Here is a 576,716-nt window from a genome sequence, read left to right as displayed (position 1 = left end):
GAGGGAGAACAAGCCCATCATGTACCCATCAACCCGCTTAGCCACTAGAACGGTACCAATAGCCCCGAAGCCTGGGCCCACGCAGAACATGGGATAATCTGAGCAGCCAGCAGTCACAAATCAAGACACCGCACACAAACACGCCCTGCCTCTCTTAGGAAACCTGGCACTGAGCGTCGGCCTAGGGATCAGGAGGTCACGGTTTGGTTCTGATCAGGGCACAGGCCTGGGTTGTGGGCTCCATCCCCAGTGGGGGGCGTGCAGGAGGCAGCCGATCCAGGATTCTCTCTCATCATGGATGTTTCTCTCTCTCTCTCTCTCTCTCTCTCTCTCTCTCTCTCTCTCTCCCCCTTTCTTTCTGAAATCAATAAAAATACATTAAAAAAAAGACCAGAGGAGGAAGTTGTTGGGGAGATGGGGAGGCGTCTTGTTCAGACTTGCTGAGTTTGAGGGGTACAATGGGCCCTGTGAGTGGTGGCTTCACTTGGCCTGCGTTTGGCTCCTCGCTCTGCCACTCACTAGCCAGGTAGCTAGCAGCATGTCCTTGGGCCTCCTATCTGTGCCCTGGGGGCCGGGGCCGCCCTCCTGGGACTGCTGAGGGCTAGTCTCTAACAGCTCTTCCCTGTCCTGAGGATGGCCCACATGAAGGGAGAATTAGCAGAAGGTCCAGGGTTCTACCTAAGGACACAGTTCTGTATGCATTTTTTTTTTTTTTTAGTGGAAGGAAGGGGGAGAGACAGAGAGAGAGGAACATTGATGTGAGAGAGACACATTGATCGGGGAGTGGGGGTGGGTGGGTAGAGGGGGGATTGAGCCTGCAACCCAGGTATGTGCCCTTGATCAGAATTGAACCTAGGACCTTTCAGTCCTCGGGCTGATGCCCTAACCATTGAGCAAAACCAGCTAGGGCCAATTCTGTATATCTTTTTTTTTGGTGTTTTTTTGTTGTTGTTGTTGTTGTTAATCCTCACCCGAGGATATTTGCCCATTGATTTTTATTTTTATTTTTTTATTTTTAAATATATTTTATTGATTTTTCACAGAGAGAAAGAGAGAGGGACAGAGAGCCAGAAACATCCATCAGCTGCCTCCCGCATGCCCACTACTGGGGATGTGCCCGAAACCAAGGTACATGCCCCCGAGCGGAATCGAACCCGGGACCCCCCAGTCCACAGGCCGACGCTCTATCCACTGAGCCAAACTGGTCAGGGCTGATTTTTATTTTTTAAAATATTTTATTGATTTTTACAGAGAGGAAGGGAGAGGGATCGAGAGTTAGAAACATCGATGAGAGGGGATGTGCCTGCAACCAAGGTACATGCCCTTGACCGGAATCGAACCTGGGACCCTTCAGTCTGCAGGCGGGAGCTGTATCCACTGAGCCAAACCGGTTAGGGCTGTCCATTGATTTTTAGAGAGAGTGGAAGAGAGAGGGAGAGACAGAGAGAGAAACACATCCATTGGTTGCCTCTGCACAAGTCCTGACCAGGACCCGGCTGGAGAGGAGCCTGTAATCAAGGTACGGGCCCTCGACCAGAATCGAACCCGGGACCCTTTGGTCCGCAGGCCCACGCTCTATCCACTGAGCCACACCGGCCAGGGCCAATTCCGTCTCTCTTAATTGAGAACCCTGGGTGGCACAGGATTGATTCCAATTATAATGTGTACTTTTCCCCATGTCCCCAAGCAGTTCTGGCAGCAGCTCCATGTCCTACAATTTAACTCAGTTCTCACTCGCTCCCTGGACAGTGTTGATCCCGTAGGTTAAGGGCTCAGTACCCCCCCCCCCCCCCCCCCCCCCGGGCCTCAGATGCCGGCAGCAAATGCAGGCGGCCCCCTGAGCTATAGACCGGCGGTCCCAGCGTCCTCCCTCCCCCCCATTGGGTCAGATGCGTTTGCTAGAGCGGCTCACGGCTCCTTAGAAAAGGACGTGCCCTGACCGGTGTGGCTCAGTGGCTAGAGCGTCGGCCTGCGGACTGAAGGGTCCCGGGTTGATTCCGGTCAAGGGCATGTACCTGGGTTGCGGGCACAGCCCCAGTGGGGGGTGTGTGGGAGGCAGCTGATCAATGTTTCTCTCTCATCGATGTTTCTAACTCTCTATCCCTCTCCCTTCCTCTCTGTAAAAAATCAATAAAATATATTTAAAAAAAGAAAGAAAAGGACGGGACTCGGGACGGGTCAGATGGAGGCGGGGCCCCGGCGAGGTGTGGGCAGGGGAGGGGTCCGCGCCCTCTCCAGGGGCAGCGCTTGTGGGTTTTATAGCGGGTTCGCTGCATAAGCCTCATTGTCCTTGGACGACTGAAGTCACTCTCCATTCAGCCTCTCTCCCGGTCCCCAGAGGTGGGGGTGGGGTGGGAATGAAAATTCCAGCCCTGTCGTCACGTGATCGTCTCCAGTGGCAACCAGCCCCCACCCGGGGGTGCTTTTCCAAAGTCACCGTATTAACATAACAAAAGGCCCCCGCCCTCCGCGCAGGAAATTCCCAGGCGCCAGGAGCCGTCAGGAGCGGGTGGCAGACCGATTGAGTATTTCTCATTGTATATCATCACATCACATCAAGATGCCTGTGTTTTATTATTTTTAATTCATTGATTTGAGGGGGGGGGGAGGAAGGGGGAGGGAGGGAGAGAGGGAGGGAAGGAGAGAGAGATCCTTTTGTTGTGTTGTTCCACTGATTTGTGCATGCACTGGTTGTTTCTCCTTTGTGCCCAGCAAGGATCGAACCCGCAACCTTGGTGTATCCAGAGGAGGCGCTAACCAACTGAGCCTTTAAAGAAATAAAAATTAAAAATTGAAGAGGGTTGGCAGCACGCGCCCGGCAGACAAAGGAGTGTGGGTTGGCACACACAAAAGGAAAAGAAACATTTAAAAGTTTTAGAAACAGTGAAACCTAGGAGCCATCGAAGTCTGTAGGACAGTGACACCGAGAGAGACTCTGTTAAAAGCGCCCCGTTACCTGAGATGCGGCATGGGGGTCCCACAGGGCACGTGCGCCCCCTCCCCCTCCCCCTCGGCTCCCCTATCCTTCCCTGTGCGGCGCAGTCACTTTGTATGAATGAAGGCAGACATGCACTGAATTTTTCTGTTTGAAAAGATGCCATTTTTTTTGTGGGGAACAAGTGGATTCGGAGCCAGATCTGCTATTTAGGAGTCTGATTGCGTAAGACATTCTGGGTTTTGTAAGTCGCAGCTCTGGCCCTTTAGAACTTTTATCAGCCACAGCCGCCTGACGAGGGGATCTGCGGATCTGAAACCCCCAACAAACAAACAAAAAGCCCCCAAAGGCTGTTACATTTTCAGACATGAAAGGAGACACAGGAGGCAACTGCTCTTACCTGTAATTAACCTCTGATTACAGGGAGCTCTGCCCTGGTGAACTTTACCCCCAGCCACCCCAAAGGCAAGCAGGCTTGGCGCTCGGGAAGCTCACCAAAGGCTGCGGCTCGGACTGCTGACACACAGTCACTTCTCTGGGAATGGAACTGCGAGATAAGCGAGGGGACATCGCACTGTTCTGTTTCAAACATTACCGAGAATTCAGCCCTTGGGCACCTGAAGTCACCACGAAAGGCTCGAGGTTTCCAGGCTTGGAATCCCTCCGCATCTCTCAGCCGCCTTATTTATTTGCGTCACAATAATGCGGTTTCTAGCTGAGCCTCCGACAGTGCTGGCTTCGGCAGCACAGACAATACACACCAGCCTCAGACCCAGGCGGGCGAAATCCGCCCGCGAGAGGCACACAGCCGCGATCTCACTCCCAGGCGAAATCCAAAGAACGAAATAAACGGACGAGAAAACAGGCTCAGAGGTTTGGGTGCCGGGAGCAGGACAGGAGGCCTCGGCGCGGTGGGGGGAGGGGACAGGAAGAGAGCAACCGAAGAACTGGTGTGCATCGGGGCATCACCCAGGGACACGGACAATAGGGTGGTGAAGGCCCGGGGAGGGGTTAGGAGTGGGGTAGAGGGGGACAAAAAGGGAGAACGTGGGAGACAGGTAATGCCGTCAACAACAAAGTAAGATGAAGTCAGTGTCAGAGTGGGGATGAAATTGGTTTGAAGTCACCCGCGGAAACAAACGGATGGGCAGAAGGTGGGCATTTGCCCTTGCACGGCCCTGGGGTGAGACAAGTCCCTTGTCCTCCGTGGGCTCAGACACAGCTGCAGTACAACAGGGCGTTAGATGCAGCCTTGGCCGGGGTGGGGGTGGGGGTGGGGGGTGGGGGGCGGGGGAGCCAGGGCAGCCTGCTGTGCTGGGCGGCTGAGACGGTGGGGAGGAGGGAAGTGTATATGTACGTGTACGCACCGTGCACTAAGCTCTTACGCTTTGCAAAGCATTTCATGCGCCAGCCCTTAAATCGCAACTACCTTTTGAGGCGAAAAACCTATTCTATTTATTAAAAAAATTTTTTTTAATTGATTTCAGAAAGGAAGGCAGAGGGAGAGATGGAAACGTCCATGATGAGAGAGAATCATGGATCGGCTGCCTCCTGCACGTCCCCACACTGGGGATGGAGCCCGCAACCCAGGCATGTGCCCTGATTGGGAATCGAACCCTGACCTCCTGGTCCATGCTCAACCACTGAGCCACACAGGCCAGCTAAAACTGTTTTCTTTTTAACTTATCTTTATTGTTGAAAGTATTACATATGTCCCCTTTTTCTCCCCCTTTGACCTACCTCCACCCCCCCACCCAGCCTTCACCACACTACTGTCTGTGTGCATGGATTCTGCATATATGCACCTAAGTTCTTTGGTTCATTCTAACTTTATAGATGGAAACTGAGGCATTGAGATGTTAAGTAAGTTGCTTCCAGTCTCACGGGGGATCTGAAGGGCTGCACTTTCCAAGCTTTTCCTCATCTGATTGGCTGCCTCCAGGGAGGGGGAGGGGGTGGCACAAAAGGTAGTTATTGGCTTCCATGTGGGGGCTCCATTGAACAATGCCTGGGGATGGAAGAAAGGGAGGCCGGAGAAAGTTTCCCACGCTCAGCTTTTCCTAACCCTTTGGAGGTCACTTTAAATAAAATTTGCAAATGACTGCCCGGGAAGATATGCAAATGACCTAGTGGAAAAGTCGCTGGGAGTGCGGTGCGAGTTGGCTGGTCAGCCGCCCCACGTGCGCGTTCTTCTTCAGAGTGAATGTGTTTGAAGACAAAGCCTTGAGTGTTTCCCGCTCCCTTTCCAACTTGATGTTCCAATTATAATATATTAACGAAACACCGTTGATTTGACTGAGTCTGCCTATGAGCGGGGGTTCATTGAAAATAGGAAACTGCTGTATAATTTATTATTTTTTAAAAATGTATTTTTCTTGATTTCAAAGAAGAAGGGAAAGGGAAACAGAAACATCCATGATGAGAGAGAACCATGGAACGGTTGCCTCCTGCACGCCCCACTCTGGGGATGGAGCCCGAAACCCGGGTCTGTGCCCTGACCGGGAATCGAACCCTGACCTCCTGGTTCATAGGCCGATGCTCAACCACTGAGCCACGCCAGCCAGGCTGTCTAATTTATTCTTCTAGGTATTCCCAGGTAGTACCTTTGTACATCGGCTCTACTCAAAAGTAAAATAAAGCCCAGAACCAGAATAGTCAGGACATTCCGTTGTTATGTGCAGTTTGAACGGTCAGAACTCACAGCTTTTACTCTCTTTACCCTGAAAAGGAAACTGAAGCAAAACCACGCAAAAATACCTCCACAACGGTCTCTGAGAATCCACGAATCTCAGCGGGGGACCCGGATGGTCATCGGGGAGGCCCTGTGGGAATCTGTGGGTTTTGGTTGTCACAGTGACTGGCAGGGGCTACTGGCACTTGGTGGGCAGGCGCCAGGCGTGCAGGACGCTCACCTAAAAACGAGTCCCTCCGAATTAACTCTGTTTGACATCTAAGCACAAAATAGCTCTGCCCAGGTTTTTTTTGTTTTGTTTTGAATCCTCACCCGATGATATTTTTTCCATTTTTTTTTTAGAGCGAGTGGAAGGGAGAGGGAGAGACAGAGAGAAATCCCAATTGGTTGCCTTCCGCATGCCCTGCCCAGGGCCGGCAGCCTGCAACCAGGTAATGCCCTTGACCTGGATAGAACCCGGAACCCTTCAGTCCGCAGGCCGACGGTCTATCCACTGAGCCAACCGGCTAGAGCTCTTTGCCCATTTTTAAAAAATTGATTTTAGAGAAACGTCGATTTGTTGGTCCACTTATTTACACATTCATTGGTTGCTTCTCGTGTGTGCCCTGACCAGGGATGGAACCCGTACCCTTGGCTTCTGGCGATGGATGCTCTAAGCCAGTGGTCGGGAAACTCATCAGTCAACAGAGCCAAATACCAACAGTACAATGATTGAAATTTCTTTTTTTAAAAAAAATATATTTTATTGATTTTCTACAGAGAGGAAGGAAGAGGGATAGAGAGTTAGAAACATCAGATGAGAGAGAAACATCGATCAGCTGCCTCCTGCACACTCCCCACTGGGGATGTGCCCGCAACCAAGGTACCTGCCCTTGACCGGAACCGGGGACCCTTGAGTCCGAAGGCTGATGCTCTATCCACTGAGCCACACCCGTTAGGGTTGAAATTTCTTTTGAGAGCCACATTTTTTAAACTTAAACTATATAGGTAGGGACATTGTTATTAACAATTAGGGTACTCCTAAAGCTTAGGAAGAGCCACACTCAAGGGGCCAAAGAGCTGCGTGTGGCTCGCGAGCTGCAGTTTGCCGACCACGGTTCTAACCAGCTATCAGGGCAGGGCTTTTAGCTTCATATGGTGAACTGGCCAGGGCTGTTAGCGTTGCTACACAGAGACTTCTCCAGGAATGTAACTACTATAGCAAGTAAGGGAACACTGTACTATTTTATTTCAAACATTATCAAGAATTAGCCATTTTGTAAAATAAAGTCACCAGTGGCAAAATTGCTCAGCATACTTGAGTTGTGAAAACATACATTTCCAGTCGCATTTAAAAAAATTGATTTGAGAGAAAGAGAGAGAGAGAAACGCATTATTTTATTTGGTCCATCCATGTGTCCGTTGGCCGACTCCTGCTTCATGAGCCCGACTGACCCGGGATCAAAGCGCAACCTCGGCGCTTGGTGCACAGACAGTGCTCCCGCCAACGGAGCTACCGGCCGGGGCTTCCGTTTGCATTTTTAACTGTACTGGGCAGGTATCTATCATCAGCTAGTGTTGCCTGGGAGCTTTCACATATTAAAATAATTTCATTATAACCATCCGCACTTTTATTCTACAGTTAGATCATGTTTTTTGAAATTGTGCGTTGTTTTTATTATCTATGATGTTATTTCAGTATGGTTATTGGGGGCGTTACAAAATACTGTTATAAAAAGGAGTTGGATCTTTTACAGGGTTACGGAGTCCGGAGTCCAGCAGACTCCTTTTATAAATGAGGAGGTTGAGACCCAAAGCGGTTAAGCAACTTGCCCCAGGGCACCAGTGTTATCTCCCTAATCTCTTTAGAATTATTTCAGTTTTAAAAATTGGAAAGGGAGAGTGGTACCTGGGAAATGATGTGAGGAGAAGGAGCTATCTGAATTCGGGCAGCAGAAGCCCTTGGGGGGCGGGGGGATGGAGAAAAACGCTGCGCAGTTTTTGTCAGGCTGCGGGTCAGAAAAGAGGGGCAAAGCGTTTGTAAGAACCCCGTCTGTGCGGCCGCTCCCGGAAACCCAGGGACCCCACTGGTCAACGCATTTTCTTCGACATGGAGGCCTATGGCATGGAAGCTGGAACTAGGGGTGGCGGGCTAGGAGGGGGGTCACATTTTCTCCCCTTCCCCCTTCCACCGCAGTGGCCCGAGGGTTCCCCCGACCCCAGGCCAATAATGCCACAGCACGTGGGCAGCCCAGATTCGCCCAGCGCAAACCCCCTATTCCCTAGGGGAGCCGTTCTCGGTACCCAGGGTCCCCTGGCTTTGGGGGAGGTAATAAGAGTGTTATGTAGCACTTGTACCCGCGGAGGCCGGGGTCCCTTCTGGGTGCGCACCCACCCGCTCAAATTCGGCGCGTGATTGTTTTATTGTTTCCTCATCGCGGGGTTCGGGGGCGCGCGCAGGAGCGTGATGGAGTCTGGGGGGTGACACTGAGGGATTGCTGCGTTTCTAGGCGGCGTCCCCGCTGCCTAGGCAACCGCGCTGCAGAGCGACGGCCCCCGGCGCGCGCCGCCAGCTCCCCCAGCCCCTAACCCGGTCACCTTCCCGCTCTTCTTCCTCCCGTTTCTCCCTCCTCCTCTTCCCACTCCTCTTCCCATGTCGCCCTCGAGACCCCCGCATTCCGAGCGCTCTATTTAAGCCCCGGTTTCCTGCTCCACAAAATGGCCACCGCGGCCGGCACCTGCGGTCACGTGACCCCGGACTGCGGACAGGGTGCCCGCAGGCGAGCGAGGGCGGATTAGTTTGGGAAAATCTCCCGGCATCTGCTAGTCCGGACACTGAGGGAAAGAAGAAAGCGAGGGCGAGTGCCAGGAAGGGAGGAACAGCAAACACCGGGAGTGGAGGGGGGGGGGGAAGGTGATAGAGGCCTAAGGGAAAAGTTAAGGCCCCTAGCGGCGAAAAGCGGGAAGACGAGTTCTCGCGAGATCTCGAGAACCAGCCTTCCGTGGGCTGTCGAGGGGGAATAGCGAAGTAGGACAGCGTTTGCGTTTTGAGTTCCCAGGTAGGACGACGAGCCAGGGACGGGGAAAGCAGGAAATCCCGCGAGATTACGGCTGACCAGGCGCTCAGTCGCTAGGCAGAAGTGGTGGGGCAGCGGGAGCGGGGGTGTGAAAGGGAGGGCACGCGCACGACGTGCTGACGTCACAGCCTGCGAGTGTGTATATTAGGTCCGTGGCAGCGCCGGGCGCTCCAGAGCCGCAGTTCTCCCGTGAGAGGACCTTCGCGGTGAATCTAACGCACTCGCTCAGCAGCGGAAGACTCCGAGTTCCCGGTACTCTTCAGGGATGAGTCATGTGGCGGTGGAAAATGCGCTCGGGCTGGACCAGCAGGTGAGCTGCCCGGCGCCCCGGACGGCGCAGATCCCTCCCGTCAGCCAACTTGGCTTATGGCGCAGCGCCCGCGGACGCCCTTCGTTCCCATTTCCCGGCCACCTCGGGCTGGCGCGTGGCCACGGGGCTGTGGAGGAGCGGGGAGGTGGCGGGAATGCGGCTGGCGACTGGCGCCCGGGCCGGGTCCCCGGCTCGACCCGCGGTATTGTCCCCGGGACGAGCACAATGGCGGCTTTTGTGTGTGCCGGCGCGGGCGGCTGAGGGCGAGAGTGCGCGCGCTCGCGGGGAGGCGCACGCGCGGGCCCGGGTGGCGGCGGGGGTGCGCCCGGGGGACTCTTTGTGGCCCCGCGGCTCGGGTTCCTGTCAGGCGGCGGCGGGGAGCGCGCGCGCGCCCCCGACGTGGCCCGCGGCTCCTGGAATGTGCGAGGGGGCGGCGCGGGGGGCGGCCCGCGCGCCGGGTAATGGCGGCGGCCTCCTTTGTGTGGCGGCGGGGCGGCGCTGCGGCCCGCGAGCGGGGGAGGGAGGATCCGCGGGCCCCTGGGCGGCGGGGGCCCGGAAAGGCAGACGGCAGGGGCGCCCGGTGCCTGGCCGGCGTCCTTCCTTCCGCGGGCGGCCTGGCCGCGGCCCGGTTTCCGCAGGCCCGGCGCTGCGGCCCGGGAGGCCGCGTTTCCGGAGTGGAAAGTTTTGTGACGCAGAAGGTTCGGGGAGGAGGAGGGGGAGGGCGCCGGGCTCGGGGGACCGAGGCGGAGGCCCCGGAGCGGCCCCTTCCCCGGTGTTGCCGCCCGGTAGTCACTGTGCGGCGAGGTACCGATGGCCACGCGTTGTTGTGTGCGCGCGCTTCTTTTGTTTTTTGGTTTTCTCCCGGTTTTGTTTTTCTCGGAAGGGACCACGGGTTGTGTGGGTGTCTCTGTTAGTGGCGTTTGATCCAAGAATCAGCCAAAGCAAAAAGAAATAAAAAAAAAAATAGCCCAGCTTCTCGGATCGAGGGTGGGGGGAAATACCCCGAATGTGGCTCAAGGGAAAATAAAAAAAGTTTTGTTGACTTGTTGCTGCCCGTGGAGTAACATTTTGAAATAGGTCGCCTAAGGTGTGCTGTCGGACTGCAGTCCCCCTGCTGAGCGGGCGGGGGTGAGCCGAGGGACGGCTCGTGGGCTTGGTGGCAGGAAGTCTGCATTCCTCTGCGACAGTGGCCCAGCGCTCCGGATCCGCTCCGCAGTAGGCTGCTCCTAGCCTCCAGCCAACTTCTGCCTTCCGTGAACTCGGGAGTAATCCTGAAACGGAACTTAGCGGCAGATTAGTTTCATAGATCTTCAAGTAGTCATGTAGAATACATTTTTAGGCATTTAATTGTTTCTTTTGGAAACATGTTTTCCATTAATGAATCAGTTATATTAAATCCTCTAAATTGCTCAGACGTCATATGTTGAATGGAAGAGAGAAAAAAGGCTGGTGTTCGGGCAGCTTTAACATTTTCCATTAAGTGGTGCTTTTTAAAAGAAATTCCTCACCCGAGGATATATGTTTTCATTTTAGAGAGACTGAAAGGGAGAAAGAGAGAAGCATCCATGGCAGAGAGATCGAAAGATCCATCGGTTGCCTCCCCTATTTGCCCTGATTGGGAATCCAACCTGCAGCCTTTTGGTGTACAGGGTGACACCCCAACCAACTGAACTACTGGGCCAGGACAGTGGCGCCGTTTTTTTTTTTTTAAGATTCTAGGCAGGAATATACTTGAAATTTGCAATTGATGTAATTCGAAAGAATATGCAATCCTTAGAATTCAGCAGCAAGCAAATTCCCAACTGAGAAAATTGCGACAGTGTAATCTTAGCGATCTTTAAACACTTAACTAGCGTTGAAAGTGCCAAGTGTAAAATTAATAACTGGTAACAAGTGCAAAGTTTTTTTGTGCTTTCAAGTATCAGTCTGTTGAGATAACTACTACACAGAGAAAGCCTGACAGCGTTTTTGCTAATAGAAATTACAGAAATAAGGCACTTCAGTCTTACTCAGCTCATTTTCTTTAAGATATAGCATCTGTTTCCAATTTTCAATGACTGCATTAATGGTTGCAGAGACACAATCGTTTTGACCTTTTAACGGAAGTTATGGTATAGCACATCACCTTTGCCGACAGTTGGCGACAGTAGTCTGGTCTTTTGTGGCTTTTAAAATACTTATTTTGGCCTGTATGGCCCCCTCCCCCCCTTTGCTTGTAAGTAGTTCCTGGTTAGTCATAACAGGATGTGATGAACATAGCAGGTCTGTGTGTGTGTGTGTGTGCAAAGCAGGTCTTTTTGTAGAATGTTGAGGTTTTGAACTAGTATAAGGTAAGAAGGGGGATTAAAGGCAGCCCTAGTCTCTTAGGGCATTGAATGCCACTTGTGCTTATGTCAGTGGTGAAAATGGGAGAATCTGTAGGCACCCACTTCACAGGGTTGTTTTTAATATAGTGCTTAGTAAGTGGTGGATATATTAAGAGTGCTCCCCTAATTAAAAATACTTGTGCAGTATTTAGGGCATAAAGGAATTAAAAATTTTGTTCTGACATTTTCAGGTGTGCTTTTGTACATTTAAAATAATCCCGAGTAGAAAGTTGGCATTGGAAACATTTGTCAAATATAATTGGAGCTAAAATTCATCCTTTGTGTATTTGACATTTTTTTTTTTTTTTTTTTTTTTGGTGGAGATGCTGGGGAACGAACCTGGGGCCTCATACAGGCAAAGTGTATTTGACATTTTAAAATAATTTTAGTTTCTGGAGCTTTTATTCTGAATGAATGACTCATGGACCCAGTTTCTACAGCACCAGCATCTTATCTTGGTGTGCTGCCTTCTGCAGTATGTACAGTAATACGGTTTTGTATTCAGAACTTCAGTCTTCGAAGCACATTCTCAGTCACCTTTGCATTAGTAGTTTCAAACCAGCCCCATGATTCGGGGCTGACTAGTTTTAGTAATATTTCACCATTCTGGCTACTAACCGTTTAACTCTCTTCCAGTTTGCTGGCCTAGACCTGAACTCTGCAGATAATCAGAGTGGAGGAAGTACAGCCAGCAGTAAGTAAAATGTTTTATGGATTTACTGAATACTAGAGTTTTAATGCTGTTCATTTTTGGAGTTTATTTAAAATTTAATAATTTCCCTTCTGATTTTTACTGTGTAATGAATTATGTAGGCAGTGTTATGTAGGATTATGAATTAGTGATCAGTCTTTAGATTGTAACCTTTTGGTAGTTAAAAAAAAAGAAAGGTACTGGTTTTCTTGAGTTAAAAACAATCATTTAAAGAAATACAACACACAAATTACCTCTAGAAGAGTTTGACTGGTATGGGTCCTGAGCCCAGCTTAGAGGTGGTGGGGTTGTGTTAGAGCAAGTCTTACCAGAATTAAACTCAATAAAGGAAACATTCAATTGTTACAGCTAGCTACCCCTTTTCCATGAAGAACATGAAAGTAATAGAACAAAGCTATATTGAATCTTGTGCTTAAGATCTTAAACGCTGCGTCACTGTAGTATTCTTTTGAAAAGTAGATATATAAGTGGGATCTAAACAAAATAAATTGACAAACAAAATAGGTCCAGAGGTATGGATGCATGAACTCAACAGATACCAGTGGGGGAGTTGGGTGGGGGGAGGGGACAGGAAGAGATTAACCAAAGAACATATGTGCATATATGCATAACCCCTGGGGGAAGCCTGGGGTGGGGCAGGGGTTGGGTGGAAGGGTCAAAAAGGGAGAAAATTGGGGGATACCTGTAATACTGTCAACAATAAAATAAAAGTTTTTTTTGTGTTTGTTTTTTTTTAAACTTGTTACATTAATATTAAGTAGGGGATCTTAATGGTTCATCATTTGGCAGTGGACTTGCTCTGGCTTAGGTCTCTCCCATTCTATTAAATAAAAGAGACAGGTATGGGCTGTAGAGTGTGAAATTAGTATTTCTTCAAGCACTGTGTTACACTGGGCACATAGTTACTTAGTACTTTATTTGAGGGAGAGAAACAGAAACATCGATTTGTTGTCCCACTTAGGCATTCAGTTTGTGTCTTGTATGCGCCCTGATTAGGGATTGAACCCACAACCTTGGTGTATCAGGACGTTGCTCTAACCAACTGAGCTACCCAACCAGGGCCATTTAGTATTTGTTTTAAATTTCACTGTACTTGCCATTCGTGCTAAAAATGTTAGGAATGGTCCTCCTAATAGAGATCTTTAATATTTAATTCGACCCAGAAGGGAAAAAGGGATGTTGAGTTGCAGATTTATTAGTGATAAAGTGAGTTGACTTTTCTTTATTTGTTTTTGCCTTCTTATCCATTTTCTAGGCCATATTGTCGCCTGCATACAGAGCAACAGTTAACTTTCCATAAACTCAGCAAGTCCCAAATTAAAACTCCCAATTCCTTAAAATCATTTCCCCATTTCAGTTTTTCTACATATATATTTATCCTGTTTTGGACATTATCAGGATGGGTACAAAAAGGTCTCTTAGTGGCTAAGTATGATTTATTACAGAGTAGTCTTATAGGTTATAGTAATACTTCAGCTGCAACTGTTTTAATTTTTAACAATTCTCAAATCATAGCAGAGCTAGTGGCAAGTTAAATTATATTAATTTGTGCAGTTTAACTGTTAGTTACCAAGTCAAATTTTTGTTTGCCAAACTTGTCCTCCCCACTCTTTTAAAGTTATCCTTATAAAGCAATAACCCATTTAAAATAAGAGGTCCCCCCCGCCTTCCCAAGTTAGACTATAGAAGGCTAGAGATTTAAATTATTTGTGTGTTGTTTTTTTTCAGAAGGGCGCTATATTCCTCCTCACTTAAGGAACAGAGAAGCTACTAAAGGTAAGTCCCTTGAGCAGTTTGGGGACCTACCAGTAATTCTTGCTGCGTATAGAAGTTTGAGCCTAGGGAAAATGAGGCACCTTGGGAAGTCTGTAAATGCTGCTCTTCTGTCAGCCGGTTCAAATATTAGGGCATCATCACTTTGGAAAAATCTCATCTAATATCTCACAATAAACACTGTACAATTTCACTAGTCTGGTGCTTCTAGTCTGTGAGTATTCGCAGCATGATTTTAATTAGAAAAAGGTGAGTGGACAGCCTACTGTGTAAACCAAACTGCAGGGTCATAACAACTCAGTTATTTCTGTCTTGCAGAGATGCCAAAACAAAGATGGGGTTATTGTGGAATAGTTAATAGGGCACATAGCACTGGGCATGCTCCTAATAAGTTGGGAGTGATTCTGACTTCATTCACTTGCCTGAACTGCTTCATTTGAAAGATTTTGTCCAAAAGGTGTCACAACATTTAGTCTTTTCCCATGTAGTGTGTAATGTAGTGATAGAAAACTAGTAGATGTCTCAAATTATGGCATAACTACTTGGGTGCTGTATGTTTCGTTAAATGGTTGACCTGAGATTTGGAAGAAAAAGGTCAGGAGAATGATTTAAAGGTCAGGAGGGAATATGCTGGATATGTGAAAGGTGGAGAAAGAGTCCAGATACTACAGAGTTTGTCTTTATCATCCTGGGTGTTGTCATTATTCCTTGGAATGTACCCGCTGGGATTGCCCCATGTACATTTAGTGCTTTCTTTCCCCCTTTGTTGGAGTGACAGAAAACAAAGGGAGAGGCTGTATAGGAGGTTTTAGAGCTGAAAGAGATCTTAGAACCCTAACTTAATTCTTTACTGATAGCGAAAACTGTTGGTCACCAGGTTGGCTAATGGTAGAGGCAGAGGCCAAATGAAAGTAACTTAATTAACTTGTAAACTGTGTTTGGCTAATAGTGTAACTGAAACCAGTTAAACTTTCTACTTGTCTTTAAATCCTCTACCTGTTTGTACCTTTGTCATCCCCTCTAACTGAATGTTTATAGCTGTATCCCAGGGCCTGTCCATACTGAGGAGGAGGATTTTCCTTTCTAGGTCTTCTTGGTTCTTGTCTGACAGGATGTATTTCACGTGAACAGAGTACTGTTCTTAAGCTTTTTACTGTTGAAATGGAAAAAGTACTAATGTGACACTTAAAAATGCTGTAAATGAGTATTACCCCTAAGAAACATTGAAACCAGTGGTCACTGGTTCCTAGTAAACTCACTTATAACATGAATGGGAATTTTTTTTTTCCAAATTATAAGAGAAAGCTTATTTAGAAAGTTACAGAAGTAGTGTAAGTGAGCCAGCTGGGCTGCATGGGCTCAGGAAACCAGTTACAGAAGCAAAGAAGGGCCACTGGAGCTTAGGAGAGAGAAAGGCTAAGGCACCTGGGAGAAGGGAGGGGATTGAGAAAGGCAGGGCACCCCCCTGAGAGGGAAAGCATGCTGAAAATCAAGTTTAGATAGGCAGAGTGCGTGGTTTAGTGTACAATATTTCCTAATGGAGAGAATTAAGGTCAAACATTCTGCGTACCAATGTAAACCAGCTCTAAACCTTGGGTTTCTTCTCGTGCTATAATAAGAATCATTCCTATTGTCCTCCAGTCTACAGTGAAAAAGATAAAGTGAATGGAGGGCTTCCAGTTCAGAAACATAAGAATCATGTTGCCTAGCCGGTTTGGCTCAGTGGATGGAGCATCGGCCTGCGGACTGAAAGGTCCCAGGTTCGATTCCAGTCAGGGGCATGTACCTTGGTTGTGGCACATCCCCAGTGGGGGGTGTGCTGGAGGCAGCTGATCGATGGTTCTCTCTCATCGATGTTTCTAACTCTATTCCTCTCCCTTCCTCTCTAAAAAATCAATAAAATATATTTTTTAAAAAAAATCATGTTAAGGTATTAGCAATTTCTAATAATACATTAAAATGGATTTGTGTTTTATTTGAATTGAAGGATTCTACGATAAAGACAGTTCAGGTTGGAGTTCCAGCAAGGATAAGGATGCGTACAGCAATTTTGGAGCTCGTGGTGATTCGAGAGGAAAGTCTAGTTTCTTCAGTGACCGTGGAAGTGGGTCAAGAGGAAGGTAAGTGGTGTGTTGCTTTACATGTGTGTGCAATATAGCCATTTAGGAATTGATCTTGAATTTGGTAAGTCTTCATCCTTTGTACTCCGGCCATTGAGCAACCTTTTTCTCCTTAATAGACCACCTATTTGGATGTTAAGTATTATGTCTGTTGCAATCATATTTTCTTAGTTGTGAGAGGTCTTTACTAAATTGAACTTTTTACATAAAAATTAGATAAGAATAAGAATGCCCCCTTTGACATAATGAACTCAGCTATTTTTATACTTCTCTACTTCTGTATAGTCTATTTAAAAGAGTAAGTTTATCTAGTGAATGGCCTAATTTGGTTGAGATTTTTGTGGATATTCTATATGGCAATTTTTAAACACCTTATATTTTTGATTACACAAGTGTGGTGAACTGACCTCATGTGCCTAATAGCTGTGGTTAGTCCTGTGTGTCCTGATTTTTCGCAAACAGGCCTAAAACTCTAAAAACATCCTAATTCAGGTAAGGATTATTTTCTACTTTTTATCCAAAATCTGTCACACAGGTGAATTGTCCTTTAAATGTTATTCTCTCATACCTGGGACAATTGATACTTGGTGTGGTATTTTCTTTCTTTCTTTTTTTTACTTGGTGTGCTATTTTCTTCTTCCCTACACTAAGTATATGTGGATATAAAGGTATAAGTTATGTGCTGATTACAAATATACAAGATTTGATTCTTAATTTCAGCATGTATGAGGCCTGTGTAGGCTATATAATTTATAGAAATAAAGGATACTGATTTTAGAAAGTAAGGTTATATAAATTATACATATCAATCTGGTAATTAGAGGGCCTTATTTGTCAAATAAGAGTAAGCCAGAATTGGACTGTTGACATCCTTGAAGTTAGCCATAATGAATAATTCCAACTTCTCTCCAGGTACTGTTCTAGAGTAGTGGTAGGAATACGGTAACTGGTTAAATGATAAGATTCTGATTAATTGCTTGTGCTGTTCAGGTTTGATGATCGTGGACGGGGTGACTATGATGGCATTGGTGGCCGTGGTGACAGAAGCGGCTTTGGCAAATTTGAACGCGGTGGAAATAGCCGCTGGTGTGACAAATCAGATGAGGATGATTGGTCCAAGCCACTCCCACCAAGTGAACGCCTGGAACAGTAAGTTTCTGAGATGTGTGTTAATTGTGATGCAATGTAGCCTTAATAGCTAGTGTAACAAACTTACCAATTTCCATTTCAGGGAACTCTTTTCTGGAGGAAACACTGGGATTAACTTTGAGAAGTATGATGATATTCCAGTTGAGGCAACAGGCAACAACTGTCCTCCACATATTGAAAGTGTAAGTATTTATGCTTAGTCTTTTAAAACAGGGCAATGTAAATTTTTTCACAGCATGCCAAAATGATGTAGGCATATAGACCATGCTTATCTTCTTTTAGCAGTTCTTTAAGGTTACTTAAAAACCAGCCTCATTGGTGGAAAGGGATTGAGCTTAGTAGGTGTTACCCTCCCCGCCAATGTAACATAATTTTTACTTAAAGCAGCTGTAAACTCAAGTACAAATCAGCTATTAGGTGTTTTCATTATTATATTAGTATGAAACAAAAATGGCTATTTCTAGCAATTTAACCGTGTTGAATTTCTTGACAGTTCAGTGATGTTGAGATGGGAGAGATTATTATGGGAAACATTGAGCTTACTCGTTACACTCGTCCGACTCCAGTGCAAAAGCATGCTATTCCTATTATCAAAGAGAAGAGAGACCTGATGGCTTGTGCCCAGACAGGTAAGCTCACGTATTAAAGTAAAAGAATAGAGAAGAGCCTGTGATCCACAGGAATGTGGCCAGGGGAGAGGTGCCTCCAGGGTAAAGTAGCACCTCTCCCCTTTTGAAGTGGGGGTGTTTCTAGCCTCTGAATTCTGTACAAGCTTTGCTATATGTGTGAGTTAGACCATTTTGAAAGAGGATGTGAGAATGCCATCCTTCATACACGAGGAAGTGTTAGAAATTGAAATGGATACCACTTTTGAGGCAAAGTTTCTGTTTCTTTATAAACAACAATGCAAAGAAGGGAATCCATGGTTACTGATTAGTGTTTGGTATCCTTATCTATAAAGGAGCAAAATAAACTTCCTTTATGGGCTACATGGTCTCTATTGCATCCACTCAGCTCTGCCGTTGTAATGTGAGCGCAACCATATGTAAATTATTGAGTGCGGTGGCTGTATCTGCAAAGCTTGTCTAGGCCTTAGTGTGGGGACTCCTGTTACAAGTGGATCAAAGAGGTCACTTGGTATCTTTAACTTAGCTCTTACATAAAGGCCATCTACTGGTGCTTATTCAAAAGTGATCAGCTTTTCCTGTGGTCGAATGAACATGCGTTCTCTCCACCAGGGTCTGGGAAAACGGCAGCATTTCTTCTGCCCATCTTGAGCCAGATTTATACCGATGGCCCAGGCGAGGCCTTGAGGGCCATGAAGGTAACTTTCCTTACAAAATGGACAATTACGGTATTTAGGCAGCTGTAAGTGACACTAAAACGCACTCCAGTCTACTTAATGTAAGACAGTCTTCAAGTGTAGCCCATAAATTACAGAAGGGAATTTGGGAATGAGTTATAAAAAGTATGTTGAGTATTAATATATAAATTAATTTCTTAGGAAAATGGAAGGTACGGGCGCCGCAAACAATACCCAATCTCCTTGGTATTAGCACCAACTAGAGAATTGGCAGTACAGATCTATGAGGAAGCCAGGAAAGTAAGTATGCATTTTAGCAATTAATGACTTTCCCGTTGACTCCGAAATGTTTTATGACCTTGGAAAAATCTTGGCCTTGAAGTTGATAAAATTTCTTTGCTTATAGTTTTCATACAGATCTAGAGTTCGTCCTTGTGTTGTTTACGGTGGTGCCGATATTGGTCAGCAGATTCGAGACTTAGAACGTGGATGCCACTTGCTAGTAGCAACTCCAGGACGTCTAGTGGATATGATGGAAAGAGGCAAGATCGGATTAGACTTCTGCAAGTATGTTACCTTTTAAGTCCATGGAATGCAATGTTAATTTTTAAAATTTCTGGCCATTAGTTTTTTGGAACTTAATAGTGTTATCTAAATTTTAAAAATTGGAGAAGTGGTTTATTTTGTCTTCTAACTTTTGCTAAAATTAGTTTATTGTAATTTTAATGTTGAAAAGTCAGCGACATTTTAGTAGAGGCTGAGAATGACCACACTAGGACAAGTAATCAAATAGTAAGAACTATTTTTTAAAAAATTATATTTTATTGATTTTTTTACAGAGAGGAAGGGAGAGGGATAGAGTTAGAAACATCGATGAGAGAGAAACATCGACCACCTGCCTCCTGCACACTCCCTACTGGGGATGTGCCCACCACCAAGTTACATGCCCTTGACCGGAATTGAACCTGGGACCTTTTAGTCCGCAGGCCGATGCTCTATCCACTGAGCCACACCGGTTAGGGCAATAAGAACTAATTTAACTGATCTTGGATGATTTATTCAGTGGCAGAATCCTGTGCTGTCGTGTATAGTATCAAATTGTGTGATGTGAGGAATTTTAGCTCCTTGAATAAATAATATAATTGTAATTATTGATACAGCTATACTAAAACTCTTCTGAAATTCTAAACTGAATTTTTTTCCTCACAGATACTTGGTGTTGGATGAAGCTGATCGGATGTTGGATATGGGGTTTGAACCTCAGATTCGTAGAATAGTTGAACAAGATACGATGCCACCAAAGGGCGTGCGCCACACTATGATGTTTAGTGCTACTTTCCCCAAGGAAATACAGGTATTGTTTGATGCTACAAACTTTATTGAATGAGGAATTTGTTTGTCTCAGTAGGTAATGAAAGTTTTTTTCTTTCAGATGCTTGCTCGTGATTTCTTGGATGAATATATCTTCTTGGCTGTAGGAAGAGTTGGCTCTACCTCTGAGAACATCACACAGAAAGTAGTGTGGGTGGAAGACGCAGACAAGCGGTCATTTCTGCTTGACCTTCTAAATGCAACAGGTAAGATGAGAATTGTAGCTTTTCTCTGGTGCCTTCGGTAATGGGAATCCATTTGGATCACCGGTACTGCTTTTCCTCATTCCAAGCATTCTGTTAAAATGGTTTTAAATCTTGCCTTTATGTGTGCTTACTAAGTGCAAAAAGAACACAGCCACTATTAGTGACAAAAAACTTGTAATTTTTTAAATTTAGGCAAGGATTCGCTCACCTTAGTGTTTGTGGAGACCAAAAAGGGTGCAGATTCTCTGGAGGATTTCTTATACCATGAAGGATATGCATGCACCAGTATCCATGGAGACCGATCTCAGAGAGATAGAGAGGAGGCTCTGCACCAGTTCCGCTCAGGAAAAAGCCCGATCCTAGTGGCTACAGCAGTGTGTATCATGTCCTATTGTTCTCCTGTTCGGCTATTGGCTGGCTTTCAAGTGGGCCATGATAACAAAAGGTCTTTTCCAGGTAGCAGCAAGAGGCCTGGACATTTCAAATGTGAAACACGTCATCAATTTTGACTTGCCAAGTGATATTGAAGAATATGTCCATCGCATTGGCCGTACAGGACGTGTAGGAAACCTTGGTAAGTGGCTGCTTAATGTTCTGGTTATTTTTTCTTACTGTGATTCGTGTAGCAAAGAACTTTTCAGGATCTTAATTTTAAGAACTTCTATTTCCAAAGAATGCAGGTAAAATACATTTCAGCAGAAGTGAGAGCAAAGTCAGGTTTTGTTCAAAGACCTTCGCGTTGGTTAAATAGCAAATTGTAATCTTTTTTTTTTTTTTTTTAGTATTACACCTACTATTCTAAGGAAAGTGAGAATACTGTGCTGCTTTATGGAAGACCTTAATGTATGTACTCTTTGGAACTGTTTCAGGCCTTGCCACCTCATTCTTTAATGAGAGGAACATAAACATCACAAAGGATTTGTTGGATCTGCTCGTTGAAGCTAAGCAAGAAGTGCCGTCTTGGTTGGAAAGCATGGCTTACGAACACCACTACAAGGGCAGCAGTCGCGGACGGTCTAAGAGGTGAGGCACAGGTGGCACATCGTGAGGGGAGGGGTGCTGCCCAAGGCTAACTGTTCAGATACGAGTTTAACAAGCTTGATTTTCTTTTGAGTTTGTGTCCAATGCAAATCAGTTCCCTAACATGAGAAGTTACTGTGAACCAAAGCATAAAGACACAGACACAGTATGAAGTTAAAGAGATTGTTGCAGGGCAGCTTGGTCTGTTGGGTATGGTGTTCCTGGGTAGATGTCTAAAGATGGAAGAAAATGAGTTTGGTTATCGAGACTACTGTGCCCACGTTAGATACTGAACCATAAGCACCAGTGTGTGAGCACTGGGAAGCTTTAGCAAGACTTTTGGAATATTTAGTGGGACTTGTCATGGGAACCAATAAATGTTTTTGTCCTCGTAGTAGTCGATTCAGCGGAGGATTTGGTGCCAGAGACTATCGGCAGAGTAGCGGTGCCAGCAGTTCCAGCTTCAGCAGCAGCCGTGCGAGCAGCAGCCGCAGTGGGGGAGGTGGCCATGGCGGCAGCAGAGGGTTTGGTGGAGGTAACACTACTTTTTTCTAAATACGTATTTTTATTGATTTCAGGGAGAGGGAGAGACAGAAACATCAATGATGAGAGAGAGAGTCATTGATCGGCTGCCCCCTGCACGCCCCACACTGGGGAATGAGCCTGCAACCCGGGCATGCGCCCTGACCTCCTGTTTTATAGGTTGACGCTCGACCACTGAGCCACACTGGCTGGGTGGGAAAGATTATATTTAATAGCGGATGACTTGACTAATCTCTCTCCTTTTCAAATCTCTCATTAGGTGGCTATGGAGGCTTTTACAACAGCGATGGCTACGGAGGAAATTACAACTCCCAAGGGGTTGACTGGTGGGGTAACTGAACCTACTTTGCAGTAGGTCACCCTGCCAAACAAGCTAATATGGAAACCACATGTAACTTAGCCAGACTATACCTTGTGTAGCTTCAAGAACTTGCAGTACATTACCAGCTGTGATTCTCCACTGAAATTTTTTTTTTAAAGGGAGCTCAAGGTCACACGAAGAGATGAACAATCAGCAGCCCTGTTCGGAAGGTGGTTTGAAGACTTCATTGCTGTAGTTTGGATTAACTCCCCTCCCACCAACCCCCATCCCAAACTGCATTTATAATTTGTGACTGAGGATCATTTGTTTGTTAATGTACTGTGCCTTTAACTTTAGACAACTTTTTATTTTGATGTCCTGTTGGCTCAGTAATGCTCAAGATATCAATTGTTTTGACAAAATAAATTTACTGAACTTGGGCTAAAATCAAACCTTGGCACACAGGTGTGATACAACTTAACAGGAATCATCGATTCATCCATAAATATTATAAGGAAAAAAACTTATGCGGTAACCTGCATTAGGGCTCTTTGATACTTGCAGATTGGGGGAAACAACAAACGTCTTGAAGCATATTAACGGAATTAGTTTCTAATGTGGCAAACTGTATTAAGTTAAAGTTCTGATTTGCTCACTCTATCCTGGATAGGTATTTAGAACCTGATAGTCTTTAAACAAGCCATTCCAGTCATGAGGAGGTGATGTATGAACACATGCATACATTCGAAGCACTGTTTCAAAGTTAATGCAAGTAAACACAGCAATTCCTCGTTCAATGTTTAGGCAGATCATGAAGGATGAGCTGGCCAAATGTGGGCATACTATTACAGGGAAAGTTTAAAGGTCTGATAACATGAAATAAATAGGTTTTTAGGAGAATTCATCTACTTGACATTTTAAATGCCTGCCATAAATGAAATTGAAATGGTAGAATGGCTGACCACAGCAATGACCAGCCCGCATTAGGGCCCGGATGATTTTTGGTCTAATAACGCATGCTAGTGTTGATGTTTTTTGGTCAAGAGGGTATGAACAGGAAGAACTAATGCAGCGGGCTTTCTTTTAAACGCCGATTCACATTACTCTGTTCAAGCTGCGTTGAGATGTTAAACTGGCTTACTATAGACTTTGTAAAAATGGCTCCAGAAGAGGAACTGAAATCTGAGATCACACAGGTTGGAAATATGTACATAACTGCACAAGGTGTCAATTCTGCTCTCCAGTGCAGTTTTAGTCAGTTTTAGTTGCATAGGTTTCCATTGTATTTATAGTCTGTTTATGCTAAATCTGGCCAAAGATGAGCATTGTCCACCACTAAAATGCCTCCGCCACTTTGAATTCTGCGCTAATTTTGTGGCCAGAATGCGGTGATCAAAACGCTCAATCTTTCTACAGTGGCATAGGGAGACGGCAAAAATTTCCTAAAGTGCAATAGATTTTCAAGTGTATTGTGCCTTGTTCTAAAACTTTTATTAAGTAGGTGCACTTGACAGTATTGAGGTCATTTGTTATGGTGCTATTTCAATTAGTCTAGGTTTAGGCCCTTGTACATTTTGCCCATAACTTTTTACAAAATACTTCTTTTATTGCACATTCAGAGAATTTTATATATATGTCTTGTGTGCGTGTCCTTAAACTTCCAATCTTATTTTGTCTCTTGGAGATGGTTGAACGCAGCTTGTCTAGGAAGGGGATGGGACTAGATTCTAAAATTTATTTGGGACCATGGGAGTGATGGTTGGGAAGAAGAACTATTTGCACACGACAGATTTCTAATACTTTTTGCTGCTAGTTTTATGTAATATTTATTGAACATTTTGACAAATATTTATTTTTGTAAGCCTAAAAGTGATTCTTTGAAAGTTTAAAGAAACTTGACCAAAAGACAGTACAAAAACACTGGCACTTGAATGTTGAATGTCACCGTATGCGTGAAATTATATATTTCGGGGTAGTGTGAGCTTTTAATGTTAAGTCATATTAAACTCTTAAGTCAAATTAAGCAGACCCGGCATTGGCAGTGTAGCCATAACTTTCTGATGTTAGTGGAAACAAAATTGGCGACTTGAAATTAAAACATGCCAAGGTTTTGATACACTTGTCTTAAGATATTAATGAAACACTTCAGAACACTGATACGAAGTGTCCAGATTCTCAGATGTTTGTTGCGTGAGTTTTGTTTAGTTGTGTGTATTTTTTTTCCCAGTGAATGTCTGGCACATTGCAATCCTCAAACATGTGGTTATCTTTGTTGTATTGGCATAATCAGTGACTTGTGCATTCAGCAATAGCAAGTTCTACCAGTAAGCAATATTTTCAGTTATAAGGTTTCAAAAATGTAAGAATGGATTTAAACTTGCTGAATGTAATGATTGAACCTCAAGTCACTGTAGCTTTAGTAATTGCTTATTGTATTAGTTTAGATGCTAGCACTGCATGTGCTGTGCATATTCTGATTTTATTAAAATAAAAAGCTGAACTGCACAGTCTCTTTCGTTGTTGTCAATTGTGGTTTATTATTAGCAGTGACAATAAAGTTGTGCTCTTGCCTGAATTGTAAGGTGTTATATTTTTTTTGGTTGCTGTCCCACTAGTTTTGAGATTCCTCTTGCAGACAGGAATAATCCCTTTGGTTAAGTATTTGTAATACAGTGGAAAAGGTTTCTGTAATAGGTGGAAATATAAAGGTGTTCAGCATGTATTTTAGATTGGTTTATATTTTAATCAGCTTCAATATGGTTTGAACCTGTTATTTGAAGGGTGGTTGAAGTGGAAGAATGAATTCAAAATCAAACAGTAATCAAACATGGTTAAGGACTGGGGGGTCCAAGAATATATTTGGGCTCCGACCCTTACACCAAGAGGTCACTGGTTCGATTCCCCATCAGGGCACCTGCCCAGGTTGCAGGTTTGATCCCCATTGGGGCACTTCCCAGAGGCAACCAATGTTTCTCCATGTCCCTCTCTCAAATCAGAAACATTTAAAATATGTATTCAGGGTGAGGGTGATCGGCATGGCATGGGCACCTCCATTCCACCTGTAGTTTTTGCTGACGTTTATTATCACACATTGAGGTAGGCAGCTTGCTACCAATTAACCAATGATGGTGGAACCATAACTGAACAGATAATTCCTCTAAGTTGAACTATGTGAGACAAGGCCATGTCTTTGGGTGGCAAAAGTTGACAATATGGTTCAACCTAATGAATGCACATTGGCCTTCATTCTGCATTGAGTTCTAGGTTTGCAGTGTGATTAAGATCATTTTTTAAAACACTTGCTTCTGGATAGTTGCCTTTTATGGAAGAATTAGAAGCGTGGCCATTGGTATTGGAGATAGGAAAGGGAGGTAGTTGTTTGGTCAAAATAAGTGGAGAGAAAATGGCCACATTGAAAAGATTGGCAGTGGTTGAAGGTGATTCAAATTGAGTGAAACAATTCTAAGGACGGTTCAAGGTCCCTTTTATCTGTTCTGGGGGAACTGCCTAAACTATTCTATAGTTTAAATAGTAAATAACGTATCTAAGTACTATTTACTGGGTTTTATTTCCTAACCTCTCACCAGATAATTTTTTTCAAAAATGTCTTGGAGCATGTTTGAAATTGCCCAATGTCTTTGTGCTTAATACATTTTTTTTTGTTCTTAAGTGACCTGGTTGGTCATGGGCCTTCCCTTTGTAGCTCAGTGACATATCTGTAGCTCAGTGACATATCTGTGGACAGTGGTCTGTCCCTCCTCCACACCTGAATGCAGAGATTTCATTCACTGCAGTTACAGGACTTTGAAAAGTTAGCTTTCTCTTCTGTTCTTATTGAACACGTATCCTGTACTCTGCCTTAGTTTTTGTTTACCCTGTTTCCTCTAATTAGGACTGGAGCTAAATTAACATTCTGAGTGATTTTATATGTTGTACTCAGAATTTATATTTACAATAACTAGCATTGTGGAGAAAATAATTGCTCTAATAGGTGGAGGAAAGAGTAGTTTACAATTGGAGTACACAGAATGGTCTCAACTACTTTGAAAATACATAGAAGAATAGGAGGAATTTGCCCGGCAGGTTGATAAGTGGTTGAGCATTGACCTATGAACCAGGAGGTCAGGGTTTGATTCCCGGTCAAGGGCATATGCCCGGGTTGCTGGCTTGATCCCCAGTGTGGGGTGTGCAGGAGGCAGCTGATCCATGATTCTCATCATTGATGTTTCTCTCCCTCTCTCTCTCCCTTCCTCTCTGAAACCAATAAAAACTTATTTAAAAACAAAAGATGGCCAAGCAAACCCAGAAGAAGAAAAAAAAGTAGGAGGAACTCTGTTAAAATAGTGACAGTTCCTGTTTCTGGTTGAAATTTTAAAAAGACTTTAGTACTGAACAGATTTTACACGATTAGAATATATTTTCTAATAGAAAATGTTTTTCTCTTTTTTAGTTGTGGAAATAGTACAGAGGGGTCCTGTACCCTTGGCCCAGTTTCCCCCAATGGGAACATTGGCACAACTAATGCAACATCAAAGCAGGAAGTGGATTTTGGTACAACCACGGATCTTATTCAGGTTTCTCTAGTTTTCCGTGTGTGTGTGTGTGTGTGTGTGTGTGTGTGGTGTGGGGTGTGTGGGGTGTGTGTGTGTGGTGTGGTGTGTGTGGGGTGTGTGTGTGTAGTTCTGCGTAGTTTTATCACATGTTGATCTGTGTAACCACCTCCACCAAACTGTTCCAGCAGCAGCAGCAAGATCTCCCGAGGGCTGCCTCTGTGGTCACATCCGCCCCTTCCTGCCTCCTCACCCTGTCACTCACCCCTGGCAACCACTCACTGGGTTTCCATCTCTAAAATGGCATTTCAGAATTGCTAACAAAATGGAGTTGTGCGGTATGCGACCGTTTGAGATTGGCTGTCATTCAGCACAATGACCTTGAGAGCCATTCAAGTGGTTGCAGTTCCGTCTTATTGCTGAGTAGTATGCATGGGCCATAGTTTGTCCATTCACCACCGAAGGACGTTTGGCTTGTTTCCAGTTGTTTTTTTTTAATCCTCACCCGAGGACATTTTCCCATTGATTTTTAGGGAGAGTGGAAGAGAGAGAGAAAGACAGAGAGAAATAACGATGTGAGAGAAACACATCGATGGGTTGCCTCCTGCACATGCCCCAACCAGGGACCAGACCGGGGGAGGAGCCCGCAACCAAGGTATGTGCCCTTGACCAGAATCGAACCTGGGACTCGAGTCCACAGGCCAATGCTCTGTCCACTGAGCCACACCGGCCAGGGCTGTTTCCAGTTTTTGACTATTACACATTAAAGCTGCTCTGAACATTTGTGTGCAGGTTTTGTGTAGACATAAGTGTCCATCTTTCTGGCATAAATGCCAGGAGTGCAACTGCTGCGTCCTATGGGAAGTGCATGTTTAGTGTGAGAACCTGCCAGTACTGTGAGAGGCACCATTAGTCTGATGTGTCTGAAGACAGAATCTGCCAAATCCTTTTCCAGAGGGACTAGAATTTTTAAAAAAATATTTTTATTGATTTCAGAGAGGAAGGGAAAGGGAGAAAGAGAAACATCAGTGATGAGAGAATTATTCATTGGCTGCCTCCTTGCATGCCCCACACTGGAAATTGAGCCCGGAACCTGGGCATGTGCCCTGACCGGGAATTGAATTGTGACTTCCTGGTTCATAGGTTGGTGCTCAACCACGGAGCCACACCAGCCAGGCTGTGTTGCTGGAATTTATTTTGGCCTAATTGATGGGAAGTGATAGCTCATTGTGGTCTTAATTTGCATTTCACTAATGACTAGTGATGTTAATCATCTTTTCTTGTGCTTATTTGCTATCCTTATATATTTGGCAGAATATATGTTCCTGTATTGCCCATTTTAAAATTAATTGATTGCTTTTTACTGCTGAGTTCTTTATATATTCTAGGTACCAGTCTTGTCAGATACATGGTTTGCAAATATTTTGTCCCAGTCTATAGCTTGTCTTTTCATCTTAACAGTCTTTTGCAGAGCAAACAATTTTTTTGAAAAACATTTCTAATTTTGATGCAGCCCAATTTATCAACATTTCCTTTTATGGGATGTGCTTGTGGTGTCATGCTTAAGGACCCTTCACCCTGCCCTACATCCTAAAGATGTTTTTCCTATTTTTTCTAATAATTTTGCATTTAAATCTACAGTCCATTTGAGTCCATTTTTAAGGTGTGAGGTTTAGGTGGAAGTTCACTTTTTAATCTGTGGCCAATTGTTCGTCTTTTGTTGAAAAGACTATTCTTTCTCCATTGACTTGTTTTTGCAACTGTGTGTCAAAAATGAGTTTACAACCTGGCCGGGTAGTTCAGTTGGTTAGAGTATTGTCCTGACATGCCAAGGTTACCAGTGCCATCCCAGGCACATACAAGACAAACCAATCCCTGGTCAGGGCACATACAAGAATCAACCAGTGAATGCATAAATAAGTGGAAAAACAAAATGTTTCCCTCTCTCTTTTTGCCTTTCCTTCTCTCTAAAATCAATCAGTAAATTAAAAAAAAAATCAGTTGCCTATCCTTGTATGGGTATTTTTGGGTTCTTTTCTGTTTTATTGATCTACTAGAGGCCTAGTGCACAATTAAATCGTGTGCGTGTAGGGTCCCCTAGGCCCAGCCTGCCATCAGGGCCATGTCTGCCGCCCCGCGACGCCTTTTATGATATAGATGTGCCAATAGCACACTGCCTGCTTCAGTTATTCCCAGCCATATAGTAAGTTTTAAAATTGGATAGAGTGATTCCTCCCAACTTATTATTTTTCAAAAATGGTTTTAGCTATTCTAGTTTCCTTCCCTTTTCATATAAATTTTAGAGTAAGCCACAAAAAAATCTTGCAGGATTTTGATGGTAATTGTGCTGAACCTGTAGGTCAGTTTGGGGGAGAACGGACCTCTTCATTATGTTGAGTCTAAAGCATATTTTTAAGTTGTAAACTCAGACTATCCAGCAGCAGGGATACCTGGCACTTCCCACAGGGAGCACTCCTGTTTATCTGTCCTGGGATCATGGTCCTCCTCTGGGAAAGGCCGCATTTTGTGAAGGAAGTTCACTCAGGAGCATATTAAGGAGTCCAGCCCTAGCTGGTGTTGCTCAGTGGATAGAGCGCCTGCCTACAGACCAAAGGGTCCCGGGTTCAATTCCGGTCAAGGGCACATACCTTGGTTGCAGGCTCCTCCTCGGTCCTGGTCAGGGCGCATGCAGGAGGCAACCAATGGATGTGTTTCTCTCACATCGATGTTTCTCTCTCTCTCCCTCTCCCTTCCACTCTCTCTAAAAATCAATGGAAAATATCCCGGGGTGAGGATTAACAAACAAAACAAAAGGAGTTCAGCTGCTGGCAATGGCAGCCGAGGTATTTCAGGCCAACCCTCCTGCTGAAGACAACTATCAAAACGCACAAGTAGCATGAATCTGCGGGCGCTCCGGTTCTGAGCCTGCGAACAGCTGGACGGGCTCCCGTGAGCAACAGAGGCAGAGGTTCCCCCATGAGTCAGATGCATCAGTAGCCGCCTGAGCAGGAAATGCACTGCTCGGCTCACCCAAACTTAGGGGCACCTTACACTCTTCCAGTTTGTTCTTCCTGAAACTCATTCTGAGAGTGCTTGGCAGTCTGACTTGAATATGAATTCTCAGCATGCACTGGACTCAATTACCATACTGTCCCAGAATTTTAATAACACAATTTTAATGTCAATTTTCATCCAGGAGCTGTGTCCTTGGATTGCACTGCGGGGACTTCCTGTAGAAGGTCTTTAATTGCCAAACACAGAGGCAGAGCCTTCTCCTTCACAAGATGGCACGGGGCTGCCAGGGGTAATTTGCATTCCCATTGGTTTTGTGTTTTTTAAAAAAATATATTTTTATCGATTTCAGAGAGGAAGGAAGGGATTGGGGAGAGAGATAGAAACATCCATGATGAGAGAGAATCATGCATCGGCTGCCTCCTATATGCCCCACACTGGGGATCGAGCCCACAACCCGGGCATATGCCCTGACCAGGAATCGAACCCTGGCCTCCTGGTTCATAGGTCGACACTCAACCACTGAGCTACACCAGCCTATTTTGTGGGTTTTGAAGAGATCTACAGAATTAACAGTATTCCTTTTTTAAAAGTCAGTCCATACTGAGCTTTCTTTATATACATATATTTTTAAATTTACTGATTTTTATCCATTTTGAGTTTATCTTGGTATGTGATAATGGTTTATGGATGCAGTATTTTTTTTTTCAATTTGACCCAACTGCCATCTATGGAAATACCTGTCTTTTCTGTACTGTTAGTTAGGGTAAGGTTAAAGTGTAGCAAAGAGGCTCTGAGATACAATGACTCAACTAAGAAAGAAATAATTTCTCTTACCTGCCATTTCAGAATTCGTGTTCCCAGGCCAGTGGGTGACTGTGGCCCTGCCATTCGGGATTGAGGCTCCTTCCAGTTCATTTCTCTACGTTGAAGGCAGCAGTTCTCAAAATGGTTCCTACCCCAGGAGGGTCAGCGTTGCCGGAGAACTTGCTAGAAATACAAATTCCTGGGTTCCACCCAGACCCGCTGACTCAGAAGCAGCAGAGAAGGGTGCAGTGATCTGTATTTTAACAAGCTCCCCAGGGATTCGCATGCGGTTGAGAACCGCTGATCAAATCAGCCTGCGTTGCAAGGGGGGAGGGTGCTCAGAGGAGGTGCATGTCTTCCTGTGTCAGTGCGGAAGTGGCACACATCACTTCACTCATACGCCATCTTGGTAAAATCTTGATCACATGGCCATGTCTAGCTGCAAGGGAGGCTGGGAAGTGTAACCTAGCTGGGCACATTCCGTTATTATAAGAGAAGGGGAGAATGTATTTGAGAGGATTACTAACAGTCTTCACAGCCAACAAGGATCAGATACAAAACTCCCATTGCGCAAAGGGGCTTCCTTCTGGAATTTCTCCTGTGTTCACTGGCCTTCTGGTTCATGGGCTAGAACCACGTAGTTTTCATTATTGAGGCTTTGAACTATGTTTTAATATCTTTAATATCTAGTTCTCCCTTCAGTGCTCTTTTATTTAAAGTTTTATTTTTGCTCTTCTTGTTTATTTTTTAAAAACAACATTTACAATCATTTGTCTAGTTATAAACATTTTGGAGGGTTTTAAAAATATATTTTATTGATTTCAGAGGGGAAGGGAGAGGGAGAGAGAGAAACATCAATGATGAGAGAGAATCATGGACCGGCTGCCTCCTGCACACCCCCCACTGGGGATGGAGCCCACAACCCGGGCATGTACCCTGATGGGGAATTGAACCGTGACCTCCTGGTTCATAGGTCAAGGCTCAACTGCTGAGTCATGCCAGCTGGGCATGTTTTTGTTTGTTTTTTTAAAGATCTTGTGTACTTCATGTCAAGTTTATTCCAAGTTATTTCTGTTATTTGTTGCTATTACAAATGGAATATCTTCTTCCTTATATTGTCTAGGATGGGGCAAAATTAGATTTACAGTTGTGAGTACTCGAAACAGTTTATTTTTGTATTATTATTATACTAGAGGCCTGGTGCACGAAATTCATGCGGGGGGGGGGGGGGGTTCCCTCAGCCCAACCTGCACCCTCTCTAATCTGGGACCCCTTGGGGGATGTCTGACTGCCGGTTTAGGCCCAATCCCACAGTCGGACATCCCTCTCACAATCTGGGACCGCTGGCTCCTAACTGCTCACCTGCCTGCCGGTCTGATTGCCCCTAACCCAGCCGTGGGCAAACTACGGCCCGCGGGCCGGATCCAGCCCTTTTGATATGAATAAAACTAAAAAAAAAAAAAGACCGCACCCTTTTATGTAATGATGTTTACTTTGAATTTATATTAGTTCGCACAAACACTACATCCATGCTTTTGTTCTGGCCCTCCGGTCCAGTTTAAGAACCCATTGTGGCCCTCGAGTCAAAAAGTTTGCCCACCCCTGCCCTAACCACTCTGCCTGCCGCCTGATCTCACCCCTATCTTCCCTCCCCTGCTGGCCTGATCGCCTCTAACCGCCTCTCCCTCGGCCCCTGCCAATGTAGCTTTGTCCAGAAGGATGACCGGACGACTGGAAGATGTCCAGTCTATCTGGTCTAATTAGCATATTACCCTTTTATTAGTATAGATATTATTTTATTTCCATAAAAACAACTGTAACCTGGCTTTTGTCCCACCCTGTATGTTAACTATTGATTTCTTTATGTTTTATTTTCTGCTACTTTACTGAATTCTCATATTATTTTTGGTAGTTTCTCAGTTGAGTCTCTTGGCTTTTCCAAGCATACTGGTTACATTTTCTGCAAATAATAATAGTTTTACTTCCTCTTTTCCAATTGGTAGACCTCTAGTTTATTTTTCTTGTGTAATCGCTTCAGTTAGGATCTCCAGTACAATGTTAAGTAATTGCTAATTCTTCTGGCGTTTTCCATTAAATTTGATACTAAAATAATGTCAAACATGTTAAACATGCTAAGGGTATCAATTCTATTCATATTTTGAGTTTTTAATCAAGAATGGGTGTTAAATCTGTCACATACCTTTTCAGACTTTGAGGAAATATGATTTTTCTCCTTAGATTTATTAATATACTTAAGTATTTTAATAGTTTTTCTTCTTTTTAATTTTTATTTATTATTGACTTTAGAGCGAGTGGAAGAGGGAGAGAGAGAAACATCGATTTGTTGTTCCACTTATTTATGAATTCACTGCTTGATTTTTTAAAAAAAATATTTTTATTGATTTTAGAGAGGAAGGGAGAGGGATAGAAACATCAATGATGAGAGAGAATCATTGATAGGCTGCCTCCTGCATGCCCCCTACGGGGGATCAAGCCCACAACCCAGGCATGTGCCCTTGGCCAGAATCGAACCTGGGACCCTTCAGTCTGCAGGCCGATGCTCTATCCACTGAGCCAAACTGGCTAGGGCACTGCTTGATTTTTTTATACGCCCTGACCAGGAATCAAACCCACAACCTTGGCATATCAGGTTGATGCTCTAGCCACCTGAGCTACTGGCCAGGGCCTTAATAGATTTTCTAATATGCAAATAATGTGGTATCCTTCACCTTCTAATCCAAAGAGCTGAATAGATCATGGATGCAATAGGTAGCTGCATTTTCTCCCTCCCTTTCCCTAGCCGTTCCAGAGTCCTCGCCATCCCGTTAAATGGCACTACCACTAGATAAGATTGTCTACCAACTTCACTCAAATGACAAAAGAAGAAAAAAGTCCAAGAAAAAAGACAAGCTGAGAAGTCATTCCTTTTTTCTTATTCTCTTACAACACTTCTCAGCCAATGCCGTAAGTTCTCCTTGCAAACCCAACCTCTTATCGCCACCACTGCTAACAGCCTGGGCCAAGCTGGCTTCCTTTCTCAGCTGCCCACGGTGACAGCGCCGGAATGGTCTCCCTGCCAGCCTCCCATTCCCTGGGCTGTCCACCGTGCTCCTACCAGCCATCCTGCTTTCCATCCAGCCACCTCCTTTCCTAGCATGGCTGCTCCTCCTCATTCAGCCCTGAACTCAAATGTCGCCCCTCAGAGAGGCCCTACCTGACATTCCCAGCTAACTTCTCTAATGTCAATGTCAAGGGAGCCCTACAGGGAAGCTGTGCAGCCTCGGACAGGTGGGTCACTAGCTGTGGCAGATACAAGCTTCCTCATTCTCTTGATGCTCATATATATATATTTAAAATATTTTTAAATTGACTTCAGAGAGGAAGGGAGAGAAAGAAACATAATGATGAGAGAGAAGCATGGATCGGCTGCCTCCTGCAGGCCCCACACTGGGGCATGGAGCCCATAACCCGGGCCTGTGCCCTGACCAGGAATTGAACCGTCACCTCCTGGTTCCTAGGTCAGTGCTCAACCACTGAGCCACACCGGCCGGGCTTGATGCTCCTATATCGAGGCCCAGCCTCCCTATTGTCTTCCTACCAGGAAAGGACCTGCAGCATGAAGCCACTTTCACATCCTGACCAAGAGAATGCCACCCCCCGACTGTCCTTCAGCAAATGCCTTCATTGTGAGTCACAGCTTTCCTCACTGAAGCAGAAACAGCAGTCCCCGCCCTATGTACTTTCTGTGACAATTAAGGGAAGATGTATTTAAAGTGCTAGTCTAGCATTCTGTGGTTTCGATGGACATAGGATAGTGGACATACAACTGTCACACACACACACACACACAAAACTTCCCCCCCCATCCTTCCATTACTATCCCACGGTAGGAAGCTCAGAGCCATGGGAACTACTCCTTTGTCACCTCCCCCCACTAGCCTAAGGCCGGCTCGTGGTTTTAGAACATCGCTCACGTCTGCAGTTCTCCCTTCCTGCTGTTCAGCCTGGACCACAGAAACAGCCGCCTCCCTTCCTCCCTCACTAACAGGACCCCTTTGATTCTGGATGGGGTGCTAAGGAAGACTTTTCTCCCAATTCCCGTCCAGGGCATGTAGGTGGGACCCCCTGGGGTGGGTGTCTCTTCCCACATGAAACCTCACGAGACTTTTGGCTCTACTGCTTTTTCCTTTCTCCCCCTCCCCCTCCCCCCTCCCCCCCTCCTTCGTCTGTTTTCTTTTTTTAATTTTTTATTTTTTAAAATATATTTATATATTTTATTGATTTTTTACAGAGAGGAAGGGAGAGGGATAGAGAGTTATAAACATTGATGAGAGAGAAACATCGATCAGCTGCTTCCTGCACACTTCCCACTGGGGATGTGCCCACAACCAAGGTACATGCCCTTGACCGGAATCGAACCCGGGACCCTTCAGTCCACAGGCTGACGCTCTATCCACTGAGCCAAACCAGCTAGGGCTCTTCTTCTTTTGTTTAATCCTTACCGGAGGATGATTTCCCATTGATTTTTAGGGAGAGTGGAACGGAGAGGGAGAGATGGAGAGAAATATCGATGTGAGAGAAACACATGAATTGGTTGCCTCCTGCATGAGCCCCGACCAGGCCGGGGAGGACCCTGCAACCAAGGTACATGCCCTTGACCAGAATGGAACCCGGGACCCTTTGGTCCGCAGGGTGATGCTCTATCCACTGAGCCACACTGGCTAAGGCTCTACTGTTTTTCTCTCTTCTAGAACTTGGAGCACAAAGCCCAGAGGTGCAGAAACTGATCTGTAACCATGAGGACAGAAAGCATATGTTGACGGTGGTGGGGTAGAAAGATGAGCGAGTCTGCATCCTAGATGACCCGGTGACGCCGGCGCCCCATCCTGAGCTGGGACCTTTGGACCTCTCAGCACATCTCTGTCTCCATCCGTTGGGCTGTTTATTCTTGCAGCTCTGTGGCAGGTTTACATTTTTTCACGCTTTAATCAAAATGTTGAAGTGTTCAGCTATTATTTCTTCAAATATTTTCTCTGCCCTGTTCTCTCTTTCTTCTCCTTCTGGGACTCCACAGAACACGTTGGTCTGCTCTGATGGTGTTCCACAGGTCCCTTATGCTCTGTTCACCTTTCCTCAATCTCTTTCTTTCTGTGTCTCAGACTAGATAAGGGTCACTGTTCTGTCTTCAAGTTTGCCAATTCTTTCCCCTGCCTGCTCATAGCTACCTTTGAATCCCTCTAGTAAGTTTTTCAGCTCCGAGTTTTCTATCTCTTGATGGATATTTCCATTTTGCTTATACATCGTTTTTTATTTTCTTCATATCATCTTCCTTTGAGCATCTTTAAGAGAATTGTTTAGCTTTGTCTAGCAAGCGTGCCACCTGATCTTTCTCAGGGATGCTTCTGTTGTGGGTGTGTTTCCCCCCTTGAATGGACCATATGTTCCATTTCTTTGTTTGCCTTATGATTTTGTTGTTGAAAACTGGGTATTTCAATCTAATAATGTCGTGACTGGAAATAAGATTCTCCCCCTTCCCTGGGTTTGCTGATTTTTGCTTTTTGTTTTTTGATTGCTGTAAGCTGTGCCTGTGCCAGTGACTTTATACATACCCCTGTGTCTGTGGTTGCTTTTGAATGTCCTACATGTCTGGCTCTTAAAAGGGGAAAATAAAGAGTGATGGGAGGGGGAGGGGGAAGTGGGGAGGGGGGGAGAGGAAGAAAAAGGGTGCTGGCCCTTTAAGTCCCCTGGCCTTCGATTTCGTTGGACAGGGAGGGTCTTGCAGTAGTTAGGAGTGCCATAGTGCAAAGATCAAAACCAGGAGTTTAACCTTGGTATGAGGATAGCCACTAAACTATGAACCTAATTCCAACGTCACCGTTTTTTTCACAAATGTCTTTCTGCTTCAGGATCCAACCCAGGATTCGCCATTGCATTTAGTTCTGTTTCCTACTGTCCCCAGTCTCTCTCCGTCTTCTCTTTTCTTGATGTCCTTGTGCAGTGTCTCTTGATTCGGCACATTTTTGGCAAGAAGACCGCGGAAGTGATGCTGTGCCCCTTGCATCATACTGGGGTTACAGGTTGTCAGCGCGTCTGATTACTGGGCGTGCTAACCCCGGTCATTGGCTCAGGTGGCTTCTCCACTGCAAACTATGCTCGCCCCTTTGTCATTAACAAATATCTTGGAGGCCATACTGTGAGACAGTGTGTTTATCCTGTTTCTCTTGTCTTTTGCTCACTGACTTTAGCATCCATTGTAGATGTTGCCCTCGCTGGTTATTACTGGGCTGTTTGTATTTCTCTCATTCCTTCTACATTTATCTATTTATGTTTTAAATATATTTTCATTGGTTTCAGAGAGGAAGGGAGAGGGAGAGAGAGATAGAAACATCAATGATGAGAGAGAATCATGGATCGACTGCCTCCTGCACACCCGCTACAGGTGTGGAATTCGCAACTCAGGCATGTGCCTGGACTTGAACCCAGAGCCCTTCAGTCCGAAGGTTGACGCTCTATTCACTGAGCCACACTGGCCAGGGCTCCTCCTACATTTTTAAAAACATTTAATCACCTTTATTTATTTATTTTTTGTTTGTTTGTTTTTGTTAATTCTCACCCGAGGATATTTTTCCATTGATTTTTAGAGAGAACAGAAGAGAGGAAGAGACAGAGAGAAACACATCGATCGGCTGCCTCCTGCAGGAGCCCTTGACGGGAATCAAACCCGGGACCCTTTGGTCCACAGGCTGATGCTCTACCCAATGAGCCACACCAGCCAGGGCCTTACATGTATTAAATGAGATTCTTCTGCGAGGAAGAGCTTCCCTGCTCCTCATTATTTATTATTCAGCTCCTTGTTACTATCAGTGTGGACTCCTGGACGGGTTCTAATCCAAGGCTGTCATTGATGTTGTTGCTCCACTCGCTCTAATTCTGATCGCTGGAAGCGCCTTCAAGTGAGCGCCTGTGCCCCTCCAGCGCTCTCCTCCGGTTCTGCAGGAGCGTCCTTATCTTCCTCATGCAGATGATTCGGGGGAGACTGTTTAGTGAAGAGACCGATGACAAAGGTCCTGGCAGGATTGTGGAACTTAGCGGGGGACACTGAGGCATGAGGGACTAGCAACAGGGGAACCTACGAATCCCATCGGCCCACAGGTGCAGGCAATGGGCCTGGAGTCTGGGGAGAGCCGAGCCGTGAAAAGGGGCCCCTGCCCCCTGGGGTCAGGATGTTGCTACCTCCTGGCAGAGGCCTGGCTGAGGGCCCTCTGTCGCCTCCACGCTGGGCTGCTTTCCGTAGCCGATGTGCTGGTTTCCTGGGCAGGGAGTCCCTGTGCCCTGTCCACATGGCTGGGCAGGGAGCTGGGGTGGCAAGTGGAAGGCGCCGTGCTTGTGGGTGTTTTTCTGTTGTTTTTTTTTTTTTTTTTAGGTTCTGGTTGGTTTCCAGAGCCATTTCCCAAGCGCCCACATTCTGGGCAATGCCCTGGAGTCGGAGGACTGCGGTGCCAGGTGCAGTGACGCCAGTTCCAGGCTGGAAACTGCCCCGGGAGAGGGAGGGCCGACCCGTCAAACTGGGTGGGCAGGAGCCTGGAGGAGCAGGCGGCCCCACTCCTTGGTGCTGCAGGCGGAGCCTGGCCCCGCTCCAGCTGCGAGCACCCGCCTGGGCTGGGGGAGGGGGGACCAAGGGTGACCCCCATTGACCCTGAGCAAGCAGGTGCACCTGAGCTGCCCTGTGGATTTCTCCCGCCCGCTCTGGTGCTTTTTCTTTTAAAAAAAATTACATTTTTATTGACATCAGAGAGGAAGGGAGAGGGAGGGAGACAGAAACATCCATGATGAGAGAGCCATGGACCGGCTGCCTCCTGCACGCCCCACACTGGGGATGGAGCCTGCAACCCGGGCCTGTGCCCTGACCGGGCATGGAACCCTGACCTCCTGGTTCCTAGGTCAGCGCTCAACCACTGAGCCACACCGGCCAGGTGAAAGCTCTTCTCCACAGAGACTCTCTCCCCAGGACAGGGCTCTGGGCACATAGCCTGGCACCTCCGTGACCAGCAGGTCAGCTGGGGTGAGGACAGCCTCGCTCCCTGGTCCTCAGAGCTCTGGGGGATTTCTTCATGGAGTTCTCTCGAGTCTTCCAGGCAGAACCAGAGGTCCCCCCGCCCCCGGCCTGGGCCCTGCTCTGAGGCCGGCAGCTTGGGGCAGAGTCCCGCAGCCACGCGCACTGGCTCCAGGGGTGGGAGTCTGCGGAGCGGGTGACTCACTCTCTTTCTGGGAAGGAAAGGAGCAGAGGTTCCAATGGGCGGATTTCTTCATGACGGAGACGGGATGAGAAGGGAGCACGAGAACACACAGGCTGGACAGCACTCAGCCAAGTCTTGGGCAGCGGCCCATGAGGAACCCATTAGTTTTTCTATTAAAAAAACCCCTTTGTTCCAAAGCCATAAATCCCATGTCCCAGCCAGGGGTGCAGCTCCAGGAAGCAGGAGACGGGGCTGCGTGGCTGAGCTGCGGGGACGGTCGGTCACTGACACTTTACTCTCAGGGGCTGTTTCCATGTCAACCCATTTTGAGGATTTGCTGTTCTTTATGGGGCAGAAGGGAAACAAAGCCAGTTCCTGTGTACAGCTGTCGCCCTCTCTCTTTTGCTTTAAAAAATATATATATTTTTATTGATGTCAGACAGGAAGGGAGAGAGGGAGAGGGAGAGGGAGAGGGAGAGGGAGAGGAGAGAGAGAGAGAGAGAGAGAGAGAGAGAGAGAGAGAGAGAGAGAGAGAGAGAGAGAAACATCAGTGATGAGAGAGAATCATGGATGGGCTGCCTCCTGCACGCCCCACACTGGGGATGGAGCCCGCAACCCGGGCCTGTGCCCTGACCAGGAATCGAACCCTGACCTCCTGGTTCCTAGGTCGATGCTCAATCACTGAGCCACCCCAGCTGGCTCTTTTGCTCTGTAACTGACACGTGGTGACCCTAGGTCAGTCCTCCCTGTGACTCGAGGACAAGCCAGGGGACAAAAAAAAAAGCCAGGTCTTCACACGGCGCCACCAGCTCCCCGTGATGGGCGAGGCAAGAAGAGAAATGCCTGCAGGTGCTCAGTTGGGAAAACCTTCCCCCCGCCCCCCCAGCACCGAGCTCTGAGCAGCTGGCTGCCTCTGCCGCCCCCTCCCCCAGCCCCTGCCAGCAGCTCCGCCTGGATTTGCAACCAAGTCCCAGAGGTGGGGCTGTGACAGGAGTTCAAAGCCCCCCGCCCCCCACATCCGCACACGTCCTCACCGCTGGTACAAGCCTGTGCCCGGGGTCATGATCGCTTCTGGACGGGCAGTTATTTCAGGGGGAAAAGGACACGAGTTTGCTGTGTGAGTGCAAACATCGCCACACCTGGGCCTCAAAGGTCCTTCCAGAGAGAAAGGATGGAACAGAACCAGCCGCAGGCGCCCGAGCCTCCGGAGGTTTGGGTCAAATGGAAACTTGTTCCTTTCAGCCCCTTAAAGCCACTGGGTTGGGGTGGAAACCACGGCTGTCCTACTGGGAACCAGAACTGCCGGGTCAGGCGGGAACCTGGTGGCCTCGCCTGGCCCATCGGCCACACCCTTCCGCTCCCACCTCCGCTCCCACCTGAGGACAACAGCTACCCATCGGCCCAGAGGCCTGCGATGATCTAATGTGAACTCCACGGCATCCTCCTAGGGTGGGGAATAGATACAGTCTTATTTTTTTTAACTGATCGGCACTGTCCCTGGAAGCTAGACCTCAATAGCAACTGCAAGTGTGAGTCAGGACCTGGGTCAGTCTTGGCCCTGTCCCCATACCAGCTCCCTCTTCCTGAATATCTCCTAGCACCCAGCTTCTGGGGCCTTTAGTTTTTTTTTGTGTGTGTGTTTTAAGTTATTATTATTATTTAAAATATTTATTGTTGAAAGTATTACATATGTTCCCCCTTTTCCCCCATTGACCTCTCCCAGCCTGCCTACCCTTCCCCACCCCCGCCCCAGGCCTTCACCACCCTATTGTCTGCCTCCAGGGTTATGCATATATGCACACAAGGTCTTTGGTTGATTACCTCCCCTGCCCCCCCCAACCCCCCAACTCCCTGTCCCCCATCCCCCCACTCCCTCCTTTCCTCCAAGATTCCACACTCTGTTCCATGCTTTCATGTCTCTGGATCCACTCCGTTCATCAGTTTATTTTGTTCATTAGATTCCACATATGAGGGAGATCATGTGATCCTTGTCTTTCTCTGCCTGACTTATTTCACTTAGCATGATACTCTCCAGGTCCCTCTGTGCTGTCTCAAAGGGGAAGAGATCTTTCCTTTTTTACAGCTGCATAGTATTCCATGGTGTAAATGTACCACAGCTTTTTATCCACTCATCTACTGATGGGCACTTGGGCTGTTTCCAGATCTTAGCTATTCTAAATGGTGCTGCTATGAACATAGGGGTGCATACATTCTTTCTGATTGGTGTTTCAGGTTTCTTAGGATATATTCCTAGAAGTGGGATCACTGGGTCAAATGGTAGTTCCATTTGTAGTTTTTTGAGGAACCTCCATACAGTTTTCCACAGTGGCTGCCCCAGTCTGCATTCCCACCAGCAGTGTACTAGGGCTCCCTTTTCTCCACACCCTCGACAAATGACATTTGTCATTTGTTGATTTATTGATGATAGCCATTCTGACAGGTGTGAAGTAATACCTCATTGTCGTTTTAACAGCTCAAATGTCCATCGACTGATGAATGGATAAAATGTGATTTATCTGTACAATGTACAATGCAATATTATTCATTAATTAAAATGAATGAAGTTCTGACACAGGCTACAACATAGACAAGCCTTGAAAACATTCTTCTGAGTGAAGAAACCAGACACACAGGAATACATATTACATGATTTCATGTATATGAAATGTCCAGAACAGGCAAATCATAGAGACAGAAAGTGGATTAATGGTTGCCATGGGCTGGAGGAGGGGAATGGAGAGTGACTGCTAATAGCTAAAGAAGCTCCTTTTGGGAAGATGAAAATATTCTAAAATTAGCTAGTGGTGATGGTTGCAAAGCTCAGTGAATAGACTAAAAATCATTGACTTGTACACTTTAAAGGGTGAGTTTTATGGCATGTGAGTTATATCTCAGTCAAACTGTTACCAAAAAATACATATGCCTGGGTCCACTCTCAGAGATTCTGGTTTAGTGACTCTGAGATGGACCCTGGGCACCTGCCTTTTTAGTCAAATACCCTAAAGGTTGGGGAGGGAGTGGTTTACAAGGAAGCTTATTGTAAGGACAGAAAAAGGCCTTTCCTTTTCTTTGCAGTGGCCTTCCACAATTTATGAGGAACCCCTGGTAATTAAACCCCAAGATTGTTGGCTCCTTTGATTCCAACAGCCCCTCTGTTCAAACTGCAGGATCAGATGAGCTACTCTCAAGGCTACATTCTTGCATCCTCCTCCTCCCTGCTGTTTTCACAACTCAGGGGTAATTCCCACCAAGGAGTCTCTAATTAGTAGAGTTTCCCTCTCCCTCCTTTCAAACAAGCCTCTTTTGAACTCTTCATAACTTTTTTTCTAAGCATGTTTTACATTCTTGGGGAAGATACTGATAAGTTACCTCCCTAGAACATCTGCCAGACTGCCTCCTGGAAAGCAAACTGTAACTTTTCAAGACAATCCCCGGCATTTGCTCAACTCCAACACTTATGATACCACTTTTGTCTCAGGAGCTCAGCCATCAACAGAGAACCACAGGCACCGTTGCACACCCCACCTACCACGGCTCTTTATTCAGTCCCACTCAGACTCACACCTCCAACTTCAGGACTCTGATGATTTATTTTACAAATCGTTGACGGCCCAGACCAGAGCTGTGGGGGGCCCAGAGGTTGGGTTGTAGAAACTTCTGGCTCCACACCGAGAGGGACCCTACCCCTGCTCTGAGTCATGCTCTGTGTCCTCATGGGCTGAGTAGCGCCTCCACAGTGCAGGTGGTGGTGGGATGCATGGGGCCTGTGGGGAAGGAGCCTGTGGGTGAACCCAACAGGGGCCCGGGGAAAGGCATGAGGTGGCTGACAGGCCCTGACAGCGCCACGGAGCCCGGGCCTTGGTAGAGATGGGCAGTATCAGGTGGGCCCAATCTCAAGCCTGAGGCCACTTCCCCACAATTCCCACCATCGCTGCCCCCAGCCACCACCATGAAGCCACCAGCCGGTGCATCCGCTGGTCCTGTGCCTCCCAGGCTCGACACTGGCTTCTTTTCTTTCTGTGATGGCCTGGGGTTTCTAGACTTTATACCACCCTTCTGCACGGTCCGTGGTCGGTTCACCTGATGAAAGAGAGGCCATGAGTGTTCCCCAACCTCAGACTTTTGCCTCTGTGTCTCCACCAGGGACACCCTCTCCACCCCACTCCTTAAGAGTCAGGAACTGGGTCAAGGACTAGGGGAGCAGGCCCCAGCTGTGGCCCAGATAATGCCCTAAGGAGTCATGAGCTTGTGAGGCCCTAAGCAATGGAAAGGCTGAGGGAGCCTCTAGCCATAGGACTAGCTGATGGCTGGAGGGGAGGGGGAAGGAAATGAGAAATGGAGGAGAGAGAAGGGAGCAGGAGGGAAAAGACAGGCAGGGAGGAGATGAAGGTGCAGAGAAGAGAAGGGTGATAGGGAAGGAGGAGGGAGTAGAATAACAGGGAGAAGAGAGAAAGGGAGATAGGAAGAATACAGGAAAGGAAAAGGAGAAGGAAGGCCAGGTTAGTGGGATGGGGGTGCAGGGGGCAGGCTCCAAGAGGCAGGGCACACCTGGCATCGCTTGTAATAAAGGCCGCAGGCGTTGCACACGGGGTCTCTATTGGCATTCAGCCGCCACACTGCCGTGATGGTTGTCTGGCAGTTGGTGCACTGGGCACCTGCCCACTTGCTGACCTTCTGGGGGCAGCAAGAATGTGAGGGTCAGTGCATTGGGGGGTGGAGGACCCAGGAGGTGAGGGTCAGGGTGCAGGCAGGGCTTCCTGGACAAGGCATAGACTGAGGGTGCTCTGAGGGGCGAGGACATGGCCTCCTGTCCCGGGGCTTTCCAAATGGCGTGGGGTGCTTCATCAGTGGTTCTCAGCGTTGGCGGACATTGGACTCACTTGGGGAGTCGAAAACAATCCTGATGCCCAGGCAGCGCCCCAGACCAAGTCAATCAACCCATCTCGGGAGGGCCCCACGGTGATCCCAGTGTGTAGCCAAGGATGAAAACTGCTGTGCAGGGAGTGGACGGCGTGCCTGCTTGCAGCCCGAGGGTGGGCTGAGGGTAGACACTGCTGTACAGAGCTGGGTCCCTGAATGGATGGGGCAGGGAGGGGGCATGTGGGTTCTCATAGAGTGTGAGGGCAGAGAGAGATCCCTGCCCGGAGTGAGAACAGAGTACCTGGGTGAGGGGAGGCCGGCCTGGGCTCTTACCCGGCGCCTTTGGGGCTTGTTCTGCCTCGTCATCGTCTGACCACCGGCATTGCACAGGGACTGCTGCGGAGTGGGTTTCGCTCTGCAGTACTTATACTCCCAGGACTCTGGTGAGGTGGACAGGGGGCAAGAGGGACCAGGCTCAGCCCAACTTTGCCTTGGACCCCATCCCCCTCCTCAACCTCCCTGTCCCTTTGGGGGAGCCTCACCACAGGTGGACGGGGGCAGGGTTCCTTGGAGGTTGGCGGAGGAATAGACGGCTGGATTGGGGGGGCTTCTGGTTGGTGGAAAGAAGCTCCTAGGAAAGTCGGGGGGCCCGTAGGCACTGCTGGGGACAGGGATGGAGGAAGGCACCGCAGGCCCCAGCGCCAACAGGTCCGGACGCAGTGGCGGTGTCCTGATGTTCTCTAGGAAGGTGCCTCTTGCATAGGAATCTTCTGAGACCTGGGGAGGGGTGTACTCCCAGGTGGGGCTCACAGTTGCGGGAGGGTACAGCCCCGTGCTGCCATAGGCCCAGCTGGTGTATGGTGAGCCTCCTGGGGTCCCCTCCAGACAGCAGAGGCATGGATTCACCTCGGGAACTGTTTGGGAGGGGATGGGGGTATGGGAAGGAAGAAAGAAGGGGACAGAAGGTCTGAAGCCATCCTGCTTTCAAGATGCAGTGATTCCCAACAGCCCCACATGGTGGCCAGCCTTCCCACCTTCCTTCCCATAGGTTGCCAGAGCAGCTGCTGGCCATTGGGGGACTCCTGGGTCTGAGCCCCAGTGGTCACTCTGGCAGCTGCAGTCACCAGCGGCCTTTTCCCAATGGGCTTTTAGCATAACTGTGTGGAGCCCCATGGGCCACTCGACTAGGGTCACCCCCACCTCCTTACCGTATTCATTCCCAATGAGGCAGTCTGGGTTTGTACATTCCCAGGTGTGCACATACACAGGGAACATGGTCCACATAGCCTCGTGAAGGCTTCTGGCCATTTCTAAGATGGCCTCTTTGTGGGGTTCTACCCTAGCTATGGGTCTCCATGGATACCCCAGCAACATGGAACCCTGCCAGAAAAGCCTGTGCAGCGGCTGCCTGCATATGCTGCAACTGGGGCGGGGATCGAACGTAAACCCAGGTGCATGCCGTTGTCTGGGAATCAAACCCGAGACCCTTCAGTGCACAAGCCCATGCTCTAACCACTGAGAACACCAGCCAGGGCTCATAAGAGGGCCCATGAGAGGTTCCTATGGGCCAGGCCTGGAAGTTGCGTATGTCACTCTGCTCACTCCATTGATCAGAACTGTCACATGTCCACCTGTCATTGCAAGGGAGGCTGGGAAAGTGAGTGAGTCAGGAAGAAAGGGGAGCAGGGTTGAAAAGCCTATAGCAGTGCCTGCTACAGGATTCTGTAGACTCCCCAGAGCTACGCTGTTTCATGTGGTGGCCACTAGCCACAGTCAAGACAGTGGCTCCTGTACAAGGTGAGGGCAAGGCTTCCAGACCAAGGCTGTCAGAGAGAGTCACATCAGGGCTTCCGATACAGGGTCAGGAGGGTGTTTCCAGAGGGCAAGTTTAGGGGTTCCTATGAACGATCAGGTCAGAGATTCCCGATACAGGTCCAGTTGCGGATTTCTGTTGGAAGTCAGGGAAAGGTTTCTGCAGAATCCAGCACTGTTATAGGCAAGGCTTCCTGTAGAGGGTCAGAGCCATGGAGCCAGCACAGGGTTAGGTCAGCAAGCCCTGCACAGTGTCTGGGCAGGGGGTCCTGTGCCAGGTGAGGCTGTCGGTGCCTATATAGGATGAGGTCTGGACTTAAAGCTAGGGGGTCAGGACAGGTGCCTCCCACAGATTCAGGAAAGGTTTTCCATGTAAGTTCAAGATTGAAGTTCACATTGGGAGTTGGATCGCAGGTTCCTGTGGACTCTGTGGGGTAGCGTGTGAGGTAAGGATTGTTGTGCAGAGTGACGTCAGGGGTCATTGTCAACGATGTAAGCAAGGCTCCTGAACTCAATCGGGGTTCCCAAAGAGTTTACAGATGGGGGTGTCTTTTTTTTATGATACATTTTTTATTGATTTTAGAGAGGAAGGGAGAGGGACAGAAACATCAGTGATGAGAGAGAATCATGGATCAGCTGCCTCTTGCATGCCCTACACTGGGGATAGAACCCACAACCTGGGCATATGCCCTAATCGGGAATTGAACCATGACCTCCTGGTTCATAGATTGATGCTCAACCACTGAGCCACACCAGAGGGGCCAGAGCTCATACAATTTAATAGCAAAAAAACAAAACAAAGAATTTGATTAAAAAATAGGCAGAAGATCTGAGTAGAGATTTTTCCAAAGATATACAGATGGCCAACAGGTTTATGAAAAAATGCTTAACATCACCAACCTTTAGGGAAATGTAAATGAAAGCCACCATGAGGTCACTGTCACTCATGCCTGCTAGAGTGCGTATTACCAACCAGACAAGAAATAACAGTGTTGGTAAGGATGGAGAACAAAGGCCACTCTTATGCACTGTAGCTGAGAATGTAAATTGGTGTAGCCACTAGGGAAAACAGTATGAAGATTCCTAAAACATTTACAAAGTAGAATTAGGGTTTTTTTTGAAGTATATTTTATTGATTTTTTACAGAGAGGAAGGTAGAGGGATAGAGCGTTAGAAACATCGATGAGAGAGAAACATCGATCAGTTGCCTCCTGCACACTCCCCACTGGGGATGTGCCCGCAACCAAGGCACATGCCCCTGACCGGCATCGAACCTGGGACCCCTCAGTCCGCAGGCCGATGCTCTATCCACTGAGCCAAACTGGTTACGCCAAGTAGAATTAGTTTTTATTCAGCAACTCCATATCTGAAAAAAATGAAAACAGTACCTTGAAAAGATACACGCACCCGCATGTTCATTGCAGTACTGTTTACAACAGCCAAGCTATGGAAGCAACCCAGGTGTCCACCGATGGATAAATGGGTAAAGATGTTGTGATATATATATATATACATGCACACACACACTGGAATATTACTCAGCCATAAAAAGAATGAAATTTTGCCATTTTCACAACATGGATGGACCTGGAGGGTAGTGTGCTAAGTGAAATAAGTCAGACACAGAAAGACAAATACCATATGATCTCACTTATATGTGGAATCTCAAAAAAAGGGAGGGAAAAAAACCCATAAAATCCCCCACCAAACCAAGTTCATAGATACAGAGAACAGATTGGTCATTGCCAGAGGCAGTGGTGGGGAGTGAGAAATGGGTGAAGGGTGTCAGAAGGTACAAACTTTCACTTATAAAATAAGTAAATCTTGCCGAAACCGGTTTGGCTCAGTGGATAGAGCGTCAGCCTGCGGACTGAAGGGTCCCAGGTTCGATTCCGGTCAAGGGCATGTACCTGGGTTGCGGGCACATCCCCAGTAGGAGGTGTGCAGAAGGCGGCTGATCGATGTTTCTCTCTCATCGATGTTTCTAACTCTCTGTCTCTCTCCCTTCCTCTCTGTGAAAAATCAATAAAATATATTTAAAAAAAAAAAAAAAAAATAAGTAAATCTTCCCAGCCAGCGTTGCTCAGTGGCTGAGCATCGATCTATGAACCAGGAAGTTACAGTTCAATTCCTGATCAGGGCACAGGCCCGGGTTGCAGGCTTGATCCCCAGTATGGGATGTGCAGGGGGCAGCCGATCCATGATTCTCTCTCATCACTGATGTTTCTCTCTCTCTCTCCCTCTCTGAAATCAATAAAAAAAATATATTTTTTTTAATAAAAAATATTTTTTAAAAAGGAAAAAATAAAATAAGTAAATCCTTCTATGTGCTGTACAGCATGGTAACTATCCTATATAATAAAGAGGTAATATGCAAATGGTCATTACGCCATGATGCATAACAATTGATCAGCAGGAGGGCGGGGCAGCGAGCTACATGTTGGAGAGCTACGAGCAGCAGTGGGCGGGGCAGCCAGCTGAGGCAAGCAGCAGCGAGCTACTCACACATGGATTTGCGCACAGGGCCACTAGTCTTATATAATAAAACCCTAATATGCAAATTGACCCTAACAGCAGAACGACTGGTTGCTATGATGTGCACTGACTACTAGATGGCAGTCGCTCAATTCAGGAGCTGCCCCCTGGTGGTCAGTGCACTCCCACAGGGGAGCGCCTCTCAGCCAGAAGCCAGGCTCAGGGCTGGGGAGTGCAGCAGTGGTGGCGGGAGCCTCTCCCACCTCCGCAGCAGTGCTAAGGAGCAGTGAACTGAGTGGTAAGGAGCAGTGAGCAGGTGGGCGTAAGGAGTGAGGGGTCCTGGACTGCGAGAGAACACAGGCCAGGCTGAGCCCCCCCCCCAGCCGAGTGCATGAATTTCGTGCACCAGGCCTCTAGGAGTTAATAATACTCTATCATATATTTGAAAGTTGTTAAGAGAGAAGCTCTTAAAAGTTCTTATCAGGAGAAAAATAATTGTAACTACGTATGGTTATGGATGTTAACTATAATTCTTGTGGTGATCATTTCACAATATCTACAAATACTGAATCATTGTGTTGTACAACTGAAGCTAATATAATGTTACTAGAGGCCTGGTGCATGGATTCGTGCACTGGTGGGGTCCCTTGCACCAGTGTATGATCGGGGCTGGGGAGGGACCGCAGGAAGCCTCCAGGGCGTGTCAGGCCCTTCTTGCCCAGTCCCAATCAGCCAGACCCCAGCAGCAAGCTAACCTATCAGTCGGAGTGTCTGCCCCCTGGTGGTCCGTGTGCCTCATAGTGACTGGTCAAATGGTTGGATGCGTAGCATGTTAGTCTTTTATTATATAGAATATGCCAATTATACTTCAATAATAATAACTATTGATCCTGGGGCATTCTGATCACAGTAGTTCTGTGATGCAGACACAATACCTTTCCCATCAGCATTGGGCAGGCTTCAGACCTCAAACTTCAGGTAGATCTGACCTAGAGGAAGTGAAAACCCAGCATTTACCCTTCTGCTCCCCAAGAGCTGTGGGCAGAAACATGGAGGCGGAACCAGAAGAGGCATGGCAGTGGGTCCCAAGGTTACTTTTCTGGGCTCATGGCCAGAGAAAGGGTGGAGAGTGGGAAAAGTTGAAAGGGAAGCCATAGGCAGGAGGCCTTTGGTTACATTCACATTGTTGGGAACTCGGACAGGAGGGCGCCCCCAGTCTTCCCCCTCCTCCCACACACTTAGGGCCACATGGGAATCTCTTGGGGGCACAGCATGCTGAGAGAGAGGGCACAGGAGCATAGCCGGCCACGATGCATGGCCCTGACGAAAGCTCTGTTTGGGCTGGATTTAGGCCAAACAGAGTGAGTCAGGCTACAGGTAGAAATGTAAGAGTAAACATCTATTGATCCCCTAGAAGGTTCTTCCCTGGGAAATATACTGAGACTGGTACAAAGGTCAACTACAGTTTGAGGTCTCAGAAAATGATCCTTGAGCCCTGGCTGGTGTTTCTTGGTGGTTAGAGACCAGCCTGTGCACCCAAGGGACGTGGGTTCAATTCCCAGTCAAGGGCACTTACATGGGTTGCTGGTTTGCTCCACACCCCCTAGTCCGGGCGGGGGCAGGAGGCAACCAGTCCATGTGTGTCTCTCACGTCGATGTTTCTCTCTCTCTCTCTCTCTCTCTCTCTCTCTCTCTCTCTCTCTCTCTCTGTCCCTCCCTCCCTCCCTCCTTTCCACTCTCTCTGAAAACCAATGGAAAATTATCCTCTGCTGAGGATTAACAGCAACAACAAAAAAGATCCTTTAAGCCAAGCTTGCTGTGCTCACCGATGAGTAGGGTGGGGGGATCCATCAGTTAGGGAGGACAGGGCAGAAGCCTGGGCGCACCGGGCCAAGGGGCAGAGGTAGGACAGAGTCACAGAAGAGATGAGAAGTGTGGCCGGAAAACTGGAAAACTGCTGTGTCAGAGCAGTGGGGCGAGGCCAGAACCTCAGTGAGGAGGTTCGGTTCCGGCCCCTGAGCAGAGCTGTGCTTTGTGTGCCTCCGAGCACCGGGCACCTGTCAGGGTGGGGAGGCTCCATCCCCCAGGCCTTGTATGTGCTCTTGTCTTTTTTCTTTACTCCTTAATAATGTCTTTCTTTTGTAAGTACTTTTCTTCATTCATTCATTCATTCATTCATTCTAATCCTCACCCTAGGATATTTCTCCATTGATTTTTAGGGAGAGTGGAAGGAAGGGGGAGAGACAGAGAGAAACATCGACATGTGAGAGACACATCGATGGGTTGCCTCCTTCACAGACCCTGACCAGGGCCCGGGCCAGGGAGGAGCCTGCAACCGACGTATGTGCCCTTGACCGGAATCAAACCCGGGACCCTAGGGTCCGCAGGCTGACGCTCTATCCACTGAGCCACACCGGCCTCAGGGCTTGAATGTGCTCTTTTCTGAGGGACCTGGAGGACTTCTGTTGGGTCCCAGGCTGACAGGAAAGCAGGTCCCAGTGCTGGAGGCCACCCCGGCCCTTACCGGTGGATTCCCTGCTGCGGCCACGTGTGTGGTGGGTGGGGCCGATGACTCAGGGCCTGCGACAGCCCAGGGCTCCTCGCCAGGGGCCTGGGAGCAGCTGACTTCCCTCCACTTCCCTGGCAACCGGGGCAGGTGGCCCAATCCAGGTGCCACCGTGGCAGAGGCCGTGGGAGTGCCCGGGGCGGTGGGCAGGTCACCGGCAGGGCCAGGCCTGCCCGGTCCAGATCCCTAAACTGGGCCAGGAGGGCGTGCCAGCCAAGGCGCTGGGGACGCGGGAGGCAGTGCTGTGCGCACAGCCCGGTTGCCACAGGGCCTGCTGCTGCTTGTTCTTCCTGTCCCGGGGAATTTTAGGGTTTTGCTTGGCTCTTACTTTCAGTAACACTTGGACTGACAAAGGACACGAAACAGAAACAACCCCTCGATTTGGACTCGTTGGGGTGGATTCTTAAGCCCTTGGGTGGGAAGGGAAGAGCGGGGACCTCAATCTTGAGGTTCTTGGATGCAACAAGAATCACAGAAGTGACAGAAATGGTTGTCATGTGACACATTGTGAGATTTTTTTATGATTTAAAACTCTTGTGTTCCCTGCTGATTTTTAAAAAATGTATTTTTATTGATTTCAGAGTCGGGGGGAGAGAGAGAGATAGAAACATCAATGATGAGAATCATGCATCGGCTGCCTTCTGCATGCCCTCCCCCACTGGGGATTGAGCCTGCAACCCAGGCATGTGCCCTGACGAGGAATTGAACCATGACCTCTTGGTTCATGGGTTGACGCTCAACCGCTGAGCCACGCCAGCCAGGTTCCTCCCTTCGTTTAAAGAACTGTTGTTTTAGTCTCAGGTACCCACAAGGGCAGACCTAATCTTGCTGTTTTGTTTGATTCATTTTTCTGAACAATGCACACACCTTCTTTGTTCTCAAAAGACAATAGTCTTCCACCTTCCTCTGTCCTCTAGTCAGCCGGCCCCTCCCGAAAGGCCAGCTTTGGGACATTGTGTATCTTCCAGAAATATTCTGTGCGTTTACTAACATGTCTGTTCATATATATTTGTTGGCCCCATATAAATAGTAGAATTTTACACACAACCTACACCTTCCACCTATATAATAAAATCCCAGTGGTCGTAACGCCGTAACGACCAAAGACCGATCACCAGGAGGTGCATTGATGGGTCCCACAGCGCCAGGGGGACTTGACTCTGCATCCTGTGGTACCAGCGGGACTTGATGCTGGGTCCCGCAGTGCACCAGGTCTGGGTCTCGTGCGATTTCACGTGCTGGGCCTGTAGCTTTTATATAAAAAAAAATTCTTGGAGCGCTTCCTACCAGTGTATCTGGAGTGGCCTCATTCTGGGGGCCGCACCTTCACATATTTCGCTAGCCTACTACCTTTTTTAATTGCTTTCAGAGAGGAAGGGAGAGGGGGAGAGGGAGAAACATCAATGATGAGAGAATCATTCACGAGGGGCCTGCCTCCTGCACATCCCACACTGGGGATCAAGGCCACACCCCAGACCTGTGCCCTGACTGGGAATCGAACCATGACCTCTTGGTTCATAGGTCGATGCTCAATCTCTGGGCCACACCGGTCGGGCTGGCTAGGCTATTATTGATAGGCATTTAGGTTGCACACCATCCTTTGCTGTTATAAACAATGCTGCAATGTATATCGCTTAGAGATCATCTTGCATAAGGTGAGTCTATCTGTAAGATGAATCCTTAAAGGTGGAGTTGCTGGGTCAAATGGCTGAGCAACTTTAATTTCCATAGGTATTGCCAACTTGCGCTCAATAGAGGTTATGTCTATTTACACACCGACTGGCAATGAATGAATGCGGCAGTTTCTCCACACCCTTTTAAGCACAGCATATTAGCTTTCTATGGCTGCGTCACATTACCACGAACTCAGTGGCTTCGAACAATACCCCTTTATTAGCTCGCAGTTCTGGAGGTCAAGGCTGGCATGGCGCGGCTGCAGTCTCTGCTCAGGGTGTCCCAAGGTTAAAAGCAAGGTGTTGTCTGGAGGCTCTGGTGAAAAATCTGCTTCCTAGCTGGTTATGCTGTTGGTGGAATTCAGCTCCTTGTGACTGTAGGCCCGAGGCTGTCCGCTGGGGCCGCTCTCAGCTCCTAGAGCAGCAATGGCGAACCTTTTGAGCTTGGCGTGCCAGCATTTTGAAAAACCCTAACTTAACTCTGGTGCCGTGTCACATATAGAAATTTTTTCATATTTACAACCATAGTAAAACAAAGACATATTTTTGATATTTATTTTATATATTTAAATGCCATTTAACAAAGAAAAATCAACCAAAAAATGAGTTCGCGTGTCACCTCTGACACCCATGTCATAGGCTCACCATCACTGTTAGAGGCTGCCCACATTCCTTGCCACGTGGCCCCTTCCATCTTCAAGCAAACAGCACCGAATCAAATCCTTCTTGTGCTTGGATTTCTGACTTCTCTGGCTGTGATCCCTCTCTCTCTCTCTCTCTCTCTCTCTCTCTCTCTCTCTCTCTCTATATATATATATATATATATATATATATATATATATATATATAATTGATTTCAGAGAGGAAGGGAGAGGAAGAGAGAGAGAAAAACCTCAATGATGAGAATCACTGATCGGCTGACTACTGCACTGGTGATCGAGCCCACAACCCGGGCCTGTGCCCTGACCAGGAATCAAATTGTGACCTCCTGGCTCATAGGTCGATGCTCAATTACTGGGCCATGCTGGCTGGGCTCTAGGCCTCTATTTAAAGGGCTTGTTAGATTAGGTCAGGCCCACCCAGACCATTGTAAGATCACCTGATTTGGGAGCAACACCTAGATGAGTTTATGAGAATAATTGCGAGAAGGTGACTGATTTCAGAGAGAGGAAGGGAGAGAGAGAGATAGAGAGAAACATCAATGAGGAAAAACTGATCAGCTGCCTCTTACACACCCCACCCTGGGGATTGAGCCCTGACCCGGAATTGAACCATGACCTCCTGGTTCATAGGTCAATGCTCAACCACTGAGCTACATGGGCCGGGCTCTTCCTGTATTTTTTTAAATGCAAAGGGATGATGGTAAGCTATAAGCAGCTTGACACTATTTCTTTAGCAGACGAAGGAACAGAGTTTAGACTGTGCAAGCTAAGCATTTACCCAGTCCACCACCTTGACCCAGTCTTTCCTCCTTAATGACTTTGTTTGTCTTATTTATTTTACCTGGAACCTCACCCTCCTTGCTGCCTCCTGAAACACCATTCATTCTTTACAGCCCGGGGCAAACCCACATTGCCCAGAGGGCTGTGCCCGACCATGCCAACGCCCACTCAGCTCCTCTTGATCCTTTCCTTGTGCTGTTCTATGCTTTGCGATTGTTGCTTACTCTTGGCTTCCCAGCTGCGATGGTGAGCTTTTCTATGGCAGAGATCTAGTAACAGCAAACTGATAGACTGACGCCTTGAACTTTGTCTCCACATTTCCCGTGTTCGTTACAAATACACGTCACTGTCTACCTCAAACAGCCTTGCCTTGATAACCTCCACCTACTTTTAGAGTTATTAAATGACTAGAGGCCCGGTGCACAAAATTCGTGCATGGGTAGGGTTTGTAGGCCTGGCCAGTGATCAGGGCCAATCAGGGCCTTCCAGCTGCCAGCCGGGGCCTCCCTTAGTTTCACGCCGACCCCTGGTGGTCAGCGCACATCATAGTGAGCAATTGAACTCCCGGTCTCCTGGTTGAACTCCCGAGGGCACACCTTGCATATTAGCCTTTTATATAGACAGATATTAGAGCATGTTAATGAGCAATCTCTCACATAATCACTCTTTTTTTTTTTTTTGGTTTGTTTCTCTTTAGCATGGTTTAATTAGTGAGAATTGTCTCCAAATCTGTAACATTTTAACATTTTTGTTGTTTTGAATGTAAGATTTTTATCAGAGAATATGTGTTCTTTTTTAAAAAAGAGGCAAGTGGGCCCTGGCCAAAAGGATGCCTGTTCGATTCCCAGTCAGGACACGTATCTAAGTTTCAGGCTCAATTCCCAGTAGGGGGTGGTGGTGCATGAGGCAGCTGATCGATGTTTTGCTCTCACATAGATGTTTCTCTCCCTCTCCCTCTCCCTCTCTCTCTCTCTCCCTTCCTCTCTTTCTAAAAATCAATAAAAATATAAATAAATAAGTGGAGCTGAAAGGCTCGTAATGCATCAGGGCAGATGGACTGCCCCCACCTGCCCTCCCTCCTCACTTTTTCCGCCATCGCAGACCCTTGCAGGCCTTTTCGCTTTCTCCTGATCTCTGTCTCCCTATTTCTTTTTTAAAAAAGAAAATAGATGATATTTTAATTCAGTAATCAAATCCCAATGTAAATTCCTGAAAATTCTGGAAAGTTGACTTTAGCTAAGGTGACACATGAACCAGGAGCCTATCTCCTTATTTCTAATGAACACACTTAAGCCGCTAGATTTTATTTCCTACGTTTAAACATTATTTGTGACTTCCTGTCATGCCGATGAAGACTGGGCCTTCTTACATACCCTGATCCCATTTTCCCAACCTCTACTCTCCTAACAGGGCTATTTCTAAATTTTTGCTTAAAACAAGTCCCAGTGTTATTATGACCACGCACATGCTCACTGCTGAGCTGGATCATGCTGCACAGCCACCCTGCCTTTGGCGCCCAGCACTGGCTCTGCACATGTGGAGACGTCAGGGAGGATGCTCAAGGCTGCAAAACCGCCTGGTAACAAAACACCCCTCTCGCCAACCGTGGCTTAACCCAGAAAGCTTTTTCTTTTTTCTGTTTTTTAAATCCTCACCTGAGGATATTTTTCCCATTGATTTTTAGGGAGAGTGGAAGGGAGAGGGAGAGACAGAGAGAGACATTGATATGAGAGAGACACATCGATTGGTTGCCTCCCGCATGCCCCCGACCAAGGCCAGGAGCCTGCAACCAAGGTACATGCCCTTGACCGGAATCGAACCCGGGACCCTCCAGTCTGCAGGCCGACGCTCTATCCACTGAGCCAAACCGGCTAGAGCCATAAAGCTCTTTCTTTTTTTTTTCTTTTACTTCTAAAGATCTTTCTTAATGACTGTGAAGTAGGCGGTCCAAGGGTAGATTCACAGGCTTAGCAATGTCATCAATAGGTTTACAGTTGTGAGTACATGAAACACAGAGTTTATTCTCATATTATTATTTATTAACTAGAGGCCCAGCGCACAAAATCGCGTGGCCCTGCCCACCTGTGTGCACCTTGCCATGCCCACCTCCCCGCGCCCCGCCCGCCAGCCTTGCTGCAATCGGAGCCTGTGGGCGGTGGGGGAGGGACCGAGAGGTGCTCCCTGCACTTCATGGTGACCGGTTGTTTGGTCGTTTCGGTTGTGATGCCTCTGGCCTTTTATTATGATGGTTATTGTGTAATTTTCCATACAAACAACTGTAAACCTACTTTCGCCCCAGCCTGGATTTTGAGGAGACCTGCCAGCAGTTTTAGCAGGATGTCCTTGCTGGCTCATAAGAAATAAAAATGTTTCTTTAATCAGTCAGCTCTCTCCCAGTGTTTTCATAAAACGTTTTAATAATGATAGGAACAACTTTTCATGTTTGAATTTAGATAAGAGGCAAAGTTTCACCCAAGCCCAGTGGTTGATTAGGAGGCTTTGGAACAAACCTTCTCCACAATGCTTGCACTTTCTCTTGGCGCTGATGAAAAATGTAGTTTTCAACGATGTGTAAATTCCTGCTGAGTACAACCTGAGATCATAGCCATGTTAGGCAATGAGGTGATCCATTCTGTCCCAAAGACAACTGTTTGTCTGACTCTAATAATGTCAGGAGATTTTCTTCCCAGACACAACAGAAGCGCAGGACTGGTAGGAACGGGCGGTTGTCTGGTCGTGTTCGTGAAGCCAGACTTGCCCCTGCAAAGGCATTTATGGCCTTTTCCACGGAGTACACGCGGTGCAAGGTCAACTCTGTAAAACGACATGTTCTCCTCATGCCTTTTGTACTCGTATTGACACTAAAAGTAAAAGTTGTGTTTAAATGATTCCTCAAACTCTTCCAACAGTCTGGAACTGTTGACAAAGTTAGCCCAACTGATTCCTGCACACTCCCCCATGGACGCCGTGGAATGTTCCATGGACGCCCAGGCCTTTGGTTGGTGAGGAGTCGCCCAACGCTTCCCAGCCTCCCACTGGACTTCACCCCTCTGTACTCCAGCTCTTTGTAAAAAATATATTTGCATTGATTTCAGAGAAGAAGGGAGAGAGAAACATCAATGATGAGAGAGAATCATGGATGGGCTGCCTCCTTCAGGCCCCCCACTGGGGATGGAGCCCACAACCCGGGCCTGTGCCCTGACCGGGAATCAAATCCTGACCTCCTGGTTCCTAGGTCCACACTGAACCACTGAGCCACACCGGCCAGGCTGCACTCTAGCTCTTCATGCTGGGTCTTCTCTCTCAGGTCCAGTCCTGCTCTTGCCCTTTGGGATCTTCCAATGATCTCAGCTACCTCGGGCCTGGCACTCACCGTGCTTGGCCTTGACCCCAGCTCTCTCTGTTCCACCGTGTCCTGCCCTGGCCTGGCCGGGATGGGACCCCGGCACTGGACTGCCTGGTACTTTTCTCCAGGCCAGAGGCATGCCCCATGTTACAGGGACAGGGCTGGGTGGCTGTCGGGCCCCTAGGTCTGCCCTTGGGGGTGTGCACGTGCCCTTGACAAGGGCAGACGTGGACAGCTACTCTTGACTCCTGAGCATCACACGGAGCCATCTGCTGGGCTTCCTGACGGACCCGCCGATCCTGTGTCAGCAGGACCTGCCACACCTCCCTCCCTGCCCCTGACATGTTTATCAAAGCGCCTTCCCACCCCACGGGCCGCCCCCTCTGTGATTTCCCTACGAGGCTGCAGTTTTACATAATGACAGCCTTCGCCCAGGGCCTTCTGTGTGCCAGGCGCTGAGTGTGTCCCATGGGTTCTCTCCTCAAGTCTAGTTACAAGTCTGGGAGACAGGTGCTGTGTTCAACCCATTTCACAGACAGGCAAGCGAAGCTTCCAGAGTTTCTGTCACCGGGCAAAAGTCCCAATAGCTTTCCAATTCATGCCCCGCAGCCAGACCACAGTGACCTGGGTCCCACACTGACTCAGCATCCGGGTCACAGGTAGCCTGTAATTAGCCTTCCTTTAGTGAGAACACAACATTCCTTGGTCACTAGAGATTTCATCCTACTGCCTCTGGGCCCCCTCAGAATGTCAATTGCCTCTTAATATCTAGCAGGATTTCTTCTTGTCCCAGTAGCAGTCAGCCCTTGTCATATGTAGGGGAAGCCAATAGGGTGCTCCAAGGGAGACAATCTCAGAAAACAGCCCGAGACTCCCTCCCCGACACCCCTGTGCGTCAGCTCTCTGTTGAAAAGGTCAAGTCTACTTTCTTGGCGCATGCAAGCTCACAGGCTTCCTCAGCCCCATGGCATCCCCAGTTAGTGATCCCTGTCCAGACGCCCAGCAGCATCTTCTACCACTCCCTGTCTCGCCGGGCTCAGGAGCCTGCCCCATTCCTACCAGTATGTATTAGTTTCCTATCGCTGCTGTAACAAGTTACCACAAACTCAGTGACTTCAAACAACACCCTATCATCTTACAGTTGGGAAGGTTAGAGGTCCAGACATCAAGGTGTTGGCTGAACTCCTCCAGGAGCTCTGGGGTAGAATGCTTTTCCTTGCCTTTTCCAGCCACAGGCTGCCTGCATCCTTTGACTCATGGTCCCTCCCTCCATCTCCAAAGCCTACAATGTAGCACCCTCCAATCTCTCTCTCTTTCTCTCTCTCTCTCTCTCTCTCTCTCTCTCTCTCTCTCTCCCCCCCTCTCTGTCTCTCTCTCCCTGGCCTCTGCTTCCATCACATCACCTTAGCTGGCTTTCACCCTCCTGGCTTCCTCTTAGAAAGACTCTTGTGAGCACATCCGGCCCAGATGGATAACCCAGGCTGCTCTCCCCATAGTGAGATCCTTGGCTTGATCACATCTGCCGTCTCTTCTGCCACATGAGGTGGCATATGCACAGGTTCGGGGGTAACCATCCCTCCCACCACTAGAGCTGGGAAGCAGGGGGAGGAGGCCTGGGCTGCAGCAGTGACCCTGGCCAGCTCTGGTTAACGTGCACTGTGGGGAGAGGACTGGACCAGAGCAAACCTGCCTTCCTTCTCAGGAAGAGGACAAGGTCTCTCCCCGCCGAGCTGCCCAGGATAAGAGAGGACAAAGGGACGAGGGCTGCCCTTAAATGAGGTCATCTTACCACTGCCCCCCAAGAGTGGCTGGCCAGCAAGGAAAGCACCCCTTCCACGCATGCCCATTCCTGTCCTCTCCATCTCCTGGCCCTGGTGTTGCCTGTTTCTATCTCTGCTGCTAGCCTGGACACTTGCCTGCTGATAGTATTTCCAACCCTTGGCCCCAGTGGCTGTGGAAGCAGGCCTGCCCTCCGGAAGCAGGCCCACCCTCCGGCTCTTCCTCCCTCAGTAGGAATCTGTGTGCCATCTTTGGTCCCCTGGATGTCCACCACTGCACTTCAAAGAGGTGGACATTGCTTGGGAAAAAGGGTCTAGGAATATTCTCTGTGCCGGGCCAGCACAGCCAAGGGTTCGGTGAGCCTGAGGGTGGGTGGGGGGGTGCGGGGGTGGCGAAGGATTAATGAAAAGACAGACAAAGAGAATATAGCTGGGGCGTGGTGGATCTCCTGTGCCTGGATGAGGCCACAGAGAAGGATCCAGATGGCAAGCGGAGGCTTTATTTTATAGTCAGAGAAAAACAAGGTGGTGGTCAACATAGTTACAATGTTCTTGTGAGTTTCACTTGTTTTGGCAGCACTTGCTGCACCTCCCACAACCCATTAGCTACCCAGGAAGGATCTAGAGGGTGCTATAAGGTTAAACTTAATTAAGCTAAGAGGGTTCTGCCCTCCAAGCTGGGACTTGTTTGTGGCTCTGCCACAGGTCAATCCCAGGCTTAACTCTAGAGCCGCTCCCTACAATTTACCTCTCCTGGCCAGAACATGCTGCACACACAGTTTTCCCGCAGCAGAATATGGGTCACTGTGATCTCAACTTTATGAGGGAGTGTTTCTTTTTTCAGCCCTAAGATCTCAAAAATGCTTAATGTTTTAGTTCATTTAGATGTTATTCGTCAAGACCCTGGGATTTAAGGGAAAATGATGATTTGCAATGACAAGCAAATAGACTCTGTAAAATCACAGCTGCCCCAGAATAGCCAGAACATCTGACCGACATCTGGAAAACATCTGCATGAGCGCTGTGGCCACCACAGATACCAGAGACTTGAGGGTTTCTGGGTCCAAAGAACAGCAAAACAAAGTCCTTGTAATTAGGCAGCAAGTTGATGTGCCAGGGGATATTTTTAAAAAACCCTTTTTACTGTAAAATAAAACACAGACACAGCAAAACAAATGAACTAATCTGAGCTGAACATCCTGGGAACCACCACCCAGGTCAAGAAACAGCTTTGCCAGGCGCCCTGGACACGCCTTCACATTTTCCACCAAATCACAGCTCCTCCCTCCCCCAGAAGGAACCATGATCCGAACTTTTATGCTGATCACAAATGTCTCCTAAATCACTTTGAACCTCTTCTCCTCCTCCCACCCCTTTCTTTTTCTTACAGTTTGTCTGGTGAAGAGCCGGAGCCATTTTGTCCTGTAGGGCTTCCATAGTCTGGATGTTGCCCATGCACACGCATGGCTCTGTAGGAGGAATGGAGACTGTGACTCCTGGCCAGCACCTCCATGGTCTTCTCCCAGGAATCCTGGGAATGGGGCGGGTGCCTATGGAGCTCTCCATGTCCACCCTGTGTCCCCCACCCCGTCCCAGGGCCAGGGGACCGCACACACAGCCAACCGTCTCCTGGCTTCCTTCCCGGCTCCGGCTGCCTTCAGTGAGGTGGTTGGGCAAGCAGCCAGCTCCTCGCCACAACAATGCTGGAAAGCCCGCGTGGAATGGGGCCTGTCTTCCCACAAGACAGCATTGCAGAGGCCAGGCCATCTCTGCCCCCCAGCCATGCCCGTAGCAGGTGGCTTCCGAAGAGCCTGTGGCCCGGGAAGAAAGGTGATTGATTGCCTGACCTGGTTCTTTGTAGGAGCTTCTCATTGCCCTGTCCTGGGTGGGCCTACAAGATGCGCTGGGCTGCCCCAGGTGGCAAAGGAAGCTGCTCATCCTTGTGCCACCTACCACAAGAGCACCGGAATCCGCGTGGTGGATACCGCACAGGTGCCTCTGTCCGGAGACCCAGTGGTCAGGACCCGCATAGCCCTGAGCCTTGAGCCAGGCCCTGGTAGAGACAGCCGTTTGCATGCCTGACGCTGCTCAAGCCCCAGGAAATGACTGCTGTCCATGCTCACCCCTTGTTCTGGAAGCCTGTGGCTGCGCCTCCTCAGCCTGGGAGGCGGCCACTGCTGGGGGGCAGGCGGGAGCTGAGCAGCAGCGGCTCCAGGTGAAAGAAGAGACAAATGAACTTGTCAAACCCTTCCTTCCAGACAGCATGACTGTAAGAGATTTCCACGGACCCGAGTGTCATGTCCGTTGAGGATGGCTGTCCTTATTGCTGCTTCTCTGTGTGCCAAATTGTGGTTCCAGAGGCACCACACGGTGGCTAGGGAACACTAGGAGACAGCAAGCAATTCCTATTACTCCTGAATCTATATGTGTGTATGATATCTACACACACACACTTATAATATACAGGAATCAGGATATTGATTCTCTACAATGGAACCCAGATGGACATTGATCACTAAGAATGCAAAAAGTTATCTATATATATAAAAAGTCAGTGACCGTAACGCTGTAACAACCGGAATGACCACTGGACCAGTCACTATGAGGTGCATTGACCACCTCTCGGTCCCTCCACCCAGCCTGCAGGCTCCCATCACTGGATGGCAAACGAGGAACCAGGGTGGGTGCAGGCGGTGGGGCGGGACTGGGCACTGGTGAGGGGAACCGGGTGGGTGCAGGCGGTGGGGCGGGACTGGGCACTGGTGAGGGGAACCGGGTGGGTGCAGGCGGCGGGGCGGGACTGGGGACTGGCAAGCAGGTGGAAGATGGCCCTGATCGCAGGCTGGGCCTAGGGACCCTACCCGCATAAGATTTTGTGCGCTGGGCCTCTAGTTTATTTACAAAAACATTTCCCAAGATTTAATTAACATTTCAGATTAATACAATTTCAGCATGATTTAAATCACATAGACTTTTAATTCTGATGTATATATTTTTTCCGATTTTAAAAAATTCACCTTTACCATTGAGAGTATTACAGATGTCGCCCTTTCGTCCATTGGCTCCTGGTGTATACCTTTTAAACAGTGAGGAAGGGAGAGGGATAGAGAGTTAGAAACATCGATGAGAGAGAAACATCGATCAGCTGCCTCCTGCACACCCCCCACTGGGGATGTGCCCGCAACCCAGGTACATGCCCTTGACCGAAATCGAACCTGGGACCCTTCAGTCCGCAGGCCAACGCTCCATCCACTGAGCCACACCGGCTAGGGCGAGACTTATGTTGGGAAAGCCTCGGTGAGCATGCTCAGCAGTTGCCACAGGCCCATTCATGGAGCCACGGGTGGAAGCCTGAGGCCGACTCCCGCAGTGAGAAGCCCTCCGCAGCTTTCGCAATGGCTGGGGCTCTCGGCTCATGGCTCAGAGGAACAGCAGAGAAGGTTCCCTGATGCCCTCGGTGGGGGCGGGAGGTGCTCTGGGCACACCCTGAGGAAGCCGGATCTCGGCAGCTGCTGAAGGGGCAGGCAGGGCGGAGACGCAGCCGGAACAAAGTCCAGGCCAGGCCTCGCACCCCTTCCTGGTCAGCTGCCAGGCCCCTAGCCCGGGGTGTGAAGCTTCAATATTTTGTAAATTAGCCCCGAATTGAAGAGAGAAGGTCACTTCTGTTAGAGGGTAGGAAGTGGTGGTCCCCAGTCAAGGGGGGGTAGGAACTGTAGAAGGAGCACCCCCTTCTCTCCTTACCTGGTGGTGGGGAGGAGCCAGGGAAGGCCTCAGTGAGGGGCTCCATGGGGTGGGGGTGGGGGGCCAAGCCAGCATGACTCTTTTCCTGGTTATTATTATTATTTTTGTTAATCCTCCTCTGAGGATATTTTCCATTGATTTTTAGGGAGGGTGGAAGGGAGAGGGAGAGACAGAGAGAAACATCAATGTGAGAGAGACACATCGATGGGTTGCCTCCTGCATGAGCCCCGACCGGCGCCCGGGCCCTGGAAGAGCCTGCAACCCAGGTATGTGCCCTTGACTGGAATCGAACCCTGGACCCTTTGGTCCGCTGGCTGATGCTCTATCCACTGAGCCACACTGACTAGAGCCCTGGTTGACACTGAACTTTAGCTCTGATGGAAATGCCTCATGTTTGTAGAACTGGCGGAAAGCTTGTCAAACCCACCCTTGTCAAAGTCCTGGGTGAGGACCTGCTTCTGGAATTGGCTTTGATCCTCTCAGGTTCTCACAGCGAGTCCCAGCCTTAGATCTGGGCAAGGGGGGCCCCTGCCCTGTGCCCCACATTCCAGAGAGCCCACAGGCTTCAAAACACACTTCTGCACACAAGGGCACCGCTCGGCTGAGGACCAGCTCGTCAGCATTGGCACAGCCTGGCCGTGACCTTGAACATCCCCTCCCATTACTGACAGGATGTTTAGACATCCTGTGTCCGTCAAACAGAAGGTAACCATGGCCACAGGCTGTGGACGCTTGTGGGCTGTGCTGCCTGAGGCATCAGAGATGAGCGTTTCAGAGTGTGAGCAGGAGGGACTGCAGGGCTTGGTAAGAGAAAAGGCATCATGGAACTCGCCAGAGCTCTTCTCTCAGAACACAGGAGGATAAGCAGTCCCCCCCCCTCCGCCCCCGGGTGCCGAGTGTCCATGCTTCTGCTTCTCTTAGACCCCCAATTCATGGATCTGAAAGGACTCATGAATTAAAGGGATTTTTTTCACAACATGGCAGCCGAGGGACATCGGTGAAAGATTGAACAATACTTGAAAACGTAAACACTATAAACAATATTTTACAACATATAACAATATTAAAAACAATTTCTATTACTCTTAATTTGGTAGATACGTAGCTCTCGACCAAATGTGTGCAATGTGACTCCAGTTTTTAAAAAAATGTTTTTATTGATTTCAGAGAGAGGAAGGGAGAGGGAAGGAGAGACAGAAGCATCCATGGTGAGAGAGAACCATTGATGGGCTGCCTCCTGCACGCCCCACACTGGGGATCGAGCCTGCAACCTGGGCACGTGCCCTGACCGGGAATCAATCCATGACCTCCTGGTTCATAGGTTGATGCCTAACCACTGAACACACCAGCCAGGCCCGCCTACTTCAATTTAGAAATGTGATGTAAATATATTTAAAATGTATATAATTTTAATGCAAGTACATCTTGTGAGACCATAGAAAATAGATATATTGGTCTCTGTCCCCGGTTCCTGGCACAGAGCTCCTGAAACTCTTGTAACTTCCTAAGTGATGAGGTACTAGCAGTGTTTTTTTTTTTTTTAACATATTTTATTGATTTTAGAGAGGAAGGGAGAAGGAGAGAGAGACAGAAACATGAATGATGAGAGAGAATCATGGATCGGCTGCCTCCTGCACGCCCCCTACTGGAGATTGAGCCTGCAACCCGGGCATGTGCCCTTGGCAGGAATCGAACCTGGGACCCTTCAGTCCGCAGGCCTACGCTCTACCCATTGAACCAAACCAGCCAGGGCTCGTGTCTTGTTCTGATACTTGACTCCTAGTAGGCAGTTCGGGTGGCCAGATTTAGCAAATAAAGATACAAAAGCCAAGTTACATCTGAATTTCCAATAAACAATGAAGAATTTTTTTAGGGTGAGCATGTTCCATGAGAACTTGAAATATACTGACAACACTGTGCAGTGTTTGTCTGCAGTTTAAATTTCCCGAATTCCCCCACGTGAGAAGGGGACCCCACAACTCCTGTGATCTGCTCTGAACTGCTACTGTCATGCAGCTCTGTGTAACCTGCTGGTTTTTTTTTTTTTTTTAAAAAAAAACCCTTTCTTACTGTGAAGTAAAATAACCCAGGAAGGTGTCTAAAACTTACACTTGTGATTTAAGAAATGTTTATAAAGCAAACACCGTGTCCACAGCACCCAGATCAGGAGCTAGGACATGGGCCCCACCCTCAAAGTTTCCCCGTGCCCCTCCCAGTCACAGCCTGCGTCTGTCCTCAAGAAATAATTCCTCAAAAAGAAAGAGAAGAAAGACAAGGAAAAGAAATAATTCCTTTCTCCTAACTCCCGTGTTCACTCTTCCTGCTGTGTAGTGTCCCACGGTGTGAGTACCACATGGTTTAGTTCATCTTTCTGATATTAGTGGACAGTTGAGGTGTTTGCAGTTTGGAGCACTTATATGCTTGTTAAAGTTTAAGCCAGAAAGCAGTGCCATTTCTATATACATCTGAGAATATATAGTTTCACCCCCCGCCCCGCTTCTTTTACCTAAATGTAGGTATCACAGGCTTTTACTGTATTTTTCCGTGTACAGGACACCCCCCACTTTTCCAACCCTAAATTAAGAAATCAGTATTTTAAACATGTTGCTGGCTTTCCTCTAAGGCCTGCTTCTTCTTTGGCCTCCTCAGGAGCTGTTCTTCCTGTTTTCTCCGCTGGCTGACCAGACACTCAGTGGGAGGGGGGCCAAGCGGTCTCTCTGCAGCTCTGTGTCCGTGCTCTCTGCACAGCTGACTGCGTTCAGTGTGAATTTAACAGAGTAAGACACTCGCTTACCAGTATTTATCTTTTTGTTTTTTGACGTATTTATGGGCTCAGAACGCTCCGTCCCTGTGGCAACGGCGCACTCTCCACCTCCACCTCCCATGACGGCATCAGCTGCCGTCAGTAACAATAAGGCTCGTGATTGGAGGAAGCCTGTTGGGCAAGGTCTGGGCAGCTAGGCGTCCACCCGGCTGCCTCCTCAGCTGACTTCCGTGTATAAGACGCCCCTCGATTTTCAGTCTAACGATTTTAGAAAGAAATTGCGTCTTATACACGGAAAAATACGGTAGTTTGTGATTTCTGAAGTTTCCATCCCTAGGAAAAGGGAATACCAAGTGTAATGAGGTCAGTCATGATATTTTCCTGGAGAAAAAATGGAGTGACTTTAGGAAAAGAGTGTTAAAGCCAGATAATATAAGAGTGTGTTTCTGTGTTTACCCACTTTCCTTAAGAAATGAGTTTTCGCCGAAACCGGTGTGGCTCAGTGGATAGAGCATCGGCCTGCGGACTGAGGGGTCCCAGGTTTGATTCCGGTCAAGGGCATGTACCTGGGTTGCAGGCACATCCCCAGTGGGAGATGTGCAGGAGGCAGCTGATCGATGTTTCTCTCCCATCGATGTTTCTAACTCTCTATCTCTCTCCCTTCCTCTCTGTAAAAAATCAATAGAATATATTTAAAAAAAGAAAAAGAAATGAGTTTTCGTAACACCAGACTGTCCTCCAGAAGCAAAGGAAGATAAAAGTCTTAGAAAGAAACATGGCAAAAAGAAACAAAGAAAGAAACATAGTGATTAAAAAATATATTTTGGCTGGGAAAACTCTTTTAAGACAACTGTTTCCAAACCCAGGATCCACAAAGCAAAAATGGGTCGTTTAATTATATGACATTTAAAATGTCTGTGAAAACAAAAGTACCATAACTAAAGACAAAAGAGAAATACAGACCAAAAGAACATCTTTGAAATGCACATGGCAGACTCCAAGCTGCTTTTCTTAAAATACAGAGAGATCTAATTAATGAGAACTAAGACCAGTAATCAACAGGACGTAGGCAAAGGTCAGGAACTGGTCACTTAATGAAAAAGAAATATAGCCCCAGGCACATGCCTGGGTTGTGGGCTCCATCCCCAGTAGGGGGCATGCAGGAGGCAGCTGATCCATGATTGTCTTTTATCATTGACTAGAGAGGCCTGGTGCACGAATTTGTGCATGGGTGGGGTCCCTAGGGGCAGATCGGGGCCATGGGAGTTTGGCTGTGGAAGCGCACTAACCACCAGGGGCAGCTCCTGTGTTGAATGTCTGCCCCCTGGTGGTCAGTGCATGTCATAGCGACCGGTCGCTCAGTTGTTTGGTTGCTTAGGCTTTTATATATATATACATGTTTCTATCTCTCCCTCTCCTTCCCTCTCTGAAATCAATAAAAATATATTTAAAAAACAAAGAAAAGAGAAAGATAGATCTCTGTGGTAGTCATTAAAGATGCTCCCAAGTCCCGTCTCTCTCATTTCTCCCCACACAGGATAGAATTGCACTTTGAAGGTAGGTGTGGGCACGTGGCTTGCGGCTGATGAGATCTGAGCAGAGGTGACATGTCCCTTCTGCGTGAACACCTGGAATGCCAGCACATGCCACCCCCTCCCCCTGCCCCAGTGACTGCGGACACAAGAGTTGAGATGGGGTCTGGGCCTCCGGGGAACAGTGATGAGTGCGGCCTTTGTACCGACCTGGTCAGACGTGCAGTTGGAGCAGGAGGGACATTTCACCCGCTGAGACTGGGAACGCTTTGCATGACCTCAGCCTCCGCCAGCCCATCATGACTAATGCAGTCTCCCGGAGAGAAAACCCAAGTGCAGAAAGAGTGAGCTCATTTGTATGCGTGTGTGTTTATGTGCTTAAGACATTTCTGGAAGAAAGCCCCAGGAACTTAATAGGGCTGACGACAAAGGTGTTGAAAGGAGGCAGAGATGGGGGAGGCGATTTCTGCTTTTCACATCACAGTCTGTAACGTTGGATTTGAAAACAAAACAAAACCATGACCACGGTTAGTGTGAGTTTCAGACTAGCTAATGTTTCCACAAAAAGCTTCCCACCAGATTCCTGTTCGTGGCAGCCTTCATCTTAGTGGCCTCCGCCGGAAAGAGCCCAGGTATCCATGGAGGAGGGAGAAACAAGTTCAGTCCTTACTGTCTAGGAATGAGAATCAATGAGCTACCGTAAATGTAACCACATGGATACTCACGGAGATATGACATTGAGCGAAAGAAGCACACAAAAGAATATGTACAGTTTATTCCGTTTATGCAAAGCATAGAAACTGGCCAAACTAATTGATGGTGTTAGAAGTCAGGATAGTGGTCGTCTAGCCGGCTGGGTTTTTTAAAAGTATATTTGTATTGACTTCAGAGAGGAAGGGAGAGGGAGAGAGAGAGAGAAGCAGCAATGAGGAGAGAGAATCATGGACCGGCTGCCTCCTGCACGCCCCTCACTGGGGATGGAGCCTGTAACCCGGGCCTGTGCCCTGACCGGGAATCGAATTGTGACTTCCTGGTTCACAGGTTGACGCCCAACCCCTGAGCCACGCCTACTGGGCGTGGGTTTTAACTGGGAATGGCTCCTGGGGGTTTCTGGGGCAAGGGCCACACAGATATGCTCAGTGTCTAGAAACGCGTAGATCTCTGTCTTATCGTGTGTGCACATGTGTACGGCACAGTTGGAGAAAAAGCTCCCAGCCCAATCTAGTTGCTATAAAGAATTAACAGATAGAAAGAGGGTGGCGCTTGGCTGGGTGGTGCTGGTGGCACAGGGCAGAGCTGGGGCAGTCTGTCCTGGCTGGCGGTGCCCTGTTGGCAGTGACTCTTCAAGTGCAGGCCTGGGCACATACATGTACTGAAGCCGGGAGTCCAGTGCCCTCATGTGAGCCCTGGGATTGATGGGGCAGAAACAGAACCCTGGGGAGCAGCTAGAGTTGTAAGGAGTACGAGTCATGCTCTGTTGACCGTGACCGGGCTGTTCTGGTGAAAGAGGGCGCATGCTCACCTGGCTGGGAGGGGCACCTGGGCCCTGGGAGCGCCTGGAAATGCGGCCCATCCTCCCACCGGGAGCTGCCTGTGGTCATGGAAACATTAGCAAGCTGGCTGCAGAAGCCAGAGGCGCCAGCCCCTTGCACACCCCCAGTCCATTTGCACATCACTGAGCCCTTTGCACACCCCCAGCCTTGCATGCCCGCAGGCCTTTGCACACCCCCAGCCCGCATTACCTGTGAGCTGCCCATTTGGCCCCCCCTTTGGCTACTCCCCCTGTAATCTTCGTCCTCCTACCCCACATAAGCAGCTGGCCTATGGGGGCTGCAGAGCAGGTTTTTGTGGGCGACCTGCTCCCCCTGCTGCCGGCAGGATTCGGATAAACGCTCACATAGGATCCAACCCCGTGTCTGCTGAGTTGGCTCAGGTAGTGGCAGGCGGCCGGGCACACTGACTGTCCAGTTACAGAATGAAACCCCAGCAGCGACACCCCCCAGGCGGGACCTGTGGGTCCACCTCTTGGCATTGCGTGTGAAGTCTGCGCATGGACGTCCACTGGGACCCTGAGTGGTGACCAGGGCCTTCCACCCGGAACAGGGCATCCTTGGCCACCAGGCAGGGGTCTGGCTGCGGCAGGAGGGATGCAGGGACAGCAGCTAGAACCGGAGCTGCCGGCCGCCTGGCGTGATGCTTAATGAGCTTCGTGCAAGGGACCTGGCTTTGCTTTTCACATCCAGAATGAACACGACCTGATTGCAGCCATTTCACTGCACACAGAACCAAATGAAAAGAATAAATGCCTGCGGAGCGCAGAGCCAGCGTCCCCCGAGGTGGCAAGTCCTTTCATAATCACATTGAGACATCGCTCGCCTCCTCCCCGTCCTGCTCGCACGCGCAGTGGCATTTGCCCAGGGCTCTGTGTGTTTGCTGACACAAGATGGAGGGGCCCTGCGAGGGCGCAGCTGGCTTCTATTAAGTCACACACGAGAGATTTGTGAGAACGCAACACAATGCCGCTTCTCTGGTTAATTTTTTTTTGTTTTGGAAAAGATATTTTTCATAAATGTGTATGATGTATGCTACTGTGTAATGGGCTTCTTAGCTTGTTTTAAATGAATTAACAGATACATACTTTAACATTTGCTCAGGTGTTGCTTTTTTAATATATTTTTATTGATTTTAGAGAGGAAGAGAGAGGGAGAGAGAGATAGAAACATCAATGATGAGAATCATGGATCGGCCGCCTCCTGCAACCACCCCCTACTCGGGGGGGTTGAGCCCGCAACCCGGGCATGTGCCCTGAATGGGGATCGAACCTTGACCTCCTGGTTCATAGATCAACGCCCAGCCACTGAGCCATGCACTCTTTGGGGGACCTCAATAAATTTGAAGACTGTAAAGGGGTTTTGAGACCACAAATTTGTGAACTGCTGCTAGCTCTATAGTTTTTTTTTTTTTTAAAAACTTTTAATTTTATAATAACTTTAGATTTACAGGAAAGTTGCGAAGCCAGGACAGAGTTCTTGCACCCCGACCCCGCTTTCCCTAATGTTAGCGTCTTGCGTCATGTACATTAGCACAAATGAAGGAGCTAATGTCTGTATATTGCTATTCACTGAGCTACAGGCTTCCCTCAGATGTCCCCCCCCCACATCTCTCTACTAATGTCATTGTTTGTTCCAGAACCCCAACCAGCACGTGACCCAGAAGCCCCCCGGGCCCCATGGCACAGACAGCTGGTACAGGATAAGAAGGAGCTGGGAAAGCCCAGGGCAGGAGGAACAGGGAATGCAGACAGGAAAGTTAAAACAAGGCCGCACAGTGTGAGCAATTGGCAGCTGGTCCTCAAATAACAAGCCATTATCTTCCTAGCCAAGGACGAAGGACGCCTGAGAGCAAATGGTTAAAAGCCTCCCTAGGAGAGAAGGCAGGAAATGGGGAGAAGGGGGGGGTGGGAGGACAGGGGATCTTTTTCAGCCACTGAACAAAGAAACCAGCCCTTTAGGGAAGGAGAAAGGGAAAAAAGATAATTTCTGTGTGTGTGTGTGTGTGTGTGTGTGTGTGTGTGTGTGTGTTCACTCCCTAAAGCAGAGAAGCCAGCAGTCTCGAGGCTTGACAAGATAAAGGTGCCAGGCGGGTCTCACGGATTCTGGGAAGGTCACAACAAAGTGAAAGGGACCTTGAGAATTCATCTGCGCCAAGATATTCAGCAGAGGAATTCTGAAACCTGCAGACAGGAGGCCATATAACGCCTCGAACCCCCACCCCACCTGCTCTTCAGATTCGCTGAGACCCCGTGCACGCTTCATGAGCCAGATGGAAAGGTTTGCTTCCTTGCTTCTCTAACAAAGGTGCATGCTTTAGTTGCCTTAATAAATTGGCTTATCACAACGCAATCAGAGTCTCTCATTTAAATGCATTGAATCCAGGTGGGGGACAGCTCTCTCCCTCTGACGCAGGAACCACTATTCTGCCTTCTGACAGCAGAGAAGAGTCGTGCCTGCTTTTGTACTTTATGGAAATGAAATCATACCACGTGTGCTCATGTGTGTCTGGCTTTTCTGCCCAACAATCTGTGTGTGAGATTTGATAGACTAACTGGAACTGGAAGGGAACATGACCAGTCAGGAGGGTCTATGAGAAGAGCTGGAGCTTATGGGAGTTCTCGCAAGATCACTGCAGGAAGAACTCTATGTTTTCACTAAAGCTCTATGGTTCTAACGTCCCCTTCCCTTAACTTCCGGTTTCCCTTATGTAAATGCCCTCCATCTGGGGCGCAGGCCCTGACTGCACGCCTTGGGTTGCAGCCCTTTCCCGTGGCCACACCTAGTTGATACTGTTTTTCAGGGGATAGAATCATTCATTTGCTGCGCGCACTTGTAGTTCTGTCCCTCTCCTTGCTAGATAGCAGGGCTCAGCAGACTTTCTGTACAGGCCGGATAGTAAATGATTTAGGCTTGTAGCTATATGGTTTGTCATAACAATTAGACTTTGCTATGGCAACATGAAAGCTGCCACAGACTATACAGAAACAGATGAGCATTTATTTTCATGTTTTTATATGATCCATGTTATGTCATTAAAGTTTTGGCTTAGTTGTCACCCATATTGCTGTATATCTATCATCTTCTATAATAGTAAAAGCATAATATGCTAATTAGACCGGACATCCTTCCAGACGACCTTCTGGATGAAATCAGGGTTGCGAGGGAGGCCAAGGTCGCAGGTGGCAGAGGGAAGCCGGTGCTGGCAGCCAGGGGAAGAAAGGCCTACTCTTGCATGAATTTTGTGCACCAAGCCTCTAGTGTTTTCATAATTCACCATTATCAATAGCTTGAATGCTTTTGTTTAATGTAAGTTTAATGAGTGAGGTGGTTATTTGGGTTATATTCCCCAGAATAAAATGTGCCAAACAGTATGAATATTTTTATAGTTCTTGCTATATATGACGATTGTATATTTTGTATCATGTTTTCATTGTTTCAAAAGTAAACTATGTTGACTCCTTTGATTACACGGTACACAAATGGAACTTAGAACAGTTCAAACCTCAAAGAACACTTCTTGGGGAAAGGCGGAAAGGGAAGTTATTATTTAACGAGTACAGAATTTCAGTTTTGGATGGTGGAAAAGTTCTAGAAAAGAAAGTGAGGCCTGGCCAGTGTGGCTCAGTGGTTGAGTGTTGACCCAGGAACCGAGAAGTCACCAGATCAATTCCCAGTCAGGGGAATTCTCTCTCATCACGGATGTTTCCATCCTCTCTCCCTCTCCCTTCCTCTCTGAAGTCAATAAAAATCCTATCTAATAAAAGAGAAACATGGTAATTAGCCGTACGTCCACTACCCTTCCCATTGGCTAATCAGGGCAATATGCAAATTAACTGCCAGCCAAGATGGCGGCCGGCAGCCAGGCAGCTTGAAGCGAACATGAGGCTTACTTGCTTCAGTGACAGAGGACTCCAACGTTCCCCACCTGCCGCTGCCAGCCTCTGAGCTTGCAGTTTGAAACATTGTTATAAATATAGAAGCTAAACAAAACCCCAGAAACCTGCTTTCAGCCAGCCGTGATCTCAGAGCTGGAGTTGAAACAGTGTTTTGATTATAGAACCCAAACAAACCAGATACCTGCTTTCAGCAGCCGAGGCCTAAGAGCTGGAGCCAAGCCTCAGAGCTAAAGCTGGCCCAGAATAAAAAAGAAAAGAAAAAAAGGAGCAGTTGGGAGCTTCAGTCACCTGCCAGCCTGAAAACAGCCATCATCCCCTCATCCAGGCTGGCCAGGCACCCCAGTGGGGACCCCCACCCTGATCCAAGACACCCTTCAGGGCAAACCAGCCGGCCCCCACCCATGCACCAGGCCTCTATCCTATATAGTAAAAGGGTAATATGCCTCCCAGCACCAGGATCAGCGTGACAGGGGGCAGCGCACAAACCCCCTGATCGCCCTGCGGCTGTGTGTGTGACAGGGGGTGGGGCCACAACCTCCCTATCGGCCCTGCTCTGTTCGTGACAGGGGAAGGCACCCCAACCCCCTTATCAGCCCTGCTCTGTGCCTGATGGGGGGAGCTCCCCAACCCCCTGATCGCCCTGCGGCTCTGTGTGTGACAGGGTGCGGCGTCCCAACCCCCTGATCGGCCCTGCTCTGTGGGTGATAGAGGGTGGCGCCTCAACCGCCCCCCACGGGCCCTGCTCTGTGTGTGACGGGGTAGAGCCATAACCTCCCCATCGGCCCTGCCCTGAGTGTGACAGGGTGTGACGCCCCAACCCCCTGATCCGCTCTGCTTTGTGCGTGACAGGGGGCGGTGCCCCAACTCCCCTGATGGGCCCTGCTCTGTGCGTGACGGGGGGAGCTCCCAACCTCCTGATCGGCCCTGCTCTGTGTGTGACAGGGGGTGGCGCTGCAACCTCCCCATCGACCCTGCCTTGAGTGTGACAGGGGGCGGTGCCCCAACCCCCCAATCGGCCCTACCCTGAATGTGACTGAGGGTGGCATTGCAACCTCCCAATCTGCCCTGCTCTGTGCATGACAGGGGGCGGCACCCCAACTCCCCAGTTGGCCCTGCTCTGAGCCCGACCAGGGGCTGCACCTAGGGATTGGGCCTGCCCTCTGCCACCCGGGAGCAGGCCTAAGCCAGCAGGTCGTTATCTCCTGAGGGGTCCCAGACTGCGAGAGGGCACAGGCCAGGCTGAGGGACCCGCCCCCCCCGAGTGCACACATTTTTGTGCACCGGGCCTCTAGTTAAAAATAAAAGAATAGTGGGGATGGTTGCATAACAATGTGAGTGTGAAATGCCACTGAATTGTACTCTTAAAAGGGCTAAAGTGGTAAATTTCATGTTCTATATATTTTACCGCAATTTTTAAGACAGGAGGAGAATCTCTTGGCTCTAGCGACTGAATCGCTCCCTCAGTCATGGCTGGATTTGGGGGCCCTCTCGCTCCCGTGTCTTAGTTCTTTGTGTGGGGTTCAGGCTCAGGCAGCTCTCTCCATATGGCAGTTGACATAGTCCCCAGTGTCACTAGGGTTATGTCTTCCTTAACCCTCAGAACCCCGGAGACCTGGCCACAAGTCTCTCCCCAGGGTCCATGCCAGTGTCTTCAAAAGGCTCTGAGCCCTGACCAGTTTGGCTCAGTGGCTAGAGTGTCGGCCTGTGGACTGCAGAGTTCCAAGTTTGATTCCAGTCAGGGGCATGTACCTGGGTTGCGGGCACATCCCCAGTAGGGAGTGTGCAGGAGGCGGCTGATGGATGTTTCTCTCTCATCGATGTTTCTGACTCTCTATCCCTCTCCCTTCCTCTCTCTAAAAAATCAATAAAATATATATTTTTAAAAAGGCTCCAATTGGCTGGTTAGGGTCACAGGCCCGTTCTAGCACCATCAGCGTCTTCAGGAGGATGAGTTACTCGGGCCGCGTGAGTCATCTTACTCCAGACCCAGGGCCTGGGCGTCTCACCAGAATCGGGGAGGGACAGTTCCCCAAAGAAAGAGACGACTTCTGTTGCCTGCCTGCTGACAGAAGCAGCAGGGCCAGGCCACCGCAGCAGCTGTCCGCTGCATATGTTCTGGCCTTCCTGTGTAACCCGAGCACGACCAGAGAGCGCTGAAATGTTTCAGAACATTCTTCTGTTATTGCTCTTTTGTTTTTGTTTGCCATTGTCATGCCTGTGGTTTGACCATTTGGTGGCTAGCATTGCTGCCTCTGTGAATACCAAAGCTCATTGGAACAAACGAGTTAATGTGTGCTAAATCAAGGAGAGAATGAGTCTTTGTGATCCAATATGGGATCAGTGGTTTTTAAAAATTAAAAAAAACACATTTATTTATTGATTTCAGAGAGGAAGGGACAGGGAGAGAGAGAGCGATAGAAACATTGATGATCAGAGAGAAACATCAATTGGCTGCCTCCTGCAAGGCCCCCTCCTGGGAATCGAGCCTGCAACCCGGGCACTGGAATCGAACCCTGACCTCCTGGTTCATAGGTCGACGCTCAACCCCTGAGTCACGCCGGCCGGGCCAGGATCAGTGTTTTGTATGCTATTTGCAGATGGCATGACCTACATGTACTTGGAAAGAGTCTATCTTAAGTTGCCCCATTGTTAGCTATTCCACATGTCTGTTAAACTCATCACTGCTTATGGAATTGTCTTCCAGCGTGGAACCCCGTGAGCGTCACCTGACCCTCAATTTTGATTGAATGAGTTATTCAATCATAGAGTATTTCCCGATTCATTTTTCTCTTTTCTTTCCCCAAATGGAATGCTGTGTGCTCCAATTTAAAATATTAAAATAGAAATTTGTTTCTATTTCTTCTTGCTTTTCTGTCCATTTTCTTTGTTTGTTACAATGAGGTTGCATTTTATTTTTTTCCTAATCTTTCTTTTTAAAAATTTTTTTATTGTTGAAAGTATTACATAGGACCTCCTTTTCTCCCATTAACCACTCCCAGCCCATTCTCTCCCCGCCCCGGGCTCTCACCACCCCATTGTCTGTGTCCATGGGTGAGGCATATATGCACACACGCTCACTGGTCGATTCCATGTTCTTTTCTGGCCTTGGTTGCAATGGCGTTTATAACACAAACATTCACTGCTTGTATGTTCACGATGGAATGCACATTTGGCCATTATGTAACGGCCTTGTGTATTGCTTGTACTGCCTTTTGCTGTGGCATCTGCTTCATCTGTTTCCACATACTAATCCCGGCTTTTCCTCTTCCCAAGGAACGCCCTCTGACCCCGCCACGCTGCCTCTGCGGGTTTTCTCTGGTTTGCATGTCTCTGTAGCAACAAAGCGCTAGATTGTGTCCTTTTAACAGCCTGTGAGCTGCCAGCTTTTGATAGGAGAGGTCAGCCTGTTTGCATTTAATGCTGTAGTTGATGAAACGTTCCCATTTTCCATTTCCTTTGAATGCTGCTCAGCTCCCTATGCAGCCCCTGCTTCCCGCCCTTCCATGTGCACACGCAGCGGCTGCCTCCTCGCCAGGAGCCTGGGCGCAGGGAGCCAGCAGGCCGTGGTGGCGGAATGGGATGTGGGACATCACCAGGCTCTTCCCTGACTTACCTGCCGAGCCAGCCCTGCGCCCAACTTATTAAGTAAATGATGCCTGTCTTCATGTTCCTCGAAATATGTTTTTATTGATTTGAGAGAGAGGAAGGGAGAGGGAGTGAGAAACATCTATGATGAGAGAATGACCAATTGGCTGCCTCCTGCATGCCCCACACTGGGGATGGAACACGCAACCCGGGCCTGTGTCCTGACGGGGAATCAAACCTGCAACCACTTGGTGCTCTACCAACTGAGCCACACTGGCCGGCCGACTGTCTTCATGTTTTAAGATTGTGGTTCTCAAAGGAGATCTCTGGAGATCCCATAAGACAGTGGTCAGCAAACGGCGGCTCTCGAGCCACATGCGGCTCTTTGGCCCCTGGAGTGTGGCTCTTCCTAAACCTTAGGTGTATCCTAATGAAGTTACTAACAATGTACCTACCTATATAGTTTCAGTCTAAAAAATGTGGCTCTCCAAAGAAATTTCAATCGTACTGTTGAGATTTGGCTGTGTTGACTGATGAGTTTGCCGACCCCTGCAAGAGGTCCCGCGAGGACAAAAGACATGTTTTGTGATAGATGAGGGCGCTGCTGGCTCTTTCCTCCCCGATTCTCTCAGGAGCACGCAGGGGAGGTGTCCGGGCGCCTGATGTCTGACATCGCAGAGACCCAGGGGGAAGCAGATAGCGCCCCAGCGTCTCCTGGGAACGCAGCCCAGCGCGAGCTGCATCCTCACCGCTTTGTTGGGTTTGGAAAGCAGAGCTATTTTTCCATAAAAATGTACTATTTATGTTAACATGTAATGGGCTTATTTTAAACCAATTGATAAATACAAATGTAAAAAAATGCCCCGGCTTTCATTTTAGTAGCGAATCTTCATAGCTTTCATGTTTCAGGGGAAAGCCATCCTGAAAGCAACAAAAGTTGGGGAGCTGCTGGCAAGGCCTGGCCAGCTGCGTTTTCCTGTCCCCCCTGCACAAGCGGTTGCTGTCGGAGCAGCACCCCTGAGTGTGCACAGAGCTGTTCTGCGGGGGGAACGGCCTTTGTTCAGAAAAGCAAACCGGTGGGCCCTGGGCCTGTGGCCAGAGAGCGGGGCTGGGGCCACCCGCGATGAATGAGACCGAGCAAGCGCCAGGCTCCTGGGCGGAAGGAAAGGGTGAGGATTGGGGTGCTTGGGGTGAGCTTGCAGGGAGAGGAGAGGAACAAAGGAGAGGGAGGAGCCTGCCAAGTGTGGGGGGGGGAGGCGGGGCCCAGATGCCAGGGCAGGGGACCTGGGTGGGGGAGGGGAGGATGGAGGGCTCGCTACTCTTCTGTCACATGCTCTTCTGGGAGGTCCTACCCCATCGCAGCCTCCAGAGCCTCAGAAATGGCTGCTCCACGTTCCCCGCAGCCCGGGGGGTGGGGGGTCGGGGGGGGGGGGAAGGGGGTGTTTCGGGGAAACCAAGGAAAAGCAGCTTTGTTGCATGTGCAGGCTGACATGCAGTGGAGGGAAAAGAAGAGGTGGTATGTGGGGGACCAGCCGGACAGCGGAAACGGAAGTCACTGGGTAAACTGGGGGGGCTTTCTTCTCCAGTCCCCTCCCCTACAGTCACAGAAGCACGAACAGACTGGGGAGCCCCCGAGGGAAGAGACCCGTCAAAGACCTTGTGCGCGTCACCCGTGGACACAGACAAGGGGGGGGAGAGCCTGGGGGGCGGGGAGCGGGCTGGGGGAGGTTAGTGGGAAAAGGAGGACCTCTGTCATCCTTTCAACAATAAAGATTTTAAAAAATAATATCTCTACAAAGAAGTCCTTATATTGCTCTATTTAAAGAAAAGACACAGGAATTTGCAACCATGATATTAGCATTGCAAAGAGCCCCTGTCCAGCGGGCTGGGCGTTTCGTGGCTGCAAGTGGCCGCCACCCTTGCTCGGTGCGGGGGTGGGCGGGGGGTGGGGGAGGGGGGCTGGTATCCGGTGAGGACTTACAAGGCAGGTGCAGGCCGCCAGGAGCGGGGGCGGGAGGGCTGTGCTTTTGGAGGCAGCCCAGTGGCTTTGCATTTCACTGCAGATTCCCTTTTCCTTCCTACGGCTCCCCGAGAAGGCGGCCGCTTTTAACGCTCCTTTACGCGGCTCCCAAAGACAAGTGTGTCTCTGGCTCGGGGCCGGGCAATCGGTAGGCATCTCGCCTGTTTTCAAAGGCGAGCGAGGCGGTAGCGCTTGGGAGCTTGGCCGGTCCAGGATGAAAGCAGCGATCCGTGCATCTGACATCATCCTTGTTAATGACCCCTTTGCAAAGATGGGCCTGAATGGAGAGGAGGTGGGCGTGTCTCTGGGGGCATTTCATGTGAGGATTAAAATATATTAATGATGGTTTTCCCTTCGCAAGCAGGCTGCATCGTAGGATCTTCCCTGAAGGTGCGTTCACAGCCTGTCATTAGCCCTCAGAGCTCTCCCAGGCAGAACTGAAAGAGCCCCGGTTCAAAAGAGGGAAGTGAAACCCCGAAGACGGGGCCTGTTTGGGGGAAGGATTTGGGGCGAACGCAGGTGCCTTCCCACAGCTCAGCCATGAGCTTAACCTTTCTCCTTTGCTTCAACCAAGAATGGACACTCGCAGCTTTAAATGAAGAGCGCACATTTGTTCAGAACTTGACATGCCAGAGACCTGAATCAGAACAGCACGTTTTGGGCCCATAAGAAATTAGTGATTATTATATGCCACCTCCTAAGATTATCTAAACAGAGAGAGAGAGAGAGAGAAGGAACAATAAACCAAATGGGCCGTAAAACTCAGACATTCTGATTCTCAGTTTCGTCTTTAGTTTAACCATTTTGAATTCTGGATTATGTATAGACCTATTCTAGATTTTTAAAAGGAAGGGAGAATTGCTAATTAATTCACTCTTTGTAGGTTATTTTTAAAAAATATATTTTATTATTGATTTTTTAGAAAGGGATAGAGCTGAAACCGGTTTGGCTCAGTGGATAGAGCGTCGGCCTGCGGACTGAAAGGTCCCAGGTTTGATTCCGGTCAAGGGCATGTACCTGGGTTGCGGGCACATCCCCGGTGGGGGATGTGCAGGAGGCGGCTGATCGATGTTTCTCTCTCATCGATGTTTCTGACTCTCTGTCTCTCTCCCTTCCTCTCTGTAAAAAAATCAATAAAATATTTTTTTTTAAAAAAAAGAAAGGGATAGAGAGTTAGAAACATTGATGAGAGAGACACATCGATTGGCTGCCTCCTGCACACTGGGGATGTGCCCACAACCAATGTACATGCCCTTGACTGGAATCAAGCCTGGGACCCTTCAGTCCACAGGCCGACGCTCTATCCACTGAGCCAAACCGGTTAGGGCTGTAGGTTATTTTTTATTATCAAATAAAGGAGATGTAGGAAAGTTGATAGGATTGCATGGCAGTAAATACAGAGAAAAATAGAAAAATTTCTTCTCACTGAATTTACTTAGCTATATGTCTGAAAGGGGCCAAATGAGGGGCATACTTTTAAAAAAGCTGTAATTAATAAATAATTTTCAAACACCACATAAAAGTGGAGGCCCCATGCATTCGTCACCCAGTTTCCTCAGTTATCAACCTTCAGCTATTTTTGTTTCAATTCTGCCCTGCCATTTGCTTTGTGGGAGTACTGTAAGCAAACCATAGACACATCATTTTACCATAAATTTTTTGTATTTTTTCCTGCTGGATAAGGACCTTCAGAATAGAACCATACTACCATTACCACACCCAGCACAGCCCATTCTGTATGTTATCTAATAATCTGTCTGTAACTTCTTTCTACTGATTGTTTCACAATTTTCCAAAGGTTGGATGGATTGATGTTTCTTAAGTCTTTTACTTAACAGATGGCCCTCCCTCCTCCTCCCGCATTCCTTTCCTGTGTTGGAAAAACTGGATCATTTGCCTTGTAGAACTTTCCATAGTCTCTCTATTTAACTGATTGTATCTTTGGTGGTTTTTTTTTTTTAACACCTCTCTCCACCCTTCATCTTTCTTTAAATAGTAGCTAGATCTGGAGGCTTGATCACCTTCATTTTTTTTCTTTTCTTGGGCCCAGAATAGGTCACAACAGGAGGCCCTTAGCGTCTGGTTGTGCCATTTTGAGGGCGTGTTAAGAATGACCAGCAGGATCCATGATTTCATTGCACCATAGTGATTTCCTCGTCCCATCACGTCTGCATGTATTAGCTGTGATTCTTTCAGAAAGATAACCTGTCTCTCACCAACTGGTGCATGTGGTTACCCTGCAGTGCAAGCCATACAGGCGAGGAAGGGAAATGCTTGCTTCTTTCCCTTTAGTTATCACCTTTCAGAGGCGGCCCTAGGGACCTGCAGAATCTACTGATGAGAGTTTTTAAAGCATCATCATAAACTCACTACAGGCCCGATGCACGAAATTCGCGCAAGGGGCTCAGGCCACGCAACCCGGGCTTCGTCCGGAAGGTCATCCAGACGGTCGTTCTGCTGTTCGGTCTAATTAGCATGTTAGCTCTTTATTATATAGGACGGATCGAACACAGACATGAATTTTACTTGGTGTGTTTCAATTGATTACAGTCAGGATTCTTATTGAGGCCCCGCCTCTCTGACGGCTTGCCCTCCGAGCTAGGACGGTGCGCGCAGACCCTGCCCGCTGCCTGCTCCGGCCTCTGCCCCAAGGAGCCTCTGGTTCCTGTTCCCGGGAAAGGAGGCGCGAGCCGCCCAGGAGGTGTTTGTGGGCGAAAAGGCAGGAAGGGACCTGGGCCAGCTCTTCCCTTCCAGATGGCCAGACAGGCTGGCGGCCGCCATCAGAACGACGTGGCCGGTCCGGAGGGCAGGTGCTGGGAGACCCTCCCCAGGGTGTGACCTTGGCCGGGTCAGGCCCTGGCCCTGGCCTCGCTCCCAGCCGGAAACGGTGCGGCTGCAGGTGCGTGACTAACGTTTCCCGCGATGACGCGCCTGGGACTTTCCCGGCTCCGCCCCCGCCCCCGCCCCCGCCCCCGGAGCTGCTGAGAACGCGCGAGGGGCGGGGCCCGGAGGGGGCAGGGCCTGGAGAGGGCGGGGCCCGGAGGGCGGGGCGGGGCTGGGAGCTGGGAACCGGCTCGGGCCTCGGCGCCCCCTGGCGGCCACGCCCGGCGAGGAGCGGCTCCGGAGCGGGGGTGGGGGGTGGGGGGGGCCGTGGATGCCGCAGAAGCTGCTGCAGAGGTTTCGCAAGGACGCGACCTTAAGCGGCAGAAACCACTGAGTCACGCGGAGCTGCCGACCGGGGAAGGATGGGGGGAGGGGCGGGAATGTGCACACTTGTCACTGGCTGCCCACGGCCCCGCCATTAGCGGGGGACCGAGCGGGGCGCGAGCCCGCACCCCCAGTGTCCTGGCCTGCCGTTGTGGCGACGTCACTCCATCCGGGGAAACGGGATGAAAGCTGTGTGGTCCCTGCCCCGCCCCCTCCCCGATTCCAGAAACGAGGCCCCGAACCCGAGCTGATGTAACCGCCCGCGGAGCTGTTGGCACCGGAGGCTGGAAGGGAAAGGACAGGGGGAGTGGATGGTTTAACAGAGAACAAAGGAGGGAGGCGCTTCAGCCACACGGGGAGTCCCCCTCCCCCTTCTCATGCAGGCCGCCGAGTGGCCACGGGGATGGGGCTCCCTCGGGCCCCTGCCTTGCTAGCGCCCCAGAAAACCCAGGGATTGGAGGCAGGAGGACTGGGTCCCAGCTCACCTCCACCTCTCACCTGGGAGCAGCCCACTCGACCTTGGTGGGCCTCAGTTTCCCCACGTGGACAATGAGGGTTTGGACAAGATTATGAATATGTTTTAAGGAGGATAAGGCCCAGGAAGGGAGGGGGGCCTGTCCTGAGCGCCCCTTCACTGCCCCGCCCCTGTCAGAAAACAAGGCGGGGCCCGCGGCCAGAAGTGTCACTCACCCAAGTCTCTTTCTGTTGCTCCCGCCCACTACTCATTAGCAAACATTGGTGTTCCGTGGCCTGTGTGCGGAACATAGGCCGCCCTGAGTGTCTGCGGGTCCACATACCATATGTCCAAATGTTTAAAAGTTCTAAACCAAGCTAACCAACTCTTAAATAAAATACGTTTTGCCCGCGGGCGTGGCTCAACCTAGGAACCAGGAGGTCGTTGGTTCGATTCCCGGTCAGGGCACAGGCCCGGGTTGTGGGCTCCATCCCTAGTGGGGGGCGTGCAGGAGGCAGCCGATCCATGGTTCTCTCTCATCATGGATGTTTCTCTCTCTCTCTCCCTTCCTCTCTCTGAAATCAATTAACAAACACTAAAAAAATATATGTTCTATCCTACCTTGTCAGAGATACCTCCATGACAATCTGGAAAGCCAAGTTCAAGTTTGGAATTTTTGTATTGGCGCTTCTTTACCAGTTCAGAGCTGGAATGTGGTGGCACTGAGAGTGGCACCAGCTCAAGGCCCGCATGTGACTTCCTCTCTCCTCCGCCTGCGCCCATCCCACACCACCAGGACACTCTCCCACGCGTGTCCTCAGGTGCAAACAGCTGCCCCTAAGGCCCCTTCCCCAGGGCACAGTGGTGGGGGGCACAGTCTGCCCTCAGGAGGATGGACTAAGAAACGGGGCTCAGAATCTATTGGGCAGGGAGTTCTGAAGCCCCAGGTACCCAGAATGCAGTTGTGGGCGGGCATGCCCATTGGCCCCGGGACTCCTTGCTCCGCCTCCCTCCGCCTTGCCCAGGGTGAGAGTGTGGGGCAGCGGCAGCCCGGCCCATCCGAGCACTATCGGGAGGAGGGAAGGTGTCAGGAAGGGGCGCATTTCTCAGAGAAGGTGGCAGGTGTGCTGAGCCTGTGGGGACGTGGGAAATGAAAGGACCAAAGGCCTGGGGACCTGCCACTCAGGGCGGGAGTGTCCGTGAATGGTGACCTCAGTGCAGAAAGGCTGGCGAAGGGCAGGCCACCCATCAGAGCAGGATGAGACCCTGCAGCCCACCCCAGGGCAGCTCTGCGCCGTGCCACCGCGGGCACCAGTCTCAGAAGCTTAGTCGGAACCTTCAGGGGGAATTCTGGCCCCTACTTTGCTGAAAGAGATGACCCTGGAAAGAAGCTTTCTTTGTTAAGTTTTTAAGAATACGTTTTTATTGATTTCAGAGAAGGGGAGAGAGAGAGAACCATCCATGATGAGAGAGAATCATGGATCGGCTGCCTCCTGCACGCCCCCCCACCTCACTGGGGATCCAGCCGAAACCCGGGCCTGTGCCCTGACTGGGAACAGCCCTCCACCAAGGGCGGAAGTTGGTGGGTAAATGCCCCGCCTCCCCCCGCAGACTTGGCCACGGATGAGGCTGCGCTTGCCCAGGTGCCAGCGTGCCCGGCCACACATGAGTCTCATTCCGCACGCCCGGCTGGTGCCTCCACATCCCCTCCCCGGGCAAAGCGCTTGCGATCGGGTCCCCGGCTCAAGATCTGCTGCTGGGGGACCCCCCTAAGCAAACGGGCAATCCTGCTGCCCTGGGCTTCCGGTTGCTCGGTTCCTCGTCGGTAAATAAAGGCGTGGAAGGGAACGGCCTCCTATCAGATGAACGGGGCCGCCTGGGTGTCGGGTACACCTGCCCCGCCCCCTGCCCCCTGCCCCCGCGGAAGGGCCTGGTCTCTGTGTGGTGTGTGCATGTCGGTGCAAGCAGGAGGGGTTGGGAGCAGAGAAATAGAAGGAACCTCGTTTAACCCGGCCGGGGTTCTCAGTGGTTAGCGCCGACCTATGAACCAGGAGTTGATGGTTCGATTCCAGCCAGGGCACATGCGCGGGTTGTGGGCTTGATCCCTAGTAGGGGGTGTGCAGGAGGCAGCCGATCCATGATTCTCTCTCATCATTAATGTTTCTCTCTCTCCCTCTCCCTTCCTCTCTGAGACCAATACAAATATATTTAAAAAGAAAAGCAAAGAAGGGACCTGGTTTAATAGCCAAGTCCCCTCTGGGAGTCCCCATAGGAGGCTGCTGACCGGCTGAACTCCTGAACCCACGGAGGAATTCGCTCTTTTCCTTTCACTAGACGCCCCGGGCAGGGTCCCTGCTCACTGCTCACCCCCCTCCCCGCCCCCATGCCGCAGCAATCACAGAGAAAGGCGGGGCTTCCCACCGCCCGGTGGGGAGGGGGGCTTTCTAGAAGGCCACCTGCACAGGCAGAGCGGTGCATCCTGGGCCACCTTTGTTTCTCAGGCTCCCCCGCCCCCCTCCCCCTTCGGCCCCTTCTGATCGGTCGCCAAACGCTTTGTGACGGAGCCGGCGGGGTGCAAACTGCCCGGGGCCCCTGAGCGGCGGGTGGCCCGGCTCCACCTGCGGATGAAAGGGGCGCGTCTGAAGCTCCGCCTGGGGGCGTGCCCGGCGATCGCACTTCCTGTGGCCGCCCCTCCCCCCTGGGAGCACGTTTTGGATTCATAGGCCGCTTGTTCCCCCCACCCCCCACCCCGCGTCCCCCCCCAGCTGGAGTCACAGTGTGGATGGGCCCCTTGCTCTGGCCCGGGACAGTCTCTGATTGTTCCTCGCTTCCCGCTCGGGAAGAATGTCTGAGTTCACGGGCGGGAAGGACCTCCTCAGGGAGATCCCTGGCCCAGAGCAACAGGCCTGCGAGCCTGGAGAAGACAATGCAAAGGATGCTTCCTGCCCTGGCCGGTGTTGCTCAGTGGATAGAGCGTCGGCCTGCGGACTGAAGGGTCCCGGGTTCGATTACAGTGAAGGGCACGTGCCTTGGGTGCGGGCTCCTCCCTAGTCTGGGCCCTGGTCGACGCACATGCAGGAGGCAACCAATCCATGTGTTTCTCTCACATCGATGTTTCTGTCTGTCTTTCCCTCTCTCTTCCTCTCTCCCTAAAAATCAACGGAAAACTATCCTCGGGTGAGATTAAGAAAAACACAAACAAACAAACAGAAAACCCCACAAAACCCCCCACCACAAAAGCAGATGCTGATTCCAGATGTGGGGGTGGGGGTGCTGAGAGTCTCCATCCCTAACCAGCTCCCCATGTTGCTGCCACCAGACTCTAAGGCCCAATGGGTTCGAGAAACCCCAGCCAGATGGGGAAAATGGCCCCTAGACCTGCTGCCCTGGGCGGTGGCCAGCTCAGCCTCCCCCCCTCCCCGCCCCCCGCCCCCCGCCCCAAACCAGGTCTCTAGCCAGATGGGCACGAGGGTGGCATCAATCACTGCAGAGCAAGGCCGATCGGCAGCCCGCATCGGGAAAACGGCCTCGCTTTAGCTGCCGGGGCCTGGCCCCACTCTCCGGGTTACATAACATGGCCTCGTGGAAAATGCTGAGGCCGCTCTTTGGTTGGCGGGAAGCCAATTCCTGGCTGCATGGTGCTTGGGGCCGGGGCTGGGGCCAGGGCGGGAGGTGGGGTCTGCAGAGGGTTCAAGGAGGGAAGGGGGCCGGGCGGATAGCGGCCCAGGCCGGGGATAAAGCCGATTGGTGTGTCAGCAAGTCCTGCCACTGGCTTTTGTGATCCGAGAGGCAGACACATTCTATCATTTCGGCTAATCCTCCTCGGATACAGGATTTTCCTGCCATTAAATCTGGAGGAAGAAAAATAAGCGCTCAAAGCGGCACAAGCAACTCTTCCTCCTGCCCCCCCCCCCCCCCTTCTCTGTGGGAGGATTTTCAGCAGCGTTGGCTGCCTGACCTCGGAGATGGATGAGCCGGGGGAGCCCAAGGGAGCCTCGCAGGAGGAGGGGACCAGGCCGACCCCCCAGGCCGGTAAGCGACACTTGGGGACTGTCCGCTAAGGCTTCCGGCGGAGGGTTCCTCTCTGTCTGTCTTCTCACTGGGTTGTCAGTGAGTCCCTCTGAGCGGCTGCCGGGGATTTAGCCTGATGAAGGGTTTCTGAACAGATCCGGGCAGTGAGCTTCCGATTGGCTGTTGTTACTGCTTCTTTTTTTTTAAAATATATTTTTATTGATTTCAGAGAGGAAGGGAGAGAGAGAAACATCAAAGATGAGAGAGAATCATAGATCGGCTGCCTCCCGCACGCCCCACACTGGGGATCATCCCACAACCCGGGCCTGTGCCCTGACTGGGAATTGAATCGTGTCCTCCTGGTTTAGATTGAGGTTCAACCATGGAGCCATGCTGGCTGGGCTGGTTCTTCTTTTCTTTTTTAAAAAAACATGTTTTTATTGATGAGAGAGAGAGAGAGAGAGAGAGAAACATACATGAATCAATTGGCTGCCTCCTGCACGCCCCCTACTGCGGATTGAGCCCAATGTGCCCTGACCGGGAATTGAACCGTTACCTCTTGGTTCATAGGTTGACGCTCAACCACTGAGCCGCACCAGCTGGGCTGCTAGTGGTTCTTCTTAAGCCAACAGCAAGATTATTGGGCGGAGTGAGTGTGGAGAAGAGGGAGAAGCCGGGCAGACCGGGAGGCGGGGGGAGGTGTGAGGGCCCGGGTGTCGGGTTCTGCAGGCGCCGCTCCTGGGCGCCTGCTGACGTGTGCTCTCTCCCCGCAGGCAGGGGCCCAGCCGGGCGGCTCTAAGCCAAGGTCTGCAGCTCACGGGATGCTGGCCCTGCTGCTGCCTGGTAAGTCTCCAGGCCGCTCCTCGGGCCCCAGCCGGTTGCGTGTAGGTGCAGGGGTTGGCGAGGCCTAGAAGGTGTGTGGGAACCCAAGAAGCCCGGTCTTCAAGTGGCTCCCGCGGAAGCTGTACCTGGACACCAGCTTGGATTCGGTTTCATTGCATGTGTGGTCGTGGGGGAGGGGATGGAGAATGAGAGAAACAGTAGGTGGTGGGGTTTTTGTTTAAAACAGCGGTTCTCAACCTGTGGGTCGCGGCCCCTTTGGGGGTCGAACGACCCTTTCACAGGGGTCACCTAAGACCATCGGAAAACACATATATAATCACATATTGTGTTTGTGATGAATCACTGTGCTTTAATTATGTTCCATGTGTAACAACGAAATTGGGGGTCACCACAACATGAGGAACTGTCTTAAAGGGTCGCGGCATGAGGAAGGTTGAGAACCACTGGTTTAAAAACAAAACTTAGCCCTAGCCGGTTTGGCTCAGTGGATAGAGCATCAGCCTGCAGACTGAAAGGTCCCCTGTTCGATTCTGGTCAGGGCACATGTCCAGGTTGCAGGCTCGATCCCCAGTAGGGGGCATACAGGAGGCAGCTGATCAATGATTCTCTCTCATCATGGATGTTTCTATCTCTCTCCCTCTCCCTTCCTTTCTGAAATCAATAAAAATATATTAAAAATAAAATAAAAACAAAACTCTGAGCCAAATATATGAAATAACCTTTTTGGTGATTTTCTTATTTTAATTTCAGATATGAATTCATTGATGGAGTCACCAAAAACTACAGTAGCTCTCTAGTCACATCATTTTAAGATCATTTTGCTTTAAAAAAATCCCTTAAAGAAACCATCTTCCTAAAGGAAGAAGAAAAAAATGAAAACGATCAGGCTGGAACTGTCTGATTATGGATGTTGAAACCCCCCCCCGCCCCCCCCCCCAAGTTTTTTGCCCTGTTGTTCTATAGGTTTTAATAGAATCAGAAGACTCATCACAAATTTTAAAAAATATGTTTGTATTGATTTTTTTAGGTAGAGAGGAAGGGAGAGGGAGAGAGAGAGCGAGAGAAACATCAATGCTGAGAGATAATCCATCAGCTGCCTCCTGCACGCCCCCTACTGGGGATAGAGCCCAAACCTGGGCAAGTGCCCTGACCAGGAATGGAACCAGTGACCTCCTGGTGCATGGGATGGTGCTCAACCACTGAGGCACACCAGCCAGGCTCATCACAAATTTGTCACCACACATCGACAGGTCTAGGTGCTCAAACCTGAGATAGCCCAAGGAAACATCCCTCGTGAAGTTCTGCAGTAAATAATTCTAAACAGAGACTCTGGTGTTCTGACGCTCGGATGAATATAATTATTTAGGTTTGTAATGACCCATGCAATAGCAGCATTGGCAGAGAAAACTTTACCAGATAATTCTAAAATGGGAATAGAATTTTTTCACCCTTTTTAAAAAATATTTTTATGGATTGCAGAGAGGAAGGGAGAGGGAGGGTGAGAGAGATAGAAACATCAATGATGAGAGAGAATCACTGATTGGCTGCCTTTTGCAGGCCCCTTACTGGGGATCAAGCCTGCCACCCAGGCATGTGCCCTTGACCGGAATTGAACCTGGGACCCTTCAGTCCACAGACCAACACTCTATCCACTGAGCCAAACCAGCTAGGGTGAATCTTTTCTTTCTTTCTTTCTTTTTTTTTTTTAAAAAAATATATATTTTATTGTTTTTTTACAGAGAGGAAGGGAGAGGGGATAGAGAGTTAGAAACATCGATGAGAGAGAAACATTGATCAGCTGCCTCCTGCACATCCCCTACTGAGGATGTGCCCGAAACCAAGGTACATGCCCTTGACCGGAATCGAACCTGGGACCCTTCAGTCTGCAGGCCAACGCTCTATCCACTGAGCCACACCAGCTAGGGCGAATCTTTTCACTGTTCCTTCTACCTTTTCAAAAAGCAGAACTTGCTCTATTCATTGAGTCAACAGATACACACTGTACCTTCCACACACTCCCGGGGTCTTATGAGAGATGATTGCAAAGACTTTGTCTTTGAGAAACTGACATTCTTTTATGGGAGACCCAACAAGTAAATGAGAAAAAAATTGGAACAAGGTGCAGGGAACATTATGATAAATAGGACACGGCTGGCTGCCTCGAGGAGGCTGCGAAGGACAGGGTTGACATTTATATAATTACAGACAGCCTGCTCCTGGCTGCCTCCCACCTAGAAATGATACGAAGTTTGATTGACTCATTGGGACAGAGTGTTTACTTCCAAGGGCCAATATTCTTTTTTTTTTTTTTTTAAGTCAAGGACTGATTTTTTAAAAATATATTTTCATTGATTTCAGAGAGGAAGGGAAAAGGAGCTAGAAACATCAATGATGAGAATCACGGATCGGCTGCCTCCTGCACAACCCCCACCAGGGATTGAGCCTGCAATCTGGGCATGTGCCCTGATCTGGAATTGAACCGTGACCTCCTGGCTCATAGGTCGACGCTCAACCACTGAGCCACACAAGCTGGGCCCAATATATATATTTTAAATATATTTTTATTGATTTCAGAGAGGAAGGGAGAGGGAGATAGGAACATCAATGATGAGAGAGAATCATTGATTGGTTGCCTCCTGCACCACCACTCTGGCGATCGAGCCCGCAACCCAGGCATGTGCCCATGACCGGAATTGAACCCGGGACCCTTCAGTCTGCAGGCCGATGCTCTATCCACTGAGCCAAACCGGCTAGGGCCAATCTTCTTTTATTTTATTTTAAATATATTTTATTGATTTTTTACAGAGAGGAAGGGAGGATAGAGAGTTAGAAACATCGATGAGAGAGAAACATTGATCAGCTGCCTCCTGAACATCTCCTACTGGGGATATGCCCGCAACCCAGGTACATGCCCTTGACCGGAATTGAACCTGGGACCCTTCAGTCCACAGGCCGACGCTCTAGCCACTGAGCCACATGGGCCCGGGCCAATCTTCTTTTAAATGTGCACCCACAGCTCTCCCGACCCGCACAGAGTGCAGGCAATACGCCCAGCTCGTGTGCTGCAAACAGGACTGTTCCTGCTGCAGGAGACCGAGCTACAGCTAGACTTCTTGTGACAAGTCGGAGAGCTCGGCGGTGACATCATGTGCTAACAATAGCTGCACTTAGAATTAATGGCCATCTCCATACCCTGGCATTTCATTTCCAACACTCTGCAGCACAGATAATATTCCTTTGACGGCAAGTCACAAGGATTAGGGACGCCGTGTTCCCGAGAAGCAGGCGGGCAGAGAGCTCTACCTCAAGTAGAGAGGCACGACTCAGTGAGCCTGACAGCAGGAATGAGAGGCAGCCTGAGAGGCAGCCGAGCCCGGTGCGGCTGGGGCCACCGGAAGCAGAAATTCTCTGGCCACGAGGGTCTCCTGGAAGGGCTAGGACTCCCCCCTTCCCCCCCCCCCATGTCAACCTCTTTCCGGTTCATTCTCCTTCTCACAGCATAATACCCCGATTCATTTAAAAAAGATTTTTATTGATTTCAGAGAGAGGAAAGGAGAGGGAGGGAGAGATTGAAACATCAATGGTGAGAGAGAATCACTGATCGGCTGCCTCCTGCACGCCCCCTACTGGGGATCGAACCCACAATCCAGGCATATGCCCTTGACTGGAATTGAACCCGGGACCCTTCAGTCTGCAGGGGGATGCTCTATCCACTGAGCCACACCAGCTAGGACAATATCCCAATTCCTTCAGTTGCTTTACAGGGTCCTTCATCAGCAGCATGCTCTAAACTGAATCTTTAAAAAAAATTATATATTTTTATTGATTTCAGAGAGGAAGGGAGAGGGAGAGAGAGAAACATCAATGATGAGAGAGAATTATGGATCGGCTGCCTGCTGCACGCCCCACACTGGGGATTGAGCCCGTAACCCCAGCATGTGCCCTGACCGGGTATCGAACCCTGACCTCCTGGTTCTTAGGTTGTCACTCAACCACTAAGCCACACTTTTTTTGTGAATCTTTAAAGAGGGCCAGGGTTTGTGTTTTATTCACCTTGTCATTTCTACATTGTAAGACATGGTGGGTACTTAGGGTTTGTTTGTTGAATGGGTGAAGCCACCCAGATTAGAACTGTTGCAATATCTTGATAAAGGTCTTGCAGTAGATATGGTAACAGTACACACACACACACACACACACACACACACACATTTAAAAACTCATAAACTCCACAATAAGGCAACTCAGTTTTTAAAACCAGGGAAACAAATGTGACCAGCCATTGCAACAAAGAAGATATACACGTAGCTAATGAACATATGAAAGATGCCCCACGCCCTTAGGCCCCGGGAAATGCAAGTGAAACCACAACTAGATGCCACTTTACAGCCGCAAGGATGGCTGGAGCCAAGCGGACAGACCATGGACGTGTTGGTGACAATGTGCCGCAATTAGGGTTCTCGCGCGCGGCTGGTGAGAATCAAGGCGGACTGGCCACTTTGGAAAACGATGTTACAGTTTCCTCTGAAGCTCTACATCTACTTACCATCTGTCCAGCGCCCCACTCCTGGGCAAACGAGAAGTGCAAACACCTGTGCACAGAAGACTTGCACACCAGTCCTTACATCAGCTTTTGTCGAAATAGGTGAAAACCGGAAGCCATCCACAGGCCAAACGCCCATCTGCAGGTGCCTGGACACACAACTCGGCACAGTCAGACGTGGGATGCTGTTCAGTAATAAAAAGGAATCGTCACCTGAGATTCAGAGCCACATAGATGAACCTCACAAGCACAGTGTCGACTAAAATAACCACTTGGTTCCACTTATGTGAGGCTCTGGAACCTGCAACATGAATCTCTATTTCAGAAAGCAGGTCCTTGGTGGCCTGGAGTGGGGGCGGGGAGGGGACCCCTGCCTGGCAAAGGGGCCTGAGGACACTTCCCGGTGGCAGAAAGGTGATACATCGTGATTGTGGTGGTGATTACATGGGCGAGTACACTGACTGTCCTTACTGAACTGTACACTTCAAACGGGTGCATCGATCTAGGAACCAGGAGGTCAGGGTTCGATTCCCGGTCAGGGCACAGGCCCGGGTTGCGGGCTCCATCCCCAGTGTGGGGCGTGCAGGAGGCAGCCGGTCCATGATTCTCTCTCATCATGGATGTTTCTCTCTCTCTCCCTCTCCCTTCGATGTTTCTCTCTCTCTCCCTCTCCCTTCCTCTCTGAAATCAATAAAAACATTTTTTTTAGAAGGAAAGCTGTAGGGCGAGAACAGATCCCTCAGTATTGAGCATCAGGCCCTGTGGCCCGTTGGGCAGCATGTGTGTGAGTCATCACTGCACAGGCCAGTGACTCCTTCCTTTTGGATGCTGTGCACTATTCTCTCTGGATGCTTCTGCTGATTTGCTTATTCATTCTCCTGCTGCTCAGCATTTGAGGTTGTTCCCAGTTTGGGGCCATCATGGAGATGGAGGCCCCAGGCCCTTCTGGGTCTCATGTTCTTAGAGTGGACAGCTCTCTAGCTCCCGGTCCCCAGGCCTGGGAGCCACCAGCAGACCATCCTTCTGGAGGCAGGCTCACGTCTCCACAGCCAGAGAAGCGAGTTCTGGGGGGCCCTGAGGCCAGAGGCTGTGGGCTGGCTCCCCACTGCATGTCTGGCCCCCTCCCCCCTGCTGACCCCAGCCCATTCTGTTTTGAAAACCCAGCACTGGGTGTTGGCCTGAGGAGCAGGCGGGGTAGCATTTGCCAGGAGTGAAAGGGGAGTGACTTTGAGAGCCACAGCGGCGGGACAGATTTTGCTGAAACCAGGAAACAGACCCTAATTTCCCTTGCTATTTTGGTTCCATGAGGTGCAAGTTCTTTGAAAACAATGAGAACGAAGAAACACATCAAACTCAGTCTGTGCTTGGGAACCGCCTGAGTAGCTGTGCTAGCAAACCTCCAGGGGGCAGAGCAGGGGGCAGAGAAGCCAAGGGCTTACAAGGAGACACTGCTCAGCGGCTCGCGTCAGGGCATCAGCGTGTGGGGTGGGGGCCCCGCCATCGCCGCCTCCTGGCAGCTGGGGGCATGGCCAGCCACTGACCAGCGTGCAGAAGCAGGGCCCCGTGTCTGCTGATTGCCCACATTCGGACACCCCCGGACATTGTTTTCATTGAAGTAAAATTTACGTAACATGAAATTAGCCATTCATCGCTTAAAAGTGTACAATTCGGCCTGGCCGGGGTGGCTCAGTTGGTTGAGCATCAACCCATGAACCAGGAGGTCAGGGTGGGATTCCCGGTCAAGGCACATGCCCAAGTTGCGGGCACCATCCCCGGTAGGATGGAGAGAATGATGATTCTCTCTCATCATGGATGTTTCTATCTCTCCCTCTCCCTTCCTCTACCTCTCTGAAATCAATAAAAATATATTTTAAAAATAAAAAACACAAAGGTGAACAATTTGGCGGTGTTTATTTATTTTTAAATATATTTTGTAATTGATTTTTTACAGAGAGGAAGGGAGAGGGATAGAGAGTTAGAAACATCGATGAGAGAGAAACATCGATCAGCTGCCTCCTGCACACCCCCCACTGGGGATGTGCCCTCAACCAAGGTACATCCCCCTGGCCAGAATCGAACCTGGGACCCTTGAGTCCGCAGGCTGATGCTCTATCCACTGAGCCAAACCAGTTTCGGCAAATATATTTTTATTAACTTCAGAGAGGAAGGGAGAGGGAGAGAGAGACAGAAACATCCATGATGAGAGAGAATCATGGACCGGCTGCCTCCTGCATGTTGCCCACTGGGGATGAACCAGCAACCTGGGCCTGTGCCCCTGACCAGGAATCGAACCCTGACCTCCTGGTTCATACATAGGTCGGTGCTCACCCACTGAGCCACGCGGCCAGGCCTAACTTGAATACTCTGACACTTGGCATCTTGCTTTTCGCTCTGGGGCAGATTGAAATATCAGTCCCTCGTGAGATTTAATCCGGGGACAGCAGAGGCTCCTGGAGCCTATTCTTAGCTTCGCTCCTGCTGTCCCAGCTGCTTCAGGCCTCCCCCCACCCACCCCTCCTGCTGTCCATCTGTTACAGACGAGGAAACCGAGCCGCAGAAAGGTCACCTGAGGTTAGAAACAAAAAGCAAGCGGTGTGAGGGGGAGGAAAGGTGGCGTCAGGAGAGTTTGGGAGAGAACTGGAGAGGCCACACCCTCGGGACGAGTGATCTAGGCTGACTCCCTGGCAAGCCCCACATGTGAGTCCTGGAGCCATGACAGAGCCCAGGCCAGTCCGGGATTTCTCACCTGCCCCTCCCCCCCACCCCCCTGCCGCAGGCTGGGACCCAGCACAGAAGCCCTTTCCGATGGTCACCGGGATCCTTCCCCCAAATCCCAGCGCGAAGACAAATGGCTGAGAACTGCCAATGGGGTTGACCTTCTGTTCTCACGAACTGTGACCTTTCTTTCAATCCGGCAAATGTGTTCCTGGCCCCAGCGTTCCCGTGGGACTCAGCTCCGGGCAGCCAGGGAGCCTGGCTTCTGGAATGATCGCAGTGGTTCCGGGAGAGGCCCCTTTCGGTCTGCACCTGGGAAAGCCAGGGGTGGCCTGGACAATCCTGAGTTCCACGCTCTCTGCTTCCCGGCACTGTTTTCTCTTTCAAGGCTCTTCAGGGAGGGGGGCGGGGCGGGGGGGCGGGGGGGCAACAGGAGGAGATGGAGATGGATTCCCTTTCATTGTGGGGAAGCTGCCTCACTCAGGATGTTGCTCAGGAATCTAGTTGCCACCCAGTAGAGGGTGTGCAGGAGGCAGCCAATTGATGACTTCCTCTCTCATCGATGTTTCTCTCCACCCCTCTCCCTTCCTCTCTCTCTAAAAATCAAAGACCCTTTGGCCACCACCACTGCAGCTCCCCGAAATCATGCTGGGCGCTGGGTGTCAGCAATTCCATCGTGGGCCCGGCCTTCGTGGTTGAGCATGGACCTATGAACCAGGAGGTCAGGGTTCAATTCCAGTCAAGGGCACATGCCCAGGCTGCAAGCTCAATCCCCAGCAGGGGGCGTGCAGGAGGCAGCTGATCCATGATTCTCTCATCATAGATGTTTCTTTATTTTTTAAAAATATATATTTTTATTGATTTTTAGAGAGAGAGGAAGGGAGAGGGGTAGAGAGAAACATCGATGAGAGAGGAAGTCATCAACTGGCTGCCTCCTGCACACCCTCTACTGGGGATCCAGTGCCTTAACTTGGTTAACTGGGAATGGAACCCGTGACCTCTTGGTTCCTGGGTTGACACTCAACCACTGAGCCATACCAGCCAGGCTCATCATGGATGTTTCTCTCTCTCTCCCTCTCCCTTCCTCTCTGAAATCAATTAAAAAAATTGTTTTTTAAAAAGAAATTCCATCATGGGAGCCCAAAAGCCAGGTGCCTGTGCACATCCCAGCCAGAAAATGGTTACTTCTAAATCCAAGTCTTGCTGAGTGTGTGTGACCCGCAATGCTAGTCATGTGCTTGGGCCCCAGCTGCAGGGGCTGATGGGAAAGTTTCTGGTTTCAACCTCGAGCAGGCGGGATGGACAAGGCAGGAAAGTCCCTAAGTGTAGAAAGAGTGCTTCAAAGGTGCTGCAGAGGGGGAGGGAGGGGACGGGTGCAGGTGGAAGGGGTCCATGGGGAGAAAAGGGGACCTCTGTAATACTTTCACCAATAAAGATAAATTAACAAAATAAATAAAAATGTAGGAAGAAACAAAACATGCTGCTAGGGAGCCAGAAACGGTGTCAAATGTCCACTCTTATCAGACACTAGTGGCCCGGTGCATAAAATTCATGCACATTAAAAGGGAATCAATTAGAGGAAATATTGCTATTTGCCCTTTCTCTATAACAGAAGTGTCAGAGATGAAAGAAAATTAGTAAAATGTATATGAAAATCTCCCTCCTGTCAGAGTGTGGGGCATGCCACGGGACCTAGAGTCAAGTCCCCGCCCACCTGCGCATGCCTCGAAATCGCACGAGACCCAGACCCAGCCGGCCCCACCCCCATTGGGTGAGACCCAGACCCGGCTGGCCACACCCCCATCAAGCCCCGCCAGGCGGGGGGTGCAGCCACAGGTCCCCCAGCCCGGTGCCAGCCAGGGGTGCAGTCTCAGGTCCCCTGTCAACCCCGCCGGGTGGGAGGCGCAGCCTCAGGTCCCCCAGCCCAGTGCCTGGGCGGGGGGCATGGCCTGAGGTCCCCGTCAAGCGCTGCTGGGTGGGGGGCACAGCCTGAGGTCCCCCGGTCCAGTGCTGGGGCGGGGGGGGGGGGGCGTGGCCTGAGGTCCCTCGCCCTGGCCAGGCGCCATGCAGCCTCAGGTCCCTGCTGTTCAGTTGTGACGTTACGGTGTCACGGCTAATTGGCATAGTCCTCTATTATGATGATGATGATGATGATGATGATGATGATGGTTGGTCACAAGGAACAGAAACACGTGGCCATGCAGATGGTTACAATGGGTTTCTGACATGAAAACAGGAAAATGTCACAGCAACAGCCATTAGCAGGGCCCCGTGGGAACCCGAGAGCTGGCCAGGCTGCCTGCTCTGTCGTTCTCCTGTTGGCTCTGGTCTCCACACACCAGCTCCCCATCTTGTCCTTGGCTCCTGCCTCCTCCAGCTTTTGACCTGCCCGTGGCTCTGTTACAGAGCTCAGCCCGGGGCCATGCAGGTGGGTGCTCACAGGATGTCACCGCCTGTCCCATGTTCACAGGGACGGAAGGGATCTGACTGCTTGGGCCAAATGTTCACCCTCGGCCCACACAGCTGTGGCGGGGAGGCGGCAGGAGGGACACACACGGGCGTTGTTTTCTCAGATGGTGGTTGGCACCAGCTGCTGTGCAAACGGGGGGACTGAGAGCCAGGAGGGCCCCAAAGGCCAGGAAGTGTAGGCCGTCGGTTTACAGTCAGAAGAGCGGAAGCTGAGAAAGGCCAGGCCTGGGGGTGAGGAGCGCGCATGCGGTGGGAAGACAAGCCAAGGCTCGTGGTGGTGAGCCACTCTGAACCTCAGCTTCTTCTTTTGTCAGAAGAAGGAGAGAATACTTCCTCGCAGGATTGCCATCTGAAATGAAATAATGTATGTACCAAGCTTAGCCTGGAGCAAACACTAGTTAAAATGTGGTTGTTCTCAATGGAATATCATGCTGTGGTAGAAAAGAATTCTTACCATTTGCCACAGCATGGATGGACCTGGAGAGCATTATGCTAAGCGAAATCAGCGAGACGGAGAAAGATAAATATCACATGATCTCACTCATATGTGGAATATAATGAACAACATAAACTGATGAACAAAAACAGAACCAGAGTCAGAGAAGCATTGGTCAGACCATCAAACCTCAGAGGGAAGGCAGGGGAGGGAGGGGGGAAGAGGGAGAGATCAACCAAAGGACTTGTATGCATGCATATAGGCCTAACCAATGGACACAGACACCAGGGGGGTGAGGGCATGAGTGGGGGGTGGGGAAGGGGCAATAGGGGAGTAAGGACACATATGTAATACCTTAATCAATAAAGAAAAAAGCCGAAACCGGTTTGGCTCAGTGGATAGAGCGTCGGCCTGCGGACTGAAAGGTCCCAGGTTCGATTCCGGTCAAGGGCATGTACCTGGGTTGCGGGCACATCCCCAGTGGGGGATGTGCAGGAGGCAGCTGATGGATGTTTCTCTCTCATCGATGTTTCTAACTCTCTATCTCTCTCCCTTCCTCTCTGTAAAAAATTAATAAAATATATTTTAAAAAAAAGAAAAAAAAGTGTGTTTGTTCTAAAAGCAAAAGAAACCCATACAATTTGATGAATTGGAGTCGCATTAGACATGCTTAGATCACCCAGATAATATTCCTGAGCCACGTCTGGTGGTATTTGCTGTCTTTCGTGATGTGGGCCTTGTTCCCTTGGACTCCCAGAGCCACTGCCAGTAGCTGTGCTCTAGGGCTGCGTAGAAATGTGGTCGTACAGTATGTAGTCATTTAAAAAAAAATCTTTATTGTTGAAAGTGTTACACAGGTCCTCTTTCCCCCCATTAATCTCTTCCAGCCGCTCCCCGCCCCCACCCCCCGCCCCAGGCCCTCACCACCGCATTGTCTGTGTCCATGGGTCATGCACACAAGTTCATTGGTTTACCTCTTCCCCCTCCTCCCCCACTTCCCTCTGCGGTTTCACAGTCTGTTCCCTGCTTCCATGTCTCTGGGTCTATTTTGTTCGTCAGTTTATTTGGTTCATTAGATTCCACATATGAGTGAGATCACGTGATAGTTCTCCTCTCTGACTGGCTTATTTCGTTTAGCATAACAGTACGTGTTCTTCTGTGTCAAGTTTCTTTGCTCAACATAATGCTTTTGTTCCCTTCTGTTGCAGAGTAGCATTCTGCTGTAAAAATAAATGTATTGCAATTCACTTCTCCACTGCACTGTTGGGTAATTTCTAGTTTTGATCTATTATGAATCAGCCACTATGCACTTTCTTGTACAGTCTTTATGCAAACATTTTTTTTTTAATTTCTTTTGGGTAAACACCTAGGAGTGGAATTGCTGAGTCATAGGGTAGGCATATGCTTAGCTTTAATAGACACTGCCAAGGTTTTCCAAAGTTACTGAACTGTTTTCCACTCCCACCCACAATGTAAGAAAAGCCAGTTGTCCTATATCCTCAGCAACATTTGGGGTTGTCAGAGTCTTTTGAATTTTACTCATTCTAGTGGGTATGTAGGGAAATCTCATTGGAGCTTTAATTGCACGTCCCTAATGGCTAATGATGTTGATCACCTCTTCATGTGCTTAATGACTACATAATATATTCTTGCTCTGACCAGTGGTGTTAAGTGGTTAGAGCATCGTTCCATGCACTGAAGAATTGTGGGTTTGATTCCCTATCAAGGGCATGTGCCTGGGTTGCAGGTTCGATCCCTTGCCCAGGTCGGGGAGTGTGTGGGAGCAACCGATTGATGTGTCTCTCTCACATCAATGTTTCTCTCCCCCTCTCTCTCTCTCTCCTTCTCTCCCCCTTCCTCTCTCTAAAATCAATTAAAAAAAGAAAAAAGTATTTTTTCCACAGTGTACACTAGCTTTCGGCAGGAATATTAGTCTGATACAAATTACTCTGCCATTTATTGCAAGTAGGATTCACCCAAATATGTTATTATTATTATTTAAAATGTTGCTTTGGTGCCCTGGTCTCTGGATTATTAGGCACGTAGTTAGTCTTCATATTGGGTAAGCCAATGCTGGGCTTTGGTTGTCTGTGCTGAGAATTTACTTGATTTAATTTAAATTTCACGAAATAATCCAGTAAATTAGTTATTCCTAATGGCTATCAAAGTTTCAAAGGCTGAAAATAGGTCTCAAATAGTGACAACATCTTGAATGTTTAAAGATTAAAATAACCTTTAATCTACTTTCTGATTCAAACTTCACTGTTGTTGTGTGTTTTTTATCCTCACCCGAGGATATATTTCCCAATGATTTTTAGAGAAGGTGGAAGGGAGAGGGAGCGACAGAAACACCAAGTGAGACACATCAATTGGTTGCCTCCCACATGCCCCTGACCAGGGCTGGGACCCTGCAACCAAGGTATGTGGTACCCTTGACCGGAATCGAACCCGGGACCCTTCAGTCTGCAGGCGGACACTCTATCCACTGAGCCAAACTGCCTAGGGTGATAGTTCAAACGTTAAAAGGTAAAAAGGATATACAATAAAAAAGTTCACTCCTCTTGCATGTTTTTAAAAAATTGCCAGCTACATTTTTGACCTCTGATATTATACTAGAGGCCGGGTGCACAAAATTCATGCAAGAGTAGGCCTTCCTTCCCCCGGCTGCTGGCACTGGCTTCCCTCCGGCATCCGGACCCGGGCTTCCCTCGCAGGGGAGGCCTTGCCCATCCCCTGCAGCCTGCTGGTTGGTGTCCTGGCCTCCCTCTTTGGGGCAATCATGGAGCCCCCCGATTGATTGCCCTGTCAGCCAGCGGCCTGGGCCTCCCTCTGCGGGGCGATCATGGGGCAATGGCTGGGCCCCCAACCAACTGCATCACACCTGCCTTGGCTGGCCTGGTGCCAGTGGGTGTCATAGCGTGGTCCCGGATGGTCGCCTGGATGGTCATTCCGCTGTTCGGCTGTTTGGTCGACAAGTGAATTGCTTGTATCTTCTATGTCTTAATCCCATAAATTCCTTGACAAAGAGTATTTTTTTTTTAAAAAAAATAAACAACATCCTGCAGCCGGAATCGGTACAGAGGAGGGCATTGATTCCATTGAATTCTGCAAACATTCACTGAGCCATACCATGCACCCGGAACAATGCCGGCTACTGTGGTGCAGAAACATGAGTCATATGGGTGAGTGTGCACTTCTGTTAATTAGAGAGGAGCAGAGAATGGAATTAAGGACTCTGTCAAGAAATCTGATGCCTTCTGCTTGACCCAGTTGGAAGAGTTGATAGAAAAAATTCCGCCTGTGTCCAGCTGACACCTGGACTTAAGGTTACATTCTTGGCCTCGTCTTCACTAACAGGGTACCTCTCCAGATCAGCAGCTCCCCTGCTACAGCTGAGCTCAGCTCAGGGTCCAAGAACCTGACCGTAAACTTGGTGACTAGTTCACAGTTCTTAGGGGCAGAGAAAAACCAAGCCAAGCTTCTGCAACAAGAATATTGAACTGCCCGGCTGGTGTGGCTCAGTGGTTAAGCATCAGCCCATGAACCAGGAGGTCACGGTTCAAGTCCAGGTCAGGGCACATGCCCGGGTTGTGGGCTCAATTCCCAGTGTGGGGCGTGCAGGAGGCAGCTGATCCATGATTCTCTCTGTCTCCCTTCCTCTCTGAAATCAATACAAGTGTCTGAAAAAAAATAATTGGGCTGCAAAGGGGTGGGAAACCCTAAGGCCATTTGGATGATGCAGGAGGTGGCGGGCTGCATCCTGCCACACAGACAGGTGGGACTTCATCCGCAGTGACCCTCTGGATGACGACCGCTCCTTGTTCTGTCTTTTCTCCCCTCCCCCAACCCCCCCCCCCCCCCCAGCACTGGTCCTCGGCAGGGTGGGCGCCGGGGCCCCAGAGTCCTGCACGCGGCCCTGCCCGGCCGCCTGCTCCTGCGGCCTGGGCGAGCGGGGCTGCTGGGTACGCTGCGACCGCGCCGGCCTCCTGCGGGTGCCGCCCGAGTTCCCGGGCCAGGCAGCCTCCATCGACCTGGACCGCAACGGCCTGCGCTTCCTGGGCGAGCGGGCCTTCGGGACGCTGCCGTCGCTGCGCCGCCTGTCGCTGCGCCACAACAACCTGTCGTTCATCACGCCCGGCGCCTTCCGGGGCCTGGCGCGCCTGGCCGAGCTGCGCCTGGCGCACAACGGCGACCTGCGCTACCTGCACGCGCGCACCTTCGCGGCCCTGGGCCGCCTGCGCCGCCTCGACCTGGCCGCCTGCCGCCTCTTCTCGCTGCCTGAGCGCCTCCTGGCCGGGCTGCCCGCCCTGCGCGAGCTCGCCGCCCCCGGCAACCTGTTTGGCCGAGTGCCCGGCGCCCTGCGCGGCCTGGCCAACCTGACGCACGCGCGCCTGGAGCGCGGCCGCATTGAGGCGGTGGCCGCGGGCTCGCTGCTGGGCCTGGGCCGCCTGCGCGCGCTCAGCCTGCAGGCCAACCGGGTGCGCACGGTGCACGCCGGCGCCTTCCGCCCCTGCGGGGCCCTGGAGCACCTGCTGCTCAACGACAACCGGCTGGCCGAGCTGCCCGCCGGCGCCTTCCGGGGCCTGGGCCGCCTGCGCGCGCTCCACCTGGGCGGCAACGCGCTGGGCCGTGTGGCGCGCGCCTGGTTCACCGACCTGGCTGAGCTCGAGCTGCTCTACCTGGACCGCAACCGCATCGCCTTCGTGGAGGAGGGCGCCTTCCAGAACCTGTCGGGCCTGCTGGCACTGCACCTCAACGGCAACCGCCTGACCGCGCTGGCCTGGGCCGCCTTCCAGCCCGGCTTCTTCCTGGGCCGCCTCTTTCTCTTCCGCAACCCCTGGCGCTGCGACTGCCGCCTGGAGTGGCTGCGGGCTTGGATGGAGGGCTCCGGGCGTGTGGCCGAGGTGCCCTGTGCGTCCCCGGGCTCCGTGGCCGGCCTGGACCTCAGCCGCGTGGCCTTTGGCCGCGCCTCCGATGGGCTCTGCGTGGACCCCGAGGAACTGAACCTCAGCGCATCCAGCACAGGCCCGTCCCCGGAGCCCGCGGCCACCACTGTGAGCAGGTTCAGCAGCCTCCTCTCCAAGCTGCTGGCCCCGAGGGCCCCAGTGGAGGAGGCGGCCAACACCACCGTGGGGCCAGTCAATGGCTCGCTGGCCCTTCCCTCGAGGGCGGTGGAAGGCTCATGCTGCAGCACCCAGTTTCTCCTGGGCTCCAGTCTCCTGCTCATCATGGCCCAGCACATGCTGTTTGTCCTACAGACATCCGGAGCCTGCCACCCTGGGGTGGCCCAGACTGCCTTGGCCAGTGGCGGATAATTTCCCTAATTGGGCCTGAAGGTGTTTGTGGTGGGGGAGAGGGGAACAGGATGGAGAAGTTTGCCTCTAGAAATGGCCCCAGGAAGAGGACAGCCCTGGGAAATGGCACCTGGGATTAGGGGAGGGGTATGGATTTCTGCTCATGTCACATGGGCATCAGTTGGAAAAGAGAAGCAAGAATGAATATGGCCCTGGCCAGTTTGGCTCAGTGGATAGAGCGTCGGCCTGCGGACTGAAGGGTCCCGGGTTGGATTCCGGTCAAGGGCATGTACCTGGGTTGCGGACACATCCCCAACAGGGGGTGTGCGGGAGGCAGCTGATCGATGTTTCTCTCCCATCAGTGTTTCTAGCTCTCTATCCCTCTCCTTCCTCTTTGTAAAAAATCAATGAAATATATTAAAAAAATAAAAGAATGAACATGGACCCTTCCACCAAAAGGCTAGGAATTGGAAGCTTGTAGGGTCCCGGGGCACCACTTCCTCCCCTCATTCCTCATCTTCCCAGAAAGGACCGCAATGCCTGAATGAGAGCCAGTCCATTGGCTAAGTATTAAGAACGGTGCCGATCCTGGTGGGGCAACCCATTAGGCCCAGTCCCTTTGTTTCCTGCCACAACCCTCTCCCCTCTGGGCCTGGGGACACGAGGGTCCAGGAAGATGGACAGGACAGGAGAGAAGGGGGTGGGAGAAGGACTTAGACCGAAGGGGGTGGTAGTGATCCCTGGAGTCTGAGATGTGTTAGGAGGCGGCTAAAGCAAAGAGCCAGCCCTGGCCTGCCTGGCTCGGTTGGTTGGGTGTCCTCCCTGCAATGAAGCATTTTGGGATTGATCCCCCATTGGGGGCGTGCAGGAGGCAGCTTGTTGGGGTCCAGCCCCAGCAGGTCCAGGGGTTCCCAAAGGTGTGGACGGAGTCAGCAAAGAAGGAATGACAGGGAGACAGCGTTCAGTTGATAAGCATAGCCAGGTTCTCTAGCCAGGCTCTAGCCAGGCTCTAGCCAGGCTCTAGCCAGGTTCTGTCTTTATTCTCCTGTTACATCTGTATTTATACCATTTGATTTTAATCCTATCAATTCTATTCCAAAGGTTAGGGCGTTTGTTATCTCCATTCCAAGGTCACTACTGTATTGTTCTGTTAAGCTATAAGGAAGTAACTGAAGGAGATTATCCTAAGTAAAGATTATGTAGCTTAAGCGTGATTGTTCGTAGTTAAAGTGATTAACTACCCGCCTGGCACTTAGTTAAGGGGTTTTACTGATTTATTCCCTTCCTTAGTCCTGTTAATCCCTAACTCCAGGGAAAAATCCCCACCTGGGGAAACAACCTTTCTCGGAGAGGTGACCTTGGTTAAAACACATAGCGCTAAGACGGGGAGCAAACATATTAAGAACAGTATGCCATATACGCCAGGTCCCTTGAAACATATGCTGTGCAGATGTTTCTTCCCTGCAGCGACTGTGTCAAGCAGCAAGGATGGACCGGCTTCCGGCAGCAGCTGATAGATGTCTTGCTCTCACATCAATAGATCTCTCTCTCTCTCTCGCTCTCCCCCAAAATCAATGAAAAAATCTTAAAACAAAACAAAACGAAGATCCATTTTATTTGCCCCACAATTATTCCCAGGAGTGGCCTTAGGCAGAAAGGAACTTTAGGGCAGAGTAGAGAAAAAAAGAGGGGGAGGTATCTGTGGACAAATCAATTTGTAAAATTCTAAGATTTTTAAAAAAGTTAACAGGTTTTTCTCCTGCAGGACTTTTTTTTTTTGTTTTGAAATTTCATTTTATTATTTTTTAAATTTTTTTTCAAGGAAAATGATCTTAAAAATAATGCTACATACAATCAACATTAATCTCTCTCCTGCGGGACTTTTCTTTCATGTAGAAACGAGCATTGTGCATCTCCAGGGACGCCACACAACCTTTTTAAAAATATATTTTATTGATTTTTTACAGAGAGGAAGGGAGAAGGAGAGGGATAGAGAGTTAGAAACATCGATGAGAGAGAAACATTGATTCAGCTGCCTCTTGCACACCCCCTACTGGGGATGTGCCCGCAACCCAGGTACATGCCCTTGACCGGAATCGAACCTGGGACCCTTCAGTCCGCAGGCCGACGCTCTATCCACTGAGCCAAACCGGTCAGGGCCACATAACCTTCTTAGTGTTTGGTGGGAGGCGTGTCCAGGAGACACAGAAACGCCGTGTCTGTGGGACAGGGAGTCCCCATAGTGGGTGGTTATCATGGGCTGTGGGAATTATTATGGGCTGCACACTTTGGGGCTGCCCAATGGCCAGGAGGAGAGGAGGCAGCCAGTAGCTGGGTAGGGGGCTGAGGTATTTCCCAGGAAGGGAGTTGGCCAACTGGGAGTCCCAGGCCCGAGTGTCGGAGCAAAGGCTGATGTCTGCTGAGCACTGGCCCAAGCTGTTCTCCATCCACAGGCAATGATGACTGCCTTTGTCAACATTCCGGAAATCCCTAATCTTAATGTCCTGAGTTCCTCTCTCTGTGTTTGAAGAGGTTTTCTTTTATATTTTTCTCTTTTTTTTTTAGTCTTTAAAGAAGTTTTTACTAAGATATCATCCAGATAAATGAGAAGATAGCATACATATGTTATTATTATTTTTAATCCTCAGGACTGGGGCCAGGGACTGAACCTGCAACAGAGTACCTGCCCTTGACTGGGCATTGAAACAATGACCCTTTGGTCTGTGGACCAACGCTCTAACCACTGAGCAGAACCAGCCAGGGCATATCATAGATATTCTAGAAAGGGAAGCACCCATTACAAATGTCTACGTTTGTACAACTAATGGATGCTCAAGACTGCACAGACAGTTGTGCATAGGCCCTTCTGAAGTGTGTATGTGTTTATACACATTTACATACGTGTTTGCGTTCTGTAAATACGCAAGCCTAAGGAGCAGGAAGTGTTACAAGTATTGCATAAAGCAGCTCAAGGTGCATTGCTTTCATCCAACTTTTCCTTAAAAAAACTTTTAAAAATGACTGTAGGTGTGATTCCTGTGTGCCCCCTAAGTTCCCTTTAGGCCAACGGGAAATACATTTCCTACTGTTGTTAGGAAAGGAGATCAAGTGTCTGTTCTTTAAAAAACATATTTTTATTGACTTCAGACAGGGAGGGAGAGGGAGAGAGAGAAATATCAATAATGAGAGGCCTGGCTGGCGTGGCTTAGGGGTTGAGCATTGACTTATGAACCAGGAGGTCACAGTTCAATTCCCAGTCAGGGCACATGCCTGGGTTGCGGGCTCGATCCCCAGTGTGGGGCGTGTGGGAGGCAGCTGATCCATGATTCTCTCTCATCATTGATGTCTCTCTCTCGCTCTCTCGCTCTCTCTCTCATTATTGATGTCTCTCTTTCTCTCTCTTCATCTCTGAAAAAAAAAAAGAAATAATCATTGACTGGCTGCGTCCTGCACGCCCCGCACGGGATTGAGCCTGCAACCTGGGCATGTGACCCGACTGGGAATTGAACGGTGACCTCCTGGTTCATGGGTTGACGCTCACCCACTGAGCATGCGGGCAGGCCGGAGCGTCCATTCTGCACGGTGGCAGTACTTTTGTGTCTGCAGGTCATGTTAAATATTAGCAATGCCGCCGAAAGCACCTAGGGGAGGGCGGGAGTGTACAAACAGCTTGTGCCCCTTGTGCTCATCAACCCAATCGAATGGCTCATCACCAGCATTTCAAAAACAAGACAGAACGCCAACGTCACAGAGCCTCACATGACATGTCTATTATAGGAGTAAGTTTCGGTTTGTGAACCTTTTGATTGAATTTGTACGCGTTTGTTCAGATTATATATGTATGTGTCTGGAGTGCTTAATACAATCTATATTTATTGTGCGTTAGCATTAAAGAAGTTTGAAAGTCAGTAATCTGGAGCATGCATGATTTAAAAAAACCTTTTCATTTGGAGTAATTGCAAACCTACAGAAAAGCTGCAAGAATAGTGGAATGAACACTTTGGCTGTTCACCTAGGTTTTCCAGTTGATAGCATTTTACTATATTTGCTTTCCCTTCCTGTCCATGTTATTATTATTTCTTTTAAAAAAATATTTTTATTGATTTCAGAGAGGAAGGGAGAGGGAGAGAGAGATAGAAACATTAATGATGAGAGAGAATCATGGATCGGCTGCCTCCTGCACGCCCCCTACTGGGGATGGAGCCCGCAACCCAGGCATGTGCCCTGGACCTGAATCGAACCCAGGACCCTTCAGTCCACAGGCCGATGCTCTATCCACTGAGCAACACCAGCCAGGGCCATTATTATTTGTTACTAACAGTTAGAGTTAGTTGCAAACATCACGGCCCTTCACCCTTAAATACCTCAGGATGTATTGCCAGAGTCAGGGACATTTTCTCACCCCCAATCCCATTTTATCAAAATCAGGAACTGTCATCAATACAATACTATTATTTAAACTATTCTCTATATTGAAACCTGAACAGTGGTCTAAAAGATTAAAAAAATTAAAAAAAAATATATTTGTATTGATTTCAGAGAGAGGAAGGGAGAGGGAGAGGGAGAGAGAAACATCCATGATGAGAGAGCATCATGGATCGGCTGCCTCCTGCACGCCCCTCACTGGGGATGGAGCCCGCAACCCGGGCCTGTGCCCTGACCGGGAATCGAACCCTGACCTCCTGGTTCATAGGTCGATGCTCAACCACTGAGCCCGGCCGGCCTGGCTGAATGGTTTTTTAAGCAGCCGTTCTTTTTCCCGTGGGTGGAAAAATGAGGTTCCTAGGGCGTGTCTGGTGTTCATTTGATTGCAATACTTCAAAATTGCCAATCCTCGATTGATTTTCGTGTTCCCAAATGCAATCATTTCCCAAATGCCTTACTTTTCATATGTGAGACCCAGATGAGGTCAGAATTGTTTGTTCAGTCCGTGTGTGGTGGCCATGGTAACGGAGCGAGGATCCCGAGAATCCTGGAGACCAACTCTCTCCGTAACCATGGCAGCCACAGCAGAGGCGCAGCCTGAGCTGCCGAGGAGCCAGCCGCCTTGGGAGGGTGCCCTGTCTTGCACTTGGCCGGGCTGCTGAGGGCCCCGCCTCCACAGGCGGCTCCAGTTCTGCCTCGGGGGTTAGGTGGCCAGTTTTGAGGGAACATTTATTTGGCTGAAAGTTTTTGAACAAGTAGCAACACTGAAATAGCCTCTGGGAGGCAGATTTTTCTAGAGCTACGCAGCCCAGAAGGATTCTGGGAAGGTGGGGGTTGCTTCCTGTCAGACAGATCCCGGGGAGTCGTGCCCAGTGTGAGCTCTCCCGAGGGAAGGGAGAGTGGGAGTCCCCAGTTTTGAGTTCATCGAGGTCCTTGAAGGGACAGAACGGAACTTGAAAGAACTAAGCAGAACTAAGAAATGCACCCTCCTCCCTCTTCAAGGACGAAGCAGGGACATACTCTTCTCCCTCTCCTCTATCTTGTCTTGCAAGGCTGGGCCCTCAGCCAGCCCAAGCCGCCCCCCGCCCCGAGAGTGACCACAAGAATGCTGGTATTGTCCTAACTCTCCAAACACCCACCTGAGTGGACCAATGAAGCTCCAGAAATGTAGCTAAGGTCCTAATAAGGCTATAGTGGAGGACGGCTCCAACCTTCAGAATGTGATGGTCACTTCCTGACCCTTATGCTGTAAAACCCTGACGAATCTCTGTAACTCACGTCACCCCTAAAGCCCACCCCAAATAGCTAGCCCTATATAACCTTTGTTCTCCTGGGACACGCTCTCTCGCCTCACCGCTGTGCCGGATAGAGGCTGGGAGCCAATTCTAGAATTGATCAATAAAGACTCGTTGCTTTTGCATCGGAGGAGGCTCCCTGGTGGTGGATTATTGGGGACTCCGAGCTCTGGGCATAACATTTTGGGGGCACGTCCGGGATCCCCAAGAAAAACCCACGAGGGACCCCACTCCGAGAGTCTGCTGTCCGCGGTAAGTGTCTATGTGTTATCTGTTCTGTCTTATGCGAGCTCGCTTCTGTAATCTGGCCTGATAAAGATCTAAGTGGACGCACAGGCGGGTCTCGGGCAGGAGGAGGCAAGGGATGCCTTGCACCTCCATCTGGCGGGGTGTAAAAGCCCCCATCTGGCTTTTTTTTCAGTTTTTCTTCCGCGGGGTCGGAAGGCTGTTCTTAGGTGTCTTTGTTTGTTTGGTGTCTGTGTTCTTTTGTTTGATTTTGTGGACTCACTGGACGGATGCTATGGGACAGACTCAAACTACTCCTTTAAGCATTATGGTTGATCATTTTAAAGAGGTTAAGGGAAGGGCTAACAACCTCAGTGCAGAAGTGAAGAAGGGTCAATGGCAGACTTTCTGTTCCAGCGAGTGGCCGGCTCTCAATGCTGGGTGGCCGCCGGAGGGGACGTTCGACCTCCCCACCATTAGCCAGGTCAGGGAAGTCGTATCTCGGCCGAAGGGGGGTCATCCCAATCAACTCCCTTACATTATTACTTGGCAGGACCTCGTGGAGGACCCTCCCTCCTGGCTCAGGCCCTTCCTGGCTCCACGCCCTCCAGAGCCGGCACCCATACTTGCCTTGCAGGATGCAGAAAAGAAGGAGGAGAAAAAAAAAAAACCACGCTGCCATCGGCTCCAGCTCCCCTCTACCCAGTTTTGCAGGGGGGTAATGAAGAAGAGTTAATCTTTCCTCCCCCGTATCAGCTTCCCAGGACTCCGGAGAGATGAGATCCTGCCCCGTCGCGGGAAGCTGATGCAGTTCCGGTTCCGGGTGCAGGTGTGGGAGTTCCGGGAATGGCCGTGGTTCCGGTGGGAGGCCCGCCCCTCACCCGCCTGAGAGCACAGCGGGAGCTGTCAGTCACTGCACCCGATTCCACTATCAAGACTATGCCCTTACGGGCTGCCGGACCCCCAGATGCAGACGGCAATCAACCTTATTTTTATTGGCCTTTCTCAACTAGCGATCTTTACAACTGGAAGGCGCAGAACCCTAAGTTCTCCGAGAAACCGGGGGGGGGGGTGCTTATTGACTTGCTAGATTCTGTTCTCTTCACCCACCAGCCCACATGGGACGATTGCCAGCAGCTTTTGCAGGTCCTGTTCACAACGGAGGAGAGAGAGAGAATCCTGAATGAAGCCCGGAAGGTGGTTCCCAGCGTAGATGGGAATCCAACTACCAACCGGGCCCAGATAGATGTCTCTTTCCCCTTAACCAGGCCTGAATGGGACTTCAACACGGCAGAAGGTAAGGAGAGGCTCAAAATCTACCGTCAGACTCTGATGGGTGGTCTTCGTATGGCTGCTAGGAAGCCTACCAATTTGGTCAAGGTAGGGAACGTACAACAGGAAAGGGATGAATCTCCAGCTGCCTTTCTAGAACGGATCATGGAGGCGTATCGCACCTATACCCCCATGGATCCAGAAGCTCCTGAAAATAAGGCGGCTGTGGTCATGAGCTTTATAAACCAGTCAGCCGCAGACATTAGAAAGAAACTGAAGAGGATAGATAGATTAGGGGAAAAGAGTTTTCGGGACTTGTTGGAGGTGGCTGAAAAGGTGTATAAAAACCGAGAATCTCCTGAGGATAGGCAAGCCCGTGCCATGGTGGCTGCCAGTGACAAGCAGACCTGAAACCTGGCCAAGATTCTGCTGGCCACCACCACGGAGAACCCTGAGGAGTGGACCCGCCACCTTCGCTAGCTCGCCGATGACCAAGAGGGAGGTAAGGGGACCGCCCGGGGCGGGAAGAAGAAGCTACAACGGAATCAGTGTGCTTACTGCAAAGAGATAGGACACTGGGCCCGGGAATGCCCAAAGAAGGCCGGTAAAAAAGGAAACAAGACAGATCGGGTGGAGGTCTTGGAGCTGGGAGGACTGAGTGATTAGGGGAGTTGGGGTTCGGACCCCCTCCCAGAGCCCAGGGTAACTCTTAGAGTGGAGGGGACGCCTATTAACTTCCTTGTCGACACTGGGGCACAACATTCGGTCCTATGCACACCTCAAGGGAAGCTAGCCAGCAAGAAGTCCTGGGTGCAAGGGGCAACTGGCATAAGCCAGTATTCATGGACTACCCGAAGAACAGTAGATCTAGGAACGGGCCGGGTATCCCATTCCTTCATGGTAATACCGGAGTGCCCCTACTCCCTATTAGGACGGGACTTGCTGACCAAGATCGGAGCCCAAATAACTTTCAGACAAGGGGGGCCCCAGGTCACTGATGGCAAAGGCCATCCCATCCAGGTTCTGACTCTGAGACTGGAGGATGAATATCGCCTCCACCAGGGGACGCCCCCAGGAGAGAACAATATGGACAGATGGCTACAAGAATTCCCCACCGCCTGGGCAGAGACGGGGGGAGTAGGACTGGCCGCTCACAGGGCCCCAACCCTGGTAGAGTTAAAACCAGGGGAAAGTCCGATAAGAGTCAAACAGTATCCAGTGCCCCAGGAGGCCCGGAAGGGGATTCAGCCTCATATTCGAAGACTGCGAAGCCTAGGGATACTGGTTCCATGCCAATCTGCCTGGAACACCCCCCTCCTGCCAGTCAGAAAGCCCCACACGAATGACTACCGACCAGTCCAGGACCTCCGAGAAGTAAATAAAAGAGTTATGGATATACACCCAACCGTTCCTAACTCTCCTAAGCTCTTTAACACCCACTAGAGTGTGGTACACTGTATTGGATTTGAAGGATGCTTTTTTCAGCCTGCCGCTCGCGCCTCAAAGCCAACCCCTGTTCGCCTTCGAATGGCACGATCCAGAGGGCGGCTACAGTGGACAATTAACCTGGACGCGGTTACCCCAAGGGTTCAAGAATTCGCCCACCATCTTTGACGAGGCACTGCACGAGGATCTCGGTGAGTACAGGAGAGAACACCCCAGTCTCATCCTCCTTCAGTATGTAGATGACATCCTGGTTGCTGCAGACACTGCCGAGGACTGTGAGCAGGGGACCAAAGACTTGTTGACCACCCTAGGGACCTTAGGGTACCGGGCCTCTGCGAAGAAAGCTCAGATATGTCAAGAAAGGGTGAGTTACCTGGGGTACATACTGGAGGGTGGACAGCGGCGGTTGTCGGACGCTAGGAAGGAGACAGTCCTGAAAATCCCTATTCCCACCACCCGGAGGGAAGTAAGGGAATTCCTAGGATCAGCTGGCTATTGCCGCCTCTGGATCCCAAGTTTTGCTGAGATTGCCAGGCCCCTATATGAAGCTACCAAAGAGGGAAAGGCCTTTGAATGGACTGAGACAGAGGAAATTGCCTTTAATCAGATAAAGAGAGCTCTTTTGGCTGCTCCAGCCCTGGGCCTGCCAGACATTACAAAACCCTTCCACCTCTTTGTAGACGAGCTCTGGGCATAACAGTCCTCACCCCATCAGTGGCTCCCTAGGAGCCCCTTGGGACATGTAAGGTGCTATGGGCTCTGCTGAGCAAAACAACATGTACCTGTCAGGATGGGCCCCGTTATGCTGCGGTAACAAGCAACCCCGTCTTTGGTGGCTTCCTGAGGGCTAGTCCGTGCTTAAGCAACTTGCCCAACATGAGCTTCTGAGGGGCTCTGCTCACTGGAGGCACTTAGGTTACCCGGCGGATGGAGGAGCTGCCAGTGCAGGACACGGTTACCCCAACACGGGCTTGAGGGTTTGCGCCCAGAGAAGGGAAGCTCGGCAGAACCAGGTGTCACTCTGCAATGCTCCCACCCCGACGTGACTCACATTTATTGGCCCCAAATGTCACACAGCCACACAGCTTCACCAGGCAGGGGAGGCCGGTCCCCCCACGTGCTCACCGCCAGCAACACCCCAGGCACGAGTGGCTCCAGGCAGCTCGCCTGCTAGAATGAGGCCTGGACTCTCAGAGCTGGCCGAAGAGCCCGGCCGTGTTGCTCAGTGGTTACACTTCAGTTTCCGGTCAGGGCACATGCTTTAGTTATATGTGACTGTGAGTGTGTGTGTGTGTGTGTGTGTGTTAGTATGTGTGTGAGTGTGTGTGTGTGTTAGTATGTGTGTGAGTGTGAGTGTGTGTGTGAGTGTATGTATGAATGTGTGTGTGTATGTGTGTGTGTGTGTGAGTGTGTGTGTGGATGAGTGTGAGTGTGTGTGTGTGAGTGTGGATGAGTGTGAGTGTGAGTGTGTGTGTGGATGAGTGTGAGTGTGTGTGTGTGTACTGGATCACAACATAAAAATATCTCTCACTGCAGGTCATCATCGTGAACATTTGAAAGCCAGCGTCATAGATCAGTTTGATTCCTTTTTTTCAAAGAATGTGAAGTTAAAAGTCAAGTGCAGCCCTAGCCATTTGGCTCAGTGGATAGAGTGTCAGCCCGTGGACCAAAGGGTCCTGGGTTCGATTCTGATCAAGGGCACGCACCTCAGTTGCAGGGATCCCCAGCCCTAGGTTGGGGTGCATTCGGGAAGCAACCAGTCGATGTGTCTCTCTCACATCGATGTCTCTCTGTCTCTCCCCCTCCCTTCCACTCTCCTTAAAAATCAATGGAAGCTTTGCTCAGCGGCAGCACCGTAGCCAATGAGGTTTATCCAAGGTGCGATTATTGCTCATTGAAAAAACCATCAGTGGAAAAACATCCGCGGTGAGGGTTAACAAAACAGACAGACGACAAAAAAGCCAAGTGCGCAACGCATTCCATTTGCTGACGCTTCTCCCAGCCAATTCCTTTTCCTGCTTCGCCACCAAACAGCGGACTTGCCTTATGTGGACCCCGTTTAAAGACCAGTCCGATCAGAAGCGGCTCGTGGGGCATTTGGAAGAGCACCTGGGCACTTAGGAGTCAGAATGGAGGTGCCCTTTGACCCCAAGAGGCAGGGGGAGTGGCCCGCGCAGCCCCTGCGGAGGCCACAGAGGTAACGGCTGTTTCATTTAATAAGTTAATGACTAATCATGAGCACCCTTTGAACGACCTCCTGTGCCTCACAGTGACACCTATTATTAAAGCGCCAGTAACATGAAGGAAAAACCCACTAAGGGTACCCGATTCCAGATTTGAATCCGGGTCTCTCAGCTCCAGACCCAGAGGAAACTTCCCTGAGAGGCAAAGCCTTACCTCTGGGAACTTTCTGGAGCTAAGACTTCAGTTTCAGAGGAAAGGATTGGGGATCGGTACCACGAACTCAGCAAGGTTCTTTGTAGACACAGACAAGCTCACTTTACAATTTACACAGAAGGCGCGGGCCCTGGAGTCGCTCAACTGATCTCGACAAAGAAGAAAGTGGGAAGAGTCACTGTAGGCGACATTTAAGTCTATATAGTTACAGTCATCAAGACACGGTGGTATTGTCGAAGAGACAGAAACACAGAAAGAGACCAAAGAACAGAATGGAGAACACACAAATAGATCCACATGAACAGGCTCAGCCAACTTCTGACAAAATTGCAAAAGCAGCCCGGCCAGTGTGGCTCAGTGGTTGAGCATTCACCCATGAACTAGGAGGTCACAATTCAATTCCAGTCAAGGGCCCATGCCTGGGTTGCAGGCTCGATCCCCAGCAGGGCGTGCAGGAGGCAGCAATCCATGATTCTCCCTCATCACTGATGTTTCTATCCTTCTCTCTCCCACGCCCTCTCTCTGAAATCAATAAAAAAATATATTTTTTTAAAAAATTGCAAAAGCATTTTTTTAAAATATATTTTATTGATTTTTTACAGAGAGGAAGGGAGAGAGATAGAGAGTTAGAAACATCGATGAGAGAGAATCATCGATCAGCTGCCTCCTGCACATCTCCCACTGGGGATATGCCCGCAACCCAGGTACATGCCCTTGACCGGAATCGAACCTGGGACCCTTCAGTCCGCAGGCCGACGCTCTATCCACTGAGCCAAACCGGTTTTGGCAAGCATTTTAATAAAAGATAGCTCTTTCTTTTTCTATGGAATTTATTGGGGTGACATTGGTTAATAAATTATATAGGCTTCAGGTACACAATTCTATAACACATCATCTGTGTATTGTATTGTGTGTTCACCACCCCAAGTCATCTCCTTCCATCACCATTTATCTCCCCTTTATCCTCTCCTACCTCCCCCACCCCCTTTCCCTCTGGTGATCACCATACTGCTGTCTGTGCCTATGAGTTTTGTGGGTTTTTTTTTCTTAATCTCTTCACCTTTATCACCCAGGCCCTCACGCCCCTCCTGTCTGTTTTCTGTATCTATGGCTCTGTTTCTATTTTGTTTGTTAGTGTATAAGTGGAAGCCTTTTCAACAAATGTTGCTGGAGTAAAGGGACATCCATAGGCAAAAAAAAAAAAAAATGAACCTCGCCCTAAACTGCACATCTTATGCAAAAGTTAACGCAAAATGAATCTTGGAATTAAATGTAAAATATGAAGCTATAAAACTCAGGGAAAAAATAGGAAGTCTTTGGGATCTAGGGCTTGACACCCATAGGACTATGCAGAAAAGGGAAAATGGGCAAATTCTGTTATCAGCCCCAAAATTCGTGTGCACGACACTTCAGAAAGGCCAGTATTTAAAATGTCAGAGTTTGCAGTAAGAAAGGGTTTGATGGAGAAGACACCTAATCCAGAAGGGGGGCGGCCTCAGAGGCTCCTCAAATCCATCTTAAAGGAGCACACACAAAAGTTTAGGCTTCTTTTAAATCAAGGGACCGGAACATGGGGGGTGGGGGTAGGGCTGGTTTGGTAAAAGCTGAAGCCATTAGCCTGAAGGCCGCGGGAACAAAACAAGACTGGGTCAGAGAGCATGGCACTCTGCTACGATTTTATTTGATCACAATGAAAAAGATTTCCTTGTGCGAAGATGAAAAGACAAGCCACAGCCAGGGAGAAGGGAGCTGCCAAACACATATTCCCCACAGAAACCTCAGATCTCGACAGCCCAAATGCCAACCATGTTCTTAGAAAATGGGCAGCATCATTGACCTTGAGCGATGCAAATGAAGAGACCGCCAGGATGGCTCACACGCCGTGCTCACGCCCCATGCCGACCAGGCGGCTGCTGGGAATGGACGAGGACAGAGCCGCTCTAGGAAAGGTTAGGCAATTTTTCCCGAAACTAAACATGCAGCGACTCTATGACTCAGCATTTGCACTCCTGGCCATTCACCCTGGTGAATGAAACCTTCTGTTCACATAAAAACCTGGCCACCAATGTTCCTGGCGGCTTTCTGGATGCCAGCTGAGAACCGGAACCAGCTCCGGTGCCCTCCGATGGTCCATGTCTCCCAAGACTGTCCAATGAAAGGGAATGGACCAGTGGCGCGGGCAACCAGCACCGAAGGGTTAGGAAAGGGGTGGGTTGGTCTGACAGAAGGCCTCTCTCACAAGCCCAAGGTCATATAATCAAAGCTGAACAAAGGCCCCGCTGGGTAGCACTGGGTCGCCCATTCATTCATTCATTCATTCGTGGCTTCTCTCTGTGACTCTGAGCCAGGAACGGAGGCTGAGCCAGCCGGGCAGGGACAGAGCCGGGGCTGGACTAAGCTTTGGCAGAGACTGAGCTACGAGAGCCTCAGATGCCCCACCGATGCCAGCTGATGGCACAATATCTCTGGACCCGGCCTTCTGATGGGGCAAAAGCAGAGCCCTGGGGACCAGCTAGAATTGTAAGGAGTACGAGTCATGCTCTGTTGACCATGACCGGGCTGTTCTGGTGAAAGAGGGCGCATGCTCACCTGGCTGGGAGGGGCACCTGGGCCCTGGGAGCGCCTGGAAATGCGGCCCATCCTCCCATCGGGAGCTGCCTGCGGTCATGGAAACATTAGCAAGCTGGCTGCAGAAGCCAGAGGCGCCAGCCCCTTGCACACCCCCAGTCCTTTTGCACATCACTGAGCCCTTTGCACACCCCCAGCCTTGCATGCCCGCAGGCCTTTGCACACCCCCAGCCCGCATTACCTGTGAGCTGCCCATTTGGCCCGCCCTTTGGCTACTCCCCCTGTAATCTTCGTCCTCCTACCCCACATAAGCAGCTGGCCTATGGGGGCTGCGGAGCAGGTTTTTGTGGGCGACCTGCTCCCCCTGCTGCCGGCAGGATTCGGATAAACGCTCATATGATTCAACCCCGTGTCTGCTGAGTTGGCTCAGGTAGTGGCAGGCGGCCCGGACACCTGAACTACGGAACTCGTGGGTTTAAAGGTGAGGGGTGGGGACCAGTACTGAGAGAGGGTGCTGGTGTCACCCCAACCCCCTGCCCCCACCCCCATGTTCACCAAGCCCAGAAGGGCCAGGGTCTGGAGCTATGGTGCCGTCAGCCGGCATCGGCGGGGCATCTGAGGCTTCCGTAGTTCAGTTCTGGTCCCCACCCCTCACCTTTAAACCCACGACGAGGAAGAGAATCGTTACTAAACATGGTTGCATTTTTGCCTTCCTCTGCCCCCAGTAGCGATTTTCTTTGCTGACATTTTGCTTTCTCTAGTCTTCAAGGACATTCACCAGAAAAATGGAACACCGTCCACCACGCAGAACAGATCGAAAGCGCCCCCTGGGGGCTGGCGGCGGTTCTGTCTCCAGCTGAGCCGCGGCACTGCTCAGCGTCTGGCCTGTTCTTGGCCTTGTAACCCAGCATCCCTGGGGTGCCTGGCCCAACCTCCCTCCCCTCCCCCCGCAGCACTTGCCTGCTTTTGGGCTGCGGCCGACCAGGAATGCGCATGTCTTCTGGTCTCCCGGACACGGCTCACAGCACAGAGCTCACCACTGTGATGAGTTCAGGAACAGCCTTCTGGAAAGACAAACCAGCATCGCTGGTCTCCCCTCCCCGCGGGGCTCGAAGCTTCCATTTCTCCCCCAGGAAAAGGCTGTTTTCCGTGAAGAGCTCTCGTGAGGAATGGAGAGTGGAGACAGCTGCGAAGCCTTGAATCACCAGAAACCCACCCATACCAGCGGCTTAAATAAGGTAGAAGTTTAGTTCTCGCGCGTGATAAAGTCCCAGGGGAGGAAGAAGAGCGTCCCCTCAGTCCTTCCTTTCTATTATTAAAAAAAATATTTGTATTGATTTCAGAGAGGGAGGGAGAGGGAGAGAGATAGAAACATCAGTGATGAGAGAGACTCATGGACCGGCTGCCTCCCGTACGCCCCCCACTGGGGATCAAGCCCGCAACCCGGGCCTGTGCCCTGACCGGGTATCGAACCCTGACCTCCTGGTTCATGGGTCAATGTTGAACCACTGAGCAACACCGGCCGGATCATTGTTGTATAGCTGCCTGTTGATAATGCCATAGTTTTGGCAGGGCTTAACTCAATGGAGCAATTTTGGGGAACATTTTATTCTATCTGTTTCACCCCCATGCACAGCCCCACCCCTTCAGATGCCAGTCTCAAGTCCAGGTTGTCACCCGTGCTTCTGGAAGGCCAGGTATCAATCGGACGTTCCCATGACCCCTCCTTTGTTAGAGTGGCTCACGGGACTCAGTAGCAGTGTCCACACCAGATCACAGGTTCATTATGAGCTATGAACAAACAGAAGGAGCAGCCAGAGGAGGGGAAGCATAAGGGGGGGCCTGGAAGTGTCCAGCCCAGCAGCTTCTGTCCCCATGGAGGTGGAGGAAGGGCCCGGAACCCTGTCCTTGGGGGTTTTTGTGGGGGCGGAGGCGTGATTGATGAAAGCATCAGCCGCTGGTGATGAACTCAACTTCCGGTTAGGAGACTGGGGGCCTGGGGCTGACATTTCCAAGCCTCTCATCAGAAGGCTCATTCCCTTGGCAACCAGCCCCACCCTGAGGCTACCCTGTGACATACTTAGGTGTGCTGAAAGGGACTTGTTGTGAGTAACAAAAGACACTTTCATCGTTCTTACCACCTAGGAAATTCCCAGGCTTGTAGGAGCTCAGTGCCAGAAACACAACCAGACCAAGGCACATGCCACAGCTTGGCAAACCAGGGGCCTGTGCGGGAACTTCCACCAGGAGCCGGTGGGAAGGTTGTACTGTCAACAGTGTTTGATCCAAGCAACAAAAATGCACACAGGTGTGCTTTCCCCTCCCCCAGCCTCCCACCCTCTCCCCCGGAAAAAACTCATCCCATTTCCCAAGCGTGTAAGCCAGTGGTCGGCAAACTCATTAGTCAACAGAGCCAGATATCAACAGGACAACGATTGAAATTTCTTTGGAGAGCCACATTTTTTAAACTTAAACTAGATACGTAGGTACATTGTTATTAACTTCATTAGGGGACTCCTAAGCTGGCCTTTGCTAAAAACGTCCTCAGTCTGATTGAGGTACGTTCGCTGTGGTCAACCCCTTCCAACTCTCCCATCCACACTCGCCTTGTGTACTTGTTTTGTCTACCTCCTTCCATTCATCCTCTCTATATGTCCAAACCATCTCCACATGCCTTTCTCAATCCTCGACACTACATCTCCTTTCACTCCACAACATTCCCTAAAATTAAAAAGTTTTGTCAACTTCGCACTGTACATGCACACCTGCACGTGGTATTTTGTGGAAGAGCCACACTCAAGGGGCCAAAGAGCTGCATGTGGCTCGCGGGCCGCAGTTTGCCGACCACTGGTGTAAACGATTTAGAAAGAGGAACTGCCTGGGTCTCCAGCAGCCCCCGTGTCCCTCAGTCCCAATCCCTGCTGGTTTTTACAGCCCGTAGCTGCGGGCACTTCTCTTCCCAGCTCTGGAACCCTGGGCTGGGGGTCTGGTGTGGGGCTGGGACGCCTTGCTCCTCATGGGAGGCCTCTGCAGAGACATCACCCTCTCCAGCCCATTCCGCACCTCTGCCCCTCCTACCAGTTTCAGTGCACTGCTTTCTTTGCTTCTCTAGTTGTAGGACTTCCATTCAGCCAGCTTTCTGATGGTTCTGGACGATGGCTGTTCCATATTTTAGTTGTAATTTTGATGTGGTTGTGGGAGGCGGTTACCTATGCTGCCATCTTGGTTAGCCCACCCCATTATTGCCTTTCCGTGATGCGCTCGAAGTAGGGCAGCTTCAGTGTTGTCATCCTTGCCTCCAGCGATGACGGCTTGATTTGCTTCTGGACCCACTTGTTCATCTTCCTGGGGTTGAGGGTACCCTTAGAGCTCTCCCCCAACACCGCGTTTCAGATGCATCATTGTTGTCATCATCAGCCTTCTTCATAAACCTACAGATGTGCCGAGTGTACAGAACACACACACACACACACACACACACACACTCACACAGATTAGTACACGTGTGAGTGCAAGTAAAACAGGAAATACGGGTAAGTGGTGGATGATATCAATGTCAATATCCTGGCGGTGAGATTATACTACACGCTTGCAAGATGTCACCATGAGGGGAAACCAGGCAAAGTGTACAAGGGATCTCTATGTATTCTTTCTTAAAGCTGCATGTGAGTCCACAATGATCTCAAGAAACTTTCTAATTAAGAGAAAATGAACGCAAAGGCACCGAGGAGGTAGCAACCGCAGGAAGCAGCTACTTGGGCTGAGGGAGCAAAGGGAGGGTGATGGAATGATTAAAACGTAGACACCTGGAGGAGGGGTCCCCTAGTCAAACGCAAAACCCGGTGCCCACCAAGGAGAGAAAGCCCAGACCTGCTTCCCTGAAAAAAGGCTTGAAACAGCCCAGCCGGCATAGGTCAGTGGGTGAGCGCTGACCTATGAACCAGGAGATCACAGTTTGATGCCCGGTCAGGGCACAGGCCCAGGTTGTGGGCTCCATCCCCAGTGTGGGGCGTGTAGGAGGCAGCCGATCCATGATTCTCTCTCATCATGGATGCTTCGCTCTCTCTCCCTCTGCCTTCCTCTCTGAAATCAATATAAATATATAAAAAAAGAAAATAAAGAAGACCATCCTTTTCCCACTGCCCGCTGCTCTGCCAGGGCCCCAATACGCTGGGACTGCTTGGGGCTCTATTTTATTTCATTGGTTTGTATAGCTACCCTTGTGCCAACATTACACTAGTTTCTATAGTGCAGCTTTATAATAAGTCTTAAAAGCTTTTAACATCACACACCTTGTTCTTCTCCAAGATTGCCTTGATTATTCTATGTCCTTGGAATCTCCACATAGATTTTATAATTAGTTTGTCAAGTTCCACAAGCAAAACTTGTTGGAATTTCAAATGAGATTGCGCTGAATCCGTAGACCGGTCCGGGGAGAATTGGACATCTTTACGATGTTGCATCTTCTAGCTGAGACTATTGTATATTTCTTCCTTTATTTAGGCCTTCTTTCGAGCTTTTCCATAATGTTTTACAAACTATGAGCTACAGAGGGGTCTTGTGTGTTTTTTGTTAGGCCTATTCCCAGATGTTGGATGCTGTTCACATCTTGTACATCCCTAGTAATTTTTTGTCTGCTTTATCATTATGAGCGAGGCACGTGAAAATAGCCCACGAGTATATTGATTTAGTCCTTGAAGTTCTATGCGTTATTTTCTTTACTTTGAGGCTAGGTTATTATCAATATAGGATTGTTAATCTTCTCAGTGGATTGACCCTTTTTATCATGATGAAATGGTCTCTGGTAATGCTTTTTGCTTGAAAGTCTGTTTTATCTAAAAGTACTATAGCTGCACTGGTTTCTTTGTTAGTGTTTTCCTAATGTATCTTTTCTGTCCTTTTAGTCTAAAACTTTCTCCTGTGCTTAAGGTGTGTCTCTTAGAAGCCCAGAGGCTAAAATTTTAAAAAGTACAGTCTTACCATCCTTTTCTTTTCTTTTTTAATTTTTAACTTTAAAAAATATTTTTTATTGATTTCTGAGAGGAAGAGAGAGATAGAAACATTAACGATGAAAAAGAATCATGGATCGGCTGCCTCCTCCTGGGGATGGAGCCTGCAACCCGGGCATGTGCCCTGACTGGGAATTGAATCGTGATCTCCTGGTTCATAGGTCGATGCTCAACCACTGAGCTACCCCAGAGGGGCTGTTGTATTTTTTATTTGTATTATTTGTAAATCTACTTCTGTCCACCCTGTGTGTGTGTATATATATATACACCCTGACAGAGTGTTTATAGCAGTTGCGTGGCAGAATTTGGTTGAATATCTACTTTTTGTTTATCCATATTTTCTAATTATTCTATGAAGGTCATGTGTTATTTAAGTAATTAAACAAGATAATGTCTCCGTTTTAAGTGAATTATGTTGGCTGTGGGTTGAAACAGGTATTCTTTGTCTGCAAAAGATATTTTCTGCCTTATTTTTTAGAGTTATGGTTGGTTTTTAAATTAGAACTGGTGTTGAATTTTGTCAAAAAATTTTTTTTGGCCACTGCAAAGATGATCGTATGGTTTTTCATTTTTGTAACTGATATATATTTTATATATAATAAAATGCACAGGTCTTAGGAGTTCAGTGTGATGTGTTTTGACATAATGTATATACCCCTATACCTACCACTCCAAACAAGAGATATAACATTTCCACCTCCCCAGAAAGTTCTAGAAGCAATTTTGTGCTGAGGTGTAATGCTTTGAGCACAGTCTGGATTTACCCGTCTCCAGCCTCAGTTTACCTTCTTGAGGGCCAGGAGCCACATGGGAGGCCCCAACACACTGTCCCCTCTCAAGTTGGTCAGCAGCCCATGCTGGTGGCAGAAGGGAGCTAGATTCTGTGCAGGGCAAGTGGCCATGGGGAGGGGAGGGAAAGCTGCCTTCTGGGATGTGAAGAAGCAATGGCAGGAACGTAAGCTTTTAGTGGCCCAGCCTAAGCATGCGTCTGTGGCAAACCTGTTTGCGGGGACCACATGCTGACAGGCTCAGAGGGGCGAGGAGCGTGGAGAGCAGGTGTGGTGGGTGCAGGATCCCGACACCTCCGCAACCATGGCATCTCAGCTGTAGGCCCCATGTCTGTGCTCATCCTATATAATAAAAGCCTAATATGCTAAGTGTCGGTCATCTGTTCAACCAATCAAAGTGTACCATGCTAATGATATGCTAAGGCTGCTCAACCACTCACTATGACGTGCACTGACCACCAGGGGGCAGACGCTCCAACTGGTAGGTTAGCTTGCTGGCGGGGTCTGGCCAATCAGGACTGAGCGAGATGGGCCGGACATGCCCTGAAGCCCTACCACGGTCCCTCCCCAGCTGGCCAAACTCCTGTGTCCCTCCCCTGCCCTGATTGTGCACCTGTGGGGTCCCTCGGCCTGGCCTGGCCCCTCTTGCAATCTGGGCTGAGGGTCCCTCCCCACCCCAAGTGCACAATTTTTGTGCACTGGGCCTCTAGTTCCTTAATAAAGTCAGATGCCACCTTCTGGGACATTCTCTCCTGGAGCACCCTTCCCTTTGGCTGGGTTGCTAGCTTGTACTCCATTGTCCTCAGGGGGCTTGCTACATCAGGATACTCAAGGTGACTACCCTCAGTGACATTGAACTCAAGGCCACTACCCTGCAGCAATCTGGTTGCATCTATTTTGCAGGTTCCCCACCTCTGCAGCAGCAGGTCATGGACTGCTGCCTGGAGTCATTGATCCAGCTCACCGTGGGACATGCAGGGGACGGGGAGAATGACGGAGACGCGTTGCTCTTCATCTCTGCCAGCTTGGGACTGGCACCCTGGTGTGCTTGTAGGGCCATGAGTGCAGAAGACGGGCTTCATGGGGGATTCTGCTTCCGGTGCTCTCTACATGGAGGCAAGAAGCTGGCAGAAAGAGGACTTGGGATTCCAGGGACTCAACTTCTGTCAGAATACTCTCTAGACCAGTGATGGTGAACCTATGACACACGTGTCAGAGGTGACACACGAACTCATTTTTTGGTTGATTTTTCTTTGTTAAATGGCACTTAAATATATACAATAAATATCAAAAATATAAATCTTTGTTTTACTATGGTTGCAAAGATCAAAACATTTCTATATGTGACACGGCACCAGAGTTAAGTTAGGGTTTTTCAAAATGCTGACACGCCGAGCTCAAAAGGTTCGCCATCACTGATCTAGACTCTTCTATATATGTTTGGTAGCATGAAGTTTACTTGGGGAAAGCAATGAATCGCCCCTAGTTTATGTTTCCTTAATATGGATGGGTCTTCTTGCCTGGCCTGTGGCTCAGTGGCTGAGCGTCACGCCAGGAACCAAGAGGTTGCCAGTTTGATTCCCAGTCAGGGCACAGCCCAGGTTGTGGGTTCGATCCCCAGTGGGGGGCGTGCAGGAGGCAGCCAATCCATGATATTCCTCTCTCATCGATGTTTCTGTCTCTTTATCTCTCTCCCTTCCTTTCTCTCTAAAAATCAGTAAAACAGCCTTGGCCAGTTGGGTTCAGTGGATAGAGCGTCGGCCTGCGGACTGAAGGATCCCAGGTTCGATTCCGGTCAAGGGTACGTACCTTGGTTGCGGGCACGTCCCCAGTAGGGAGTGTACAGGAGGCAGCTGATCGATGTTTCTCTCTCACCGATGTTTCTAACTCTCTAACCCTCTCCCTTCCTCTCTATAAAAAATCAATAAAATATATTAAAAAAATCAATAAAACATTTAAAAGAAGAAGAAAAAAGCCTTAAAAATGTGTTTAAAAGTGGGTCTTCTCAGTGGGAGCTGTGAGCACCTTTGGGCGGGGTTGTTTCTTGGTGGGGGGGGGGTGTTTGGACACATGCAAGTGTAGGTGTCTGCAGCCACCATGGTCCTTTGCTTGGGCAAAGCCTAGGGCCAGTGCAGGGCGGGGAGGGTGTGAAGCAGGTCGTGGAGGCAGGTTGCGTCCCAGGCTCCAGCAAAGCACCCCGCACCAGGGCCGCCGGCTCCCTCCTGACGCCTCCTGTGCAGCTTCCAACAAGGCCCGCTGCGTGCCTGCCCCATGCAGATCAATGGGCACTTCTCGCTCTAGGATCTGTCACTACTTGGATTTTTTTTCATTTTTTTAAAACCTGAAGCTATTTTATTTAAAAAATATTTTAAAAAATATTTTTATTTCAGAGAGGAAGGGAGAAGGAGATAGAAGCATCAATAATGAGAGAGAATCATGGATTGGCTGCTTCCTGCACGCCCCCTACTGGGGATTGAGCATGCAACCTGGGCCTGTGCCCTGACCAGGAATCCACCCATGACCTCCTGGTTCCTAGGTCAATGCTCAACCACTGAGCCACCATGGCTGGGCTGAAGCTATTTTAAATCTGCATCTAAATGCAAGCAACTGCCCTAGCCAGTGTGGCTCAGTGGATAGAGCATCAGCCCGCAGACTGAAGGGTCCCGCGTTTGATTCCCAGTCAGGGCACATGCTGGGGTTGCAGGCTGGATCCCCACTGTGGGGTGTGCAGGAGGCAGCTGATCCATGATTCTCTCTCATCATGGATGTTTCTCTCTCTCCCTCTCCCTTCCTCTCTGACATCAATAAAAATATTAAAAAAATAAATGCAAGCAACTGAACTGGAACAGCTCTTGTGCCATGGTGTGTAGCTACACTGAAGACGGAGGCTGCCGGGCGGATGCCGAAAGCATGGGAGCAGCCCTGTGCCCCAGACCTTTGCAGGGGGGAGGGGAACACCCTCCCTCTCCCCCTCCCTCTTGTGTGGTGCACCCCCCAGCTGTGTGGCCTGCAATCCGAGGACACAACGGCCTTTTGGTGTTTTATACATTTTATTCGTACATTTCTCCAACTTTGAAATGACAAAAGCCCAATTCTATGGTTTCCCATGACACAGCATCCTACAAGTATGTATATTCTACAAAGAATACTATGGAGACTCTCTCCCTCCCCTGTCACACGAGATCACTGATTAGGGTTCCATCCACTTGGACTGTGGGCCAGGGCACCAGTGATTGGTGGCTCTGGCGACAGGCGAAGGGATCAGGGCGGGAGGGCGTGTGCTAAGGCATGTAGATAGATACACACAGAGAAAGAAAAGCAGGGCATTCACAGAGAATCCGGACCTCTCCGACCCCGTCCCGTGGCGGGCGCTGAAGGACACCCCTGCACAGACGCACTTGCACGCTAAGGCTTGGCTGTACCCTGCAAATACTTACAATTGGCTACGGTGAAATATACAACAACCATGAACATCGCTCTCTTTTGATCACTGAGACAATACTTCAGAACCTTTTATAAAAAGGCAATTGTACAGACAGAGAAAAGAACACGTTGGCAAAACTTGATGCAAAACAACAACCCGAGGAAGGAGTCTGACTGGCGGCGCACCTGCATTTTCAAGGAGACGTGCTACTCCGGCCGGAGCGCTTGGGGCTCTGGTGGCCTTTGCATCAGCCACCCTGCCCAGACCGCAGCCTCCGTCTGCCCACCAGGGGGCCGCTCCAGGGCACAGCCGGGACTGAGCATCAAGGCCCCCAATTCCTGGTCTCTTCAAAAGGAAAAACAAAAAAACAGGTGGGGCGACTCGCTGTGGAGGAAGGCCTGATTGTACTCCCGGGAAGAACTAAGATACTGCCGCCACGCTGGCCACACCCCAGGCCTCTCCTGGCGAGGAAACTGACATGTTCTCTAGGTCACGTGCCTGAGAGTCGGGAACTGACACTCAAGTGAGTGGCAGCAGCAGAGCCCTGGGTTCTGAGCCCACGCAGACCTGGAGCAGTGCGTGGGGCCAGAAACGAGGTCTCTTGTGTGGTGACAAATCTCTTTCCGTTTTCTTTTGCTCGGTCCATTTGCACAGGTTGGAGGTGATGGAGGGGCAGGTGAAGGTGGTGGGGCGCTGGCTTTTCAATGCCCCCCAGGAGCAAAGGGTGGGTGGTGCCCGTTAGAGGTGGTGCGGGCTCCCCCCGCTTCTCTCTCTGCGCTGGGCCTGCCCACCTCCTGCAGCTCAGGAGGCAGAGAAAAGCCCAGCTCCCAGGGATGCGCGCGGCTGAGCGTAGTCCTGTCCCACTCCCACTCCCTGCACACACGTCACAGCCAAACTCCACTCACTGAGCTGGAAGACCCGAGCCTCCCAGCAGCTCCAAGTTGAAGGCCAACGGCGAGGTGAGTGTGGCCAAGCCAACCCAGCACGCAGCCTCCTGGGCATGCGCTCCTGCAACCGAAGACCCCGAATGCAGAGGAAAACCTCACTTCGAAAGGGGTGAGAAGAGGCAAAGGTCGACCCAGTAGGATGACTCATGATGGAAGCTTGTAGCCCTTATGTGAGCGGCAGCCAGAAGCACAATGTCAGCGGGAGAGGAGAACTCACTAAGAGGCAAAGAACAAGAGCAAAGTGCTCAGCGGCCTTGAACCTCTGACACGCTGTCATCAGCCTCAGGATAAGCCCTTGTGAAGAGGATGGAATCAGGAGGCTGTGTTCAGTTCTGGAAAAACAAACCCTTACCTGCTCCCCAACACACACACACATACACACACACACACACATGCACACGCACACACGCCAGTTAGACGATAGGAAACAAGTGAAGAGCTGGACCTGAAATGAAGAAAAGGACCTCACATCGGGGAATGCCAGAGGTGGCTCAGGGCCACCTGGCCGTGAGGGGCAGGTCCTCTCTGAGCATCTCCCTGGTCAGTTTCCCCTGAGGGGGCTCAACTGGCCGCACTTTCCCAGCACTGAATGCAAAGCCAGGACGGGCTGCAAGTGGTTGAAGAACTCCACAGAAGCGCCCTCCTCTGCAGTAATGAGATCAAAGGCTTCCAAAGATGCGAGTCCCAGCCGACCAGCTGGCCCAGCAGAGATGGGGTTGGATGGGGAAGAGGGCGCTCGCTGCCTCCTGCCTGCACCTCGGCTTTGCGGCATCTCTGCTTATTCTGCCGCCAATAGAAGGGCTGGGTGGATGCCTCTGCAATGCAAATTGCAAGAAGTAGGTCATCCATTTTCCTCTCTGAGCACACATTTTCAACCATCTCACCTGACAGGAGAGACGTTTAGCTGCATTTTAAACGGCTGCCATATTATCGTGACACTGGGAAATTCCGGATGAACTGAACTTCATTTTCCATTTTGGTGTTAAAATTGAATGTGCTGCAAGGGCAAAGAAATTACTGCCTCATGATTAAAAAATCACGACATCTCTTCTTTATGATGAGTAATTGAAAATATTAAAAAGACCCCCTTTTTTTTTGCTGTGGGGGAGTGGGGTTGAGAAACCTCAGAATACAGCTCATGTGACTAGTGAGAAGATCTAATAATCTAATCATTTGCTCTGGTATTTAAAAGGACAAAAGAGGATTTTGCTGATAGAATGGAAGCAATCAGGAAGCTTTTTAGCAATTTTCCCTGATTGCTCAGTGGACAATTATAATGCAGTGGCAGCAGCAATATCCTGGAATTACTGTGAATTCAGATATTTTGGTGTTTTCTGCTTGGTCATAAAGACGCTGCTGTAGAGAAGATGTGTATCAGTGGAATGGAGCAGGTGACTCCATTGAGAGGCCAGAGAGAATGAGTTCTGGGTGCAGGAATCCCCCATTCACACAATGGCAAGAACAGTGCCTGCCTGTGTGGAGGTTTGTAAAACCATCTGCATAAAGCCACGGGCGAGAGAGGACTAGCACTACAATGCTGGGACCACAGACACTCAACTTGGCATTGCTCTTCTCTCTCTGCTTAATCCACATTTATCAACATGGCATGGTCAGCATCTCTCAAGATTTGGTCTAAAAGTGCAAGTAGGGCACAGGGGTTTCTACCAGAGGAGGAGTTTCTCTTCCCCAGGTGTTAGCTGATTTCTTTTTTGTGCTTCATTGGAAAAGAGGTAGAGCGGGCTCTTGCACACTGAGAAGAGCCTGGATTGTGGTCAGTACCTTCAAGGGAATGATTATGTGGCCTTGGCATCGGTTAGATTTGCATCAATCCTTGCACAGCCCTAAACAACTCTTGGGGTTTCTCTTTCCATCCAGGATGTCTCTGCTCTGGTGGTCTGGTCACCCTGTTACGGAGCCCCAACAGAAGCAGTTTGCTCAACTTGTTGGTAAGTTGCAGACTCATCTGGTCACTGACAAAGGACAACATCAGAGGAAAAAAAAATCAGCATCATTTAATAAGAGTATGTGGGGAGGGATGACACCCCAAAAGGAGTATACAAATGTCTTCTCTGTGTGGCCCTTCAAGAGGAGCTTTTCAGCTCAGAACACACCCTGCACATCCGGCCAAGGCACAAAGCGATGAGGCCATCTAACTGTCAAGAAGCAAACACGATGGTATTTTTTTCAAGGATCTCAGGTTAACAGAACCACTTCACACACCCCAGCGCTATAACGAAAAACCTTCCACTGACCTTTGGCAAGAGTCGGAAACGCCCAGCCTGAACCTGCTGTATTGGAAGGCTGTGACCTCATGTCAGGGTGATGAGATGGTTAATGTCTCTAAAGCAACAAGAAAAGATGATTCTCCTGTGCCAAGGGATATAGCAAGAGGAAGGGAACCACAGGTGGCCTCTGGGACACGGTGGCCCTTGGGTGACCGCGTGTGCTCTGGGAGCCAGGCATGGTCTGAGCTGTGCTCTGACAGAGGATTTTGTTGTCCTTCCAACTGATAGCCGCTCCTGGACCTTTGATGGTTCAATGAGCATCGAATGACTTATAAAATCTGAAAGATTATCGGTTGTATAGCTGAACAAATCTATAATGAAATGAAGGACCCAAAGGCTTTTAATATTGAACACATAAAAGGAAGTATATTTAAAAAAATTGGTCAAACTGTCCTGTTAGTTAGCATTTTAAAGGAATTTACAGGGCTGTTATAGATTATTCTTTTGGAATAATTCAGTTTATAGCAAATGCCTAAACTGGTTTCTTCATTGCACAGTATATTCTCTTAAAATGGGTGCTTTTAAAACAATTACATACATTTTAAAAATCCTCATTTCTTTGCTTAATTAAAACGTTAATACTCTCAGACAACACAGATCTGAAATGGTGAAACCAGCAATTCCCCCTCCCACCTTACAACAAATTAAACTGAGACAAAATTACAAACACATTTCACTATATGATTATTATTAATAAAAATCAGTTTTGTTTTTGTTGTTTTTTTTTTTAATAAAGTTGCCCGAAATGCAAGGGATGTGCATAGGTTTTACAACTTAGTCATAATAGCATCTTATTCTTATTCCCTGGGTGTGCCCCGTGAACGGAATGTACTTGGCTGTAATTACAGATCGTTTTGTCCAACACAGACACACCGACAGCATAAACGCTCGCGACTGTCCACATGCATTAAGAGTCAAGACCCAAGTTCAAATCTCTAAAAGGTTTACAGGGGGGCTTCAAAGAGACAGTATCACATCATCTGGATGTCACATAAAGGACTTAAAAAAAAATGCTACTCTAAAAAACAAGAGAAAAAAGGCCTTTAAAAATTTCTGACTGTTTCGTCATCACTAGACTGATTATTTCAAATAAATAAAGGAGAGAAAGAGATTCCAATCCATAAAATCAGACTCTAAAAAGAATGTAGTATTCCACCCCCGGTCAAGGTAACAGAATCACTGTTTATTATTATTAAAATAGATTATAGAAAGCAGCATCTATTTTGTGCAGTTTTTAGGGGCCTTGGAAATAAAAAGCTATGATTTCAAAAAATATAACATTCCAAAGGATTGAATAATACATACATTTAAAGATACATTTTATTAAAGTTTAGGAGAACTGATTAAAAAAGATACTGTCTCTTTAAATTAGTGTGTAATTGTTTTTCTCCTCCTACCTATTCGGACATGACAATAATTATAAATGTAGGTCACACTACAACTAGGTAGTCTCTAGGGACCACGACCTGCTGACACAAGGCCGATAACAAAGAGGCGTTTCCATGTATGAGGTGGCTCCCAGGTATGTGTCAGGTAGCTGGGGACAGGCCTAATAGACCCAGGACACGGGGACCCACTGAGGGGCTGTGCACACGAGCTCCACGGCTTCCTCCAGGTGTCTGATTGTCTCATCAATTTCATTGTTGATAATTGTGAGATCGAAGTAGTGTGCGTATGTTCTCTGTAAGATATCAGACTCCTTCTGCAGGCGCTGAAGAGATTCATCCTGGACGGAGAGGGGGACGGAGGCAGGGGCGGGCAGGGGGGAGGGAAAAGTAGAGAAGAGAGAGGTCAGAAACAGTCAAGGCCGGACCTCGAGGTGCCGCGTTGGGGCACAAGGCTGAGTCCGCTTCATGACAGAGGAGACGAGGGACAGATCTGGGTCACAGGACTCCTGCTTGCCACCCAGACCGCTCACCATGCAACAAAGAGCTCCACGCCAAACCGGACGGACCAGAGAAAACACACACTCTTCAGCAAACACATTACCAACCCCTCCTCCCCTCCCCCAGGCCTAGCCGTTCTGTCTTCATTCCTCTGACCCAGGCCCCTCATCCCCAACCTCTTTCCTGCTCCCTGCTCGGTGGGAGGGCTTTGGGGTGAGTGCCCGTCCCCCCTCCACCTGCTCTGGGCCCTGCTGCCTGCGCACCTAGACGCCCCTGCCTCCGGACAACAAATTCAGTTGCATTTTCCTCTTTTCTACTTAGAGGCTCAACATGTTCCGGGAATTCAATTACATATAATGGCCCTCACTCAAGAGCAGCGGATGCCAGAGGCGAAAGCTTTCTGGATGTTACAGATAATGGATGAAACAAGGCTATTTCCCAGACACAACAGCGACAGCATCTGGTGCGTCCCCTCAAATTGGTCTGGACTGGAAAGGGCCAAATGTCACCGCTTAGAAGTATGCACATCTCTGAGGGGACACGGAAGCAGAGGCAGCCGCTGGACTCGGGAGTCTGGCTACAGTCAAGAACTTTCCCTCAGCCCTGACCGGTGTGGCTCAGTGGATAGAGCATCGGCCTGCGGACTGAAGGGTCCCAGGTTCGATTCCAGTCAAGGGCACGTACCTTGGTTGCGGGCACATCCCCAGTGGGAGGTGTGCAGGAGGCAGCTGATCGATGTTTCTCTCTCATCGATGTTTCTAACTCTCTATCTCTCTCCCTTCCTTTCTGTAAAAAAGCAATAAAATATATTAAAAAAAAAAAAGAACTTTCCCTCAATCCAGAGCAATAAAATATATTAAAAAAAAAAAAAAGAACTTTCCCTCAATCCAGAGCTTGTTACCGACTCTGAGAACTGTCGCTGGCTGAGCCCACAGCAAGAGGACACTCAGGGCCCCTAGTTTGTCCTTGAGAGGCTACCGTTAGCCTCAGGGTGGCACTTCTTTCAAGATCAGGGTCTCCTAAGAGCCACCAGAAAGTCCGCCCCTGTATCTTTATGGATCACAGAACGTTGCATGTTCAATGGACAAGTTCAGATGTGAAACCAGGCAGCTTGCTCAGCCACACTACCCGCCCCCTTCTCCTCCAGCGCTAGGCAGGCGAGCTACTGGGTCGAGTCTTAAAATACAGCCAGATGCAACGAAACACCTGCTGATTAGAGTAGCATCCGTCTCCCCACCTAGACCGTAAACTTGTCTTCTGTGCCCCGTCATTGCCGTGTCCTCGGCGTTGGGCCTTGCATACAGTAAGTGCTTAATAAATGTTACTGGAAGAACAAGCACTGGGCTGACTCCTGCTGGCCGTTCCCGGATGTGATGAGTGCTAACTCCCTACTCGAGACACAGAGCAGTTCTCCCAGGACGCGGGCGCCAGAAAAACTCAGGGTTGCGTGCTGCCAGGGACCTGGGAGCCGTGGTGCCCGCCTCTGGCTTAGGGCCCCTCCTCTTCCCTGGGGCCCATCTGGGGTTTGGCAGAGACCCTTCCCAATGCACCTGTGGAAAGGGGACCCAAAGCGACACTCCTGACTGCATCGTGGCGCCGCAGTGGGGAGGGACAGACGCCGTGACGTTAGGCGGTGACTACTGCCGTGTTGATAAGACCTCGGTTCATCACCTTCTGAGGCCGCATCAACACCCTCTCCGCTGGCACTTCAAAAGCATAGTCTTTTCACTGTGGCTTCATTTTATAAAAACAGCGCAGGGGTGCTCGCCCCGGGCAGAGAAGGAGCGGCTCCCACATGTCCCCTGAGCCTGGGCTCCTAGGAGACATCGGGTCCCGGGCTCCCCAACCACCAGCAGAGCCTACGATCTGCTCGGAAAGCTCTGGGGTGATGAGAACGTTCCAGGGAGTCCAGGCCGAGAGCATGGCATTTCGGATGCAGTTCTCAGCACAGAAAAACTCAGCTCCCTCCCGGATCTGATGGGACGAAGCTGTATTTGTCAAGCTTCTTCCTCCACAGCAGCTGCGGGGGGTGGGGGTGGGGGGGTCGGGGGGTAGTTTGCCCGGGAGCAGGGTTCCACTCAGTGAAAAGAAAATGCCTTTATGCCAACAGCAAGAGTGAGGGTCCGTGGGAGTGAAACGCTACCGGCTACACCTGCGCAGGGAAACAGGCCGCAATTCCTCACCGCCTAGCTGGTACTTACAGGCAATTTTCGGCACCATTTTGGCAGCTATGGAAAATGAGTGAAAGGGCGGGAAGACAGGCAACACAAACACAAAAACAAAGCAAAGATGGTGATTCAACAAAAATCCACGGCAAAGGAGAAGCGCGAACCACCACGCGCAGCTTCGAACGTGTCTGCGGATGACATCAGAGGGGGAGCAGCAGTTTCCGAAGGGGCACCCCTTTCGCAAATAAAATGCCCCAAAGTCATGGCTGCAAATACAGGCCACACAGACATCTAAACATTTCCTCTTCCTTAAAGGTACAGGGAGCGAACACCTCCAAGGCCTGGTTCTCCTGTCCTGAGCAGAGCCTAGAGCCCCCTGGTGGCTCCCTGCCCTGCAGACGTGATGGACTTCAGGAGGGTTCAGTGTGGGAGTCTCCCCTTAAGAATGACCCCCAGATCCAGAGACCTGGAAGCGTGGGACAGAGTGCGGAACCTCAGAGGCAAGGTGGGGGAGGGCGGGGGTGGGGAGGGGTGGGGGGTAATCAACCAAGGACCTTGTGTGCCTGTATGCAAACCCATGGACACAGACAATGGGGCGGGGGGCAGGGGTGGGCTGGAGGGGGTCATTGGAGGATAAAAGGGGACCTGCGTAATACTTTCAACAATAATCATATAATTATGAAAAGAGAAGAATGACCCATAGCAGATCAGCACCAAGGCGCCCTCCCGGCTGCCTGGCAGGTCTCTGAGGCAGCTGCTCACTTGCATTGGCCTCATGGGGACCCAGCTCATCCCTAGGTTTGCGAGTGTCCAGGGCCAGCGCTACCTTTAGGCGCTTGGCTTCGTCCCTATCAGGAGAGGAGGGCGGAGGGGGTGTAAGCCCTTTAAAAGGACACCTGTTTAAACTCTTTCCAAGTATCCCATGACCTCCCTCATATGTGGAATCCAATGAACAAAATAAACTGATGAACAGAGTGGATCCAGAGACGTGGAAGCATGGAACAGAGTGCGGAATGTTAGAGGGAAGGGGCGGGGGAGGGAGGGTGGGTGGGAAGTGATGACTAAAGAACGTGTGTGCATATATGCATGGCCATGGACACAGACAGTGGGGTGCTGACGGCCTGGGGCGGGGTCAGGCTGGAGGGGGTCGATGGGGGGAAAAGGGGACATGTGTAATACTTTCAACAATACTTTAAAAAAAAGAAGAAATAATTGGAAAAAGAGTAGACTTATTGATTAGGCCAGGGGCCCTCAAACTTTGTAAACAGGGGGCCAGTTCACTGTCCCTCAGGCCGTTGGAGGGCCGGACTATGGTTTAAAAAAAAACTATGAACAAATTCCTATGCACACTGCACGTATCTTATTTTGAAGTAAAACAACAAAACGGGAACAAATACAATGTTTGTATTTGCATGTGGCCCGCGGGCCGGAGTTTGAGGACCCCTGGCTTAGGCCACAGGGTGATCGCGCTGGGAGCAAGGCTTGCATTTGCCTAATGACTGATCTCGGAGGAACACGCCTCTGCCAGCCTCGTTCCTGACACTGAAATAGGACACAACCAGGGACATCGCCACGGGGCTGTGGTCCTGGGCGCACAGCACGGACGGGCCCTGCTATGGGGGGGGGGGGGTGCGTATGCACGTGGGAAACACTGGCGGTTCTTACCTCATTCAAACCCGGGGTGATGGTTGGTGCGGCAATAAAAACAACGAAAGGAGCGAACTCGGCGGTTCTCAGGACCTTCAGCGCCTGCGTGAGAAAGACCCGAGACTTAGAGGATAGAAGGTGCCACTGTCACACGTCTAACACTTGACACAACCGAAAAGGCCCTTCATCCACACTCCCGCAAGGCGTTTTCCACGGCCAACGTGATGGACCACGTGTGACTCCCTTTCTTCCGAGGGCGAGGTAAGAGCCATCAGCAAACAAAAGGCGACAGACTGGACATTTTTCTTATGCATCTCATGAATCAATCTGACGGGTTTTTCTTCAGAAAAGGGAACACTGGTCATGCTGCTTGAAGGCTCGCTTAGAGCTGGTTACTGATTGTAGCCGAAACTTGAATGTCTAGCAAGTGCACTTTGGGGGAGTCTGGGACCAGCCGGCTGGCCTCCCCACCGATCCACAGCCCGCTTCCCACTGCAAACCCCAAGTTGCTAACAAGGATGGGCAGAGCGTGACCCCTGGCACTGTGAGGCTGTGTTCGCAGCATATGAATTGCCCTGATGAAAGGCGCCTGTGGGGCTGGGGGGGTCCTGGGGGGGGGACCCTGTCCGGAGCTGGGGTCTGGAGCCACTGGAGCAGCTGGGGGCTCTAAGCAGTTCACAGGCCCGAGGAGATGCTACATCCCAGGGACAGGGGCCTCCAAGCCCCTGCCAGCTCCCTTCCCTGGCATCCAAACCTCTCGCTGAGTTGGCACAGCTCACACCCCTCTGAGGAGCACAGTTAACACGCAGGCACGCACGCCATAGGCTGGGAGATGCAATTAATTTGTCCGCATCCGGGGTACGTATCTTGCTGTCCTTTGGTGAGACTTTCACATGTCTAGTCTGTGATCCACAGATTTCGCTTTCTCAATGGTTTTTCCCATGGCTGGTTTCGCCCTATTCCTTTCCTGGCTGACCGAGTAGCAATGAGACTCGTGTCTGTGCCTGCAGTTTCGCGACATTCCAGACGCAACGGGGATGAAACATGGTTCTTAGCACAAATGTCAGACCCCCGGCATGAGCTGGCCCAGGCTTACCGGTCAGCCTGTCTCTGCGCCCCCCCCACCCCCGTCCCCAACCTGCGTCAGTCCTACCTGCTCCCACCTCACAACCGCAGCAAACACGCTACTCAGAGGACGCGAGCTCCCTGCATCTCGCCCTTCCCTGTGCACCGCACACACGCCCTTGGCCGTCACCCATGAAGACACGGTCATTCTGCATTTCCTGCATGAAGCTGGCAACGAAGCCTGTGCTCACCACATGGCCAGTTGCCTCTTGTGCCGAAGAACCAGGTTGTATTCCTCTAGCAGTGAATTTGGAGGCGGGGACGGGCCTGCTGCTATTAGCTGGAAACCACGTGGTCCATGGCACTGCCCTCTTTGTCCTGGTTGCCAGAAAGCTGCATTTCCCATTTAGCAAAAGGAATTACTGTAGCTTCTGTGGCCGCATGATTGCTTCCCCCTTCTCATGGCTTTAATTTTCTGTTTGTATCCAATATTACTATATTTCTAAAAATTATCAGATGCCTTGAATCCTGACTGACATTTTCTTGTCTAGTCGCCTTTATATCTTCAGCAGAGTCACCACACTTTCCCTGGGTTCCTGAAGGTCCCTGTTCCCCACCCTCTGCTTAACTTATGGGTCCCAAGTGCTTGTCATTCATTGTGCAGCCTTAGCTTGCCTGAGGTTCAAGGTCACTTCACAAGGATCTCCCTCCCTCAGGCCTTGAATAGGTGGCTCCCCGATGATCTCTTAACCCGTTTCCTTTCTGACGTTAGATGAGACACACATTTGTTAATATTTACAGGCAAATACCGCTTTTCTGAACCCCAGAGAGGGAGTCTAGAAAGATCCCTGGAAACACACTTGATCCAAACAGCCAAAGTAACATGTATGTAGCATTTAAAGCGAATTCTTCAGTTCTCTTCTGGGGAGAGAAACTGATTGTATGGCTCATCTATGGTCAGTAATTAATCTCAGGTTATTGTCTTCAAGGAATAAAAAACCATTTGACCAAGCACCTAAGATGCAGACCTCTTTAACATTTATTCGGTTTGCAAACTTAAAAAGTACAGAAGAGCCTGAGTCATTTGGTACAAAAATCTAAGGAAGAGCTTAGATTTTTGTATAAAGTTTAAGGGAGAGTATAGTGAGCCCAGGAACAATCTTAAGAGAGCCGGCGGGTTCCACCAAAGCCCCCGGGCCAGAGCTGGCCCTTGTTTTGAGTCTAGATTCCTAATGAGACTGCAGCTGCACCTGGAGGACATCCTTTCCCTTTGTGGGCCACAGCAAAGCACAAGCATTCTGCTACTCTTAACTTTTAATGCAGTAAATGGCTAAATCAGAATCAAATTAAAATTTAAAACTGCCACAGCAAGTTCTGATTACACACTGGAGCCATTGCAGTTTCAGTTTTACAGATAGAGATGATTTCCTGAGCCATGGCTTTATTCCCATGAGAAATAAGTTCCATAGTTTTTCTCAGGTTGGACTGTGTTCTAGATTTTTCTAAATGCAAAACACCTAAACCAAAAACGTACCAACAAACCACAACCACCCCTCCTCCCTCCCAAAATACCACTCCGTACAAGGTGGATCAGCTTAAGGAGTCTCAGGGTTCACTCTTCTAGGCTGATACAATGAAAGGAGGCTAGAATTTATTGTAGGAAACCTAAAACCCAAACCAACACTGTTCAAGTTTGAACCTCATTTTCAATGGGCTGTAAAACCTTGGCCAAGTCATAATTACGTTAGCCCTGGTTTCTTCATCTACAAAAGCAGATACTGGTGTCTCTGTAATGCAGAGAAAAAAAGGCCTTTCCTTTTCTTTGCGGTGGCCTTCCACAGTTTCTGAGAAGCCCCTGGTAATTAAACCCCAAGACTGCTGGCTCCTCTGATTCAAACAGCCCCTCTATTCAAACTGAGGGATAAGATAAGTTACTCTCAAGGCCACATTCTTGCATCCTCCTCTTCCCTGCTGTTTTTACAACTCAGGGGTAATTAGTAGAAAGTTCCTTTCCCCCCTTCCCTTCAAATAAGCCTCTTTTGAACTTTTACTCTAAGCATGTTTTACAGGCCTGGGAAAAATACTGATAAGACACCTTCCTAGGACATCTGCCCCGACTATCTTCTGAAGAACTAACAAACTACAACCCCCCTGATGTCTGCTCAGTTTCAGCCCCCAAACCCCCCTCCCTTCCTTGTCAACAGCAGGCAAGGCTTTAAAAAGGGGAGTAGTTTGGTTTTTGTTCTTTGCCTTTACATTGACTATCAATACACCAGCCCTTTCCCCTCAGGAAAAGTAAAATAAACTCTCTCTGTATCTATCTCTTCTCTCAGCTGTGAATACTCTCACAGCCCAGCGTCACCAGCCTAAAAAACCCTAACAATCTCTAGCTCAGGGTTCCAAGGATCAGGTAAGGACTTCTAATGCTTGGCAAGACAGAGAGCGCTATGGGAACACAACTTATTATTATCATTTTAACGAAGCCAGGCTACACCTTTTCTTCTAGTTTAATGTCTTTGCCATGGTTCTGGAGGTTTAAAGTCGGAGCACAAAGTCTTACCATACAGTATTATTAGACATGTGTTCCATTTGGCCTGACTGTCTAAAATAAGTTAAGATGGTCCCAAGTATTCGACCGGGACTAAACGAGCTGAACACCAGCCGTAGGTGGTCTTTCCGTGGCCACACGCAGTGGGGTGGTGTCAGCAGGGACAGAAGCAAGAGGCCTTTAAAAAAGGCCACAGGGTGTTGCTCCCCTTCCGGACACTGTGATGCCCACAGAGGAAGGACTTCCATCCTCACCAGCGTGCCTTCCCATTTGCGTTCTTAGCTCCTGGCACGGTGCTTGGCACACAGAAAGTGCCTAATAGGAGCTGGATGAATCAAACTGTCCATGAGATACAGCGGAGGAGGTGACCTGAAAGGCTGGGGTGGGGAAGGCGTGGAGAAAAATGTCCCAAGGAGAGAGCGTCCCCAGAGCAATGAGGCTCAGCCTGACAGCAAGTCGGTCATGGCCACGGGCATCCTGATGTCAGGATGTGGGCCTTGCCAAGCCTGGGGACACAGTGGCCTGAAGGTGGAGGGCAAAACCCAGTAGGTGAGGCCCTGTGGGCACCTGCAGCCGGACCATGGGGTGTGACATTCAGTGTGAGAGCAGGACCGGGCATAAGTCTAGACTGAGCATGTGTGGCTCCGTGCGGGAGAGCCTGGGACCAGAGTGGTCAACCAGACAAGTGGGGGGGACAGGACGTGGGCGATCCCTGGCCCCAGGGCCGTGAGCCCAGAGAGGCTCAGGAGAAGAGGATGCCTCAGGCCGGCCCTCAGGGGTGGCTGCCCCTGCCAGGTCATGGTCCTCAGAGGTGGGGACACAGGAAACAGGAGAGAAGAATGCAGTGAGTCCATCCAGCAGTGGGGGGGGGGGCGGGAAAGTGCCCAGCCAGGATGAGGGGTGCCCAGGTGCCCAGGGCCACACATAAAGTGATGGCGTGGATGTCCTGAAAAGGCCCGAGAAGTACCCCCGCCCAGCAGTGCAGAGCAATGCATGGCTGTGCAAGGCCAAGGGCAGGGGCACAGGGAGAGCTGGGCGCCGGGGGTGGAGCGTGGCGGCAGCAGCAGCAGGAGCAGCGGTGGCAGCGGCAGGGGAGGCGGAAAGCCCTGGAAAGGGGCCTTAGGAAATGCGGGGGGGTCTGAGCCCTGCAGCCAGCGAACCGCTAGAGGCATTACTACCAGCAGAAAACGACGTTCAGGTGAAGACCAGTGTGGAACCCAAGGAGAGGACGCCGCAGACCAGGCCCAGGATTGAGACTTGGCCTCTGGCCAGCCCTGGCCAGAAGGTTTTTCCAATCCCTGGTGAGGAGGGATTAGTAGTTAACAAGGATCCAGGTGCGGCACACAGCATCTATCAGTTCTATGCAGGTCCAAGGTGATTGCTAAGCACACTGTCTAGCGCTGGCCCGCCTCCCAGCCCCTTAACCAGATTCCAAGTTCAAGAAGCCCATCAGGTGCCGAGAAACGGAAACGGGTGAACCCACAGGCCAGGGTGTTAGCATCTTGGAGCTGAGCAACTGAGCTGTTGGGTCACGCAGACCCTGAGCGCAGGTGCCATTCTCCCCTTGGGGATGGCTAGGGGACCAAGCCTCTCAAAGCAGCCCTTGAACAAGGACCTCCCCTGCCTCGGAGACCCAGGGAGCCTCCTGATGCAACGGGGCCTGCTGGTCTACCATTCCATTCGGATTCCATTTACAAGTGCGAAGGGATTTGGGGCACAAACAGGTCTTTAGAAACGGCAGCTTGGGAGCCCTGGGACCACAGCCTCTCCGACAACCTGCCCTGATGCTTCCCACTCCTGAGTCCTTCCTGCGGGACTTGCTTTGATCTCAGGAAAAACACAGTTTATCTGCATGGTTGCCGTAAGGCCTTGGGCTTTTTCCTTTGTCAGTGTAATGATTTCTATTGCTTCCGGTGTGGGACTTGTCTATATAAATCATCTGATCAGCTCCATGTTCGCCACATCCGTCCTAGTTCTAGTTCTAGTTCAGGGTCAGGCATCTCATCAGTAAAGAGATGGCAGAGGCTGACAGCCACCTCAGGCTCCGTTCCGGCTCCATCGGTCACCCCAGGGCTCACTCCCGCTCGCTTTCATAAGGCTGGTGCTGGGTTTCAGCCCCGGGGCCCAGGGTCAGAGTTCCTCGCTGGGACTAACCTAAGATGCTGGCAGAGGCTCTGATGGTCCAGCATGAGCTGCACCCAGAGAGGTCCAGTTGGCTGTTGGGATAAAGTGCCCGACTCTCACCTTGAGGCCAGATTATTGTAGGATTTCTGGCCAGCAAGACCCCACCAGGTAGTCATTGAGCTCCTGGGTATAAGGAATCTCATGACAGGAGAGACTCTGCTTCTTACATACATGGTGTGTGCACCGAGGCCAGCAATTAGTTTGTAGTCTGGACCGCTAACCCACGATGCCTTCATCACTGATCCTTTCCTGTAGTTCATTCAATTATGCGACCCACGACATTCTGATGGCATTTTGATGGCAAAACCCGAGCTTAGCATGCAGGCGGATGACGGGCGCTGGACAGGGCCGGGCGTTACCTGAGGCTCCACGTCCAGGATGGCGATCAGGCCCTGCTCATGGATCTTCCGGATGGTCTCCAGCTTTGTTCCATACATGGCGTCCTCGTGGCTGCCGTACTCCAAGTACTCGTTGTTAGAGATGTCTTGCATCATTTGGTCGTGAGATACAAAGTAATAGTTCTTCCCGTTTTCTTCATCTTTCTTTGGAGGTCTGGTGGTATCTGCAAAGTCACACGTCAAGAGACGATTAAAAGGCTGAGTGTGTGCTCCCAGTGGACCTACCCAAACCTAATCGCTTCTTTTTAAAAAAATATATTTTATTGGTTTTTTGCAGAGAGGAATAGAGAGTTAGAAACATTGATGAGAGAGAAACATCAGCTGCCTCCTGCACGCCCCCGACTGGGGATGTGCCCACAACCAAGGTACATGCCCTTGACCGGAATCGAACCTGACGCTCTATCCGCTGAGCCAAACCAGTAGGGCCCTAATCGCTTCTTAAGGCTGTGGATTCCACAGTACAGGCCTCATGCCCTGTTCCCATCCTGAGTAGCCTGTAGCACTAAATTCTAGAAGTTGTATTTATCTGCGTGACATCAGACCACGGTAGCTGGCGAGTTGATTGGTTTGGTGAATCTTTCAGTGTTTAGATAAGATCTCCTTCATTCTTTCATGGGTCACCACATGAGAAAGACACAAAACGACCCGAGTAACGTGACTCACTGTATACCTTAATGCAGCTAGGCAGAAGGAAAAAAGAATGTAAAAGATAGAAAACTACCTATGGTTATTTAAATTGAAGATCAATGAAAACGTCAGTTCCTCAGTCTCACTAGGCACATTTCCAGGGTTCAGTAGACACACGTGGCTACTGGCGACTGTGCTGGACAGTGAAGATACTGAGAAAGTCCACTGGGTTCTGCTCATGTGGCAGACTACAGCAGAGGCACACCATACTGAACACAATGACGTCAGCCCGACGTGGCCACCAGAGTTAAGAAAGACCTTAACCAGGAGCTGGCAAACTATGGCCTGTGGGGCAAATATGCCCACTGTCTGTTTCTGTAAAGAAAGTTTCATTGGAACACAGCCACGCCCATTTCTTTCCATACTGTCTATGCCTGATCTTCCTTCCTTCCTTCCTTCCTTCCTTCCTTCCTTCCTTCCTTCCTTCCTTCCTTCCTTCCTTCCTTCCTTCCTTCCTGGCAAGGACACATTTGTGCTACTCTTTGCTGAGTGGATGGGCTCAAACCCATAGGGAATCCCCCCTCTCCTGCCCCAACTAGACTATTAGAACTTCCAAGTACTCATGTGCATCAAAAATGTGGATTTAAAAAAAAAGAATCCTTTCTCCAGGTACATGGAAAGTTCAATAAATGGCATATACTACGTGGATGCTGTACTGTCTTCCATCACTTTGGTAGGTAAACATATGACATACACACATCTGGGGCTAAATATATCAGAGAGGTGACATGCTTGAGGTCAGCAATGGTACGCTTTAAAACCAAGCTAGTGAACTGGCCCTTTAATAACATTAAATTGTTCAACAGCTGTTCAATTATTATGTGATCTGGAAGAAACGAAATGTTGGCTAATTTAAACTTCAGAGTAGTAGTAATATTATACTGGTCGGATGGCTGCTATTTATCAAGTATCTGCTAAGTGCTTCACATGATCGCAAATTCTCTTTATATCTCTAGACCAGGGGTGGGGAACCTCTGGCCCGTGGGCCATATAAGGCCTGAGAAATCATTTGGTCTGGCCCTGCCAACGCATTAGGGGTGAGTCAATTAAATGTATGACCAAATAGAGCAGGCTAATTAAAAATTTTTTGGGGGTTGGTTTTTCTTTGTTAAATAGCATTTAAATATATAAAATAAATATCAAAAATATAAGTCTTTGTTTTACTATGGTTGCAAAGATCAAAAAATTTCTGTATGTGACACGGCACCAGAGTTAAGTTAGGGTTTTTCAAAATGCTGACACTCCGAGCTCAAAAGGTTCGCCATCACTGCACTACACATACCTGCACCAGAGAAGTCTGGGAGGGTATAAAAGAAAATATTTATAGCACTATTATTAGGGGGGTGGGGTTGGGATCATTAACTCATTTTCTTCTTTGTTCTTTTTTGGATCTTCCAGATTCATTTTTTTTAATTGACTTCAGAAACGAAGGGAGAGGGAGAGAGAGAGAGAAACATCAATGATGAGAATCATTGATCAGCTGCCTCCTGCACGCCCCCCACTGGGGATCGAGCCTGCAACCCAGGCCTGTGCCCCGAGGAGGAATCGAGCCATGACTTCCTGGTTTACAGGTCAATGCTCAACCACTGAGCCACGCCGGCCAGGCCCAAATTTCTTATAGTGAATAGTTATTACTAATTTAATCAGAAAAAATAGATAAATTACAATATTACACAAGTACTAGAAAAAATATACTTAAAAGAGAGACATTGCTTACGTGGAATAGGGTATGCAAACCGGTCCGGGTGCTTTGTGATGAGGGTGTTTTTTATGTGTCTTCTCCCAACACCATGCGCACCTGTGCCATTTTTTGGAAAGGAAGGGAAAACGGACAATTGTTAATAGTATTCACAGGGTTCCGAAGACGAGAATAAGAAAACCACGTGTTTCCCCAACCAGACTCACCTAATAAGACTAGTGTTTTCCTTTTGAATGCTGGCAGTTTTACTACTTCTTCATATGTAACAAGATCTAATTGATCAAACACTAAAATGCAAAGATTTAGAAGACAGGTAAATTTGCAGGAAGAATAGTTCACGTATGTCAATGACAATTTTGCTGGCGAAACTAAAGCAGTAGTAAAACCATGTCTTAAAATATCTGAATCCGACTTGGAATACGTTTAAGTCATATAACCTTTCGGAAGAAAATGTCATCTTTAAGCCCATGAAAATGCACTTCGGAAGCAGGGGCAGCCAAAGATACGTTGAGCACATGCATGAAAGTCCAATTCTAAACAATACCGCCTATCTTTCATGCAGTAGCCAACAAATCAGACGAACTCATTCAAAACCACATGCTGCTCATCTCTTTGCGATTCTAAGAAACCAGCAATACTAAAAAGGAGGAAGTCTGCAGACAGCGGCCAACATGAATATAGAATGAATGCAACTACAGAGAAGCAAGAAAGAGGCCAGTGAGGCCAGCTAGGGATGGATGTGGGATGCATGGACAGCTGGTCTTGAACTTCATGGTTTTCTCTCTCAACCGAGCTGCTGAAGGCAGCATGCTAGATGCTCTCAAGGTCAAGTTCTGGGACTATGATGTCACAGGCGTTTGAAATGAGCATCTCACAGGTCTTATTGCGACCCAGCTATCCATTCGATAGAACTCGTGGGGACGTGAGTAGGAGACAGGCTCCGCTGGGCCCCAGGCTTGTGGGCCTGTGAGCAGTAAGTGAGGATGAACACGATGGAAAGAAGCATGAAGCAGAGCCTTAGCTTGAAAACCTTTGCAAAAGGGAGTTCTCTCATCATTACAGACTGAGAAGAAATACTTTAAAGACATTTTTTTGGGAACCTGCCTCTTCACAGAACTATTACAAAAACTTTCCTGAGAGGACAAACCATTCCTGTGGAAGTTCAAGGCAGTGTGGTTCTCAGAAAATTCTCGCAAGGCGGCTACAACCATGCACCGATGTTTCCGGTAAGACTATTTCTACATGGTTATGCAAAAATGTGGTCAGGCACATGGCAATTTCCTCTTTCAGGGATACGGAATGTGCTATGGATTTTAGAGGGCTGGAGGGAAACTCAATAAAATGGATTCCCTGTGTAATAAAGAATCGAGGGTGTTTCAGTCAATCGTTAAGAGAAGCTTCTAGGCCCTGCGACAAAATGGCCAAATGCCTTTGAATATCAGCTCAGTCCTTAACTGTTTGTGATCTTCCCAGTAGCAAAGAACCGTAAAATGCAAAGTAGGCTACTCTGGAATGCAACAGATCAGAAACAAACAAACAAACAAACAAACAAACAAACAAAAGTGTCATTCCCAAAATATGAAAAGAAAGAAATGCAATATGCTAAAACAGGGTTAGTGCATGTTAATGGGTATTTCTGCGTTTGTTTTCTTTTGAGAACTTGGTTCCATAAAGCAGCGGTTCTCAACCTGTGGGTCGCCTAAGACCATCGGAAAACACATCTATAATTCCATATTGTGTTTGTGATGAATCACTAGGCTTTAATTGTGTTCAATGTGTCACAATGAAATTGGGGGTCACCACAACATGAGGACCTGTATTAAAGGGTCGTGGCATTAGGAAGGCTGAGAACCGCTGCATGAAGGCTGACTGAAAATCTTTCAAGCAAATGCTCTAGCAACGGCTAAAACCCAAGAAGTGCTTTCTGCGTCTGAATGACAGCCTTGCAAAATCGAAATGAACGCGAGGCTCTCTGCGGTGGTGACAGGGTGACGAGAGTCACCAAAATATTTAAAACCAGGAGTGCTGATGACACTGCTTTTTCTCCCTACTGCCCTCTGGGTGGCATTTCCATCCAGGAAACGTGCGCTAGTGGAAGAGGCGCATCAACCAGCTGGCAGACTTTAATAGACAAAATATCAAACCTCTCACAGAAGAGCAAGGTGATAATGACACAGCTTTCTGAATGGTGGGTACACCACTTCCCCTCTACAGAGCCTAACTCCAATCCTACTGAAACAAGACCCGTCATTTTCCAAAACACACAAGAACGAGTTAGAGTCACCATGGACACCACAAACAAATGAACTGGGGTGTTACACATCGATATCTTAACCTTAAATGGGTAGCATGAGGAGGTTACTCTGCTCAGAATCAAATCAACACGTGGCCAGAGGATTGCAAAACAATCAAAAACAATATTGGAAAAGAAGACGCACAAAAGATAGAAGGAGAACACATAGAGATTGGACTTTTACAGGCTTTAAGATGCTTGCTGATTAAATAAGAGGGCGTCATGAAAGGAAACCATCAAAAACAAAGAGGCATAGTCACCCAACAGTTACTTACATGCAGAGGCCATTGGGAGTAAGACAGCATGAAAAATGGACAGGGGTCATTGAAATATGGCTTTAATATATTAGTAAAATAAAAGTATATGCACAAAAGAAACTTTATCATGCAATATTCTCAACACGAGGCAAATCAATCACATTAAGAAACAAACCCATTTAATACAAATTCAGCAACACCCTTCTCTCAAAGCCAGCGGCTTTCACACGCGAGCAGACGCGTGGAGATTTTGTCTGGTGGTAGTTACAAGCAGCCTTCCTGGGTTTGCATTTCGGGCCTTTCTGTACTGTTTGCCACTCTAATCACCTGTGCCTATCACTTTTCTTGTTTAAAGAGAAAAACGTCCACAGGCAGGGCAGTGAGATTTTGGGCCACTTTTTGTTGCCTTTAGCGTCCTCTGTAGTCAAGAAAAAAGTTATAGCTTTTTCGGCAGTACGAATCTGTGGCATGAAGCTTAATTTAAGCACGCCGATGAAATCCTCTATGTTCATCCAGATGTAAATAGGGTCTCAGGAGATTTAAATACCTCTGCTCAGGGCTCTAATGTTGAAAAAATGAATGAGGGAATATTTTTTCGAAGTTTACATGAGTAACGGGATCTGCAACTGATTTCGGAAGTCCCAGGACGAGGAGCCTCAAGGCCTCAGGACTGCGGTTCCCCCAGCACAGTGGTCGGCAAACTGCGGCTCGCGAGCCACATGCGGCTCTTTGGCCCCTTGAGTGTGGCTCTTCTACAAAATCCCGACTTCTGCGCATGGGCCATGAAGTTTCAATCGCACTGTATGTACGCGCCCGCACGTGGTATTTTGTGGAAGAGCCACACTCAGGGGGCCAAAGAGCTGCCTGTGGCTCGCGAGCCGGTTTGCCGACCACTGCCCCAGCAGCATGACAATCTTCCCCATCAAGTTCATGTGGCTGCAAACTTGGCCGCATCGCAGAAGACGGGCTTGCTGCGAACACTGTACACCATGGTCACATCTATCCCCAAGGCTTCAGAAATACTGTCTGGCGCAGTTGGCTCACGTGATCTTGACCTCCTGGGAAGCCACTCAATATCCATGCCACTGTCAAGTATTTAGGTAACCCCTTTCCGGTAGAATCTTCTTCATAAATAAGCCTTTAGCACCGATTCCTTGTCTCTGCTTGGAAAAGCTAGAAGGGTCTTCAAATACTGTACAAATCCTTCCGTTAGAGAAGACAGCACACGAGGGACACTGGGCTGAGCGCGCGCTCTCGTGCCTGCGGTGACCCGGCAGCTGGTGTGTTGACATGAGTGGGCCGGGTGCAGGAATGCAGTGGTGGGGACAATGGCCCTAGAGAGAGCGTCTAGAGAATGAGTGCCCCATTCAACAGGGACACCAAGAGCCTAGAGCCGTGAAGGAAGAAAGCAGGCCTTGTATTACTATATTCTCTGTTCTTCTTGGTCTTCTGGGCCTGATTTTCAACTGTGATAACTGTTATTATTATTTTTAAAGTATATTTCTATTGATGTCAGAGAGGAAGGGAGAGGGAGCGAGAGAGAAACATCAATGATGAGAGAGAATCATGGATCAGCTGCCTCCTGCATGCCCCCGACTGGGGATGGAGCCCGAAACCTGGGCATATGCCCTGATTGGGAATCGAACCCTGACCTCCTGGTTCCTAGGTCGATGCTCAAGAACTGAGCCGCACTAGATGGGTGATAGCTATTATTTTAAACGCCGTGAGTGTATGTGGAAAATAAAACTTATTTATAGGTCATATTCAGTGAATAGGCTGCCACTTTATAATGTGAGGTGTAGGCAACACAGTTTGCAGAGAAGTCTGCTTTAATTAGACATGTGAACTCTCCCAGGAACAGAAATGGAAAGAATTAATTCTAGTGTTACCATTCCTATCAGTTCCAGATGTTGACATAGTTCCCATTCCTCATTTTTACTAAAAATATAAACAACTTCAGGATGATGGTAAGGTTTGGATCTTGCCACCAATATATGCTGAGTTCTCCAATATTTGAAGCAGGAAAAACATGTGGCCCTTGTTTTATTTGACTGAGCTTTATGAGAAGATGCCCTACTGTGTTTTACAATCAACTTCGGAAAAAGTCCCCAAAATCCTTCAGAAACATAGTTTGGTTTGTGACCCATGAGCCCAGTTAGCTAGTTCTTGGTACTAAAGAACAGGATATTTCAAGTTCTCAAAATATCCACCTTACTGATGGAGGTCATCTGTATTTGTTGCTCTCTCTCTTTTTTGTTAATCCTCACCTGAGGACATTTTCCATTGATTTTTAGAGAGAGTGGAAGAGAGAGAAAGACAGAAACATTGATGTGAGAGAAACAGATTGAGTGGTTGCCTCCTGCACGTGCCCTGACTAGGGCCCGGGCCGGGGAGGAGCCTGTAACTGAAGTATGTGCCCTTGACTGGAATCGAACCCAGGACCCTCTGGTCCGCAGGCAGGTGCTCTATCCAGTGAGCCACACTGGCCAGGGCTGTTTCTCTCCCTTAGAGCAATCCTGTATACAGGCCATGCTGCAGGTTAGGATGAACTTTCATCAGAGCTAAAAGCAGAACAGCTGACACAATGTCTGGCTTCCTTTTCTGCCTTCACCTCTTGTCAAGAGTCAAGATGATCATGAAGCAAATGGTTCGTCTGCACTTTTGAATGAGCCACATGGAAGTGTTGGTTGGTGAAGAGGAAGGACCCTGAGGAGATGGTGAGAGCAAGGCCAGGAAAGCCGACCAGGAAAGCTTCTGGGCGACTCAGGAGTGATGACTTTGCGGGGGAAGGGCACCCTGACAATGACTGTCTGACTAGACAATGACAAACGAGCCTGAAATACCAGTTCTACAGAGAAACCTGAGAGGCTCTGTCAGGACCTTATAAGAGGCTCAGACCGGCCAGCCAAGGGCTCAAAGCAGCATCTCATTCGCAGTGACAGAGGCCATCGGGGAAGAGGAGGGGACATGAGGAGGAAGGCCCCGGGGCCCAGAAGACCACTGCGTGGGAAGAAGCTGAAGAGAACAAGAAAGCGATGGCGGTGGGTCCCCCACCTTCTTAGTTCCAAGTTTACAAGAACTTAGCCCTCGGTTTTGGCTCGGAGGTAGGAGGTCAAAGAGAAAAAGCCATCTGTCCTATCCCTACGAGGCCCCCGCCTTCTTTATCAAGGGCGAGAGCCTTCACACTTGATGGGCAGGTTCCCAGCGCGAAAGCCTGAGACCTGGGACCGAGAAGGAGGCCTTGGCTTCACGAAATGATACCCATTCGCCAGGCCTGGTGGAGAAGGAGCCCGAGACCCACCGATTTCAGAATTAGAAATGGTGCCCCGACTGGCCAATGTGATGGGAGAGTCCGCTGTTTGGAGGCCACAGGAGCCACGTGGTCTTCGAGCTGCAATGACTCGGGTGTGCGGACTTCTGGGCCCAGCTCCGGCTGCCTGGTCAGCTGACGGGCATGTTTGCAGTGCCGCTGAGCATCGCCTACGATGCATCAGTACAGGCAGATGGGAGGCCAGGGTGGCCCAGGTGACAAAGCAGGGGAACAGGGGAGAAGGCAAAATGCTGAAGTGAACGAGGCAGCGGATTCTTGCTCAGCATGTAGAGGTTCTAGTTTTTCCATCAATTGACTTTGTATTTGTCCTCAGAGCTGAATGAGGGGAGATGGGCCAATGGCGCGCTCCTGTCACGTGCTATTACAGTGGGGCCTTGACTTACGAGTTTAATTTGTTCCGAGACCGAGCTCGTTAACTCAAATTACTCTATCAACTCAATGCAAAAAATCGGCCGAGAGACAGCTGGTATCTCAAAAAACTCGTTAGTCGGGACACTCGTAAGTCAAGGCCCCACTGTAGTAGAATGTACAGCCAGCGATGAACTGAGAGCCTTAAGCAGCCACTTCTTTGCTTTCCTAGGTTTAAATGAATTTTAATGTCATCTATCTATCTGTAGCATTTAAAATTATTATAAAAATCACACAAGGATATATATACACCTCTACATCAGCGGTTCTCAACCTGTGGGTCGCGACCCCTTTGGCAGTGGAACGACCCTGTCACAGGGGTCGCCTAAGACCACCCTGCATATCAGATATTTACATGACGATTCATCACAGTAGCAACATGACAGTGATGAAGTAGCAACGAAAATAATTGTATGGTTGGGTTACAACATGAGGAGCTGTATTTAAAGGGCCAGAAGGTTGAGAGCCACTGCTCTACATATGTACACACACACACATATATAAATAATTTGTGAGCCTGTTAGAAGCTGATGGAAATAAGGAGACTACAGAGGCTTGGCAACAACCACTGACATTTTGTGGGAAATAACATTCTGCTGATACGGCAGTGACTTTCCTCACATTGTACCACCTGAGCATTTACCATGAGGAGCCACAGGGGTCACGCCTAACGAATCTGCTTTAAGTCTCTCTTTATAAAACCAAAAACCCATTAGCAGCCTATTTGTTGGACATAAAATGTGGCCACTCGCATCTATTCCACATGACGTAGGACTTCAACATGCTTCCTTTTACTCTCTGAACCACAAACGAACCCTTGCGAGTTTCTCAAGCACTTTTTCTAATGGATGCTAACACCATCACTCGAACAGTCTGCAGAGAGAAAGGCTTTCCTATTGGTCGGAAACACTGACCTGTCAACGGGCATGCGTGACTGTGTTCACTTGATTTTTTTGGCCACGTTTGATTTGGGAGTTATTTCTGAAACCCTGGGAACTAATCTCATGCCTCTCTTAGATCACCACACACTTTCTTTAACTTCAGTGAGCCCTCGGGAGTCCTACTGCAATGACAGGTCATGCCTTTTGGGGGTTCATTTCAGTTATTGGCAAACAAGTGAGCCTTTTGTCTTAAGAAAGGCAAGCTTCCAGAAAGGCAAGCATACCATGAAGGGAAGGGCAAGGTAATGCTCTTGGTCTTTTAGGAGCCAAGGAAATACCAGTGAGGGGAGAAGAGTAGCCACAGAACCAGACTAAACCAATTTAGTATCCGATGTCACTCGTGCCCTTTCAAACCGATTACCCAACCATCGGCAGCCCAGCTCTCTGTTAAGAGTGCGCCTCTGCCCTTTGAAATGTGCCCCGGGGCCAAGTCCAAGGGCCGGAGAGGAGCCAGGAGCAAGGGCATTTGCTCAAGACCAATCTCAGCAAGGAGGCCAGAGTCCTGGCGGCTCAGCAGTCTCCCAAGCTCGCATTTCTCAGGGGAGGACTTCATGTACTGGGTTCTTGCTGTTCCGGAGCCTGCTATTGCCAAATAACGCTTTCTTCCTACGAAGTTGAGTTCTGCAATATATCTGGCAACCAACCCACATCATATGGGAAGGCAGGGGTTCTTGAACGGTTTTGCCAGCTGATGAAGCGCTCACATGCTGGAGCTTGGGGACAGGGAACTCTGAAGCCTGAAGGACAAGTGACCTGTGTCGGGCCCTGCGGTGTGGAGCCGGCCGCAGCGACAGCCGGGCGTGTCCGTACCTGCGTTGTGCTTGGCCAAGTACTTGTCCTTGTACTGCTTCTTCTTCTTGCCAAACCAAGTGCAGCTGGCCTGCTGCTCCTGTTTGGTCTTCTCCATGGCGATGCAAGCCACTCGCCTAGCGGACCAGGAGAGAGAGAGAGGGAAAGAACGCATGTCTGGTTTGGTGTTGACCAAAGAGGAAAATCACTGATTTGCATATAAGCATAACCAATGGACATAAGACACTGGGGGGTAGGGGAGGCTAGGGGACTGTCTAGGGCGGGGGGATAAAATGGACACATATGTAATACCCTTTGTAATACTTTAAGCAATAAAATGTCATTGTTAAGAAAAAAAAAAAGAAAAAAAGAAAAATCACTGCATGAACGTACTCCTCACTAATTTTTCAGATAAAGCCTGTTCTTTGGCTTTCATGGCAATGTCCTAGAAAGGTCTGAAGAACACCGGCTCATCATAACATGACATCGTGTTCCTTGAGCACATAGTAACGGATAACACATGAAAAGCCTACACCCATGGTCATGACATGCGGTGGAAAGAGCACGGGATGCTGAGTTGATACAGGTCTCGTTTGACTGATTTAGTGTTAGGTGCCTTTCTGGGCAATTTCCATGTACGAACTCATGGAATCTTTCAAAGAACACACCAAACATGTTATCACTCCAGCAGTTCCCTTATGCTCTTCTGAAACCCCAGGAAACCACTGTGGCTACAGATCAGCTTTGCATTGTCTGCAATTTCATCATATAGAATGGAATCCTACAGTTCGTTCTCTCTTTTTTTCTTTTGTCTGGAAATATAATGATTTTGAGTTTCATCCATATTATTTTGTGTATTAATAGTTCATTCCTTTTAAAAATATATATTTTTATTGATTTCAGAGAGGAAGGGAGAGTCGGGGAGAGAGAGAGAGAAACATCCATGATGAAAGAGAATCCTTGATTGGCTGCCTCCTGCACGTGCCCTACTGGGTATTGAGCCCACAACCCCGGCATGTGGCCCGACTGGGAATTGAACCGTGACCTCCTGGTTCATGGGTTGACCCTCAACCACTGAGCCACACCGGCTGGGCGATCCTTTCGTTTCTCACCGATATTTGGAATGATTAGCGGAGGGGAGAGCTCAGATCAAGTGCATGGCTGGTGTTGCCCTCATTGTTCCAGGCTACGTGTCCCTATGTGGGAACCCATTCCAAACGCACCTCCGGCCATGATTTCTGTCCTCCTTCTGCAGTCCTAACTGTGGGAAAGGGCCCCTAACAGCCTCCCCTCGCTGGACGGGCCTTGGTCTTAACCTTGGTCCCCCGGCAGAGACGTTTTCGCTAACAGACTCAGTGCTTTCAAGGTAATTTCCAGAAGCCTATTTTCTACAGCACTTTTCTTTTCACTCAGCAGCTCCGGTTCAAATAACCCAGCCCGGCGAACAGGGAACAGGAAGCTAAATGGCTTTTCCCACTGCCCCTCTCAGCATTGCCCCAGAGCGCCTGGAGCTCTGGGCATCGATGAAGCATGATTTATACAAATGATCTGAATGGGCAGAAGAGGCCTGGAATCTACATAATTATTCTCAGCAAATGCTCATGATATATGGTTAACATTCCAGAAGACATTTCCTATGCATGGTCGGCGTGGCTCAGTGGTTGAGCATCGACCTATGAACCAGGAGGTCACGGTTCGATTCCCGGTCAGGGCACAGGCCCGGGTGGCGGGCTCGATCCCCAGGAGGGGCTGTGCAGGAGGCAGCCGATCCATGGCTCTCTCTCTCATCATGGATGTTTTTATCTCTCTCTCCTCTCCCATCCTCTCTGAAATCAATAAAACATATTTTAAAAGGCAAAAGATTTATGCGATCTGAAGAGAAGCCAGAGTATCAAATATATTTTAAAAAATGACTCCTGCTAACGCTTAAGCTGTTTCTTGAAGGTCAAAGTGAAAGACAATGCCAAGTGGAAGGCTGCCGCGTCCTCTCCCTGGGCCCACAGCCCCTCGTGTGAAAGGATGGCTCGAACATTCTAGATGTAAGAATATTTGGGGGGAGCATGGATAACTAAAAGAGGCAATCAAACGAAAGTGATTAATGGAGAAATTCCTTTAATTAGTGAGACAAAGTGTGGGGAGGAGCTATAAATAGCCATGCGTTCAATGCCCTCCGTCTCCCTCAGCTAGGTCCACGTATTGTGGGAGGAACTGACACAATGCCTACTGCTTCTTTTTTGTCACAAGGAACAAAGCTCAGTCATATCTATCTCTTTGGCACTAGACTTCTGATAGATTGTCAAAGGACTGACAAAAGTAAAACCTCCAACATTCTTAAAATAGTAGTTCAGCTAAGCCAATTTTAACAATAACAGCAGAAACAGACTTTACCAGGATATATAGTAACCTGTGACTCCTTCTCTCAGTTAAAAGTAGGGTCTAAAAACTGTCTGATGCCCTGGCCAGTTTGACTCGGTGGACAGCGTTGGCCTGTGGACTTGGGGGGGGGGAGGGTGCTGGGTTCGATTCTAGTCGAGGGCACATGCCTAGGCTTGATCCCCTGTTGGGGGGAGTACAGGAGGCAGCCAGTCCATGATTGTCTCTCATCATTGATGTTTCTGTCTCTCTCTCCATCTCCCTTCCTCTCTGAAACCAATAAAAATATACCACCCCGCCCCCCGAAAAACTGTCTGACTTTAACCTGCTTTCAAAGCTCCAGCTTCCTAACAGACATACATTTAAAGACCTTGCAAGGTAAAGACCAAAGTGTTTGAGAATCATGGACCGGCTGCCTCCTGCACGCCCCACACTGGGGATCAAGCCCACAACCCGGGCCTGTGCCCTGGCTGGGAATCAAACTGTGACCTCCTGGTTCATAGGTCCATGCTCAACCACTGAGCCACGCTGGCTGCGTGTGAAACACATTTTATCTTCAAACACCCTGAGTGACACTGAATCGGGGCACTTGAGTGTTTCGCTGGTGGTGGAGTGGAATAGGGGTGGTGACAGCATGTGGAGGGACAAGGAGAGGGACATTAGAAAACTGCAATTCTGCCCTAGCCGGTTTGGCTCAGTGGATAGAGCGTTGACCTGTGGACTGAAGGGTCACGGGTTCGATTCCGGTCAAGGGCATATGCCTGGGTTGTGGGCTCAGTCCCCAGTCGGGGGTGTGCAGGAGGCAGCCCATCAAACTCATCACTGATGTTTCTATCTATCTCCCGCTTCCTTCCTCTCTGAAATCAATAAAAATCTATTTTAAAAAAGAGAATATCCTACTCCTAAGTAAACAACAACAACAACAAACTGCAATTCTAACAGGACTGAAGCAGCATACAGGCGTGGAGGGCTCTGCTAACAGACCACGATGTGACAGGGACCCGAGGCTGTCCACTCAACCTCTCTAGAGCAGGGGTGGGGAACCTTTTTTCTGCCCAGGGCCATCTGGATATTTATAACATCATTCTCGGGCCATACAAAATTACCAACTTAAAAATTTGCCTGCTCTATTGGGTCAAGCATTTAATTAACTCACCCCTAATGCCCTGGCAGGGCCAGACCAAAGGATTTCGCGGGCCAGACGTTCCCCACCCCTGCCCTAGCCCCTCCTCGCCTTTCTGTAACACGAAGATCTGACTGGATGCGTAGGAGCGCACTAGATGCCGAGGATGTAGCATTCTGGAATGCCGAACTTGAATTGTGTGTGGCTAGTAGAGCAAGGAATAGATCAGGGTTGCCACTAGAAAGCAATCATATCCAAGTGGAAAAACGGACAGGCAGGGCTTCGTTTTCTGTGACGAAACAAAACAGAAGGAGAAAGAACGTACCATTCCTGAAGCTCAGGGGAAGGAATGAGACCCGCAGTCCCGTTCTTGGAGTTTTCCAGTTTGCCTTGCCACCAATTGTGATCGTCCTTGCTGATGATCTGGATGATGTCACCCACGCGGAACCGGATGCCAGCCTCCTTGCAGGGAATGAGGTCGTCCTTGGCGGGGTCATATTCAAACTGTGCTCTCACATAGATCTACGGGACAGGAGCGCGTGAGCACGAAGGCCGGGGCGGCGCGGAGCCCGCAGCGCGCCCCCAACAAGCACATCCCAACACCCCCCGATACCAACGGGACACTGGATGGCGAGACGAAAAGGATGCGTGGAAATACAACACAAAGACCCGCTACCACGACACACGATGGACCACTTCGGATGGGCACAGCTTTAAATCTTCGCTGTGTTTACTTGGGGGGAGCACTTAAGATAACTGTTTATTACAACTAAAGACCTAATAGGCCTGTGATGATAGAGACGGATGCTTTCCATTTAAAAATCGGCATGAGGTCTCGTGGGTGTGATGGATAAGTTGTCGTGATGACGTGGCAGCCATGAAGCCACCAACACAATCATTCAGGGTAGGTTTTAACCAGGAAGCAGCACGTGGCATGAAACTAGCAAGAACGCTGCCTTGGCACCTTGCCCTGAAATGCCTACAGGGCGACCGGCAGTGTGTGGGCACGCAGCTGATGAACTGAAATGTGATTCAAACCATTTAAAGAAGCATTTAAAAATAGTTTTAGTTTGGAAAAAGGATGTAGGGCCCGGCCATGTGGCTCAGTGGTTGAGCGTCGACCTAGGAACCAGGAGGTCACGGACTGATTCTCGGTCAAGGGCACATGCCCGGGTTGCGGGCTCCATCTTCAGCAGGGGGCGTGCAGGAGGCAGCTGATCAGTGATTCTCTCTCATCATTGATGTTTCTCTCTCTCTCTCCCTCTCCCTTCCTCTCTGAAATCAATAAAAATATATTTAAAAAAGGGTGTTGGCTTCATATTTGTATTTTACTCTTCTTAGAGAAGACAAGTGAGTGTGAATCCTAGCTTTGCCAACGTGATGCTAGAAATGAGCAGAGTTCCAGGCTGTGGGTCGCGACCCCTTAGAGGTCGAACGACCCTTTCACAGGGGTCACCTAAGACCATCGGAAAACACATATAATTACATGTGTCCCCCTAAGGGGGACAGATTGTGTTTGTGATGAATCACTATGCCTTAATTATGTTCCATGTGTCACAATGAAATTGGGGGTCACCACAACATGAGGACCTGTATTAAAGGGGCGCGGCATGAGGAAGGTGGAGAACCGCTGCTTTAAGGTATGGGGCGCACTGTATAGCTTACTGAGTCCTAATGCTAAACTGTGGGCGAATTCCGTCAGATGCTAATTCACGCCAATCTGAACTCTACACCTGATTATGTTTTAAGACCGCATTTCAAGAAAAAGCCCATAAAGATTCTATCTCTTGAAATTAAATTTGAATATTAATGTCTAAGTCACTGTAAAGCCGACCTGAAGGCTTTGGAACGATTGCATAATTGTTTCCTGTAAGTTTCTTTGCAGAAACCCCGCCTATAAAATTAGCAAATCTCTGCATTTGCACCTAAAAGCCATCCTTGGGAGGAACTGAAAGTTACTGCTGTGGCTGGCAGCCCTCAAGGTTTCATGTTGCGCGAGGCCTCAATGCCAGATGTGTATGTCCTTACTCTTCATTGTCAATGCCGCTGAGAAATATTCATGCAAATACAGATACTAAAAGGACTTCAAATTTCATAAAATTATTACTTAAGAATGTTCAGCCCTCGCCAGTGTGGCTCAGTGGATAGAGCGTCAGCCTTTGGACTCAAGGGTCCCAGGTTCGATTCCGGTCAAGGGCATGTACCTTGGTTTCGGGCACATCCCCAGTAGGGAGTGTGCAGGAGGCGGCTGATCGATGTTTCTCTCTATCCCTCTCCCTTCCTCTCTGTAAAAAAATCAATAAAATATATATTTTAAAAAAGAATGTTCTCCAGGATGTACATTTGAGTTATTCTTACAATCTTAGAAATTTTGTGACCTGTAACATTTTTTCCCACCCCAGCCAGAGCCAGGCCCGTAAGACCCCCAAATGGCTGAATTCTTAATCACTGACACAGTGATCAGGTTGAAATGACACTAACCATCGTAGCTACAAGGATGTGAGGGGAAAATCTTTATAGCGAATTAGTCATGTTTAATGTGTTAAAATGAAATGGTACAAGCTCTCAATGCTCAAATGTTATGGTCCAAAATGCAGACATTATGGAATGGAGAGGGTTAATAAAGGATTGGCTATTAGCAGCTCAGTTTAGAGAAGTTTCTAGAGAGGATGTCTATTCACCTGTCGTCCTTTTGGTTGGGTAGTTGATGGCAAGTCCTGTAGAATAGAGCCAACCCAGGAGAAAAATTTTCATTTACTTTTCAAGAGTACAAGGACATTTGTGTGTTCTGTTACAATATGGTTAAAAAAAAATGAGCTAGATTTAAGTTGTAAAGAGATAATACACATTATTCCATTTCTCAGAAATGTTGAATTATTAAAAAAATTAGCCATTTAGCAGCAAGCTGAAGAAAGCAGGTAAGTTGAAGCAGAGAGAAATGTGTTGCTAAGCAACAACTCAGCATCTTCAACACAAAAGCCACAGCGAGTGAAACAGCCCTATTTCAACAACAACCCCAACCAAAAAGAGTTGTTGCTCTTTAAGCTTGGTCACTGCCACCATTTAGATTTTGAAAAATCGGATGGCTCTATGGATTGTCACCATCTGAAAAGTATTAAATGTTCACTGTCAGAATGAATTCCTTTATAGCCTATTTGAAGTTGAAAATAGAAGCCATAGGGAATTTTCGTCCATAATTTTACTTAATGATATCATTCCATTTGAGATGATGTTGAAATTATTTAAAATTTTACCCGATAACAAAGTTGATATATTTTTATTTTATTTGCAAAAAGCTGATAGATTTTTAAAGGGCAAATGAATAGTCAGAAAAGAGCGATACTGCTGCATTATCAGAGCTTCCAATACTTTGAACAGCAATACCAGCAACTCGGAGGAGACTTTGTTACCCCCAAATATTGCATACTTGCACCTGTAAGTGCTTCCGTTTGTTCAAATAAACTAAAACCAGTTCTTTTTATATATCAAAATGGAAAGTTCTGGGGAAAAAAAATAAAATTCCAAGTTCAAGTCAAAACATAAAGTACTTTGTGTTAAAGATGTGATGACAGCGTGGCTTAAGTGCAGATTGAAGCCAGTTCCTTTTGCTTTTCATATCCAGGCAAGGTTTGTAATTCACAAAAATATGTGCACGTACCACAAAAACAGAGGGCACACCAATTCATAAACTTAGATAGCGGAAACTAAAGGCATGTCGCTGACGTCACTCAGAATAGACCACTACAAGCCTAAGACCCAAATGCCTGCGCTGCAAAATCGGTACATTTCTTTCTCTTTCTCAGATTAAAAAACACTTCGAAATTTCAACAAATTTCCAGTTACATCCTTTGCGTAAGTTTAAGCGAAGTCATAAAGACTAGTGGGGTGGCACGGGAATATCTGGGGGGTGACCAAAGGAGTGTTGAACTGCGTGTCTTCAAATTTAACTAATGGGAGGGGTTTTATGGAGAAGAAAATGTTGAGAAAGATCTTCCAGGAGTTCTGAACTGCATTGTGGCTGTAGTAGACATATTGCCACTGGACACATGTAACTAGAACACTCATGGCAGGTGGCACCAACAGAATTGTCACACTTGGCCGTGTGAAGCTCGAGTTCTTACCGAAACAGAATTGTTAGTGCTGCTATGACCATTAGCTGGGGACTGTCTGGAAGTGGAGGGGGAATCTCTCTGAAATAAGACACAAGGTTCATTAACAAACACCAGCACAGAGACAGATATATTCACATCAACAGTTACAACCACAGTCCGACAACCATTTCCTCTGAGGTTTCAGCTGCGAAGATGCCGCACTGACTTACTTGCGTGATTTCACAGAAATCAGAAAAAAACTTTGCAGTTTAGTCACACGCTGTAAGCGATGACCGTGTCATTCATGAACCACTTCTCTCCTGTCTCCAGCACTCTCTACCCTTCGCTTTCTTTAAAGGAGACGCAGAGAGTGGCTTCATGTTAGAACCCTACCTAGTGCTATGAAATGACAAACGTTACTATAACATGATTGGGCTAAAGACCCCAACTGCCTACTTTGTATTACAAAGTAGGTTTACAAAGTATTTAGAAAATTTTTTGGTACCTCAATGTCAAAAATTACTGAATGACTCCATTTGAGGTAAAACTAACGTAAAAAAAAAAAAGACTTCCCATGTTGCAATCGCTTTGGGATCTTTCTAGGACAAACATTTTCAGAGATTATTCTTTGAATCAATCCGCTACAATGACCTAAAGAATAAAGGTCTCCTCTCTAGTGAATATCTGTGCTTTATTCTTATTTATAATATTTGTCCTATTCGACGCACTCATGCTCCTTCCCCGGCCCCACTCCCTTATTGTCCAAATCACTTTTAACGCGAAGACCAAGGAGAGGAAGGGAAGTAAGTGTTTCAACATTTTTGGTTTAGTAGAGTTCTCTGAAACCTTTGAAATGTGCATGTCTGCTTAAAAGACATGTGTCCCCCCCGCCCCCCCGAAGATTTAAAGAAAACTTCTGGCCCGACCAGCGTGGCTCAGTGGTTGAGCACCGACCTATGAACCAGGAGGTCACGGTTCAATTCCTGGTCAGAGTACAGGCCCAGGTGGCGGGCTCGATCCCCAGTGTGGGGTGTGCAGGAGGCAGCCGGTCTATGATTCTCTCTCATCATCGATGTTTCCATCTCTCTCCCTTCCTCTCTGAAATCAATTAAAAGAATAGAATCTTCTAAAATAAAATAAATAATGGGATCCCTTAGATGAACCTTCTCCAACGTTAGTGAGCAGACTGATCTCTAGGTACCACCCCAGAGACTCCAGGCAGTAGGGCCGGGGTGAGGCCAGGGGGATACTGAGGCAGGTGGCCAGAGAGCCTTCCATTGGGAAGTATGGCCCCAGCTGGGGAAGGTCCCACCCGGGACGTGAATTCTGCCAGGAGGTCAGACAGGCTGTGCTGGGGCTGGGAGGGGAGCAGGAAAGCAGGTACGAGGGGGCTCTTCTTCCGTAAGAGTGTAGACTGTACACATGTCACACTCGCCCATCCCAAACCTAGTTCAAGCAGGTAACAAACACAAGGGAAACTTATGGGATCTTAATAACTGCCTTCTGGTTCGTTAGCCAGAAAAGACAGAAATCCATCGTGTTTCCTACATTTCCTCCATGAGAAGAAATGGCCAGGACCACCTGGGATTTCAGAAGATCAAAATGCGTCCCATGAAATGGACGCGTGACATCATCTCTTTCCCTGCGACACACCCCGGAGCGGGACTACTTCTGCATTTTCTGGGAAAACACAGTGTTCAGTGAAGTTCCGTCAAAAGCCATCGAGAGGAGCTCAAGGCCTGAGATGAACAGAAACCCCCATCGCCATGGCTCGCTCAACACGCACTTGACCCAACTACCAATTCGTCTGCGTCTCTTCGACAGGTTCAGAGACACAGGGGCCTCAGATGTGTCCTGGGAAACGGACAGTCTTGCTAGGGAAGGGGAGGAGCGTGATCATTCCTCCTGCAACGCTGCCCGAGTACAAATGCCATTTCCTACACGAGTTCCGCCCTGGTCCCTGCCAGGCCCACAGAGGAGGCGCCGGGAAGTGTACGTCGTGTTGCTGTGCACACCCGTGGGAGATGCCCATGGGAGAACAGGCCTCAAAAATAACCCCGGAGCCGGTGAGCAGTGGCCGAAGGATGCCAGCCCCGATGCCACTCTGCATTTCCAAACAGAAAAAGAAGAGCCCTTGGGATCTCATTCAGTCACCAACACGAAACTGAGCGAGACAGGCAGCAGCGACCATCTCTATCAGCCGAGCCTCGCGCGAGAAAGAAACTTGGGGTTGTATTGTTCTAGAAAACGTGTTTACGAACCACCTAACATCCCAAATTTATACGATTCCATGGCAGGTTGCAAAAGCCTCCATCCCTCTAATAACGCCAGTTAGCCACTCCTCACGCCCCTCGACACCTGGCTCATGATCTGACCGACTATCTGGACACCGAGAGAAGCCGCCTCTCAGATTCTTGGAAAGAAGAACAAGAACTATCTGCGTGATTTCTTAACAAGGGGAGTGACTGTACTTCCTGGAAATGTTACCGCAATTCCTTCTTCCCTCAGAGACCCCACTTTCTCTGTATTAAGGCTACGCCGTTATTTGTAGCTGCTCTATGTTTTGCTTCACTCCGGCCTGCAGGAAGTTCAAGTTGAAGTCCCCATGGAAGCAGGGCTGAGTAGGTGGAGGGGACCTACTCTGTTCCGTTATCTTGGTTGCAAAATTGGTGTGCAGTGATCAACAGCACAGGCAGAAACCATTTCCCAGAAAGCCAGACATTCAGCCAGGAGCAGACAGGGAGGGAGGGACCCAGGGGAGCGGGGCGGGCGGGGAAAGCCATTACCTCACAGGACGACGACTGCGTGCGGTAACTGGGCACGATCTTGAAGGTGATACTCCCGCGCATTTCCCGCTGGAGGAAGAAAGGACAGCTTTCTTAGCAAAGCCATGTTGCACAGAAAACACGAAGGAAGCTGCCTCGCTTCCTTGTCCTCACGTGTTTTGAGCAGCTTCCTCCGTGTTTTCTGTGCAACATGACCCTGACCCTGACTCTTTCATAGACATGAATACAAAACACGCTAAGTGCTCTGTCTTTCCAAAGTGGCACGGGATCTCAGAGGGAAGGTGGGGAGGGTGGGTGGGGGGGATCAACCAAAGACCTTGTATGCATAGATGCATGGCCCATGGAGGCAGATGGTGGGGTGGTGAGGGCCCGGGGAGGCGGGGGTGGGCTGGAGAGGGTCAGTGGGGAAAAGGGGGACATATGTAATGCTTTCAACAATAAAGACTAAAAAAAGCGAATAGAAACTGAACTGGATAATCGAAAAATACCGAAAAATTATGTTTGGTAGGCTCCAGCATGATGCTATATGTCGTAAAATTTGCTTTTGATTTCATAACTAGAGGCCCGGTGCACGAAATTCATGCAGGGGGGGGGGGGCGGGGTGGTGTCCTCTCACAGTCCGGGAGCCCTTGGGGGATGTCCGACTGCCGGGAGGCGGGAGAGGCTCCCGCCACCACTACTGTGCTCGCCAGCCATGAGCCCAGCTTCTGGCGCACTGACCACCAGGGGGCAGCTCCTGCATTGAGCGTCTGCTCCCTGGTGCTCAGTGCATGTCACAGTGACTGATCATCCTGCAGTTCGGTCGATTTGCATATTAGCCTTTATTATATAGGATTTGACTTTGGTTTTTACTAGAGTGAGCCTGTGTGCTTATTTCACACTTAATCAATATGCATAATAGGCATTTCGTACTTAATCAATATTCATAATAGATATTCACTACGCTGTGGTGGGAAGAAGGTCTGCTCGCCAGGGCCCGCCATTCTGCCCACGCCCGCCACCTCCTTTTTAAAACCCGAACCCTGATCCACACACAGACTTTGGGGGGCACGGATAGAAATGGCCTGATCTACTAGAACTTTCCTCCCCTCTGTGCTGTGGAGAAATCCCACACAGCTGGCTGTGACTCAGCCACGCAGGAAAGGGCTTTGACATTGCTGATGTCAGCAGACTGAGGTCACTGAGAACCCGGTTCAGTTACGCACAGCTGGGAAGGTCTGCTTTAAACAGCTGCTCGAGAAAAAAACCAGCAGATAAAGATGAGAGGAGAGAGCTAAAGCCCGCACCGTTCAGGACGGGCCTGTTGCTTGTGACCATTTTCCTAGTTGTCAGTTTTCATGAATGTTGCATAAATTCAAGTGCACATGCATAAGTTCAAGTGCACACGCTGGTGGTCCCAGCGATACTCGGATTGCAAAAGAAGGCCCCTTGTTTCTGTGTGCACAAGAACGCTAGCAAACTGAAAGTCAGCCTTAGACGAAGAGAAAGAAACCTGCATGTACTCACGAGCATTTTCTGCAGCTGCTCCACTGTTTGGTTAGCCACACTGATGCCATTGATTTCTCGGATTTCATCACCCACATGCAGGGTGCCTAAGAAATGCCACAAGATTATAAACATGCGATGACATATACTTTGATAATCCAAAGAGAGCGATGCAAAAAAATTAAGCTAAACACTGAAGGGCAATATTTCAGAAACAGGGACAAGTTTGGCTCCTGAGGACACGCTAACACAGGGACATCTATGATGGGAGACACCGCTTGGAAAGATGGTGGTGGGAATCTGGTAATTTTTCTGAGATAAAAGAACAGTTTCTAGTTTCAGCCTGTCTGGGTTCACATCCCAGCTTCATCGCTCACTAGCTTTGACATCTCGGGTAAGTTACCGAAACTCTCCATGGCTCGCTTTTGCATGTATGAGGCGGAGGTGACAATAGTACCCATCTCATAGGGCTGCTGTGAGGATGCAATGAGCTGAAGACATGTACAGGGCTCAGGTGTACGCACAGAGGTTAGACAATGATACACCTTACACCTGGCATGTCCATGGTTACTACAATATTATTGACTATGTTCCCGATGCTGTACTTTACATCCCGTGAATGTTTTGTGACTCCAAATTCGTATCTTTTAATCCCTTTCCTTTTTCCTCTCAGCCCCACAAACTCCTCTCCCTTCTGGTCACCATCAGTCTGATCTTACCATTGAATCTCTATGCTCTTTATCAAACTCCAATTTCTTAATTTATAAGTAGTATATCTCATTCCTGGATGAATGAGATAATTCTTTTTTAAGTTTTTAAAGTTTTTGAAAAATGTTTTCTTTATTTGAAAAAGAAAGGAATGGAGAGGGAGAGAGAGATGGAAACATCAATGATGAGAGAGAATCATTGATCGGCTGTTTCCTGCACACCCCCCCCCCCCATGGGGATCAAGCCTGCAACTTGGACATGTGCCCTGTCAGGGAATGGAACCATGACTTCCTGGTTCATGGGTGGATGCTCAACCACTGAGCCACGCTGGCTGGGTGAGAGAGCAATTCTTGAACGGTCATTAAATTTAAATATCCACATTTCATATCCTAGAATGGATGTCTTCCATATAACCTGGGGCCCAATAGGATACTTTGTTCTATCTTTCATGGTCTCTACGAAGTCAGGATATAAACAGTGATTCACACACACATGCTCCAGAACAGAGCTGTAATGCACCCGCTCTCCATTGGGCCCTAACAACACTTTCTACACTAGGCTATGGGACAAAAGTGAGAAAGAATCATATACAACACTTACCTTGTCTGTGGATCATGCCCCCATGCATAATTCTTGCAACAATACAATGATTTAGCTCATTCATTTTTAAAGTGATTCCCTGTAAAAAGTTAAGTAAAAATAGAATTACTATAAGATGACACTTGGTTAGCATTTGTGCATTTATCTTCAAGAGGGTTACTGGTCCGTAGTTTTCTTGTAATGTCTTTATCTGGTTGGGTACCAAGGTAATGCTAGCTAATAATAATAAAAACAACAACAAACAATGAGTTGGGAAGAATTCCTCCCCTTTCAATGTTTTGGGAAGAGTTTGTGTAGAATTGGTGTTATTTCTTCCTTATATGTTTGGTAGGATTTGCCAGTGAAACCATCTTGCCTGGAGCTTTCTTGGAGGATGGTTTTTAACTACAAATTCAATTTTTAAATAGTTTAGGGTGACTCAGTTATTCCTTCTTAAGTAAGCTTTCATAGTTTCTTGCCTTCCAAGGAACTTATCCATTTCATCCAAGTTGCTGAATTTATTGGCATGAAGTTGTTTCTCATATTTCCTTATTACCCTTTTTTATAGCTGCAGAATGTGTAGTAATGTCACTTCTCTAATGCATGACATTAGTAAGTTAGTGTCCTTTTTCCCCTGATCAGTCTGATCCTCTCAAAGAAAATGTTTGTTCAGTTGATTTCCCCCTATTGTTTTCTGATTTCTATTTCATTGATTTCTACTTTGCTCTTTATTATTTACTAGAGGCCCAGTGCATGGATTCGTGCACTGGTGGTGGGGGCGTGGCCTGCAGGGATTGGCCCTTGGGGGGGGGGGCGGCACACCCACTGTGGGAGCACACCGACCACCAGGGGGCAGCTAGTTTGGGAAGCAAACCGGCAACCCCTTGGTGCATAGGACAAGGCTCAACCCACTGAGCCACATCAGCAGGGCAGACATTCCTGTTTTTCTACCATAGATGCTTAGTGCTACACTCCCGAAGTACTACTTTAGCAGCACACCACAAATTCTGATATGTTGTGGTTTCATTTTAATCCACTTCAAAATAACTTAATTTCCCTTTTGATTTCTTCTTTGATTGATGGTTTATTTGGAAATGTGTTTAGTTTTCAAGTGCTCTGGGATTTTTCCAGAGATCTTTTTGTTCTTTATTTCTAATTTAATCCCCATGTGGGTTGAGAATATACTTTGATGTTAATATAGCCATTCAAGCCTCCTTTTGATTAACACCATCATGGCTTTTCTTTTCCCATCCCTTTACTTTGAAACAATTTGTCTTTATGTAGAAAGCATTTCTTACAGGCAATATTGGGTCTTGCTCCTCCCTAATCGGACAATCACTGCTTATTAATTTGGGGGAACTTAGACTATTTACATTTAATATGATTACTGATACAGTTAGGTATGAATATATTTTCTTGCCTTCTTTTGGATTAATTTCTTTCATTCTATTTTCTCTCCTGTGTTGTCTTATTAGCTATAATTCTATTTTGTTGCTTTAGTGACTGCTTTAGGGTTTATAGCATATATTTTTAACTTACCACAGTCCACCTTCCAGTGACATTATGCCATATCACAAATAGTTTAAGAACCTTACAGCAGTATACTTCCACTTCCTTCCTTTTGACCTTTGTGTTGTTATACATTTTACTCCTACATGTTATAAACCCCAAACATATTGTCATTATTTTTGTTTAAACTGCCAGTTATCTTTGAAAGAGATTTAAATAAGGTTGTCCTTTAACATTTCTTTTTTTTTTCTTTATCATTTCTTATACTGTAGATCTATTGAATTGTTTTGGTATATCTTAAAATGTTTTTATTTTACCTTTATTTAAAAAAATTTTTTGTTAATCATTACCTGAGGATATTTTTTTCCATTGATTTTTAGAGAGAGTGGAAGGGAGGGGGAGAGATAGAAAAACGTATATGTGAGAGAGACACATCAATTGGTTGCCTCCTGCACGTGCCTGGACCAGGGCCGGGGAATGAACCTGTAACCGAGGTACATGCTCTTGACCAGAATCGAACCCGGGACCCTTCAGTCTGTGGGCTGATGCTCTAACCACTGAGAAAACCACCTAGGTCTTACCTTTATTTTTTGAAAGAAACCTTTGCTGGATTTAGAATTATAAACTGAGTTTTTTAAAAAACTTCCAGTACTTTAAAGATGTTCTCCTTAATTGTGTTGTTTCTGATAAGGAATCTAATATCCTTATCCTTGTTCCCCTGTATGTAATATTTATTTTTTATTTTTTTAACCTCCGTTTTTAAGATCGATTTGTCAGGGGTCTAAGCAATTTGATTAGGATGCGCCTTGGTGCTGCTTTCTTCCTATTTGTGCTCGGAGTTCACTGTGGTTCTTGCAACTGCAGATTTATAGTTTTCATCAGATTTGGAATGTTTGCAGTCATTATGTCTTCCAATATTTTTTCTGTCAGTGAACCTGCCTGAAGCTGTCCCCTACAATATTTCTAGGACCTACCTGGTACCATACATTATTATCACAATATTATCGACTTAAAATTCTCTCTCTCTCTCTCTCTTTTGTTTTGTAGAATTTTTATTGCTATGTCTTCGAAATCCCTAATATCTTCTTTTGAAATGTTTTAACCTGCCATTAATCCCATAGGACATTTTTGGGCTAATTCGAATATCTGTCAGTTCGGTGTCAGTTGTGATTGATTATTCTCCACATTATAGGTCACATTTTCCTGCCTTTTCACATGCCTCGTAATCTTTGATTAGATGCCAGATATTGTACATTTTATCTTGTTGCCTGCTTGGTGTTTTTTTTTTTTTTTTTTTAATTCTTATAAAGATTCTTAAGCTTTTTTTCCCCCTGGGATGTAGTTCAGTTACTTAGAAACAATTTAACCCTTTGGGTCTTTAAAAAAAATTTTTTTTATTGATTTCAGAGAGGAAGAGAGGGAGAGAGAGAAACATCCATGATGAGAGAGGATCATGGATTGGCTGCCTCCTGCACACCCCACACTGGGATCGAGCCTGCAACCCGGGCATGCACCCTGATCAGGAATCGAACCCGGGATCTCCTGGTTCATAGGTTGATGCTCAACCACTGAACCATGCTGGCCAGGTGAACCTTTGGAACTTGCTTCTGTGATTTATTCCTCAGGTTTGGAGGAATTCTCTATCCAGGGCTAATTATCTCTCCTTCTGAGGCAAGACCTTCCCTAGCGCCCTATGCAGCGCCTCACAGACTGGTCCTTCGAGTCTGTGGGTGGGACCAGGCCGCCAGCGTCGGGCACTGGTCTCGCTCATCCTTTAGGAGGGTCTTTGCTGGGCTCCAGGTAGTGTCCTCTCTAGATCTCTCGGGTCCTCTCGGTGCAGCCCTCCCCCTCCAGCCCTCTGCCCCATGAACTTCAGGTGCCTGGTTTCCCCAGCAGCTCAGTTGTGTCTCCTCAATTCAGGGGGCCTGCCTGCTTGGCCTCGGCCACCCCTCCCTGTCTGTGGCCTGGAAACTCTCAAGTCAGGAAGATTGGGCAACCCCAGGGCTCATGCTGTTTACTTCCTGTTTCTTAGGGATCACTGTCCTTTCTTGCCCGATCTCCAATGTCTTCAAAACTGTTCTTTCATGTAATTTTGTCTGTTTTAAACATTTAAAAAAATATATTTAATTGATTTTTACAGAAAGGGAGAGGGACAGTTAGAAACACCGAATAAGAGAGAAACACCCATCAGCTGCCTCCTGGACGCCCTCTGCAGGGGATCGAGGCCACAACCTAGGTCCATGCCCTTGACGGGAATTGAACCCGGGACCCTTCAGTCTGCAGGCTGACACTCTATCCACTGAGCCACACCGGCTGGGGCAGTTTTAAACATTTCTTGGTTGTTTCAGGTCAGAGGGTAAACCTGGTCTCTGCTTGGGCTGGGTGCCTATTCCTGAACCCACCCCAGCTTGGGGTCAATTCCTGGCCTTCCCTTGTTTGCGTAAGCTTCCCCCCTATTGTCTAAGCTACTTCAAGTTTGGTCTTTATCACTTGACATTAAGGGAGTCCCGATCCATAGAGAAGCAATTGCAAGGGCGATATTTCAAAGGGGAAAGGAAGGGTGTGATGGAGTGTGTCATCCTTGGGGGGTGGACGCAGCCCAGTGGGACACAGTGTATGAGTTCCAAAATGCAAAGAGATCCTATGGCAGCGGTTCTCAACCTGTGGGTCGCGGCCCCTTCGGCGGTCCAACGACCCTCTCACAGGGGTCGCCTAAGACCATCCTGCATATCAGATGTTTACATGACGATTCATCACAGTAGCCACATGACAGTTATGAAGTAGCAACGAAAATAATGTTATGGTTGGGTCACAACATGGGGAACTGTATTTAAAGGGCCAGAAGGTTGAGAACCAGTGTCCTATGGGTATATCTCACGTAGTAATATAATGCTTTTAATAAGACAAATGAGAAAGCAAAAGAAGCTGTATGACATGTCATAGAACTGTATCACTGAGGAGACATATTGCCCATAACGTCATTCCCACACACCCTGTGGCTGGGATCACAGGCGACAGGAGAGAGAACGGCTTCTCTTGGGGGCCTGCAAGGGAAGCTGCGAGGCCAGCGCATACTTTCTGAGAACAGGAACTCGGGGACGCAGCTGTCTCCTGCCCCTCAGCCGGCCCTCTGCACTCAGCCTTCAGAGACATGCCCCGGCCGCTGCAGGCCCAGGCCGCCCCGGGCCGCCCCCTCGCGGTTCAGTTCACCTTCCTGCCTCCTTCGCGTGGCTCCTCGCCCCTCCTTCCTGCCGCCCGGCCACAGGCTGCTCCCCGCTGCCGCGCCACAGCTGTGATGTCACCCCTGTGGCAGGTGGCCTCCGGGAAGGGCCCACGGCTCGCCTGCCACGACGTCAGTGGCATCTAAGCCAGTTATCCGCACACAGTAGGCACTTCAGCATTTGCTAAAGGAGCGAATGCCTCTAGATAATGAACGCGGGGAACGTTAGGCTTGCAGAGCGGGGTGGGATCCAGGGCGTCAGTGAGTCAGTCAAGGATGCTTTTGGCAACACTTGCCAAGCAATGTCCGAGCAAGCTAAGGCCCACGGACATGCGATGATTTGCTCGAGGTCCCCCTAAGCCCGTGGACGGCAAACTGTGGCTCGCGAGCCACACGCGGCTCTTTGGCCCCTTGAGTGTGGCTCTTCCTAAGCCTTAGGAGGACCCTAATGAAGTTACTAACAATGTACCTACCTGTATAGTTTAAGTTTAAAAAATGTGGCAGCCAATCCATGATTCTCTCTCATCCTTGATGTTTCTATCTCTCTCTCCCTCTTCCTCTCTGAAATCAACAAAAACCTATATTTAAAAAAAAAAGAGGAAAACCAGTGGGCCTCGGTAATGGATTCCCAGTGGAGACGAGAGAGAAGCGCGTGTCAAGGATGACCCTCAACTTGAGGGTTTCACAGGTTTGGGGGCGGAATCAGATCTGCGGGGGGAAATTCTATGACAATGAGGTAGGGCTCAGCATCAACTCTATTCCCATGCTATTCGGAAACACTGAGAAAATTAATGCTACATGGGTAGATGCCAACAGGATTCCCTCCAGGGGTAGAATTCCTTGGGAGCGAGGAGTTGCACGGCGCGTTTCCTTTTAGCCACTTCACCCAGTTCTTCGAATGCCTTCCAAAAGAGTCTTCTTCTGCAAACCACGAGACTGATAAAGGGATGTTTTTAACAATCCCATTTTTGACATTCACTTTTCCCACATCACTGCCAATATTTTAAATTGTGCCTTTTGCTGCCCAGAGGCACACTCTGGAGTAATGGACTATGTATGTCTTTAAAAAAAATGTTTTCATTGACTTTAGAGAGAGAGAGGAAGGGAGAGGGAGAGAGAGAGAGAAATATCCATGATGAGAGAGAATCATGGATTGGCTGTCTCCTGCACGCCCCACCCTGGGGATCGAGTCCGCAACCCGGGCCTGTGCCCTGATTGGGAATTGAACTGTGACCTCCTGGTTCCTAGGTTGATGCTCAACCACTCAGTCACACTGGCCGGACTGTCTTTTTTTTTTTTTTAAGTAAAGGTGAAGAGCAGTTGTGAAAGAAGAGGCGGGAAGGAGAAGTCAGCCTGCTTTAGGGGCAGTGCCAGCACAGCGGCTTTGAGCAGCAGGGGCCTGGGTGAAGTGAGGGTGTGAAGCGGGTCCCCTCCCCTCTCTCTCCGCCTGGCTATAGAGGCTGGAGTCAGGTGCTCCTGCTCACGCTGGCATTTTGGGAGGCGAGAGAAGTTTCCTTCCTACTCACCATGGGCTCATCCGTGTTCTTCTGGAACTGAACCAGCCGGACGCGGGTCACGTTCTCCATGTCCATGTCTCCGTTGGCGCTCTCCGGGGAATCACCGTTTAAGTAGGGAGACGTGGGAGGCGGTGTGACCCTCAGCGCTTCATCGCTGTAAACTTCATGGGCCACTACGTCGTGAGTTTGAAGTAAGGCCTAGTATTTCAGGAGAGAAGCAAAATCTCAATAATAGTACTCTTCCAGCAGAAATCGATTCTATAAACATGCATACAATCACCCGTTGCCTCTCAAAGGTGTATCTCATCTACAGAGAACTCAAAGCATGTTACATCTACATATAACTATACCCTGATTTCTTTAAACATATATTTTATTGGCTTCAGAGAGGAAGTAAAAAGGAAAGAGAGAAACGTCAACGATGACAGAGGATCATGGATCGGCTGCCTCCTGCACTGGGGATGGAGCCTGCAACCCGGGCATGTGCCCTGACCGGGAATCGAACTGTGACCTCCTGGTTCCTAGGTCGACGCTCACCCACTGAGCCACACCGCCCAGGCACCTTGATTTCTTTATGACAAATAATCATGATGATTTAAAAAAGAATGAACACATGAATGAATGAGTAAATCAATGAATGCATGTGTTTGCTGATTACCTGGGTTAGAGGTATGGTCTGATGTTATAAAAAAGTACCAACTAACCTGTTTGTTTGTTTGTTTATTTATTTATTTTTTTAATCCTCATCTGAGGATATTTTCCCATTGATTTCTGGAGAGAGTGGAAGAGAGAGGGAGAAACAGAGGTTGCCTCCTGCATGTGCCCTGACCAGGACCCGGGCTGGGGAGGAGCCCGCAACCAAGGTACGTGCCCTTGACCGGAATCAAACCCAGGACCCTTCAGTCCTCAGGCCGGTGCTCTAGCCACTGAACCACACCAGCTAGGGCCCAACTAACTTGTTAAAAAGCTGACATAACGCAATTTCAAATAATTTAGCAGAAAGGCTCATGAGGGTGGCAAATTTGTTCTAGGGCTTAAAATGGAAACAGATTTAAAAAGAAACAGTGCAATAGTTGGTGTACTGAGTAAATATCTTTCATTGATAGTGTTAACAGTAACTCTGTTATATAACCAAAAGGATGAAGACAATTTATAACATGACTTCACGAAAGAGATGAGAACACACACAAGTGTAACTGAAAAACATGTAATTTTCCAAAATATCGCATTCGATATGGAGCTAACATCTAAACGCACCTAATGTTTTTATTCACTTCTATATTTTGGAGCACTTGACTGAAAAATAAGTAGACAATTACCATTATGACTTCCTTTTGCCAAGCCCGTTAACAAAGAAAAAGTGTTTTCTTTGTATTGATATCTGCACATGTCATCTTGGTGGAACTGGATAACAAATATCCCTAAAAAAGGATATTCTTTGAGACATACTATGCTCTTGGTGCCATCACAACAAAGTTTTTAATAAGCATGAAGAGCCCTGGCCGGTTTTGCTCAGTGGTTAGAGTGTTGGCCCTCGGACTGAAGGGTTGTGGGTTGGATCCCTGGTCAAGGGCATGTACCTGGGTTAGACTCGGTCCCCACCCTAATTGGGGTGCATACAGTAGGCAACCAATCGATGTGTCTCTCTCACATTCATGTTTTTCTCTCATCCCTCACCCTCCCTCCCCTCCATTCTCTCTTTAAAAAAATCAATGGAAAAAATATCCTCGGGCGAGGCTTGAAAAAAAAAGAGCATGAATATTTGAACATGTCTACTTCAAGGAGAATATTACAGCTGAAGATGCGTGTGCTTGGAGCTTACATAGATTCTATTTTCTTATGTGCTAACTATAAATTCAGTTCTGTTTGAATCTGTGATCTGTGTGGTGATGAAATCTCTAGAGATAATTAAATGCAATTAAAATTGTTTTGAAAGTACAACCCTTAGCATCTCAAATTAAGTTATTTAATTAAAGGCTTATCACAGTTATGACTTGGCTATTTTAATTTCAAAGGCATGCGTATGAGGCAAAAATAAAGTAACAATGCAGTGCAATTACAAAGACGGGATTGACTTGTCATCAGTAGTGCATGTGTTTAGAGCAATATATGCATTTGGGTTTCTTTTTTAAAAATATATTTTATTGATCTTTTACAGAGAGGAAAGGAGAGGGATAGAGCGTTAGAAACATCGATGAGAGAGAAACATCAGCTGCCTCCTGCACTCACCCTACTGGGGATGTGCCCGCAACCAAGGCACATGCCCTTGACCGGAATCGAACCCAGGACCCTTCAGTCCGCAGGCCGACGCTCTATCCACTGAACCACACCGGTTAGGGCGCATCTGGGTTTCTAAGAAAGTGGCAGAGATTTGCAAAGTTTCCGAGGCTGGTCTGAGCTGGCGTCTGGGGGAGGGACACCCAAGGGCACAGCTGGAGAGTGGGGCTCACGGTGGCCCTGAGGCCTTGACCTCCTGACCCCTGCCTGACCCCTGCGCCGGTGCCCAGAGCCCACGTGGGGAGGCGCTGCTATGCAGGTAAATGCCTGTTTTCCTGCTTTCATTGTGGCCACTTGAGAGCAAAGCCTTACTGCACAAAGCAAAAGCCAATAATAGACAAACTGAAAACTTCATCTGCTAAAATTAGCCCAACTGTATCCACTATAGGTGCGCCTTCCATAATTAGTGAATTCTACAAAAGGTGCTTAGTAGGATCGGAGGACACGTCGCCAGGTAAACAAAGAACCAAGCTTTTGTCAGGTTTTAATGGCGGGTACAGGGGTTGGAGAGAAAGTGTTTATGCTGCTTTTGGCAACTGATTTCTATTTCTCCTTTCTCTTCCTATTTCTCCTTTTAAATATATAAGCAAATACTTGTATTTTAATGTATTATTTATAAGGAATCACAAAATAATACTCAAACTGAACTTTAAAAGAAAAACGCTCAAATTATGCTACCAAAGGAGGTCATACTTCATAGGAACCAGTTTGCCACAAGATCAAAGTCAACCTGAGGCTCCAATGTATCTGCAAATAGAATACAAGGGGCCACTTACAGGTTGTTTAAAAAAAGCCATTAAAAAGAATATGCCAGCCTGGCCCGTGTGGGTCAGTGGTTGGGCGTTGACTTATGAACCAGGAGGTCACGATTCAACTCCAGGTCAGGGCACAGGCCTGGGTTGTGGGCTTGATGCCCAGTGTGAGCCATGCAGGAGGCAGCCGATCCATGATTCTCTCTCATCATGGATGTTTCTATCCCTCCCTCCTCTTCCTCTCTGAAATCAATACAAATATATTTTGAAAGCCAATCACCAGGCTTGCTTGAGGTCACCCACCTCGTAAGTGGCCTCCTTGTGGTTCCAAACCCAGATCTTACTGGCTCCAAAGCCCATGCTTTTAAAAGTGGGCTCACTTGTAATGAGGATCAGTTTTCCCATCAACTTAACTTGGGCCCACTGGTCACTCCCGAGGAAGCATGTTTGGAGAATGTCCCATGTGGGAAATACTATGTCAAATAGACCTTTAAACGCAGAAACTTTCTATCTTAGAAACATTTTTCAATTATGGTTTCAAAACCTTAGTATTTTTAAAGAAATATTAATAGCTAAAGGAAAATATTTTAATGCTTATATGTGGCTATGATGCCAAGGTTTGGGAGTTATTCTTAGCATATTTATAATTTCGCTTATTTGTTCAATTATCTGGCTTTTTCTTTGCTTTCTGATCAGTAAAACAGGGGGACTTAACATTGAATTACCTGACACTTAAAAAATGCATATATTTATAAATATTTGCAGTAATTAAAGGAAGTGTAAATAAGTATAGATTTAAATGATTTTTTAAAGTCTGTACTCTAAAAGACATGATAAAAATGTTATCACACTAATACCTTTTTTAATTATTCCATTCGAAAGACTAATTTTTTCAAAAAAGCAGACCCTGGCCCTGGCCCAGTGGTTCAGCTGGTTAGAGTGCGGGCCCCATGCGCCAAGGTTGTGGGCCCCATCCCTGGTCAAGAATCAATGAATGTAGAAATAAGTGGAACAACCAATTGATGTTTCTCTCTCTCTCTCTCTCTCTCTCTCTCTCTCTCTCTCTCTCCCCCCCCCTTCCTCTCTTTCTCTAAAAATCACTAAATAGCAATTTTAAAAAAGAACAGATCCTTTGCTTATTGCAATTATAAAATACAAAGCAGTAAAGACATACAGTGGGGCCTTGACTTACTAGTTTAATTCGTTCCGAGACCGAGCTCGTTAAGGAGCTCGTTAACTCAATGTGATTACTCTATCAACTCAATGCAAAAAATCGGCTGAGAGACAGCTGGTATCTCAAAAAACTTGTTAGTCGGGGCACTCGTAAGTCAAGGCCCCACTGTACTAATGGAAGTTAATGATTTCTTTTTTTCTTTAAGAAATCAGATGTAGAACAGAAGATTTTATAAGCAAATTTGTATCATACTTTCCCCAAAACAAAATGTATATTTTTATTTTTTAAATACTTTATTGATTTTTTACAGAGAGGAAGGGAGAGGAATAGAGAGTTAGAAACATCGATCAGCTGCCTCCTGCACACCTCCTACTGGGGATGTGCCTGCAACCAAGGTACATGCCCTTGACCGGAATCGAACCTGGGACCCTTTGGTCCAAAGGCCAACGCTCTATCCACTGAGCCACACCGGTTAGGGCCCCAAAGCAAAATGTTTAAAACCACCTTGGGTTGTCATGAAAGCTTCATTAAGTGGTACATTTTATGATATGAAATTAAGAAGCCAGAGGAAACACTTTTTGAACCTGAAATTCATAGTTTTTCTATTCAGTTTAAAATAGTTAAATTTTTTTCACTCTTATCTGAAGTTGTTATCTTGTCCATATCTTTATTACAGTACAAAAAGTGTTTTTTCCTATTACATGATTCTTCTTATGTAATTAAAAATAACAGCTATTTCAGATTAGTAACAATTGCCCAATCATCCCTTATAACGTATTTGAAGAAAAATATTCCATCTTTGATTTTCCTCTTTTTATTTGGCATATTCTTTTTAAAAAATATATGTTTTAGGGAGAGAGAGAAACATCAGTGATGAGAGAGAATCATGGATCGGCTGCCTCCTGCAGGCCCCACACTGGGGATGGAGCCATTAACCCGGGCCTGTGCCCTGACCGGGAATCAAACCCTGACCTCCTGGTTCATAGGTTGACGCCCAGCCACTGAGCCACGCCGGCCGGACAAGCCTTGAGGGCACAGTTTCCTCTGTGAACTGTAAAAGGGATTAGTCACACCACCTCACATGCCAACCTTGAGCAAGTTCTGTCATATCCCACCATCTCTGATGTAGAATCTCCATCTGCCCATTTTCCGCCAGCCCCATCCTTCTCCAAGCCTCGACCCCCTCTCACAACAGCCTCCTTCTTTTAACTCATCCCTCCTACAGTCCATTCTCTGCACGTCAGCCCAGCAGCATCTAAAGCTCCGAGCCGATAGTACTTTCCTGCTTGCAACCCCCTGGTGCCCCCCTCGTGCCATCAGGACAAATCCAGACTCCGCACCGTGGCCGGGAAGGCCCTGTCTTGTAGCTCAGCTTGTACCACTCGCTCCTCTTTCACCAGGTCGCAGCCACAGTGGCCTTCCTTCCATATGTTGACCCTACACAGCTCCTTCCTGCCCCTGGCCGCTCATTGCTCTTCCCCAGGCCTGCACGTTCAGAAGGCTGGTTCTTTCGTATCACAAGTCTTGGCTCAGCGTTCACACCCCGGAGGGGCTTTCCCCTGATTATCTAAAGTAGCTCCCGCCTGGCCGGTGTGGCTCAGTGGTTGAGTGTCGACCTAGGAACTAGGAGGTCACGGTTCGATTCCTGGTCAGGGCACAGGCCCGGGTTGTGGGCTTGATCCCCAGTGTGGGGCGTGCAGGAGGCAGCCGGTCCATGATTCTCTCTCATCACTGATGCTTCTATCTCTCTCCCTTCCTCTCTGAAATCAATAAAAATATATTAAAAAAATAATAAAGTAGCTCCCACTTGACTATCATCTCTGCCCCATTATCCTTTCTTTTCTTCATAGTCATGATCATTTTATGAAACTAGAGGCCCAGTGCATGAAATTTGTGCATGGCTAGGGTCCCTAGGCCTGGCCGGCAATCAGGGCCGATGGGGGCCTTCCTTCCCCTGGCTGCCGGCTGCCGGGCCTTCCTTCATTCCACACCACCCCCTGATGGTCAGCGCATGTCATAGCGAGTGGTCGAACTCCCGAGGGGACAATTTGCATATTAGCTTTTTATTATATAGGATGATATTGTTAGTTTACTCCTCACCATCTGTCTCCGGCTCACATATCTCCCCTCACCCCGTCCCCACTAGAATGGGAGTTCCCTGAGGGCAGGGGCCTTGCCCTCACTACTGCCCTCAGTGCCCAGCATGGCGCCTGGCACACAGCTGGCAATTACATATTTGAATGAAAATGTCTTTCAAGCATCTACCTCGATATTCAGAGATGACAAGAATTATTTATTATTTTTTGGAAATGTTTACTGATAGCAGTGCACATGTGACTTTGTACTGTAATGTTAACAGTCTGATATTGCAGGAATTAATTGCATTTGATGAAGATGGCTGTTTTATGAGGACTGCTAGAAACTTTTTTAAAAAGGTGAAGGGTACAAACTTCTAGTTAAAAAATAAAGAAGCCCCGGGGGTGTAGTGTACAGCACAGAGAATATGTTAATAATATAACTTTGTACAGTGACAGATGGTTAATAGACTTATGGTAGCGATCACATCGTGTACACCTGAAATGAACAGAATATTGAATGTCAATATACATTAATAAAAAAATCTAAATATAGGAAGAGCTTCTTTTGAAAGGAAGGTTGTAGCTCTGTGGGGGTTTAATGGTTACTCACCATGAAATGAGGTTGTGTTAGAATACGCTTTAGTTCCTTCGCATCACTATTCTCAGGGTAACATGAAATTTCTTCCAATACCTAAAACATAAAAAAGCAAGATATACCATAGTGCAGACAGGATATGTTTTAAAACTATAAAAGTCTTTTAAATTAAAAGTTATGGATGAGCCCGCCTGGCGTGGCTCAGGGGTTGAGCATCGACCTAGGAACCAGGAGCTCACAATTCAATGCCCAGTCAGGGCACAGGCCCGGGTTGTGGGCTCGATCCCCAGTGTGGGGTGTGCGGGAGGCAGCCGATCCATGATTCTCTCTCATCACTGATGTTTCTCTCTGTCTCTCCCTCTCCCTTCCTCTCTGAAAGCAATAAAAACATATTTTAAAAAATGAAGTTGTTCTTCAAAAGCTATCCCTTACCACCAAGATGAAGCTTACACATTTAGAATTTGATTGTGACATGAGCCCAGGGTGGTGGGAGGGAAGCCCCCATTGTCCTCTAAACATCCTGCTACGGTTCTTAATTGGAGCCGGTTGGGCCCAGAGCGCTTATCTAAAGGCACCCAATGGCCCAAGTTGAGCCAGTCACGGGTTGCCCAGCAGGACTGGCTCGGAGGGCCCATCCCTGCGGTAGGAGCTCTCGCCTCCCCTGGGAGACCTGCACCCTGGGCGGATGGGACGCCTGAGCATCCTTAGCCTCAGGCTTTGATTTCAGCAGCAAACCCACAGGCTACTCACCACCTCAGGGGCCATGGGACAAACAGCAACCGGAGGGTTTCTTTTTAAAAAAAAAAATATATTTTATTGATTTTTTACAGAGAGGAAGGGAGAGGGATAGAGAGTTAGAAACATCGATGTGAGAGAAACATCCATCAGCTGCCTCCTGCACACTCCCCACTGGGGATATGCCCACAACCCAGGCACATGCCCCTGACCGGAATCGAACCTGGGACCCTTCAGTCCGCAGGCCGACGCTCTATCCACTGAGCCAAACCGGTTAGGGCTGGAGGGTTTCTTTCTTATCGCAAAGCACGCTTACCCAGTACTGGTTAGGCTGGTCATTAATTTTGCCTCACGACAAGCCACTTCTCCTTGCTGTATTTTATGCTTTGAGTTTTGCTACTAGAAAATGAAAGGATGAAACCATATACTCTCTCTGGTCCCTCGCTACTCTCACAATCTATGATCTTATTTCTTTATTTTAAAATTTAATTAAAAATTTTTTTTAAAGGAAGTTGTATTTTGTTTTATCTTTTAAATCCTCACCTGAGGATATTTTTCCCACTGATTTCTAGAGAGAGCAGAGAGAGACACAGAGAGAGAAACACCAGTGTGAGAGGGACACACATGGATGGGTTGCCTCCTGCACGCACCCCAATCAGGGCGGGGAGGAGCCTGCCACCGAGGTACATGCCCTTGACCGGAATCGAACCCGGGACCCTTCAGTCTGCAGGCCGACCCTCTAGCCACTGAGCCAAACAGGCCAGGGCTCAATCTATAATTTTAACACCGAGGTGTGGTCTCCTGAGTTAGAGAGGACGTCTCCTGGCCGGTGCCCGGACCTGACGTGGGTGGGCCTCGCAGGCCCTGCCCGAGGTTTTGTTTCTCAATGAATATTTGATATTTTCCGGGACAGGTCTTGCGTGTAAAACCTGGTGGGGAAGGAATGATGTCCTTCAGATTCTCTCACTTCCTAAGAAGTAAAGTTTTCAAAGGGAAATGTTTATTTGCACGAAGGCTTTTATGACATCAAAAAGTGGAAAACCCCCCACTAGGTGTCTCACAATGGAGGAATTGCCAATTCATGAGCACTCAGTAATAAAAAAGAGAAATTATGTCGTCATCGGACCTTATATTTACAAAGTAGAAACATAGGAAAATGCTCATTATACGTCAGGTAAAAAAACGATATTTTGATTGTATATAAACATTTATATGCAAATGGATCATGACTGGTAAAGGACAGGCAAATGAAATTACTGAGTTAGGCTGATGGGATCATGCATGAATTTTTATTTTCCAAACTTTCTACAGTGTCACGTTTCCATATCAAAAAGGTTTTAAAACGTCTGTGACAGACATACATTATCTGACAATTTATAGAAATGACGTATCTCTGAACTTAGATGTTGCAGATATTAAATTAACTTGCAAACATTTCCACCTTAAAAAGCAACTCAAATGTTCAGAGCATGTCTGTTTCCATCAAGTGCAGTAAAATAACTTAAAAAAAAAAGAGAGAAGCAAAAGTTGCTGTGTTAACAAGTTCAGGTTCACACAGCAGAACCAGCCCTGGAACCTGGGGAATGCTGCTCTCGGACTCCCAGGTCTGTTTACAAAAATGTCCCTAAGCCCGGCCGGTGTGGCTCAGTGGTTGAGCATTGACCTATGAATTAGGAGGTCACAGTTCGATTCCCGGTCAGGGCATATGACCGGGTTGTAGGCTCGATCCCCAGTGGGGGGGCGTGCAGGAGGCAGCCGATCCATGATTCTCTCTCATCAATGATGTTTCTATCTCTCTCCCTCTCCCTTCCTCTCTGAAACCAATAGAAACATATTAAAACACAAACATACAAAATATGCCACTTACCTCTTTGGCTCTCTGTACTGCATCACTCGGAGGGTTCCTGATTTGCGGCGAAGACTTCGTGTTAATTTTGTCATACAGCTGAAAGCAAAGGAGAAAAGCCAATCACTTATTATTCTTTGCTGGAATTCAGCACGTCATGTTTATTATTTCACTGAACAATGTTTTCCTCTTCCAAGAGCAGGCTGACGATTTCTGTGGGATCTTCCTGTTCATCTTTTGATCCTTCAAGGAAACTTGCTGGCATAGGAGTCGTGTGCAAATCCTACCAGAACCACTTTTAAAGAGGTGGCCCCAAATTCTGTCAGTGTGGCGACTGCCTTGTCGTTTTCAATTCATCCGTATTTCAGGACTCATGGGATGCTCCCCTCTGATAGAAGCAACAGTGAGTAAGATGAAGGCGGAGGAAAAGGAAAGAATGCTTTTTGGCCAAGACCCGACTGAGGAATTTTCACAGAAATCTCCGTCTTGGGAAAGGGCAAGCCAAGCCCTTCCAGGAAGGAATGTTCTCGCAGAGACTCCTGCTTGCTCACCAGGGCTGCTCCCCCACAGCGCCAGCCCGAAGGCTCGACAGGAAGCCAAGGACATAACCTTTGCCTTAGAAATCGGAGAGCCACACAGTTTGAGAAGCCATTCATTTTTTAAATTGTATTTATTTTTAAATAGATTTTTATTGTCAATAGTAGCACAGATATCTCCCATCTCCCCTCTTCCTCCCCCAATCACCCCCTACCCACCCCCCCAGGTCTTCACTACCCTATTGTCCGTGTCCATGGGCTGTGCATATAAGTATAGAAGTTCTTTGGTTGATCTCTTCTCGTCCCCCCAACCCCACATCAAGGTGTGTCGGTCTGTTCCATGGCTCCCTGCTTCCGGACTTATTTTGTTGGTCAATTCATTTTGTTCATTAGATTCCACAGATCAGTGAGATCATGTGATATTTGTCTTTCTCAGATGGGCTTATTTCACTTAGCACAATAGTTTCCAGGTCCCTCCATGCTACCCCAAAGAGAAGACATGGACAGAATCTAAAAATATTTAAAAGCCCCAGAAATCTAAATGGTCTAAAAATTTAACTTTCTAAAGACCATTACTTCATTAGAGAAGAATCTCTATAGTGTGGAAATGCAACTGAAATATTGGTTTCTAGCTCAGATGAAACGTCTCATTCAACAGCCAGCTTTGAAAAGTGACAAGTTAAAAATGAGCTCGGCTGGGCTGCCACTTCTGGTTCCTCACTTCTCTAAAATACACGGGGATTCTTTTGGGGGTTGGTTTTGCCTTTTTTTTTTTTTTAACTTCCCTACTATGCACAGCCATACTACTGAGAGGTCACCCCCCCCGCCCCCGCCTCTGCTCCCCTCCCCCCACAATGCAAGGAGCCATCAGTTAAACAAAAACATTGAAAATACATAACACGTAAAAAAAAATAGACATAGTCATCACCCGACCTGTCCTAGTATTGACAATCAAACAAAGTCAAAAACGACATGAATAATAACGCTACTGTGTGAAGAGGAGACTTAACCGAAGCTTCCCAAGTTGGCGGCACTATCGCTCTGTAATAATCTCACCACATAAAGTTTGTCTTTTTCTTGACCAAGGGCTACCACGAGCGCTGCTCTCACACTTTGCAGCGAGGATTAGTCTGAGTTTCTATTTACACATCGGATCCATGCGCGCTGGTTGGTACTCACTCACACAGCCACAGAAATCCCACTGGAGACCTTTTATTTTCGGCCTGGCCTTGCTGTGCCAAGCGCAGCTCCCTGGGTCTCAGGGCAGAGTGGTTTTTTCTAAAAAAATATTTTTATTAATTTCAGAGAGGAAGGGAGAGATAGAAACATCCATGGTGAGAGGGAATCATGGATTGGCTACCTCCTGCACATGGAACTTAGCCCGCAACCCAGGCATGTGCCCTTGACCGGAATTGAACCTGGGACCCTTTGGTCCGCAGGCCTGATGCTCTAGCCACTGAGCCACACTGGCTAGAGCTCAGAGTGCTTTCTTGAGGACTCGGAGCATAATCAGCTGAGGGATGTAGGAAACATGCAGGTTCTGGCCTCCCACCAGACCTACTGAATCAAAACTTGAAACGGTGTCTAGAAGTGTCTGCTTCGGGTAGCTGTCAATCTTAGATGCAGTGTTAAGTTCTGAGAGTAAGAATAACAGTACTAATAACAACAATGACAAGTGCTACTTTTATTGAGCACTTATTGCATGCTAGTAATAGTTCCTACTTAAAGTTCTTAATACACATTACTCAAATAAGCCTATAAGGTTGGCAACCCTATTCTCCCCACTATTCAAGCCCTTGTCACTTGTTGATTGGTTGATGGTAGCCATTCTGACAGGTGTGAGGTGATGATTAATGGCACTGAGCATTTTCTCATATGTCTCTTGGCCATCTGTTGAGTTGCATGAGTACTTTATATATTTTGGAAATTAACCCCTTATCAGATGTATCATTGGCAAATACGTTCTCTCATATAGTGGGTTCCCTTTTCCTTTTGATATTAGAGAGATGCAAATTAAAAGGACAATGAGGTACCATGTCACACCTGTCAGAATGGCTACCATCAACAAATAGGTGCTGGCAAGGGTGTGGAGAAAAGGGAGCCCTTGTGCACTGCTGGTGGGAATGCAGACTGGTGCAGCCACTGTGGAGAACAGTATGGAGTTTCCTCAAAAATTAAATATGGAACTGCTATTGCACCCAGTGATCCCAGCATTGCTTACCATAGCTAAGATCTGGAAACAGCCCAAGTGCCCATCAGTAGATGAGTGGATAAAAAGCTGTGTACATTTACACCATGGAATACTATGCAGCTGTAAAAAAGAAGAATCCCTTACCCTTTGAGACAGCACGGAGGGACCTGAGAGTATCACGCTAAGTGAAATAAGCGAGTCAGAGAAATACAAGTATCATGAATGCATATATGCAAAACTCAGGGACACGGACAATAGTGTGGTAAAGGCCTGGGGAGGAGGCGGGGAGGTGTCAATGGGGGGAAAAAGAGGGACATCTGTAAAACTTTCAACAATAAAGATATTAGCCCATCAACTACAGCCCTGCCCCGGTAAAAATGTTAGAATCCTCATCCTTTCCTGGCCAGATGGTAAATATTCGGGCGTGGAGGGCCATTTGAACTTTGTCACAACCACTCAACCCAGCCACACATGTGAAGGCAGACACTAAGGATTCATAAAATAGTGGGCGTGGCTGTGGTACAACACAACTCCCTTCAAGAACAGGCGGCTGGCTTGGCCCGAGAGCTGTAGCTGATGCACTAGAAGCTGACATTCAGGGTGGATTGAAATGACAAAGAATATTCCTTGCCTGGCCGGTGTGGCTCAGTGGTTGAGCATTGATCCATGAACCAGGAGGTCATGGTTCGATTCCCGGTCAGGGCACAGGCCCAGGTTGTGGGCTTGATCCCCAGTGGGGCGTGTGAAGGAGGCAGCTGATCCATGATTCTCTTTCATCATGGATGTCTCTCTCTCTCTCTCTCTCTCTCTCTCTCTCTCTCTCTCTCTCTCTCCCTTCCTCTCTGAAACCAATAAAAAATATTAAAAAAACCCCACCCCCAAACCAAAACTAAACAACAACAACAAAACCCCCAAATATATTCCTTTTGCTATTTGCTTTCCTGAAAATTGAAGATAACAAATGTATTTGTAAATCTGAAGCATAGAAGGTGAGGTGGAGGGAGGGAAAAATGTTAATGAATTATCCCTGGAGAGAAAACAAGAATGAATCTATTTGTTTTTTCTTTCTAATGAAATGAGAGTTACCCAACCTCAGCATTTTTTACTAAAAGAAACCCACAAAAACATAAAAAAAAACACCCATGGCGAAATGAGGAAATGGAGGGAGCGGCACGGGAAACGGAGCTGGGCACTGTCTGGTACACAGGCCACGGGCTCCCTGCCCGCTCCGGGCCACGGCAGAAGTGCCCACACAGCCCGCGGACGCGCTCAGTCTGTCTGTCTGTCTGTCTGCAAGCCCAGTTCCGTTAGGAGGCTGCCTTCTATATTTGAGACGGGCTCTTTGAAACAAAGCAGAATGAAGTCGGTGGTGATATGAAATCCAGCTCTCCTGAGAAGGAATCCGCTACTATGTCACTTTCTATTTCCATTCAAAATACGAAATCACCTCATTTTTAAAATATATATATATTTGATTGGTTTTTTACAGACAGGAAGGGGGAGGGATAGAGAGCTAGAAACATCGATGAGAGAGAAACATTGATCAGCTGCCTCCTGCACACCCCCCACTGGGGATGTGCCCACAACCAAGGTACATGCCCTTGACCGGAATCGAACCCGGGACCCTCCAGTCCGCAGGCCGACGCTCTATCCACTGAGCCACACCGGTCAGGGCCATTTCATTTTTTAACCACACTCGACTATATTGCACTTCCTTTGATTTCTAGTCCTCAAATACATGCCTTTGTTTTCAAGCTCACAGTTTCTATGCAGCATTTAGCAAGGTTGATGTGTCTCTCTCCACTCGATGTCTCTCTCTCTCCCCCTCCCTCCTTCCCTTCCACGCTCTCTGAAAAGCAATGCATGGGTGGACCTTGAGAACGTTATGTGAAGTGAAATAAGTCAGTCAGAAAAAGCTAGGACTATAGGATTTCACTCAGATGTGGGATATAAAACTGAAACTCGTGAACACAAACAGCAGCGTGGTGTTGCCAGAGGGAGGGGGGTGGGGGGAGAAGGGGGTTCTAACATGAGGGGACAGAAGAAGATCTGACTTCGAGTGGTGGCACCTGGTCCTAGACACAGATTTTGCACATTAGTAATCCACTCCTGAAACCTGTATGTTCATGGTGACTAATGCCACCCCAATAAAGTAAAAAGGGGCCGCTGGCTTAGTAACACCCTGCTCTATATCCATGATGGCCTGTCTTCCCTAAGGAGGCCCTTGTTGGCTTCGGCATTGCTTGTGGGTACGGACCGGCTTTTGTTTCCATCCCATCAGACTAGCTTGACCTTCTAGCTCAATCTAAAAAGACTGTGTCTTTGGTGGACTAACGGGGTAGGTTGCTGGGGTGCATTTCTGGTCAGTGGCGGCAGATGACCCGACCTGATTGTTCTCTGGGCCTTTTTCAGTTGGCAAAGGACTCTAAAACCCGGTCCTGGGAGAAACAGGTCACAATGCCTATTCTTTTTTGTATATATGTTTTTTATTGATTTTTAGAGAGAGGAAGTGAGAGGGATAGAGATAGAAACATTGATGAGAGAGAAACATCATGGATCGGCTGCCTCCTGCACAGCCCCACACTGGGGATTGAACCTGCAACCCGGGCATATGCCCTTGACCAGGCATCGAACCGTGACCTCCTGGTTCATAGGTCAAGGCTCAACCACTGAGCCACACCAGCCAGGCCATAACGCCTATTCTTGAGCAAGCAGAAGAAACCATGAGGGAAAACAAGCCTACGTAGATGACAGAGGCAGGCTTTATTTTGCCTTTAATCAAACCTTCTGCAACAGTGCACTTTCAAATACCAGATCAAAGAGTTCGCCCAACTGTGAGAAATGGCACTATAATATAAAGTTTCCCATTAAAAAAACACGAAAAACATTGTTAAAAAAGATTAAAAACCTCATTTCCGAATGTGCTTTACATATTGAAGCATCCACAACAATAGTGAAATAACATTTACACTAAATGAATATCCTATTAGTACTGTGCTGCTTTAAAAGAAAACATTTATATTGGCTTTGGCATATACTATGTTATTTAATGACCGATGCAATACTTATTATGATATGACCTTTATTGTGCTTAGGTAAGCGCCAAGCATTTGGACAAGGAGCTGTAGCAAAACCGAATTTCTGTTGTGGGAAGTTAAAAGACAGCCCGGCAGAAGTGGCTGGATGAGATAATGTTTGAAGGGCCGCAAAGAGAAGGAGCCGCTATGTTCCTGGACTGTGAAGCCAGCCCCACCGAATGTTCTTCAACTGAGCGCATCCCATTCCTGTCTGGGGCAAAAGGCCTCCTCTCCTTGAGAAGAGCAGGAAGAAAGACCAGTGCTTGCTGCACTTCGATGGCTTTGGGAACATTCCTTTGCCTTCTGGTAAAGTTTACTGAGGTGTCCAACAACAGAGAATGGCACCCACTGGGAAACACTGGTACCGGGGACAAGGTGATTCATTGTTCTTGGCATTTTAGAGTAAATCCCAACCCCTGCCTGAAGAATTAATTCATCTGAAGAAATAAGGGAACTAGAGGGCCTCCTGGAATTAATAATACTTACAGTGAAAATCACACATCCTATATAATAAAAACTCAATATGCTAAATGTCTGGTCATCTGGTTGGCTGTTCAACCAATCAAAGCATAATATGCTAATGATATAATAAGGCCACTCAACCGCTCACTATGATGTGCACTGACCACCAGGAGGCAGATGCTCTGACTGGTAGGTTAGCTTGCTGCTGGGGTCCGGCCAATCAGGACTGAGCAAGATGGACCGGACATGCCCTGGAGTCCTCCCATGGTCCCTTCCCAGCTGGCCAACCTCCTGTGTCCCTCCCCGGCCTGGCCTGCGCCCTCTCACAATCCCGGACCCCTTGGGGGATGTCGGAGAGCCAGTTTTGGCCTGATCCCGCAGGCCAGGCCGAGGGACCCCCACTGGTGCACGAATTCGTGCACCGGGCCTCTAGTTCCTTTCATAAAAAAGCATAACTGCTTGACTGGCATGACTCAGTGGTTGAACATCAACCTATGAACCAGGAGGTTCAATTCCAGGTCAGGGCACATGCCTGGTTGTGGGCTCGATCCCCAGTGTGGGGCGTGTAGGAGGCAGCCAATCCATGATTCTCTCTCATCATTGGTGTTCCCATCTCCCTCTCCCTCTCACTTCCTCTCTGAAATTGATAAAAACATATTTTAAAGAAAGAGGGGATGGGACCCCGAGAAGGTACCAAGTGCTCAGCCTTTAAAGGCCCTCAGAGAGGCCTTATTATTGCAGACATTTAAGTGCGAATTGACGGGACTAGAAATTCATGGGAAACTTCTCTTTGGCATTTCCTGACTGGTAGTCTATTTAAACATCCAAATCCAACAGTGTATCAGGTTCTTTCTCAGACTCCAAACTGCTCAAAACCAGCAAATTACCGTAGAAGCTCTTTTAGGAAACATCCAAGTTCTAAAAATATGCTGTTCCCGAATCTGACTACTAATTTCACATCCTCTCAGAAAAGCAAAACAGTAAATCCAGTCGCAGTTTTCCAGTACCAGCTCCGGGGCAGAGAGAAAAACTCTAACCCTGCCTCTCCCTGAGCGGTAAAGAATGATACAGGCGCCAGTGAGACAAAATACAGAGGAGTCCAGACACCGGTTTCTTTCTAATGCAATATTTGAAAATGTTACTGGATCCATGATAAAAATCTACTTATAAATTAATCATATAAAACTGCTAAATTCGATTCCCGGTCAGAGCACATGCCCAGAGTATGGGCTTGATCCCCAGTAGGGGGCGTGCAAGATGCAGCTGATTGGTGATGTTTCTCTATCATTAATGCTTCTCTCTCTCTCTCTCTCTCTCTCTCTCTCTCTCTCTCTCTCTCTCTCAAAATCAATAAAAACAGTAAAAAAATAAAAGAGCTAAATTAAAGAAAAAAAAAAAGAGCCCGGCCGGCGTGGCTCAGTGGTTGAGTGTTGACCTAGGAACCAGGAGGTCACGGTTCGATTCCCGGTCAGGGCACATGCCCGGGTTGCGGGCTCGATCCCCAGTGGGGGGCGTGCAGGAGGCAGCTGATCCATGATTCTCTCCCATCATTGATGTTTCTATCTCTTATTTTTCCTCTCTCTGAAATCAAGAAACATATCTTAAAAAACAAAACACCCTGCTAAATTAAATGGCTATTGCCAGGAGTTTTTGTTTCATTAATCTAATAACTAATTACATTTTTAGAAAACATGATTTCAGGGCTTCCCACAGAAATCATGTGAACCAGGTGGGGTCTCACCCTTACTCTGAAACAGCAGTGAACGCTAAAAGCTGCTCTGAGGTATGACAGATGGTGGGTGAATGTTTAAAATTCAGTTGTCAGAGTTTGGCAGGGTGAGAGATAAATGTGTCACTTAACAATGTTTTATGACACTGTTGACTTATAAACATTTATTCTGTAATAGGAACAGTTCCACAGGAAAGTGAGAAGACTGAGAATTACCAGGAAATAAAATTTGCAAAATGCTTTTTGTCTAAAAAACATACACTACACCTCCTCTTGATTTTTCAGCCCATCAAAGAAATATCCGTCATGTGACCATCCCATGGGTCACATGCAAGTTCCAAGCCCAAACTAGTTCAAAATATCATTAAAAGACATAACTAACTGCACTTTAACCCCAATTCCCAGTCAGGGCACAGGCCCGGGTTGTGGGCTCAATCCCCAGTGTGGGGTGTGCAGGAGGCAGCCAGTCCATGCTTCTCTCTCATCATGGATGTTTCTATCTCTCTCTCCTTCTCCCTTCCGGTCTGAAATAAACAGAAATATATTTTTAAAACTGATGTGGTCATATTGAATTAGGGTGGGCCCTCAACCCCATGCCAGGAGGCCTTACAGGAAGTCATGTGAAGGCACAAAGTCACACACATGCCGAAGAAAATGCCACGTGAAGATGGAGTTGGAGATGGGAGTGATGCACCTACAAGCCGAGGACTGCAGGCAACTACCAGAAACGGACAGAGGCGAGGAGGGATTCTTCCCTGGGCTCCTTGGAGGGCGCACAGCCCAGCTGACATCCTGATCTAGGACTTCCAGCCTCGAGGGAGTAATTTCTGTTTTCAGCTGCCCGGTTTAGGGTGCTTTGTGATGGCAGTTTCAGCAAATTAATACACATGACAAGTTGTATTATACTAAAATGGATCTGTACATTTCACATACAGACCATCTCCACAACAGTGCTTTTAAAAATATTTTTACTGATTTTAAAAAGAGGAAGGGACAGGGATAGAGAGATAGAAACATGGATCGGCTGCCTCCTGCACGCCCCCTACTGGGGATGGAGCCCACAACCCGGGCATGTGCCTGCCTGGGAATCAAACCCTGACCTCCTGGTTCATAGGCCAATGCTCAACCACTGAGCCACACAGGCCGGGCTGCACCAGGGCTTTTAAGTTCAGAAAGTAGACACACTGGGCCAAGCTGGGCCAGGCACCGCTCCTCCTCAAGCCTCTTTCTTGCTTCCTACAAAATAAGGAGCGGGGTGTGTGCCCAGTGGAACTGGTTGGGTAGCAAATATTTAGAGATTCTGGACCTATTTCTAACTACAGATGAAACCAGATATGTTTTACTAGAATTCAAATCAGAGAGCATTCCCCCCGCCCCCCGCAGTGGAGCCACTGTATTTCTTCTTTTGTTTTACTGTAAGTTCTTTCAACATGACACGTGTTTTGTTTCCTCTAAGTAACTGCTAATAATCTTTCTTTGAATGTGGAGTTTGTTACTGTTTTAAAGGCATGACTAGAAAAAATAAGACAGCAGGTGATCTTTATTTAGTCTTCTATAGGCACTGAATCCTGTTTCTTGGCAGCGTAAGAACGAGGGCCTCGCCTTTAGCTATTTTGGAATGAACAGGAATTGTTCCAATTTAATTAAGGTATTGTATAAACTGTCTCAGTGGGATTAAGTATCAGTCAATCCCAGGTCCGCAAAACTATGCCACGAGGTGTCGCTACTTGGAATCCTTAATAGGGAACCAACATTGATTTTGCAAAACAAAACAATCCAAATCCAATGATGAGATCTGGAAGCTCAGAAGGAAGAATCATGAATGGTCTTAGTTCGAAAAGCTTCTTCTCAAGAGATGGCCAGACTGTGTTCCTTTTTTAGTGCACACCACAAGCATTTAAGTACTAACGACATTTTAATGGGCCTGGCCGGTGTGGCTCAGTGGTTGAGCATCGACCTATGAACCAGGAGGTCACGGTTCGGTTCCTGGTCAGGGCACAGGCCCGGGTTGCGGGCTCGATCCCCAGTGTGGGGCGTGCAGGAGGCAGCCGGTCCATGATTCCCTCTCATCACTGATGTTTCTATCTCTCTCCCTTCCTCTCTCTGAAATCAATAAAAACATATTTAAAAAAGTATAAAAAACCCCAAACCAAATAAAGCCCTTTGAATGGCTTCTCCATGTGGCCAGTGAATCCTTCACTGGCTACTTTGCTGAAATGGCCTCTGACGTCTGAAACAAGAGCTGAGAAGCGCATCTCTGGGCTGGAGGTCACGATGCCCGCGTCGCCCATGCTGATTAAGCGCTCACCGAAGGGCGGCTCAGTTTGGATCGTGAGAACCAAGTGCCTCCCAACACTGCCCCGGGCTGGCCTCACAGACGTGGCATCTTGTCACCCAGCCAGGTGCGCTGGGAGGCAGATGCTGACACGGTAGACACATCTGTGAGTGTAGAAGTCAGAAGCACCCACGCGAACTGGAGGCATGTCTTTCCTCTCCAAACTCTGAGTCTCTTCTGAGGCTGGAACAGTGTCTACCCAAGAAGGCAGCCGTCATTCCAGATGTTTCCATGAGGTCTGAGGCTGGCATTGGGCAAGAGCTGCTGGCTGGCCCCGCCCCAGAGGCCAGCCTGTCCCTGCCCACCCGCCCTGGCATTTCCCCTGAGTCTCAGGCTTGGGGCGCTCAGACCCCTTGTTGTATTAGTGAGAGAAAGACAACTTCAGACACCAATGTGGGCGTCTCAGCCTTTCCATGACAGGGAGCCCTGGATCTAGAGGAGGCCAGTCAGTCTGAGCCAAGCCCTAGCCACTGACTGCACTGACATAAGCCCAACTCCAAGGTCAGCGGCAGCTCCTTGCATCCATCGCACGGCCCAGGCCCAGCGAAGGGCATGCCTCCGGCGGGAGCCGCACCCGGTGAACGCTTTGCATCATGGGCAGCAGTGACAGAGCACAACAGACATGTGAATAGCCGGGAACAGAGGCCAACGTCTGATTTCAATATCATATTGACAACCACATTTTACTAAAACGTGACTGAGATGAAGGAGGGTGGGAACGATCGGCTTCTGCTTTCTCTGTGCGTCTCGACCTGCTCGCAACGGCCCTGTCCCTTCATAGTGATGTGCATTCTCTGTTTGAAGGAGGAGACACCGAGTCTCAGAAAACCGGCAACATTAGATCTGAAATGTGGGAACACGGTCCATTACCCAATATTTTCTTGGCTTTTCTCTCTCCTATCCTCATGCTTGAGGCGCGATGTTTTCAAAACAGTGTTTAAAGCAGTGAAAAGTAACCACGGCTGAGATCAATGGGTTCTTCTAGTAGAAATACACACGCATGATTTTTTTCACCGTGACTTGTGAGGCTATATTGTACTGTGCTCTCTGTCATCCAGCACTTTATTTTAGTTCTGAATCTGTGATGGATGATTGCCCACAGACTTAAGGCAACGGGCAAAGGACTATTATTATGGACATCGAGAAATGAACATAAAGTGAAATGACACGCTGAATACTTACCCCCCCAAATGATAACGAAAAGGAAGACTTACGTCTAGTAGCGTGTGAAGATGCTGGTCTTGGAATACGCTGTGGAGAAAGTCTAAGTCCTTCTCGCTGCAGTCTGTGAGCGCGTGGATCTCTTCCAGGCTGTCCAGCACCTGGGAGACGGCTCCTGGGGGGACAGACAGAACAAGAGCCGGCACACAGTCAATGGCGGACCAACCTGGGCCATCTGCGTGCTGCATTGCAGAACAATGGGCTGACCGGCAGACGTCAAAGGTCAGTGTCCTGAGCGAAGGATAGGCCTACACAGAATTTCAGATCTTTCAGGATGGAGTATTCTTGCTGAGTTTATGTTCTTAACAATGTAATGCATGCGCTTCATTTTTCAGAGTAAATCGAAGCTGGTCTTACTTGAATTAAGGAAATTGATCAACTATAATCGAGCCGCTAGAAGACCTGGGTGCAGCAAGCTATCCATCAGAGGAATGTGGGTTCCCTGGCCCCGTGAGGTGCTGGGATATTACAGGAGTAACACGGTGACCCTTTCATATAGGCCATTCCAGCAGGAACTGAAGGTAAAGCCAGATCTGAGGGACCAACCCCTTCAACGTGTAAAATAGGCTTCTTGGGACTTTTAAGGCTCAAACTTGAATTAGCAAATATCTCCATCCATTCTTTTTCCTTTGTTCACAAAGACGAAGGGTAAGTATACTGACTGACACTTCCAAACACCATCCTTTATAATAAAAGCCCAATATGCGAAGTGTCCGGTCATCCGTCCAACCAATCAAAGCGTAACATGCTAATGATATGCTATGGCCGCTCAACACTTGCTATGACGCGCACTGACCACCAGGGGGCAGACGCTCTAACTAGTAGGTTAGCTTGCTGCTGGGGTCCGGCCAATCGGGGCTGAGCAAGACGGGCCGGACATGCCCTGGAGCCCTCCCACGGTCCCTCCATGGCTGGATAACCTCCCATGTCCCTCCCCAGCTCCTCGTGCACCAGTGGGGTCCCTTGGCCTGGTCTGCACCCTCTCGCAATCCGGGCTGAGGGAACCCCCCCCCCGAGTGCACAAATTTTGTGCACTGGGCCTCTAGTGTTAAATATTAGGGCAGACCACTTCTGCAAGGCCAAGCATATGGTAGTGCAGTCACTTTCTTTCAATATCCTCTTCTGACCAGGAATCGTGAGAGCCAGCAGCAGGGAAAATATACACCAATTAGTAACAAAGTCTTAAAGAAATGACTAGCTTTCTTTACCCTGCAGACGGCCTGTACACATTTACTCCAGAGAAAGAAGAGAAACCCTGAGAGGCGGGGCTTCAGGAACCAGCGTGCGATGCTAGGGAAATTCTAAGCACAAGTGCCTTGTCGCACATGTAAGTCTTGGATCAGCAGTTTTCAGCGGCAATTTTGTCCCGCATTTTTGCATTTTTGGTTGTCACAACTGTGGTGGTGAGGGGACAGGTTGTGCTACTGTCACTAGTGGGTAGAGGCCTGGGGTGCTATTAAACAGTCCATAATGCCCAGGACAGTCCCCCATCCCTGGAAAGAATGATGCATCCCCAAATATCCACAGTACTGAGGTTGAGAAACCTTGCTTTAGATGAAGATACGAATTGGGAATCTGTCTGTTCTGGAACGCGATGCTGTTTCTAATTACTTCGGTCTTGGACCTTATCCATTTGCACGCCCTCAGTGGTAAGAATGTAAATGGGTACCACTTTTCCAGAAAGCAATCTGGTAACAGAACGAAGAGCCTTAAAAATGCTCATGAGGCCCTGATCGGTTTGGCTCAGTGGATAGAGCGTCGGCCTGAGGACTGAGGGGTCCCAGGTTCGATTCCGGTCAAGGGCATGTACCTTGGTTGCGGGCACATCCCCAGTGGGGAGTGTGTAGGAGGCAGCTGATCAATGTTTCTCTCTCATCGATGTTTCTGACTCTCTATCCCTCTTCATCTCCCTTTCTCTCTGTAATAAAATATATTTTAAAAAATGCTCATGAGCTTTGATTTGGTAGTTCCATTTACAGAACCCACCTTAAGGAAAAACAGGAAATGCAGAAAAAGTATTATGTATAAAGATTATATATATATATATATATATATATATATATATATATATATATATGCCTAAGTGACCTTTACAACCAGTCGACCAAATGACCAGTTGCTATGACACTCACTGACCACCAGGGGGGAGATGCTCAACGCAGGAGCTACCCCCCGGTGGTCAGTGCACTCCCACAGCTGGTCAACCTCCCATGGTTTCTCCCCCTGGCCAGCCAACCTCCTGCAGTCCCTCCCCACAGCTGGCTGCCCCGATTGGCCCTGATTGCCGGCCAGGCCAAGGGACCCCAGCTGTGCACGAATTCATGCACCAGGCCTCTAGTTTATAATACAAAATGGAAAAAAATCTAACAATTAGAGAATGATCACATCAAGTACAGGACATCTATAGAATGGACTATGTAGCCAAATGAAAACTGCTTTTAAAGACTTTTAAGAACAGAAACCCTCATGATATGAAATTCAACAAAGCAGAATACAAAACTGCATAAATGGTATTTTCCCAATTGTGACCGATAAATACATAGTCAGAAAAACCCCCGAATGAAATACACCAAAAGGGTAACAGTAGTTATCTTTATTTTCCTATTCAGACTTCATTCCGTTCTTATCTATACGTTCCAACTTTTCTCCACTAGAAAGCAAGTTGCTAATATAAGCAACTGCTTCCTTGCGGTACTATTTATTATGTTAGAGATGTGGGGCTTAAGCTATAAATCAAGTGGTTATCCACATGGAAATTACTGTGGCCAGTTTTATTAAAATTTGATTTTTTATTTTGTGATTCACATCCATGTATTATTCACAACTGGATGTGAATGTGCCTTTAAAACGTGGTGATGGGAATATTCTGTAGCCTAACTTGTATCAGTGTCAGCATCCCCATTATTATAATACAGAGATCTCACGTGCACTTCCCCAGGTTCCCCCAAAACTGTCATATAACGTCACCATGGGGGTGCTGACACTGATACAAGTTAGGCTACAGAATATTCCCATCACCACGTTTTAAAGGCACATTCATTTCCCTCCCCCCCTCCCTCCTAACCCCCAGCAACTACTAGTCTCTTCTTCATCTATACCAGCGGTTCTCAGCCTTCCTCATGCCGCGACCCTTTAATACAGTTCCTCGTGTTGTGGTGACCCCCAACTTCATTGTGACAAATTGAACATCATTAAAGCCTAGTGATTCATCACAAAATAATATGTAATTATATATGTGTTTTCTGATGGTCTTAGGCGACCCCTGTGAAAGGGCTGTTCGACCCCCAAAGGGGTTGTGAGCCACAGGTTGAGAACCGCTGATCTATGTCTTTGTCTATTACTGTAACATTTCAAAGATGTTATAGTAATGCAACACACAGTATGTAACCCTTTGGGATTGGTTCTGATACAGCATAATTCTCTGGAGATTCATCCAGGTTGTTGCGTGTATCAATATTTTAATCCTATTATTTTGTTTTTTTAAAAAATATATTTTTATTGACTTCAGAGAGGAAGGGAGAGGGAAAGAGAGATAGAAACATCCATGAAGAGAGAGAATCATGGATCGGCTGCCTCCTGCACGCCCCACACTGGGGATCGAGCCTGCAACCCGGGCCTGTGCCCTGACCAGGAATCGAACCCTGACCTCCTGGTTCATAGGTCGACGCTCACCCACTGAGCCACACTGGCTGCGCTAATTTAATCCTTTTTAATGTTGGGTAGTATTCTATGGCATGGATGTACCACAGTCTGACCATTCACTGTTGAAGGCACTGTGGATACCTTTTAGTTTTGAATAACTACAGACACCAGGCTTTTCTTTCACTGAAAACATTAAACAGATATGAATGGGATAAAAAGTACAAGGCAGAAATCAATCCTCATTTTCCCCGCTGTTTCTGAAAAGGTATGAACACGTTAAGCGCCCAGCCTGTTTTGTCTTCCAGACAGAAAGTATAGTGTCAGTCCCGGTGACTGACTGGGTGCTTAACGTGTTAATCTAATCCACTTCCTTCTACCTGCTCTTCTCAGGGCCTTTTCTTTGTTCTGAGTAGGAAAAAAAATCTGGAAATGAGTTCAAGGCCAGCTCATTCATCATCCTTTATTGAAAGCCTTGGAAAGCAAGAGATGATATGAAGAAAGTCCCACGTGTTGCAGTGAACTCCCGACCCCAGCGCACCATCAACAGCAGAAGTAGAGGACTCCAGCTTTATGAAGCGACTAAAGCCAGTTCTAAACTTCTGGCCTTATGGAACGGCAATGACAAAAATACGAGTGAAAATTTTTTTTTTTGTATATTAAAAAAACTCAACAGATAGCGTGGAAACCTAATAATCATTTTCACTCAGTTATTTTAGTGAAATCTTACTTAATTTTCATTGTTTTTTTTCCCCCAACATCGCTTATACTGCTGATATATAATCTAGGTAGAAGTTGATGAAAATAGCCCAGCGCCGTGGCTCAGTGGTTGAGCGTCGATCTATGAACCAGGAGGTCTCGGTTCAATTCCTGGTCCAGGCACATGCCTGGGTTGCGGGCTCGATCCCCAGTGGGGGACATGCAGGAGGCAGCTGATCCATGATTCTCTCTCATCATTGATCTGGCCAAACCAGATCAATGTATCATTTGTTGGTCTGTGAATTCCCATAGGTCTGTGCAATTCCTGTCCCACCTACACACTCCATGCATCACCCTATGTGTGCACTTGTTCATGCTCCTTTTCTGTGCTGGGAAGTCCTTAAGGCAGGTCTATATTTGATTCATTTTGTAACACCACAAGGTACGCACTGACTTAATGAAGCACTAAAACAACATCATAATAGCAGCAGCAGCTCCCGATTCTTGAGCATTTATTATGTGTCAGCCACATCCTCAGGAAAATGCAGCAAGGTAGATGCACTACCTGACCTTTCTAGATGGGGAAGGGAGGTTCAGAGGCCAAGGAAGGCCACAGCTCCAAGTGGCAGAGCCAGGACTCAACTCTGGTGTCTTGCTTCAAAGTCTATGCCCTGCCTGACTACTACTCTGAAGGCCAAATCAGAAAAGATAGGGGGAACCTTCAACAAGAAGCTACATGTGGTTCATGTGTGGATATGGTGGTTAAGAAAGAACTTGAACCCTATTGAGCCAGACAATAACCAAAGTCTTTACTGAACAGTCCTGCTCTTTGCCAGATGCGAGGCAGGAGCTTCCGAGAAAACAGGTGTGAGCTCTGGCCCAGAGGAAGACTCTCAGGCTGCTGTGTAGTCAGCCTGAAGTAAATGGGCACAGATATTGGTGAGGAGTTGGAGGAGTCTAATCTGAGAGTAGGCCCAGTGGATGGGCAGCTGGGAAACAAAGGCATCTGTTAATCTGCTTCCAGAAGGTGAGACCCACTGGGTGCACAGGCCTATGTAACCACTTTGAATGTCTACCTTTTCTGATCTGATTTAGTCTGGTCTTGTGCCCTAATGTGAGTCATTTAATCACGAAAGGAAGCATTTCCATAGCTGTTCTCAAGTTGCCTATTTGAACTCTGAAAAGTGCCCTAATTTGAAGTTTCTGAAATTAGGTAGGGAAATTAGTTTGTAGGCCATTTCTCCTTTGTCTTTTCAAGTTGAGTAAACACTATTTTTGGTCCAACCTCAAAACCTTTGATCATTTTAGCACCTTTCATTGACACCTCCTTCTAGTTCCGTTCTTTCTTTCTTTCTTTGCGTGTGATCAAACCATAGACACATTTTTAGTCTGACAGATGTATATTGTGGAGAGCAGCTACAGCGTTTGGACAGGTTCAAGCCTGGGACTAATGAGAGGGCACGATCCTTCTGTGGCAAAGCCATGTGCACGTCCCAGCACAATTCTAGCCAAAGGCTATGGTTGTAAGCTTGAACCTATGGTCCAAACCTGTGGTCCCACATGGCTAAGTGATGTGGGCTGTGATGTGGGTGCAGCAAGTAAATAAAGCTTGACCAGGTGCATGTAATTGAGCAGATTCAAAACCCACGAGAATGTTGTAAACATCTTGACCACGCCCTTACTTTGCCTCCTGTCTGTCTTTTCTCCATCCTTCACTGCCCCCTCTCAGGTTCACCCATGGCCATGCTGGCGCGGCACAGTATATAACGGATACCTATAGTTCAATGCCAAGGCCATCTAAAAGTCCCATCATTTTTCAATTCATCATCAACCCTAAATGTACACAAATACATTCCTGGGGCTTTTTCATTGCGATTGGTTTTATTTTTAAATATATCTTCATTGATTTCAGAGAGGAAGGGAGAGGGAGAGAGAGAAACATCAATGAGGAGAAAGATTCATTGATCAGCTGCCTCCTACAGGCCCCCTACTGGGGATCAAGCCAGCAATCTGGGCATGTGCCCTTGATTGGAATAGAACCCAGGATCCTTTCATCTGAAGGCTGACACTCTACCCACTGAGCCAAACCAGCTAGGGCCATTGCTATCTGTTTTAAACTGAGGCAGCAGTAAAAATGAATACAACACATGCACAGGCTCTTAAGCTGCTACTAGTATTTGTTTTGTTGGTTGATACTGTCAAATCTGAAAGAATGATTTACTTTTCTCAAAAACGGAAAAGGATGTTTTTATTAAGACCTCTAAGCTTGTAACTACCTTGAAGAAAATCAATCAATAAATAGTACACGAGTTCACCCCTCTAACTAATGGCTGCCCTTTCATTGTGCTTTAACCACAATAAAATGTGTTCCATTAAAATTTAATTTTCGGAGCAAATTCCGAAGAATTGAAAATAAGGTATCATAACAAAATCAGAAAGAACAGTTCATTTAAAACTGATAGACACAGACAACAGTATGGTGATTACCAGAGGGAAAGGGGTTGGGGGAGGTAGTTGAGGATAAAGGGGGGATAAATGGTGATGGAAGAAGACTGGGCTTGGGCTGGTGAACACACACTATAGTATACAGATGGTGCATTGTAGAATTGTACACCCGCAGCCTATATAATTTTATTAACCTATGTCACTAACAAATCCAATACAAATTAAAAAAAGAAAATTATTTTAATACTTATATCTGTATAATAGTTCATAATGTCCAAAGTGCTTTGACATTTATTGCCTTATGTGATGGCACAATAACTGTTCTCTGTAGGCAAATATTTTCATATTTGAAGAAGCAGAGTCACAGCAGGGGTGAGTGACCCTGGGGCCACAGCAGTGAGCAGAGGACAGAGTCCCAGGGCCCAGGTCTCTGATAACCCACTGCAGACTGGCCCCCTCAGGAACCACGTTTCTCCGTCATCAAGGTACCCGAATCATTTGCATCTGGTAATGAGATGATATCCAATTTCTGTTCTCTCTTTCATCTCAATTTTACCATATAAAGTTTATTTTCTTTTTTAAAATATATTTTTACTACTTTCATAGAGGAAGGGAGAGGGAGAGAGAGAAATATCAATGATGAGAATCACAGATCAACTGCCACCTGCACGCCCCCTACTGGGGATCAAGCCTGTAACCTGGGCATGTGCCCTTGACTGGGAATCGAACCCTGACCTCCTGGTTTATAGGTAGACGCTCAACCACTGAGCCGGGCATAAGGCTTATTTTCTGAGGCCTTGATCCAAACTCTCACAATGAAGAATTTATTAGAAAGTAATCAAGCTTTGCCTCCAGAATAGTATTGTACTTTAATTTTGCATGCTTCATTTGGTAATCAAGTTTGTATCTAAAAATCAGGATGATAATTGTAACTCTCAACATGCCTACTTTTTCTAAGAATCTCACTGATATAAATAGGTTTCTCGAAAGTTTTCTGCTACTATTAAGAAATAATCAAAAAAGCAGAAAACTGTCAACAGTTTCAACAGTTTTCTGAGTCTATTTCTTTTTTTATTTTTACTGAAATTATTGGGGTGACATGGGTAAGATGATATAGAGTTCAGGTGTACAATTCTGTCATACATCATCTGCATATGGCTTTGTGTGCCTACCACCCAAAGTCAAATCATCTTCCGTCACCATAGATTTGCCCTCCTTGACCTTAACCCCGCCACCCCTCTTCCCTCTGGTAGCCACCATGCTGGTCTGTGTCTATGGGTTTCGGTGTCAAAGTCCTTTAAATACCCTTCCGCTGGCTAAGTGCCTCTTCACACAAAGCTGCCTGACCGGGAAAAGCACTCCTGGATGCCTCCAAGAGGCTCTCATTCCCAGCGGAGAAACAAAAGCAGTTACAAGTGGGAGGAGGCTTACACTTCAATAGCCGTTAACTTGTATGTGGTAGGCAGCCCCTAAGATGGTCTCCGGCATCCCTGCCTCGTGCTAGTCATGCTCTTGTATAAGCAGCCCCTTCCCCGGAGTGTGGCTTGGACTTAACTCACTTGTAAGGAACAGAATAGGGCAGAAGTGCTAGGATGTCACGTCCAAGATTAGGTTATAAAGACCGCGGCTTCTCTCAGGCTCTCCCTTCTACTTTTGTCCTCCTTCTCTGATCATTCATGCTGGGGGAGCGGGCTGAAGGCTGCCAACAACCATGTGAGTGAGCCTGGAAGAGGCCCCGCCCCCCCGCCCCGCCACGGTTGGGCCTTCACATGAGATCGCAGCTCTGGATGCCGGCTTGACTGCAGTCTCCTTTTAAGCAGATGAAAATTCCCTCTTCATTGAGGGTGGGTGATCAGACATGGGCACTACATGATCATTCTTTTCTCTTTTATTTGCAGCACCTGGGCAGTTTCTAAGCCCACAGAAACGGTGAGATGATAAACGCTGCTTTGCGGTCATTCATGATATAGCAACAGATGATACGCGGTAAGAGTGTTGTAGTCACGCACCATTTAACGACGGTCAGGTTCATGACAGACCACATAGATAGAACGGAGCTGAAAGGGCCCATTGCCTAGGCATGTGGCTGTCATGATGTCGTGGGCAGTGCATTCCTCACATATTTGGGGTGACGCTGGTTCACATGGGCCCGCGGTGCTGCCAGCCACATAAAGCACACGCACTGCACACAATTACAGCCGGAGGCCCTGGGTGTCTGCACGGCGACGACATGGCCTTATGACACATTTCTCAGGATGCACCCCGTTGCTAAGTGGCAGAGGACTTGGTTAAATCAGCTATAGTTTGAGCTACAACTAATGTAACAAAAACCATGCCCAGGAATCAATTATGAGCTTCCAGACTTTCTAATTTATCTCTGTCTCTTACATACTTTCCCTCCAGTGAGCACAACATGAAGGAAAACTCTAAAATCATCTCAATCAGAATTCCAGCTAAAAGGAAAGAATAAACCTTTATTCTTTCCTTTTAGCTGGAATTCTGATTGAGATAATTATAGAGTCCTATATAGTTTTAAGAAATAATACAGGGATCTCTTGTACACATTGCTCAATTTCTCCGCTGGTAACATTTTACAAAACGATAGTGTAATATCACAACCAGATACTGACAGTGGCACGATCTGCCTACCTCATTCAGATGGCCTTCGTTTTACTTGTACGTGTGTGTGTGTGTGTGTGTGTGTAATTTCTTACATACCTTTTACTTTAATATTCTTATACTCAAATAACATCCCTTTGTAATTAAAATCTACACGTTACATGATTCTTTATAAATGTTCTTTCTGGAGGTAGAAGTTGTTAAGAGACAGGGATTCCGTATTTTATTTCATAGCTCAATGTTAATAAACTGAAAAGAGAGTCAATACCGGGAAGTAATAAAAACCGCTCACAGCTTATGTGAGCGTCAAAGGCAAATTCACTTACCCGCAGCTTTCTTGAAAGCAAACTATAAAGTAAAATGTTACCCTTCCCCCAGAATTAATGTTTGTGCTTGAAACTCATCTGTGAAATCATATTAAATGCAGTTACAATTTTAACACTGCCTCTTTGTCCTCTTATAACAGAAGTGAGAAGTTATATTCTCGATATAGCAATGCCTCAGGAAACCAACACGCCCAAGTTTTGAAGTGATGATCCGGCAGTGTTAAAATTCGTGATTAAACATCGAAACACAGACAAGCCAAGGAAAAAGTCAAGCTGCTTATGAACCATGCAAAGCCAAACACTGGTGCATAAAAGAGAAATCTTAGAGGAAAACGAAGGGATACCTACTTTCTGCGGCTAGAAGTCCTAGGAGGAAGGCAGCATATGGACAAACGACAAACAGTACGATTTTAGAGCAAGCAGGTTATTAAGCCACAGAAGCATGGACCCAGCTGAGCCCAAAGACAGCCCCCGTGTGGCCTGAGCACATTCAGTGGGACTGTTGGGTTTCAGGCATCCAAGTGCTGGGTTCTGATTCTGCCCTCTCTGATGGGCACGATGAGAACAGAACATTTCCACTTTGGGTTATCAAGTAACAAAGCTACCATATGCTGTTTAGCAGAAGATTCATCGAAACAAATTCGAGTGAATATATTAAACTAATTTGAATCATCAAAATAGAAGAGAAGCTCATCTAAAAATTGCTTTACAATGTAAGCAGCATTCCTACACCTGCTAAGGGTCTTCTTTAGATGGCCAACGGGGAAGCGGATTTGTTTTAAAATTGTGATTTGAAGGAGAATTTTTGGGGGACCAGAATAGGATTGTTAGCTCTTCATGTTGCGAAACAGGTCATTAAAAAAATCGAAGTACCTGGCATTTATGATCGTTTCAGAGAAAGAATAGAAAAGGCATTAGGTAAAGATGGAAAACAGTCCATCTTAAGAAAGGGTAGTTGGTGACCTTACACTGTTCTCTCTCTAACCCTCCTTGCCCACCCTCTTACCACCCCCGCCCCAAGCTCATGCTTTATGGTTAGTTTTCTCTTTTTGCCGTGAGCTTAGAGGAACTTTAACTTTTATGTGCTCTCTGTTTTGTACTGTAAACAAACCCAGGCACATGTAAACAGAGAGACAGTGCAAAGGACAACACGGGGAACTTAAAATCAATGGTGCAGAATTTAAGGATTAGAATGAAATAGAGAAGAATGTAGGTTTTAATGAATGAAAATCTTCAAAAGTAAGGATGAGATAAAAAATAAAAATGAGTTCATTCATGAAAGTGAAAGCTCTCTTGTGAATCCACTGGGACTTAGTAACCGTCCATAAGCCATGGGCTGCAGAACGGAACTTGCTGGCAGGTAGCTAGTGAGAAATAATGCTGATAAAACAGGCAGATGCCCCCTCTACATGGTCACATTCTAGAAATTATTTTGAGGGACATCTGAATAGTTTCTGACGGCCATGGGAAAGTTTGGAAAATATTTGAATTTTCTTCAAATGTCTTCTTTGTCTTTGACGTCTAAGTAGATAAACATTCCCTCTTCATTTAGGGTAGATCAGGCATGCACACTACATAATCATTCTTTTCTCACTCTCTCTCTTTTTTTAATATATATTTTATTGATTTTTTACAGAGAGGAAGGGAGAGAGATAGAGAGTTAGAAACATCGATGAGAGAGAAACATCGATCAGCTGCCTCCTGCACACCCCCTACTGGAGATATGCCCGCAACCCAGGTACATGCCCCTGACCGGAATCGAGCCTGGGACCCCCCAGTCCGCAGGCCGACGCTCTATCCACTGAGCCAAACCGGCTTCGGCCATTCTTTTCTCTTTTATCTGCAGTGCCTGGGCAGTGCTAGCTAAAACATTTTGAAGACATTTAGCACATCAGATGAAGATAGAGACTGCTTACAAGATCATTAAGATCCAGAAAATTTAAAAAAGACAAAAAAAAGTGGGGGGGGGTGTGACCGCAGGAAAGGGAAGAAGAAATGCAAAACCAAGCGACTAATTGAGGTGCGGGCTTGTGGGCTCACTGCTGGGCAGGGTAAGAAATGTCACTTTTGCTTAAAAAGCAAGTACTGCAATCAGACAAGATTTCAAGCACACCATTTAGAGGCTGCAGTGGAAAAGAGGAGACGCTGGGCAACAGAAGTGAATTTAATAGGAAGTGAGCTTGTCTGTAAGGAAGGACGTGCTTTCCTGGTGCGGAAAGGGAAGGCCAGCTTAGCACAGACAGGAAATGGAGCTCAGGATGGTCTCGCATTAAGGGGACGCATGAGCGACCAGGGCCATGAAGCCCTTACAGGGACCACACGGCTCTGCAGGTCCATGTATCAAGATGGAAATGGTATTAGAGGCTTTGATCGAAAAAAACTCGAAATACAGCCCACGTATGTGACTATGTCATGCAGTTCCAGTGCAACATAACACCATTACTGGAGCTACTCCCTGGAGACAGGGCCGACTGTAAACGGAGTGGGAGGCCCGCCCGGCGTGGCTCAGGGATTGACCGTTGACCTATGAACCAGGAGGTCGCAGTTTGATTCCCGGTCAAGGGCACAGGCCCCGGTTGTGGGCTCCATGCCCAGTAGGGGGTGTGCAGGGGGCAGCCAGTCCATGAGTCTATCATTGATGTTTTTCTCTCAATCTCTCTCTCTCTCTCTCTCTCTCTCTCTCTCTCTCTCTCTCTCTCCCTTCCTCTCTGATATCAATTAAAAAAAAATAAAAAAACCTGATCTTGGAATTAAGCAAACAAACAGACAAAAAAAAAAAGGATTTAAAAAAATAAAAATATAAATCGAGTATGAGAAGAGAAGGAGGATCTGAGCTAAGAACAAGAACAAGAAGCCACAGGCGAAGGGAACGAAAGGGCTGACAGGACACTATCGGGAGCCCGGGACCCTATCCGTAAACTCCACCAGGGCCGCGCCTTCCCGTGGGAGGGGCTCTGGGCATTACCAAGTCAGAACAAGAGGCAGACAGCCCGGCCTCCTCCGCGGTCTCTTCTCTAAGATTCCCACTTCTGAGCGTTTTGGGAAATCACCTACACTCAGAAGAGGAAGCGTCACATCCCAATTACTAAGAGTCAAAATGAGGAACTACAGGGGTGGGCAAAAGGTAGGTGCCGAGCTGTTCATATTGAAAAGAACACAGTGATTAATAAATAACCAGACGAGAATAAATCCTGGGTTTCGTGTACTCACAACTGTCAGCCTACTTTTGCCCCAGCCTGTGTAGAGCTGCCGCCAGGGGAACTGTGAGCCTGGTATTCTGCACAAGGTGGAAGCATGTGCGCACATGTATGAACAGAGGGGAGGAGCACAGGGAAGGATAAGCTGCTCATGCTTCAGGAAGGGCCTGGGCCGGATTCCGATGGTGCTCTATGAACATTGAATGAGCCGGTTCAAGAGTACAAAAATCAAGTCAACAGGCAAAGTCAACCATGTGGCAAACACTGAGGGGCTTTAATGAAAGAAGGAAAAGCAGAGGGCAGAGGACATATGAAGCAGGAGTTAAATTAATAAAGAAATACATAAAATTAAAAACTATTACACACATGCATTTATCCTATATAATAAAAACCTAATATGCTAAGTGTCCAGTCATCCAGGTGATCGGGCCTAAGCTGGCAGACGGACATCCCCCAAGGGGTCCTGGACTGTGAGAGGGCACAGGCCAGGCTGAGGGACACCCCCTTCAGTGCACGAATTTCATGAACTGGGCCTCTAGTATATACATATATATGGATCCCATAGATTTTTTTTAGTAAATGGTACTTGAGAATATCTCACTGGTAAGATGAAAATCTGAGCATTTTATAATATAATTTTGTGAACACTGTTGGGCATTTCAGAAATACATACCTACACATACATTTCATCGAAATAGGTAACTCTTCTATGTTCTTCTCCCATGAATGCTTGAATACACGTGTTAGAGACTTTATAAAAAGAGAAGAACCTGGAAATTGTTTCAAGAGATAACTCACAAGACAGCTTTACATGGAAAGATTCCATTAAAAGCAGTGTTGTGACAAAGTCTGAGCTGCTATGGTTGACAGGGGGGAAATCTTACACCAGAACTTTTTTATTGAGGTCCAAGGTAATCAGAAAGATCCAAAAAGATGGATTACGGTGTGGGATGGATGAAGTGCAACCCTGGGTCTGGAGTGGCGGAAGGGGAAGAAGCATTCTGAGGTGAAAAGAAACAAGTGAAATGAAAAGGAACCAGACACATGTGGATAGTATTTGGTTGTTGACAGACTTCCTTAGAATCGCTTAGAGGATCTGACTAGTTCCACCGAAAAAGGCCGATTCCGAATGGAAGAGAAAGGATGTAGACACCAAATGATTCACACCGGCGAATGGATGAATGGTCCAGTTACCTGAGGAGGTAGGGTCTTCGGAGAAATCTGGCAACTCTTCAGGGGGATCCCCATAGAATGAGTTGAATTTGTGACTTGACACAGCTGCTAGGACTGCACCCTAAAGCAAAGAGATGAAAAAACTAAAATAAATACATAAATATAAAAATTAATTAACAAATGGTTACTTACTAGTAAGGATTATTCAGAAAAGTCAACTATGAAAAGATGTAGTTTTAAATAATTTCCTTTTAAAAAATATATCTTTATTGATTTCAGAGAGGAAGGGAGAGGGAGGGAGAGATAGAAACATCAGTGATGACAGAGAATCATGGATCGGCTGCCTCCTGCACGCCCCACACTGGGGATTGAGCCCGCAACCTGGGCATGTGCCCTGACTGGGAACGAAACCATGACCTCCTGGTTCATAGGTTGATGCTCAAGCACTGAGCTAGGATAGCCGGGGTAGTTTTAAATAGTTTTTGACTCCTTCAAATCAATCACATGTGCATATACCAGAATAATACTGTTGGGGATTGCAAAAGTATATGCGACCATTTACATCTGGAACTCAAACACATACCACAAACGGAATACTCTGCAGTCTCTATAAAAAGATGCTGCAGAGGAATGTCTAAAGAAATGGAAAGATGCTTGTGATGAATGACATAAAAGAGCTTTAGAACAATCTATAGTATGGTCTCATTTTTGGAAAAAAGGGTTAATCTATATATATAAAAGGCTAATATGCAAAGTGTCCTCTTAGGAGTTTGACCGGGAGTTTGGTCGCTCACTATGATGTGTGCTGACCACCAGGGGATGGTGCGGAACAAAGGAAGGTCCTGGCCAGCAGCTGGCAGCCAGGGAAGGAAGGCCCCGGCCAGTAGCCAGAAGGAAGGCCCTGATAGTCGGCCAGGCCTAGGGACCCTACCTGTGCATGAATTTTGTGCACTGGGCCTCTAGTATAGATAAAAGAGACTGAACATATACCAAAATGTTATTAGCAATAATTATCTCTGGGTAGTAGGAATATGAGGCACTTTTTTTTAAAGCCTTTCCCCCCTTTCCTTTTGTTGTTAACAATGACTATGTGTTGCTCTTTTTTTAAAAAAAATATATTTTATTGATTCTTACAAGAGTAAGGGAGAGGGATAGAGAGTTAGAAACATCGATGAGAGAGAAACATCGATCAGCTGCCTCCTGCATGCTCCCCACTGGGGATGTGCCCGCAACCCAGGTACATGCCCTTGACCGGAATAGAACCTGGGACCCCTAAGACCGCAGGCCGAAGCTCTATCCACTGAGCCACACCGGTTAGGGCTGTGTTGCTCTTGTCGGGCCACACAGAAGAACCAAGTACACGTGACTCTTTTAAACCGCACGCACAGCCTCTCCTGACTCCTAGTGAGTCATACTGCGTGCACGACATCCCTCAGGACTCCTGGGCGGAAAATGGCTGGGAATTGTTGTTGCAGTAACTAGAAAAACCATAAAAGTTATTTTGTAAAAATGTCCCACTCTTCGGGTGTGTTCCTTGGCTCTGCCAATCACTTAACCCCTTAGCGTAGGGTCGTCAAAAGTCATAATGTCTGAAAGTGTCTGCAAACTGTAAAGCAGTTTGGAAATGCAAATAATTACGAACCCTACACAGCTAGAACATGAGCACAGCCCTTGGCTGCTCATTTAGGCAATCTCAGTATCAATGCCCTGAAGTAGGCTTACATCTAAAATATTGAACTCTTCGGTTTTTCTGAAAAGAAAGAGAAATCTTTTAATTTAATTTTTATTTATTTCAGAGAGGAAGGGAGAGGGACAGAGAGACAGAAACATCAATGATGAGAGAGAATCATTGATGAGCCTGAAACCTGGGTACGTGCCCTTGACCAGAATCGAACCTGGGACCCTTCAGTCCGCAGGCCGACGCTCTATCCACTGACCCAAACCAGCTAGGGCAGAAAGAAAAATCTTTTATGTTTACAGGCATATAATAAATATATGAAAACATTAATAGAAATACATTTCTTCAAGATTCTTTTTTTGTGTGTGTGGGGGAAGAATCATGTTAGGGTTTCTTTCTTTTTTTAATCCTCACCTGAGGATATTTTTTCCATTGATTTCCAGAGCAAGTGGAAGAGAGGGGGAGAGAGAAACATCTACACGAGCGAGATAACTGGTTGCCTCCCACATGCCCCCCTATCAGGGCTGGGGAACCTGCAAGCAAGGTACGTGCCCTTGACAGGGAACCGAGCCCACGACCCCTTTAGTCCACGGGCCAACGTGCTAATCACTGAGAAAACCAGCCAGGACTGGGTTTCTTTCTAAAAAATAGAAATGGAAAGAGACAGACTGCAGAAAGGGAAGAACAAAAAACAGAAAAGTGATCTTGGTGCTACCATTCCAGGCAACGTTTTAGATTTCTCGAAGTCTAGGGTTAATGCATGAGAGGTTCTTATGCAGAATTTGATGAAAATGTTGAGTTCTTCTTTTCTACAGTTGACGCTGATTTCACTTCACATATTGCATATGTTCCCTAAAAGCTGGGTGGGAATGGAATTTTTCTGAATCAAATCATGATTCCCACCCACCGAAACTAAAATTTTAGAGATGCTTTATTTTTACATCCAAGTGAAGTTCAATTCAGTTTCTTAGTACTGAAGTGAAAGATCTAGAAATATTTATACTATTAAGAAAGCACCATGTAAAAGGGCCGAGAGGTAAATTCTTTTATAACAATAGCAGCAAGTTCCTAATTTATCGGTCACATGGCTAGGTTTGTTTATTTAGTTTCCTAAACTTAGTGACTGCGTGTGGTTTGAATTTTCAACACAAAGCTATTAGCAAATCAGCAAAATGGTCCCAAACTCTTTATAGATTTACTAGAGGCCGGGTGCATGAAATTCGTGCATGGGAGGGTGTCCCTCAGCCTGGCCTGCCCCCTCTCAATCTGGGACCCCCTGGGGGATGTCCAACTGCTGGTTTAGGCCCGACCCCACAGGCCCAATAGCCTGCCTGCCTGATCATCCCTAACCACTCGCCTGCCTGATCGCTCCAACCACTCTGCCTGCCTACCTGATTGCCCCTAACCACTCCCTGCCTGATTGCCCCTAACTGCTCACCTGCTTGCCTGATTGCCCCTAACTACCTCTGCCTTGGCCCCTGCCGCCGCAGCTTTGTCCGGAAGGATGTCTGGAATAACGTCCGGAAGGTCGTTCGGCTGTCTGGTCTAATTAGCATATTATGCTTTTATTATTACAGATAGAATTTTATTAGAGTTTGAGATTCAAGCTTAGAGATGATTAATTCTAAAAGACTCATTTTGCGGATGAGGAAACTGAGTTCAGAGCGGCTTAGCAACTTGTTAAGGTTGCTGCCAACTTTGAGATAGAGCCAAGAGTAGACAGAATTGAGGTCCTCTAACTACTCTCCCCAAATCAAGGGTTATTACTATACCATGGGTCAATAATCTTTTTTTTTTTTCTGTAAAGGGCCAGAGAGTAAATATTTTAGGGTTGAAGGCCATATGTTTTATGTTGCAACTACTCAACTGTGCCATTATAGTGTGAAAGCAGCCATAGACAATACATACATCAATGTACATGCTGTGTTTCAATAAAACTTTATGTAAAAATAGGTGGTGTGCCAGATTTGGTCCCCAGTTCGTAGTTTGCTAACCCCTATAGCTATTAAAGAGATAAGATCTTATACAAGTAGTTTTTCAAACTGCCTACTTTATTAAATCCTTGATAAAAAAATTTCTAATTTAGTAGGCATACTTTAGTTTGTTTTGAGAGTAAAACATATCAATTTGAATTAAGAAAATTATTCACAATATGTTAAGATATTAAAGATGCAATTTTCTATTAAGAAAATTAATCCAGAAAGGAGAAGGTCGATTCTAAACTAAAAGAAAAAGACAACTACAAGTAATTAATTCTTAACTTAATCATAGTTATAGCTCATCTGCCAACCATCAAAATGGAATGCTCGCCGCTAAATGATTGTGTTTCATTTAAGGAAGTGAAAACAAGAAAATACTTAGCTCAGACTTCTGCTAAGTTAAACTACTCCATGCACTTAAGGAGGCAACCAAGTTAGTAAGTGAGGAACACGAGAGTTGAACACAGATATATCGCTGACTTGAAGACAAGAGCAAAAAACCAACACGTACTCCATTTTTGGTGCCCCTAACTGAGCTCAGAAACCATGAAGTTAGTCTACATCTTATACTGTGTACATTCTAACAAGTCTAAATACAAGACACACAGTATAAGATGTAGAATAACTGGATTTATACTCAAGTAGCAAGGTCAACCACAGTCATAGTGTAATATACCGAGGGGGGAAAGCCCATCCAGGGACATAAAAATAGGAGTGTAACACAGAATTCAAGAGAGGGTCATCTTATATGGATGCAGAACACTGCAGTCAAAGCCTTAAACTGGGAGAGGGCGAGGCTGAACGGAGATAACCAAAAGGCTGGAAAGTCAGCCCAAGGGTTTTGGTTGATTACATGTAAAAATTAGGTCCTAAATGGAAGGGAGGGTGGAGAGACACACAGAGAGAGAAACATCGATGTGAGAGAGACACATCAATCGATTGCCTCCTGCACGAGCCCCAAGCCCCAACTGGGGCTGGGGACCAAGCTTGCATCTGAGGTACGTGCCCTTGACTGGAACTGAACCCACGACCCTTCAGTCCTTGGGTGACACTAAGCACTGAGCAAAACCAGCCAGGGCTAATATTAATAAACTAGAGGCCCGGTGCATGAATCCATGCACCAGTGGGGTCTCTTGGCCTGGCTTGCGGAATGGGGCTGAAACCGGCTCTCTGACATCCCCGAGGGGTCCCAGATTGCGAGAGGGCACAGGCCAGGCCGAGAGACCCCACTGGTGCACGGTGCACGATCAGGGGCCAGGGAGGTACGCGGGAGGTTGGCCAGCTGGGGAGGGACTGCGGGAGGGCTCCAGGGCATGTCCGGCCCGTCTCACTCAGTCCTGAATGGCCGGACCCCTGCAGCAAGCTAACCTACTGGTTGGAGCGTCTGCCCCCGGTGGCCAGTGCACATCATAGCGAGTGGTTGAGTGGCCTTAGCATATCATTAGCATATTATGCTTTGATTGGTTGACCGGATGACTGGACACTTAGCATATTAGGCTTTTATTATATAGGATTAAAATTAAAATGTAAGTAGCTACACACAGCTGGTGGCTGCTGCACTGGGCGGTGCAGTTCTATGAAGTCCTGGAAAACAGCGTTCTTAAGCAAACTTTCTAGTTCGCACAGTTCAGGAGCCCCAGAGACCAATGCATTGGTAAGACAGGGATGCATGCAGACGATACTTCTGCAATTTGCAAAACCAATAAAAGAAAATTGTAGAAAGTTATCAGGTATCAGACATCTCCCTCACTTTCTGTGTATACAAGGAATACGTGATTTTGTCCCCTACATTCGATCACATGGCTTCAGCTCACCATGGCCTGAATGGACCGCAACAAACCTACCCAAATACAGACTCTTGCTTCTATTTATACAGAAGTTCTTCAACATACTTCACTGCAGGGTGATTTGCTTGCTAAATATAGAAATGATTCTTGAAGCAAAGGGAATGATTTCTAGAACAGACTCACTCCTGAGCCCCTTCCCTCGGGAGACAAGTTCACACACTCACAGATCTCCCCGCTTTCCACCTCCGCGTCTTGCTTAGCACCTCCTTCCAGCACGTGACAGCCAGGGTTAGAGCAAGGGGTGCCTCCTTAAGACACATAGGGCACAGGTTTTCTAGATCTGGATGGCGGTCTGTCCCACGCATCCTGATAATCACTGTGAGAAAATATGACCCTCATATCTAGTCTCATGCTCAGGGCTGGGCAGTTTGTTAAAGGGAGTATTGTGTCCAGAGGATTTTAAAAAATGTAAGTCTGTAAATTCTAGAGCTTAGCGTTCAATAAAAGGGCACCCCTCCCAAACCAACATATGAAATGTCTGGCAACCAAAATGGGGAAAAGGAATTGTCCATCATCATTCACAGATGTCAAATCAAGTGATAAAGAAAAAGAAGTGGATGATGAGAATTCAAACCACAGGCAGGGCTCCATAAATGCTGAAAAAAAATCTAGTTTGAAACACAGTCTGAGAATGATGAGTGCTTTCTGTTTATCCACACCGTATTCGCATCAGGGATTTCGTGTCTCCCGGAGTGTGCCGTAGAGGTGAAATGCCAGAACGGAAGTGCAGCTGTGGAGAGCAACAACTTCTGATGGTGGAGCGTTGATACTATTAGAACCAATACTGAGTAACTGTCTTGAAATGCCAGCAAAGTGAGTACTGTTTTATATTCTGGCAGGGAGTAAAACTTTCTGAATGAGGAAGAGGTTGCAAAGACGATAAACTTGTTAGCCAAACACCTGTTTGGGTATAAGCCTTTTGGGAGGGCAAGTTATTTATAGAGATCAAAAATCTTAAATACAGCCCTGGCTGGCGTGGCTCAGTTGGTTGAGCCTCATCGGAAAGGTAACCTGTTTGGTTCCTGACCAGGGCACCTGCCCAGGTTACGGGTTCGGTCCCCAGTTGGGGTGCGTAATGGAGGCAACCCATCAATGCTTCTCTCTCACATTGATGTTTCCCCCTCTCTCTCTCTCCCTCTCCTTTCCTCCCTCTCTAAAATAAATACGAACACTTAAAAAAAAATCAAAAATACATGTGTACACTTGGATGCCAACAATTCCAGTAGCGGAGAACTTACCTAAGAATATAATCAGAGCTACACAAAGATTTGCGAATGAAGACAGCCGTGCAAGTGTTTATGGCCATGGGAAACTAGAAGCCATCTCCACGTCTAACCATTGCAGTTTGTGCTTCGGAGTTGTAACTCCCAATAAGCTGGGCATGTCAGAATCAATCACCCCTGGAGCTTTTCCGATAAACACACAGCCCTCCAACCTGCATGCCTGGGGCTGAGGGAGGACGTGGGGCTCTCTCAGATGAGCTGAGTGGCGCAGTGAGCCACTGCTACTCTGGGCATGTGTCCTATCCCTCGAGCGTGCCACAGTGAAAGCCAGTATTTAAACATATTTTGTGCCCGGCCAGTGTGGCTCAGTGGTTGAGCATCGACCCATGAACCAAGACGTCACTGATTCGATTCCCTGTCAGGACACAGGCCCGGGTTGTGGGCTTGATCCCCAGGAGGAGGTGTGTAGGAGGCAGCTGATCAGTGTTTCCTTTACTCTGTCCCTCTCCCTTCCTCTCTCTAAAATCAATAAAAACATTTTCAAAGAAGAATATTTTGTCACATGGCATAAAAAATCAGGCTATGTGAAATTCACATAACAGAAAAGTAACCATTTTAAAGTGTGCAATACGGTGACCTTGCATCCTGTAACCTTACTACACTTATTTCTAATAGTTTTTTGAAGATTCCTTAGGATTTTTCTATATGCGGAATCATGCCATCCATAAACAAAGACAATTTTCCTTTCTTTCCGACCTGGCTGCCTTTTATTTTGTTTTCTTGCTTAACTGTATAGAGTACCAAATCAAAGGTACTGACATTAAAATAATAATAAAACAGTAACAACAATAATGTTTACAAATAATATCTATGGAGCACTTACGACTGCTGTGTACTCTGCTAACTGCTGCAATGTCTTAATTCCTTAAAAGCTTACAACAACCTTTGAGTCAGCTCTTATCCTTATCCCCATTTTATAGAGAAGGAAGTTGAGGCCCAGAGTATTGACATGACTTGCTCAAGTCTACACAGCTTGGAAGGGTCAGAGCCACGATTCACCTAAGGCCGTGGTCGGCAAACTGCGGCTCGCGAGCCACATGCGGCTCTTTGGCCCCTTGAGTGTGGCTCTTCCTAAGCCTTAGGAGCACCCTAATGAAGTGAATCACAGTGTACCTACCTATATAGTTTAAGTTTAAAAAATGTGGCTCTCCAAAGAAATTTCAATCGTTGTCCTGTTGGTATTTGGCTCCGTTGACTAATGAGCTTGCCGACCACTGGCCTAAGGCCCTGTCGCTGCAAAGCCCACTGTTTCCCACCACCATAAAGCTCCCCTCTGACTGGGAGCAAAAGCAGTTCTCTCCTGCTTCCTGTGAACCTCCCTTTTGCTCATCTCAAAGGGAGTCGGCCAGACTCGGGGGTTGCCCTCCATCCGGGAAGCTTAACCCCGGTGTCCGGGAGGAGGGATGGATGTAGCTGCTCATTTGGGAAGAGCTGTGAGGGGGGCTCTGGGAGCCGGGGAGGTGGCGGAAGAGGCAGCATGCGGACAAGGGCTTCCCAGGGGCTGCATCACTCGAAGGCGCACAGCTGTCGCAGAAGCTCAGACACCCCTCACTCTGCTGATGTTCCCGATTCAAGGTTGTTTGGTGGGTCAGGAAGCTTGAAATATCCCTGCAGAGGGATGTGGTCAGTTCACATGACTCCTTTCTGCTGTGACAGCTCGGCTCTGGCCAAATCGATCTTAGTCACCACGTGGGCTATTTCAGGCCCGAGTCTGTGGCGCTGGGAGAAATACAGCCCAGGTTTCTTTTTTTAAAAAAAATATGTTTTACTGATTTTTTACAGAGAGGAAGGGAGAGGGATAGAGAGCTAGAAACATCGATGAGAGAGAAACATCGATCAGCTGCCTCCTGCACACTCCCTGCTGGGGATGTGCCCGCAACCAAGGTACATGCCCTTGACCGGAATCGAACCCAGGCCCCTCCAGTCCGCAGGCCGACGCTCTATCAGTGAGCCACACCGGTTAGGGCCAGCTCAGGTTTCTTGTGATGGGCGAACCTGAGCCCTCGATAAAAGGCCTGCATGTGGGCAATGGAAGGCTGCACTCCAGACCAAGGAACGACACATAGGCCAAAGCCCAGCATTAGAGTCAAGAAGACTTTAGGGAAGAATTGAGGACGTAGCATAATTAATGTTTCTTGGGGCGGGGAGAAGTAACTTCAAAAACAGCTGACCAGCCCTAGCTGGGTCGTCCAGTGGTCAGAGCGTTGGCCCCGTGGACCGAAGGCTCATGGGTCTCATTCTCGGTCAAGGGCACATACCTGGGTTGCAGGATTGATCCCCCGCCCTGGTGGGGGAGCGTGCGCAGGCAACCAATTGATGTGTCTCTCACAGCGAGGTCGCCCCCCTCCCCCTTCCATCAACTTCCACTCTCTCTAAAAATCATGGAAAAATATCCTCAGGTGAGGATTAAAACAAAAACAAAAACCAGAAAAAAAGCTGACCAAAATTCACTTTGGATAATAAGATTTTTTTCTTTCGTAGGCTATACCGGTTCAGGTGTATAGCAAAGCTAAGAAATTCAAGTCTTGGGAAACTTCTTCGGTACCATCTTAATAATTATTTTTTTGCCAAGGACTTGTAAAACAAAGAGAAAAGAGCCAGTGTGAGAAAACGTGGCCTAGATTCACCTTCAATAATAATGGATAATAAGTCAGTTACTATTTTTAAAGCAATTTTATCTCTGCTATGAATTTGAAAAATCATACAAATTTAAAATATGACTTATCTTCATTTATTAAAACTTACTGTTTAGATTCATACTTAGGGATTACAGTACATGATTTAAAAAAATCATAATCTTATTGAAATGGTGGTAATTTCTGGAACTGGGATATATTCATGGGCCCCAGAACATAATACAAACATGATCATCAACTGCATGTCTGGCTTTTAAAACACATATCTTTTTATTGATTTCAGAGTGGAGGGAGAGGGAGGGAGGGAAACACCAATGATGAGAATCATTGATCAGCTGCCTCCCGCACGCCCCCTACTGGGGATCGAGCCCGCAACCCGGGCATGTGTCCTGACCAGGTATCGAACCCTGACCTCCTGGTTCATAGGTCAACGCTCAATCACTGAGCCACGCCAGCCGGGCTCTGTCTGGCGTTTTGACGATTTCTTTAATTTACCTTTAGTTTCCTCCTTGCATTGAATTTCCTCAGCTGCTCTACTGTTTCCGGAAGATGAATCTTGTAGGCATAACGATCTCTCTCCTATAAAAACAAGACAATGAACATCCGTAACTGTTTAAAAAAGTGAGAAGCTTAACCTAAAACAAACGCTAAAGCCCAAATTCTTAAATGTGAAACACAGAATTCTAGGGGACTGGAGATTTTAGTTCATGATTCTGGTAAACATTCCCAAATGAGGCATATGAAGATCAAGACGAAGAGAAAAATCATATTTTATTTTCAGCAATAATAAAGGGCTGAAATAACAAGTCATACAATTTTCAGATATATGGCTAAAATAATTAATCACATGATGATGAAGGTATGAAGTTACCTTTGACATGATCTTGTTGGATAAAATGAGCATTTGAAAATTAACTTCATCACTGATCCCGCATTCTGAGTTGTGAGGAATACTTGGATTTAAAAATCACAGTATCTTCGAACTAGAACAAACTTCAACACCATCTAATTCCACCATTTCCCCTTCAGTCCCTGGTGGGCGAGTGTCCAGTAGGAGAGCATTCTTTTATGGCAGCCCATTAAAATTTTAAGAAAGTGAAAAGTTCTTTTTTTCTTCTTCTTAATCCTCTCCCGAGGAAGGGAGAGGGATAGAGAGATAGAAACATCAACGATGACAGAGAACCACAGATCGGCTGCCTCCTGCACGCCCCCTACTGGAGATCGCACCTGCCACCAGGTATGACTGGGAATCGAACCTGCGACCTCCTGGCTCATGGGTGGCCGCTCAACCAGGGAGCCATGCCAGCCGGGCTCGGCTCAGATGATCAGGTGGGAGGGCCACCTTCGAGGGCAGTCACTGCTGTCGCCGGGAGTGCTCCCACCCAGGGCAGGAGGCCGCGTACCTTAAGCCAGGGGTGATTCAGGGCTTCGTAGACGGTGATGCGCTCGGCCGGGTCCAGCATCAGCATGCGCCGCACCAGGTCTTTGGCACTTTCCGAGATGTGGCTCCACTGCCTGGGGTTCATCTGGGGAGGGCGGCAGGGACAGGGGCAGGACAGTTAATCCCAGGGAGAAGGCCGCATCCGCTGTCGTTTGACATCCCTCTCCCGTGTCCACGTCCGTGAAATTCTCAGAGCACACAGCAGAAATCTACACTGAGTGGCCAGATGAGGACGACCACCTCCTCCGTCCTTCATCGACGCTTCCCAAAATACCGAATACTGAAAACTTCCTAAGCAAATACTCTCCAGGTTTTATTATTATTATTATTTGCATAACTAATTCACTTCATTGTACTGACGGGGTGGTCATCGTCACCTGGCCACTCAGTGGAACTCGAAAGGCTTGTTTGATAAGGAGGACGACAAAGGTAGAGCTTTTCTTGTTGCTCATTATATGAGAGTTTGCACCAGCAAATACTCCTTACGTATGTTCTGGTTATTACACGTTATATTTTTAATAATTGAAAAAGAGAATGTTTATGATTCCAATTTCTACCTCAGCTAGAGAGACTAGAATACTTTGACCTCGAAAGGACTAAAAGAACATTTCAAAATGAAAAATGGTACTTTTTACATTTAAATTTTATTTAAACCTCTGACATTATTTGGTCTGGCCCTACCAAGGCATTAGGGGTGAATTAATTAAATGTTTGACCAAATATAGCAGGCTAATTAAAAAATACATATATTTATTGATTTCAGAGAGGAAGGGAGGGAGAGAGAGATAGGAACATCAATGATGAGAGAGGATCATGGATGGGCTGCCTCCTCCATGCCCCCCATTGGCGATCGAGCCCACAACCCGGGCATGTGCCCCTGACCAGAATCGAACCCAGGATCCTTCAGTCTGCACGCTGACGCTCTATCCACTGAGCAACACCAGCCAGGGCCAGGCTAGTTTTTAAGTAGATAGTTTTGTATGGTCCATGAATGATGTAAATATCCAAACAGCCCTTGGAGTTTCAGGAGCTGCTGGTTAAGCCTGAAGGCCTGGGCCCTTGGGAGCAGGTTTGAGAAACCCTCTGAGCGTGCTGGTAAGGTTCCTGGAGCAGGGGTTGAGAAGTGTACTTCCCTGTCCTCCTTATGAGGGGGCCCAGTCTGGGGTTTCCTCTTCCTTTGGCTCCGCAGAGGAGCTGAAATCAATGTGGGGGGTTGAGTATATGAGGGGGAACAAACCAGGCTATAAAACAGTCACTAATTAATTAAGTAACTAACTAATTAATTATCTTTTTCTTTTTAAACACAGTCACTTATTTAAATACAAAAGCCAGGCAGTTTAGACTTCTGTGGTGTAGGATGCTGACTGCCTCTAACAATGATGTAAGATGATACTGCGCCTTCTACATTTGGGAAATATATTTTTGTCCTTTATAAAGAAGTTACCTGAACAGACTCATAGATACGGAGAAGTCACTGAGGGCTGCCAGAGGAGAGGGAGGCTAAGGTGCTGGGTGAAAAAGGTGAAGAGATTAAGAACTAAAAATTGGTAGTTACCGATAGCCGGGGGATGGAAGCATAGGGAATGGTATTGCAATACTATGTACGGGGCCAGGCGGGTCCTAGCTTTCCTGGGCGGGGGGAGAGGGGGATCACTTCATAAATTATATAACTAATCACTATGCTGTACACCTGCAGCTAATCTATATATATAAAAGGCTAATATGCAAAGTGTCCCCTTGGGAGTTCGATCTGGAGACCGGGAATTTGATTGCTCATTATGACATGTGCTGACCACCAGAGGGTGGCGCGGAACGAAGGAAGGCCTGGGCCGGTGGCCGGCAGCTGGGGAAGGAAGGCCCCGGCTGGCAGCCGGAAGGCCCCGATGGGCCCTGATCGCCAGCCAGGCCTAGGGACCCTACCCATGCACGAATTTCATGCACTGGGCCTCTAGTATAAAATAATATTGAAAACAAATTGAATGTCAACTGTAATTGAAAAAGAAAGCTAACTGAAATTAAATATTAGCCTACAATCCAGTTAAATAGTATTTTCTCACATCTACTTAAAACATCAATGAGAATAAAAAGTTAAATTAAAATAACATAAGAGCAGTAGTAGTTTGTAAACTATGATAACGTAAATGTACTACATTTGAGAGATGTCATAACAATTTCTTGAAAATACCCGTAGAGGTCAGGATATTGATAACAGTTCTGTTAAGGACCACCAGGGTGATAAAATGATATTTTTGAGATCTGTTTCAAAATAATCTAGTAGGATGTGGAATACGGACAAAATAAGATGGGCTGGACGGTGATAAGCATTGTAGCTGGGTGCCATCAGACTGCTCTCTCCACTGCTTTTGTTTGTTTGAACTTTTCCATAATAAAAAGTGTAGACATAAGTGCTGACAGATCATAGCACTGTGCACTTAAATAAATGCAAGAGGCGCATCACTGATGGGAGAGATGAATCTAGACTTCACACTGAGCTGCTGAAAACCTGCGGCTTTTGTGAGAAAAGTCATGGAGAGAGGCAAGAGGTGAGGTTGGTCAAGTGAAGGTGCAGCTACATTATTAACCTCAAAGCTTCAAGCCTTCAGGTACAGAAATGAGGAGCCAGCTGCCCCATCCATCTGACTTACTATGAAGATGAGAACAGGGACTTTTAAAATCATGTAACTTCTGTACACGTGTGAACCGTCCAAGTGTCTTACAAAGAAACAAAAATACTATTAAATGCTTTAAACACAGACGAAATCGAATACCAGAAGCTGCTGGAAGGAAGCACATTGCCTTGGAAAAAGGAAGTTAGCAACTGAAGAGACACAAAGGAAGAGCTTTATTATTAGCAAATACTTGTAACTCCCCAGGCTTCAGCTTTCAGCTTTAAGGAATAAGGCTGTAACTCTGAAACTACTTTGCCTTTCCTTTCTTTTTTTTTTCTTCCCCCTTTTCTCTACCTTTTCCCAAGTCCCATATAAAATTCTAACATTACTAAAGAATTGAACAACAAAATAGATCCAGAGGTACAGAAGCACAGAACAGAATCTGGATTCTCAGAGGTAAGGTGGGGGGGAGGGTGGGTGGGTGGGAAGAGGTTAACAAAAAACTTGTATGTGGATATATAAATCCATACTAATAAAAGGGTAATATGCTAATGAGACCAGGAGACCTTCCGGACAAAGCCATGGTGGTGGGGCTGAGGCAGGAGCAGTTAGGGGTGGTCAGGCCAGCGGGGGCGGGGGGGTGCGGGGGAGGGGCGGCGCATAGTTGGGGGTGAGCAGGCTGGCGGGGGGGGCCAGTTGGGGGTGAATAGTTGGGGGCGAGCAGGCAGGCAGGCGAGTGGTTAGGAGCCAGCGGTCCCAGATTGCAAGAGGGATGTCCGACTGCTGGTTTAGGCCTGATCCCAAACCGGCAGTCGGACATCCCTCGAGGGGTCCCAGATTGGAGAGGGTGCAGGCCAGGCTGAGGGACACCCCCCCGCCCCCCCACATGAATTTCATGCACCGGACCACTTGTGTGTGTGTGTGTGTGTGTGTGTATCCCATGGACACAGATAATAGGGTGGTGAGGGTGAGGGCCTGGGGTGGCGGGGGGCAGGGGGATGGGGCAGGCTAGAAGGGGTCAATGGGGGGAAAAAGGGGACATAGGTCATACTTTCAACAATAAAGATAAGAAACAAGAGTTGAACAGGAACCTTGGGGGACCTCCCAGGTTGGGAGTGCAGTGCTAGAGAAACCTGTGTGCTTGCTTTCGCGTTGCCACGCGTGGCTGAAAATGAAACAGCCGTTCTGAGTAGAAAGTACAGGTTTGAGTAAGAACGGGAAGAAAAAGAACTTTCCCAACATCAGCTGCCCGGGCCCGGTACCTGGACACACGCCCCGGTTTCCCATGTACGCCCTGCCCGTCCATCACTCTTTACACCATCAGTAATGACTTTGCACTTCAATAATGAAAGCAATACTTCACTCGTCAGAAGACTGTGGCGTGTGCGTGTGGTTTCCCATCCACATCCGCCCCCCAAAATGTGAATGTTTCTCTGACTTGGGATCGACGTGACAAGTCACCCAAAGACAGGCAGTGACTTCCAAACCCACTTCTCAGAATAACTGCGTCTCCACGGGCAAGCCGGGCGTTCCTAACCCCGTACCTTGTATTTCCCTTTGATGATGCCCTCGAACAATCGCTCCTTGGTTCCGTAGAAAGGCAAGCAGCCGCTGAGCAGGATGAAGAGGATCACGCCGCAGCCCCACACGTCCACGGGCTTCCCATAAGGCTCCCTTTTGACAACTTCTGGGGCCATAAAATGAGGGGTCCCGACGCGTCCTACAGTTAAAGCAACAGCAACAACATCAAGGAAAAATATTTACAGAAAGCAAGCCCCCCTCCCCCATCTGAAAACGGAAAAGGATCGAACAGTAACAATCTGAGTGAAAAGTTTTCAGATGGGGGAGGGGGGCTCTCTCCGCTCATCTGCATGGAAGTCTACCCTGATGTGGAGAATGAGTGTTCATCTTGGGGAAGATGCATGTATTTTGGTTCAAGAATTGCTTGTAGGTGACAGAAGGAGGGACAATGGTAGGAAGAACATATGGGCGTGATCCTTTGGATTTTGTGCAGATCCGTAGCATGTAAAAGGGCTGGAGTTAACCTTTCACATACACCAACGTCCCGAAACTCCTCGTTTGCTATCTCTCAGCTTTTCCTGCTGCGTGGTCACTTGATTTTATGACTCTGACCACAAAATTCTAAGAACAGGAAGCCAATCACCAAACCAAGTGAAATGTCACTGTATGTGATACGCATCAGATAACCATTTCACTATTTAAATGTTGTATTTTCCGATAACATCATGATCTTATTACCCAGAACCCCGCAGAGGGAACTGTTGTAGGCCTGGCGTCTCCACGCACCCGGACCTTGTTACCTTCCTAGTTTGGGATGGCACCTGCCTACCATTTCCCGGTTCTTTTCACACAAGTTGCTGCACTGCACACGGTTTAACCCTTTCTGGATGCCGCGGAGTCATCACTGAAGGGAGGGCTAGAGACAGGAAACCCCTCAGGAGTTTCAGGGGTGAATGTGCTCATTGTTCAAAGGCGGCTGAGCTCTCCCGGGTTTGGTAGCTGATGGACATCTTTCTCTGCTCAGTCCAGCCTCAGCTTCTCATTGGTTGCACAGAAGCTGTTATTCACTGGAAACTAATTAGGAACCAGCACCTTTCATTTCAGGACAATTTCCTAAGTGCCTACGTCCCGACAGCTGCAGGAGGTGCTGTGGACTAACAGAGGGACAAGCATGGCTGCGCCGGACCCTCACAAAGCGTAGTGTCTGATAGGATTACAAATGTCGGCGTCCATGCGACAATATGGCAGGGGAGTGAGCTACCTAACGGGATGGTGAACTTCAACCTGCTTTTAAGACCAGATGATCGTTAGCTCAGGCCTCAACATCAGTAAGAGTGAACTAGACAGATAAAATGGCAAAAGGTGTTCCAACCAGGGGCATAGAGGCATAAGGTACACAGGACACAAATCCAGAACGCTTTTGGAAAAATGAGAGCTCGCCAGTCTCACTGAGAGTGTGTTTCTTTTCTAGTACAATTTTAAAAATATAAGTTTATTGATTTCAGAGAGGAAGGGGGAGGCAGAGAGAGCAAGAGAAAGAGAGAAACATCCATGATGAGAGAGAATCATGGATCGGCTGCCTCCTGCATGCCCCACACTGGGGATCAAGCCCGCAACCCAGGCCTGTGCCATGACCGTGACCCATATATGTAAATGGTTTTTACTGTATGGAACAGATAAAGGAGAAAATGCCTTTCTCTTTAGAGGACAAAGTGGTGAAGTAATGATTTAAGGAATACAGTGATGACTCCTGCCTCATTTTCAGAAGCTGGTCTGTGTTAATGCTGCGTTGATGTTTTAGTGAATGAGATGGAGCTCAGGGCACCTATAAGAATCCACCGATGGCCCTGGCCGGTGTGGCTCAGTTGGCTGAACAGTGTCCCGTGCACTGAAAGGTGGCCGGCTAAATTCCCAGTCAGGGCATATGCCCAGGTTGTGGGTTTGATCCCCAGTTAGGGTGCGTGCAGGAGGCAGCCAATTGATGTTTTTCTCTCACATAAATCTCTCTCTCTCTCTCTCTCTCTCTCTCTCTCTCAGCAATAAAAACATACTTAAAACAAAACTTATAAAAAAATCAACCAATGAATGCATAAGTGGCTGGAACAACAAATTGATGTCTCTCTCTCCCTAAAAATCAACAAATAAAATAAAAAAGAAATGAAATAAAGTATCTTGTGCAACATTATTATTTTGATATTTATCATTGGTCAGGTATTTGAATTTACTATAAACATTCTTGAAAGATGACAGGTTTAAAAAGGTGCTGTTGTCCCAGCCAGTTTGGCTCAGCGGATAGAGTGTCAGCTGGCAGACTGAAGGGTCCTGGGTTCGATTCCGGTCAAGGGCATGTATCTTGGTTGCAGGTTCCCCAGCCCTAGTCGGGGCACATGCAGGAGGCAACCAATTGATGTGTCTCTCTCACATCAATGTTTCTCTCAATCTCTACCTCTCCCTCCCACTCTCTCTAAAAATCAATGGAAAAATATCCTCAGGTGAGGATGAACAACAACAAAATGGTGCTGTTGATATTCCCCGTGTTTCCTCTTTGCGAAGGCTGGCAGTATTGAGAGAGAGAAAGTAGAAGGAAATGACTAGAAGAAGGGAAGCTCATAGAATGGGGACCTAAGCAATTTGCAAAGCTAAGGAACAGGACTGAAAACAGGACAGCATTCTGAGCTGGAGTCCATTCAAAGGAATAAACAGAAACCCAAACACTTGAATCTGTAATTAGCATCCACCTCCGTATGCTGGCGGTAAGCCTCTATTTTAGCTTTTCTTCATTTTCTGGCCTGGGGATTTTCTTGTTATGTTTTGCTTTGGCTAATAATAAAATTAGTCTGCATTCACATCTGCCCGCTCTTCCCAAATACACAGATCAGGGCTTGAGCAGTATTCTGACAAATGGGAAAAGTAAAACAGCATGAAATGAAAAATTAGCCATAGGTATAAGCCTGAAAGTACATAATCCAGACATTTTTTTATTTGACTTGTCTCTTCTTTGTTAGTGCTGGGAATACAAAGAATAAAAAGCCTAGCCCGGCTCAGTGGTTGAGCGTTGACCTAGGAACCAGGAGGTCAGGGTTCGATTCCCGGTCAGGACACATGCCGGGGTTGCGGGCTCCATCCCCAGTGTGGGGCGTGCAGGAGGCAGCTGAGCCATGATCCTCTCTCATCGTTGATGTTTCTTTCTCTCTCTCCCCTTCCTTTCCTCTCTGAAATCAATAAAAAATATTTAAAAAAAGACAACCTATTCTTAAGGGACTAAAATTCTAGTTATGACTACAGAGCTATTAAATTCAAAACTATACAATGGCACTTTTTTTGGGGGGGGGTGGGGTGCAATGGGTATAAAACATTGAAGAGAGGCTAATATCTAGTGTGAAAGTTTTACACCAGCCTAAAAGTGTCCAGGTTTCGAAGAATATTTTTAAAAAGTGTTCTTACCTCCAGCTACAAGTCCGGACTCTCCTAACTGAATAGCTACCCCGAAGCCCCCGAGTTTGACAGGTGCCGAGTTTTCCTTTGAAGCGAGGAGAACGCAGTGGGGCTGAAAGCAAAACAGACAAAAACACCAGAGATGAGGATTAATTTAACATGAACAATTCAATGTACACAAAACCGAGTAACATGACCATAAACGAATACAGTAAAAACTTCTGGAATTATTTTGGGTGCTTGAATTCTTTGTCTTATTCTCACTTCTAGTTGACTTCTCCAAAGACTTACCTGTTCTAGCTACTATTTTCCAGGAATTATTTGCTTCCCAGATTAGGGTACGGTGCTAAGGATTACTTAGGATCCTAATCACTGTGCTATGCACTTGAAACTAATGTAATATTGTATGTCAACTCTAATTAAAAATAAATTAAGCCCGATGGGTGTGGCTCTCAGTGGTTGAGCGTCAACCCAAGAACTAGGAGGTCATGGTTCGATTGCGGCCAAGGGCACAGGCCTGGGTTGTGGGCTTGACCTGAAGTGTGGGGTGTGTAGGAAGCAGCCGATCCATGATTCTCTTTTATCATGGATGTTTCTCTTTCTCGCCATTTCCCTTCCTCTCTGAAATCAATAAAAATATATAAAAAATAAATTAACGAAAGGAATTACTCAGGGAGCACAGATGCTTAATTAAGGAAGATACACTTTTTGCCTTTTCCATGCAACGTTCTCTACATTTGCTTAAGGAGGAAATGTCTTTGACACCTTGTACTCAAATGTCCCCTGAAACCTGACTTTACTACAGTGTCTTGGCCTTCAGGGGATGCCATGGCCTTTCTCTTCTTTCTTCATTTCACCCCTAAGTAAGAAGAGTCAGATCAAATGACTGCAAGTGAGCCTGGTGCCTAGGGAATTCTCTGCCCTTGCCATGCCCGCCTTTCCTCTGGCCCCGCCCTTCCTCTCTGCGGGAAAGGGAGGTGAGAAACCGGAAGTGGGAGAGGAGACACTAGGCCTGTCTCTAGAGAAGAAACTGGAAAAAGACCTACTGATTATACAATAGTAGCCTATCCATATAAATGCCATGATTTTGATCGTTTTACTGTACCGATTAAGAGAATTTCTTCTTTTGAGGAAATATATATAAAGAGGTAGATAAAGAGCTAGATGAGAGCGAGAGACTGAGAAAGATAAAACAAAAGTGGAAAAATGTTAACATACGGGGAATCTGAGTGAAAGGAGTCTGCAATTCTTTGTACTATCCTCAGACTTTTTCTGTGAGCCTAAAATTATGTGGAAACAACCCTACCCCATTGTAAAGTCACTCAAAAGAATTCCTGTGGTTATGCTTTCGATTTGTTATGTGGTGAGCTTGATTTGTTTCCATTAGATGCTGACCTAATTTGGTATTTTAATTATGTAAAGCATGTGCATAGTTCCAGGTGAAAACTCTAAGCCAATACCATTCAGCTTAGATCCCCTCTCCTCATTCGCAACCTCTCCCTTCTCATGGGTAACTACTGGTATCTAGAGATTTTCAGGGAGACTTTTTAAAAAAATCTTCATTGAAAGTATTACATATGTCCCCTACTTCCCCATTGGCCCCAGCTAGCATGGAATTTTGTTTTTTATTTTTTTAATATATATTTTTATTGATTTGAGAGAGAGAGAAAGAAACATCCATGATGAGAGAGAATCATGGATCAGCTGCCTCCTGCACGCCCCCCACTGGGGATGGAGCCCACAACCCGGACCTGTGCCCTGACCGGGAATCGAACCCTGACCTCCTGGTTCATAGGTCGACGCTCAACCACTGAGCCACACTGGCCAGGCTTTTGTTTTTAAACAGACATTTGTGCGCTGATGGGAGAGATTCGTAGAGAGGAAATACATTTCCAGGAGAGAGAGGGGATGGGACGGGGGTGCACCAGGGGGGCGGGGGGGTGGGGGCTGGCCCTGGTGGCAGTGAAGGCGGCAGGATGCGGGGCACCTGCGGAGGCAGACAGATGTGGATGTAGAGATGAGGAAGTTCCCTTCTGAGAACTTCTACTTTCCATTTCCTTCAAAATCAGATGCGATCACCGAGTGGGAGTGGGACAGGGCAGGCGGCTGCTGGCAGTTCGCGGAGAGCGGAGGTGTGCGAAGGATTTGCAAAGGACAGGAGCGCGAGGTGACTAAGGCGGTCGCTCTCAAATGGTACCATCAGCATCCCCCGGCCTTGCTGGCCTCCACCCCCCGCACGTCCTGATTCCTCAGGTCTGACATGAGTGGCGTTAATGCTACTGGTCTGGGAGCCAGACTTTGAGCAGCACCGGGCTCGGGGAAGACAGCAAGACTGGCAGCAGTGGATTCACCTGAGGTCTGTGGGCATGCATCGGAAGCGAGACCAATCAGTGTGACGTGTGTTTGCACCCCGCAGCCCTCCTGCCTGGCAGCGTTTAGGCCTGGAGGAGGCGGTGAGCTGAACTGAACCGGGGTTGGGATTCAGATAGAGGACCGTGGTATCAGTTCAGAGAGGGCACCCAATAAGCATCTCCATTTATTTCTTCGTGTTCACGTTTATCTTTATGTAAATAGAAACCTAAGATGCCGACAAAGGAGGAAAAGGAAGGGTGAGGGGAAGTGGGTTTACAAGAATGAGGTAAGGGCCCAGCTGTTGTGACTCAGTGGTTGAGCGTTGATCTATGAACCAGGAGGCCATGGTTCAATTCCAGGTTAGTACATACGCCCGGGTTGCAGCCTTGATCCCTAGTGGGGGGGGGAGGGAAGGGGGTGCTGCGGGAGGCAGCCGATCAATGACTATCATCATGTGCCCTTGACTGGAATCAAACCCGGGACCCTTCGATCCGCAGGCCAATGCTCTAGCCACTGAGCCAAACCAGCTAGGGCTCAATGCTTGTGTTTCAAAAGTCCATATAAGATACAGCTGCACAGGTAACTCTAAATCAACTTCTACTCTAGCTTTTCACAGTAGGTCATCAACAAACCTTCTGAAACGCGAGGAAATAATGATATCACCCTTCCTGGCCTTCTGGTTAGCTACAAAATAAAGGCCACATTATGGACCTTAAAAAAAAGGAAAAGAAAAAAATTGTTCCTCAAGAACCAGCAGCTCTTGTAAACTATCATTTACATGTCTAAGAATTATCAGAAATTCATCTCAACATTGTCACAGCCTACACATGCTGTAATGAGCTCCAATAACAGTTGTATCATGAGAAAGAGCCTTCTTAAAAATGTAAAAACTTGAAATCTTGAATTAGCCATAGTGACTGGCATTTAATTATACTCATTAAATATGACTTTGCTAAAATTATACATTTCAGGATGTAAAATGCATCGACAGAAAATGAACTTCTAAAAATTGTGTGATAAGATGTAACACGAATAAAGTGTTATATTTGTTGCATTCCATATAGTATGACACCACAGGTGTTCTTTTGTGATGTGTGAGTTTCTGTGTTTACTTATCTATCTTTATCTCCACTAGTATGCTTTATAAGTAATAAAACGTTTTAAAGGGGGAAAAAGTCTGAAAGAGAAAAAGCCCATTTCTAATGAGAACTTATACAGGTTCTTTATTTTGAGGGATGAGGGAAAACCTCATCTAAAAGACAGACATAATTCCCTCAAGTTCAGTGTTCGCTGGGATGAAAGGTGAGGCTGTTACAGAGCGGCGGAGGGTTGTCATACTGAAAAAAGAAAGAAAAAGAAAAAAAAAAAAGCCGATTACCACACGAAGACAGAAAAAAAAAAAAAAGCAGAAAGCCCTAACCCACGGCCCCACCGGATGCAGGAGGCCAGCTGACACACTGACTGTCTAGGGAAGTGCGGGCTCAGTGCCTTCCACTCCGGAGCCTGAGCTGTGAGTATCCCTTGATTTCTACTACTCAGAGGATCCTTTCTTCTAGTTAAAAGCGGAGAGATCTGAATAGGGAAAGGGAGGCCTGCTTTCAGAATGATGTCTCCGCCTTGATGTGACTGGTCTGAGTGAGGAGCGGGGCACTGGACCCAACTAAGAGTGATTTGTCTCCGCGGCGGGTTTCTTTCCAGTGTACTGTGATTTTTTATGATTTCCAATTATGCATGATCTTTCACTGACTACCTTTATTAAGTTCTGCTGTCTGCCTAGTCTCGATGATAGCATTTTCTTTATTGTGCTGTTACTATTTTATGGTAATGACCAGATGTATTGCAGTTAAACTTTCGGGCTTCAGAAGTAAATAAGGGGACTATTAGAGAAAAGCAAAAGCAAAATGCTCTTTAGTTAATTCAGCTAAAGTTGAAAAAATGGTTTTTTAGACATAGTTAAGTTTATAACAAAACCTAATATGCTACTAATAGTATTTTTTAAAAATCCTCACCTGAGGATATTTTAAAAATATATATATTTTATTGATTTTTTTACAGAGAGGAAGGGAGAGGGATAGAGAGAAACATCGATGAGAGAGAAACATCGACCAGCTGCCTCCTGCACACCCCCAACTGGGATGTGCCTGCAACGAAGGTACATGCCCTTGACTGGAATCGAACCTGGGACCCTTCAGTCCACAGGCTGACGCTCTATCCACTGAGCCAAACCAGTCAGGGCTAAATCCTCACCGAGGATATTTTTCCATTGATTTTAGAGAGGCAGGGAGAGGGAGAGACAGAGAGAAACATTGATCTGAGAGAGACATATTGATTGGTTGCCTCCTGCACACACCCCGACTAGGGCTGGGGAACCTGCAACTGAGGTACATTCCCTTGACCGGAATCGAACCTGGGACCCTTCAGCCCTTGGGCCGATGCTCTAGCCACTGTGCCACACTGGCCAGGGCTACCAATGGGATTATTTCCAGAGTAACATGCTTTCCATTTCCGTTCTGCACGCAGCAATGAATGCAGCTTCTGAAGCATGGCCTGAATGACTCAGTCTCCCTCACGATGCAGCCAAGCCACAAGCGGTGTTAGGTCGCTGCTGCCACCAAACAGGTATGTCCCGTAACACAGCCATGCGCCGTTGTCACCGGCACCAAACTGCATTTCAAGACTTGCTCGCTCAAGGCCACAGGGGCATGTGCTGGGTTCATGAAGCACCTACATGAACCAGCTCCTACAGGAACTGGCAAAGGCCGGTGGCGATGGGCAGAAAACCACTGCGCCCCTGCAATATGGCACGGGAGCCCCCGGAGCATCAGGCTGCTGGGCGAGCACAGGGGTTATTTCCCGCCTTCACTGGCCATTCTCAACCAATCGAACACACGCTTCGCCAAACAGCAACAATGGCCTTAAGAACACAGAATGTGGTTCCTTAGCAGATGTAACTCGACTGACATTGGAAAGGAGGCGAAAAACAGCCACTGAATTTCAAACAGTATTTAGTCAGTTAATTTGTAAATAAATGACTGGACACTAGCTGCCTACTATATGCTTCTAAGTGATGGCTACTATTACTAGTTAAACGGACGCATTGCTTGGCTTTATTTTATTTAAGCTTGGAAATAGAGCTAATCAGAGGTTTATGCACCTCGGTTGCAGGTTCCCCAGCCCTGGTCGGGGTGCGTGCAGAAGGCAACCAATCAATGTGTCTCTCTCACATCGATGTGTCTCTCTCCCTCTCCCTTCCTCTCTAAAATCAATGGAAAAATATCCTCGGGTGAGGATGCAGCCCTAACCGGTTTGGCTCCTTGGATAGAGCGTCGGCCTGCGGGCTGAAGGGTCCCAGGTTCGATTCCCGTCAAAGAGAGGTTTATTGGGGGTCTTGTCCAACTATCATTTATTTTATTTGCAGGTTAGAGCTGAGGCAAATGGTTTCGGGATCTGTGTTGTGTGCTAGCAGCTTTCTAGAAACATCTTAAGGCTCTCAGGCCTAGAAATAAGTTGGCAAAGATATGTTCTAGGGGAAGTGCCGAGCATTCTGACGAATGATTTGTGATTCTGTAAACTCTGTACTTATTACCGGCTGTAATGGACAGAGCAAATAGGAAGATGAATACCTTTTCTAGAGAAGTGAAGCTATATGGCATAATCTCTTCTTAGAACTGCGGATAATGTGAAAGGAATCATGTCAAAATACTGCTGACTGAACTCATCATTGACAAGGAAAATGCTGGTCCTGGCCGGTTTGGCTCAGTGGATAGAGTGTCCGTCTGCGGACTGAAGGGTCCCAGGTTTGATTCCGGGCAAGGGTACATGCCCGGGGTTGCGGGCTCAATCCCTGGCCCCAGTCAGAATGCATGCTGGAACACATCAATGTTTGTTTCTTTCTCTCTCTCTCTCTCTCTCTCTCTCTCTCTCTCTCTCTCTCTCTTTCTCTCTCCCTCCCTCCCCCCCTCTAAAAACCAATGGAGAAATATCGTTGGGTGAGGTTTAACAATAACAAAAATGCTGACCATACGTACTTAGGAGGAGAGAGGCTTGGTGCAAAGGATCATGGGCATTTGAGTCCCAACTTGGGCGCTGCCACTTCACATGTGTGTTCCAGGGTGAGGATCATAACCTCTTGACCTTTCATGACCTCTTTTGTAAAACCTACCTCGCATGGCTTCCCTAAGGATTACGTAAATGAAATATCCTGACCGCGTGGAACGCGCTGCCTGGAACATAGCAGATGCTAAATAAATATTAGGTAGCGGCTCAGCTATCTAGCCCCAGGGCTCAATTCTGCATGCGCCTTAGGATCCCCCGAGGAGCTTTTAAAGGAAACCAGGGCCCGGAGCCCATTCCAGACCAATTAGATCAGGTCTGCGGGGGGAGCCAGGGTGGTCCGGTCCCGCGCTCACATCCCCGGGGACAGGCGCCTGTGGCCTTCAACTCGCTCTGACATGACTGGGCTCCTCTCCCATCGCTGGGCCCTTTCTGGGGTGAGCTGCTGCAGGTGCCAGTCTGCCTTGTGGGTGGAAACCTACCAGCTCGAGACAGGACCAGACGAGCAGTAACCATCTGCACTTAAGACACCACCCGATCGCCCTGGCCAGTGTGGCTCAGTGGATAGAGCGTTGGCCGGCAGACTGGAGGGTCCTGGCTTGGGGTCCAGGCGAGGGCACATGCCCCGGTTGCAGGCTCTGGTTGGAGCCCCTGTGGGAGGCAACCGATCGATGTGTCTCTCTCTGCTGTTTCTCTCTGTCTCTCCCCTTCCTTTCTACTCTCTCTAAAAATGAATGGAAAAATATCCCCGGGTGAGGGTTAACAAAATAATAATAAAAAAAGACCCCCCCCAGACGTAGGAATTCAGCCCAAGGGGTGCGTGTTTGTTGCTGCCACATCTCACTGCTGCTATGGCAACTGGAGCCGATTGTAATTGTGCAGCTGTGTTTCTGTTAAGTCAGCTAGAGCCCTTCCTATACTGGAACGGTTGACTTTAATATCCACATGGAGCCCTTTACATAGTTTTATACCAAAATCCCCTCTTTCATTCAACAGTCTTTATTGGACGAAGCACTTGGTACATAGCGACAAACAAAGCAGGCTTGGTCCGTTGCTGTGTGGAGTGTAACGTAGCCTGGGAGGAGGAAAAAATGATTGTTTTAAAAGTCACTGCAGCCCTGTCCGGCTTGGCTCAGTGGATAGAACGTCGGTCTGCGGACTGAAGGGTGCCAGGTTCGATTCCGGTCAAGGGCATGTACCTTGGTTGCAGGCACATCCCCAGTAGGGAGTGTGCAGGAGGCGGCTGATCGATGTTTCTCTCTCATCGATGTTTCTAACTCTCTATTCCTCTCCCTTCCTCTCTGTAAAAAAATCAATAAAATATATTAAAAAAAAATAAAATAAAAGTCACTGCAGCTCCCTCTGTCGGCACCCCCCCTCCTGGCTAGACGGCACCATTAGCTGCACACTTGGCAGCCTGCCTGCCTTCCTCGATGGCCCTTTCCTTCTAGAATTTCCTAACACAAAAGCACGCTGGGAGCTCCTGTCCACTTGATGAAATTTGCCTCCCTCCCTCCACTGCCCTGAACTCCGGAAAGACCCTAACCGAGGCCGGCACAGCTTCCTCTTCGCCAGTTCCCCTTCCACGGAAGATAAGTGTACCCTCCACCCTCCAGCAAAATGGTTTCTTCTTGAGCAGATCGGAGCTTGAGTTAAGAGAGGCTGAGTTCTCGCAAATATTGTTCTTTGTAAAAGATGCCAAAGCAGGAAATAGCTGTCATTCCAAATCCACGTGTCTTTTTTTTTTTTTTTAAACAAGTGCAAGTGATGCTCTACCAAGGCAGTCACCTGGCTGGTTACCCGCCCTGGCACTCTTTCTTTCTTTTAAAAAAATATTTTATTCATTTCAGAGAGGAAGGGAGAGGGAGAGGGAGAGGGAGAGGGAGAGGGAGAGAGAGGGAGAGAGGGAGAGAGAGAGAGAGAGAGAGAGAGAGAAACATCTATGATGAGAGAGAATCATGGATCGGCTGCCTCCTGCATGCCCCACACTGGGGATCAAGCCCACAACCCAGGCCTGTGCCCTGACCGGGAATGGAACCCTGACCTCCTGGTTCATAGGTCAATGCTGAACCACTGAGCCACGCTGGCTGGACGTGATTCTACTATATCTTTGCTGCTTGTTTTTGACACCATCATGCTGCTCCATACATAGAATACATACTCAAATGGTCTAAGGCTCTAAAGTAGGAGAAAAGTAAATTTTGCCGTGTCTAAAAAAGTCACTTATTATTTATGCTTGCAGTTAAAGCAACGTCTTCAAACAGCAAATGAATCAATGCTTGACCTTCTGTTGTAGGAAGAATCTGAAGTCCTTACGGAAGCCACCCGCGAGGACCATGTCCTTCGGGACCTCCACCTTTTGATCCCCCCAGAAGACGACGCGACATCACCCCGTGACCATGACGCCGGCCACTTCGGCCAGCAGCTGGCCGTCCTCTCCCCAGGGAGCCTGCTTCCTGACCAACCACAGCGCCCCGTCGCCACGCAACTTCTCGGGGGCCCCGAATTCCACCGACTGCCCCATGGATGAGCACCTGCTCTCGCAAGTGCTTGCCGCCTTCTACTCGGTCATTTTCCTCGTGGGGCTGGTGGGGAACATCATCGCTCTCTATGTGTTCCTGGGGATCCACCGCAAAAGGAATTCCATTCAGATCTACCTCCTGAACGTGGCCGTGGCGGACCTCCTGCTCATCTTCTGCCTCCCCTTCCGCATCCTGTACCACCTGAACCACAACAGGTGGGCGCTCGGCGTGATTCTCTGCAAGGTGGTGGGCACGCTATTCTACATGAACATGTACATCAGCATCATCCTGCTCGGCTTCATCAGCCTGGATCGCTACGTCAAGATCAACCGGTCCGTACAGCAGCGCAAGGCCGTCACGACCAGACAGAGCATTTACGTTTGCTGTGTAGTCTGGGCCGTCGCTCTGGCTGGGTTCCTCACGATGATTATTTTAACCCTGAGGAGCGGAGGCCACCATTCCACCATGTGTTTCCATTACAGGGACAAGCGGAAGGAGAAAGGCGAAGCCATTTTTAATTTGGTGCTGGTGGTCATGTTCTGGCTGATCTTCCTCCTGATCATCCTGTCCTATCTGAAGATCGGCAAGAACCTACTGAAGATTTCGAAGAGGCGGTCCAAGTTTCCCAATTCGGGCAAATACGCCACGACAGCCCGGAATTCCTTCATCGTGCTGATCATTTTCACCGTCTGTTTCGTGCCCTTTCACGCCTTCCGCTTTGTGTACGTTTCCGTGCAGCTCAACGTGTCCTCGTGTTACTGGAAGGAGATCGTGCACAAGACCAACGAGATCATGCTGGTCTTCTCATCTTTCAACAGCTGCCTGGACCCCGTCATGTACTTCCTCATGTCCAGTAACATCCGCAAAATAATGTGCCAGCTTCTTTCTAGAAGGTTCCAAGGGGATTCGAGCAGGAGTGAAAGCACGTCGGAGTTCAAGCCAGGGTACTCCCTCCACGAGACGTCCGCCGCGGCGAAGACTCAGACCGGCTTCTGAAGCATTTTTGGGCAACACGTTCAAAAGCCTCTTCTCCTTGAAGAATGAAGCGTTTTCCAGGACGAAACGCTAGCATTTCTGAGGCCCGAATCTCCCCAGAGCTCTTTCCTTATGGGCGATGTTTCATTTGCTTTAATTGTAAAATATTTCAAGGAAAAGCTTACACTTATCACTAGATTTGAAGTCTGTATGTAAATCTGTTCAAAATATATTGGTCAGCTAACACTCTTCAAAAGGTCTAAATTTTCTTTCATTTTCAAAAAATCCTCACCTGAGGATATCCCCTCTCCCACTGACTTTTTAGAGAGAGTAGAATGGAGAGAGAGAGAGAGAGAGAGAGAGAGAGAGAGAGAGAGAGAGAAACATCTATTGGTTGCTTCCCTCATGCGTCTGGGATTGAACTTGCGACTGAGGTGCATGCCTTTAACCTGAATCTAACCTGTGACCCTTTGGTCTGTGGGCCGAAACTCTAACCACTGAGCAAACCGGCCAGGTATAAGCTAACTAACACTCTTAACAAAGATTATAAAGTTAAGTGACATGTATGGCTTCAACAACAGGATGATTAAAGGAAATGCCGTAGTTTCTCAAGTCACTAAAGTAGTTACTCAAAATTAAGCACCTAGTACTAATTTAAAGTGTGTTTAAAAGTAAGTTAAATGATTTGAAGACTGATTTAAAATGTCAGAAAATACATGTTGATTGTCACTTTAAAAGCTTGTAATTTGCCTCTGTATTAATTGATGCCTAAACCTCTATAGGAGATGAATTGATGATAAACTTCTAATAAAACATGGAATCCCCCAGTATCTCTCGCTGCCTATATCAAATGGAAAGAATTTAAATATCGCGCAATACTAGTAAAATCAAACAACAGCTGAGCTAAGAATGCTTAACAACAGGGCTTGAAACTTAGCCACCTCAAACCACACTTTCATAGAATAAAATGGAAGATGTGCTCACCCTGTACATCCGCCGGAACCTCAAACACACGTGATAAAACATACGTAACGCTGCTCAGGGAACTAAACGATTGGAAACAAGCTGAGTGAGTGTGCGCCAGCCGAGGACTGGGGAAACGACATTGTGGCTTATTCACAAAATGAAATGAACTCCATCTGCATCAGCACAATTCACAAAAGCAACATTGATTGAAAAACAAACCGCAAAAGGGTATGGAACATATGAAAGCAGGTATGTAAAATACAAACACATGAAACGGTACCATATTCTTTTTTAAAAAATATATTCTTATTGATTTCATAGAGGAAGGGAGCGGGAAAGAGAGAAACATCAATGAGGAGAGAGAGTCATGGATCGGCTGCCTCCTGCACACCCCACACTGGGGATGGAGCCCACAACCCGGGCCTGAGCCCTTGACCGGGAATCGAACCGTGACCTCCTGGCTCATAGGTTGACGCTCAACCACTGAGCCACACTGTCCAGGCTTTAAAAAAATATTTTTATGACTCTATAAATACACAATAAAAATAAAAAACAGACATGGTAATGCACACAATATGTACACTAACTGCGAGTTAATGGTTATATTTGGAGAGATTTAAAGCACACATGGCAACATGTTAATGTCTGTTAAACCTGTGTGGTAGTATACGAGTATTTTATATTATTTTTGGTATATTTCTAAGTGTTTGAAATAGTTCATAATAATAAAGAACTCTGTAGATCAGAAATAAAAGGAGCAAATTCTGAAATTTTCCTGGATGTTCAAGAATACTACGCTGCTACAAAAAAGAAGGAACTTTTACCATTTGCAATAGCATAGATGGAGCTGGAGAGCATTATGCTAAGTGAAATAAGCCAGTCAGAGAAAGATAACTATCACATGATCTCACTCATATGTGGGATATAATCATCAACATAAACTGATGAACAAAAACAGAACCAGAGACAAATGGCAGGGGAGGTGGGGGCGTTGAGAGCAACCAAAGGACTTGTATGCATGCATATTAGCATAACCAATGGACACAGACACTGGGTCAGTGGGGGCTTGCCCTCGGGGGTGGGAGTGGTGGGGGGTGGGGTTCAATTGAGAAAAAAGGAGACATATGTAAAACTTTAGACAATTAAAAAAAAAAGAATAGGCCAATACAGAATGGCATTTACAAAACAAAAATATTTGAGAATAAAAATTTATAGAAAAATTAGATGCTCAGAAAAAAGTAACATTTCTATTAATTCCCTTGCTTTGACAATGTTAACAAATACCAACCTAAACTGAAATTTAGCATTTCTGTTTATATGATTTTAAATACTGCTTTTCCCTCATGTTCTCAAAATTATTATTTTTTATATTAGTGGTAAAGATTTTATATGCTTACATAAATATTGTAAACATATAGTTTGAATGGTTAAATTATAATGTCTATTATTACCACTAGTTTTATGAAATATTAAAACAAATACACTCATAGTTCTAGAAGCTGTCTCCAGATTTGACTAAGTGAGATGATCTCTGTAAAGTCCTGTAAATGGCATTCTTAAAAAAATTAAAAACTACAGAGTTAATTCTTGCTACATTTGTAGGACGATAAATTTTCATAAAAATCAACTATAAGCTCATTTCAAATCTTGTTTACCAGTATAAGTTTCACTAATGACCTGAATCCTGAGAATGTTTCTAAATTTTTAGAAAAGAAAGGAAAAAAACCCATGCCACTTACCAAATTTAAGGCTATTTATTAGATATAATTTTTTATTTCGTACTTCACCACTAGTGTATACAAGCAGGAGACACTGTCCCTACCTCCCCCGACCCAAGGTTTAGCTCTAGAAGCATATAGAAAAAGGAAATTCAGAAGTGCTGTACCCTCACCTTACAAAAGATCTCCAGACAAAGTTTCTAAATAACATCTCATATGCAAAACCAAACAAGGCAGACTTAACTGCCTGGCTGCTGGAGCGAGACAGAAATGCTGAGTGCTGCTGTGCGTTTTGCAACAGAATTGTGGGCAGAGCTGGTTTGATGGTGGTTGACTTGCTAAGATCAGGTCCCTAGAAAAAGAAAATTCTATTCTAGTACAAAAGGTCTTATTTTCAACATCTCTGGAAATGAAGTTTTCAATCCTGCTGATGTAAAAGTAGAACTAATATGATTACAACTATTTGAAGCAATGCCCTACAGAAAGTTACCCATAAGAGAAAAACAGCATGAAACCGAGTTCTCCCAACAGGCAACCTGGATTTTGCAGAAACATGTTCATGGGCAAATTATTTTTTAACCTTTTGAAATACAAATGGAAATCTATTTTCCCAGATATTAAAATACATCCTTCCCCTTTAGTAAGGAGAACACTGTGGAACAGACGCAAAGAGAAACTTTTCATGAAACAATACACGTCTCCAAGCGGACCTTCAATGAGACACGAGAAGACTATTTGACCAACTGATGCTCTCAAAAGGGTTGGAGCAAGAACAACTCAGAGGGAAGCTAAAACTCTGTTAGTCACACTGTGCTGGACTCTTGCAAAGTGGGGTTAAGTGAATTTGAAAAAAAGGTTCCTGAGTGACTCTGACACACTTTCCTCCCTCAGAGAATCACTGGAAGGAAAGGAGACACCAAAAAAAATCATCAGGAAAGGGAAGGATGGATTAATAAACAGCGCTGCCCTTATCCTATATAACAAAAGGCTAATATGCAAATTGACCGAACGGTAGAATGACGGGTCACTATGACACGCACTGACCACCGGGGGCAGACGCTCAATGCAGGAGCTGTTCCCTGGTGGTCAGTGCGCTCCCATAGGGGGAGCGCCACTCAGCCAGAAGCTGGGCTCATGGCTGATGAGCGCAGTGGCGGTGGCGGGAGCCTCTCCTGCCTCTGTGGCAGTCGGACATCCCACAAGGGCTCCTGGACAGTGAGAGGGTGCAGGCCGGGCTGAGGGACACTCCCCCAGTGCACAAATTTTGTGCACCAGGCCTCTAGTTTAAAATAAAAAGCCAAGTCATAGCCTCACCTAGTTACACACACACACACACACACACACAGTAAGTGGATTAAAGAGTTACATGTAAATGATGAAAATATTAATAGATTTAAAAATATGTAAGTGACTAACTCATTAGTATGTGACTAACTCATTTGTGGATGGGAAAAAACTTTCTATTGATAAGACAATAGAAAGAACCATAGGAAAAAAATGCATAGATCTGACTAAAAAGTAGATTTTTTGGGGGGGTTAAAAACCATAAAAATAAAAGCAAAAGCACAAAATGGGGAAAAATTCATCTGACACTGATGGAGAGCCTTTTGTGTCCGGCGCCAATACACACCGTGAACTTGTAAAGAAACTCATATTTTTGATAAAAAGCACTGGAAGCTCAGAATGTAATCTGAACTCTGCCAGGTCCGATGAGGCAGACACAGTCTCACGGCGGCTGCGGTGTCTGCAGTCACAGCTGCACGCCCAGGTGAGGACACGGGCCGCGAGGGCCGCCGCAGTGCCCGGGCACAGACTGGCTTCGGATGGAGGAGGAGGGCTGGCTGGGTGCTGGGAACAGCTGACCCAGAATCGGAAGGGAAGTAAGTGCTGCTGGGTTCGTCCTAAATGTCTATTTTGCTTCTTATTTCCCCTCTTCAAGTTCACATGCGAGGACAGGGGAAGCAAAGGATAGTTATTTATGGGCCCTTTGCTGTGCAAGGTGCTTGAAATGCACTATGATCACTGAATCATCCCTGGATGGGGGTGTGCATAGCAATGGCATTTCCCACGAGGGGATGTGAGTTGATAAATTTCTATTCCCTGGACATCGTGTCTTCTGAGACAATGCTTTTCATTTTCACTTCATCCTGCCCTAACACAATGGTAATGACCGAGATGTCGCTTTTTATTTTATTTAAAAATATATTTTTATTGATTTCAGAGAGGAAGGGAGAGAGAGAGAGAGAGAGAGAGAGAGAGAGAGAGAGAGAGAGAGAGACATCAGTGATGAGAGAGAATCACAGATCGGCTGCCTCCTGCATGCCCCCAACTGGGGATGGAACCCACAACCCGGGCTGACCTCCTGGTTCATAGGTTGATGATCAACCACTGAGCCACACTGGCTGGGCTGCGATGTCTCTTTTTAAACATTAATTGGCATTAATATGTATTTGTGGCAAAAGGTTCTGCTTACAACGCATCAAGATTATGTAATGCCAACCGAAATCTTCAAGACTGGTTTTGCAGCTCTCAACGTTTGTACTCTGAAGGCGCAAAGGCTACAGGTTGAACAGAAGAGCAAAATCCAACCGGGGCATCCCACCCTCATTCATTTTGCTTCTGGCCCCGGAAATGCAGAAAGAGCCTGCAGGAGATGAGCTTCAGGAAAGGTTGCTAAGTATGGTTTGGAAACGGGTGTTGATGACGCATAGAATCTCTCTGCATTAGTAAAGCCACGCAAGTTATTTCAGGAGCAAAAGTAAGCTGTTACAGTCAGACTGTGATGTGGTAATTCCGCATATCACCTTTTTTTTCTGAAACATTTTAAATACACAAAAAGGAGAAAACAGAGCTTCCCAGGCAGCTAAGCACTCCTCATCCCACCTGCACAGTTGCTAATGTTCTGGCCTCTTTGCTTAAACTGTTTCCTTGCATCCACACAATCCAAAAAGATTAGAGACACTAAAGCTCACCCCAAGCCTCTCTTCTTTTAAAAAAATATTTTTTATTGATTTCAGAGAGGAAGGGAGAGGGAGAGAGACACATCAAAGATGAGAGAGAATCATGGATCGGCTGCCTCCTACACGCCCCTACTGAGGATTGAGCCCACAACCCGGGCCTGTGCCCTTGACTGGAATTGAACTTGGGACCCTTCAGTCGGCAAGCCGATACTCTATCCACTGAGGAACACCAGCTAGGGTCCAAGCCTCCCTTCTGAAGTTCGTGTATACCATTCTGATATGTAACTTTATATTTTTATAACATATGTATACATAACAATACACTTCAGTTTTTCTTTTTAAAATGCACACAAATAATATCTTCCTGTTACATTCTTTTGTCAACATGTCTCACATTATGTTTCGCTTGGCACATATAAATCTCATTCATGTTCACTGGTGGGAAGTGGCTCTTTTTACGGGAAGTGTTCTGTTGGGCAGAACAACACCACCTCCAGGCTCCATCCCCCCAACAACGGGTTCTTAGGTGGTTTCCACCTCTTTACTATCAGAAGCCATGCTCAAGTGAAGACTCTTGTACGTCCTGCGCGCGCGCACTTTCTCTCTGGCTGACACCTAGCAGCGGCGATGCTTGCTTGGATGGCTGTGCGCATCCTCAGTTTCTCTTACTTGTGACAAATTGCTCTCCAAGATGATTTTATCAGTTTATGTACGTATCCCACCACTAGGAAGATATGAGTTCCTGTTTACCCACATCCTCAGCGATACTTGGTTTTCTCAGGTTTACTAACTTTTGCCATCCTGGTGGGTGTGAGATGGCCTCTCCCTGCGGTTTTAACCTGTATTTCCCTAATGACATTATCCATTTACATTTCTCCTTGGGTAAACGTACCTGTTCATATCGGTACTTCTCCCCCTCTTCCCTCAATGAGTCACTCATCTTTTATTCTCTTCTTTCTTTCTTTCAAATTGCTGAAGCAGCTCTCCATATATTCTGCAAGCGAATCTTTTGCTGTTCATGTGGGTGGCAACTGACTTCCACCAGAACGGGACGTGCCCTTCACTTTGCTCATGGTGCCTTTTGCCAGACATTTTCAGGCAGAGTAAGACGTTTTCTGATGAATAAATCCAGATAAGCCCTGGTCCTTTGAAAGACACCCCTCAAGGATCATGCTAGAGAACTGCAGTCCAAATGAGGTGTTCCCTAAGAACTCCGAAATAGAAATGTTTCCTGAGAGTTAAACTATAACATTCAAACGTCAGAGTACAGACATGCAAATGCTTTTAAAGCACAGAAAATCTCCTAGACCAGGAGTTGACCGGCTCAATGTATGAATAAATTTAAAGAAAGAACTGACCATTCACTAGGGGGTCAGTGAGGGAAAATTAGGAGGAAACAGGCAGGGGGGTTAGGACGATGTTGGTAATGGCCACTCAAACACAGTCCGGAGGAAGCGTCTTGAGCAACGGACCAGGAGCGTTATCCTGGTGGTAAGGCCACAGCGAGGGTGATGGTGGGGCTGTATCTAATAGGTCTTCCTGGCCCAGTGACATCACACATCCACATCCTAGATAATAAAAGCCTAATATGCTAAATGTCCGGTGGAAAGGTTGGCTGTTCAACTAATCAAAGAGTAATATGCTAATAATATGCTAAGGCTGCACAACTGCTTGCTATGACATGCACCGACCACCAGGGGGCAGACGCTCTGACTGGTAGGTTAGCTTGCTGCTGGGGTCTGGCCAATTGGGACTGGGTGAGGCTGGCCGGACATGCCCTGGAGCCCTTCCATGGTCCCTCCCTGGCTGGCCAACCTCCTGCATCTCTCCCTGGCCCCGACTGTGCACCGGTGGGGTCCCTCAGCCTGGCCTGTGCCCTCGCGCAATTTGGGACCCCTCGGGGGATATCAGAGAGTGGTTTTGGCCCCATCCTGCAGGCAAGGCCGAGGGACCCCACTGGTGCATGAATTCGTGTACTGGGCCTCTAGCTATTAGATAATGAACTGAGAGGCAGCATAACAGGTTAAAAGGGTGGCTGTTGCAGCCAGACTGCTGGAGTTCCATCTCTGGCTCCACCACTTACTATGAACCTTGGACAAGCTTTCTTTCCTCTACCAAGGAAAAGCAGAATCATAATTGTATGTAACTTAGATCGTTGTTATGAGGACTAAATGAGTGAGTAAATGTGCCTGGCCAGTAGAAAATTGTGAATGTCAGTTATCCAAATACTCAAATGCCAAGGGAAAGGCAGGGGAAATACATCAACTATATAAAATGCAGGTAAACTTCAGAACTAGGAAGATGCACAACGGAAGGTGACCTGGATCAGAGGAGGTGGCGGAAGTAAGTCATAAAGGGCAATTCACCATTAGCTCCTGTGAACAATGGCCTTGTCTGGGGCAGGACTGGGAACAGACCCATTCTCCCTTGTACTGGCCAGAACCGCAGCCTGGCACTTTGAGCAAGTGGACGAGGGGAATGAGGGCGCCTTGCAGGATGACAGGTGAAGGAACAGCTGAAAGAGGGGATTGTTCAGCCTTGAAGCAGAGACCAAAGGGAAGGTGTGCGAGCCAAAATGTGTGTGTGTGGCCTCGGAGAGAAAGCAGGAAAAGGACCTGTTGTGGATGAGCGCTGCGCATGTCTCACACGAAGTAGAGAGCCACTGAGTTATCTGCTCATAGAACTGCTTCAGTACAGCCTGGGTCCCCGGCAGGCTGAGGAGATAGCAAAGCATTTCGAGCAACTGATACAGTTTGGAAGAGATGCTCTTCATCTCCCTTTCATAGAAGGTTTGTGTCTTGCAGAACATTCAACGCCTTAACGGTGAGTGGCAACCAAAGGCCACCTGTGACCATGTGCCAAGGCATGAGCGTCCTCAAGGTGACTCAAGGGTGTGCACCGGGGGAAAGGAGGTGCTTTGTGAATGGCCAATGGTCCCCAAGCAGGTTTCCCGAATCTTCTTTTATAGCACATTTGTCCCATGTCCCTTCCTCAGCACACAGTAGGCACGTTGCTAGAGAGGCTGTTTAAACTATGTCTGAAATGAGCTGATGGATTCTGGGAGCTTTGTGATATTTAGGTTCGGTGTTCAGGTCTCTCTGCTGTCTTTCTGAGCCCTGGCTTTGCTTTGTGTCATCAGACGTTGCATCTGGAAGGGGGGACAAGACACGTTCCCCGCAGACCTGGCTCAATAGCATGAGCTCAGGTCGGAATGGCCGTCACTGCTGGCGATGCTGGCATGGGTGTCGTCCTTCTACAAGGCGTGCCTCCACTGTGCCCCTTCCCTGGACTCAGCAGCACCTCTTCTTCTTCCCCAATTCGCTTTGGTCTCTGGTTCCCTACCTTCTCTTATAAATAATTGCCTTTCTCAGAATTTAATGCCCACTGCGGTGTGTTCCGATCGCTCAGAAGCAGAAATGCTTCGTATCTGTAGAGAAGGCACTTTGTGCTCAGAAGAAAAACGCTGTTTCCTCTATATTAAAAACAGCTCCCAGCTGGCTGCAAGGGAACTGATGAGCTTTGCATGCCTGCTCGTCTTCAGTTCCCCTTTGTGGCCAGTGCGATTTGAAAAACACTGGAACATACAGGGTCAGCTCTTGTGGGGACCGATTGCAGAGTTCCAAATAGATGTGGCCAGTAGAGAGAGAAGTCAGCCAAGTAAGTACATGTGGGTCTCATGCTCTGATGGTTTGCATTTGGGATCCCCAAAAGAATGAGAGCGTGAGAAATGAGTACCACCTAGTATGGTGGGAAAGGAGCATCAAGGGGCAAGCGAGGCTGAGAATCTTTCTATACTAGCCCCCCAACCCCCGTCTGTGGGGGCTAACGTTCCAAGATGCCAGTGGATGCTATATACTATTTTTTCCTATACATACACACATACCTATGATAAAATTTAATTTATAAATTAGGCACAGTGAGAGATTAACAACAATAAAATAGAATAATTATAACAACACTAGAGGCCCGGGGCAAGAAAATTTGTGCACTGAGGGTGGGGGTGTGTGTGTGTCCCTCAACCCAGCCTGCCTCCTCTCACAGTCTGGGAGCCATCAGGGGATGTCCTACTGAAGGCTTAGGCCCTAGGCCCTTGCAGCCGCTGTGGCTTTGTCTGGATGGACGTCTGGAAGATGTCTGCTCTAATTAGCATATTACCCTTTTATTAGTATAGATATTGTATCACAGTCATATAAATATGGTCTCTCTCTCTCTGATAACCCATCTGATAACCAAGATGGCTACTAAGTGACTGACAGGCAGGGAGTATGGACAGTATGCGGACGGTGGACAAGGAGATGGTTCTTGGCCTGAGGTATGATGAGAGATTTCATCACCCTACTCAGAAAAGCACGCAAATTAAGGGAAAGGCTATTTACAGAGGATAAAATGTACCAAGGAAACAGTATGGCTCCTGAGAATTCCAACAGACCTTTTAATATAAGAAATCATTAAAACAATCTGACAGCTCCAAGACCAAAGTGGGACAGGGTGGACATTCCTTTGCAAAGTAAACGTTGGCCTGTGGACTCAAGGGTCCCAGGTTCGATTCTGGTCAAGGGCACATCCCAGGTTGCAGGCTTGATTCCCAGTAGGGGATGTGTAGGAGGCAGCTGATCAATGATTCTCTGTCATCATTGATGCTTCTATGTCTCTCTCTCTCTTCCTTCCTCTCTGAAATCAATAATATATATTTAAAAAATAAAAAAAGTATATCAACATTCTCTGTAGCGCCTCTCATCCAGAGGTGAAGTCTTTGCCCACCTCTTGAAGCTGGGCAGATGCTGTCACTTGCTTTGATCAGTAAAATGTGCTGGATGCTGGATGACATTGGAGCAAGACCGTAAGAGGCCTTACAGCTTCCAGTGTTGCCCTCTTGGAACCGATCCCATCGGGTTATAAATAAACCCAGGGTGAAAGATCACATGGAGAGAGATGCTCGGCCCGCACAGGCATCCCGACTGAGGCTCCAGACACGTGCGTGAAGCCATCTTGGACCACTCACCTCAGCTGAGCTGTTAGATGGCTAAGAAGCTGTGTGAATGACCCCAGATGAGAATGACTGAAGAACCGCCCAGCTGAGCCCAGAACAAAATGCAGAACTGACAACGAACGGATGGTTGTTGGCATAAGCCACCAAGTCTGGGGGATGGTTTGGTACACAATAGGTAAATGTTGCATATCTACACTAATAAAAGAGAAACATGGTAATTGGCGTACGACCGCTACCCTTTTCATTGGCTAATCAGCGAGATATGCAAATTAACTGTCAGCCAAGATGGCGGCCGGCAGCCAGGCAGCTTGAAACTAACATGAGGCTTGCTTGCCTCAGTGATGGAGGAAACCAACGTTCCGACGTTCCCCGCCTGTGGCTCCAGGCCTCTGAGCGGGCAGTTTAAGAAACATTGTAACAAATACCACAGGACTTCAGCCAGCAGATTCGCAACATTGTAAGCAAAGGCCAGAAACCTACTTTCAGCCCCGGAGGCCTAAGAGCTGGAGCCAAGCCTCAAGGTAAAGCTGGCCCAGAATAAAAAAGAAAAAAAGGAGCGGTTGGGAACTTCAGTCACTCCCAGCCTGAAAATAGCCCTCAGCCCCTCACCCAGGCTGGCCAGGCACCCCAGTGGGGATCCCCACCCTGATCCAGGACACCCTTCAGGGCAAACCAGCCAGCCCCACCCATGCACCAGGCCTCTACCCTATATAGTAAAAGGGTAATATGCCTCCTGGCACTGGGATCAGCATGACGGGGCAGCGCCCAAACCCCCTGATCGCCCTGCGGCTCTGTGTGTGACAGGGGGTGGCGCCGCAACCTCCCCATCGACCCTGCCTTGAGTGTGACAGGGGGCGGTGCCCCAACCCCCCAACTGGCCCTACCCTGAGCGTGACTGAGGGTGGCATCACAACCTCCCAATCCGCCCTGCTCTGTGCATGACAGGGGGCGGCGCCCCAACTCCCCAATCGGCCCTGCTCTGAGCCCGATCAGGGGCTGCACCTAGGGATTGGGCCTGCCCTCTGCCACCTGGGAGCAGGCCTAAGCCAGCAGGGCATTATCTCCTGAGGGGTCCCAGACTGTGAGAGGGCACAGGCCGGGCTGAGGGATCCCTCCCTCCCCCCCCAAGTGCACACATTTTTGTGCACCGGGCCTCTAGTCTATATATATAAAAGGCTAAGTGACCAACTGATAGGTATGACACACACTGACCACCAGGGGGTAGATGCTCAATGCAGGAGCTGCCAAGCTGCAGTGACTTGGCAGTGGTGGTTCTCAGGTGACACACCCTGGAACCAGAGAGGAGGGAGCCCGATTCCTCAAGGAGCCGTGTGATTCCACCTTTAGCCGTGGGTCATGTTGTTACTGGGGCACTGTCGGCCCCGAATCTGGTTTACTGCACACTTGTGTTTTCGTTTTACACCCTGTATGACAGCAACTTTGCAGAGTGCCCTCTCGCACTCCGGGACCCCTCGGGGGATGTTGGAGAGCCGGTTTTGGCCTATCCCTGCAGGCCAGGCTGAGGGACCCCACCTGCTAGAGGGACCTCACTAACTCTGCAGATGCCCTTGGAGCCACGGCACTGCCCCAGGTGCGGCCAGCCGGGGAGGGACTGCGGGAGGTTGGCTCCAGGGTGTGTCTAGCCCGTCTCGCCCAATCCCGCCCCACTGGCCACCTTCTAATTAATTTCCTTTCAATGTGCATGAATCCATGCACCGGGCCACCAGCAAAACATAAATGAAAAGCATATGTACCATTGATTTCTAAAATGGTGACAACAAATATAATAATTTTATTAACAAAAAAGACAATGCTTAATCCCCAGTGGGGAGCATGCAGGAGGCAGCCAATCGATGATTCTCCTCATTGATGTTTCTCTCTCTCTCCCTCTCCCCTCTTCTCTGAAATCAATAAAAATATATATAAAAAGTTAAAGGGAAACTAAAAATATGATAAAAGCTTCTGCATCTGCATACTCCAATGTCAGACTTTCTTTTTACCATTAGGACAATTACATTTGTGAAGATTTTACAAAGCTGACTCTTGTGCTAATCACTAGTACAAAACCCCCAAAGTACATATCCTATTAAAGGCGGGTAAATAGCACCGCGTGTTCACTTTAAGGACGCAAATCCACTGTCTGCATAATTACTTTTATTCTCTAACACTTAAAGTGTTTTTCAGCTACTAAATTAAAGAAGCTTATCATTTTGTTAGAGCTCAAAACGCTACACTTTCAAATTGTTTCACATTTTCTGGTTAGAAAATAGCGCAGCAACGCAGGCACCGTAGTGCTTCAGCCTTTAGCAGCAAGAAGTGTAATTAGGGCCGGGAACACACCGCCCTCTGCTGGACACAGCACCTTCAAAGAAACGCGTCTCTCACAGACTTTTTCTGGGTTAAAATGTAACTGCTGTTTCTTCTTTCCAATGTTCTCCACCAGATATTTCTGGACATATGAGCCTATATTTCCTGGATGCAATACTTGATTTGCAGATTCATCGAAGCGATCCATTTTAGGCTGGTTTTTGATGGAGACAAGGGGAGGAGACAACTCTGCCATGTCTAGTGCAATTGGAGAAATATCTAAAACACAAAGACTTGCTTAGAGGGATGCCTGAAAACGAGTACTTCAAGTCTCATATATCGCCATCCATCAAAAGATTACCAAGATGCGCTCTGGCCGGTGTTGCTCAGTGGATAGAGCGTCGGCCTGCGGACTGAAGGGTCTGGGGTTTGACTCTGGTTGTGGGCTCGATCCCCAGTAGGGGGCGTGCAGGAGGCAGCCGATCCATGATTCTCTCTCCGCATGGATGTTTCTCTCTCTCTCTCTCCCTTCTCCCTTCCTCTCCGAAATCAATCAATAGAAACATTTTTTTAAAAAAGAAGAGAAAATGAATAGAGACACTAGTAGGTACAGCAGGTAAGACCTAATCCACCAAACTCTTCCTCGTCTTCCTTTGCCATCTCTCTTCCCCTCCGCTTGGATGAGGACAGGAAGTGACATGGAGCAGGGGACTTACCCTCAGGGCCATTTTCTTTAGAAATGCAACAGAAGCGAGTGCTGATAAAACGGCCAGGTGTATATGACACAGGAGTCTCTAAACCTTGCAATTCAAGGGGTTGTTCCCGGCGCACAGGCGTATACGGTTTGTAGCTGTGCTGATGTGATCTCCTAAATTAGTTTTAGAATTCTATCATCAGGTGCTTTACTTTCTGAAAACTTTATATACTCTTGGCTTTTCAAAGAACTTGTAAAAAAAAAGGTAGGCTCGGAAGCATAATTCAACACCGGCCTGTCCTCCAGGTTTTCCCTCATCGCATCCAAGGACAAAGTTCCTTCCCTTCCCCAAGCCTGCTACTTTCCCGGCTGCTTTCCCACTGCCACCTCGGAGGCCATTCTGATTCAATGACTGCCATCAACACTGCTGAGAGCTTTTTGGTGGGGGTTTCTAGAAGACACGACCCGCCCGCTGCATTCAAGCCCACAGGACACGACAAAGGTCAAAGGTGAAGCACAAGCATTGATTAGGCCCATGGAGGTCTTGTCATTAGACCTTTCTTACAAAGCTAATCATTTTTCACTCTGGCTGGTGTGGCTCAGTGGGTAAGGTGTCAGCCTGCGGACTGAAGGGTCCTGGGTTTGATTCTGGTCAAGGGCTCGGGTTGTGGGCTCGCTCCCCAGTGTGGGGCGTGCAGGAGGCAGCCGATCCATGATTGTCTCTCATCATGGATGCTTCACTCTCTCTCCCTCTCCCTTCCTCTCTGACATCAATACAAATATTTGAAAAAAGCGAATGATTTTTCTGGACTGTCCCACATTTCCGACCGGCTGGGAAATGTGCCCAGGGGTGCTGAGAAACCAGCTCTCAGGGGCAAGTAGAGGTTTTTCACACCCGGCTGAGGGCAGGATGGCCGTGGCCAGACCCCACATCCTGCAGCGGGCGGGGTGCTCGGCGGCCCGGAGACCACAGCTTTGAGCTCACAGCTGTGCTTCCTCCCGGAGGCACCACTGGCCTGGGGTGCGCTGAACTGGCCGCAGGCAAGCTTCGATGCCCCCCCGCCCCCCCGAGTTGGAGGAATAACGATCTTTGGCATGCGATGCTCTAACGGGGATGCAGGGGGCGTGGCCCCTCCCCTGCTGTACTCTTCATGAAGATCGAGTGTCTAACCCAGTGGTCGGCAACCTCATTAGTCAACAGAGCCAAATACCAACAGGACAACGATTGAAATTTCTTTGGAGAGCCACATTTTTTAAACTTCAACTATACAGGTAGGTACATTGTTAGTAACTTCATTAGGGTGCTCCTAAGGCTTAGGAAGAGCCACACTCAAGGGGCCAAAGAGCTGCCTGAGGCTCGCGAGCCGCCGTTTGCCGACCACAGGTCTAGTTGAAGAGGGAGAGACAGAGAGAAACATTGACGCGAGAGAAATACATGGATGGGTTGCCTCCTGCACATGCCCCGACCAAGGCTCCAGCCAGGGAGCAGCCTGCAACTGAGGTACGTGGCCTTGACTGGAATCGAACCCGGGACCTTTCAGTCCGCAGGCTGACACTCTATCTACTGAGCCACACCCGCTAGGGCTACTTTATTTTTTTTTTAAATATATTTTTCTTGATCTCAGAGAGGAAGGGAGAGGGAGAGAGATGGAAACATCCATGATGAGAGAGAATCATGGATCGGCTGCCTTCTGCCCGCCCCCTACTGGGGATTGCACTGGATTTCTGTTCCCATTCTCAGACTCACTGGTTTAACTTCCCAAGAAAAGGTAGGGTGATGCGGGTCTGCTCCCAGCTGCACACCCTTAGCTTTTATCTAGTTACTAGCTCAGACTGGTTGCACAATTCTATGCAGAAAATCGATTTCACAATTCTTTTCAAAAAAATATATTTTATTGACTTTTTACAGAGAGGAAGGGAGAGGGATAGAGAGTTAGAAACATCGATGAGAGAGAAACATCGATCAGCTGCCTCCTGCACACTCCCCACTGGGGATGTGCCTGCAACCAAGGTACATGTCCTTGACCGGAATCGAACCCGGGACCCTTCAGTCCGCAGGCCAACGCTCCATCCACAGTGCCAAACCGGTTAGGGCTCACAATTCTTTATATCATACTATCACTATTCATTTTATCCGAGGCATACCTGAGGTTCAGATTCTAAAACATCCCAGGATCCCCCAAATCCACTCTGAAATGCTCCGAACTAACTTTGATTCTGAATGGAGGCAGCACAGGGCATTTCAAAGTAGAATGAGCTAGTTCTTAGCAAGCAAGTTGGGATCCAACCCCCTGGGTGCAGTGCTTACAGTGTGCTGTGCTGGGCCTCACTTCTTTTAAAAAAATACATTTTATTCATTTGAGAGAGAGAGCGAGAGAGAGCGAGAGAGAGAGAAAGAGAGATAGAAACATCCATGATGAGAGAGAATCATGGATTGGCTGCCTCCTGCATGCCCCACACTGGGAATCGAGCCCGCAACCCAGGCATGTCACCTGACAGGGAATCAAACGGCGATCTCCTGGTTCATGGGTCAGTGCTCAACCACTGAGCCACACGGGCCGGGCTGGGCCTCACTTGTTTATCCTTGTCTGTGAAATCATCTGTGGGTGGCTTATTGCAATTCATCCTTATCAAGAATAAGGATGACAAAACTCAGTTTCCTTACCTAACAGCTTCTGTAGATAAGAAAACTGATTTTACAGACAAGTTGGTATGAATATTTGATTGGGTCCATACGGAGTGGTTCCCTCTACCACTGGGTGGTGTAAAACTAACTAGCTGAGGTGTCACTGGGGCATAAGAGAGTCACATGGAAGTACAGTATATATATGGTCTACCAACTTCCTCCCACTCTCTCACTGCAGAAACAGAGAGATTAGTTGTCCTTTGGGTGGGAAAGGTAGTTGCTACGTTTGCTACAGCTACTGGATTTCTACAATAGTGTTTATTTCCTTTTCCCCCCACTGTTGTCAGTGTCGTGCGAGAATCTCTTCACACTGACATACACGGCGGGGCACCGAAGGCGTGATGAGCAGAGAAGCTGAGCCTGAAGTTTAGCATCACTGCCCTGAATAATGGAGCCTCGCTTGCATTAGCTGCTTGTGCAGGTAAGAGAGCTGGTCAGCAGTCATTATGTAGATGATCACTAGTAACTGAACTTAGACTTGTAGAACCTTTTTCATCTGTCAAATCAGCTGAGACCCAATGTGTGCATGACTCAAGGCAGTCAGCATACTGAGGGGAATGCAGGCTTGGAGAGATCGTTTTGGAGAACAATTCTGTGTGTGTGTGTGTGTGTGTGTGTGTGTGTATAGTGATTTTTCTTTGATTTCTTAAGCCTAATACTATTTTCCAAATTTTAGAAACGAGTTATCCAGTACTTTTAGAATCCAAGTTTATTTTGAAAGGAGATGTACATAGTAGACACAAGTCTGATGTTTGGGAAGCTGAAGATGTGAACTAGTTGTCATTTGTTACACTGAAGTTCAGTGTCAATGTCATTCCTCTCATCGCGCTAGACTCTGTGGAAGGCTCTTTACCTCCCTTCTGTTCCGAAGCATTTGCTAGCGTGAATTAGAACAAGGCGATGGTAAGAAGTAAGATATCAGATGCTGTATGAGGTGGTCTACTTTAAGAAAAAAAGGAACATTATTAATACAGAAGCATGAGCACGTTTACAGAATGTAGTATAGAATGTATTATCTACACAAGGCAGGGGGCTAGTGTGTTCCTTTCATATCATCATAAAAAAGGTCCATTTCTTCTGGAAAATAAAAACAACTTTGATCAGATCAATTTTCCTTAAGAAATAAACTGGCTTAGTTCACTTTCCACTTGCCTGATGTGCTACAGTTTAGGTTTTAGATATTTACAAGCAGGTATGATACACTAACTGCAAGCAGATTCCGATTTGCCAGGTGGAGTGGATTCAAACACACTAACTGTGCGGCACATGGACTATTTCCTGAGGAAAAATGACAAAGAAATAGAATAGAATGACAAAGACACCGGTATTACTTCAAAATTGTAATAGGGATTTTTTTCAAATATACTGTTTCTGCAATCCAAGAGGCAAAAATATAACCATGACTCTGAAGAGAGATAGAGAACAAGCAGCCCCGAGGGGCCGGGGGCATATGAGAATCTTAGAAGGCAATGTATGGTCAACATTTTGTGTTTAGCCAAAGAGCGGATAGGATTCTAAAAATAAGATTGAGAACATTCACTCTAGGTTAGAAAAGAATAGAGAATGTGGTTCCTAGAAAGTTATGGTGAAAAATTCAAGAAATGTGGCACATTCTGAGAAATCTCATGATTCTTATTTGACCAGAACCCAAGAACTTCTATTATTCTCCCCTGAAAGAAATGAGGACAGGAGAAAAATAAGAATGACAAGGAGTTTTTATGTGGCTTTTCAACCCTTTCTGTGGTACCCTTTAAATAAAGATTTAAAAATAAGACAGAAAAGCAAACGCCACACCTGCATTTCTGCTGGGATTAAAATAACTTCTAAAAAACCTCTTCTCTGAAAAACCAGATACTCAATTACACACACAGACACGTGAGGGCGCTCTAACCAACAAGCACAGCAGCTACAGTTTTGACAGAATTTGAAAGTAAACTTCGTATTGAAGTAGGACTGTTTAGCGTTAGTATTTGAAATAAATTATTGATGGCCTTTGGTAAAGACCCTGGGATTTTGGTGTTTATCCTTGGTTACTATACTTTCCTTCTGTGCAATTCAGGATCTTGCCCGAGTACCTGTTTCTGTGGAATTAAGTTTGCTTCTGAAATAGGAAAAGAGACTCTTCTAATACTATTAGATTTTAGAGAAGTGCTTTAATCCAGCCATGGAAAGACACCATTTTGAACAGTATTTATGTACAATGAATGCGGTGATTACAGATCAGTCTTCTCTCTATGCTTTGGCAACAGGTTCCTTTGGCCAGTGTGTGTATGGCTTGAAAGTGCCTTAAAATTATAAAAAAGTACCTTTCTAGGAAGAGAAATCAATTGTCATTTACAAACTGCTTTAGAGTCTAATAGAAGAACTACAAAGCCCTCTAGTAAAAGTGACAAAACTCAGGCATTTAACTATGTTTATCGAATTTTGTTTTTTTAGACAAAGGCGCTTTCCGCATCAACTTTTGCTTTTATTTCACCTGCACAATTGGGATCGGAAAAGGTGAGAAGGCATCTACACGTTCCCTTTCCATCCAATACATCCTTGTTACTATTTTGCCCAATTTTTAAAAACCGTTCACCTTAAATACCATTTATAATTTTAAATATTTAACATGGTGGGGGGAGGTGGAAGGTGTAGGGCAGATAAATGTTTTAAAAACACCTGCAATTCTGTTCTAGCTCCTGTGACAAAGTCAAGAAAAGCTGATCTAAATGAGTAACCACTCAGCCGGGACATGTATCCGGCCCTCCCCGATCTCCTCCGTGGCCCTGCCAATCCTTTACAGCTTCCTCTGTGTCGTCGGTCTCTTCGGCAATTCTCTCTCTCAATGGGTGTTTTTAACCAAAATAGGCAAGAAAACCTCCACTCACATCTACCTGGCGCATCTCGTGACGGCGAACTTACTCGTGTGCAGCACCATGCCCTTCATGGGGATGTATTTCCTGAAGGGTTTCCAATGGGAGTATCGATCGGCCCAGTGCAGGGTGGTCAATTTCCTGGGGACGCTCCCCATGCATGTCAGTATGTTTGTCAGCCTCTTGATTTTAAGCTGGATCGCCATCAGCCGCTATGCTACCCTGATGAAAAAGGAGTCCACGCCCGAGACCACTTCGTGCTATGAGAAAATCTTTTACGGCCATTTACTGAAAAAGTTCCGCCAGCCCAACTTCGCTAAAAAGCTGTGCGTGTACATCTGGGGCGGCGTGCTAGGCACCATCATCCCGGTGATCATCTACTACTCCGTGGTGGAGGCCACGGAGGGAGAGGAGACCCTGTGCTACAACCGGAAGATGGAACTAGGAGCCATGATCTCGCAGATCGCGGGCCTCATCGGGACCACGTTTATCGGCTTTTCGTTTTTAGTCGTCCTCACGTCATACTACTCTTTTGTGAGCCACCTGAGAAAGATCAGGACCTGTACGTCCATCACGGAGAGACATCTCATGTACAGTTCCGTGAGGAGGCATCTGCTGGTCATCCAGATCCTACTGATTGTCTGTTTCCTCCCCTACAGCATCTTTAAGCCCATTTTCTATGTGCTCCACCAAACAGTGAGCTGTGAGCAACTCAATTATTTGATAGAAATCAAAAACATCCTCACCTGTCTCGCCTCAGCCAGAAGCAGCACCGACCCCATTATATTTCTTTTTTTAGATAAGACGTTCAAGAAGATACTGTATGATCTCGTCACGAAATCTGAATCCACGCCGACCCAACCCTATGGCTGACCTTTGAGGGGGAAAGCCCACCACCTAGGAAAGCGCTCAGATGACTATAAAACGACATGGTCAACGGGCCATCACGCGGTGGGTAACAGGCACCGAGAAGACCTCTTTGGTTTAAAAAGTGACCAGAAAACTCACTATACAGTTCAACTTGTACTGAAGGCTGAGAGGACAGAGACCTTCAGAGGCAAAAGTAAGCGCATTGAAAGGATCCCGCTGCATAGGAAACCAACAGACCATTTTCTATGCAAAGTCAGCCACAGGGGCTCCTATTCGGGACACAGGTGTGGACTTTTCAAATACAAGCGTCCATCTGTGGAGAGTGTTTTGTTGGGGACTTTGAAGACAAGAAAAGAAAAAGTGGATACGAAATTTCCTCACTTAAGTCCTATCTAAATGTGTGAATGATACAGTGTAAGAATTCAAGGTATGAAGCACACTATTTGGTATTATGTGGCTTAGGATACTAGGAGAAGCAACATTCATTGATTCTGGTATTTCTCAAGCAGATGTTATTTGTAACTCTGCTTAAATATTTGGATTAGACTTCGTCAAAATAAAAAGCGAATACAATGCCATTCTATGCCAATCTGGATCACATTTTGTATAGTTTCCTCTGCATTTTACATAATGTTCTTATTGATGCCAAATAGAACCGGGCATGTAGATATGTTCAATTAATTTTGGTGAAATGAGTGAAGCAATGATAAGGCAGTACAATTGCATCACTGTTCAGAGACTGGTCTCTGCAGTTGGAGTCATTGGGCTCAATCCTAGCTCCACCTTCCCCTGGTTAAGTGTTAATTTCCTCATTTGTAGAATGGAAAAGTACCGCACAGTTCACAGGTACTATTATTAAATCAGATGTTACTATCATGAGTAGCTACTATTTACTAAGCACTTGCTATGTGTCAGGCATTCTTCTTACACGCTTTATAAGTATTATGTCAATGATCACAACCCTAGAGTATGTCAATTCACTGATTAAAAACTGAAGTGCATGAGTAAGTTGCCCAATATTCTAAGCAAATATTTAAAGAGTAAGCATTTCTTAATGGTCACTTCTTTCTTCCATGTAATAGTCAGTAAGACAAATGATGGTGACTCTATTCTGTATTATATACATTATAATAATAATTTGTAAAAATGTGTGGTTTATCTTCCCGAAGAGATCATGACCACCTTTGGCGTTATAGTGTGTTTTCTATTTCTACTCCCATGGTCCTTGCATTCTCTGCTCAGATAAGAACCAAACAAAAACAGCTGAATAAAAATAAAGTTGAATAAATATTCACTGAAACCTGTTACTTAGAGACTTAAAGCGTCATTTATTCTGTCTATGGCAGTTCCTTCAGGTCACACAGCACTTCCCAAAGCCTTTACACTGACAGCAGGTTTGGGTCCATGAATTAAAAATGTAGAAGGAATTCACTCTTCAGATGCCCCACGGGCCAGGTGATCAATACCACTGCAGCGGTTCTCAACCTGTGGGTCGTGACCCCTTTGGCGGTCGAACGACCCTCTCACAGGGGTCGCCTAAGACCATCCTGCAGATCAGATATTTACATGACGATTCACCACAGTAGCAACATGACAGTGATGAAGTAGCAACGAAAATAATGTTATGGTTGGGTCACAACATGAGGAACTGTATTTAAAGGGCCAGAAGATTGAGAACCACTGCACTAGAGGTTTCCCTAACACATCTGCATGATTTTAATGTAAAAAGAATAGAAAACAAACAGTACATGTTTTTTCCCCCCTGTTTTACTTCAATGCTTAATTGAGAGAAGAAAATCTTCAGAGGAAAGTCTGAGGAACCACCTGCTGGCTTCAAATGCGTCCAGCGCGCGTCTATTCTCCAGCAGCGACCTGATCTCTGGCTGGTTCATCTGCAGACACAGAGGCAGGTGGCTGCCTGAGAGCTGGCTGCAAACGGAGGTGCCCAAGCCAGAAACTTCATGGACACGAGAACCACAGAATCCCAGAGCAGCGCCCCGCTGGCCAGGAGGATTCCTGAGGAAGTGTTTCCAGTTACACCAGTACTTTTATTCTCATACCAGTTTTCAACCCCAAACTCATTAGATTAAGGGGAGCTGAGAAGATGATCAATAGTTTTCATTTAACATACTGTATTAAATCTCACTGCATTTAGGATTTTAAATATACAGTGGGTCCTTGACTTACGAGTGTCCCGACTAACGAGTTTTCCGAGATACGAGCCGTCTCTCGGCCGATTTTTTGCTTTGAGTTGCGAGCTAAAATTCGGGTTACGAGCCAGCTTCAGATACCCATTGCTAGTTGGCACAGTGAACGTCACAGTGAACGCCACAACATCAGCCCAGCATCACGTGTCTCACTCGTTCACTTTAAGATTTGACATACGAGTAATTTGAGTTACGAGCTCCGTCACGGAACGAATTAAACTCGTAAGTCAAGGCCCCACTGTATATATCTGCTAAAAATAATTATTTCGTGTAATTTATTTTATTTTGAGATGGGGGGAGGGAGAGGGAGAGAGAGAAATGTCAGTTTGTTGTTCCACTTATTTATGTATTCATTGGCTGATTCTTTTTATTTTATTTTATATTTTTACTAGAGGCCCGGTGCATGGATTCATGCACCAGTGGGGTCCCTTGGCCTGGCCTGTGGGGATCGGGCCTAAACTGGCTCTCCGACATCCCCTGAGGGGTCCTGGATTGCAAGAGGGGGCAGGCCAGGCGGAGGGACCCCACTGGTGCATGATTGGGGCCGGGGAGGGACCGTGCAAGGGCTCCAGGGCGTGTCCAACCCAACTCGCCCAGTCCTGATCAGGGCCGACTGGGGCCGGCCGGGAGGGACACAGGAGGTTGGCTGGTGGGGGAAGAACCGCGGGAGGGCTCCAGGGCATGTCTGGCCCTTCTCGCCCAGTCCCGATCGGCTGGACCCCAGCAGCAAGCTAACCTACTGGTTGGAGTGTCTGCCCCCTGGTGGTCAGTGAGTGTCATAGCGACTGGTTGAATGCTCGGACACTTAGCATATTAGGCTTTTATTATATAGGATAGGATTGATTTCAGAGAGGAAGAAGAGGGAGAGAAAGAGAGAGGTAAATATCAATGATGAGAAAGAATCATTGCTTGGCTGCCTCCTGCATGCCCTCTACTGGGGATCGGACCTGCAACCCAAACATGTGCCCTTGATCAGAATCGAACCTGGGACCCTTCAGTCACAGGCTGACACTCTATCCACCCAGCCAAACCTGCTTCTTGCATGTGCCCTAACTGGGGACTGAACCCACAACCTTGACATATGGGTAGGATGCTCTAACAAACTGACCTACTGGATCAGGGCCTAAAAATAATTATTTGAAAAAGTCACTTTACATGGCTACTATTTAAATAAAACATAAAAGATATGGCCAAAGCAGTTTCCTACATTTAAAGAGGCAGAAAGAGAGCTGTGCCATTTCTCTGTGAGTTGCACATTCTGACAGAGAGCTCCCGTTTAGTTCTCTGTACTTAGCCTGTTACACTCACCATGTTTATCTTAACAGCATAGCGGCTCTCCTGAACAGGTGGTTGCAAATCATGCTGCATTTTTTGTGTAACTTGAAGACCTGGCTATTTAAGGCAGTGGTTCTCAACCTTCCTGATGCCACAACCCTTTAACACAGTTCCTCATGGTGTGGTGACCCCCAATTTCATTGTCACACATTGAACATAATTAAAGCATAGTAACTAATCACAAAAACAATATGTAATTACATATGTGTTTTCCGATGGTCTTAGGCGACCCCTGTGAAAGGGTCGTTTGACCCCCAAAGGGGTCGAGACCCACAGGTTGAGAACCGCTGATTTAAGGTCATGGCAAGTATTTTATATGAAATAATCATTTTCTAAATGGACGCTAACTTTAAAGTGTGGATTTCAGAAAAACGGTGTTTTTAATGTTCCTGTGAGCTAGAGGCAAGCAATTTCAGAAACCCAAATTCTGACTTAGGGCAACACGATTATGCCTTCAAATAGGCCGCAACCACTGTTTATCTCCCCTCGCATCCTTTCCATAGACATATTCTCACTGAGGCAAACTTTCAAACTATGAGTCAGGAACACAAACCCTTAGGACCAAACATCCAGCCCTTGCCGGTGTGGCTCAGTGGGTAGAGCGTCGGCCTGCGGACTGAAGGGTCCTGGGTTCAATTCCGGTCAAAGGCACATGCCCCGGTTGTGGGCTCGATCCCCAGTGTGGGGTGTGCAGGAGGCAACCAATCAATGATTCTCATCTTTGATGTTTCTATCTCTCTCTCCCTTCCTCTCTGAAATCAATACAAATATATACTTAAAAAAGACTACACAAGCAAAAGGAAGATACACTACTCAACCTGGAAGTGAGTTTGTGCTCCCTGGGCAGAAGGGGAGGCTGCCCATCGTGTTCTGATTGGGCAGGACTCCCACGGCCTATCGGGGCCCTGCAGCCTGCAGGGTGGGAGATGCGATGCAAGGAAAGCCTGCTTGGCCAACCACATGGGGAGCACAGAGGGACACTGGCCATATGCCAAGCATTTCCATTATGCGGCCTAATGCCCTGGACCTTCCCTGGACTGTCCCCAAATCCCAACTGAAGAGACATCACAGGGAAGAAAGAGTTCCTACGTGAGAAAGGCTATGCACCCGACAGAAAAAGCCGCTTTGGCTGCATCATCCACGCTCGCTGCCCCTGCCTCAGGAGAAGCACAGCAGTGAAAGGGTTTGCATCTAATAAGCAAAGAAACAGCCATTCTTTTCTTTTGAAGTCAAGGAGTTGATTGTTTTTGAAGGGTCGAGTGGGAGAAGAGAAGCACAGTAGTTAGAAATACAAGGTAAGTAGCCGGTGTTGCTCAGTGGGTAGAGTGTCGGTCTGTGGACTGAAGGGTCCCGGGTTCAATTCCAGGGAAGGGCACATGCCTGGGTTGTGGGCTTGATCCCCAGTAGGGGGTATGCAGGAGGCAGCTGATCGACAATTCTCTCTCATCACTGATGTTTCTCTCTCTCTCCCTCTCTCCTTTCCTCTCTGAAAAAAAAAAAAATACAAGGTAGCCCAACTGGCATGGCTTAGTGGTTGAGTGTTGACCTGTGAACCAGGAGGTCCCGGGTTCAATTCCCGGTCAGGGCACAGGCCTGGGTTGTGGCCTCCATCCCCAGTGGGGGGCGTGCAGGAGGCAGCCGATCCATGATTCTCTCTCATCATTGAAGTTTCCCTCTCCCCTCCTCTCTGAGATCAACACAAATATATTAGAAAAATACAAGGTAAGTTGAAGATGATTTTGTAATTCGTGAGCCTTTTCGAAGTGCAGTGATTAAAACCCCACACTCAAACTCAGCGTATGCGGATTATTCCTTGCCAACTGGGACCATTTCCTCCTGAAAGGAAACGCGGATCGGCCTGTGTGCTTTTCTCTGCAACTCGGGGACTTTTGGGAGCTGTGGTCAGGGCTGGAAAACAAGCAATAGAGGAAGAGTGGCTGGAGGAATCCCCAACGCCATGGCAACCGGCGCCGCTCGGTGAAGGCTGCTCACAATCAAGTCTGGCCTGAAGCAGGTGAAAGGAGAACTGAGACCAGAAGGGGACCAGAGAGCAGCCAGGCGCGGCCACAGGGGAGCGGGGAAAGTGAGCGCGGAGAGCCATTTAAGGGAAGCGCGCAGAGCAGGGCTGGGGGTGGGGGGGCTTCTGCTGTGTCTGTGTGACTGGCGTTTCTGCCCAATTCTGAGAACCCCCAACTGAGCCCCTGGCCTCCTGGACACAGGCCCCACCCAGAACAGAAGGTGCCTGTGTGCAGTAGTTTGCATTTAGAGAAGCAGCTGACCTTCAACTTCAGTTATTAGAACTGGGCGTCCGTCGGTCAGAGCCACAGGAGGCAGGATGGCTTGCGGGCCCCACGCCCAGCAGGTGCACCTGGGAGGCTGTTTGGGAGCCCGGAGGGACCAGAGACCCCAACCTCAGCGCCACAGCACTGCAGGCAGGCGAGGGGCCAGGGCTGCATTTTCCTGGCCAAATGGGCCATTTCTTTCTTTTTAAAAAATGTTTTTGAATCCTCACCTGAGGATGTTTTCCCATTGATCTTTTTAGGGGGAGTGGAAGAGAGAGGGAGAGACAGAGAGAAACATCGATGAGCGAGAAACATCGATCAGCCGCCTCCTGCACCCCCCCCCCCCACTGGGGATGTGCCTGCATGTACAAAGGTACATGCCCTTGACCGGAATCGAACCTGGGACCCTTGAGTCTGCAGGCCGACGCTCCATCCACTGAGCCAAACCGGCCAGAGCCAGGGCTCTTTCTAAAGTACTTTTAATTTAGGGGTGAGAGGAAGAAAAGAGAGAAACACTGAAACAGGAAGAGGAATACAAGAGAAGGTGACAGAAAAAAAAAGGACTCTGTATTCATCTATAATAAAAAAAGCGTAATATGCTAATTAGACCAGATGTCCTTTCGGACAAAGCTTGGGCTGCGAGGGAAGCCGGTGCCGGCAGCCGGGGAAAGGAAGGCCTACTCTTGCACGAATTTTGTGCACCGGGCCTCTAGTGTGCTAATACATGCCCCTGGGAGGCGAAGCATGGGAAAGATAACATTACGTTATGACCGAGTGTGACCCAGGGCTGTTTCTGTGCCCGGGGGCATTGGGCAATGTTGCAGACATTTCTGATGGTTGTAACTGGGGGAAATGCCACTGGCAGCGGTGGGTAGAGGCACAACACACAGGACAGCCTCCAGCAGCAAAGGCACGTCCGTGATAGGTCATGCGACATCATCAAGTCAAATCTAACGCAACACGAGAAAACATTTTACTCAATTGTGATGATTTCACAAAGAAACGCCTACTGAGTCAAGAAAGGTAGCATTATTCATCAATGAAATGCTAGGAAATCTACTGCTTTGGGATCAGTGCCAAGAATTATGAGAAGGGAGGGGGCGGAGGGAGACAGAATATTCTTGGCTAGGTGTAGCAACTGATGAAATAAGCTAAATTTTCTAAAAGGAATGAAACATTGCTCTTCTATTTTCCTTACTGAAGTATAAGGAAAGACAACTTTAATTACAAAAAGACAGAATCTACATACACATGAAATCTACATCTGTTCAAGTCGTTGGCTAATATATCCGAATGTGAAGAAAAAGAGGCTGCTTTATTGGCAAAAATATTAACACATTGAGTGAAATGTGAACTCATTACCCATGTGACATGTATTGCTATTAAAGTTTTATTATGACCCCTACATTGGAAAACCCCTACAAGGTCCTGAATAAAACTACTTTGGGCTAAATTACCAACACTAATTATTTTAGCAAATCCTGTTGACGTGACCTTGAAAATGTACCCGGAATCTACCTTCTCACCACCTCCACTGCCGCCCTCCGGCACACTCCTGTTTGCTGGCTTCCCCGCTTGAGCCCCTATTCAATGTACTACCAACAAAGCAATGTACACTTGACCTTGAACAGCACAGGTTTGAGCTGCGTGGGTTCACTTCTATGTGGGATTTGTTTTTTCCAATAAATACAGTCGGTCCTCCTGTTTCCACAGGTTTTACATCTGGGGATTCACCCACCACGGATCGAAAACAGTTTGCACTCCCAACCGGCGCTTCCCAACTGTGCATTGAAAAATCTGTTTTCATCCCAGGGTTGGTCGAATCCGTGGATGCAAAGGGCTGACGGGAGAGCCAAGTTATCCTTGGATTTTTAAAATGTATTTTCATTGATGTCAGAGAGGAAGGGAGAGAGAGAGAGAAACATCAGTGATGAGAGAGCATCATGGATCGGCTGCCTCCTGCACGCCCCCCACTGGGGATTGAGCCTGCAACCTGGGCATGTGCCCTTGACCGGAATCAAACCCAGGGCCCTTCAGTTTGCAGGCCGACGCTCTATCCACTGAGCCACACTGGCCAGGGCTGACTTTGTCTTTTAATGGCCTTTTGACTAATAGAACGCAGGACACGACACAATGCCAACCTGGGGCCAAGGCTTCAAGAGGCCTGGCAACTCGCATTTATGAAGGGCCCACCAGCTCCCAGCTCTTCCAGGCACTTCAGCTGAGATACCAGAGGAGTGAGGCCTCCTGGCTACTGGCCTTGCTGGCCCCCAACAGCCTGTGGAACAGACTCAAAGAGGCCCCATCAAGCTCTGTCCAAATGGCACCATTTCTGAGCCAATACGTGATGGTTGTGTGAAGTCAGTAAGTTTTGGTTTGTGTTGATCCCTCCTGACACCATAATAGCTTTCGGGCTCCAGGCACAGTCTTCTGCGTAGAGCACACACCCAAACATTTGAATGAATCAATCAGAAGGTAACTGAGAAGGCCATGGCTAAGCAAAAGCTCACTATATTAGCTACCGAAAATATTACTGTGGAGCACGTTGTCACTCATTATTTATTTATTTATTACATGATGTGATGCTGATATAATTAGCTTTCAAGAACAGAATTCAAAATAAAGTTGCCTGCTGAGCAAAGGCATTTTTGACACAAGGTTATTATATGAGCTAAGAATCTGTTTTACCCATTTAAGTTTTCAAATGGTCATTTTTGTCTGGTATATGTTTTACACACTGTATACAAGGAGGTATATTTTCCTTTGTGTATATGTACTTATACTCACAAAACGCAAAAGAATAACAGGCATGCCACTGCCATTGACATCGATGAGAGAGGAACATCGATCAGCTGCCTCCTGCACACCCCCTACTGGGGATGTGCCCGCAACCAAGGTACATGCCCTTGACCGGAATCGAACCTGGGACCCTTCAGTCCGCAGGCCGATGCTCTATCCACTGAGCCACACCGGTCAGGGCTAAACCACTCTATTTTAAAAAATATACTGTTTACATAAAAATACTTACGTATCATTGGGTTGTTCAGTATTGACTGCTGATAAAAACAGTATCATTTTCCTATCGCTGCATTTAAAAAGCATGAATGATATTTCACAACTAATTTTACACTAATGTGGATTTTTTACATTTCTTCAATTTTTCTTTTTAAAAAATATATTTTTAATGATTTCAGAGAGGAAGAAAAAGGGAGAGAGAGATAGAAACATCCATAATGAGAGAGAATCATGGATCAGCTGCCTCCTGCACGCCCCACACTGGGGATGGAGCCCACAACCCGGGCCTGTGCCCTGACCAGGAATCGAACCCTGACCTCCTGGTTCACAGGTCAACATGCCGGCCGGGCTCCAGTGATTTCTCATTTGCTATTATAACATGCCACTACATTGTTTTGGAATCGCTTATGCTTTTTCTCAGCTTTTAACCACAAGAGTTTCAGTTAAAATTTCCCAAACACTGTAGAACATTTAAATCTACTTGATTTTCATAACCATTAAAATACATGGAAGAAGCCAGGCCCTTGATCATATATCTCGAGAGAAGGAGAGCACGTCTGTGGATGCTGTGGGTTAGAGAGAGAGGCAGTGACAACATACCCGGGCACTGCCGAGCCGGCGTGGCTCAGTGGTTGAGCGTCGACCTATGAATCAGGCAGTCAGGGACGTGCAGGAGGCAGCCAATCCATGATTCTCTCTCCTCATTGATGTTTCTCTCTCTCTCTCTCTCTCTCTCTCTCTCTCTCTCTCTCTCCCTCCCTCCCTCCCTCTCCCTTCCTCTCTGAAATCAATACAAATGTATTTTTTAATTTAAAAAATATATATTTTATTGATTTTTACAGAGAGGAAGGGAGAGGGATAGAGAGTTAGAATTATCGATGAGAGAGAAACATTGATCAGCTGCCTCCCGCACACCCCCCACTGGGGATGTGCCCGCAACCCAGGTACACGCCCTTGACCGGAATCGAACCTGGGATCCTTCAGTCCACAGGCTGACGCTCCATCCACTGAGCCAAACCAGCCAGGGCTTGTTGGATTTTTTAATTCCTCTCACCATACATGATAGCAAAAGAGGAGTAACAAAATTTTATTATTTTTATTTTTTAAATATATTTTTTTATTGATTTCTGAGAGGAAGGGAGAGGGAGAGAGAGAGAGAAACATCCATGATGAGAGAGAATCATGGATGGGCTGCTGCCTGTACACCCCTCACTGGGGACTGAACCCACAACCCAAGCATGTGCCCTTGAGCAGAATCGAATCCGGGACCCTCCAGTCCGTAGGCTGACACTCTATCCACTGAGCCACACCGGCTAGAGCAGGGATAACAAAATTTTAGAACGCATGTGCATTTTAACAAAAGTAAGGAAATGGAAATGATAAAAACTGCTGCTTGAGGAATGATACATGGCTCCATATGTAGAAAGCTGCTAAATAAGAAGATGAGAGAAATCATCGGAAACTTAAGTCAGTTTCTCTCCTTACCTTCACATCCCGGTGAATGATGTTGTTATCATGACAGTAGCGCAGGGCTTCCAGGATCTGTCTCATGTAATGACTGCAGAAAAACACAAGAAACATAAAGCTGTAAAACAGTTGCGCCTAGTTTGTGACTCCCACCCTCGTATTCGCTGCCCGTGGAGCCTGGCGTTTGAGTAAACAAGACCGCTGGGGTGTGAGGCCTAATGACGAGAGCTGGCAGACTCCTATGTTTAGGAGCCTTCTGAGGAAATCAGGTGTTCTTCTACCTGTTCTAAGATAGCGAAGTCAAAAGAATGTCACATAGTTCACAAGGAAAATAGCTTTGCAAACGAAAATTCAAGCTTAAGCCCGGCCGGTGTGGGTCAGTGGTTGGGCATCATCCTAGGAACCAGGAGGTCAGGGTTCAATTCCCGGTCAGGGCACAGGCCTGGGGTGCAGGCTCGATCCCCAGTGTGGGTCATGCAGGAGGCAGCTGATCTGTGATTCTCTCATCATGGATGTCTCTCTCTCTCTCTCTCTCTCTCTCTCTCCCTCTCAAATCAATAAAAATACATTTTAAAAGTCGCGTTGTGGTTGGGGCATCCTTGAACACAGCGCTTTGTACTGGGCCTAGGTCCCAGGAAGTTGGACTCCTCGCATGGCCAGCAGGGGTCAGCTAAGGCTCACCCCCCCCCCCCGCCCCCACCCGGGGCCCAGGAGGTGTTAGCACTTTGCAGAAAGGTCCTTAGAAGGGGGTGACAGGATCCTGCAGCAACAGGTGTGACAGGATGCGAGCACTGGTTCTGAGGACTCGATGCTGCTGCTGAACTGCTGGGCGTGAATATAAGCCGTGGGTCCCAGCACACCCAGCGGGGGGGCCTCCAGTGGGGGGCACTGAGCACAGGCAGGCAGGGATCTGACTCCCCCTTCATTCTGGAGTGCTCTGTCGTCCCAGTATTCTTTCTGAGCGTCCTTTCCACCTTCTCTTCCTCTGCAGTTCACTCCCTTCATATCTTTCTCGTTTCGCCCATTCTCCCTCGCCCTTTCTTATCTTCCCCTTGTCCTTCCCCAACCAGCCAGGACATAGAAATGCAATATCCTCCACATTATTTATTGAATCTCATTCTGTCTTTCCAGATCTGACCTTCCCCATCCTTTAAAAACACAATACTCATACATGACTGTGTGTGTGTGTGTGTGTGTGTGTGTGTGTGTATGTGCGTGCTTGTGACTTAAGACAAACAAAATCTCCCCACTCCTGCTTTAAATTTAAAAAGACTTTGCCGTCAAGTTCCTGCTTTGGTTGCTACTATCTAACCAAACTCGGATGGATGTCCCTCTATTTAGAATCCGCGTTATTTCATGGATTGCAATTGGTCAGAAGATTCCCTTTTCCAAAAGGTAGGAAAACCGACCCAGACTCGGTTCCTATACTTACCGTCTCCTCACAACTGGGCCCCCAGCAGAGCTAGGCCTGTGCTGACATGTTCCATCTGTCTTACTTTGCAAATGCACACCTACGGGGCTGTGGCCACATGCTCTCTGCCTGGGCCAGGGCAGCCGGCACTGAAGTTTCCATGTGAGCTAGGGGTTCTGAACTTGGGGTTCAAATCAGGCTCTGGGGGGTCTGTGGCCCCTGAAATGGCAGAAGCCACAAATGTGAAAGTGCTTGGTAAACTTGAAGCCATGCTGCAAAGGTGAAGTCATGATTATTACCACATTGTTATTATTGTTAAATTTAGTCAAATATCCTCTTTCCAAACCTAGGTAGCGTGGACACAGCTTACACTGCACTGTGGAGACTTTGAATATACGGTACTAAGACAGCTGCTCATATCTTTAGCTAAAGAAAATTCCTATCTCAAAGCCTCATTAAAAAAACCACCTTATGACCAGCTGGTGTGGCTCAGTGGTTGAGCATCGACCCATAACCCAGGAGGTCACGGTTCGATTCCCGGTCAGGGCACAGGCCCGGGTTGCAGGCTCGATCCCCAGTACAGGGCGTGCAGGAGGCAGCCACTGACCAATGATTCTCTTTCATCATCCCCCTCCCCCCCCCCTCTCTCTGGAATCAATAAAAACATTTAAAAACATCTCACTGAATGAGCACATTAAAATCTGAATATTGTACATAGCAGAATCTCGGGGTGTGTATTGGGGGGGGGGATTGCTTTCTCCCCAGAGAAAACAGACTGACACTGCTCTTTCTCCACCCTCCCGGTCATGACCTGGGGTGGCTCTACATATGAATAAAGAGAGAACTGAAATCCACCCACATGTTCTAGAGAGTTCCTGATTAAACCGAATCAGAGAGCTCCAGCTCATGAAGCGTCGTGGCGGCCTGTGCTTTCTGGATGTCATGCCAGCCCCCCAGCTCCCTGGGTTTACAATGGACAGGCGTCCTATTGCAAGCTCCCCTGTGCGTGACCCCACAGACCTCACGCAGAGACCTCACCCCTTCTGGGACACACGTGCATGTGGGATGCGGCGAGGGGGGACGTGGGAAGCGGCCCTGGAGGCCCAGACCTCCCTGCAAACTTTGTAAACAGGGGGCCAGTTCACTGTCCCTCAGACCGTTGGAGGGCCGGACTAATTCAGTGGTTCTCAGCCTTCCTCATGCCGCGGCCCTTTCATACAGCTCCTCATGTTGTGGTGACCCCCAGCCATCAAATTATTTTCGCTGCTACTTCATCACTGTCATGTTGCTACTGTTATGAATCGTCATGGAAATATCTGATATGCAGGATGTGTTTTCATTGTTACAAATTGAACATCATGAAAGCATAGTGATTCATCACAAAAACAATATGGAATTATATATGTGTTTTCCGACGGTCTTCGGCAGGGGTCCTCAAACTCCGGCCCGCGGGCCACATGCAAATACAAATATTGTATTTGTTCCCGTTTTGTTTTTTTACTTCAAAATAAGATATGTGCAGTGTGCATAGGAATTTGTTCATAGTTTTTTTTTTTAAACTATAGTCTGGCCTCCAACGGTCTGAGGGACAGTGAACTGGCCCCCTGTTTACAAAGTTTGAGGACCCCTGGTCTTAGGCGACCCCTGTGAAAGGGCTATTCGACCCCCAAAGGGGTCGCGACCCACAAGTTGGCGACCCACAGGTTGAGAGCCGCTGGTCTAATTGTTTAGGAAAGCTGGGCGCTCGGGAAGAAGAGCTCTCTGTTGGTAAGACTCTGATCCCTAAGTTGGTCCTGTATGAGAGCCTGCTCCACAGCCCAGCACCCCTGCAAGGACCGAGGCGCCCACTAACTGGGTTGTAAGGACTGAACACGGTTTGGTTTCAGCCCTGCTGTGGTGTTCCTCTCAAAGCTCAGCCGGGTGGGAAAAGCAACCCTATCAATTTGAGGACTTGGTGCCTCGACCTTGCAGCTGAGCTTCCCAGCCATGAGTCACAGAATCAAAGGAGAAGGAAGGTTAGAAGTCGTCTCACTTAACACTGTAACCGGAGGGAGGATCTGTGTGCCCTTGCTACCTGGTCACCGAGCCTCCGTAACAGGGAACATGCCTAATAGTGCGCTCTGAGGCTGCCCCCCACCTTCTGTCATTTTAGGAAGGGCTTTTATAAATTGAGTCAAAACTCTCTTTTTTGCTGTGTCACTCGTTGGTCCCAAAACTACTCTTTTCTGGTCCATTATGAAAAACTAGAGGCCCGGTACATGAATTCGTGCACCAGTGGGGTCCCTCGGCCTGGCCTGTGGGATCGGGCCGAAAATGGCTCTCTGACATCCCCTGAGAGGTCCCAGATTGCAAGAGGGCGCAGGCCAGGCCGAGGGACCCCACAGGTGCACAATCAGGGCCAGGGAGGGACACAGGAGGTTGGCCAGCTGGGGAGGGACTGCGGGAGGGCTCCAGGGCGTGTCCGGCCCATCTTGCTCAGTCCTGACCGGCCGGACCCCGCCAGCAAGCTAACCTACGGGTTGGAGCATCTGCCCCCTGGTGGTCAGTGCACATCATGGTGAGCAGCTGAGCGGCCTTGATTGGGTGAACGGACAACTGGACGACTGGACACTTAGCATATTAGGCTTTTATTATATAGGATTCCTTTCATGACATCACTTCAACAGCAAACATAGGTAGATTTTAAAACCAACAGGCTTTCATCTTGATGTGTATAAACTACCCTTTCTATAAATCCTGAGATTGGGAGAGACCGCAAGTCATTTCACTATATGACATCACCTCCACACACTACTATTCTCCCTATCCTGACATGTAGCCCAGTGACAGGGACAAGCATGAAGTTAAGGAAAAGCCATATGGATGGGCGGGAACAGAGTAAAAGTGGTCCTGGTTTAACGCCAACCCTGCCAACAGATGTGCCAGGGGCCCCGGTGTTATTGTGGCTCAAAAAGGAAAAGGTCGCCTTCCTCCATCGAGCTTCGCTATTTTATAAAATTGGCAATCAGAATTTTTAGTTTTTCCTATTTGATGCTGCTGTTGAAAGCTATCAACACGGGAAAGTACAAAAGGTAAGTTGCCTCCGATTCTTGAGAGTTTCACGTAGTCAAATAAAGTGGTTTACCACTATTGCCATAAGAAAAATTAAGATGGTGTTGACTATTTTGGTATTAAAAATGCTTTTGAGTTCCATAGCACAATAAAGAATGCAAATGTAAAGTTATGAAAAGAACGCAAAACAAAGACAAATGGAATTTAAAAAATGCTAGAATGTGTTTGAACGAGCATGGCATAAAAGCCAAGAGGACATTTAGCCTCAGTTCTATCATGAATATACATCAGGAGTATAAGGAAGTAATTATAATTTATATAAACTTCCACTTCCTTCTGGTCCCTAGCTCCAATAGCACAAAACAGCAGCTACCTCAAATTGAGTATATTCTTTATCTTGTGCTATAGCTATGGCTGCTCCATCTTCTGAGACTAGGGCACTTGCTCCTCAGGTAGGAGGAGGCAGAGCAATGAACTTGAAGAAAGTCAAGCCTCTCTGAGCTCCAAGTTGCATTAGGTAGTCTTCTAAGCCAGCGATTTTCAACCCTTTCCATCTGATGGCACACATAAACGAATTACTAAAATTCTGCGGCACATCAAAAAATATATTTTTTTGCTGATGTGACCAAAAAAATACATATCATTTTGATTCCTTCACACTGGATGGCTACTGTAGTGTTGGCTGTTGTCACTTTTTTATTTGACCATCTAAGGGAAAAGAGATCAGTGCCCCTGACGAAAGAGTCCTGTATTGCATGTTTCAAAAATTCTGGTGGCACGCTGGTTGAAAATCGCTGTTCTAAGCTGTTTCCAGCTATATCCATCCATGATGCCAAAATTATAAAAAGAATAATGGGGGGGGTGTTATAATCATTTAATGGTAACTGTTTCTTAGATGGTGGAAAGTTTTAAAAATCCGAATGAGTGTGAACCCTTCAACATATTATGCTTGGTGCCTGAGGAGGGATGCTGTCTGCTATTAAGGCAGGTAGCACATGTATTAAAAAGGCAACCCATCAGAGTGGTATTTACAATATGACTGTCACCAAAGCATATAAATTCTTACTCTGAATCTATAAACAAGTGGCCAATTGCATGGCTCCTGTGATTTTTCATATTTCCTCCTTATATTGAACCATTAGTTCTTTACAACAACTTCTCCACATAGAACAATGGTCGCTATTTGACTGGGATTACCACACACTGGCCTGAAGCAAGTACGTTCAACAGAAAAATTGTGCTTTTATTTCTGTTCCTTCTACTGTTCTGTGGTTTTTCTCAGAAGAACTGGTCACATACTAAGTTGCTATCACTAAAAGGCCAACCGAAAAACGAATGAGGCAACATCTGCCAAAATCCTCAAATCAAACATACAAACAAAAAGCCCAAGTTTAACTCCTGAGCTAGCAAATCCCTCCTTGTAGAAAAGTCATCAGAGGGGACAGGGGTTGGGGGGGGGGGAATGGGTGAAAGAGGGGAAGGGATTAAGAAGCACAAATAGGTGGTTACAAAATAGGAAATACAGTCACTAATACTGTAATAACCATGTGTGGTGCCAGGTGGGTACTGGAAATACCCCAGTATATGACTGTCCACCCACTAAGCTGTACACATGAAACCAATACAAAATAAAATTGAAAGAAAAAAGACATCAGAAATGGGAGAGTTGGCAGTATTGATGTGAAACTATAAACTCATATCTATATATATAAAAGCCCAGCGACCGAATGGCGGAACGACCAGAACAACTGGCGACCAGTCGCTATGATGTGCACTGACCACCAGGGGGAAGATGCTCAATGCAGGAGCTGCCCCTGGTGGTCAGTGTGCTCCCACTGTGGGCCGATCCCCGCAGGCCATGCCCCCCACCAGTGCATGAATCCGTGCACGGGGCCTCTAGTTAATAGATAAGTTCACTGTTCGGTCCTTTGCATGTCCAGTCACTATTCGGTTCCACTAACGCACATAAAACACGTATGTCCTTGTAGGAAAGAGTGGCAACATGCTCACCATCAGTTCAAAGAACAGGCCGCCTCATGCGAGTTTTTGCTGTTGTTTTTTTCTTATTTCTTTCTTTTACATTCACCTTGACCTCTGGGAAGTTGATACAAATTACATACCTGGCTACAGCTTCACTGTATACAAAACCAGCATCAGCTCGTTTTACGATTTCAAAGCACAGATCCGCTCCATCCATACTGCAGAGAAAAGGGAAAAAGAATGTCAGAAAAGAGGAGATTCCAGGATGCAAACACTGAAAGTGAATGCATTGGAACTAAGTTATTAGTTGACTTACAGCTAATGATTGATTGTAATAAATTAGTTAAATCTCTGTTCTTTCAAGGAAAAGAGACATAAATTGTAAAGGACATTATAAGCATCTTAACACTGAAAATCCACAGGGAAAGAAAGAGGAAAACAAGAAAATGGTAGCATCAAATAAGGTCTGAGAAATTCATATAAATTGTCTTTAGATTATCACAACAAGAAGTCTCAGGAGGGGCAATGCTGGGGATTATGGGAATATTTTTGAATCAAATTCTGAAATTATCTGTATCTAGGCAAGTCATGAAATATTCTCAAAATACAAGAATTCTAAAACATTTAGTCATAGTTATCAATACTAGATGGGAAGTCAAGCTATATACTGTGGAAGGAAAAAATAATTAGCTAATCCATAATTTATTTTTGTTCACACTTCCGTTACCAAAGTTAATTGCTACAAACATATTCTAACACAGTGATGTGTTGGTGACACAGTGTCACTTATCTTACCCCCAAACTTAAAATGGTTCTCTATTTCTTATCACATCAGTAAGGCCTCTTGCTATCTTGGCCACATGCTTCTGCATATATTGCTTCTCAAATTCAAAACCCATCTTAATTCAAGGTTCTATTCCCAATCCCACCTTCCCCCAAAAGTCCCCTAAATTATTACTAGCCACATTAAGCCCTTCTTTTGTTTAACTTCTTTAACAGCCCCATATAGCCCATATCATAACATTTAGAACTTCCATACAAACATACGTGTGTGTGTGTATGGAAGTTTTGCCAGATCATTACATATATAATGAAATTATCCAAATACTAATCGTTAGTTAACACTTTCATACTTTAAGGCTTATAAAGTGTTTTCAAATTCACTTCATTTATTCAGTTGCTCAGGCTCCAATATATCTTTCTGCAGGTATGATACTGAGGAAGCAGAACTTCCAGAAGGGAAATTAAAGGAACCAACTACTCATTACTATCACTAATAATTACTAGTGATAATAGTAACTAATCATCATTATGGATACTGCCATTTATCAAGCATCACGGGAAGCACCTCCTTGTTGTATCTCCCTTCCTTCTTACAATTACCCCATGAAGCCAGCATCCTTCTCATTCTCAAATCGTTTGCCTGAGTGAGTAGACAAGTGTGTGACAGGGACAGGATTCAAATCCCCGTCTATCGATGTTCAACGCTCTCCCATCATCTGGAGTTACACTCACTGGGTGTGCCAGGCCGCATGTCTCTCCACAGGAGGTCACACAGCCTTGAAGAGAAATTAGTGACCTGAAAGTTACATCAGATCGAAGCAGGGGGACACCAAACCGGGAAAATACAAAGTAAGCGAAAGGCACACAGGACTAGTGACAAGGTCAGTATATATTTTATTGAACTTTCAAAAGTGAAAGGAAAACGAAGCAGGAGCGATATTAAAAATAGAGTGCCTGATAATGACCCCCAAATAATTAAAGATACCAACCCACTTCTTTAAGAAGCCCAATAGACATCCAGCAAGGTAAAAGAAATCTCTAGGGCCCTAGCTGGTTTGGCTCAGTGGATGGAGCGTCGGCCTGTGGACTGGAGGGTCCCGGGTTCGATTCCGGTCAAGGGCATGTGCCTTGGTTGGGGGCACATCCCCAGTAGGGGGTGTGCAGGAGGCAGCTGATCGATGTTTCTAACTCTCTATATCTCTCTCCCTTCCTCTCTGTAAAAAATCAATAAAATATATTTAAAAAAAGAGAAAGAAATCTATAGCTACAGAGTACAGGAGAAAGGAATCTTAGATCAAAATAACTGCCAACCTAAAATTCCGTTTTCACCAAATAACTCTTGAGAAATTCTTTCAGATAAGGAAAGGAAACAAGAGAATTTGCCACCAGCATACCTGCCCCTAAAAAACACACAAAAGAGCAGTCCTCAGGTAGAAGGAAAATACAGTCAAAACTCAGCGATGCAGCAAGTCACGAACAACATGAAATGTGGTAAGTCTGCAGTCACGCACCACTTGATGGGAGTTTGTTCTGAGAAATAAGTTGGTAGGCAATTTCATAATTGTTCGCACATCACAGAGTCCACTTACACAAACCTGGATAACATAGCCGACTACACACCTCGGCTACAGGCATACCCTTGTGGCTGTCGATGAGTGTCAATGAACAATGATTGCATAAAACAACTATTTTTTCTCTCTCTGCAGAGAGAGACCATATAAAACAATAACTACTCTGAGAGAGAGAGAAGATTGATTTTAAATAAAAATACTGAACAACAAGAACATAAATCAGGAAGCATATTGCAATTTCTAGGACAACCACTGAGTCCTCTAATTTTTTAAAAAAGATGTTTTTATTGATTTCAGAGAGGAAGGGAGAGGGAGAGAGAGAGAAACATTCATGATGAGAGAGAATCATGGATCGGCTGCCTCCTGCACGCCCAACACTGGAGATGGAGCCTGCAACCCGGGCCTGTACCCCAGCCAGGAATCAAACCCTGACCTCCTGGCTCATAGGTCGACCACTGAGCCACGCCGGCCGGGCTCTAACTTTTAAAAAAATGTCCGGGCCCTTTTCTACTCTTATGATCATTGAGAGCCCCAAAGGGATTGTGTTTGTGTGGGTTTTAGCTATCGATATTTGCTGTGTTCAAAATTAAAATCCAGAAATGCGAGGACCATTTACTTTGAAACAACAATAATATAGCCATTATACATCAACAGAAATAATGTTTTTCACTTTTGAACAAGAATAGATACAGAGGCAGAGCTGCCTCAAACAGATTGTCAAACTGCAGCGGGAAGGCCGGGGAGGGTTGGGGGGCAGGAGGTAGGGGGGTAAGAGATCAACCGAAGGACTTGTATGCATGCATATAAGCATAACCAATGGACATAAGACACTGGGGGATAGGGGTGGCTAGGGGACTGTCAAGGGGGGGGAGGACACATATGTAATACCCTTTGTAATACTTTAAGCAATAAATTAAAAAAAAATGAAAAAAAAAGAAATAATGTTTTTCATGAAAAATAAGTATATATTTCAAAACAAAGTAATTTTGTTTTTATGTACAATAGTCTTTATTGCTTAATTGTTTGTAAGAGTTAAAAACATAGAAACAACTAAATGCCCACTAAAAAGGTAAAATGAAATAAATTTAGTGAGAAGAGTAACACTGTTTTGCATTTTGCAATTCTTCTTCACTTCTGGTTTAATAGAAGACAGATTCTCATTTCTGCTTATGCATTCCATTTGTTATTGGGTTGAAGTAAGTGAAGAAAACATGGCCTCAAGTAGACATATAACCAGAAGGAGGCATATTTTCACAGCCCTTGCAGATCTTTGTGAACATTCCTTGACACTACACTAAGACTCAAGAAGTGATGGTTTCTTTTCTCTCTTTTTTTTAAAAAAAACCTTCACCCAAGGATATTTTTTGCATTGATTTTTTTTTGAGTGCTGGGGAAGGAGGAGGAGAAGAAGGAGGGGAGGGAGGGTGTGTGAGAGAGAGAAACACTAATTTGAGAGAGACACATCGATTGGTTGCCTTCCACATGTGCCCTGACCAGGGCAGGGATAGAGCCTGCAACGGACGCATCTGCCCTTGACTGAAATAGAACTCAGGACCCTTCAGTGAGCAGGCCGGTACTCTAACCACTGAGCAAACCGACCAGGGTGGAAGTGGTAGTTTCTTAAAGGCAATTTGCTATGTGGAATCTGAAACCACACCAGTGAACTTTCTGTACTCTGTTACATTATAACCCACTAGTAGCCCTGCGCACGAATCCTTGCCTCAGCTGGCCACCCACCCACTGGCGCTGGTAGCTCTCCGCCCGCTGCCCTGCCCTCCTGTAGCTCTCAGCCACTGTAGATTGGTTGTGACGTTAGGGCGTCCTGGCTAATTTGCATATTCCTCCATTATTATCTTAGATTGTTCTGTCTTGTTCTTTGAATCGGTCTTTTACCTGTGCATGACTTTGTCAAATCGTGCCTTACTCATTTGAAAAATACAGTACTGGTCCACTGAGTTATGCAGATCTTCCAAATACTGACACATCTGATTATGCGCCATCAAAAACCTCGTCTGTTACATCACCACTGAGTGCCTCAGAGACATTCTTTAAGACCTGGGAAGCTGTTACGCTCGCGGTGCAGATCCAAGTTTTCCAAAATTCTAATTGTCACTTGAAACTCTGAATTTCATCCCTGGCAGCAACTACTGTGAGTGGATTCCCTTGAAGCAGCAGGCTCACTTCATCCATTTCTTACTGAATGTGTTCATTTTTTTGTTGTTAATCCTCACCCGAGGATATTTTTTCCACTGATATTTTAAAGAGTATGGGTGGGGGGGAAGAGAAAGGGAGGGAGAGAGAGAGAGAAACATCCATGTGAGAGAGACACATCGAATGGTTGCCTCCCACATGTGCTCTGGTTGGGGCAGGGAATCCAACTTACAACCCAGGGACGTGCCCTTGACTGGGAATCAAACCCAAGACCCTTCAGCGAGCTGATGCTCTAACCACTGAGCACACCAGCCAGGCCTAAAAAGTGTTCATTTTATTTTGTTAATTTTTTAAAATATATTTTTATTGATTCTAGAGAAGAAGTGAGAAGGAGAGAGAGATAGAAACATCACTGATGAGAATAATTGATTGGCTGCTTCCTGCACGCCCCCTACTGGGGATCAAGCCCACAACCCGGGCATGTGCCCCTGACTGGAATCAAACCTGGGACCCTTCAGTCCACAGGCCGACGCTCTATCCACTGAGCCACACCGGCCACGGCAAAATGTATTTATGTTAATTAAATGTCTGCCCCATACTCAAATCAGGGTAACCTGGCTTGTCTGTAGTCACTCTTTCAAGTAAAGACGATGTTACACACACACACACACACACACACACACACACACACACACACTCTGCTAGTTGAGCTTATAACTTAGTAAATCACATAAGTGCTTTCCTGGGATCCAGCGACATTTAAAGGACTGTAAGTACTCAGAGTATGTTTCCTAATCACAAGATAGTTATGTTAGAAATAAATGAACAAAATAACTCGAGACTCTCTAAATGCTTGAAATGGAGGGATGCATGCTAAATAAACTATGACTCAAAGGAGAAATTATCTGAAAAATTAGAAAATACTTCTAATAACGATAATGAAAACAGTACATCTCAAAACCTGTGTAGGACTGAGGCATGACGTTTCAGGGTTGGGGTGTTGTCATGATTAGACCAGCAAATATAGAGCTGGTTGAAAGGAGGGGGTGGGCATAAGTCAGTCTCTCTCTCTCTCTCTCTGTCTGTCTCTCTCTCTCTCTGTTGGATAAACTTTTCTTGAATTAGGTAATCCAATGTTGATGGAAAAAACACATCAATAGAACCTCTAGGGAGGGCAATTTTATAGTACTCGACAAAAGCCTTATGAATGTGCATGTCTTTTACCCCAATAATTTCATTCCCCAGGAAATAATCAGGGCTAATGACAGGGTGCACTGTAACTATTTATAATAGAGAGAAGTCAGAAACAACCTAAATGGCCAACAGAGGCTAATGGTTAAATAAATTGTGGTAAATCCACAGAGTAGACTATTATGCTGCCATTAAAATGATGCTCTAAAAGCCCGGCCGGTGTGGCTCAGTGGTTGAGTGTTGACCTATGAACCAGGAGGCCAGAGTTATATTCCCGGTCAGGGCACAGGCACAGGTTGTGGGCTCCATCCCCAGTGTGGGGCGTGCAGGAGGCAGCCGATCCATGGTTCTCTCTCATCATTGAGGTTTCTATATCTCCCTCTCCCTTCCTCTCTGAAATCAATAAAAATATATTTTAAAATGATGCTATAGAAGTAGATTTATTGATATAGAAAGATGTTCATATTACATTAGGATGTATAAACATGTAATATGCATATATGTGTGTGTGCAGATGCACTGAGTGGGTGGGTAGGACTGTGCTTGGATTTTTTTTACTCCCTACTTAAAAAAATGAACAGGTACTCCCACTTCGGTCATACTAAAAACAGTTCTAAATGTTAAACAACAAAATGCAAAAACACCCCTTAAAAATGCAGCTGAACAGTATTTACAAAGTAGTTTATATCCATACATTTGTTTTAAAGCTTTAGATTATTGAAGTAACAAAAATATCATGAATATTGATGTCAAATACTAAAAAATAAAAAAGCTAAAGCTAAAGATTCAATCAGGAGAAAAATTTAAAAAGAACAGCAAATTGTATCCAATGAAGATAGAGGGAAATAATAATGAGCAGAGATTAATGAAATGGAACTAGAAAAATCCCTGCTTGGAAACTGAACAATATACTTTTATTATACAGACCTCAGAATAAATCATTAGAAAATGAGAAGATACTTTAAACTGAATAATAAACATAAACACATCAAAACCTATAAAATGTAGACAAAGTAGCACTTAGAAGGAAATTTACTGTTGTAGATGCATATATTAGAAAAGGAGAAAGGCTGAAAATTTATGAACTAAGCATCCATTCTCCGTAAGTTATATAAAGATCATCAAATTAAACTCAAACAAATTTGAAGGAAATAATGACAGACATTAATGAAATGGAAAACAAACACATTAGGAGGATCGAGAAAGCTAACAGTTGTTCCCTGCGAAATGGCGAATCTTTAGCGAGACTGATTAAAAAAAAGAGAGAGAAGACATATATAGAAGCCAATATTAAGAATGCAAAAGGAGCCCTGGCCCAGTAGCTCCATTGGTTAGAGCGTTGTCCTGATACGCCAAGGTTGTGGGTTCGATCCCCAGCTAGGGCACATAAAAGAATCAACCAATAAATGCATAAGCAAATGGAACAACAAAATGACATTTCTCTCTCTCCCTACCTGGTAGGCATTCATTCTCTCTCTCTCTCTCTCTCTCTCTCTCTCTCTCTCTCTCTCTCTCTCTCTCTCTCTCTCTCCCCTGCCCTAAAATTAATAAATTAAAATTAAAGAGAATGAAAAAGGATAACACTTCATATCCTGCAGACATTCTAAAAGTGGTATTGGAACTCTATGCCACACATTTGAAATGGACAGATTCCAGGAAAAATAAAACTCATAAAAGGGACACAAAAAGAATTGGAAAACCAGGATAATTCCTATTGATTAAAGGAATTAAATCAGTAATTAAAAACCTGGAATAAAAATCTTTAGGCCTAGATTGAATTTCTGACAAGTTCTACCGAACACTTTGAGGGAGAAATAAAATGAATAAAAAGCATGAACAGCCTCCCGTTCATTTTCTGAAGCTTCACCTGGATCCAACAACACGGAGGACAGCAGGAGAAAATTACAGAACAAGCTCACTAATGAACATAGAGAAAAGAGCCCAAACAAAACATTAGGAAACCCAACCCTACCTCAGGACAAAGCGGGGTTGGTAAAAAATGGCACCAGAGGAATGTCAACTGTTTTCACATTTGGAATTCAATTACCATGATTCTGAACATTGACATCCAAAATGAGCACTCCAACAGCCCCTATTCAGCAGTATTCTGGCGGTCCCAGCCAGAGCAACATGGGAGATAAAGAAATAAAATGCACAGGAATCGAAAGGAAACAAGCTGTCATTATTTACAGATAGTACAACTGCATATGGTAGAATGTCCAAAATAATCTAAGGTAAAATTAAATTAATCAGAATTTAGCAAAATCATTGTTATAAATCAAATAGAAATTCTAAAGAATGCTTTTTAAGAATATAAAAATAAACATCACAGAAAGATGTATAGGACTTCCAGGGAGAAAAGTATGATATTTACTAAATGAAGATAAATCTATAATAATAAAAGCATAATATGCTAATTAGACCAGACATCCTCTGGACATCCTTCCGGATGACCTTCCAGACAAAGCTGGGGCTGAGGGAAGCCTGGGTCCTGGGTGCCAGAGGGAAGCTGGTGCTGGCAGCCGGGGGAAGGAAGGCCTACTCTTGCATGAATTTCGTGCATTGAGCCTCTAGTAAAAAAATAAATGGAGAGAAAATTATCCTGTTCACGGACTTGAAGACTCAATACTGTGAAGAGTCAATCTTCTCCAAATGGAAGCATAAATTCAGTGGAATTCCAATAACAATGCCAACAGGTTTTGTGGAAATGTCTAGCAGAATCTAAAATGTATATGGAATTGCAACAGGACAAGAAGACCTAAGCTATTTGGGGAGAATGATAAGGTGGGAAGATCTGCTCTACTCGATTGCAAAATTTCCTAATGTAAAGCTTCGTCATGAAGACTATGTTGCCGACACGAGGCCAGTAGAACATACTGGTAACAGAGAGTCTTCCAAACAGAGCCACACATATGTGGATGCCTGACTGACGACACAGAGGTGAGTGCAGAGATGGTCTCTTCATACGAACACATGCTCACGTGGACCAGGAGACGTATCCTTGCATGTTCACAGCGGCCTTGCTTGCAATGGCCACCAAGTGTCAACACCCAAATGCCCAACAGAATACTGCAGAGCAATGGAAAGAAATTACAGCTACACAGAGGAATTCGGCTGAACCTGAAGGAAAAACTGGGTGAAGGAAGCGGACACAGGACACAAACTCTCTGATTTCTGTCATGTATAGGACGTGCCAGGCGTGTACAGCCTTCATTCACTGAACGCCTACAAGAAGTCTCTGAGGTTGGTATTATTCTCACCCCTATTTTACTTACAAGAGAACTGAGAAACAGCAAAGATGAAGTCACTTGCACAAGAGCTCACACAGCTATGAAGTAGCAGAGGCAGGATTCAAACTCAGGCAGCCTGATTTTATTTTTTCTTTATTTAAAAAAATATATATTTTTGTTGACTTCAGAGAGGAAGGGAGAGGGAGAGAGAGAAACATCAATGGTGAGAGACAACCACCGACCGGCTGCCTCCTACACGTCCCACACTAGGGATGGAGCCCGCAACCTGGCCTGTGCCCTTGATCGGGAATCAAACTGTGACCTCCTAGTTCAGAGGTCAATGCTCAACCACTGAGCCACACCGGCCGGGCTGGCAGTCTGATTTTAGAGTCCATGCACTGTCCCCTTCAAAATGCTCACGTTATAAAGAGGGGAACTTCTAACTTCTGCTCAGGGGTCTGAGTTACTTAATGGAAGATAAGATTACAGGTAAACAAGTATGGTCAGAGTATACCGTAAGGAGGGCTCTGTATAATAAATCGATTTTTATGCCCGTTTTTAGAGACCCCGCCCCCCCCCCCCCCGGGTTCTGCAGTGCCTAGGGGGAACTTCAGAATGCAAAGCTTCCATCCCTACCCCCTCAGGTGACACATGCGAATACTGAATTGCCGAGGTGGTTTAAATGAATTCTCTGTAACTAAGAAGTTTGCAGATAAATGCTTTAATCCTTGCATATTGCCTGTGGTACTCTCTTGAAGTCTTCTCAAATGATGGATAACCGCTGCCTTTCCTCACTGTCCTCTTTTTCTTTTGACTTTGAAAAAAAAATATATTTTAATTGACTTCAGAGAGGATGGAGGAGGGAGAGACAGAAGCATCAATGATGAGAGAATCATGGATCAGCTGCCTTCTGCACGCCCCCCCCCCACCCCCCCCCACTGGGGATCGAGCCCGCTACCCGGGCCTGTGCCCTGATGGGGAATTGAACTGTGACCTCTCCAGGCCCCTGGCAGGGATGTCCTCCCTCCACTTTCCCACCTGTCTCTCTCCTACACTGCTGTTGACGCCCTTCACTGACTTTGTACATGCCCGCCCGCCTGCTCCAGCTCCCCACTGCCTCCCCCCCCCCCCGACCTCCCAGGGCCCAAGAACCTGTGCCTCTCCATGGTCATTTGGACCTGCACTGCCAGTTGTTACTATTTAGTCACTGGAAAGACACCTGTCTGGTCTGTACAATTTGACAATAAACAACGCGAAGGCATAAACAGGTCTTTTATTGTTAGCATAACATTCCACATATTGATGGATATTTACAAATATTTGTTGGTGGTAAATTCACTTATGAAAAAGAGAGAGGAGCCACAATCTTTAAAAAAAAAATCTTTCCTCCATCTAAACCACTCTATTTTTTAAAAAAAATTTTAAAAAATATATTTTACTGACTTTTTACAGAGAGGAAGGGAGAGGAATAGAGTTAGAAACATCCATGAGAGAGGAACATCAATCAGCTGCCTCCTGCACACCCCCTACTGGGGATGTGCCCGCAACCCAGGTACATGCCCTTGACCAGAATCGACCCTGGGACCCTTCAGTCCGCAGGCCGACGCTCTATCCACTGAGCCACACCGGTCAGGGCTAAACCACTCTATTTTAAAAAATATATTTTTATTGCTTTCAGAGAGGAAGGGAGAAGGAGAGAGAGCTAGAAATGCCAAGGATGAGAGAGAACCATCGATTGGCCGCCTTCCGCACGCCCTCCCCCTTCCCCAGGGATCCAGCCTGCAACCTGAGCATGTGCCCTTGACCAGAATCAAACAGCCTTCAGTCCGCAGGCTGACGCTTTATCCACTGAGCCAAAACGGCCAGGGCTAACCCACTCCATTTTTGTGGGAGGAGTGGTTAGAACCGTGCATATTAGAGTTTCAGTGGAAGGAAGGGGTCCATCTTGGAGGGATCCAGACAGTCTTCCTGGAGTAAGCAGCTTCTCAGATGGGGAGAGGGAGGACAGGAGGGACTGAGAAAAGAGAGTGAGTGAGTGCAGAAGGGACAGGGACTATCGCTAGTGAAGAGGAAAGCAGCATCTTAAGGCATTTCTTCTGAGAAGCCAACAGGAAGGCCCGGAGCACTAGGTCGGGAAGGAGTCAACATGTTAGGTGGGCTTGGAGCAGTAGATTGTGGAACATTTAAGGGGCAATCATTTGAGCTAAGCTCTCTTCTCTCAGCTAAACTGTAAAAAGGATACGATCAAACCTTTTCAGTATGAACTTGGACAGGGACTAAAGAAGGTACTCACACAGACAGGATTATTAACTAACACTATGTAAGCAGACAGAAACGTTCATCTTTTCAATGGGGAAAAGGGTTGTTCACTGTAACAGAAATCTCTCTATATAAAAGCCTAAGCAACCGTTATGACCAAACAACCGGCTGACCAGTCGCTATGATGTGCACTGACCACCAGGGAGCAGACGCTCAACCCAGGAGCTGCCACAGGTGGTCAGTGCACTCCCAAAGCCAACCTCGCATAGCCAGCCAACCTCCCCTGGTCCCTGCCCCCATCCGGCAGGCCCCCAGGCCCGGCCCCAATCGGGATTAGGTAAGACAGCCCCAATAGGCCCTGATCGCCAGCCAGGCCTAGGGACCCCACCCGTGCATGAATCTCATGCACCAGGCCTCTAGTTCTGATATATTGTCAAAGACATAAGATGCCTGAGCATATCCCCATATACCTATGTGTCAGTTGAATTTCTGTTAGTGGGAACTGTCTATTCCTGTCCTTGCCCATTTGTGTATGAAGCTTAGTATCTCTCCTCCAATTGGAGTGAGCTCTTTATTTACAGGGTGGGGCAAAAGTAGGCTTACAGTTGTTTGTATGGAAAATAATACAATAATACATACATAATAATACAAGAATAAACTCGGTGTTTCGAGTACTAGTACTCACAACTCTAAACCTACTTTACCCCCACCCTAAGAATTATATATCAAACTTACAAACCGTTCATTATGTTCTGCTCTCCTACTTTGAAAAATATATATTCCTAAGGACCCAGAAAGTTAGGTTTTATGAAAAATTATTGGGTCCTGGCTGGTGTGGCACAGCTGGTTGAGCGCTGTCCTGTGCACCTGAAGGTCGCCAACTTGATGCCGGTCAGGGCACATGCCCAGGTTGCAGAGTTCGATCCCTGGTCAGGGTGCATGGGGGGAGGGAGGAGAGCCGATCGCTGTTTCTCTCTCACATCAATGTTTCTCTTTCTCCCTTCCTCTTTCTCTAAAAAATCAATAAAAATATCCTATATAATAAAAGGGTAATAAGAAAACTGACCCTAACTGTGGAACAACCAGAATGGCCACTTGACCAGTCACTGTGAGGCGCACTGACCACCTCTCCGTCCCTTCCCATGGCCGGCAGGCTCCGATCGCCCGATGGCAAATGGCGAACCGGGGGTGGGTGGTGGCGGGGGTGGGGGGGTGGGGCCAGCTGCCAGCAGTCGGGGAAGATGGCCTTGATCACAGGCCAGGCCTAGGGACTGTACCTGTGCACGAATTTCATGCGCTGGGCCTCTAGTGTTTTAATAAAAGAAGGAATTCTTCGGTTCCTCCAACTTTCTCACCAGAATGGGGCAGGTTGTGCTATCTGGCCCTTGACCTGCCCTCATTTTTCACCCCATCCCCAGCTTCATGCCTAAGCGTACAGCCTTCCGAGAGCATGGTTGACACCCCAAGGTATAAGAGGTGCAGATTTTTTTAAAAATATATTTTATTGATTTTCTACAGAGAGGAAGGGAGAGAGATAGTCAGAAACATCGATGAGAGAGAAACATCGATCAGCCGCCTCCTGCACATCCCCCAGTGGGGACGTGCCCATGACCCAGGTACATGCCCTTGACCGGAATCGAACCCGGGACCTTTCAGTCCGCAGGCTGACGCTCTATCCACTGAGCCAAACCGGTCTTGACCAGATTTTTTTAAAAAATATATTTTATTGATTTTTCACAGAGAGGAAGGGAGAGAGATAGACAGCCAGAAACATCGATGAAAGAGAAACATCGATCAGCTGCCTCCTGCACATCTCCTGGGGATGTGCCCGCAACCCAGGTACATGCCCTTGGCCGGAATCAAACCCGGGACCTTTCAGTCCGCAGGCCGACGCTCTATCCACTGAGCCCAACCGGTTTTGGTGAGGTGCAGATTTTATAACCACTTAGCAAGGACACTGACTCCTCGTCTTAGAATAGCGTCTTCCACCATCCCTCCTCTACTCATTCTCACTCTTTAATGCTGGGTCAGTTAAGGTGCTTAGTTACGAGAAACAGAAACCAACGCTGGCTGATTTCAGCAGACATGGAGTTTATTAATAGGACACTGGCCTACCCACAGAGAGGTAGGAGGCCTATAAAACCAAGACCGGTGCTCTGTAGTCAGAAACAAAACCCTGGCCCGATCTGATAAGGGCCCCACCGCAGCTGCCCGGGACCAGCTACAGCAGCGTGCACCACTGGCCCTCCTGCTGTGAACTCTGACCTGAGAGTTCCACATGGTCCCAGTTGTTGGTCACTAGCTATTATTACATCAGGAGTCATCTGCCCATGTCCTAACTGCCAAGGCGAGCAAAGACAGTGGGGCCTTGACTTACGAGTTTAACTCGTTCTGAGACCGAGCTCGTTAACTCAAATTACTCTATCAACTCAATGCAAAAAATCGGCCAAGAGACAGCTGGTATCTCAAAAAACTCGTTAGTCGGGACACTCGTAAGTCAAGGCCCCACTGTACCTGGCATTTTTAGTGTCTACAGAAAAAGGCAGGCTTTGTCCCCTATCAAGACTCTTAAGAGTCTCCAAACACTGGAAGAAGGTTCACATGTCAGACAGCCAAAAACAATGAGAAATGTCCCCCAACACATGGGTTCTATTCTCACGTCCACCCTTAACTGCTCAGGGTGGACTTGAGAGCCTGCCATTTCATATTTCTGGGTTGAGAGGACTCCTTAATAAAAGGATGGGATTTGGTTTAGTAATCTCTGAGGTCTCTTGATAGCCACAGAATTCGAATTCTTTGAAAACAAAACTGGCTTGAAAGAATTTGCCCCCTCTAAAACTGAGATGTAGCCTAAGATACTGTTTTTCAAGTTGTAGAAGCTGAGGACTGTTCTAATGCCAGTCAGATCTCAAAGATTAATTTGCACCATTTCCAGGGTCCTGTATTTACAACCCTTCTCTGTTTTCCAGACATTTCTCTTGTCCAATAGCTTAAAGGACCAAGATCTCTTGAGCCCTACTCAATGCTGTTGGACAACAGCGCCTCCTAGTGGGTGAGGAAACTGCAGCTACGAGAGAGCGAGTTAGGAGATTGGCTGTTTATGTTGACATGCTTCTCTATATGGTTTTCTGAAATTCCCAGAAAAGAAAAGAAGATAGTTGGGAGCAACAACTATTAGCTCTCAGTGCTCTCACTAATCCTTACAGCTAAACACCCACCTTCCCAACCTCCAGCATTCATAGTTACACACACATATTCTTCCTCCTTCAGTTAAGGTTCTGAAGGGGGGGGTGTGTGGAGAGGGGCCCCCAGATATAAATCACAATGAGTCACATCACAGAATTTTCCAACTGGAAAAGACTTGTTAGAGGCGAGGAACGGATTAATGGCAGTTGGGACTACAACCTCAGCCTCTTGAGCCTCAGGCCCCTGTGTCAGTCCATGCTTCTTGTACACTTTTTTGAAGGACTTGGGTGGGTTGCTGAGGGGATAGTGATATTCCAGTTTTTCAAAGGACTTTTAAAAAAAGGCAGGATGTCATGGTGCGAGGTAGGAGCCAAGCTTCCAAGCGATCGAGTTTCTGTTCTCAGCATGAAGTCTACAGAGTTCATCTAAGACCTTGGCTGCTAAATGGCCCCACTTGCCCTAGCCGGTTTGGCTCAGTGGATAGAGCATCGGCCTGCGGACTAAAGGGTCCTAGGTTCGATTCCGGTCAAGGGCACAGGCCTGGGTTGTGGGCTCGGTCCCCCCCAGTGTGGGGCGTGCAGGAAGCAGCCAATCAATGATTCTCGCTCATCACTGATGTTTCTATCTCTCTAGCTCTCTCCCTTCCTCTCTGACATCAATAAAAATATATTAAAAAAAGATGGCCCCATTTATTTTTTAAATGTATACATGTACACTGACAGTCCGACAGAAAGTGTCTGAAGGCTGGATCCTTGAACTTCTCCCTCTTTTCTACACTACCCTCCCAATCTTTTATCTTCATTAATTCTAAAAAAAAAAAAAGTGCAAATACTTTACATGCAATTCTTTACCTAATGGATGCATTAGTTCAGCTAGTTTAAGCACATTTTAAAAAACATATTTTTATTGATTTCAGAGAGGAAGGGAGAGGAAGAGACAGAAAGATCAATGATGAGAGAGAACCATGGACCGGCTGCCTCCTGCACACCCCACATGGGGATGGAGCCCATAACCCGGGCCTGTGCCCTGACCGGGCATCAAACCGTGACCTCCTGGTTCCTGGTTCGACGCTCAACCACTGAGCCACACTGCCGGGCAGAGCATTTGATCTATTTGTTTATTTTCAAGTTTCTTAGACTTCTGATCTGGTCCCACTGACTTTCACAGGTGAGAGCCAGGATGGTACCTCTGCCACGCAAAAGCAAATCACGCAGAACCACTGCATCGGTTTCCTTTGTCCTATGGCTTTGGGGGTGGGTTAGTAACAGGATTCTCCCTAAGTCTCTCTAGCTCTGCTTCTGCCCCATCTCTCTAGAAGTGCGGCTCGCCCTCAGGCCTTCTGTCCATGCAGAGGCCGGCTCCCCAGTGCAGTCCCTGCCTCACCAACGGCAAAGCACACCTCCACCCCGGGAGATGGGAAACCCCGCCATGCTCCTGCCAACCATTATGTGATTCCCAAGAAACGGTGGCAACCGTCACTCAGTCAGTCAACATGTGCAAAAACAGGCACCTGAATTTACGCGCAGCAAAATGGAAACCTGAATTGTTATATTAGAATACACATTTTCAGTTCCAAATTAGATCGCTGTAGTACTTGCATGTATGGCACTAACATGGTTACGGGAGAAAGATACTCATCTTGAGCAACTTCATTTAGCTGGAAGTCAAAGTCAACATGTCCGCGATGTATGTCACCATCTATTTCCAGGCACCATCCTGTCATAGGGGCTCATCCAGCGACCAGGGACTCTCACTCCTGCTTCCTTACCTCCTTTTCCCAATGATCACATCCTGTTCATCTGGACTCCCAAATATCTTCACAGTCTACCCACTTCCTTTCCTCTCTACTGACACTGGTCTATCCTCGCCACCAATGTTGGTACTAAATCATTGTAAGCGCCGCCTAATTTCCCCCAAATCCAAACCCAACCCTATGGAAATATTGTAGCCGTCATTTTCATGTTCTTAAATTAAAAAATAATCAAGGTTTAGCCCGGCCGGCATGGCTCAGGGGTTGAGTGTCGACCTATGAACCAGGAGGTCAGGGTTCGATTCTCGGTCAGGACACATGACCAGGTTGTGGGCTCCATCCCCAGTGTGTGGCAATGATTCTCTCTCGTCATTGATGCTTTTCTCTCTCTCTGTCTCTCCCCCTTCCTCTCTGAAATCAATAAAAAATATATTTAAAAACTCTGGGTGTAGGTGTGCTCATTATAACTGCAGCATCACTACATCTAGGCTCTCTCAGTGGACAGAGCTGGGAAATACATGAATGTGTAGTAGCCCACACATCTATCTGTGTGTACACATGCGTGTATGCACACACATGCACACACACAAACATATGTATACACACATACGCGTACATATATTAAACTGAATATGAGGTCACACTGCCACCTCCAATTCTAATCCAGTAGCACTCACTCTAGCCTCCACTCTTGCTTATTTGTAACTTGCTTCTCTGACTGATTTGAAACGTCTGCATAGTTAAATAAATGTATAAAAAAATCTAATACCATGAACAAAATTAAGGGGACGAATTCTGGGAAAAATTTGCAAATACATAAAAAAAAGTAGCTATCCTAAAGTAAATAAAGCATTCTTACAAAATGGCCCAAAGCTAAAGAAAGTGAACAAGTGAAAAATGCGTAAAGATGCCTTAAACACATTTAGCCACACCAGCAGCAACAACAAAATGCGAAGAGAAACTACCCGTCATTTTGCCTTATCAAAAGGTAAACATTGCCCTGACCAGTGTGGCTCAGTGGATAGAGCGTCGGCCTGCAGACTGAAGGGTCCCAGGTTCGATTCTGGTCAAGGGCATGTACCCTTGGTTGTGGGCACATTCCCAGCAGGGGGTGTGCAAAAGGCAGCTGGTCGATGTTTCTCTCTCATCGATGTTTCTAACTCTCTATCCCTCTCCCCTCCTCCCTGTAAAAAATCAATAAAATATATTTTAAAAAACCAGAAAATGTAAATATGGATGCACTCACGTACCACTGGTTTGAACATAAATTGGTACAATCTTTATGGAAAGTCATAGGACCGCTGTGGAAGGAATTTTAACTCTATGGCTAGACTGCTGCTACCCGATGTCTCCCACTGAAGACAACAACAGCAACAACAAAACAGGATAACGAACTTTCCTGAAGGCGTCCAAGTGCTTAGATCAGCAGTTCTCAACCTGTGGGTCACGCCCCCTTTGGGGGGTCGAACGACCCTTTCACAGGGGTCGCCCAAGACCATCGGAAAACACATATATAATTACATGTTGTTTTTGTGATGAATCGCTGTGCTTTCATTATGTTCAATGTGTAACAGTGAGATTGGGGGGCACCACAACATGAGGACCAGTATTAAAGGGGCGCGGCATGAGGAGGGTTAGAACCCCTGGCCTAGCTTGTCAGGAATGTAGGCTGTGCTCTGCAGAGGATGGAACTCAGAGAGGCCGGGCCAAGCATCAGTCCCTCTTGCCCTGGGGACATGAGCTCACACAGAAGATCTGGAAGGGAAAACAAGTCAGAACTGGGGAATCTGCTAAACCACCCCCCACAGGAAGCCAGGACCTGAAGAGCTGGGGATGAACCGGAAGTAACCAGCCCCTTCCCACACTTGCAATCTGTCTTTATCTCCCTGTGCCCTGGAAATCTAGGCATTGAACCCCAAATAGCCCCCCATGCTAGTGCCTAGGAAAACAAACAAAAGTCCTCTCTGGAGGAAGGAAGCGTGATCCTCGGCCAATATTTTCTGAAATAATTTCCAGCACACAGTCACAATGAATCCGGTACACGAAGGGGTAAGAGATCCTGACCAAGTAGCAGCAAAAAAGACAGACAATAAAAACAAAAGCACGGGGCCTTCCTACGCTGAGGTTATCCAGCTCGGATTATTAAATAATGAAGCTTACTATCTCCCAGAACATGAAGGCTGAGTATAAATTTTTCCAAGAAAATGAAAATACAAATATAGATTTGAAAAGGAAAAATGACTGGTTGGCACAATACAGGGAAGAGGGTAGAAGATACATAGAATACATAAGGGATACCTATTATCTATTCTTAATCGGACCATAAAGGCGATGAAAGAAAGGGGTAGAGGCAATATTTGAAGAGATGAGGATAAGGACGGAGCACTTTCCATAACCAAAGGGGTCGCGACCCACAGGTTGAGAACCGCTGCCCTAAGGCATTGTCCCAGACCCAGGGAGGGCCAAATGCAGTGTAGCCTTCCTTGCCATTACAGAACAAATTCCCCTGCAGGATGGGAAGGCCAGGGGATGGGGCAGGGGTGGGCAAACTTTTTGACTCGAGGGCCGCAATGGGTTCTTAAACTGGACCGGAGGGCCGGAACAAAAGCATGGATGGAGTGTTTGTGTGAACTAATAGAAATTCAAAGTAAACATCATTACATAAAAGGGTACGGTCTTTTTTTTTTTTAGTTTTATTCATTTCAAACGGGCAGGATCCGGCCCGCGGGCCGTAGTTTGCCCACGGCTGAACTATATCAATACACTAATTCAAGAAACTTAACCTAATGCAGAATTCACACACACACACACACACACACACACACGCACACGCACGGCCCATCACAGAGACAACTACAGAAAACAAAAAACTGAAGAAAACATCACTTTTAATAACCTGAGGAATAAAGACAGATTATTCTCAGAGAAGTGGCAGACTGCTAGCTGACTTCTCAGTATCAGTGGAAGCTAGGAGACAGTAGAATGATATCTGACGGAAAGAAAATGCCAATCTAGAATTCTCTACTCAGGCAATATCCTTAAAGATAAAAGGGGATATAAAGAACTTCTGAAACCAACAAAAAAGGAGTTTGTCCACCTAGCAGACTGACACTAGGAAAATGAATCCAGATAAAACCTTAGAGATGCTGAAAGGATAGAGAACAAAGAAAGGACAAGTATGAGGGCAAATCTAAATGAATAAAAATAATAAAGTAGAGTGATGTAAATACACATCACTTACGCATTTTACATACAAGCATAATTTAAATATATGAAACAACAGCTTATAAGTCAGGGAGGCATTATATGAAATTTATGTGCTCTACAGTGCCTGTACTATTTGGGAAGACAGTAACGGTATCAATATTAAAATATGATGAATTAGGAAGTCATACTGTTATTTCTGGGGTACAAATTAAGATAATGAAGAACAGTGCCTAAACCTCCAAATTAATGGAGGAAAGTGGAGTGATAAGAATATTCAATTGATCCAGATATATCAGGAAGGGCAAGAAAAAGCAACATACATTAAGTGGTACAAATAGAAAGCACATAAGAAGACCATAGATGTAAACCAAACTAACCCCAAACATAATTAAATGTAAATAGACTAAATGCTCCAATTAAAAGAGAAAGACTGATAGCCTAGAACAGGGGTGGGCAACCCCTGGCATGCGTGCCAAACATGGCACGCCAGTAACTTTCACTGGCACGTGAAACCCTCTCTTATAATCTTCCATTTACAGTTTTTTTCTTAATGTCGACTTTTTTATTTTTCAGATAAATTCAGTGTAGGTGCATCTTAGATAGATAAATAATTTTACATAACAAGTTATCTTAAAGACCATAGACATGGATTGACGAGAGAGGGGAAGAGCAATTTCTATGCCTCTGCCTTAACTCTCCCTGCCTTCCTAGATCTGACCACTGTTTTGGTTTCATCCACATACGCTTGTGAATCTTTGTTCTCAGTGATGAATTTTGTTAAGTCTCATAATAGGAGTAGCCTGACGGATGAAAGTAGTAGCTCGTGCATATCTCTGAAGGTCACGAAATAGAAACCTGATGTCAAATCTCTGTCATCAGTGATGCAGCAGCAAAAGTCCCACTGATACTATCACACGGAGTCATAAAGATTTCTGTCGGACTATCAGTGTACATGTATACACTAAAAAATAAATGTATTTTCCATCATCATATACTGTGTTTTTGTCGCTTGAATGAATTTTATTATTTCTTCAAGGTTCTTCACATACGTACACCTTAGGGATATCAAGTAGGCGTAACATGTTCTCAAAAAAATAGGGTTGGCACGCAGAAGAATTTTGAGTCAGAGATTTTGCTGGTTTTGGCACACACCCACAAAAAGGTTGCCCACCCCTGGCCTAGAATAATAAAAAAAAATAACTATATGTCTTTAACAAGAGACACATCTAAAACCCAAGGATACAAAAAGGTTAAAGTTAAAAGGAAGGAGGAAAACCCAGAAAATTAAACCCAAGATAGAAGGATGGAACTAATAAGCAGAAGTTACTGAAACGAAAAAGAAACACACAATAAAAAGAATATACGAAGCTAAAAATCGTTGTTTAAAAGACAAATAAAACTAATCAATGCCTGGGAAGACTGAGAAAGAAAAAGAAAAGGTACAAATGACCAGTGTCAAGAATGAAAAGATGCTGCAGTGATATTACGAACCACCACATGCCAAAATTGTTTAAAGTTTAGATACAGTTCGCTCATTCCTAGCAAAATGGAATTCACCAGAATGGCACAGTAATAAATGGAGAACCTGAATATTCCTATAGATATTTAAGGAATTGAATCAGAAATAACCTTTCTCACAAAAAAGTCTGGCCTGGGTGGGTTTATAGGTGAGTTCTACCCATCCTATAACGAGGGCAAGAAAACAGAACACTCCCCAATTCACTTGCTAAGGCTAGCATCACCTAGCTATGAACAGCTGAGGGGATAGTATATGTGAAAATTATAGTACAACCTTCTCAGAAATATAGGCGTAAACAGTCTAAACACAATGTAAACAAAACAAATATAGCCAAAATATAAAAAGGATTATAAGGATTACACAATATAACCAAGTTTGGTTAACCAAAGAATCAATGAAATTTATTGCATTCACAAATCAAAGAAAAATATATCATTTCAACACACACAGAAAAAAGCATTTAATAACAATTCACCATCACTCATGCTTGACAAAGCTGAACATCAGAAATAAGCAAACAAAACAAAAACCAACAAACCCCTGCTATCACCATTTTCAGGATGTTAATTCATTGCAGTAAAGACTAGAAAAAGAAATAAAATATAAAAAGAATTGAAAGGAATAAGCAAAATCTTCCTCACCCACAGATGATATGATCAGGTATGAATTATTGGAATTGCTGAAGCTTGATGAATAGAAAGGAATACCAAGTCAATACAAGGAAGGAGGGAGAGAGAAACAGAGAGAATGGTCTACCTTTGAAAACAAGTACCTAAGCCATAACCGGTGTGGCTCAGTGGATAGAGCGTCGGCCTGCGGACTGAAGGGTCCCAGGTTCGATTCCGGTCAAGGGCATGTACCTTGGTTGCGGGCACATCCCCAGTGGGGGAGGGGGGGTGCAGGAGGCAGCTGATCGATGTTTCTCTCTCATCGATGTTTCTAACTCTCTGTCCCTCTCCCTTCCTCTCTGTAAAAAATCAATTAAAAACAAACAAACAAAAACCACAAGTACCTAAGAATAAGTCTAACAAAGGATGTGTATACCGTTTGTGGAGGAAAGCATAAAATGCTATTGCAAGAAATCAAACACCTAAATAACTGGGAAGACAACACCATGGTCATGGAATTGGAAGACTCAATATTGGAAACAAGTCAATTATTCTCAAGTTGCTAAAATTTGATATAATATTCAAGGCAAAACCCCTGCAGGTTTTCTGTGTGTGTGTGTGTGTATGGGAACTGACAACCTGATTCTAAAATGTGTATGGAAAATGCAGAGACAAGTATACCCCTCAAGATATGTCTGCAGCCGTAACCTGTGTGGCTCAGTGGATGGAGCATTGGCCTGCGACTGAAGGGTCCCGTGTTTGATTCCGGTCAAGGGCATGTACCTGGGTCGCGGGCACATCCCCAGTGGGGGGTGTGCAGGAGGCAGCTGATGGATGTTTCTCTCTCATCGATGTTTCTAACTATCTCTCTCCCTTCCTCTCTGTAAAATCAATAAAATATATTTTAAAAAAAAGATATGTCTGCAGGGGAATGAGGTGGAAGGCCCCGCAAACAGGCCAATGGACCAGGATGGAGCCTGGAAAGAAGCACAGTACACGGACACTTGGTTTATAGCAAACGCGGTGCGGCAGCGCAGTCTTTTCTGTAATTTTCTTGAGACCACTGACTGTCCACAAGGGAAGAAATGAAATGGGACTGCTTCCTCACAGCTGGATGAGAAATATAGGAGGGTAATCTTGATAATCTCAAAGTAGTAAATACTTTTTGTTTTAAAATATACTTTATTGATTTTAGAGAGGAAAGGAGAGGGAGAAAGAGATAGAAACATCCATGATGAGAGAGAATCATGGATCGGCTGCCTCCTGCACACCCCACACTGGGGATCGAGCCCACAACCCAGGCATGTACCCTGACCGGGAATCGAACTGTGACCTCCTGGTTCCTAGGTTGATGCCCAACCACTGAGCCATGCCAGCTGCACGTAAAGATTGTAAAAGATGGATAACTGCCCTGACCGGTTTTGCTCAGTGGATAGAGCGTCGGCCTGCGGACTGAAGGGTCCCGGGTTCGATTCTGGTCAAGGGCATGTACCTTGGTTGCGGACACATCCCCAGTAGGGGGTGTGCAGGAGGCAGCTGGTCGATGTTTCTCTCTCATCAATGTTTCTAACTCTCTGTCCCTCTCCCTTCCTCTCAGTAAAAAATCAATAAAATACATATTTTTTAAAAAGATGGGTAACACTGAATTACATTATTCAGGCATACCTATTTGGATGGTGAAGATATAAAAGCATGAAAGTGGCATCTAGACTAAAATGGATTCTGAGAGTGGTAGGGGCTGTGATCAGAAAGGGGAAGGGAAGGGCTTTTGAGATGCTGGCAGTTTTACAAATTTCTTGACCTGGTTGTAGTTACATGGTTGTTCACTTTGCAATAATCCTTTAAGCTGGATAGTTCTGTGCATGCGTTTTTCTAAATGTCATATAGCCTATAAAAAGATTAATTCTACGTGTGATGCAGGTGTTTTATGTATTCATATATTCTTTTATCTAATAACTAGCGGCCAGGTGCATGAATTCGTGCCCAGGTGGGGTCCCTCTGGGTGGCCTGCAGCTCCTACCTGCCACTCCCTCTCATCCCGGCCCCACTGTGCCTGCCGCGGGCTCATGCCCAATCAGTCCCAATCGGGAGAGGCTGGTGTTGCTGCATCAGCATCTGCCAGCCATGAGCCCTGCGTCTGGCACCCCCCACAAGGGGAGTGGCCTGAGGGATCAGGCTGAAACTGGCTCTCCGACATCCCCCAAGGGGTCCCGGATTGCGAGAGGGCGCAGGCTAGGCTGAGGGGCCCCACAGGTGCACCATCAGGCTGGGGAGGGACCGTGGGAGGGCTCCAGGGCATGTCCGGCCCATCTTGCTCAGTCCTGATTGGCTGGACCCCAGCAGCAAGCTAACCTACCAATTGGAACATCTGCCCCCTGGTGGTTAGTGCATGTCATAGCGACTGGTCGACTGTCTGCCCCCCTGGTGGTCAGTGCATGTCATAGCGAGTGATTGAGCAACCTTAGCATATCATTAGCATATTATGCTTTGATTGGTTGTTCAGTTCTGCCGTTCAGTCTATTTGCATATTACCCTTTTATTATATAGGATTCTACTTCTAAAAGCTTATTTTGAGGAAATAAAGCAATCAGGTGTGAACAAGTAATTATAAGAATATTGTTAATTACAACGTCCTTTCTAACAAGGAAAAATGGAAAACAGTGGAAATAGCCAACAACATGTCCCAAGAGGGAAATTATTAAATTAAATATGGCACATGCATAAAGTTTAGACATCTTAATACAGCCATTAACATGTTGTACCTAAAATATTTAATGGTGTAGCAACATGCTTAAAATTATTAAATGAAAAGAACCAGAAAACAAAATTGCAGATATAAAATGATCTCAATTTAGTGCAACTGTGATAATGAATGTAAGTACTACAAGGAATGTCCTCAAGTGCTCACTGTGATTAACTTTTGCAAATGGTATTTTTGTCATTATACTTTTCCATAATTTCTAAGTTTGTATAAACTGCGTGTATTGTAAAGGTTGTCAACACTAAAAACTGCTTATAATTTTCATTTTTAAATTAACAAACTACTTCTTTTAAATAAAAGACAGTACACGGAATCTTCTGCCTATTTTATGTGTACATATTAGTGGTTGAAGATCAGCATTCATATACAAAAAAATTACCAGAGTGACAACTTCAAATACATTTCTAAGACAGCAGGCATCAGAATGTAGTTTGTTTTCAAATATAGCATTCAAAGCTTAAAATCTACTATATACTATAACACCTCAAGCTAAGATTTGTTTTATACAAAAATTGGGACACCTAAAATTTTTAAATGGATGTCAAAAATCATACAGTAATTATAGTTAAAAGTTAAAAAAAAACCAAACTCTGCAATTATTTTTATAGGTAATTATGTGTTGCTTGCAGATCCAGGAATTTATCAACTCAAAACCCTTCTATTTATCTCTATTTTCGTTTGTGCAGAAAAAAAGTTAACAGAGCAGGCCTAAAGTGCTATCTTTTAAAAAATATATATTTATATTGATTTCAGAGAGGAAATGAGGGAGAGAGAAACATCAATGATGAGAGAGAATCATGGACCGGCTGCCTCCTGCACGCCCCTTAGGGGATCGAGCCCGCAACCTAGGCATGTGCCCTTGACTGGAATCAAACCCGGGTCCCTTCAGTCTGCAGGCCGATGCTCTAACCAGTGAGCAAACCAGCCAGGGCAAGTGCTGTTTTTTGAAAAGCTTGAAAGCCCTGCTTCCAAGGTTGGCTCTTGATTGGCATCTGGGAATTTGGAGGACTTCCTCCCCCCCTCACTGAAAAGAGGGGCTCACTGTGTCTAAAGCATTTTGTACAAACCGTGTGATTTATCCCGAACACCCACCTTCTTTCTAGGAGTCTGGAACTTGGTATGCGCCAGGGAGGGGGTGCCTGCATGACCAGCTCCCCATAAAACCCTGGGGTGCCGAGTCTCCAGTGAGCTTCCCTGGTTGGCAACAGACCCTTGGAGCTTGTGCCTGGCGACCCTGAACTTCAACCCGTGCCCCCTTTCCTTTTGCTGACTTTGCTTTATAGTCTTTAGCTGCAATAAATCATAGCTGTGACTATGACTCTATGGTGAGACTTCTGAGTTCTCTTAGTGAATCATCAAAGCTAGGGGTGACCTGGGGACCCCTGACATCCAGTTCTTAAAACTAATATGCAGCTAAACATTTAATAGAGCGGTAAAAGCTAGTCAAGAGAAATGTTTAATTTGAAAATGTTTATAATCACAAGTTTTTTTCTTGTCACTAGTATTTATCAAAGGCCTACACAGGCACCCAGCTACGCCCTATGAGATATCTTATTGAATTACCGTAAGTATCAAGTTTCTAATGCTTACCAGGACCAAACACGACTTTCCAACCACTTCCCATTACCCAGCACTTAAGCAGCATTCAATAAACACGTGCTGAATGAATGAATGGCCGTTTCTATCATTACCCATAAAAAACCAAAAACCGAAGATCAGACTAGCTCCAATATGTACACATAAAATATCTACACATTTTCATATCAATTAAAATGATACAGGCCAGATTTTTCTTGCCTGATATGAAAAAATACATTTTCCTCTAAGTGGCAAGTTTGTCGATAAATACTAATCAATTCTACTCTATCAGTAGAAATGAATTCCACAAAAACTCCCATCCCAAGCGTAAACACCAGGCCGAAAGAAAATTAACTAAAATAACAAATAAAAGCGCCTTCGGTCTATTTATCTCTGTTGTGAGCTCAAAAATACAAACTGCTAATATTGTTTTAAAACATACAAACTACTGTTTTCATGTCAGACGTCTGAAATCCATATTTAATTACTGTAAAACTCTCCCCGTGGTCTATGTAATCATTCTATAATAAGGTAATTGATATTCCTTGGCTAGCCAATTTAGGATTTACAGCTTAACTCGAGTTATCAGACCCTACTAAAGACAAACTGTGAGTTAGAAATACACATGTAATCTAGGGTGTGTGTGTGACATAATACAGCCCTGTCTTTACATTTGAACCTACATTTTAAAATCTGTTTCAGCACATTGCAATAGATAAGTGTAATCCCAAAGCCATGGATATAATGCAGACATATGTAGGTTTCCAACAAACTAACTATGTGTGCTGGGAAAATGACAACATGGTGTCTGAGTAGTGTGATCCCCTACTTTAAAGGTCAATCATCTCTTGACCTCCTGCTTCCGGACCCACATTTGTTGAAACTGAGTATCTAGGGGTGGGGACTGGGAGGGTACATGTTTGTTTCACAGGCTCTGCTCAGGACTTTCCAATGCTGAATTTTGAAGTCTACTGCTCTAATCTTTCCCAGCCTTAAAATTCTGGTTCAGCGAGTTTCTGTATTCGAGCATGCTTTCCAGTGGTTCTCAACCTTCCTAATGTTGCGACCCTTTCATACAGCTCCTCATGTTGTGGTGACCCCCAACCATAACATTATTTCCGTTGCTACTTCATCACTGTAATGTTGCTACTGTGATGAATCGTCATATAAATATCTGATATGCAGGATGTATTTTCATGGTTACAAATTGAACATAATTAAAGCATTGTGGTTAATCACAAAAACAATATGGAATTATATATGTGTTTTCCGATGGTCTTAGGCGACCCACAGGTTGAGAACTGCTGCTTTAAAGGGATAAACCATTTGTAATATAGTGGGTATATTACAGGATTTTCTAACATGATTAGGACATATAATTTCATGACTTTAGGACAAACCAGGGACAAAGACAGATATAGATATCATAATAGGAACTCACTGAGCCCGGCCAGCGAGGCTCAGTGGTTGAGTGTCGACCTATGAGCCAGAAGGTCATGGTTCGATTCCGGTCAGGGCACATGCCCAGGTTGCAGGCTCCATCCCTGGTAGGGGGCGTGCAGGAGGCAGCTTATCAGTGATTCTCTCTCATCATTGATGTTTCTATCTCTCTCTCCCTCTCCCTTCCTCTCTCTCTGAAATCAATAAAAATATATTAAAAAAAGACAAATTCACTGATAACCCAAATATATTGTTTGGTTTAGCAAAGTCAACTGAGCTTGGATCCATATTATGCAGAATTTGAGCAATGAGCCCCTGAGTGCTGGAGGTAATTAATTCTATTCTGTTGCCAGAAACAGGGAACTAATTCTGAACTAGCTCCTGGACGTGCAGCTAGATAAGCAATCTCTTGCCTCGCCAGTAGGTGGAGGCACACACAAACTCACTGCTTTGCTCTTTGATCCACGGGACCTTAAATCTTACAGTAACGAATGGTTTTGATTGTCTGTTTGCTTTCAACCCAGGAGATCAGAGAATGCAAAAAACTTGGGTGAATTTATGAAAAAGCATGACAGAATTTTATATTTCTATTTTGTTTCTGATCCTTTTGAGAAATAACGAAGTAATTTGACCTATGGGTTTATAATTTACTTCCAGATCCCTAGAGCTAATAAAACACTTCTAAATTTAGAAATAGGTCCTTTAGAATTCATGTTCAATCAGGGGAAACGGAACATCAATTGAATATATATTAAGGCATTATGACTGATTTTGCTAGATGTGATAATATTGTTTCGGTCATTTAAAAAAAGTAATACTGCCCTAGCCTCTTTGGCTCAGTGGATAGAGCGTCGGCCTGCGGACTGAAGGGTCCCAGGTTCGATTCCGGTCAAGGGCATGTACCTTGGTTTCAGGCACATCCCCAGTGGGGGGTGTGCAGGAGGCAGCTGATCGATGATTCTCTCTCATCGACGTTTCTAACTCTCTATCCCTCTCCCTTCCTCTCTGAAAAAAATCAATAAAATATATTTTAAAAAATAAAACCGTAATACTGTCAGAAGTACAGACAGGAGAACTTACAGTTGAAATGGCACTGCTTAGAAACCTCCAAGAGATACAGGAGACATCAGTACAGGTAAGTAGGAAAAGAATAGCACAGTGCTGCCAATGGTTGAAGCTGGGTGACAGGTACACTGACTTTCATTATGGTATTCTCTTTATTTAAAAGTTCCCCAAAAAGGTAAAAAATTTTCAAATGGAAATTCATGTTCTAGCGATTTGGGTTAACACTGGGATCAGGTGTTATTGGGACTGGTAAATAGGTAATTTTATTTTATTATTTATTTACTTATTTGATATGTTTTTATTGACTTCAGAGAGAGGAGGGAGAGAGGGAGAGAGGGAGGGAGAGAGAGAGAAATCAATGATGAGAGAGAATCATTGATCGACTGCCTCCTGCACGCCCCTTCCTGGGGATCGAACCTGTAACCCAGGCATCTGCCCTGACCCGTATGTGCCCTGACTGGGAATTGAACCGTGACCTCCTAGTTCATGGGTCGATGCTCAACTACTGACCCACACTGGGTTGGCATATGCAATTTTAAGGAGGTCTCATCTCAGTATAGAGCCATTGATGAATTACTTCAGAGTTTTCCCACCGAGTTCTCATAACCTTACGAAGATTTATTTAAAGGTAAGACACTTCGTCTCTAAAAGACTTGGCCAAAGTCACATAATTACTAGAAGGACATAGTTGGGAGAGTAAAACAAGTTCTATGACACCAAAGACCATTTTACCTTCACTGGCACTTAGATCCTTGTGACACAAACAGCAGGCAGGATGAAATTTCAGCACATTTTTATATTTGGCTTTCTATGCTCATTACTTTATAGTATATGATAAAACTGATTTTTTTCATTTCCTCCGTGAATAAAAATGTGGACAGAAACATACTTCTTGAATAAAGAATAAAATTTAACCAGAGAAAGTGACTAAAAGGATTATAATGTCTCCCTGGCCGGTGTTGCTCAGTGGTTGGGGTATCATCCCGTGCACCGAAAGGTGGCCGGCTCAATTCCCAGTCGGGGCACGTGCCCAGGGTGTGAGTTTGATCCCTGGTCAGGGTGTATGTGGGAGGCAGCCAAGCGATGTTTCTCTCTCCTCCCCTTCCTCTCTCTAAAATCAATTAAAAGGGGAAACACAGAATTATAGTATCTTAAAAGAGGTCCCGTCCAAAATGAAAACCTTAGCTTCGGCCCCTTGGATGGCCCAGCTTCAGCGCAGTGCTTCTAGTGGAGAAGGCATGTTCTGCGGGACAGTGAGTCTATTCATCAGAGGCCTTCTTTGCTTAGAGGTGAGATCTACCTGCCAGTTGTTTGTTTTTTGTTGATGTTTGTTTGGTTTTTAAAATATATATTTTATTGATTTTTTTCAGAGAGGAAGGGAGAGGGATAGAGAGTTAGAAACATCACCTGCCTCCTGCACACCCCCCACTGGGGATGTGCCCGCAACCCAGGTACATGCCCTTGGCCGGAATTGAACCCAGGACCCTTCAGTCCGCAGGCCGACGCTCTATCCACTGAGCCAAACCGGTCAGGGCTACCTGCCATTTGTTGATTCTAGTTATAACCCTGACCCTGCACTGGATAACCCTAGAACCCTCTTACAGAGGACAATCTTGCAAATCAATGAAGGCTTCCATTATGTTCTACCAAAGGCTTCTGCCCTGAGGACTCTTTTAGCAAAAAGAAAAAGAAAGCCAATCGATTCTTGGCCAACGAACGCCTCCCAATCTTTTCAATGGCCTTTCCATGCCAGTGATCTTTGAACTGGGACCCGAGTCTCTCTCTGGTACCCAAAGTCCTTCCCAGGGACGAGGGGATTTTTAAGGCAATCAATTTCCCTATCTGCCTTTTCCATGGTTTGGTCTGAGAACAAGTGTGTGGTCTGCTGACTGTCCTTTTACGTCTGCGCTCACAGGAACACATCTCAATGGCCAAACCACTCACCTACCCTGAGAAACCTACCTCGCTTCTAAGAGACAACTGGCAAATGGGATGCAAATCTCCTGTGGCTCAGTGGTTGAGCATCAAAGCAGGAACCAAGAGGTCACGGGTTCAATTCCCAGTCAGAGCACCTGCCTGGTTGCAGGCTCAATCCCCAGTAGGGGGCGTGCAAGAGGCAGCCAATTGATGATGTTTCTCTCTCATCATTGATGTTTCTCTCTCATCATTGATGTTTCTATCTCTCTTTCCCTCTCCCTTCCTCTCTCTCTAAAAGCCAATAAAAACAGATTTTTAAAAAAAGCAAGGGGAGAACCACCTTATTTCATCCAGACAATATAATCATGGCAAAGCCTGGTCCATTTTAGAACTAGAAACAAATAGCAACATGATTGTCACAGAGATGTCTATTTGCACTTGAAGTTTCTTTGAAAAATGAAGTCAGATTCTTTTCTGTCAGAAAGCGAGTCTGGTTTGGCTCATTGGTTGGACAGTGATGACTAGCTCTGCCATTTAGCTCACAGAACAGATAGAAATTGAGAAAACGGGGCGGCTCTACAGTTGTTGTTATTTTAAATATATATTTTATTGATTTTTTACGGACAGGAAGGGAGAGGGATAGAGAGTTAGAAACATCGATGAGAGAGAAACATTGACCAGCTGCCTCCTGCACATCTCCCACTGGGGATGTGCCCGAAACCAAGGTACATGCCCTTGACCGGAATCGAACCCGGGACCCTTCAGTCCGCAGGCCAACGCTCTATCCACTGAGCCAAACCAGTTAGGGCAGCTCTACAGTTTTGAAGAAAACATATTTAAAGGAATATACGAAACTGAAAATTACAACCTCACAACAAAAGTTGTTATGTATCAACTTAAGACTATGTGAGGAGGACCTGGCTGGTGTGGCTCATTTGGTTGGGCGTCGTCCGGGCGTCACCCTGTGAACCAGGGTCACTGGTTCGATTCCTGATCAGGACACATGCCTGGTTTGCAGGCTAAATCCCCAGTAGGGGGCGTGCAGGAGGCAGCCGATCAATGTTTCTCCCACTCTCTTCCTCTCTCTGAAAAATCAATAAACTGCCCTAGCTGGTGTGGCTCAGTGGACAGAGCATCGGCCTGTGGACTGAAGGGTCCCGGGTTTGATTCCAGCCAAGGGCACATGCCTGGCTTGCGGGCTCGATCCCCAGTGGCAGGAGGCAGCCGATCCATGATTCTCTCATCATTGATGTTTCCATCTCTCTCTCCCTCTCCCTTCCTCTCTAAAATCAATAAAATATATTTTTTAAAAATCAATAAACTTATTAAAAAAAATCAGTGAGGAGGTACACAGTTTTCAAAATTCTTTCAGTGGGTTTGCCAACAAAGGTTTTGAAGGCTGTGACTCTCTGACCGAATTTCTAGGTTCTTTCCCACTCTGGTTATCCGCTTACTACGAAGATGCGGGAGGAGTGAGCAGTACACAATTCAGCGGGAGTGTGGTTTGCTTCTGAATACTATGTACTGGTAACCAGTCTAGTCAAAGGTTCCACTCAGGGCTGTTTAGCTGCAACAACTAACTAAAACGTTTACATCCTTTTCACCTAAGCAGTTCCGACCAAAGCCACAGTGAACGCGCACCTACAGATCGGCATGCGTGTGTTGATATTAAATTAGGCCTTAAATGTCATCAGCTGCTTTGCTGCAAACTTGTGAAATATTTTCAAATTCTGATCTGGATCGTCAATGTATGAGCGAGGCCTGTGTGGGAGTAGCTTTTGACCCAGTTCCCAGTGATCGCTGCCTCCTGGTATGCACGCCCTTGCGCAATCTCCTCCCCTCGTGTGTGGGCTGGACCCAGTGCCGGGCTGCTGAGTGACTTCTGTGATTAGGTTACAAGATTGACTTCCGTTTTTTTAACGTATATTTTTATTGATTTCAGAGAGGAAGGGAGAGGCGGAGAGAGCTAGCAGCATCAGTGATGAGAGAGAATCATCAATGATGAGAGAATTGTGGATTGGCTGCCTCCTGCACGACCCCTACCGGGGATGGAGCCCTCCACCCGGGCCTGTGCCCTTGACCAGGAATCAAACCGTGACCTCCTGGTTCATAGGTCAACGCTCACCCACTAGGCCACACCGGCCGGGCTTGACTTCAGTTTAGTGCATACCCTTGTCCACTTGCTTGCTCACTCTGAGCTGCCCCATGGAAGGACCCAGTTACAAGGAGCCTGGGGCCGATCAGGCCAACAGCTCCTGGGGAAGGAAGGCCCACAGTCCCATAGCCTGCTGCCAGCAACTGAGTGAGTTTGGAAGCAGATCTACCCCCAGTGGAGCCTTCCAATGACTTTAGCCCCGGCAACTCCTGGATTACTACCCTGCGGGAGACCCTAATCAAAGTCACTGATTAGAACTTGAACAGAAGAGGGATGGTGTCCCATAAAGGATATGAACTCCGGACACAATCATCCGAGCAGCTGTAAAATCACCCAGCTGTCCCAGCCTCAGCCCGCATTTCTCCATCTTATGGACAATAATTGTGTGAGAAATGCGTCAAGGGGCGGATTGAAATCAAGATACACTGTGATCTGCAGACTTTCCTTGCGATGCTGGCGATTGTATCAAATGAGGAAGTGAAGTGTTGTCACTCTTTAGTTGCTAGCGAGGCTGGCTACATGGAGGCTTGCACTGCCTTCCCACTCCTCCTCACTAAGACTCCTATGATCCGAATGTTCTATTTTGGGGCCTCCTATCTCTCTGAACTCTTGCTTTTTAAAGCCTCTTCTGCAAAGAATGCTAAAAATGTGAGGGGAACTAGACAGGACCAACTTCTGTTCCCTCAGCACTTCGAACCTTAAAATGAGACCATGCTTCTCTTACTATTTCAGGTCTTTCTAAAGCAGTGGTTCTCAGCCTTCTGGCCCTTTAAATACAGCTCCTCATGCTGTGACCCAACCATAAAATTATTTGCGTTGCTGCTGCATAACTGTCATGTTGCTACTGTTAGGAATCGTCATGTAAATATCTGATATGCAGGATGGTCTTAGGCGACCCCTGTGAAAGGGTCGTTCGACCGCCAAAGGGGTCGCGACCCACAGGTTGAGAACCACTGTAAGAGATGAGTTCACAACTGTTCTTCAATTTTAAAAGAAGGTATTAGCATTATCCTAAACCAATGTGGCTAAAAACTGTAACCCTCAAAAAAAGACAGAATGTACACTCACAATTCAAAGACCATGTAAAGCATTCCATCTGAGCTATATGTCTCCAATAACTCTACAATGTGGGGGTGCTTCAGCATGTGACAGATACTGGCTTCCCGCTTTAGATCTGAAAAACAAACACACAACATACTTTGTTAGGTAGGAACCAAAGACAATCAGAGTGAATAATGAATGAATGGATATGATCTATGGTAACATGAAGACTTCTCTAACTACAGAGATGAAATCCCCCATTTAAGCTAAGCCTAACTTTTCACCCTTTACAATCTTTGACATTATAACTTTTCTATGTCTTCTGCCACCTTAAATCTATATACATTATAGAGCCGGCTATTAATAAAAAAAAAATGTAGATAGCACAAATAAATACATTCCCCAAACTCTTAAAATCAAGTTTTGAAATTCACAATTCTTTCTTAATCTGCTAATAAGTAATTCAATTTGCTGTTTTAAATTTAACTTCTTTTTCTTAGTTTTCCCTAAAATGGATAAGAATATGCTGTCTATTCTTTAGCCCCGTGGTTGGCAAACTGCAGCTTGCGAGCCACATGCAGCTCTTTGGCCCCTTGAGTGTGGCTCTTCCACAAAATACCACGTGCGGGCGCGCACGTACAGTGCGATTGAAACTTCGTGGCCCATGCGCAGAAGTCGGTATTTTGTGGAAGAGTCGGTATTTTATGGAAGAGCCACACTCAAGGGGCCAAAGAGCCGCATGTGGCTCACGAGCCACGGTTTGCCAAACCGCAGTTTGCCGACCACTGCTTTAGCCTAAAATCTAACATTTATATTTGTCTTTTTTTTTCTTTTTAAAATCTAGCATTTATAGACAAGACACATCAGAGAAGTTATATGGATCAGGGGGAAAAATAAGAGTATGGTTTAAACAGAAAAGATACTACTCCCAGCATCAAAGTCAGAATTTTAAAAATATCATTTATAAAATGTGTTGCATAATTCAGGTCACTACCTATAGTGTCATTCTGAAGAATAATCTCAGATAACGTAGGTTAAGCCAGTGTGTAAGCTCTACAATACTGTTTGGAAAATATTAATGTCATCGTCATCATCATCATCTGAACACAGTTCATCATCATCATCATCACCATCTGAACACAGTTCATCATCATCATCATCATCACCATCCGAACACAGTTCGGCTACAGGTACCACTTGCCATGCCTACATGGAACGAGATACTTCAAGCCTTCCTGTGTTAATAGTGCTGGAGTTCTACCCGTTCGGATGAATTAAATCCAATATAACATTTTTATACTTGGAAGTAGAAGGGAGGCAGGTAGAGAAGAACAAAGGGTAAGAATAAACTGCCCAAAGCAAAAGAGAGAACACTATCTCCTCTCTGATTTATTAATCCAACTTAGTCTCGCCAACAAGTGCGATGGCAGCAGAGGGAGCCATAGAAGACTTCCATAGGGTAGAATGAAGAAAGCCAATCAGTAAATCAGACAGAAGAGAAGCTACCAGAAAAGGAAGAGTCGGTCACACAACATTAAGTCCAGAGAATAGAGGGAATGAAGGCACGAATAGTCGAAGAAGGCAGAGTAAAGGCTGAAAGATTCAGTCAGAAAAGACCATTAGCATTCTGGGTAAGATGAAGTTCCGTGGAAATGTCAGGTCTGATGTCAGTATGCAGGAGACAATTATGTAATAAATTAAAATTTATCATGTCGCTCACTGGGCTAAGTACTTAATAAAGCCATTGTCATATACTGTCCCAACAACCCTGTGAGGTATGTATGTATTTAAAGCATTTTTTTAAAAAATATATTTTTATTGATGTCAGAGAGGAAGGAGAGGGAGAGAAACATCAATGATGAGAGAGAATCATGGACCGGCTGCCTCCTGCACGCCCCCTGCTGGGGATCGAGCCCGCAGCCCCTGGCATGTGCACTTGACCAGAATCAAACCTGGGATTCTTTGGTCCACAGGCCGACACTCTATCCACTGAACCAAACCAGCTAGGGCTATTTAAAGCATTTTTATTGATTTCAGAGAGGAAGGGAGAGGGAGAGATAGAAATATCAATGATGAGAGAGAATCATGCATCGGCTGCCTCCTGCACGCCCCCTAGTGGGGATGGAGCCCAAAACCCGGGCCTGTGCCCTGACCAGGAATCGAACCGTGACCTCCTGGTCTGGGCTGAGGCAGGTATTTTACAGATGAGGAAACAGGCTTAGAAAGGTGTCAAGGTCACAGAGCTACCACCGGGGTAGGTTTGAGCCCTGGCCTCTCCAGCGCCACGATGACGGGCACAGACATGATTAGATTCAAAGAATCTGGCAGCAGGAAAGGAACAGAAGTGCCAACGAAGGTTTGACTGCCTTGGCCGGTTGCTCAGTGGTTAGAGCAGTGATGGCGAACCTATGACACACGAACTCATTTTTTTGGTTGATTTTTCTTTGTTAAATGGCATTTAAATATATAAAATAAATATCAAAAATATAAGTCTTTGTTTTACTATGGTTGCAAAGATCAAAAAGTTTCTATATGTGACACGGCACCAGAGTTAAGTTAGGGTTTTTCAAAATGCTGACACGCCGAGCTCAAAAGGTTTGCCATCACTGGGTTAGAGTGTCAGCCCTAGGATGAAGGGTGGCAGGTTCGATTCCTGCCAAGGGAACGTATCTGGGGATCTCAAGCCCCCCGCCCCCAGGCACATGCAGGAGTCAATCCATCAATGTTTCTCTTTCTCTTCCCCCCTCCCTCCCACTCTCTCTAAAAATCAATGGGAAAAAATATCCTCGGTGAGGATTAACAACAAAAGAAAGAAAGAGAGAAAGAAAGAAAGAAAGAAAGAAAGAAAGAAAGAAAGAAAGAGAGAAAGAACTAGAGAAAGAAAGAGAAAGAAAGAAAAAGAAAGGAAGGAAGGAGGGAAGGAAGGGAGGGAGGGAGGGAGGAAGGCCCCGGACCCGCGCGCTGGGGCTGGAGGGCCCGGCCGCAGCCTGGCCACATCCATCAGGTGCCTGCAGTGTTTCTCTCCCTTCCAGAATGTTCTACCTCCTGGTGCTCTGCAAAGCTTTGGAGTTTCATTACTTATTTTTATGTTTGCCTCCAGCTTCTCGTTTTATTAGAAGGCACCCTGGTAATGCCTCCTGTCCTCACCTTAGTCGCTCTCTTTCCATTTCTTTCTATGCTGATATAAAAGCGGCTTTTCGCTCGATGCTCTGACCTTGGGGTCAAGAAGTAAACCCCGTTTTCAGGGTATGGCTCATGTTGCCCCTTTCATGCAACTAGTGTGTTTCAGCCTCCACACTCACCATTTGCCACATCTGTTATACTGAGAGGCTTAAAGCAGACATGAATGCACTAAAGAACCTTCCATTAGCCTGGCCGATGTGGCTCAGTGGTTGACCATCGGTCGACCTATGACCCAGGAGGTCACACACAGGTCGATTCTGTTCAAGGCACAGGCCTGTGTTGTGGGCTCGATCCCCAGTGTAGGGCGTGCAGGAGGCATCTGATCCGTGATTCCTTCTCATCACTGATGTTTATATCTCTCTCTCCCTGTCCCTTCCTCTCTGAAATCAATAAAATCATTAAAAAAAGAACCTTCTATTAGAACTGGCACATCACTGCCTGGCTGAGTCACCATCACCTGCCATCCTTGAAACGAATACAGGATTGTGGGGACCCCGCCTTCAAAGACTAAAAACATTTAAATATCACATTTCAAACATTTAAATCTGACGTTTCAGTGACTAAAATCAGAACTCTAATTGAACAGCACAAAACTAACCACATAAAAATAGTATCGATTTGCCCTGGCCGGTTTGGCTCAGTGGATGGAGCGTCAGCCTGCGGACTGAGGGGTCCCGGGTTCGATTCTGGTCAAGGGCATGTGCCTTGGTTGCGGGCTCATCCCCAGTAAGGGGTGTGCGTGAGGCAGCTGATCAATGTTTCTCTCTCATCGATGTTTCTGACTATCCCTCTCCCTTCCTCTCTGTAAAAAATCAATAGAATATATTTTTTAAAAAAATAGTACTGATTAAATGGCAGTATTAAAAATCCCAAATAGAAAACCACGGTTTAAAAAATACCAATGTATTATATATCCATTCAAACTATAGATTCCAGGAAATTAAACTTGAAATGTTTGTTTTAGATGCAAATGTGAATGAAAGATATATGTGTCAAGTGCTATTAATTCCTTGCTGATAGAGCAAACTACCAATAGCTGGACGCCTCTTTCAGAAGGCCACAATTCCAGGTTGTGTTAGAAACTCAATAGTTAACAAAATTCACTAAGAGCTGACCTAGCCTCCAAATGAACAGAAAGAATATTCTAATCTAGTCATAGAAATAATTAGGGCAAGTATTAATGTGTTCATCTAAATCAATATTAATAAGAAAAGTCATTATTGACTCCACATCTTTTCCTTGGTGTCCTGAAATGAATGACCGGATGCTATTTTAAGAAAGAAATCCAAGCAGAATGGTGGAAGGACTGTACAGGATGGGGCAAAAGGAGGTTTATAGTTTTTTTTTAATTTATTGATTAAGGTGTTACATATGTGTCCTTATCCCCCCCATCCCCCCCCCACTCATGCCCTCACTCCCCTGGTGTCTGTGTCCATTGGTTAGGCCTATATGCATGCATACAAGTCCTTTGGTTGCTCTCTCCCCTTACCCCCACCCTCCCCCGCCTTCCAGGAGGTTTATAGTTGTGACTACATGAAACAGTTTATTTTAGTATTAATATTTATGAAGTATTGTATTATTTTCCATACAAATAACTGTAAACCTACTTTTGCTCTACCCCGTAGTAGCAAAGTCAAATTCTGTTGCTGAGTTCCACCTTATTCTAAGAGTGAATTCAAAGACGAAGGATCCCGGCTGCCTTGGCGATCGTACAGGCGGGGCTTCCATGAGGCTATCTTCCTGGCAACCAGGAGAGTTGACCATCTCCACTAGTGGTTGACCAGAAGCCCAGACAGGCCCACACCCCAATCTGGGTTAACTGCGAACTCTGTTTCTCTGAGCTCTTACACATTTGACTCCCTCCCGATGAATTTTGTTGTTGTTTTGTTAATCCTCATCCGAGGATATTTTCCATTGATGTTTTTTTTTAGAGAGAGTGAAAGGGAGGGAGAGAGACAGAGAGAAACATTGATGTGAGTGAGACACATCAACTGATCGCCTCTGTTCCTTTTCATTTTTGGAAACGTAAACCAAAAAGCTTTAGGAAAAAGGGAGAAAGATGGGGCATTTGACTCTTATAAAAATCAGACACCTCTTTAAAAAATAAGGTACTCCTAACTTTGTAAAAGAAAATTAGAGAAATACCAGTTTGTATGTCAATACTTTGCATATGAAAGCCTTAGAAAACATACATGGCAGAAGCATGAAGGAACTTTGCGGGATGATAGAGTATATGTACATATACTATATTTGTTAAAATTCATTGATCTGTACACTTAAATAGGTTCATTTTATTGTGCATAAATTCTTATTTAATAAAGTTTAAAAAGTAAGTTATTGCAATATGACAGGTATTCAACTAATAGGCCCAAGTCAAAAGTGTTATTCACATACCTGTATTCCACACTTTCCTAATTATGTGATCGATATTTACATTCTATTTTCATTTCTACACAGACAGCCACGTCCTTCAACAACGCTGTGTGGCAGCACAAGCTTCCTTCCTACCCACTTCCCTCCAGACCTCCTTCCTCCAGGATGGGGCCAGCCCAGGAAACACTACCAGCAGGACTAAAAGTCTCCCCAGAGCCTCATCGGTGTGGCTCAGTGGCTGAGCATCGACCTATGAACCAGGAGGTCAGGGTTCGATTCCTGGTCAGGGCACATGCCTGGGTTGCGGGCTTGATCCCCCGCGTGGGGCATGCAGGAGGCAGCTGATCAATGATTCTCTCTCATCATTGATATTTCTCTCTCTCTCTCCCTGCCTCTCTGAAATCAATAAAAAATATATTAAAAAATCATTTGTTGCCAAAACCGGTTTGGCTCAGTGGATAGAGCGTCGGCCTGCGGACTGAAAGGTCCCAGGTTCGATTCCAGTCAAGGGCATGTACCTGGGTTGCGGGCACATCCCCAGTAGGGAGTGTAAGGGGGCAGCTGATCGATGTTTCTCTCTCATCGATGTTTCTAACTCTCTCTCTCTCTCCCTTCCTCTCTGTAAAAAAATCAATAAAATATATTTTAAAAAAATCATTTGTCACTTGTAGTAACAAAAGGCCTAATTCATGTCTCAATGTTATGAAAAACAAAGACAATCAATTCCTTATTTAGCTAATTCTAGATAACTAGAGGCCCGATGCATGAAATTCGTGCAAGGGGCTCAGCCCTCGCAGCCTCTCACAGCCCCGGCTTTGTCTGGAAGGTCGTCCGGACGTTTGTCTGGAATTTCGTCCGGACGGTTGTTCGCCTGTTTGGTCTTATTAGCATATTAGCTCTTTATTATATAGGATGATTTATTTTGTATTACAGTGACTTTCCCAGAAAGGGTACCTGCCGGGGTCCAACCCCAGCGGGTCCAGGGGTCCCCAAAGATGTGGACGGAGTCGGCGAAGTAGGAATGACACGGAGGCAGCGTTCAGTTGATCATCATAGCCGGGTTCTCTTGTCAGGGTCTCCTGCCAAGTTCTGGTCTGGATCTCCAGCGAAGTTCTGGCTAGGATCTCCAGCCAGGTTCTGTGTCCATGTTCTCTTGCTAGGTTCTCCAGCCAGGTTCTCCAGATTCTCCAGCCAGGTTCTGTAGCCATGTTCCCTCGCTAGGTTCTCCAGCCAGGTTCTGTCCAGGTTCTCCAGCCAGGTTCAGTCACCAGGTTCTAGTCAGGTTCTCTTGCCAATTTCTGTAGTCAGGTTCAGTCCAGGATCTTTTGCCATGTTCTCTCCAGCGAAGTTCTTCTGTCTGTAGGTTCTGTGTAGGTGCTGTCTTCTTTCTGTCTCCTAAGTTCTGTGTCTTGCTGTCTTATTACATCTGTATTTATACCAGTTGATTCAATCCTATCAATCTCTATTACAAAGGTTAGGGCGTTTCTTATCTCCATTCCAGGGAGTAAAGATTATGTAGCTTAAGCATGATTGTTCATAGTTAAAGTGATTAATTACCCACCTGGCACTTAGTTGAGGGGTTTTATTCCCTCCCTAACTTCAGGGAAAAATTCCTACCTGGGGAAACAACCTTTCTAGGAGAGGCATCCCCTCCCTGACTTCAGGGAAAAATTCCTACCTGGGGAAACAACCTTTCTCGGAGAGGTGACCTTGGTTAAAACACACAGCGCTAAGGGGAGCAAACATATTAAGAACAGTATGCTATATATGCCAGGTCCCTTGAAACAGCAAGGATGGACCGGCTCCCGGCAAATTCCCCCTTTTTTATTTTTAAAAGCAGGCATTAAAAAGAAAAACCCCAAATGCTCTCTTGTATCCATTTTAAGAGTAGGATTGACGCTTTCCGCTATTACCTGAGTCATGATCTATCACCCCAGGGAGAGCTTGCCAATCCTGCACTTTCCCAGGGTGGAAAGGCTACGTAGCTTAAGCATGATTGTTCATAGTTAAAGTGATTAATTACCCACCTGGCACTTAGTTGAGGGGTTTTATTCCCTCCCTAACTTCAGGGAAAAATTCCTACCTGGGGAAACAACCTTTCTAGGAGAGGCATCCCCTCCCTGACTTCAGGGAAAAATTCCTACCTGGGGAAACAACCTTTCTCGGAGAGGTGACCTTGGTTAAAACACACAGCGCTAAGGGGAGCAAACATATTAAGAACAGTATGCTATATATGCCAGGTCCCTTGAAACAGCAAGGATGGACCGGCTCCAGAACCTGGCTGGAGAACCTAGCGAGGGAACATGGCTACAGAACCTGGCTGGAGAATCTGGAGAACCTGGCTGGAGAACCTAGCAAGAGAACATGGACACAGAACCTGGCTGGAGATCCTAGCCAGAACTTCGCTGGAGATCCAGACCAGAACTTGGCAGGAGACCCTGACAAGAGAACCCGGCTATGATGATCAACTGAACGCTGCCTCCGTGTCATTCCTACTTCGCCGACTCCGTCCACATCTTTGGGGACCCCTGGACCCGCTGGGGTTGGACCCCGGCAGGTACCAACTTAGGGACCCCCAGTCGTAGCACTGGAAGCTGTGTCCTGTGAACCTGTCCTTGGTCCTAGGCACCCTAGTGCCACAGATCTGGCACTCTCTGAAATGCCGGCACTCTTCTGCAGGGATGCACTTAGGACACAAGAGACAGAGCAATAGACTTGTGGTCAAGAGGCGTGTCTTTAAATCTTGTCTCCATCATTTACCACTCCCCAACGTCCGTTCTGTACAACCTCAGAACATCGGTTCCCTCATCTATGCAGTGGAAAGAGTAGGAGAAGAGCTCCCATGCTGGTTGCCGTTAGCCCCTGATGACTAACAAAGTACATGCAAGTGTTTGCCATGGCGCCCGGCATGGAGCATACACACACATTTTGTCTCCTTTCTCTTTGACCATTTTTGGTGGGAAGCACTGGATCTTACCTGTGACTGCATGACCAGAAGTTGGCTCTGTGACCATTCAATTATGAAACCACGATGTGAATATTCAATTAGTAAGCTGCTATATAGTTCGAAACCTACTTTTACTTTGCAGTTTTTCATCTACAATTTTGGGGGGAATAGTGTAATACTGCTTGTAAAGAACTGAAGCTGAAGTTGATGGTGGAATTATTGGGGGAAAAGGTAAAAATCAGGTGCAGCTGAAGTAGCTAATAATAAGGACATGAGTTACAAAAAGTAAAACAGAATCCACAGAGCTGCCTGGGTGTGGCCTAGTGACCACCCGCATCATTCCTCTCCCAGGCAGCCCGGGAGTCACCCTCAGATCAGCCGCCACTTCTCTTCCACGTCCTGTATGCAGCTGCCAAAACCTGTCCACTCTATTTCTGTGACACCCGTCAAAACGATGTGCCCCTTGCTGCTCTTCCCCTGGCCTCGGCCCTCGTGGATTCTTGTCTGATCACAGGGAAGACATTTTAATGGGTTCTTTGCTTCCACTTCCTTCTTTTCATTCTACTCATTAAATTGTCATCATAGCCCGAGCTGGTGTGGCTCAGTGGATAGAGCGTCAGCCTGCGGACTGAAGGGTCCCAGGTTCAATTCTAGTCAAGGGCATATGCTCGGGTTGTGGGTGCGATCCCCAGTAGGGGGCACACAGGAGGCAGCCAATCCATGGTTCTCTCTCATCATATATGTTTCAACCTCTCTCTCCCTCTCCCTTCCTCTCTGAAATCCATAAAAATATATTAAAAAAATAAATTGTCATCATAGTTTTACTCTCATTAGATATGACCATACCACTCCCCAACCTCCGTGCTCTCCATTCTGTACACCGAGATGTGTAAGCTCTCAGCGTGGCTTTGGAAGCCTTCCAACATGGTCAGTTTAAGTCCAATATCTTCACTGGGTCTGCAGAGCTATTTGGCAACATAAATGAAAATAGAACCTGCTTTTCCTGCTTCTTAGATAAGTAAGTGAGGTTTCTTTTTATGGGGGTGTCAATCATATTACAGTCCTTTTAGCTTCTTCCTGACGCCCATCCTGAACTACCTGTCGCTTGTGTATCCACCCCTCCCCCTAACACTCTCTGCTCCTGAAAATGCTGCTTCCTCAGTTGGACTCCATGTGCTTATTTCTGCGCTGCTAAATGCCAAATCATTCATCAAAATGACACTCACGCACTGCCTCCAAGTTCTCCTTAACATTGTCCCTGCAGCCAAGGTGGGCCCGCCCCGCTGTGACTAGCAACACCGTCTACACAGGCCTCCATAGCTCACCACTGACCCAGCAGTCCCACTGCGGGGGACTGACATGCCTGCCAACACCGTTGAAGGCAGCACCAAACACCAACGTCTAGTACATCTTCTTTTCACCTTGAAGTGTATAGATCACTCATCACAGAGCGCTAGGAATGGGAGGACAGTAGTAGGGCCACTGTCGCAAGGCCACAGGAAGGCAAGTGACAGGCCCAAGGTCACGTAGCTAGCTCACAGCACACCTGGAAGATGAAGCCAGGCCTCTGATCCCAGCTAGCAATCTTCCTGTTAGTCTACTGGTATACCTACTGGAAGAAGCGTTAAAAGTGTCCAGTATTTGAGGCAGTCTACACTCACACTCACTAAAGAATTTTCAGAGAATGACACAAAAGATAATGCCATCTACTTGCTGATAACTGTTAACGTTATTCTGTAGCACATTACCACGACTTAAAAGAAAAAGCTTCAAGGTACTTCCATTACTGAAAGCACTAATTTTAAACAAAAGTAACATATGCCTGGCATTTCTATGTCACTACACAGTATACTCACTATATTATTTCATATCATAAATTACATAACCAAAAGGTCTTGTTTTGAAAAAATAATGAAGATCGAAAGTTTCATTTACATTTAAACTACTTCTTAAATCCATTTATCCCCGAGGATCTTGTCTTTGGTTAATTATTCAGGAATAATTGTATTGCGTTAAATGACCACAACTCCAAAAGAAGCAGGTTTCTGACAAGAGCACATCTAATTATGTCCACAAGAGGACAGTCAAGACCATCCAGCTACTTAGACAAATCCTCTAACCAAGATCTCTGGCTCTAGTCTAGACAGTCATATTATTGGTCTTGACAATCTAATACCCGGATGAGATGACTACAGTGGGGCCTTGACTTACGAGTTTAATTCCGTGTCGGAGCTCGTAACTCAAATTACTCGTATGTCAAATCAACAGTGAACGAGTGAGCCACGTGATGCTGGGCTAATGGTGTGGCGTTCACTATGACGTTCGCTGCGCCAACTAGCGGTGGGGTATCTGAAGCTGGCTCGTAACCCGAATTTTAGCTCACAACTCAAAGCAAAAAATCGGCCGAGAGACGGCTCGTATCTCGAAAAACTCGTTAGTCGGGACACTCGTAAGTCAAGGCCCCACTGTATTTGCCTCTGAGATGTCTAACAAGAACAATAACGATAAGCCAACGTTTTTTGAGTATTTACTATGAGTCCGGCTCTATTTTCAACGTGTCCACTGATTTGACCTTCACTACAACCCTTGGAGGCAGATGATACTCATTTTACAGATGAGGAGGCTGAGGCAGAGAGCAGAGAAGCAACTCTCTCACAGAACTAATGCACTGCAGAGCCAGGATTGGAACTCAGCTCTACTGCCTCTTAGGTCTACAGCTACTGAATGCGGAAGGTGACCTTTACAGGTAAGCTATCCCTTTGTGTTAGTTCTAAAAACAGAAATATAAAGCTGTGATTAAAGCCAAGTTCAATCAGAGCAAATTTCAGTAATAAAATCGTAATGCCTTTAAAAAGCCTTAGTTTAGTCCTGTTAAGTCACCTGATTTTATTTTTGAAAAACTAATTTGCCGTAAGATACAGACTCATTAAAAATACAATGACCAGGCAGGGTTTCTGAAATGCCTGTGTGAGCTCAGGGACCCCCCGCCCCTGCCAAGACATATATTTAGCTGGTTAAAATTCAAAATGAACAATCAATGAACATGTGTGCATATATGCGCAACCCATGGACACAGACAATAGGGTGGCGAGGGCCTGGGGTGGGGGGCAGGGGGGGTTAGAAGAGGTCAATGGGGGCAAAAGGGGGACACATGTAATACTTTCAACAATAAAAAAAGAAAAGAAACAAAAGAGTAAAAAAATACCTCCATTAAAAAACACACACAGCACACAATCATTCAGAGTCTCTGGAGACTGCGCAAAGGGCTTACATCAAATGGAGAAGCCCCCATTCAATAAAATCTACAGCACCCCAGGAAGAGCAATGGGAGGCTGCGCATACAGGATGGGAGCCGCACCCGGGCCCCCATAGCTCTCTCTCTGTTCTCAGAGGCCCAGCAGCTGAGTGGCGGATCATACAGTTGCAGGGTACGGGGGTAAAGAGACTACCATTAAGGTTTTCAGAAAGAGAGAAAAGGGGCAGGCGCTATTCTAAATGCTTTATTTATGCTACTCAATCCTCTCAGTAACTCGAGAGGTAGGTAAGACTATTCTGCTCAACTTTTAGGTGAAGAAACTTCGGCACATACAGGTGATGGGACTTGCCTAAACCTCGGAGCTGGTAAGTATGACATGACGCCAAGTCTAGGGAATCCAGGAGACAGGGCGCCCAGCACAGATGAAAAGCAAAGAGAAGTCCCAGGATGACGGTCCAGAACAGCGGTTCTCAACCTTCCTCATGCCGCGACCCTGCAATACAGTTCCTCATGTTGTGGTGACCCCCAACCATAAAATTATTTTCGTTGCTGCTTCATCACTGTAATGTTGCTACTGTGATGAATTGTCATGTAAATATCTGATATGCAGGATGTATTTTCATGGTTACAAATGGAACATAATGAAAGCATAGTGATTCATCACAAAAACAATATGTAATTATATATGTGTTTTCCGATGGTCTTAGGCGACCCCTGTGAAAGGGTCATTCGATCCCCAAAGGGGTCGCGACCCATAGGTTGAGAACCGCTGATCCAGAAGAACAAGATAGCAACCAATTTAGAATGAAACGGACAGATGAAGGGCTCTGTTGCCAAGATAAAAAAGACGTGATCAATTGTCCAATGGGGTTGAATCTGAGAGTAGGTATATAGTTCAGTGGAATAGGCTGGGGATGAATTAGCTATAATACATAGAAAATGAAGCAATCAAATAAGTCAACTATTTACTCCAGGTATAACAATAAATTACACAAGATACACAATCGCATTACACTAATGACTTAAATATAAATAATGTCATAAAAATGGGGGAGGGAAAGTGAAGAGGGACAGGTAGCAGCATAAGAGAGCCACATCTTCCATAGCAGGACGCCAATAACTGATAATATGTAAAACTATAAAATAAAAAAATATAATATAAGCGTATGTTGTTACAAAAGAAACAGCAAAAATGCTTAAAGTGGTTGCCCAGTCCCGCCCACCGGCCACCTTCTAATTAATTTCCTTGTAAGGTGCACGAATCCGTGCACGGGGCCACCAGTTTATTTCTATCTATGTACAGGGAGACACACACATTTAAAAGACAACAGAACAAAAAACCCCTTAAAACATAGAAGATAAGAGAGAGCAAGCACAGCTGGGAACTAGTCTCTTTGGAAAGTCCATCTGTCTAACTGAAATTCCCAAGGTGACAGCAGGAAGCTTGCTGGGTAAGCCCCCTGCAGAACAGAACCAACAAGAAGCAGCAATTTTGAGCCCTTCCACTTATTGTTTAAACTTTCTTTGGCAATTTAGTGTCTGTTCTCCCTATACTATTAAGAGAAAACAGACATTTAGAAAGTATTATCTAATCCAGCCGTGGGCAAACTACGGCCCGCGGGCCAGATCCGGCCGTTTGAAATGAATAAAACTAAAAAAAAAAAAAAAAAAAGACCGTACCCTTTTATGTAATGATGTTTACTTTGAATTTATATTAGTTCACACAAACACTCCATCCATGCTTTTGTTCCGGCCCTCCGGTCCAGTTTAAGAACCCATTGTGGCCCTCGAGTCAAAAAGTTTGCCCACCCCTGATCTAATCTGTGGTAAGACATTCGAAGGTAAGGTCTTGGATGCTGTTTACTAAATATGAGGATTTATCCTGCAGACCGATGGCTTTCCTACTTTATTTATTTATTTCTTCATTGTTTTCATTTTTATGTTAATCCTCACGGGAGGATACTTTTTCCATTGATTTTTGGGGAGCATGGAAGGGAGGGGGAGAGACGTGAGAGAGACACATCGATTGGTTGCCTCCCGCGTGTGCCCCAATCAGGGCCAGGGATCAAGCCTGTACCTAGGTACATGCCCTTGACCAGAATCGAACCCGGGACCCTTCAGTCCATGGGCTGATGCTCTAACCACTGAGCACACTTTTAATACTATCCCAACTCATAAGTTGTTGGATCCACTGGTAATGGGGTACTAAAAACCACAATTAAAATTGTTTTCTCTTCTTTTATTTCTTAGTAATTACAACGTTCCAACAGACCGCTGGAAACAGCTGCCTTCTAAAATTCTCAGTTTTGACCATTTTTATGCTCTTCTCCTTGCTCTGTAATCCGGCATGGCTCTCATTAATGTCATTAGTTGAGATGCCTGCTGAGAGAAAACGCTGACTTTGTGAGCATGGAATCAATTTTCTGAATTACAAAGGTTTTTGCGAGGCTGCCTCTTGCATATAGTATTTAATTTCTCAGAAACACACTCAGAGGTGAAGCAACATACAGTGAGTGACAAGAGATGAGCAATTAGAGGGCAGGTGGGGGCAGAGGAGGGAGAAGCAGGAGGAGGTGTCACACAGAGGGTTTAGGAGCAGGTAGGATAACAGGTCCAGGACAGAGGAGCTGTGAGGAGCCAAAAAAAAAAAAAAAGCAAAGTCCAGCCCTGGCCAGTGTGGCTCAGTGGATAGAGCATAGGCCTGTGGACTGAAGGGTCCCAGGTTCGATTCTGGTCAAGGGTACATGCCCGGGTTGCGGGCTCGATCCTCAGTAGGGAGCGTGCAGGAGGCAGCTGATCCATATTCTCTTTCATCACTGATGTTTCTCTCTCTCCCTCCCTCTCTGAAATCAATAAAAATATATATGAAAAGAAAAAAAGCCAAGTCCAATCCAGGACCCTGAGACAGAAAGGAAAGTGTTCCCGAGAGAGAGAGAGGAACCCAGGAGGGCCACTGCTGTGACTAAGGACAACGTACTTAAAAGGACCATAGATGAGCTGATTTCAAAAGCCTGGCAAAAGTCTTCAAGGGAAAGCGCAGCGCCCGATGAGGGTGGGGCTGTTAAAGAAATACGGAATACTGGAAAAGAGAGCAGAGAGGTGACGGCAAAATGGCTAGAGTAATACAGAGAAAGAAGAAAAGGGGTGCTGAGCTTTCAAAGGGACAGTATAGTTACAGTAATCCAGACTCGGTGGTATATTCGGACTTTATAGAGACAGAAGTTAATGGGGGATATTTAGAAGGGGCATACCTTCATATGGCATCCTTTTCTGCCACACATTTTATGATCAGATATGCCAATATTTTATATGTTGGGATGCATTCACTAGGATGCTTACAAATACTGAAATGACATTAAATGATGAAATAATAAGTGACAAAAGCAACGTAGCAGGTTACAATATTAACACCCAGAAATCTTTGGGATTTTTATTCACCAATAATGAATTCTCAGAAAGAGAAACTAACAATCCCATTTACCACTGCAACAACAAAAAATCAAGATACTTAGGAATAAACTAAACCAAGGAGGTAAAAGACTTGTACTCAGAAAACTACAGGATGTTGAAAAAAGAGGTAGAGGAAGACATAAACAAGTAGAAGAACATACCATGTTCATGGATTGGTAGAACAAACATCATTAAAATGTCCATACTACCCAAAGCAATCTACAGATTCAATGCAATCCCTACTAAAATACCAGTGGCATATTTCACTGATCTAGAATAAATACTTCAAAAATTTACATGGAGTAAAAGACCCCGAATAGCCGCAGCAATCTTGAGAAAGAAGAACAAAGTTGAGGGATCACAATACCAGATATCAAGTTATACTACAAAGCCCCTGTTCTCAAAACTGCCTGGTACTGGTACAAGAACAGGCATATAGATCAATGGAACAGAAGAGACCAAAGAAATTGGCCCAAGCCATTATGCTCAATTAATATTTGACAAAGGAGGCAAGAGCATACAATGGAGTCAAGACAGTCTCTTCAATAAATGGTGTTGGGAAAATTGGACAGATACATGCAAAAAAATGAAATAGACCACCAACTTACACCCTACACAAGAATAAACTCAAAATGGATAAAAGACTTAAGTGTAAATTGTGAAACCATAGGCAGCAAAATTTCAGCCATGTCTCATAGCAATATGTTTACCGATACAGCTCCTAGGGCAATGGAAACTAAGAAGAAAATAAACAAATGGGACTACATCAAAATAAAAAGCTTCTGCACAGCAAAGGAAACCATCAACAAAACAACAAGAGAGCCCACTGCATGGGAGAACATATTTGACAATGATACATCTGTGTCTAATGGCACACTTGTCTAAAAATCGAATTTTCAGTTAAAAAACTAGCCCTCACAGAAAACTTTAGACCAAATGGCTTCATTGGTGAATTATATGGAACAAAGAAATACCATGAATCTCTGAACAACATGGATTTGAATTCATCATGGAAAAAGAGAGAAGACACAAATTATCAATATTGGGAGGAAAAGAGGAGCTAGCCCTATGAATCTGTCAGATAGGGAAGTTATAATATCACAGACAAGACACATCAATAAAATCCAACAAATAAATTGAACTCATTGTGCTGGTGACATGGAGGTGTATATTGGATAAAACTCAATAAGCTGTAAACTTTAGATAGGTAGAACAGATTCTATGTTAGTAAAAGATGCTTCAGTGAAATTAATTTAAAGATATAGGTAATTTTTTAATATACTTTGATTTTTTTTACAGAGAAGAAGGGAGAGGGGTACAGAGTTAGAAACATCGATGAGAGAGAAACATCGATCAGCTGCCTCCTGCACACCTCCCTACTGGGGATGTGCCTGCAACCAAGGCACATGCCCTTGACCGGAATCGAACCTGGGACCCTTCAGTCCGCAGGCCGACGCTCTATCCACTGTGCCAAACTGGTCAGGGCGGTAATTTTGAAAAAAATGTTTGACAGACTGGAAGGTGTGACACACAGCTGACGGGCTGAGTGAAGAAATCAAGAGCACTGATTTTCCAAAATTAGCCACAGTGACATCTGCTTCTAGGACCACAGCATTCCCCATCGAGACGTGGTGCCTTTTCTGTTCTCTTGAGTCTAGATCACAGAGGATGATATGACTTGAGCGCCTCTCTCTCTCTCTCTCTCTCTCTCTCTCTCTCTCTCTCTCTCTCTCTCTCCCTTGAAGCTCACCTGCCATGCTGTGAGGAAACCTGTCCACATGGAGAGGCCATGAGACATGTGGCCGAGGGTCCCAACTAAAGTCTCTTGATCAACAGCCAGCATCAACTGGCAGAGAGTGAGGAGGGGAGCCTGCAGATGCTTCCGGCCCTCGGCCCTTGAGTCTTCCAGCTCAGGCCCCAGACATCGTGGGCCAGAGAAACTCTATTCCTGTGGGGTCTTGTCCAAATGGAGGAGCCCGGAATCTGCGAGCATATTAGATAGTTGTTTTATACCACGGAGTTTTGGACTAATTGGCTATACGGCCATAGTTCCTAGAACACCAGGCGGTGAAGCGAAATGTTCTGACCAAAATGGGCTACTAGCTCTCCATAAAAACGCATTCCTGATTTTGTTTCTTGGTGCTCGAATGGCGTCTCTAATGATGAGTCACCTTGCACCTTCCCACTTCTTGACATTTCATTTTATTTTAAAACATTTACCACGTATGAAACTTCAGTTTTGCTTAAAAGGCAAGTATCTCTCACAAGGTCAAATGGGAACCCACGCCTTCCTGAAGTTAACTCACTGGCTCTTACTCATGGCACTATAGCTGCTTTTCCAGTGATGTCGCCACGGGCGACCACCTAGGCCATTGTCGCTGTACCGTTACAATCTCTCTTCCTTGTCCAGCTTCATGGTCTTTTTTTTTTCTTGCCATTCCTGTTAGCGCTCTTGATTTCCTCACTGAGCACGTCTGCCGTGTGTGATGCCTGCCACTCTGGCCCGACCCACCCACAGAAAATTCGGACACCCTTGCTTCCTCCTCCTGCCTGCAAGACTCAGCTCTATGAGGACCTCGGAGTCAGGCCCACCTGCCACTTGCCGCCTCTCAAAGACCTCGCTCCATCAGAACAGCCTTTTCCTTTCTCCTTAGCTCTCTCCTCCCCCAGCATTGAGAGATGTGGCGACCCCTCCCCCCTTCAGCTCCAATCCTAGTCCACAGGCCTCTCCACCTACCACCCCACCTACCACCGGCTCTCTTCCCCGGTCTGGTTCCTTTCCCCACTTCCTCCCCACAATCTGGCTTCTAGCCCCACTGCGACACAGGACCTGCTCTAGCCAACGTCCCCACCGATTCCATGTGGCCAAATCCCACAGACATCGCAGCGATGTCCCCGTTTGGCCTCTTGATGGCATTTGAAACCAGAGAAGTTCTTCTCTCTCAGCCCCCGTGCCAGCATTCTGGGGTGATAACTTTCCTATTGCTCACTCCTTCCCCTGGGCCCTCTTTCTCAGCCCGTATTTTCTTTAAAGGGAAGTGTTCCTCCAGATACTCGCCTGGACTGTGTTGGCACTGTGATCCTTGAATGTCTTGCCTTTAAGCAATCGTGGGTATTTCTGGGATTCCCTCTGCTACCTACATGGCGATTCTCAACTCTTTTTCTCTTTTGCTCTAACATTGGTCCTTAGTTTTAGACTCAAGTATCTGACTGCCTACTGATCATCAACATTTATCTTGCAGGGGTTCCTCAGACTCAGCGTGTTCAAAGCTCATTTGTCTTCCCTGGGTGAGGCCCAGCCATGCCCTCTCCAACATGGTTTGGTTTCTGCCCTGCTGGGCGGGGGCCAGCCACCTGCCTGGGGGGGTCCCTGTGTTTTTTAGAGCTCCCCAATCTCCTAGTACTAATTGTTTATGTCAAGTACTGTTTGATTTCTGTCTCTTCACCACCCCCAGCCAGAAAATATTCACTCTAGATGCCCAACAAACCCTTTGATAGTCCGGAATTTTAGAAAGTAAACTGGTCACATATAGAATCAAAGGAGAGAGAGACATTCGGGTTAGAATTTTTCTTGGTTTGGGAATTAAACATTTATAAATGTACTATAAAGCCAACAACAGCCAGTCTGTTTCGTTGCATGAATTTTTAGTTAATCAATCTATACCTGTCTATTTGGACGAAATCAACCTCGCTCTGCACTCAGCCCCAAGGACTGCCCTGCATGACAATTCTATGACATTTTCTAGGACTCCTGAGCCCGGGCAACCACTCCGCCACTGCCTGATAGACAGATGATATGTTCACCTACTTTCTCAAGATTGCTGCAGCTATTCAGGGTCTTTTTTAGTTCATATAAATTTTTGGAGTATTTGTTTAGATCTGTGAAATAGTCCCTTGGAATTTTAATAGGGGTTGCAATGGAATCTATAGATTGCTTTGGGCAGTATGGACATGTTAATGATGTTACGTCTACCAATCCATGAACATGGTATATTCTGCCACTTGTTCATATCTTCCTCTCTCTCTCTTTCCAATGTCCTGTAGATTTCCAAGTACTGGTCTTACCTCCTTGGTTAAGTTTATTCCTAAGTACCTAAATTTCCTTGCTACAATGGTAAATGGGATGGATTTTTTAATTTCTCTTTCTGAGAATTCATTATTGGTGTATTGCTTTACAAAACTCTTACTAAAAGTGAAAAGCACGTTACAGTTCAAAAGGGAATCACTACCTGTTTCTTAATATTCTGCTTCTAAAAAAGAGTTCCAAAATCCTATAAAAAACAGCCTGCCCAAAATAAATTTCCTATCTTTTGGGTACAAAAATATTAAAATTCCGTTTTAATAAACAGTGCCAGACTAGATTGAAAATAGTCTCTTTCTAATTGCAGAATGCAATATGGCCTTATTTCAGGCTCCTAGCCACAATGACAAATGATTCACGGCTGTCAAATGTGTCCTGAATTGGTACTTAACGAGGACATCTGATCCAATGGCAGAATGTTAGTACTGCTTGGGAATGGAGCAGCCGCAGCTACTACGACCTCACTCAAACATTAAGGCAACAACGTTCAAGTTTAAAAATTACTCGGGGTGGTCAAGGTGGTGAGAAATTTTTTGTCAGCTCTCCCATTCAGAGGCGGACTCTGTGTCCCCTCCCTTTCAATCCAGGTGGGCTCTGTCACTTCTCTGACCAGTAAGACATAGTGGAAAGGAAACGACACCGGTTTCCTTAGCTTAATTTTAAGAATTACTCATCATTTAATAGGATCTCCTGATAAATTTCTGTTGTTTTTAATATACATGGGTAAACTTAATTTCTCTTTACTGAAGCAGTAAGAGTATAGTAAAGCAAAAAAGAAGTTTTAACAGGTGCTGGTCATCTTAAGAGCAAACTCCATGTAAAATGATCTGTTAAAAATCCTGAGAGGAATTTTAAGAAAAAATAAACAGGCAGATTCCCTTAAGCTAAACAGAAATCATAGGAATATATACAAAAGAAGGGCTCCAATGACTAAACTAACCAGACACAGGCAATACATGTTAAGCCAGAACATAAAGGGGCTTATTCTCCCCAAACCAGCAGTCCTTAATAAACACCTTAGACGCATGAGTGAAAAAGTTATTTTATCAGCCACCCTGGGGGCAGAGAGTTTGAAAAAAGACAGTAAAGTTACATGAGTATTCGACTCTTCTCATTTAAAAAAGTTTTGGAAATGTGTTTTGTTCAACAGTATTATAAGAAGAAAAAAAATCACATCTTGTCAGAGCGCAGAAAAACGACTTTACTGTAGCTTTATTAAAAAATAAAAGGACGCCCTGGCTGGTGTGGCTCAGTTGGTTGAGCAGCGCCCATTCCCGGTCAGGGCACACGTCCGGGAGCAGGCTCCATCCCCAGTAGGGGGTGCAGGAGGCAGTTGATTAATGTTTTTCTCTCACATCTCTCTCTCTCTCACCTCTCTCTCTCCCTCTCCCTTCTCCTCTCTCTAAAATAAAGAAAAACGTACTTTAAAAAGAGGAAGATGAAAGGATTAAACCAGGAGCTTCATACCTATGTCATCCTTAATATCTGCACCAGCTCCGTGAGGGCAGCATTCTTACCCTCATTTGACACTTGGGAAAGCTGATATTTTCATACAACTTAAGGTCACAGTGTATATACCAGAGCTGGGACTCTTCCTATGCCTTTCCTACTAGTACAGTGATCTGCAAAATAACTGTTAAAACTTTTAGCTATAGCCCCCTTAGTGTTTAACAATCTCTAACTCTCCTTGGATTGGATAAGAGCACAATAGGGAAGCATTGTTCACCACAGTCTCACACAAGACACCAATGTTTTCAATGACACGAGGGTAGAAGATGAACATATTAACAAGATAAAAGGTCCCCAGCTGGCGTGGCTCAGTGGTTGAGCATTGACTTATGGACCAGGGGGTCAGGGTTCAATTCCCAGTCAAGGCAGATGCCTGGGTTGTGGGCCTGATCCCCAGGAGGGGGCGTGCAGGAGGCGGCTGAGCCATGATTCGCTCATCATTGATGTTTATAACTCTCTCTCCTTCTCCTCTCTGAACACAAATATATTTGAAAAAAAAAAGGATAAAAGGTGAGTTTCCAAAGCTCAGTAAAAAAAATCATTGGATGAATAAATAATTAAGGCGGGGATACAGAAAAGACTTGGTAATGTTTTATTCAACAATTACTAGAATTGTTAAAATATATATGCACTAGAGGAATTGTTAAAATATATATACACTAGAGGCTCGGTGCATGAAAATTCGTGCACTTGGGTGGGGGGGGGGAGTCCCTCAGACCAGCCTGTGCCCTCTCCCAGTCCAGGACCCCTCAGGGGATGTCCACCTGCCAGCTTAGGCCCGCTACCCAGGGGATCGGGCCTAAGCCGCAGTCGGACATCCTTAGGGCTGCAGAGGAGGCGGGAGAGGCGCCTGCTGCTGCTGCGCTCGTCGTCAGCCCGGCTTGTGGCTGAGCAGCGCTCCCCCTGTGGGAGCACACTGACCACCAGGGAGCAGCTCCTGCATTGAGCGTCTGCCTCCTGGTGGTCAGTGCGCATCATAGCGACCAGTCATTCCCAGTGTTTCACTGTTAGGGTCAGTTTGCATATTACCCTTTTATTATATAGGATTATAGAGACAAACTGGCAAAGCTTTTCAGAAAGCTTGTATTGCTTACTGCCTGGACTAAAAAATGGCTAATTCAGAAACCAGTCCTCAAACACTAGCCTTAAAATTCCCTGGTAGTTATTTCTTAAGAGCAAACAAAATAAATACAATCTACCCTATTGATGGGAGGCAATACAAGCAAGCCAAGAAAAAGGCAAATACCACAGACAAGGCAAGGCCAATGCAAACAGACTAGTGGAATTCTTTCCGAAGCGTTTCCGGAACACACTTCTTGAGTTGTAACTTTCAATGCATTTTGAAGCCAATGATTTTTGCCATTATTTCTAAGTCTATAGAGAAGATAACATGTTTCATCTATGTTCTGAGTTGCTATCCCTCCATACTATTTACTACCAAGGATGAGAACCTTCTGTCTGGATTACGAGATTTAAAGGTATCTATGTTATATTCCTATTTGTGCCCGCTCTTATAATTAGCATTCTACACAAAATAGGTCTCTAATAACCCTTTCTCTCCAAACTGAATAAACTCTTCTATGAACAAATCAGATCCCTACTAGGCAAAATGTAAATATCTAAATAGTCTGGCCACATCTGGCCACATGAGCTGATGATATAAAACTGTTCCACTCTCTTTCCCTTGAGACAACATATACCTATTCCTTGTACATAAGCTATAAGTGTACAGGTTGCCCAGCTGGTGTGGCTCAGTGGTTGAGCATTGACCTATGAACCAGAAGGTTACAGTTCGATTCCGATCAGGACCCATGCCCGGGTTGTGGGCTCGATCCCCAGTAGGGGACGTGCAGGAGGCAGCCGATCCAGGATTCTCTCTCATCATTGATGTTTCTATCTCTCTCTCCCTCTCCCTTCCTCTCTGAAATCAATAAAAACACATTGAAAATAAAATAAATGCACAGCTTGATGACTTTTCAGTGAACTCACCCATGTAACCACCACGCAGATCAGGAAATAGAACATCAGCAGCATCTTACAAGCCCCAATTCCTATCTGATGGGGCCCCCTCCCAGGCACTGCCTCCTCTCTGGAGAAAACTACTATTTTGCTTTTAAACATCATAGATTAGTTATGCTGCTTTTGTACTTTAAGTAAATGGAATTACAGGGTAAGACAGCCTTTTATGCCTGGCTTCTTTCACTCATCGTGATGAGGGTTGTGAAAGCAAACTTCTGAGTCATATGCCACAAACTGCATAATGTCTTAAAATTCCTTTTAATGACCCATCAGCCAACAGGTTGATAAGTTCCATTAATTTTCCTGAAAGCAGAGGAAAAAAAATCTGACTTGACAAAGTATAGGTTACCTGGCCTTTGAGAGCCACTCACTTTCTCAACATGATGCCAATTTTCAAACGGTCCCTCTGTTTGGCATCCTGGAGGGTTCTGTACGTATCGCACCACGTCTTACAACACATCACAGTGAGGTTCTGGGTGGGTGGGAGGAACACCCATGGTAGAGCAAGTGAGGAAAAACTGGGAAAGGGTATGTGAGACAGGGGCACCTCTAGGTCCAGTAAGGTGTTTTCTTGGGCACATCGACTTCAGAAAGAATCCACAGAGAAGTTAAAATGTAGAAACTGGGTCTCTTAAAACCATCCCTGCCTAATATTGCTGAGCAGTCTTTGTGAACACCCAGGAGCACCTGTGCCAAGTCTGAAGCGCGTCTGTGAAAATGTTAGTTTTCTCCCCGTCCCTTTCTTTTCTCGCGATCAAGTTGACTTTGACTTCTATTCACGGGTAAGTACTACAACTCCGCATTTTAAGCCTACAACTCTCGTATCATCCCAAAGATGTTTGAAATTTCAAGCGGGCAAACTGCCTCTTCTATGTTTCTTATTTTCAATATATTTTCATTGATTTCAGAGAGGAAAGGAGAGAGAGAGAGAAACGTCAATGATGAGAGAGAATCTCTGATTGGCTACCTCCTGCACACCCCACACTGGGGATCGAGCCCGCAATCCAAGCATCTGCCCTGACCGGGAATCGAACTGTGACCTGGTTCATAGGTTGACACTCAACCACTGAGCCACCCTTGCTGGGCTCAAGTCTTATTATTTAATATACACATGTCACAAGGCTATAGCTGCCACAGATGGTGATTCCTCCGATGGCTCTAAGCAGGATAAACTGAAGACCCCCTGGAAAGAATTCACCATTCTAGATGCCATGAAGAACATTGGTGATGCAGGGGAAGAGTCAAAAGCTCCACACTAACTGGAGTTGGGAAGTTGATTCCAATCCTCCTGGAGGGCTTGGAGCACTTCCAGCCTTCACGAAGGGAGTAACTGCACATGTGGTGGAGACAGCAAGAGGAGAAGAATTGGAAGTGGAGCCTGAAGGTTGGGACTGGATGGCTGCAGCTCGGGAGAGGTCTTTAACAGATGAGGAGCTGCCTCTTACGGAGGAGCAAGGAAAATGGTTCCTGAGATGGAATCTGCTCCTGGCGAGGATGCTGTGAAGATGGAGGAAATGACGACAGGGATCTAGAACACTCCACAAACATAGCTGATAAGGCAGCAGCGGTGTTTGAGAGGACCGACTCCAATTTTGAAAGCAGCTCTACTGTGGGGGAAAGACTATCCCACAGCATCACACGTAAGGGAGAACGTGAGAGAGGACCAGTGAATGGATGCAACTCCACCCTGGCCAGTCGGCAGCCAATCAGCAGCAAGACCATCCGCCAGAAGAAAGATTCCAACTCCCTGAAGGCTCAGGTGATGGGTAGCATTTTTCATCTCGAAGGTATTTTTAATTAAGGTAAAAGATTGTTTATTTCAGGCATAATGTTATTTCACACTTAGAAGACTACAGTATGGTGTAAACATAACTTTTACATGCACCAGGAAACAAACAAAAAATTGTGACTCACTTTATTGTGATATTTGCTTTATTGCAAGGGTCTGGAACTGAACCAGCAATATCTCTGAGATATGTCTGTACTCAGCTCCTCCTAGCCTTACATATTCCTCCTGATTAAGCAACAACCACCTCTTGTCTAACCCTTGAGTTACTTGTAGATTGTATTGTGAGAGCATTCTCTCTATTAACATAGACCTATTTCCTATTGCAATATTCCCCTTTTCCTCCTTGAAATAATTCTTTCAAATAAAGTCTTTGTAAGGAAGCCAGAATTTGTTTTTTATTTGTCACACGTTAGTTAATTGTGTACAGCAAATTTCTTCCAGGATAACCTCTTTCACAGAAGCCTAGCCATATACTAGCAGATGATTTAATGGCAACTCAATCATGCAAGACATCCAAGAACTGTCACTCATCTACCTTTCAGACTTAAATTTTAATTAGTAAGTATACTCCAAAGTTCTTCTTGTGCCCTACTGTATCTAATGAGTTCCCCATGTCCCACTGCTCATATACCAAGGGCTTATGCATCCACCAAACCACCAAAGTCTCTGCCATCATCTAGTTTCCATTTTTAGAATTTTGGGAGGAATTTTCTAAATCACGATTTTAAAGCTAGCAAAATGTGGATTTGAAAGAAAATATGTAGAGAACAGGGAAAAAAAAGATTTAAAATTAAAGCACAAATTAAGTCCATATAGTGGAGGAGGGGAAAATTAAAAAACAAAACAAAAAACAAGCTGCTGCCCTGGCTGGTCTGGCTCAGTGGGTAGAGTGTCAGCCTGCAGACTTAAGGGTCCTGGGTTCGATTCTGGTCAAGGGCATGTACCTACCTCAGTTGCAAGCTCGATCCCTGGCCCTGCTTGGGGGGTGTGTGGGAGGCAACTGATGTGTGTCTTTCACATTGATGTTTCTCTCTCTCTGTCTCTCCCTACCCTTCCATTTTCTCTAAAAATCAAGAGAAAAATATCCTCAGGTGAGGAATAACAAAAAACAAAAAACCAAGCTGCTTATCTATAATAATAAAAGCATAATATGCTAATTAGAGTGGACATCCTTCCAGACGTCCTTCTGGATGACCTTCCAGATGAAGCCAGGGCTGCGAGGGAAGCCTGGGTCCCGGGTGCCTGCCGGGTGCTGGAGGGAAGCTGGTGCCGGCAGCCATGGGAAGGAAGGCCTACTCTTGCACGAATTTCGTGCATCAGGCCTCTAGTTTCAGAATAAAAAATGAGCTCTCTTTCATGTCACAGTTTGCATAGTGTTACGTTTCCTGAATGTGATATTAACATGAAATTGAATATATAAGCCAAAGAGCTTTGAGAGCTCTAATATATAAACATGAGGGCCATACCTAAACCAGATTAAGAGATCCTTATGAATAAAATGTTGATATTATAGATTATGGCCAACATATTATTATATGTAATATCAAGGCACATTTTCACCTAGAATTATATTGCATAAGCATGAGCCATTCCATTTAACAAACAGCCATGTACTTTCAGAAGTAGGTAATGCAGACTTAAGTCTTTTCTGAAATTTTTAAAGGCAAAAAAAGTTAAGATGAAGGGAATCAGGGTTTTCTTTTCCTACGTAGTTGATCTTAGGAAAGTTACTAAAAATTGCCTCAGCTTTCACGATTAATCAGCAGTTACTCACAGAACCATAACTGGTAATGGGAATTGATCAGCAACACAACTGAAAGTTCACATTTGTAAAACTGGTGCCTTATTTTAAATATAGTTGTCCAGAAATGCTTGGTACAATACAGCAAAATGACCTAATCATTAAAAAACAGGTATCTACACTAATAAAAGAGAAACATGCAAATTGGTGTCACTCTACTATGCCCACCAGACAATCAGGACGAATATGCAAATTAACCAAAGATGGTGGTTAATTTGCATACACAGGCACGGAGACTGAAGACTGAAGATGCCTGAAGACTGAAGAGGCTTGGCTTCTCCACTGCGGCCGGAGCAAAGGCCTGGGTCCTGGGTGCCGGAGGAAAACCGGTGCCGGCAGCCAGGGGCAGGGGTGCAACGGGTCTCTAGTCTGTTTATAAAGTTGGCTCTTCAGCCTCAAAAAACTTTAATATTGTCACAAAAAAAGCCACCAGGAAAAACGGCCAAAGATGGACCATCACGGCAGTTTGCTAAAGCAACACTCCTCATTTGCCTAAGACCTATGGAAATATATGATTTTCCATATACGAAGATTTGCTTTAAAAAAGAAAGAAAAGGAAAAATCCTCATGGGAAAAGCCCTGTGGGAACATATATCATGCAGCCAGCCATTAGTAACTAAATGACTAGTGTGATCAGGAACTGTAATTTTTTAGTTTAACAAACAGCTAGATGCTTTCAGAAGTAGGTAATGTGGGCGTTAGGCTTCTCTGCATTTTTTAAAGATAAAATAATGATGATGAAAGAAATCAAGGTTTTCTTCTTCTGCATAGTTGATTTAATGATAGTGACTTTGAACTACTTCAGCTTTAGTCATGCAAGGTGTTTTACTGAAAATTATTACACCAGGTAGAAGCTGTTTTCCAGCAATTTTTTTCAAACTCCTGCATGAAATACAAAATCCTTTACGTTTTCGCCATAGAACCACATTAATATGATTTTTAAAATACTAGCCAAATTTAAGGATTTCATCAGCCATAAGCGTCTATGATGAATAATGCCTATAACCAGAATGATTATTTAATAACTTAAAAATAATTAAATTAATATTGCACATGTATGTGACATGGCATAAAAGGATAATTCATTAATGCTTGAAACAATGGGGCTTGCCATTTTAAATATTTAATTTATATACTATAATACGATATTTTTAAAAAATATATTTTTATTGATTTCAGAGAGGAAGGGAGGGGGAGAGAGAGATAGAAACATCAATGATGAGAGAGGATCATTGATGGGCTGCCTCCTGCACACCCCACACTGGGGATTGAGCCCACAACCCAGGCCTGTGCCCTTGACCAGAATTGAACCTGGGACCCTTCAGACCACAGGCTGAAGGAAGCTCTGTCTACTGAGCCAAACTGGCCAGGGCTATAATATGATATATTAAGTCTATGATCAGGACTTTGAAACATGATCAACCTGTTCAGGAATCATATTTTATGGTATTTTTTATGACAATAAGACAGAATAAGCCATAACATCTTGGAATTTGTTGGATTATTTCTAACCATTTCAACTATAACCCATAGTGGAAGAAATGGTGACATTAAGAAAATGCAACTGCAAATAATAGGTTTTGGCAAATGCTTTCTGCATGCAAAACGAGGAGATATAGATTTATTAACTACACCAGTAATTATTTCCCAAAATGTACATAAATTCCCTATGTAAATTAACTACTAAATATTCATGTTTCCTGAGGAAAACAAGTGACAGTTTTTGATTATGCTATCGAGTTACATTAATCAGAGTTCTGACCATACAGAACAATTTGGATGATTTGAAAACCAAAACCTGAAGTTAAAACGTTTTGCCTATATGCCCAAATTTTTGTGGGCTTATTCATTTTGTGGGTGAGCATATAGATTATGAGGAAATTTTAAAAATACTTTTATCCTATATAATAAAAGTCTAATATGCTAAGTGTCCAGTTGAGTGGTCGGCCGTTCAACCAACCAAAGCATAACATGCTAAGGCTGCTCAACTGCTCACTATGACGTGCACTGACCACCAGGGGGCAGACACTCCGACCAGTAGGTTAGCTTGCAGCTGGGTCCAGCTGATCCTGATTGCACTAGATGAGCTGACATGCCCTGGAGCCCTCCCATGGTACCTCCACCGCTGGCCAACCTCCTGCGTCTTTCCCTGGCCCTGATTGTGCACCGCTGGGGTCCCTCGGACTGGCCTGTGACCTCTCGCAATCTGGGACTCCTCAGGGGGTGTTGGAGAGCCGGTTTCAGCCCGATCCCGCAGGCCAGGCCGAGGGACCCCACTGGTGCACCGAGCCTCTAGTTTAAAAATAATTGTACCCTAACAGAAAGTACCAAAATAGTACAGAGAGGTTCTGTACTCAGTTTCCCCCAGTGGTAACACCTTATTTAACCAACTGTAGTACAATATCAAAATCAGGAAATTGACATTGGGACAGTTGACAGAACTTACTCAGATTTCACCCATCTTACACCCACTCGTGTGTGTATGTGTAGAGCTATTCAATTTTATCGCCATGTGTAAAACCATGTAGACACCACCACAAACAGCCCCCACAATGACCATACCATACTCTTCCTTTATAGTCAGCTACCAATCCTCACGCTTTTCACACAAACTTTGTGGTCTCACGTAACAATCTATTTTCCAGTTCCTTAATTTTATGACTTTGAAGCTTATATAAAAAATCATACAGTGTATGACCTTTAGAAATCGTTTTTTTAAACATGGCATAATTCCCTTGAGATCCACCCAAGTAGCTGAATGCACCAATAATTTTTTCGTTTTATTTCTTTTTTTTGCTGAGTACTGTTTCATGGTAGGGATGTGCCACAATTTGTTTAGCCATTAACTCATTGGAAGACATTTTAGTTCTTCCTAAATTTTACCCATTTCAATAGAAACTTTATGAAAACCTTATTACAGGTCTCAGTGTGAACACAGGTTTTCCTTTCTCTGGGATGTACATTTCCCTGGAGTACAACTACTGGATTGAATGGCAAGTATATGCTAAGTTTTTTAAAGAAACTGCCAAATTATTGGTCCAAAGTGACTGTACCATTTTATCAATCTTCTTCACAGCCTTGCCAGAATACATGATGATTTTTATTGCAGCTGTTCCAATAGCTGTATAGCAATATCTCATTGTGGTTTAAGTCTGTTATTTCCCTAATAGATAATGATGTTGAACATTTCCATGTGCTCGGTAGGAACTTTCTGGGAAAATGTCCATGTCTTTTACCCACTATCTAATTGGATGGTTTCTTTTGCTTCTTTTTACTGTTGAGTTTCATGTTGTTGTTTTTTCCATCCATAGATTGTACATTTGGTGTCATGTCTAACCACGCCATCTCCTAGGTGTCACTGATTTCCTGGTATATTTTCTTTTAAAAGTTATGTAGGTTTATGTCTTACATTTAAACCTACAATTAATTTGTATATAAGATGTGAGGTTTAAGTTGAGGTTCAATTTTTGGCCTATAAATGTCCAATGCTCTACCACCGTTTGTTAAAAACAACCAACCAACCAATCCACATACTACTGAATTGGGTTTGAAGCTTTGGCAAAAATTAGTTGGCTGTTCTTGTGTGGGGTTACTGCCGGACAATGTAATGTTTCATTGATCTATGTGTCTATGTGCCAGTACCACAGAGTATTATTTCTTATAGCTATATAAGTCTTAAAATGGGATAGAATGATTTCTCCCACTTTATTACAGTTTTTCAAAACTATTTTACCTATTCTTGTTCTTTTGTGTTACCATTATACATTTTATGATAAGCTTTCTATAGCCACAACAAATCTTCCTGGGATTTTAACTGGAATTTTAACCTATATGTTTCATATGAACAAAATATATATTATGTGATCTCTTGTGATTGGTTTATTTCACTTATCATAATGTATTCAACGTTGTCATTTGAAGTATCAGTATTTCATTCCTTTTAATGGCTAAATAAATATTCCACTGTATACATATACCACATTTGTCTAACCATTCATGGGTTGATAGACATTTTTGGTTCCACCTTTCGGTTATTATAAATATACTGCTATTAATATTGTTATACAAGGTTTTATGTGGACATATGTTTTATTTCTCTTAGGTACAGGCCATGTCTTTTACTCACTAACTGGATGGTTTCTTTTTCTTCTACTGCTTCTCTTATATTTTTACTGTCACAAATTATCCCTGTTTATGCTGTAAGTTTCTTGGTGATCTTATTCATAGTTTTGTGACCTTTTCTTCTTTGTTTCAGGTAGAATGACCCCCATTGAGTATTTCCTGCAATGGAGGTTTCCTGGAGATAAATTCCCTCAGCTTCTATATGTCAGGAAAAGTCTTTATTCCTCTTGCATATCTAAAGGATAACTTTGCTAGATACATAATTCTTGGTTGGTAAATTCTTTCAGTCATTTGAATATTTGGTTCCACGCTCGTCTAGCTTGTAGAGTTTCTGCTGAGAAGTCCAATGATAACCCAATTGGGCTTTCCTTTACAGGTTACTTTCTTCCTTTCCCTTGCTGCCAAGAGAATTCTTTCTTTGTTGTTAATTTTTGACATTTTGAATACAATGTGCCTTGGAGAAAGCCTTTTTCAAGTGAGGTAATTAAGTGTTCTGCTTGCTTCTTGGATTTGAGGATCTAGCTCTTTCCATAGGTTTAGGAAGTTCTCATCAATGATTTGTTTGAACAGGTTCTCCTTGCCCTTCTCCCTCTCTTCTTCTTCTGGTATGCCTATTAATCTTATATTTCTCTTTCTGATGTAGTCAGATAGTTCTCATAGAGTTCTTTCATTTATTTAATGCTCAAATCTCTCTCTTCTTCTACTGCATCATTGCCAGATTTCTACCCTTGATATCACCAATTCTCTCCTCCATCTGGCTGGCTCCATTTCCTATGCTCACTAGTTCATTCTTGATCTCTTTTCTTGAGTTCTTTATCTCCAGAATTTCTGTTTGGTTCTATTTTAAAGTTTCAACCTCTTTGGTAAAGTACTCATTTTGTCCATTGATTTGTTTTTGGAGCACATTAAATTGCCCATTTTCTTGCTTATCATTGATTTAAAAAATGTTTTTATTGATTTCAGAGGGGAAGGGAGAGGGAGAGAGAGATAGAAACATCAACGATGAGGATCATTGATTGGCTGACTCCTGCATGCCCCCTACTGGGGATCGAGCCTGCAACCCGGGCATGTGTCCTTGACTGGAATAGAACCCAGGACCCTTCAGTCCACAGGCTGATGCTTTATCCACTGAACCAAACCAGCTAGCGCTATTTTTTTTTTTTTTTTTTGGTTTTGAGCTGTGTATGTTCTTTGTAAGTTTTGGATATTAACTGCTTATTGGATGTATCATTGGCCAATATCTTTGCCCATTCAATAGGCTGTCTTTTTGCTTTGTTGATGGTTTCCTTTGTTGTGTAAATATGTTTTAGTTTAATATGGTCCCATTTGTTTATTTTTAGATTGTTTTATTTTTATTTTCTAAATGTATCTTTATTGTTGACAGTATTACAGATGTCCCTCTTTTTCCCCATTGACCCCCTACACCCTGCACCTGCCTCTCTCCCCCTCCCCCCCGGCCTTCAGCACACTATTGTCTATGTCCATGGATTGTGCATATATGCATACACATTCTTTGTTTCCCTTGCATGAGGAGATATGTCAGAAAAAATATTGCTAAAGAAATGTCAGAGACAAACTAAATAATCTTAATGGACCTATTTTCAAAAATGCTAATTCTTTTTGCTATCTGCTCAAATTTGCCATTGAGCTCCTCCAATGAACTTTCATTTTGGTTACTGTCATTTTTAACTCTAGAATTTCTATTTGGTTCTCTTTTTAAAAACAAATTCTATGTCTTTATGAATAGTGTCTATTTTGTGAAATACCATCCTCATATTTTCCCTTCAGTTTTTCAGACACGGTTTCCTTGATTTCTTTGAACACATTTAAAATAGCTGATTTAAACTTTTATTCCGATAAGTCTAACATCTGGGTTTGCTCAGGGATAGTTTCTATTGATTGTTTTTTTTTTCTTTTTAATGAGCCATACTTTCTTGTTTTTTGCACATCTCATAACTTTTTGTTGACAATGAGATGTTTTAAATAATGTGTTAACTCTGGAAATCAGAATCTCACCTCCTCCAGAGTTTGTTGTTATGGCTGCTATTTACTGTTTTAGTGAGTTTGGGGAGCTAATTCTGTGAAGTCTGTATTCTTTGTTGTGAGTGGCCACTAAGTTACTGCTTGGTTAGCTGAATCTTTGTGTGTGTGTTGGGGCACAGCTTCACCGGTCAGGGAGGTGCCACCTCTGCCTTAGCATTCAATTCCTGCTTCCACAGCTTGGAAGTCAGCTCAAGGTGAGAGCCTAAGTCCCTTTAGATCTTTTCTGAGCTTGTACACAATCCTACACGTGTGCCTGTGCATGGCAATCTTTGTTTTCTTCCAATCCTCTCCCAAGGATATGTTTTTTTTGTTGATTTGAGAGAGAAGGGGGGAGGGGGGAGAAACAGAGGAAAACATCAATGTGTGAGAGAAACATTGATTGGTTGCCTCTCCTTTGCACCCCAACTGGGAAGTGAACCCACAACCTAGGCATGTGCCCCGATAGGGAATCGAACCCATCACATTTTGGTGTACTGGACCACACTCCAACCAACCAAGTCACCCTCGGTTGGGCCTGATTCCCAAGAATATGCTGTAGGTTTTCAGGGCCCCTAGAGACATCTCATTCGTCAGCTTTATTTGTAAGCTTTTAGGGTAGCTTTCTGCTTGCCCCACTGTTATCTTCTGCCTCAAGCCTTGGAAGTGGAGTTTTCCAGGCAGATCGCATAATGACAAGTTCCTGGGCATGAGGCTGTCAAGACGTTCTGTCTCTGTTCTGCCTCCTCTGGTGGCAGCCAGGCTCCTGTATATATATATTTTTTACCATGATTATGAACTGTTTTCAAGGACACTGTGGAGCTAGAGAGCAGGGAATTGGCCTGGGGCCAGTTAAAATGCCACAAAGGTCACAGTTCTTATCAAGAATAAGCTGTTTTCCTTGAAGAAATTCTTCCTGAAAAGCTGCAAGCCTTTGGCGAATTTCCAGAGTTCTGAAGAAGTTGATTGTGACAGCTTTTGCCAGCTCTACCCTTGCTTTTATGGAGATGAGAATTGTCGATGATCCTTACTCCTCAGATTTTGCTGACATCATCTGCTATTTGGAACTTTTAGAATGAGATAGTCATGAAGACTAACCAAACTAGAACCCCATCTATATTCTTTCTAGAAGATAGCTTAATTCACATTCCAAAATAAAAACCATCATTTCGAACTTTAAAAATTAAACCATAAAGAAATGAGTCCTGCCCGGCCAGTGTGGTTTTGAGTGTCGACCTATGAACTAGGAGGTCACAGTTCTATTCCAGGTCAGGGTACATGCCTGGGTTGCGGGCTTGATCCCCAGAAGGGGCGTGCACCAGACAGCTGATCAGTGATTCTCTCTCTCATCATTGATGTTTCTATCTCTCGCCCTCTCCATGGAATCAATAAAAACATATTAAAAAGGAAGAATTGAGTCCCTTCAGGATCTCAGAACTCTGTCAATTCAGTTTCCAATTCCATCCATCTTACCTTCCTTATGTTTCCTATAGTACTTTGCCTGAATTAAATTTGATATCTAAATTTCACAAGAGTCTCAGCAGAGTAAAAGATAGAATGTCTATTAATTGAAAGTTTAAGATCATAACAAAGGAATTTCATTAATGGGGATTGTGTATGTAAGTATAAAAATATCCTCAGGTCAGAAGCAATATGCCCATGTGAAAGAAGATATTCTGAACCATTTAGGAAATCATATGACTGTGTAGGAACATAATAAAACCTGTGGATTCTCTTCTTAGGAAAGTGAACATATATACATAATTGTGCATACAAAGGGACTCAATTCTTCTTTTTTAATATGTTTCTATTGATTCCATGGAGAGGGCGAGAGATAGAAACATCAATGATGAGAAAGAATCACTTATCGGCTGTCTGGTACACACCCCCTTCTGGTGACTTATGGATATTCTGCAGCCTGTACATTAAAAATCCCCATTGGAGAAAAAAATTATGATTTTAATGGGAAAAGAGATATTCAAATAATTATAATATCTCATCTTCAGTGGAGTAATAAGAATTTAAAATATTAAATCATATAGAAGTGGTCTCCAACCAATGTACATATTTCATTTCAAAAGCGAATTTGTACATTATACTTAGAGTTATTGCGTATGCTTTCTCATAAAAATGTTAGTTGGAGACTATTAAACTGTAAGTCTCTTAAGAGTAGCTGCTCTTTTTGTATGTGTAAGACCTAGCTAAATAACAGTACATGTTAGTGCGAGGTGACCCTTTATAAAATGTATTTTACTCAATAATATATTTGAATACAAATGCACTAAGAAAACAGGAAAAAAGTGCTGAGACAATGACAATGATCAAATAAACTACAAAGACAAAAAAAGGAAAGAATAAAGAATAGCATGTTAAATTGTCTGTTGCCGGATACAGGTTTAATTAGAAGAGAATGCAATGGTAAATACATATACAGTATTTCTAGATATTCTCATGTGAACTTATTTGAACTTTTTGTTGTGTTAAATTTCACTTCAAAATAGGCATCTCCTCTCTTTAGCCATGAATGAGGTCATTTTGGACCCTAACGATCTGTATACTGACTTGCAAGGTCAAAAGGGATCACATGTTTTGCCTGTAGTGACAGGAAAAGAGTTAAAAGACGTGGGCAGTGGGGGGGGGGGCAGTGTTCAAAGAGGTTGTAAATAATGAAAAAGATGTTTTATTATTTGTTACATCTACATCTTATAATGAAATGTGTTCAAGTCAGAATAAAGTAAGCTAGTGTGAACATGGTGAGTGGAGGGTATAGGAACTCCACTGACAAAAAAATAAGGTTGGGGTGGAGATAAAATTTTGATTATGTTTCTCAATCACTGTACTAAACGAGGTGGGAAAACTACGTTTTGGTGCCATAAATATAAAAAACGAATTGCACACTTTTATTTGAGGAATGTTTAACTTCGATGAAAACCAGATAAAGGCATAAGTAATACACAGAATTCAACTGGATATCTATATATATAAAAGCCTAAGCGACCATTACGACCAGTTGACCAAACAACCTGTCTACTGGTCGCTATGATGATGCACTGACCACCAGGGGGAAGACACTCAATGCAGGAGCTGCTCCCCTGGTGGTCAGTGCACTCCCACAGCTAACCTCCTGCAGTCCCTCCCCCCGGCTGGCCCCGATCAATCACCGGCCAGGCTGAGGGACCCCACCCGTGCTTGAATCCATGCACCTGGCCTCTAGTCTTTTAATATCTACAGGCTGTGGCCCTACCACATAGGATCAATGGAATGACCTGGCCTTGTCTTCAGAACAGGACTTGAAGACATGTATGTAGCCAAAGCAATGAAGGAGTGAGCTACAATTTCCCATCTATAGTAATAAAAGCATAATATGCTAATTAGACTGGACGTCCTTCCTTCTGGACATAGCTTCAGAGGGTAGGGGCCGAGGCATAGGCGGCAGAGGACCCTGGGCACAGTGGCGGCGAGTGAGGGTCATGGTGGCAGTGGGCGGGGACATGGGCCAAGGCCCTTGCACAAATTTTGTGCACCAGGCCTCTAGTATATTATATTAGGTAAAGGCAAGACTTACACCAAGAGGCATGGACAACATGCCAACCCCCTCTTTTAAAAATGTTTGGCATTTGATTCCCTGATAGGTGACAATCAAAAGAGGATCAGCCGCCAATAAACATTCTCAGCCAACTAAGAAGGTAATTAATTGTCTCCCTAAAACCGTCTTTTGCCTGGACAGATTCAGAATTAGGTATAGTGATGAACGAAATCAACATATTATAGGTATATTGAGTAATTGACTTAGACTTTTCACTTGAAACTGGACTCTTACTAACAGTTCATCAACAGTATCAGAACATTGAAAAGAAATAAAGATTCAACACATCGATATGTTTAATAAACTAGGTTTATGCAAAATTACCTCAATACTCAGGAAGGTTTTATTAGTTGACAAAGGAACAGAAACCCAAATACAGTATATTAAACTTAAATGCAGTTGAAAAGTTTTAGGAGACACAATTTAGTTGCAAAGCCTGATTAGAAGTAAATTTTAAATTCTGCTAAATGTATAAAATAATTTATAATTTAAATAATAACCAATTCTAGAGTATGAAACCATGAGATGTAAAATCTCGAAATCTTACCATAAAATTTCAAGGAACTAAAAAACCAGTTACTGATTCTTTGAGTAACAACCTCCATGAATTTTTTATAATCAGCATAGAGATAATAATATTTCAAAGATTTACGGATGTATTTAAAAGTAATGATCCTAAAAAAAGATCTGCAGGAGCAGATTAAGTTGGAGCTCATACTATGTGGACTTCTACTTCCCAAAGTAGCGTAACTGGATAAAGCAGAAAGAGGCCATTCTGCCTTAGGTTTTCCAACTGAAACTGCCACCTGCATTGCTCCTGGGATTAAAACGGAAAGGACTAAAGAAAGATACATCTTCTACCGGACTGTGAAAAAGTCTCGAGTTAGAAGACAGCTAATTAGAAAAATATAATAATTGTGCCATATGAAGTATGAGCATATTTGAATTGTGACTCCAGGAAACTATGGCTTAAAAACTATAAAAATAAATAATGTTAAATGCTTACATACTCTTTTTAAATATTTATACATGAATATGATCACATATCAATGTCTTGTAACAAAATTTTAAGTCCTGCAAGTCCTAACAGTACTGATCTTTCAAGTTTTCACATATACAACCTATGTGATTTAAGTCAACGTGACATGAGTCTTTTAGTTCTTCTAGATCAGCGGTTCTCAACCTGTGGGTCGCGACCCCTTTGGGGTCGAACGACCCTTTCACAGGGGTGGCCTAAGACCATCAGAAAACACATATATAATTACATATTGTTTTTGTGATTAATCACTATGCTTTAATTATGTTCAATTTGTAACAATGAAATTGGGGTCACCACAACATGAGGAAATGTATTAAAGGGTTGTGGCATTAGGAAGGTTGAGAACCACTGTTTTAGATCATATTCTTAAAGGTAGGCAGTCATGGACTTGAAGAAAATCCATTTGAGTTTCTTTTCAATCTGCAATTGTCATATCTTTGCATTATTTCCCCTCCCTCCCTTCCCATCCCATGTTCTGTACCATGGAACTCAAAATTAGACCCTAATATATATGTTCTGAATTCACTTTCCTCTTAATAAAACATAGGCCTATAAGCAATCATAGGTGACTTTATAACTCTGTCAATAACTCTATCTTTCAAATTCTAAGTTCTAGAATTCTAACAAACTAGAATGGAGCTTAAGTTGTCTCCACCCACTTCTCACTACATTATACCCTCCATTTCCCCACCCCCAGATGAAGGTTAGGTTGATAAATGGATTTTGGAGGTGAAATAAAGCCAGACATCAAATAACTTACTTGAAATCCATCTCTTACCTTCTGTACTTAACCCTGGACTTGATGTGAACTTGGCTACATCAACAATTTTTACAGCAAATTGTTGCCCAGTTTCTCTGTTGATACATCGTCGTACAACACTGAAGGGACCCCTGGAAAAAAAAAAGCCAAGTTTAATTCGTTGATTTTCTTAAGTTCTATTTCCCTTCAAATCCTACTGACATTTCATTGTCTACTACAGCCATAGTTTTCAAAATCAAATTTAAGTGATGCAATTTTATGGGTTTTTTTTTTAAGTGATGTAATTTTGAACATATGTTTGTATAATTCATGAGATAAGGAATTCATAATTTAAAGCTATTAAACCAGAAAAACAGAAAACAAATTTGCATTCCAAAATCTCTAAATAGCATTCTTATGTTCAAGGCAAATAATCTTTGTAATATTCTCTCTATATTCCCAACATCTTAAGCAAAATAAGAAATAGATTACTGGCAATATACCTAGCTTTTATATTTTGAACCAGAAACTTGTCATTCTTGACCCCTTCCTCTCAGCCACAATTGTTCTAATCTTCACTAACAATTCCTATTGAGTTTATCCCAAATATCTCCGAATCCTGTCCACTCCTCCCCATGTTTCATACCACAATCTAAGCTACTACCATTTTCTACCAGAAATACTTAAAAACTTTTCCCAGTCATCCCTGCAGTGAGGTTTAAAACTGAAAATCTGCTATGTTTCTGCTTAAAGTCCCACAGAGAGAAGGGATACGCAGTACAAATATTTAGTCAAGAACCAAAACACAGAAATAATTCCGAAGTAAAAGAAAAGAAAATACACCCTAATAAAACCTGGGCAAAACACTGGAACAGGCACTTCACAAAAAGAAAGCTGTGCCATGATTTGGTCGCCAACAGCATCTCCGGTCTCACCTGGAACCAGAGAGAACTCCTTCATCTTTCTCCAACTTCAAATTGGCATGGTTCTCAACTGCCATAGGGAAGGTGGGAATTTCTACCAGCAGAGTGCCACTGGCCCAATCATTTGCCTACCCAGTCCTCTCCTCAATCTAAACGGGTGGCTTTCAGAACAGGTTGATTGATGAAATACCAATGCCCAGGCATTAAAACACACACACACACACACACACACATACAACATACACAGTTCCTTGTGATTAGTAGTTATCCAATAAGTATCTGAACTAAAGATAATCCAAAGAGAAGATTTCTACATTCTTGAATCAATTACTGAATAATACCAAATGCAACAGCAATCCTATATAATAAAGGCGTAACATGCAAATCGACAAGACGGTGGAATGACCGGTTGCTATGAAACTCACTGACCACCAGGGGGAAGATACTCAATGCAGGCCCTGATTGCCTGATCGGGGCCTGCTGGCCAACCTCTCAGTCCCTCCCTTCAGCCACAGGCTCCAATCACCCAATGGGGAACAGGGAACCGGGAACCAGGGGTGGGTGGCAGCGAATGTGGGCGGCACCAGGCCAAAGCGAGTGCGAGTGGGGCCCCCGATCACCCCGCTAGTTGCACCATACACAGAGACCAGTTGCCCCACACACAGGGCCTTGGCCTAGGGACCCTATCCATGCACAAATTTCATGCACTGGGCCTCTAGTATACTATAGTAGGCTAGAATGGTTTAGGTCAGTGGTCGGCAAACTGTGGCTCGTGAGCCACATGTGGCTCTTTGGCCCCTTGAGTGTGGCTCTTCCACAAAATACCACATGCGGGCGCGCACGTACAGTGCGATTGAAACTTCGTGGCCCATGCGTAGAAGTCGGTATTTTGTGGAAGAGCCACACTCAAGGGGCCAAAGAGCCACATGTGGCTCACGAGCCACAGTTTGCCGACCACTGGTTTAGGTCATTAAATACACTTACATGCATATGTGTGTATTTTTCACCTCCTCAGAAAAAAAACACACCAAAAGAGAACAAAACAAAACAACCTCATTGGCTTTGACAGGTAAAAACAGTACACCTGCCCAGCTGGTGTGGCTCAGTGGTTGAGCATCGACCCTTGAACCAAGAGGTCACTGATTTGACTCCCAGTCTGGACACATGTCCGGGTTGCAGTCTCAATCCCCAGTAGGGGTTGTGCGGGAGGCAGCCAATCAGTGATGTTTCTGTCTCATCATGGATGTTTCTATCTCTCTATCCTCCTCCCTTCTACGCTCTCTCGCAAATCAATAAAAGCATATTAAAAAGCAGTACACCTGGATGCATGTGGTTAATCAGCAGAAAGAGAAGGTTCTTCATTTACTCTTGTGGTACTGCTTGCCTTCAAGTACAGAGGGGCCTTGACTTACGAGTGTCCCGACTAACGAGTATTTTGAGATACCAGCAGTCTCTCAGCTGATTTTTTGCATCGAGTTGATAGAGTGATTTGAGTTAACGAGCTCCTTAACGAGCTCAGTCTTGGAATGAATTAAACTCGTAAGTCAAGGCCCCACTGTATAAGTTGGTATTTTTTTCTTTCACTTAGAGGACAAGCAAAAGAATAAGCCTAACGCAGACTTAAACATTTCTCTGGGATCATATGCATTTGCGGATTTCATCACGACATCATCGGGACATCAAGTACACTGCAGCTTCAAATTACTCTCCTGAAACAACCTCACAAAGCTAAACCAGAAAGAAAAGAATGGTAATAACACATCTCTTAGAGCTCTGTAGGAAAAGGCCCCTTTCCATAATCATGCAAAACGATTCAAAAATTTTGCTTTGTGAGAAGACAATGTAACAAAGTGAGGCAGGACTCCCACAAACGTTTCCATTCTCAATCGGGATGTCTTACTTGTGACCACTTATCCTGACAATGTTAGGAAAATCTTAACATAATTGGTCTCCATCCACACATAAACCCATGGGACTCTCTGAACCTGGGGCCCGATGCTCTATCCACTGAGCCAAACCGGCTAGGGTGTGCTTCAATTCTTTAGGCTAATTTTATAATGTGAGGACTGTCTTTAGCTTGGGGGGAGGGGTATCTCAGCCCAGCCTGCGCCTACTCACAGTCAGGGAGCCCTCAGGGAATGCTGACACGCAGAGCTCAAAAGGTTCAACATCACTGGAGACTTAACCTTTCTTTACATAAATGAAAACCAGAGATTATTCCGTGTCTCTTTAGAGCAGTGATGAGCTCGGCGTGCCAGCATTTTGAAAAACCCTAACTTAACACTGGTGCCGTGTCACAGATAGAAATGTTTTGATCTTTGCAGCCATAGTAAAACAAAGACTTATATTTTTTATATTTATTTTATATATTTAAATGCCATTTAACAAAGAAAAAACCAACCAAAAAAATGAGTTTGCACGTCACCTCTGACACGCGTGTCATAGGTTCGCCGTCACTGGCTAGAAATGAACAATTCTGATACCAAAAGTAAATACACCAAAAAAGTGGCTAGAACTTGATGAACTATTGCTAGAATATAGAATGTTGGTTTCTAGGATACGAGGATAGATTGAGCACAATGCAGCTAATTAACTGTCCTCCCCAAACCCCATTAAAATACCAAAGGGGTTACATTTTTTTGAAAGGACCTGGAGAATGAGAGACAACAAGAATCATCATCTACCCAGGCCGGTTTGGCTCAGTGGATAGAGCGTCGGCCTGCGGACTGAAGGGTCCCGGGTTCAATTCCAGTCAAGGGCATGTACCTGGGTTGCGGGCACGTCCCCCAGTGGGAGATGTGCAGGAGGCAGCTGATCGATGTTCCTCTCTCATCGATGTTTCTAACTCTCTATCTCTCTCCCTTCCTCTCTGTAAAAAACCAATAAAATATATTTTTAAAAAAAGAATCATCATCACATCTGGGAAGCAAGCAGACACAGTGGTGGCAACTGGCTTAGCACAGCTGGGAAAGCTGAATTGCAAAGGGAAATTAAGGAAAGTTCACAACCAAGGCCTTTTGCACTACAGGATCCCCAGGAAACATTTGAACTGGCAGCACGAGATAACTCTGGAACTAAGGGAGAAGGGGGGGCTAAAATAACAAGGTTTGAATGAAATCTATTAGGGAAGCAGTTAGAGCCCTAACGCCCCTCCTTACCCCATGCTACTGGGTAACTGCCCAGCCTCTGTGGTAAATGTTTCCCCCCACGTCCCGCGTGGTTCAGGGCTCAGGATCTGGAAGAGGAGCCGCACACAAATGAAAGAGAGGAGACAAGAGATCATTTGGAAGTACTGGGGGGCCAGGCGGGCAAGTCCAACTCAAGGGGAAGGACTTCCCCTGGTGCTCAGGCCACACCAACTTTTTATTGGTTTGGGATCCACCCATAGCCCTTAGGCAGGCAATTTCCAGGAACAGGCAGACCAGCCCACCAGCAAGGATTTACATAATAATAAATGGGGAAGTTGCTTCAGCTGCCATGGTCTGGACTAGCAGTGGGTGCACAGCCCTGCCTTCGGGTTCCTTGTCCACACCTCTCTGCTAGTGAAGACAATAGGAGGCTTCCCCCAAACCTCCTCCTCAGAGATACACTCTCTAGAGAGGGTAAAACCTTAGGCCTTAGAACGGGGGACACAGGCAGTCTCTGGAAAGCAACGGGCTTATGTGCTCACACACCAACTCAATGCAGACAGCCCCAGCCCCTTCCCCCTTAATAGGATGTTAGAGGCTAGATCTTTATCCTTCAGAGTAAAGATAATGACACGAAGTTGTCCAAACCACTGAACCAGCCCACCCTCTCTTGAAACCCGAAGTCGCCAAGTTCTGCCTGCAAGTTCAGAGCTCTCAATCCGCTTGCAGCCTCTACTGCAGCTTCCCCGCCTGGGCACCACTGATGCTCGGGCTGGAATAGTTGCGCGAGGATGCCCTGTGCATTGTAGGATGCTTAACGGTATCCTCAGCCTCTACCTGCTAGATGCCGACAGCATCCCCTCAACCAGTTTTCACAACCAAAAATGTCTCCAGACATTGTCAAATGTCCCCAGGAGGAGGCGGGGGGGGGGGGGGGCTGCCCCAACTCAACAGCTGCTCTGTTCCTAATCATGAGCAGACAAGCAAACTCCCAAGACATCGGACAAGTCTCTAATTTGGAAGATAGAGATGGAAACAGACTCAATAAGAAGCAAACTTCGAACTAACATTCCTATCCCCAGAAAGATGTTATAACCAAGAGACAAAAACAGAACTTGCAGCAAACACCAAGGGGCTCTTGAAAAATAAACACATGAAGACATTTCAAACTCAACAGAAGGGCTGGCCGATCCAGCTGAGGGCATTTTCCAGAAAGTAGAGCAAAAAGAACAAAGAATATGGAGGGAAGGAACTCGAAGGAATAATCCAACAAAATTTCCCACCACTGAGCACTCAGCAGAATAGGTACCAGGCCCACGTGCACACACGCTGCTGTGAAGTTTAACAGAAGTGTGGCCAGGTCCCCGAAGTGGGGGTGAGGTGCTCCGTGGGGATGAGGTGCTCTGAGGGGATGAGGTGCTCCATGGGGGTGAGGTGCTCCGTGGGGGTGAGGTGCTCCGTGGGGATGAGGTGCTCTGAGGGGGTGAGGTGCTCCGTGGGGGTGAGGTGCTCTGAGGGGATGAGGTGCTCCATGGGGGCGGGGAGGGGCCAGAATAATGGGACAGCTCTCCCTGGCAACACTAGAAGCAGGAAGACAACAGGGCAATCCTTCTGAAACCATGAAGGAAAATGATTTCTGACCTTTAATTCTATATCCAGCAGGAAAGTCAACCGTCATAAAGACACTTTTAGGTATTAAAGAGCTCAAATTCCTTGCGATGCGTAGCTTCTGCAGAAGGAATGGTAGACTGTTTGCCAAAACAGGAAAGGACACCAGCGAAGAGGATGACGCCAAGGGGTAGCAAATAGGCGATCCGACACAGAAGACACATAGAGGGAAGGCCGGGAGCACAAGCAGGGAGGCCTCAGGCTGAGGTCACATGCCCTCGTGGATGTCCACCACCACTGATCACCTTCTCAGCCTGACGCCAGGACCCAGGAAGCCAGGGCAGGTTCTTGGGGTTGCTTTTGCTGACCAGGAGCTGATCACATGCCTGCTCTTCTCTGCCGACTGATCAGCGGAGCACTCCCACCCACTCCACAGAAATGCTCCCTCCCCGAGCGGTAAGCAGAAGATGCAGAGCAGCCCAGGCCCGGAGCGCATCCCTGCCGACCCTCAGTTCCCAGCTCCGCACTAAAGCGGCGACATCCTGCCTGCGAGGAGCCCAGTAATTCACTCGGGGCTTCCCAGCTGGCTTCCCAGCAGGCTCCCCTCCATGCTGTCAGGGTGTCTGACGGACTGTGAGCAGGAGTTGCTGCTCAGCTTCCCTTCTGACAGTCTTTCTACAATAGAGCTGCTAGGCCCTTTCCTTACACAGCTGAGTGTCTGCTTGCTACTCAGCTTTTTCTTTTCTACTTTGATATTTTTATTGTTGGTAGCATTACAGATAGCTCCCATTGCCCTCCTTTTCCCTCCTCCTCCCAGTCCCTACTTACCCTCTCACCCCCTTCACTACCCTATTGCCCGTGTCCATGGGCTATGCCTATCCTATATAATAAAAGGCTAATATGCAAATTGACCAAACGGTGGCATGCCCAGTTGCTATGACGTGCACTGACCACCAGGGGGAAGATGCTCAACGCAGGAGCTGCCCCCTGGCGGTCAGTGCGCTCCCACAGGGGGAGCGCCGCTCAGCCAGAAGCCAGGCTCACGGCTGGCGAGCGCATTGGCAGTGGTGGGAGTTTCTCCCGCCTCCGCAGCAGTCAGACATCCCCCGACAGCTCCGGGACTGCAAGAGGGCACAGGTTGGGCTGAGGGACCCGCCAAGTGCATGAATTTCGTGCACTGGGCCTCTAGTAAGTATATACATACTTTGGTTTATCTCTTCTCGTCCTCCCAACCCCACATCGAGGTATGTCGGTCTGTTCCATGCCTCCATGCTTCGAGTCTTATTTTGTTGGTCAATTCATTTCATTCATTAGATTCCACAAAAAAGTGAGATCATGTGATACTTGTCTTTCTCAGTTTGGCTTATTTCACTTATTTCCATCCATGCTGTCCCAAAGGGTAAGAGATACCTCTTTTTTACAGCTGCACAGTATTCCATGGCACTACTCAGGTTTTAAAGACTAAACAATACACTGTTTAGGAATACATACATAGGTAGTAGTAAAGCCATTAAAAAAAATTCCAAAGGAGTGATTAATACAAAAGCCAGGACAGTGGCTATGGAGGGGTTCATGATTGGGAAGGGGCTTTTAAAGGTACTAGGAATGCTCTATTCTTAATGTGAATGATGGATTCATGAGTCTTCATTTTATTATTATTCTTTAGAAAATATATACCACACTCTATATAGTCCTCAAATACATATATTTCCCAGTTAAAAGGAATGTTTTTAATGACTGAGTGGTATATCCCTAAGATCTTGCTAATGAAAGGAGGTCTTAATTTTTTACCTATCTGTATAATAAAAATTATTTTAAATGATCTGATAAATATGAACAAAAATGTTTGTATCTCAAACATAAAGGCAGTATGAATTACATTCATTGTAATTTTACATCTAGTGGAACTAAATTTAAAATGATATTAAGTTGTTATATATAAACTATGGAACATCTATAATATAAAGTTCTCACCCTATAAGAGGTTTACAAAACCTTTGATACAGGGGTGAACTTCCTGTACATATTCCAGTCCCAGAAGCTTCATTATACAGTGGGGCCTTGACTTACGAGTGTCCCGACTAATGAATTTTTCGAGATATGAGCCGTCTCTTGTCTGATTTTTTGCTCTGAGTTGCGAGCTAAAATTCGGGTTACGAGCCAGCTTCAGATACCCCACCGCTAGCTGGCGCAGCGAACATCACAGTGAACGCCACAACATCAGCCCAGCATCACGTGTCTCACTCGTTCACTTTTTGATTTGACATACGAGTAATTTGAGTTACGAGCTCTGTCACGGAACGAATTAAACTCGTAAGTCAAGGCCCCACTGTACTTACAAATAATTGCACAATGAACCACAAGAGATGGAAAACAACTGTGAACAAGAACGAGCAATGAATGAAAGTAAAGGGTGGGGGTATTGACAACCAAAAATAAATGAATAAATTCATACACACACACACACACACACACACACAGAGTTGACAGTCCATCCTCGTTATTTGCAGAGGAAATATTTGTGAATTCACTTCCTCACTAACATGTATGTGTTATCCAAAATCAATACTCATGGCACTTTCATGGTCATTGGTAGATGTGTGCGTAGCAGTGAAAATTTTGAGTCGCCTGACACACGCATTACCAGTAAAGCTTGAACAAGGTGAACCTGCCTTCTGGCTTCAGCAATCCCGTAGACAAGTGTCCTTGTCTGCCAACCGTTTAGCGGATTTTTTTGCATTTTGTGCTTTTTGTTGGTGATTTCACTGTTTAAAGTGGCTCCCCAGGGTAGTCCTGAAGTGCTGTCTAGTGTTCCTAAGTGAAAGACGGCTGTGATGTGCCTTACTGAGAAAATGCATGTGTTAGATAAGCTTCATTCAGGCATGAGTTACAGGGCCACTGGCCAGAAGTTCAATGTGAAAGAATCAATCAGCACATACGCAATAAGGTGCCTTCAAACAGAAACACACATAAAACAGGTTATATATTGATTGGGAAGAACGGTTCAGTACTCACTCATTCAGTGTTTGTGGCAATTTTATAAGAAATAATTACTGTAAATCATGAGCATCGACACTGTGTACGTTGTGTATACATACATGGACATACATATATACATATAGGTGTATTTATATTATGTAATATATATTGATATGTAATATTATATCTATCATAATAAAAGCATAATATGCTAATTAGACCAGACAGCCGAACGTCCTTCCAGACGTCCCTCTGGATGACCTTCCAGATGAAGCCGGGGCTGCGAGGGCTGAGCCCCTTGCAGGAATTTCGTGCCTTGGGCCTTTAGTGTTTTAATATTGTAATATAAACTCCATGAGTGCCTAGTATACCCTAGGCCAGTGATGGCGAACCTATGACACGCATGTCAGAGGTGACACGCGAACTCATTTTTTTGGTTGATTTTTCTTTGTTAAATGGCATTTAAATATATAAAATAAATGTCAAAAATATAAGTCTTTGTTTTACTATGGTGGCAAAGATCAAAAAATTTCTATATGTGACACGGCACCAGAGTTAAGTTAGGGTTTTTCAAAATGCTGACATGCCGAGCTCAAAAGGTTCGCCATCACTGTCCTAGACCCTCAATAAATATTTGGGGATGTATCAAAGACAACAAACTAGAAATGAACAAGGGACTGATAAATTTCTCACATCACATCACTCTATATAAATATACAAAATTTTGCAAAATCATAGCACTTATAGATATTTTTCTACTCAATCTGTATCTTCCTACTACTTTCTGTACAGTTCTGGGAAATAGATGGTGGGTAGGTAAAAAGGATACAAAACAAAGATATAATGGTACTAATGACAACATTAGCAGTTCAAGAATGAAACTGTGAAAACTATACCGTATACACACATGAAAATATATGAAAATCTATAATAATAAAAATGTAATATGCAAATCAACAGAACAGCCATCCAGACATCCTTCTAGATCAGCCGTGGGCAAACTACGGCCCGTTTGAAATGACTAAAACTAAAAAAAAAAAAAAAGACCGTACCCTTTTATGTAACGATGTTTACTTTGAATTTCTATTAGTTCACACAAACACTCCATCCCTGCTTTTGTTCCGGCCCTCCGGTCCAGTTTAAGAACCCATTGTGGCCCTCGAGTCAAAAAGTTTGCCCACCCCTGTTCTAGATGACCTTCTGGATGAAGCTGGGGTGCAGCCATGGGATCGAGGCAGCTGCTGCATCTGCGAAGGCCTACTCTTGCACGAATTTTGTGCACTGATGGTCTTTTCCTCTTATTTCATCACCATTGTTGGTGTAGCCATTGCCACTAACGGAGAGCTTATGCATGTCATTCCATCAATAAACACTTCCCGTGTCTTCCTGTTGCTTTGTGGCAGCGATAGGAAGACAGAAATACTGTTTTGATACTGTTTTTTTCTTTAATATTTCTGCCACCTCCAAAACACACACACACACACCAAGGTAACTAAGTACTTTAGGTACAGTGACTAAAGCAACCCAAAGGAAAAGAGTTTATCTAATCATAGCTACTGCTAAAGAAACACACACGAAGTGGAAAATTATTAAAATCAAAGTCTCAGAAACCTGACAAAGGCATTAATAAGCTCAGTACAATTCAGGTCGTTTCTTGAACATAGAAAGGGGAGGATTATTTGAAACAGTTGGCATGGATCTCCAATAAGGTAACAGAACAAATCTGGCTCAGCTGTCAAAGCCGAGCACTTCACAGAGGTTTAAGACTAGCATTTACCCATTCAGCATTTGTGTTGGCATAATTAGTACCTCCGTCAAAGCTCCGTCATTCCATGCACAGTGTAGCAGACCTCGCTGGAGATGTTATGTAGCACATCAGCCTCTGGCTGAGTCTACACATTCACCATTCACTACTTTGATGAGAGGACTGCGGAGCATGCATAGCAGTGTCTGCTTATCCAGAAGTTCTGGAATATTTAATTGATGGAATGTGTGCTCACGTGCATGCGTGTTTTAAGGGCTAGGGTTAGAGCCAAAGTAGAGGGGCAGGGAGCCTAGGTCTTCGTTAGCTCATTTATGAGGGAGCACGTATCAAGGAGAGTAGAAACAAAATTTTTTTGGTAACACATTAAGAAAAGGAAGAAGAATACACACAGGAAAAAAACACACATATGAAGAACTGTAAGATAAAGACATTCCACAGTGCCTGGCCAGTGTGGCTCAGTGGTTGAGCAGCGACCTAAGTGGTGGAGCATCGAACTAAGAGGTTACAGTTCGATTCCTGGTCAGGGCACAGGCACGGGTTGTGGGCTCGATGCCCAGTGTGGGGTGTGCAGGAGGCAGCTGATCCATGATTCGCTCTCATCATTGATGCTTCTACCTCTCTCTCCCTCTCCCTTCCTCTCTGAAGTCAATAATAATATATTTCTAAAAAAAAAGACATCCCAAAGTAAGTACTCTGACTTGGTTGTGCACATCTAGGCGTTTTAAGCTACATATATAAAGAACTTGCACAAATATTAAACCACGGACACTAAAAATTCGATTACTATTTTACCCTATTCATTTACCTCATTTTCCCCAATGAAAAAAGACTCAAAAATGCAAAGAACAAACAAAACAAGATTAATAAAATGTGACTACCCTCAGGAAACTCCCATTTAATAGACTGCTGTTGATATATGTCTGTACTTTTAGAATACTATTAAAGAACAAAGTATTGAAATAGTAGAATACTACGAGTTTATCATCCGTGGCTAGGAAGGTGGGCAGAGAAACCTCTCTGAGACACAGATACCTAGGAGGGCTTGAAAGAGGAGGATTCCAGAAGGAAGTGGTAGTATGTGCAATGGCCCAGGGCTGGGTCACAGCATGGGGTCTGCTGGAAACTCCACTGCCTGGTATTGCCGGCTGCCGGCCTGGAGGGGGAGGCAGTGGGAGAAGTGGTGGAGGGGGACCGGCGATCACTGTGACTCAGAAGAGTGGAACACGCGTGGAGAATCTGGTGGGCACCAAAGAGGAAGTTCTTCCATTTGCCCAAACCAGAGAGGACAAAGCCCGAAACCAACCCAGCAGAGGCCACTGATTGATACTTCAGAAAACCAATGCACAGGGCGGCAGAGTAAATGATTAGGGGGTGGTTGAGGGTGAGTCAAAAGAATGACTGACAGATTTACAGGGCGGGGCAAAAGTAGGTTTACTAATTCGATCATGAATGAATAATAATATAAAAATAATCTGTGTTTCTCGTACTCACAACTGTAAACCTACCACGTTGCCCCACTCTGTCTACAGCGGCGGTTCTCAGCCTTCCTCACGCCGCGCCCCTTTAATACAGGTCCTCATGGTGTGGTGACCCCCAATCTCATTGTGACACATGGAACATAATGAAAGCACAGTGATTCATCACAAAAACAATATGGAATGATATATGTGTTTTCCGATGGTCTTAGGCGACCCCTGTGAAAGGGTCATTCAACCCTCAAAGGGGTTGCGACCCACAGGTTGAGAACCGCTGGTCTAGAGCGAAATCAGAGAGGAGTATCAAGTTCAAGGGAGGGGGTCAACACGTGGATGACAGACATCAACTACCATTCACAGCGCATGTGCTGCGCCTGCTGTTGAGAACTTTATGTTTCTTCTCTTGTTATTTATCATAATTTACCACAAGAGCTACTATACTATTAGCCTTCCCTTTTCAGATTAGGACACTCAGGCTAAGACAGGTTGCCTGTGGCCAACAGAACTGCCTGGAAGAGTCAGGACTGGAGCCTAGACATACGGAACTCTCAAGTCTAAGTTGTCAGCTTCCACAGTCCCTGGGAAGCGCGGGTGACCAGGAGGTCCCTGAAGCCATGATGCGAATGCGAGTACTTCAGGGTACAGACCACAAAACACAGAAGACAGAGCCCCAGAAAACATGCACATCCCCAATCCCACCCCAGGAAATTTCTGGAAACGTCCCTCCAGAAAGGAAAAAGCAGTGCTAAAGAGGGGGCGCTTAGAACACAGGCAGGGTCCCTCCAGACATGCACACAGAGGCTCTCTCTCCCCCTTCCTCCCAGGCCTGGAGGGACCCTGCCTGTGTTCTAGAAGCTCGCGCCTGACTTGTCTAGCAGTGTTCATGAACTTCATTATTTATAACGGGCACTAACATGATCACAGTTGTTAGAGCCTGTGTGCGTAGTCTAGTCTGTCTAAACGAAAACTGGTAATTATGAAAGCCTGGCAGTATGAAATTACATTGCAAATCATATTTATAATGTGAATGTGCTCGATTAATGTCACTAACATAGATTGTTTTTCCAAGTGCTTGTTTCTTATAATAGCATTACTGCCCGCCATTAATCACCCAAGAAGGGGAGGGGAATTCATATTTGAGCTCAGAATTTCCTATGTTCATTAACAGATTTTTCCCCAATAATACTTCTGGAGAGTACTGATCATCTCTTCTCATTCAGAACCATGTTTTATGGGTCTCCCTAACAAGTTAGACCTACTTCTGAGTTAAATGAAATTAAATTATCTAATTTAAATTAAATAAGCTAGTAAAAGAAACATCAAAGCCAGCAATACTCCTTTCTCTATTACTCATTTTAGTTGCATCAGGATTATGCAAAATGTATACAGTAGCACAGAAATAAAAATGTAATTAGCTAACACTCTAAATCAGGATTGCTATCTTGTGGAGTCATTAAAGAATAAAAGTTTCACCCAGCCAGTCTGGCTCAGTGATTGAGCACTGACCTATGAACCAGGAGGTCAGGGTTCGATTCCCAGTCAGGGCACATGCCTGGGTTGCAGGCTGATCCCAAGTAAGGGGCATGCAGGAGGCAGCTGATCCATGATTCTCATCATTGATGTTTCTCTCTCTCCCTCTCCCTTCCTCTCTGAGATCAATAAAAAAGAATAAAAGTTTCTCTGTCAAGTAAATTTGAGAAACACCATATGAAATCCCTCCCTCCACCCCCACCCCATGCTCACATTATGCATTAGCAGCCCAGTCTTGCAATTAGGAAACAGGCCTCTCTCCCCTTCACCACGCTCCGCCCCCCTCACCACGCTCCGCCCCCCCACGCTCCGCCCCCATTACCCAGGTAACACCTGTTAATATTTACTGTGCCCTGGAAAACACTTTGAACATGAGGATCTAAATGTTAATATTTAAAATAACAAACAATACAGATACAAATGATGGAGTTGTAATGTCTGGGAATCATTCAGGTTTCAAGCAACTTTTTTTCTGAAATGAATATTCTCCCCCCCCCAACGCGGCATGTGTATTGTGTAAATTTGTACAGAGATGGGGGCTAATTCAATTGTTTGCTTGGTGAAGGGTGGAAATGATTTAACTACGCAATTTAAATGTCTATTCATTAATACTCCCCAAAGTAATTTTCTTTTTTACAACTGTTCCTATAAGCATATTCTGCGGGCAATAATGCAACCTCTGGTCTTTTAACAACAGCGGCGAAACCACCCGCAGTTAAGGAAAAAGCAAAGCGTACAAAGGAAATAAGTATTTACACCCAATTACTCCGCTCAGTGCGGCAGGGCAGCAGAGAAGGGGTTCTGCATCATAATTGCAGTAATCAGTTTCTAGGTCTAAAGAAGTGAAGCAGATGACCTGGAAAACAATTGCTTTCGGGGAAAATCGGAGTGTAAAATCAGTGGGTATCACTGTTGAGGCAAGATAGTAAAATTGGACAGGCAAACGTGGGGGATTGTTCACACGAAGTACAAAACCCAAGTCCCCGGATGCTACAGAATGTATGCGCACTTCGAACCGGTTTCCCCAGGACGCATCAACCTCAGGGCGCGCAGGGAAGACAAGGAGAGGCAGGGCCATCACATGCCTCAACATGTCTGAAACGGAACTGATCTCTCTCCGGATTTCCTTCCACCTGCTCAACCAGGAATTCTGGCGCCATCCTAGATCTCAATCTCTCTCTCTCTCTCCCTCCCTTCCTTCCTTAATCCAATTTCAACTCATTAGGAAATGGTCCTGGCTTTACTTTGCCAAATTCGCCTATCTTTTCATGTCTTTCAAGAACATTTGTCATTTGTCCTAGCTGGTATGGCTCAGTGGCTAGAGCATTGGCCCTTGGACTGAAGGGTCATGGGTTCGATTCTGGTCAAGGGCACATACCTGGGTTGCAGGCTCCATTCCTGGCCCCAATTGCGGGGCGTGGGCAGGAGGCAACCAATTGATGTGTCTCTCCTACATTGATGTCTCTCTCTGTCTCTCCCCCTCCCGCCCACTTCCTCTAAAAGTCAATGGAAAAATATCCTTGAGTGAAGATTAACAAAAATTTTTTTAAAAAAAGGAAAATTTGTAATTGACTGTTGGAACAGTTTTATGATAGCTGAATTAAACCCTCAGTGATTAATTCCAATATCTCATTTAACACAGCATAGGCCTCAGATGAAGACCTTCTCTCATTCAAATTGTGCTTCTCCTGGTGCTTGGTCTGAGTGGTTTCCGGTTGTATCCTGTACATCTCTGCCCTTTGGCGGTTCTGGATTGTAGGTCTTTCTGGCATGCAGCCCAGGCGTACATGGAAGGTAAGGAAAATCCAGGGAACTCACCACACTGTTGTTCCTCAAGTGCTAAGGTTGCTAACCTTCTTTCCAATTTCCTGAGCTCTCTGATTGCTGTCAGTTGGAGAATTTAATTGCAGGTATTAGGGGAGGGGCAGGGAAAAGCGAGTCTCCACCACTTTGTTCTAGAAATGGAAGTCTGTGCATGTTCAGCCTCTTTCATTTGGACTGGTACTAGGAGTTCATTCTATAAAAATCAGGGGACAAGCTACAATTCATTTATGTCCAATATATCCAGTGAAGCACAGTAGCCATTAAACTCATTAGGTCCATAATTTCTGGCTCAGAATTTTAGGGTTTCAAACCAGTAATTGATGTTTCTCAACCTTTTGGGGTTTGAAGAATACAAAACTAGTCAACGTGCACTAGAACAGGGGTACCTTTCTGTTGTCACACACGCATGCATGCGTGTGCGCACGCACGCACACACACACACACACACATGCACGCACACACACAGGCATGCACACGCACTCTCACATCCACCCACCTTGACAGCCTTCCTGAGTCTAAAAGGGGATTAAAGATACCAGGTTTACTGAGCATATTTCAGGCATGGCCCATTGGTTGAAAAATAGTGCTTTAAATGACAACCTCATGATTTGGTCTTACATATTACAGAAAGTGAAGGAAGTCAGGGGTTATAGTCATCTACATAAATAAGGTTATACGTAACTGAAGGTCAGCTTGTAACGAAGGATCTATCGGTTTACTAGTCCTGTGAAGGCAGGGATTTCTTCCTATCCATCCTGTGTCTCTAGCATGTAGGACGATGCCTGACATTATGCTAGAGAAGACCCTGAAAGGCTTTCTGGATGGACAAATGGACAGATAAATCCATTTCAGGATGCACAAACCTGCGTTTTCTCTTTAAGACACATATTCTATTTCAGTGAGTCTAAACTTATAGCTATTTAATCTCTCAGGGGAGACTGTCCCGTATCTAACAGAAATAAAAACTTTAATTTGTCAATGTCAATTACTGAAAGGCAGACAAAAGTTGTAAAAATCATAAGATGTGAATTGATTTTCTGAATACTTCTGCAAAAACAGAAATTCTTTTGTTGTATGAGAGATGCAGATTGCCAATTCAAAATCCTTCTAATGCTACCATAATTAAAACTCAAAAAGCAGACTTTTTTTTACTTTTAACATGTACTAACATCTGTTCTGAAACACTTTGTTTTAATGATTTAAAACAGGCCTTGTAAACTTGAGGCATTTCACAAAAATAGTATTTTGTGGTGGCAGAGAACCAAACAAAGCCGCTGACATTCCGAAAGCTTTTCAACCTAAAAGTTCATAAAATCAGCTGTGACAATGATTGGCTCAAAATTAACTCCATCTTTCTGTTTATTTGAATGTTTAAACAGTTTACGAAAATAAATTTCCGTTTGTATCATCTGGCAAGATTGAATATAAGCTTCAATCACTATAATAGTTTACCACCACAAAATAGGACTAGATGGAAATAAACTTCTTACTTTAGCCATATGATCACTTTTTGGTGAAATTACAAGTAAACAGACTCAAGACTTAGAAGACAAAAAGACTTCACGGTTTCTAATTAATGCTGGGTTGAAAACTGACAATTTTATGCACAAACTTAAATCAGTAAATAGACAAGGGATGGGATAAAATTATAAACATCTTAGCCAATAATATGTATCAATTCATAGGAAATAAATACATATTCGATGACTATTTCCTGTCCTTTCACCAAACCCTTTACTGTATAGCAACCCGGAGGAGAAAGACCTAAGGAATGAAGCATGCAGACTGTCTAGCACACATACAAGAAAGATGGGTCGAGATCATATCGAAGAACAGGATGTCTTTAACACCTGAATTTTTTAGGCACCTCCAGCAAGTGGCCACTGACATTTTTAAAGGAAAAATGCTATTCTAGTAGCTAAGGATACTCGCACATGAGTATTTTATATTGAACTGACAACCTCCTTTTGGCATGTCCAAGCAGCCTGCAATACAAACAACCCCCTCTCTCCAGCTGCAAACATCCCTTACATATGCAAGACCCCTTTAAGATAAGGCACTTTGACCCTTGGTCGATTTCAACTTTTCCTCTTTGAACCAAAGCCATCCCAGCATAAACAGAGCACACGCTTGAGAGTTCAAAAGACTGGGGCTGAGTCCTGGCTTTGCGCATTACCAACTATGACAACATCTGGCCAGTTATTCAATCTCTCTGGGCCCACTTTATTTAAACCAGGAAATGGAGATAACAGCTCCTTCAAATGGTTGGGAGAAGATAACAGGAGGCACAGAGGGCTGTGCTTGGCACATACACACAAAAGGAGATTTCTTCTGTTTTGGACAAGTACCTCTTTACTACTGTTCCCCTAAAAAATATAAACAGTCTCCCAAACTATTAGGCTACTATCCTATATAATAAAAGGCTAATATGCAAATTGACCCAATGGCAGAACAACTGGTCGCTATGATGCACACTGACCACCAGGGGACAGACACTCAGCACAGGAGCTGCCCCCTGGCGGTCAGTGCGCTCCTATAGCGGGAGCACTGCTCAGCCAGAAGCTGGGCTCACAGGTGGCGAGTGCAGTGGCGGTGGCTGATGGCTCCCGGACTGCAAGAGGGCGTAGGCCAGGCTGAGGGATCCCACCCCGAGTGCACGAATTTCATGCACCAGGCCTCTAGTTTCACCATAAAAACTAAGAATCAGGAAAAGACCAAGGGGCATTCTGCTTCCAATAATAGTGAAACAGTTAGCCTACACCAACCTTCCTACTGAAGAGCAAAATAAAACTTGGACACACACACAAACCATCTTTTAACACCTTTCGTACCGCTCACGAGCTTTCTCGTGTTTCGCGCGCCATCTGTTATGGACCGTAGATGTCACCACACTGTCTTGTCCACATCGAATGAAGCGATCTCATTGGTGGAAACCGTGCAGGTCAATCTACGAAAAACTATATAATTGCACGAACCCATAAAGCATTGCAGTTACATTGTATTTTGGTCATTCGAATAGTCTTCGTCTTCAAGTTCCTGGCGCTTTTAGAAATGCCCTCTCTCAGAAAAAGGAAGGAAACCAAGGAAACTGATACACTTCCTTTCGTGTTGTTCCATTCTAAGGAAAACGATGAAATGGACAAAAAAAGTAGTGCTGTGCCTTATAAACTGTGGACTTTCCAATTCATTTAGAGTGTACAACGACCTCAATCCACAAGCAAAAATGAAGTATAAACAGTTTCTGCTGTCGGTGGCGGGAGACTGGATAACGGATGACAATAATGAAGGCTCTCCAGAACCAGAGACAAATCTGTCCAGCCCTTCCCCTGGCGGTGCAAGGAGAGCACCTCGTAAAGATCCACCCAAAAGGCTGTCAGGTGACATGAAGCAGCATGAGCCTACGTGTACTCCAGCGAGTGGAAAGAAAGAATTTCCTACGAGAGCCTGCAGAGTGTGTGCCGCCCATGGAAAAAGGAGCGAATCTAGATACTTATGTAAATTTGGTTTGGTCCCTCTTCACAGAAAAAATGTTTTACGCAGTACCATACGTTAAAAAAGTACTAGGAACTTTAATTGTTTAATTGTTTTTGTAAATAAAAATGTTATAATTATTGAAAAACAACACCTAAAGTGCATTATGATCTGTAGTTATGATGATTTAAATAACGTGCGGTTTGCCCAAAAACATGTGGTCCCTGGCGTATGTCTTAGAGATTTCTATGTGGTACAAAAGGTGTTAAAAAAAGATTTTATTGCCGAAACCGGTTTGGCTCAGTGGATAGAGCGTCGGCCTGCGGACTGAAAGGTCCCAGGTTCGATTCCGGTCAAGGGCATGTACCTGGGTTGCGGGCATATCCCCAGTAGGAGATGTGCAGGAGGCAGCTGATCGATGTTTCTCTCTCATCGATGTTTCTAACTCTATCTCTCTCCCTTCCTCTCTGTAAAAAATCAATAAAACATATTTTAAAAAAAAGATTTTATTAATTTCAGAGAGAGAGGAAGGGAGAGGGTTACAGAGATAGAAACATCAATGATGAAAGAGAATCATGGATTGGCTGCTTCCTAAACGCCCCACACTGGGGATGGAGCCCACAATCCGGGTATCTGACAGGGAATTGAACAGGGACCTCCTGGTTCACAGGTCAACGCTCAACCACTGAGCAACACCAGCCGGGCAACCATCTTCTTGAGAGTATACATATGTTATAAAGTACTTAAACTTTGGCAGTTAAAGATCTAGAACAAGAGAAGCCACAGCAGTAAGCTCAGCCATACACAGCTGTCTTATACGAGGATAGGGTCTCATAGGCAATAGGCAAGTAAAGAGAAGACTTGCAATCTATCTAATAAACCAATCCCCACTATGTTCTGGTTTCTTCTGAAAGGTGATGTGGCTTGAATGGAGGTCAACCAAAAGCAAGCCTAACCTTGCATGGACTTGCCATCTGGCCCCGTCCTCTGGTGGTCCGGGAAATCTCAATCTTATAATCGGATTAGGTGCTGTCCTGGCCATAAACTCTCCCCCACAAACCTGGCAGGCGAATCCTCTCTTGAGAAAGATAGTCATCTTAGTATGCACAAGAATCCGAGTAAGAGACAAAAGAAAAAGACCAAGGCATGAGGTATGGAAACAAAAAAATACAATAGCCAAAATTTAAAACTCAATGGATGCATTTCAGAGCCGCTGAGAACCAAAGAAAGAATAGATAAAGAGGAATACAGGTCAGAGAAAAGTATCCAGAATATATCACGGAGAAAAATAAAAAGAAAACATAGAAGTCAAGGTAAGAGACTTAGATGAAATAATGAGAAGATTTAATATATGCTAATTGGGGTCACAGTAGGAGAGCAGAGAGAATGAAGTAGAAACAGTATTTGAGGAAATGGCTGAATATTTTCACAGAATATTTTCATAGAATTTTCATCAGATATGTCTATCCACAAATTCAAGGTTCCTAGCGAATCACAGCAGGCTGAATAAAAAGACATTATACCTAGATATAGCATAGAAAAACAAAGACAAAGAGGAGAATCTTAAAATAAGCAGACGTAAAAAACTGACAGATTATCTTCAAAGAAGTGGCCGTTTGCTGACAATAGAAACCAGAAGCCAATGGGATGATGACGTATTCAGTAGGATGAAATGAAGTACCATTCAACCAGTTCCGTACCCAGGCACTTCAACAGTACAAGCCAACTGAAGAGAAACACCAGCAGAAACAGTGTGTCACAGGAGGCTCCCACTAAAGGGACGTCGAAAGCAGTGGTTCCCCACCTTTTTCTGCCCCCCCCCCCCCGAGCATCTCTAACATCCTGATGCCCCTCCACCCCTTTGTGACACAGAATTCTTATTCTTCAAAAAGTGAGCTCCTATTCACGTGGAGGAAGCCTAAAAGGCCATGAACTTGATCTAGCCAAGCTCCAAAGAGGCATCCATGAAAGAGAAAAATAAAAGAATGAAAGGACAGTTGAAGTAGTGAGGAAGAAATCACTAAGAAATTGTTAAAAAAATAATAATAATATAAAGTGATAGGAAAAAATAGCAGTTTCAAAACATACAATAGAGAACTGAAAGGCATAAATATGTCACAATATGTATGTATCTACTGTAGATGAGGCCCCTAGAACCATAAGAAATGCAAAAAATTCACTGGTAATAACCCATTCACGAATTGCCCCCTTAAGAATCAAATTGCCCCTCTGTGGGGTGTGGGCCCCACGTTGGGAACCACTGGTCTAAAGGATACGTGAGGCAGGAGAAAAGTTACCCCACATAGCTCAGAAAGGCAGCAAAGAACAGAGAGCACGGTAAATATATAAATGTGTAGGTCAATCTTTATAAATACTAACCATGTAAAAGAACAATAATAAAATCCTCTGGGTTTACAAATATAGAGAGAACTAAAATGTGTGACAGGTATTAACATGTAAATCAAGAAGGGATAAAATTAAAATGTCCTAAGATCCTTGCATAGGCTGAGATAAGGGTACTGAGACTTAGTATTCCAATTTGTAAGTGTATGATAAAAGTTGCTATTTTAAGGATAACCACTAAAAGAACTGAAACAGTGTCTGAATGCTAAACTAAGTGGGGGAGGAAATGGAGTGATAAAATTAATGACATAACAAAGAGAGAAAAATGAAAGATGAAATAGAACAGGCAGGACAAGCAAAGTACAAAATAAGAGATTTACACTCAAATATATTACTATTATGTGCCAGGAGCAGTAAAAATATAGAAACAATAAACAATCAGTAAGTTAAGGGGATAAGTCTATAGAAAAAAGAATGTCAAGGAACTGGAAATACTAGGGTAGTTTTGGGACAAGTTTTAGTATTAAATAGGGTAGCTAGGGTGGGACTTAGCCAACGGCCACTAGGTGCAATTACATACATGAACAGCATCTCCTGCCATACACAGAAGGCGACATTCAAGATAAACAGACCTGCCCTGGCTGGGGCGGCTGGGTGGTTGGGTGTCGTCCCAGGCACCCAAAGGTTACTGGTTTGATTCCTGGTCAGGGCACATGCCCAGGTTGTGGGCTCGATCCCCGGTAGGGGGCGTGCAGGAGGCAGCCGATCCACGTTTCACTCTCACATCAATGTCTCTCTCTTTCCCCCAAATTATTAGAATAATCAAGAAGACTGAGAGAAGACTATAGAGAATTGTTTCTGTTTCTTGCTGTTTACACGATCTGTCAGGGTACCACTGAAAGCCATATAGCCTACCAGAACACATGTCACACACCTTAGCAAATACTGCTGCACTATTAACCGGTGGTTAGAAGTTTGAATTGAGATAGAAGTGGTATAGGGTTTCCCTGAAGGATTTTGAATATTGTGCCATAGTAAAATCAACGAGAACAAACACACAAAAAAGACCATAATCAAACTAAACCTAAAAAGAATGTGGTTAATGAATTGCCCTGAATTAGACACACACACACACACACACACACACACACATCTTGGAGCATCCAAAGGCCCAATAACTGGCATCTATCTCTATGTTGCTGCCATTTCTTTCTTTTTTTTAATTTCTTTATTAAGGCATTACATATGTTTCCTTAACTCCCCATTGCCCCCCCACACAGTCATGCCCTCACCCCCCTGGTGTTTGTGTCCATTGGTTAGGACTATCTGCATGCATACAGGTCCTTTGGTTGATCTCTCCCCCTTCCCCCCACCCTCCCCTACCTTCCCTCTGAGGTTTGACGGTCTGATCGATGTTTCTCTGTCTCTGGATCTGTTTTTGTTCATCAGTTTATGTTGTTCATTATAGTCCACAAGTGAGATCATGTGATACTTATCTTTCTCTGACTGGCTTATTTCACTTAGCATAATGCTCTCCAGGTCCATCCATGCTGTTGCAAATGGTAAGAATTCCTTCTTTTTTACTGCAGCGTAGTATTCCATTGTGTAGATCAGTGATGGCGAACCGTTTGAGCTTGGCATATGTCAGCATTTTGAAAAACCCTAACTTAACTGGTGCCGTGTCACATATAGAAGTTTTTTGATCTTTGCAACCATAGTAAAACAAAGACTTATATTTTTGATATTTATTTTGTATATTTAAATGCCATTTAACAAAGAAAAATCAACCCAAAAAATGAGTTTGCGTGTCACCTCTGACATGCGTGTCATAGGTTCGCCATCACGGTGTAGATGTACGTTGCTTTTTTTAATTTGTCTCTTTCCCTTTATTTTCATTGTTGAAATTATTACATATGTCCTCCCCCTTTATGAATTCTTAAAGGAGAAATTAAGGTGCACCTAACAGAACTGGGCAACACAATCACTTAGGTCAGGGGCCAGCACACTACAGGGCACAGGGCAAACCCAGACGGCCACGTGTTTCAGTAACTGCAGCTTTAAGGGAACACAGCCACATGCATTCGTTTCCGTATTGTCTGTGGCTGTGGCAGAAACTGTATGGCCTGCAAAGTCTAAAAAGATTTAGAGAAATTCTGTCCACCCCCCACTTAGATGTTCCCAAGTGTTGCTCTCAATCACATAATGTGTTCAGAGTGGAGGTTCCAGATGATGCTAAATGACTGTTTCTTCTTGCTTCCGTTCTGTTATGGGTAAACTCAGCAAGTCACTTCTACTTTGAATAAGAAATTGTATGTACTTGTCGAAGAACTGATAGTGCATTCCCGGGATTATTAGAGTCTAGCTCTCAAAAAGCATCACTACCTACACTCCTCTTTCATTCACCTCATCACCAAGAGATCATTCGAAGGAGAGTGAGCTCACCTTTTCGGAGACTACTCTTTTTCTTTTTCTTTTTCTTGAGTGGTTTCAACAACAGACATTTATTGTCTCACAGTTCTGGAGGCTGGAAGTCAGAGATCAAAGTGCCAGTAGGGTTGATTTCTCCCAAGGTCTGCCTCGTTGGCTTGCAAAGGGCCACCCTTTTTCCACATCTTCACAAGGTCTTCTCTGCACACACATGACCCAGGCATGTCTTTGTGTGTCCACATTTCCTCTTCTAATAAGGATAGCAGTCAGATTGGATTATAGCCTACTCACATGACCTCATCTGACTACCATCGTCTCCTGAAAGTCCGTATCTCTGAATACAGTCACATTCTGAGGTAGTAGGGGTTAACACTGTAACATAGGAATTTTTGAGGGCCACAATTCAGTCCACAATCGGAGGTATAACATGCTTACAATGAAGTAAGTTCACAATCACACACGTTCACACACATGCACATTTATGTGCCTACCTCCTAGATGATGTAGAAATCTTTCCATTATCCCAAATGCTCTATCATGTGCCTTTGCAATCATTACCATCTCCTCTTCCTGAAATAACCACTATGTTGATGTCCATCGGAATAGGTACATCTTGCCTATCCTTGAATTTCATATAAAAGAAATGATACCGTGCCTGGCCTCTTGTACTCAACAATGGAGACTACTCTTAAAATTTTTTTTTTACAAGTTTTGGATTTTTAGATAAATTACACAGATAATACACAGAGTTCCCGTATACTTTGTGCCCAGTTCCCTATCAATAACATCTTGCATTCATGTTGCAATGAATGACCCAATGTTGATACATCAGCATTAACTAAGGCCATTCTTTATTCAGATTTCCTTAATTTTTAACTTAAATGTCCTTTTTCCGTCTCAGGGTCCCATCCGGGACACCACATGACATTTAGTGAGGTCTCCTTAGGCTCCTCTTGGCTGTAAGTTTCTAGAATTTTCTTGAATGGAATTTCTCTGCTGTTTTCCCCATGATGAGACTGTACTTATGTGTTTTGGGGGGAGGAAGACCACTGAGGGACAGTGCCACTTTCATTACATCGTATCAAAAGTCTGTACTGTCAACATGACTCTTCACTGTTGACGCTGACCTTGGTCATGGAGCAGAGGCCGCGTCTGTAAGATTTCTCTATTGTGGAGTTATTTTTTTGTCTCCCTGTTCATACTGTAGTCTTTGGAAGTAAGTCACTGTGTTCAGTCCACAGGTACTGTCCATTTCTTAGTTCATAAGTGACTTATTTTACTAAGTGACTTACTTGAATCAATATTCATGTAAAAGTAAAAATAAGTATTTAACAGCTAAAATGTTTTTACTTGTCACACAAACGGCATTTACATATTTGGATGAAATTAACACCATGAGAATCTTTAATGGTTTTCATTCCTAGTTCTTTGGCAATTCTGACAGATTCACTGTTTCTGAAGGTATGTCGTGAGTGAGAAATCATCATTTCCAAATTAAATAAGTCAAAATCGCCACAAGTATTTCCTACGCAAAAAGCCTTCACAAAACGTGAAGGATGGATCTTAATAGAAAAGGACTGAATTTTCATGAAAGACAAATGTGACCAATCTGAGTACAAACTACTAGTAGATGAGCCATCACCATCTCACAGCCCAATAGACATGTCCCTCTCCTGGATGGCAAAAGGAACTCAGATAAGTTTTTGTGAAGATAACCACTAAGAGTTCTTGGTTATGTTGGATGTGTTGGCACCCTTCCATAGGGCTATGATAAGGGCTAGGACACAATGACATCATGCTTGGTAGCTCCCAGTTCCCCTAGCAGCGAGGGACTGGCCGATGAAGCCCCATCATTACTAAAAAAGAAGGAACTTTTACCATTTGCAACAGCATGGATGGAGCTGGAGAGCATTATGCTAAGCGAAATAAGCCAGTCAGAGAAAGATAAATGTCACATGCTCTCACTCATATGTGGGATATAATGATCAACATAAACTGATGAACAAGAATAGATCCAGAGACAAATGGCAGGGGAGGTGGGGGAGGGGAGGTTAGAGAGCAACCAAAGGACTTGAATGCATGTATATTAGCATAACCAATGGACACAGACACTGGGGCAGTGGGGGCTTGCCCGGGGTGGGAATGGCTGGGGGGGGGGGGTGGCGGGGTGTCAATTGGGGAAAAAGACATGTAAAACTTTAGACAAAAACATTTTTTAAAAAAATAAAGTGAACTTAATAAGTGGAAGACATATTTGCTAATCCATTTCAGGCCAGAGCCAGAGCTGGTCCTGCGTTAAAAGGAGGCATTCAAGGAAGTTGGCCTTTGGCATTGACTCTTCCCATTCTAGCTCCCCTCTCCTCGCTTGGTGCTGAGCAGGGACCCTCTCTTCCCCTGTGTTGGCTACCAGTTAACCACAGACAACCCAAGAAGCCTTCAAGGTGGCTGTCCCCTAAAGGGAGAATCTGGAAGGAAAGCTCATAGTGGCAGCTGCTCTAGGAGGAGTTCATAGAGGACCCTGTAGGCCAGTTGTCTCCCCAAGAGAATATGGGCCTTCGCAGGCCAAACCAGAATGGAGACCAGAATCCACAGGACTCAGGGCAGATTTGCGGATGTTGACAAATGTTCCCCAACAGCTAAGAAAGTTCAAACCCACTTCCAGGGCCTCATCTAGAACACACTGGCTGAGGTCACTTATTTCTTCCCATAGCCTCATATGAGCAACTACTTCATAGTTGAACAGTAGTCTAAGTGAGAAGCTTCCAGAACAAGTGCTTTTGTTAGAAGCAATGACAAGCACAAGGGCTGAAACGATGCCATTTGAATACTGTCCCAAAGGAAGAAAAAAGTATTTGTGACCTTGACCCAGCTCTGACCTCATTCAAGGAACAATCTGAAGCTGCGAAGTTGATGCTGACCTTGCTTTCTTCATTGGGAAAAGAAAAGAATCCAATTCTGTTGCCTAGCAAAACAGTCAGACCACTTAACATTAAGTGCGCAAACCAAAGGCTAATACTGACGTAAAAGGTGTAAAATGCAGACTAGGAACCAAGACTTTAAAACAGGACATCTGGCCGAAACCGGTTTGGCTCAGTGGATAGAGCCTCGGCCTGCGGACTGAAAGGTCCCGGGTTCGATTCCGGTCAAGGGCATGTACCTGGGTTGCGGGCACATCCCCAGTGGGAGATGTGCAGGAGGCAGCTGATCGATGTTTCTCTCTCATCGATGTTTCTAACTCTCTATCTCTCTCCCTTCCTCTCTGTAAAAAATCAATAAAATATATTTAAAAATAAAATAAAATAAAATAAAATAAAACAGGACCTCTGGCCGAAGCCGGTTTGGCTCAGTGGATAGAGCGTCGGCTTGCGGACTGAAGGGTCCCGGGTTCGATTCCGGTTGAGGGCATGTACCTGGGTTGCGGGCACATCCCCAGTAGGAGATGTGCAGGAGGCAGCTGATCGATGTTTCTCTCTCATCGATGTTTCTGGCTCTCTATCTCTCTCCCTTCCTCTCTGTAAGAAATCAATAAAATATATTTAAATTTAAAAAATAAAAATTAAAAAAAAAATAAAACAGGACATCTGGTGTGCAATTCACTATAGGGCTGTAGGCAATTAGGATGTCCTCAGACATCTTTTAGAGAGTGGGCTGTAATAGAGAAGAAATGAGTTCCACTGCAGTCTTCCTTTTATTGTGGCTGCAATATTATCCTATATAATAAAAGGCTAATATGCAAATCTACCAAAGGGCTAAATGACTGGTCGCTATGATGCACACTGACCACCAGGGGGCAAATGCTCAACGCAGAAGCTGCCCCCTGGAGGTCAGTGTGCTCCCACAGGGGGAGGCCCCGCTCAGCCAGAAGCTGGGCTCAGGGCTGACAAGTGCAGCAGCGGTGGTGGGAGCCTCTCCCACCTCCACAGCGCTAAGGATGTCCGACTGCTGGTTTAGGCCCAACATCCCCCAAGGGCTCCCAGACATGGAGAGGGTGAAGGCCGGGCTGAGGGACCCCATCTCCCCAGTGCACGAATTTCGTGCACCGGGCCTCTAGTTAGTAAATAACACCAAAAGCACCAAACAACAAAGAGTTTATCAGTTGGAGAAATGACAGACCACAATCCTTTCTAGGGAAAACATCAAAGAAGCTATTATTATACCAGTTGTAAAAAAAATTCTGGAACTTTCACAAATGCATAGCTCCTGTTCTTAATGAGATGCTAGTTTGTTACTTCCAGGTAACAGATTGGGTTTTTGAGCTTGGTTTATGCCTCTGGTTTACCACAAATACTTAGTTGATCCATAATACAAACAATCCAAAGTCCTAGACACTTGCTGCTTTCATTTCCTGAACAGATAACATGGATCTCAATTCCCAGCTAAGGAAAGAACATTAGGCTAAAAATGCATTACAGGTAATACACTATTGATCAAGACTAATATTCCTTTTGAAAGTGGTCACTCAGTTTAAACCTTAACTCTGGCAGGTAAAATGGATTCTAATGATCAGAAAAGAAAGATGGTTGTGGAATTAGCAAGGGCTACTCTTTCAATCACTGCTCCAGGCACTCTCAGTGTTGCTACAATGGTGCTTTACACAGAACAGAGACAAGCAGGATGGTAACAGATGCTTACTGGTTTAGATCAGTACTTGATTCAAATATGCAATGCTTATTGTTTTCCAATCTTAATAAAACATGAAATAAATTAAACTACCAACCACAGTGAGTAATGCTAAAGCTATTAAAGTAATTCTATTTTGTTTTTCTTTATCTAAAATCTTGGAGAGAGAGTCTTAACCTTAGATCAGGAAGTCACTGCTAAGGCAAGGGGATAGTTTCAATAGCATGTTCTTCAAAAAGTGAAAATCTAGCCCTAGCGGGTTTGGCTCAGTGGATAGAGCAGGGGTCCTCAAACTTTTTAAACAGGGGGCCAGTTCACTGTCCCTCAGACCGTTGGAGGGCCGGACTATAGTTTTTAAAAAAAACTATGAACAAATTCCTATGCACACTGCACATATCTTATTTTGAAGTAAAAAAAACAAAATGGGAACAAACACAATATTTGTATTTGCATGTGGCCCATGGGCCATAGTTTGAGGACCCCTGGGATAGAGCGTCAGCCTGCGGACTGAAGGGTCCTGTGTTCGATTCCGATCAAGGGCATGTACCTTGGTTATAGGCTCGATCCCCAGGCCTGGTCAGGGCACCTGTGGGAAGCAACCTATAGATGTGTCTCTCACACTGATGTTTCTCTCTCTGTCTCTTCCCCTCCCTTCTAGTCTTTTTCTCTCTCTCTAAAAAAAAAAAAGTGAAATTCTTTGTGTATCTCATGGTGTACAGTAGGATGATGGGAAACAATGCATATTTGAAAACCATCATACTAATCCTTTGTGGGTTTGCAGTGAGTTGGTGCTTCCTCTCTTCAGGGCTTAGTTCCTCGTCTCCCCTTCAACTCCACACAGGGGGCATCTGGTTTCCTTCAAGCCTCCTGTCTACCTCCGCTTATGCTCTTTAATTCTAGAGTTATTGACATGTTCCCAAGAAAGCAGTGTTAACAACAAGATGGGGGGCGGGGGGAGAAGTTGGCGGAAATGACTGCCCGGGAAACAAGAAAGCACGTGAAATGAAGCATAATCACCAGGAAGGCATAATAATGCCTCCCTAAAAACAGTATTGGTTAGTATAGTAGTGTATGATGCTAAAGGAAAATTAATGTGTTACAATTCCATTGCAAAAGAACATTTACCATGGTAGAGCCACAATCAATAAAATTTGATATTTAAAAAAACCTGGTTCTAGCCCAGACCGGGTAGCTCACTTGGTTAGAGTGTCTTCCTGATGTGCCAAGGTTGCCAGTTTGATCCTGGGTCAGGGCACATGCAAGAATGAACCAGTGCACGGACAGTGTGGCTCAGTGGTTGAGCACTGACCCATGAATCAGGAGGTCACCATTCGATTCCTGGTTAGGACACATGGCTGGGTTAAGGGCTTGATCCCCAGTAGGGGGTGAGCAGGAGGCAGCAGGTGAATGATTTTATCTCATCATTGATGTTTCTGTCCCTCTCCATCTGCTTTCCTCTTTCTCTGAAATCAATAAAAACATATTTAAAAAAAGAATCAACCAATGAATACATAAATAAGTGAAACAATAAATCAATATTTTTTTTCTCTTTCCCTTCTTCTTTCTCTAAAAATCAATAAATAAAATTCAAAAGCCTGGTTTTAGGTTTTACACAGAAAAAAGTTAACCCCAATAAAAATACTTTCAGGAAAATAAATATGAAAACAGAAAAAATGCAAATGTTTTCACTATAGTACAAAAAATTGACCAAGGAATTAAACTGGGTTAGTAGAACCATTTGGGCTGAGAAATACTTTCTCGCTATAAAATTCATTAATATTGGTTAAAGTCTGAATAAAGTACTTATATTTACATCCAAGCAATCAAAGGTTTCCACAGGTCAAAGATCCTGCACTTAGCAAAGAAGCGTAAGAGGACAACCCATTCACACATCACATTTCCCACAGTCTTCCACAGGAGCAACATCGACAATAAAAAAAATTATTAGTAACAGGTATTGTATTAATATTATAAGTATATATTTGAATATATTAGTTTATTATTAGTATCGCAGGTATGAACACTCATTTCCTAAGATTTGCTGGTATTAACTAATTTCCATAACTACTCTAGAAGATCAATTTTATCGAGGCGGTATCTTCATCCCCATTTTACAGATGAGGGAACTGAGGTCCATAGCCCCAGAGCTAGTAACTGGGTCAATCAGAATTCAAATCCAAAAGTTTCAGATCTAGAGCCCACGACTTTCTTTTTTAAAATGTTTTTTAAAATCCTCACCCGAGGGTAAGTTTTTATTTTTATTTTAAACTAGAAGCCCGTTGCATGAAGAGATTTGTGCAATAGGTCTTCCTTCCCCTGGCTTCCGGCACCGGTTTTCCTCTGGCACCCGGGACCCAGGCCTTTGCTCCGGCCGCAGTGGAGAAGCCAAGCCTCTTCAGTCTTCAGGCATCTTCAGTCTTTGCTCTGTGCCTGCGTATGCAAATTAACCACCATCTTTGTTGGGTTAATTTGCATATTCATCCTGATTGGCTGGTGGGCATAGCAGAGTGACACCAATTTGCATGTTTCTCTTTTATTACTGTAGAATTTTTAGAGGGGCGGGAGAGCTCAGCGGGAGAGAAGCTTTAAAGCCAGGCACTGACTTCTCCTCCCAGCTATGAAAGTCCTAGGTGGCATCTTCTTCCGACATCAGACTGTTTCGCTTACAGTGAAATTGTGCTGTTTACTGTAGCCACCTTCATTAATGATCGTAACGGAGAGCCTGCTTCAGCTTCTCCATCTTATCAGCACTTGCTTCTTTACCTTGCACTTTTGTTCTTTTTTTTTTAATATATTTTATTGGTTTTTTACAGAGAGGAAGGGAGAGAGATAGAGAGTTAGAAACATCGATGAGAGAGAAACATCGATCAGCTGCCTCCTGCACATCTCCTACTGGGGATGTGCCCGCAACCCAGGTACATGCCCTTGACCGGAATTGAACCTGGGACCTTTCAGTCCGCAGGCCGACGCTCTATCCACTGAGCCAAACCGGTTTCAGCAACCTTGCACTTTTGTTATGGAGACGGCTTCTTTCCTTAAACCTCATGACTCAACCTCTGCTAGCCTCAGACTTAGCTTTTTTTTTTTATTTATCTATGTCGTTTCATTTACGATAACTCAGCAGGAAGTAAATTCTTCAGTTAATAGTATTAAGAACATGAAGAAGCATTTCCTGTCGTAAAAGCATTCATTGAGATTCAGATGACTATGAAGAAATTCAGCATCAGACCTCCTGAAACCTTAAACAGAAATATTTGGTGAACTCAAGACTTGTGGGTATTTTCAATATGAAACTTGCTTTTCTTTCAGGGAGCTCCCACTCTGAGCGTTCTCAAATGACGACAGCGGTTTCACATGTGTTGAACATGTAAAATATACAAGTGGCTTTATTGAACCCCAAGGATGACAACGTGTAGGAACTAACATAAGGTGGCGGCACATATACTCTGCTTAAAAATCTTTATGATTCGTTTCAGACAACTGTTTTGTCCTTTGGGTTGTGATTTTCAGACTTTCTCATTCACTCTCAATTTAATAGGCTTATTAATAATACTGTAAGCTCTGTACAACTCTGCAAATTGGTCCTACTTTCTGAGATCCCATGCATAATGCTACGGCCATCTCATTTTAGCTGCACACGATCTGAGAGAGATCAATGCACCTTTTCTGGCCATTTCTCAACACTCCTAAAAAGCAAAGGAGACAGGATTACCCCTATTCCAAAGATAAAAATGGAAGTGCAGACAGCATGAAGAGGGCTTCGAGTAATGGCCTAGTTTCTTGACTTGGGTGCTGAATACAGGGGTGTGTTCAGTTTGTCTAGTGGTGATGAATTCCCGCAGCTTTTATTCGCCTAGGAAAGTCTGGGGAAGCCTTTATTTCTCCTTCATTTGTGAAATACACCTTTGCCAGATACAGCATTTCTTTTTGTTAAATTTATAAGACCATTTTTATTGAGGTGACATTGGTGAATAACATTATATAAGTTTCAGGTGTACAACAGTGTAATTCAGTATCTGTACACACTATAGCATGCTCACCATCAAAAGTCTAGTTTCCATCCATCACCATATATTTGACCCCTTTTATTCATTTCATCCTCCCCTACCATGCTTCCTCTCTACTAATCACCAATTTCTTGTCATATCTATGAGTTTGTTTTTGTTTTGTTTTAATTTTTCATCTCTTTTATATTCTACATTTGAGTGAAATCATATGGTATTTGTTCTTTTCCACTTGACTTATTTCACTTAGCATAATATCCTCAAGGCCCATCATGTTGTGCAAATGGCACTATTTCATCATTTTTATGAATGAGCAGTATTTCATTACACACATATAAAAATATAGATACCTATATCTACCATGTATTTTTAAAAATATATATATTTTTTATTGATTTCAGAGAGGGAAGGAGAGGGAGAGAGATAGAAGCATCAATGATGACAGAGAATCATAGATTGGCTGCCTTCTGTACGCCCCCTACTGGGGAATGAGCCAGCAACCCGGGCATGTACACTTGACTGGACTTAAACCTGGGACCATTCAGTCCACAGGTGGACGTTCTATCCACTGAGCCAAACTGGCTAGGGCTCTACCATATATTCTTTACCCATTCATCTGCTGATAGACACTAAGGTTGCTTCCAAGACTTGGCTATTGTAAGTAATGCCATAATGAACATGGGGTGAATATATCTTTTTGAACTAGTGTTTTCATATTCTTCAGATAATACCCAGAAGTGAAATAGCTGGATCATCTTTTTGATTGGCATTTTTTTTCCTTCCATCACTTGGATTGTATCATCTCACTTCCTCTTGGCCTATAAGGTTTCTGGTGAGAAATCTGCTGATAGCGTTATGGGAAAAGGGACAGAGAGAGGAGGAGAAGGAGGAAGAATAGGAGGCTTACATCTAAGTCACTTTTCTTTTGCTGCATTAAAAATCCTTTTAACAATTTGATTATAATATGTCTTGGTAAAGACCTCTTGATGTTCATTTCCTTCCCATGATTTGGGAAGTTTTCTATCATTCTTTCTTTAAATAAGCTTTCTGCACCTTTCTCATTTCCTGCTCCTTCTTGAGACTCCAACCCAAAAAGTGCAAACATTGGAGAACTTATAAACAACTAGTAAGCTCACTTTCTACTTAACCATGGTACCTCTCACTGTGGACAGGAACCAATACCCTGGTAAACTACATCACCTGGTGGCTGAAGTAAGAAAATGGCTCGCATAATATCTATCCTCCTTGAACAAGATGATATGAAGAACACACTGCCCATTTTTTGCTTGACCATTTATTTCCCCATCACTTCTTGGCAATTATATCCACATATTTCTTCTCTCCTTGTCTTTTCAAAATGTCCCTGTCCTTAGAAAAAAGCAATACCCTCTAGACATGATACCTCCTAATTAAAAGCAAATGTACCCCAAGCTGCCCACCCATACTTAGAATGTAACTATATCAAGGAAAAGGAAAGACTTCATGGGAAATTAGTCTTAAGAACTAATGTCAGTCTCTAACCAATTTAAAGTTAGTGACTCCTAATGCTGGTTGTTCTTGTGAAGTGGTGGCAAAACATTTGAAAATGTCATGTGGCAAATTAAGGCTACAGTTCAGGGAAATACAGGGAAACTTCAGGATATGGGTATATGATGGCTTTTTCTCACAGCTCTTGAGCCCTGTTCTATGAAGGGCCAAGTCAAACTTGAGTTGGTCATTCTATGCTTGCAGCCTTCAAGCTGGATCGACTGAGAGTTATATAATTTGAAGCTCCGTAGGGTTGTGAATTTCAACAGACTCTGTACCTCAAATTGAAGTGATTATAAGCAGTAACTCAAGAGAAGTGACTATCTTAGCAGGATAAGACCATAGCTCCAAGCTGTTTGACGAGTTCTCTTTAGGACAAAGATGATAACCAGCCAGCAAAAATCAGATTAAGGATGTTGCCTACCTTAAGGCAGATGACTGTTAATTTAAAAGCTAGAGGAAAATGGCTGAGCACAGAGACCAGTAAGCAGAAGAATTTTCAAGCTGAGAAATGATGTCTAGATGTGATTTCTCTCCCACTGAGCTTACTAAAAGTAAATATATAAAAACCTCTAAGTTTTGGAGGAAATAATATTATCATGAAACCCCAAGACTGCCCTTCAGCAGCCAGAAAGTATTAAGTCTCTAAAATAATTCATGGCCCCAAACCTTCACCAAAACAACATTAGCTGTGAAAGCTATGCATTCCCCAAGGAAATCATACTCCCCAATGAGTACTTCAGATGGGGCTATGGAGGAGAATGGACCCCCCAAAATCTCTAGAGAACAGTCAGGGGCCTGTTCTGGGGCAAAAGAAATCATCCTGTATTACTCAGATTATGCCAAGTGCTGATCTGAGCCTCCTGTTCATTGAGAAAACCATGCCTACCTTGCCTTTGCGGATTGAGTGCTAGTTGGCCTCTGTCACCCCATGATTCAATTACTCTTACTGTACAGGGGTGGGTAAAAGTAGGTTTAAATTATAACACAAATAAATTATACAATAATCCACACTAATAAAAGAGAAAGATGCAAATTGACCATACCTTTGCGACGCCCACCAGCCAATCAGGAGTGAGTATGCAAATCAACCTAACAAAGATGGTGGGTTAATTTGCATACAAGGCACCAAACGGCTGGGGGCGTTCCGCATTGCCCCAGCTGCTCTGGGCCTCTGGGCAATGTGGGAAGGTGGAAAGACCACTCTGGGCTGGAGCGAAGGCAGTGCCGGCAGCCAGGGGAAGGAAGGCCCATTCTTGCATGAATCTTCATGCATCGGGCCTCTAGTTAAATAATGTAAGCATAAACTGTGCTTTGCATACTCACAATTGAAACCTCCTTCTGCCCACCCCTGCATTTAGGTTTGCCAATTCAGTGGTGGCAGTGTCCACTGTGATTACTGACCTCCAGGGAAGAGCAATCATGAGCTCCTCACAAATGCTGGGGCTCCCCTCACACACTTATTTCCAGGCAAAGGAAAGCCACCTGGAGAGCAGGACCAGGGACAGCCAGGCAGCCCCCCCGAGAAACGTTCTCTTCTGCTAGAATGGGGAGTCCTTGTTCTTCCTGTCCAGGAGGATGTGACCATGGCTATCTTTCCTAACCCCTTTTCTGGGGGGTGGGAACTTTCAGTATAGTTGTCCTATTCTTCTTCTACCTATGGAGCAATGGGAGAGGGGGCAGTTTGTGGAACACCAGACTACAGGCCAAACCTAAACCTAATGGGGAAGCCCTGGCCAGTGTGGCTCAGTGGATAGAGCACCGACCTGCAGACTGAAGAGTCCCGGGTTCAATTCTGGTCAAGGGCATGTACCTTGGTTGCAGGCTCCTCCCCAGCCTGGGCCCTGGTCGGGTGCGTGCAGGGGGCAACCAATTGGTGTGTTTCTCTCAAATCCATGTTTCTCTCTGTCTTTTCCTCTCTCCTCCACTCTCCCTAAGAATCAATGGGAAAATATCCTTGTGTGAGGATTAACAACAACAACAAAAAAAAGCAATGCTAATGGAGAAGACCCTGTATCACCAAGAAATGGAGAACTTAGAAATGGGAGGTGCGTAGATTGAGGATCAGGTGAGCACATTTCTTGTATCGGAAGAAGATTGTGTGAGGACTGGCTAGCTAAAGGAGTACACCGTGGCAAACTTTGTTAATTACTCAGCTAACATCCATCCTCCCCTTCTTTCTTACTATCAGGAACCCAAAGTTGCTGTGCTCCAATGTGCTCAAGTAACAATACATGTCCCGGCTTTGTGACAGATGAAGTGACCATTTTGCCAGGTCTTCCAGGCCGCCTACAACACAGATGGGTGACTCAGGAGCCACCTTGTCACCATGAACATACATGAAGGATGGCTGGGAAGATGGCTAGAAGGAACCTGAGCCCTAATGGTATCTTGGAGATACCGTACCAACCCTGGAATGCCTAACATGGGAATTCACATTCCATGAGTGAAAAAGCAACTCAAATTCAAGTCACTATTCTCTGGGTTTTCTGTTCCATGTAGCAAAATTCAATCCCTTAACTGATGCACACAGAATCCTATGACTCACTGAGGAATTAACCAAGTTTAGGTCAGTAAAATATAGAATCTGTAGAAAACTATATCGGGTACCTCCTTAGCCAGAGTGCCACATAAATTTGCCATCCATATGTTCCCCCATGTCCACTTCAGGCCTGGTTAACCAATCAGGGCCCTCTCTCCCAGTGAGTTGGAAGTATAACTACAAAACTGTTTCGACTCCCAGTTTCAACTGGCACCCAATACAGGACCTATTTCCACTTTATCCATGGCAGTTTCTCCCAGCTCTAGAGTTCTAGGATTGTAAAACAGAATGATAGACCTTACAATAGAGAAAAAGTGTCAAGATTTCTACACTGTCAGGTAACTCGGATCAAATTATATGATCTCATTCTAAAACTCCAGACCAGTCATCTTTTTACAACAATTTGTTCCTTCCTTTGTAAAATGGAAACTATAGGAAAGTCTACTTACCTCACAGGGTTGATGTCAAGATCACACAAAATAAGTGTGAAAAACATTGAACCTTAAATTAATATGAACATGTAAATTATTAATAAGTCCACACTATGTAATTTGTTCTTCGCAACTAGCATCATCTGCTATTAGAAATACACAACATCTAAATTTAAGTTCATTTCCAGAACATGGTTACACTGTCTTATGTAGTAGGATAGAGAATTTGACAAAGAAAGAGTTCATTCTTCTGGTTTTTACAACCAAGAAATAATGGACTGGGGTGGGGGAAGCACAAAAAGATCTGGGGTATATTGCAAACATTTTCACAGCTTTAATTCCACCCGGCAGAAGTAACACTAGCATTCATGGGAAAATTCCGTTTTTATTCTATTGGGTAAATCTTTTTAAAAGAAAAAAAAAGTTGTTTCATTATGGGGGAGGGGAAGTTTATCAAACATATGTGCATTTCTTTAAACTCAGAGTGGAGAAATTTCTTCTGCTCTACAGAATAAAATCTACATTAAGGTAAAAATAACTAGGCAAGCTTAATTAAGTCAGCAAATATTTGATTGCCTACAAAATGTAATAATTTGTCTTTATTAAAATAGTGAATAACCTATGACCCCTACCTTCAATGAAAGCTGTGAAGTAATCCCTGAGATCTAAGTGTTAGTACCCAGGATAAAAACGTAACTGAAGTTTCAATGTTTAGATAAGCTTTAGTAATGTACAAAAATGTACTCATTAGCATCTCATGGTCAGTGATCTTTAAAACAGGATCTGCATACATAGTCCCAGCTGAAGTTCAATAAAGTTTTCCAGTGCTTATTTCAATTTCCTTTTTTGAGGCTTTGAAACCATTTAGAACTTCTTGGAAAGTCTAGAAATGTAACTTACAGAAGCTTGGAAACTGAGAAGACTTTACAAAGCAAACACTAACAATGTGGAAAAAATGACAAAGATATCTTTAAGGTCAAGCTTGCTCAGATCACTTTTGGAAAACGTTACACACCGAATAAAAATATAACACAGATCCCAACTATAGGAAATGAAAGGCGTATATGTGAATAGCACAGTTGATCATTCTCCAAGTGCTATAAATTAATGTCTAAATGTTAAAGAGCCTTAGGTTTTAGATTTTTTAAAAACTTATTCTAAATTTTTAAAATTAACGTATAGTTGGCATGCAATATTGTACTAGTTTCAGGTGTACAATATAGTGACCCCAATAAGTCTATTAACCATCTATCAGCATGCAAAGTTATGATATTACTAGAGGTCTGGTGCATGAAATTCGTGCACTTGGGGGAGAGTCCCTCATACCGGCCTGTACTCTCTCACAGTCTGGGACCCCTTGGGGGACGTCTGTCTGCCAGCTTAGGCCCGATCCCCAGGCATCCTACAGACATCCCTCTCGTAGTCCAGGGCTCTCGCAGTCCCGGACCCCTCACTCCTTACCGCCCGCCTGTAGCCAGCTTCTGGCTGAGCGATGCTTCCCCTATGGGAGCACACTGACCACCAGGGGCAGCTCCTTCATTAAGCGTCTGCCCCCTGGTGGTCAGTGTGCATCATAGCAACCGGTCATTCTGCCGTTCGGTCTATTTGCTTATTAGGGTTTATTATATAGGATGGACTATGTTTCCTGTGCTGTACACTACATCCCTGTGGCTTATTTATTTTATAACTGGAAGGTCAATTATTCCCCTTCAGCTTTTTCATCCATCTTCCACCCTGTCGCCTCCGGCAACTGTGATTTTATAAAAAATATATTTTTATTGACTTCAGAGAGGAAGGGAGAGGGAGAGAGAGATAGAAACATCCATGATGAGAGAGAATCATGGATATGCTGCCTCCTACACACCCCACACTGGGGGATGGAGCCCACAACCTGGGCATGTGCCCCGGCCGGGGATCAAACGGTGACCTCCTGGTTCATAGGTCAATGCTCAACCACTGAGCCACCGCCGGCTGGGCTATTTCATTTTAAATATTTGTTTAAAGCTAAGTTTGGATTCAAACGTGGCAGTGGTAGAGATTTGGGCAATTTACCCTTTTCAATAAATCATAAAACTTTTTATTTTAATGTATCAGACACAGCAGGCTCAGAAGATATTGAATTAAAAGCTTAATAACCATCTTTTTGAGACTTACACAAAGCAATGATATGTTTCTAATTACTTTAAGCCAGGTATCTGAAGGTACGGAAAACAAAACCAAATCTCCTAAAACCATCAATCCATTACAAATGCCACTTTTCCTCAGCTAAATCCGGTGAAGAAATATCATTCTAAAGTGGAAAACCCAAAGCAGGAACAACATCAATGTATTGTCATATTTTTCTGAGAAATGTCAATACTTCCCAAATTCACAAAAAAGAAACAACTCACATCCTTCATTGTCTTCTCTCTTATTTCACTTTTCTATTCTGGAATGAAACAAATAAGATCAATTATACCTCTGATACAAGATTCCAATTTAGCCATCTGCCAATGGATCCTAAAGCTACCTGAAGTTTTAGACTGCACAGCCAGAGCTCGGTCCAGATGGTCTGAAACACTAGGGGACACTTGCTGCATGTGCTTTGCTATGCATGTAGCAAGAACCCCAAAAACCTCACACTGGGAGAGGGGGAAAGGGCTTGCAACCAGCACTTTCCAGAACAAGGGAAGAGAATAGCTTTAGGAGAACAAGGCCCTCCAGCTGAAACAGATCTCCCATGCTGGCTGCTTGGGGGGGGTTGCTTCAAGACAATGCGGACGAGTCACTTTGAAGTGACTTAACTTCTAATACAAATAAACATTCGGATGAAACAGGGAGGGGACATCTGTATACTGTCAACAATCAAAATACAAGTTAAAAAGATTCCATAGAACCTCTCAACCACCAAACAATGTTCAAACTCACACAGTGGTCAACATCAAACAATATTTTGAAAGTAAAATCCATACCGTGGTCATTTACAGAGAAAACATTTTTGCAATATAAACCAGTTTAAATACCATCGCATAATAAAATTTCCCATTAGTAACATTTGCTTCACAGCAGTTTCTTAATATTAATCCCATATTTTCTACGTGTTAGTTGGAAGCTGTTCACAGTCTTAAACAGTGTAAGACTCAGTATCTCACTAATTGACCTAATGCTATGGCCCAGGAAAAAGCAATAATTACAGTGAGGGGTCGATTTATTCCAGAGGAAGGCTCCCATGAAACACACCATAAATCAAAGGCCTGATATCTTATCATAAGAACGTCCCAGCATAAACCGGTAAAATAGAGGGGGAGGGGTGAATCATGCTTTTGAGTTTGCTAGTATGTATAGAACTTTGCTTAATTCTTCTTTGTTGGCATACCCTTTTTATTAATAAACCACCTATGAATTGTTGATGTTTTTTGAGCTGCTGAATAAACTACTTTACCGTCAAACACCAAAGGACTTCCTTGAAAAATACCCACTTCTTGGTAACTGTACTTACCATTTTCTTTCCCAGCTCTTTTTCTAATTAGCATGCGTGGGGGTCCTGAGCAGAGGACATCGGAAGTTCAAGGCCTACTCCCCACGTGCATGCGTGCAGGCCAAGGCCCCTTTGCCCTGCGCATGCGCGAGGGCAATGACTCAGCAGTAGCGCTAGATGTCCTGCGCATGCGCACCCTTATGTAACCAGCTTATGTTAATTCGCACGAGTGTCACTAATTGGCAGGAGGCCTCTCCTGTTTGAGCGGGTAGCTCAGGTGCCACTGACCAGCCAGCGCATCCCACCTGCCTGCTGTGTGTTCTTCCAATTTCCTGCACCCAGCGGGGTCCAGGCCCTGGCTGAGGATCTGGCCCCCAACAGCATGTGTGCGTGTAAAACCCCACTATTTCCTCCCTGCCTGGCCCTAACCCCCGAAAGGATGAGCTTGACCTTCCACTCCCAAGGCTACATGAACGATTGAGAACTACCATGAAAGCACCTGTGACAGGATCTTTACTTCATACTGAAAAGCAAAATAAACTTCAGATGAATAAAGCCCTTTAAATTAAATTGCCTACTTACCAAGAGTTATGTTTATTCCCAGATTTGCCCCCTTTTTTTATTTTTAAATATATTTTTTATTGTTGGTAGTATTACAGATGTCTCCCATTCCTCCCCCAGTCACCCCCTACTTCAGCACCTGCCCCCCTCCCCCAGGTCTTCACTACCCCATTGCCCGTGTCCATGGGCTGTGCATATAAGTTCTTTGGTTTATTTCTTCTCGTCCTCCCACCCCCACATCGAGGTAAGTCAGTCTGTTCCATGGCTCCTTGCTTCCGGTCTTATTTTGTTGGTCAATTCATTTTGTTCATTAGATTCCACAAATCAGTGAGATCATGGGATATTTGTCTTTCTCTAGCTGGTTTATTTCACTTAGCATGATACTCTCCAGGTCCCTCCATGCTGTCTCAAAGGGTAAGAGATCCTTCTTTTGTACAGCTGCGTAGTATTCCATGGTGTAAATGTACCACAGCTTTTTATCCACTCATCTACTGATGGGCACATGGGCTGTTTCCAGGTCTTAGCTATTGTAACTAACATTGCTATGAACATAGGGGTGCATTCATTCTTTCTGATTGGTGTTTGTTTTTGTTTTTTGGCAGAGGGGGAGGGGGTTAGGATATATTCCCAGAAGTAGGAATGCTGGATCTAACAGAAGTTTCATTTTTAATTTTTTGAGGAAACTCCATACTGTTCTCCACAGAGGCTGCACCAGTCTGCATTCCCACCAGCAGTGCACGAGGGTTCCCTTTTCTCCACATCCTTGCCAGCGATGTGTTCCCTTTTATGTGCACCTGTTACTGTAATTCTTAATTATAGGTTCAAAACTAAATATAGTTCAAAACTATAATTCAGTTCAAAAACTAGGGGGACCTGTGGAATACCTGAAAGACTCTTCATCGATTACAGCTCACTGAGGTATCACTCCACTTTAAAAAAACCAAAACTGAAAATCACTGATAATGCATTTTGAATGAGATATAAAAAGGAATATATAGTAGATTTCTAATCAATTAAGATTCATATTCAAAGAAATGGGCAGCCCAATATAAAAGGATTAGTGACTTAATGTGTATTCTGCTGAAGATACACAGGTAAACTTTTTCAAGATACCACTTCCTGTTAAACAGCCCAGCTATGAGATCGAATCACACCCAATAAACGGGCTTCTGTATGATTTTTAGTTTCCACATATGTACTCATCTATAATAATAAAAGCATACTATGCTAATTAGACCAGACAGCCGAACAACCTTCCGGATGTCCTTCTGGACGAAGCCGGGGCTGCGAGGGCCGAGCCCCTTGCACGAATTTTGTGCATCGGGCCTCTAGTCAGAAAAATAAAAAAGTGAACTTGAAAAGCATTTGAAAGTCAATAGGAGGCTAATATGATATATCAAGTTGCCATAAATTAATTAGCAAGAAAAAGGCTAGGCAACAATAGGAAAATAGGGGAAGAAACGAAATAGCCAATTTTTTGGAAGGAATACAAAAATTAAGCATGAGGAAAATGAATAGTTCCACTGGTCATTAGAAAGACACAAAGTGGTTCCATGAGATAACATGTTTTGCCTAGCAGGTTAACGACACTTAAGCAATTAGCATGTTCAATGTTACCACATGCACAGTGCGAGAGAGAGGAATACCATTTGCTGCTGAAAGAAGGCATTTTGGTAGAACCTTTGAGAGAACTGTCTGGCAACCTATGCCAAGATGCTTAAACATTTCTATACTCTTTGATAAGGCAGTTCCATTTCTGGAATCCCATTCTTAGAAAATAATCTGAAATCTGGGTAAAGCTTTGGCAGTAAGATACTCCTCAATGTGTTATTATATTTTAAAATTAGGGGAAAATATCTTTATTCAACATAAATTATTGTCAGGCACTGAAGATGAAGTGGTAAGCAAACAGTTGCAACCCTCTGAGTTCTAGAGCCTGCTGGGAAAAGGAGATAATCAAATAACTTCTGAGACATCGAAATGAGATGATACACAGCCATCAAAGAGATGAGGAGTTACTTATACCAAATGAAAAGCCATCAAACTATAAATGGGGATAACAAATACATGGAAGCCCGGCCGGTATGACTCAGTGGGTGAGCATCGACCTATGAACCAGTAGGTCACGGTGTGATTTCCAGTCAGGGCACATGCCGGGTCAGGCGTGCAGGAGGCAGCCAAGCAATGATTCTCTCTCATCACTGAGGCTTCCATCCCTCTCTCCCTCTCCCTCTCTGAAATCAATAAAAACGTATTTTAAAAAATACATTGGCCCTAGCTGGTGTAGCTCAGTGGATGGAGCGCCGGCCTACAGACTGAAGGGTCCTGGGTTCAATTCCGGTCAAGGGCACAGGCCCAGTTTGTGGGCTTGATCCCCAGTGTGGGGCGTGCAGGAGGCAGCCGATCCATGCTTCTCTCTCATCATGGATGTTTCTCTCTCTCCCTCTCCCTTCCTCTCCGAAATCAATAAAAACATATATTTTAAAAACTACACAAAATCAAAGGTGGGGATAGGACTTGTCATGGCAGAGTGAGGACCTTAGCCTCTGATGATCTAGGCAGGACAAGCAGGGCCTGCTGCCTTTTATCTTGAGGCGGCTCCCATCCCCCCACGACCAGCCTGTGGCATGCAGCTCTGTGAACACTCGCCATGGAAGGGAGCTGACCTGATTCAGATCTTCAAGGGAAAGCCCCCGGCCTGCAGCACTGTTGAAACAAATAGGGATCACTGGCAGCTCCCTAAACCTGCAGCTCTGGTCAGGGGCAAACAGATAAGCCAAACATGTGGAAGGGAGACCTCGGGAATGAGACGGCCACAGGGGGCTTAAAGCTCTGCCGTCTTCGTGGGGTTCTGGAAGGCCTATATGAGAGGCCCTGCATCCGATGCATTGTGGGTAAGAAATCAGGATCAAGGACACGGGCTAGCTTCCTAACCTACGTGCCGGAAGGACTCCACTGTTTCACTTGAAATTTCTATACCTCCCTCTAGAAACCACGAGAGTGAAGAATTCGAAAATATATAAACCGTGGGGGGAGGGAAAAGGGGGGAAGGAGGAGGGGGAGGGGGGAGTGGGGACACGGGAAGAGATTAGCCAAAGAATATAGATGCATGTATGCATAGCCCAGGGATGGAGACCATAGGGGGGTGAGAAAGCAGCCCCCCAAACTGCTTGACACCATTGTTTCCTTAGTGGATAACTACCTTTTAACTTGGGGAATGTTTAGAAATTAACTACAGAAATGGCAACAGAAAGAAAGGCTCCTAAACCTGGAAGCATAGTGGGGTAGTTTCACAAGGGAAGAGCTACTGGAGCTGTGCTTGCAGGTAACAGGCCACATGTATGCACTGGTGTCCGGGAGGACAGAAGGTTGGCTGACAGGTCTCTGCTAAGGCGCAGAGAGCACTGTGCCTTTAGGTGGGCGTGCGGAGTGTGTTAGGGGCAGAAATAGAATATTGGGGAGTAGCTATTACTTATCTATAATAATAAAAGAGTAATATGCTAATTAGACCGGACATCATTGCAGACGTCCTTCCAGATGAAGCCGGGACCGGAGGGAAGCCCAGGACCTGGGTGACTGCAGGCGGCCGGAGGGAAGGCAGCCTGGGTCCTGGGTGCCAGAGGGAAGCCGGTGCCGGCAGCAGGGGAAAGGAAGGCCTACTCTTGCATGAATTTTGTGCATCGGGCCTCTAGTAAGAAATAAAATAAGAAATATTACCCATGATGTTGCTGTTCTGATTAGAGAAAGCACATCCTCACCTGGCTGTGAGTTTTACGCCCTGGGACAGGGGCCCTCACATTGGAATGCAGGCCACCCTCCCGTTCTGAGAACTGCCTATCATGATGGGAAGATTTACAGCCTCATGGCTGAGACAATTTTTACACCCCCAGCCCCTATTGCCTGTGATCTGGTCCAGGGGTACCAGAGGCACCCACCCCCTGTGACACGCCCCCCACTCCCCCAGCCCACATGACTTGTAATGATGATCCCGTGCCTACTTTCCCATGAAAGAGTGAAGAAGAAAATAGAGAGCATGAAATAGGAGAGAGATGGGCAGGAAGCGCCTGATTTAATTCTCATTACATGCCTGTAATTCCTACTTTCCCACATAATCTTTGCCCTTCTACCCAATATAAGCAGCTGGATGGGGTGGGGGTGGGGGACAGAGCAGGTTTTTGTGGGTGACCTGCTATTCCCCCTGCTGCCGGCAGGATTGGAATGAATGCTCATATAGGATTCAACCCTGTCCCTGCTAAAATGGCTCAAGTAGTGACACACAGCCTGGACGCCTTGGTTGTCTGGTTACAGATGGATTAGAAGAAACCCAGATACCATGAAAAGAGGGAAAGTATATAACACAGAAGTAAAGTACCTTTGGAGCAATACAACCTAGGTTAGAAACTTGGCTGTCCTCGCTAGCTATGCAAATCTCTTCAACTCAGTAAAGCATCAATTCACTCATTTGTAAAATTCGAGAGTGATAGTACCTACCTTGTGGGTTTGTTTTGAGAATTAAAAAGAATGTTGAGGTCACCCAGTGGAACAGTCAGAAGGCAACAAAGAATAAAATTATCCAAAAGTAACATTGCTCAAAAGCATAATCACGTAGTCTGGCTTCCATTCTCTCTGCAATTTTTAGGCTGTGATTTTTCCTTTCTTTTTCCTTTTTGGTCCCAGACTGAGAAACTCAGCTCCTCTAGGTCATCGCTATCTAATAGAAGTTTCTGTGCTGGTGGACAGGTTCCAAGTCGGCACCATCCACTTTGTAGCCACATGTAGCTATTGACTACTTCAAATGTGGCTGATGCAACAAAGTAGCAGAATTTTTAAATAGAACATCTTCATTGAGATATAATTCACATACCAGAAAGTTCACTCTTTTCAAGTCTACAATTCAGTGTGGGGTTTTTTAGTATAGTCACAAATATGTCACTCAATCAGTAAGCATTATCCCATTTCAGATTATTTTAATAATCTCAGAAGGAAACCCCATACCCATGAGCAGTCACTCACCAGCCTCTTTCCCCCATCCCCTGACCACCACCAAACTGATTTCTGTCAACAGATCTGCCTATTATAGACATTTCATATATAAATGGAATCATACAATATGTGCTCTTTTATGTCTGGCTTCTTTCACTTAGCGTAATGCTTCGGAGGGTCATCCTTGTGGTAGCGTGTATCAACGCCTCATTTCTTTTATGGCTGAACTAGAGGCCTGGTGCACGAATTCGTGTACGGGTGGGGTCCCGAAGCTTGGCTGGCTATCAGGGCTGGTGGGGGCCCGCCAGCCGGGGGAGGGGGAACTGTGGGAGGTTGGCCGTGGGAAGGCTCCAGGGCATATCTGACCCATCTCGCCCAGTCTCGATCCACTGGACCCCATCAGCAAGCTAATCTACTGGTCAGCGCATCTGCCCCCTGGTGGTCAGTGCGTGTCATAGCGACTGGTTAAGCGGTCGATGGAACGGTCAACCGATCATTCAGACACTTAGCATATTAGGCTTTTATATATATAGATATTCTACTGTGTACAATACAACTACCACATTTTGTTTGTCCATTCACCAGTCAATGGACATCTGGGTGGTTCCCACCTTTTGGCTATCATGAATAAAGCTATGAACACTGATATACAAGTGTGTGTGTGAACATGTTTTCAATTCTCTTGGGTATATATCCAGGAGTAGAATCGCCGGGTTGTATGAAAAACATAACTTCTGAAGAACTGCAAGAGTGTCTTCCACAGTGGCTACACCATTTTACATTTCCACCAGCAACACATGAGATCCAATGTCTGTACACCCTCGCCAACACTTGTTATTTTGTCCGTCGTTTTTATGATAGCCATCCTGCTGTAGGTGAAGTGGCATCTCATGATTTTGACTTGTATTTCCCTAATGACTAACGATATTGAGCACCTTTTCATATCTTTATTGGCCATTTGTAAATCTTCTTTAGAAAAACATTCAATGAACTTTAAATTTTATTTCATTAGCCGCATGTGGCTAGTGGCTACAGTATTAGGCACATGGCAGGATTTAGTGTCTGGTTCCCTTACCTTTGTTCAAGGTCAGGTGGGAAGGGCTAGCTGAGTGAAGGTCAAACCCAGTTTCATGACTCATCCCAGATACCCCAGATGGAACCAGGAGTGAGGCAGCAAGAAGAGAGGAAAGGGGAATTGGAGCAACACTTGGAAGGGGGAGGTATTTGCCACAGATTCTAGCACTTAGGAAGGTCTCAAAACTTAAGTCTTTTTTAAAAAGGTTTTTATTGATTTTTAGAGAGAGAGAGAACGAATGAGGGAGAAACATCGATGTGAGAGTGAAACATCAATCAGCTGCCTCCTGCATGCCCCCCACTAGGGATGGAGCCTGCAACCCAGGCATGTGCCTAGAACAGGAATTGAACGGGCAACCTTTCAGTGCATGGGATGATGCCCAGCCAACCATGCCACACTGGCCAGTGCTCAAAACTTACTCATGTTGATGAAAGCAACTCGCCAGGAACTGTGCTTTCTACCCACTGTTTCCCTCTAACAGTCCTAGGAAATAGATGCTACTGTCTCCATTTTGTTTAGTTACTAGAGGCCCAGTGCACTACATTCATGCACTGAGGGTGGGGAGCGGGGGTCCCTCAGCCCGGCCTGCTCCCTCTCGCAGTCCGGGACCCCTCAGGGGATGTCCGCCTGTCAGCTTGTGGCTGGATGGCAGTCAGACATCCCTCTTGCAGTCTGGGGCTCTTGCAGTCCGGGACCCCTCCCTCCTTACTGACTGCCTGCAGCAGAGGCAGGAGAGGCTCCCGCCACCGCCACTGTACTCGCCAGCCAGCCATGAGCCCAGCTTCTGTCTGAGCGACGCTCCCCCTGTGGGAGCGCACTGACCACCACTGTATCATAGCGACCAGTTGTTCCGCCATTTGGTCGATTTGCATATTAGGGTTTTCTTAAATAGGATTTTAATTTATCTTTATTGTTGCAAGTATTACAGATGCCCTCCCTTTTTCCCCATTGACCCACCCCCTCCCAGGCCTTCACTGCACTATTTTGTCTGTGTCCATGGGCTATGCATATCCTATCTAATAAAAGAGAAACATGGTAATTAGCATACAACCGCTACCCTTCCCATTGGCTAATCAGGGCAATATGCAAATTAACTGCCAGCCAAGATGGCAGCCAGCAGCCAGGCAGCTTGAAACTAACATGAGGCTTGCTTGCTTCAGTGACGGAGGACTCCAACGTTCCCCGCCTGCCGCTGCAGGCCTCTGAGCTGCAACTCTAAGCAAATATGTTACAAATATAGAAGCTAAACAAAACCCCAGAAACCTACTTTAGTCCGCCAGGCTTCAGCCAGCAGGATCGCAACATTGTTTCAAATACAGAAGGTAAACAAAGGCCAGAAACCTGCTTTCAGCAGCAGAGGCCTCAGAGCTGGAGCCAAGCCTCAGAGCTAAAGCTGGCCCAGAATAAAAAAGAAAAAAAAAAGGAGTGGTTGGGAGCTTCAGTCACCCACCAGCCTGAAAACAGCCCTCAGCCCCTCACCCAGACTGGCCAGGCACCCCAGTGGGGACCCCCACCCTGAAGGGTGTGTAACCAGCTGCAAACAGCCATCATCCCCTCACCCAGGCTGGCCAGGCACCCCAGTAGGGACCCTCACCCTGATCCAGGACACCCTTCAGGGCAAACCAGCCGGCCCCCACCCATGCACCGGGCCTCTACCCTATATAGTAAAAGGGTAATATGCCTCCCAGCACCGGGATCAGTGGAGCTTTGAGAGGCTTCCCAGCACCGGGATCAGTGTGACAGGGGGCAGCACCCAAACCCCCTGATTGCCCTGCGGCTCTGTGTGTGACAGGGGGCGGGGCCCCAACCCCCTGATCGGCCCTGCTCTGTGGGTGATAGAGGGCGGCGCCCCAACCCCCACCCCATGGGCCCTGCTCTGTGTGTGATGGGGTAGAGCCATAACCTCCCCATCAGCCCTGCCCTGAGTGTGACAGTGGCGGCGCCCAACCCCCTGATCCGCCCTGCTCTGTGGGTGATAGAGGGCGGCGCCCCAACGCCCCCCCCCACGGGCCCTGCTCTGTGTGTGACAGGGGGCGGTGCCCCAACTCCCCTATCGGCCCTACTCTGTGCATGACAGGGGGGAGCTCCTCAACCACATGATCGGCTCTGCTCTGTGCGTGACAGGGGGGAGCTCCCCAACCCCTTGATGAGCCCTGCTCTGTGGGTGATAGAGGGCGGTGCCCCAACCCCCCTGATGGGCCCTACTCTGTGCGTGACAGGGGGCAGTGCCCCAACCCCCTGATGGGCCCTGCTCTGTGCGTGACAGGGGGTGGCACCGCAACCTCCCCATCAACCCTGCCTTGAGTGTGACAGGGGGCGGTGCCCCAACCCCCCAATCAGCCCTACCCTGAGCATGACTGAGGGTGGCATCACAACCTCCCAATCCGCCCTGCTCTGTGCATGACAGGGCGGCGCCCCAATTCCCCAATCGGCCCTCCTCTGAGCCCAACCAGGGGCTGCACCTAGGGATTGGGCCTGCCCTCTGCCATCCGGGAGCAGGCCTAAGCCAGCAGGGCGTTATCTCCCGAGGGGTCCCAGACTGAGCGAGGGCACGGGCCGGGCTGAGGGACCCCTCTCCCCCTCCGAGTGCACAAATTTTTGTGCACCAGGCCTCTAGTCTATATATATAAAAGCCTAAGCGACCGTTATGACTGGCGGGTAGCTATGATGCGCACTGACCACCAGGGGGCAGATGCTCAATGCAGGAGCTGCCCCCTGGTGGTCAGTGAGATCCCACAGCCAACCTCCCATGGCCAGCCAACCTCCCATGGTCCCTTCCCCTGGCCGGCTGGCCCCGATCGGGACTGGGTGAGATGGCCACAATTGGCCCCAATTGCCAGCCAGGCCGAGGGACCCCACCTGTGCATGAATTCATGCACCGGGCCTCTAGTATGAATATAAATTCCCTGGTTAATCTCTTCCCACCCTCCTCCCTTCCGTCTCTGGGTCTATTTTGTTCATTAGATTTTACATATAAGTGAGACCATGTGATACTTGTCTTTCTCTGACTGGCTTATTTCGCTTATTTTACAAATGAGGAAGCAGTTTTAGATGGATCAGGTAAGCAAGTATTAGTAATTTTATTCATTATCAAAATCTCCATTCCATTTTAACCTTAGAAATTTCTTTTCTTCGTGTAGTTTAATTGTAGCAATGATCTTACAGATCTCAACTAGAGAAGCTAAGTGTTATTCAGGGTCCCACCATTATGTTCAGCATACACTGTACAATTCTGTATCTATTAACCTATCTCAAAGGGACATGATGACAATTAGATGATTTCTGAAACGGCAAACTATTACCACTATATGAAAATTTGAACTCATTTGTGCATTATGGGCCAGATTTTATCTTTTCTAATGTGTTCAGGTACTTCCTCTCCTTTGAACTGGTTTAGCAACTAAATAATGAGCTTGACTGCGTGCCAGATGCTGTCCTAGGTGTAGAGATACAGCAATGACTATGACAGCCATGAACCTTGACCCAATGAAGCTTAAAATATCAAGATGCATTATATATTAAAGATATATTATATATACAGACACACATATATATGGTTTTAAAAATACACAAGCTCCAATAAGTTTATGTCACACGGAGGCCTTGCTGCAGTGTCTATTTCATAATGAACCTTATCCCTGCAGCATAAGTACCCTTAAATGACACTCTGTGCCTACTAAGGAATTCTGAGTATGAACATTATTGCCTTTTAAATGGCTCAAAACCGACATTTGGCAGAACTCGTCTACAGCAGTTTCTTTTGGGGAAGTCGCACCCAGCTCCTGAGCATGGCCCACTGCCAAGGCGCCAGGGGCATCCAAGCTCCCCTCCAGCTCCGCGGGGCTGTCCCAGCCCCTGTGCACACGGGGGAGGACAGCACAGCCAGAGTTACCGGAGCATTTCTCTCCTCGTGCCTGAAGTGCGGCCTGATTCCCAGCTTCCCTCCCCGCCCACCTCTGACCCCTCATTCAGGTAGATGACACAGAAATGATGAGGTTGTTCAGCTGATTCGTGTGGGCGGCTATTGTGTTGACTAGGACAATACGGCTGCAGAACACGGTTCTCTTTTATAGAGTTCACATTTTATTCATCGCTATAAATAACAATTTAATTTTAACAGCACAGCGTTTCCACACTATATTGTACACAACAGGAAAGCTCAAATTCTCCTGTAGATGGGCTGCTTTTGGCAACAAACCTAAGTGCCCACACTCTGCGGGCTGACCTTTGCCTGACCCTCTCTCACGGTACCTCGCCTCCGCAATGAGTAAGCAGGGCAAAGGCATGCATTAAGGTGCTGGGAAAGCCTAAATGGAAGATCTACCTCGATCATGTCCAGTTCAATCTCACTATTTCCTGTGTCTTGCCCAGCATCCCCTACCAAAGTATTCAACTGGAACTTACAGAAAGAAATCATGGCCCAGACAAACTCGCCAGTAATATAGCTCATTATAATTTGGCCAAGTCATGTTTCTTAACGAAAAACATCAGTTGTGTACAACCAGCTGCAAAAACAACACTTTGCCTGGTCTTGCAAAACGAATGGAGACTGTGAGAGGCCCCCCCCCCCCCCGCCCAGAGCTATTACACTTTCTTCAGTGGTGTGGGTAGAGAGAAAGATTCCAAGTGTACCAATGAGGACAATGTCAAAATTCAGTTCTTGTATTTTACATGACACTGGCCACCAGTCACCTTGACTGAAAGTCAAGTACAAAAGAATATCAAGAGGACATTATCATATTCCAACTAAGGATAGACATGGTAATTCTTGATTATGGGAAGGCAAACAAAACTTTGTCTAGAAAACATTCTAAGATTACCCACAATATTTGGTATCTATGTGCTCACAAACACTGTTGTGAAGTACAGTGGCCACAGCATTCCAGGCCAAGGATAAAAATTTTCCAGATGAAATGGCACCATTTCAATGGCTGGAAGTACAGCAAACAGCTCCCATGAATTCCTAACTTAGCAGTCCCAAGGTGGGCTTTCTGTTGTGGAAGTAAAATGGCAGCAAGAATTGGGAGACATGAAGACTATTAATATATATAAAAGCCTAATGGGCAAAGTGTCCCCTCAGGAGTTTGACCAACCAGGAATTCAATCACTCGCTATGATGTGCACTGACCACCAGGGGGCAGCGCGGAAGAAAGGAAGGCCCTGGCTGGCAGCCAGCAACCACTAGGGATCCTACCTGTGCACGAATTTTGTGCACTGGGCCTCTAGTAATAGATAATTAAGTTACGCCACTCTGTAGTACAGAACAACCAAGGGCACCCCAGTGCAGAATTAGTGAGGAAATGTCACAGAATTGTTAAACAGGCGATCACTGTTACCAAATAGAAGGAAAGGGCACAGTAGTTTATTCTTCTTATTCACAAGTTTCTAATCACCGAGTAATAGTTTGACATCAGGGAGAGGAGTTTGTAGAAAGAAGAGTCAAATGCAAAGACAAAACGAGGTGTTTATCTACGGATTTCAGATGTTTGTAGTCCAGGATTATGGGCAAGGAAACAGCACCAAAGCTTCCATTTGAGCCAGGATCAGAAAACTTTTTTGTAAAGATATTGAAACATCAAACTTTTTGTGTAAAGAGCCAGAAAGTAAATATTTTAGGCTTTGTGGGCCATATGGTCTCTGCTGGAACTACTCAACTCTGCCCTTGTAGTGTAGAAGCACCCACAGACAATATTTACACAATGAGAGTGGCAGCCTTCCCACAACACTTCATTGACAAAAACAGACAGTGGACCGATTTGGCTCGTGGGCCATAACTTCACCAAGCCCTGATCTAGAGTTCTAAGTCAGGGCTCTCTACCTTTAGTGCCTCAGGACCCCTTGGAGAGCTGTTAAAATAGAGATTTCTGGGCCCCATCCTCAGGGCTTTTGATCTGTAGGGTTGGGGTAGGCCCCCAATAACCTGTATTTCTAACAAGTCCCCAGGTGATGCTGCCACTGGTCAGACTGAGGCCTAGACTTTGAGAGCCGCTGCTCTCGACCTTACTACTAAACAGAAAGGTCAACATTTTAAGTAGCTGCCAAATTTTGGCAACAAAAATTTATTACTTGTAGTAAGTTCTGAACTTCAAAGCTCAAATAAAATGAAATAAGTTAAAGAGAAGCAATGGAAAACATACTGGTCGGGGTATTTTTTCTTTGCTTTGACTTCAGTGTAAACACTGTCTCTTTAGTAAAATACACACAATTCATCCAAATCTCTCTTTTTTTAAAAAATATATTTTATTGATTTTTCACAGAGAGGAAGGGAAAGAGATAGAAAGTTAGAAACATCGATCGAGCTGCCTCCTGCACATCTCCCACTGGGGATGTGCCCGCGACCCAGGTACATGCCCTTGACCGGAATCGAACCAGGGACCTTTCAGTCTGCAGGCCGACGCTCTATCCACTGAGCCAAACCGGTTTCGGCCATCCAAATCTCTTTATTCAACATTTTCACCTAGCATGTTCTAAGTCCTATAAAGACTTGAGAATATTAAGCACTAGAAATCAAACAAGAAAATAAAATAAGCCCTGACTGGTTTGGCTCAGTGGATAGAGCATCAGGCTGCAGACTGGAGGGTCCTGGGTTCGATTCCCATCAAGGGCATGTGCCTTAGTTGTGGGCGCTGTGGGGAGTGTGCAGGAGGCAGCTGATCAATGTTTCTCTCTCATTGATGTTTCTACCTCTCTATCCCTCTCTTTCTCCCTTCCTCTCTGTAAAAAATCAATTAACTATACTTAAAAAAAAGAAAAGAAAATCAGTTTTAAACACAAAAGTACATGATTCTTGCAATATCAAAGAAAATTCAATGAAGCCCATTTCTAAGGAGAAGTGCCTGATTTTGATAAAATCAAAATAATAAGACAAATAAGGTAGTTTAAGCCTTTTGAAGAATTGTGTCATTTTATGTTTGTAAGAATCCAATGAGTTAGATAATTTAGCCTTTACTATCCTTTTACAAGATTAAAAAAACTGAGGAAAACAAACTAAGTAAGGCCTAGGCCAGTGATGGCGAACCTATGACACGTGTGTCAGAGGTGACACGTGAACTCATTTTTTTGGTTGATGTTTCTTTGTTAAATGGCATTTAAATATATAAAATAAATATCAAAAATATAAGTCTTTGTTTTACTATGGTTGCAAAGATCAAAAAATGTCTATATGTGACACGGCACCAGAGTTAAGTTAGGGTTTTTCAAAATGCTGACACGCCGAGCTCAAAAGGTTCACCGTCACTGATATAGATCATTCTTTCCGAGGCTGATCCTAGGGTCCCTTTTACTGTTTTCTGAAGCCAATCTGGGAAGAATTTTCATTGAAGTAAGTGGTCTAAATAGATTCCAACATTATCACTTTCCCTCCATTGCAATGTACTGTGATCTAGCAGATGAAATGCTGTTCTGTAAATGTAGGTAATTTAGATTCAGTGCCCAATCCTATCACGGACTCTAAATTTAAGATCTTTCTACCTCATTTTTTTCTTAATCCTCACCTGAGGATACGTTATTTTTATTGATTTTAGAGAGAGATGAAGGGATTTTAGAGAGCGAGAAACATAGATGGGACAGAGAAACATTGATTGGTTGCCTCCCTTACATGCTTCCTTACATGAACCCACAACCTAGGTATGTGCCCTGACTGGGAATTGAACCCACAACCTTTTGGTGAATGGGATGATGCTCCAAATGAGCCACCCAACCAGGGTTCTTTCTACCTTATTTTGCTTGCTGTTAAGATGTGGACATAAAAAAATTGGGGGAAATTACATAAAAGAACACTATAATATTCATACATCCTGTACATGGCTGTCTCCTAAATCTATATTATGTGATTTTCCTTGTCTCAGTTTGAAATTTCACATTTTGAACAAGTAATTCACTTGTTGTATGCCCAAATGCAAAGATAAAAGGTGTGATATAAAATTCCCTCTTTTAACATAATTATAATTTAGAAGTCTTTTTTCTTTTTTATTGAATTCACTGGGATGACACAAACAAATTATGAAATCTAGAACCTCCAAAAATACTTTTTCCTATGTACATAGGCAATGACAATTTTTAAAAAGCCACAAAACACTCTAGATAGTCTATGTCTACTACCACAAAACATATTGAGTAAAATGGATGTCAAACATAAAATGAAATCTGAAGAAGTTTTATTTACATACTAGAGGCCCGGTACACGAAATTCATGCACTCAGAGGTGGGAGGGGATGGTCCCTCGGCCCAGCCTGTGTCCTCTTAATGCTGCAGTGGAGGTAGGAGAGGCTTCGGCCACTGCCGCTGCACTCGCCAGCTGCAAGCCCGGCTTCTGGCTGAGCAGCGCTCCCCCTATGGGAGCTCACTGACCACCAGGGGACAGCTCCTGCATTGAGCGTCTGTCCCCTGGTGGTTGGTGCACGTCATAGCGACCGGTCGTTCCGCCATTCAGTCAATTTGCATATTAGCCTTTTATTATATAGGATCTCACACACACACACACACACACACACACACACACACACACACACCACCCCTAATCCACTATCAGGGGCTCTTGAAGTCATAAGATAGACATGGATAGTACATCACAACTTTCCAATTAGGGATGGAGATTTAGTTGATGATTTCCCACCTAACTTTACTAAAGCCAACATTTAAAATAATAGTTCATTTCTGACCATTTCTAGTATGTTCTCAGCTCTATTTTCATCCATTCTACAGGCAATAAGCTAGAATGAAGGGAATAATTGTTTTCAGGAACTCCACATTCATGCTGCCTCCAGTCCACTTAGAAGAATTTTGATGGTTTTCTTCCTTTTAACCTAGGATCAAAAAGAGAATCCAGCCGAAACCGGTTTGGCTCAGTGGATAGAGCATTGGCCTGCGGACTGAAAGGTCCCGGGTTCGATTCCGGTCAAGGGCATGTACCTGGGTTGCGGGCACATCCCCGGTGGGGGATGTGCAGGAGGCGGCTGGTCGATGTTTCTCTCTCATCAATGTTCCTGACTCTCTATCTCTCTCTCTTCCTCTCTGTAAAAAATCAATAAAATATATTTAAAGAAAAAAAAAAAAAAGAGAATCCAAAAGCAGTTTTTCAAAAGAAAGAAAAATATTAAATGTATAGCACTTTCCTATTTGTTAGAGAAAACAGTTCCGTGGACCAGTCTCAATGTGTTTACATTTTGCAGAAACAATCTACTCACTGTAGGGCTACTCCGACCCCAAACACCATCCCAACCGCGAGGGTAAACAGTAAGCTCCAGTTTCAGTTTTAAACTACAAGATCAGCAAACTATATCCACGGGCCAAATCTAGTCCTGCCACCTGCTTTTGTAAATAAAGTTTTACTGGGACACAGCCACGCTCGCTTTTCTCACCTGCTACAAAGGCAGAGTTGACTAGCTGTGATGGATGCTATATGGCCCACTAAACCCTAACATGTTTACGGATAGTTTGCCAAGTCTTCCTCGAAAATACTAAAAAAATATACCACATGATCTCGCTCATTTGTGGAATATAATGAACGACATAAACTGATGAACAAAAACAGACCCAGAGACAGAGAAGCATTGGTCAGACCATCGAACCTCAGAGGGAAGGCAGGGCAGGGCGGGGGTAGGGGGGAGAGATCAACCAAAGGACCTGTATGCATGCATATAAGCATAACCAATGGACACAGACACTGGGGGGGTGGGGTGAGGGCATGAGTGGGGCAGTGTGTGTGTGTGTGTGGGGGGGAAATGGGGCGATAAGGACACATATGTAATACCTTAATCAATAAAACAAATTTTTTTTAAATACCTAAAATTGTTGAAAATCACTACAAATAGGGCCATGAGATAAAAGGAGGGCCAACGCCCTAACCGGTTTGGCTCAGTGGATGGAGCGTCGGTCTGCGGACTGAAGGGTCCCAGGTTCGATTCCGGTCAAGGGCATGTACCTTGGTTGCGGGCACATCCCCAGTAGGGGGTGTGCAGGAGGCAGCTGATCGATGTTTCTCTGTATCTCTCTCCCTTCCTCTCTGTAAAAAATCAATAAAAATAAAAAATAAAAAAAGTGAAATGGATTCTATCCTGAAAAAAAAAAAGCGGGCCAATGACTCATAACTTTGCTCTAGTTGCTGTCCCATTTATGCGTGGAACAGACTCTATAGGCAAACTCTGATAGAACTCACCTGGCTAAAAGCATTTGGACCCTCATACACAGCAGCTGGAAGCACAAAATGGTGCAGCCACTGTGGAAAACAGTCTGGGATTCCTCAAAAAGTGACAATGTGACCAAGCAATTCTACTCCGAGGTATATACCCAAGAGAAAAACATATGCCCATGCAAAAACGTGTACAGGAATGTGCAGAGCAGGGTTATTTAGGATAGGCCAAAGTTGAGAACCACTCAAATATCCCACCAACTTACCAACAAATGTGATAGACCCACACATTGGCGTACTATTGGGTCTTAAAAAAGTATGAAGTTCTGACACACCTACAACATGAATGAGCCTTTGAAGATGTGATGCTTAGAGGAAAAGATAGCCACTCAAGACCAAAGATTTATAGTTCCACTTGCCATAAAAGTGTCGTAAAACAGTGTCGTAAAGCAGTGTCGCAGAGCAGGTGTTGAGATGGGTCACATATACTCCCAGGTGTGAATCCCCATGCTGCCACTTATTATTGCCCCTTTCCTGAGTTTTCTCATCTGTAAAATGGGGAGGGGTGATTGCCTCAAAAGGAAGGGTTGTGGCCAAGGTTAAGTTAGAAAAATATAAAAATTTTAACACCTTGTCCAACATATAATGAACACCGAAGCCATAGAATTTCAAAACCAAAAAAAAAAAAAATCAAAGAATTCCTAAAGTTTTACCTGAAAACTTTAATTTTGTACTTATTATACTATTGCCTTTGTCACTAAAACTAATATAGGAGCTGTGAACCTAAAACTGTTCTAAAAATGAGTTTTATTAATTAAAAAACAAAATAGGATAAACATTTTTTTAAAAACTTTTGAAAGATTTATTTTCTCTACCTGTACTCCTCTACTCCTCTTTCTAAATTAGGAAACAGGCCTCAAAACATTAAATGAGTTACTCAAGAAGGCCAACAAATCATTTCAGCCTCACATCCTCTGCAAAGATTTCCCCAACTTCCTTCTACGAGGTGACCATAGTTTGTGGATCACCCACTTAACACACTCCTTCAACAACTCCCGAGTACTTACCATGTGTCAGTTACCAAGTTATGTTGAGGATACTAGGTGACAAATCAGATATGGACCTGGCCTAACAGGACTTAAGGTCTAATTACATAAGATATGAACCATTTGTCAACTTTTCCCATTGACAGAGAAATTCTTGAGGCTAGATAACAAGTATTCGGTGAACAATAATATTAATGGCAATGAAAATAACCACCTTTTGACATTTTATATAGACCATGTTATATTCAATTCTCACAACACCTCTTCAAGATATATACTATCACCCTCATTTTACAGATAAAGAAACAGGCTCAGGGAGGTTAAGTAACTCGCCCAGAGCCACACAGTTAGAAATGGATGCATAAATGAACAAATACATGAAAACACCACCAACAATTTCATGCACAGGGTAGAAAAGGATGTTCATTTCAGCATATCATTTATGTAATAGAGCCTGTGCTTTAAGTGCTGAGAAAGTGCACATTTGGAAATTGTTGAAACTTAGCTACATAGCTGCCAAAAGTAATTTGAGTATCTCAGAGACATTCTAGAAATAAAAAAGACTTATGCTGTGCCTTACAATTACAGATCCATGCAAATGGCCTGTGAAGGAGCTACCATCTTATCTAATAAAGATGGAATATGCAAATTGACCATCACTGCACGACAAAGATAGCGTTGCCCACGGCCAATAAGGAGGGAATATGCAAACTGATGCGACAAAGATGGCAGCGGCTGGGCCGGGAAGCTCTGGGCATTCTGCCCTGCCCCAGCTGCTCTGGGCCTCTGGGCAGTGCGTGAAGACGGAAGGTGGCTACGGGCCGGAGCAAAGGTGGTGCTGGCAGCAAGGGGAAGGAAGGCCTATTCTTGCACAAATCTTCATGCATCGGGCCTCTAGTTCTTTCAATAAATAAGGAGAAAATGGCCACGCTGTGCCCAAAGGTTACCAGGTCGCATTGTAGGGGGCTGACTTACAAGCATATATTTGAGGAAGGTACAAACCAAGGACAAGCAGAAAGGCCCCAAATCGATGCAGTTTCCTAAAAGCACGAAGCCGATTCTACAAACCATAGTGGCATAGTGGTAATCTGCACATCATAGCAGGCCTAGAGGCCTCTGAAAGCAAGTAACATCGAGAGCGTTTTAAAACAACATTAAATCTGCATATGGGCCAAGGGCAGTGATGGCGAACCTATGACACGCGTGTTAGAGGTGACACGCGAACTCATTTTTTTGGTTGATTTTTGTTAAATGCCATTTAAATATACAAAAGAAATATCAAAAATATAAGTCTTTATTTTACTATGGTTACAAATATCAAAAAATTTCTATATGTGACATGGCACCAGAGTTAAGTTAGGGTTTTTCAAAATGCTGACACGCTGAGCTCAAAAGGTTTGCCATCACTGGCCAAGGGTAATACTTTCATCATGTATTAAATCTGCCCAAATACTCTAAACTCAGGGTCAAAATGAAAAGCCTGATCCATACTCAACAGAATCTATACTTGAAATGATTAAACTACACCAAAAGAGGGGGGGGACAATCATCACTCCTACCTGCAAATATTCCAAGTGAAAATAAGTGTATGAAAAGAAATAAAAAAGACTGAACGAAGAACGTGCAACAGCCCAGGAAGAGAACACAAGATCTGAAATGAAATAATATGCACTCAGATTTTAAAAGTTGGTTTAGGTGCAATAAAGTCATAAATTCTGATTGTGAATGGATGTGAACGTATCCATATCCACAAAGTCCATGAACATTTCCTTGGGGGCAGGGAGGGGAGGATGTGAAAGGGGGAGAGAGTACTACACTTATTCAATGGGGACCAACAACCCCGAGGCGAGAAGAATTCTGTCCCCTATGGGGAAGAATGAAAAAAAATAACCAGGTTTGACAAATATCAACAACTTAAAGCATCTAAAATGCTCTTTGTCATATCATTAAAGGTTTCTATTTCATTGAAATTAGATGTTTAAACAAAAAGAAAGAAAAAAGAAAGTTATGCACCAAGCTCTGGAGTCATAAAAACCTAATCTTGGGAAAACTAAATGGTTTTACCTAAAAGTCAGCCATGACAATGTACACAACACAATTATAGTGAAGAAAATAATCTACTCCTTTTTTAAAACCCGAAATATGTTGGTGTTGAGACAATATATTCCCAACATCCATAGAAATGAAGCCAGATCTTTGCTTTTCAGTCACACCATGAACTGAATATTAAATATTACATTTATCTCGATAGACAAGCCTTTTCTTGGTCCTCAGTCAGGGTGTGCTGGCATTTTACATGACTGCTCCTCCCCACTTTCTGTGATGCTGAGCTATCGTGATTCTTCTAACTCTGTGAGTTATACTCCAAACCACAATCCCCCAGCTCAGTCAACCCCAAGAACTCATTCCTTCCTGGTTTCACTTCCACACAGATGACTCCCAAATATTCACTGCCATTCCAGATCTTTCTCTCAAACTTCAGGCAGGCATTTCCAGAAATGCCCACCTGGAGACAGGCATGCGCTCAATTCAAAGCACCAATCCCACCCGGCCGGTGTGGACCAGGAGGCCAGTCAGGGTTCGATTCCCAGTCGGTCAAGGCACATGCCCAGGTTGCGTGCTCGATCCTCATCTGGGGGCGTGCAGGTGGCAGCCAATCAATGATTCTCTCTCATTTCTCTCTCTCCTGTTCCCTTCCTGTCTGAAATCAGTACAAATATATTTTAAAACAAAAATTTTAAAAAGTACCAACCCACAGCATGGAATGGTGGGCAGCAGTTTAAGAGGAGGCAGAGTGAGATATATAGATGGTTATGGAAAGGTCATCAAATATACTATTTTCCAATCGAAAACGAGCACTTCCGTATAGTGTACAGATAGGATCCCATTCTATTTTTTAAACAATCCTTACACAGGTATGCAAGAACGGGATAATGGTTACCCCTGGAGAATGGGACTACAGATGGTGGGAGAATGGAGAGAGACTTGCCATTTACCTTCATATCATCTATATTTTTAAGTCATTTTTATAATTTATTTCATCAAAACGAGCTAATCAGTAAAGAGAAAGTAATAGAAAAAGAGTCCAATAGCTTTAGCAATGAAATCTTCCTGGGACAGCAAGTCAGCTTCTTCCCATACGGACTTGGGCTCTATGAGCAAGCCTACTGCAGTACCCCGATAGCCATCAGGTAATTACTTTTTGCTCAGTTGGAAGAGGGGATACCAAGAGACTGGGGAGCCCTAGGCAAGAACAAATGCGGAGCAGGTCGCACAGCACCTTGAACCTGTAGCATGAACCCAGAGCCACTGTTGCAATTCAGTCGCTTGATTACTTAGGTGTGTGGGGCGGGCCAGCTGAGATGCTCCCAGCTCTGCAGCTGTGGTTCAACGTGGCTTTCAGAGCCAGAGAGAGCCATTTCGGTGTTTTTATACCAGGACTAGAGGCCAGATGCACGAAATTCGTGCAAGGGGCTCAGCCCTCACAGCCCTGACTGCCTTTGGCCCTCACAGCCCCAGCTTTGTCCGGATGGTCGTTCCGCTGTTTGGCTGTTTGGTCGATTTGCATATTATGCTTTTATTATTATAGATATTGGAAGAACCACCCCGCCCCATTCCCAAAAAGCACCTACCTCCAAAACCTCATTACCTCTGATCTGGCAAGTTAGGACTAATTCAGGCACTATTCTGTAGGCAGGGGAATGGGAAGGACAAACTCGGATTATGAAAGGGGTAGAGAAAGTTCCAAAACAAATGATATTTGGGATGAATGGCCACGATTCTGTGTTGCCGTTGCTGAACAATGCATAGCCTTACTAGTTTGGAGACAGGTGCTGATATGTCTTTAAAGAGAAAGACCAAAGGCAAATGGGATTGATGAAACAATGAACAATAGTATGGATCCTCTACTGAAGAGGTAAGAAATTAAACTAGAAAGTCAAACAATTAAAATTTGCAGGAAATAATCTCTGAAGACATGTGCCTATAAGGAAATCCAACGCAGCAGGAAATCAATGGATTTCAGAACCAGTTGGCATTTCATGTGATCTTGGGCAAGTTACTCACACATCTCTGAATCTCAGTTATCTATACCCATAATAGACAAATATGTAAATTGACTGTCCCTCCATGACGACCACAGTCAATCAGGAGTGAGTATGCAAATTAACCCGACAAAGATGGTGAGCCTGTGGGCAGCAGGTGCCGCCCCGCCCCCAGCCGCTCTGGGCCTCTGGGCAGAGGGCGGAAGGCGGCTCCGAGCCGGAGCGAAGGTGGTGCTGGCAGCCAGGGGAAGGAAGGCCTATTCTTGCATGAATCTTCGTGCACTGGGCCTCTAGTTTTTCTATAAAACGGGTACAAGTAGAGGAGAGAATACATGTAAAACACCTAACATGAGAAGGCATACATGTCAATTCCCGTTACAAAATAGGCATTGTTATAAAAATGTTTTTTTTTTAAACAATCTTATGTCGAAGTCCCTTTGAACTGTGCTTTTGCCACATCTAAAATGTGAAAACAATTATGAAAATGCGCTAATTCAAGAACAACCTCAAACAGTAAGGTAGATTTGCTTCTTTAATTTCTTGAGTAGAGTTACAACTGGAGGTGGCAAAAGAATTTTCAATTAAGGAAAATATCCAGGAAATAACTTAAGTTTGCCAGGTGACACTGTTGCAGATACCAGGGGAAAATGGAGGAGAGTGAACTGCATATGTCAAGGGTGCAGACGTATGTCACAGTCATGGAAGGTAAAGGAGTCACAGGAAGTTTGTATGAAGATAACGTGTAAACCACACTTCCAGAAACCCCAAGGCCTCAGGCAGTCTCATCATGAGACTCAGAGAAAGATGTGCAAATGCAGGAAACAACTGAGTTCCATCCCAAATGGTCCCAGACAAATTCCATCACCAGGATCAACACTGCTGACGGACTTCCCATAAGCCTGCTGTGTGTAGGGACCCACCCTATGTGTAACAGGCTTTTCCTCTGTGGAACATCCATGTCACCCCACCGCCTGGATTCTCTGGGCCACCAGGTCAGGTGGTGGTTGTGTTTCTTTTACGTTGTTATAGGATTGTCACTTGGTCGAGCACTTCTTTCTGGAATAGCTACTCATGTCTGGACAATTGCTAGTTCTTTCAGGCTCACACTTGACCTTTTCTTAACATTAAAAACTAGTTCACTTCCAATGTCTAAATAAGGTTTCCAGAAAGATGTTCCAATGTAATGTAATACCCCCCCCATTGTCATGGTAATAGGAAACCAAATCGGCGGGCCAATCAATATATGTGAACGCCTTAGTAATCAGTACAAATAGCAAAGCTGAATTTTTCTCTAAGTTACATTTCATCTTATTAACCCTGTATTTACATAAAGGCTGCATTTAACTCAATTCTCTGGTAAAGAGCATTATTGGAACCACAAGTGTGGACTTTAAAGTCTGTGCCACCCCCCTCCCCCCCCAAATGGATATATACTTGAACAGCTAATAGTTCAATTTTGAAAAAGGAATATATTTTAATAAACACTGCCTTTATAATCATTCAAAGTGCACGTATACATTTTGGGGGACACCCTATATATAAGCAACTTAACCATACTCTTGTGTACTGGTATGCACAAACACAATCCATACTAAATTGATAGCTCTCTTAATATGAAATTGAGGCATCCTAGTGGCTAGCCCGCATCCACTGTTATTGAAGCAATCCTTGTCCTGTGTTGTTCCAAACACCCATCACCATGCTATCATCAGATGAGTGTCATGAATCTATATGAATCTTGAAAGACCGAGGAAATCAAAGCCGAACACAGGCTCACACAAAATTCTTCCACAACAATCTCAGTATCACAGCCCAGAGGAAAGAAAATCCACGGTTTCCTCCTTGGGCTTCAGTGCCTCCCCTGCCCCCCCTCCCCCCCCCAAAAAAAACCACACACGTTCATTCTACTTTTTAAAAGCCAGACCCCAAATATTACAAACACAAAACAATGCCTGTCAATTGTAGCCGCTCATTAGAAGCATTTAGAGAGCTTTACAGAATTATCAGTGACCAGACCCCATTCCTGGGATCCTGATTTCATTGCTCTGACACAGGGCCATGGATCTGTCTCAAAAGCTCCCCTGGCGATTCTAACATGCAGCCAGGTGGAGAACCACTCCTTTAAAGCAATACAGCCTTTCCCACAGTAATTGCTGGGAGGTTGATAAATAGGCTTCTGGTCTTTTAACGAGATTTTATTAAAAGGGCTCAATTCATTCCATAGCTAATGAAGGACGGTTACCTTGCAGGGATGGGGTAAGTAATGGAGAAAGATATGCTCCCTGCCCTCAGGAAGCACCCTGTTAACTGGGGAGGGAGAGCCATAAATAAATAACTGTAATTAAATATGATGAGAACTCTTGAGGTGTAAGCAAATACAGCCGGCTTCACAAACACAGCATGCCATCCCCAGGCAGGGCCACGCTGCAGGGTCCTCATTTGATCATGTGTCCTCCCAAAGCAGGGAAGTAAGAAGGTGCAGGTTACTGAACCCACGGGCACACATTCAGCCCACGCGAGATGAAGACAGGGTGCAACTGGCTACTCTTCTCTTCCACGAAAACTCCTGGCCTCTGAAGGCAGTCATGTCTATGTTTTCATTTGGATGAATCATCTTCCAATTTCCTTCCCGCAATAGCACCGATGGTATACTTACCTGTAAAACTAGAAATCTGCCAAAGATGAAGTAGCCCAGCGGTTCTCAACCTGTGGGTCGCGACCCCTTTGGGGCTCGAACGACCCTTTCACAGGGGTCGCCTAAGACCATCGGAAAACACATCTATAATTACATATTGTTTTTGTGATTAATCACTATGCTTTAATTATGTTCAATTTGTAAAAATGAAATTGGGGGTCACCACAACATGAGGATCTGTATTAAAGGGTCGCGGCATTAGGAAGGTTGAGAATCACTGAAGTAGACGGTCATGAAAAACATTAGCCAGTTACCTATATTTGCATAACACCTTCCATTTCCGGTAATTTGCTAAGACAAAGTTCTGGGACTACGATAAGGTCCCATCGTTGGAGATCTGTTTCAGTTGTTGAAGGATGTTACGTAGGAAAATGTTATGGAAACAAGAGGCATTCAAAGGATCCTTTGTAAAACTTTCAAAAATCAGAAACATGGGAAATATTTTAAATCTTTTTAAAAAAAGAGGTAACATCTTTTCAATATTCCTAAGGAATCAGGCACGTGATTCCTTTAAAGAGAGTGGATGAGAGTGTGAGGTAGGAGAGTGAGTGGGTGGTCAGCTGATCTTGAAAAGTACAATCTAGCATCTCCATGAAAATTTAAACCTATTAAGACCCGGGGGTCAAAACCGACTTGTTGTACTAATTTGGCATAAAAGAAGATCACAATCCCAGAGAACTTGGATAGAGACCAACACAAAGCTTTTCAGTGCAAATGAACACGGTCAAGGCATTTCTGCTTAAATCCAAAGTGGAACAAATTCTAAGTTAAAATGTATTCTGTCCGAGGCTCCCGCAAGAAAATCTCAAGTGAATTTCGAGTCCCAGATCAATATATGCTGAGATGATTCAGGGAGAAACCTTCAACCTTTACCCAGGACAGGAACACTAGCATTACACTCTTTCCACGAAGGTTCCCCTGAACTCATTACTGCGTGGAATGACATAAGTGGCACTAACCAAGTCAGATTTTGTAGGATCTGAATGAGATTTCACATGCACCGTAGTTAAGGGAGTCACAGAATACCCGAGACTCTCCCTCCTCAAAATTACCTTGCTCTCCCTCCTCATGCAGCGCGGAAGCAACAGAAGCGATGAATTCAGTCCTACCAGAAGTGTTTCCTGAGAATATTCTATCAATTACAAGTCAGCAGAATATTGATTGCGCTAATGTGGTGCTGACCACTTTTTTTCCATATCCAAAGAGCGATACCATCACTCTCCCAGACCCTAAGGAATCAGGACTAGTAACTAGCATTGATTTAACGATGGCTATATTCCGTCATCGCAATATAAATAACATCGTAACCTCACAGTTTCCAATTATGACTTGGCTGGCTCATTTAAACCAAATATAACTAAGATATAACAAACAATATTTACCCACACACACACACACACACAATCATTTGGGGGCTTTGGGGAAATACGTAATTCACACCCCTACTGGGTGTTAAAAATGAAGAAACTGGGGTATGTTTTTTCCATTTGCCTCTCTAGAATTGTGCTGTTCACACAGGGCTACTGAGCACTTAACATGTGGCCAGTCCAGCCGAGAAACTGAATTTTGCATTTTATTTAGTTTTGATTCATTTACATTTAAATTTACAAAGAGATAGCTGATTCCGTTATTGGAAAACTTTTAGGTATGCTTGGAACTTGGATATGTGCCTCTACTTCCACAAATGCAAATTTTATGAAAACTAAATTCAGGTCAAATTTTTCCCCTGCAAATGTAGCGGAGTGTCCGCATGGAGATGTTGTTAGTGTAAAATACACACTGGCTTTCACAGACCGAGTACGAAGGAAAAGGCTGTAAAATATCTCATTAATAATTTCTCTCCCGATTACATGTTGAAATGATCGTAGTTTGCATCTATGGGGCTCAAGACAATATTTTATTAAAAGTCCCGGCACCTATGTGCTTATCTTCTCCAGGTGGCTTTCAGAAAACGCACACATGGAAACTGACATGTAAAATGACATCCACGGCTCCCCTCTCTCCCTCTTGGGCAGCGCTGGCTCTAGGGCACTTCCGCCATCACTTCGTGGGAGCACATCTGGATCTTCTTCTAATCCCCAGGCCGGTCGTGAAGAAACAATAGGGCAAGGAGGAACATGTCGCCTTATCAACTGAGTCTGAGCAAAGTGTGGAGCAAGCTCTCCCCGCAATCCCCAGGTGAGGCAACGCCGTCATCCCTCAACATGCAAAGGGGAAAGATGAGTTATCAACACTTACATGGCAATCCAGCGCTGCGGACAACTTCAAAGAGCCAACTGCCCTAAGGTCTCGCTTTCATTTCCCAACTGCAGACCTGACAATAGCCGACAGAGCCCCACTTCCCAAGAGGTGAAACGGCCCAGTGGGAGCTATGGAGCAAGCCACGAAGAAGCTAAAAATCGCCCCTCAGTCTGATCTCCTCAACTTCCAAAGCCACGGACGACACACGGAACTAGGAAATGAACTTCAGATTGCCAAGCGCTTCCCTCCCGGGCAGATTAGCAGGCTCGTGCACTCGGCCGAGTGTTTGACAAGAATGAAAAGGAAACTAGTGAAAACACATTTAGGGGATGGACAATTAGAGGAGGAAGGGCAGATTGAATTCTCCAGCACACGGGGATGAACCCGATTCCCTGCCTGGCCCCGGTGCCATGACACGGCACGGATGAAAGGATGAGCGTCTGCCCTGTCAGTTCTGTCTTCCAGCCTCGCTCGGTGACTCAAAGCGGCCGGCTCTGCCACGCTCGCCACCAGCCCGGCAGCCGAGGGAGCCGCGAACCCTGATTTCCCAGGCATTGCATAACGAGGCGTTCACCATTCCGACCCCCCAACTCTTTCCACGTTGGTCGACACCAGGTGAGGGATTTGCTCCCACGGAAAGCACCCGGTCTTAAAGGACCCCCCGCCCCCCGCCATCCGTGCATGGGGCGCACACAAAGGCATCTATCTAATATCCCGCACAATAGACACACACCCCGCAATTAAAACCCCTGGACGCTCTCTCTCTCGCTCGCCGATCCCAGCCAGCTGCTCTTTTCGTTCCCGGTCCACACGCCAGGTAACAATAACCCCAACTGTTCCCGGGGAGCAACTACAAAATCGCTCGGGCCACGTCCCCGGGCAGCCGGCGGGGAACATGCAGACAGCGGCGGGCAGCCGGCTCCACGCCTCGTGGGCTGGCCGTTCTGGGCTCGGGGGCCGCCGAGCGCCGGGAGCCCCCCCAGCCCCCGCCCGGCAGGAGGTCCGGGGACCGTCTGGAGAGACTCGGGGTGCGCCGGACCGGGGCGGGGGGAGGGGCCGCAGGGCAGGGGTCGGGCCCGGCGCGGGATCGGGTGCGGCCGGCCCCGGGCATCCCCGCCGGGCATTTTCCCACCCGCCCGCTCCCTCGCGGACACTCACTTGCCGATCACCTCGCACAGCTCGTACACATCCTCGAACAGCACGTCGTCGTCGGCCATGGTCCGGGGGGGACAGTGGCCGCAGCGTGGAGGGCTCCGCAAACGGGGGTGGGGGCGCCCACGAGCTCAGTGCCCGGCCCCGGGATCGCCTCCTCCCCTCGGGACGCGCGAGCCCTCGGTGCTGAGGACGCTCGAGCGGGGCGGCGAGGCCCGGGGACTGCGGCGCCTTCCTCTGCGGGCGACCGCCCCGGCGCGGCGCGGGCGGCGGGGCCGGGAGCGAGGGCGGCCCGGGCCCGGCGCCGCCCGCCCGCCCGCGGCTCCTCGCGCTGCTCGGGCCGCGCTGCCCGGCGTGCGGCTCCTCGGGGACCGCGCGGCGCCGCGATCTGCTCTCCGCCCGTCCGCCCCGCGCGGGGCCGCGAGGCCGCGAGCGCTCCCTCGGCGAGGCCGGCTCCGGCGCGGCGCGGGGCGGCTCTGCCGCTCGGGGGTGGGGGGGCCGCGGCGGGACCACGGAGGGACGATCGCCGCTCGGGGAGGAGGTGGCGGCGGCAGCTCCGCGCCGGGGACCAGGAGGCGGCGGCAGAGACGCTCCCTCCTCCGCCTCCGCCCGCCGCCGCCCGCCGGGGAGTGGGAGGGGGCGGCGCGGGACTGGCTGGCCGTGCGGGCGGGAGCCGCGGCCGCCGCCTTCGGCTCCTCCCCCTCCGCCGCCGGGGCCGCGGACCCGCTCGCCGGCCTCGCGCACCCGCCCGGCGCACCCCCGCCCGCCTCCCGCTCCGGCCGCGCGGCCTCGGGCCCCGCAGGCCCCGCCCACTCCCGCCCGTCGGGCGGCGCGGGCCGCGGGAAGGGGGCCGGGGGCTGAGCGGCGCATGCGCGCGCCGCCCGACACGTCACGGCGATCGGGCGGGCGCCGGGGATCGGGGCGGGGTGGGGGGGGGAGGGGGCCGGGCCCTCGGGGCGCGCGGGCGGCCGCCGCTGAGGTGGGGGCCGCTCGGGGTCGTCACCCCCGCCCCCGAGCCGGGCCGCGCGCGCGGGGCCGGGGACAAAAGGTCCGGGGCCGGACGCACGTGGGGGGCGGTCGGCGGCGGGAGGCTCGGAGTCCCGGCCGCACCCACCCCGTTCCTTTGTCACCCCCGCCAGCCCGGCCCCCGGCTGGGCTGGGAACGAGTCCTGATGAATGGGAAAAGCTGGAGGGGAGGGGAGGGGAGAGGCGGTCGCTCCGGACCGTGCCGGGCGGAGGATGCCTTCAGTGCCGCTGTCATTCTTTCAGGAAAACCGGGGCTGGGGAGGGGGAGGGGGAGGGGGGCCGTCCACCTATAAGTCAAGAGCAGACCAAACTGTACAGGACGGCGTGCCACCACGAATGGCAATCTCTAGAGAGAGCTCCTCCCGCTGCTGCCCCAACTCAACAGATCTCTATCCAGCACCTGTCCCCGCCGAGAGAGAGGCCAGGAAGGCAGGGACACCGACGTGAAGCCCCTTGGATATTGCCCTCCCCCAGGCCCCCAGGACCTAGCCTGCCGTCTCTACAGTTCAGGGTGAAAATACAACTGGAGGGCGTGTGCACAGGGTCAGCCTGCGACTGAGCTTCTGGGTGGTGCCGCTGTGCCAGGTTGAGTTCGTTAGGAACATTTTTGCTCGACTGAGCATGTGCGGCGTGAGCCAGCGCCATCAGACAGGTATATGCCTCAGTTGATGACCAATAAAAAAGTCTTTGTTCCTCTGCACAGCAGAAGTGCCCCATCCGTTCACAAGTCAGCTCCTAGCAATCACCTGGTAGCATTCTCAGCGCAGCCATTTAAAAAGGAAGCAAGAGAAAAGACAGTATTTACCAAAGTGTGTGGGGTGAGTGGAGACCCACAGCCCATTTTCTATTCAGAAACGTTTTGTGCAAACCCTGGACCACGCCCTCAAGACGCTCAGAGATTTCCCCGTGTTAACCATGTGAGTACTAAACCTTTTAAAAATGCAAATCACCAGGAAAATAGAATTGCGTGAGAAGGCTTCCTTCCTTTTCCTGAAGGGCTGGGGCATTCTCTAGAGAAGGGAGCTTTAGAGCCTGAGGAACATCGCCTCCATGGAGGGTCCCACACATCCACGTCACTCACCCCACGTTGGCATGCCACCTGGTGCCTGGTGGATAAGGCATCATTCCATTATGCCCTGAAGTGCACAGGGACCCTCACAAGTCCCCTGTCAGCTTCGCGTCCTCTCCCGGGCCCCAGCCTGAGCTTCATTTGGGGGTTCTTTTCCACAGAGGCCTGTAGGCAGGGGCAGAAAAGGACAACCTATAATAATAAAAGCATAATATGCTCATTAGACCGGACAGCCCAACGACCTTCTGGATGGAGCCCCTTGCACAAATTTCATGCATCGGGCCTCTAGTTATAAAAGAAAGGAACGTGGAATGGAATAAAAAAGATGACTACAAAGATAGGCTTGCACTCTGCTCGTAGAATCACCGCTGGTTTAGATCTGGAAAGATCCCTAGAGGTCAGCCAGTCCAGCTCAGTCATTTACAGAGGTGTGGGGGGTGGGGAGAGTGGGGGTTGCTCTCCCAAGAGCCATTCTGCCCCTCCACCATGAGGAGGTAGCAGCTCTGCGGTTGAGGTGGGATTGTAAGCACCTCACCTGGAGAGGCGGGCCCTGATTCATCAAACTGATAAATGCAGCCCCTTTGGCACAATAGTGGCCTAACTTAATCAGCTCTCGGCATTCCCTGGTCTTGATTGGTTCAAGGTCTTCCAATCATCACAAAGCTCAGGACTTTCCCTCTGTTGAATGGGAAATACTCTCTCTCCTCCCCCCACACGCCCTGACCACCACACTGGCTTGAATAAAGAGGCATGCAGCATCCATTAGACATCTTGCAGCCATGAGGGTAGTAGACCTAAGATGAAGGTGGTACTGAGGGGCTGCAGGGTGGAGGTGTCCTCAATGACATTATCAATCTCTACACTTTCCCATGGTAGGAGACGAATTTCCTTCTTGTTTAAGCCATTTTGAGTGGAGTTGTCTGTTACTTTCAAAGAAAGCATCCTACAAACGATGCAGCGGGCAGAAATGAATTCGGACACAGCTGTAAGTTCATGATTACATATTTAGCTGAACATCTAATCCGAACCTAGCCCTCTCAGCTCCCAGTGTGGTATTTCGTCTCAGAGAAATTATCTGCTCACACAGCCCTCAGAACTTGTACATGCACTGTGGCCAGAGGGGCCCCTCTCTGCTTCTGCAGTGAAAATGACCCAACCTGCCCTGGCCGGGTTGGCTCAGTGGATAGAGCATTGGCTTGCAGACTAGGGTGTCCTGCGTTCGGTTCTGGTCAACGGCACATGCCTGGGTTGTGGGCTCGAAACCCCAGTAGGGGGCATGCAGGAGGCAGCCAATCCATGATTCTCTCTCATCATTGATGCTAGTATTTCTCCCTCTCCTTCTCCCTTCCTCTCTGAAGTCAATAAAAATATATTTTAAAAAAGATTAATGTAACTTTAAAAAAATGACCAAACCTTTAAAAATTATATATATATATATATCCCACGTTCAAAGGCTGTTAAATTGCATTGTTTACCCATATCTTCAGAAAAAAAATCACTTCTACTGTCACGGCAAACAACCTGCTTTCCTATTTATAATGGTCCAGCCCTCTAGCAACTTCAGCGCAAAATTATAGCTAATTTGCCTACAAACATCAGGTGGTCATAATAATCTGGCTACTCAATGTATATGTGTGTGTGTGTGTGTGTGTGTGTGTATTTTATTGACTTCAGAGAGGAAGGGAGAGATAGAAACATCAATGATGAGAGAGAACCATTGATTGACTGCCTTCTGCACGTCCCCCCGCCCCCCCACGGGGATTGAGCCCACAACCCGGGCATGTGCCCTGACCGGGAATCAAACCATGACCTCCTGAGCCATGCCGGCCGGGCATAAAATGGCCTAACCTTTTATTTATTTATTTACTTACTTATTTATTTATTTATTTATTTTTATTAATCAGGGGAGAGCGCGAACGCAGTCCTTTTAAATAAAGATAATTCTTCTCTGTGTTTCTTCCAACAACCCAATACTCTTCCAACAAACAAGCATCGTGTAAATGATCAGGTGTCAGTAATTTAGTTCTGTTTTCGTTTCCACAAAGAAGAAGTTCAGTCACAGAGGCTGAAGCCAGTGAGGGCGCGTCTGCCTGCAGAGCAAGGGGTCTGGCGGTGGATGGTGCCTGAGGCTGGACCAGCTACTTGGCATTGTCATCGCTGACCTAGGTTCGTCCCTTCCCCTCTGCGGCCCTTGCTAGGCTGGCTTCTCATTCTGGGCTCGCTGCTTCGTCATGCCGTGATGGCTTCACCATTTCCAGCGTCAAGCTGCCTGCAAAGGGAGGGATCAGGAAGGTAAGAAGAATGGGCTAGGCCCGTGGTCGGCAAACTGCGGCTCGCGAGCCACATGCGGCTCTTTGGCCCCTTGCGTGTGGCTCTTCCTAAGCCTTAGGAGGACCCTAATGAAGTTAAAAACAATGTACCTACCTATATAGTTTAAGTTTAAAAAATGTGGCTCTCCAAAGAAATTTCAATCGTTGTACTGTTGGTATTTGGCTCTGTTGACTAATGAGCTTGCCTAACCGCTGCTAGCCGCTAGGCCCTTTTGCTTCCTCACCCATCTCTTATTCCGGAATCGGGAATCCTATGTCCTTCTCCATCTCACTGCCAGAACAGTCACGTGACAACCCTCACCTGCCAGGGGAGCTGGGAACATGGGCAGCGGACTTCTCCTGCCTCCTCTTTGAAGGTGCGCAAGGGAGAGGCAGGTGGTTTTGGCTCAGTGGATAGAGCGTCGACATGTGGACTGAAGGGTCCTGGGTTCGATTCCGGTCAGGGCACAGGCCTGGGTTGTGGGCTGGATCCCCAGTGGGGGCGTGGAGGAGGCAGTCTATCCATGATTCTCATCATTGATGTTTCTCTCTCTCTCTCTCCCTCTCCCTTCCTCTCTACGATCAATAATAATAATAAAAATAAAAGACTGCGGATTTCAGGGGCACTACTCTAATGTGTCGACTAAGCTCCCCAAAGTCCCATCATGAACAGAATCCTGTTCTACGTAACTTTCCCCTTTGTATTCGGCCAACTCTGGTCTCTCCCTTTGTTACTGTAGAAATGCAGGCACACCTGCACTAAATAGGAAATCTCTTAAAATTTAAGAGATTCTCAACCTTGACTGCACATTAGAATCACCTGGGAATCCTTTTAAAATCCTGATTTCTGGGTCTCATCCTCCGGAAATTCTGTTTCTTTGTGATGGGGTGGGACCACAACATGAGTCACAAAGAAACAGAATTTCCGGAGGATGAGGCCCAGAAATCAGGATTTTAAAAAGATTCCCAGGTGATTCTAACGTGCAGCCAAGATTGAGAACCACTGTCTTAAATGCTTTGGGCTGACACTGTAGTTGCTGCACTCAATCCCCTCCAAACCCCTTTGCCTTTTCTGGCGCCCCTCCCCCAGCTTCAGCAGGCTTTTGCTCCCCAAGTTCAGAGGACTTCCCAGGAGCCACTGGGGTCATTGGCCCACAGGGCAGGGCCTGGGAGTCCAGGGCTCCCTGATCGGCCTGTTGGTGCAGGAATGTGAGGGCCCAGTGCCCTTCCCCAGGGGAGAGGGGGCGCTCTGAGGGGTGACTGACAACCTGAGCTCCCATCCTCAGGACTAGTTGCTTCCCCCTTCTTTTCCCACTTCTCTCCCGGGTTTCTGGGAGTCCTTCCTTAATGAATCATGTGCTCTTGGACCCCCTGAGCAGGATCTGGTTTGGGCGGGTGTAACCTAAGACAGTGGTGCTGCTCAAAGTGACAAGTGCATCCATGTCAGGGGGGGGGGGAGGGGGGCGGGCGGGGCATGAGAACTGTTGATTCCTGCCTCCTACCCAGTCCTTGCTGACTCGGAATCTCCTGGAGCTTGTCGCAGGGATCTATATTTTTGTAAGCTTCCTGAGTGAGTCTTGTACCCCTAAAAAGTAAGGCCCACTCCCTTAACACCGGCCACCGAATAACCTCACTGGACAAAAGGAGCCAGGGCTGACTTCATTACTCGGGTGGAGAGACCATAACAAATGCGAAGGAATACTTCAGGGAGCAGAAGAGGAGCTGAAAAGAAATGTCTCCTTTTGTCAACCTCTCTCTAAAGATTCATTTTACCCTTCTTCCTTTCATATCAATAAACAAGTCACTGGAAACTTTTGTCTGACAGAAACAGAATTGCCTTTGGACACAGTACAGTGCCTGTACACAATGAACATGGAACTCAAAAGTTAATCAAAATATATCCATTCATTCAGCCACTTAAGATCACAAGTGCTCGTAGGCCTCGGAGAGACGGGACACTGTAGCTGGTTGCAAGGGACAGAGAACTCCAGCCAGCTAGGACAACAGAGAACCTTTGGCTCACATAACTGAAAATTCAGACTCAAATGCTGGCACGGAAGATCCACTTTCTCCCAGCTCCATCATTGTGCAGTCTGTGGTGCTGGCTTCATTCTTAGGTTCTACAAGATGACCCCTCCCCTCCACCCCTCCAGCTCTATTTTCTCCCCTTAATGTAGCAAAACAACTGCCGCCATTGCAGCCTTCACCTTCTTGTATATCAGCATCCAGGAAAAGAGGAGGTCTTGGAATCCAGGAGGTCTTGCCCATGTCCTAGGATTCCCTCTCTCTCTCTCATTGGCCTTGTATTAAGGCATATGACCTTCCATGGACCAATTACTGTAGTCAGGGAGGGAGAGCCACTGAATGGCATGGGACTCAACCTCTTGACTGAGAATGGAGGGGTAGGAAAAGGCCTTAAAGGAAAATTAGACACTTTAGGCAGGAAAAGGGCAGAATGAATGATGGGAAGGGTCCTCGTTCCCCTACTCACCCAAATCCTGGCATTGGCTTTTTCGTTGTTCGCCAGTCATCAGATCTTGTCAATTTTGCTTTCAACATTTCTTTTAGATTTTCCCAATTCAGGTCTGGTGTGTAGTAGTTATTCAAAATGAATGAATGAATGAGTAAATGAATGAATGAATGAGTAAATGAATGAATGAATGAGTAAATGAATGGCCTCATAGCCCTGATCACTTCCTGGAATTCTCTTTCATTTGTCTTAGTGATAGCCTTTCTCCTTCAACCCTTGAACCTAGAAAGTGTCTGGAACATATAGTAAGTACCACATATATGTTTGTTAAATAAATAAATGACTATATGTTTCTTGAGTTGGATTAGGGAATGAATCAGTCATTAGAAAGAGATCAAACAGCCAACAGAAACAGTGAAAGTGGTTGGATTCTTGGGAAGAAACTGCAAAACAGAAAAAATATATAATTTTCACAGAGGATGGGAGAGTCAACAATATTGGAGCTAAAAGCAGTGTCACAGAGAAAAGAAAAGGGCATTGGATTTATTTCTACTAATTGTAAGTTGTTCTACCGGCTATCTTTTGTGTAGCTAAACCAGCATAAAATCTCACACAGCATTGGGAATTTTTCCTTCCGTCTTAGCTATGAGGGCTTACGAAGATAGCGTGACAGATTAAACTGGGACCCCCTCCGTAATGTCCTTTTCTGTATTTCCTGGTGCTTTCTTTCCAGGCTGCCACTAAACTGTCACACTGTAGGGTGACAACGCACGATCGGCTGCCATGTGTCCAATGGGTGACTTATATTGAGCCCAGCTCGGGCTAAGTTGCAAACAGTCATGTGAGTCACTCAGACCTCGATAGGAAGGAGTGTAATTTACTGTGTTAAGTGCAGTGTGGAAAAGGTCAAGTGATTAATAAGTCACCAATATGAAATACGAGCCTATCCACACTGGGAGGGTTAATCATTTACCGTCAGGATGGAGCCGATCCGGGGGTCTTTTCTGGCAAGTATGAGCCTGCAAAACTCTAAGGAGCTATTTCCTGCTTACCATACATTCTCAGAAATGATACCTTTTTAAAAAAAAAAAATTGGAGACTCTTTTCCTGACAAATATTTATTCCCATAGAGATCATCTACAATGTCAGGATCCGCACTAATAAGATGTTTTCCATTTTGATCAAGAGGAAAAATAACTCTTAGCTTTTCCACAGGCTGTTTGTGATAATTCCCAGATCTGATAGGAACTCTTCAGTGATATTTGTCCTTAAGCAGTCTAATCAAATATTTCCCATTCAAGCTTCTTTACCCTTGTTATCTATTTTAAATTGTTTTTTAAATGGAGACAATAGCTAAGAAAGTAACCTTTAAAAAGACAATAGCAAACCAAACAAAGGGGAAGCGATAGTCTAATGGGCTGGAAAGAAATAACAGAATTGCCCTGGCTGGTTTGGTTCAGTGAATAGAGCATCAGCCTGCAGGGTCCCAGGTTCAATTCCCGGTCAGGGCACATGCCCGGGTTGTGGGCTCGATCCCCAGTAGGGGGTGTGCAGAAGGCAGCCGACCATGATCCCCTCTCGTCATTGATGTTCTTATCTCTCTCTCCCTCTCCCTTCCTCCCTGAAATCAATAAAAATATATTTAAAAGAAAGAATAATAGAAGAGCCACTTATTGAGAGCCTATTATAAATGTCAGACACTATGCAAAGATGTTGCACATGTTTCATTTCATGCACCTAACAACTTTAACGGAGCTATTATTAACCCCACCTTACAGATGAGGAAACTGGGATGTGGAGAGAGGGTGGGTAACGTGCCAAGGCTTATGCAGGTAGAGATGAACCAATGTTTGAACCAAGTCGATTGGAGTCCAAAGCCTGAATCATGGCACACCTTGATATTGGCTTTCTTGTGTTTCTCTGAGGCAATAAGTCTTTTCTTTTTTATTCGAATTAAGCAAAGTGAATTTCAGGTAAAGGGTAAAATAGGTTGAGTAGCAATAGCAATGATAATGACAGCCCTGCTTATTAAAGTTTTATTGAGTGTCAGGCACTGTGCTAAGTGTTTTCAAGCATTTATTTGCTCATTAAATTAAATTTTCCTGAGCTTGTATTATCTACTAGAACTCAGGGGCTAAGAGTCAGCACAGTCAACATGATTCTTGTCCTCTTGGAGCTTATAAATTAGTGAGAGAGGCAGCTATGAGTCAAATAACCAGGAAAACAAATATCTAATTATCTTCACAAGGTGCCAAGACCATTCAATAGGGAAAGGATGATGTGTTCAACAAATGGTGTTCGAAAAACTGGATATCTGCATGCAAAAGAGTAAAGTTGGACCCTTACCTTATACCATATAAAAATAACTCAACATGGATTGAAGACCTACAATTTTCAAATGCTTAGAAGAAAACAGGGAAAAGCTTCATGCCATCGGATTGGGCAATGTCTTTGACATGACGCCAAATACACAGGCAACGAGTTGTAGTAGATAAATTGGACAATCTCAACACCAAAGGCAATGTACAGAATGGGAGAAAATATTTGCAAGTCATCTATCTGATATGTGGTCAATATCCAAAATATATGAAGAACTCCTACAACCTAACAACAAAAGAACAAATCTGGGGGTGGGAAGATGGGTGAAAAAGCTGAAGGAAAATAAGAAGCACAAACTTTCAATTATAAAATAAATTAGCCACAGAGATGCAGTATACAGCACAGGGACTCCTATATCATAAAAGGCCAGCAACCATAATGACCAAAACGACCGCTTGACCAGTTGCTATGAGGTGCATTGATCACCTCCCGCCCCTCCCCTTTGGCCTGCAGGCTCTGATCGCAGCATGGCGAATGGGGAACCGGGTGGGTGGTGGCAGTGGTTGGAGTGAAGCAGCCTGGGTCCCGGGGCCAGCCGGGGGAAGGAAGGCCTACTCTTGCATGAATTTCGTGCATAGGGCCTCTTAGTATAATCAATAATATTGTAAAAACTTGGCACAGTGACAGTGGTTTACTCGTGTTAGTGTGGCATCACATCATAAGGTATATAAATGTTGAATCACTATGTTGTGCACCTGAAATGAGTACACTGTTGTATGCCAATAATACTTGAATAAAAACTTTTTAAATGGGCAGAAGACTTGAATAGACATATCTCCAGAGAAGATAGACAAGTGGCCAAAAAGCATACGAAAGGGTGGTCAACTTCACTGCTCCTTAGGGAAATGCCAATCAAAACCACAATAAAAATACATGTCACACTCATGGGCCGGCTGCCCCCAGAAACAAAAACGGAATAACAAGCATTGTGAGGCTGTGGAGAAATTGGGACACTTGTCCACTGTTGGTGTAAGTGTAAATTGGTGCAGCCTCTATAGGAAACAGTATGGAAGTCCCTCAAAATATTAAAAATAGAACTGCCGTAAGATCCAGCAATACCTCTTGTGGGTATACGTGTAAAAGAACTAAAACCAAGGTGTCAGAGATATGTGCACACCCATGATTAGCGCATCACTATTCACAGGAGCCCAGAGGTAGGGGAAGCAGCCCAATGCCCACCCACACGTGAGTAAAAGGTGGTGCACACACACAGTGGAATGTGACTCAGCCCTACAAAGGAAGGCGGTCCCGCCACACGTTACAATGTGGGTGAACCTTGGGGACATCCGACTCAGGGAAGCAAGCTAGTTCCAAAGAGAGAAACACGGAGCGATTATACACACATGAGGCACGAAGAGTAATTCAATTCATAGAAACAATAAGTAGGATGGTGGTTGCCAATGCTGAGGGGGAGGGACACGGGGAGTTAGTGTTTAATGGGTGTAGAGCTTCCGTTTTTGAGATGAGTGACTTCTGGAGATTGATTGTACAACAGTGTGAATATACTTAACACTGTACACTGAAAAATGATTAAAATAGGAAATGTTGTTATCGCTGCACATTAAAAAATTTTGAATGTGCAATTGAAACATTTGTCTCCTTTAATCTTTTAAATAACAATATGAGGGAGCTTTTTATTGTGCTCATTGCATAGAGCAAACTCAGTATTAGAGAGAGCAAATCACTTGCCCAAGGTGGCACAGTTAGTCACAGGGGTGGAGATGGAATTTGAACCCATTCCCGGAGCCTAACGGTCATGCTCTAAACTGTCAGCAGACCTAGCTAGCCAGGTCTTCGAACAAACGAATGAAGCTACCGCATGCTGTGGTTTCTACTCTATGAACATTGTATGTCTTTCTTTCTCTACCAAAGACAACACCTTCAAGGCAGTGGAGGTAGAGCCTAGGCGTTTTTAGTGGAGTAGCCGCCTTAAAAGCCTGTTGAGGGCAGAATGGCCACTAGCGTGTGAGTTCCTAAGATAAAGTCCTTGGTTGCCCCCTGGAGTTCCAGTTAAACCACAGATTGCTTTTCGCCTAAATATGGCCACTAGTGGATGTGAGCCAGAAAGCACTTTTTCCAGGAGGAAAAATGATGACAGAGACCCTGCCTGGAGGATCCTGGGGGTCGGGGTGGGGGGGTGGGGGAAAGCTGTAACATGTTGAAGTTTCTGAGTGAAGCTAGTTGAAGTTTTAAAAAGTGCCCCACGGCACTGACCGGTGTGGCTCAGTGGATAGAGCGTCGGCCTGCGGACTGAAGGGTCCCGGGTTTGATTCCGGTCAAGGGCATGTACCTTGGTCCGGGCACATCCCCAGTAGGGGGTGTACAGGAGGCAGCTGATCGACGTTTCTCTCTCATCAATGTTTCTAACTCTCTATCCCTCTCACTTCCTCTCTGTAAAAAAATCAAAATATATATTTAAAAAAATAAAATAAAATAAAATAAAAAGTGCCCCGCATTGATAGGGTTGAGCCGACCAAGGCTGATACCACGGTGAGGACTGTACATCGGGCCAAAGGGGGAATGCAGGCAGCGATGGTGGGAATGGCCCTGGGGGTAGGCAGAAGCGCTATCTGCTTAAGTGTAAGCAAACAGGCATGAGACTTTGGTCAAGGGAAGGCACGCAGCCCTGCCATTAGCTCCAAACACCAGGGTATCATGGAAGGAGAAGACCTAGCTCACAGTTGCCTGAGGAAATCATTGCTTCATTCCCAGAAGGCCTAGCAGTCTCTAGAGCAGGGGTGGGCAAACTTTTTGACTCGAGGGCCACAATGGGTTCTTAAACTGGACCGGAGGGCTGGAACAAAAGCATGGATGGAGTGTTTGTGTGAACTAATATAAATTCAAAGTAAACATCATTACATAAAAGGGTACAGTCTTTTTTTTCAATAATTTTATTCATTTCAAAAGGACCGGATCCGGCCTGCGGGCCGTAGTTTGCCCACGGCTGCTCTAGACATTCTTGACGACCGTGACCTTGAGACTATAAAAAGGACTGGAAGAGGATTCTGGGTATTTGAATCATGCAGCTTCTCTACCCAACGTGATGTTTTTTGATTAGAAGGAAAACCTGGGCAAACGGTGTCTCCTGTGAACTCTTTCCCTCGCAATTAATGTTTCCGAGAGCCAAGGGACAAATGTGGAAAGGACACTAGGATCTTTGCATCCAGAATCAATGTTTTTAAAAAGGCAAGGAATAGCATTTGAGTGGCTTTGTCACTCAGAAGACCACATGGTCCACTTGGGATAGTAAGTTGAGGAGCTCAGGCGTGACTGGAAGATGCCCATTTCCTCATGAATAGTCCAACCAAGGCAACTAAATGAGTAGTAGGTTTGCGGGAAACCCACTCGAGTTGAGTGCATAGAATTCAGAGAATTCCAAGACATACGGGTCATTTTTTAAACCTGGCGTTATTTGACCCACCGCAGTCAGTGGGAACTTAACCTACACTGGGAGTCTGGCGGGGAGGGCACATAAGGCTTCCTTAGCAGAGTTCTTGACTCCGTCAAGGATTGGGGGGATGGGGCGGTGGGGAAGTCCAGACAGAAGAAATAGCTGCAAAGGCCTTGGGGCTTTTTGGAAACGGTAAAAGGCCTTGTGACAGGAACAAAGGAATGAGGGGGTGACAGACAGAAACATCCATGATGAGAGAGAATCACTGATCGGCTGCCTCCTGCACGTTCCCTACTGGGCATGGAGCCTGTGCCCTGACCAGGAATTGACCGTGACCTCCTGGTTCATAGGCCGATGCTCAACCACTGAGCCATACCAGCCAGGCATTCCAGTGTATTCTTGATGTCAGATAAGGTATTCTTCATTTCTGACTGGCTCTTATTCAGAGTTTCTTTCGTTTTCACGTTGATGTAGTTCTCATGAAGTTCATTGTAGTTAGTAAGTTGTTTGAGCATCCCTATAACCATTATTTTGAACTCTGTCTGAAAAATATGGAATGCTTCACAAACTTACATGTCATCCTCGCACATGTTGATCTTCTCTGTATCACTCCCATGTTAGTATATGTGATGCTGAAGAGAGCACCCGTGTACAGTTTTGATAACAATAGTTTGACTGTTTCTACCTGATACCATCATTCTTAAAAAATGTGGAACATTCAGTCAGTTACCTGCATCTTTCCCTGGAGCTAGAGATTTATTATAGAACAAACATATGGGAGCGTGCCCGGCTGGCATGGCTCAGTGACTGAGCATCGACCCATGAACTAGGAGGTCACGGTTCAATTCCTGACCACAGCACACTCCTGGGTTACGGGCTCCATCCCCAGGAGGCAACTGCTCAATGATTCTCTCTCATCACGGATGCTTCTATCGCTCCCTCTCCCTTCCTCTCTGGAATCAATAATAAAAATATTTTTAAAAAAACATATGGGAACACAACCTCTGATGATTAGACCAAACCTCTGTATGCTTCCAGAAACCCTCATCCTACCAAGCCTGTCCTCACAGGATGGAATATTTTACTCAACTGACAAGCCATTTGAGTCTTGCCCAGGGGTCTTCAAACTTTTTAAACAGGGGCCAGTTCACTGTCCCTCAGACCGTTGGAGGGCCAGACTATAGTTTAAAGTAAAACTATGAACAAATTCCTATGCACACTGCACATATCTTATTTTGAAGTAAAAAACCAAAACGGGAACAAATGCAATATTTGTATTTGCATGTGGCCCGCAGGCCGTAGTTTGAGGACCCCTGGTCTTGCCATTGAAGAAGTGGTAAACCCATGCCCCCCCCCTCCCAAACTACTAAAGTTTCTTCCAGGCTCTGTGCTTTAATTGCTTTCAGTAGCTGATTTCAATCCTGCTGCGATGGGGAAATGATTCAATTCTTCGAAGTCCCAATCCAGTGAGGTACCAGATGAAGTCAGTGCTCCGAAGACATCAATCTCCTTCTTCGTCTTCAGCCCCTCGCCTGGAAGCCTTTCTGTGATACTCTCCCTGGCCCAGTCCCTGTTCTATGCTTCCCTAGCAACCTGCACGCACATCTCTCCTAGCTTATCCTACGTTGTGGTCAAGTACATACGGGTATGTTCTTCCCACCAGGCTGTGGGTAGACTCGGAGATATGCCGCCCAATCCCCTTCAAGGAAGGGCCTGCTGCCCCAGCTGTGGGAAGTGTGGTCAGCCCCTTCAGGGCCTGCTTCCGCGGCAGACAGCCCCTGGCCCTGGGTTACCTCTCTCCCTCAGTAACGTGCAATCAACTGATTGAATGGGGCATTGAGTCCCGCCAGCTCAGCCCCATTTAGGATCACTGGGATGGACAATTCTTGCTCCGGAGCTCCTTGCTGGGTTGGGGGAGACTCTCTGCTCAATTCTGCTCCCCGCCGCCAGCAATTCCCTTCAAGATGTTGATCCCTGAAACCCTCATGTACCCCAAACTCCACCTCACTGTGTGCTTCGGGAGAATCCTGTCTATGACACCGACTCTGCCTTCGTATTCGTGAATACGCAATCCATTCTGGGTGAACTCGGCAGTTTACTCTGGATTTTGAAAATACAGATTTATTCTTGGTTTTCTTTCTCCCTTTCGGAGAGAACCATATGATGAAAATCATAGTGAAGCCTTTTAACATTGTTAAACGTACCACCAATAAAAAAAGTAATAAAGTGTTGCTGACATATCTTTAAAGAGATTGTTCAGCCAAGATAATCTTTATATGTTATCTGTATACATTTTTAACACGAAAGCATCAGTGTTTTCATACTGTATCAGACTTGGCCCGTCTCTTTAGAGACTGTAAAAGCGCTACCTTTGTTGAAGCCGTGGGAAAATGTTTATTTGTTGGTAGAAATAAAGGCAATCCCTGAAGTGCTGTTTAATATGGAGAATGCTGTGTGGATTTTTCGTTATAGGTTTTCCTGAGAATAGATTTTTTGTTTGTTTTTGAACAAGATGCTTTAGAAGAGAAATTAGGTTGAAGGAAATGAAGAGAAGAAATAAACAAATTGCTAGTAATGTCAAGAGGCTGCAGGTGATGTCACAGCTGTTAAATCAGTTCCATCAGGATCGGAAATAAAATTGGAAGAAACACAAGAAGAAAATCAAACAACTGCCCAACAACATGCCCCGACCATTATCCTCCTGAATACTCCTCCTCCCGCCAATCCACAAAAAGTTATCATCTAATAATCTAACATCCTGCGAAGTACTGTGGCTTTGATTTCCAATGAACAGGCACTCAACTCATTGAAATGCGATGGGTTTTGCAGCTCAAAAGATGCCAGAACTGAGGGACAGGGGTATTCGAGTGCAGAGGATGAGGAGGGGCAAATTGGGGTGAGACAGTTTGTAAGAACACAAGAGGACCTTTTCTAGAAGTTGTCTATTTAAAAAAAGTAAGTTTTGCCCTGGCTGGTTTGGCTCAGTGGGTGAAGCATCGGCCTGCGGACTGAAGGGTCCCAGGTTCGATTCCCATCAAGGGCGCATGCCTGGGTTTCGGGCTCAGTCCAATGTGCAGGAGGCAGCCAATCAATGATTCCCTCTCATCATTGATGTTTCTTTTTTTTTTTTTCTTTTTGTGAGGGCATGTGCTGGGGGGTGGGAGCGGCCAGGGAGAGGTCAATGGGGGGAAAAGGAGACATATGTAATACCTGAAATAATAAAGAATTTAAATTTAAAAAAAAGCAAGGATCCACAAGCAAAACTACTTTACCCACAAAGGTTATCATCTAAAATGGAAGGAGAAATAAAGAGCTTCCAAGACAAGTGCCCATCAATAGCTGAATGGATAAAAAAGCAAGCCGTGGCACATATATATGATGGAATATTACTCCACCATAAAAAAACAATGAAATTTTACTATTTGCAACAGCATGGATGAACTTAGAGGTAATTATGCGAAGTGAAATAAGTCAGTCAGAGAAAGGCAAATACCATATAATTTTAGCTATATGTGGAGCCTAAAGAATGATGAAAATGAACAAACAAAACAGAAAAAGTCTCATAGATGTGGAGAAACTGGTGGTTGCCAGAGAAGAGAGGGGTTGGAGGACTGGGTGAAAAAGTGAATGGATTGAGAAGTACAGATTGATAGTTACAAAATAGTCATGAGAATATGAAGTACAGCATTGGAAATATAGTCAATAATGCCGTTTTAACTACATATAATGTCAGTTGGGTATTGGAAAATATATGAGTGTCTAACCAGTCTACACTTGACACTAATAGAAAATAATATTGACTGTTTTTTCAAGCTGTAATTGAAAAAAAAAAATTTAACTAAAGAAAAAATATGTTGAGGGGGAAATGTTGGGTTCAAATCTTTAATATAAGGTGATTTTTGCTAAAATTGAAAGAGAATATCCCAATAGAAAATAGGTACAGCTTCAGGTAATTGACATACACATATGAATAAATGAAAATCTATGGTCATTTAACATTTTAAAAGATATCCAGAAATTCAAATAAAAACAATATTTTCTTTTACCTTTTGCTAGAGTAAAGATGAAGATGATTCATAGCATTTGCTGTTGGCGAGTGTAGAAATTGGTGCAATCTTTCTAGAAGGCAATATAGTAGCTTGTATTAACATTTTATATAGGTATATTCTTTTTTTATTTTTATTTTTTTGAGTTTTATTTGGCTGTTTTTTTTAAATTTTGTTTTATTGCTTAAAGTATTACAAAGAGTATTACATATGTCTCCTTTTCTCCCCCTCTTGACATTCCCCCGGCCTCTCCCACCCCCTCATCATTGATGTTTCTATCTCTCTCTTCCTCTCCCTTTCTCTCTGAAATCAATAAAAATATATTTTTTAAAAAAGTAAGTTTACCAGTTTGTAAAATAGTCATGCTGTCCTGGAAAGTTTGTTTAAACTAAATTTTATATTTTTCAAATCCTCAGCAGGTGTTTATTCAAAACAATGTTTCAGTCAAAACTATGGAGACAATAAAAAGAGAAGTGGTTGGGGTGAGGGTGGAAGGAAAGAATGAATAGAGGGAGCACAGGGGATGTTCAAGGTGGTGACACTGTTTTGTGTGATACGGTCGTGGTGGATACGTGACATGATGCACTTGGCAAAACCATAGAATGTACAGCACCAAGCACAAGCCCTAGTGCAAACCAGGCACTTTAGTAAGCAATAACGTATCAATATTGGTTTGACAATTATAACAAACTAGAGGCCCAGTGCACGAATTCATGCACCGGTGGGGTTCCTAGGCCTGGCCTATGCCCTCTCACAATCTGGGACCCCTCGGGGGATGTTGGAGGCCAGTCAGTCCCTGCAGGCCAGGCCGAGGGACCCCACCAGTGCACAAATACGTGCATGGGGCCTCTAGCATGCATATAAGATCTTTGGTTAATCTCTTACCGCCCTCCCCCTTCTCCCTTCCCTCTGAGATTCATCAGTCTGTTCCATGTTTCCATGCCTGTGGTTTCCGCTCCTGCGTTGAGCGTCTACCCCTTGGTGGTCAGTGTGCGTCATAGCTACTTGCCGGTCGGCCGGTCGCTTAGGCTTTTATATATATAGATGTACCATACCAATGCCAGATGTTAATAATAGGGAAAACTGGTGGGGGAAGGACGGAAGAGAGGGGGTATATAGGAATTCTTTGTACTTTATGCACAATTTTCCCTTTAAACCTGCAACTTCTCTTAACCTTAAAATTTATTACAGTAGTCCCCTTCCCCCGTCCTTGGGGGGTACGTTCCAAAAACCCTAGTGGATTCCTGACATTGAAGATAGTACCAAACCCTATATATGCTATGTTTTTTCCAGAACACACATACCTAGGATAAAGTTTAATTTATGAATAGACACACTAAGAGGTTAACAATAATAACTCATAAAAAATAGACAATTATAACAATATAAACATGAGTGTGGTCTCGCTGATCACTGAGACAGCTACTAAATGACTTATAGGGCCATGGAGACGCAGGACAAAGGGAATATTTATGTCCCAGGTGGGACAGAGCAGAGCAGCCAGAGACTTCCTCACGTTACTCAGAACAGTACATCATTTAAAACTTACAAAGTGTTTATTTCTGGAATTTTCCATTTAATATTTTCGGACTTTGGTTGACCACAGGTAACTGAAATTGCAGAAATCAAAAGCACAGATGGGGGAGACTACTGCAATTAAAAAAAAAGATTAGTGATTATAATAATGATTGCTAAAATTGAGAGAAACAGGTTTGATTTGTGTCGGCTGAGAACACCTCTTATATACTTCTGCTGGTAGCAGCCCCTCTCTTCCCACCCTGGTAAGTGGGTAAATGGCTCAGGCCTGACCATGTTTCCTTGGCCACGGGAATTAGTCCAGAGTGTCTGAGCCAAAGCTAGATGCCTCGGGGACCTTCCTGGAAGAAAGCTCCCTTTCATCAGTCCTCAGCTACAGCCTTGGGCTCTGACACCTGAAGAATGTCTCCCAGAATGAAACAGAAAGAAGCAGGAATGCTGGGTAGAAAAAAGTGTCCAAAGTCCCCGAGTATAGCTACCCAAGGCCAGCCTACCCATGTTCTTTGTTTGGTCTCATGACCCAGCACACGCCCTTTTCTGCTCAAGCTTGTTTGAGTTAAGTTTCTGTCCACCGTAACCAAGAGAAAAACAAAATGGTTGATTTTCCCATCTTGAGCAAGTACCCGTGTAGGCAGGGCTTCCTCTGTGCCAGGCGCCGGCTGCATTGCATCTCAGGTGATTTTCACAGGAAATGTGTGAGATGGTTGCTTTGTATGTGTGATGAAATGGGGGCTCCCCAAAATTAGGTAACTTGCTCAACACTGCACACGAATAAGAGGCAGGGTTTGAACCCAAGTCTGACTCTATCCAAAGCCGGAGCTCATAACCCATGTGCAAAATGTGTGCAACATCCCTTTGCTGCCACTTGAGGCGCAGCTGAGCCTACCCCGGGCCACACCTATTAGGATCACTTTGGAAAACACAAGCTTCATTCTCAATCTGGATTCAAATTTCTGCTCTTATATTATTAGGTTAAACCACGTGAAATTGCTGGTGTTTGACCATTTCAGGAATGGCACTTTCCTATAGTTCAACCTAGTAGCCATGTGGCCTTGCGTGCATTGCCTAAACGTTTAAGACACCCAGTTTCTTGGCCTATTAAATGGTGATGCAGCCTAAGCAGACCCCGAGGTAAACATTTGGTCCCCGGGCTCTCAGATGGAGATGGAGATGCAATTGTTTCACTTGGGAGGGTTTTGCGGGAAGCCAGTGAGGACTGGGGAAGGTGAGATAGGGAAAGCAGCAACCAAAGCGGGGTGCGCGATGAGCAGGTCACTGCTGCAGGCCAGGACCCATCCTGCCGGGAGCTTCTGAGAGACAGTAGAACACACCTTGGAAATGTGCCCCACAGCACCGGAAGCTGGCGTCTTTATCTACTGACTCCTGCCACTCGCTGCCCGGGCGTTTCCAGGCCCTTCCAGCCCCCACTTCATGTGGGTGGAGTGGGCTCCTGCACCTAGAGCGGGTATGCGGGAAGGAGGGCATGGAGGCGGCATCTGGGGTGGGTCATGGGATAGGAATAGGGTTTGTGTGGGGAAGCACGGGATGTGGTTGGAGAGTCTGTAAGGAGGATTCTCCGAAAGGTCGGGGTCCTCTGGGGAGGACCTTGCCAAAGATGGTAACCCTTACCTTGACTTTTCCAAACAAGTCCGATCCCCCAGGTATTTTGTTAGAAACTCTATGTTTAGTCTTTAGACCTGACCTTGTAGAAGCATGTGCTTTTTCAAGGATACTTACCCTGCTGATTGTGTCTAGAGCAGTAGTTCTCAACCTCCTGGCCCTTTAAATACAGGTCCTCATGTTGTGACCCAACCATAAAGTTATTTTCGTTGCTACTTCCTAACTGTCATGTTGCTACTGTTATGAATCATAATGTAAATATCTGATATGCAGGATGGTCTTAGGCGACCCCTGTGAAAGGGTCGTTCAACTGCCAAAGGGGTCACGACACACAGGTTGAGAACTGCTGATCTAGAGGTTAATTTGAGTTCAAGCTGTTGTGACAATAAAAGCCTAAGGAGGCAGGTGAATGGGGCTGTTTTGGCTTCTATAGCCAAGCAGTCCCTTAGCCTCTCTTTCACAGAAATGTGTGTCAGAGCAATTCATTCATCCGCCGCTCGGGGTCTGCCAGTCAGTCCAGGCAGGGTTTGGACAGTGACTTCTATTGAGGGTGTTACCACCCACTTTGTGGAATTTTTGGTAAGGATGAAATATATGTGACTTATAGTTGCCGAAAGAGCCAATGAATTTACCTGGTATTTGCAGGGTAAGGGCCAGATTAAATGAAACCACTCTGTGATGTCTCACAGATTTGGAAACTCGGGTGTTTGATTTCTAGGCATTTGATCTGCCTAAACGAGGATACCTGTGTTGTAACTATCCAACCTCCTCATCGCTGGACACATATGGGGTCACAGCAAACATGCTGTTTTAGAACTGGGTACTTTCTCTCAATATGTCTTGGACTTCTCTGTCATCCTATAAGGATACTAGAGGCCCGGTGAATGAAATTCATCAGGGGGGCGGGTCCCTCAGCCTGACCTGCACCCTCTCCAATCTGGGAGCGCTCAGGGGAGCCCTCTCCAATCTGGGAGCCCTGATGGCTTAGGCCCACTCCCTGTGGTTCTCTGCTCTCTGTGGGGCCTGGCCGCTCTGTGCCCGCTGCCCAGAGGCTCTCCGCGGGCCAGAGGATCTCCACGGCCGGGGCAGGATGCTTGACTCATCGCCGTGGCGACAACGCAAGAATCCCGCCCTGGCCACTCTGAGCATGCATGCGCTGCCCAGAGGCCCTCCGTGGCTGGGGTGGGACGTTTGCCGCATTGCTGTGGTGACGAGGCAAGCATTCCGCCAGGCCACTCACGCTGCCCGCTCTCAGCGGCTGCCCCCCCAGGACTGGGGGACTCCAGCAGGGCTGAGGGGACTGGGCACCACCATCTTGTGGCTATTGGTGCCGCCATCTTTTGTGATGGAGTGACAGTTAATTTGCATACTACCCTTTTTTATTAGATAGAATTCCTCATTTTCTTTAATCCCTTTGTTGTGTGGATTTACTATAATTCGTTTAGCCTTTATGATGTTGATGGATAGCTAGCTTATTATCCAGGGTTTCACTATGACAAAGACAGCTGCAGTGCCATCTTATGTGCATGTTGCTGTACCCTTCCACAAGTCTGACTGTGAGGTAAAATTCCTGCTGGTGTAGTTGTTGTCACACAATAGGTGCCTTTGAAATATTGATACATATTGACAAGTTGGTCTCTGGGAAGCTTGCTCCTCTGCACACATTCACTGACAGTGTGCACATCGCCACTTCCTCCCGCCCTCGGCCATTCCGCTTGGTTTCAGATGCTGTCTTGGGAGGTGAGCAAATCATGTGTTGGTTCATTCAGCCAACGTGTTTCAGGAGCTACCATGTGACAGCACCGTGCAAAGGGCTGGGGACGAGATGTCAGCACTGACACAGGGAAGGATTTACAAACGCAATTGTAGCCACTCCTGCGGTGGGAAGCTGCAGCGACCACGACAGAAGCCAGCACTTCCTAATGGTGCCCTGGCCAGAGCCCTTCACTCTGGCTGCTTCCCAGCATACCCACACTGGCCTGAAGGTTTTCTCTGGCCTCAGAGCCTGCTTTACCATCCAGGCAGCAGCCCAGAATTGCCGAGAAACGAATGGTCCCTGGGGAGTATTGCTCAGCCAATAAATGACAGGAACTGGTGTCTAAATACTGTAGCTCCTGGCCTCTTGGGTAGAATAACTCGGAAGTGTGTGTGCTCCATTGGCTCCCAGCGGACCTGAGTGCAAATCCCCCACTGTGCAAATAGACAGCTTTGTTTCTTTTCTCTTCCCTCTTCTACTTCTCCACCCTGCTACTGGGTGTTTCCTTCACCATCCAAACAAACTACTTATATTCCAGCCTCAGGGTCTGCTTTTGGGGGAGCCCAAATTAAGGCCTATAGTTGACTCACATTTTACTTTGATGACTTGCCCTGCAATAAGAATTACTCCTGGTGTGGCTCAGTGGATAGAGCGTCAGCCTGCAGACTGAAGGGTCTTGGGCTTGATTCCAGTCAAGGGCACATGCCCAGGTTACAGGCTCCATCCCCAGTAGGGGGCCTCCAGGAGGCAGCTGATCCATGATTCTCTCTCATCATTGATGTTTCTCTCTCCCTCTCTCCCTTCCTCTCTGAAATCAATAAAAATATATTTTAAAAAAGAATTACTCCTGTATGTAGCTTTCATAATCTCTGCAATTTACAATCTGAGAAACGAGGGTCAGCAGGGTTGAGCAAAGTCTTAAGTCTTGACTTTCAAAATATTTCTCACATTCAGAGAGCTCATAATAAGCAGTGGAAATTTTAGTATCAAATGATTGAAGGAAACTTTGTTTTTTTATATATTTTATTGATTTTTCACAGAGAGGAAGGGAGAAGGATAGAGAGTTAGAAACACTGATGATGCCCTAGCCCCGTGGTGGGCAAACTGCGGCTCGCGAGCCACATGCGGCTCTTTGGCCCCTTGAGTGTGGCTCTTCCTAAGCCTTAGGAGGACCCTAATGAAGTGAATCACAATGTACCTACCTATCTAGTTTACGTTTAAAAAATTTGGCTCTCAAAAGAAATTTCAATTGTTGTATTGTTGATATTTGGCTCTGTTGACTAATGAGTTTGCCGACCACTGCCCTAGCCTGTTTGGTTCAGTGGATAGAGCATCGGCCTGAGGAATGAAGGGTCCCGGGTTTGATTCCGGCCAAGGGCACATACCTGGGTTGTGGGCTCGACCCCCAGTAGGGGGTGTGCAGGAGGCAGCCAATTGATGGTTCTCTTTCATCATTGATGTTTCTAGCTCTCCCTCTTCCTCCTGCACACCCCCCACTGGAGATGTGCCCACAACCAAGGTACATGCCCTTGGCCGGAATCGAACCTGGGACCCTTCATTCCGCAGGCCGATGCTCTATTCCAGAGGATGAGGCCCAGAAATCAGGAGTTTAAAAAGATTCCCAGGTGATTCTAATGTGCAGCCAAGGTTGAGAACCACTGGTCTATCCGCTCTATCCACTGAGCCAAACCAGTTAGGGCTGAAGGAAACTTTTAAGCAACACTCACAATGCTATTTATTCTCCCATAGTTCAAAATCCTCCTCTGAAGCATAGAGGTTGTTTTTCTTATTTGGATGTTGAGTTTTCTCCCTCTGGGTTCCTAGATGTGACAGATGCATGCACCTTTTGTCCTCTGGGATTTTTAAATATGCAACCATTGGCACACATAACCTCCACTTTGAAATCTTTACAGCTCTCTCTGGCTCTTTTGCCTAATGTTGCCCAAGCAATGTGAGTGCAAATATTTGGGGTTCATTTGGATTTTCCAAACTTAAACCCATGAAATAAGCAGTCAGTGACCAAACTGAAAAGATGTCTTTGTCCGCAGTGGATTGATTAAACATGGAATTTCATAAAGCGACTACTGTTCTGTCAACTGCGAGGCTACAATCCATCGAGTTAATTCACTTCAACAAAACTTTGCAGGTGCCATTATATGTCATGACCGTCAGATCTAGCGTAGTGGCACTTTCTGCAGCAACATCATTTCATCTTAGAGCTGGAATGCAAGTTCAAGGTTTTCTTTCAGATGTTAATTCCCTAAGTTTCCACGCCACCCCCTCCCCAGGGGTGTGAGGGAGAGGAAGGGACAAAAATAAAGGACACTTTTCAGAAACCAAGTTTTTAAAAAACACTGTGAGTGAAAAGGATGTAGACAATTTCAGGGGCAAACAGACCTGTTGTCATAGCCCCTTCAGGGAATTTTTAATTTTTAAATAAAAAAAGGACGTTTTCAGGGAAATGCTGGTGGAGTGTACTCTGGAGTAGACTGCCCACCTAATAAAGCCAAGAACTACCGATGGTCTGTGAGGGCCCACCGGGTGAGCAGTTCTGCGTACATAGGGCATAATGCACCTACATTTAAATCCCACAATTTCTTGGCTCTGAAATGAGGCAATGATACCTTTAAGGACAGAGCAGATAGTGTAAAAAATGAGGCGAGCCCCCCAGTTGTGGGGTCCTGGTAGACACAAAACATACCTGGAGCCAGACAGCAGGCAAACATCTTTCCTTCTGCATAGAAGGGTGCGCACACATGGTCTGGAGCACACACACACTGAGCAGGTGGTCTGCTCACGTGACCTGTCCCTCACTGTTGATTGGAGCTCAGGCCACAGTCTTTCCTGATTGGCTAATTCAAGGGGAGGGGTTGGCCTTGGCCCTTTCAAGATGGCAGCCCCCAGGGAGCTGCAAGTCATGCAGCTGCCAAGTCACACAATCCAGAATGGCGACTGTCTGTTCTTTGATAGAAAAGATGACTTGTTTCTTCTCACAACTGGAGAAAGGAAAGCTCCTGTCTGACCTCCTTTTCTGCTGCTACAGTTTCTCCCCCATTTGGCCCTCCCCTGTGATGACAAATCCCACCAGAGAGCCTCAAAGAGATTGCTCTCTGGAGATGTTCTGTGTGCAAATCCTGGAAGCCTTGAATGTTGAAGGTTTGAGAATAAACTTGGTTTTCTCAGCACTAGACAGGCCCCGGTGGGGTAGGATGACTGATATCCACATCCCTTCTCTGTCTTGTGTTCTGCTATGAAGTCAGTGGTGGCCTACACACCCGATTCAGCTCCCAAGATTCGGAGTTGCTTTAGGAGAACAAATGAGTATGGACTATGTTCTAGTTAAAAGCATAACGATATCAAGAAAATTAGAAGTAGCCGAAACTGGTTTGGCTCAGTGGATAGAGCATCGGCCTGAGGACTGAAGGGTCCCGGTTTCGATTCCGGACAGGGGCATGTACCTGGGTTGCGGGCACATCCCCAGTAGGAGATGTGCAGGAGGCAGCTGATGGATGTTTCTCTCTCATCGATGTTTCTAACTCTCTATCCCTCTCCCTTCCTCTCTGTAAAAAGTCAATAAAATATATTTTTTAAAAAAATTAGAAGTTTCAAGATAGTAAACTGAATCTACTTGACCTGCCTGGCATGAACCAAGAGCAGTAACTTCTTTCATTCAAGTGATTTTCCCATGTCTCCAGCCTTGGTTCCATAAGACTCCTTACCTGCTTCATTGTTCATTTACAGCCTAAATGTTCTTGCTGTGCCTTATACTTCTCTTAGTGGCTTCTACTCACTATTGTTTTTTCTGTGCTTTCGTTTCTGGGCTTAATAGACAGAGATGTAAATTTAAATACTCCTCAAACACAGACAAATATATCTGTAGGATATATTCTTCAAGGTAAAATTGTGAAGTTCAAGGTGCAGGCTTTTGTAATTGCAAAGTTAGTCCAATGTGCTGGTCTCATATTCTCTTTTGAGCATCACCAGTGTGTTTGAATCACACTTGCACATTTGATTGTTTTAGACTCACCTGCCACACCGAAGGGCTCCCTTATATCAGTAACTCTAGTCTTCTTTTTGTCAAGCACACATTACACAAAGCGTTTTGTTGTCTTGGCTATACTTCTTACATGCCTTATGACATTGGGCAAATTACTCATGTAGTTGGAGCCTAGTTTTTCTCATCTAAAAAACAGGAAATCTACTATCTTAAAGGTTTTGTGAAAATGGAAAGAGATACTGCACGAGAAGCACTGGTATTGTCCTGAAACACAGCAGGCATCCTGTAGTTGAAGTTTCCTTACCTTCTTTGTCCTATTCCTATTTTGGTTTCCTTATTATTATTTTTCTTTATAGATGGGCATAAGGTTTCTGAGAGTGTGAAATTCTAAACTATGTGGAAATGTTTATAAACTATATTTCATAGACAGAATTTTAAGATGATCCTCAGTGACTCATACCCTTATATAATCTTCTCTCCTTGAGCATGGGAGGGACCTATACATATGATTAGATACCATTCCCATGATTATTTATGTTATACTAGTGGCCTGGTGCACAGATTCATGCACATTGAAAGGAAATTAATTAGAAGAAATATTTTAATATCACTATTCGCCCTTTCTCTATAATGGAATTGTCAGAGACGAAAGAAAGTTAGTAAAATGTATATGAAAACAATATATAAATTAATTAATAAATAAACAACAACAACATGATATAACAATAACAAAGACATGATATAAAAACAACATTGATAAAAACAATGACTGATAAATTGACTAAACTTATTCTAATATCTCCCTGTATACCACATTAAGAGTAAATCACTTTCAGAGTGCTTGACTAATTTCCCTTGTGATGAAGTATTTACAACTTTACCTTTAACGTTACACACTCTTAGAACTTGAGAGAAAGTAACATATAACTGACCATGTCCGAAAATGGATTCAGGTAGGAATATTCCTACTCTGTCTAGAATTTGTCCTTGTGATTTATTAATTGTCATCGAAAATGCTGGCATCACAGCAAACTGTCTTAGAATTAATTTAAATGGGAGGCAAGTGTTAGACAGGGACAAATATCACGCATGCGGGAGTCAATGTTTATTTTTAAATTGCCAGTGCATGTCAGATGTACCGGCTTGCTGGCTGGCCGGTAAGGCAGATGGACGGTTGGTCCCTTAGCCTTTTATATATATAGATTATTTCTTCTAAGTAAGATGAGCAGCTAGTAGTGAGTTTCCTAAAGATAAAGCCATTAAGTGACTTGACTTTAACTAATATCAGTGGTGTCTATGAGAGCAAAATTGTGAATCAGGAGAGCTTGTGGAAACTTAATTTGAAAGTTTATGAGGGGTATAAGACCAGCTATTATATGCTAATAATTACCTGAGAGATAAAACTGATAGATCCTATAAATGTTTTAGGTGTGCTGGCTAAAACATCTTAACTTTTTATATTATTGCCTTAGTCCAGTTTTTTTAAAAACCTTGAAAATTAAAACAATTACTAGTATTATTCATAAAAATATATTTAATAAGAACAATATAATGGCCAGATAGAGCTTGTCTAATTTTAAAAATTGATACTTTTCAGGATGTAATATTTACTTGACATTTTCTATTTACAATTTTGCATTCTGCTTTTACATGGTCACATGGGATCTTATGCACTGAACTATCTGTATGATGAAAACAATTGGGTGTCCATGTATCTGTCCATGGATAATCTGCATCTCTCATAGAGGCTCAATAGGGAGAAGCAAATTGCTGGATGGCGCTTTTACTCTCGGTTGTTAACTTGATGGATTGATTGATGAGGATCTTCTATTATAGTGATCAATAGTGCTTATATTTATGATTTTTTATTCTAAAGCTATTGCTAGTTAAAGAAATTAATTTTTTTATAAATATATTTTTATTGATTTTTTACAGAGAGGAAGGGAGGGGGATAGAGAGTTAGAAACATCGATCAGCTGCCTCCTGCACGCCCCCCACTGGGGATGTGCCTGCAACCCAGGTACATGCCAGTGACCAGAATCGAACCTAGGACCCTTCAGTCCGCAGGCCAACGCTCTATCCACTGAGCCAAACCGGTCAGGGTGCAAGAAATTCAGTTTTGATGGCTTAACTTTCCTAAATAAGAGAATGAACGTGTCAATGCACAGGCAACCTGCTAGTACAGTGGTATATTAGCGTCCAGTTAAGACACTCCAGCCACGGCCTACACACCTCACCTTTCCATGGAGCTCAAGGGATTGTACAATCAATCTTCCTAACATCCATTTATACTTGATTAAGAGCAGGTGGAGGGATCTTCATGTGACAGATAAGACTCTTACACCTAAAGAGGCTAATGATTTGCTGACAAGCCAGCAACAAAACTGGGCTGGCAGGCCTCATGGCTGCCCTCCTGGCCCAGAATTCTTTGCTCTGCACCATCATGCTTCTTCTGTCTTTATAGTTATGTTCTCAGTGAAACTGGTTTTCATTGCAAACCATATGCTTGCTTTTGGGATAAGAATGGCGAACTAGACAAAGCAGGCTTTTTGTCACAGTGTTTTTATCATATTGTTCAAGAAGTCCCTGGTAAACGTTTGTATTTACAAAATCATTTCTGTTTAGTACTTTGCCCCCTGCCCCTCCCCCCCATTGGTCCCTCTATGTCAGTGGTTCTCAACCTTCCTAGTGCCGCGACCCTTTAATACAGTTCCTCATGTTGTGGTGACCCCCAATTTCATTGTTACAAACTGAACATAATTAAAGCCTAGTGATTAATCACAAAACAATATGTAATTATATATGTGTTTTCAGATGGTCTTTGGCGACCCCTGTGAAAGGGTCATTCGACCCCCAAAGGGGTCGTGACCCACAGGTTGAGAACCGCTGCTCTATGTGACTATGTTAGAAAGAAATGAGGGTCTATCAAATTTTTACTTTTGACAAATGCCTTTGGAATGCTGTTATAACAAGACATATTGTTCAGGTGAGGGACTAACATGGGACCATCCTCCCAGTGGCATTAACATAGCTGAAAACCAAAGGGAACATTTTTTATTTCATGAGTATTTCATGGAAGTGAGCTTTCTTTGTAACCATGTAAATAAGTCTGCTAAGCCACTGAGAATTTTTGTGCAGTCATGATTATAAAACAAGTCTCAGAATTTGGAGAACATAAAAACCCCCTAGGACCACAGTGTACATTCCGAGTAGCCCCGCTGGGCCATAAAATTTAAGACGGAGGGAAGTAATTGCAGGCCGCACTTTGAAGATCTCAAACATGAGGATCTCACTCCAGCGGCCCCCCCTCTCTCCAGCTGCATCGCCACCAGAATCGCAAACAGCAGCAGGTCATTTTAGCAGAATGTGTCTCATCCAAAAGAAAAGAAAAGTTTCATTGTACCAACAAATAGGAAAATTCAACCATTAAGCAGCAATTAACAAATAATATGGCATCAGTTCTATAAAGCATCTTTGAAAATGGAAACTGGATTTGGAAAGATGCTAATTAACTTTGCAGGGAAAAAGTGATCCCAAATACAGAAAACTCATAGTGGTTTAATGTTGTCAGGAAATGGAATCGTCTTATAAATCAACATGTTGATTAATAGAGATCGCATGGGATTACATAAAGAATCTTATGCAACGATGGGTCAGAAGTTCAACTCTGCTGCTACCATAGTTATGTGGCTTTTTTCATTCATTTGACCTCTTTGAATTAGGGCTTTCACCTGAAAAATGGGATGGTGGTGGGAGTAATACATATTTTCTCTGTCTCACAGGGTTATTACAAGGAACAGATGTGATTGTAAAGTAAAAAAGATTTTGTGAACACCATACAGGGGGTCCAGTTTTAAATGGTTAGGCTAGAATAAACTGCATATGACATGAAAGCTGTATATAAATACACTAGAGGCCCGGTGCATGAAATTCATGCACTGGAGGCGGTTGTCCCTCAGCCCAGCCCGCACCCTCTCCAATCTGGGACCCCTTGGGGGGGATGTCTGACTGCTGGTTTAGGCCCGATCCTTGTGCACCGCTGGCTCCCAACCGCTTGCCTGCCTGCCTGCCTGATTGCCCCTAACTGATTCTGCCTGCCAGCCTGATCACCCCCTAACCACTCCCTTGCTGGCCTGATCACCCCAACTGCCCTCCCCTGCTGGCCTTATTGCCTCCAACTGCCCTCCCCTGCTGGCCTTATTGCCTCCAACTGCCCTCCCCTGCAGGCCTGGTTACCCCCAACTGCCCTCCCCTGCAGGCCTGGTCACCCCCAACTGCCCTCCCCTGCAGGCCTGGTCACCCCCAACTGCCCTCCCCTGCCAGCCATCTTGTGACAACATGGGGTGGCCATCTTGTGGCAGTTATCTTATGGTGGCTGTCTTGTGATGATGTTGGGGCGGCCATCTTGTGACAACATGGGGGCTGCTATCTTGGTACATGTGGGGGCAGCCATCTTGTGATGACATGAGGGTGTGAGGGTCAATTTGCATATTGCCTCTTTATTATATAGGATCTTTGATAAAACAAGCATGTAGCTTTAACAAATCTCATTCCACAAACCCATGGGTGCAAGACAATTTTTTAAAATGTCACTTCAGTCATTTTTTGTTTCCTTTTTCTAAAGACTGTTATCTGTCTCTGGGATCTTACCCAGGGTCAAGGTTCACACACACACACACACACACACACACACACACGAGCAGATGTACATTTGGTTCTCTGGGATTGGGATACACTGAGAAATACGAAAGCCCTGACCACGTGGCACCCATTCTTCCTTCTGGTCTTGCTCCCTCCCCACGGGCATTGTTGAGAAGTGGGACTAAGGTCTCTGCTCCAGGGTCCCATCCACAACTCACCTCTGCCAGTTTGGGGGACATTTTTCTAGTTTGAGGGAAATCCTTTTCCTTACGTGTTTCAACTTTCTACTCCCCCCCCCCCCCCCACACACACACATACCTCCCTGAGGCACAGCGCTGGCTATCTGATTGAAGGTGGGTGTGAGAAAGGAAGGAAAAATTCCAGATACCTATTGCAAAATATTCATAGACATTTCTTCAGTCAACATAGTTATTGAGCATGTACTATATACTAGACCCCAGGCTATGCCCTTGAGATATAGGGTATATTTTGTTCATTTGCCGTGAGCAAGACAGATACAGTCCCTGCTCAGGTCTCACATTCCAGAGGAGATAAATATTAAAATGGGACTTAAACGAGTAATGGTACAATTGCACTTGTGAGAAGTGCCATAAAGGACATGCAGAAAAATGTTAAGAGCAGGTATAAAGGGGAACCGATCTAATCTGGGGCCAAGGAGGTGTTCTTTGAGGAAATCATTGAAGCTGAAATCAGAAGGATAAATAGCAATCTTTTTTTTTTTTTTTGGTGGGGGGTGAGGGGAGCATTCAGGCAGAGGGCAGAGTATGTACAGATGGAAGGGTTAATGGCCCATTGAGCCAGGTGGATATCACCTACTGGAATGCAGATGTGCAAAGAAATATAACATTATTTTCTGTGATCAAACTCCACTTTATATCGAAGAACTTTAAAACACATAACTTATTCTATTCCTTTTTCCAGTATACTCATTCCAACTGATTATTCCTCCCCAATTCAATGATCACTTTTTGTCATTATCCAATTCAAAAGTGTGTCAATTATCATTATTTGCCACTATGCAACATCACTCCTGATATTGAATTCCTGCACAATGATGTGTGAGCTTCTAACCCTCACACCCCCTAGATTTTGAGCCCAATGGCTGGTGGGAAGGGGAGGTGGGAATTTGGGCACTTCTGCCATGCCAAGTCGTTGGCTGGGGCTGCCTGGGGGAACCATGGCCTAAGCTTCAAAGCCGAGGCAGATGCTGGTGTAACAGCTGGAGGCTGTCGGCTGATTGAGCTCCTTGGCAGTGAACGGCAAGTTCTTTCTTTCTTTCTTTTTTTAACATATTTTTATTGATTTCAGAGAGGAAGGGAGAGAGGGAGAGAGAAACATCAATGATGAGAGAGAATCATGGATCAGCTGCCTCCTGGAGGCCCCCTACTGGGGATCAAGCCTACAACCCCGGCATGTGCCCTTGGCTGGAATCGAACCTGGGACCTTCCAGTCCGCAGGCCAACACTCTATCCACTGAGCCAAACTGGTTAGGGCAGCAAGTTTTTTCCTGAAGGGAGATGTGAACAGCACACCTCCATGGCCCACAGATGCTCACTGAAATGTACTTCCACCACCCCATGGACCTCCAGGTTGGTCCACGTTCAGTTGAGGAGGGAAGAACAAGGAAGACGGGCTCTTGTAATAGTGTGTGTGTATGTGTGTGTGTGTGTGTGTGTGTGTGTCAGCCTGTTCTCAGTTGGCGGAGGAATGGTTGGTAGCAAGATTTCTTTGCTTTCTTCTCCCCCCACCCCTTGGGTAGGGGGAGCCAAGAACCATAACTAACTGGCCTTTGTGAATTTGCTCGAGAGAACGGCCTCAAAATACAGTGGGGCCTTGATTTACGAGTGTCCCGACTAACGAGTTTTTCGAGATACGAGCCGTCTCTCGGCCGATTTTTTGCTTTGAGTCGTGAGCTAAAATTCGGGTTGTGAGCCAGCTTCAGATACCCCACCGCTAGTTGGCGCAGCGAACGTCACAGTGAACGCCACAACATCAGCCCAGCATCACGTGTCTCACTCGTTCACTTTATGATTTGACATACGAGTAATTTGCGTTACGAGCTCCGACACGGAATTAAACTCGTAAGTCAAGGCCCCACTGTAGGAGCCTTCGAGCATTAACCAAAGCCGATCTTTTAGTGACGATAGGGTAATCCAGAGCTACAGGAAAGCACCCATCCTGTTTACATATTTTAAGAAATCTCTCACAACGAATACAAATCCATTGCTCTAAAATTTAAAACTGTTCCCACTAGGGCAGTGGTTCTCAACCTTGGCTGCACATTAGAATCACCTGGGAATCTTTTTAAAATCCTGATTTCTGGGCCTCATCCTCCAGAAATTCTGTTTCTTTGTGACTCATGTTGTAGCCCCACCCCATCACAAAGAAACAGAATTTCCGGAGGATGAGGCCCAGAAATCAGGCTTTAAAAAAGATTCCCAGGGGATTCTAACGTGCAGCCAAGGTTGAGAACCACTGCTCTAGTGCATACTTCAGACAACAAACGAACACCAGCAGTTATGACATCCTCTTGAAAAAACCACTGCTGTAATCAATGAGACTCATGATACCTGAACAATTGTTACCAATGACAGATCATTTAAATCATCTCTGCGGGGGGACTTGCTTATCACTTTCAGGCCCACTAACGACTCCCCACAGCATCACTGCGAGAGTCTGATACAGTTTCCTGCTGCAGCAGGAATTTCTAGTATGGCCCGGGGACACAGGCTGCAGATAGGAGCAGCAGCCTGCTTCTCCTGCCTTCTCCTCCTCCCGCTGGGGAACTCTAGAGAAAACTCATCTCTCCCTGGACGTCCTTTCTGCAAGCCACCAGATGAAACCAGCTCACTCAGATATGCTCACATCTGGCCCCCACGTCCTGCAAATCCCTTTGGGGGAGAAGCGCCTATTTGGGGATCCTTGAGGCAGCTGACTGTAACTCACGCTGTTGCTTTTCTCCCGCTACATGGACCACTATTTTCCCATCCGGGGACTGGGGGCACCTTCTTACCATGGAAGCTACCATCACTCGACACTTCCCCTCCAGATCGATTGTATGAAACTTCACTCCTCTTTAGGCAGAGCTGGAAGCAAGAGATAGAAATCTACTCACTCTGGTTTGAAGTGAAGCGAATTGATTATAACAGTAAATGCTCCATTTTCATGGCACTTGAGGCTAAGCACTGTATTATGGCCAGGCCACACAGGGAGGGGACTGGAATGTCAGGTGCTGTCAGGGGTCCTGCCAGCTCCTGTGGAGCCACAGAACAATTTCTTCTCTTGGCAGGGCTGCTGAGTCCTCTCTCTTTCTCTCTCTCTCTCTCTCTCTCTCTCTCTCTCTCTCTCTCTTTTAAAAAATATATATTTTATTGATTTTTTACAGAGGGGAAGGGAGAGGGATAGAGAGTTAGAAACATCGATGAGAGAGAAACATCGATCAGCTGCCTCTTGCACACCCCCCACTGGGGATGTGCCTGCAACCAAGGTATATGCCCTTGACCGGAATCGAACCTGGGACCCTTCAGTCCGCAGGCCAACGTTCTATCCACTGAGCCACACCGGTGAGGGCTGGGTCCTATCTCCTGTGGCTTTTCCACCATGAGGACTTCAGCTCAGGTATGGTGTCGGCTGGCCTGGCACTGACTCCTGTCCTTCCCCCACTTTGATTTTATTTCCAAGATTCAGTCTCTCAGTCCCAATTCATGAATTAAGTGTCGTAGGGTTCAAATGATGAATTCCCAGGAGAATGTCAAGGGCGACCCCCTGAGAAAAGCTGGGCCTCCACTCCAAAGCTGAGGCAGATGCTGTACTAGGATGGGGATGTATTCGCACTTCTGTGGTGGGACATGAACTTGATTTTCTAGGAGGAGAATATGGCCGGCAAGGCAAAGGTTGGCATGCCAACTGAAATTTGCAATTCAGCTTCTGGAGTCCCAGGAAGCAGTTATGAAGAACAAGCATTTGCATAGCCCTGGCCAGCATGCTCAGTGGTTAGAGCATCGGCCAGTGATCCGAAGGGTCAAGGGCTCGATTCTGGTGAAGGGCACATACCTGGGTTGCAGGTTCCCTGCCCCCATTATGGCCCCTGCAGGCTCTCTCACATTGATGTCTCTCTCTCCTCCCCCTCCCCCCTCCATCTTTCCTTTCACTCTCTCTAAAATAAGTGGCAAAATGGAAGAAATATCCTCCAGTGAGGAATAACAAAAAAAGAAAAAAAAGAGTCTGGCCAGTGTTGCTCAGTGGTGAAGCATTGACCCATGCACCAAGAGGTCCCAGGTTTGAATCCTGGTCAGGGCATGAGCCTCGGTGGAAGGCTCAGACCCCAGTAGGGGGCATGCAGGAGGCTACCGATTGATGTTCCTCTCTCTTTAAAAAGCAATACAAATAATTAAAAAAAGAATTTGCATGAATATTTAGAGTAATTTTATTATCAGGGGGTAGTACAGAATAATAAGAACATAGACTCCGGAGCCAGAATTATAATAGATGTGACCTGGGATATGTTACTTAACTTTTCTGTATCTCAGTTTACTCATCAGTAGAATGGAGATAATGGTACCTATGTTACAGTGTTGTTGTCAGTTAATATACGTAAAATTCTTGCAATAGTGCCTAGATTTTATGAAGTGGATAAATGATCATTGGTTATTATGTCCTTGACTATATTCTTCTTAGAGTTCCTAATGGGGTAACAGTATAATTTATTCATATTTTATTATTTCAATTTATACAAAAATAAATATTATTTGTGTTATCTTATTGGTATCACTGGCTGTCAAATGGTTGGCGCAGTAGACAGGTAAGTTAGTTTCATGGCTATTTGGGCCGTTTGCTTTATTATTTAGCTCAGTGAAGTATTTTCTATTTTAGACATTTAAGTATTGACTTTGTGATATTTGCATGCCTCCTATCCTGCTAGTTGGGGGGCGTCAGGTTGTCGTGTGTGTGCACATGTATGTGTATTTATTTAATAAGTGAGGGGGTGGAGGCTCATGGAGGTTAAGGCAGCCTGAGCATATCAACTCACACCACGTTCTGTGCCTCTGTGTCCTGAAGCGCTGTCACCAGCAGCTTCCTCCTGCCAATGGGGACGCCTCATCTACATACACCAGCGATACCTGTCCCTACTGGTCAGGTTCCTGAATGGGAATTGAGGTGGGATTCACATGTAAAAGGGGAAATGATATTACTTAAGGTGATATATAAAAGAGCCCCTAGCCCTAGCTGGTGTGGCTCAGTGGATAGAGCGTCGCCCTGTGGACTGAGGGGTCCCGGGTTTGGTCCTAGTCAAGGGCACATGGCCAGGTTGTGGGCTCAATCCCGAGTGTGGGGCGTGCAGGAGGCAGCCGATCCATGATTGTCTCTCATCATGGATGTTTCTGTCTCTCTCTCCCTCTCCCTTTCTGTCTGAAATCAATTAAAATATTTTAAAAATAAAATAAAGAGCCCCTGCCTGTGGAAAGGGCGGAAGTGTGTGTGGTGGAGGTAAAAGGGAGTAGGCAGAGGTCACACAGGGCTGGGAAAGACTGGAAGGGTACCTGGGGTGGTGTGTGTGTGTGTGGGGGGGAGGGGGTGGGGGGAGACGCCAAGACTCACTGGAAGAGAAGTGAAGGGAAGAGGCAGGAGAGCTTTGCAGGCTCACTGGCCACATCTCCATTTTGCATCTGATTTTGCCACCTGGTATAGGCGGCAGAAGAAAGAGTGTAGGAGACACAGCAAATTACCTTTAGAGGAAATAGCACCTTGCATGTGGTGCAGAAGACATGGCAAATAACGTTTCAGTGCCTGTCTAGCACAATGTCGCATCCTGCAAATGCTCAATAAATATTTACTGAGTGGATGAATAGATTTGCATTCCTGATTACTGAAGACTGAGTGTATCTTGAGCCACGCATCTCGGTGTGGCAGGGACGCCATCTGGCAGTGAAGGCACCATCCCATTTGGCCCCACACAAACCGAGTCAGCTTAGTGGGTAGAGGCAGGTACTGTACGTTATGGTTGCCACATGGATTCAAACACAATTCATAGCATTGTTTCAGGTGCTAGCAGAGGGAAAGCCATTAGTAAATCTAAGAAAAGATATGGACTCTACATCTCTTTGTCCAAGCTATGTGATCCCCAAGAGCAAAATCCATCAGTCATTTTGAGAGGAATTAGAGCAAGTCTACATAAGTACAGGGTGTCCCAAAATTCACGCAAGATTTGAATTTTGTGTGAGCATTAACAACAACAAAAAATAAAAGCCTAATTTTACTTGGTTTATTGAATCAGATTCTAATATCTGTTGCCCTTTGATTTCAATCCCTTCAATTTAATAAGTATTACCAAGTACCAATTATGGCCCAGGAGCAGGGACAAGGAAGACCAATGAAGACCACGGCTTTGCGTATGTGCCAGCAAAGCCATGGAGGCTATTTACCCGATGTGCTATTCCATACATAACCCTATACTGTATGCTTTATGAATCAATAAAACATTTACAATTTTTAATTGTAAACCTGTGTTTTCTATCAAAATTACTTCTTGCGTGAATTTTGGGACACTCTATATAAGGCTGTTTGGCTTGAGTTGCTCGTTATGGCAGCAATATCATCCCCTGTATATGCTTGTCATGTTTTCAAGGTGCAAACTTTGAGTAGAGGTGGCCTGTGTTCCAGGCCACATAGGTGTGAACTCAGTTTATTTATTTATAGCTGATATATCATATTATGTTAGTTTCAGGTGTACAACATAGTGACTCAACGTTTATATATCTTATGAAATGATCACCACAATGTCTAGTAGCCATCTGTCCCTGTACATAGTTATTATGATACTAGAGGCCCGGTGCATGAAATTTGTGTGTGGGTACGGTCCCTAGGCCTGTTCTGCAATCAGGGCCATCTTCCCTGGCTGCCCGCAGCCAGCCCCGCCCCCTGCTGCCACCTACCCCAGTTCCCCGTTCACCATTGGGTGATTGGAGCCTTCTGGCCAGAGGGAGGAACCGAGAGGTTGGCCTTTCTGCCCACTCGCTGGCCCCACCCCTGCCATGGGTTGCCCTCTGTGTGTGGGGTGACTGGTGGGGTGGGGGTCTTGGCCTGGCACCATCCACGTCCCCCACCACCCACCCCCGGTTCCCCGTTTGCCATTGGGCGATTGGATCCTGCTGGCCAGGGAAGGGGACCGAGAGGTGGTCAGTGTGCCTCATAGTGACTGGTCGAGCGAGCGGTTGTTCTGGTCGTTCTGCCGTTAGGGTCAATTTGCATTTTACCCTTTTATTATATAGGATTGACTATAGTCCCCATGCTGTACATTGAAAATATGGAACAATTCACAAATTTGCAGGCCATTTTTGCTCAGGGGCCACTCTCATCTCTATTAATGAACTGAATACTTTCAGAGCAGTAGCTCCAATGATTTGAAGTGGTTCAAATCAAATGTAGGCTATGCCATTTGAATTCTGGTTGCGCCTCATTTTAGCTGTATGAATTAGTCACACTTTTACTGAAGTAATTCTGTATAACAAATAACTATCAAATTTCCCTTATTTTTCTCACTTGTAAGCCAGTGGATGAATGTGGCTCTGTAGGCTTCAGTTGGGATCATTTGACCTTGGTTGTAGGTTGGGTTTCAGCCTGGTGCATGTATCTCCTCTTTCTGGAGAAGCTGCCCAAGGTATGTTCCCTCAGGGTGGACAGCGTAAGGACAACAAAGAAAGTCAAACCACACGGGTCCATTTAAAATTTCTACTTGTGTCATGCCAACGAACATTCCACTGGCCAAAGCTTCTGCCAGTGGAATGGAGAAGAATACTTCTTCCATGGAGAGGGGACGAGGCAAGAAGGAAAAATGTGAGCAAATTATGCCACCTAACATACCAGGAAGCTTGCTTAAGATGCAGAGCCTCTTTGTGCCTTAGCTTTCATCATATGAAAAATGGGCATCATAATGCTGTCTACTGCACAGGGTTGTTTGAAGACGTAAATGGGTTAATATCTATAAAGTAGTTGGAATAGTGCATGGCTCATAATAAGCACTTGATTAATATCAATTATTCATACGTAAGCTATTTTCTAAGTAAGTAAAGTAAAAAGTTTTTGATTTCTAGAAACCCAAATTCCAACAAATTTTGACATAATTATACTGTTTATACTTATGGACATATTAGCACATATTCTGAAAGTTGATAAGATAAAGCTAGAGTAAATAAAACCTTGATTCAGCAGAACTCAACTAGCATGGCTGTAAGAATATTATATTGTTGGAATTTCAGGGGACATTGGAGATCTCACCTCTGAAAAAACATGAACAAAGAGACATTCTCCTTTAGAATCTGCAAGATCATAGACCTGAAAACATGGGTTTTAGCCGGGCAAGACCTGTGTTGGACTTACAGAACTGAAAAATAAGAAATTTGTGTTTAAAAAAATAGAGAAGCTACTGTGGAGATGACTATTACTCTGTGATGGGAAGATAGCCAGGGTCGAGGTGAGGCGTTTTGCTGAGTAGTCAGAAAACAGAGAACAAAAACAGCCATCGAAAATGTTGTAGCAGATCATTTTTCTCCAAAGATGGCCACAGCAGTACTTCCCATTCAATGAGAACTTGCCACGCCCCTGGACAAGAAGCCCCTCCCCTCTGGGCCGACTTGCTTGTAAACCAATGGAATGGAATGGAAGGAATCCTGCATGATCTCTGAGGCGATGTCAAATGGGACCATGTATCTTCCACCTGGTTCTCTTGAGATATTCTCCATCTGCTACTAGTACTTCTCAGGACAGTGCCACTTGGAACTCAGGCTCCATGCTTGGGAGGAAGTCCATCCTCACCCAGGTGCCCGCAGGGTAAATGAAGAAATCTCTAATAATTCCAACCTGCAGTCATTTGAGTCACCTCTAGCTGGATCTGAATCTGTGTGACCCCGACTTGTAGTATATAGACAAGCTACTCCCAAGCCCTGTCCAAATTCTTGACCCACAGAATCTGTGAGTGTGAAATGATTATTGCTGATACCACTGAGTATATAAAAAAGAAGAAACAGAATTTGATAACACCCACAGGGAGGCAAGGGAGTGAAGAGGCATAGATCATTCCACAGCTGGTCACCATTATTCATGGAATGCGGATGGCCGGGGATGGAGAAGAATCAAGGAAAAAGTCAAGTGTGATCATCCCCCTATTGAGCAGCATCAAGATGAGAGATCCATTCTGTTTTGATGAACAGCTTGGGATGGAGCTCCCGATGGCCACTTTCCACACTGTAAGAGGAACACCACTGTAACTCTCAAAAGTATTACGGTTTCAATTTATTGCGGCCAGGCTGACCCGGAGTCAAGGCTGACCGGCCGAGATGAATTATTGTCAGTTGGCTCGAGTACAGATCTATATACTGAAGCGCCAATGAGGAACATCTTCCAACAGACTGAATTTTTATGAAAAACTGTTAAAGAATGAAAACGGCCACTGATGCTTTCTGTAGGCCTTTTCAAATGATCGGAATTACGACCGTTCAATAAATACAAAACTGAAAACATTCTGAGATGAAAGAATTATGTACAGAACCAAGCCATCTTAAGAGGATCCAAAATGCTCTCATAGAAAGCAGTCTTAGCATTCCATAAACATTACTGTACCGAGAAAGCAAGAACTGATGTAGATTAAAATAGCAGAACCTCTAGATGAACCAGTGATTCATCACAATTGGTGCCTATAATCCCGGCTAGAAGGAAAATGAAGGAAAAATGGACTGTAGGTAACGGTGAGGTTTAACAAAAGACTCCTCAAAAGGACCTTTGCAAAAAGCAGGGTTGTTTTTGTCTGGGTTTTTTTTTTGGAGTTTTTTAAAAAGTTAATATAGAACCCAACAGGTGGCCACACCTATGTTCTTTAGAACTGTCTGGAATCCACATCACAATTCATTACAACTGCACAATTAAAAAGCACCGTAAGACCGTCTGGCCAAAATCAGTGTACTAATTCAACTTGCATTCTGAACTATGCAGCCATGCTTCAATCAGTCAATCAATCAATCAATCAATCAATCAATATCTGGCTTTTAAGCCCCATCCTGTGGTTCCTGTTTTTTTGGTTTTTTTTATTCTGGACTTCATACCTTCAGGGAGCTCATTCACATTACAATGTTAAGTTCCTCCTTTTCCAAGAACCACTTCACTGATTGTGACATATGTGTCTCCCAGTTCTCTCCTCTCTCTTCAGTTCTACCCTGCCACTAGAGATTTCCCCCAGATTTCATAAAAAACGAGGACCCATTACCCACAGTGATGGGGATGAATTTTAAGTGGGAAGGGTCATCATGCCCTTTTATTTGAATTGAATTCGTTTGCTTTTGGAATCCTTGTTTTTCAGTAGTAGCATCTGAGTAAATGCCAGTTAGCCACTCTGAATGAGTGGGATTAGCTGGCAAAAGAAAGCTAAAGTTAGACAACGTGGATCTTCTCTTGCAGACTTCGGGGGAGAAAAAGAAAAATTCTCTCCCTGTTGAGATGAGAAGATTGGAGTGGATCATGGCTTTTCAAATGGCACTGTATGAGCACGAGGGATTCTCTGACCTCCCTTCATGGGTGCACTCAACCTCACCCCTGGCCCCTCACAGTGGCAATCAGAGTGACTCCACTTTCATCTGTTTTCCCTGTGGTAAGATTTTATTTGTACAAAGGTTTCAGAATTTAAATTTTTGACAACCTGCAGACGCTCTGATCGCTCAGACCTCCTGTAGTTCTCATATTCTGTGGTTCTGTTAAGTCATTGAAAAGAAGCGACAGGCTCAGGACTATGAACAAACAGTATAAATGTATCTGCATGTACCTACGTGTATGGGACGAGTTCAGACGGCAAGTGCAAAGGGTGCCTCATTGTACTGTGTTGTGCAGCTCTGCTGAAGCTCTTGACTGGCAAGGGCGATGGTGCAAAATAAAAGCTGCCCACAATCCATAATCTCTTGTGTCTCTTAGAGCCTCTTCAGGTTTTGAATAGCTAGACCTTGAAGATTTAACAATCAGTGTAGCAGATGCTGTTGGTTGCTTACGTTTATTCTTTTTTAAAAATTTATGTTTATTGTTGAAAGTATGACATATGTCCCCTCTTTTTCCCCATTGACCCTCTCCACCCCACCCCAGGCCTTCACCACCCTATTGTCTGTGTCCATGGGTTATGCATGTATGCATAGAAGTGCTTTGGCTAATCTCTCCCCATCTATCCCCCCCCCCCGCCTTCCCTCTGACAGTTGTCAGTCTGTTCCATGTTTCTATTCTGTTCATCAGTTTATGCTGTTCATGAGATTCCACATATGAGTGAGATCATGTGAGACTTGTCTTATTTCACTTAGCATAATGCTCTCCAGGCCCCTCCATGCTGTCTCAAAGAACCTTCTATTTTACAGCTGCATAGTATTCCACGGTGTAGATGTCCCATAGCTTTTTTATCCACTCATCTACTGATGGGCACTTGTACATTTCAGCTGTTGTAAATTGTGCTGCTATGAACATAGGGGTGCCTATGTTCTTTCTGACTGGTGCTTCAGGTCTCTTAGGATATATTCCTAGAAGTAGGATCACTGGGTCAAATGGCAGCCAGAAGACTCTTTCTTGCTTATATCCTATTCTATCAGCATCTATCTTATATAAATTTAGCAGAGACCAGAAATCTTCCAGAAAACTATTTGCAAGAAAGTAGAGAGGGGATTGATAATACCTCGCTGCAGTTGAAGAGGCCGGAAGAACCCTTGCCATAGTGCATGCTGGTGATTATTGTCTTCCATGTTCTGGATTGATGTAGGGCATCACACAGCCAAGCTCTAGAAGTGGGAGGAGATTCCAACTTAGTACATAAGAGCTGGGCAATGAAAATTGGATTGAGAACAAGGCCACAGCAATACACTGGAACTCTCAGAAGGTGAAGGGAGCAATGCCCAGGGGAAAGGAAAGACAAACAAAATCTGTCTCTTGGCAAGAATTGGGTCAGGCTAGGTGTCTCTTCATTTTGGGGATGAGTGAATAGAAACAACTTACACAGAGGTCTGTGACAAAATACAGCAGCCGGAGAAAAAAGCCACTCTGAAGATTCAGGAAAATGCCAAATGGGAAATGATTTACTATGCAAACCAATAGAAACGTACAGCTTTAAAATGACAAGATGCAACTTCTATGAAACAGGAGCAGGAGACTCACGGAAAGTAGCAGAAAAGAAGACACCTGTAGGAGAATAGCAGGCAAATGTTTCGGATACATAAAAATAGAACAAACTGTAAGAGAACTAGAAACACAATCCTATATAATAGAAGGGTCATATGCAGAGCAAAGAGAAACATTGTCAAACCTAAAAGTTGTCACTACACCAGAGAAAGAGATCCGTGTGACTAGAACACACGCAGCAATCAGACATAATTGAAAAAACTGTTCATGATTTGATAAAGATCTGATTTGTGCAGACTGAAAGTCCAGAATCCTCCAGGCACAAAAATAAAAAGAAATTCTCATGTAGGCATATTTTGAATCATAAGGATTCAAACATCCTATATAATAAAAGGCTAATATGCAAATTTTCCCCTTAACTGGGAATTCGGCCAGGGGGCGGGGCCTGCCAGCCAACCACCCGCAGCCCCTCCCCCTGGCCAGCCCGCCCCCCCCCCCCATCAGGGGTGGGCCGGTTGGACCTCACCCGTGCACGAATTCATGCACCGGGCCTCTAGTATCCTATAAATATCTAGTCTCTTAACCAGTTTCCTGATAAAGAAAGGAAAAATCAGGCAAACTCCAGTATTTTAAACTAAAGGCTGAAAGACTACAGAACAATGTCAAAAATATTTGGCAAGAAAAAGATTTGGCTTAAATAGTCAATATCTATTTATGAATGAAGGCAACAGAAAGACATGAGTATTATGGGCTCAGAAAATATGCCAACCATGTTACCTTTTGAAAAAAAAAAAGAACTAGTATATCTGTATAAACATTTACTACATTGATTGCAAAAGTTTATAATGTTGCCTTGGCCAGTGTGGCTCAGTTGGTTGGAGCATCATCCTGTACATCAAAAGGTGGTGGGTTTGATTCCTGGCCATGGCACATACCCAGGTTGTGTGTTCTGTCTCCAGTTGGGGTGCATACAGGAGGCAACTGATCAATGTTTCTCTTTCCCTCCCATCCTCTCTCTAAAATCAAGAAAAGTCTTTAAAAAGTTTATAATGTTTATATTTTCTAAATAACTAACTGGGATAAACACAAAGAAATACACAGAATATGTGTCTTTAAAGGAATAACAACATCAAAAAATGGCATAAAAGCAATGAAACATCGATTATAACAAAAAAGTGTTAAAACTTCTTATTAAACTAGTAATACTCTCTGATTAGATTATAACATAAAATATGCTTTTATATTGCTTATAGGAGACAAAAAGACACTAAATCTTTAAAAAATTATATCTTTATTGGTTTCAGAGAGGAAGGGAGAGGGAGAGAGAGGTAGAAATGTCAATGATGAGAGCGAATCATGGATCAGCTGCCTCCTACAATCCCCCTACTGGGAATCAAGCCTGCAATCGGGGCATGTGCCCTTGACCAGAATTGAACCCAGGACCCATAAAGTTATAATTTATGCATTCAAAAACAATGTATATTATGGAATGTAGCTACGGCTATACTCAGAGGCAAATTTATAACTAAATTTTAACGCTCTATCCACTGAGCAACACCACCTAGGGGAAGACACTGGATCTTAAAAATTATAAATGGACAAAAATTTATCTTTGTTCACAAGTGCAAACAAAAGGAAAGCAGAGCTGGCAATATTAATTTCAGGCAAAGCAGAATTCAAGCCAAAAAACATACAGAGCAAAGATATACCAGCTATGAACTTTATATTCCACATGACTTAGTCTTGATATTTACAAAGCAGAAGTTGTCAGGAACTCATTGGCAAACTCAAATAAATCCAACTGCGTTTTAGGAACTTTAATACAGCTCTATAAGGTAAAACATATGAAAACAAGAGGATGTGTCAATTTAAATAATATAATTAACAAAGTTAATTTAATAAACATATGTTGAACTTTTTACCTTACAGGCAATGTATTTCTTTCCAATTAGCCACACCATGATTCAAAAAAACTTATTTCACTAGATATCAAAGAAAACGTCAATATATTTTTTTTGCTTTTTAATATATTTTATTGATTTTTTTACAGAGAGAAAGGGAGAGGGATAGAGAGTTAGAAATATCGATGAGAGAGAAACATCCACCAGCTGCCTCCTGCACACCCCCCCACTGGGGATGTGCCCACAACCAAGGTACATGCCCTTGACCAGAATCAAACCCAGGACCTTTCAGTCCACAGGCCGATGCTCTATCCACTGAGCCAAACTGGTTAGGGCATCAATATATTTTTAAAAGTAGAATTTAAAGGTGGTCCATTAAATTACTGTTCCTTCAAAGGACAAATAAAGTTATAATTTATGGATACAAAAACAACCCATATTATGAAATGTAGCTATGGCCTCATATATGTATACTCAGAGGCAAATTTATAACTAAAGATTTTTTATTATCTATATAATAAAAGCCTAAGTGACCATTACGGTGGAATGACAAGAATGACCAGTCGCTATGATGTGCACTAACCACGAGGGGGCAGATGCTCAACCAGCAGCCGGGCTCATGGCTGGCGAGCTCAGCGGCGATGGCAGGAGCCTCTTCTGCCACCACAGCAGCACTAAGGAGCAGCAAGCTGAGCGGTAAGGAGCAGTGAGCAGGCAGGAGGTAAGGAGCGAGGGGTCCCAGACTGTGAGAGGGCACAGGCTGGGCTGAGGGACTCCCCCCCCAGTGCACAAATTTCGTGCACTGGGCCTGTAGTTATTAATAAGACACCATGAAAATAAGTGAACAATCAACTCCAGAATTTAGGGGTTTCTGCTAGTGTAAATCTCCTGTCCCCCCTCCCCTGACTTCTCACTCAAGCCTTCTCAGAAGAGGAAAGTAACTTACTGGCTTGTTGAGTTTGGGAGAAAAAAATGGAGCATCCTTCCCTGGCCCTTCATAAGTTCTCTCCTGTGCAGACACCCTGACCACAGGATGCACATATTTTCTACCAGTCACTGCCCCCCTGAGGGAGCCCTGATACCATTGCTGCCACTGCTTCTGCCTGCTCTCACACTGATTCTGCTGAGAAAGCATAAATAAATGGTCTCTACCTTTAGGATGTTGGTACCTATGCTGTCATGGAGAAATTAAAACGAATAGTGGCGTAAACAAGATGGAAGTTGATTTCTTTTTCATATAAAAATCTGGGTAGATGGTTCCAGACTGCTATGGTGGCTCCACAGCGATCATGGTCCAGTCACCTTCTATCTTGTCTGTTTCTCTCCCACCTTTAATTCATTGCTTCTAACTTATGTTTAAGATGTTTGCTTCAGCTCCCACCAGTATGCTAATGTTCTAGTCAATAGGAATGAAGTCCAGTGCGAGGCTTCTGCTCTGTAAGGGCACAGCCTGGAAGTTGAACATACTACTTCTATTCCGATGCCATTAGCCAGAACTGGATCATTTGTCACACCTAGCTGCAAAGAAGGCTGGGTAATGTATTCCGGGTCATCATCACGTGCCATTGCTATCACTCTGCAAGTCAAGGAGAATGGATTGAGGGTGGCATTGAGTCTTAGCCACAACATCTTAATAGAGAATTGACACAGCAATGCTTTTAATCATGTGAAAATCACTGTCAGTTTTTAGCTGAGCTCCACACCTTGCAAGAAGAGAGTGTCAGATGGCACTGGCTGCTTCTGACTGTTTTATTTCCTACCTCTGGGTACTGTGTGTGTTCCGGATGTCCAATAGAGAAATCTCTTTGCAGTATTAGATTTAACACACCTGGGGAGAGAAGAACCATTGATACATAATATCCCAACTTTAGAGATATTTGATCCCAATTTATTTAGGGTTTTGCAGCAGTTTGGGTTTCACAAACAGAAACTGCTGAGTCACAGTGCAGATAACCAAGGCGATCTTGCTGGAGATCTTTTTGTAGTTGTTGGAAAAATAAGTAGGTGGGAGCTTAATTTGTGTACACTGAGCGGGTGTGAGTCACAACCAGTTAAATAACCTTGTCTTCTCTTTGGGCCACACCCACCTAATATTCAGGCTGATGTGCGCATGAGCACATTGCTCTGAGCAAAATGTCTGGTCAGCCCGCACCTTCCCTTCCTGATGGCCCATCTTCCTTACAGCTGTTCGCAAGTCACTCCCTTTCTCCTCTCCCTTTCTCTCCCTGCCACCTCCCATTTCTTCCCGCCCTGTGCTTCCCTGGGGGGCACTGGAGTTGGAGTTGGTCAGTGAAACAGTGGAGAAAGGTTGTTAGATGAAGCGAATCAAGTGTCAAGGCAGTTGTCTGGAATGACGGTGTTACTAGGAACAAATATCGAGTGCCCCACCCCCATTGCCAAGGGTCTTGTTCAGCACTCCATCATCCCTAGCAGGAAAGGGACACTGGGGAAGTACTGAAAGGCAGGTGGGTGGAGAGAACTTATGTTCTCTTTCAGTAAATACCTGTGAAGGTCAAGGACTCCACAGATTAAAGTTCTTTGCACAAATTAAATTCACTAGAAACCTAACACTGGTAAAGATGTCATTCAAAGCATTATTTCCTAAACAGAAGCAGTAACTATGAAATGACTCAACTAAAAATAAAACAACCCAGCATGAATATATTAAAATATCCACATCTAAGAAATAGTGTCCTCCAAATAAAGAGAAAGAACTAGTTAGTGAAATAATTGCTCTAGGTTAAAAAGTAAATCTACAATGACCTCTTAGAGCCTTGCACTAAGGATGTGCACTTAATGAATGTAACCCTCCAACTCAGAAATTAGGAGCTAAGTGCTGTGGCTAAATACTAGAGAGATATTTGTAATGGCCTGTAGTGAGTTAGCAGACAAAAGAAAAATGACTCAGTCTGGTCCCAGCCACACAGGGCATGCAGGTGCCAGACCCAACTGTCTTCTGTGTCATTCTGATATCTGATTGGGTGTGTGGTCAATACAGGGAGAGAACTGTTTTGTTAGTAGGAAGAAAGGAAGAATTTTGCATACATCCTTTCAGTTGTTTTTCATCTAATATTTATAAAACCCATATTTGGAGTCAGACATTGTGTCAGGCTGTGGGAATAGTTAACAACCTTCAGGGCTTTTCAGTCTAGTGAGGGGAGATGGACATATAATCAAATATAATTCACATTGTAAATGTTGGGCCAGTACTTCTCACCCGAAGAGCTTGATTAAAACACATACCAAGTGAAACAAGTCAGATGGAGAAAGACAAAACCCCCAACATGATTTCACTTGTATGTGGAATATAAAACAAAAAGTAACAAACTAACAAAAATAAGCTCATAGATACAACAGGATGGTTGTTGCCACAGGGGAAAGAGGATGGGGGGAGGGCAAAGTGGGTAAAGGGGGTCAAATATATGGAAACATAAGGAAACTAGACTTCAGCTGGGGAGCATTCAGTAGAGTGCACAGATGTCAAATTATAATCTTGTACACCTGAAAATTATGTAATGCTATTAAACAACTAGAGGCTCTGTGCACGAATTTGTGCATGGGTAGGGTCCCTCGGCCTGGTTGGCAATCGGGGCCAATTGGGGCCGGCCAGCTGGGGGGAGGGACCGTGGGAGGTTGGCTGTGGGAGTGCGCTGACCACCAGGGGGCAGCTCCTGTGTTGAGCATCTACCCCTTTGTGGTCAGTGCGTGTCATAGCGACCAGCCGGTCATCCAGTCGTCTGGTCATAACGGTCGCTTAGGCTTTTATATATATATATATATATATATATATATATATATATATATATATATATATTACCTCAAGAAATTCAATAAAAAATACCTGCCAATGTGGTAAACACATGCAGTGAATGGTCGGTACATGAAGAAGGAGTTTTCTATTTTATCTGAAAGTGATGATTGAGCTGAGTTTCAAAAAATAAGTAGATATTTATTCACCAGGCAAAAAAGGGGAAGTGGGTAGAATTCAGAAACAGAGTTCACCGAGTTTGGGGCCCAATGTGTGAAAGATTAGGATGTAGATATGAGCGTGGGCCACATCAGGAAGGGTCTTAAGTGCCACACTGAGGAGTTGAAATTTCATTCTATAGGCAATGGAGAACTACTGAGAGTTTTAAGCAAGGGAATAAGCCATGCAGGTATTTGACAAAGAATAATCTAGTGAGAGGAAAGAGCAAAGGTAACGACCTTGAAGTTGGAGTGGCTTTGGACTGTTCATGCACAAGCAAGGAGGCCAGTATGGCTGGAATACGAGGGGCTAGTACTAGATGATAATGCCAGAGAAGTTGGCAGGGATCAGATTGCAAGTGGTTAAGTGGCCTTAGCATATCATTAGCATATTATGCTTTGCTTGGTTGAACGGCCAACCACATGGCCAGACACTTAGCATATTAGGCTTTTATTATACAGGATTGTTTCATGCTGCCAAGCCCCAACTCTGGCAACCACTAATCTTTTTTCTGTCCCTATAGATTTGGGTTTCCCAGAAATTCACATAAATGGAATTGTACAATGCATAGCCTTTTGGATCCAGCTTCTTTCATTTGGCTTTCATTCCTGGTGTTGTGTGAATCAATAGTTCCTTCCTTTTAATAGCTCAGTAGAATTCCATTTTATAGGCGTACCACAGTTTGTTTCTCTATTCACAGACTGAAGGACATTGGATTGTTTCCAATTTGGGGTGATTATGAACAAAGTTTCTTTTGGGTAAATATCTGGGTACTATTGGTGCGATTGGTAAGTGTATGAGGAACTTTGTAAGAAACTGCCAAACTGTTTGCTACGAAGGGTGGACCATTTTGCGTTCTTGGCAGCAACATGAGAGTTTCAGTGGCTCTACAACCTCGTCAGCATTTGGCATTGTCGGTGTATTTTATTTTAGTCATTCTAGTGGGTATGGAGCGGTATCACATTGTGGTTTTAATTTGCATTTTCCTAATTACTAAGGTTGGTGAGCAAAGAAGCGTCAGAAGGATTTACTAATGGAATGGGTATAGGATGTGAAAGAGGATGGAGTTAAGGGTGATTTCAAGGACTTCGGCCTGAGCAAAATGATACTGGGAAGAGGTGGAGAGAATTCAGAAATAGAGTTAATGTGATGATTTCAGTGGCTCAGGAAATGCTCAGAAATAGTTATGAGAAAGGAGAAAATGGTTATTGTTATTGGGCAAAGGAAAAGTGATTGCACACTCCTACTCCACATTCCCATCAGGAGCTGCAAAATAAAACTTATTCAGAGCAAATAGAACTGAAGATGATTAAAGAACTCTTATGGGTTGTGTGTAGGTGGAAAATGAAAGGTGTCACCCTCAAGGGAAGACATGTCAGTCTGAGAAAAGGAGGCTTCGCTGTGAAAGCCTGAAGCCTGTTTTCTAGCCCGGGTGGGTGGTGGCTGGGGCAGGGCTGTTTTTACTGACACAAAGAACAGAGAGAAGTTGATGGCTTGGATAATGAACCCTGGTACGTGGGCACAATGGACCATGATGTCATCTTGAACAAGCAAATGTAAGGAAAGGATTCCACTGGCCCATACCAAGGTAGAACCATGAGAAAGCTGACGATGCAAGGGGACTTACCTCAAACACTGTGTCCTGGCTTCTCCATGGGATCTGGGGTAATTATCCATGTGAAGAGTGTCAGTCATCTCTGGTTCACATATAGGTGAGGGTGATTTAGGAACAATAGAGGAGATTATCGGAGATCCTCTTGACTCTGGCGCCATGGTGACAGGACCCAACCAAAGAAGACAGGGATCATCTTCCTACAATATTTCTGGGATGCTCCATGGCTCAATGTCTAATTCTGATTTGGCTTCTTTTTTAAAAAAATATATTTTTATTGATTTCAGAGAGGAAGGGAGAGAGAGAGAGAGAGAGAGAGAGAGAGAGAGAGAGAGAGAAACAACAGCGATGAGAAAGTATCACTGATCGGCTGCCTCCTGCACACCCCACACTGGGGATTGAGCCCACAACCCGGGCATGTGCCCTTGATGGAATTGAACCCAGGACCCTTCAGTCTGAAGGCTGACACTCTATCCACTGAGCCAAACCAGCTAGGGCCTACTTTGGCTTCTTTATCAATTACCTCTCTTCAACTTTCTGCCTTTATTTTTATTTATTGTGTTTAACAGTGAAAATAGCTTTATTGTTTTGATTTTTGCTTTGGGAAAAATTCAAAACAATTTAGAAGAATGTGCTAAAGAAAGTAAACGTCTTCTGAATTCTCATCACCCCAGAACCTCACCTTTAATGTTTTGGGAGGCTAGCATTTCGTGTTATGCATGCATATTCACAGCTGTATTTTCACTTACATGAGATAATGTCATGCATGGTGACTTCTTTAAATCATGGAAAACTTTTGAAAAATGATTTTTGTTTAATTTTTTTATTGACACCCCCCACCTCTCACTGATACTCTCAGTAACTAATGTAAAAAATTTGGTGTTTATTCTTACAGTCCTTTCTCCATCATTGTATAATTTTACACACATCTACGTGTGCATGTACACACATACACATACACACAGTTAAGACCTTTTTAGTAAAAACAGGATCTTATAATGCACGTCTTTGTATCTTCCTTTTCTCATTGTATTTGCATCATTCTTTTCTATGGCTGCCTAATGTTCTGTTCTGCAATTGATTGACATACATTTTGCTTCCCTTTTTTGCACTACAAATATTGCCGTAGCAAATATCCTATATAATAAAAAGCTAATATGCAAATTGTCCCCTCAGGAGTTGGACCCGGTGACCGGGAGTTCGATCACTTGCTATGGCGTGCGCTGACCACCAGGGGGTGGCATGGAATATGGTGGGTGACCAGCGGCGGTGGGGGGTTCTGAGGGGGTCAGGGAAGGAGGAGGCAGGGAGGCCTGGAGGCGGGGAACCTGATCGGCCCTGATCGCTGGCCAGGCCTAGGGACCCTACCCATGCACGAATTTTGTGCACCAGGCCTCTAGTTTCTCTATATATTCCTTACATACTGGAGATTTGTTTATTATATTGGTGTTTTCATTGCTATGTGCTAGAGTCCAAGATTTTGGATTTCTGAGTTGAAATGTATATGTAATTATACTTTTAGTAAATATTGCCAAATTACTTTACAAAAAAGATTGTTCATAATATCCTTTTACTATACTTTTCCTATCTTTATTGAAGTCTAATTGACAAATATAAAATTGTATATATTTAAGGCTTTTGCCTTAATTTTTTAAAATGTATTTTTATTGCCGAAACCGGTTTGGCTCAGTGGATAGAGCGTCGGCCTGCGGACTGAAAGGTCCCAGGTTTGATTCCGGTCAAGGGCATGTACCTGGGTTGTGGGCACGTCCCCAGTGGGAGATGTGCAGGAGGCAGCTGATCGATGTTTCTAGCTCTCTATCTCTCTCCCTCCCTCTCTGTAAAAAATCAATAAAAAAAAATAAAAAAAAAATAAAATGTATTTTTATTGATTTCAGAGAGGAAGAGAGAGGGAGAGAGAAAAAGCTCAATGATGAAAGAGAATCATAGATGAGCTGCCTCCTGCACACCCCACACTGGGGATTGAGCCTACAATTGGGCCTGTGCCCTGACCAGGAATCGAGCTGTGACCTCCTGCTTCATAGGTTGATGCTCAACCACTGAGCCACGCCGACTGGGCATGACTTTATCTTTTTATTTATGTATATATCATCAAATAATCATCACAATGAAGCCAGTTAGTGTATCCATCACCTCATATATTTACCTTTTTTTTTGTGTGGTGAGAATGCTGAAGATCTATCCTCTTAGCAAATTTCAAGTTTCCAATACATCATTGTTAACTCTGTTCACATCGCTGTACTTTAGAACTTATATTTATCTTGTATAACTGAAACTTGATACCCTTTGCCCAACATCTTCCCATTTTCCCTTCCCACCAGCCCCTGGCAACTATGATTCTATTCTCTGCTTCCCTCAGTTTGACCATTTTGGATTCCGTAAGTGAGTCCATGCCTCATTTGTCTTTCTAGGGAGAGAGGGAAGTGAGACAAGGAAGAGAACAGACAATACAGAGAGTGTTCGTGTGGGTAGTTGGGATCCGGTTTACTGGAGACTGCTAGGGGAGAGAGTTTCTTTGGGAGGCGAGGAAGCTGAGAAATTCATCAGCCAACTCTCAGGCCTCTGTCTGAGAGAAGAGTTAGTTCCAAGGGCACACGGATTGAGTGCTAACAGTGTCAAGCTGCGTGTTGCAAACAGCACTGCGAAAGGTCATGCGTCTCGCATTCACACTGTGTTTTTCCTGTCTTTGTTCCTTTGTCCCTCATACTGCTGCTGCTTTAAATCCTAACCAACCTTCACATTCTACGTGAAACGCTAATTCCATCCGAAATTCTTCCTGCCGTTTCCTAGCTACAAATGACACCACTCGCTCCTGTTAACCATCCCAGCCTTCGTCTGAAATCCTTACTTCAAGAATGTTCCTCTTCTCTTGTGCAATTTCCTGCTATTTCTTTTACCGAGACCCTTGGCCCTGGAAGGGAAGGCCGCATTGAGCATGGGGGCTTGTGCGGGAGAGCAGCCCTGTCCATGTTTGTGCAGTTGGCGCAGGTCTTCAAATCCGAGAGCAGAAACAGCGTTAGCACAGTATGATTTAATGCACGAAGAATCCAGTTGTTACTTGTACAGGGAAAAAGATGTCTTCAATCACTTATTTTTGGAATAGTCGTTCCCATTTGCTGGATGAAGTTTGTGTCTGGATGGCCAAACATTTAAATAAATGCCAGGAGGGGCTGGAAAATGTCCTCATCCCATCTGGCCGGCAAGCCACGTGTCTGGGTGGGTCTGCTCTGGAAGCATGCTTAGTTGTTAAGTGTGTGCTTAGCAATTTTCGGACTTTATTCAGACAGATGTTTTTTTCTAACTAGTATTGGTCTTTGTTTAGATAAATATAAACGTCAGGATAGTTCTACTTTGTTTTTAATAGAAGAAACTGTTTCACTGCATTCATAATGCATGTTTCTAGTCATTTTATATATTAAAAGCCATTAACCAAATGAAGTCATCTGAGTTCAGCTATTGCCCTAAATAAGTAAAAAATGGCGGTTTAATTGGAAATAGCTTCTCCTCTCCTATTTTTGTTCTCTTTTTCTTAATATGTGGCAGATATAGTATGAATAGAAATGCTTAAGTCGGAGGGCCTCATGGGTTTTAAACTATTGTTAATTAGTAGTGAAATAATTTTAATTACTTAAAAAGTCTTTTGTCTGTGCTTGAACTATGTGTCACGTATTGGCAAACTATGATAGAAGGTCGTTTTTAAATCATTTTACTGTCACCTATAGTCTATTTTCCCTTCATTTTCCTCGTGGCCAAGCCTTTTCTTTCATCACTTCTCAACCTCTATCTATCGATGTTTCTCTCTTATCTATGCGATGGCTTCCTCAGTGTAACAATGTTCTCAAATGTAAGACTCAAAACCATAAAACTCTTACAAGGAAACAGTAAAATCTCTGCCATTTCTCTTAGCAATAGATTCCCCCCCGACATATCTCCTCGGACAAGGAAAACAAAACAAAACTAAACTAAACAAGGGGGACTACATCAAACTAAGAAGCTTTTGCACAGCAAAGGAAATAATGAACAAAACAAAAAGACAACCCACTGAATCAGTGGTTCTCAACCTTCCTCATGCCCGAGCCTTTAATGCAGTTCCTCATGGTGTGGTGACCCCCAACTTCATTGTTACAAATTGAACATAATTAAAGCATAGTGATTAATCACAAAGACAATATATAATGATATATGTGTTTTCCGATGGTCTTAGGCGACCCCTGTGAAAGGGTCATTCGACCCCCAAAGGGGTCACGACCCACAGGTTGAGAACCGCTGGAATAGACGCTACATAGAGGAAAAGGAAAAGTAGAAGGCCTGGGGTGAGGGCGGGGCGGGCTAGATGGAGGTCAATGGGGAAAAAGGGGGACATATGCAATACTTTCAACAATAACGATTAAATAAAATCTTTCTAAAATACAAAAGAAGGAGACATGTAATATGTGTCATTACAGAGGTATGAAGTGCAGTACTTATCCACCGGAGTGACTGAAGAAGGCTTCTTGGGCATATATAGGGAGCAAAGGGAAGGAGGGAGGCAAGGAATGTGTAGGCAGAAATAATTCCATGAGCAAAAGCTCAATGGTGAGAACATACAGTGGGGCCTTGACTTATGAGTGTCCCGACTAACGAGTTTTTTGAGATACCAGCTGTCTCTCGGCTGATTTTTTGCATTGAGTTGATAGAGTAATTTGAGTTAACGAGCTCCTTAACGAGCTTGGTTTCCGAACGAATTAAACTCGTAAGTCAAGGCCCCACTGTATAGGACTTGTTCAGGGGAGTGAAGAGGGAGCATTGGCATCTGGGAAATGTCAGTTGGAGCAGATCATCCAAGGCTTTTACAACATGCTGGTGTGACTGCTCCCCCCTCCCCCTCCCCCTCCCCCTTCCCCCTCTGCATTTCTTAAAATGAGATCAACAGAAATTTTACAAGAGTCATGCCTTTTATTTTAGACTATTTTTTACAACAAAGGATTCTTTTTCATTCACATGACGCCCACATTCTGGGGCAGCTGTAACTCTGCTTCACTCCAGAACCCCAGCTGTCACTACAGCATCCATCGGGCCCATTTCTGACGGGTGGGGCCGAAGGGAAGAAGATGGAAAGCCACGCCAGGTCAGCAATGCGTTTCATTGGCCCAATGAGGCCTATGGGAACGGAACAGGTTTCCTGTTTTTATTTAGATGATCATCTAAAAAAAAAAAATCAGTGTCTTTTGGGTGACCTGGACATGTACCTTTAAACTGAGAATAGCCCTAAATGTCAATTTGTGTTGGCTTCAGGGATTAGGTAGCATCAAAGAGTCCCACCAGGTTGCATTATTAACATCCCCCAGGCAATCAGATGCAGTTGGAGAAAGTAAACGATCCTGATGCCTCCACCCTAGTTGCAGCCAAATGACGTCACCAGGGCTGAGCACAGAGAAGTGGGAGGATTAGTCATGTAGGTGCAACAACGGCAAACAAACCAGCCTGTGCAGTAGTGTTCAGCGCCATGCTTATGTTTAAGATGAAATTCAGTGTGAGCCTATTATTATGTCACATTAAATTAATGTTGTTAATTTGACTTTAATTGGTTTGGAGTTCTGTTTTTATTAAATTTGTAAAGTTATTTTAGTTTATGGTTATGTAAGACATAAACACAGAGTTAGGATACTTTTATATTTTCTATAAGTAAAATGCTGTAAAATTCCCTTTCTAGAGATATATATGCCTATAATTTGAGAAATACTGAGGTAGGTAATGGGGACCCATTGAAGAATTTTGTGAATGTGAGTGACATAATTGGGGCTGTGCCTAAGGAAATTGTAAGAGTTTATGGGAATGGAAAAAAAGGGGCAGATAGAAGAGATATTGGTAGAGGAGGGTTCATGGGAAGTTTCCAGGGATTACTTTGATGTATGAAGGGAAGGAGAGGAAGGAGTCAAAGCTCTCTTGAAATTTTTATTCTCTGTCAAGGGAAGAATAAAAATACCATGAACAGGAACTCATGAAATGAGGGAATCAGCTTAGCAAAGACAGAGTTTGACTTTAGACATAATTTTCACTTGTTAATAATAATTTTCAAATAGGTTAATACATTTAAAATATCTATCTACACTAATAAAAGAGAAAAATGGTAATTGGCGTACGACGCTACCCTTTTCATTGGCTAATCAGGGCTATATGCAAATTAACTGCTAACTAAGATTGGCAGTTAACTGCCAACAAGATGGCGGCTAATTTGCATATGTAGGCACAATGCAGGGAGGCGAAAGGGAAAGCAGGAAGAAGCCCCCTGCCACTGACAGTGATCGGAAACCCAGGGGGGAGCTAAGAGCTGGGGGGCAGCCATGATCGGAGAATCAGGTGCCTTTGCCGCCCTGGCCAGTGATAGCAGGAAGTAGGGGTGGAGCCAGCGATGGGAGCTGGGCAAGGTCGAAGCTGGCAGTCCCAGGAGCTAGGGGTCCCTTGCCTGGGCCTAAAGCGAAGCCCACGATCGCGGCGCCCCTCGCTGCCACTGCGGGTCCCCGCTGCCTGGGCCAGACGCCTAGGCCAGAGGTGTTAGGCCTGGGCAGGGGCGGAGCCTGCAACCGTGGGGAGCTGGGGGTCCCCTGCCCAGGCCTGACACCTCTGCCGGAGGCCTCAGGCCTGGTCAAGGGGCCGATCCGGTGATTGGTGATCGGAGGGTGATGAGGGTCAACTCCTCTGGCCGAGGCATCAGGCCTGGGTGGGGGGCGGAGCCGGGGATTGGGGGGATATGATGGTCCCCTTGCCCAGGCCTGAAGCCTGGGTCAGAGGCGTCAGGCTTGGGCGGGGGGTGGAGCAAGCGATCAGAGGGAGATGGGGGTCCCCTGCCCAGGCATGATTCCTGGGCCAGAGGCCTCAGGCCTGGGCGGGGGCCAGAGCCAGTGATCGGGGGGAGATGGGGGTCCCCTGTCCAAGCCTGACACCTCTGGCGGAGGCATCAGGCCTGGGCAAGGGGCCGATCAGGTGATCAGAGGGTGATGGGGGTCTACGCCTCTGGCCGAGGCATCAGGCCTGGGCAAGGGGCAGAGCTAGCAATCGGAGGGGTCTGGGGGTCCCCTGCCCAGGCCTGACGCCTGGGCCAGAGACATCAGGCCTGGGCTGGGGGCAGAACCAGTGATGGGGGGAAATGAGGGTCCCCTGCCCAGGCCTGACACCTCTGTCAGAAGCGTCAGGCCTGGGCAAGGGGCTGATCCTGCGATTGGAGGGTGATGGGGGTCAACGCCTGAAGGCTCCCAGTATGTGAGAGGGGGCAGGCTGGGCTGAGGGACACTCCCCCCCCACACACACACCCAGTGCACGAATTTCATGCACCGGGCCCCTAGTATATATATAAAAGTCTAATATGCAAACTGTCCCTCGGGAGTTTGACTGGGACATGTGCTGACCACCAGGGGGCGCTGAGGGAGCAAGGGAAGGAGGAGGCAGGGAGGTGGGGAACCTGATTGGCCCTGATCACCGGCCAGGCCTAGGGACCCTACTCGTGCACAAATTTTGTGCATTGGGCCTCTAGTATGAACATAAATAAGAAAAATAATGTTTTTTGAGTGAGGGGTGCTAATAAAGTAATTTACCTATAAATAGTCTTATTTTATACCTCCAATGCCTAGAAAATTGTTTGGCACATGGTATACATTCAATAATTATTAGATGAACTGAATTTGTTGATTAGAATTAAATAGGGCTACTTCAAAAGGTTAATCACTTGGATTTCTACTTCTGGTGTTATAGCTAAATAAGAGCTTTAAGAAACCTGCTACTGCCAAAACTGGTTTGGCTCGGTGGATAGAGCGTCGGCCTGCGGACTGAAGGGTCCCGGGTTCGATTCCGGTCAAGGGCATGTACCTTGGTTGCCGGCACATCCCCAGTAGGGGGTGTGCAGGAGGCAGCTGGTCGATGTTTCTCTCTCATCGATGTTTCTAGCTCTCTGTCCTTCTCCCTTCCTCTCTATAAAAAAAATAAATAAATAAAGAAAAAAAAAAAGAAACCTGCTACCTTCGAACAACTATGTTCTGCACAGAACATACTTTTTGAGACATTGCTTGTATTGCCAGAGGAATGGGATATGTTAGGGAGTACTCCCAATGTAGCATGAACTGGAGCTGAAGTGAAAGGGACTGGGACCAGAGAAGTGGGCTGCAGTGAGAGGTACTAAGGTTCAATATCCCAGTACCATGAGGAGGGAAATGATCCAGGGACTCCTACACTGAGCTAAAACCTTGAGGCTGAAGCAAACCCTTGGCTTCTGGAAAAAGCAGAAACAAACACTCTCTAGAGCAGTGGTCCTCAACCTTGGCTGCACGCTAGAATCACCTGGGAATCTTTTCAAAATCCTGATTTCTGGGCCTCCTCCTCCGGGAATTCTGTGTCTTTGTGACTCATGTTGTGGCCCCAGCCCATCACAAAGAAACAGAATTTCCGGAGGATGAGGCCCAGAAATCAGGATTTTAAAAAGATCCCCAGGTGATTCTAACGTGCAGCCAAGGCTGAGAACCACTGCTCTAGAGGTTCTGCTATTTTAATCTACATCAGTTCTTGCTTTCTCGGTACAGTAATGTTTATGGAATGCTAAGACTGCTTTCTATGAGAGCATTTTTGCTGGATCCTCTCACGATGGCTTGGTTCTGGACATAATTCTTTCATCTCAGAATGTTTTCAGTTTTGCATTTATCGAACGGTCGTAATTCCGATCATTTGAAAAGGCCTAGGGAAAAGCTTCCCCAAGTTTTGCCAATGAAACGCCCACTGATTACATTGAAACAATGGGCTGACAATCAAAGACTATGAAACCCATGGTAAGGCAATTCACAATGAGTGAAAATCAGTAGAAAAAACAAACAATAGATTTGGATGCTTCAAGGATACAGATATTAAAATAATCAAATATTGAGCATAGAACAGTTGGGTAAGAAATGTTTAAGGAAATAACAGGCAAAACAATACATCCAAGCATACAATAAGATACCATCAGGAATGACTAGACAGAATTTTTAAAAATTTAAATCCTGGAAATGAAAAATATAATTGTTGACATAAAAAACTCCGTGACAGATTAACTAACATATTAGAAAAATCTCAAGACAAGATTAGTAAATGTGGTTTAGGAAGCTAAAGAGATGGCAACAGAGTAAAAAGAAATAAGGAATAGAATGAGAAAGTGGTCTAATATGCATTTAATCTGAGTTTCAGAAGGAAAGGATAGAAAAAATGGAGAAAAGATAAAACTGAAAGGATAATGGCTGTGAATTTTCTAGACTTTATGAAAAATATAAAATCATAAACCCAGGAAGCACAACATAATCCAAATAGAATAAAATACAATACAATTAGAATGATGGTGACTTTCTTTTAAAAAAATGTATTTTTATTGATTTCAGAGAGGAAGGGAGAGGGAGAGGGAGAGAGAAACATCAATGATGAGAATCGTTGATCGGCTGCCTCCTACATGCCCCCTACTGGGGATGGAGCCCCCAACCCAGGCACGTGCCCTGACCAGGAATCAAACTGTGACCTCCTGGTTCATAGGTTGACGCTCAACCACTTAACCACACTGGCCGGGCAAGAGTGATGGGGACTTCCAACAGAAACAAAACAAAAGCAGTGGAACAATCGCTTTAACGTGTTCAAAGAAAATAATTGTCAACTTAGAAATCTGTTAGCAGAAGAAATCCTTTCAAAATTGAGAGTAAAATAAAGACCTTTCAAGCGAACAAAACCGCAGAAACTTCAACTCCCAGATAATGACACTAAAAGAAATTCTAAATGATATTCTTCATCAATTAGGAAAATTATCCTATAATTTAGTAGAAGATGCAAGAAGGAATGGTGAGCAAATAAACTCACATATATGTATGTGAATCCAAACAAATATTGTGTCATAAAACAATAATTATAACATCATTAAATGTGTGCATAACAGCATGTAAGTCAGAAAAGGGGTAATCAATGTTAAAGCGTTCAGGAGGTAGATCAAGATATTATTTATCATTACATTTTGCAAGTTGAACAGTAATGCTTAAAAATTCAAGGGCAACTACTAAAAGAATAAAACATTGAGTACATAAATTCTACATCAGATAAAATGGTATAGAAAATCAACTGAATAGGCTCAATCAATCCTGAAAAGTATTAAAGGAGGAAAGAGAAGTAAAAGCAAGTCACAGAGAAATAAAAATATAAGCTATAGAAACATGTTCATTTATATCAGCGGTTCTCAACCTGTGGGTCGTGACCCCTTTGGGGGTTGAATGACCCTTTCACAGGGGTCGCCTAAGACCATTGGAAAACATATATAATTACATATTGTTTTCGTGATGAATCACTATGCTTTAATAATGTTCAATTTGTAACAATGAAATTGGGGGCCACCATGACATGAGGAACTCTATTAAAGGGTCGCGACATTAGGAAGGTTGAGAACCACTGATTTATATTAATAATCACAATAAACCAATGCTTCAACACAAAACGATAAGACTCAATTGACCAGGGAGATATGAAAATTCTAAACTTGTATGCATCCATTAAAAACCTTTATTTTTGTTTGCTAAAGCTCCGTGAGACTCATGAATACAAGCCCTATTGGCTGTTAGAGCCATCTGGTGGGTGGCTGCCACCAAAGGTGGGGCACCGGATGTGTGCACAAGCTCCTTCCGGGGAGACACTGATGACAGTCTTATTATAGGAGCCAGTCGGAAGGGGGAAGGCATGAGAGGCATCTGCTGACTTGCCCAGTGTTGGGAAGCTTGCACTAGGACCTCCCAGTAGATGCGGTTTCAGCCTCATCCCATGGGGCAACTCTGGCAGGTGGATGGCCACACCCCTTTGTCCCACTGGAACAGGAGGAACTAGATCTTTGCATTTTAGTGTCAACCAGTCATTGGCTATGGGCTGCCCCGAGCTTTTTTCAGGTGAGATGGCTTCCATTGGCCAAAGGTAGTTCTTTGGAGAAGAGTGAAGCTGTGAACCACCAGCAGCCAATCTAGCTGCATCCGGGGAAAATGCACTGGCTCAGCCAAGGGGATCTGGGCAGGGCACCAATTACTCTCTTTTGTATCAGGGAAATAGCAATTGTGACTAAAATATAATGTAATTTTAAAAAACCATCTATATCTATCTATCTATCTATCTATCTATCTATCTATCTATCTATCTATCATCTATCTATCTATCTATCTATCTATCTATCTATCATCTCTATCATCTATCTATCATCATCTATCTATCTATCTATCTATCTATCATCTATCTATCTATCATCTATCTATCTATCATCTCTATCATCTATCTTTTATCTATCTATCTATCTATCTATCTATCTATCTATTATCTATCTATAGCTTATTGAGGTAAGTAATGGACTGAATTGTGTTCCTCATGTTAAAGCTCTAACCCCCAATGTGACTGTATTTGGAGATATGGTCTTTAAGGAAATAATTAAAGTAAAATGAGGTCATAAAAGTGGGCCCCAATCTGATAAGACTGCTGTCCTTAAAAGTTGAGGAAGAAATACCAAGACACCGTCTCTCTCTCCTCCTGGTCACACACACAGAGGAAAAGCCATGTGAGGACAATGAGGGGACAGTCCTCTACCAGTCAGGAAGAGAGGCTTCACCAGAAATGCCCTGATGGTAGCATGACCTCACACTTCTAGTCTCTAGAACTGTGAGAAAATACATTTGTTGTTTGAGTCACCCAATCTGTGGTACTTCGTTATGGCAGCCTGAGCTCACTAATACAAGGTATACTTTACACACAATAGAATTCACTCATTTTAAGTGCATAGTCTGATGAATTCTTGTAATTATGTTCATCATGTAACATCCACCATAACTGAGATATTAAACAGTTCCATAGCCCTGAAAAGTTTCCTAATGTCCCTTTGTAGTTGATCCCCTCCCCTGTTTCCAGGCAACCACTGATCTGTTTCCTGTCACTGTATACCTGACTCTTCTAGAGTTTCATGTAAATGAAGTCATGCAGCATTTCATCTCTTTTGTTTGACTTCTCTCACCATGATGTTTTTCAGATTCACCCATGTTATTTTGTCAATTAATATGAAAACATGATTTATATCCATTATATTTGTAAAAATAATGCAGTGTGACAATATTAGTGCTGGAGAAGATTAGAGAGGAACTCATATATTGTTGGTAGATTGTAAATTGGTGCAACCAGTGTCAAAAAAATTTTGCACTTAGATTGTAAAGTTAAGCATTTGTTTAACCTATACGCTAACAATTCCTTTTATGTAAGTAACTTAAGTAAAATCTTTCCTATGTACTTCAGGCTATATATACACATGAAAAACCCCTCTCAACACCCAAATGTTTGTTCATAGAAGAATGAAATAAAGTGTGTTATCTATAATAATAAAAGCATAATATGCTAATTAGACCGGACAGCCAAATGATCTTCCAGGCATCCTTCCAGCCGTCCTTCTGGACAACCTTCTGGACAAAGCCAGGGCTGTGAGGGCTGAGGCAGCCCCAGCAGCTGCGAGGGCCGAGACCCTTGCACAAATTTTGTGCATTGGGCCTTTAGTATGTATATAAAAGGAAATATCATACATCAGTGAAAATGAATGAACTATATATTCAAACAACATCATTATTCTTGGAAGCATAATCTTAACTGAAAAAAATCAAGTTCTAAAAGTTTATATGGGGTATGCATAGATTTTTAGTACTGAAAATGTTTAAGTACACGTATAAGTGATGAAACTATAAAAAAGGAATAGAATGATGAACACAAAATTTAGGACAATAAGTACTTCTGGTAGGGAGATAGGAGGATTGGTTAGTGCTGTAGTCAGCAAACCGCGGCTCGCGAGCTACATGCGGATCTTTGGCCCCTTGAGTGTGGCTCTTCCACAAAATACCACGTACGGGCACGCACATACAGTGCAACTGAAACTTCGTGGCCCATGCGCAGAAGTCGGTATTTTGTGGAAGAGCCACACTGAAGGGGCCAAAGAGCTGCATGTGGCTCGTGAGCCGCAGTTTGCCGAGCTGCAGTTTGCCGACCACTGGGTTAGTGAATACATAAGATGCAAATTATTTACGATGTTAACATTTTCAGTAATGACTTCATTGACTTTTATTATATTCTTACTGGAGGCCCGATGCATGAAATTCATGCAAAGGGCTTGGACCGCACCACCACAGCGCTGCCTTGGCACCCACCTGCTCTGGCAGCTGCCTCTGCCTAAGCCCCTGCCACTGTGGCTTCTTCTGGAAGGTCGTCTGGAAGGATGTCCGGAAGGACATCTGGTCTAATTAGCATATTATGCTTTTATTATTATAGATGCCTTATAATTTACCTTCATGTTTTATTTATTCTTTTCCATGTATAAAATATATAAATACATAAAGGAAAAATATTTAAAATTGATCACTTACAAATCAGAACTAATTTTTTTTCAAGTGAGCCATTTGATCTGATCATAATTTTTATCTAGATTCCTTGAGTAGTCCACCCTTTCTTCAAGGTCTTTCGTCATAATAATTCTGTGTCATATTTTTTTTCTGGAAAAATCCCAAAGGAAACCTTTGATCATTTTTGCTCAGCAGTTTTTCCTCAAAAAATGTTAGTCACATGAAACTACCAAAAGATGTAAACAGTCCCCAATAAATCATTTTTCACTCAGACTCTTTTAAACTATGTCTTTCTGATATAATAATTTATTAAACAAATACAACTTCCTTTTACTTCTATGGGTCTGTCATATTCTGTGAGGTACTGGTTCAAGTTGCCTGGGAAGATTAAGAATCTGATAAAGGAAATGGAATTGAAAGATGACCCATACAGACGAAGTGGCTTGTGAAGAAAAACTTTGTATATACTTTTTTCTTTTCAGATACCGTTGTCGCTTTCTCTACAATTCGGACATTTTGGGAAATGATTTTCCAAGAAGTACCTTCTATTGAAAATCTATTGTGATGTTTCTGGGTTTTCCACTTTGAAACCCAAGCCATTAATTTCTGCAGAAGAAAGTGCTATGACCTTGGGATGGTATCATGGGTGGTAGCTGCCATACACTACCCATGCTAATCCATCTACCCAGCTCTTCTCTTCCTTCAACATATGAAATGAACATACAACTCTACAGAGAAAACAGATACACGTTAGGCATGAAGTCCTTCAATTTTATACCCCATTTCCTTTTTTTTGTTTTGTTTTGTGTGTCTGTTGTTGTTGTTGTTAATCCTCACCCAAGGATATTTTTGCGTTGATTTTTAGAGAGAGTGGAAGGGAGAGGGAGAGACAGAGAGAAAGAAACATCGAGGTGAGAGAGACACATCTATTGGTTGCCTCCTGCACGCACTTTGACCAGAGCTGGGGATCAAGCCCGCAACCAAGGTACTTGCCCTTGATGGGAATTGAACCTGGGACCCTTCAGTCCACAGGTTAATGCTCTATCCACTGAGCCAAACTGGCTAGGGCCATTTAAAGATTTAAATGTAAAGATTTAGAACTTTCCGGTTCTTATCTTACTTGAGCTCTCTGTAGCATTTAATTCTACTGCCCATGCTTGACAGGAAACTTAGAGAAGTGCAGTGAGTGAATGTAAGATTATGGGGAGGGCGGGGACTGGGTGAAGAGCTGGTTTTTGTTCTGTAAGAATGTGAACTGGGTTTTCAAAAGAAACTGAAGCTGTGGATGACACTGGCTACAGAAGCCCAGAAACTTCTATCTCTTGCAGCTTCCTCTATACTGGCAACGTCACCTCTGTCTCCCATGCTGACTTCCGGTATCTTAAGGAATCTGTCCCTGCTTCAGCCATAACTGGCCTACAAGGTCTTCCCCTCTTCACCTCCTCGTCCCCTGGCTGGGATGGTGGGAGCAGTTTTCTGAGCTGAAGACCAGGTGCACTTTCTTATGGAAATGGGAGGGTGCCCAGTGACAGGTGAAACAGGAGTCGCACTGCAGCACCATCCTTCAGACGCATTATGAGTGAAATAGACAGCTCTGCTTCTGCTCAGGAATCTAAACAACCCTTTCTGACTTGCTTCTAAGGAAAAATGTACTCTGAGTTTCAAATAATTGACCTGAAAACAAACACATCCTGTGCCCGTCTTGGGAACGGCCTGTTCTGGAAGCTAAGAATTTAGTTATTTTAATATGTGGCTTTCCTCTTTTTTCCCCTTAGGTAAGCCATACGCTTCTGCATCTTGTGTCCTGTGCTTTATGACATCAATTAAAATAATTTTCTGTGAGATTACATCAGAACATACATCCATTTATCCATCAACGTGTCTTTGAATAATATGCCCATTTTTCATGTACTATTGATATAGAATTTTAAAGAGTATTTCTAGTTTTGAACTGTGCTTCTTTTACTTTATAAGGAGTTCTTGTCTGCATTGATTGCATGCAGTTTTAAGGTATGAAAGCCACCTGGAAAGTTCCATTAGTCTGTGAGTGGACTTTCTACCCCTTTTGCTTATCATAGATCCTGGGTGACGACTGCTGAAGAACTCTTTCTTGCACTGAACTGAAATACTGTAGTTCTGATCCATTTGGAAATATGTTAGCATGGCACTTGGGAATGAAGAACTCACTTCGTTACAGTTGTCTTTCTTGGCTACTGAGGTTAATTAGGTTAAAATCTACATGATGTGATTAATGTTTGGAAGAACGAAATTACAGTGGGGCCTTGACTTACGAGTGTCCCGACTGAGTTTTTTGAGATATCAGCTGTCTCTCTGCCGATTTTTTGCATTGAGTTGATAGAGTAATTTGAGTTAACGAAATTACAGTGGGGCCTTGACTTACGAGTGTCCCGACTGAGTTTTTTGAGATATCAGCTGTCTCTCTGCCGATTTTTTGCATTGAGTTGATAGAGTAATTTGAGTTAACGAGTTCCTTAATGGGTCTCAGAACGAATTAAACTCGTAAGTCAAGGCCCCACTGTATTGTATATCTTTGAGGTAGAGAGACTGGCTTGATCATCAAACCCATGTCCTCTTCTTTAGCTCACAGCTAGAGTGCATTTCCCAAGATCCTTTGCAGCGAGAGGTGGCCCAAGTTCTAGGCAATGCCAGGTGAATGGGAGAAAGGGTGCCACTTCTAGGGCTGGTCCACAAACACTTCCCATGTAGGATTCCCATGCTCATTTCCTATTTGTTGGATGAATGTGGAGGCCCAGGAGGAGGTGACCATGTGCCCTGACCAGGAATCTAACCAGCGACCTCTTGGTTCCTGGGTTGATGCTCAACCACTGAGCAATGCCGGCTGTGCCCAGTGAAAATTTTAAAAGAGAAAAGATATTTATAGCACTGTTTATTCATAATAATCATAGAAAATAGTCAAACATTTCAAACTAGACATATGCACACATGAACATGATCTATAGATGGAGATAATAATGCTACTTGGAAATACAGTGGGGCCTTGACTTATGAGTTTAATTCGTTCTGTGACGGAGCTCCTAACTCAAATTACTCGTATGTCAAATCAAAAGTGAACGAGTGAGACACGTGATGCTGGGCTGATGTTGTGGCGTTCACTGTGACGTTCACTGCGCCAACTAGCGGTGGGGTATCTGAAGCTGGCTTGTAACCCGAATTTGAGTTCACAACTCAAAGCAAAAAATCGGCCAAGAGATGGCTTGTATCTCGAAAAACTCGTTAGTCGGGACACTCGTAAGTCAAGGCCCCACTGTATGTATATAAAATAATGTTAAGTGAAAAAAAGGTAAAGAACTGGATATATATATATATATATATATATATATATATATATATTACAAGTAAGTAAAAATATATTTTTATGCATTAATGGAAATTGGGAAAGAATTTAGAGCAATGTCAGCATTGATGATTTAAGCTTATGGGAGCTTTTTCTGGAAGCTTGTTTAAATGTTGTGCCAGGTTGACTTTTAAACTCACTTCTTCAAGTTCCTTCAGGAGAGGGGGAATTTATTTGAATAGCCATGGGCCAGAAATAGCGGAAAGACATCAGATTCTAGGAACAAGCCCTTCTTTCTCTCTCAGTTCTCTGCTCTCTGTGCGTAACCTTTGCTTTACACAAGGCCCCGCTTTGACGCGGCTCTGACCTGCTCTTGCCCTCTTTCTGACTTCTGCTTCCCACGACGCTGTCGGGCACTCAGGGCTCTTCCGTCACTTTCTAGAAAGAGGCACTGATTCTCTGGGGGAATTTTGGCTTGAAGGCTGGGGGTCTTGAGTACACTGACCAGCCTGGGGCCCTCTGCCTGCTCTTGCCCAACTCACTAGACCAATACATGGTTTTTGTATATCACCCCTTTGGCTTAGCTCTTCTGTGGAGCTGCAGGCCATGTAATTTCCCCAGAAGTTATGGCCAACACATTGGAATTTAACCTATGAAAGAGTGTGTGTGTGTGTGTGTGTGTGTGTGTGTGTGTTTATTTGTGTTTTAAATAAATGAATCTCTAAAATGAGGGCACTAATCTCACTCATGAAGGCTTCACCCTCATGACCTAGTCACCTCTCAAAGTCCCTATTTCCTTGGGGGTTAGAATTTCAACATGTGAATTGAAGGAGCATAAAATCCAGTTCTTAGAAATGGAGTTTTTAAAGTTCGTTTTCTAAAATTTATACCAAATGCATTTATCCTGTTCTTTGAATACAGATAGTGTTTTTATAGTGTTCTGTTATATGTGTGTATGTAGACTTCTCTTGAAGTAGTTGTTAAATACAAAATTAACTTAAAAACAATCAATTTTTCCCCTCTAATTAAGGGCTGCCTTTTAAAATTATAAACTTAGAGAACACCTAGAATAGTGTTATGCACAATTAGGTTTGCGATAAGTGTTTGAATAAGCAAGCAATGGATTAAATAGGCAATGTGCAGTCATTCGTAGTCAGGAAAAAAGGTAGAAATGATCAAGACTAACTGGGTATCTATTCTTATCATTGCGAGATAAAAAAAGAAAACATTTGGGCCTCAACTAGGGTGGTGCCAGTGGGAATGGAAAGAAGGGGATGGGTATGAATATCCATGCAAAGTATGAATTACAGGAGAAGGAGGAGAAAGGAATAGAAATAACATCAATTACTGGAGCCTGTGTGATTGGGAGAATGATAGTATCCTATATAATAAAAGGCCAGGGACCATAAGCGTAATGACAAGAACGACTGTGTGACCAGTCGCCATGAGGTGCATTGTCCACCTCTTGGTCCCTCCCTCCCCTGCCCACGAGTGGTGGTGGGCGGGGCAGCGAGCAGTGAGTGGCAGCGGGTGGGGACTCTACTGAATGCCCGTATGCACAGAGCATTGTCACAGGGTTCTTTTTGTGTGATAAGATTTGCTGAAATAGATCACATCTAGCACTTAGCTATCTGTTTCATTGTGGCTGCTGAGATGATTTCTCTGACTGTGAGTTTTATCTCCTTTACCTAGATCTTAAGCTAGAGGCAAGAAGCTACTTCCAAACCCTACCGATCTTGCCTTTCAGAAAGCACCAGATAAAGCAGTTACTTTTTAATCAGAGATCAAGACAAAATGTACAAATACCAGAGATAATGAACTGAATTCTTCTGCATATCTGAGCTAAGTGTACTTTGAACTTATAGGGAAGAGCAAAAAGAAATACATAAAGTGAGCCCTAACCGGTTTGGCTCAGTGAATAGAGCGTCGGCCTGGGGACTGAAGAGTCCCAGGTTCGATTCCGGTCAAGGGCATGTACCTTGGTTGCGGACACATCCCCAGTAGGGGGTGTGCACGAGGCAGCTGATGGATGTTTCTCTCTCATCGATGTTTCTGGCTCTCTATCCCTATTCCTTCCTCTCTGTAAAAAATCAATAAACTATTTTTTTTTAAAAAAGAAAAAAATACATAAAGTGAGAAATCCAGAACTGGGATGGGAGCTGGAAATAATAGTCTTTGGGAATTCTATGTTTAGATGTAGCCAACACCGAAACTCTCAGCCTTTTTTGAGAAACTGGGGAAGGCCTCCAAAACTCAAGACACATTTATTAAGCATCTATTTTGTCCCAGATCCCGTGATCATTTAATTTTCCCCCCAAACCCTGTGAAATAGATATTTTCTTCATTTTCATAAGAGTGCACCCTGGGCATTTTTTAGATCATGAACCCCACTATATCTCTGTTGGCGTCACTGCCAGGGGCACTGGATACCGCTGTCACTGCTCCCACCATATGGTAGGCTCCACTCTACCAGAGTCTCCAATTTCCTGGTTCAGTTCTAGGAGGGATCTCTGGTTGGCTGAGGCTGGTCATGTGACTGTGCCACAACATGAGGAACTCTATTAAAGGGTCATGGCCTTAAGAAGGTTGAGAACCACTGGTCTACAGGGTCATTTTCCCTCTGTTTCTGCTTTTTTTCCTGGCTTCCATTGGTTGTTGCTTCTTGGTGCCCTTTGGCTTGCAGCTGCATCACTCTAGTGGCTGCCTTCATAATCACATGACCGTCTTCCCTGTCTGTCTTTGCCTCTCCAAATTGCTCTCTCCTTTCCTTGGATTTGGAACCCGCCCTAATCCCATCTGATTTCACCTTCACTTGATTACATCTGCAAAGACCTTAATTTGAAATAAGGCCATGTTCACAGGTGCTGAGGGTTGTTAGGACTTGGACATCTTTTAGGGCAGTGATCAGCAAACTGCGGCTCACGAACCACATGTGGCTCTTTGGCCCCTTGAGTGTGGCTCTTCCACAAAATACCACGTGCGGGCGCGCATGGGCCACGAAGTTCAATCGCACTGTACATGCGCGCCCGCACGTGGTATTTTGTGGAAGAGCCACACTCAAGGGGCCAAAGAGCCGCATGTGGCTCAAGAGCTGCAGTTTGCCGACCACTGTTTTAGGGGATGCGGTTGAACCCAAGCAAAGGCTAGCACTCAATTTTTGCTAGTTACTTATTACAGAAGAAAGCAATTTTCCCAGGCTTTCTTTGAGATGGAATTCCCATAGTTTCAGGGACATGGTATGGGGGTGGGGCAGAGAGAAGAGCCTGAGGGTGTGCTACTCAAGGTCATTCTCTGCCACTTTGGTCATAATAAGGCAGAGGAACTGCAACCGGAAAGGGAAACAGGGATTAAATGACTTTGCTGACATTTTAGATGAGTCCAGAGGGAAGTCTTTGTAGAATTGTCCATGATGAACTAAAATGCCTCTCTAATTTGAGTAGTTTTGAGAGGTCCTAAGTTTTGAAATTTTGCCTCATCTTTTCTCCATTTTTGTTTCATAACAACTGTTAAAAGTTTATCTTTTGGTTTCCTTTAATGGGATTTGTTTTGTATTCTTAAAAACCACTGGGTTTTTACTTCTTCTCAATTGTATCATCTTATTGATTTGAACACTAGAGGCCTGGTGCATGAGATTCATGCACTGGTGGTGGTGGTGGTGGGGTACCTCAGCTCAGCCTGCACCCTCTTGCAGTCCAGGAGCCCTCGGGGGGTGTCGAACTGATGGGGAGCGGGATTAAGCCTTCAGTCAGACATCCTTAGTGCTGCTGTGGAGGTGGGAGAGGCTCCTGCCACTGCTGCTGCACTTGCCATCCTTGAGCCGGCTTCTGGCTGAGTGGCGCTCCCCCTGTGGGAGCACACTGACCACCTGCATTGACTGTCTGCCCCCTGGTGGTCAGTGCGCATCATAGCAACCGGTCGTTCTGCCATTCAGTCGATTTGCATATTAGCCTTTTATTATATAAGATTAGAAAAAGTGTCAAAATAAAGTGTCAGAGACAAAACTGTAAGTCCAAAGGAGGAGGAGACTTTTACAGGTCACTTTGGTTTCAGTAGGAGTTCACAGCTGTTAGACAGGAGAGTTCGTCTTATAGCAGAAGGTAGGAAAATGCTTTCTAATTGCCCAGGTTCTAATAGGCAAGCATTCTACTAAGCTGGGGACATTTCAAAGGAAGAAGGATTGTTCAGTGTTGGGGTGGAGGGTTGTATGTGGGTTCCATTTCCTGGAACAAGTGGGGGCCAATGGCGTGCTTTTTTTCCCAGTTAAGTTGTCACTGTGGTCCTTACTGGGGTTGGAGGGGCTGCCATGACAGATGTTTCCCGAAAGTAGTGAGAGCTATAGATATTAAGTGAGAGCTTTAGATAATACGTCCCATTACAAAGCATGAGATAGACTACTAAATGGCAGTTTGATACAAAGCTGACTTGATTTGCTTGCTTGGCAACTCTCAAATACTAGCTCAGCAAGACTCTTAGCAGAAATGAAGGTCTAGACACAGAGTGAAAAAGGAGAAAGTGCATCAAAGGAAGCAAGATTCTGAATTCAGGGCTTTCATTGGCTCATAAAACAGATTGTGAACTCTTTCCTGTCAGTGGACACTTTTAGGTTTGTCATCACTAATTGCCAGAAAGCCTAGTTTCAAAAAAGTCTAAGATGAGATGTGTTAAATTCCAGTGGGTCTAGATTCATTCAGTGGAATGATCATATGTACATGTAGAAAGCTCAACAAGCTTCTGCTTTAACAAGGAAAAGTTAACATATCAACATTAAAGAAAATTGAAACCAAAAAATATCCATAATGTTGCAACCCTATATCCTCATATACTGTTTTATTTGGACATGCAAATTTTTAAGTTTTAGTCCAATCCTATATAATAAAAGCCTAATATGCAAATCGACCAAATGGCAGAACAAACGGTTGCTGTGATGCTCAGTGACCACCAGGGGGAGTGTGCTCAGCCAGAAGCTAGGCTTGTGGCTGGCGAGCGCAGCTATGAGCCCCCCCCAGGGGGATTGTGCCTAAGCCAGCAGGTGGACATCCCCCGAGGGGTCCTGGACGATGAGAGGGTGTAGGCCGGGCTGAGGGACCCCCTCCCTCCCAGTGCACGAATGTCGTCCAATGGGCCTCCAGTGAATACATATTTAATAGTTATAAACATACTGTACATAGTGTTTTGTATTCTGCTTTCTGACTTGAAAACATCCTAAACTATTTTTCCAGTCACTACATGGTCTTTAATATTAAGATTTCAGTGGCTATATAATAGTCTCCCAAGCGGATATGCTATCATTTATTTACTCATGTTTCTCATTTGGGAACATTTGGTTGTTTCTAATTATATATATGGCAGCAGGGAAAATCTTTTTGATTCAAGCAATTTTTTTCTTCTTCTCTTGAATTGTTTCCTTAAGATTAATTCCCCTCAAATGAGCATCTATGTCAAAGGGAAGGGACATCTTCTGACTCAATATGAGGGGCCAGATTTCTCCCCATTGTCCAGTGGGCATGCCCTTCACCCCCACCCCACTCTAGAGCAGTGGGTGGGCACCAGTTTAACTTTGCTAGCACACATTTTTATTGCTATTAATTTAATAGCATAAAATGACTTCTTAAGATTATTAGTTTTATGTTTAGGAACTAAGGTGACTTTAAATTGCGTTTCTTTATTTGGGATGATAAGCATTTTCTCATATCTTTCTCTTCTAATGTTAATTACCTCTTTATGTTTTTTGCTCATTTGGTGTATTTGATTTTTGAACAAAAGCAACACACTGCCCTTATCTCAATCTGTTCCAATCAAAACTGAGTGAACAGGAATGCTCTTTTTTTCTTTACTGTCTGCACGGGGTGGCTGCTCACAGGCAGTTTTTATTTTTAAAAACTTCCTCTTGCAGTTGAACCCCTGTAGTATAAATAAGAGTTCCTCGGCACACTTACCCCTGATGAAAAGACAGCTTTTCCCGTTCAGAAGTGCCTTCCAAGAATCATGTGAATGTCTTTAGCTTCTGTTGTTTTCTCAGGCAAATTAAATGGCAACTTTTAACAGCTATGATCTATGTAGTAAGATGTGTGCCTTCTAGCAATGCCTTTGATGAAAATGTTCCTCTTCAACTTTCTTGGATTTGCCCTTAATTCCAACGAATTGATCCCTTTGTCTGATGGACCTTTGTACCTCTCTACCCAGGATCCCTTTCTGCCCCTGTGGTTGGAACCATCACCCTATTGTCTGCATTGGCAGGGCGATATCAGTGATTCACCGCCAGCACTTTCCCCGATATTTTTACTTTTCCACAGACTGTGTTAGTGGAGATTGTCTGGTATTTCCACTGTAAGAGGAATAATTGTGTGCAGAGCCTACTTAGCCCTATATTGTTATTTCATATAAATAGCATTAGTCTACCATTCTCAGCGCTTTCCTCAAAGTAAATACACAATTATACCATCAGGCGATTTTTTTTTTCTATAAAGGGCCAGATAGGAATTATTTATGCTCTGCTGGCACATAAGATTTCTGTTGCATCTTTCATCCTCCTCCTCTGCCTTCCTCTTCTTGCTCGTTGTCATCATCATCGTCTACAACCTTTTAAAAATGTAAAAACCCTTTTTGGGTCTAGGCCAGCCATGGGCAAACTACGGCCCGCGGGCCGGATCCGGTCCGTTTGAAATGAATAAAACTAAAAAAAAAAAAAGACCGTACCCTTTTATGTAATGATGTTTACTTTGAATTTATATTAGTTCACACAAACACTCCATCCATGCTTTTGTTCCGGCCCTCCGGTCCAGTTTAAGAACCCATTGTGGCCCTCGAGTCAAAAAGTTTGCCCACCCCTGGTCTAGGCAGTAGCTGGAATCTGAATTTGGCATGTGACTGGTAGTTAGAAGAATTCAGAGGAAAAACTTCAGATGGTTATTTTGTGTGTGTGTGTGTGTGTGTGTGTGTGTGTGTCTGTGTGTATGAGTGTAATGATGAATGAATAGGATTAGTTAACTAGCTTTTTTTTCTTTTTAAATAATAGCAAAAAGCTTATTTGTGGAAGCGAGGATGGACCTCCTCTGAATGATTAATATCATTTATCTTAACACACTTATTGTTGAGTAGTTGGTGGTATTCTCTTTAAAAAAAAAAAAGAAAAGAAAGCTACCATTCAGTACTTGGATCTTGGGCTGATTTTCTGCGCTTCTCTGGGAAGGTCTGGTGATGGGACCCAAAGGACGCCATTTTCTGATGGTATGTTGGGAAAACTAGTGGTGACGATTGTAAGAACGTGTTTAGAACTGAATGAAAACACGGCACTGAAAAGACTTCATAGCAACATGTTTTTCCCCCTTTATTCGTATCGCCATTGTGCTAGTAAGCTGTGCTTCATGTTGGCCACAAGTGTGCAGACAATGGTCATTCGCGGCACTGGAATGCTACCTGACAATATGTGTTCCCATAAAGTAACTTCGCAGGCAGTCTTTCTGAGTCTGCTCAGGCTGCCAAAAGAGAACAGTGCAGGTTGGGTGACCTGAACAAGAGAGATTGATTTTCTCACAGTTTTGGAGACTGAAGTGGAAGGTCAAGGTGGTTGCCGGTGAGGCATCTCTTTCTGGCTTGCAGACGGCCACCTCCTCCCTGAGTGCTTAGCTCGCCTCTTCTCAGTGTGGGTGTAGAGAGGGCGGGCGCTCTGAGGTCTCTCAGGGTTCCTCTCTTGGACCTCACTTAAGTTTTCTGACCTCCTTCTAGGCCCTATTCTCACCTGGAGATGCGGCCCATCCTCCCACCTGGGAGCTGCCTGTGATCAGGGAAAGATGAATAACTTTGTTGCAGAAACCAGAGCTGCCAGCCCTCTGAAGACCCCCAGCCTTTGCACACCCCCAGGCCTTTGCAAATCCCCAGCCCGCGGCATGACCTGTAAACTTGCCATTTTGCATACCCATTCTTGTTCCTTTGGCCTACTTCCCCATGTAATCTTTATCCTTGTATCCCATATAAGCCGCTGGCTGATGGGGGGTTGGGGGAGCAGAGGTTTTTGTGGCTGACCTGCTCTCTCCCTGCTGCCGGCAGGATTGGAATAAACGCTCATATAGGATTCAACCCTGTCCCTGCTGAATTGGCTCAAGGAGTGACACACAGCCCCGACGCCTTGGTTGTCCGGTACACACTGGGGATTAAAGCTTCAACATATGATTTTTCTTTTTGTGGAGGGAGAGGAGAACACCATTATAATCCATAACACAGTCAAAACAGATATTACAAATTTCATTATTAACTTCCTTGGTCCCTCACTCAGAACCTGTTTCCTCAGCATAATCCTTCCTAAGCCCACACAAACGTTGTAAAATCAAATTAGAATGAAGGAGAGGAGGTTGGATAGACACACTGACTGACCACGGACAGGGGGTACATGGACAAGAGACTGCTTGTGATCCGGGGATAAAATAAAAAATGCGTGGGAAAAAAAGAGAAGATTCAAATATAAATGAGTATAATAGTCCAAGGCCATGGAGCGCAAGAGAACCAACCCTACAGATTTGGGGAGAACCTGGGGGCATCGTTCATTAGCTGCAGCGCAATGAATGGCCTCTACTAAGTCAATAAGAAAACGTTCTTTGTTTAAGAAGGAGGGAAGAATGTAACACATTGTAGACCAGATGGTTCAGGATCAACAAGTGCGATTGCTTAGGAACAAGCCCTGAGCTCCCTGGGGCGGTCTTGGTCCATCTCGGTGTCTTTTCTTTCTGGGAAGCGAGGCCCGGGGCGCTCACTGCAGAAGGTCTGGTACCTGTATTTCCCCCATCTCCTCGCCTCCCTCTGCCCAGAAGAATCTTGCTCTAGTCTAGGTCCTGAAATCTTTCTTCCTTCATCTCCCGCCCCCCCTTAAACTTTTGTTCTGTATACCAGAGGCTCTCTGTTCTCCTAGGCCCGTGGTCGGCAAACTGCGGCTCGCGAGCCACATGCGGCTCTTTGGCCCCTTGAGTGTGGCTCTTCCTAAGCCTTAGGAGCACCCTAATTAAGTTAATAACAAGGTACCTACCTGTCTAGTTTAAGTTTAAAAAATGTGGCTCTCCAAAGAAATTTCAATCGTGGTCCTGTTGATATTTGGCTCCGTTGACGAATGAGTTTGCCGACCACTGGCCTAGGCCCTAGAGAATTAAGCTTTTGGAAACCCAAGCCAGGACACTTGTAGATTATTTCAGCTTTCAGTCCAGCCCCTCTCCCTAACCCTGTGGCAGGTAAGGAACTTAAACGGACTCTGAGCTTGAATGGGACGGGAGGTGGTGGTGAGGGGGACAAACCCAGGAGAACTAAGATCACGCACGGGTTCCCAGGCTTTTCATAACAACCCTTTGAGGTGGGTACCGCCATCACCCTCATTTTCCAGAGGAAGAAACTGACATGCAGAGAAGTTCCTAGTAAGTTGCTCAGGGTCAAAAGCTAGTAAGTGATGAGGTGACAGAGCCAGGATTCAAACTCAGGTTTTTTAAAAAATATATATTTTATTGATTTTTTACAGAGAGGAAGGGAGAGGGATAGAGAGTCAGAAACATCGATCAGCTGCCTCCTGCACATCCCCTACTGGGGATGTGCCCGCAACCCAGGCACATGCCCTTGACCGCAATCGAACCTGGGACCTTTCAGTCTGCAGGCCGACGCTCCATCCACTGAGCCAAACCGGTTAGGGCTCAAACTCAGTTTTGTCTGCTCCTATGCCTTGCTTCTCCCCATGCATCCTCAGTAGGAAGAGGAGTTTCCTAATTTGTGGGATGAACTTTGTTGAAATTAGGTCTTCATGAATTTCCCTACTTAACAAGGAACAGGCCCTTCTGCAATCCTATCTTATGAGATCTCTGCTTTCCCAGCAGCAAACGTGAGCCATGAACGTGACTTTCCTGGGAAATGAGGCTTGGCATCGCGAGCCAACATCAAAGCCAATGTCAAAACACGCAGACCATGCGGCTCAATGGGTGGGCTTCTTGGGAATTAAATAGCGACGGATACACTAAGGATACCTCCTCCTTACACAGCTTCAGGGGCAGCATTTAATTTAATTTTTGAAAGAAAGCAAGAAGCAACCGCTATCCTCTGAACTGAGCAAACAGCAGAACAGGAGAAAAACATGAACGAGATCTAAAAAAACTCTTGGTCAGCGTGATCTGTGCTTAACTCGTCTTCATGGTTGACTTTTGCACGGAGCTCGTTTTCTTTCCTTCCTGTGTGGGTCAAACAATGAACCCAGCGTCACCCCTCCTCTTCACCTTAGGCGAAATCTTCTCACCTGGCGTCTCCAAGGCTACCACCAGCTCAGCTGGAAGCAACTAGTCACTTGCCTGCTGAGCTCCCACTGGAACTGGAAGCACTGTCAAGGTCAAGGACAGCAGGAGCCACGCTGGTTGCGGGGCTCGGGGATCACCCTCTCTGAGAGTCTGCACTTTGGAATGCTTTGTAGGGTGAAGTCATCCTAGAAGCAACCTCCCGGGGAAACCGAATAAGCCTCTTCAGAGTTTCCACTCGTGCAGCTGTGCAGACATGCAACGTGAAGGTGAGTTTGGTCTGCGGGCTCATTAAAGCAGGGCCTACAGGAATTGAAATCCATTATATTAAATTTGTTTTTAAAAAATTTATCATTATTGTTTAAAGTATACAGAGGTTCCCCCCGCCACTGACCCCCTCCACCCCATACCCGCTCCTCCCAGGCCTTCACCACACTATGGGCTGTGCCCATTATATTTCACGGGAGAGTTGTTATCCTGACGACTTCTTCTTTTAACAGCCCAATCTGGCCTATTCTGAAGCCTGGAAATAATGGACGGCACCTCACCGTAGATTATGCCACGAGAATGCCACGGTCCCACCCATGGAGGCCCCTCACCAAATCTTTCTGAAATCACTTATGCCAGCCAATCAGCAACTGGTAAACACTTTGCAGTCATCGATTTGGCTAATATGTTCCGCTCAGTGTCTTATTTCTTTTTTTAAAAAAATATATTTGTTTATTGATTTCAGAGAGGAAGGGAGGAGAGAGAGATAGAAACATCAGTGATGAGAGAGAATCATGGATCAGCTGCCTCCTGCACGCCCCCTGCTGGGGATCGAGCCCACAACCCGGGCATGTGCCCTGGGCTGGAAAATCTCTAACATGTCCAACTTTCTCTAGAAGCCCAGGTATGCCATCAGACTGCTGACATCCTCCTTGGAATTCATCCTTTAATTCAGTCATTCATTCTTTCATTTACTATAAAGCAGTGGTTCTCAACCTTCTGGCCCTTTAAATACAGTTCCTCATGTTCTGACCCACCCATAAAATTATTTTTGTTCCTACTAAATAACTGTAATGTTGCTACTGTAATGAATTGTCATGTAAATATCTGATAGGCAGGATGGTCTTAGGCGACCCCTGTGAAAGGGTCGTTTGACTGTCAAAGGGGTCGCGACCCACAGGTTGAGAACCACTGCTATAAAGAATGGAGCACTTGCCCTGACCGGTTTGGCTCAGTGGATAGAGCGTTGGCCTGCAGACTGAAGGTTCCTGGGTTCGATTCTGGTCAAGGGCATGTACCTTGGTTGCAGGCACATCCCCAGGGGGAGTGTGCAGGAGGCAGCTGATCAGTTTCTCTCTCATCGATGTTTCTAACTCTCTATCCCTCTCCCTTCCTCTCTGTAAAAAATCAATAAAATATATTTAAAAAAAGAATGGAGCACTTATACATGACACACAGAACCATTTTTAGGCTGCAGTTCTTGGGGATAGGTGTTTCAGGTGTTATGGTAGCTTAATCCTTGTTTTCCCTTGCGTCCTCCCTTATTGCTGCTTCTTCCTGCTTTTCCACCTTTCTCTTCTCCTTTCACATTCATAGGTAAAGGCACCAAGTGGCAGGGGACGCTGGGGTGAGGACAGAAGGGGCACGGATCAATCTTGCTTGGTCATTTAAAAAAATCTTTATTGTTGAGATTATAAGAGATGGCCCTCTTTTTTCTCCTCATTGCCCTCCTCCACCCAGTTCCCGTTCTGCCCCAGGCCTTCACCACCCTATTGTCTGTGTCCGTAGGTAATGCATATATGCATATAAGATCTTTGTTTAATCTCTCCCCACCCCTCCACCCCCCTTCCCTCTGAGAATCGTCAGTCTGTTCCATTTCCATGCTTCTGAGTCCATTTTATGGACCAGTTTATTCTGTCCATTGGATTTCTTATTCGTTTGATTTTTAGATTCAATTGTTGATAGGTATTTGTTGCCATTTTGTTGTTTATATTTTTGATCTTTCCCCTTTTTCTTTTTCTTCCTCTTCTTAAAGAATACCCTTCAACATTTCAGATAATACTGGTTTGGTGGTGATGTACTCTTGTTGAATCCCTGTATATTATTCTTATTTCAGTAAGTGTATGCTTAATTTCTGACTGGTCCTTTTCCATTTTGGGGGGAAGTTTCTAGAAGATTCTTGAGTAACTTTATAACTGTTGTTTGAACTCTATATCCAGTAGTTTGCTTTCTTCCATGTCTTTCATTTGTGACATGTTTCTTTGTCTCCGCATTTTGGCTGCCTCCCTGTGTTTATCTCTATGGACTGGGTAGAGCTGCTATGTCTCCTTGAGTTGGTAGAGTGGCCTTGTGCAGTAGGTGTCCTATAGGGCCCAGTGGCTCAGCCTCCCCAGTCACCTGAGCTGGGCCCTGTAGGTGTGCCCCTGTGGGGGCTGTGTGCACAGCCTTCTTGTAGTTGAGCCTTGATTGCTGTTGGTGTCACTAGGACCGTGGTCTGCAAACTGCGGCTCGTGAGCCACGTGTGGCTCTTCCACAAAATACCATGTGTGGGTGCACATACAGTGAGATTGAAACTTCGTGGCCCGTGCGCAGAAGTTGGTTTTCGGCCTGGGTGAGTCTATTTTGAAGAAGTACTGTTGATATTTGGCTCTGTTGACTAATGAGTTTGCTGACCACTGCACTAGGAGGAATTGACCTCCAGGCCAATTGGCTGTGAAGACCAGCTGTGACTACAGTGGGAGAGCTGCTGTGCAGGAGACACACCTGTGGAGCAGGACTTGCTTCAGTGGGGCTTTGGTGCTCACCGAGTCTGCCCCTGGAGTGTGTCTCTTATGGATGTGAAGAGTTATAGTCAGTTATGACACTGACCACTGGGTACACTGACTCTTGGGTCTCCAGGGAGGTGCAAAGTCAGCCACTGCCTGGGGCCACCCAGCAGGAGCTACAGAGAGACCTGCAGATTCCTCCTCTCTGTATGGGGGTTGGAAGTGCCCAGAGGAGGCCCAGCTGTGAAGCAAGGCGGGCTGGTGCTGGTGCAGGTTCTTGGGCCTTTTATTGACAGGTTTGGGCTCCCTGACCCAGCTGCAGCTTGTTGAGGTTTTACCCTGAGCAAGGACGGGCCATTCATAGGCAACAGCTGAGTCCCACAGCTTGGGCAGGGTTATAAATTGGATGAGGGGCGGGGGAGGTCTCAGGGAATCACCAGGGCCGAGCAAACAGAAATGGTTGCCAGTCAGCCCTCCTACCAGGGAGGTCCCAGCACAGGAACAGTGACCACTGTGAGCACACGTCTGGGAGAAAGCCGCCCCCGAGTTCCTGCCCTGATGCCAGACCATCCAGTTCCTCCCGGTATGTGTCTGGGTCCCCCAGAGCCTGGCCTGCCCTGGAGCTCAGAGGAAGCGGGACGCTGTAAGTTCAGGTCCTGGTGCCGGCCCCTTAAGAGGAGCAGCTGGGCCTCCAGCAGCCTCTGTGTCCCTCAGCCCCAGTCCCGCTGGTTTTTACAGCCTGTCGTTGTGGGGACATCTTTTCCCAGCTCTGGGACCCTGGTGTGGGGCTGGGACCCCTTGCTCCTCCAGGCGGCCTCCGCAGAGACGACCTCCCTCCCGATTAAAAGGGCAGCCCACGTGGGTGCCGGCCCGGCCTGTTCCGCGCCTCAGCACCTCCCGCCAGGCCCGGTGCGCTTTCTTCTGTGCTTCTCTAGTTGTCGGGCTTCCACTCGGCCAGCTTTCCGGCGGTTCTGGATGATGGTGGTTCTGTACTTTAGTTGTAATTGTGATGTGGTTGTGGGAGGTCACGAGTACAGGCGTTTGCCTACGCTGCCATCTTCCTTTCCTCTCTGCTTGGTCGTTGTAACGGGTGTGGGTGAGGAGGGGAGGGTCAATCCATTCTCCCCTCTCTCTATTGGAAGCCCTAAGCCACCTTCCAGTGAGCCCTGTATGTCAACGTTTTGGTTGCTGTTCATGAGGTCTTGAGCTTCTCAGTTACCTTCATTCCAAGCAATTAATTTTGCATTTAATTTGCATCCTATTAGAAAAGAACCCCACGAAATATTGATTTCTATTTGTCTCTCCCGTACTGACTCACCCAGCTCCCACCCTCTCCATCCCCTTTCTCTATTTCCCTAGACTTAAAAAATACAGTGGGGCCTTGACTTAGGAGCGTCCCGACTAACGAGTTTTTCGAGATACGAGCCGTCTCTCGGCCGATTTTTTGCTTTGAGTTGCGAGCTAAAATTCAGGTTACAAGCCAGCTTCAGATACCCCACCGCTAGTTGGTGCAGCGAATGTCACAGTGGACGCCACATCAGCCCAGCATCACGTGTCTCACTCGTTCACTGTTGATTTGACATACGAGTAATTTGAGTTACGAGCTCCGTCACGGAACGAATTAAACTCGTAAGTCAAGGCCCCACTGTATGTCTTATGATGGTCTAAGTGACTGAATGATGCCACCCAGATTAGCCTTATGTTAGGGAGTTTTTGGTTGTTATTCAAATAATCATTTCTACTGTGTTCACGCTTATGTACTGAATTTGAACAGCGCTCCATGAATCAAAAAATCAGCAATGAAGTCATCCAATAACATGGAGCCGGGGTTGAGTGAGGGGAATTAGGAGTGAGCCACAGGTCTTCCATGCTCTCCCTGGGCACATGGATTTAACATGACAGCTCATGGAAGTCCACACAGTGGCTAAGCCCACCACGTGCTGTTTTTATTTTAAAATAAGGCTCCTCAGACACGTATTTCCGGGTCTCCTCTTCACTTTAATACACTTTAAGTGATAGCAAATCAGCTTTTCTCACTGACTGCCTTTTGCCCCAGATGAGAAATGATGGCTTCTGCCTCCTCCCCTGGTGCTAAACGGTATTCGGAACGAGCTGGCTCTTTGCGCTGCGTTCCTGCTGCTGTCAGGGCGTTTCTGTGGGATGTGAGCTGAGCTATGGCCACAGCAGTGACTGGATAATGGCTCCTTCAGAGCTGCGTGCATAGCTCGAACCAGGGTGGGGCTTCTTTGGTTCTTCCCCAAGTAGCTGCAGTTCCTGTTTGGGGATTTAGAATGTATTTCCAAGTAAGAGAAAGAATGAAAAGCATTGTTGGCAGTTGATTTGTCTGTAAAGTGAGGGGATGGATGCTGCATGCATTTTGTCTCTTCCATGTATGACTTCCTATAGTTGGGGCCTTGAATTGCTTGGTTCCAATGGTCTTCAATAGCTTTTTTCTTTTTTCAAGTAGGGAATCCCAGAGACGGATGGTATTCCCTATTCTATCATGAATTCATCCTTTAATTAGTCATCCAATCTTTCATGTACTAAGCAAATGTATCAGGTACCCTGTATAAGTCAGGAACACAGAAGCAAATTCCTTATGGTCCCACCACCTGTGCCTCTACTTCTTTATATTTATCTCATTAATTTGTATTTACACATAGAATTTTCCTAGTAGACTGAGGTCCTGGAGGGAAAAAATGATGTCTCCTCTCAATTATTTTTTATATTTTATTGAATTTTCACAGAGAGGAAGGGAGAGGTTTAGAGAGCTAGAAACATCGACCAGCTGCCTCCTGCACGCCCCCCACTGGGGATTGAGCCGCAACCAAGGTACAAGCCCTTGACCGGAATCGAACCTGGGAACCTTCAGTCCGCAGGCTGACGCTCTATCCACCGAGCCAAACCGGTCAGGGCTCCTCTCACTTTTCATTAAAGGAACAAAGTGTTATTTGAAAGCGAATAATAGATTTTTGTTTGTTTGTTTCCTGTTGTTCTTGGAGGCGTAGCATGTACCTCTGTGGAGGGAGACTGCTTTTTCTTTAGGGCAAATGGCTCATCCCTTAGACAAGCCTTTTATTTATGTAAAGCCTGAGCCCTCACACCTCCCACAGAGAAGTGAGGGTGCAAACCTGGCCATGCCTGTCTGCCTGGGCCTCTCTCGGTGCTTGCCACGCAGGGACGGAAACGAACACCCCTGAGCTAAGCCTTAGCCCAGGGGTTCTCAACCTTCCTCATGCCGCGGCCCTTTCATACAGTTCCTCATGGTGTGGTGACCCCCAATCTCATTGTTACACATGGAACACAATGAAAGCACAGTGATTCATCACAAAAACAATATGTAATGATACATGTGTTTTCCGATGGTCTTAGGTGACCCCTGTGAAAGGGTCGTTTGACCCCCAAAGGGGTCGCGACCCACAGGTTGAGAACCTCTGCCTTAGGGGGCAAGGAGACCCGTTTCTCCACAGGAAAACAGCGACCCAGGCTCTTTATTGTTTGGAGGTTATCATCATGATTCCTTTAGTGAAATGTTCAATGAGATGAGCCAACACTTGGACTGCATAGGAATTGCTTCTTTCATTTCCTGGGAAAATATGGAGGAATGATTTCATTCGTTTTGTAGGTTGCACAACCAGGCAGGTACTTGGTGGCTGACTGGGGATTTAGCTGGTTTGCTTAACATAAGCGAGAAAAAGCAAGTTCCTCATGTGGAAGGATAGAAAATCTAAGTGTTGGCATTTTGCCTTTTAGTCTGATTTATTTTTTTCATTCCACTGTTTTTCTGCTTATAAAAAGACACATAACTTAATTTTGCCTCATTTACAAATATATAGAAACACAAGAATATCTATACACTCCTTTACACATGTACATGTATTATAACCTGGATCAAATAGCTTAACGATATATAGTTTTTTGCATTTTTCACTTACTACGATCACAAGTACTTCCCCATCTCATTAAATGTTCTTTGAGGAAACAAATTTCCAGTAATGTAGCATCATGTATTTAAACACTAGAGGCCCAGTGCACGAAATCGTGCATGGGTAGGGTCCCAGCAGCTGCTGGCTACCAGCTGGGGCCTCCCTTCCCCAACTGCCGGCTGCCAGCTGGGGCCTCCCTTCGTTGCGCCCCTGGTGGTCAGCGCACCTCATAGCAAGCAATCGAACTCCTGGTTGGTCGAACTCCTGAGGGGACACTTTGCATATTGGGCTTTTATATAGAGAGATTTCCCCTCTCTTGAGTAGTTTTTGGTTACTGTATATAATGTCCCCATGTGTTTTCATGCACATAAATGTTTGGGTTGTCACCACTGGGATGTTTCCTAGTGGCTAATTAGCAGGGGAAAGAGCATGCGCATGTATGAGCTGCTTGCTCTCTATCCCCACATTGCCATGTAGAAAGGTTGTAACAGCACAGTCTTTCAGATCGTATAGGGGGGTCGATTTCTATGCATGTTCTTTTCCTGTATGAGTAATTTCTTTGGAAATCACTTGGCTCATCTTATAGTGAAAACGGCATGCTGTTTTTTTAAATTGAATTTAATGGGGTGACATTGGTGAATAAAATTATATGGGTTTCAGGTGTACAATGCTATAATGCATCATCTGTATATTGTATTGTGTGTTCACCACCCAAGTCAAGTCTCCTTCCGTCACCATATCCCCTTTTACCCTCTACCTTCCCCTACCTCCCCCCATCCTCCTTCCCCTCTGGTAATCAACATGCTGTTGTCTCTATGACAGCGGTTCTCAACCTGTGGGTGGCGACCCCTTTGGGGGTCGAACGACCCTTTCACAGGGCTCACCTAAGACCATTGGAAAACACATATATCATTACATATTGTTTTTGTGATGAATCACTGTGCTTTAATTATGTTCAGTTTGTAACAATGAAATTGGGGGTCACCACAACATGAGGCACTGTATTAAAGGGTTGCGGCATTAGGAAGGCTGAGAACCACTGATCTATGAGGTTTTATTTTTCTCAATCCCTTCACTTTTTCCACCCAGCAACTCCCCTCCTCTCTGCCAGTCTGTTCTCTGTCTATAAGCCTGTTTCTATTTTGTTTGTTCATTTTGTTCATTAGATTCCACATATGAGTGAAAACATATTGTACTTGCATTTTTCCTAATTGGCTTATTTCACTTAGCACAATGCTCTCCAGGTCACCCAGGCTGTTGCAAAAGGTAAGATTTCCTTCTATTTTTTTTAATGACCAAGTAGTATTTCATGGTAAAAGCACCATCGCTTTTTTATTCACTCACCTACTGATGGACACTTGGGGTGCTTCCATAGCTTGGCTATTGTAAATAACGCTGCAATGTACTTAGGGATGCATATATTCTTTCTAATTAGTGTTTTGGGTTTCTTTGTATATATTCCCAGAAATGGAATCACTGGGTCATAAGGCAGTTCTGTTTTTAATTTTTTGAGGTAACTCCATACTGCTTTCCACTGTGGCTGCACCAGCCTGCATTCACAATAATGGCGCACAAGGGTTCCCTTTTCTATGGAAACCATCAATAAAATGAGAAGACACCCAATGAATGGGAGAGCATATTTGCCAATGATACATCTGATAAGGGGTTAATATACAAAATTCATAAAGAACTTATACAACTCAACACCAGAAAGACAAACAAACCACCCAATTAAAAGAAAATGAGCAAAGGGCCCTAGCTGGTTTGGCTCAGTGGTGAGAGCATCGGACTGCCTACCAAAGGGTCTCGGGTTTGATCCCCGGTCAAGGGCATGTGCTAGTAACCTATGTTGCAGGTTCAATCCCCATCCCGGTAGAAGCACATGCAGGCAATCAATGTGTCTCTCTCACATTGATGTTTCTCTCTCTCTCCCCCTCCTTCCCTCCTTTCCACTCTCTCTAAAATCAATGGGGAAAAATATCTTTTTTTAAAAAAATATATTTTATTGATTTTTTACAGAGAGGAAGGGAGAGAGAGAGTTAGAAACATCGATGAGAGAGAAACATCGATCAGCTGCCTCCTGCACATCTCCTACTGGGGATATGCCCGCAACCCAGGTACATGCCCTTGACCAGGACCGAACCTGGGACCTTTCATTCCGCAGGCCGACGCTCTATCCACTGAGCCAAACCGGTTTCGGCTGGGGAAAAATATCTTCATGTGAGGATTAACAACACACACACACACACACACACAGAAAAAAATGAGCAAAAGACCTGAATAGACACTTCTCTAAAGGGGTCATACAGATGGCCAATAGACATATTGAAAAGTTGCTCAATGTCACTAATCACTAGAGAGATGCGAATTAAAATGACAATATGACATCATCCCCCACCTGTCAGAGTGGCTGTCATCAATAAATCAATAAACAGCAAGCATTGGCATGATGCTGTCTTAAATTTGCCTCTTTTTTTCTCTCTCAATCACGTGTGGGCTTCATCTTTAGATCCTCACCACCTGAGAGGTGCAGGACATTGTCTCCCTGGATGATGGAGCGTTCGTGTTATCGTTTCCTGAGCTAGAACTTGACTCTTTTTCATGGAGAGTGAAGTCCATGTATGAGGTATTTCCATGGCAACCTCTCTGAGCTCCAAGCGGGATCTATTCACACAAACGAAAAGATGTTCAGGTCACTGAGGGTTTTACAGAGGAGGTAGAGGAGAGAGTTGCTGTTACATACCTCACTGTAAATGACTTGAAATCTTCTTCGGATGTTTTGCTTACCTCCAAGCTCCTCTCATTCCGCTTTCTGTTGCCCCAATGTCCAGATCTTCCTTTAGTTACTCCTGCACACAGTGCTTGATCTAAGTTGCCCCAGTCCTTGAATGCCCCTTAATGATCTCAGCCAATTAGTGACCCTAATTTGTTAAGCAGCCATGCCCTTTGAGGCTCTCACCCCCCTTCCCACCTGCAAAGGACTTACCAACATGTTTTCTCACTAGAAGCCTGGCGCATGAAATTCGTGCACTCGGGGTAGTCAGGGGTCCCTCAGCCGGGCCTGCACCCTCTTGCAGTCTGGGAGCCCCCGGGGGATATCTGACTGATGGCTTAGGCCTGCTCCCTGAAGTCAGCAGTCAGACATCCTTAGTGCTGCTGTAGAGGCGGGAGAGGCTCCTGCCACCACCACTGAGCTCACCACCCATGAGCTGGCTTCTGGCTGAGCCATGCTCCCGCTGTGGGAGCGCACTGACCACCAGGGGGCAGCTCCTGCATTGAACGTCTGCCACCTGGTGGTCAGTGAGCATCATAGTGACTGGTCATTCTGCTGTTCGGTCAATTTGCATATTAGCCTTTTATTATATAGGACTAGGGGCCCGGTGCACGAAATTCGTGCACTGGGTGTGTGTGTGTGTGTGTGTGTGGGGGAGAGTGTCCCTCAGCCCAGCCTGCCCCCTCTCACATACTGGGAGCCCTCAGGCGTTGACCCCCATCACCCTCCAATCGCCTGATCGGCCCCTTGCCCAGGCCTGACGCCTCCGCCAGAGGTGTCAGGCTTGGACAGGGGACCCCCATCTCCCTCTGATCGCTTGCTCCACCCCCCGCCCAAGCCTGATGCCTCTGACCCAGGCTTCAGGCCTGGGCAAGGGGACCATCATATCCCCCCAATCCCTGGCTCCGCCCCCCACCCAGGCCTGATGCCTCGGCCAGAGGAGTTGACCCTCATCACCCTCCGATCACCAATCACCGGATCGGCCCCTTGACCAGGCCTGAGGCCTCCGGCAGAGGTGTCAGGCCTGGGCAGGGGACCCCCAGCTCCCCGCGGTTGCAGGCTCCGCCCCTGCCCAGGCCTAACGCCTCTGGCCTAGGTGTCCGGCCCAGGCAGCGGGGACCCGCAGGGGCAGCGGGGGGCGCCGCGATCGTGGGCTTCGCTTTTGGCCCAGGCAAGGGACCCCTAGCTCCTGGGACTGCCAGCTTCGACCTTGCCCAGCTCCCATCGCTGGCTCCACCCCTCATTCCTGCTATCACTGGCCAGGGTGGCAAAGGCGCCTGATTCTCCGATCATGGCTGGGGGGCAGGGCAAAGGCGGCCCCAGGGCCGCCTTTGCCCTGCCCCCCAGCTCTTAGCTCCCCCCTGGGTTTCCGATCACTGTCAGTGGCAGGGGGCTTCTTCCTGCTTTCCCTTTCGCCTCCCTGCATTGTGCCTACATATGCAAATTAGCCGCCATCTTGTTGGCAGTTAACTGCCAATCTTAGTTGGCAGTTAATTTGCATATAGCCCTGATTAGCCAATGAAAACGGTATCGCCGTACGCCAATTACCATTTTTCTCTTTTATTAGTATAGATTAGCTGGAAGTGATTCACATGTAGCAGCTACTAAGAGAACAACAGTTTCTTAATGTTTCAAAAACATTACTTACAGCCATAACCGGTTTGGCACAGTGGATAGTGTGTTGGCCTGCGGACTGAGGGGTCCCAGGTTCGATTCTGGTCAAGGGCTTGTACCTTGGTTGTGGGCACATCCCCAGTGGGAGATGTGCAGGAGGCAGCTGATCGATGTTTCTCTCTCATCGATGTTTCTAACTATCTCTCTCCCTTCCTCTCTGTAAAAAATCAATAAAATATATTTAAAAAACAAACAAACAAACAAAAAACATTACTTACAATTTTTGGTAAAGGTAGGAATGGTATATTTCTTAGGTCAATTTCTCAATTTTTCTTGGGGGGGCGGGTGCCCTCAGGATCAGCATTTCTAAGGGAGTGAGGGGAACAGGTTTGGGCAGAGAGAGGAATTGAGCTGTGATGCAGTCACCACTGAGTCCTCAGCGGACCCTGCAGGGAGCTCTGAAACTGACATGGGTCTTCAGAGTTGTACCAAATCAGGCAAAGGGACTGGACCTCTGTACCCCATCCCCATGAACCAGTCCTGAGATGTGGCTGCCCTTGGGAGAAGGGAAGGTCCTGGCTACTGGAGGCAAATCCTAGCAAAGAACCAAGCTGTGAATCTGGAGCAACCAGTAGTACTCTTAGCAATAAATGCCTTGCTCTAAAGGGGGCTTGGGGTGATTTTCTCAGGGACTCTTTTGTTTTTGAGACTTGATTACATTGAAAATCTTTTTGACTCTAAGCCAGTTGGAGAAAGATAAATATCACATGATCTCACTCATATGTGGGATATCATGATCAACATAATTTGATGAACAAGAATAGATCAATCTAGAGACAAATGGTAGGGGAGGGGAGGTTAGAGAGCAACCCAAGGACTTGTATGCATGTATATTAGCATAACCAATGGACATAGACACTGGGGTGGTGGGGGCTTGCCTGGGGTGGGAATGGCTGGGGGTGGGTGGGGTCAATTGGGGAAAAAGGAGACATATGTAAAACTTTAGACCAGCGGTTCTCAACCTGTGGGTCGCGATCCCTTTGGCGATTGAATGACCCTTTCACAGGGGTCGCCTAAGACCATCTTGCATATCAGATATTTACATGACGATGCATCACAGTAGCAACGTGACAGTGATGAAGTAGCAACGAAAATAATGTTATGGTTGGGTCACAACATGAGGAACTGTATTTAAAGGGCCAGAAGGTTGAGAACCACTGCTTTAGACACTAATAAATAAATAAATAAAAATAAAGTATGCTTCAAATTAAGCTGGAGCTGTGTTTGAGCTTGCAAAAGCAGAGTGAGGTCTTCAGAATCAGACTGAGGTTAGGTCAGAACCCTGGTTCTGGACAATTTATGTAGTCTTCTGCAAAATACTTCACATTTAGAGCCCTTGTTTTTCCATCTGTAAAATGGGTATATGAACGCCTTTCCTCATCAGGGTTCTAGAAAAGCATTTAAAGAAGGTGCCTAATGTTAGGTATTTAGCCCGGTCCTCTGGCACTTAGGAGATGCTCATTCAATCTGTTACTTTTTTTTTTTTGCTTCCTCCTTTCTCATTCTCTGGCATTTGTCCCAACAAGTGTGCTTTCTTTTGACAGTGTGGAGGATGTGTCCACTTGATATTCTTGAGAAGTCCTTCAAAAACTTAGAAGTCTGGGTTGTAAAATTAGGAGCTTGGATCATTTGATATTTGAGTTAAGTTCCAATGTTTTAATGGTCTGTTCTAACCTTCTTAGATTCAATGCATTAGAATGCACCACTCATTTGAGTCTTATTAGTATTCTCACTATCATCACCTTGGCCTTGATGAACTGCGTTGTCTCCCTGTGCTCTGTGCATTCAGATGTTTCTGGTAATTAGAAGACTTGCATGAAGAAAGCCTTCGGGGCCCGGGCCGGATGGCCCAGTTGGTTGGACTACACCAAAAAGCTTGTTAGTTCAATCCCTGGATGGGGTGTGTAAGGGAGGCAACCGATCAATGCTTTCCTCTCACATCGATGTCTCTCTGTCTCTGCCTCTGTCTCTCTTTCCCTTCTTCCCTCCCTCCCTCCCTCTCTCCCTGAAACATTTTCTCTGGTGAGGATTAAAAAAAGCAAAGTCTTCACAGACAGTTTCAGAACCAGAGGCACCAACTATTTTTCTTCGTTGCCAGATTCTTGAGAAGGAAGCATTGATCCTGTCTCTTTAAAAAGGGAATTCCTATTGCAGGAAGAACACGAGTGGAATAATTAAATATTTTGCATACGGTATTATTCTCTCCTGAGCTAGATGGCAGAAAGTCTCTCCTGTTTCTAACGGGGCCAGATTCTTACTGGCTCATCAGGCCTAGAGCTCCTGGGACTGATCCTCACCCCTGGCTCTCACAGGCGCACACATACTTCAGTCACTCACCACTGTAGCAGCCGAGCCAACTAGTTGCTGCTGTGTGAATTGGTGACCCTAAAGGTGGGACTCTCTCTGTAGACTGTGGACTTCCGAAATAGTACCTGAGTTAGTCAGCTTGGGCTGTTATAACAAAATAGCGCAGACAGGGTGGTTTGAACAACAGAAATTCATTTTCTCAGTTCTGGAGGCAAAGTTCAAGATCAAGGTTCCAGCAGGATAGGTTTCTGGTGAGGGCTCTCTTCCCTCCTTACAGATGACCTTTCTTCCCTGTACATGCTCAGGGAGTGGGAAAGGGAGAGAGGGGGGAGAGAGAGAGAGGGAGAGAGAGAGAGAGAGAGAGAGAGAGAGAGAGAGAGAGAGAGAAAGAGAAGGGAGGGGAGGAAAGGGAAAAGGAGTGAGGGAGGGAGAGGGACAGGGAGCTTTGGTTTCTCTTCCTGTTCGTTTTTAAAAAATACATTTTTATTGATTTCAGAGAGGAAGAGAGAGAGGGAAACATCCATGATGAGAGAATCATGGATCGGCTGCCTCCTGCCCACCCCACAGTGGGGATCAAGCCCGCCACCCAGGCATGTGCCCTGACTGGGAATCAAACCATGACCTTCTTATTCATAGACCGACACTCAACCACTGAGCCACACCAGCTGGGGTCTTCCTCTTGTTATAAGAATACCTGTCTCCATTCGCACTGGGGGGCGAAGACTTCAACCTGTGACCTCTGGGTGTGGGGGGTGGAGCAATAATAATCTGATCTTGAAATTTGATTATGGCTCTTGTGTGACTTTCCTACTTCAGAGTTAGGTTACATAACTGTATGTGCACCAAGTGATGCTGACTTATTCTCGATGTTGTGAGGGCTGCAGACAGGACCTGTTACACTTGGTTATTCTCAGTTGGAGATTTCCTGTTAATGGTAACATGTGGGACATTTAAATCTTCCTCTTTTAGTTCCTATTTTCTGTTCAAATTGACTTCGTTTTAAACTTTTTGTTTTTCTTTTCCTGAGCACCGATTTGCTCTGTTATGACTGGTTTTCAGAGATGAAGCTTTTCTGTTTCATTTAGGTTGAAAAGTTGCTGTTGGAAGCTGTTTTATGTGAATTTTGCCTCCTCTTTCAGAATAAATAAAGTCTTTTAAAATTTATTTTCAAGGGAGTTGTTTCTCAGAAAAATGATCCCCCACAGGTTTGCGATGTTTTAATACATCTATAAACAAGGCCATTTCCCCAGAACTGCTGTTGTTGCTTAAGAGAATTCTTTTATTTGTCTCCATTCAAACCTATATTGGAAAATAATTGATTTTGGTTTCACCTAGTCAAACATCACTGCGAGCCGTGTTTACCCATTTCCAAGCCCCTTGGAAAATCTGAGGGGAGGTATTCCCAGCCGTGTGAAGCGCCCTGTTCTGAGCTTTATTTAGTGTTTGCTGTTTCTGTGTGCATGGGGCTGGGGGCAGAGCAGAGACAGGAAAGATGTCTGTACTTGATCTACTCTTTCCAAACATCAGGGCCGCTCAAAGCCTTCGTTAGATTCCACCTGAACAAGCGACTCACGAACCCATGACCATCGAGTATTCAGCGATGGTACTGATGGCCTGATTTCTGGGGCAGGATGAAACTGTCCAATCCGCAGCTGCTCCAAGCATGGTCCATCCTGTGTGGCTGGCGAACTATTCACTGCTGGTGAAGGATCCATTCCAAACAGAGAGCAGGCATTTAAGAACGTTCAAAGCAGCCTGACATTGCAAAGATACCCAAGCACGCATTCACTGAAGTCGCCTTCTTCAATAGGCTATAGACCTGCACTGGTTTTTGTTTGTACAGTAGCCACGAGCTTCATGTGGCTCATCAGTGTTTGAAATGTGGCTGGTTTGGCTTGAGATGCCTGTCAATGTAAACTACACACTGGATTTCAAAGGCTTAGTACAGCCCTAACCGGTGTGGCTCGGTGAATAGAGCATCTGCCTGTGGACCAAAGGGTCCCAGGTTTGATGCTGGTCAAGGGCATGTACCTCGGTTGTGGGCTTGATTCATGGCCCTGGTCGGGGCTCTGAGAGACACCCAATGTCTCTCCCTCTCTCTGTCTCTCCTCTCCGTCCACTCTCTCTAAAAATCAATGGAAATATATCCTCAGGCGAGGATTAACAACAACAAAAAGGCTTAGTACAATAAAAAGGATATAAAATATCTCCTTAGTCATGCTTTTATATGTTACAATGATAATATTTTGCATAAATTAGGTTAAATAAAATATTTTCTAAAATGAAAGTCACTTGTTTCTTTTTACTTTTAAGTAGACTTTATTTTTTAGAGCAGTTCTAGGTTCATAGCAAAATCCAGCAGAAAGTACAGGGAGTTCCCATACACCCCCCGCTCCCCTATGTGCATAGTCCTCCCCATTATGAACATCCCCCACCAGAGTGGCACATTTGTTATGATTGATGAAGCTATATGGACACATCATTGTCACCCCAAGTCCATAGTTTACATGAGGGTACATTCTTGATGTTGATATTATATGGGCTTGGACAAATGTACAATGATATGTATCTATTGTTATAATCCTAATTAATAAAAGCCTAATATGCAAATTGTCCCCTTGGGTGGTTGTTCGACCAAGAGTTCAACCAGGAGACCGGGAGTTCAACCGCTCGCTATGACATGCACTGACCACCAGGGGGCGGTGTGGAACACGGGGGGTGTTGGCGACACGCTGCAACCTCTCACCGGCTACCTGGGGTCAGGGTGACAGGGACGGAGGTGCGGTGAGAATACGGTGTATCCGCTGAGCTCACTCTCACTCCCCCTACTACCTTCCCCTGGGACTCCAGGGCTTGTGCGCCAGGGAAGCCCCTGTGCTCAGGTGCTGGGCACCCGCAAGGAGCCCATCCCACACCTGTGTGGCTTCTTTCGGGTGAGCTGGGCCACAGCTGCCGGGACTGTAGCGGCCAGTTGGGCTCTGCTTGGGTTCGCACAGGAGCTGGTCTGTGAGGCTGGCCGGGAGAGAGCGCGCTGCCTGTCCGGCTTCCGTGCAGTGCCACTGCATAGCCCAGAGGCCCACAATGTGCCCCGGCCCATGGCGTCTGTCTGCTCTCATCACATCTCTGTGTGGGGACTCGGGCACCATGACTCAGGCAGAGGGGGTTTGCGTGGTAGCCCGGGGCCCAGGTGCTGCCCAGGGCCCAGAGGTCAGCTGGGACCTGCCCTTCCACACCAGACGCTCATGCTTCGATGGCCAGACAGGCCTAGGGACCGCACCTGTGCACGAATTTTGTGCACCGGGCCTCTAGTATCATACAGAAAAGTTTTACTGCCTTAAAAATCCTCTGCACTTTGCCTACTCATCCCTCCCTCCCTCCTAACCCCTAGCAACCACTGATCGTTTTACTGTCTCCATGGTTTTTCCTTTTTAAGAATGTCATATAGTTGGAATCATACGGTATTAGCTTTTTCTGATTGGCTTTTTTCACTTAGTAATATGCATTTGAGTTTCTTTCATGTCGTTTCATGCTTGATATAGCTCATTTCTTTTTAGTGCTGAATAATATTGCATTGTCTAGTTCACTTACCCACCAAAGGACATCTTTGATGCTTCTAAGTTTGGGCAAGTCTGAATAAGCTGCTAGAAACATCCATGTGCAGGTTTTTGTGTTGATGTAAGTTTTCAGTTCTTTTCAGTAAATACCAAGCAGTATAATTCCTGTATTGTATGGTATAAGAGGACGTTTGGTTTGGTAAAAAACCACCAAACTGCCTTCCGAAGTGGCTGTACCATTTTGAATTCCCACAAGCAATGCATGAGCGTTCCTGTAGCTCCGCATTCTCAGCGGTAGTGTCACTGTTCTGGATTTTGGCGGTGGACAAAATAGTTGTTTTTATTTGCATTTCCCCAATGACATATGACAAGGAGCATCTTTTCAGATGCTTACTGGCCATCTGTACATCATCTTTGGTGAGCTGTCTATTCAGGTATTCAGCCCACTTTTGAAATCAGAATTTTTGATTTTTGTTTTCTTCTTATTAAAAGTTCTTTGTACATTTTAGATAACAGTCCTTTTTCTAAATGTGTCTTTTGCCAAAATTTTGGCCAGGTCTGTGGCTTGTCTTATTCTCTTCACAGTATCTTTGGCAGAGCAGAAATATATATATATATATGCAGAATATTTTTTAAATTTTAAGGAAGCAGCTTATCAATGTTTGTGCATTTGGTGTTGTATCTAAAATGTCATTACCATGCATACGGTCATCTACTAATAGATTTTTTTCCTCTGTTATCTTCTAGGAGTTTATAGTTTTGCACTTTACATTTAGGACTATGAACTACTTTGAGTTAATTTTTGTGGAAGGTGTAAGGTTTCTATCTAGATTCTTCTTGCTTTTTTTTTTTTTGCATGTGAATGTCCAGTTGTTCTAGTACGCTTTGTTGAAAAGACTGTGTTTTTCCCATAATATTGCCTTTGATCCATTGTCAAAGATCAGTTGACCATATTTATGTGGGTCGATTTCTGAGCTTTTTGTTTTATTCCATTTGTCTATTTGCCTATTATTGTGTGTACCACAGTGTCTTGAATACTGTAACTTTATAGTAAGTCTTGAAGTTGGGTAGCATCCAGCCTCTAATTTTGTTCTCTAATATTGTGTTGGCTAATCGGGCCTTTGTCTTGCCATGTAAACGTTGGAGTTAGTTTGTCAATATTCACAAGGTGACTTGCTGGGATTTTGATTGGGATTGCATGAATCTATAGATCAAGTTGGGAAGAACTGACATCTTGACAATATTGAATCTTTTATTTTTTTTAATGTGGCCACTAGAAAATTAACAATTAAACATGTGACTTTCATTGTATTTTTATTTGGACTGTGTGGTTATGATAGAAGCAGAAATAGAATATTGGGCACCAGTTGTAATTGTAAGAAATATGAGTCATGCTCTGCTAACTGGGATTGTTTTGTTCTGATTAAAGAAGGGGCATTCTAACCTGGCTGGGAGGGGCACCTGGGCCCTGGGAGCACCTGGAAATGCAGCCCATCCTCCCATCGGGAGCTGCCTGTGGTCATGGAAACATTAGCAAGCTGGCTGCAGAAGCCAGAGGCGCCAGCCCTTTGCACACCCCCAGTCCATTTGCACATCACTGAGCCCTTTGCACACCCCCAGCCTTGCATGCCCGCAGGCCTTTGCACACCCCCAGCCCGCATTACCTGTGAGCTGCCCATTTGGCCCGCCCTTTGGCTACTCCCCCTGTAATCTTCATCCTCCTACCCCACATAAGCAGCTGGCCTATGGGGGCTGCGGAGCAGGTTTTTGTGGGCGACCTGCTCCCCCTGCTGCCGGCAGGATTGGGATAAACGCTCATATGATTCAACCCCGTGTCTGCTGAGTTGGCTCAGGTAGTGGCAGGCCGCCGGGACCCCTTGGTTGTCCGGTTACAGTTGGAGGCCACTTCAGGCGTGGCTCACATGGAGTTTAAGAAGCGCTGCTTCCTACTCCTTTGTGCAATGACTTGTTTTGTGAAGCAGAGCAAGGACGGGGCACTTCAGGTAGTTTTCCATGTTCCTGAATATTATTTACTTTCACTGCCTGCGAAGTCATTGGCACCTTCTCAGGATTTGTCCTCAAGTCAGAGGTCACAACTGATGTAGTCCATTCCACTCGTCTCCTTTGCATAGATTGAGTGTTACCATGAAGGGCATTGTGTGTGTGTGTGTGTGTGTGTGTGCACGCACATACACTCTAAATGCATCCCTCCCCCCAGCTCTCACTAAGCCACGCACCCCTTTTGGGTTCACTATGAACACTTCTCTACTTCCTGAGTTCATTTTGTGTGACCAGTTCCTAACACATCTGGGTTTGCCATATTGATGAGCAAATCCATCCACTCCCTCAGACCTGAGATCCAGTGTTGTTTTCTCTGTGAAATTGCTCTATCCACTGCCCATAGTCCCTTCTTTTCTCCTACATCTCAATACTTACTGATGCGGGATTTTTGGATGGAACGCGTGGTGTTCCCCTGGGTAGCATGGCTTCCCCGGATTCTTTGTCCGTTGGAGTCAGAGTGGAAGAATGACTCCATGGGCGGAAGGTGGTACAGCAAAGGTGGAAATTTACTGAAGAACAAGTACAGACTCCCACGTGGGGAGGGGGGAAGAATCTCACAGCACAGACTCCCACGTGGGGAGGGGGAAAGAGTCCCACCTAGTTTCTGTTCCCATGGTTTATAAAGGCTGCAAGTCCCCGTGTCCTGATATCCCCTCCGATTGGTCAATATTCCCTTTTGAATTGGTTACTATAGTAGCTCTTGAGTGCAAAGGTCAAATCTCATGTGGGATGTGTGAGTCCTTCCTGGTCCTCCTATTCCCTCTGGGCTTTCTTCCTCTTCCTTTATTTTGGAAATTCAGACCTTTTGCTACTCCCAGTTCCCTTGTCTCATGGAAATGGAACTGCACCTGGCTCCCTTGTGTTATGGAAATGTACCTTCCCCCAGCTCCCTCCTTGTCTTATGGAAATGAACCTCTGCTCTGTAGCCCTGTGTTGTTTCCATGGACCCTTAATTTTTAAAATTTCTGAAACCTGCCTATATCCTTAAAAATTCATATTTTACCCCCCAAATTCCTTTCATTACAGATTGCATTGTACATGCTGCCCAGTAGGCCTTCCTCACTATCTAGGGCTAGGCAATCGATTGCAGAATGTAACTCTTTCCAGTAGTCCCCAGATTGAAGCTATAATGAGTTTTAAAAAGTCAACAGCATCTTTTTAAAAAAATATATTTTATTGATTTTTTACAGAGAGGAAGGGAGAGTGATAGCTAGAAACATCGATGAGAGAGAAACATCGATCAGCTGCCTCCTGCACACTCCCTACTGGGGATGTGCCCGCAGCCAAGGTACATGCCCTTGACCGGAATCGAACCTGGGACCGTTGAGTCCGCAGGCCGATGCTCTATCCACTGAGCCAAACTGACAAGGGCTGCTTCCCCTTTTCATGTGAAGAGAAATCCTGGAGTCCTGGTGGTAGGAAAGTCCACCTCCCAATAGGAAAACCTTAGGTGCCCGATCCACACTTTCCCAGTTTCCTTGCAGGTGGGGCGATGATTGAGACACTCCTTCCACATTGGACCTGGGGGCAGTGGCTCAGAGAAGTAGGAACTTGGTGGGGCGGGGAGACCCTTGGCTCCCAGACAGCCGTGTAGGTGGTAAGGCCACAGTGTCTGGCCCCTGGGGCTGGTAAGCACAGAATCCCCTTTTCTTTCCTTTTATCTGTGAGGATTTCCGGTATTGTTTTGAGCCAGCTCCTTCAGGCCTCCAGGCATGTCTGCGAGTCACTCAATATCCTTCTGATAAATTCCTTTTCCACTGAAATCAGTTAGAGTTGGTTTCTGTTGCTGACAACTAAGTATATTGACTGATTCAGGATAAGCAGAAATAAACACATGAAAAGCGAAGTCACAATTCAACAGCCCAGGATAGGAAAAGCCACAAAAAGGGAGCGCTGCACCGCAGAGCCAATCGCCTGGGAAATATGCTCTTAGTGAAGAGGTGATGGGCTCAGCAGTTCCCGCAATAACCGGAGAGGCGGCCTGGGGCCGGGGGCCTGGAGCTTGGGCTGGGCACCCAGATAGGCTCGCTGCTGGGGGGGATTTCAAAGAAAGAAAAGACGTGCTTTCAATCCTAAAGCACATGAGAACCGGAAAGAGTTATGGAAAATATCAAAATAGAGAAAGCTGCAAATGCCTAGAGGGAGACGATCCAGATTTAGCAAATAAAAATAAGGGTGCCCAGTTAAGTTTGCGTTTCAGATAATGCATACATTTTATAATTAAACCGCTACTATTTTCTGGTTGCCCTACTAGACACTTCCATGTATATTAACTCATTCCAAACTCAGAACAATGCAGTGAGGGTAGTTAAGTGACATTTATATATATATATATAAAATTCAGTTTTTTACATTTAAAACTTTATCTTTATTATTGCAAGTATTATAGATGGCTTCCTTTGATTCCTCATGGACGCCCCTCCTCCCCATTCCGGTTGCCTCCCCAGGCTGTCACCCCAGTATTGTCTGTGTCCATGGGATAGGAATATGATTCAGTCTTAACACAGAAGGAAATCCTGCCATCTGTGACAACATGGAGGAACCCGGTGGACATGATCCTGGATGAAATAGGCAGCTACAGAAAGACATGCTGTGGATCACATTTGTGTATGGAATCTAACGGCTAACTCCTAGAAGAGGACCATAGAATGGTGTTTGCCAGGGGCTAGGCCAGTGGTTGGCCAACTGTGGCCCCTTGAGTGTGGCTCTTCCACAAAATACCACGTGCGCATGTACAGTGCGATTGAAACTTCGTGGCCACACTGAAGGGGCCAAAGAGCCGCATGTGGCTCGCGAGCCACGGTTTGCCGACCACAGGGCTAGGGGAAATAGAGGGGGAGGGGAAGTTGGTTAAAAAGTACAAACTTTCAGTTATAAGTTCTGGGGGGGGAGGTTTCTAAAGCATTGCATAGTAACTACAGTTAGTAATACTGTATTTTATACGAGGCTTGTTACGAAGGTAAATCATAAGCATTCTCACCGCAAAAAAAGGGCGTCTGTGAGAGGTGATGGGTATGTTAGGGTCATTGTGACCATCATTTCACAATGTATACATATGTCAAAATGCCATGTATATCTGAAATATATACAACTTTGTCAAGTATACCTCAATATAGCTGGAAAAAATCCCGTGAGGTAGGTATAATTAAGCTCTCTTTTAATATGCAAGTCAAGAAGTTAAGACTCAGAGGTTCAATAACTGGTTAAACTTGCACGCCTGCTGAAGGGAAGAAGCTAGTTTCATACTGGGGCTGGAGGCGGGCTCCCACAAAGCCCATGCCTGTCAGCAGGAGAGAACACGTGTGTGAAGGATGCCACCAGCTTTTTCTTGTATGCAATGAGGGTTGGTCTTATGCATTGGGCGTACAAGAAGTGTTAGCTCTACCTCGTCTTGAAAGGAGTTTAACTTTTCTGGTTATTCAAGAGCTGCATTAACCAAGATAAGACTCATCGTGATCAGAACACCTCGAGTTTATGATTAGCGGACTCTGTTGCAGACAATAATCCAAAGAAAGTGTTCATATAGATTCTGCAAACAATACTTTTTCTTCTTTACCGGATTAACAATTTTGATTTTTGGGTTTGCTGTGGTAGGTTTCTCCTTGGGCCAGAAAATGTTTCCCTTGGCAATGACATTGATAGCTACCGCCACTGTTTTTCTTATTGTTCTTATTGTGGTAAATGCTGATGTACGCCGTCGAGAGTTGGAGGAATTAACTCCCCAACAAGAAGAATCATGGAACTACAGAATCCAGCACATAGAAGTTTAGGCGTTAGTAACGGGAAATAGTCAGCACCTGCCTATAATCTTATCTGAAGCCTGGATATCCCTAGGCCTTTGGACCTTTTTAAAGTTTCTTGAGCATTTTACTTGCAAAAGAAACACTGTTTTTTTTTTGTTTTTTTTTGTTTTTTTTTTTAAAGAAAAAGAAAAAAAAAGAAGTGTTAGCTCTGGAGACTGAAGTGCATTTGGGTTTGGTTCAGTGTGCAAGAATAAATAGGTTCGTTATTTTGGACATAAGATGTACAGTTCAGTATCAGATAGACAAACGGGAAAGGATGTACAGACAGGGAAATGAATTAGAGGTGCACTTTTTCAGATTGATTTCCACTGGAGTTGATATAGGCTTGGTCAGGGGTGGGAATTTGGAAAGGGTAAGGAAGGAACATGCATAGCATCAGAAAAATCTTAATTCTGATCATGGGACTCCTACGGGAGAGAAGTTCAGGTGCAAGAGCGGTGAAGCTCCTTTTAGATGTTTTATCTGTAGGGTGCTATAGGACAGATGTACTCAATGAACGAGTGATGTGGGCCCAGGGCGAGTCTGGGAGGCATCTGTTACTGGTGGAGATTGAAGGTATATGAGAGGAGCACACCCTGGAGGAAGAATGGGAAGATGAAAGAGGGGGAGGCCTCCCGCCCAAGTCTTTGGGGAAGAGGAGGTAGAGGCAGGTGGATGGAAGCAAAGAGGTTGAAGGGAAAGGAAGGAAGGGAAGCTGGCCAGTAGCCGGTGGAGCAGAGAGGAGTAGGGCCAACTGGCTTATTTGGGGGCCCAACCCGTGACTGGGCCTCGTTTTCCTATGCGAGCCAGCCAGCCATGGGCAGTGTCCATCCTGCTTCTATGGAAAGTCAAATTCCTGTTCCGCAGTGTGGCATTGATTTTCTTGGAGGACTAATATGTTTGAAAGATTTGTGGCATCGGTTTAGAGCCCTGCCCCAAAGCAGAAGCCCATGAGCTGTTCTACGCCTTTACAATGACACAGTTGCTGTGGACCCCAACTTGCACTCTCTGCCCTAAATCACTTTTTGGTCATGGTCTTTTTTCACTGCATTGGATTCCAAAGTCGCTGTCTATTTCAGTTACTGGCATTATGGGTATCTTGAGAGAAAATGAAACAAGTAACCATTTCCCTGCCACAAGGAGATGGGAAATGATCTAACATCGCACGTTTCTTTCCTGGCAATCTCCATGCCAAGTTCATGCATGGATCATCTAAATATTTGGCTTCAGTGCTTCCTAGGAGGTCCTGTCGTCTCGTGACTTGCGTGTTCGAAATTCCAGATGTGGAATTTGTCCCTCGATATGTTATTTAACAAAGATGTGACCCTGGTTTGCCAAGTCTTGAAGGCGGTGGGCATGAGATGTGGTGTGTTTGAATACTGCCTCCTCAGTAGACAAGCCTACCACATTCTTTTGGTGAACAATTGACATGTAGCAGATGTGGTGTTGGGGCAGGCAGCCAGGCTCAGGGACACATGTCGGGTCTATGGCTTGGAAACCAGGAGGCGAGGGAGCATGCATACGTGCATGTCTGCTTTTAGCCATTGAGCAGTAGTTCCTATTTCCCCTTTTCTGAGCTACTGCCAAGAGAGGGACCGGATGGATGCTGTAGGCCAGTGGTTCTCAACCTTCTGGCCCTTTAAATACAGTTCCCCATGTTGTGACCCAACCATAAAATTATTTTCGTTGCTACTCCATCACTGTCATGTTGCTATTGTGATGAATCGTCATGTAAATATCTGATATGCAGGATGGTCTTAGGCGACCCCTGTGAAAGGGTTGTTGACTGCCAAGGGGGTCGCGACCCACAGGTTGAGAACCGCTGCTGTAGTGCTCTGGGGCCTAATGCAATGTAGGAAGTTACCTCCTGAGTTGCCATGAGGCGTTTCCCTCACCCGTTGAGCTTGTGCCCGTGGAGAGCTTGATGTGAGTGATTCCAGGCCAGAGCAAAGGCTGGGCTGGACACTCTTCTCTCTTGTCCAGCCCGCAGTAGCCCGGGCCTTGGGGAAGCTTCTAGAAAAGGCCCTCGGGAAAAGCTCCAGATATGTGAGAGCAGCGATTTAGATGGGGAAGGAACACAGGGACCTACAGGCTGGTTTCAGGATCCTTCTCTGGCTTTGTCTGTTGATGTGGCAGCCATGACCTCACATGAAAGGTTTGGTCAGGCAAGGCATGATGGGATGTCGGCCCAGACAGTGAGGTGTTCCATACCTTGGGGATGGGTTTTTCCATGACAAAGGTGGTCCCAGGCTGCTCTTACCCCAGGACCATGTAGGTCTCTCTCTTTTCGGTGGTAGAAGCGCAACCATCCTGAAGAAGCAAAGACTCCCCTTGTCTCAGCTTGAATTCCCCCAGAAACGGAACATGAGACAAGAATTTGAGGCCAAGTCATTTATCTGGGAAGCTAGCTAGACAAGAGCAGCGGGGGTGTGGGGAAGTGAGACAGGAGAGAAGCCAGTTTGTGAAGGTGCAGTCTCAGGCGGGTTACTACTGTGGGCATCTGGCTCTCAGTCCCACTGGCCACCCCTGGGAGACCGTGTGTCACATGCCTCAGATTTGCCCCAGCAAGGAAGTTGGGGTGTTTGTCCTCCCACTTCCATCCATCCTTTACTGAGGGCTGATCCTGGGGGAATTAGCTCCCTGGAACATACGCTTCATGCAACTTCATGACAAATACCAAGGAAGAGAGAGACCTGCTGTTGGTTTAGATAAAAAAGGCAAACATTGGGAGATTGAGGGAAAGCAGCGCCCATCTTAATTCTTGGCTGTGTCCACTCACTTGTTTTTAGGAGAGAAAGTGGGATAACATGACGTTGTGGTGCCCAGGCTCTCTGGATGGGAAGCGGAGGCTGCGAGCACAGTTGCTTCTGACCTGAGCTGCAACCATCCTGTCTATAGGCATTGCTCTATTTCCCCTCCTCCTCAGTTCATCTCCGGCGTGCTTCCCACATAAGCCTTTCCTAGAATGCTGCTCCTCTCCCTGCCCCTCTCCTTACCCTGTCTTCTAACTTTCCTTTTCCTAATTTGATTCTAGCCTTTTTGCCGGGCATCTCTCCCATCTGCACTCTGTGCGCCATCCAGATAAGATTATTCTGGGTCACAGTTAGGGCTTCTCTCTTCGGAACCTCTATTTATGTTGCTTGGTCCACATAGACTATCCTCCACGAACCCCGTCCTTTCCTTATTTGGCTTGTTCTAACCCCACCAAGTCTGTAAGGTCCCACTCAAAGTTCTCTCTTCCTTCAAGCATTTTCTTGGCCTTTAACTCTCTCTGACACTTTTACTACTGTCATTTATTATTGTGCCTGCTATGTGTTCTGTCTCCTATTAGACCTTAAATATATTAGGGGGCAAGTATCATGTTTTATTCATCTTGCATCAGTCCACATTCATCTAGTTAATTTAGCAAAGATTTATTGAGAGCCAGGGACCGCGCTCAGCACTGGGGGTTCCAAAGATGAACGAGACATGGCCCTTGCACTCAACGGCGCTCACAGGCTAAGCATAGAGGTGTGACTGGTATAAATGTGTGTGTGTGTGTGTGTGTGTGTGTGTGTGTCTGTGTCCATTTCTGTGCTTCAAATTTAGCAAGTAGTCAAGGATCATGAGTGCCCAGAATGAATGAAATATACAGGGAGAAGATTTATCATCAGCTTAGTTCCTGCCAATGCTCAGGAATTGGTCTGGGGAGATAGTTTTGCGGGAGAAAATGAACATAATTGGATTATGGTAGACAGCGCTTCTGTGTATCTCTCCTGGGGGGATGGAACGGGGTTTAAGAAAGGGCAGATAAGCTTTAGACTCGGATTCCTTTGAGTTTGCAGCCTAGCTGTGCCAATTTATAAAGTTTAGTAATGCCGGTTTAGCTGCTTGCTTGCTTGCTTATAAAAAATTGATAATACCCAACCAATCCCATGGTTGTGAAAGTAAATGATATGCATAGTGTCTAGCACATGCTTGGAATGTATTTGGGACTTGGTATCTCATGGGTTTCTCTGTACCACCTGCTTTTAAAGAAGAAAGATTTTGTATTTTCTCCATCTGTGCTAGAACAACCTGGGGAGAGAGGGCTTGGTCCTCTCTTGACCTTTCTCTGCTTAACTGGAAAATGGTAACTTACATTGATTTTTCATGTTTTAAAAATTTCATACTCATTTCAACCTTAGATTTAGGACACTGTTGGGCTCAGGGGTGGGGGGAGAGCAAGGAGTTGACATCCTTGTGGGGGTCTAAAGGAAGACCTTGAGAGAATGTTCTGAATGTAGGGGTTGCTTTCCACTGGAATTTATGAATCCTTAGAGTTTAGAGTCCTCATGAAATGAGAATTGGTTCCTTTTTTTTTTTTTTTTTTTTCCAGGTCACTTCTGTTTATTTTCAGAGGATCCAGGAAAAAAATTGTTGCTTATTATACCCAGGGTCTTCAATGTTGTTCTTCATTCTTTTTCTTAACACATTGTTTGCAGGTAGTTTTTATTGCGCGCTAACAGGTGGCGCGGGCCATTTTGCTAATTTTTTGTGCAAATGGCAACGTTCAGTAAAATTGCGATAACTTTAGTTTATGTATTTATACATTACCCGCATTCTACCGGTAGTCTATAAAAAACGTATTAATACGTGTCCCGCGCTCTACTACACTGGTAGAACGTATAAATACGTAAAACGTATAAATACGTTTCCCGCATACAATGTGTTAATGGACAATTATTGAGCACTTACTGAATACCAGATACTGACTAATGAACAAATAATGAGCAGAACAAACATGGGCATTGCCCCCATGGACCTGTGATGACAGAGATAGACATTGGTCCAATACTTACCCATCCTATATAATAAGAGAGGAATATACTAATTAGCCATTACACCCTGACGTGTAACGACCAAGTGTGTCACAACCAGATCACAGATCAGCAGAAGGGTGGGCCAGCGAGGTACAAGCAGGCCGTGGAAAGCTACAGCAGGGGGCAGGGCAGCAAGCTATGAGGGAGGAGGGGGGCGGGGGGAGCTACAGGAGGGTGGCAGCGACCTACTGGCACACAGATTCGTGCGCAGGGCTACTAGTATAAATATATAATGCCCAACTCTGAAAAGACCCGGAAAGGAAATGACAGGAAGCTCTGAGTCCTGTTCTAGTCTAGTGGGAGACTCATAAAATTTTGTGGAGAATGGAGACATTTGAGTTGATTTGGATTTATGGGTGAAAGTGCTAATAAGGCAAAGGGGATTGGCGTGGTCATGGGCATACTGGTGGCATATGGCTTGACTCTGGAGTGGGAAAGAGAGCAGAAATGGGTCTAAAGAGATCAGCAGGGACCAGATTCTGTAGAGCTTGTTGGGCCATGAGGAAGCATTAAAAAAATCTTTATCATTGAAAGTATTACCTAAGTCCCCCTCCCCCCCATTGACCTCTCCCAGCCGGCCCCCGCCCTCCACCTTAGGCCTTCACCACCCTATAGTCTGTGTCCATGGGTTATGCATATATACATACAAGTTCATTCGTTGATCTCTTCCCACCCACCCACCCTCCCCTGCCTACCCTCTGAGGTTTGACAGTCTGTTTGATGCTTCTGTGTCTCTGGATCTATTTTTGTTCATCAGTTTATGTTGTTCATTAGATTCCACATATGAGTGAGATGATGTGATACTTACCTTTCCCTGACTTGCTATTTCGCTTAGCATAATACTCTCTAGCATCTATAGAGCTTGGTGGGCCATGGGAAAACATTTTTTAAAAATAAGGTTTTTATTTCTAGATTACAGTTGACATACAATACAGGAGTAGGCAAAAAAGTTTACAGTTAGTTGTTCATATGGAAAAAGACGTGCAGGTTATGATTACTACAATAAATTGATTAACTCAAAAGAATGTCACAATGGCACAATGTACTTAGGTACAATCTCGTAAGTGCTCAAATTGCTGGCCCTCATTATGTACACATTCTTGTAGTCTACTTGCAATACTCAAGCACACTTTGGCACAGAGTTCTTTATTGTCATCAATAAACCTACTTTTGCCCACCCCGATATTATGTTAGTTTCAGATGTTCAGCCTTGTGATTACACATTTATATACCTTATGAAGTGATCACCCCAATAAATCTAGTACCCATCTGACACCATATGTAGTTACTACAATATTACTGACTATATTCCCTAGGTTTATTTTTGTTTGTTTGTTTTTCTGTTAATCCTCACCGAGGATATTTTTCCATTGATCTTTTGGAGAGAATGGAATAGAGAGAGGGAGAGACAGAGAGAAACATCAATGTGAGAGAAACACATTGATGGGTTGCTTACTGCACGAGCCCAGACCAGGGCCCGGACTGTGGAGGAGCCTGCAACCGAGGTATGTGCTCTTGACTGGAATCGAACCTGGGACTCTGTAGTCTGTAGGCCGATTCTCTATCCACTGAGCCAAACCGGCTAGGGCATAGTCTTCTTTCTTTTAAAATGGGAAATCTTTTAAAGATTTTAAGCAGGTAGATGTGGTCAGATTTTTCTTTTGAAAAAGTCCTTTCAGCTGTGATACAGAGAACAGATTAGAGGGCTGAAGAATGGAAGCTAGGAGAACAGTTAGGCTAGACCGGGCGAGAGGATGGAAGCTTGGTTTGGGGACTTGGCTGTGTGAGTGAAGGGAAGAGAATGAATCTCCAGAGAGATTTAAGGAGTAAACCTAACAGCACTGAGTGATGGATGGGCTACGAGGGGCACAGACTGACTTGTGAGCTCTGCCTTTAATCAGTACAGCCCTGAGAACCACACGCATGCTGATGAGCATCCTAGCCATTGCCTGCAACCTCGTAGGCAGGTCACAGGTGATCAGGGGGCCTGGGAGACCATTAGGCTGAGTGTGAGGCGAACACTTTGCTAGGCATTTGTCCCACAGTCTTCATAAACCACTGAACTTGTTTAGACCTGAATTTTGTCATCTGAAACAACAAATGGGTTATAGCAGATAATCTCCATCAGGGGCTGTATACAACTCTTTGTTTATTTGTGGCAAATAAACTTTGGATTTTCTATATTAACACTTTACATTTGTAGGCAGAGAGAGAGAGAGAGAGAGAGAGAGAGAGAGAGAGAGAGAGAGAAGAGAAGAGAAGAGAAGAGAAGAGAAGAGAAGAGAAGAGAAGAGATGAGATAAGGGGAGATAAGGGGTATTTTCGTATTAAAGACCATGTAGATTTTCAACAATTTTGTGAACTTTTAAGATTTTCTCCCCAATGGCCAGATGAAGAAACTGGGTGTCAGGGAGATTAGGTTTGTCTAAGGTGAATAATAGTTGGCCAGCTTAGAGGCCTTGAGTCTACTAATTCCTTGTCTGACTCCTTTATATTAGATCTTTCTGCTTTCTGGTGTATATTTATATACCTTTGTATTCTTTTTAATCCCCTGCCATTTCATTATTAAAAATTATTTTTTATTTGTTCATTTTTACATTGAATGTATTGGAGTGACATTGGTTAATAAGATTATGTAGGTTCCAGGCATACAATTCTAGAATACATTACCTGTGTATTGTATTATGAGTTCACCACCCCAAGCCAAGGCTTCTTCCATCATCCGAGGGGGCAGAACAAGGAAGTGCAGCTCACTTGAGGTAGTTCTGACATTTGGTTTGAAACTACACACTCATCTGAAGCTTGAGATTTTTTGTGTGATTATTCCAGCCACTCCTGACCCAATTACCAAGAATAACTAATAATGTGGGCAAATTCCAAGTGTTTATATCGAGAAATTGCAGACACAGAGGACATGAAAGATTGGCTGATTAGGAGCAGTCTATTATTATAGCACTAGAGGCCCGATGCATGAAATTCATGCAAGAGTAGGCCTTCCTTCTCCCAGCTGCTGGCACTGGTTTCCCTCTGGCACCCGGGCTTCCCTTGCAGCCCCAGCTTTGTCTGGAAGGTCGTCTGGAAGAATGTCTGGTCTAATTAGCATATTACGCTTTTATTATTATAGATTTTTCAACTTTTGCTTCCAAAGTAGGCAGTTACCATTTCACAAGTGGATTTGGTTCTCCGTCTTACAAATGTTGATGATTGCGGTTGCTTACTTCTGGAGCCTTATTTGATACATTCTTGTATCTCCAAAGAGGTTCAGCTCATGAGAACTTTGTGAGCAGAGCTGGCATATTCTCCCTGGTCTACATATTTCTAGGCTTTTTATAAGAGAGTAAAATTAAGTTCTACCTTTTTGAAGTGTTCTACTTATAGATTATTTTTGTGTGTCTGTGGCAATTTTCTGTTCACCTTAATGGGTACAAACTTATGTCTGGCATTAGATTATGCAAAACTGGTCCCCAACATGTCAGAAAAACAAAGGAAAAAGACAGCACTAATGGCAGGACAGAGAAAGCATCGCTAACCATGGGCTCTATGGTACAGTATTCCTTCAAATATTTTCAAAGGGGGTTTTTAGTAGAGGTGATATTATAGTAATGAAAATGATATGTTGATGCGTAATTTCTTCAGTCCTCAGTTCAGGCTCTGCTTTGTTGACTGTTACAAAGGATTGGGAAAATTGTTCCACTCCTGGAAGGCTTTCTGATTTCACTTCTGTTCTACCTTAAGCACAAATTGATTCCTTTATTACTGCTAGAAAGTTCACCTACTAGAAGTGATACTGATTTCCCAGAGTCATTTTTAACAAAGGAAAGGTGACTTTTTTTTTTTTTTTTTTTTTTTTTTTACTAAAGATATGGTTTTTCCTCCTGCATTACTTGCTTGGTTTTCTTTTTTAAGCTCTTCTTTTGTGATAAATGTCTTAAATAAGACGTTTTCCCAAGATGTTTTTAAGCAATAATACTTAACCTTTGTGTAATCCTTTCATCTCCAGAGTCTTCTCCAATGGACACTGAAGTCAGAAAACTTCTCACAGTGGCCATTGGTGCTACAAGGATGGGGAGAATTTTAAGTTCGTCAACTATTAGAAACAATTTGAAGAGTAGCAAGAAAAATTATCAATACTCCAGCGGTACAAGATGCTGTGCTTGGTATTAATGCAAAGAATTCTGGGTCCTGGAGAGTCTTGTCTGATAAGAAGTCTCACATGGATATAGCTGTGAGCATGGGCCATAGAAGTTGGCATCTCGATCATGACTGCTCTTGTTCTAGTCCTTTCCATTCCTTATCCCTTCCATTCTCCATCCTTCCCTTTTCTTTAACCCCATCTTTACAAATATTTCACCATTGACTTATAGGGATGCTTTTTCTCAAGGTCTTGAGTTGGGTTTCCCTAGAAGCAGACCTTGAGATAAGGATTTGAGGTCAGGTAGTACATTTGAGAAGTGATCAACTTAGAACTATTAGGTAAAGGGAGGAAGGGAGACAAGGAAAGAGAAAGTGAACAGGTTAGAGGTATGGGCACTGGGGGCTCAGTCCCGCTGGAAACTCTGGGAGACAGTGAAGAACCTGACTCTAGGGTGAGGGAGCTGGGTTATTTATTGTGAATAAAGTTAAATGGAAAAGAAGTGTGTTTGAGGACAACTGCTTTTGTTTATAGAACTATTTAATTTACCACATTCTGTTCATGTACTAGAGGCCCAGTGCACGAAATTCATGCAGGGTAGGGTCCCTAGGCCTGGCCGATGATCAGGACTGATCAGGTTTCCCACCTCCCTGCTTCCCTGCCTTCCCCTTCCCTCGCTCCCTCAGTGCCTTGCCACCACCGCTGGTCACCTGCCATGTTCTGTGCTGCCCCCTGATGGTTAGTGCACATCATAGTGAGCGATCGAACTCCCGTTCTCCTGGTCAAACTCCCGAGGGGACACTTTGCATATTAGCCTTTTATATATATAGATAAGTAATAAAAACCTAGATATTACTATTAAATATATCTATTTTCCTGTGTCTGTTAATCTGACTTTCCACCAACCCCCACCTCTCAGAGGATGGGCTCCAGTAACCACTGACTTCTGGCCCAGTACAATGTGGAACTTGCAGCCACCAAGGGTGTCACCTGCGCTATCGGCTGTTCAGATGGTGACATAATCAGAGCTGCCTTTTGTGAAGATTACCCTGGCAGGGATAAACTGCCAGACTGAAGGCATAATGGTGCAAGGAGGCTGTTCTAGTCCAGGCAAGAATGAATAGGTCCAGCCCCAAATGCTCAGGCTTTGAGGCTTAGGAAGTGGTCTCTGTCTATAAGAAATTTTGTGTTGCTGAGAGTGGTTGAGGGAAATGTTGGCCGGACCCCCCCTTCATTTTCCTGGAGGTTCTCGGGGTGTCTCTCAGGGACAGGCTCACTGCAGGTGGAGTCATGTTGATAGGAAAGTTTTAAAATTGTTCAGTGGGGATTCAGGTCTGAGTTCTGATAGCCTCATCGACAAACAGAGGATGCAAGGTGAGATAGTGAAATTAAGAAAGAAATAGTTGATTCAGCATTTGATCATGGTCCATTGCCAATCGAATATATTTCACAATTATACCCCCAGCCTTCACACAGTTGGAGCCCAATCCCCTCTTCAGCTATCTGCTTCTCAAAGTCAAGCCAAGGGTGACTGAGCAATGTGTATAGTGCACATACAATTAAGTAGCTGGTCGTGCAGAGAGGTACTGACCAATGAAGACACCTTAGCTATGTAAGGAGCCTCATTCTGTGTAGTGCTCTGAGTAAAATAATGAGAAATGACTAGGATAATGGGAAACATGGGGCATTTGGCCAGCAACAGAATGGGACCAATGCCCGTTTGTGTTGTTTAAAATCAATTCAGGTGCCCTGGCTGGTTTGGCTCAGTGGATAGAGCATCAACCTGCAGACTGAGGGTCCTGGGTTTGATTCTGGTCAAGGGCACATGTTCGGTTTGTCGGCTTGATCCCAGTAGGGGCCATGCCGGAGGCTGCCGATCAATGATTCTCTCTCATTATTGATGTTCCTCTCTCTCTCTCTCTCTCTCTCTCTCTCTCTCTCTCTCTCAAATCAATAAAAATATATTTTTAAAAGTTTTTTAAAAATCGATCTGGAGTGAAATATACCATTTACATGGACTGGCACCTTTCTTTGGAGATCAGTTCCTAAATGAAGTTTACACCTGTCAACCTCTGTTCTACATTTCACATCTTGCCCTGGCTACCGAAACGTTAGGGTTCCTTTCATAAGAATGTTATTATGCGGGGCAGAGTATTGCTGACTGGGATTAGTGTATTATTTTGGACGTTAAGATGCATTTTTATTTTAAGGATGCCCTTTAGATTTCAGAAGGATGTCTTATGTAATATTCACTGAAATGCAATGCCGGATCACCTGATTTGGGAAAAATCTCAATTTGGAGGAAGAAGGAATTTAAGCGATTATTTGAAATGTAAATGGCCTCACAGTGAGATTTTTTTTCTAACTGTTAAGTCCTCAAGTGCATATTAAATATGATTAAGTTAGTAGCGCTTTGTCGTAAAACTTTTCAAGAACCCCTTTACTGAAAATGAGGTTATTGAGAATGAATGATCAGTGACGTGATCCCCATTATAGAATGTGATTGTAATTGTGACAGGGCTTGCCGATTACTAAAATGAGGGCCACGTATTGCATATGGAAGGCCTCAGCAGACCTCTTGCAAGGAGCAGGGAGTAGGGAAAGGGAGGGTAAAGGCAGACAGAGGAGATAACCAGTAGCAGGGGGCTGAGTCTGACTGAGAGTCAGGTGACTTTACCTTGATGTCACTGGTCATTTGCCTGGAGATTTTGGGGCCCCACAAACTAGGCTAGTGGGGGAAGCTGTTCTCTGGGGCTTGTGCCTCTTAAAGCTGCTCTTTCAGACTAGATGGTTGTGGCAGAACCCCTGTGGCCCAAGCCTGCTTGGAGGTGCCTGGAGCCTTCTCAACAAAAACATGGACTCTCTTCCGTAGGATGGGGAGCAGTGAGGAGCACACAGGGAAGCAGGAGAGAGGATTCATCTGGCTTAAGAAGGCATTAGAGAAAAAATCTATGGAGCAAAAGCAACCTCTATATAACACAGTGGTTCTCAACCTTGGCTGCACATTAGAATCACCTGGGAATCTTTTTAAAATCCTGATTTCTGGGCCTCATCCTCCGGAAATTCTGTTTCTTTGTGACTCATGTTGTGGCCCCACCCCATCACAAAGACACAGAATTTCCGGAGGATGAGGCCCAGAAATCAGGATTTCAAAAAGATTCCCAGGTGATTCTAATGTGCAGCCAAGGTTGAGAACCACTGATATAACAGAATTAAAACAGAAACAAAAACATTGCATACAAAGAAAGACTGGAAGGAAATAACAGGTGATTGATATTATGGTGATACTAGAGGCCCTGTGCACGGATATGTGCACTGGTGGGGTCCCTCGGCCTGGCCTGTGGGGATCAGGTTGAAACTGGCTTTTCGACATTCCCCATGGGGTCCCAGATCGCGATAGGGCATAGGCCAGGCTGAGGGACCCCACTAGTGCACGAATCTGTGCACTGGGTCTCTAGTATGCATTTAAGATCTTTGGTTAATCTCTTCCCGCCTTCCCTCCTCCCCCCTTCCCTCTGAGATTCATCAGTCTGTTCCATGTTTCCATGCTTGTGGTTTCCACTCCTGCATTGAACATCTGCCCCTGGTGGTCAGTGTGTGTCATAGCTAAAAGTCGGACAGTTGGACAGTCGAACAGTTGAATGGTCAGCTGGTCGCTTAGGCTTTTATATATATAGATAATTTGGGATATATTTTTCTTTTTTCCAAATTTTCTGTGATGTGATTATATTGCAAGTTTTTTATTTTAAGAGAAAGTAAGGTAATTAAAGTAGATTGAGAGAGAAAGAGAGAGAGAGAGAGAGAGAGAGAGAGAGAGAGAGAGAACTCGTAATCAGAGGGTCTGATCTCAACATTAGCTCTGTTACCAACTCCCTATAGAATGTGGGGTTTGTTATTAAACCCCTCCCTGCCTTGGCTTCTTCATGTTGAAAACTAAAACCAACATAAATTCCTGTTCCCGTGTTTAACAGTGCTGGGACTGAGCACGCTTTCCTGTCCCCATGTTATAAAATACTAAAACCAGCAAAAAAACAAAACAAAAATGCCCTTAAGCTATTTGTTCCAGGAAATAATAGTTCCTAAAAGCCATGACTGTTAACTAACTAAAGTAAGTTACAAAGATGAATAGCTTAATCGTAAAGACTTGTTCAAAACCCTTCTTTTGCTGTGCCCACCAATCCAAAGTTATTGTACCATAAACTCGGCCCAATCTCACCCAGTTTCCCACCTTGCAAAACCCACCTTCAAATCACCCAACTCAGGCCCTAAACTCTTTGAAGATCCTCTACAACATCTGAGACATGACTAAACCTGTCAAGATGCTATTCTCCCGCAGTGCAGTGAGTCTGAGAAACCACTTTGCTTGATAACAGGTTTTTCTGGGAGTTTTTTGAGGACTTGGGTGACAACATGTAAAAGAAAATGGGTGGACACTATCCTCTTGGCAATGGCTTCTATCTTTCACTATCCCAAATCCATGCGGGTGACATTTTCTTTCACTTGGCAATCTTTCATCCATGGATTCAGCCACTTCTGACATTTTTTTTCATGTTTTACTTTCATATTTGACCCTCTTTTCACTTGACAGTGCAACCCTAGCTGGGCAATTCAGAGGAACAAACATTGGCAGGTTTTAGCTGCAATGAAAAGGCTGAGAGGTGAATGATGGTGATGGTTGTGTACAATGTGAGTGCGCTTAGTGCTACAAAACCGAACACTTAAAATGGTTACAAATAATAAATGTTATGTTATGTAAATAAAGAAAAAGGAGCTTCAGGCAATTTCCTCTTTGTACAAACACCGTGGAATCCCAGGAAAGGGCTGCCAGAAATTCCTCTTCCTTCTACATTTGATGATAGGCACTAGGCCTGGTGCATTTCGTGTATATTAGAGATTAAGGAAGCGCTCAGTGTGTCAGCTGTCTCTTCCTACTCATTCTACAGGGAAGAATAAGAGAGGCAACTTTTCATTCCTATATAAAGTAACTAGAGCCCTGGTTTGTTGAGTGTTTCCTTCCACGTCCCGCGTGGAGTAGGGTTCGGTATCTGAAAGAGGAGCCGCACAACAAATGAGAGAAAAAGACACGAGATAATTTTGCAATATTGGGAGACCAGGGTCCTGGGTTCGATTCCAGTCAAGAGCACATGTCTGGGTTGGGGGCTCGATCCCCAGTAGAGGGCGTGCAGGAGGCAGCCAATCAATGATTCTCATCATTGATGCTTCTCTCTCTCTCTCCCTCTCCCTTCTTCTCTGAAATCAATAAAAATATATATTAAAAAAAAAGAAGGCCTGAAAGGAAAGGGGTTGCCCTATCTTTCCCTTCCCTTCTAAGTTACCATTTTCTCTGAGAGTGGTTGACTAATACAGAGAAGTGACACGAATACGAAAAGATATGATAGGATTCCTTGGTCATTCATGTTTCTTCAAATTCATTGTTTTCTCTCTCTGTTCAAAACAACTTCTGATTTGTATGGGAAACAGGGCCTCTTGAGACTGCCAGCGACCTCACTGACTTGGTTGTAGACATCACACACTTACCTTCTACCCGCTTTCAGTCTCACTGAACTCCCAGGCGTCATGGGCCCACTGGGATGGTGTGCTTAGAGAGGCATCACAAACAAACGGCACATGAATGCTGTGGTCAGAAACAGTGGACATGTGGATTGCATATATCAGCTCACTCACATGCTCTGTTATCCCGTTGGACTTCATTTACGTAATATCACTTTAAAGAGAAAATTATTTAGAATTTCAAGATGGCAATAGCAGACGTTAAACCAAGCCCTGGGGCCCCTGAGGTGCGGCCTGTGGAACTACACCGGTGCCTGTTCAGGAAGCGGGCCCTGGACCCCTTATGGCATCCCCCAAGTTACAAAATCTGGCTCCAAAACATCTGTGAAAAACAACTTTGTTTTTACTGAAACGTTCTTGAGACTCCTCAGGAGAGGGTGTCAAAGCATATTTCCAAGTACAATTTCCCAACAATCCTTTTTAAGTTTCCCTCTCATCAGATCGCTCCTATTTCAGGCAGCTGCTATGTCAGCAGACTCATCTAGGACGAATAGGGGAGCGAATGGCCTGGCTTGGTTTCTGACCGGGCACCCTAACTGACTACAAGCATCTACTCTCCTAGAGAAGGCCGTTGAGTATAGTGAACCCGTAGGGGTGGATATATGGATGTATTTCCCCACTTTATCAGAATGGTTAGCCTATTGTTTATTTAATAAACATGTAAGGCAACAATTTATTTTTCTGGCTTTGAGATACCGGAGTGCAGTTGAAGGGAAAATGCCAGTTATCAAATCATCTTAGGGCAACGCTACACATAGGCGTTGATCAGTGGCCCCGGGGTGATTGGTGCCACTGAGATTTCAACCCAACTCTCTGCCTCTGAAGCTGGGCTTGTTCCACTGGCTTATTCTGGCCCCCATAAAGCGGAAGGCAACTATAGAGCACCTACTGTGTGCCCACCATGTGCAAGGTACTTTATCAATGTGACAGAGGTATTCCTTTTTCCCATTTCCCTGATTGAACGCTGAGGCTTCATCCCGCCTCAATATCACAGAGCAAGCGAATGACACAACTAGCACCTTGGAGCTTTAGGCTCATGTAGGAGTCCAGCATTCATAATGTCTCCCCGTTGGTACCGGGCTAGGGGAGAACCAGGCCTCCTGACTTCTCCTTCATCAGTCTTTCCAGAACACCAGATTGCTTTTACCATTAAATCCTCATTGGCTGATCGATAGATTGATAAACTCTTTCTAAAAAAAACTTTATTGTTGAAAGTATTACATATACCCTCCCCCCCCGCATTGACCGCTTCTAATCTGCTCCCCCACACCCCAGGCCTTCACCACCCTATTGTCTGTGTCCATGGGTGATGCATATATGCATACAAGTTCTTTGGCTGATCTCTTCCCACCCACCCACCTACCCCCTGGGCCTCTTAAGGGTTGTTTTGGCTTGTCCATGGATATAGGTCCACAGGGGTGGGCAAACTTTTTGACTCGAGGGCCACAATGGGTTCTTAAACTGGACCGGAGGGCCGGAACAAAAGCATGGATGGAGTGTTTGTGTGAACTAATATAAATTCAAAGTAAACATCATTACATAAAAGGGCCTGGTCTTTTTTTTCCAATAGTTTTATTCATTTCAAACGGGCCGGATCTGGCCCGCGGGCCGTAGTTTGCCCACGGATGCTTGATGTGAAGGAAAAGCCATTCCACCATTTGCCCTTTGATTCAGTTTCTGCTAACTTTTCTCTACTCTGGCCCTCCCCGCAAACGTTTTCAGGGGCAGGTGGGGCGTGGAGGTGCGAATGAATGGTCAGGAATGAAGCTAGATGAGGACTGTAACTTGTTGTCCTGCCCCAAGTTCTGTTGGGATATTTCTTCATACATGTTCAGTGACCTGTCACCACAAGAATTTGCTGAGTTAGTTTAGTGGAAATCGTCTGAACTTCCATGGGACTTTAATTTTAGCTGCTGACCTTGAACCCAGATAGGTTAGAATTTTCATGCTTGTAGCCAAAGGCTACTGGAAAACTTCTGGAGCAGAAATCAGTTAAGATGCTTTCTTCAAAGTAAATCTATACTAATAAAAGGGTAATATGCGAATTAGACTGGGAGACCTTCCGGACATCCTTCCAGACAAAGCCATGTTGGCAGAGCCCAGGCAGAGGCGGTTGGGGGCGATCAGGCCAGGAAGGGAGGGCAGTTGGGAGTGATCAGTCCGGTGAGGGGTGCAGTTGGGGGTGAGCAGGCTGGCAGGGTGGGCCTGTTGGGGGTGATCAGGCCATCAGGGGAGGGCAGTTGGGGGCAAGCAGGCCAGCAGTGGGGGGCAGTTGGGGGCAATCAGGCTGGTGGGGGGGGGGGCAGATAGGGGTGGGTAGGGTGGCAGAGGGAGCAGTTGGGAGTGAGCAGGCCAGCGGGGGGTGGTGGTGGTGGGGGGAAGTTGGAGGCAATCAGGCTGTCGGGGCGGGGGGGGGGGGCAGTTGGGGGTGAGCAGGCCAGTAGGCAGGTGAGCGGTAAGGAGCCAGTGGTCCAGATTGCGAGAGGAATGCCCAACTGCCGGTTTAGGCCCGATCCCTTTGGGATATCCCCTGAGGGGTCCCAGATTGGAGAGGGTGCAGGCCTGGCTGAGGGACACTCCCCCCATGCATGAATTTTGTGCACTGAGCCACTAGTTGGGAAATAAAAACACAGTGTATTACTGCTAGTTTTCAAATCTGATACTTCATACTTAATGTATGACGGTGCATAACCTGGTGAGAGGTCTCCTTTCTTTCTTCATGTCTGGAGGAAGGAATGAGGTGAGGATGAGGAAGGGAGTGGGACGATGATTCTGCTGGGAGCACCAATGAGATCTGTGAGGTGAAAGTATTTCCGGGCCTCAGCCTCTGGGAGTTGGCTGAGCATTTTGGATTTTGGATTCACAGGTGGCTCTCCACTGACTTTTTTGTTCCAAATCACATGCCCCTGGTTGAGAAGGAGGTCACGGTGGAAGGACCCATGGCGAGAGGGCCGGTCCATCTCTAGGGGACTCCTTCAGGTCGCTGGGCTCTGAGGAAGAATGGCCAGTGGAGCCCTGGGCAGCGTGAGAAGAGGAGGACTTGCCAGGTTCTCGCTCTTTCTGAATCCCTGGGTGACTGTCCGGGGCTGTCGGCATTCCTGGGCCCAGCCAGTGGCCTGCCAGCTTTCCAATGTGAAGGCTGTGAGTTTTGCCTGAAGGTTTTCTCTGGCTGTGGGGCACCTGCCTGGCCTCCCTCCCACCCCCTGCGACCCTCCACAATGACTGATGTGCCAGCATCCTAGCCCCTTGGAGGTGTGCTCCATCCCGTCTCCCGGAGAGTCCCTGCTGCCCCCTGCAGTGACCAGCCGAGTAACACTCCTGCCCCTGGGTGCTTGCCCTGCTCATTTCCCTCCCCCCGGCCCCCTGCGCTTCCTGGATCACCTCCCACATCCACATAAAAGCCTGGCGCTTGAAGTCCCACCTTCTGGGTGGGCTTCTGGGGGAGCCAAGCAGGAAACAGGCCCTTTGTAACCAAAAGGACAAAAAGCTGGAGGGTGTCTTGGTGCTTCAGGTGTGACTGGGGGTCTCAGTGCTGCCACAAGGAAACCAGGCGCACCCCCCGCCCCCCCCCCCCCCCCCCCGCCACCCAGGAGCTCAGGCAGAGCTATTTTCTTTCCGTGGTTGGCCAGGGAGAGGACCAAGCTGCCATTGTAGTTCTGTGAGGTCTCAGTTATGCTTCAGGGCCATCGTGGCTGCGGTGAGAGAGATGAAGATGTCAGGGCTCAATCCCTGCCTTCTACTATTTGATGAATCTCGACAGGTAGACTGAGGCAGGTGTTCAAATACAAATAGCTCCCCTGCCGGATGGAAAAGAAGGGAAGAGACAAGACTCCGCCATGGCTAGAGTGTTGACCAAGGATTTCTTTGGGCGGAGCTGTTCACTTGAAGCCATTGGAAAGGAACAGGGACAGAAATTGCTTTCAGTAAATGGCACGGTTACAGCAAAAGCTACTTATTAATCATAGCAGTGATGAAGCTGTAATGGTGGGTATTCAGAAGACCCACATAAAATTGTTGGTAATGAATGCCTAAGTGGCAGAAATGTCAATGGAGAAATGTATTCCTGGAGTTTCTATTCGAAAGGAGCCACTTTATTTTAGGCAAGGAGACCGAAGGAAAGCTGTATTATTTTAAGTGAATGTGTATAGCACGTTTCTTTTGAGGAGCTTGAGGCTTTCACATATATTATCTCATTTATCTTTTATCACATCCCAGTGGGAATGTGTATTATTAACTTTCTGCTGCCACGGGCCTGGATTTCTGCCGATTCCTTTTCCTGGGAATGAATGAAGAGGCATCATTACATAAGATGTTGGCTGGAAGTCGCCCACAACTTGCTACTGAATGAGTTAATTATAATAGCTCAATATTCTGAATTCCCTTCGGGAAACCATTTTGCCTCTCTGTACCTCAGTTTATAGGAAAATAAAGGAGCCTAGTTGATATGAAATCAACCCATAACTATAAAAAGAAAAAGTCAGTGGAAAAACCTTATGCATAATTAATCATATGGAGCTTGTTAGTTACACCTAAATATTGACATTGTATTTTCAGCAGAAAAGGTTATATATGAACTTTCTCTGCCACCCACATTTTTTTTTTACTGTATGACTCCACTTTTTCTTTTCTTTTTTAAAATCTTTATTGTTGAGATTATTACAGATGTCCCTCTTTTTTCCCCATTCTCCTCCTCCACCCAGTTCCTGCCCTGCCCCAGGCCTTTGCCACCATATTGTTTGTGTCCTTAGGTAATGCATATCCTAGCTAATAAAAGCCTAATATGCAAATTGTCCCCTTGGGTGGTCGTTTGACTGGGAGTTCGACTGCTCGCTATGATGTGCACTGACCACCAGGGGAAGGCACAGAACAGGGCGGGTGTCTGCGACAAGCTGCAACCTCTTGCCAGCTACCTGGGTGCAGGGGTGACAGGGATAGAGGTGCGGTGAGAATGCAAGGTGTCTGCCAAGCTTGCTCTCATCCCCCCTGCTACCCTCCCCAGGGATGCCAGGGCTCGCGTGCTAGGGAAACCCCCGCGCTCAGGTGCTGGGTGCCCGCAAGGAGCCCGCCCTGCACCCATGCGGCTTCTTCCAGGAGAGCCAGGACACAGCCTTCAGGACCACAGGGGCCGGTTGGGCTTCCTGTGAGTTTGTGCAGGAGCCAGTCTGTGAGACTGGCCTGAAGAGAGAGCACTGCCCGCCTGGCTTCCGTGCGGCGCCGCTCTGGGTGGCCTAGAGGCCCATGATGTGCCCCGGCCTGTGGTGTCTGGCCGCGCTCACTGCATCTCCGTGTGGGGAGTCGGGCTCCGTGACTCAGGCAGAGAGGGGTGTGTGGGGGCCCGGGGGCCCAGGTGCTGCCCAGGACCCAGAAGTCAGCTGGGACCTGCCCTTCCATGCCAGACACTCATGCTTTGATTGCCAGCCAGGGCTAGGGACTGCACCTGTCATGAATTTCATGCACTGGGCCTCTAGTATGCATATAAGATCTTTGTTTAATCTCTTCCTGCCCCCACCCCCTTCTCTCTGAGAATCATCAGTCTGTTCCATTTCCATGCCTCTGATTCTATTTTATTCACCAGTTTATTCTATTCATTAGATTTCTTATTTATTTTAATTTTTAGATTCAATTGTTGATAAGTATGTATTTTTTGCCATTTTGTTGTTCATATTTTTGATCTTTTTCTTCTTCCTCTTCTTAAAGAATACCCTTCAACATTTCATATATTACTGGTTTGGTGGTGATGAACTCCTTTATCTTTTTCTTGTCTGTGAAGCTCTTTATCTGACCTTCAATTCTACATGATAGCTTTGCTGGGTAGAGTAATCTTGGTTGTAGGTCCTTGCTATTCATCACTTTGAATATTTCTTGCCACTCCCTTCTGGCCTGCAAAGTTTCTGTTGAGAAATCAGCTGACAGTCGTATGGGCATTCCCTTGTATGTTACTAACTGCTTTTCTCTTGCTGCTTTTAAGATTCTCTCTTTATCCTTAGCCCTCAGCATTTTAATTATGATGTGTCTTGGTGTGGTCCTCATTGGGTTCCTCTTATTTGGGGTTCTCTGCGCTTCCTGGACTTGCTAGTCTATTTCTTTCACCAGGTAGGGGAAGGTTTCTGTCTTTATTTCTTCAAATAGGTTTTCAATATCTTGCTCTCTCTCTTCTTCTGCCCCTCTCCCCTATAATGTGAATGTTGGTGTGCTTGAAGTTGTCTCAGAGGCTTCTTACACTAGCTTTCATATTTTTAGATTCTTTTTTCTTTTTGCTCTTCGGGTTGGGTGTTTTTCTTTGTCAAGATAGGGAACACTGTGTCCAATCATTATTGAATAAGAGTGTTTAAATCCCATTTCTACTATTCCCAAGAGAAAAATTAGATACATTTTTTCTCATTAACTGGAAACACTACAAAGTTCATCTATGACTTTTTTCTCCATAAATTACTCTCTACTAAGGTTTTCCAGAAAAAGTCACAAGAAAAACTCTTTTCCCAAATCATATGTGATGAGTAGCAGGAGGGCTCTGAGAAGCTCTTCACAACTTTCAGAGCCATGGTCATCTTTGGGCATGCAGTCACAGGTGCTGAAATTGGGGTGCCTGTATTGTCCTACAAGGAGGATCACCCTTTCTTTTCCTGTGGTCTCTGCGCCTTTGTGACTTCAATCTGTGTTGGAGCCTTCAGGTAAATGCCTCATTGGAACACCCCAAAACAACTTCTCACTCAAAGAGTCTAAAAACTTTCAGTCAAGAGAAGCCTTTTAATCTCCAAATATTGTCAGGACTTAAAGTCTGAATGGAAGAGTTTGTCATGTTTCCAACCTGCAGAAAGCTCCATAGGAATTGCAAGTATCCTTAGGTATTGAAAAGACATGCCAATATACACTGAGTGGCCATCAGTACAATGAAGTGAATTAGTTATGCAAATAATAATAATAATAATAATAATAATAATAAAACCTTGAGAGTATTTGCTTAGGAAGTTTTCAATATTCAGTATTTTTGGAAGTGTCGATGAAGTACTGATGGGGTGGTCATTATAATCATCTGGCCACTCAGTGTGTGTGTGGCCCATGGACACAGACAATAGTGTGGTGAAGACCTGGGGTGTAGTGGGGGCTGGGTGGAGGGGGAAAAAGAGGAGAGGGATGGGGGACTGTCAACAATGAAAAATAAAAAAATAAAAAGAGAAGACATGCCAAGATGACAGAAATAGCTACCCTGTGAGGTACAGCAGAGGAGGCTCTGCTCCCCGCAAGAAAGCTTACAGTTGTCCCTTTCCCTGTTTGGACAGGACTGGGTCCTTTTGTTGAGCTCAGCTCACCCAGTTTCTTCCATGTCTGAATAATGGAGGTGCCTCGCTTCCAATTTCATGCCAAGTCTCAGGCTGCATTTGGTCAGAAGAATTCTCCAACGGTCATCCTCGACCTCTTGTTAAGCTTTAAATAGGTCACTTTCTAAGCTTCATATTTTTTTCCAGGAATCTTCCAGCCATCTAGAAAAACGATTCGGCGAATCTGGCCTCTTTCAGTTCTTTTGATTCAACCGAGCTGTCTCCTGTTTAGAAATCCCTTTCCGTAATCAAATCCATCTGGCCTTCCCTTGTGGCCTCTGAACTCCCAACAGCTACCCAAGCTGTAAATACAGGGCCCCTGATACTTAATCCATTTCTTCTGTCAGGAAACATGTGCTTTATACAAACCATGAACACGCAGCATAAGGAGAAGTAGTTGAGGTAAAGAAGAAGAAATATGTGAGCGCTTGCGACATAGTAGGTCCACTCTATGTAGCGACTGCAACCAAAGTGAAAGTGCAGTCTGCCGCGTCGGCTAGGTCTTCTGTTAGCCTTCTGCGATCAGGAGCGAGGCTCTGCTACACCTGGAGGGGCGGTAGATGGGCCAGGAGGGCGAGTAGCTATTTGTAGGCTGTGTTTTGGCCACCTTGTTTGCGTGTGAAGTAAGGGCGCTCTTCATGTGGTTTCTTTTGTTTTGCACTGAATCCCTAACTGCCCCGAGAGCCACTGGGGTACCCACTGTGAACTGAGTCTGGTGTATGTGCTGGTGAAATCGCCAGCAAGATACAGGACACCTGAATGAGACACAGTGTCACTTCATGGACTGAATACAGAATGACAACCACACTTAGGCTACTTCCTCAGGGTCAACATTTTGGAAAGTAGAAGCATTCTGGCCGAAACCAGTGTGACTCAGTGGATAGAGCTTCGGCCTGCGGACTGAAGGGTCCCAGGTTCGATTCTGGTCAAGGGCATGTACCTTGGTTGCGGGCACATTCCCAGTGGGGGGTGTGCAGGAGGCAGCTGATCGATGTTCCTCTCCCATCGATGTTTCTAACTCTCTATCCCTCTCCCTTCCTCTCTGTAAAAAAAAATCAATAAAATATATTTTAAGAAAAAAGCATTCTGACCTGTGTTTAGGTCTAAGAATTTTTTTTTTTTTTAGTATAGCAGTCATGGTAGTGTGCAGGCACAGGAAAGGGGAACTTGCCAGTGGTCAGCAAACTGCGACTTGGTCAACCGTGGCTCGCGAGCCACATGCGGCTCTTTGGCCCCCTGAGTGTGGCTCTTCCACAAAATACCAACTTCTGTGCATGGGCCATGAAGTTTCAGTCACACTGTACGTGCCCGCACGTGGTATTTTGTGGAAGAGCCACACTCAAGGGGCCAAAGAGCCGCATGTGGCTCGCGAGCCGCGGTTTGCCGACCACTGTCCTAGCCTAAAGGTTCAGGAAAGGCTTCCTGGAGGAATGGTTAGCCTGAAATAGGTCCTCAAGGATGTCCCGGAGTAGCCAGGCCATGAAAAGAGGTGGGAGTGACCTGGACAGGGAATCTAGCGTGAAGTAAACCCACAGAGGCCTCTGCATAAGAAAAGCCCGGTATTTCGGCTTTACTAGAGGGTGTGAGATGAAGTTGGGTCATGGAGAGCCTTTTATTTGTTTATTTATTTATTTATTCATTCATTCATTCACTCATTCACTCACTCATTCACTCATTTACTCATTTATTCAGCAGATATCTGGGGAGTGCCTGCAATGGTCAGGTGGTATGCTAGGTATTCTGGTTACAGCTGTGAACAAGGCTCAAGTTCACTTCTCAAAGAGCTTGCATTCTGCTAGCAGCGGGTCTTGTCGAGCTCACGAAGTAACCAGGTCCTCATCCAATCGAAGAGGCGTCAGGGAGTTCCTGAAGCGGCAAAAGGACTCGGTCAGAGAGCTCTTGTCGGAACATCGCGCTGGCCCAGGCAGCACGTGGCTCCAGATGCTGGTGGCTATGGTCAGAGCAGTTGGCAACAGTGCTGATGGGCTTTTAATGTTGTTGATCCTCACCCAAAGATATTTTTGATATAATTAATTTGACTTTTAGAGAGAGTGGAAGGGGGGGGGAGAGAGAGAGAGAGAGAGAGAGAGAGAGAGAGAGAGAGAGAGAGATTGAGATTTGTTGCCTCCTGCACGCACCCTGAATGGGGACCAGGGCTCAAGCCTGCAACCCAGGTACATGTCCTTGACCAGGCATTGACTGAACACTCTAAGCCAGCGGTTCCCCTTTGGGGGTCGAATGACCCTTTCACAGGGGTCGCCTAAATATATCCTGCATATCAGATATTTACATTATGATTCATAACAGCAGCAAAATTAGTTATGAAATAGCAACAAAAATAATTTTATGGTTGGGGTTCACCACAACATGAGGAACTGTATTAAAGGGTCGCAGCATTAGGAAGGTTGAGAACCACTGCTCTAACCATTGAGCAATGTGGCCAGGCCTGATGGGAATTTTTGATGATTGGCTTATGTGAGTATAAGAGATATTTGGATTCGCATAAGAAATAGTTTTTTGATGATAAAATGTTGAAATATGGAAGGGCTTGTTTTTTTTACCTCTAGAATTATTTAAGAAGACTATGTCTATTCTTTTCCTTAGGAAAAAAAAAATGGAGAAAAATGTCCTGAACTGTTCAATTGTTCTCTTAACTAAAGAGAGGGGGTTTAAAGGTTTAACAGATGACCTTTTAGAGTTTCTAATGGCTTTATTACTTTATGATTTATGAAGTGAAAATAACTACAGTATAAACTGTGCTTAAGACTAGGAGTAAGGACGTGATCAAAGTTTTTCAGGCCTTGTCACGTAGGAGGATTAATTTTTTTTATTTTACAGAGAAACAATTTATAGAGAACTTACCGCAGGGTAACTGGCCCTTGGAGATCCTCAATATATATTTCTTGTCATAGTCTCCTCCTTCTCCTCCCCTCTCCTCCTTCTCCTCCCCTCTCCTCCTCCTCTTTCTCTAGCCCTCCTCCCCCCTCTTCTTCTCTTTCCTCCTCCTTTTTTCAATCCCACTGTTTTCATTTCTTTGACAGGGATGATATTCCTTTTACCATATTATTGTGCCTGTTTTAGTTGAGTGGGGATATTAGGGATGTTTGCTAAATGGAGTTCATTCTTACTCACCATGGATGACTATTTCATTGTTCCCAATTATTCAATCCAGCTTTCCCTATAAGAGAATTACACAATCTCGCCGATTTCAAGTACACTTGCCAGGGCTCCCTGAGGCTGATTAAATCTCCCCCTCCCATTGTCAGGCTTGCCTGTTGACTTGTTTTGGCCAATGAAATCTGAGCAGAAGCGTTCAGTGCGTTTGCCAGCTCTCTTCCTCTTTGTCCTCTGCCCCAGATCTTGGGTCCTCAAAGGAAAGCCATGGCAGACGTGACATCTGGCGTGAGAATTACCCTCTGTTGTTGTAAGCCACTGAGATTTTCAGATTATTTTTTACTGCAGTATAATGTAGCCAAAGCTGCCTGATAATACATAATCAATAGGTGTCAATTACAATGTAAGATGGTGACAATGAAAATGGCTTTGATTTTACGAATTTCCAAGGTTTGTGCTAAACAATGTCTGTTGAAATGAAATTCCAATTTTTTGCAACCCCAAATTTAGAGCATTCCTTGATATTTGCTTGTTGAACTATGGCTCTTATTGGCATAAAAGAGGCCACCCTATGAAAGTTTTTGAGGGTGTTCAGTGGGGTGGTGTTTCTAGCTTTATTGAGGTATGATTGACAAATAAAACAGTGAGACATTTAAAGTATACAGCATGATGACTTGATATGTGTATACATTATGAAAAGATTACCACATTGAGTTAATTAACACATAACACATATTTATCTATTTTTTTTTTTTTGGTAAGAACATTTAAGTTCTACTCTCTTAGCAAATTTCAATTATACAATACAATGTTATCAACTCCAGTCAGCATCGGATACGTTAGTGCCTCAGATTACTCACAGCTGAAAGTTTGTACCCTTTCAGCAATCTGTCCCTATTTCTCCACCCCTGCCCTTGGCAACCACTTTTCTACTCTCAGCTTTTCTATTAGTTTGACTTTTTAAAAAAGATTCTACATATGAATGATACTATGCACTATTTGTCTTTCTCTGCCTGCTTTATTTCACTTAGCGTAATGCCCTCCAGTTTATCCATGTTGTTGCAAATGACAGGATTTCCTTTTCTAAAGGCTCAATATTTTCTTTTTCTAAAAAATATATTGATTTTTTACAGAGAGGAAGGGAGAGGGATAGAGAGTTAGAAACATCGATGAGAGAGAAACATCAATCAGCTGCCTCCTGTACACCCCCCACTGGGGATGTGCCCGCAACCAAGGTACATGCCTTGACAGGAATCGAACCTGTGACCCTTCAGTCTGCAGGCCAACGCTCTATCCACTGAGCCAAACCAGCTAGGGCAGCCGTGGGCAAACTATGGCCCGCAGGCCAGATCCAGCCCCTTTGAAATGAATAAAACTATTGAAAAAAAAGACCGTACCCTTTTATGTAATGATGTTTACTTTGAATTTATATTAGTTCACACAAACACTCCATCCATGCTTTTGTTCCGGCCCTCCGGTCCAGTTTAAGAACCCATTGTGGCCCTCGAGTCAAAAAGTTTGCCCACCCCTGAGCTAGGGCATCATATTTTCTTTATCCATTCATCCATCGATGGAACATAAGTTGTCAGCATTTGTTATCTTTTGTCCTTTTTGAAAGCCAGCACAACAGATGTGAGGTAACATCTCATTGTGGGTTTGTTCTGCATTTCCTCCATGATTAGTGATGTTGAGTACCTTTTCATGTTTATTGGCCATTTGAACATCTTCTGGGGAAAAACTGTCTATTTTAGTATATGTGCTGCTGAAGCGAGCACAAGGGAAAAACTGTCTATTTAGGTCCTTTGCCCATTTTTAAGTTGGATTATTTCTTTTCTTCTGCTATTGAATTGTGTAAGTTCCTTTTATATTTTGAATAATAACCCCCTGTTGGATATGTGGTTTGTAAATATTTTCTCCCATTCTATTGATGATTTTTTTTGCTATGTAGAGACTTTTTAGCTTGATGTAGTCCCTCTTGTTTATTTTGCTTTTGTTGCTTTTGCTTTTGGTGTGAAATCCAAAAAAAAAAAAAAAATATTGCCAAGGTTGATGTTGAGATTACCTCATAGTTTTCTTCTAGGAGTTTTATGGTTTCAGGTCTTACATTCAAGTCTTTCATCCATTTTGAGTTGATTTTTATGTGTGGTGTAAGAAGGGGTCTAGCTTCATTCTTTTGCATGTGGCTATCCAGTTTTTCCTACACCATTTATTGAAAAGATTATCTCCTCTCCCCCTCCCCACCCCCCCGTTGTATATCCTTGGCTCCTTTGTCATAAATTAATGGACCATATATGCATGTATGCATGGGTTTATTTCTGGGCTCTCTGTTCTGTTCCATTAGTCTATGAGTGTTATTTTTTTAAATGCCAATACCATATAGTTTTGATTACTATAGCTTTGTAATATAGTTTGAAATCAGGAAATTTGATGCCTCTAGCTCTGCTCTGTTCTTTTTTTACTAAAGATTGTTTTGGATACTCAGGGTCTTTTGTGGCCCCATACGAAGTGGTACTGTGTTTAAACACATCAATGAGCACTGAATGCTGGTTAAATGTGAGCTAGTGGTCTACAGTACTAATCTGAATTTCCCATCATATTTAGAAGTGGAAAAAAGTGTCAGAATGTCTCAGCTTCTTAAATAGCCAAAGACCATGGCATTCACTTGATTTAGTGATCTGCTGGTTTCTAAATCCTTCAACTTGTGAATGTATTCAGTTTTTTGAAGCTGAAGATGGTTGGCATTTAAAAAAAAATTAACTGGACTCCCTAATCTCATAGTGTTAGGAATGTGACACTAAGGCACTCTCCTGGGACTTTATGTTGCTTCTTCCCATGCTGGCTTTCTGAGGGGCAGAACCCCATGCCCAGCTCCCCAGCCCGGGACACTGGTGTCAGAAGATGAGTCCCTACAACATCTGACTGTGAAAATTTCTTTCTGTGGCGGCTGTTTGTTCAGATATTTTCTCATTCAAGTAATCTTCATGCCACCTTGGTTGGCTATTGGTCCCTTTATTTATTATCTATCTATCTATATCTATCTATCTATCTATCTATCTATCATCTATCATCTATCTATATCTATCATCTATCTATCTATCTATCTATCATCTATCTATCTATCTATCTATCTATCTATCTATCTATCTATCATCTATCTATATCATCTATCTATCTATCTATCTATCTATCTATCTATCTATCTATCATATTGGTCCCTTTATTTATTATCTATCTATATCTATCTATCTCTCTCTCTCTCTCTCTCTCTCTCTCTCTCTATCTATCTATCTATCATCTATCTATATCTATCATCTCTATCTATCATCTATCTATCATATATCTCTATCTACCATCTATCTATCTATCTATCTATCTATCTATCTATCTATCATCTATCTATCTATCTATCTATCTATCTATCATCTATCTCCTATATCTATCTATCTATCTATCTATCTATCTATCTATCTATCTATCATCATCATCTATATCTATTCATCTAGTCAGTCATCTACTCCTCCATCTATCATCTTTTTAAAATCTCTAATAAGTTTAGACATAGAACATCCTGAAGGCACAGGGACAGAAAAAGAGTTCAACAGGGTTTACTCTTTCTCCTTTTTCATCTCTTTTGACAGGCTCTTTCCATGGTAGAGGTGTAATGGCTGACCACTACTGGCCCCAAATGCGTATCTTACCATCAGTTACAGTAGAGAGAGCCCCCCGACCCCCCACCATTGCTCTGGCAGGGAAGCCCCAGAGAGGATGCCAATTGACCTGACCGATTACATGTGCCCATTCCTGACTCAATGATGATCATGTGGAAGGGATCCCCTGGCCCAATCTTGGAGGCACATGCCCTCCGATTGGCATGAAGCCACGCAAAATGGGTTCTGCCCAACTTTCTGTTTTAGAAGAGGGGACTCCAGAAGGGAATCTTCCTCTATGACTTTTCTGCCTACTTTCGTTGCCATCCAATGTCCACCTCTATTTTAAAGAAGCGCCAATAAAATAACGGATGTTTCTGAAGGAAATGCTATAAAATCAGGAGATGGAATACAATCTGAAATCACGTCGAAAGATTTGTTCCTCCCAGACCCAGTGATGGTTGTGTAAGTCTTAGATCTTTTCTGTCTTGAGCTTTTCACTGAGCCATACGACAAGCCACTTCACCTTCCCACCTGATAATTACACACCCTCACATTAAGATTATGATCATTTCACCGGGGGTTAGAAGGTCTAATTAATTAAGGCCTGCAAAGCTCTTAGAGATCCTTGAATCAAAGGTACTTTATGACAGTACAAAGTGGTAATGTTATGAGTAAAGCTCATGATAATGAACTTCAGATCTTCTGGTTGTATTGGAATTGGTATCAAGTATCATTTGAAATCTGTGGGCTGGTACGTGGAAATCTTTTTAGTATACAGAGAATATGTTGTATCATGGTCTGATTTGCATCACAGCCTTTAAATAGTGGTGAGATTCTCTTTGACAGATGGTCAACTGAGGCGGGCTATTGCATTTAACTGAGAATTAACATTGGCAGCTGTTCCTGCAAAAAAGATAATGTGTCTCTCAAATTGACTGGAGCAATGCTGACCCCTTTCCAACTCCTTTCCTATAATTATGGGCAAATGACAGCTTCTCTCCTGCAAACACTACACTCAATGGGACCTTCGTTCTGGGTCATGTGAAGCGGGAGCCAGCTGCCCTCCATAGTGGCAGTCACCGAGGGCAGTTCCTGTCTCTGCTTAACCCTTTCCATCATAACACTCACTGAGAGAGAGATATTACCACTGGCCTCTTTTAGTTTTAATACCACCTAAACTCTTCCTGATAATTTTTACTTGTGATGTAAAAACATTCCAGCCATGCCTTAACTGGTTTGGCTCAGCGGATAGAGCGTCAGCCTGCGGACTGAAAGGTCCCAGGTTCGATTCCGGTCAAGGGCATGTACCTTGGTTACGGGCACATTCCCAGTAGAGAGTGTGCAGGAGGCAGTCGATCAATGATTCTCTCTCATCATCAATGCTTCTATCTCTCTCTCCCTCTCCCTTCCTCTGAAATCAATAAAAACATATTTAAAACAAACAAAACCATTGTTCTGCTAACTGTCTCTCTCTGGGTATATGAATATAATTTCAATTATAAATGCTGTAGAGTATTCCATCAGGTGTATATGCCACTTTTTATTGATGTGGTATATTCAGTGACGAGCACTTGGATTTTTTATCTGTTTGTTTTCAAAACAAATTTAAGTATAGTTGGTATGCAATCTATATTGGTTACATTCGTTTCAGGTGTGCGACATATTGTGATATGTTTTCTTTGTTTTTTGGTCTTACAAGCCATGCTGCACCCTTGCCCATGTGTTTTTGTGCATATGTACAGTTATTCCTCTCAGGGGGGCGGCTGGAGGTGGAACTGCTATATCAGAGGGTATTTTCAGTTTCAGTAGATCCTGGTGGCGCGCTGTCCAGGGGATGAGAATACCTATTTTCCCACAGCCACGTCAGCATTTGATGTTCTCTAACTTTAAATTTGCCAATCTTATGGTTGAAAATTTAATTTCTCCTAATTATTCGTGAGGATGAACATATTTTCACACTTATTGATTTCTCTAGTGTTTCATCTTCTGTTAAATGACCATGTAAAAAATCTTTTGTCCATTTTTTTCTATTGGGTTTTCCTTTTTCTGATTAATTTGAAAGAGTTCTTTATGCTAGTTATTAATATTTGACTGTTATATTTATTGCAAATGCTTTTTCTCAGTCTCTTCATTGTCTTTTCAAATGGTTTATGGTGTCTTTTACTAGAGAGAACTTTCTAATTTGCTCGTAGTCGAATATATCGATTTTTTTCTTTTATTGTCTCTGCTTTCTGAGTCGTATTTAAAGAAAGCTTTCTCTACCCTTAGATTAGAAAGTGCAGTCTATATTTTTTCTAATAAATTTAAATATGCATTTGTTGTTTTATTTATAGGTCTTTTACTAACCTGCAATTATATTTCTGTATGATGTGAAGGATTTAACTTTATTATTTCTAATTTATAAATTTCTAGTTATATTCTAGAAAGTGAACACATCAACTTGTTTCTTTACCCAGTTTATCTTTGTGGGCTGTATTTTGGTGGGCGTGATGGAGATTGCACTGTGCCTACAGAGTCTGGACCGCCCACTTATTACTATAAATACTTAGATTCTTAGTAGCTCTTGGCTTTAAAGGAGGAACTCAGTCACTAAATGGTTCGCATTATAGAACTGTCCACTATATCAGTGTAGGCTACCTAAGGCCCAACAAATGTCCTTGGGTCTAGATTGGGAAAAAGTATTCCTTAAAAGTCCTTGAGGAAGGCGATGTAGCACAACACCTTCCCAATCAGACAGAGCTGGCTTTGAATCTTAGCGCTGCCATTTCCTCTGTGTGACCCTGAGCAAGTCTGTTCATCTCTGAGGCTGAGTTTCCATAGCTTTAAAAAGGTACTTGTAATGCTGACTTTGTGGGTTAGTTGTGAAGATCTGAGATGACACATAGAAAGTCATGGTCCATGTAGAGTGCTGAATCATGTTAACCATTATTGTTGCTGGTTAAGGTAATGACTTCTGCAGGGATGTGAATATTCGGGAGGGGCAGAGGAAGAGGAGGAACTGGGAAATGACAACCATTCTTGAAACGGGGGTGGCATGGATGTGAAGCTGTTGGCACTGCCAGAGAAGCCCAGGCGAGGCGTGGGAGCCAGCATCACCACAGTGTAGCAGCCAGGCCAGCCAAAAGCACCTGGGGCTCTAGGCTCTTCTCTTGTTCAACAGATCCATGAGTCATGACCTTGGGAAAGTGTGTGGGAACGCTGAGAGCCACTGTGTAACACATGGTCTATTGTCCGAAAGCAAATCAACTGAGCGTATCTTCAGGTGGAGGTGGAACAAATTAGCTCATGGAAATGACTCAATAAGGCCTAACCGAGAGCTGCCTAGGGCCAAAGCTGGGAGTGGCAAAACGGAGCTCCAAGGGAGGCCACAAGGGGCACACCTGGAGAATCACCACGTGCTTCTGGAAGCTTCAGGGATTGGCCCCAGGAAGCCTGCATTCTTCCCCAGGCGAGGCAGAGTGGCTCCTGGCTCGCTGGTGGGCCCAGGCTAAGAATTTCACCCAGACCAGTAGTTTTTTTTTTAGCTGGAATGTTCTCCAGAACTCCAGACTTACCGATCCAACTGCTTCTTTGATATCTCCACTTAGATATAATAATAGATAAATAGATTGAATGTTTTCTATACACCAGCTGTTGGTCAAACCCCCTTATGTGTATTTATTCTCCTATCGAATGTTCAGTAAGCATCTAAAACTTAGCAGGTCTAAGACTGCACCTTTGATCTCATCCCCCTCAAAAGCAGCTCCTTCCTCAATAATGACAGCCGCAGTGGCAGCACCTTGCACCCAGTGCAATCCCAACTCCACTCTTTCTCCCACGCCCCACCCACACCCAGTCCAGGAGCACATTCTGTTAGTTCTATTCTCATAGTGCTTCTCAAACCCGAACAGGTCTTATCACTTTAATCTCTGCTACCTGATGCAAGGCTCCATCATCTTTTGCCTGGAATATTGCTTTCTTACTGGTCCCTCTGCCTTTTAAAACCTAACTTTTATTTAAAATATTTTATAGGTATAGTTGGTATACACTAGTATATTAGTTTCAGATGTACCACATAGTGATTTGACATTTATATACCTATGAAGTGATCACCATAAGTCCAGTACCCATCTGTCACTGTGCAAAGTTATTATAATATTATTAATTGAGCATAATGGCTTGGGTTGATTTCTGGGTTCTTTGTTCTGTTCCTTTCATCTATATACCTGTTCTTGTAAAACTACCAGGCAGTTTTGAGAACGGTGGCTTTGTAGTATAACTTGACATCTGGTGTTGTGATCCCGCCCACTTTGTTCTTCTTTCTCAAGATTGCTGCAGTATTTGGGGTCTTTTTTTAAAAAGGTTCCATATAAATTTTTGGAGAGTTTGTTCTAGGTCTGTGAAATACGCCATTGGTATTTTAATAGGGATTGCATTGAATCTGTAGATTGCTTTGGGTGGTATGGACATTTTAATGATGTTGATTCTATCCATCCATGAACATGGTATATCCTTCCACTTGTTTATATCTTCCTATGTCTCTTTTTTCAATGTCCTGTAGTTTTCTCAGTGCAAGTTTTTTACCTCCTTGGTTAAGTTTACTTTAAGTAACTTTTTTTTTATTATTGCAGTGGTAAATAGGATTGTTTCTTTAATTTCTCCTTCTCAGATTTCATTATTGGTGTATAAAAATGCCATTGGTTCCTGGGTGTTAATTTGTATCCTTTGCTGAATTCATTTATTAACTCTAATAGTTTATTGGTGAAGTCTTTAGGGTTTTCTATGTACAATACATGCCATCTGTGAATAATGAGAGTTTTATTTCCTCCTTTCCAATTTGGATGCCTTTTATTTCTTCTTCTTGTCTGATCGCTGTGGCTATGTTGAATAAGAGTGGTGAAAGTGGACATCCCTGTCTTTTTCCTGTTCTTAGGTGAAATGGCTTTAGTTTTTGACCACCATCTTAGACCATATACAAGAATAAACTCAAAATGGATAAAATGCTTAAATGTAAGTCGTGAAACCATAAAAATCCTAGAAGAAACCATAGGCAGCAAAATATCCGACATCTCTGGTAGCAATATGTTTGTGGATACAGCTCCTGGGGCAAGGGGGATAAAGGAGAAAACAAAAAAATGGGACTACATCAAAATAAAAAGCTTCTGCACAGCAAAGAAACCATCAAAAAAATGAAAAGGTAGCCCACTGTATGGGAGAACATATTTGCTGATGATACATCTGATAAGGGGTTAATTTCCAAAATATATAAGGAACTCTTACAACTTAATGAAATTGGATTTTTCCTTAACAACCCAATAAATAATGGGCAAAGGACGTCAGTAGACACCTCTCCAAAGTGCACATACAGAAAGCCAAGAGACGTATGAAAAAATGCTCAGTCACTAATCATCATAGAGATGCAAATCAAAATGACAATGAGGTATCACCTCACACCTGTCAGAATGGCTACCATCAACAAATCAAAAAATGGCAAGTGCTGGAGAGGATGTGGAGAAAAGGGAGCCCTCGTGCACTGCTGGTGGGAATGCAGACTGGGTCAGCCACTGAGGAAGACAGTATGGAGTTTCCTCAAAATGTTAAATATGGAACTCCCATTTGACCCAGTGATCCCACTTCTAGGAATATATCCCTAAGAATCCCGAAACACCAATTAGAAAGAATGTATGTGCCCCTATGGTCATAGCAGCATTATTTACCATAGCTAAGATCTGCAAACAGCCCAAGAGCCCATCCGTAGATGAGTGGATAAAAAGCTGTGGTACATTTACACCATGGAATACTATGCAGCAGTAAAAAAGAAGAATCTCTTACCCTTTGAGACAGCATGGAGGGACCTGGAGAGTATCATGCTAAGGGAAATAAACCAGTCAGAGAAATACAAGTATCACATGGTCTCCCTCATAAGTAGAATCTAATGAACAAAATAAACTGATGAACAAGATAGATCTGGAGACATAGAACCGTGAACAGACTGATGAATCTCAGAATGAAGGTGGGGGCGGGGGGGGGGGTTAGAGGAGAGACTCACGGGGGAATTTCTTTGCATATATGCATAGCCAGTGGACACAGAGAACAGCGTGGAGAAGGCCTGGGAGAGGCAGATGCGGGGTGGAGGGGGTCAATGGGAAAAAGCGGGGGGCATCTGTAATGCTTTCAACACTAAAGATAAATGGAAAAAACCCAACAAAGTTATCACAATATTATTGACTATGTTCCCGGTGCTAGAGGCTACATCTGGAACATTGTCCCTCTGATTTCCCTTCACCTCCCCCCCCACCCCGCCCCCGGCAAACATCAGCCAGACAAACGAATGACAGCTCTGCTTTTTCTATTCCCCACCTGTGGCTACACTGAGCCTTGAACAACATAAGCCAGAGATGTCTTTCCTTTGCTCCAAATCTCCTAATACCTTCCCATCTCACTCAGAAAAAAAAGCAAAGTTGTTACTGTGACCCGTAAGCTCCTAAATGGAGGCCCCTTGTTCACTCTGTGGCTTTACCTCCTGCCACGTGTCACCTCCATCAGTGTTATTGTGCTGCACTGGCCTCCTCGCTGTCCCCTGAACCTCCTCTCTAAGCAGGCTTCTCTCTCTCTCTCTCTCTCTCTCCCTCTCTCTCTCTAATATATTTTATTGACTTTTTACAGAGAGGAAGGGAGAGGGTTAGAGAGCTAGAAACATTGATGAGAGAGAAACATCGATCAGCTGCCTCCTGCACACCCCCCACTGGGGATGTGCCCGCAACCAAGGTACATGCCCTTGGCCGGAATTGAACCCGGGACCCTTCAGTCCGCAGGCCGACGCTCTATCCACTGAGCCAAACCGGTCAGGGCTCAGGCTTCTCTTTCAGCACCTGCGCATTGGCAGTTCCTTCTGCCTGGGAAGCAGTTTGACATGGGTGTCATTATGCCTAATTAAAATTGGCATTTGATGATTGTTCATTGGTACAGTTCTATTGTCTTAAATAGTAAGTAAAGCCATGAAGTTATTAATGATTTTGGCATGAATTTATTATGTAAAGACATTCTCTATATAGAAGTCAAAAATTTAGAAACAGATGAAATATAGAATTGCAGCTAACACCACATCTTCCTACTATTAAACTCAACCATGCTGGTTTAATTATAGCAAAGCAATGTAATCTATCATAGTAAATTAATATTGATCATTTGAATTTTATTGACTGTAGTTTGTTTGCACTTAATTTATAAAAATTGGTTTTATTGTTGAATAAGAGTGATCAATCAGCATAAGGAATTTGTTTTTAGTTTTATGTTTGTGACAATTTAAGGAATATTATAATAAAATTAATGAGACAACAACACTGGAATCTGCAAGCATATTTCTTCTTTAAAAGAGGTCTGGCCCAGCTGGCGTGGCTCAGGGGTTGAGCGTTGACCTATGAGCCAGGAGGTCACAGTTCCATTCCTGGTCAGGGCACATGCCTGGGTTGCGGGTTCGATTCCCAGAAAGGGGGGGGGGGTGCAGGAGGCAGCCCATCCATGATTCTCTTTCATCACTGATGTTTCTATCTCTCTCTCCCTCTCCCTTCCTCTCTGAAATCAATAAGAATATATTTTGATAAAAAAGAGGTCTATATATTGCATCAAATTTGAAAAACACATTTGAGGTATTTACATGATGATTTTCACAATAAAATTCCTTATAAAAGAGAAAGCAAGAGAGAAAGCATAAGAGGCTTAAATATTTCAGACCAAAGTTAAAAAATAAGAAAAGCATTGGCAGTACAGTTAGCCAATTAAAACTACAAAAAAAGAAACTGGTGAAATTGAATAAACTATGTTTCCTGGCTAAGGAATTATTAGAGATTTAGAGCCAGGAAAGAAGTTTATATTAATTTTCCAGACACTTTTTTTTTCTTTCCATTCCTCCATTCCATTAAACATCCCCCAAATAGAAAAAACAAAACAAAACCAAAAAAAGGTAGAGAGCTGAAGACGAAACCAAATAGCATGGAAAATATTGAGAGAGATTTTTCCTATTATAAAGCTAAATGTGTCCTTGCCTCTTTGCTTTTTGGGAAAAAGTAGTCATAAAGGGATGTTTGAAAAGTCAGTGCTACGAATAGCTGGTGACTGCAAGACAAACCCAAACCCAAACCCAAAGCACCCCCATAAACTCGGCCTTCATTTACAAGAGGGACTTGGAAGTTGTTTTGAAAACTTCCACAGGTTCCTCGTGATTTGACTCTCCCCAAATCATTGACAGAGTGCATGAATGAGGTATGTCAAACACAGTCCAAGTTATTCAGCGAGTAGGCCAGCTAGTGCGAGGCATTATTGAGAAAAGAAATCGCAGGGGCAGAGTTCAAGGCTGGGCCTCGAAGGTCCTGGATCCCTGCAGGCACCTTCTCTCGGCGCTTCTCTCCAACAGTAATGGAGGTGTTGTGAAGGGATTTTGCAGATGCAATTGAGGTCTCACATCAGTTGACCTTAAGATGATCTGGGTGGACTTGACCTAATCACATGTGCCCTGTAGAGGTAGAGTTTTCCTTGAATGGTCACAGCAGAGAATGTCAGATGTACATTGACTGGCTTAGAAGAAGGCAAACTTCCACATCACCTGCCTGTGGAGGCCACGGGGCCAAGACATTGGGGCAGCCTCTCAGAACCCAGAATGACTGGTTCCCAGCCAGTGCCGAGTAAACAAAGGGGACCTCCATCTGACAACTGCAGGAAATGAGTTCTGCCAGCTTCCATGGTTGGAAGCAGACTGCAAGTCTCAGAGGAGAACCCCAAACCTGCAGGACCCAAGCAGAGAATCCATCACACTATGCCCAGACTTGAACCTACAGGACTATCTATAATAATAAAAGCGTAATATGCTAATTAGACCAGACATCCTTCTGGACATCTTTCCGGATGACCTTCCGATGAAGCCAGGGCTGCAAGGGAAGCCCAGGTCCCGGGTGCCTGCGGGCGGCTGGAGGGAAGCACGGGTCCCGGGTGCCAGAGGGAAGCCGGTGCCGGCAGCCAGGGGAAGGAAGGCCTGCTCTTGCACGAATTTTGTGCATCAGGCCTCTAGTGAGATAACAAACATGTGCATTTTAAACCACTCAATTCATGGTAATTTATACAGTAACAGAAAACACATACAGAAATAATTTGTTCTCAGCCAGTGTAGTGGCATCGTATAAAAATCGTCAGTGTTGCCTTTTGGAGCAAGGATGGGTGGAAGTAAAAATTGCTATTTTTTATGTATTCCATGACCCCAAATGTAATTACGATAGGGCTATGTTCTTAAAAGCTTCAGGATGTCATAGAATACAAAAGAAATAGTGGAAATCCAACAGCAACAGGGAAATCATAAGGTAAAACACAACTTGTTGAGTTCCTCCAACTATAGCTATAGCCATCTAGCCATAGCCATCTAGCCAGGAGCCTAGACTTAGTATTGAGGAACTTCGGATGCACTGAGCAGAATTAGAGGTATATTCTTAGTTCCCAAGGCATCTGGGGATGAAGCTCATTTACAAGAAATCAGTTTTGAACAACAGAAACGATGATAAATTAATATAATCTCTGACCATAAAAGCATATACTAGGTACTATGAAGGGAGAATTGTTGGCATATTTTGCTTGGTGACAAAAAAATAACCTGTGAGCAGGTAAAAGTTGAGGAGTATCTTTTCTCTTTCAGATTTATTCAGGAGGAGGCCGTCTAAACCAGGAATTGGCAAACTTTTTCTGGGAAGGATTTTAGGCTTGGTGGGCCCAGTGGCCTCTGTTGTAACTAGTCAACTCTGCTGCTATAGTGTCAAATCATCTATAGGCGATGTTTAGATGAATAAGCATAGCTTTGTTCCAATAAAACTTTATTTACAAGTACAGGCAGTGGGCCGGATAAAGCCCAGGGATGTCACAGTTTGCAGACCCTGATCTAGATGGACGAGAAGGGCCTACACGGGTGGTGGAAGGTGGGGGAATAGAAAGGAGAGGACACATCTGAGACACAGGACCTGACGACCAACTGGTGTGGAGGAGAAGAGAAGGTCATTTCAGACTTTGTAAACTTGAAGGACAATGGCACCCCTATCTGACATGGAAACGAAGATGGAAGAGATGAGGTGTGTGTGTGTCGTGGTAGAGGGGGTTGTAGGGAAAATAGGTTGGGTATTAAATTTTTTTAAAATATATTTTTATTGATTTTTTACAGAGAGGAAGGGAGAGGGATAGAGAGCTAGAAACATCGATGGGAGAAAAACATCGACCAGCCGCCTCCTGCATACCCCCCACTGGGGATGTGCCCGCAACCCAGGTACATGCCCTTGACCGGAATCGAACCTGGGACCTTTCAGTCCGCAGGCCGACGCTCTATCCACCGAGCCAAACCGGTCTTAGCTGGGTATTAAATTTGAGGTGCCTTCAGAATATTTCTGTGGGAGAGTCTAGGAGGCAGGTAGAAGTATTAAGGAAGAGAGAGAGAGTGAGTGAGAGAGAACAGAGAGAGACTAAGATAGATTAATTTGGGTGATTTGGGAGTTTTCTCCATGGAGATATGTCTCATGTCTTAAAGCCATGGATGCAAGTGAGATCACACATGGAAGTTTTGCAGAATATGAGCTAATGTAGAAGAAAGTGCTCTTTGAACTGCGAGGCATTATACAAATGTAAAATATTCTCATTAAATGTGACAAACAGTAGCATAAAGGTAGCAACAACCATTTTATGTTTCAGAATCCCTGCTAGTTCCCAATTATTGCATTTTCGTCCTGCGATGGTCTTTGAATAGTTCTTTTTTCCTCCCCTTGCATGCACACTGAGATTGTAATGCATTAAACGTTACCCATGTGGTGGCATAATGCCTTTTCCCCTCAGCAATAATCTCAAACCTCTTTTGATAGACATGAACTTCTAAGAGGGCTGGGAGAAAGACAGAGATGCCACGGTGATATTAGGGTCCAGGAATGAGGCACCAAGTTTGGGAGTGTCAGTATTTAATCACGTAGACAGGACAAGAGACACAGAATGTAGAAGCAGAGTCAACCCGAGGGATAATATTAAACCCTTGAAAAGTCTTTTCCCTGGGGAACTGCTTTTTACTTTAACCTCAAAGATAGCAGTGCTATCCCTTAAGCCTGCTTGACCCGCATTTCCATGATCTATTGCTGCTGAACAAATGATTTCAAAACTTGGTGGCTAAAAACAGAAACCACAGTCTTACATTATATAATTTTGTGGGAATTTGGATCTGGCTTGGCTGGGTGATTCTTCCATTCTGTGTAGTGTCATAGAGATTCCTGGTTGGTATTTAGCTGTTGGGTGGGTTGGTTTGGGAAATCTGAGAGAGCTTTATTCACATGTCTGGCTGGAAAAGTGGATTCAGCTGGAAGGTACCTACACATGGCTTCTCCATCATGGTGGCCTCAGGATATTCACCCTTTAGTACAGTGATGGTGAACCTATGACACGCGTGTCAGAGGTGACACGTGAACTCATTTTTTTGGTTGATTTTTCTTTGTTAAATGGCATTTAAATATATAAAATAAATATCAAAAATATGTCTTTGTTTTACTATGGTTGCACATATCAAAACATTTCTATATGTGACACGGCACCAGAGTTAAGTTAGGGTTTTTCAAAATGCTGACACGCCGAGCTCAAAAGGTTCGCCATCACTGCCTTAGTAGATGTATCATTGGTGACTATGTTTTCCCATTCAGTGAGTTGTCGTTTCATTTTGTTAATGGTTTCCTTTGTTGTGAAAAGCGTTTTGAGGATACAGGCTTTCAAGTGAGGGGGCCACCAGCCTAGGTGGATGCAGTATAGCTTGGTTCAGCTTTATTCCCTTCCCTGGGATGCCTGACTGAGGCTGGGAGTGCAGCTGCCAGGGACACTCTCCTCAAAGCTCGGATCACCATTCTGAAGAGTTTACATCAGCAATCAAAATCAGTGAAGTTCCGCTTAAGAAAACATTTGCATAGATCAGATTTTCCTGGTACATTAATGAACAACCCTAGCAGGGGTCACATCCTCATCCCAGAGAAGAAACCAGAGGCAGTGACCAGTCCAGGTGTCCTCAAACAGGGCCCAGGCCCTCAGATCTCCTGTGGACCTGCAGACCCATTCCCTGCAGTGGTAGATGAATAACCATTCTTTTAAAAAATATATATATTTTATTGATTTTTTTACAGAGAGGAAGAGAGAGGGAGAGAGAGTTAGAAATATCGATGAGAGAGAAACATCGATCAGCAGCCTCCTGCACACCCCCTACTGGAGATGTGCCCGCAACCAAGGTACATGCCCTTGACCGGAATCGAACCCGGGACCCTTCAGTCCTCAGGCCGATGCTCTGTCCACTGAGCCAAACTAGTCAGGGCTGAATAACCAGTCTTTACTCTTCAGTCCCAAGAGGAGTGTTGACATCTATCATGCCTGGTAATGTTTATCATTGTATCTTCTTGACAATGTCAGAAGACCAAGCAATGGGTGGAAATGGAAGGAGCAACATATATGTAGTCTCTTCAGAGGCCAGTTTCGAGGCCCTGAGTGAGGGAAATCAATTCACCCTATCCTAAGTAAACCCATATGTGAAATTCATATATCTCTCTATATAAAAGCCTAATATACAAATTGTTCCCATGGGAGTTCGACTGGGAGACTGATGGCTCGCTATGATGTGCGCTGACCACCAGGGACTGGCGTGGAACGAAGGAAGGCCCCAGCCAGCAGCCAGAAGGCCCCGATTGACCCTGATCGCTGGCCAGGCCTAGGGACCCTACCAGTGCATGAATTTTGTGCACCGGGCCTCTAATATAAATATATAAATATATAAATATATAAATATATAAATATATATACATGTAGGTTGGTTTAACTCTTTAAAAGGGAATCTCCAAGGGACTAATTTGCCTATTGGGCTCCTCTGGGACATTTTATTTGTGTGTGTATGAGTTTTTTTCCTCTTTTTTTTTTTTTATTGTGTGTGTTTTTTAATTGAAAGCATAGGCCTGTGTGGCATGCTGTAACAGTTCTCAAAATGATTGTAGACCATGAATATTTTGTTTGCATGAAAGCTTTTGTGAAAGTTCAATAAGGGAATCTGATTAAAGGGATGCTCAGCTTGAAGTTGGGGATAGGGACCTATAATTGCAGGTTCTCCTTTTGATGTCTCTTCAGCCCTCCACTTACCTTGACCCTTGAGATACAGCAAAACACGTACAGCTCCGAAGATCAAAGTGTGAAAGTCTCTGATGTATAGTAGGAGTTAGGAACGTGTCCTGCCGCAAGCAATAGGAAATTGGACAACACTGGCTTGAAGAAATAGGAAATCACTTTTCCTTGCTTATCAAGAAGTCTGGAAGTGGATAAACACTGTTGTTTAAGCAACCCCAGCCCTTTTCTGTTTCTGCTACGCGTATTCCATTGATTGGTGCTTTATGGTGGCAAAGGAATGGCAGCATCTCCTAGTGCAGAGGTGGACAACCTTTTTGTGAGTGCGTGCCAAAACCAGCAAAATCTCTGACTCAAAATTCTTCTGTGTGCCAACCCTAATTTTTTGAGAACATGTTACACCTACTTGATATCTCTTAAGGTGTACGTATGTGAAGAACCTGAAGAAATAATAAAATTCATTTGAGTGACAAAAACACAGTATATGATGATGAAAAAATACATTTATTTTTTAATGTATACATGTTATGTAAAGTTATTTATTTATCTAAGATGCACCTACACTGAATTTATCTGAAAAATAAGAAAGTCGATATTAAGAAAAAAATTGTAAATGGAGGATTATAAGAGAGGGTTTTGTGTGCCATGTTTGGCACGTGTGCCAGGGGTTGCCCACCCCTGTCCTAGTGTCACATTTGAGTTCAAGGCAGAAAGAAAGTCAAAGGGGAATTGTTTTACCCTCTGAGGCTTTGTCTATTTTGGGGGAGGAGGGGAAGAGATACATTACCAGAGTCTAGCAAGAGGCACATCCTATCTCAGAGGAGAAACCAGAGTTAGTGATGGGTCCAGAAATAGGTCACAGGCCCATCATAGACGAATACCGACCAAAGGCCATGAGAGGACCACTTAATCAAAAAGCTACCGATTCCTTGAGTTGAAGGAAGGGGCCTTTTGTCTTTGAAATCACAGAATCTCTGCTGTTTCTTGAATAAATTGGGCTTTTATAAGCAAGGCAGTGGGATGGGCAATTGGAAGGACAACAAATGGTGTCGGCTAGAAAACCTAATTGTGAGTTCTCACTTGGCCACTTCACTGATTGTGCAACACTGGACAAGCCATTTGCCAGGGCCTTGCTGCAGCGACTTCATGTAGAAATTGAAAAAAGTGGACAGACAACTGGAGTGCCACGTCTTTTCCTAGCTCCTACAGGCCATGGTTCTGTGACCTTTTCCTAACTTCCTGAATGTTCATGACTAAACCCAAACTGGGTTGTAATTGAAACAGATCCACTAATGGTGCTGTTCTGGCTCTAAGCACTGGCCGACTGTATTTTCCTGCAGTAAATTATGTGCTGTGGATTGCAAAGAAATTCTACCTTTTTTTAACCTTTGAAGCAAAATCAGTTCTCCACTCCGTCCTTCCTCCACATAGTTAAATTTGAACAGTACAGCTTCCTTCCATGTAATTCTTATTTAGTTTTTCTTAATAGAAAAAGCCACCTTCCTATTAGTATAAAGGTCCCTCTAAGTGACAGGATATTATTACAGCTCTCTGATAGATTATCCAATATTAAAATAAAGATGGGTTTTTAAATATATAATTGTAATTAGTGTTTGGCTGTATACTATTTTCACCAGTTGCTAATAAAAGTAAGGACGGAAGGTTCCTTTTGTGTGATGTTTCTGTTAACACAGTACCTGGCTTTTGATAATTACTCAGCAAGTGTTTTTGAATCAATGAGTTATGATAAGAAGCATAAATGAGCCAAAGTAGACTAGGGTAGAATGAATTCCTCAGAGGTAGAGTTTAATATCCTTGATGTTATTAAGGAGGACATCAGAAAAGTGCTTACTTAGAACATTTGATTGATACCTTTTATTATTTGTATATTAGTCAATGTACAAAAGGAAGTCAGAAATGGTACGGCAGCCAATCCATTCACTGACTACTGGTATTTTTTTTTAAAAAAATTCCTCACCCAAGGGCATTTTCATTGATTTTTAGAGAGAGGGGATGTAAGAGAGAGGGAGGGAGGGAGGGAGGGAGGGAGGGAGAGAGAGAGAGAGATTGGTTGTCTCCTCAACCTGGGACCTTTTGGTGTGGGGGACGTGGCTACTACTGACTGAGTCACACTGGCCAGGGCCCATGCACTGACTATTAATTGAGTGCCTCTAGGTGCCAAGCACTTTTCTCGGTAGTGCAAGACAGCACTGAATGAGAGAGACAACAGTGCCTGCTCCCCCCCACGGAGCTTGCATTCTAGTGGAAGAGACAAGCAATAAACAATTCAGCAAAAATGATTTCAAGTAGTGATGAATGCTACAAAGAAAATGAAACAGAATTACGTGAGAGTGAGTGGGTGAGTGTGCAGCATTAGGTAGGGTGGCCATGGAAGGATTCTCTGAGGAAGTGATGTTTGAGCTGAGACCAGAATGGAGTTCAAACTACTATGTGAAGATCTGGAGGAATGGTTTTCTAGGCAGAGGGAACAAAAGTGTAAATGCCCTTCGGTAGTGATGAGGAGGTGCATTGGGAAAAGAGTAAGAAAGCCAGTGTGGTGAGTGTAGTGAACAAGTGGGAGAGAGTGGGAGGAGATTAGTGGGAGATGTGGCCAAGAGGCAACCTGCATAGAACCTTGTGGAACAAAGGTATTATTCTTACTGCAATGAAACCCATTTAGAGTTTTAAGCAGAGGAAAGACATGATCTGTTTCAAATCCTATATAATAAAATGCTAATATGCAAATTGACCGAATGGCAGAATGACTGGTCACTATCACACACACTGACCACCAGAGGGGAGATGGTCAAGGCAGGAGCTGCCCCCTGGTGGTCAGTGCGCTCCCACAGGGGGAGTACTGCTCAGCCAGAAGCCCTGAGTTGGGCTCACAGCTTGCAATCACAGCGGTGGTGGCAGGAGCCTCTTCCACCTCCACGGTAGCACTAAGGGTGTACGACTGCTGGCTTGCTCCCCATGGGGGCAGGCCCAAGCTGTCAGTTGGACATCCCCTGAAGGCTCCCAGACTGCAGAAGGGAGCAGGCTGGGCTGAGGGACCCCCCCCTTCCCCGAGTGCATGAATTTCGTGCACTGGGCCTCTAGTTTTAAATAAATCTATCTGCTGGGTGGAGAATGCATTAAAGGGGCAAAACCAGAAACCAGGACAGCAGTTCGAGAGCTACTGCAGTAGTTCAGGTGGGAGAAGATAATGCTTGATGAGCAGGGACATTGGGAAAGGTGGATAGATTTGAGATCTATTTTGGAAGCAGAGAGAGAGGACTGGCTAATGGACTGTATATGGGAGCTGGTGGTGGGAGAAAAGTAATTAAGCATGGCCTCTAGGTTTTAGCCTGGAGTGACTAAGAGGATGGGAGTGGAGAGAAGCACTCATGGTGGGGCTGGGGGCTGGCAGGCAGCGGTTCTGATTTGGAAATGTTAGACCTGTGCTGCCTCCCAGACTTTAAAATCTGCATTTTAAAATTCTACTTTGAAGCAGGGCCTTTCCAAAGGAGTTCTTTGAGAAATGCAATGGTTAAAGATAGAAGAGAAAGGAGTAATTCTTAACAAGCCCTCAATAATAGACTCTCCACAGCCTGTGCCTCCTGCAGCCTCTTAAGCAGACAGAGATAAGTCTTCCTGTGGAATCTCCCTGATCAAGAAAAGAATTGAGACCACACACGTTTAAGACCTTCAGGATGGTCCTCCCTAATCCTCTCTTCACCTTTCTGATCAGTCCAAGTGCTTATATCTGCAGAAAATCTAAGCAAATAGAGGCGACGTTGTAAGAGAAATGAATTTTGGGAAGTCTGCTAGGATTACCAAGATTAATGAAAAAGAAAAGAACTGTCCTTAAAGAACACAATATAAAATAACAGAATGATGCAGGGAACAAACAAAAAACCCCTAGGGTTAATGTCTTTAATAAAGTAAGAGTATGTAGGCAGGAAATTATTTTTTAAAAATTTTCACTTTACGATGCTGTTTAAATAAAATCTATACTATTAATTATAAATCAAACAGAAAAGACTTTGAGTATTTGTAACTTTGGGATCTGAGTTTCATGCTGTTGATGTGAATAGAAGGTGTGAGTACTAGAATCTGCCAGGTTTGAGATCTCACACGTCTCACAAAGTGTTTTGAGGTAGTGTTAAGGCAAGGTGAATTTGATACTGGTCTACCCATGGTATTTTAGTCCCAGGAAAACATGAGATTTCTTCTTCGAATTTCTTGGTCTCTGGGTATGTTGCTCAGAAGTCTGTGGTGGCACACTTCATTCGGGCAAATGGATTGCTTTTCTCTTTCCCCACCTTCCACATGACCAAGCTCTGGCACTTAGCTCTCACTTCCTCTGTCATCAGGTGAAGGGCTGCAGAGTGGGTGGATGGCAGGCACTTGACTTTGACAGTCAGGCCTACAGAGGTTTTGAAAGTTCCTCTAAAGTGACATATACAGGTTTTATGTATAGCAGTGTTTTTTAAAATTGTGAGTGGTGACCCACTATTATGCCACAGAATGGGTTTGGTGATATTGACCAAGACATTGAAAAGTAAAATAAGATAAATAGAATAAAAATATCAGTGTACATTGTGCATAGTAAAAGTAAACACTGTTTCATGAAACTTCATTTATAGCTGTAACTGTGTGTCCTGGGTTATGATGTATAATATATTTTTAACTCCAGGTTGTGATTAAAAAGAAAGCTTAACACTGCCCTAGAGAGTAGGGGCTGAGAATGTGGCCTCTGTGTTAGAAGGCTCAAAGGAAAGAATTTCAGCTCCATAATTATCAGCTGCCGGACCATGGGCAAGTTTCATAACCCTTTTGGGCTTCAGATTCCTCATCTGTAAAGTGGGGATAAAGATAGATCCTTCCTCAAAAGTATATGTTTGTTGAGAGGATTAAAGCCTTGGCTGCAATGCCTATCACACACAATAAGTGTCCAATAACTAGTCCTATATAATAAAAGCCTAATACGCTAAGTGTCTGGTCGGCCATTCAACCAATCAAAGCGTAATATGCTAATGATATGCTAAGGCCGCTCAACCACTCGCTATGATGTGCACTGACCACCAGGGGGCAGACAGTTGACTGGTCGACCAGTCACTATGACATGCACTGACCACCAGAGGGCAGATGCTCTGACAGGTAGGTTAGCTTGCTGCTGGGGTCCGGCTGATTGGGACTGAGTGAGATGGGCTGGACATGCCCTGGAGCCCTCCCGCAGTCCCTCTCCGGCTGGCCAGCCTCCTATGTTCCTCCCTGGCCCTGATCGTGTACCCGTGGGGTCACTTGGTCTGGCCTGCCCCCTCTTGCAATCTGGGACCCCTTGGGGGATGTCAGAGAGCCGGTTTCAGCCCAATCCCACAGGCCAGGCTGAGGAACCCCCACTGGTGCACGAATTCATGCACCGGACCTCTAGTGACTTGAATATTATAATTATCTATTAGAAATGGTTATTGATTTGTTGTGTATGGAAGGAAATCGACAATTCACCTGAGCCAAATGGGCCTATTTCCAGTGTAGGAAATGCATATGGTCCCACTGAGTTCTCCTTAGCCCCAATATTCACTATTGGTCTCCTATCTGGAATGACATCTGATACCTCAGTTTGAAGCAGTTGTCTGAAAATCAAGGATCCCTCAATAGGAACACAATTCTTAAGATTTTCAGAATAGCAAAATTATACTCTGATCTGTTTTCCTTTCCCAGAGGAATAAGATTGGGAGTAGTAGATGCAGCGATTGGATAGTGTTGTACCCTCCCGAAAGTCTCCTGATATGGGAAGGCAGGGCTGTGCCTCTTGCTCCCTGTGGGGTCTCTGAATTTGTCAGCCTCCTGTCTCTAGGAATTAATTTCTTTCCTTCAGACTGTGCTTTTAGTAAACTCTTCCACGCTAGGCTTCCCTGGGGTTGCTTAACACTATATTAGTCATTTATTTAGAGATGACTTTATTATTATGGTCATATTTTTTAAAGCATATTTATTAAGGCATAATTTATATAAGTTCACCCATTATGAGTGTACAATTCAACGAATCTTGAATGAACAGTTCAATGATTCTTGAATTTATGGAGGTAACTATCACCACAGCTCAGTTTTAGAACATTTCCATCATGCCAAAAAGTTCCCTTACGCCAAATTTTAGCCCTTCCACCCCAGTCCCAGGAAACCACTAATCTACTCTCTGTCTTTATAGATTTACTTTTTCTGGACATTTAGTCAGAATAAAATCATGCTGTTTGTGGTACTTTGTATCTGGCTTCTTTCACTTAGCGTAATGTTTTTGAAGTTGTTTCATGTATATGTATTTCATTCTTTTCTGTTGATCTATAGGTTTCTATTGTGTGGAGATGCATTTGTTTCTCCATTCCTAGTTGGTGGATATTTGCTTGTTTCCACCTTTTGGCTGTTATATATAATGATGCTATGAACACTCAGGTAAAAGTCTATGTATGGATGTATGTTTTTATTTCACTTGAACAGATTAACTAGGAGCGAGACTGGTGGGTCATATGCTCAAATTATGTTCAAATTTTTAAAGAAATTGCCATACTGTCTTCCAAAGTAGTTGCACCATTTTATATTCCCACCAGCAAAGTATGAGGGTCTAGTTTTTGTATATTCTTTCCAACACTTACTACTGTCTTTTTGATAATAGATATTCTAGTGGGTGTAAAGTGGTAGCTTACTGTAGTTGTAATTTGAATTTTATGAATATGTAATGATGTTGAGCATATTTGCATTTGTTTATTAGTCATTCATATATTTTCTTTGCTGAAATGTCTATTCAAATCTCTTGTCAAAATTTTAAACTAGGTGGTTTGTCTTTTGATTGTTGTGTTGTAAGTGTTCTTTATATATTCTGCATACAAATCCTTCCTCAGACACATGACTTGCAATATTTTCTCTCAGCCTGTGGCTTTTCTTTAAATTTTCTTAAAGGTGACTTTGAAGAGCAAAGTTTTAACTTCTTTTATGTTGCTAGCTAATCTTTGATAAGCTATTGCTGACTCAAATAGTCATTCATGGGGGCACATAACATTTTGATTCAATCTCTTTACTTGAAAAATAACCCATTGGATATTTGCAAACAAAGTGAAATAGCTTTACTACTTTTTCTTATTAATACATGTTGATTGTAAAAGGTTTAGATAATACAACCAAGTGATATAAAGAAAGTGAAAATCTGGAGTAACTAAACCATCTAAAGTTAATCACTATTTACCTAAGTAGTGTCCAGATATAAACCAAATGTGTTAACTTACATTTTAAACTACACTGTAATTATACTGTTGATTATCCCTGCTGTTATGTACCTCTTAGTTTTCTTTCCTTTTTTTTTCATTTATTGAGGTGGAAGCTTAGGTTATTAATATGAGCATTTTCTGCTTTTTCACATAGGTATTTGAAGTTATAAATATTTCTTAACACCGTGCTTTATCCGTATCATAATGTTTGATATATTATTTTTGTTTTCATTCAGCTTAAAACATTTTCTAATTTCACTTGCAATTCCTTCTGTGACACATTGATTATTTAGAAGTGTAATTTCAAAATATCGATTGATTTCTCAAATTTATTTTTGTTGATTTATAACTGAAATTAATCGTGATTAGAGGATATACTTTGTAGGATTTTAATCCTTTTAAGTTTCTTGAATCTTGTTTTATGGTCTAGCCCCGTGGTCGGCAAACTGCGGCTCGCGAGCCACATGCAGCTCTTTGGCCCCTTGATTGTGGCTCTTCCTAAGCCTTAGGAGTACCCTAATTAAGTTGTTAGGCATGTCTATGTTTATAATTGTTTATCTTCCTTATGAATTTAGTATTTATTATACATTTAAATATTTATTTATTTTTAATAGTCACCATGCTGTCCATTACATCTCTGGGACTTACTTATCTTCTATCTGGAATGATACTTGATACTTATAAAATGCCCTTTTATGTTTGTAGTTATATTTTTGTCTTAAAGTCTGTATTTTGTCTGTAACTAGTATAGTCACTTTATCTCTCTTTTGGTTGCTAATTTCATGGCATACTTTCTCATACTTTTACTTTCAATCTATTTGTATCTTTGAATCTAAGTGTGCCTCTTGTATACAGCATAGAGTTGTTGGATATTGTTTTATATACAGTTGGCCTTTTGATTTGAGCGTTTAGTTTTTTTACTTAAATTTTTTTTTTTAAATCCTCACCTGAGGACCTGTTTTTTATTTTAGAGAGAGGGGGGAGAGAGAGAGAGAGAGAGAGAGAGAGACAGACAGACAGACATAGACATTGATGTGAGAGAGAAATATCAATTGGTTGCCTCCTGTACATGCCCCAACTAGGGATCGAACCTGCAACCTAGGTATGTGCCCTGACTGGGAATTGAACCTGTAACCTTTCAGTGTATGGGATGATGCTCCAACTCACTGAGCAACACTGGCCTGGTCTTTAATTGAAATTTTAATTGCGGTAATTCTGAGTTCACATGCAGGTCTATGTAATATTACAGAGTGGTCCCTGCTACACTTTGTCTCTTTTTTTCCCAATGGTAATGTTTTGCAAAACTCAGTAGAATGTTACAACCTGAATATTGGCATTGATATAGCTCTTATTCCGATTTCCCTTGTTTTGTACTCATTGGGATTGTGTGTTGGGTTGAGGGTTGGAGGGCAGTGGGTTTATTAAGTTCTATACAGTTTTATCACCTGCAAAGGGCATAAAACAGAGGTATTACAGGTTCGGTTCTAGACCACCGTAAGAAAGCAAATATCACCATGAAGTGATTTGCACAAATGTTTATACTCTACATTGTTCTGTTATGTATCACATATACAATAACATGTTTAAAAATCATACCCACCTTAAAATCGTTTATCGATAAGAAAAATGCCACCCGCCCTCTGAGGCCTCAGTGAGCTGTAGCCCTTTTGCTGGGGGGCAGTCTGGCCTTGACATTGCCGGCCGCTCGCTGATCAGGGTGGTGGCTGCTGAGGGCTGGGGTGGCTGTGGCAGTTTCTGAGAATAAGACAACGCTGACGTTTCTTGCATTGATGGGCTCTTCCTTTCTCAAATGACTCCTCTGAAGCACGCGATGCGGCTTTCTCACATTTTACCCGCAGCTGAACATCTTCCAGAGCCGGCGTCAAGCCTGTCCACCCATCAATGCCACTTCTTTACCCACGAAGTTCCCGGCCTCTTCTCCATCCTTTGTTGTCATTTCCAGTCTTCACAGCGCCCTCCCCAGCAGCGGTTTCCATCTTCAGAAACCACTTGCTCTGCTCCTCCATAAGAAGCAACTTCCCATCCGTTAAAGTTTTATGAGATTGCAGCAATTTAGTCATATTTTCAGGCTCCAATTCTAATTCCAGTTCCTGGCTATTTCCACCACATCTGCAATTCTATCCTCCACAGCTTGGCTAACTGGTGCCAGGCCCTGAGCCGTTGGCCTGTCGCAGATTTCCACATGCCTTCTTCATTCAGCTTAATCCTTTCAGGCCTTTGATTTAGGGTGAGATACTTGTGGCTCTTCCTTTCACTTGAACACATAGAGGCCATTTTTAAGGGTATTCATTGGCCTGATTTCAATATTATTGTGTCTCAGAGAATAGGGAGGCCCGAGGGGTGGGGGGTGGGGGGAGATATGGGGGAACAATGAAGCAGTAACACACACACAGTGTTGATTAAGTTTGCTGTCATATGGACGGCATTCACATTGCACCCAAACAATTGCAAAGTAACATCAAAGATCACCGTAACAGTGACAATGATGATGAGACAATTGGAAATATGAGAATTACCAAAATGTGACAGAGGCATGAAGCGAACAAGTGGTGTTGGAAAATGGCACTGATACGCTTGCTTGATGCAGGGTTGCCACAAGTCTTCACTTTCTTAAAAAAAAAAAAAAGCAGTAACTGCAAAGTGCAATAGCATGAGATGAGCTTGTTTTGTCTGCATGTTTTGGGTGGGCCAAGGGTGGAGCGAATTCCATTGCTATGTCTCCCGAGTAACTCCTCAACTTTCCCAAGGAGACTTCCAGGGAACTGAGCAGCCTTTATTCTGAGACAGGATGAGCAACGAGTGCCCCAGAAGTTTGCCACACCAGGCGGCCGTGACTATGAAGGCTGGTGGGCTGGGGCCTCCGCACATGCATTTGAGGAATAGTCTTCAAGGTGGAGAATGGAGAAGGAGGGCTTGATGGCGCCTGGAGTGTTGTGGGGTCTCTGTGTGTCTGTCACAGGGAAAGCCTCCCCACACAAAGCTTCTTGGGGTATCAAAACTGCTACATGCAAATGAAGTCCTTTGTCATGGATTTTTAATGAATCAATGACGCTTGCATATAAGAAATGGAGTTGCCCTGACCGGTTTGGCTCAGTGGATAGACCGTCGGCCTTCGGACTGAAGGGTCCAGGGTTCGATTCCGGTCAAGGGCATATACCTTGGTTGCGGGCACATCCTCAGTAGGGGGTGTGCAGGAGGCAGCTGATCGATGTTTCTCTCTCATCAATGTTTCTAACTCTCTGTCCCTCTCCCTTCCTCTCTGTAAAAAATCAATAAAATAAATTTAAAAAAAGAAAAAAAGAAATGAAGTTATTTCCCCTACTAGTCTTAATTCTTAGGTTGTAATGCTAATGAAAAAATTTTTTTTTCTGATGTTGCGTCTACTTTTATGCACCGTCTTTTGCTTATGTTGCCAATTATCCGTGCAATAGCACAGTGTCTAAATGGGGGTAAAGGCATCGTTCTAAATGGAAAAACAACGTGTAAAAGCAATAATCCCCACAGGTGTGTCTTGTGAATGAGGGTGAGCATTTCACCATCACTCTGCGGGAACTGCATGCCGATTACGGAACCGACGCCTGCAGGGAGCAGCATCTCCCATAACCCCATTCGGAAAAAGTTGATCTGTTTTTATTCTCTCTTTCTCAGTTTTCGCGGGTGTTTTAAAGAGAGATGTGATTTTGCAGCTTTGGGAAGCACTCGTCTATTTCGGGCAATTGTCAGAACCAAGAACTGGAGGAATTCAAGAAGAGGACTCCAGTCTTCTGTTCTCAAAAAAATAAAAAAAATTGTAGAAGCGGAGCATCTTCTGTTTTACTGACCAAGCTCTGTCTATTTTGTTAGCGAATGTCATACTACAGGACAGAAATACAGCTTCGAGGATGGCTTCAGAGGATGACTGGCAAGGGAGGTCCCGGCAGCTGTAACTTCCTGCTTTAGTCGTCTTTAATGGAAACGGGGGCTCTAGCCAAGCCCAATATCTAATGTATCATAAAACATATGCCTGTCAGTCTCCCAGGTATGATAAATAGGGCAAACCCAGACCTCAGAGGGAGGCTATGGCAGGCCTGGCAGAGGGGTTCAGATTACTTGGCTTGCTGGTGGGGGGTTGAAGGCTGTGGAGGAGGGATGATGTCATGTATATTTTTAGTGTTTTTAAGAAGTGCCTGTCTCCAGCCTTGTTCTGGTGGGTGGTGGAAGAGAGAATGGGAAAGGGAGGGGCTGGATTTATAGATCTGCATGGGAGAAATTGAGTTGCGTGCTGTTTTGCACATGCTTACGCTCTTTGTTTTGTATTTGAAGGGTATAGAGCAGGGAAGAGATGGCACGCATCTAGCTGGTGACATTTCACAGAATTCCCCCCCACTTTGCATCTTACCTTACCTCATCCTTTCCCCTGGTGAAACAGTGGCCTACTAGGCCCTAGGGCAGTGATGGTGAACCTATGACACGCGAACTCATTTTTTTGGTTGATTTTTCTTTGTTAAATGGCATTTAAATATACAAAATAAATATCAAAAATGTCTTTGTTTTACTATGGTTGCAAATATCAAACAATTTCTATATGTGACATGGCACCAGAGTTAAGTTAGGGTTTTTCAAAATGCTGACACGCCGAGCTCAAAAGGTTCACCATCACTGGCCTAGGGGACTCAGTAAAGATGGCTGTCTCTCTTCCCATGCTCAAGAGCCTCAGCTACCCTCTCTCTCAGGGTGCCTCACCCACCAGCGACATTTCCTTCTCTCCCAGCATATTCTGCCCCCCAGAGAGATATGCCTGCCCATAGATTCTTATCCTTTTCCATTCCTGAGCCTGCTTCTTTGAGTGCTGGTTCCACCAATGAGCAGAAGGACCTTAGGTGTGACCTCCAGGACTCTCAGTTTCCTAATCTGTATAATGGGAAGAAAATGAGTGTCTTCGGGACTCAAATAGAGGTCTGTTGGCGTCAACCCTAGAGCGTGTTCTATGGCTCAGCACAGAATCTCTACACTCGAAATGTCATCTTGGCTGTGTTTTTTCTAAACTATGTTGTGCCTCTCCCTAGAAGGGCCCACTGAAGTAGTTTCCTACATCAAGTTCTTTCACAGTAGATTGGCCTGGATCCATTCATTCCATTTATGCTCAGATTTCTCTACGCTTCCAGATCGTTCTATCATTCTACCTCTTCTGTGTCTCAGTACACAGGTGAACATGTGCTCAAGCATACACATGTGCACAAACGTGTGTGTACACACTCTCGCCCACACACAACACAGCACCATGGAGCATTGAAGGAGTGGTTCTTTATGTGATACTAGAGGCCCAGTGCATGAAATTCATGCATGGGTAGGGTCCCTAGGCCTGGCTGGCGATCAGGGCCAATCTGTGGGGTGACCAGCAGGGTGATTGGAGCCCCCACTCACACCCGCCTGGACTGTCCTGTTGCTGCTGTTGCCAGATGGGGCCTGCAGTCTCGGGACAGCTCCTGCATTGAGCGTCTGCCCCCTGGTGGTCAGTGCATATCATAGCGACTGATCATTCCGCCAGTCTATTTGCATATTAGGCTTTTATTATATAGGATAATTTGAAGTTGTACTGAGACCAGAGTCTTTGCCCTAAAATATGGGGAAAAGAGCCCTTTATCTAACTTGAACAGTCTTATTCTTCTGATTTATCATGACCTTTCCATACATGTTCTGCTAAGAACTACTAAGTTATCCCCTCGTACGTGGTGTGCAGGGCACAGGCGAAGTTCCCGGAGCCTGAGAATGAGCTGCTGTCGGGGTGGTGAATGGGCACTGAAGTCTAACCTGCTTCCTGTGCCAGGGGTTCTCAGGAGCAGCCCAGTCCACACAGCTGAGTCTGATTTTTGGATGTTGTTGCCACTTAAGAATATTTAAGCGTATTCACAGTTGCCTAGTTTCTCAATGATTTAGGGCCTAAGCCCTTATTTTCTCCTTTTGCTGTCTCTTCTAATATTGCCTATAAGGATCTTTCTTTGGTAGAATGGCTTTAACTTTTGACCGTGACCTAGTGAAAGAAATGCATTTTATATTTCAACCCAGCACATACGTGCATGTAGACAAATATATAAGTGATGAAAACAAGGCTTTTCCCAAACTATACTGAACCTTCTATGTGCCAGGTCACGGCTCTGCCTCTGTGCAGTGTGGAGGCGGGTCCTGCGGCTCCACCCTACCTCTTTGGGGCAGTCCATCAAGGAGCCCCAGATGGGTGGGGGGGCCTACCTCTTTGGGGCGATCGATCGTGGGGCTCCTGCACTGTGAGAGGGCACAGGCCAGGCTGGGGGACACCGCCCCCCCCCCCCCGCCCAGTGCACAAATTTCATGCACCGGGCCTCTAGTACAAATATATAAGTGATGAAAACAAGGCTTTTCCCAAACTATACTAAACCTTTCTATGTGCCAGGTCAAATGCATTTTGATCTAATCTATTCTGTTCTATCCCACTTTAAAAGGATGCCCTCAACAGACTATGGCAAACTTATTTACCAAACCCGTTTTCTCTTCTGGGCACAAAGCTTGTCCAACATTTCCCAGCCTCCCTCATGGTTTGCTGTGGCCAAGGCACTGAATGCAGCTGATAAAATGTGGTCAGGAACGATGTGTGCCTCTTTCCGGGCTGACCCATAAACACCTTCCATGAGGAATCCCCTGAGCCTTTTTCCAGGCCACTGGGCTGACACAGACCAACTTGACAATCTTGGCAGCTGCATGTTTAAGATGGCAGCACCTCAAGGTGGAGTGGGCCGGAGCTGCAGTTCCCGACTCTCTGTTTAGAATACCTATTTTGGTCTTCATATGAGGAAAAATAAACTTGATTGTTTTGAACCACTATACATTTTGGGTTAGTTTATCATAGCAACTAGCACCATCCTAATGTCCCCCAAAACTCATCAGCTGACTCTGTTTTTAGCAACTACATCTATCATCCTTCTTAGTTTAAAGTTTTTTAAAGATAGATGGCCGACACACCCAACACCTCTTTTTGATTCCCCAGAAACAATCAGACCTACAAGCAGCACTTTGTAATTGAAGAAACCAAAGCACAAGAAACTGCTAAAGAGATTATTGGATGCAATTGTCATAACATGTCTATGGCAAGCACTTGGGCCACTGGTACTTAACCTAATCATCTTGTGCTCAGAGCATGCGTTTCTGAAAATGGCAACTGTAGGTGGTGATAAGACAGATTTAACTGATTAGTATGGGAGTTTCTTACTCTAGAATTTGGAATAACCCTGGGATGCAGAACGAGGAAAAAGACTTTATGAAGGATGGTCAAAGCATATCCTGTCCCTTTCCTTACTTGTATTTTCTGAGACCTTTGGGGTTTTATGGCCCCTGATTACTGCTCTTAAACTCTAGATAAACTCACAGAATAAAGTTAGCCTGAACTGGGGACAGGCATCCTGGCCAGCCACAAATTCCTTCACCCCTGGGGGACATAGTCAAGAGACGAATACAAATACACAAGCCTGTCATTCTTCCACTTCCTCTCTGTAGCTCTTCCGCCTTCCCTCTCCCTGCCTCCTTCCCTAGCACCCAAACTGCAAAAGCCTAGTGTTACAGACACCCCTGTGCTGAGCTTTTTCTGACACAGCCCTTGCTTGAGAAGAGTGGCTTATTTCCTCCTGCTGTGAGGGGCACTAATAACACCCGATCTCATGTGCAGCCGGGATGGAAACCACCCTGGGAGCCTGCAGCCAGACTGGTGCTTATGAACGTCTCTGTGCACATCCATCACCAGGGGATCCTCTTAAAACACAGATGCTGTTTCGCTAGGTCTGGGCTGGGCCTGCGATTCTGCACTTCTAGAACGCTCCCTGGTGATGTCTTGGCCACTGGTCCTTGGACCACACTTGGGGAGCAAGGAGCTGGTCAGATTGCTCTTTGCCATTAACGCTGCAGGCTCTCATCTGGCAGGATAAGAGGCATCAGGGATAATTCCCTGCCTCTTCTACTCATCAGGTGATCTAACTAGTCCACAAGGCGCACACTGTGAGGATTAGCAACTATCTCCAGACAAGGCAGCCTGCTTTGGCCAGACTCTGACAGACGCTGTCTCTTAATTGCTGGCTGCTCAGGTTATGTGGTCATAATTTTGAGATTCTTTGTTTCGCTGGAATTCATTTTTTTAATAGAATCACCCCTAAATCTTTCTGAAATTTTCTCTTTGAAAATGTCTTTCTCTGCCTAATAACCTTTCACACTGAATATTTTATATCGCACTGGCATTGAAGACATCAGACAATGCTGTCACTGGCAGGGATCTTGGAACCCAGCTCACCCACTGCCCTGCATTTGAAGAGGCTGAAGAAACTGTGGACTCATTTCTAATGTTGAAATATAATCTTCAAAATGTTAAAAGCATGGCTGTCGTACAACTATGGAATGAACACGTGTCAAAGATTTTATTCATCTCATGAATTAATGAGGGAACCAGCAAGATGGTGAGCTGGTTCAAAGGACAGATGTAGATCAATATGTGTATATATATATGTATACTAGAGGCCCGGTGCATGAAATTCGTGCAAGGGGCTTGGGCCCTCCTGCTGCAGCAGCTGCCTCTGCCTTGGCCCCTGTCACTGTGGCTTCGCCTGGTAGGACATCTTGTCAATTAGCATATTACTCTTTTATTATTATAGATATATATGTCTATGTATGTCTATGTATGTCTATGTATATATAGTCCGTCAAAGAAATGTTGAAATTAATTTGCTAATAGAAACAATGTTGGTAAATGTCTTCTGAGCTCATAAACTATAACCTGTGGGGTCACCTTTTCTACTGGACAAAAATCTACAAATGAACATCTAATGTCACAGCCTTAGGGCCCCAGACAGAAAATAGCAAAGCCAAACACAAATGCATTCTCCTGCACAATCAAATAATTTTTAGGTGAGCTTGGTTAAAACGACACTGAAAGGACATGTATGCAATCATTCCCTTGCTTCCCAGTTTGGGATAATTTTTCTTAGCGCGAGACAGATCTGAACAAGCACCGTTTTCTCTACCAAGACAATAATGTCACATGACAGCTACATGTGTGACACACTCCCTGGGCTTGTCTGAGGTTACATGGGGCTATAAAACCACCCCTTTCTCTTCACCTAGAAAAAGCATATGTATATGTGACCCTGGTATTATTATGGGGGATTTAGCTATCCATACATAGTCACAGATCTTCTTTTCATTTAAGAAACTATTCTTAAAACTCTGCTACTCGAACTGTTATTAGTTAAAGTAAATTTCCTCCCAGCTTCCATCGAAACTGACCTCAACATATCAGCATGACATGCCGCCGCTTGAGGAATGCTGATTTAGGAGAGCAAAGCGCCCACATGTTTTACCAGATCCCATGCTGCCTTGATTAACTTTGTTTCTGTTTCTCTGTGTCTTGCATTACTCTGAGCTATGGCATCTCAAACCCCATGTACTTGGACTGAAAGCAAGAAGTGCTGGAACAGAGGGATTTGACACACATCGCGTGATCCTTAACTGTTTACAGCCCCAAAACGCAGCCCTGTGGTCTAAGGACATCGGATGGGCTTCTCGCTCTTCATGTGGTGTCTGTCAAGACTGTGTCTTAACTATCCATTAAGGACGAGGGTGGATGTTTTAAAAATCCTCTGGGGCCCACATCTCAGCGATTCCCTTCCCTCTCTCTCGGAAAATGTCACATCAGAACAGAGAGAGACGCCACTGAGGAGGTGTTGGTACCCAGTCCCTGCTGATCCTAGTTCTTTGGGGGTGAAACTTGGCGAATGGCTTCTCCCGAGGGTTCCAAAACAGCTGTAGGTCTACCTCAATTAGTCAGCCAACAATTCATTTGCTTCTGTAAGATAAGTATCTTCCTATTAAATCCCACTCTACCTTTTGCTGTTGTAGGTTTGTCAGAGTTGGTTTCAGTTGCTTCAAAGTGAGAACACTTTAACTAATGGAGGCCTCCCCAAAGGTAGAAGGTACTGAGGTAGAAGGGGGCTGGCTGGCTTGAGAGAAGGGACTTCGGTTCTAGCCTTAGCTCTGTCACTCATTGCCGTGACTGCGAATAAGCCATGCGAGTTCTTTGAACCCCTATTCCCTCTACCATCATAAAAGGGGGTGGACTAGAAGCGTCTCAAGGTCTGAGGCAGTTTTAACAAGTGGCTCCAAAACTCTTTGGCTTCCTTTATTGAGAGGTGGGGTCTATGTTCTCTTGCCTTGAATTAGGAAGACTTGTGACTGCTTCAGCCGAGAGAGAGGGAGAGAGAGAGAGAGAGAGAGAGAGAGAGAGAGAGAGAGAGAGAGAGACAGACACACAGGAGTGATGCTGCTTGATTTGGAGCCTGGGTTCCTAAAAGCAATGCGGCTTCTCTCTTGTTTTCTAGGACACTTGTGCTGGAGCTCCGAGCCCGCATGGGAGAAGCCTGGCGACACTCTGGAGCCACATCCATGGGTCACGTGTGAGTGTCCCAGTGGAGTCTCAGCTGCGCTTCCTTCCGCCAGTCAGTATCATCTGATGTCTCGCTGACATCTGCCCCCAACCACGTAACCGACCCCAAATGAGAACTGTCCAGGTAAGCCCTTCCCAGATTCCTGACCCAAATTCTCCTCCTAAATTCCTATGGCGTAATCGAATTATTGTTTCATGCAATAAGTTCTGGGGTCGTGATTATCCAGCCCTGGTAATAGCAACTGGCCCCTCTGGCCTCGATCCTCATTCACTCTCTCCCTTCCTTCTGCGATCTGTCCATTCAGTTCCTCCGTGCAGCCAGCATTTTTAAGGGTCTGACTCTACATAGGACTGGGGCCCCAAAGATGAATCAGTTACTGTCCATGGCCTTGCAAAACTTCCAGAGCCTGTGGGAAGAGGAAAATGAGCATGCGTAAAACCAGGTCAAACCCCCGGGAACAGGATAAAAGAGTGGCAAGAAGGTATGGGCAGCGTGTTTGGAAACTCTGCATTAGGTAGAGTTCAGTCTGATTGGCGAGTAAGACAGACGAGGTCCGGCTCTTCTGAGTAGATGCCCTAATGGAGGATATAGCCAATAAAGGAATAAACGGACCAAGGGAATACACTGGCAATGGGAGGGTGGGGTGGGCTGGTGAGGCTACAGCATGGGAGGCCAGTTATGAGGCTGAAGTGAAGTCCAGGTGAGAGAGGAGGGGGACGAGGACTAGGTGAGGGGATGGAGGGAAGGCTGACAGGAGAGCCTAACAGCCCTGGGCACTGGACTGGGTGTGGCGATCAATGGGAGCTGCTGGCTGGGTTCATTGGGCCACATCATTTCTAGGCTCCTATACTTCTTGGTTGGAGGGCACTTTGCCCATTCAAGGGGCCATCCTTGGACTTTCCACACTAAGTTCCATGTCAGAACTTGCCTTGGGGAAGGATTCAGACAAAGACATTCACAGGAGGGGGCCAGCGACCAGTAATACTATTTATTGGGGTGTCTTTTCATGGAGCACCAGCTTGGATAACATTTAAACTAAAGGAATGTCCGGAATGGGCAAAAGGGGGTTGGGGTATGGCTCAATTCAGCCTGAGTCAAAAAGGGGTGAATGCAACCCTAGCTGGTGTGGCTCAGTGGATAGTGTCAGCCCGCGGTCGATTCTGGTCAGAGGCACAGGATGGGTTGCAGGCTCGATCCCCAGTGGGGGGCGTGCAGGAGGCAGCCGATCCATGGTTCTTTCTCATTATGGATGTTTCTATCTCTCGCTCCCTCTCCCTTCCTCTCTGACATCAATAAAAATCTGTATTAAAAAAAGGGGGCGGGGTGAATGCAGCAGGGCTATATGAGGGACATCCAACATCCCTTCCTCTTCCTTCTCTGGGTGTCTTTCTTCTCCCTGTGGCTCTGCAGCATTCTTCTGTGTTTCCTGTTGAATGGCCTTTCGGCATCTCTGAGCACAAGGACCAAAGGTGGCGGCCCCACGTGGTGTCCTCAGCCCCTAAGTGTGTATCACTTTCTAGGCCAGTGATGGCGAACCTTTTGAGCTCGGCGTGTCTGCATTTTGAAAAACCCTAACTCAACTCTGGTGCTGTGTCACATAGAGAAATGTTTTGATATTTGCCACCATAGTAAAACAAAGACATATTTTTGATATTTATTGTATATATGTAAATGCCATTGAACAAAGAAAAATCAACCAAAAAAATGAGTTCGCGTGTCACCTCTGACACGCATGTCATAGGTCCGCCATCACTGGTCTATGTCTATCACCTGCAGTTAACTCCTCAACCATCTCAGTCCCATTTCCCAGTTTTGGTGAAACGCCTGTAAGCCAGCTTGGATCTCAGTCTCCCCTAGCACACCAAGCTGTGGGCGGCTCTTCTCCGAGCAGAGCCCGCATGGGGAGCCATCAGCCACTTCTATTGCATTAGAGGCGAGCTTCTGGGTGGAAGGCACCTCAGGATGCAGACTCCATCCAATATCTGATTTCTCATGAGGCTGAATTTGTCCTCAGTAGCCATCCTGGAGACCACTGGCAGCGATTGCTAGAAACATCCTTCCCTTGGCTACGCTGTTCCTGAAGGAGATGAAACAGATCAGTGACAGCTGGTGGGTGGTTTTTATTCTTCAAAGTCTCAGATGACGGGTAATTAGCCCCCAGGACAAGCCCTCCTGTACTTGGTTTCCTGAGGCGGACCGGTGGGCATTCAAGCCTCGACATGGTGGTACTTCCACTGCCGTTATGCTTGCCCTGGTAGCTGCATCCCCTGTTGATGGCATCCCTCAGTTGCTACAATAAAGAAGAGAGGGGTGTTTTGGCGGACAAAATCCTGCCCATTCAACCCTCAGAGAGTGGCAGGACGCTAGCCTGCATTGAGCCCCTGTCGTGTGCTAGGAACCAGGCCAGGAACACATCTGCCAGCCTCCTCTATTGATCTCATAGCAACGATGCGATGCTCAGCAGAGAGAGTCCATGTAGTGCGTGAGTTTGGAGCCACACAGCTTCTTATTTAGCTCTTACCTTTTTTTTTCTGTTCACGGAATCATGATAGTTCTCCTTGTTTCTTAAGCATAAAGTGAAGGCACAGCGTTGTTGCATCACTTTTTATTTTGAAGGAACACAGCACAACTGTATTAGAAAAGAACCAACCCCTAGAATCTTTTGGTACTTCTGAGCACTTTCTCAGGCTCACTAAACCTGGTTCGGTTGCTGGGATGGGATTCCTAGTAACTTTAGAACCCTCCAGGATGAATCCCTATTTTCCTACCATGGGGAGCCTGCCAGGGAGAAGCGAGCAGGAAGTGTGATGTTGGTATTTCACCCAAAAGCTGTAAATGACTGGCAATTCTGTACCTACAATAATAGATTGCTGAACTTGGTCGACCACATCAACAACAGGGCACCTTCTTTGGTTTTCACAATGATCCTAAAATATAAGTGGTGCTATTCCAGCTTTAGAAAAAAGGCAACTCTAGGTTCAGAAGTTAAGTAGGAACTTGCTCTCAGATGCATGAGTGTGGAGCTTAAGGCAGGTGGATTCAAATCCTGGTTTATGGCTTCTTAGGTGTGGGATCTTAGCCTCAGGTTAAACTCACCTATTTCATAGTGTTTAGGTGAGGATGAAATAAAATCCTGCATGTTTGGCTCCTGCTCTGACTACCCCATAAGGCCACGCAGCTCACAAGTGGCCGGCCTGGGACTTGAACTCAAGGCTGTTAGAGTCCCAGCTTGTAACATTCTCTACTGCCTGCGATGGGGAGATTTTGATTCCAAAGTGAAGTGTGCTGCACCAGCACAGCCAAGGGTGAACCTGAGGAAGGGCAGTGAGGGATTAAAGAAGACAGACAAAGAGAATACAGCTGGGGCTCGGTGGATCTCCCGTGCCTGGATGAGGACACAGAAGACCCAGCCTGCAAGCCGATGCTTTATTTTATAGTCTGATTAAAACAAGGGCAGATTAACATGTATACAAATGTTCTTGTGTTGGCAACACTTGCTGCACCTCCCACAGCCCATTAGATACTTAGGAAGGAATTAGGGAGGGCTACAAGGTCAGGCTTAATTATGCTAGGAGAGCTCTGCCCTCCAGGCTGGGACTTGTTTGTGGCCCTGCCACAGGTCAGCCCGAGGCTTGATCCTAGCCACTCTCTACAGTGAAGATAAAGTGGTGCCAAGGAAACATTTGGGGGTTTGGAGTCAGCTCCTAAATTTGATTGATGGGTAACAGTTCCTCTCCCCTATACACCCACACATACATATTTATTTGAGAACATGTCTGTATAGATTTAAGGAAAATTCTGTTAGGATAGGGAAAGAGAAATCAGAGCATGATGTAGAAGGTATACTTGTTGACAGATATCAGTTCTGCTAAGCAATCCTTTTATTTTTATTGCTTTTCTTCGTAAATCAACTTCATTGAAGTACAATTTACATAGAATAAAATGTACCCATTTTAACTTTGATGAATTTTGACAAATGTATACATCCGTGAAAACACACTGATCATCAAGCTACAGAACATTCTCATCCTCCCAGAAACTTCTGGCCTCTTTGTAGCCAATTCCCCCCTCCCAGCCCTAGGTGCCCACTGATCTACTTTCTACCAATCTAGACTCTGCCTGTTCTAGAATTTCATTGAAATGACATCACACAGTTTGTACTCCTTTGTTTCTGGTTTCTTTTGCTTAGCATAGTGTCTGAGATCCACCTAGGCCAGTGATGGCGAACCTTTTGAGCTCGGCGTGTCAGCATTTTGAAAAACCCTAACTTAACTCTGGTGCCGTGTCACATATAGAAATTTTTTGATCTTTGCAACCATAGTAAAACAAAGACTTATATTTTTGATATTTATTTTATATATTTAAATGCCATTTCACAAAGAAACATCAACCCAAAAAATGAGTTCACGTGTCACCTCTGACACGCATGTCATAGGTTCGCCATCACTGAACTAGGTTGTTCTGTGTGTCAGTAGTTTATCTTTGTTTGGTTTTGTTTTGCTGTGTAGTACATCCTTGTATGGATCTGCCCATATTTGACAAAGGTTAGGGCCATCTTAGACCCTGGCAACTAGGACCCTCCCAGGGCCCTTGGCTCTAGAGTACTTCCCTCGGACCCTCCTCCAGACATCCTTCCCCAGGAGATGAAATGGCTATGGGGCCAAGGAGATGTGACTACCCAGAACCCTAGCTCAGGTACCCAGAACCAGACAATCCCCTTCCCAAATGCCCCTGAGTGTGCTGCCAGGGCCTGCATGGGCCTTTCCCTGGGGTCAGTCCTGCTGTGATCAACAGCTGATATAGACTCAATGTTTGTGTCCACCCCAGATTCATATGTTGAAACGTAATCCTCACTGTATTAGAGGTGGAGCCTCTGGGAGGTAATCAGTGTCTTATAAAAAGACCTCAGGGGGCTCCCTGCCCCTTCCACTATGTGAGGACGCAGTAAAAACATGGTGACAGGAAGCAGGCTCTCACCAGACACCAAATCTGCCCATGCCTTGCTATTGGATGTCCTAGCTTCCCAAACTGGGAGAAATACATTTCTGTTGTCTATCAGCCACTAGCCTATGGTACTGTCTATAGCTACCCAAATGCACTAAGACAACAGTGCTATACCCTCAAGACTGTGGGTGGCTGTCTGCAGGGGGAGCGGGTAAAGGGGTAGAGGGTGTAGGGAGAATGCATGCATCTTAAATGTGCAGGCTGAGCTCACGCATGCAAGACTCCTCATGAGAAAAGAAGAGGGGCTCTGCCGCAGGCTGGGGCCTTTGTTTGTATTCATTCCCCAGCCCACAAGTGCTAGGGGTAGGCGCGTGGCCATAGGTGCAGGGGCAGAAGAGAGGAAGAGATTCTAAAGAAGAAATAAAAATGTTAAAGAGGCAGAAAACCAATTTTAGAGGTTACAGAACAGGGGGTTTTAGTATTAGAAATGATTTTAAATTTCATGTTCTCACATTCTTTAATTTCACAGATGAGAAAAGTGAGGCCCAGAGAGGTTCAGTGACTTCTCTAAAGTCACACAGCTACTTAGTGGCAGACCCAAGATAAGAAGTGAGATTTTATAAGTCTAGGTCAGAGATGTTTTAATATATGTAAGAAGAATGGTCTTCAACACTTTCATTTGCATATCCTCTAAATTATTTTTGTTAAACTGTGACTATATATATATATATATATATATATATATATATATATATATACATGTACATATATATATATATTTTACTGGATAATAATTCTTTATTAAATATATAATCCCATTTTCTTTTTTTAAAATTTTGTTTTATTGCTTAAAATATTACAAAGAGTAGTACATATGTCTCCTTTTTATTTTCCCCCTTGACCTTCCCCCAGCCTCCCCTACCCCCCAGTGTCTTGTGTCCACTGGTTATGCTTATATGCATGCATACAAGTCCTTCGGTTGATCTCTTACCCCCCTCCCTCCTGCCCCCCAACCCTCCCCAGCCTTCCCACTGCAGTTTGACAATCTGTTTGAGGCTGCTCTGCCTCTGTATCTATTTTTGTTCATCAGTTTATAATGGTCTTCATTATCCATAAATGAGTGAGATCATGTGGTATTTTTCCTTCATTGACTGGCTTATTTCACTTAGCATAATGCTCTCCAGTTCCATCCATGACGTTGCAAATGGTAAGAGTTCCTTCCTTTTTAGAGCAGCATAGTATTCCATCGTGTAGATGTACCACAGTTTTCTAATCCATTCATCTACTGATGGGCACTTAGGCTGTTTCCAGATCTTAGCTATGGTGAATTGTGCTGCTATGAACATAGGGGTGCATATATCCTTTCTGATTGGTGTTTCTGGTTTCTTGGGATATATTCCTAGAAGTGGGATCACAGGGTCAAATGGGAGTTCCATTTTTAATGTTTGCCAATGTTATTATTGGTAAGGGTTTAATTTCCAACATTTATAGGGAACTCATATAACTCAACAAAAGGAAGATAAACAATCCAGTCAAAAAATGGGCAAAGGACCTAAATAGACACTTTTCAAAAGAGGACATTCAGAAAGCCAGGAGACATATGAAAACACGCTCGAAGTCACTAGTTATCCAAGAGATGCAAATCAAAACAACAATGAGGTACCATCTCACACCTGTCAGACTGGCTATCATCAACAAATCAACAAACGACAAGTGCTGGAGAGGGTGCGGAGAAAAGGGAACACTCGTGCACTGCTGGTGGGAATGCAGACTGGGGCAGCCACTATGGAAGACAGTATGGAGTTTCCTCAAAACGTTAAAAATGGAACTCCCTTTATATATTTTAAAGTTAACTTTTAAAATATTTTAAATCATCCTATATAATACAAACATAATATGCAAATTGATCGAACAGTGGAACCACCAGTCAGCGGGGGGTGGGGCCGGCAAGCAGGTGGTGCCAGGCCAGCCAAGGCACGTGCCAATGGGCAGAGGGAGGGGACAGCAATGGGGGGGGGGCAGCAGCGACCAGTGGTGGCAGAGGGGCAATCGGGGAGCGGGGCTGGCCACTTGCCGGCTGGTGCCATCCCCTGATTGGCCCACTGGTCTCCTCCCATAGAGAGAGGCCAGACAGGGGATGTCAGTTGGACATCCCCCTGAGGGCTTCCAGACTGTGAGAGGGCGCAGGCCGGGCTGAGGGATACCTCCCCTCCCCCCCCCCCCCCCCCCCCGTGCATGAATTTTTGTGCACCAGGCCTCTAGTAACTTAAATAATTGCAAAGGATTTAATTTCCAATGTATTGCAAAACTGTCATTTATGTCACACTTAGAAGTGGAATCTAAATACCATGGCCATTTAATACCCATTAAAATCTAATTAAATACACATGAACAAGTTCTTCCTTAATAAATAAAAATTTTCTATTATTCCTTTTTCTCTTTGGATTTTCTTTGTATTCTCCCCCAAATATTGTTCTAATATACTTTATGCTTGAAAATTTTTTTATTTATTACTCTATTATAATTTCCTATAGACACACACACACACACACATATATAGTACATTGACATTTTCTGTGTCCTTTCATCCACTTATAAAAAAATATTAAATATTTACTGAATGCTTATTATAAGCCAGATATTGTCCTAGGTGCTGTTCTAGTACTGTAAACTAAAACAGACAAGACTTCCACCCTTACTTTGTGGAACTTGCTTTATGGTGAGGGAGACAGTCAATGTATAGGATAAATAAGTAAAAGGCATGGAATTTTCGATACTGAAAAGTGCTACAAAGAGAAACAAGATGGGGAAAGGAGGCCAGTAGTGTCAGGTGAGAGATGCTGTTGACATTTTTGACAGGGTGGCCTCCCTGAAAAGGTGGCTTTTGCAAAAGATCTGAAGGAAGTACAGGATCTAGTTCTGTGAACATGAGGGAAAAGCACGCTACATGGGGGCAGTAGCTGTGCACATGCCCTGAGGGTAGAGTGTGCCTGTCGCGTTTGGAGAAAGGCAGCAGGCCACTGTGGCTGGGGCCAGGAGATGGTGAGTGAGGCCCAGGAAATGAGCTCCAAGGTCTTGAATGGTAAGATGACGCAGGACCTTGGAGGGCATGTTAAGGATTTTTAGCTTTGACTAATCATGGAGGATTTTGAGCACAATGATGATGTCACCTGTCTTAAGCTTTCACAAGATCTTTCTGGCTGCTCTGTTGAAAATCAACAGCAAGGAGTTCGGGTCAAAGCAGAGAGGGCTGCTGGACCCAGCGCTGGACAGCTTTCCCTTGCCCTTCAGATCCACTTCCAGCTTTCCCCACCCTCTCTGGGTCCTGGGGGCTGACCTCTATGGACTGCAGTGCTGGGCTGCTTGCTCGCCGGCTTCCAGTGGATTTAGTGAATGGGGACCAGTTGGAGATGACAGGGCGCGGAGGAGAACAAGATCAAGGCGTTTATTTCATTTATTCCTCTGCTTCTCTTACCCTTGATATTGGACTTGATAAAGGCCCCAGCCTGCAGCAGATCCCCTGCTGAGTCGCTGCAAGTTGGCTGTGTCCTACCAGGTAGTAGTGCACCCCCCCCCCCCCCGCCCCGCTATAGCAAGCGTGTCAAACTCAAGGCTAACATGGGTCAGGTAAACAAGGTGTAAGTGTATGTGGGCCGCAAAAAAACAAAAGCTTCAATTTTTATAGAAACGTAGGTTTATTTCGATAGAGACATGCTGAATACAAAGGGCTGAAATAAATGAGTCATCGTTAACATAAAATAATAGGACATTTTAACAAAAAGTAATATTTTTTCTTGAACATTAACTTACCAGACACTGAATAACTGCATAGATTAATAAACATAATGCAAATAAACCTAT

The 576,716-nt window shown here is 45.6% G+C and overlaps 6 protein-coding genes across 14 annotated transcripts; 4 read left to right on the top strand and 2 right to left on the bottom strand.

Annotated features, from left to right (window-relative positions):
- Positions 1-8,807: 8,807 nt before the first annotated feature.
- DDX3X (DEAD-box helicase 3 X-linked) lies at positions 8,808-24,367 on the top strand. Of its 2 annotated transcripts, none has more exons than XM_081115190.1 (17): positions 8,808-8,993; positions 11,996-12,053; positions 13,800-13,847; positions 15,832-15,964; positions 16,955-17,113; positions 17,196-17,295; positions 17,607-17,742; positions 18,352-18,437; positions 18,618-18,716; positions 18,823-18,983; positions 19,626-19,770; positions 19,849-19,993; positions 20,186-20,367; positions 20,450-20,567; positions 20,863-21,016; positions 21,412-21,548; positions 21,816-24,367. In XM_081115190.1, the coding sequence occupies exons 1-17, from the start codon at positions 8,949-8,951 to the stop codon at positions 21,893-21,895; spliced, it is 1,986 nt and encodes a 661-aa protein (XP_080971316.1). In that variant the 5' UTR covers positions 8,808-8,948; the 3' UTR covers positions 21,896-24,367. The 2 variants fall into 2 exon arrangements, with proteins under 2 accessions (XP_080971316.1, XP_080971315.1); XM_081115189.1 differs by having other exon boundaries at positions 21,409-21,548.
- A 17,807-nt stretch (positions 24,368-42,174) lies between these two features.
- On the bottom strand, positions 42,175-46,083 carry LOC308512007 (erythroid transcription factor-like; the record flags this gene model as incomplete). Its single annotated transcript, XM_081081808.1, has 3 exons — positions 42,175-42,543; positions 43,012-43,137; positions 46,036-46,083. The coding sequence occupies 3 exons, from the start codon at positions 46,081-46,083 to the stop codon at positions 42,175-42,177; spliced, it is 543 nt and encodes a 180-aa protein (XP_080937934.1).
- A 53,270-nt stretch (positions 46,084-99,353) lies between these two features.
- NYX (nyctalopin) lies at positions 99,354-101,499 on the top strand (the record flags this gene model as incomplete). The annotated part of the gene is made up of 2 exons (XM_081081807.1): positions 99,354-99,366; positions 100,049-101,499. The coding sequence occupies 2 exons, from the start codon at positions 99,354-99,356 to the stop codon at positions 101,497-101,499; spliced, it is 1,464 nt and encodes a 487-aa protein (XP_080937933.1).
- Positions 101,500-126,985: 25,486 nt separating this feature from the next.
- On the bottom strand, positions 126,986-408,984 carry CASK (calcium/calmodulin dependent serine protein kinase; the record flags this gene model as incomplete). Of its 8 annotated transcripts, none has more annotated exons than XM_081081814.1 (27): positions 126,986-129,285; positions 133,279-133,362; positions 139,417-139,619; positions 141,860-141,940; positions 142,048-142,128; positions 149,882-149,997; positions 153,682-153,878; positions 156,038-156,073; positions 157,478-157,546; positions 160,234-160,302; positions 161,740-161,825; positions 163,027-163,105; positions 169,261-169,449; positions 176,143-176,223; positions 178,730-178,807; positions 190,253-190,374; positions 200,336-200,353; positions 204,379-204,478; positions 214,276-214,359; positions 215,184-215,306; positions 219,375-219,550; positions 222,796-222,898; positions 263,059-263,131; positions 269,623-269,700; positions 302,922-303,027; positions 340,829-340,959; positions 408,793-408,851. In XM_081081814.1, 27 exons carry the CDS (start codon positions 408,849-408,851, stop codon positions 129,109-129,111), a joined length of 2,799 nt encoding a protein of 932 aa, XP_080937940.1. In that variant the 3' UTR covers positions 126,986-129,108. The 8 variants fall into 8 exon arrangements, with proteins under 8 accessions (XP_080937940.1, XP_080937942.1, XP_080937943.1 ...); XM_081081816.1 differs by having other exon boundaries at positions 340,847-340,959; XM_081081817.1 differs by having other exon boundaries at positions 142,048-142,113; positions 340,847-340,959.
- On the top strand, positions 226,580-233,517 carry GPR34 (G protein-coupled receptor 34). Its single transcript, XM_081081822.1, has 3 exons — positions 226,580-226,648; positions 227,659-227,757; positions 231,488-233,517. Exon 3 carries the CDS (start codon positions 231,591-231,593, stop codon positions 232,707-232,709), a length of 1,119 nt encoding a protein of 372 aa, XP_080937948.1. The 5' UTR covers positions 226,580-226,648; positions 227,659-227,757; positions 231,488-231,590; the 3' UTR covers positions 232,710-233,517.
- Positions 251,721-253,969, top strand: GPR82 (G protein-coupled receptor 82; the record flags this gene model as incomplete). The annotated part of the gene is made up of 1 exon (XM_081081823.1): positions 251,721-253,969. One exon carries the CDS (start codon positions 251,721-251,723, stop codon positions 252,735-252,737), a length of 1,017 nt encoding a protein of 338 aa, XP_080937949.1. The 3' UTR covers positions 252,738-253,969.
- Positions 408,985-576,716: the final 167,732 nt, after the last annotated feature.

The sequence above is a fragment of the Myotis nattereri genome (assembly GCF_964212035.1).
Source record: "Myotis nattereri genome assembly, chromosome: X".
NCBI lineage: Eukaryota > Metazoa > Chordata > Mammalia > Chiroptera > Vespertilionidae > Myotis > Myotis nattereri.
This window is presented reverse-complemented; position numbering and strand designations above follow the sequence as displayed.

Coding starts and splice junctions, on each gene's coding strand:
- DDX3X (XM_081115189.1), top strand. CDS start 8,949: ATGAGTCATGTGGCGGTGGAAAATGCGCTCGGGCTGGACCAGCAG. Junction 18,717..18,822: donor TCTATGAGGAAGCCAGGAAA/GTAAGTATGCAT, acceptor CTTTGCTTATAG/TTTTCATACAGATCTAGAGT. Junction 21,549..21,815: donor CAGCAGAGGGTTTGGTGGAG/GTAACACTACTT, acceptor ATCTCTCATTAG/GTGGCTATGGAGGCTTTTAC.
- GPR34 (XM_081081822.1), top strand. CDS start 231,591: ATGACGCCGGCCACTTCGGCCAGCAGCTGGCCGTCCTCTCCCCAGGGA.